The sequence below is a fragment of the Ranitomeya imitator genome, chromosome 3 (assembly GCF_032444005.1).
Source record: "Ranitomeya imitator isolate aRanImi1 chromosome 3, aRanImi1.pri, whole genome shotgun sequence".
Classification (NCBI taxonomy): Eukaryota; Metazoa; Chordata; class Amphibia; order Anura; family Dendrobatidae; genus Ranitomeya; species Ranitomeya imitator.
In genome coordinates this window covers 183713528-184290243 of record NC_091284.1, presented here as the reverse complement: position 1 = coordinate 184290243, position 576716 = coordinate 183713528, and the positions used below count along the sequence as shown (strand labels likewise).

Genomic DNA, 576716 nt, shown 5'->3' with positions numbered 1-576716 from the left:
CCACTGATTGATTTATTGATTTTTTCAGGTAGAATTTAGAACCCAAATAAAGCAAAAAAAAAATAGGCTTTCTATGGCCCACTGAGTGAGTGGTGATGCACACAGGAGTCAGGAGTGGCACACAAGCCCTGAGGCCAATATTTTTCTCCCACTGATTGATGTGATTTTTTCAGGTAGATTTTATAACCCAAATCAAGCAAAAAAATAAATAGGCTTTCTATGGCCCACTGAGTGAGAGATGGCACACACAGGGATGGCACTCTAGCAGAAATGTCAATCTTAATCTCCCACAAAAAAAAACAAAAAAAAACAGGGAGTGTCCAACAATTACTATCTCCCTGCAGTAATCTCAGCCAGGTATGGCAGGCAGCAATAAGGAGTGGACAGATGCACAAATTAAATAAAAAGTGTGGACAAACAAAAAAGATAGCTGTGCAGAAAGGAAGGAACAAGAGGATTTGTGCTTTGAAAAAAGCAGTTGGTTTGCACAGCGGCGTACACACAGCAATGCAGCTATCAGGGAGCCTTCTAGGGCAGCCCAATGAGCTACAGCGCTGAGGGAAAAAAAAAAAATGTAGCTTCCACTGTCCCTGCACACCGAAGGTGGTGTTGGGCAGTGGAAATCGCTACAGCACAAGCGGTTTGGTGGTTAATGGACCCTGCCTAACGCTATCCCTGCTTCTGACGAAGCGGCAGCAACCTCTCCCTAAGCTCAGATCAGCAGCAGTAACATGGCGGTCGGCAGGAACGCCCCTTTATAGCCCCTGTGACGCCGCAGACAGCAAGCCAATCACTGCAATGCCCTTCTCTAAGATGGTGGGGACCAGGACCTATGTCATCACGCTGCCCACACTCTGCGTTTACCTTCATTGGCTGAGAAATGGCGCTTTTCGCGTCATTGAAACGCGACTTTGGCGCGAAAGTCGCGTACCGCATGGCCGACCCCGCACAGGGGTCGGATCGGGTTTCATGAAACCCGACTTTGCCAAAAGTCGGCGACTTTTGAAAATGAACGACCCGTTTCGCTCAACCCTAATCGTGACATTGCCTTTTTTTGCAATTTTTATGGACCATTCTACCCATACTAGATGGTAGCCCGATTCTAAGGCATCGGGTATTCTAGAATATGTATGTATGTATATAGCAGCCACATAGTATATAGCACAGGCCACGTAGTATATAGGAGTACTACGTAGCCTGTGGTATATACCATGTGGCTGCTATATACATACATACATATTGTAGAATACCCAATGCGTTAATATAGGCCACGCAGTAAATAACACAGCCCATGTAGTATATAACACAGCCCACACAGTATATAGCAGCCACGCAGTATATAGCAGCCACGCAGTATATAACACAGCCCACGTAGTATGTAACACTGGCCATGTAATATATAACACAGCCCACGTAATATATAGCACAGTCCACATAGTATCTAACAGTGACCACTTAGTATATAGCACGCAGTATAGAACACAGCCACGTAGTATATAACACTGCCCACGTAGTATATAGCAGCCATGTAGTATATAACACTGCCCACGTAGTATACAACACTGGCCACGTAATATATAGCACAGCCCACGCAGTATATAACACTGTCCACATAATATATAGCACAGCCCACGCAGTATAGAACACAGCCCACATAGTATCTAACACTGGCCAGGTAGTATATAGCAGCCATGTAGTATATAACGCAGCCCACGCAGTATATAACACTGGCCACGTAATATATAGTACAGCCCATGCAGTATAGAGCACAGTCCACATAGTATCTAACACTGGTCAGGTACTATATAGAAGCCACGTGGTATCTAACATAGCCCACGTAGTATTTAGCACCATATCCCTGTTAAAAAAAATAATTAAAATAAAAAATAGTTATATACTCACCCGGTGGGATCCAGCGTAGATCCAGCAAACCTCTTGGGATGCGTGCGGTTGCCGCCATCTTGCGTTCCCAGGATGCATTGCGAAATTACAAAGATCACTTAGGGGTCTCGCGAAACCGCTAAGTCTTCTGGGTAATTTCACAATGCATCTCTGGAAACGGAAGCTGGCGGCAGGCGCGAGCGCAACGTCGGACTGCCGAAGGAGAGAATAGCAGGTTTTTTGTTTTTTTTGTTATTTTTAACATTAGATCTTTTTACTATTGATGCTGCATACTATTGTGATTTATGCTCCCGTTACAGCATAGGACCGAGGTTAAATGCTGGACTGAGAGAGGGGAGATAGATTAACCCTTGCAGGCGCAACCCCAAGTCGAGTGCTGAGAAGCGGGTACGTGACAAATTAGTGACATCACGGAAGGATTCATGACACGGACTATCCAGTGTTCCAACCTTTCATCAATTTTTCTCTGTCATCCATGCCCAGGGAGATTAGCTACAGAGCAATGCATTGTAAGCTTCTTGATTATGTTGCTCACCAAGGACAAATCTCTAGAGATGGACTTGTAACCTTGAGATTGCTGATATTGTTCAACAACTTTGGCTCTCAAGTATTCAGACAGTTCTATGTTCCTGATTCTGTTCTCCATGCTTAGTGTGGCACACACAGACACACAATGCAAAGACTAAGTCAACTTCTCTCCTTTATATCTGGTTTTGAGGTGTAATTTTCATGTTACCCAGACCTCTTACTTGCCGCAGGTGAGTTAAAGCAAGCATCATATGCTTGAAACAAAGTTGTTTACCCATAATTTTGGAAAGGTGCCAACAATTTAGTCCTGATTTTTTGTCCTTTTTTTTGTGACATTATGTCCAATTTGCCTTTATGCCCTCTGTTTTTTGTGTTGTTCCACTATACAAATAAAGGAAATAAACATGTGTATAACAAAAAATGTGTAACTGAAATAATTTTTGGGGAGAAATACTTCACGTTCTGGAACAATTTCAAGGGTACCAACACTTTTGGCCATGACTGTAACTACCTTATATACTCGAGTATAAGCCGACCCCCCTAATTTTGCCACAAAAAACTGGGAAAACTTAATGACTCGAGTGTAAGCCTAGGGTGGAAAATGCAGCAGCCACTGGTAAATTTCAAAAATAAAAATAGATACCAATAAAAGAAAAATTAATTGAGACATCAGCGGTTTAAGTGTTTTTGAATATCCATATTGAATCAGGAACCCCATATAATGCACCATAAAGTTCATGATGGCCCCATAAGATGCTCCATACAAAGTAAGCCCCATATAATGCTTCATACAGTTTATGATGGGCTCCATAAGATGCTCCATATTAAAATATGCCCCATATAATGCTGCACAAATGCTGATTATGGCCCCAAAAGATGCTCCATAGACACATTTGCCCCGTATAATGCTCCACAAATGTGGATTATGGCCCCATAAGATGCTCCAGAGATATTTGCCCCATATAATACTGCACATGGCCCCATACAGATATTTGCCCCATATAATGCTGCACATAGCCCCATAAGATGCTCCATACAGATAATTGCCCCATATAGTGCTGCACATGGACCCATAAGATGCTCCATACAGATAATTGCCCCGTATAATGCTGCACAAATGCTGATTATGGCCCCATAAGATGCTCCATAGAGATAATTGCCCCATATAATGCTGCACATAACCCCATAAGATGCTCCATACAGATAATTGTCCCATATAATGCTGCACATGGCCCCATAAGATGCTACAGATATTTGCCCCATATGCTGTTAAAAAAATGTTATAAAAAATCACATACTCACCTCTCGTTGCTCAGCCCCCGGCACTTGCTATATTCACCTGCTCTGTTATGATGAGGTAATTCAGTACCACAATGGACATAGAAGTCAGAGCACATACAGTGACCTGACAATAACCCAAAAACATAGAACAAGCTCTGAGACGTGGGAACTCTGCTGACCGCAATCCCTAATCCTCTCGAACCACACTAGAGGCAGCCGTGGATTGCGCCTAACGCTCCCTATGCAACTCGGCACAGCCTGAGAAACTAGCTAGCCTGAAGATAGAAAATAAGCCTACCTTGCCTCAGAGAAATACCCCAAAGGAAAAGGCAGCCCCCCACATATAATGACTGTGAGTTAAGATGAAAAGACAAACGTAGAGATGAAATAGATTTAGCAAAGTGAGGACCGACTTTCTGAACAGAGCGAGGATAGGAAAGGTAACTTTGCGGTCAACACAAAACCCTACAAAAACCACGCAAAGGGGGCAAAAAGACCCTCCGTACCGACTAACGGCACGGAGGTACACCCTCTGCGTCCCAGAGCTTCCAGCAAGCAAGAAAAACCAAATAAACAAGCTGGACAGAAAAAAACAGCAAACAAAAATAACACAAGAGCAACTTAGCTATGCAAAGCAGCAGGCCACAGGAACGATCCAGGAGGAAGCAAGTCCAATACTAGAACATTGACTGGAGGCTAGGATCAAAGCACTAGGTGGAGTTAAATAGAGCAGCACCTAACGACTTCACCACATCACCTGAGGAAGGAAACTCAGAAGCCGCAGTACCACTTTCCTCCACCAACGGAAGCTCATAGAGAGAATCAGCCGAAGTACCACTTGTGACCACAGGAGGGAGCTCTGCCACAGAATTCATAACAGTACCCCCCCTTGAGGAGGGGTCACCGAACCCTCACCAGAGCCCGCAGGACGACCAGGATGAGCCATATGAAAGGCACGAACAAGATCGGGAGCATGGACATCAGAGGCAAAGACCCAGGAATTATCTTCCTGAGCATAACCCTTCCACTTAACTAGATACTGGAGTTTCCGTCTTGAAACACGAGAATCCAAAATCTTCTCCACAATATACTCCAACTCCCCCTCCACCAAAACCGGGGCAGGAGGATCAACAGATGGAACCATAGGTGCCACGTATCTCCGCAACAATGACCTATGGAATACGTTATGGATGGAAAAAGAATCTGGAAGGGTCAAACGAAAAGACACAGGATTAAGAACCTCAGAAGTCCTATACGGACCAATGAAACGAGGTTTAAACTTAGGAGAGGAAACCTTCATAGGAATATGACGAGAAGACAACCAAACCAAATCCCCAACACGAAGTCGGGGACCCACACAGCGTCTGCGATTAGCAAAACGTTGAGCCTTCTCCTGGGACAAGGTCAAATTGTCCACTACATGAGTCCAAATCTGCTGCAACCTGTCCACCACAGTATCCACACCAGGACAGTCCGAAGACTCAACCTGCCCTGAAGAGAAACGAGGATGGAACCCAGAGTTGCAGAAAAACGGCGAAACCAAGGTAGCCGAGCTGGCCCGATTATTAAGGGCGAACTCAGCCAAAGGCAAAAAGGACACCCAGTCATCCTGATCAGCAGAAACAAAGCATCTCAGATATGTTTCCAAGGTCTGATTGGTTCGTTCGGTCTGGCCATTAGTCTGAGGATGGAAAGCCGAGGAAAAAGACAAGTCAATGCTGCCCATTCTTGCACAAAAGGCTCGCCAAAACCTCGAAACAAACTGGGAACCTCTGTCAGAAACGATGTTCTCTGGAATGCCATGTAAACGAACCACATGCTGGAAGAACAATGGCACCAAATCAGAGGAGGAAGGTAATTTAGACAAGGGTACCAAATGGACCATCTTAGAGAAGCGATCACAAACTACCCAAATGACTGACATTTTTTGAGAGACAGGAAGATCCGAAATAAAATCCATAGAGATATGTGTCCAAGGCCTCTTCGGGACCGGCAAGGGCAAAAGCAACCCACTGGCACGAGAACAGCAGGGCTTAGCCCGAGCACAAATCCCACAGGACTGCACAAAAGAACGCACATCCCGCGACAGAGATGGCCACCAAAAGGATCTAGCCACTAACTCTCTGGTACCAAAGATTCCAGGATGACCAGCCAACACCGAACAATGAACCTCAGAGATAACTTTATTCGTCCACCTATCAGGGACAAACAGTTTCTCCGCTGGGCAACGATCAGGTTTATTAGCCTGAAATTTTTGCAGCACCCGCCGCAAATCAGGGGAGATGGCAGACACAATTACTCCCTCTTTGAGAATACCCGCTGGCTCAGACAAACCCGGAGAGTCGGGCACAAAACTCCTAGACAGGGCATCCGCCTTCACATTCTTAGAGCCCGGAAGGTACGAAATCACAAAGTCAAAACGGGCGAAAAACAGCGACCAACGAGCCTGTCTAGGATTCAACCGCTTGGCAGACTCGAGATAAGTCAAGTTCTTATGATCAGTCAAGACCACCACGCGATGCTTAGCTCCCTCAAGCCAATGACGCCACTCCTCGAATGCCCACTTCATGGCCAGCAACTCTCGATTGCCAACATCATAATTTCGCTCAGCAGGCGAAAACTTCCTGGAAAAGAAGGCGCATGGTTTCATCACCGAGCAATCAGAACTTCTCTGCGACAAAACAGCCCCCGCTTCAATCTCAGAAGCATCAACCTCGACCTGGAACGGAAGCGAAACATCTGGCTGACACAACACAGGGGCAGAAGAAAAACGACGCTTCAACTCTTGAAAAGCTTCCACAGCAGCAGAAGACCAATTGACCACATCAGCACCCTTCTTGGTCAAATCGGTCAATGGTTTAGCAATACTAGAAAAATTGCAGATGAAGCGACGATAAAAATTAGCAAAGCCCAGGAACTTTTGCAGACTTTTTCGAGATGTCGGCTGAGTCCAATCATGGATGGCCTGGACCTTAACAGGGTCCATCTCGATAGTAGAAGGGGAAAAAATGAACCCCAAAAATGAAACCTTCTGAACACCAAAGAGACACTTTGATCCCTTAACAAACAAAGAATTAGCACGCAGGACCTGAAACACCGTTCTGACCTGCTTCACATGAGACTCCCAATCATCCGAGAAGATCAAAATATCATCCAAGTATACTATCAGGAATTTATCTAGGTACTCTCGGAAGATGTCATGCATAAAGGACTGAAACACTGATGGAGCATTGGCAAGTCCGAATGGCATTACTAGGTACTCAAAATGGCCCTCGGGCGTATTAAATGCAGTTTTCCATTCATCGCCTCGCTTAATACGCACAAGATTATATGCACCACGATCTATCTTGGTGAACCAACTAGCCCCCTTAATCCGAGCAAACAAATCAGATAACAGCGGCAAGGGGTACTGAAATTTAACCGTGATCTTATTTAGAAGGCGGTAATCTATACAAGGTCTCAGCGAACCATCCTTCTTGGCCACAAAAAAGAACCCCGCTCCCAATGGCGACGATGACGGGCGAATATGCCCCTTCTCCAAGGACTCCTTCACGTAACTCCGCATAGCGGCGTGCTCAGGCACAGATAAATTAAACAGTCGACCTTTTGGGAATTTACTACTAGGAATCAAATCGATAGCACAATCACAATCCCTATGCGGAGGTAGGGTATCGGACTTGGGCTCATCAAATACATCCTGGCAATCAGACAAGAATTCTGGGACCTCAGAAGGGATGGATGACGAAATAGACAGAAATGGGACATCATCATGTACCCCCTGACAACCCCAGCTGGACACAGACATGGATTTCCAATCTAATACTGGATTATGGACTTGTAGCCATGGCAACCCCAACACGACCACATCATGCAGATTATGCAACACCAGAAAGCAAATAACCTCCTGATGTGCAGGAGCCATGCACATGGTCAGCTGGGTCCAATACTGAGGCTTATTCTTGGCCAAAGGCGTAGCATCAATTCCTCTCAATGGAATAGGACACTGCAAGGGCTCCAAGAAAAACCCACAACGCCTAGCATACTCCAAGTCCATCAAATTCAGGGCAGCGCCTGAATCCACAAATGCCATGACAGAATAAGATGACAAAGAGCAGATCAAGGTAACGGACAAAAGAAATTTTGACTGTACCGTACCAATGGTGGCAGACCTAGCGAACCGCTTAGTACGCTTAGGACAATCAGAGATAGCATGAGTGGAATCACCACAGTAGAAACACAGCCCATTCTGACTTCTGTGTTCTTTCCGTTCAACTCTGGTCAAAGTCCTATCACACTGCATAGGCTCAGGTTTATGCTCAGATAATACCGCCAAATGGTGCACAGATTTACACTCACGCAAGCGTCGACCGATCTGAATGGCCAAAGACATAGACTCATTCAGACCAGCAGGCATAGGAAATCCCACCATGACATCCTTAAGGGCTTCAGAGAGACCCCTTCTGAAAATAGCTGCGAGCGCACCTTCATTCCATTGAGTGAGCACGGACCACTTTCTAAATTTCTGACAATATACCTCTATCTCATCCTGACCCTGTCACAGAGTCAGTAAATTTTTCTCTGCCTGATCCACTGAATTAGGTTCATCGTACAGCAATCCGAGCGCCAGGAAAAACGCATCAATATTACATAATGCAGGATCTCCTGGCGCAAGAGAAAATGCCCAGTCCTGAGGGTCGCCACGTAAAAAAGAAATAATGATCCTGACTTGTTGAACTGGGTCACCAGAGGAGCGAGGTTTCAAAGCCAGAAATAGTTTACAATTATTTTTAAAACTCAGAAATTTAGTTCTATCTCCAAAAAACAAATCAGGAATAGGAATTCTTGGTTCTAACATAGAATTCTGAACCACAAAGTCTTGAATATTTTGTACTCTTGCCGTGAGCTGATCCACACATGAAGACAGACCTTTAATGTCCATCGCTACACCTGTGTCCTGAACCACCCAAATGTCTAGGGGAAAAAAAAGGCAAAACACAGTGCAGAGAAAAAAAAATGTTCTCAGAACTTCTTTTTTCCCTCTATTGAGAATCATTAGTACTTTCGGCCTCCAGTACTGTTATGATGAGGTAATTCAGTACCACAATGGACATAGAAGTCAGAGCACATACAGTGACCTGACAATAACCCAAAAACATAGAACAAGCTCTGAGACGTGGGAACCCTGCTGACCGCAATCCCTAATCCTCTCCAACCACACTAGAGGCAGCCGTGGATTGCGCCTAACGCTCCCTATGCAACTCGGCACAGCCTGAGAAACTAGCTAGCCTGAAGATAGAAAATAAGCCTACCTTGCCTCAGAGAAATACCCCAAAGGAAAAGGCAGCCCCCCACATATAATGACTGTGAGTTAAGATGAAAAGACAAACGTAGAGATGAAATAGATTTAGCAAAGTGAGGCCCGACTTTCTGAACAGAGCGAGGATAGGAAAGGTAACTTTGCGGTCAACACAAAACCCTACAAAAACCACGCAAAGGGGGCAAAAAGACCCTCCGTACCGACTAACGGCACGGAGGTACACCCTCTGCGTCCCAGAGCTTCCAGCAAGCAAGAAAAACCAAATAAACAAGCTGGACAGAAAAAACAGCAAACAAAAATAACACAAGAGCAACTTAGCTATGCAAAGCAGCAGGCCACAGGAACGATCCAGGAGGAAGCAAGTCCAATACTAGAACATTGACTGGAGGCTAGGATCAAAGCACTAGGTGGAGTTAAATAGAGCAGCACCTAACGACTTCACCACATCACCTGAGGAAGGAAACTCAGAAGCCGCAGTACCACTTTCCTCCACCAATGGAAGCTCATAGAGAGAATCAGCCGAAGTACCACTTGTGACCACAGGAGGGAGCTCTGCCACAGAATTCACAACACTGCTCCCCGTTCCACCGCCGACCGGCTCTGTGTCTTCTCCGTCCTGTGCACTGATGCTCAGGCAGAGGGCGGTGCTCACACTAATCGCGCCATCACGCCCTCTGACCTGAGCCTCACTGCAGAGGACGCAGAAGACGCAGCGGCGCCGACAGTGGAACGGGGAGCAGGTGAATATCGCGCACTGCGTTATACTCACCTGCTCCTGGCGCGGTCCCTGCATGTCTGTTCCCTGGCGCCGGCAGCTTCTTCCTGTAGTGAGCGGTCACATGGTACTGCTCATTACAGTAATGAATATGCGGCTCCACCCCTATGGGAGTCGGGTCCATATTAATTACTGTAATGAGCGGTACCATGTGACCGCTCACTACAGGAACAAGTTCCCGGCGCCGGGAAAAAGAAAACAATTGCTGTCAAAGAGTGTGCATCTGGGCCAGCAAGAATTATATTATTACAGGATGGGGGACATTAATACAGTATAATAGTATTGCATCTCTAGAGCTCAGCTACAGTGTTCTTGGGGTTCTTCTTTACCGTTCTCACGAAGGCTCTTCTCACGATTGCTCACTTTGGTTGGACAGCCAGGTCTAGGAAGACTTCTGGTGGTCCCAAACTTCTTCCATTTAAGGATTATGGAGGCCACTTTGCTCTTAGGAACCTTGAGTACTGAATAAATTCTGTTGTAACCTTGGCCAGATCTGTGCCTTGCCACAATTCTGTCTCTGAGCTCTTTGGCCAGTTCCTTTGACCTCATGACTTTATTTGGTCTGACATGCACTGTGAGCTGTGAGTTCTTATATAGACAGGTGTGTGCCTTTCCAAATCATGTCCTATCAGCTTAATTAAACACAGCTGGACTCCAATGAAGGAGTAGAACCATCTCAAGGAGGATCACAAGGAAATTTACAGCATGTGACTTAAATATGAGTATCTCAGCAAAGGGTCTTAACCCCTTAGAGACGGAGCCAAATTTTTGAAATCTGACCAGTGTCACTTTATGTGGTAATAACTCTGCAACACTTCAAGAAATCCCAGTGATTTTGAGATTGTTTTTTCGTGACACATTATACTTTCTGATAATGGTAAATTTAGGTCGATATGTTTTGTGTTTATTTATAAAAAATATCAAAAATTTTAGAAAAATGTTAAAAAATTAGCAATTTTCAAACTTTGAATGATTATCCCTTTAATCCAGATGGCCATACCACAGCAATCCATTAATAAATAACATTTCCCACATGTCGGCTTTACATCAGCACCATTTGTAAAATGTTCTTTTATTTTTTAGCATTTTAGGAGGATTAAAAATGTAGCAGCAATTTTTCATTTTTTCAAGGAAATTTACTAAATTTATTTTTTTAGGGACTTATCCATGTTTGAAGTGACTTTAGTGGTCTCATATATTGGGAAACCCCCAAACGTGATACCATTTTAAAAACAGCACCCCCAGACATATTGAAAACTGCAGTCAGGTATTTTATTGACTCTTAAGGTGCTTTACAGGAATTAATGCAAAGTGGCATGATAGGAATGAAAATGTGTATTTTTACCACCTAAATGTCTAACTTCTGAACAGATTACTACAGCAATCAGACTCTAAGGCCATGTTCACACGATCCTTTTTTTCATGCGGAATTGCCGCGATTTTCCCGCTGCGGGTCCGCAGCTGTTTTCCATGCAGGGTACATTACATTGTACCCTATGGAAAACAGGAACTGCTGTGCCCACAATGCGGAAAATAAAAAAAAAAGCCGCGCTGAATAGCTGCGGGAAAAAAGAAGTACCATGTCACTTCTTTTTTCGGAGCCGCAGCGGTTCTGCACCCATTGACCTCCATTGTGAGGTCAACCCGCAGTAAAACCCGCAGATGAAAAAAATATCTGCGGGTTTTACTGTGGTTTGTGGTGCAGAACCGCTGCAGCAGGAAGTGCGGGGAAGCGGGCGGAAGTGCGTGGGCGGAGTGTGGCTGCCCCCCCGTGCTCCGATCCCGCCCCCCCGTGCTCCAATCCCACCGCCCCGTGCTCCGATGCCCCCCCCCAGTGCTCCGATGCCCCCCCCGTGCCCTAATCTCCCCCCCTTATACTTACCCGGCGTCCCGGTGTCCGTCCGGCCGTCTTCTCCCTGGGCGCCGCCATCTTGCAAAATGGCGGGCGCATGCGCAGTGCGCCCGCCGAATCTGCCGGCCGGCAGATTCGTTCCAAAGTGCATTTTGATCACTGAGATATAATCTATCTCAGTGATCAATATAAAAAAAAATAGTAAATGACACCCCCCCCCCTTTGTCACCCCCATAGGTAGGGACAATAAAAAAAATTAAGAATTTTTTTTTTTCCACTAAGGTTAGAATAGGGTTAGGGGTAGGGTTAGGGGTAGGGTTAGGGGTAGGTTAGGGGTAGGGTTAGGGGTAGGGTTAGGGTTAGGGGTAGGGTTAGGGGTAGGGTTAGGGTTAGGGGTAGGGTTAGGGTTAGGGGTAGGGTTAGGGCATTTTCAGCCATTTTAACCCTAAAAAACTTCCTAGAAAACACACAGACTCTGCATAGAAAACTGCATAAAAAAAAGGATCAAAAAAAGGATCAAAAAACGCATAAAAAAACGCATAAAAAAAGGACAAAAAAAGGACCAAAAAAAGGACCTGCGTTTTCTGCCAAGAGCTGCAGTTTTTTAAAAAACAGTCCTGAAAAAAAAAGGATGGAAATCAGGAACGTGTGAACATACCCTTAGGCCACTATTTGGTCATGAATTGCCATGGCAAACACCAGGACCACAAAATCAAGATCTGAGGGCACCAATTTGGTTAAATAGGAAGCCCCCACACTCTGATAACCATTTATAATGATGTAGTCACTATTGAGAGCAGCATCTAAGGGGTTAAACAGAGTTGGACGGTGCAAACACTGATCGTGGCTGATGCAGCAAGTTGTCAGCTATAGTGTACAGCCGACAGCTGCTGGATTGTCACCTGTATGGGGAGGCTATTCTCTAATATCTCAGGTCAGTTAAAAGGCGTATTGGCGGTCATTAAGGGGTTAATACTTATGAACATGTGATATTTCAGTTTTTCTTTTTTATTACATTGGCAAAAACTACTAAATTTTTTCAGTCAAGATGGGGAGCAGAGGGTACATTAATGTTAAAAAATGAACGTTTTTTTAATTGACCAAATGGCTGCAATGAAACACAGTGAAAAATTTAAAGGGGTACCCAATGTATATCCCCTTTATGTGGTTTATTATTGGCATATTAGTTTTGGTATACCGCACTTATTCAGTAACAGTTTGGTTATATTTGTTATTTGGTAACTGTATTACTTACTGTATATACTCGAGTATAAGCCAAGATTTTCAGCCCATTTTTTTAGGCTAAAAGTGCCCCTCTTGGCTTAAACTTGAGTCATTGTCGCAGGGGTCGGCAGGGGAGGGGAAGTGACGGCTGTCACATCATACTCACCTGCTCCCAACGCGGTCCCTGCTACTCAGATTGTGTCTGACGCCGGCAGCTTGTTTCTGTGTTCAGCGCTCACGTGGTACCTGTCATGTCGGACGCTATTCACACTAGGGCGTCTGACAGACAGTGGTAATTCTGCATTCGTCCACTATGCACTCAGTGGCGCCAGCTAAATTTTATCTAGGTTGTTCCGGAGTTAATCTAGCTGGTACTCGGATTGGAGACTGGGTCACGCCTGTTGTGAATTCTGTTGTCGGGCTCCCTCCTGTGGTCATGAATGGTACTTCAGCTGGTTCTGTCCATGGACTTCCTCTGGTGGGTGTTTCTGAGTTTCCTTCCACAGGTGACGAGGTTAATTCGCTAGCTGGCTGCTCTATTTAACTCCACTTAGATCTTTGCTCCATGCCACCTGTCAATGTTCCAGTATTGGTCTAGTTCACTCCTGGATCGTTCTTGTGACTTGTCTTCCCAGCAGAAGCTAATTTCCAGCTTGTATTTCTTTGGTTTGCTATTTCTCTGTCCAGCTTGCTATTTTTATTGTTGTCCTGCTTGCTGGAAGCTCTGGGACGCAGAGGGAGCGCCTCCGCACCGTGAGTCGGTGCGGAGGGTCTTTTTTGCGCCCTCTGCGTGGTCTTTTTGTAGGTTTTTGTGCTGACCGCAAAGTAACCTTTCCTATCCTCGGTCTGTTCAGTAAGTCGGGCCTCACTTTGCTAAATCTATTTCATCTCTGTGTTTGTATTTTCATCTTTACTCACAGTCATTATATGTGGGGGGCTGCCTTTTCCTTTGGGGAATTTCTCTGAGGCAAGGTAGGCTTTATTTTTCTATCTTCAGGGCTAGCTAGTTCCTTAGGCTGTGCCGAGTTGCATAGGGAGCGTTAGGCGCAATCCACGGCTATTTCTAGTGTGTGTGATAGGATTAGGGATTGCGGTCAGCAGAGTTCCCACGTCCCAGAGCTCGTCTTTTATTATCAGAAACTATCAGGTCATTCCGTGTGCTCTTAACCACCAGGTCCATTATTGTCCTGACCACCAGGTCATAACACACGCCCACGGCCTTTAAATAATTCTTCTGAACTTTGGGCGTCGCCGATTATAGCTAGTGTCATGTACCTGGTGATCTCGGTTCGGAGTGGTGGTCTTGGAGTGGAAATATCATATCTGGTGGTGTATGATCCTTTGTCATATTTCTCCTTCCTATTTGTGTTTTGTTTTTCCCTGTGCACATTATAGTGTTTTCCTGAGTGTGTTTGCGGCGTGGTGCGTTTTTGGTTTTCCCTGTCTGTGCTTTCTGTAGGGGTTGGTGTGAGGAATTATCACTGGGTGGTGGGTGGAGATTTCAGATTAGTACTGAAACAGGAGTCTGGGGCAGGCCTGGCGGCCCAGACAAGCACACCATCAGTGTAATCTCTGGGAGAGGGACAGACAGGGTTTCCCTAGTCTGAGGGATATCGCAGGGGCCCGGGTTATTAGCTTTAGCCTACCTAGGTTCCCCGTGACAGTACCGCTCACTAAAGTAATGAATATGGACGCGACTCCACTCCCATAGATGTGGTGTGCATATTCATTACTTTAATGAGTGGTACCATGTGACCGCTGAGCACAGGGACAAGCTGCAGGCGCCAGAGACCATTGCATCGGAGAAGCAGGGACCTCGCCAAGAGGGGGTGAGTATGACCGGGGAGGGTGAACCATGCGATATTCACCTGTCCCCATTCCACTGCCGGGCTCCGTCTTCCGCGTCCTCTGGATGTGACGTTCAGGTCAGGCGTGATTACGTGTTTAGTGCGCGCCCTCTGCCTGAACAGTCACTGCAGAGACCCGGAAGACACAGCGGCGTGCGGCGATGGAATGGGGACAAGTGAATATCGCAAGTGCAGGGGCGATGAGAGGTGAGTATGCCTTTTTTTTAATCGCAGCAGCAGCATATGGTGCATAATATGCTATGGAGCATCTTAAGGGGCCATCAACCTTTGTGCAGCATTATATGGGGCATAATTTATGGAGCATCTTATGGGGCCATCAACCTTTGTGCAGCATTATATGGGGCATAATATTCTATGGCGCATCTTATGGGGCCATCAACCTTTGTGCAGCATTATATGGGGTATAATATTCTATCGAGCATCTTATGGGGCCATCATTCTTTGTGCAGCATTATATGGGGCATAATATTCTATGGAACATCTTATGGGGCCATCAACCATTGTGCAGCATTATACGGGGCATAATATTCTATGAAGTATCTTATGGGGCCATCAACCTTTTATGCAGCATTATATGGGGCATATTTTAATATGGAGCATCTTATGGGGCCCATCATGAACTTTATGGAGCATTATATGGGACGTATTTTGTATGGAGCATCTTATGGGGCCCATCATGAACTGTATGGAGCATTATATGGGGCTCCTGATTCAATATGGATATTCAAAAACATTTAACCTACTGATTTCTCAATCAATTTTACTTTTATTGGTATCTATTTTTATTTTTGAAATTTACCAGTAGCTGCTGCATTTCCCACCCTTGGCTTATACTCGAGCCAATAAGTTTTCCCAGTTTTTTGTGGCAAAATTAGGGGTCTCGGCTTATACCCGGATCTGCTTATACTCGATTATATACGGTATTTATAATTACACTGTGCACATAATTATTAGACAAGTCAGTATTTTAACCGTATCATCATTTTTATGCAGATTTTCCAACTCCAAGCTGTATAAGCTTAAATGCTTATTGAATGAAGCAGATCAGGTGTATTTGTGTAATGAGGGAGTTTGTGGTGAAAAGATATCACCCTTAATCAATATGTGTAGAATTTTCTCAGTCAAAATGGGTCAGAAAAGAGATTTAACGGATTCTGAAAAGTTAAAAATTGTCTTACAGATGGATGCAGCATTCTTGTAATTGCTAAGATATTGGGGTGTGATCACAGAACCATCAAAAGTTTTGTTACAAATACTCAACAGGGTATAAAAAATGTGTTGACAAGTAAAGACGCACATTAACTTCCAAAGATTTGAGAAGAATCAAACATAAAGCGACCAGGAACTCATTATCCTCCAATGCTGTCATGTTCCAGAAGTCCATCCTGCCCAGAAGTACAAGGTGTTCAGTGCTCAGAGTCATGGCCAAGTTAAGAAGGTGGAAACTCTAACCTCTGATTAAGATACATAAATTGAAATGTCACGACTGGGCAAAGAAATATCTGAAGACAGATTTTTCAAAGGTTTTATGGACTTATGACATGGGGGTGACTCTTAGCGGACAAGATGGATGGACCCGTGGCTGCATATGTAACGCACACAGACCAGAACATCGACTCAGATACCAGGAAGGTGGAGGTGGGGTACAGCTATGGGATGGTATTATTAAAAAATAAGCTTGTTGGACCTTTTCAGGTTGAAAACGGATGGACTCAAAATCAATTCCAAAATCTACTGCCAGTTTTTAGAAGACAATTTCTGCAACCAGTGGTGCAGAAAAAAGTCTGCATCTTTCAAGAAAAATATTTTTATGCAGGACAATGTTCCATTGCATACATCAAAGTACTCCACTGCTTGGCAGCCCAGTAAAGGAGTGAGAGCGGACACATATGTCTTTATTTGATCTTGAACGCTGCAGGAGCCCATACATCTGACCAACATGCTGATGGGGCCCAAATCAAAATTTTGCACCATGGCCCATAGAACTCTAGTTTTGCCATGGGTGAATGGTTCTGTTGGGGATTCTGTCCACATACTGGTTTTTAGGGATTCAAACATAAGCTTCTGGTGGAGCCTTGAACATGGGATCAAACATCATGTGAACCCAGCCTAAGATGTCTCTGTGTGCATTTTCTATGCCTGCATAATTCGAGTACTGTTTTATTAGCTTGAGAATTATCTGTGCATTATAAAAAGAAACATGGCATAGATTTGAAGCCAAGATAAGTATAAGTTTTTCATGTTATGGATTCTTTTATTGCTGAAGGTAATCATGGAGGAATTGGTCTAATGGCAAATTCTATTATGGGAACTCATGGTTACCTGTTATGTTCCTGCATGAGATCACAAATGCTCTTTTGCTTTTTGTCCATTGGTGTATTCACATGTTGCTGCCATATTGTACCTGTTTTTATTATGTATACCCCTCCTCACATGTAAAGCGCCATGGAATAAATGGCGCTATAATAAGAAATAATAATAATATCACATTTGTGTGCATCAAATTTTGTAAAAAGTGCAACATAGGACTCCTCCGCCAAGGGTTTTATCACCGCAATCTATCAGATACTATTCTCCCAAAAGACATTCACCCAAATGTACCCTAAATTCATAGATAAATGGAAACAGGCTTTTAAAGTAAATGTCTCCCCAGAAATTTGAAGTAAAACGTGGTACCAAGCAACTAAATCCTTTATCTGTACTGCCTACAAAGAAATGTAGTTAAAACTACTTATGCATTGGTGCCATACATTGTCTCTCCTTCACTTCCTAAACCCATCAATTCCACCCACCTGTTGGAGGTGCTTAGCGCATATGGGCTCCATAATTCATATCTTCTGTGAATAAAGTCTTATTACCCCTTTTGGGATATGTTGAAGGAGTTGGTGGAATGCCTCTTCTCCATTCGCTTTCCTCTGTACCATCTAAATTACTTACTGATTGTTTTCCCGGAAGTCAACCAAGCTGTTCCTATACATTTGCACATCTTCTAAATCTCTGATAGCAACAGCCTTAAAACAGCCTAGCCCCATCTAATTTAGATCTGTATAGGCAACTGAAGGAAGTCTACTCACTAGAGAGCCTAAGGCTAGGTTCACACTGCGTTGTGTGAACCCGTTTAACGGACTACGTTACACCATGGCATAACGCGGTGTAACGTAGTCCGTTAACACCGCCATTGCTTGTAATGGCGAACGCATCGCTAGCGCATGCCCACATTGGGCATGCGCTAGCGATGTGCAGTCATTTGAGTGACGGACCTCGAACGCTGCTTGCAGCATTCGCGGTGCGTTCCTCACTAGCGCAGATCGGGCATCTGCGCTAGCGGGATCGGCAAACGCGATCTCTTTTGGGACATTGCGTTAGAGCAGTCCGTAGTGCTATGCGCTAAACGGACTGCCCTAACGCAATGTGAACCTAGCCTAAATGCCTCTCCCAATAATACTCTGGACACATTTGTGCAGATCATGCACCCTTGGAATGTCTTTGACGCCACAACCAACTTCCTAGACGCCTGATGGAGTCACAAACACAATGCCTCTCTCCTTGATCCCTTTTGTCATAATCCTCCCCTCATTTTTTACCCCTTGTCTTGTGGAATGTACCCCTTCGTCTCCCCCATTTTTCTTTTATCTCTTTCTCATATTAACCCCTTCCCGACCTATGACGCCACGTAGGCATCATGAAAGTCGGTGCCAATCCGACCCATGACGCCTATGTGGCGTCATGGAAAGATCGCGTCCCTGCAGATCCGGTGAAAGGGTTAACTCCAATTTCACCCAATCTGCAGGGACAGGGGGAGTGGTACTTTAGCCCAGGGGGGGTGGCTTCATCCCCCCGTGGCTACGATCGCTCTGATTGGCTGTTGAAAGTGAAACTGCCAATCAGAGCGATTTGTAATATTTCACCTAAAAAACTGGTGAAATATTACAATCCAGCCATGGCCGATGCTGCAATATCATCGGCCATGGCTGGAAACACTGATGTAACGCCCCCCCACCCCACCGATCGCCCCCCCAAGCCACCGATCTGTGGTCCGCTCCCCTCCATCCTGTGCTCCGCTCCCCCGTCCTCCTGTCTGCTACCCCGTGCTCCTATGCCACCCCCTTGCTCCGACACCCCCCCAATGCCCCGATCTCCCCCCCTTATACTGTACTTACCGAGGCTCCCGGGGTCCATCCGTCTTCTTCATGGGCGCCGCCATCTTCCAAAATGGCGGGCGCATGCGCAGTGCGCCCGCCGAATCTGCCGGCCGGCAGATTCGTTTCATGTACATTTTGATCACTGTGATAAAACATCACAGTATCAAAATAAAAAAAAAAGTAAATGACCCCCCCCTTTATCATCCCCATAGGTAGGGACAATAATAAAATAAAGAAATTTTTTTTTCCACTACAGCTAGAACTAGGGTTAGGGTTTAGGATTAGGGTTAGGGAATGTGCACACGTATTCTGGTCCTCTGCGGATTTTTCCGCAGCGGTTTTTATAAATCCACAGTGCAAAACCGCTGCGGATTTATCGCGGATTTACCACGGTTTTTCTGCGGATTTACTGCGGTTTTCTATTGGAGCAGTTGTAAAACCACTGCGGAATCCGCAGAAAGAAGTGAAATGTGCGGAATGTAAACTGCTGCTATTCTGCACAGTTTTTTCCGCAGCATGTGCGCAGCGTTTTTTGTAAACTTATGGGAAACTGCTGTGGACCCGCAGTGGCGGAAACGCTGTGGATCCACAGCGTTTTCCGCATCGTGTGCACATAACCTTAGAATTAGGCTATGTGCACACGGTGCGGATCCGCAGCGGATTTGGCTGCGGATCCGCAGCGGATTGGTCGCTGCGGATTCGTAGCAGTTTTCCATCAGCTTTACAGTTCCTTGTAAACCTATGGAAAACCAAATCCGCTGTGCCCATGGTGTGGAAAATACCGCGCGGGAACGCTGTGTTGTATTTTCCGCAGCATGTCAATTCTTTGTGCGGATTCCGCAGTGTTTTACACCTGTTCCTCAATAGGAATCCGCAGGTGAAATCTGCACAAAAAACACTGGAAATCCATGGTAAATCCGCAGGTAAAACGCAGTGCCTTTTACCCGTGGATTTTTCAAAAATGGTGCGGAAAAATCTCACACAAATCCGCAACGTGGGCACATAGCCTTAGGGTTAGGGTTGGAATTAGAGTTAGGGTTGGAATTAGGGCTAGGGTTGGAAATAGGGTTAAGATTAGGCTTGTGGTTAGGGTTATGGTTAGGGGTGTGTTGGGGTTGGAGTTGTGGTTAGGGGTGTGTTGGGGTTAGGGTTTGGATTAGGGTTAGGGTTTGGATTAGGGTTAGGATTATGTTTAGGGTTGGGACTAGGGTTAGGGGTGTGTTGGGGTTAGGGCTGTGGTTAGGGGTGTGTTGGGGTTAGGGTTGTGATTAGGGTTATGGCTAGAGTTGAGATTAGGGTTAGGGGTGTGTTGGGGTTAGTGTTGGAGTTAGAATTGAGGGGTTTCCACTGTTTAGGCACATCAGGGGTCTCCAAAAGCAACATGCCGCCAGTGCCATCATTGATTCCAGCCAATCTTACGTTCAAAAAGTCAAATGGTGCTCCCTCCCTTCCGAGCCCCGACATGCGCCAAAACAGTGGTTTACCCCCACATATGGGGTACCAGCATACTCGGGACAAACTGGGCAACAACTATTGGGGTCCAATTTCTCCTGCTACCCTTGTTAAAATAAAAAAACTGCTTGCTAAAACATCATTTTTGAGGAAAGAAAAATTATTTTTATATTTTCACGGCTCTGCGTTATAAACTTCTGTGAAGCACTTGGGGGTTCAAAGTGCTCACCACATATCTAGATAAGTTCCTGTGGGGGTCTAGTTTCCAAAATGGGGTCACTTGTGGGGGGTTTCTACTGTTTAGGCACATCAGGGGCTCTGCAAATGCAGCATGACGCCCGCAGACCATTCCATCAAAGTCTGCATTTCAAAGCGTCACTCTGAGCTCCGACGTGTGCCCAAACAGTGGTTTACCCCCACATATGAGGTACCAGCATACTCAGTGCAAACTGGACAACAACTATTGGGGTCAAATTTCTCCTGTTACCCTTGTGAAAATAAAAAATTGCTTGCTAAAACATCATTTTGAGGAAAGAAAAATTATTTTTTTATTTTCACAGCTCTGCGTTGTAAACTTCTGTGAAGCACATGGGGGTTCAAAGTGCTCACCACATATCTAGATAAGTTCCTTGGGGGGTCTAGTTTCCAAAACAGGGGTCACTTGTGAGGGGTTTCTACTGTTTAGGCACATCAGTGGCTCTGCAAACGTAACATGATGCCCGCAGACCATTCCATCAAAGTCTGCATTCCAAAACATCACTACTTCCCTTCTGAGCCCCGACGTGTGTCCAAACAGTGGTCCCCCCCACATATGGGGTATCAGCGTACTCAGGACAAACTGGACAACAACTTTTGGGGTCCAATTCCTCCTGTTACCCTTGTGAAAATAAAAAATTGCGGGCTAAAAAATAATTTTTGAGGAAAGAAAAATGATTTTTTATTTTCACGGCTCTGCGTTATTAACTTCTGTGAAGCACTTGGGGGTTTAAAGTGGTCACCGCACATCTAGGTTAGTTCCATGGGAGGTCTAGTTTCCAAAATGGGGTCACATGTGGGGGAGCTCAAATGTTTAGGCATGACATGGTGTCAGCTAACAATTGGAGCTAATTTTTCATTCAAAAAGTCAAATGGCGCTCCTTCCCTTCCAAGCCCGGCCGCGTGCACAAACAGTGCATGTGAGGTATCACTGTACTCAGGAGAAATTGCCCAATAAATTTTAGGATCCATTTTATCCTGTTGCCCATGTGGAAATGAACAAATTGAGGCCAAAATAATTTTTTTTGTGAAAAAAAGTACTTTTTCAGGGTTAGGGATCAATTTGTGAGGCACCTTAGGGTTCAATGTGCTCACTATGCATCTTGATAAGTTCCTTGGGGGGTCTAGTTTCCAAAATGGGGTCACATGTGGGGGAGCTCCAATGTTTAGGCACACAGGGGCTCTCCAAACGCGACATGGTGACCGCTAACGATTGGAGCTAATTTTTCATTCAAAAAGTCAAATGGCGCTCCTTCCCTTCCGAGCCCTACCGTGTGCCCAAACAGTGGTTTACCCCCACATGTGAGGTATCATTGTACTCAGGAGAAATTGCCCAATAAATTTTAGGATCCATCTTATCTTGTTGCCCATGTGGAAATGAACAAATTGAGGCTAAAATAAATCTTTTGTGAAAAAAAGTACTTTTTCATTTTTATGGATCAATTTGTGAAGCACCTGGGGGTTCAAAGTGCTCACTATGCATCTAGATAAGTTCCTTGGGGGATCTAGTTTCCAAAATGGGGTCTGTTATGAAAGGTAATTCAGTACCACAATGGACATAGAGGTCAGCGCACATACAGTGACCTGGCAATAACCCAAAAAACAAGAACGAGCTCTGAGACGTGGGAACTCTGTTGACCGCAATCCCTAATCCTCTCCAACCACACTAAAGGCAGCCGTGAATTGCGCCTAATGCTCCCTATGCAACTCGGCACGGCCTGAGAAACTAGCTAGCCTGAAGATAGAAAATGAGCGTACCTTGCCTCAGAGAAATACCCCAAAGGAAAAGGCAGCCCCCACATATAATGACTGTGAGTTAAGATGAAAAGACAAACGTAGAGATGAAATAGATTTAGCAAAGTGAGGCCCAACTTTCTGAACAGAGCGAGGATAGGAAAGGTAACTTTGTGGTCAACACAAAACCCTACAAAAACCACGCAAAGGGGGCAAAAAGACCCTCCGTACCGAACTAACGGCACGGAGGTACACCCTCTGCGTCCCAGAGCTTCCAGCAAGCAGAAAAAAAACAAATTGACAAGCTGGACAGAAAAAAACAGCAAACAAATAGCAAAGAGGAACTTAGCTATGCAGAGCAGCAGGCCACAGGAACGATCCAGGAGGAAACAGGTCCAATACTAGAACATTGACTGGAGGCCAGGATCAAAGCACTAGGTGGAGTTAAATAGAGCAGCACCTAACGACTTCACCACATCACCTGAGGAAGGAAACTCAGAAGCCGCAGTACCACTTTCCTCCACCAACGGAAGCTCACAGAGAGAATCAGCCGAAGTACCACTTGTGACCACAGGAGGGAGCTCTGCCACAGAATTCACAACAGTACCCCCCCCTTGAGGAGGGGTCACCGAACCCTCACCAGAGCTCCCAGGACGACCAGGATGAGCCATATGAAAGGCACGAACAAGATCGGGAGCATGGACATCAGAGGCAAAGACCCAGGAATTATCTTCCTGAGCATAACCCTTCCACTTAACCAGATACTGGAGTTTCCGTCTTGAAACACGAGAATCCAAAATCTTCTCCACAATATACTCCAACTCCCCCTCCACCAAAACCGGGGCAGGAGGATAAACAGATGGAACCATAGGTGCCACGTATCTCCGCAACAATGACCTATGGAATACGTTATGTATGGAAAAAGAATCTGGAAGGGTCAGACGAAAAGACACAGGATTAAGAACCTCAGAAATCCTATACGGACCAATAAAACGAGGTTTAAACTTAGGAGAGGAAACCTTCATAGGAATATGACGAGAAGATAACCAAACCAAGTCCCCAACCCGAAGTCGGGGACCCACACAGCGTCTGCGATTAGCGAAACGTTGAGCCTTCTCCTGGGACAAAGTCAAATTGTCCACTACATGAGTCCAAATCAGCTGCAACCTGTCCACCACAGTATCCACACCAGGACAGTCCGAAGACTCAACCTGCCCTGAAGAGAAACGAGGATGGAACCCAGAGTTGCAGAAAAACGGTGAAACCAAGGTAGCCGAGCTGGCCCGATTATTAAGGGCGAACTCAGCCAAAGGCAAAAAGGACACCCAGTCATCCTGATCAGCAGAAACAAAGCATCTCAGATATGTTTACAAGGTCTGATTGGTTCGTTCGGTCTGGCCATTAGTCTGAGGATGGAAAGCCGAGGAAAAAGACAAGTCAATGCCCATCCTACTACAAAAGGCTCGCCAAAACCTCGAAACAAACTGGGAACCTCTGTCAGAAACGATATTCTCTGGAATGCCATGTAAACGAACCACATGCTGGAAAAACAATGGCACCAAATCAGAGGAGGAAGGCAATTTAGACAAGGGTACCAAATGGACCATCTTAGAGAAGCGATCACAGACCACCCAAATGACTGACATCTTTTGAGAGACGGGAAGATCTGAAATAAAATCCATAGAGATATGTGTCCAAGGCCTCTTCGGGACCGGCAAGGGCAAAAGCAACCCACTGGCACGAGAACAACAGGGCTTAGCCCGAGCACAAATCCCACAGGACTGCACAAAAGTACGCACATCCCGCGACAGAGATGGCCACCAAAAGGATCTAGCCACTAACTCTCAGGTACCAAAGATTCCAGGATGACCAGCCAACACCGAACAATGAACCTCAGAATAACTTTATTCGTCCACCTATCAGGGACAAACAGTTTCTCCGCTGGGCAACGATCAGGTTTATTAGCCTGAAATTTTTGCAGCACCCGCCGCAAATCAGGGGAGATGGCAGACACAATTACTCCCTCTTTGAGGATACCCGCCGGCTCAGATACACCCGGAGAGTCGGGCACAAAACTCCTAGACAGAGCATCCGCCTTCACATTTTTAGAGCCCGGAAGGTACGAAATCACAAAGTCAAAACGGGCAAAAAACAACGACCAACGAGCTTGTCTAGGATTCAACCGCTTGGCGGACTCGAGATAAGTCAAGTTCTTATGATCAGTCAAGACCACCACGCGATGCTTAGCTCCTTCAAGCCAATGACGCCACTCCTCGAATGCCCACTTCATGGCCAGCAACTCTCGATTGCCCACATCATAATTTCGCTCAGCAGGCGAAAACTTCCTGGAAAAGAAGGCGCATGGTTTCATCACCGAGCAATCAGAACTTCTCTGCGACAAAACAGCCCCTGCTCCAATCTCAGAAGCATCAACCTCGACCTGGAACGGAAGCGAAACATCTGGTTGACACAACACAGGGGCAGAAGAAAAACGACGCTTCAACTCTTGAAAAGCTTCCACAGCAGCAGAAGACCAATTGACCACATCAGCACCTTTCTTGGTCAAATCGGTCAATGGTTTAGCAATACTAGAAAAATTGCAGATGAAGCGACGATAAAAATTAGCAAAGCCCAGGAACTTTTGCAGACTTTTCAGAGATGTCGGCTGAGTCCAATTATGGATGGCTTGGACCTTAACAGGGTCCATCTCGATAGTAGAAGGGGAAAAGATGAACCCCAAAACTGAAACCTTCTGAACACCAAAGAGACACTTTGATCCCTTCACAAACAAAGAATTAGCACGCAGGACCTGAAACACCGTTCTGACCTGCTTCACATGAGACTCCCAATCATCCGAGAAGATCAAAATATCATCTAAGTACACAATCAGGAATTTATCCAGGTACTCTCGGAAGATGTCATGCATAAAGGACTGAAACACTGATGGAGCATTGGCAAGTCCGAATGGCATTACTAGATACTCAAAATGGCCCTCGGGCGTATTAAATGCAGTTTTCCACTCATCGCCTCGCTTAATACGCACAAGATTATATGCACCACGAAGATCTATCTTGGTGAACCAACTAGCCCCCTTAATCCGAGCAAACAAATCAGATAACAATGGCAAGGGATACTGAAATTTAACCGTGATCTTATTTAGAAGGCGGTAATCTATACAAGGTCTCAGTGAACCATCCTTCTTGGCTACAAAAAAGAACCCTGCTCCTAATGGCGACGATGACGGGCGAATATGCCCCTTCTCCAAAGACTCCTTCACATAACTCCGCATAGCGGCGTGCTCAGGCACAGACAAATTAAACAGTCGACCATTTGGGAATTTACTACCAGGAATCAAATCGATAGCACAATCACAATCCCTATGCGGAGGTAGGGTATCGGACTTGGGCTCATCAAATAAATCCCGGTAATCAGACAAGAACTCAGGAACCTCAGAAGGGGTGGATGATGAAATAGTCAGAAATGGGACATTACCATGTACCCCCTGACAACCCCAGCTGGACACAGACATGGATTTCCAATCTAATACTGGATTATGGACTTGTAGCCATGGCAACCCCAACACGACCACATCATGCAGATTATGCAACACCAGAAAGCGAATAACCTCCTGATGTGCAGGAGCCATGCACATGGTCAGCTGGGTCCAGTACTGAGGCTTATTCTTGGCCAAAGGCGTAGCATCAATTCCTCTCAATGGAATAGGACACTGCAAGGGCTCCAAGAAAAACCTACAACGCCTAGCATACTCAAAGTCCATCAAATTCAGAGCAGCGCCTGAGTCCACAAATGCCATGACAGAATACGATGACAAAGAGCAGATCAAGGTAACGGACAGAAGAAATTTTGACTGTACCGTACCAACGGTGGCAGACCTAGCGAACCGCTTAGTGCGCTTAGGACAATCAGAGATAGCATGAGTGGAATCACCACAGTAGAAACACAGCCCATTCAGACGTCTGTGTTCTTGCCGTTCAACTCTGGTCAAAGTCCTATCGCACTGCATAGGCTCAGGTTTAAGCTCAGGTAATACCGCCAAATGGTGCACAGATTTACGCTCGCGCAAGCGTCGACCGATCTGAATGGCCAAAGACATAGACTCATTCAGACCAGCAGGCATAGGAAATCCCACCATGACATCCTTAAGAGCTTCAGAGAGACCTTTTCTGAAAATAGCTGCGAGCGCACCTTCATTCCACTGAGTGAGTACGGACCACTTTCTAAATTTCTGACAATATACCTCTATTTCATCCTGACCCTGACACAGAGCCAGCAAATTCTTCTCTGCCTGATCCACAGAATTAGGCTCATCGTACAGCAATCCGAGCGCCAGGAAAAACGCATCGATATTACTTAATGCAGGATCTCCTGACGCAATAGAAAATGCCCAGTCCTGAGGGTCGCCACGCAAAAAAGAGATAACGATCCTAACTTGTTGAACTGGGTCACCAGAGGAGCGAGGTTTCAAAGCCAGAAATAGTTTACAATTACTTTTGAAACTCAGAAATTTAGTTCTATCTCCAAAAAACAAATCAGGAATAGGAAGTCTCGGTTCTAACATAGAATTCTGAATCACAAAGTCTTGAATACTTTGTACTCTTGCCGTGAGCTGATCCACACATGAAGACAGACCTTTAATGTTCATTGCTACACCTGTGTCCTGAACCACCCAAATGTCTAGGGGAAAAAAAAGGCAAAACACAGTGCAGAGAAAAAAAAATGGTCTCAGAACTTCTTTTTTCCCTCTATTGAGAATCATTAGTACTTTGGGCCTCCAGTACTGTTATGAAAGGTAATTCAGTACCACAATGGACATAGAGGTCAGCGCACATACAGTGACCTGGCAATAACCCAAAAAACAAGAACGAGCTCTGAGACGTGGGAACTCTGTTGACCGCAATCCCTAATCCTCTCCAACCACACTAAAGGCAGCCGTGGATTGCGCCTAACGCTCCCTATGCAACTCGGCACGGCCTGAGAAACTAGCTAGCCTGAAGATAGAAAATAAGCCTACCTTGCCTCAGAGAAATACCCCAAAGGAAAAGGCAGCCCCCACATATAATGACTGTGAGTTAAGATGAAAAGACAAACGTAGAGATGAAATAGATTTAGCAAAGTGAGGCCCAACTTTCTGAACAGAGTGAGGATAGGAAAGGCAACTTTGCGGTCAACACAAAACCCTACAAAAACCACGCAAAGGGGGCAAAAAGACCCTCCGTACCGAACTAACGGCACGGAGGTACACCCTCTGCGTCCCAGAGCTTCCAGCAAGCAGAAAAAAAACAAATTGACAAGCTGGACAGAAAAAAACAGCAAACAAATAGCAAAGAGGAACTTAGCTATGCAGAGCAGCAGGCCACAGGAACGATCCAGGAGGAAACAGGTCCAATACTAGAACATTGACTGGAGGCCAGGATCAAAGCACGAGGTGGAGTTAAATAGAGCAGCACCTAACGACTTCACTACAACACCTGAGGAAGGAAACTCAGAAGCCGCAGTACCACTTTCCTCCACCAACGGAAGCTCACAGAGAGAATCAGCCGAAGTACCACTTGTGACCACAGGAGGGAGCTCTGCCACAGAATTCACAACAGGGGTCACTTGTGGGGAAGCTCCAATGTTTAGGCACACAGGGGCTCTCCAAACGCGACATGGTGTCCACTAAAGATTGGAGCCAATTTTTCATTGAAAAAGTCAAATGGCGCTCCTTCCCTTCTGAGCCCTGTCGTGCGCTCAAACAGTAGTTTCCCCCCACATATGGGGTATCGGCGTACTCAGGACAAATTGTACAATAACGTTTGGGTCCAGTTTCTCTCTTTACCCTTGGGGAAAAAAAAATTGTTGCTAAAAGATAATTTTTGTGACTAAAAAGTTAAATGTTCATTTTTTCCTTCCATGTTGCTTCTGCTGCTGTGAAGCACCTGAAGGGTTAATAAACTTCTTGAATGTGGTTTTGAGCACCTTGAGGGGTGCAGTTTTTAGAATGGTGTCACTTTTGGGTATTTTCAGCCATATAGACCCCTCAAAGTGACTTCAACTGTGAGGTGGTCCCTAAAAAAAATGGTTTTGTAAATTTCGTTGTAAAAATGAGAAATCGCTGCTCTAATTTTAACCCTTATAACTTCCTAGGGAAAAAAATGTTGTTTCCAAAATTGTGCTGATGTAAAGTAGATGTGTGGAAAATGTTATTTATTAACTATTTTGTGTCACATAACTCTCTGGTTTAACAGAATAAAAATTCAAAATTTGAAAATTGCAAAATTTTCAAAATTTTAGCCAAATTTCCATTTTTTCACAAATAAACGCAAAAATTATTGAACTAAATTTACCACTATCATGAAGCCCAATATGTCACGAAAAAACAATCTCAGAACCGTTAGGATCCGTTGAAGCGTTCCCGAGTTATTACCTCATAAAGGGACACTGGTCAGAATTGCAAAAAAACGGCCAGGTCATTAAGGTCAAAATAGGCTGGGTCATGAAGGGGTTAATAAACATTGAATGGCATATATTATTGAGGGCTGAGAACACTGGAACATAACCTGATTTTTTTTTAGTTTGTATTATTCTTGTAAATTTGCAGTAAGAAAAGTGTACAAAAAAAAACACAGATTTTGCAAAAATAATTAAAAAAAAATTGTGATGTGATTGCAACTTGTGATTGCACCCAGATGATACCAACAATATTTTTCTTCTTAGAGCTGCAGTTTGTATTCCAGAGATACCCTGCATTGTTTAAGCTATGTCAACTCTCTGTATTTTAGTACGTATATAAGCAAGCTGAGAAGGCAAGATGACGCCGCTAATACATGGAGGCAGAAATAGGAATGCAAACTAAATTTTTTCTTTGGGATTCGTTTAATTTCAGTGGTAGATGGTAGAAACAGCTGTAAAAATAGGGTTAGACATATAAATACAATTTTCAGAATTTAAAATATAAACAATATTATAACCCAGAACTTAGTAGAATTTACTCATTTTTCTGAAGTGCAGGGCATGCGAATCTCAGATTGACCCAGTTTAAGGCAGAACATAGAAAGTCTTTGATTTGGAATCAGATTTCAAATTACAGGCAACTATCATTTCAGATAGCTAATAGGATCGTGCCAACTGGACTAAGGCAGCAAAGATTGCAGGGACCAAAGTGCCTAACCAATATTGCATTCCTGGCATTGTGGGAAATCTGTCAAGGAATTAACGAGAAGGCAAGAACGCATGCTTTCAACTTACTATAGCTTGTAATGGAAAAGAAAAGTAGATTAAGATTTAATCACTGTCAGCTTTAACACATTAAATATGTCTACAAGAATGAAATACGCCCTTTCGGGGCCACTTTTTGAACTGTACAATATTTTAATTTGGAATTTTATAACGATGGAAAGGCAAATTGGTATTTTGCATTGCTTGTTATTTCTTCCTCTATATTGGACTTTGGCCCATTAAATTACACTTATGGACTGGTTCCAAGAGGTTACTTACTATAAAAAGATTGTGAAAGACATCAGTGAGCAGATGCCAATAACAGCGAGGTTCTGGTAGGCATGGAAATGAGCATAGTAAGCTTTGTTGTATTCATTAGAGCCATGCTGTTGCGCAAATGAATTTATACTCAGAGAATTATTCTTCCGTGAGGTGCATACCTTCAATATGGAAATTTGTCCGCTTTGAGGATTTACAAGTGGTAAATGATCCTTCCTTTTTTTTCATTACAAGGCAAAGGATTAGACCCCCAACCTTTGCATCAGCAGAACAGAACATAAAAGCCATCAGATATCTGAATGACCATAGATATTAGGGTACAAGCAAACAACCATATTTTGCTTGTTTGCATGTCTGTGGAGAAAATCACTTCATTCACTGTAAGTTCATGCTAAAAATTTATACCTCTACCCTCCATCTGGATAAACAAGTCTATTTTACCACCCTGATCACATCTCTAGCCAACAATCCAATGTGACTCTTTGAAACCTTTCACTCCCTCCTGAGCCCTGAAGTGCAGGTCTCTGTCAAAACCTCAGCGCTGATGACCAGGCCACTTATTTCCTACAAAAAGTCAATCATATCCATCAGGACATTTTTGCACAATATCCTCAGAAACTAAATACCCTTGCCTTCTGCATCTCAGGTCCACTTTCCATCTTCGAGTCTGTCACAGAAGAAGTGACTAATAATATAATAATAATAATCTTTATTTTTATACAGCGCTAACATATTACGCAGCGCTTTACAGGTTGACCACATTATCGACGCTGTCCCCAATGGGGCTCACAATCTAAATAGACTCCTTGCTTCTTCTTGCCCTACAATAGTAACCCTATATCCTCACATTATTATTATTATTATTTATTGTTATAGCGCCATTTATTCCATGGCGCTTTACATGTAAGGAGGGGTATACATAATAAAAACAAGTACAATAATCTTAAACAATACAAGTCATAACTGGTACAGGAGGAGTGAGGACCCTGCCCGTGAAGGCTCACAATCTACAAGGGATGGATGAGGATACAGTAGGTGAGGGTAGAGCTGGTCGTGCAGCGGTTTGGTCAATCGGTGGTTACTGCAGGTTATAGGCTTGTCGGAAGAGGTGGGTCTTCAGGCTCTTTTTGAAGGTTTCGATGGTAGGCGAGAGTCTGATGTGTTGTGGTAGAGGGTTCCAGAGTAGGGGTGATACGCGAGAGAGAAATCTTGTATACGATTGTGGGAAGAGGAGATAAGAGGGGAGTAGAGAAGGAGGTCTTGTGAGGATCGGAGGTTGCGTGTAGGTAAGTACCGGGAGACGAGGTCACAGATGTATGGAGGAGATAGGTTGTGGATGGCTTTGTACGTCATGGTTAGGGTTTTGTACTGGAGTCTCTGGGCAATGGGGAGCCAGTGAAGGGATTGACAGAGGGGAGAAGCTGGGGAATAGCGGGGGGACAGGTGGATTAGTCGGGCAGCAGAGTTTAGAATAGATTGGAGGGGTGCGAGAGTGTTCGAGGGGAGGCCACAGAGCAGGAGGTTGCAGTAGTCAAGGCTAGAGATGATGAGGGCATGGAGTAGGGTTTTTGCAGTTTCTTGGTTGAGGAATGATTGGATTTGTGAAATATTTTTGAGTTGAAGTCGGCAGGAAGTGGAAAGGGCTTGGATATGTGGTTTGAAGGAGAGATCAGCGTCAAGGATTACCCCAGGGCAGCGAGCTTGTGGGACTGGGGAAAGTGGGCAGCCATTTACTGTAATGGATAGGTTCGTTGGGGGGGGTCACGTGAGATGGGGCAAAGACGATGAATTCTGTTTTGTCCATGTTAACTTTCAGAAATCTAGCAGAGAAGGATGAAATAGTGGACAGACATTGTGGGATTCTGGTTAGTAGGGAGGTGATATCTGGTCCAGAGATGTAGATCTGTGTGTCATCAGCATAGAGACGATACTGAAAGCCATGAGATTCTATGAGCTGTCCTAGGCCAAAGGTGTAAATGTAGAAGAGCAGGGGCCCTAGGACTGAACCTTGTGGGACTCCAACAGATAGGGGGCGATGTGAAGAGGAGGTGTGTGAATGGGAGACACTGAATGTCCGGTCTGTTAGGTATGATGAGATCCAGGATAGGGCCAAGTCTGTGATGCCAAGGGATGAGAGGGCCTGTAATAATAGGGAATGGTCCACTGTGTCAAAGGCAGCTGACAGGTCCAGGAAGAGGAGGACAGAGTAGTGTCGCTTGCTCTTGGCGGTTAAGAAATCATTGTGAGTTAGGGCAGTTTCAGTGGAGTGGTGTGACCGGAGGCTCACATCTTCTTTAGTCCCACTCCCCAGCAGTCACTACCCCTACCCACCTAATTGAAATATTTAACCTCTTTCTTTGTTTTGGTATCTTTCTCTCTTCATTCAAACACTCCATCATAACCCATTTACTTAAAAAGCTATCCAATACAGAAGAAAGAGACTCTCAATACAACATAATGAAAATCTTTATTGAATTGTACAGAACAATATATAAAACTAATTAAAAAAATACACAAATTGGAGGATTATGCACTATGAAAGAACAATACACCAGCTGAATAATAACATTCCATAAATGCAGTCTAGCTATAAATTATCAATCATTTATGAGTAATTGAATACAGAGTCAGAATTGATTAGCCGTAAAATAAAGGCTTATACAGCTCTGGCAAAAATTGAGAGACCACTGCAAAATGTTCAGTTTTTATTCTATAAACTTCTGACAGCATGTCTCCGAATTTCCAAGAAATAAATTTAGTATTTGCTTTCTGACAAAGAAAAATGGTCAAAATTAAAAAAAAAACCAGTGCTTTCAGATCACAAATAATGCAAAGAAAACAAGTTTATAATCATTTAAAAACAAAAATACTAATGTTTTAACTCAGGAAGTGTTTAGAAATCAATATTTTGTGGAGTAACCATGATTTTTAATCACAGCTTTCATACGTCTTGGCATGCTTTCCACCAGTCTTTCACCCTGTTCCTCGTGCAAAAATGTAAGCAGTTTTTTTTTGTTTGATGGCTTGTGACTATCCATCATCCTCTTGATTACATTCCAGAGGTTTACAATGGGGTTCAGGTCTGGAGATTGGGCTGCCCATGACAGGCAGTGGTGGTCTTTTAATTTTTGCCAGAGCTGTAGACTTGATAAAAAAAATAATGCAATGATTCCCATAAATCAGATATTCATGTGCCACCTAGTTGTATATAATCAATGATAATTAAAATGTACATACAGTATACGGAGACCAGTGTAAAAGAAATTCAGGACATCATCTATGGTGGCGGGAACAGTGAAGATGCATAGAGTATTTAGTGCAACAGAAATGCTATATCCTATATAACCAAGTAAGGTTTAAATGGAGCATGCCAGTGTGGCTGGAAAAAGTACAATTAAAGTGCTGTAGTGTTATGTAATATTGTCACGATATGGTATGAAATATCATATAAGTAGCTCCTCTTGCTCAAGGCTGTGGGCTAACAAGCCCCCCTTCCCTTTCACTCAGCCAAGAGCTGCTTTGCCAATGTACTGGGGGGAGTTTTATGGCCGAAAGGTATTTACGACTAGACTCAAATCTTCGTCTAGCAGAGAACTGTTTAGAAGTGTCTAGAAGTTTCCAGAAATCCATGGAAGTTCTTTGTTTGGTTTTTGTAAGATTTTATGCACACCTTTTACGTTAAGATCACGAAAATATATATTCTTATTCTCCCTCGGTGGACCTACCCATCCCTCGAAACACGGGCTTCTAACTCCATCTGGTAAAGAAGTAGGGATTTCTCTGTAAATATGTATCCCAGATAGGACATATTTGATCTCATTAGAATGCTCACGTTAATCCGAGATGAATGCTGGGTTTGTTATGACTATGACATGTTTTGTAGTGAAGTTATAGAAAGTAGATAAATCTAAGGTTGCAGTACTCAGAATGTAGAGAGAGGAGGGTCTGGATAAGCCAGCCTTTCTGTGATGTCACAAGCTGCAGGTTTTTTAAATCTCTGCCAGATCCCCTGCTCGTCCTTGCTTGCTTGCTTCTTCTTCTGGAAAGCCCTGCGCACGTCCAATGAGCTGGGACGTATGGTTGCCTGCCATGCTTTGAACATGTGAGTGTTACCTTTTCTCATTTAATCCCTGTTTATTTTATAATTACCCTTGTACATATTTGCAATTGTCTCATTTAGAACATCTTTATAAAATATTTTTGATAAAGCACTGCCTAATTTTTATGGGATATAATATTTAATATTAGTTCACTCTCCATGCTCTAAACGTACCCTGTCTCTTGAAGGGAAATACGCTACTGTGTTGGGTTAGCTTCTGACCCGTTCAATCGAAGCTGGTGGCAGCGGCCGTGTGCAGACGTTTGGGTTATGTTGTAGCGACTGCGGTGTTGATAATTATTGTTCCTGCCTGAGTGGGAGTAGTTTATCGCGTCGCTGCAGCGTGCCCAATAGCCAGTACATAGCAGGCAGCCTGTCTGGCGACCAATTACCCAGGGTGCAGTACCTAATCTGACCTGAAAGTAAGGGGGCGCCAGAGAGCTGCTAATTTTAAGTGGAACTGTAAGCGGGATATACATAAATCCCTGCAGTTCGTGGTATATTGAAAAGCAGTGGGATACCTAAAATAAGCCCCTGCGGTAAACTAAGAGGTCAATAGCCTTGTGTGTGTTTTTTCATCACGTTGTGGAGTGGAGGGATAACTAAGATAAGCCCCCCTGCACATGTGATAGCCGTCTGTTGGCCTAAAGTCACCCCGACCCGTGACGTAGGGGTGACGGTCACGGTGTGAATCGTGACAAATTGGTGGCAGCGGTCAGGGATTCCTGACAAATTGGTGGCAAGGCGGTGGGATATTAGAGTATTAGTGATTTGGTTTGAGCAATCATTCCCCTCACTAAAAACTTGCAGAAAGTTCTTGCGAGGACTCTGCGCAAATAAGTTTGGAGAACGAACTCAGTGTTTTTAGTCTTGAGACAATTGCGTACTGGTAATTATCCCCTCCCTTTCTCTTCGTTTTTCTATCCTATCTTTTATTTGGCAACCATGGCTGCGAAAGGAGAAGCCTGGTACGCACAGCAGAAGAGGGACACTCTGGCTGGAATATGCACGTACCATGGCCTGAACTCCCAGGGCAAGATCAAGACTCAAATGGTCACTGAACTGGTGCAATGGGAAGCCTCTCTAGACCACTCCCAGAGCCCAGAGGCCGCAGAGGCCAGCACCAGCGAACGTGGTGCTGCAGCAGAGGTCCAACCACTGAATGCCGGCCCTATTAGCAATCAGGGCAAAGTGGACCCCCACCTGCTGGCGGCCTTGGAAGAACTCCCCACTGATGACCATGAGGGACGCCTACAGCTGATTCAGCAGTATCGGCAGGAGGCCCGAGCTGAGCAAGAGGCCCAGCGAGAGGCTGAGAGAGCCGAGCGAGAGGCCCAAGCGGAGCGGGAGTACCAGCTGCAGATGGCCCGACTGCAAATGTAGGGGTCGTCCCAGTCCAGCCGTGAGCCCAGCAGCGCTCAGATACTTAAGCCCCGGCCCGATCACTTTCCTGTTATGAAGAAGGACGGAGACTTGGACACGTTTCTGCGGGCCTTTGAGAAAGCCTGCAGACAGTACCGGCTGCCTACTGATGAATGGGCACAATACCTGACACCAGGGCTGAGAGGCAAAGCTCTGGAGGCGTTTGCTGCCCTCCCTCAAGAACAAGATGGTGACTATGAGGCCATCAAGCAGGCTCTGATAGCCAAGTACCAGCTTACACCCGAGGTGTACCGTAGAAAGTTCCGGACCCTCCAACGTGGCCCACACGACAGTTACAGTGATGTGGTGCATGGACTGGGGACCCACTTTGACCAGTGGACCCAAGGACTGTCAGTGACCACCTTTGCACAGCTGCGAGACCTGATGATCAAAGACCAGTTCTTTCATCTTTGCCCAGCTGAGGTGTGACAGTTCGTGATGGACAGAGAACCCAAAGACGTGACGAAAGCAGCGCAGATTGCCGATGCCTATGAGGCCAACCGTAGATCGGAAGTGCGGAAGCCAGTCACCACCAGCTGGAGAGGGGGTAAGCCTGCAACCAACGCCAGTATCCCTGCCAGCCAACACACCAGAGGTCCTGGCCCTGTGGCCAACAACACCAGACCTACCACCGAACCTCGCAAGTGTTACACCTGCAATCAGACTGGTCATCTCAGTCCCTCCTGCCCAACCAAGCAGAAGAACACCCCAGCCAAGGCCCCAGGGCTTAATGCAGCAGTTCTTTTGGTGGGTGGTGCGGTTGGGAGGGTGTGTGACAACGTACAGCACGTCACTGTGGGAGGCCATGTTGCTACAGGCCTCAAAGACACCGGTGCTGAACGAACCCTCATCTGACCCGAACTGGCGGTCCCTGAAGAAATCATTCCGAGGAAAACATTAACTGTCACTGGGATTGGGGGCATCAGCTGTCCCTTACCGATGGCCCGGGTTTTTATTGATTGGGGTGCCGGGAGCGGGGTGAAGGAAGTTGGGCTGTCTAATAATTTGCCCACTGATGTTTTGTTGGGGACTGATTTGGGGAGGTTGGTTGCACACTATGTCCCTGACACCTCTCCCCAATCTACTAATAAGGGTAACGTTAACCCTGATGATGATGATGATGATGGGAAATCGCATGTGTTACCTGACCATGCTTTATCTTGTAATGTTGCATCTAATAACCATTTTTTTCCTAGGATTGATGGTGAAAATGTTGTACCTGTGCCAGCTGAACCTGATAATGATTTTTCTGTGAAGGTTAATGTGTCCATAGGTACAGGCGTGCCCAGCCACGTCGCTCTGCGGAGTGAGACGGCTGAGGAACCCCTAACAGGGGCAAGTGTCGGTGCTACAGGAAATGGGGAGATGCATGGGAACCGTGAAGAAGGTGATGCCATGAAAGTGACCAGTGCCACTGAGGAAGGTAACTGGCCCATAAGTAGCACTGCCCCTGGAGTGTTGGGGGTGGATGGGGAGGTGGAGCCCATAGCAGCCCCGGCTGATGGGTCTGTAGAAACCCCCGGGGAGACAGCCTACGTAGCTGCTGTCACCCGCAGTCAGAGTGCCCGGAACGCAGATAACTGTTAGCCTTCCGGACCCTCCTCAGTCACCAGTGTGACTGAACCAGAGGTGGACCCAGAGCAGGTCCAAGAGGGTTCCCGTGGGGAAGGGACCCTGACGTCGCTTTTGGCTTCCCCTAGCCAGGAGTTTCAGGCCGCTCTGCACACAGATGCGAGCCTAGAGAGTTTGAGACAACTTGCCGGGACACTCTTCTCCGAGGCTGATAAGGAGAAGGTGTTCTGGGAACGAGAAAGGTTGTACCGGGAGACAGTACCCGGAGAATCACAAAAGGAGTGGTTGAGGGAAAAACATCTGGTCGTCCTGCAGCAATTCCAGGGTGAGTTGTTGCGGATTGCCCATGAGATCCCGCTAGCTGGAGACTTGGGGATCAGCAAAACTAAGGCCCAGCTGTCTCAACACTTCTATTGGCCTAAGATGGGGACAGATGTGTCAAACTACTGCCGCTCCTGTGTCACCTGTCAAAGAGTGGGGAAGGTGGGGCCTGCTATTAAGGCTCCCCTGATCCCTTTGCCAGTGATAGAGGAGCCTTTCCAGAGGATTGCGGTGGACATTGTAGGCCCGCTGGCCGTCCCCAGCAGCTCTGGAAAGCGATATATTCTTACTGTGGTAGACTACGCTACCCGGTACCCAGAGGCAGTAGCTCTGTCGTCAGCTAGGGCAGATAAGGTGGTGGATGCCCTGTTGGCTATCTTTTCACGTGTAGGATTACCCAGGGAAATGCTTACTGATCAAGGGACCCAATTTATGTCTCGCCTAATGGAGGCTCTCTGTAAGAGAATGCAGGTGAAGCACCTGGTATCGAGTGCGTATCACCCACAGACCAATGGCTTGTGTGAACGCTTCAGTGGTACCCTCAAACAGATGCTGCGCATGCTGGTTGAGACTCAAGGGCGTGACTGGGAGCGGTACCTCCCACACCTGCTGTTCGCTTACCGAGAGGTTCCGCATGCCTCGATGGGGTTCTCCCCTTCGAGCTCCTGTACAGCGGGCGAGTCCGGGGACCCCTTGGATTGGTAAGAGAATCCTGGGAAGAGGAGCCGAACCCTTCTGAAGTGTCCATAGTGGAGTATGTCATGCGCTTCCGTGACAAGATGCAGACCTTGACGCAGTTAGTGCATGACAACATGACGCAGGCTCAGGCTGACCAGAAGCACTGGTACGACCAGAACGCCCGGGAGCGGACCTACCACGTGGGTCAAAAGCTGTGGGTGCTGGTCCCCGTACCAACGGATAAGCTTCAGGCAGCCTGGGAGGGCCCGTACGTCATCCACCAACAGCTCAACCCGGTCACTTACGTGGTCACGCTTGACCACGCTCGGGGTAGGCGAAAGGCCTTTCACGTCAACATGATGAAGGCTCATCACGAACGTGAACCTTTCGTCCTACCGGTCTGCAGCTTGCCCGAAGACGGTGAGGAAGACACCGTCCTGGACACGCTGGCCCAAGCCAAGGCCAATGGGTCCATCGAGGACGTGGAGGTAAGTGCCTCGTTAACTGAACCCCAGTGGTTGCAGTTGCAAACCACACTGGAACCCTTCCGGGTCATGTTCTCCAACCGACCTGGGAGGACTCAGTTAGCAGTCCACGAGGTGGACACCGGGAATCACGCCCCACTACGGCGAACACCCTATCGAATCTCTGACCAGGTGCAGCAGATTTTGCGTCAAGAGATCGATGAGATGTTACAGCTGGGGGTGATTCGACGGTCCAAGAGCGCGTGGGCATCACCTGTAGTTCTCGTGCCAAAGAAAGACCGGACCACCCGGTTCTGCGTGGACTACAGGGGGCTCAACGCCATCACAGCCTCTGACGCGCACCCAATGCCGCACATCGAGGAGCTGCTGGACAAGTTAGCTGGCGCAGATTACCTAACAATAATGGATCTGAGTAGAGGATACTGGCAGATTCCCCTGAGCCCCGAGGCGCAGGAGAAGTCCGCCTTTATCACGCCCTTCGGACTGTACGAGTCCACGGTCATGCCCTTCGGCATGAAGAATGCCCCTGCCACTTTCCAGCGGATGGTCAACCTCCTGCTTCAGGGACTGGAGAAGTACGCCGTGGCATACTTGGATGACATTGCCATCTTCAGTTCCTCCTGGAAGAAACACCTGCAGCATTTCGAGGAGGTGCTCAGGCGAATTCACCAAGCAGGACTGACTATCAAGCCGGGAAAGTGCCAGATGGGCATGAGGGAGGTTCACTACCTGGGGCACCGGGTAGGCGGGAACATCTGAAGCCAGAGCCGGAGAAAGTGGGCGTGATCGTGAACTGGCCCACTCCCGTGACCAAGAAACATGTGATGTCCTTCTTGGGCACTGCAGGGTACTATAGGCGCTTCGTACAGCACTATAGTAGCCTGGCAAAACCTTTGACGGACCTCACCAGGAAGAAGCTACCCCATATTGTCAACTGGACATATGACTGTGAGGGGGCCTGTTGTGAATTCTGTGGTCAAGCTCCCTCCTGTGGTCATGAGTGGTACTTCGGCTGGTTCTGTCCATGGGCTTCCTCTGGTGGATGTGAGTGGGGCTGCAGCTTCTGAGTTTCCTTCCTCAGGTGACGAGGTTAAGTCGTTAGGTGCTGCTCTATTTAACTCCACCTAGTTCTTTGCTCCTTGCCTCCAGTCAATGTTCCAGTATTGGTCTTGCTCTCTCCTGGATTGTTCTTGTGGCCTGTCTTCCCTGCATAAGCTAAGTTCTGCTTGTGTTTCTTTGTTTGCTATTTTTTGTCCAGCTTGCTATTTTTGGTTTGTCTTGCTTGCTGGAAGCTCTGGGACGCAGAGGAAGCACCTCCGTACCGTTAGTCGGTGCGGAGGGTCTTTTTGCGCCCTCTGCGTGGTTGTTTGTAGGTTTTTGTGCTGACCGCAAAGCTATCTTTCCTATCCTCAGTCTATTCAGTAAGTCGGGCCTCACTTTGCTAAAATCTATTTCATCTCTGTGTTTGTATTTTCATCTTTACTCACAGTCATTATATGTGGGAGGCTGCCTTTTCCTTTGGGGAATTTCTCTGAGGCAAGGTAGGCTTATTTTTCTATCTTCAGGGCTAGCTAGTTTCTTAGGCTGTGCCGAGGCGCCTAGGTCTGGTCAGGAGCGCTCCACGGCTACTTCTAGTGTGGTGTGATAGGATTAGGGATTGCGGTCAGCAGAGTTCCCACGTCTCAGAGCTCGTCCTATGTTATTAGTAACTATCAGGTCATTTTCTGTGCTCTTAACCACCAGGTGAATTGTGGTTCTAAATCACCAGTTCATAACAGTACTGGAGGCCCAAAGTACTAATGCTTCTCAATAGAGGGAAAAGAGAAGTTTGAGACCATTTTTTTTCTCTGCACTGTGTTTTGTCTTTCTTTTCCCCTAGACATTTGGGTGGTTCAGGACACAGGTGTAGTGATGGACATTAAAGGTCTGTCTTCTTGTGTGGATTATCTCACTGCAAGAGTACAAAATATTCAAGACTTTGTGGTTCAGAATTCTATGTTAGAACCTAGAATTCCTATTCCTGATTTGTTTTCTGGAGATAGAGCTAAGTTTCTGAGTTTCAAAAATAATTGTAAACTGTTCCTGGCTTTGAAACCCCGCTCCTCTGGTAACCCAGTTCAACAAGTGAAGATCATTATTTCTTTATTACGTGGTGACCTTCAAGACTGGGCATTTTCCCTTGCGCCAGGAGATCCTGCATTATGTGATATTGATGCGTTTTTTCTGGCGCTCGGATTGCTCTATGATGAACCTAATTCAGTGCATCAGGCAGAGAAAATCTTGCTGGCTCTGTGTCAGGGTCAGGATGAGGTAGAGATATATTGTCAGAAGTTTAGGAAGTGGTCTGTGCTCACTCAATGGAATGAATGTGCTCTGGCAGCAATTTTCAGAAAGGGTCTCTCTGAAGCCCTTAAGGATGTCATGGTGGGATTTCCTATGCCTGCTGGTCTGAATGAGTCTATGTCTTTGGCCATTCAGATCAATCGACGCTTACGTGAGCGTAAAACTGTGCACCATTTGGCGGTATTATCTGAGCATAAACCTGAGCCTATGCAATGTGATAGGACTTTGACCAGAGATGAACTGCAAGAACACAGACGTCGGAATGGGCTGTGTTTTTACTGTGGTGATTCCACTCATGCTATCTCCGATTGTCCTAAGCGCACCAGGCGTTTCGCTAGGTCTGCCACCATTGGTACGGTACAGTCGAAATTTCTTTTGTCCGTTACTTTGATCTGCTCTTTGTCATCCTATTCTGTCATGGCATTTGTGGATTCAGGCGCTGCCCTGAATTTGATGGACTTGGAGTTTGCCAGGCGCTGTGGGTTTTTCTTGGAGCCCTTGCAGTATCCTATTCCATTGAGAGGAATTGATGCTACGCCTTTGGCCAAGAATAAGCCTCAGTACTGGACCCAACTGACCATGTGCATGGCTCCTGCGCATCAGGAGGATATTCGCTTTTTGGTGTTGCATAATCTGCACGATGTGGTCGTGTTGGGGTTGCCATGGCTACAGGTCCATAACCCAGTATTGGATTGGAAATCTATGTCTGTGTCCAGCTGGGGTTGTCAGGGGGTACATGGTGATGTTCCATTTCTGTCTATTTCATCATCCACCCCTTCTGAGGTCCCAGAGTTCTTGTCGGATTACCGGGATGTATTTGATGAGCCCAAATCCAGTGCCCTACCTCCGCATAGGGATTGCAATTGTGCTATCGATTTGATTCCTGGTAGTAAATTTCCTAAAGGTCGACTGTTTAATTTGTCTGTGCCTGAGCACGCCGCTATGCGGAGTTATGTAAAGGAATCCATGGAGAAGGGTCATATTCGCCCATCGTCGTCACCATTGGGAGCGGGGTTCTTTTTTGTGGCCAAGAAGGATGGTTCGTTGTTGTTGTTCGTTCGTTGTATTGATTACCGCCTTCTTAATAAAATCACAGTCAAATTTCAGTACCCCTTGCCGCTGCTGTCTGATTTGTTTGCTCGGATCAAGGGGGCTAGTTGGTTCACCAAGATAGATCTTCGTGGTGCGTATAATCTTGTGCGTATTAAACAGGGCGATGAATGGAAAACAGCATTTAATACGCCCGAGGGCCATTTTGAGTACCTGGTTATGCCATTCGGGCTTTCCAATGCTCCATCAGTATTTCAGTCCTTTATGCATGACATCTTCCGAGAGTACCTGGATAAATTCCTGATTGTATACTTGGATGATATTTTGGTCTTCTCGGATGATTGGGAGTCTCACGTGAAGCAGGTTAGAATGGTGTTCCAGGTCCTGCGTGCGAATTCTTTGTTTGTGAAGGGGTCAAAGTGTCTCTTTGGTGTTCAGAAGGTTTCATTTTTGGGTTTCATTTTTTCCCCTTCTACTATCGAGATGGACCCTGTTAAAGTTCAGGCCATTTATGATTGGACTCAGCCGACATCTCTGAAGAGTCTGCAAAAGTTCCTGGGCTTTGCTAATTTTTATCGTCGCTTCATCAATAATTTTTCTAGTATTGCTAAACCGTTGACTGATTTAACCAAGAAGGGTGCTGATGTGGTCAATTGGTCTTCTGCTGCTGTGGAAGCATTTCAGGAGTTGAAGCGTCGTTTCTCTTCTGCCCCTGTGTTGTGCCAGCCAGATGTTTCGCTCCCGTTCCAGGTCGAGGTTGATGCTTCTGGGATTGGAGCAGGGGCTGTTTTGTCGCAAAGAAGTTCTGATGGCTCGGTGATGAAACCATGTGCCTTCTTTTCCAGGAAGTTTTCGCCTGCTGAGCATAATTATGATGTTGGCAATCGAGAGTTGCTGGCCATGAAGTGGGCATTCGAGGAGGGGCGTCATTGGCTTGAAGGAGCTAAGCATCGCGTGGTGGTCTTGACTGATCACAAGAATTTGACCTATCTCGAGTCTGCCAAACGGTTGAACCCTAGACAGGTTCGTTGGTCACTGTTTTTCTCCCGTTTTGACTTTGTGGTTTCGTACCTTCCGGGCTCTAAGAATGTGAAGGCGGATGCTCTGTCTAGGAGTTTTGTGCCCGACTCTCCGGGTTTGCCTGAGCCGGCAGGTATTCTCAAAGAGGGGGTAATTTTGTCTGCCATCTCCCCTGATTTGCGGCGGGTGCTGCAAAAATTTCAGGCTAATAGACCTGACCGTTGCCCAGCGGAGAAACTGTTTGTTCCTGATAAGTGGACGAGTAGAGTTATCTCTGAGGTTCATTGTTCGGTGTTGGCTGGTCATCCTGGAATCTTTGGTACCAGAGATTTGGTGGCTAGATCCTTTTGGTGGCCGTCTCTGTCGCGGGATGTGCGTTCGTTTGTGCAGTCCTGTGGGACTTGTGCTCGGGCTAAGCCCTGCTGTTCTCGTGCCAGTGGGTTGCTTTTGCCCTTGCCAGTCCCGAAGAGGCCCTGGACACATATCTCTATGGATTTTATTTCGGATCTCCCTGTCTCTCAAAAGATGTCGGTCATTTGGGTGGTTTGTGATCGCTTCTCTAAGATGGTCCATTTGGTACCCTTGCCTAAATTGCCTTCCTCCTCTAATTTGGTGCCATTGTTTTTCCAGCATGTGGTTTGTTTACATGGCATTCCGCAGAACATCGTTTCTGACAGAGGTTCCCAGTTTGTTTCGAGGTTTTGGCGAGCCTTTTGTGCTAGGATGGGCATTGATTTGTCTTTTTCCTCGGCTTTCCATCCTCAGACAAATGGCCAAACTGAACGAACCAATCAGACCTTGGAAACATATCTGAGATGCTTTGTTTCTGCTGATCAGGATGATTAGGTGTCCTTTTTGCCTTTGGCTGAGTTCGCCCTTAATAAATCGGGCCAGCTCGGCTACTTTGGTTTCGCCGTTTTTCTGCAATTCTGGTTTCCATCCTCGTTTCTCTTCAGGGCAGGTTGAGTCTTCGGACTGTCCTTGTTAGGGCTAGCGGAACGCACCAAATAATAAGACAGATAGAGTATGGTGCGTTCGCAGCCCGGGGTCCACCGTGCAGAGATGGAACCTGCTGCCAAGTAATGACGGACTATATGGCGGTACTCATAAGTATACACACGTGGGTTAAACTTCACCCAGCGTGAAGGAAGCGATCCTGTTGCGTCACAGGACCGCGGTACCGCACATAGAGCGCGAGCAAGTAGTCAGCGAACTCAACCCCAACTAGGATTGAAGTCCGATTAGACCCTTGCTGGCACAACACCGCAACGGGGTGTGTAAAGAAACTAAATAACAATTTTTAAGGCACAAGAGTGCATGCGGTGCCGCACTGACGAACGCCACTAACCACCCAGGCTTGGGTAAGGAAAGCACAGAGGAAGTGCACGGCGCCGTACTGGCGGTCACAGCAACTGACCCTGTAATGTGTGATTAGTGCTGTAGGCTAAGTCGGGCGCTAGATAGCAACCATACTCCTTCCGCGAACAGGCATTCAATAGGGTAGGGATATCCAAGGACGACTTGCACTCACAACATACACACATTAACAATTGTACACTAGCGCATGGCCGTGCGGTCATGCGCAGTTTATATAGCTGCAGCACAGGAAGTGGCCACAGAAACTTTGCCCTTCCAAGACCTGCCAAGAGGACCAATGGAATGTGCTGCAGAGCCTGAGCACATGACCCTCGATCTCCAATGGGAGGTCTTGCCCTGGGCATGCTCAGTGTGTGCAGACAAGGACTTAGTCCCAGAGAAGTCCGCTCGCTGCTGACCAGCACTGGCTTTAATGGCAGAAGCTGAAGAAGCAGCAGTAACTCTCTGTACAGAGTGAGACTGAGCAAGACGCTGGGACCGACGTCCTTGCTGAGCAGACTCCACTGCGGCTGGATGAGAATGGGAGACCGCAGCGGAGATGGCTCGAGATTCCCCCTGTGCAGAAGCGGGAACTCGAGTCCTAACATTACCCCCCCTCCTAGGGCCCCCCCCCTCCTTGGGCCTCGCTACGCTCGAAGGCAGCAATGAGCTGTGGGGCCCGAATGTTTTCAGCAGGCTCCCATGACCTGTCCTCCGGGCCATAACCCTTCCAATCCACCAGATAGAACTTTTTGCCGCGTACCACCTTGCACCCCAAAATAGCGTTCACCTCGTAATCGTCCGTAGACGAACCCGATGTCCCGGCAGATGACTCGGAAAACCGGGACATGTATACGGGTTTCAAGAGGGACACATGAAAGGTGTCGGTGATACCCAAGCGTGGAGGAAGAGCCAAACGGTAGACCACAGGATTAACCCGTTCGAGAACCTTGAAGGGACCCAAGTAGCGAGGAGCAAACTTAGTGGACTCAACTCGCAGCCTGATGTTACGGGCGGAGAGCCACACCAAGTCGCCAGGAGCAAAGGTCGGAGCGGGGCGCCGATGAACATCGGCGGAGGACCTCATTCTCTCCTTGGAGGCCCGAATGGCATCCTGCGTGCGGTCCCAAATGTCCCGTGCCTCCACAGCCCAGTCTGCCACCCTGGAGTCAGCAGAAGACACAGGCATGGGCATAGGAACACGAGGATGCTGGCCGTAATTTAGGAGGAAAGGAGTCTGACCGGTGGAGTCGGCTATGGCATTGTTAAGTGCAAACTCTGCCCACGGTAGCAAGGATGCCCAGTCATCCTGCCTGGCAGAAACAAAATGTCGTAAATATGTGACCAAGGTCTGGTTGGCCCTCTCTACCAACCCATTCGTCTCGGGATGATATGCCGAAGAGAGATTTAACTCAATACTGAGTAGACGACAAAGCTCTCTCCAGAATCGAGACGCAAACTGGGGACCCCGGTCACTAACAATTTTGTCTGGCATACCGTGTAGGCGAAAGATATGCTTGACGAACAAAACAGCCAATGCCCGTGCAGAAGGTAGCCGTGGAAGAGGCACCAAGTGCACCATTTTGGAAAAATGGTCGGTGATCACCCAGATAATGGTGCAGTTACGAGACTTGGGTAAGCCCACCACAAAGTCCATCCCGACCATCTCCCAGGGCCTGTCCGCCACCGGCAGAGGATAAAGCAAACCAGCTGGCCGTTGCCGAGGAGTCTTGTTCTTGGCGCAAGAGACACACGCCCGAACATGCTCTGCGACATCACGAGCCATATGCGGCCACCAGTATGTCCTCGCCAGTAACTCAGATGTCCTTTTAGTACCAAAATGTCCACTCACCCTGGACGAGTGCGCCCAAGAAAGGACCTCCGGTCGCAAACTGGATGGAAAAAAAGTCTTGCCCGGGGGCACAGACTCCAGCGAAACCGGAGCCACAGTTCTCAAGATCTCGGTGAGGACAATAAGCCGAGGCTCCTATTCCTCCTCCACAGATGACACAACGGAGCGAGAGAGAGCGTCGGCCCGAATGTTCTTCTCCCCAGAAAGGAAATGGAGGGTGAAATGAAACCGGGAGAAGAACAAGGACCATCTGGCCTGGCGAGAATTCAACCGCTGAGCTGTCTGCAGATACACCAAATTTTTATGGTCTGTGAAGACTTGGAAGGGAAAACGTGCTCCCTCCAAGAGATGTCTCCACTCCGAGAAAGCCAACTTCATGGCTAGCAACTCCCTGTCCCCGATGGAATAATTCCTCTCTGCTGGTGCGAAGGTCTTGGAGAAAAAGAAGCAAGGATGCTTCCGACCTTGAGCATCCTTTTGGAAGAGGACTGCTCCAGCACCAACAGAAGAGGCATCCACCTCCATGATAAATGGCTTATCAACATTGGGGCGATGTAGAATGGGAGCGCTAGCGAAGTGTGACTTTATAGAGATAAAGGCCTTGGAGACCTCCTCAGACCACAATTTGGGATTCGCCCCCTTCTTGGTGAGGGCAACCAAGGGAGCTACCAAAGTTGAGAAGTGCGGGATGAACTGGCGATAATAATTAATGAATCCCATAAAGCGCTGCACCGCTTTAAGAGAATGGGGTTCCTGCCAGTCCATCACAGCCTGTAGTTTGGCAGGATCCATAGCCAATCCCTGGGCTGAGATGATGTAGCCTAGGAAAGGTAAGGACTCCTGCTCAAACATACACTTCTCCAACTTGGCATAGAGGGAGTTTGCCCGTAGGAGGTCGAAGACTTTGCTAACATCTCTCCGGTGGGAGTCAATATCTGGAGAGTAGATGAGAATATCATCCAGATAGACTACGACCGAGGTGGTGAGCATATCCCGGAAGATGTCGTTCACAAAGTCTTGGAAAACAGCTGGGGCATTACAGAGCCCGAAGGGCATCACCAGATATTCATAGTGCCCATCCCTGGTGTTAAACGCCGTCTTCCATTCGTCCCCCTCACGGATGCGAATCAGGTTGTAAGCACCCCGCAGATCTAATTTAGTAAATACCCTTGCTCCCCGAAGCCTATCGAATAGCTCAGATATCAAAGGCAAAGGGTATTTATTCTTAACGGTGATGGCGTTAAGACCCCTGTAGTCTATGCATGGACGCAATTCCCCATTCTTCTTCTGCACGAAGAAGAATCCTGCCCCAGCAGGTGACACTGACTTCCTGATGAACCCTCTTGCCAGATTTTCCTGGATGTACTGTGACATTGCCTCCGTCTCCGGGAGAGATAGCGGATAGACTCTACCCCGGGGAGGCTCAGCACCAGGCAAGAGGTCAATAGGACAATCATAGGGGCGATGGGGCGGAAGGGTCTCCGCCGCCTTTTTGGAGAACACGTCTGCATAAGACCAATACTGCTTGGGGAGAGAGGATAGATCTGCGGGTACCTCTGTTGTAGCAACCTGAACGCACTCCCTCTGACACCTACCCCCACAAGATTCACCCCATCCCAGAATTCTGCCTGAGGACCACTCGATATGAGGAGAGTGGTACCGTAGCCAAGGTATCCCCAACAGGACCTCATCAATTCCTTCTGGAATGACGAGCAGAGAAATAATCTCCTGATGAGATGGCGACATGGACAGAGTAAAAGGGATGGTCTGGTGTGTTATCTGTGAGGGCAGTGTCGACCCATTCACCACTTGTACCGTTACAGGTTGAGCTAGCATAACCAGGGGTATTGCGTGACGTTGGGCGAAGGCAGAAGACATAAAATTGCCCTCCGCCCCAGAATCCACGCAGAGCTCTACCAAGTGGGAGAATGAGCCAATAGTAATTGTCCCCTTAAAGGACAATTTAGAGGCAAATGTCGCCGTGTCTAGTGTACCTCCACCTACGACCACTAGACGCTGACGTTTCCTCGACCGCTGAGGACATCTGGTGGCTAGATGTCCTGACTGCTGGCAAACATGACAGACCCTGAGTGCACAAGCGGTCCGGGACTTAGATCCCGCTTGTGACACTTCTCTGGCCTCATGTGACTCAGGAACCAGGACCGGAGATTCCAGAGGTTTGGCGAAAGTAGGAGCCAGCCGAAACCTCTGCCTACACTGGGCTCGCTCTAACCTCCGCTCGTTAAAACGGAGATCAATTCGAGTAGAGACTGTTATTAACTCCTCCAGTGTGGCAGGAATCTCCCTAGTGGCCAGAGCGTACTTTACGTGATCAGCCAAGCCCCTTCAAAATATGGGGATAAGAGCTTTATCCGACCATTCCAGCTCAGATGCTAAAGTGCGGAATTGGACGGCAAAATGACTGACCAAGGACTCACCCTGAGTTAATGCCAGCAGTTGAAGTGCCGTATCATGGGTGACTTGAGGTCCTAAAAAGACCTGTTTCAGAGTGCTTAAAAACAGCGGAGCACTCTGCACCACATGATCGCCACGCTCCCACAGCGGCGTAGCCCATTCCAACGCCCTGTCCGACAATAGAGATACAATAAATCCCACCTTAGCCCGCTCTGTGGGGAAGCGTGCAGCCAGGAGCTCAAGATGAATAGAGCACTGACTCACAAATCCCCTACAAAATTTGCTATCACCAGAAAATTTTTCTGGCAGCGGGAGGTGAGAAAATGTCGGAGCAGGGGTGGCAATGGACAGGGTTGCTGCAGCCACGCTAGCAGCCTGTACAGAAACTGCGGTAACATCCACAGCTGAGGTTGCGCTCTCAAGAGCCGCCAACCTACCCTCCAGCTGCTGGATATACCGCAAGGATTGCTGTTTGTCCGTCATTACTAGCCAGACCCTGGCGCTAGTGTAATGTTAGGGCTAGCGGAATGCACCAAATAATAAGACAGATAGAGTATGGTGCGTTCGCAGCCCGGGGTCCACCGTGCAGAGATGGAACCTGCTGCCAAGTAATGACGGACTATATGGCGGTACTCATAAGTATACACACGTGGGTTAAACTTCACCCAGCGTGAAGGAAGCGATCCTGTTGCGTCACAGGACCGCGGTACCGCACATAGAGCGCGAGCAAGTAGTCAGCGAACTCAACCCCAACTAGGATTGAAGTCCGATTAGACCCTTGCTGGCACAACACCGCAACGGGGTGTGTAAAGAAACTAAATAACAATTTTTAAGGCACAAGAGTGCATGCGGTGCCGCACTGACGAACGCCACTAACCACCCAGGCTTGGGTAAGGAAAGCACAGAGGAAGTGCACGGCGCCGTACTGGCGGTCACAGCAACTGACGCTGTAATGTGTGATTAGTGCTGTAGGCTAAGTCGGGCGCTAGATAGCAACCATACTCCTTCCGCGAACAGGCATTCAATAGGGTAGGGATATCCAAGGACGACTTGCACTCACAACATACACACATTAACAATTGTACACTAGCGCATGGCCGTGCGGTCATGCGCAGTTTATATAGCTGCAGCACAGGAAGTGGCCACAGAAACTTTGCCCTTCCAAGACCTGCCAAGAGGACCAATGGAATGTGCTGCAGAGCCTGAGCACATGACCCTCGATCTCCAACGGGAGGTCTTGCCCTGGGCATGCTCAGTGTGTGCAGACAAGGACTTAGTCCCAGAGAAGTCCGCTCGCTGCTGACCAGCACTGGCTTTAATGGCAGAAGCTGAAGAAGCAGCAGTAACTCTCTGTACAGAGTGAGACTGAGCAAGACGCTGGGACCGACGTCCTTGCTGAGCAGACTCCACTGCGGCTGGATGAGAATGGGAGACCGCAGCGGAGATGGCTTGAGATTCCCCCTGTGCAGAAGCAGGAACTCGAGACCTAACAGTCCTGGTGTGGATACTGTGGTGGATAGGTTGCAGCAGATTTGGACTCATGTAGTGGACAATTTGACATTGTCCCAGGAGAAGGCTCAACGTTTCGCTAACCGCAGGCGCTGTGTGGGTCCCCGACTTCGTGTTGGGGATTTGGTTTGGTTGTCGTCTCGTTATATTCCTATGAAAGTTTCCTCTCCTAAATTTAAGCCTCGTTTCATTGGTCCGTATAGGATTTCTGAGGTTCTTAATCCTGTGTCGTTTCATTTGACCCTTCCAGCTTCTTTTTCCATCCATAATGTATTCCATAGGTCATTGTTGCGAAGATACGTGGCACCTGTGGTTCCATCCGTTGATCCTCCTGCCCCAGTTTTGGTTGAGGGGGAGTTGGAGAATGTGGTAGAGAAGATTTTGGATTCTCGTATTTCGAGACGGAAACTCCAGTACCTGGTTAAGTGGAAGGGTTATGGTCAGGAAGATAATTCCTGGGTCTTGGCCTCTGATGTTCATGCTGCCGATCTGGTTCGTGCCTTTCATTTGGCCCATCCTGGTCGGCCTGGAGGCTCTGGTGAGGGTTCGGTGACCCCTCCTCAAGGGGGGGTACTGTTGTGAATTCTGTGGTCAAGCTCCCTCCTGTGGTCATGAGTGGTACTTCGGCTGGTTCTGTCCATGGGCTTCCTCTGGTGGATGTGAGTGGGGCTGCGGCTTCTGAGTTTCCTTCCTCAGGTGTCGAGGTTAAGTCGTTAGGTGCTGCTCTATTTAACTCCACCTAGTTCTTTGCTCCTTGCCTCCAGTCAATGTTCCAGTATTGGTCTTGCTCTCTCCTGGATCGTTCTTGTGGCCTGTCTTCCCTGCATAAGCTAAGTTCTGCTTGTGTTTCTTTGTTTGCTATTTTTTGTCCAGCTTGCTATTTTTGGTTTGTCTTGCTTGCTGGAAGCTCTGGGACGCAGAGGAAGCACCTCCGTACCGTTAGTCGGTGCGGAGGGTCTTTTTGCGCCCTCTGCGTGGTTGTTTGTAGGTTTTTGTGCTGACCGCAAAGCTATCTTTCCTATCCTTGGTCTATTCAGTAAGTCGGGCCTCACTTTGCTAAAATCTTTTTCATCTCTGTGTTTGTATTTTCATCTTTACTCACAGTCATTATATGTGGGGGCTGCCTTTTCCTTTGGGGAATTTCTCTGAGGCAAGGTAGGCTTATTTTTCTATCTTCAGGGCTAGCTAGTTTCTTAGGCTGTGCCGAGGCGCCTAGGTCTGGTCAGGAGCGCTCCACGGCTACTTCTAGTGTGGCGTGATAGGATTAGGGATTGCGGTCAGCAGAGTTCCCACGTCTCAGAGCTCGTCCTATGTTATTAGTAACTATCAGGTCATTTTCTGTGCTCTTAACCACCAGGTCCATTGTGGTTCTAAATCACCAGTTCATAACAGGGGCCTTCCAGGTGTTGAAAACCGCACTGTGCAATGCCCCTGTGTTGAAAGCAGCCGACCATTCTTGGTGCAGACCGACGCCAGCGAGTTTGGCCTTGGCGCTGTACTCAGCCAGGTTGACTCGGAGGACCAAGAGCACCCCATGTTATACCTGAGCCAGAAACTTTTGCCGAGGGAAGTGGCCTACTCCACCATCGAGAAGGAGTGCCTGGCCATAGTCTGGGCCCTGCAGCGCTTGCAGCCCTACTTGTACGGTCGCCCCTTCACTGTGGTGGCTAAACGCCATGTGTGGAACCAACGGCAGGTTGCTACGCTGGAGCCTTGCCCTTCAGCAGTTTGACTTCACCATTGAACACAAAACGGGCAAAGAGCATGGGAATGCAGATGGACTGTCCCGCCAGGGTGAACCTACTGAGGTGCCCATGGAGGCATACCGTGGGGTTCTGCCTCCCTAGCGCACACCAAACTGGGGAGGTGTCACGATATGGTATGAAATATCATATAAATATACCATCAAAAAATGGAGTTCCATACACAACATAAAAAATATATGAAGTTTATTGTAAACATACAACTATAATTCCAAAATACTAATTGAAGAAACAAAAAAGAAGAAAAGGCCCTAGTACAAATCAAGTGAAACCTGGGCACAAACATCACTAGGCAGAATCATGGTATGAGTAATGTGTCATCAATAATCATATGAATAACCAATGCATGCCGCAAACCTCATAACATTGTCCACAAATTAACCCAATCAGCTCCTGAACTAGACTGTCACAGTGTTAAACAGGTCCCCTCAGATTATTATAAAGATCGGTGCCATTACTGAGGAAAATACACATAAAGCCATTCAGCTAGAACGGGAGCTTACCCATAGTGAGTGTGATGCAATGCCCAGGGACCGGATCCACCCCTGACGCGCGTTTCGCGGAAGCTTTTTCAAAAAAGGGATCATGCCGAGCTATCTCTCTACCCGCACCTTTATAGCGCCACTAAATGTGTGTAGTATCCATGTTGCGCGTGCGCAGTGCCACAAAACCGGAAGGGCGTCCATTTCCCAGCGTTCATCAGGAGCGCACGTCAGGGGAAATCCCCAAGTGACGTCAGATGGAGACGAACGCACCTGAACAATTGAAGCCGGAGATCTGGGGCTTTCCCGGTAAGTGCAGAGCGCACGCGCTGGACGGCGTCACACATCTCCGAGTCCAACACAGGGAGCGCCAGTACGCATGTCAGCAACAGGGAATGAAGCCCACATATAGAGCTCTCGTAGATATAGCACACATGTATCGGATATTTAGCGGTGCGGCAAAGCACCTATATAATTTTTTGTCATGGTGTCAAAACATGTAGGGAAACAAGGAAGGGGAGACATCTACTATAAAGACTAGATCTGTGCACTATAGCAGCTACAGGAGATACATATTATAACTCCTGTAATAAAGTGCAGAGTGCATTAATATTATGTTAAGTGACCCAAACATATGGGATATATATAAATATCATATGTGTATATATATATAATGCCAAATTATAGACATTATATGTACAAGATATTGATGTGAAATAAAAATAACAAGTGAAAAAAGACAATAGTAATTCAACAATTATACAAATTTAGAGGAATACTGTGCAAAGTACAAATATATCCATGTGTCAAATAACTAGCACAACGTGCAACATATAGAAAAAACATGCAAAAACCATATATCCACCCCTCCTCCCCCCCCCCCCAACTTCCCCAGACCCTCAAGTTGCGTCCATATCTTCATCCCGGAGAAAATATCCAATACGTATTTCCATATTCATAGCCATCCTCATTAGATTAGTGGAGTGACCTCACTGCATTGTAGTAAACTATAGTAGCACCGGCAAGATGCACATACAGAGAGAGCTCGATCTAGGGACATAATAAGAATCATGAGAAAAAAGAAAAGAAAGAAACAAATTCACATAGAATAAAAACCCATTCAAAATGAAAATATAAACCACTGCATAGATTGAGGACATGTAGGAACACAAGGGGTCATAGAAAAGGAGCAAAGCTCAACTTTTCGTTGAGCCCTATGGGGGCCATGGAATACAAGGTGACGATCCATCTACATTCGGTCTGTGCTAACAAGCGTTTAATATTTCCTCCCCGACTGCCGCAATGCACCTGATCAATCCCCATAATCCGTAGGCCGGCGGGGTCACAGGCATGCATCTTACGGAAGTGCTTTGGGAGGGTTTTGAGGATGCTGATATCCTCCGCCTCTTGAGCATTCTTGATGTCCCTCACATGTTCCCTCACACGCACGCGGAGCTGACGTGATGTAAGTCCGACATAGATCCTGGAGCACGGACATGTGGCCAGATATATAACATATGTGCTTGTACAGCTAATATGATGTTGAATCTGAAATTTAGTTGCTCCATCGGCTGATGAAAAATGAGTACTCCTAATCAGATTTTTCTCTTTGCAGGCCAGACAATCCCCGCATGGGTAACATCCCCATGTTGGGCCCCTGTTTGTAGGATTTAAGGGGTTTTTTACTTTTGCCACATAATGGCTTTTAACCAGTATGTCTTTGATGCTTTTGCCACGCCTTGCAGTAAATTGTGGCCTAACAGGGATATTGGATGCCAAAACTGGGTCAGTAAAGAGAACTGGCCAGTGAGTGTTGATTATCTCTTGCATGCGCCTCCAATAACAGTTATAAGAGGAGATAAATCGAATCTGATTTTCTGATGATTTCTTTTTCTCTTTTTTATAAAGCAAATCCTGTCTCTCAGTTTTTTTGGCTCTCAAATAGCCCTGTTTAATGCATCGGTTGCTATAGCCCCGAGCTTTGAATCTTTTTCTCAAGTCTTCTGCTTGGGCCTCAAATTTATGCTCTGTTGAGCAGATCCGCTTTGTCCTGAGGAACTGCCAAACTGGGATGGCTTTAATAGTATGGGTGGTGTGGGACGAAGAGGCATGTAACAATGAGTTCACAGCAGTTGTTTTTCTAAAAATATCTGTATGTACAGCCCCAGTCTCATCTACCACCAAACTAATGTCCAAGAAATCAATTTTGTTCTTATTTGCCTTATGGGTCAATTTGATATTGAAAGGGTTTTGATTGAGCTGATCCACAAACTTAATGATACCCATCTCATCCCCCTGCCAGATGAAAAGGATATCATCAATATACCTATGCCAACACTGCACTTGGTCCACGGCAGAGACCCCGTCCTGCTGGAAAAGGGATCTCTCCCATAGACCAAGAAACAGGTTAGCATAGGCTGGGGCACAGGCTGCCCCCATGGCGGTGCCACGTTTTTGTAAATAATATCTATCTTTGAAAACGAATAGGTTGTGGGTCAGCACAAATCGCAACAACCTAATAATAAAATCACAAAAACGGCCATCCCAGTTGCTGTTCCTCAGGAAAAAGCGGACCGCATCAATACCATCATCATGAGCAATACATGTATATAATGATTCGACATCGGCTGTTACTAACCACATGTCCGGCTCCAGGACCATCCCCTCCACTTTAGTCAGCATATCTGTTGTATCACGTACGTATGATGGGAGTGTTTCTACCATAGACTTCAAGTAATGGTCGATATACTTACAAACTGGATCACAGAGGCCATCTATCCCAGAGACTATAGGTCTTCCCGGGGGATTTTTTGCGTCCTTGTGTATCTTTGGTAACAGATACAGTGTGGGAATCTTTGGGAACTCCACAGCTAAGCCATCAAAAGTCCTTTTATCAATAATTCCCTGGTCCAGTGCATCTCGCAAAATTTGATTCAATTCTGTTTTATACGTATCTAGAGGGCAATAAGACAGTCGGCCGTAAGTATCACCACAGCCCAACTGTCTAAATACCTCCCTCTCGTATTTAACAGTAGGCCAGATGACCACGTTCCCCCCCTTGTCCGCTGCTTTTATCACCACGTCATCCATGGCCCTGAGTTCATCCAGCGCCTGACGTTGGAACTTCGTTATATTGTCATTGGTGATAAACTTGGGGATTTTTTTTAAATCCTCCAACACGAATTTGGTGAATATCTCAACTTGTGGGCATATGGACAAGGGAGGGAACGTGGTCGACTTAGGTAGTATTGACCTTGGAAGCATACCTTGGGCCTCAGGTTCTTGTTCTTTGAGCAAATCCACCAGAATAGCCAATGTCTCCTTTTCAGCCATGGTTGTTAAATCACATTCGTCACTATCCCGTTTGTTATGAAGTCTTTTCAAGATTAATTTGCGACAAAATAAATGTAAATCTTTCATGGCTGAAAAATAATTAAATGGATTGTTAGGTACAAATGTAAGACCGAGAGAAAGCACATCCAGTTGTGCATCCGATAATTTATGGCTGGACCTCCAATGTTCCAGCCTTTTTCTTTTTATCATCAGAATAACTAGATGCCGGTATTTTACGTTTTGTGGGAAATCTCCCCTTTCCAAATTCTGGAGGCTTAATACTCGGTCTTCTCTGTCTATTAGATATTTGGCCTGACCCCTGAGGGATGTCAACATCATGATCCTCCCCTGATGTCACGGATGAGAATGATTCAGTCCGAGCTCTAGATGTAGAACGTCCCCTTCTTTTATTTTGTCTCCACCGATAAACCTGGTTATTCTGGAAGTCCAATACATCCCTTTGAAATTTCTTACTTTTGGTCATTTTAATTTCCTCTTCCCACTTAGCAAAGTCTTTTTCTAGATCATCGTTCAGTTTTTTAATTGCTTCAGGTGTCAAATCTTTCTTCAACGATGTCTGAATAAAATCAATGTCTCTCTCTACTTCACTAAGGGTCAGTTCATTTAATTTAATAAGAAGCTCCATAAAGCCTTTGGAGCAATTATTGGCCAATTCCTCCCATCCGTTCCTAAACCAGGGTAAATTGTTTTCAAATTAAGGAAACACTTGGACCGTCAGGCCCCTTGGTATCAATCCTCTGGAAACATATTTCTCCAGGAACCCCTTGTTCCACCATGTCCTCATACGTCTATGCAGCAGTGTATTTAATTTCTGAATATTTTCATAATTTTCTCTATAGTTACAATTTAAAATCAAACTAGCGTCCTCCTTAAAGACTTCATTGATTTGATTGAGCCATAACGAGTCTCTGGCTCTGAAATCCATTGCTCTGGAGTCAACTGCTGTGAAAAACACAGAATAAATGACTAACAAACTCAAACTCACAGACAAAACATGGGTTTTATATGCTACATAATATCCTTGTGGTTGATAGTATCTACCCATGAAATACTGACAAAGTGAGTGTATACTCCCAACACACATATATACCATCAAAAAATGGAGTTCCATACACAACATAAAAAATATATAAAGTTTATTGTAAACATACAACTATAATTTCAAAATACTAATTGAAGAAACAAAAAAGAAGAAAAGGCCCTAGTACAAATCAAGTGAAACCTGGGCACAAACATCACTAGGCAGAATCATGGTATGAGTAATGTGTCATCAATAATCATATGAATAACCAATGCATGCCGCAAACCTCATAACATTGTCCACAAATTAACCCAATCAGCTCCTGAACTAGACTGTCACAGTGTTAAACAGGTCCCCTCAGATTATTATAAAGACTGGTGCCATTACTGAGGAAAATACACATAAAGCCATTCAGCTAGAACGGGAGCTTACCCATAGTGAGTGTGATGCAATGCCCAGGGACCGGATCCACCCCTGACGCGCGTTTCGCGGAAGCTTTTTCAAAAAAGGGATCATGCCGAGCTATCTCTCTACCCGCACCTTTATAGCACCACTAAATGTGTGTAGTATCCATGTTGCGCGTGCGCAGTACCACAAAACCGGAAGGGTGTCCATTTCCCAGCGTTCATCAGGAGCGCACGTCAGGGGAAATCCCCAAGTGACGTCAGATGGAGACGCACGCACCTGAACAATTGAAGCCGGAGATCTGGGGCTTTCCCGGTAAGTGCAGAGCGCACGCGCTGGACGGCGTCACACATCTCCGAGACCAACACAGGGAGCGCCAGTACGCATGTCAGCAACAGGGAATGAAGCCCACATATAGAGCTCTCGTAGATATAGCACACATGTATCGGATATTTAGCGGTGCGGCAAAGCACCTATATAAATTTTTGTCATGGTGCCAAAACATGTAGGGAAACAAGGAAGGGGAGACATCTACTATAAAGACTAGATCTGTGCACTATAGCAGCTACAGTAGATACATATTATAACTCCTGTAATAAAGTGCAGAGTGCATTAATATTATGATAAGTGACCCAAACATATGGGATATATATAAATATCATATGTGTATATATATAATGCCAAATTATAGACATTATATGTACAAGATATTGATGTGAAATAAAAATAACAAGTGAAAAAAGACAATAGTAATACAACAATTATACAAATTTAGAGGAATACTGTGCAAAGTACAAATATATCCATGTGTCAAATAACTAGCACAATGTGCAATATATAGAAAAAACATACAAAAACATATATCCATCCCTCCTCCCCCCCCCCAACAACTTCCCCAGACCCTCAAGTTGCGTCCATATCTTCATCCCGGAGAAAATATCCAATACGTATTTCCATATTCATAGCCATCCTCATTAGATTAGTGGAGTGACCTCACTGCATTGTAGTAAACTATAGTAGCACCGGCAAGATGCACATACAGAGAGAGCTCGATCTAGGGACATAATAAGAATCATGAGAAAAAAGAAAAGAAAGAAACAAATTCACTGCGTGCGCAGTGCCACAAAACCGGAAGGGCGTCCATTTCCCAGCGTTCATCAGGAGCGCACATCAGGGGAAATCCCCAAGTGACATCAGATGGAGACGCGCGCACCTGAACAATTGAAGCCGGAGATCTGGGGCTTTCCCGGTAAGTGCAGAGTGCACGCACTGGACGGCGTCACACATCTCCGAGACCAACACAGGGAGCGCCAGTACGCATGTCAGCAACAGGGAATGAAGCCCAAATATAGAGCTCTCGTAGATATAGCACACATGTATCGGATATTTAGCGGTGCGGCAAAGCACCTATATAAATTTTTGTCATGGTGCCAAAACATGTAGGGAAACAAGGAAGGGGAGACATCTACTATAAAGACTAGAGCTGTGCACTATAGCAGCTACAGGAGATACATATTATAACTTCTGTAATAAAGTGCAGAGTGCATTAAGTGCAGGGGAGGATCATGATGTTGACATCCCTCAGGGGTCAGGCCAAATATCTAATAGACAGAGAAGACCGAGTATTAAGCCTCCAGAATTTGGAAAGGGGAGATTTCCCACAAAACGTAAAATACCGGCATCTAGTTATTCTGATGATAAAAAGAAAAAGGCTGGAACATTGGAGGTAATCAACCTGTCCAGCCATAAATTATCGGATGCACAACTGGATGTGCTTTCTCTCGGTCTTACATTTGTACCTAACAATCCATTTAATTATTTTTCAGCCATGAAAGATTTACATTTATTTTGTCGCAAATTAATCTTGAAAAGACTTCATAACAAACGGGATAGTGACGAATGTGATTTAACAGCCATGGCTGAAAAGGAGACATTGGCTATTCTGGTGGATTTGCTCAAAGAACAAGAACCTGAGGCCCAAGGTATGCTTCCAAGGTCAATACTACCTAAGTCGACCACGTTCCCTCCCTAGTCCATATGCCCATAAGTTGAGATATTCACCAAATTGGTGTTGGAGGATTTAAAAAAAATCCCCAAGTTTATCACCAATGACAATATAACGAAGTTCCAACGTCAGGCGCTGGATGAACTCAGGGCCATGGATGACGTGGTGATAAAAGCAGCGGACAAGGGGGGGAACGTGGTCATCTGGCCTACTGTTAAATACGAGAGGGAGGTATTTAGACAGTTGGGCTGTGGTGATACTTACGGCCGACTGTCTTATTGCCCTCTAGTTACGTACAAAACAGAATTGAATCAAATTTTGCGAGATGCACTGGACCAGGGAATTATTGATAAAAGGACTTTTGATGGCTTAGCTGTGGAGTTCCCAAAGATTCCCACACTGTATCTGTTACCAAAGATACACAAGGACGCAAAAAATCCACCGGAAGACCTATAGTCTCTGGGATAGATGGCCTCTGTGATCCAGTTTGTAAGTATATCGACCATTACTTGAAGTCTATGGTAGAAACACTCCCATCATACGTACGTGATACAACAGATATGCTGACTAAAGTGGAGGGGATGGTCCTGGAGCCGGACATGTGGTTAGTAACAGCCAATGTCGAATCATTATATACATGTATTGCTCATGATGATGGTATTGATGCGGTCCGCTTTTTCCTGAGGAACAGCAACTGGGATGGCCGTTTTTGTGATTTTATTATTAGGTTGTTGCGATTTGTGCTGACCCACAACCTATTCGTTTTCAAAGATAGATATTATTTACAAAAACGTGGCACCGCCATGGGGGCAGCCTGTGCCCCAGCCTATGCCAACCTGTTTCTTGGTCTATGGGAGAGATCCCTTTTCCAGCAGGACGGGGTCTCTGCCGTGGACCGAGTGCAGTGTTGACATAGGTATATTGATGATATCCTTTTCATCTGGCAGGGGGATGAGATGGGTATCATTAAGTTTGTGGATCAGCTCAATCAAAACCCTTTCAATATCAAATTGACCCATAAGGCAAATAAGAACAAAATTGATTTCTTGGACATTAGTTTGGTGGTAGATGAGACTGGGGCTGTACATACAGATATTTTTAGAAAAACAACTGCTGTGAACTCATTGTTACATGCCTCTTCGTCCCACACCACCCATACTATTAAAGCCATCCCAGTTTGGCAGTTCCTCAGGACAAAGCGGATCTGCTCAACAGAGCATAAATTTGAGGCCCAAGCAGAAGACTTGAGAAAAAGATTCAAAGCTCGGGGCTATAGCAACCGATGCATTAAACAGGGCTATTTGAGAGCCAAAAAAACTGAGAGACAGGATTTGCTTTATAAAAAAGAGAAAAAGAAATCATCAGAAAATCAGATTAGATTTATCTCCTCTTATAACTGTTATTGGAGGCGCATGCAAGAGATAATCAACACTCACTGGCCAGTTCTCTTTACTGACCCAGTTTTGGCATCCAATATCCCTGTTAGGCCACAATTTACTGCAAGGCGTGGCAAAAGCATCAAAGACATACTGGTTAAAAGCCATTATATGGCAAAAGTAAAAAACCCCTTAAATCCTACAAACAGGGGCCCAACATGGGGATGTTACCCATGCGGGGATTGTCTGGCCTGCAAAGAGAAAAATCTGATTAGGAGTACTCATTTTTCATCAGCCGATGGAGCAACTAAATTTCAGATTCAACATCATATTAGCTATACAAGCACATATGTTATATATCTGGCCACATGTCCGTGCTCCAGGATCTATGTCGGACTTACATCACGTCAGCTTCGCGTGCGTGTGAGGGAACATGTGAGGGACATCAAGAATGCTCAAGAGGCGGAGGATATCAGCATCCTCAAAACCCTCCCAAAGCACTTCCGTAAGATGCATGCCTGTGACCCCGCCGGCCTACGGTTTATGGGGATTGATCAGGTGCATTTCGGCAGTCGGGGAGGAAATATTAAACGCTTGTTAGCACAGACCGAATGTAGATGGATCATCACCTTGGATTCTATGGCCCCCATAGGGCTCAATGAAAAGTTGAGCTTTGCTCCTTTTCTATGACCCCTTGTGTTCCTACATGTCCTCAATCTATGCAGTGGTTTATATTTTCATTTTAATGGGTTTTTATTCTATGTGAATTTGTTTCTTTCTTTTCTTTTTTCTCATGATTCTTATTATGTCCCTAGATCGAGCTCTCTCTGTATGTGCATCTTGCCGGTGCTACTATAGTTTACTACAATGCAGTGAGGTCACTCCACTAATCTAATGAGGATGGCTATGAATATGGAAATACGTATTGGATATTTTCTCCGGGATAAAGATATGGACGCAACTTGAGGGTCTGGGGAAGTTGGAGGGGGGGGGGGGAGGAGGGGTGGATATATGTTTTTGTATGTTTTTTCTATATATTGCACGTTGTGCTAGTTATTTGACACATGGATATATGTGTACTTTGCACAGTATTCCTCTAAATTTGTATAATTGTTGTATTACTATTGTCTTTTTTCACTTGTTATTTTTATTTCACATCAATATCTTGTAAATATAATGTCTATAATTTGGCATTATATATATATACACATATGATATTTATATATATCCCATATGTTTGGGTCACTTATCATAATATTAATGCACTCTGCACTTTATTACAGGAGTTATAATATGTATCTCCTGTAGCTGCTATAGTGCACAGATCTAGTCTTTATAGTAGATGTCTCCCCTTCCTTGTTTCCCTACATGTTTTGGCACCATAACAAAAATTTATATAGGTGCTTTGCCGCACCGCTAAATATCCGATACATGTGTGCTATATCTACGAGAGCTCTATATGTGGGCTTCATTCCCTGTTGCTGACATGCGTACTGGCGCTCCCTGTGTTGGTCTCGGAGATGTGTGACGCCGTCCAGCGCGTGCGCTCTGCACTTACCGGGAAAGCCCCAGATCTCCGGCTTCAATTGTTCAGGTGCGTGCGTCTCCATCTGACGTCACTTGGGGATTTCCCCTGACGTGCGCTCCTGATGAACGCTGGGAAATGGACACCCTTCCGGTTTTGTGGCACTGCGCACGCGCAACATGGATACTACACACATTTAGTGGTGCTATAAAGGTGCGGGTAGAGAGATAGCTCGGCATGATCCCTTTTTTGAAAAAGCTTCCGCGAAACGCGCGTCAGGGGTGGATCCGGTCCCTGGGCATTGCATCACACTCACTATGGGTAAGCTCCCGTTCTAGCTGAATGGCTTTATGTGTATTTTCCTCAGTAATGGCACCGGTCTTTATAATAATCTGAGGGGACCTGTTTAACACTGTGACAGTCTAGTTCAGGAGCTGATTGGGTTAATTTGTGGACAATGTTATGAGGTTTGCGGCATGCATTGGTTATTCATATGATTATTGATGACACATTACTCATACCATGATTCTGCCTAGTGATGTTTGTGCCCAGGTTTCACTTGATTTGTACTAGGGCCTTTTCTTCTTTTTTGTTTCTTCAATTAGTATTTTGGAATTATAGTTGTATGTTTACAATAAACTTTATATATTTTTTATGTTGTGTATGGAACTCCATTTTTTGATGGTATATATGTGTGTTGGGAGTATACACTCACTTTGTCAGTATTTCATGGGTAGATACTATCAACCACAAGGATATTATGTAGCATATAAAACCCATGTTTTGTCTGTGAGTTTGAGTTTGTGAAATATCATATAAGTAGCTTCTCTTGCTCAAGGCTGTGGGCTAACAAGCCCCCCTTCCCTTTCACTCAGCCAAGAGCTGCTTTGCCAATGTACTGGGGGGAGTTTTATGGCCGAAAGGTATTTACGACTAGACTCAAATCTTCCTCTAGCAGAGAACTGTTTAGAAGTGTCTAGAAGTTTCCAGAAATCCATGGAAGTTCTTTGTTTGGTTTTTGTAAGATATTATGCACACCATTTACGTTAAGATCACGAAAATATATATTCTTATTCTCCCTCGGTGGACCTACCCGTCCCTCGAAACACGGGCTTCTAACTCCATCTGGTAAAGAAGTAGGGATTTCTCTGTAAATATGTATCCCAGATAGGACATATTTGATCTCATTAGAATGCTCACGTTAATCCGAGATGAATGCTGGGTTTGTTATGACTATGACATGTTTTGTAGCGAAGTTATAGAAAGTAGAGAGAATAGTTTAAAGTTTAGTCAGAATGTAGAGAGAGGAGGGTCTGGATAAGGCTACGTTCACATTTGCGTTGTGCGCCGCTGCGTCGGCGACGCAACGCACAACGCAAATAAAAACGCACCAAAACGCACGCATAAACGCTGCGTTTTGCGACGCATGCGTCGTTTTTTGCCGCAAATTTGGACGCAAGAAAAATGCAACTTGTTGCATTTTCTGCGCTCGACGCTTGCGGCCAAAAAAACGCATGCGTCGCACAACGCAGCACAACGCATGTCCATGCGTCCCACATGTTAAATATAGGGGCGCATGACGCATGCGTCGCCGCTGCGTTTCCCGATGCTGCGTCGGGAAACGCTAATGTGAACGTTGCCTAAGCCAGCCTTTCTGTGATGTCACAGGCTGCAGGTTTTTTAAATCTCTGCCAGATCCCCAGCTCGTCCTTGCTTGCTTGCTTCTTCTGGAAAGCCCTGCGCACGTCCAATGAGCTGGGACGTATGGTTGCCTGCCATGCTTTGAACATGTGAGTGTTACCTTTTCTCATTTAATCCCTGTTTATTTTATAATTACCCTTGTACATATTTGCAATTGTCTCATTTAGAACACCTTTATAAAATATTTTTGATAAAGCACTGCCTAATTTTTATGGGAAATAATATTTAATATTAGTTCATTCTCCATGCTCTAAACGTACCCTGTCTCTTGAAGGGAAATACGCTACTGTGTTGGGTTAGCTTCGGACCCGTTCAATCAAAGCTGGTGGCAGCGGCCATGTGCAGACGTTTGGGTTATGTTGTAGCGACTGCGGTGTTGATAATTATTGTTCCTGCCTGAGTGGGAGTAGTTTATCGCGTCGCTGCAGTGTGCCCAATAGCCAGTACATAGCAGGCAACCTGTCTGGCGACCAATTTCCCAGGGTGCAGTACCAAATCTGACCTGAGAGTAAGGGGGCGCCAGAGAGCTGCTAGTTTTAAGTGGAACTGTAAGCGGGATATACAGTACATAAATCCCTGCAGTTCGTGGTATATTGAAAAGCAGTGGGATACCTAAAATAAGCCCCTGTGGTAAACTAAGAGGTCAATAGCCTTGTGTGTGTTTTTTCATCACGTTGTGGAGTGGAGGGATAACTAAGATAAGCCCCCCTGCACATGTGATAGCCGTCTGTTGGCCTAAAGTCACCCCGACCCGTGACATAGGGGTGACGGTCACGGTGTGAATCGTGACAAATTGGTGGCAGCGGTCAGGGATTCCTGACAAATATCAATATCAATCACTTATGGCATAATAAGAATCAAATGATATTTCCACAAAACAGATATAGTAGACTAGTCAAACGTAATTGTATAAAATATAAACTGCTTAGTGTTGTGATATAACAATATGCCAGTCAGAAACAACCTTGACCATCCAATATGGAGCGTAGCAAACCCAAGCATGCAGACCCACCGTGTTAATGTATGCCATCCAGAATCCCTTGATGCACATTTCACATCAAGCTTCATCAGAAGGGGTTAAAAAAGGGACCCGTGGACCAGAACTGCTCCGCTAACTACAGACCTGTCTCTAATCTTCCTTTCATCTCTAAACTCCTGCTTGGTCCACTCCTGTCTCATCTGCTATCTCTAAAATAACTCTCTACTCGACCCTTTATAATCTGGTTTCCGCTCTTCACACTCTACTGAAACTGCCCTTGCTAAAGTCTCTAGTGACCTACTAACAGCAAAATCCAATGTCCACTACTCACTTCTGTTTCTCCTGGATTTCTCTGCTGCATTTGACACTGTGGATCACCAGCTACCCCTCACCGTGCTCCGCTCTATCGGCCTTAAGGACATCCTTCTCTTCTTCTAGCTCTCTGACTGCTTGTTCACGGTCTGTTTTGCTCTGCTCTTCTTCCTCTAATCTTCCCCTTACTATCAGGGTTCCTCAAAGCTCAGTCCTAGGCCCTCTCCTCTTCTCCTTATATACTGCCCCTATTGGACAAACCATCAGCAGATTTGGTTTCCAGCATCATCTTTATGCTGATGACACCAAACTATACACCTCTTCAACTGACATCACCCCTATTTTAATACAAAATACCAGGAATTGTCTGTCTGCTGTCGCTAACATCATGTTGCCTCTCTCTCTGAAACCAAATCTTTCCAAAACTGAACTCCTTGTGTTTCCTATCTCTACTAATCTACCTATACCCAACTTTTCAATTTCCTTGGGTGGTGCAACCATAACTCCAAAGCAGTAAGATCATTGTCATGGGGTCATATTTGAAACATAACTTTCCTTTATTCCCTATATCCAATCATTCGATCACTCATGTCACCTTCACTTTAAAACATATCCAGAATCTGACCTATTCTCACCTTTGAAACTGCAAAACCTCTTACTGTCACTTTTATTCCCTCTCGTCTGGACTATTGCAACTGATCGGTCTACCTGTAACCAAACTTTCTGCTCTCGAATCTGTCCTTAATGCAGCAGCCAGGGTCATATTTCTATCAGACCACTTCACTGTTGCCTCTACCCTGTGCCAGTCACTGCACTGGTTACCCATTCGCTACAGTATACAATACAAACTCATCACTTTCACGCACAAAGCTCTCCACAGTTCTGCACCACCCTTGTGATGCTAGTCACTAGACATTAAGCAGCTTGAAATGTCTGTCTTGCCATTCTTCCTCCAGACTCTGGGACCTTGATTTCCAAGGTCTGGTGTGAAGTATCCACTGTGTTTTATCAAGACCAAAGTCAGCACAGCTGTCTACTAGGAAATTTTAGAACACTTCATGCTTCCCTCTGCCAACAAGCTTATTGGAGATGGAAATTTCATTTTCCAGCAGGACTTGGCACCTGTCCACACTGCCAAAAGTACCAATTCCTGGTTTTAAAAAAGCATCACTGTGCTTTATTGGCCAGCAAACTCGCCTGACCTTAACTCCATAGAGAATCTATGGGGTATTGTAAAGAACATGAGAGACACCAGACCCAGCAATGCAGAAGAGCTGAAGGCTGCTATCAAAGCAACCTGGGCTTCCATAACACCTCAGCAGTGCCACAGGCTGATCGCCTCCATGCCACACCACATTGATGCAGTAATTGATGCCAAAGGAGCCCCGGCCAAGTATTGAGTACATTCACTGAACATACATTTCAGTAGGCTAACATTTCGGATTTTAAATTCATTTTTTCAAGCTGGTGTTATAAAGTATTCTAACTTACTGAAATAATTACTTTTGGGTTTTCATTGGCTCTAAGCCATAATCATCAACATTAACAGAAATAACCACTTGAAATAGATAACTCTGTTTGTAATGACTATGATATATTATATAAGTTTCACTTTTTGTATTGAAGAACTGAAATAAATTAACTTTTTGATGATATTCTAATTCTGTGAGATGCACCTGTCACTGTTGAACTACAGTATGTTACTTTGTGATGTCCATATACAGTACATACCAAAAGTTTGGACACACCTTCTCATTTAAAGATTTTTCTGTATTTTCAAGACTATGAAAATTGTACATTCACACTGAAGGCATCAAAACTATGAATTAACACATGTGGAATTATATACTTAACAAAAAAGTGTGAAACAACTGAAAATATGTCTTATATTCTAGGTTCTTCAAAGTAGCCACCTTTTGCTTTGATGACTACAAGAGGTAGTCACCGGGAATGGTCTTTTAACAATCTTCAAGGAGTTCTCAGAGATGCTTAGCACTTGTTGGCCCTTTTGCCTTCACTCTGCAGTCCAGCTCACCCCAAACCATCTCGATTGGGTTCAGGTCTGGTGACTGTGGAGGCCAGGTCATCTGGCATAGTACCCCATCACTCTCCTTCTTGGTCAAATAGCCCTTACACAGCCTGGAGGTGTGCTTGGGATCATTGTCCTGTTGAAAAATAAATGATGGTCCAACTAAACGCAAACTGGATGGAATAGCATGCCGCTGCAACATGCTGGGGTAGCCAGGCTGGTTCAGTATTCCTTCAATTTTGAATAAATCCCCAACAATGTCACCAGCAAAGCACTCCCACACCATCACACCTCCTACTCCATGCTTCACAGTGGGAACCAGGCATGTAGAGTCCATCAATTCACCTTTTCTGTGTCGCACAAAAACACAGTGGTTGGAACCAAAGATCTCAAATTTTGACTAATCAAACCAAGGCACAGATTTCCACTGGTCTAATGTCCATTCCTTGTGTTCTTTAGCCCAAACAAGTCTCTTCTGCGTGTTGCCTGTCCTTAGCAGTGGTTTCCTAGCAGCTATTTTACCATGAATGCCTGCTTCACAAAGTTTCCTCTTAACAGTTGTTGTAGAGATGTGTGCTGCTAGAACTCTGTGTGGTATTGACCTGGTCTCTAATCTGAGCTGCTGTTAACCTGTGATTTCTGAGGCTGGTGACTCAGATAAACTTATCCTCAGAAGCAGAGGTGACTCTTGGTCTTCCTTTCGTGGGGCGGTCCTCATGTGAGCCAGTTTCTTTGTAGCGCTTGATGGTTTTTGCCACTGCATTTGGGGACACTTTCAAAGTTTGCAAAATTTTTCAGACTGACTGACCTTCATTTCTTAAAGTAATGATGGCCACTCGTTTTTCTTTACTTAGCTGCTTTTTTCTTGCCATAATACAAATATTAACAGTCGATTCAGTAGGACTATCAGCTGTGCATCCACCAGACTTCTGCACAACACAACTGATGGTCCCAACCCCATTTATAAGGCAAGAAATCCCACAACTGTTCTATTTATCTGAAATAATTCCAGTCAAAACTGGATTTTATTTGCAGAGATTAAAGGGCTCATATCCATATGTGAGAAAAAAAAGGTCTGTAATCTGGTCCGAAAAAGACGGACGAGTGCCATGCGAGCGCATTGAGATTGCTATCCGATTGCAATGCAATTTTAACATGAGCTTTTACATACAGCAGTTCTCTGTCATTTACACATTGTTTTCAAAGGAAATATTTGTCAAAACACACACACACATATACACTGCTCAAAAAAATAAAGGGAACACTAAAATGCCACATCCTAGATATCTCTGAATTAAATATTCCAGTTGCAAATTGTTATTCAGTGCATAGTGGAATGTGTTCAGAACAATAAAGCATAACAATTATCAATGTAAATCAAAATGAATATCCCATGGAGGTCTGGATTTGGAATGATACTCAAAATCAAAGTGGAAAATCAAATTACAGGCTGATCCAAGTTCAGTGGAAATGCCTCATGACAAGGAAAAGATGCTCAGTATTATGTGTGGCCTCCACGTGCCTGTATGATCTCCATACAACACCTGGGGATGCTCCTGATGAGGTGGCGAATGGTCTCCTGAGGGATCTCCTCCCAGACCTGGACTGAAGCTTCTGCCAACTCCTGGACAGTCTGTGGTGCAACGTGACTGTGGATGGAGCGAGACATTATGTCCCAGATGTGCTCAATCGGATTTAGGTCTGGGGAACGGGTGGGCCAGTCCATAGCTTCAATGCCTTCATCTTGCAGGAACTGCTGACACACTCCAGCCACATGAGGACTGGAATTGTCCTGCATTAGGAGGAACCCAGGGACAAACGCACCAGCATATGGTCTCGCAAGGGGTTTGAGGATCTCATCTCGGTGCCTAATGGCAGTCAGGCTACCTCTGGCGAGCACATGGAGGGCTGTGCGGCTCTCCAAAGAAATGCCACCCCATTACTGACCCACTGCCAAACCGGTCATGCTAAAGGATGTTGAAGGCAGCAGATCGCTCTCCACAGCATCTCCAGACTCTGTCATGTCTGTCACATGTTCTCAGTGTGAACCTGCTTTCATCTGTGAGGCACAGAGTGCAAGTGGCGAATTTGCTAATCCTGGTGTTCTGTGGCAAATGCCAAGCGTCCTGCACGGTGTTGGGCTGTGAGCACAACCCCAATCTGTGGACATTGAGCACTGAAACCATCCTCATGGAGTCAGTTTCTAACCATTTGTGCAGACACATGCACATTTGTGGCTTGCTGGAGGTCATTTTGCAGGGCTCTGGCAGTGCTCCTCCTGTTCCTCCTTGCACAAAGGCGGAGGTAGCGGTCCTGCTGCTGGGTTGTTCCCCTCCTGCGGCCCCCTCCGCATCTCCTGGTGTACTGGCCTGTCTCCTGGTAGCGCCTCCAGCCTCTGGACACTACGCTGACAGACACAGCAAATCTTCATGCCACAGCTCACATTGATGTGCCATCCTGAATGAGCTGCACTACCTGAGCCACTTGTGTGGGTTGTAGAGTCCGTTTCATGCTACCACGAGTGTGAAAGCACAACCAACATTCAAAAGTGACCAAAACATAAGCCAGAAAGCATTGGTACTGAGATGTGGTCTGTGGTCCCACCTGCAGAACCACTCCTTTATTGAGGGTGTCTTGATAATTGCCAATAATTTGAATCTGTGGTCTGCTCCATTTGCACAACAGCATGTGAAGTTGAATGTCAATCAGTGTTGCTTCCTAAGTGGACAGATTGATTTTACAGTGTGTTCCCTATTTTGAGCAGTATACAGTATATATATATATATATATATATATATATATATATATATATATATATTTATTTAGATAGATAGAAGAAAAGCTGGCAATTCCTGTGCGCATACAGTAAAATCACACTGACAGGTTATAATAGAATAGATAGATTGGATATATATACATATATATATATATATATATATATATATATATATATATATACAGTTATATGAAAAAGTTTGGGCACCCCTATTAATCTTAAGCTTAATGTTTTACAAAAATAGTTTTTTTTGCAACAGCTATTTCAGTTTCATATATCTAATAACTGTTGGACACAGTAATGTTTCTGCCTTGAAATGAGGTTTATTGTACTAACAGAAAATGTGCAATCTGCATTAAAACTAAATTTGACAGGTGCATAAGTATGGGCACCCCACCAGAAAAGTGACATTAATATTTAGTAGATCCTCCTTTTGCAAAATTAACAGCCTCTAGTCGCTTCCTGTAGCTTTTAATTAGTTCCTGGATCCTGAATGAAGGTATTTTTGACCATTCCTCTTTACAAAACAATTCCAGTTCAGTTAAGTTTGATGGTGGCCGAGCATGGACAGCCCTCTTCAAATGATCCCACAGATGTTCCATGATATTCAGGTCTAGGGACTGAGATGGCCATTCCAGGACAGTGTAATTGTTCCTCTGTATGAATGCTTGAGTAGATTTGGAGCGGTGTTTTGGATCATTGTCTTGCTGAAAGATCCATCCCCTGCGTAACTTCAACTTTGTCACTGATTCATGAACATTATTGTCAAGAATCTGCTGATACTGAGAGGAATTCCTGCGTCCCTCAACTTTAACAAGATTCCCGATGCCGGCATTGGCCACACAGCCCCAAAGCATGATGGAACCTCCACCAAATTTTACTGTGGGTAGCAAGTGTTTTTCTTGGAATGCTGTGTTTTTTGGCCGCCATGCATAACGCCCCATGGCCTTTTTGTATGACCAAGCAACTCAATCTGGGTTTCATCAGTCCACAGGACCTTCTTCCAAAAAGAAATTGGCTTCTCCAAATGTGCTTTTGCATACCTCAGCCGACTCTGTTTGTGGCGTGCTTGCAGAAACGGTTTCTTTCGCATCACTCTCCCATACAGCTTCTCCTTGTGCAAAGTGCGTTGTATAGTTGACCGATGCACAGTGACACCATCTGCAGCAAGTTGATGCTGCAGCTCTCTGAAGGATTGTCCTTGACTCATCTCACCATTCTTCTTCTCTGCCTTTCTGATGTTTTTCTTGGCCTGCCACTTCTGGCCTTAACAAGAACTGTGCCTGTGTTCTTCCATTTCCTTACTATGTTCCTCACAGTGGAAATTGACAGGTTAAATCTCTGAGACAGCTTTTTGTATCCTTCCCCTGAACACCCATGTTGAATAATCTTTGTTTTCAGATCATTAGACAGTTGTTTTGAGGAGCCCATGATGCCACTCTTCAGAGGAGATTCAAACAGGAGAACAACTTGCAAGTGGCCACTTTAAGTAGCTTTTCTCATGATTGCATACATGTGGCTATGAAGTTCATCGCTCAATGAGGTTAGAAAACCCAAAAAAAGTGCTTTAGTAAGTCAGTAAAAAGTAGGTAGGAGTATTTAAAACAAGAAAATGATAAGGGTACCCATACTTATGCACCTGTCAAATTTTGTTTAAATGCAGATTGCACATTTTATGTTAGTACAATAAACCTCATTTCAAGGCAGAAACATTACTGTGTCCAACAGTTATTAGATATATGAAACTGAAATAGCTGTTGCAAAAAAAACAATTTTTATAAAACTTTAAGCTTAAGATTAATATTGGTGCCCAAACTTTTTCATATAACTGTATATAAATATATGTCAGTGACACACACACATATATATGTATTCATATTGCACAGAGAGATAGAAGAAAAGCCTGTAATACATCAGTTGGGTTCTGTAAATTCACTACAGGAGCCGACAGGATAGAAGAGATGGATTACATACAGTAAATACAAATAGAATAGGGAGATATCTAGATGTCAATGACAAATACAATTAGTAAAGTGTGTGTGCAAATTACTGTACATGTATTTAATTAATAAAAGATTATTTTAGGGAAAAAAGGGCATGGGCTCCCGTGCAATTTACCCAACCATCAGAGGGAAAGCAAATGACTGGGGCAGATGTTTATGGCTTGGAAAGGAGGCAGTACCCATGGAGCTTCCCAGGCTATTAATATCACCTCACAGCTGTATACTTAGCCTTTACTGGCTATTAAAATGACGTGGGGTCCTCCATAATTAATAACCAGCAAAGGCTATGCAGACAACTGCGGGCTGATATTAATAGCCTAGGAAGGGGCCATGGATATTGCCCCCCCGGCTAAAAACATCAGCACTCATCTGCGCCAGAAAAGGCGCATCTCTAAGATGCACCAATTCCGGTACTTAGCCTCGCTCTTCCCACTTGCCCTGTAGCGGTGGCAAGTGGGGTAATAGTTGTGGGGTTGCTGTCACCTTTGTATTGTAAGGTGACTTCAAGCCCACGGTTTCATAATGGAGGGGTGTCAATAAGACCCCTATCCATTACTAATCCTATAGTAGTTACATGTTAAATAAAGACAGAGCCACAATAAAGTCTTTTAATGAAATAAAACACAACACAGTTTTCCCAATTTATTATTAATCCTAATCCATGCAATGCCCTCGATCTCCTGTGTTATGATCCGGTGACCTTGGAGCAGCATGAAAACTTACACTGGAGTAGGTGGTAACTATACTGACTGCAAATCCTGATCTTAACACCGCAACTAGAAGTAGCCGTGGGGTGTACCTAACAAGCTCTAGACACCTCGTCACAGCCGGAGGACAAAATACCCCTAAAGATGGAAATAGGAATACTATCTTGCCTCAGAGCAGAACCCCAAAGGATAGGCAGCCCCCCACAAATATTGGCTGTGAGTAGGAGAGGAAAGACACACACAGTCAGAAAACAGGATTTAGCACAAGAGGCCACTCTAGCTAAAATAGGAAAGGATAGGACAGAGTTCTGTGCGGTCAATATTAAAACCTTTCCAAAAATATCCACAGCAGATTATACAAAAATTCCTCCATCTAACTAAAGACGTGGAACGTATATCTGCAACTCCAGAGACTCCTACACTCAGAGCAGGAATACAATAAAAAACAAGCACACAGCTTGTGTGCCATAGAAAAAGAAACAAGACACTTATCTTTGCTGAATTGGCAGCTAAGCAGGAGAAGCCAGAAAGGGATCCAACACTTCCCAAGAAACATTGACAACTGGAAAGGACTAATGAGTCCTGCAAACCTAAATACTCCAGTCAGAACTGCAATCAGCAGAAACACCTGTCCAGGACTGCAGCCCAGAGACAACTGCATTACCACCTACAACCACCGGAGGGAGCCCAAAAGCAGGATTCACAGCACTGCTGTAATAGAACTAAAAATAACAAAAAAACAATATACCATGCCTGTCAGTCGTTGTGTCCCACGCTGTAATCCATATCTGGGGGATATACAGTTTTCAATCAGGACAATGCCAAGATGCAATCACCCCGGCTGAAAACTACTAGTGAATGAGGAGATGCTGCGAGCAGAGCTTCAGCGACTAGCGGTGCCGTCAATGAAGCTGCACTCCCTTGCAGGAACTGCAGTAACCTCTGGACCATGGGAAAATGCCAGTGCATTTTTCCACTCTCAAGAGTTTAGCGCAGGTCAGGCTGTGAGGCAGCGCAGCATCAGTGATGGTACCGCTAGTCACTGAAATTGCCGCTCACAGCCATGCTGAACTTGGGAAACCTCTGGATCGTGGGAAAATGCCAGTGCCAGCGTGTGATGACTGTTATGGCTGGCAATCAGGCAACACAGCGTGCAGTAATCAGCGCACATACAGAGATCTGGCAATAACCAAAACAATAGGACGAGCTCTGAGACGTGGAATCTCTGTAGACTGCAGTACCTGATCTATCCTCACACAACTATAAGCAGCAGTGGATTGCGCCTATCACTACCTATGCAACTCGGCACTGCCTGAGGAGCTGACTAGCCTGAAGATAGAAATACAAGCCTGACTTACCTCAGAGAAATACCCCAAAGGAATAGGCAGCCCCCCACATATAATGACTGTTAGCAAGATGAAAAGACAAACGTAGGAATGAAATAGATTCAGCAAAGTGAGGCCCGATATTCTAGACAGAGCGAGGATAGCAAAGAGAACTATGCAGTCTACAAAAAACCCTAAAACGAAAACCACGCAAAGGGGCCAAAAGACCCACCGTGCCGAACTAACAGCACGGCGGTGCACCCCTTTGCTTCTCAGAGCTTCCAGCAAAAGTTAATAGCAAGCTGGACAGAAAAAACAGAAAACAAACTAGAAGCACTTATCTAGCAGAGCAGCAGGCCCAAGGAAAGATGCAGTAGCTCAGATCCAACACTGGAACATTGACAAGGAGCAAGGAAGACAGACTCAGGTGGAGCTAAATAGCAAGGCAGCCAACGAGCTCACCAAAACACCTGAGGGAGGAAGCCCAGAGACTGCAATACCACTTGTGACCACAGGAGTGAACTCAGCCACAGAATTCACAACAGTACCCCCCCCATGAGGAGGGGTCACCGAACCCTCACCAGAACCCCCAGGCCGACCAGGATGAGCCACATGAAAGGCACGAACAAGATCTGGGGCATGGACATCAGAGGCAAAAACCCAGGAATTATCTTCCTGAGCATAACCCTTCCATTTGACCAGATACTGGAGTTTCCGTCTAGAGACACGAGAATCCAAAATCTTCTCCACAATATACTCCAATTCCCCCTCCACCAAAACAGGGGCAGGAGGCTCCACAGATGGAACCATAGGTGCCACGTATCTCCTCAACAACGACCTATGGAATACATTATGTATGGAAAAGGAGTCTGGGAGGGTCAGACGAAAAGACACCGGATTGAGAATCTCAGAAATCCTATACGGACCAATAAAACGAGGTTTAAATTTAGGAGAGGAAACCTTCATAGGAATATGACGAGAAGATAACCAAACCAGATCCCCAACACGAAGTCGGGGTCCCACACGGCGTCTGCGATTAGCGAAAAGCTGAGCCTTCTCCTGGGACAAGGTCAAATTGTCCACTACCTGAGTCCAGATCTGCTGCAACCTGTCCACCACAGAATCCACACCAGGACAGTCCGAAGACTCAACCTGTCCTGAAGAGAAACGAGGATGGAACCCAGAATTGCAGAAAAATGGAGAGACCAAGGTAGCCGAGCTGGCCCGATTATTAAGGGCGAACTCAGCCAACGGCAAAAATGACACCCAATCATCCTGGTCAGCGGAAACAAAACATCTCAGATATGCTTCCAAGGTCTGATTGGTTCGTTCGGTCTGGCCATTAGTCTGAGGATGGAAGGCCGAGGAGAAAGATAGGTCAATGCCCATCCTACCACAAAAGGCTCGCCAGAACCTCGAGACAAACTGGGAACCTCTGTCAGAAACAATATTCTCAGGAATGCCATGTAAACGAACCACATGCTGGAAGAACAAAGGCACCAAATCAGAGGAGGAAGGCAATTTAACCAAGGGCACCAGATGGACCATTTTAGAAAAGCGATCACAGACCACCCAAATGACCGACATTTTTTGAGAAACGGGAAGGTCAGAAATGAAATCCATCGAAATATGTGTCCAAGGCCTCTTTGGGACCGGCAAGGGCAAAAGCAACCCACTGGCACGTGAACAGCAGGGCTTAGCCCTAGCACAAATTCCACAGGACTGCACAAAAGCACGCACATCCCGTGACAGAGATGGCCACCAGAAGGATCTAGCAACCAACTCCCTGGTACCAAAGATTCCTGGATGACCGGCCAGCACCGAACAATGAAGTTCAGAGATAACTTTACTAGTCCACCTATCAGGGACGAACAGTTTCTCGGCCGGACAACGATCAGGTTTATTAGCCTGAAATTTCTGCAACACTCTCCGCAAATCAGGGGAGATGGCAGACACAATGACTCCTTCCTTGAGGATACTCGCCGGCTCAGATAACCCCGGAGAGTCGGGCACAAAACTCCTAGACAGAGCATCCGCCTTCACATTTTTAGAGCCCGGAAGGTATGAAATCACAAAATCAAAACGAGCAAAAAATAACGACCAACGGGCCTGTCTAGGATTCAAGCGCTTGGCAGACTCAAGATAAGTAAGGTTCTTATGATCAGTCAAAACCACCACGCGATGCTTAGCACCCTCAAGCCAATGACGCCACTCCTCGAATGCCCACTTCATGGCCAGCAACTCTCGGTTGCCCACATCATAATTACGCTCAGCAGCAGAAAATTTCCTGGAAAAGAAAGCACATGGTTTGAACACTGAGCAACCAGAACCTCTCTGTGACAAAACCGCCCCTGCACCAATCTCAGAAGCATCAACCTCGACCTGGAACGGAAGAGAAACATCAGGTTGACACAACACAGGGGCACAGCAAAAACGACGCTTCAACTCCTGAAAAGCTTCCACGGCAGCAGAAGACCAATTAACCAAATCAGCACCCTTCTTGGTCAAATCGGTCAATGGTCTGGCAATGCTAGAAAAATTACAGATGAAGCGACGATAAAAATTAGCAAAGCCCAGGAATTTCTGCAGACTTTTTAGAGATGTCGGCTGAGTCCAATCCTGGATGGCCTGAACCTTAACCGGATCCATCTCGATAGTAGAAGGGGAAAAGATGAACCCCAAAAATGAAACTTTCTGCACACCGAAGAGACACTTTGATCCCTTCACGAACAAGGAATTAGCACGCAGTACCTGGAAAACCATTCTGACTTGCTTCACATGAGACTCCCAATCATCTGAGAAGATCAAAATGTCATCCAAGTAAACAATCAAGAATTTATCCAGATACTCACGGAAAATGTCATGCATAAAAGACTGAAAAACAGATGGAGCATTGGCAAGTCCGAACGGCATCACCAGATACTCAAAATGACCCTCGGGCGTATTAAATGCCGTTTTCCATTCATCTCCCTGCCTGATTCTCACCAGATTATACGCACCACGAAGATCAATCTTAGTAAACCAACTAGCCCCCTTAATCCGAGCAAACAAGTCAGAAATCAATGGCAAGGGATACTGAAACTTAACAGTGATCTTATTAAGAAGGCGGTAATCAATACACGGTCTTAGCGAACCATCCTTCTTGGCTACAAAAAAGAACCCTGCTCCCAATGGTGACGACGATGGGCGAATATGTCCCTTCTCCAGGGACTCCTTCACATAACTGCGCATAGCGGTGTGTTCAGGTACGGACAAATTAAATAAACGACCCTTAGGGAATTTACTACCAGAAATCAAATCGATAGCACAATCACAATTCCTATGCGGAGGTAGGGCATCAGACTTGGACTCTTCAAATACATCCTGAAAGTCCGACAAGAACTCTGGGATGTCAGAAGGAATGGATGACGAAATAGACAAAAATGGAACATCACCATGTACTCCCTGACAACCCCAGCTGGTTACCGACATAGAGTTCCAATCCAATACTGGATTATGGGTTTGTAGCCATGGCAACCCCAACACGACCACATCATGCAAATTATGCAGTACCAGAAAGCGAATAACTTCCTGATGTGCAGGAGCCATGCACATGGTCAGCTGGGCCCAGTACTGAGGCTTATTCTTGGCCAAAGGTGTAGCATCAATTCCTCTCAACGGAATAGGACACCGCAAAGGCTCCAAGAAAAATCCACAATGTTTAGCATAATCCAAATCCATCAGATTCAGGGCAGCTCCTGAATCCACAAACGCCATGACAGAATACGATGACAAAGAGCACATTAAGGTAATGGACAAAAGGAATTTGGACTGTACAGTACCAATAACGGCAGAGCTATCGAACCGCCTAGTGCGTTTAGGACAATTAGAAATAGCATGAGTAGAATCACCACAATAGAAACACAGTCTGTTCAGACGTCTGTGTTCTTGCCGTTCTACTTTAGTCATAGTCCTGTCGCACTGCATAGGCTCAGGTTTACTCTCAGACAATACCGCCAGATGGTGCACAGATTTACGCTCGCGCAAGCGACGACCGATCTGAATGGCCAAGGACATAGACTCATTCAAACCAGCAGGCATAGGAAATCCCACCATTACATCCTTAAGAACTTCAGAGAGACCCTTTCTGAACCAAGCCGCCAGTGCAGATTCATTCCACAGAGTGAGTACTGACCACTTCCTAAATTTCTGACAATATACTTCTACATCATCCTGACCCTGGCATAAAGCCAGCAGATTTTTCTCAGCCTAATCCACTGAATTAGGCTCATCGTAAAGCAATCCCAGCGCCTGGAAAAATGCATCAACATTACTCAATGCAGAATCTCCTGGTGCAAGAGAAAACGCCCAGTCCTGTGGGTCGCCGCGCAAAAAAGAAATAATAATCAAAACCTGTTGAATAGGATTACCAGAAGAATGAGGTTTCAAGGCCAAAAATAGCTTACAATTATTTCTGAAGCTCAGGAACTTAGTTCTGTCACCAAAAAACAAATCAGGAATCGGAATTCTTGGTTCTAGCATCGATTTCTGATCAATAGTATCTTGAATCTTTTGTACATTTACAACGAGATTATCCATTGAGGAGCACAGAGCCTGAATATCCATGTCCACAGCTGTGTCCTGAAGCACTCTAATGTCTAGGGGAAAAAAAAGACTGAAGACAGAGCTAAGAAAAAAAAATGATGTCAGGATTTCTTTTTTCCCTCTATTGGGAATCATTGGTGAGGCTCCTTGTACTGTTATGGCTGGCAATCAGGCAACACAGCGTGCAGTAATCAGCGCACATACAGAGATCTGGCAATAACCAAAAACAATAGGACGAGCTCTGAGACGTGGAATCTCTGTAGACTGCAGTACCTGATCTATCCTCACACAACTATAAGCAGCAGTGGATTGCGCCTATCACTACCTATGCAACTCGGCACTGCCTGAGGAGCTGACTAGCCTGAAGATAGAAATACAAGCCTGACTTACCTCAGAGAAATACCCCAAAGGAATAGGCAGCCCCCCACATATAATGACTGTTAGCAAGATGAAAAGACAAACGTAGGAATGAAATAGATTCAGCAAAGTGAGGCCCGATATTCTAGACAGAGCGAGGATAGCAAAGAGAACTATGCAGTCTACAAAAAACCCTAAAACGAAAACCACGCAAAGGGGCCAAAAGACCCACCGTGCCGAACTAACAGCACGGCGGTGCACCCCTTTGCTTCTCAGAGCTTCCAGCAAAAGTTAATAGCAAGCTGGACAGAAAAAACAGAAAACAAACTAGAAGCACTTATCTAGCAGAGCAGCAGGCCCAAGGAAAGATGCAGTAGCTCAGATCCAACACTGGAACATTGACAAGGAGCAAGGAAGACAGACTCAGGTGGAGCTAAATAGCAAGGCAGCCAACGAGCTCACCAAAACACCTGAGGGAGGAAGCCCAGAGACTGCAATACCACTTGTGACCACAGGAGTGAACTCAGCCACAGAATTCACAACAGATGACATCTGGAACTGGGACCAAGCAACCTAAGGAGAACTCCAATCTAAAAGTGAGTGACTTGTATTGCACACAAATCACACAGCAAATGGGACATTTTAGTTTCATTGCGGGGAGCCAGGGTGTGCCGGAACAGCAGCCCCTCACCATGACTACCACCCTGGACACCTCACACTATAGCTATTCGGATATCCAAAGCTATTCGCTCATCCCTAATTTTGACAGGATTTTAATTTATTTCACCGTTGGATTGGTATCACTACTGTAAGTTCCCATTCCCCAGTAGTATACTTACCAGCTACCGTCTTCTTTTGTTCTTGGTGCTGCTCCTGTTGGTCTTCTGGTGTTTCTGGCCTGCCGGAAGGCTCCAGTGTTTGCTAGGTGAGCTGAAAGTCACTACTCAATGTAAGTCTGTGAGAGCAAGAACTAGGCCAGAATGAGACTCTCAGACTAAGGGAGCAGACAGACGGTCTTATTTCTCATGTGAGAATCGCTTCGTAGTGCACGGAATGGCCCACCACCTCTCCTGACCTGAGCATGACAGAGTGATGTATTTCAATGCAGCTGTGATGCTCAGGTCAGGAGAGCAGACGGTCAGTCTGAGGATTGCAACGCAATCATCGCACGAGAAATACGGCTGTCTGTCTGCCCTTACATTGGAAGTCAAAGCTATCGCTCATAAACTCACAATCAGTTAGAAGTTGGGGTCACAAAATGGCAGATCAGGACGCAGTGACACCAGGAAGATAGGAAGATCACATGGAGGCGGATGGTAAGTATGTTAGGGATTAGTGATACTACATTAGTGATACCACAGCAGGGATTGGTGATACCTGTTATGGTCTGGTGATTAAGGAGCGACATGCGACTAGCTCTGAGCAGGTGGTAACTATACTGACCGCAGTCCCTAAGCTCGACACAACACTAGAAGTAGCCGTGGAATGCTCCTAACTCTGCCTAGGCATCTCGTCACAGCCTAAGAGCTAACTACCCCTAAAGATAGAAGCAGGAAAACTATCTTGCCTCAGAGAAAATCCCCAAAGGATAGATTAGCCCCCCACAAGTAATGACTGTGAGAGGAAAAGGAAATGACATACGTAGTATGAAACAAGATTAAGCACAGGAGGCCATTTCTAGCTAGATAGAAATAGTACAGGACAGAACACTGTGCGGTCAGTAATAAAAATTAGAAAAAGTCCACCGCAGAGCCATGACTCCAGGCAGGAACAATTGACAACTGGCATTGAATGAGGGATAAGGCCAGACTAATATTGCCGAGCCAGAAAGACGATCAGTGAAAACAGCTGCTGAAGCTAAATCCAAGAAGCAGCCATACCACTCAAAACCACAGGAGGGAGCCCAAGAGCAGAACTCACAAAAAAGCTACTTACAACCACCGGAGGGAACCCAAGAGCGGAATTCACAACAGATACCACTCCAGCGGTGATCTGTGGTGAACTCAATGAGCTGAACTGCGGTGAACTCAGTGACTTTTTCTCATGGTGCTGAGCTCGCAGCAGCTCATTCATCAGTGGTTCTCAGCCTGGACGGTTGCATCTTGGCAATGTCAAGGTTGAAAACAATTTCTCCCTAGACATGGATTATGGTGTGGGACAGAACAACGGACAGGTGAGGGATATGGTTGTTTTTTTTATTTTTGTTTTATTACAGGAGACATTGGCTTCAATGGAACGGATGTTAGATGAGTATAACTGTTTGTTATTTTTAAATAAAAAAGGAAAATTGTGGGTTTTTTTTTATTTCAAATAAAATACTTTATTCTCGCTGTGTCTTTATTTACCATATAACTATAGGATTAATGGATAGGTGTTTTATAGACACCTCTCCATTTCTAATCTGTTGGTTTGATGTCACATCAACTCCACACATATGAACCCCACTACAGGGCAAGAGGGAGAGCGTATCAAAGCGCCAGAATTGGTGCATCTAATAGATGTGCCTTTTCTGGGAGGCTGTGGGCTGCTATTTTTAGGCTGGGGGGCCTATATCCATGGCCCCTTACCAACCTGAGAAAATCTGCCCCATGTCAAAAATGGGAGGAACCCCACACCGTTTGTTATTTATTTAAATAATTAAAAAGTTTGGTGTGAGGACCCCTTTTTTCTTGATAACCAACTTGCTAAAGCTGACAGCTGAGGGTTTCAGCCTGCAGCTATCAGTTTTGCCTGGCTGGTTATCAAACATACAGGGAAACCAACAACATTTTTTAATGTATTTATAGCGCAGGTGGTGGTTGATGAATACTCCCATCAGCAGCCCCCTGCTCTCACTATTATCATGTGTAGGCTGATGGGAGTAGTAATCCCATCTTCTGCCTCCTGCTCTTGCTGTTATCAGTTGAATATTACTCTCAACATTGTCTCCTGCTAGTGCTGATCATTTGTGCAGTATGCACCAGCAGCTGAACCATCATCAAAAACGTACCAGGTCCAGTAAGCAAGAAGTCGCGCAAGTAGTAAGGGGTATGGCTAAATGTATTTGTAAAAGATTCCTTAATTCCTTAATGGCTAGCACCGACGGGGTAAAAAAAATGACTAAGGGTATGTGCACACGTTCAGGTTTTTTCGTGTTTTTTTCGCGATAAAAACGCAATAAAACCGCATTAGAAACCGCAGACATATGCATCCTATCATTTAGAATGCATTCTGCAATTTTTGTGCACATGATGCGTTTTTTTCCACAAAAAAACGCATTGTGGTAAAAAAGCAGCATGCTCATTAATTTTGCGTTTTTTTCGCATTTTTCCCGCTATTCTATGCATTTGGGAAAAAACGAACAAAAAACGCACCAAAAACGCGTCAAAAACGCATGAAAAACGTGGAAAAAAACGCATGCGGATTTCTGGCAGAAATGTCAGGTTTTTGTCAGGAAAATTTCTGCCAGAAATCCTTCAGGTTTTTTCGCGATAAAAACACGATAAAAACTCATTAAAAACGCATACATTATGCATTCTATCATTTAGAAGGCATTCTGCAATTTTTGTGCACATGATGCGTTTTTCCCCGCGAAAAAAATGCATCGCGGTAAAAAAAAAGCAGCATGTTCATTAATTTTGCTGATTTTCTGCGTTTTTCCCACTATTCTATGCATTTGGAAAAAACGCAAGAAAAACGCATCAAAACCGCGAAAAAAAACCGCGAAAAAAACGCATGCGGATTTCTGGCAGAAATGACAGGTTTTTGTCAGGAACATTTCTGCCAGAAATCCTGATGTCTGCACATAGCCTTAAAGTCAGCAAACTACAAGATGGTATAAAGTTGTAGTCTGAACAATGCACCAGAGTTTCATCCAGCATGAGCCACTCTGATATATTTGGTTAACTGTTTAGTCTATGTTTACGCTGTCTACATATTAGACAGGATTAGTAAATCTGCCCTATATCTTTGTGTACTCACTGGGCATGGAGGAGAAGAAAGGAAGAGGAGATGTCCCATCATCTATTGTCACTTGTGTGATCTTGCATTGTAGCCTAAAGCTGTTATTTACTATTGTAATTTCCCCTTTAATGGCAATGATTTGACCCTGAGTGTACACAGCACAAGTTATCTCTACACAACATTGCCTATTGTGAGTGACTGTGTGAGAACTTTAGATTTTTTCACATACAGTATATATGTATGATGGGAAAATGGCCAGTTGTATGAAGCTGAAATGTATCCCACTCTATAGTTGTACAGTGGGATAATCTCCCATCAGGGGCGGATTATAATAGGGTCAATCTGAGCAGTAGCCCAGGGCCCAGTGGTTTGGGGGGAGCCCTGGGCTACCACTCAGATTGCCCGCCGCCATCAGGGCATTACTGCCCTGACTTGCGTATAGGCCCAGTGGGTAGAGGGGGCCCGCATTGAGCCCCGTTTCATCTGTTCACTGGGCACCTACCAGCGCTGCGGCAGTTTCACCTATTGACGTGCGGGCGCGCACCCGCATGTCAATAGTTAACAACAGCCGCCAGCCAATTGGAGGCTGGCAGCAGAAGTCGGCCGCAGGCGCAGCACACACGTCGCCGGCGTCATTGTCAGTTGCTGGCGAGTGCGCGCTGCTGGAGGGAGCTCGCAGTTGGAGCGCAGGTCAGGTAAGGAGAACTCGTTTTTTGTTGTTGTTTTTTTTGCGAACGGCAATTCGGGGGGCCTGGGTGGGCCAGAATGCTGGACACTGTCTGTGGGCAATATGCTGGACCAGGGGTGGGTGAAGCCAGGGCCCCGGGCTGTTCAGACACTGTGGGCCCTCCGGTCATGTGACGGGGTCATGCGATGGGGTCATGCGACGGGGTCATCATATACCTGAACCATATTATTCCAGAAAAATAGTTGCTGTGTGAAACTATAACCTGTCAAACATCCATTAATCTAGTCAATTTACCCTTCAGTTCAGTATATAGTATACAGTGTATAATGTCAGTGTATAGGTAACACTGACTCACCAGTGACGTCTCTAGGTGAAGTCCTTCATCTTTCATCCAACACAGACCGCCATCACTTCATCCAGCCAGGACTCGTCTCTGCAGGAAATAACACAGTTATCTCGAGCTCCGCTTGCAGAACACATTACTTAATTTTTCCCAACTTCTACATTACACCACATAAAGAAAAAGAGGCAACATAGTGTCACTCTACACAGTAACAGGACCACTTCCCCATTTAAAACAGTACACTCAAAAAATAAAATAAATATATCACTTTAGTAATAATATCCCTTAATTAGCCCCTATGGTAATAATAATATCCCCCATCCTGGCCCCGTGTATCTCATTTCTGGCTTCAGCCATATTTTCTCTCATCCTGCCCTCATGAGTATCCATCCTGCCCCACATGATCTCCCCATCCTGCCCCATCAGTCTCCATCGTATCCATCCTGCCCCATGATCCTGCACGATCTGTCTCCAATCCTGCCCCATGTATTTCATTCTGCCCCATGTCTCCCATCATGCCCAAAATCTACATTCTGCCCATGTCTTCAGTCCTGCCTTCAGTGTGTCCAGCATCTCTGCCCCCAGTGTCCAGCATCTCTGCCCCCAGTGTCCAGCATCTCTGCCCCCAGTGTGTCTAGCATGTTGCCCCCAGTGTGTCCAGCATGTTGCCCCCAGTGTGTCCAGCATATTACCCCCAGTGTGTCCAGCAATCTGCCCCAGTGTGTCCAGCATCCTGTCCCCAGTGTGTCCAGCATCTCTGCCCCAGTGTGTCTAGCATGTTGCCCCCAGTATGTCCAGCATGTTGCCCCAGTGTGTCCAGCATATTACCTTCAGTGTGTCCAGCAATCTGTCCCAGTGTCTGACTCAAGCATATTGCCCCTAGTGTGTTCAGCAATCTGCCCCAGTGTGTCCAGCATTGCGCCCAGTGTGTTCAGTCCTGCATATTACCCCCAGGGTGTCAAGCAATCTGCCCCAGTATGTCCAGCAATCTGCGGCTCTGCCCCAGTGTCTGACTCCAGCATATTTTCCCCAGTGTGTCCAGCAATCTGCCCCAATGTGTCCAGCATTGCCCCCAGTGTGTAAAGCAATCTGCCCCAGTGTCTCCAGCATTGCCCCCAGTGTGTTCGACTACAGCAATCTGCCCCAGTATGTCCAGCATATTGCCCCAGTGTGTCCAGCAATCTGCCTCAGTGTCTGACTCCAGCATATTGACTCCGCACGTCAATAGGTGAAACTGCCGCAGCGCCGGTAGGGGCCCGGTGAGCAGATGAGACGGGGCCCGATGCGGGCCCCCTCTGCCCACCGGGCCCATATGCCAGTCAGGGCAGTAATGCCCTGATGGCGGCAGCAATCTGAGCGGTAGCCCAGGGCCCCCCAAACCACTCGGCCCTGGGCGACCGCCCAGATTGACCCTATTATAATCCGGCCCTGCTCACAACGAATGCACTGCACACTTTTAGGATTCTCCCTTGCCGGTGGACAGTCATGTCAGCACAAGCATGTGATTTGTATACTTCTGACCACATTCTGACAAGACGTGCCCGTCCTCGCTCAGTTCATTTTCATTAAGTGAGGCCACAGATGTCTAGCCAGCACGTGACCACATGTATTGTAAGGTTCTCGGTCTCTTTGTTATATCTGCTGTGATTTTCTGTTATTGTAACCTGGTTTTTCCGTCGGCCATTTTGCTTTGTCCTGCTGCAGCTACTTTGCCCTGAGTCAGTATGGAGTTTCTAGCTTCTGTGTTTCCGCCCTGTTCACAGCCTCTTGCCTTTTTAAGCAGCCTCAGCTGTTCAATCAGTGCTTCTGAATCATGTCTGCAGTCAGCCTGTTACCTGCTCCTGGAAGCCTTGGACTCTCCATCTACTACTGAGGATCTCTGGACACTGGAACTCTGCTGCATGCTGATCTACATTTGCAAGGGAAGTAACAGAGAGAGACTTGGAACCAGTTTGTGCTAAATGTTGGACTTAATGTTTACTCCGACCTGCCGTGCCATCTGCCGTGTCTTCTGCCTGTGTACCTGCAATTGTGTGAAGCCCTTTTCCCTGTGACCTACTTGTATGAAGTAATACAAGCAAGTTATAACTAAACCTCTGTCTCCTGTGTCTTACTCGCACCCAAGCACAAGACTCTTAACAGACTATGGACAATACATTACAAGATTCAGAAGCCAAAGTTAGAGTCTGCTGGGTCTGATGACGCCGAGTCTGCTGTGGACCGTGTATCTGTTTATTCCTTCTGTGATGACAGTGGTTGTGACTTCTCACAACCATTTCAGGTGAGCGCATTCCCTTCTTTTCAGCCACGTGTGTTACCACAGGTGAACACTATTGTGCGCCCTTGTTTCTCTTCCAGCATTTCTGCCTTAGAGGATCTGGGAAGATATTTCATTTATACCTTCTGTGAGGATTGTGGTTGTGACTTCTCACAACCATTTCAGGTGAGCGCATTCCCTTCTTTCCAGTCAGGTGTGTTACCACGGGTAAACACTATTGTGCGCCTTTTTCTTTTCTAGCACTTCTGCCTTAAAGGATCTGGAAAGATGGAGGTTCGCGTAAAGGAATTGTGTGAAGTCACCGATACAATCCTTGCGGATATACAGGCTTTAAAGACCCGCTTTACAAGTCTACAGGATCTTAACAATCACAATCTGCAAGTTTTCGGACAAAATACCCAGGATTTACGAGCCAGGATTGAGGCTCTGGAGGAACGAGTCCAGGCACCATCCCCACCTCCAGGTTCTGGGTTTCCCAAGTTACCCCCTTTTCGTTTTGGTGGTGAACGTGAAAAATTCAGGGGGTTTATAAACCAATGCAAACTTTTTTTTTCGGCACATGCTTCGCAATTTACCTCAGAACGATCCAAAGTGCTTACTATAATCATGCTGCTCTCTAACAAAGCTCTGATGTGGGCAAATCCCCTGATTGAGACTGAAGATGAGTGCTTGAATAATCTGGATGCTTTCGTTTTAGCCATGGGGCAGGTGTTTGATGACCCTAACCGAGGTGCGACAGCTGAAGCAGCCATGTTAACTTTGCGTCAAGGTAAGCGCTCAGTAGCCGAATATGCCTTGGATTTCAAGAGATGGGCCCTCGATACCACTTGGGACAGTTCCGCCAAAAAATCTATCTTCCGGAAAGGGTTGTCTCCCATGATTAAGGATGAACTTGCGCGTGCTGACCCTCCCAATGCGTTAGGGGACTTTATTAACTACTGCATCCGCATTGATGCCCGTCTTACTGAACGCAGACAGGAGAGATGGTCTGAAAGTAATCGCATTAACCATTTCCTACCTTCCTCCCCAGCTAGGGAACCTCTGAGCAGGATCACACGGGAACCAGAACCTGAACCCATGCAGGTGGACTCTTTACAGAGACGGGTTAGTGATGCACGCAAAGAACATCGCCTAAAAGAAAATCTATGTTTCTATTGCGGTAAGTCAGGGCACTTCATTATAAACTGCCCCAGCCGTTCTCGTAAGACTACTGCAGCAGTCATTCACTGTGAGTGTTGCGAAAGGAGATCAGTCATGTCCGAACCTCAGGCTCCAGAAAGGTCTGCAGCTATAGACGTTGATTTCTCAGACTTAAACTCCGTTATTTCAGATTCTGATGACTGTGTAAATGCCGCAGTTGTTCAAGTTTCCTCAGCAGTGTCCCAGCTGAGCTGTAAGAAGAACAAGTCTCATTGTTTTCTTTCCATCAAGCTCTGGGTTGACTCGGTCTGGGTGTCTAGCTCTGCTATGATTGACTCAGGGGCAAGCGGTAATTTTATGGACATCTCCTTTGCCCAGAAACATGGGATACGCTCAGTGAAGAAGGCTACCCCTTTACAGATGGAGACTGTGGATGGTTCCCTGCTAACCTCTGGGCCAGTGGATCAGGAAACAGAGCCTTTGAAGGTCTTTATGGGTAAGGATCATCAGGAGAGGCTGTCTTTTATGCTCATCTCTTCTCCTCACTTCCCCATTATTCTAGGGCTACCATGGCTGCAGGCTCAAAACCCTACAATTAACTGGGAGACCAAGGAGCTGCATTTTCCAGAGAAAAAGATGGGTCCCAAAGTTTCAGCTTGTTCGGTTCCTAAGATACCCACGTCAGTCTCTGAACTACCAGCTATATACCAGGAGTATGCGGATGTATGTGACAAGAGGAATGCTGACCAGCTTCCCCCTCATCGTCCATACGATTGTCCGATTGAATTATTGCCCGGAGCAGGAATACCCTTTGGTAAAATCTACCCTCTGGCAGGGCCCGAACTAAAGGCGTTGAAGGACTATATTGACGAAAATCTAGCCAAGGGCTTCATACGCCACTCTTCATCTCCTGCAGGTGCACCCATCTTCTTTGTGAAGAAAAAAGATGGATCTCTTAGACCCTGCATAGATTATCGGGAACTCAATAAGGTCACTATTAGAAACCGTTACCCACTGCCATTGATCCCTGAGCTATTGGAGAGAGTACGGCATGCCAAGATTTTTTCTAAACTGGATCTCTGAGGGGCCTATAATTTGGTCCGTATTAGACCTGGGGATGAATGGAAGACTGCATTCAGGTCACGCTACGGACACTTTGAATATCTAGTTATGCCGTTCAGTCTGTGTAACGCCCCAGCCACTTTCCAACACTTAGTGAATGACATTTTCAGGGATCTCTTAGATACATTCGTGGTGATTTATCTGGATGACATTTTAATTTTTTCTAACTCCACAGAGGAACATCATGGACACGTGAGAATGGTCTTAGAACGTCTACGACAGAACCATCTTTACATTAAACTGGAGAAGTGTGAATTCCATCGGAACTAAATTCAATTTCTGGGGTATGTAATGTCTACACAGGGAATTAGTATGGATGGAAGCAAGACCCAAGCCATCAAGAATTGGCCAGTTCCCAGGAATGTGAAGGAAGTGCAGCGCTTCATCGGGTTTGCCAATTTCTACAGGCGTTTTATTAGAAATTTTTCTGAGGTAGTGAAACCTATCACACAACTTACCCGGAAAGAGGTTAGCTTCACTTGGACCCCTCAAGCCCAAGAAGCATTTTCCAGTCTGAAGGATAAATTCACCACAGCACCTATCCTAGTGCATCCCAACCCTGAACTTGCTTTTACAATAGAGGTGGATGCCTCAGACTGTGCCATCGGAGCTATACTCTCCCAGAGAACAGGTGAGAAGAGTGTCTTGCATCCCTGTGCTTTCTTTTCCCAGCGGTTATCTGCGGCTGAGAGGAACTATGATGTAGGCAATAGAGAATTGCTAGCTATTATTGCCGCATTCAAGGAATGGAGACACCTTCTTCAGGGTGCTGCACAGCAAATAGTCGTCCTAACTGACCACCGCAACCTTGAATTTATAAGGTCGGCTAAGTGCCTGACTCCTCGCCAGGCCCGTTGGAATCTTTTCTTAAACCAATTTGATTTCGTAATCTCTTACAGGCCAGGATCACGCAATGGAAAGGCTGATGCACTCTCTAGGATCCATTCAACGGAGACCCGTCCATCTACTCCTCCTAAGACTATTCTTCCTTATTCTAGATTCCTGGGAGTGATTCATAATCAAGACCTACTTAAGGACATCAAAGACGCATACCATTCAGATTCTTTGATGGCACAACCTCCTAGAGACGTAAGCCTTGTTTATAAGAGTGGTGTGTGGTTTCAGGGGCAACGCCTGTATATTCCTGAAACGGTCAGATTAAGAGTAATGCAACTCATCCACGATTCTAAGATAGCTGGGCATAGAGGAATTCTAAAGACACAGGAATTTCTTTCACGTTTCTTTTGGTGGCCCACTTGCAGAAAGGACGTTCTAAACTATGTCACTTCATGTGAAGTTTGTGCGAGATGCAAGACACCACGTTCCTCGCCAACAGGTCTATTGCAACCCCTACCCACCCCTTCCCGTCCATGGGGATCCATTTCCATGAATTTCATTGTGGAGTTACCAACCTCTCAAGGGAAGAACACCATTTTAGTGGTAGTAGATCGGTTAACAAAGGCGGCTCACTTTATTCCCTGCGTCGGCTTACCCACTGCTAAACAGACATCAGATTTAATGATTCAAAACGTGTTTCGCTTGCATGGAGTACCGGATGAAGTTATTTCTGATCGAGGGGTGCAATTCACTTCAAGGTTTTGGCAGAATTTCTGTGCCGCATTGGACATTAAAATAAACCTTTCTTCTGCTTTTCATCCCCAGACAAATGGACAAACAGAACGGACTAATCAGACCCTGGAGCAGTATCTTCGCTGCTTTATCTGCCACCTACAGGATGATTGGGTGGATTTACTTCCACTGGCCGAGTTCTCTTATAATAACTCTCAGAGCGCTTCCACTAAACAGTCTCCTTTTTACGCTAATCTTTGTTATCATCCTAACATTCTTCCTCAATTTCCCATAGATACGCCTCTGCCAACTGTGGCTGAACTGTGCTCACACAGACAGTACAGGAGGAGAGCAGAGCACAGCGCTGGAGGACAGACGGCTGTAGGTAAGTATGTACTGTTTGGTTTTTTTTACTTTTAGGATGGTAACCAGGGTAAACATCGGGTTACTAAGCGCGGCCCTGCACTTAGTTACCCGATGTTTACCCTGGTTACCAGTGAAGACGTGTGTGACACCGATTCAGCGATGTCTGCGGGGAGTCCAGCGACCAAATAAAGTTCTGGACTTTCTGCTCTGACCAACGATGGCACAGCAGGGGCCTGATCGCTGCTGCCTGTCACACTGGACGATATCGCTAGCGAGGACGCTGCAACGTCACGGATCGCTAGCGATATCGTCTAGTGTGACGGTACCTTAAGCCCGCAAGGGCAGGGTCCTCGCCCCTCTGTATCAGTCCGTCATTGTTAGTTTGTTTACTGTATGATATTTTTAACTTGTATGTAACCCCTTCTCATGTACAGCACCATGGAATCAATGGTGCTATATATATAAATAAATAATAATAATAAATAATAACATCAATGCTCCTCGCTTACTCCGCCAATTCCATCAGAGGTACCCAGACAAGCCTGGTCTGAGGTCATCCAGAGGCTGTCCCTAAGGGGGGAGTAATGTAAGGTTCTCGGTCTCTTTGTTATATCTGCTGTGATTTTCTGTTATTGTAACCTGGTTTTTCCGTCGGCCATTTTGCTTTGTCCTGCTGCAGCTACTTTGCCCTGAGTCAGTATGGAGTTTCTAGCTTCTGTGTTTCCGCCCTGTTCACAGCCTCTTGCCTTTTTAAGCAGCCTCAGCTGTTCAATCAGTGCTTCTGAATCATGTCTGCAGTCAGCCTGTTACCTGCTCCTGGAAGCCTTGGACTCTCCATCTACTACTGAGGATCTCTGGACACTGGAACTCTGCTGCATGCTGATCTACATTTGCAAGGGAAGTAACAGAGAGAGACTTGGAACCAGTTTGTGCTAAATGTTGGACTTAATGTTTACTCCGACCTGCCGTGCCATCTGCCGTGTCTTCTGCCTGTGTACCTGCAATTGTGTGAAGCCCTTTTCCCTGTGACCTACTTGTATGAAGTAATACAAGCAAGTTATAACTAAACCTCTGTCTCCTGTGTCTTCCTCGCACCCAAGCACAAGACTCTTAACAGACTATGGACAATACATTACATGTATGTAAATTGCCGGCACAAGAGAATCCTGACAGGGTGCAGTGCGCACTGTGAAAATTCAGAAGTCTGCAGTCACAAAGAATGACTGCAGACTCATCACAAACCTGGACATTCCCTTTAATGCTCCTAACATAAATAAAAACATGAGTCACAAATAACATTTACATCCAGGTACCTTATAGATGACGTCGTCTCTGGAATCATTCTCCTTCTTTTCTTCATCTTGTCCAGACCCCATGATGAGTTTTGTCATCCACAGCCGTCTTTGCAGACTTCTATCTTCTCTTCTCTTTTGCAGAAAATCTCCACATGAAGCCCTTAACCCCTTTACCCCCAAGGGTGGTTTGCACGTTAATGACCGGGCCAATTTTTACAATTCTGACCACTGTCCCTTTATGAGGTTATAACTCTGGAACGCTTCAACGGATCCCAGTGAATCTGACATTGTTTTCTCGGGACATATTGTACTTCATGACAATCGTAAAAATTATTTGATAGTACCTGCGGAAATTTGGCGAAAATTATGAAAATTTCGCAATTTTCCAACTTTGAATTTTTATGCAATTAAATCACAGAGATATGTCACACAAAATACTTAATAAGTAACATTTCCCACATGTCTACTTTACATCAGCACAATTTTGGAACCGACATTTTTTTTGTTAGGGAGTTATAAGGGTGAAAAGTTGACCAGCAATTTCTCATTTCTACAACACCATTTTTTTTTTAGGGACCACATATCATTTGAAGTCATTTTGAGGGGTCTATATGATAGAAAATACCCAAGTGTGACACCATTCTAAAAACTACACCCCTCAAGGTGCTCAAAACCACATTCAAGAAGTTTATTAACCCTTCTGGTGCTTCACAGGAATTTTTTGAATGTTTAAATAAAAATGAACATTTAACTTTTTTTCACAAAAAATTTAATTCAGCTCCAATTTGTTTTATTTTACCAAGGGTAACAGGAGAAAATGGACCCCAAACATTGTTGTACAATTTGTCCTGAGTACGCCAATACCCCACATGTGGGGGTAAACCACTGTTTGGGCGCATGGCACAGCTCGGAAGCGAAGGAGCGCCATTTGACTTTTCAATGCAAAATTGACTGGAATTGAGATGGGACGCCATGTTTCGTTTGGAGAGCCCCTGATATGCCTAAACATTGAAACCCCCCACAACTAACACCATTTTGGAAAGTAGACCCCTAAGGAACTTATCTAGAGGTGTGGTGAGCACTTTGACCCACCAAGTGCTTCACAGAAGTTTATAATGTAGAACCGTAAAAATAAAAAATCATATTTTTTCACAAAAATTATCTTTTTGCCCCCAATTTGTTATTTTTCCAAGGGTAAGAGAAGAAATTGGACCCCAAAAGTTGTTGTACAATTTGTCCTGAGTACGCTGATACCCCATATGTGGGGGTAAACCACTGTTTGGGCGGATGGGAGAGCTCGGAAGGGAAGGAGCGCCGTTTGACTTTTCAATGCAAAATTGACAGGAATTGAGATGGGACGCCATGTTGCGTTTGGAGAGCCACTGATGTGCCTAAACATTGAAACCCCCCACAAGTGACACCATTTTGGAAAGTAGACCCCCTAAGGAACTTATCTAGAGGTGTGGTGAGCACTTTGACCCACCCAGTGCTTCACAGAAGTTTATAATGGAGAACCGTAAAAATAAAACAAAAATTTTTTCCCACAAAAATTATTTTTTAGCCCCCAGTTTTGTATTTTCCCGAGGGTAACAGGAGAAATTGGACCACAAAATTTGTTGTCCAATTTGTCCTGAGTGCGCTGATACCCCATATGTGGGGGGAAACCACTGTTTGGGCGCATGGGAGGGCTCGGAAGGGAAGGAGTGCCATTTGAATGCAGACTTAGATGGAATGGTCTGCAGGTGTTACATTGCGTTTGCAGAGCCCCTAATGTACCTAAACAGTAGAACCCCCCCACAAGTGACACCATTTTGGAAAGTAGACCCCCTAAGGAACTTATCTAGATGTGTGGTGAGCGCTTTGACCCACCAAGGGCTTCACAGAAGTTTATAATGGAGAGCCGTAAAAATAAAACAAAAATTTTTTCCCACAAAAATTATTTTTTAGCCCCCAGTTTTGTATTTTCCCAAGGGTAACAGGAGAAATTGGACCCCAACAGTTGTTGTCCTATTTGTCCTGAGTACGCTGATACCCCATATGTTGGGGTAAACCCCTGTTTGGGCACACGAGAGAGCTCGGAAGGGAAGAAGCACTGTTTTACTTTTTCAACGCAGAATTGGCTGGAATTGAGATCGGACGCCATGTCGCGTTTGGAGAGCCCCTGATGTGCCTAAACAGTGGAAACCCCCCAATTATAACTGAAACCCTAATCCAAACACACCCCTAACCCTAATTCCAACGGTAACCCTAAACACACCTCTAACCCTGACACACCCCTAACCCTAATCCCAACTGTAAATGTAATTAAACCCTAACTGTAACTTTAGCCCCAACCCAAACTGTAGCCCTAGCCCTAACCCTAGCCCTAACACTAACCCTAACCCTAGCCCTAACCCTAGCCCTAGCGCTAACCCTAACCCTAACCCTAGCCCTAGCCCTAATGGGAAAATGGAAATAAATACATTTTTTTAATTTTTCCCTAACTAAGGGGGTGATGAAGGGGGGTTTGATTTACTTTTATAGTGGGTTTTTTAGCGGATTTTTATGATTGGCAGCCGTCACACACTGAAAGACGCTTTTTATTGCAAAAAATATTTTTTGCATTACCACATTTTGAGAGCTATAATTTTTCCATATTTTGGTCCACAGAGTCATGTGAGGTCTTGTTTTTTGCGGGACGAGTTGACGTTTTTATTGGTAACATATTTGGGCACGTGACATTTTTTGATCGCTTTTTATTCCGATTTTTGTGAGGCAGAATGACCAAAAACCAGCTATTCATGAATTTCTTTTGGGGGAGGCGTTTATACCGTTCCGCGTTTGGTAAAGTTGATAAAGCAGTTTTATTCTTTGGGTCAGTACGATTACAGCGACACCTCATTTATATTTTTTTTATGTTTTGGCGCTTTTATACGATAAAAACTATTTTATAGAAAAAATAATTATTTTTGCATCGTTTTATTCTCAGGACTATAACTTTTTTATTTTTTTGCTGATGATGCTGTATGGCGGCTCGTTTTTTGCAGGACAAGATGACGCTTTCAGCGGTACCATGGTTATTTATATCTGTCCTTTTGTTCGCGTGTTATTCCACTTTTTGTTCAGCGGTATGATAATAAAGCGTTGCTTTTTGCCTCGTTTTTTTTTTTTCTTACGGTGTTTACTGAAGGGGTTAACTAGTGGGCCAGTTTTATAGGTCGGGCCGTTACGGACGCGGCGATACTAAATATGTGTACTTTTATTGTTTTTTTTATTTATTTAGATAAAGAAATGTATTTATGGGAATAATATATATTTTTTTTTCATTATTTAGGAATATTTTTTTTATTTTTTTTTACACATTTGGAAACATTTTTTTAACTTATTTACTTTGTCCCGGGGGGGACATCACAGATCGATGATCTGACAGTGTGCACAGCACTCTGTCAGATCACTGATCTCACTTGGAGCAGTACAGCCTTCACAGTGCCTGCTCTGAGCAGGCGCTGTGAAGCCACCTCCCTTCCTGCAGGACCCGGATCCGTGGCCATCTTGGATCCGGGTCTGGAGCAGGCAGGGAGGGAGGTAAGACTCAGGGAAGCCCGCAGGGAGCCCCCTCCCTGCGCGATGCTTCCCTGCACCGCCGGCACATCGCGATCATCTTTGATCGCGGTGTGCCAGGGGTTAATGTGCCGGGGGCAGTCCGTGACCGCTCCTGGCACATAGTGCCGTATGTCAGCTGCGATAGGCAGCTGACACCCGGCCACGATCGGCCGCGCTCCCCCCGTGAGCGCCGCCGATCGCGCTAGACGTACTATCCCGTCCGTGGTCATAGGGGCCCACCCCACCTCGACGGGATAGTACGTCCGATGTCAGTAAGGGGTTAAAGATAGAAGTGTCATTAAAATGCTCCTGAATACAAAATTGCCCCTCACTATATTGTCTGTGCAAAATATGACCCTCGCACTGTCCCTCTTATGGTACATGCTCTTCACACTGACCTCTCCTTTCCATACTGGCCCCCTCTTCACACTGTTCTCCCACACTGTGTCCCCCCTATAGGGCCCAGTATTCATACTGTACTCTCTCATCATACTCCCCCTCCTTGGTATACTGTCCCCTCCTGGCTGTGCCCTTACACTGTCCCCCCATGCTGCGAACCCACTACTCGGTTTCTATTCCGTGCCCACTCACTCCCCCCATAATGTCTCCTCACACTATTCCCCTCCCTCCTCATACTGTCTCCTCTCACATCCCCCTGTTCACCATACTGTCTCCTCATATATTTACCCCCTCACATTCTATACTGCCTGCTCACCTGACTCCCCATACTGTGTCTGCACACCCTCACTCCCCGTACTCTGTCCACATACATTTTTCACATCTCTACTTATACTGTGTCCACATACATTCCCTCGTTCGCTACCCATACTGTCTGCACCCAGCCCCAATACTGTTTCCTCATACATGTCCCCCATTTCCCCATACTGTTTACTCATTTATCCCCCCCATTCCCCCATACTGTTTCCTCATATATGTCCCCCATTCCCCCATACTGTTTCCTCATATATTCCCCCCATTCCCCAGTACTGTTTCCTCATATATGCCCCCCATTCCCCTGTACTGTTTCCCCATCTCCCCCTTTGCTATTCATTTTGTGTCTACATCTCCCCCACACATTAAATCCCCCCATCCCCACTACAAATGTCCCCACACACAATAAATCCCCTCATCCCCACTCAAATTGTCCCCCCCGTGCACTTATCCTTCGGTGTCTTCTGCTCACGTCACTCGGACCGGCAGTCAGAGCCTCAATTGTACTCACTTCTGTAAAATGTGAGTACAATTGATCCCTGGGCAGGGGCGGACAATAACAGCTTGGGGCCCCTGTGCAAGAAATGTATTTGAGCCCCCCTCCTTTTATGGCGACAAAGCTATATATATATATATATATATATATATATATATATATATATATATATTATACACTAGATGGTGGCCCGGGTATTCTGGAATATGTATGTAGTTTATATATGAAGATTTAAGAATAATGCAATGAATACACAGGATTCGGCCGGCCGGGCACGACCAATCAGTGAAGCCAGGGCGAGCTCCAGGTTTTTTAGGGCCCCGGTGAAAGTCTCACAGCCCACGTAGCATATAACACAGCTCACGTAGTATATAGCACAGCCACGTAGTATATAACACAGCCACGTAGAATATAGCACAGCCCATGCAGTATATAACAGCCCATGTAGTATATAGCACAGCCCACTCAGTATATAACACAGCCCACGTAGTACATAACACAGCCATGTAGTACATAACACAGCCACGTAGTATATTGCACAGCCACGTAGTATATAGCACAGCCCACGTAGTATATAGCACAGTGACATAGTATATACACAGCCCACGCAGTATGTAACACAGCCCACGCAGTATATAACACAGTCCATGTAGTATATAACACAGCCCACGTAGTATATAACACAGCCCACGTAGTATATAGTAATGTGGGCACCATATCCCTGTTTAAAAAAGAATGAAAATAAAAAATAGTTATATACTCACCTTCCGGCGGCCCCCGGATCCAGCCTAGGCCTTTAGTGATGCTCCTTGCAACTTTCCGTTCCCAGTAATGCCTTGCGGCAATAACCCGTGATGATGTAGCAGTCTCGCGAGACCGCTACAACATCTGGGGTCATTGCCACAATGTATTCTTGGGACCGGAGCGTCACGAGGAGCGGGAAAGGCTGCCACGGACGCCGGAAGATGAGAATATAATGATTATTTTTTATTACTCTTAACATTATATGTTTTTACTATTGATGCTGCATAGGTATATATATATTACATATGCAGCCACACACATACATGTGTATATATTACATACCGTATATACTCGAGTATAAGCTGACCCAAGTATAAGCCGAGGCACCTAATTTTGCCACGGAAAACTGGGTAAGCTTATTGACTCGAGTATAAGCCAGGTATGTATTGTCCCCCTAATTCCTATCCCGGTATATGTGGTTCCCCAATCCTGTCCTGGTATGCGTGGCTCTCCCTATTGTATGCATGGCTCGGTTCCATCGGTCCCATATTGTATGCATGGCTCAGCTCCCCCCCTCCCATCTTGTATGCATGGCTCAGCTCCCCCATCTTGTATGCATGGCTCAGCTCCCTCCCATCTTCTATGCATGGCTCAGCTCCCTCCCATCTTCTATGCATGGCTCAGCTCCCTCCCATCTTGTATGCATTGCTCAGCTCCCCCCATCTTGTATGCATGGCTCAGCTCCCCCATCTTGTATGTATGGCTCAGCTCCCCCCATCTCATATGTATGGCTCAGCTCCCCCATCTTGTATGTATGGCTCAGCTCCCCCCTCCCATCTTGTGTGCATGGCTCAGCTCCCCCCATCTTGTATGTATGGCTCATCTCCCCCATCTTGTATGCATGGCTCAGCTCCCCCATCTTGTATGCATGGCTCAGCTCCCCCCCTCCCATCTTGTATGCATGGCTCAGCTCCCCCATCTTGTATGCATGGCTCAGCTCCCCCCCTCCCATTTTGTATGCATGGCTCCCCCATCCTCCTTTGTCCTCCTTCTCCTCCCCATCCTCCTTCTCCTTCCCTGTCCTTTTCCTTCCCCGTCCTTCTCCCCATCCTCCTTCGTCCTCCTTCTTCTCCCCCGTCCTACCTCTCCTTGACCTTCGTCCTCCCCCATCCTCCTCCTCCTCCTTCGTCCTCCCCGTCCTCCTTCATCATCCACGGGCCATCATACTCACCCTCCTCACAGCGCGCTGAACGGACTCCTACATCTCTGTCCCGACTCCTGGTGCTGCAGCTTCTTCCTGTGTGAGCGGTCACGTGGTACCGCTCATTAAGGTCATGAATATGCATCCATATTTATGACATTAATGAGTGGTACCACGTGACCGCTGTGGGCACAGGAAGAGCTGCAGGTGCTGAGACCAACGGAGCTGCAGGCACCGCTGGAGGAGGGTGAGTATGTCATCTTCAAGGAGGGGGGGAGTGAGGGGGTGAAGTGAGGGGGATGGTGGGTGAGCGGGCGGTTGCCCCAAACTTAATTTTAAAAAAAAGAAACCTTGCTCACGTGCCGCCCCCGCATCCTGCCGCCCTAGGCACGTGCCCTCACGTGCCTAGTGGCAAATACGGTCCTGGTCACAAGCCATCAAACAAAGAAGAACTGCTTAAATTTTTGCACCAAGAGCAGTGTGAAAGACTTTTGGAAAGCATGCCAAGATGCATGAAAGGTGTGATTAAAAATCATGGTTATTCCACAAAATATTGAATTATGAACTATTCCTGAGTTAAAACATTAGTATTGTTGTTTCTAAATGATTATGAACTTGTTTTCTTTGCATTATTTGAGGTCTGAAAGCACAGTTTTTTTATTTTGACCATTTTTCTTTTTCAGAAAAAAAACATTTATTGCTTGGAAATTTGGAGACATGTTGTCAGAAGTTTATAGAATAAAATAACAATTTACATTTTACTCAAAAAATATACTTATAAAGAGAAAAATCAAACAAACTGAACATTTCGCAGTGGTCTCTTAATTTTTGCCAGAGCTGTATACTGAATCATATCTCAAGATCAAAAAGGGGGATGAGGAAGGAAGAAGAAAACAAGTAAGAACCAGGAAGAAAAGAAAAAAAAAACAGGAAGTGCAGTGAAGTAAGGAGGAACAAGAGATCAGAGAGATAACAGAAATGTTCAAAATTAGTGAAAAGACCAAAGATCAATGATAATAGAATAATGAACCATAGGTGGATAAATAAGCACAATGTGCAGTGGAAAAAAGAAAGAGAGCCAAATGACTCACGAACACCATACGAGACTAATACACAGATCTGTGACTCGTGAGGAGGTATACAAGATGATAACTAAAGAAAGAGCAACAATTGAAGTGACACAAGGAGAGTAGTGAATCACAATAATACAGCTCTAGCGAAAATTAAGAGACCACTGCAAATTTTTCTCTTTCTAGGTACATTTTTGACTAAAATGTAAAATTTTTTTTAGTCTACTGACTTCTGACAACATGTCTCTGAATTTCCAACAGATAAAAGCCTTTTATCCTAAGTCATGTGACAACCCTCGTTAAAGGGTCGACATTGACTGTTAGGATTGCTACTTCCAATAGGTGGCACTAGAGTTCTAGTCTTCTTCCTCTGTGAAGAGACAATTTGCATATTTCTGAAAAGGAGAAATCATCCAAAAAAATTTTTAAAAACCCATTGTTTATACAAGGGTGGGCAGAAAAAAGCCTTACACACAAAAATTGTAAGGCTTGTTTTGAGTTTGGCAAAAGACCTGTGGGAGACTTTCCAAATATATGGAGGAAGGTGCTATAGTCAGATGAGGCCAAAATTGAACTTTTTGGTCAACAAGGTAAACGCCATCTCTGGCGCCAAACAACGACAGCTCATCGCTCCAAGAACAGCATCCCCATAATGAAAAATGGAGGTGGCAGCATCATGCTGTGGGGATGCTTATCAATAGCAGAGGCAGGGAAAATGGTTTGAGTCGAGGTGAATATTGATGGTGCAAAATACAGGGATATCCTTCAGTAAAACCTATTTCAGTCTGTCAGTGATTTGAGACTGGAATGGAGGTTCACCTTCCCACATGTGTTCCAACAGGATGTGACATAAAACACCAAAAGACAGGCTTTCATAATATGCAATAACTAAATGCTTCTGTCTGAAATGCGTTTGCTCTTAATATCCCCCATTGTGGTTGTGACAAGATTTTTCATCTGAATATCCTTTTTTCTCATATTCATGTTTTTTAAACAAATTGAGTTTTTAATGAAGATCTGGTTCTTCAGCTAGCTCTCCTGAAGTACTGCCAGTCTCCTTGCATTGGCCTTCTAATGTGGGTGAACTGACTCGTTTTTTTTTTAATTTTTGCTACTTTGAAATGCATTGACCAATAAACCACATTCCTATATTTCTGACTTTTTCCCCATCATCATTTGCCTGTAGCACAGATTTAACCAATTTTATTTCAGTCCCTGATATTACTAAATTATTAACAGAGTGATTAAGTATTCTTTCAGGTAACACTTGAATACATTTGCAATTAAATAACGTTCTTTCTCAGTGGATTCCAATCTATTCTGCTTTACTTACTTGCACCCATTCATGCACACTTCTTTAAAATGTACAATATTCTTAATTTTAGCATTTTTGATTAAACAGTATGAGCTCATCCCGGATTTATTTTATGCCTGTAAATTTCCCTTGTGATGTACCAGCTTACAAAGCAAGCACCTGCCACTGCTAGGCTGAAAAGTCAGCTGTGCAGTTTACATACAATTCATAGCTTCCATTACCTAGCAGCTAGATACAGCTCCCTCCAGTTCTGTCTATGCAAATCTCTCAGCATAATGCAAAGTACATTGACTAAACAAACAGAGCAGGGAGTATTTGTTAATTTAAGAGTAACTATGTTTTATGCCAATGTCAGATTTCACAATACATAATTTGTTGAATACATCTCTCAAGGCCCCAACACTGGTTAGATAACTGTGTTTTATTTTTATTTATTGTAAGCTGTAGGCAAAGTACTAGCATGTTCTCCATGAGAGAGCCGCTGCCAGGCTTTTCTGCCAGAAGCCTATCTCATGTAGAACAAAAGGATTGAGCTGCCAACATTCTGCAGGCCCAACATAATCTGTCAAGAGGGCTCCGATACACATTAAACCCTGGTCTAATATGAAAATGGGATACCTGTAGACTTGATGAGGCTGGTATAATTCCATAGAAATTCTATATGAGAATAACTATATACCGTATATTAAAATATAAAAATGTGAAAATCCTCAGTGGTTGATACGGTACAAAGTTATAATTTTCCAATATTAAAATAAGCATTTTATCCAGACAGCATTAATGAGAAATGAGAAATATTGTTTGTATTTTTTGATCTATGATGGTGTCATGCCTCAGGATTCGATAAGGCAGTCATGTGTTTGTCTGATGGTGTCTATTCCCTGAGCCACTGGAGATCCGGGTGCTGATTACTCTTTGTCTTTTCGTCCACTCCTTTCATACAGCAGGTTTTTTCCCTTTTGCTATTCGGACTATCCTATGACTCTGCAGGGCATTCTATTTAAACCGCACGGTTTTCTTTGTTCCCTACTTGTGATAGTTTACAACTATCCATTTTGGTGGTTAAGGAGTAGTCCTTATTTGTGGAAGTTAGTTGGTGTTGACTGCGTGGTTTTGGTTGTGTGTACTTTTCCTTTTCCTCTCCCATTTGGTTGGTCGCTCCTATTGTTCCCTACTTTGTTGTTTCATGAGTGTTTTTGTGTGATTGCAGTTTCCTTTCATTCCCCTGTCTGTCTGGTTTGTGCTATCAGTTTCGGTTCCTTGAAAAATCCCCACAGGAAAATTGCCCTCATGGAAACTTGCCCACACAGAAAATTGCACAATTGCAGCATTATATAGTTTCAGATCTATGATATATGAGGTGAAAGAATGTTCGCATGATATGTGATCAACTTGTGATTTACAGTTGATCTTGTGCAAAACTGCAAAAATGATGAAGATCTGAGGTTTATAGTAGCATGTCATTATCAGCAATAGATAGATATAAATCATATATACCAGACCATGCATGCACCACTAACCAAAGTACCACGGGTGCTTGGATATATGTTAAAGGTTCAGTGCAACAAAAGAGTAAAAATAAGAACCTAAAGAGACAGCACTACGAGAACCAAATAAAAATAACATAAATCTTTATTAAATAGGCAGTAAAAACATCATACGAATATCAAATGGAAATACAAGAAATGACAATGATCACCAAACAGAGACAGTGTGGGAACCAACAGGTAGATAGTACATATTACATCAAAACCACAAATTCACTACAGAAAGTGCAAGTGCGTTATATAGTACAGTACATTAAACATATCAGCACCTCACGGTGCATAGGTATAGAAATAGTCAAAGAGCATAAGTGCACAATGTTGCCTAGTCATTCATAGCGAGGCCGATAGTCAAATAGAAAGAGGAGTGAATAAGCAAAAGTTAGCCGATCATATTACCCGAGGAGAAAACCACACTGCCACGAGCCACAACGCGCGTTTCGGCGTGGTGCCTTCTTCCGGAGGTGGTTTTGATGTAATATGTACTATCTACCTGTTGGTTCCCACACTGTCTGTTTGGTGATCATTGTCATTTCTTGTATCCCCGTTTGATATTCGTATGATGTTTTTTCCTGGCTATTTAATAAAGATTTATGTTATTTTTATTTGGTTCTCGTAGTGCTGTCTCTTTAGGTTCTTAATAGATATAGTCTGCTCCTCTGCTTCTCCCCTCTGCAAATCTCTTCACTGGCTCCCATTCCCTGAGCATATCCAGTTCAAATTACTAATAGTGACCTACAAGGCCATCTATAACCTGTCTCCTCCATACGTCTCTGAACTAATCTCCCGATATCTTCCCTCACGTGATCTCCGGTCCTCCCAAGACCTCCTTCGCTACTCCACACTTATTCGCTCCTCACCCAAACGCCTCCAAGACTTCTCCCAAATATTCCCCATCCTCTGGAATTCTGTGCCCCAACACGTCCGACTATCAACCATATTCAGAACCTTCAGACGGAATCTGAAAACCCACCTCTGCAGGAAATCTTACAGCCTGCACTGACCCCGCTGCCTCCTCACCACTACCGGAGCTACCGCCTGACCAACACCGGACCTCCTGCAACCCTCAACCTACTGTCTCCTTCCCCACCATCATGTAGAATGTAAGCCTGCAAGGGCAGGGTCCTCGCCCCTCTGTATCAGTCTGTATTAGTTTGTTTACTGTAAGTGATATCTGTAATTTGTATGTAACCCCTTCTCATGTACAGCACCATGGAATCAATGGTGCTATATAAATAAATAATAATAATATAGTCTGCTCTCATCGCTCACTGATTCTGCCTTACTCCTCTCACCAGCCCAAAACAGCAGCACATGCAGAACCAGCAGCAGTGTGATCCAGGAGCCATCACTGCTATCAGTACCCACAAAAGTATCACTGTATTATCTGTGGAGTTACATGGGACTGCAGGTCACATTTAATACATTATTATCAGTGGGAGCCCACCAAAAGCAGGGTGCTGCTGGCAGAGATAGTTGGTCCTGGAAACCCAGAAGGCACAGCAAAAAAGTGAGATTCTGTCACTTGTACCACCTTGTATTCTTGCTGAAAATGTATGATATGTTTTTGCAGTGGTGTAACTGGAGTCCGATGAGCCCCAGTGCAAAATTTGGTCCAAACCCCCCCCCCCCCCCCCCACACACACACACACACACAAACACGTTGGTCAGATATACGGGCCCCTGTAGCATTCTAAATTCTATAAAGACTTTTGAATTTTCTCCCTCCCCCTCCATTGTGTAGTAATGTCCCCCATCCTGGTATATATACCCATCATCCTGGTGACTATGTCCGCATACTGGTGTATATGTCCCAATGCTGGTATATATGGTTCCCATCCTGGTATGTATGGTCCACATGGTCTCCATTCTGGTATATATGCCCCCTTTCTGGCATATATGTCCCCAATCCTAGTGTATGTGTCCCCGTTCTGCCCGTAATGCATAATTAAAAATAAAAACATTCTACTCACCTTTCCTCTGCTCCCACGGCGCCCAGTGTCTTTTGCAGCCACCGCACAGCCCGGCAGCTAACATCGTAGTGTGCGCCATTGTCATGTGCCGCTCCCTGTGGCTGCACCTCCGACTTCAGCTCACAGCCACTGCGCTGCCGGCAGCATGTATCGCAGTGCAGGGACCCGACAGGTCTCTGCAACACAATGCATGTCATACTTAAGGAGAATAGCTAATTTGCAGTAAAATGGCTAATTTGCAGGTATGCAGTGATTGTTTACTAAACTGGAGTTATTATTAGACCTCCTTAATAAACTGTTCTTAATAAACTTGTGGGTACCGTAATTTTCTGTGTGGGCAATTTTCGCCGACATTCTTCTGTGCTCCAGAGCATCTCACCTATAACACTATACTATTCTCCTGCCCGGCAGAGCATCTCACCTATAACACTACTATTCTCCTGCCCGGCAGAGCATCTCACCTATAACACTATACTATTCTCCTGCCCGGCAGAGCATCTCACCTATAACTATATTTCTCCTGTCCGGCAGAGCATCTCACCTATAACACTATACTATTCTCCTGTCCGGCAGAGCATCTCACCTATAACACTATACTATTCTCCTGCCCTGCAGAGCATCTCACCTATAACACTATACTATTCTCCTGCCCGGCAGAGCATCTCACCTATAACTATATTTCTCCTGTCCGGCAGAGCATCTCACCTATAACTATATTTCTCCTGTCCGGCAGAGCATCTCACCTATAACACTATACTATTCTCCTGCCCTGCAGAGCATCTCACCTATAACACTATACTATTCTCCTGCCCGGCAGAGCATCTCACCTATAACATTATACTATTCTCCTGCCCGGCAGAGCATCTCACCTATAACACTATACTATTCTCCTGCCCGGCAGAGCATCTCACCTATAACTCTATACTATTCTCCTGCCCGGCAGAGCATCTCACCTATAACCCTACTATTCTCCTGCCCGGCAGAGCATCTCACCTATAACTCTATACTATTCTCCTGCCCGGTAGAGCATCTCACCTATAACACTATACTATTCTCCTGCCCTGCAGAGCATCTCACCTATAACTCTATACTATTCTCCTGCCCGGCAGAGCATCTCACCTATAACGCTATACTATTCTCCTGCCTGGCAGAGCATCTCACCTATAACACTATACTATTCTCCTGCCCTGCAGAGCATCTCACCTATAACTCTATACTATTCTCCTGTCCTGCAGAGCATCTCACCTATAACTCTATACTATTCTCCTGCCCTGCAGAGCATCTCACCTATAACTCTATACTATTCTCCTGCCCGGCAGAGCATCTCACCTATAACTCCACACTATTCTCCTGCCCTGCAGAGCATCTCACCTATAACTATACTATTTTCCTGCCCGGCAGAGCATCTCACCTATAACTCCATACTATTCTCCTGCCCGGCAGAGCATCTCACCTATAACATTATACTATTCTCCTGCCCTGCAGAGCATCTCACCTATAACATTAACTGTTCTCCTGCCCTGCAGAGCATCTCACCTACAACACTATACTATTCTCCTGCCCTGCAGAGCATCTCACCTATAACTCTATACTATTCTCCTGCCCTGCAGAGCATCTCACCTATAACTCTATACTATTTTCCTGCCCGGCAGAGCATCTCACCTATAACTCCATACTATTCTCCTGCCCGGCAGAGCATCTCACCTATAACTCCATACTATTCTCCTGCCCGGCAGAGCATCTCACCTATAACACTACTAGTCTCCTGCCCTGCAGAGCATCACACCTATAACTCTATACTATTCTCCTGCCCTGCCGAGCATCTCACCTTTAACACTATACTATTCTCCTGCCCTGCAGAGCATCTCACCTATAACTCCACATTATTATCCTGCCCTGCAGAGCATCTCACCTATAACACTATACTATTCTCCTGCCCGGCAGATCATCGCACCTATAACTCTATATTATTCTTCTGATCTGCAGAGCATCTCACATACACCTGCATACTATCTCCCTGTCCTGTAGAGCATTTTACCAATAGATCTATGCTATTCTCTGTCCTGCAGAGCCTCTCCCCTACAACTCTCTACTGTTTTCCTGTGGGTATTCATGTCTGTGGGCAATTTTCTGCAGCCATTTTTCACATAGCATGTGAACATCCCCACATTGCACCTCAAATATCATAGATCTGAAATTTTGGGATGCTGCAATTGGCAATTTTTTGTGTGGGCAATTTTCCATGTGGGCAATTTTCTTGTGGGCATTTTTATGGTCACAAATTTTAAGTATACCTCGCATGTTTTATTTTTTTACTGTGTTATTGTCTACTATTGTACTATACCTGACAAAGCCTCAATATCACTACATTGGGGCAGCGCCTGAATTCATTGTTGTGTACCAGATTGCTGACCTACATCCAAACCCAGTTGGAAGGCCATTAGGGTTGAGGCATTGTTAGCTCCAAGCTCCTCCAAAAACTACACATATTGGCGCTGATGAGAGTTGTGCCCAACTTTTAGACAACTTCATGAGGAGCACATATTCTATTGTATTTGACACTTACACCGTTGATGCACTATAAAAAGAGAGTGCATTTTTTCCCCTTTTCCTATTTCAACTCAATTTTTGCTACTTTTCTATACCAGTTTTCTGGAAAAATGGGCTATATTAATTAACCCTTAAAAGTGTAATTTTATTTGTTATATTATACGTTTTTTTTTCTGTTTTCTTAACCCTTTCATGAACCTGGGATTTTCCGTTTTTCTGTGCTCTTTTTCGCTCCCCTCCTTCCCAAAGCCATAACTTTTGTATTTTTCCATCAATATGGCCATGTGAGAGCTTATTTTTTGCAGGAAGAGTTGCACTTTTGAACGACATCATTAGATTTACTATGTTGTGTACTAGAAAATGGGAAAAAATTTCCAAGTGCGGTGAAACTGCAAAAAAAGTGCAGTCCTATGCATGTTTTTTGTTTGGCTTTTTTGATAGGTTCATTAAATGCTAAAACTGAGCTGCCATTATGATTCTCCAGGTCATTTCGAGTTCATAGGCACCAAATATGTCTAGGTTATTTTTTATCTAAGTGGTGAAAACAAATCCAAACTTTGCTAAAAAAATAAATTGCGCCATTTTCTGATACCTGTAGCGTCTCCATTTTTCATGATCTGGGGTCGGGTGAGGGTTTATTTTTTTGTGTGCCGAGCTGACGTTTTTAGTGATACCATTTTGGTGCAGATACGTTTTTTTGATGTTGCGGCGACCAAAAAAACTTAATTTTGGCATTTTGAATTTTTTTCTCACTACGCCATTTAGCGATCAGGTTAATCATTTTTTTATTGATAGATCGGGTGATTCTGAACGCGGAAATACCAAATATGTGTATATTTGATTTTATTTATATTGTTTTATTTTGAATGGGGCGAAAGGGGGGTGATTTAAACTTTTATATATTTTTTTATTTATTTCATATTTTTTTTAAACATTTTTTTTTACTTTTGCAATGCTTCAATAGCCTCCATGGGAGACTAGAAGCTGGCATAGCCTGATCGGCTCTGCTACATAGCAGCGATCATTAGATCGCTCCTATGTAGCTGAATTACAGGCTTGCTATGAGCGCTGACCACACGGCCGGAGCCCACATCAAAGCAGGGGATCTGACCTCGGACGTACTCTCTTGTCCGAGGTCAGAAAGGGGTTAAATGAGAAATGTACTATACAATTAAAAATGGCAAACAGTGTCTGAACAAATGCTATATAGAATGCAAACAATTTTCCAAATAAATGTGACAAATATTGAAGAAATTGCATTGCAATACACTAAGCAAAATGGCTGTACCATATAGCATCCTAAGAAAAAGAGAAAGACAAAAAGCGTACCTTGCGCAGATCAACTAGATGAGCACAGATCTCGGCGCTGAATTTACTCACCTAGGTGTGTTGTGCAACCCAGGCACAACACTGAGAAAGAGTGTAGAGAATTATCTGATGGCTGCTGCTACACACGCTGGACCCGGAAGGGAATCCAGAAAGCCAAGCAGGAAAAATGGGAAGACCGGTGGTTTTAGTTAGTGCAAAGTGTGGAGAAGTGGAAAACCGCTTGTAATATTGTTGGAAATATAAAAACTTTTTTATTGTGTGCTACGTGCTTCGGAGCTAATCCAGCTCCTTCCTCAGGCAGGTAAACATGTACAATAAATTCAAATGATTAAATACACTTGCAAAAAATACACCAATTAACGTTATCAATTAGATTGGGCATTCAAAGCGGTTAATTAACTCATACCTGTGCTACTCTCATTCAGCAGTAAAAAATATTCAACTGGATTAACATAAATAGCTCATTTTAAATTTAAATTAACATACAACTTGAGAAATGTGAGAATATTAAAACATGTTCTTGCGAAAGTACACAAGTTCACATTATAATTCCCCCCGGGTTGCTCATGCTGCAGTCCCATATGTGTCAATACATTCATTTAAATCATCAGGTTTAGATGCATAATTTTAATTGTTATCTCGTGTTGTCAATGCATTAATTTAATCCATCAGATTTGAGTGTTGCCAATTTGAAAATCCAACAGGACTCCCTATTGGAGAGTCATTGCAATCTACTGGGGATACTGTCAGGTATTTGTTCAATGATACTGAGCTTCAGGCATGCAGGCATATAGAAGTGCCTAGATAGTGGTGGGCACTGAGAATGGTACATGCTTCTTGCATAAGGAGAGGTGGCTATTCAGTGGGGCATAAGCATACACCCTCCACCATGCCACAGGTGTGTGTGCCATCGTCAGTGCCCACCTTGTGTGACATACTGCATAATGAGGGGATGGAGACATGAGATGTCAGATGGGCACTGAGGTTGGCAAACAATGCCAGTGGTTACATAATGATAGGTGTAAGTGCCATACAGTGTCCTTCTCATGTTACATGGCACTACATCTAGCCCGCATTATGTGATATGCTGTGAGATGGGCACTGAGGGTGGCACTTACATTATTACCACATCCACCAGTCATTATACATTAGATGGGCACTGAAGGTGGCATTACATGGTAAAAGGTGGATGTATTTGCCACTCTGTGCCCATGCACTATACAATTTCAGTAATCAACTCCCGCTGTATAGACCACTACACGTGGTACAGGTAGGCATATAGGGTGGCACGTGCATTGTGAGAGATGGCTGCAGGTGCCACCCCTAGTGCCATCTCATTGCATTGTAAAAGTAAAAAAAAAAAAACACTACGTACTCACATTCCAATGTCTGTCACGTCCCCGCCGTCAGCTTCCCGAACTGACTGTGTCAGCGCCGGTCGTAAAGCAGAGCACAGCGGTGACGTCACCGCTGTGCTCTGCTTTACGGCCGGCGCTGACAGTCAGTGTAGGGAAGCTGACGGCGGGGGACGTGAAAGACATCGGAATGTGAGTATGTACTTTTTTTTTTTTTTTTACAATGGTAACCAGGGTAAATATCGGGTTACTAAGCACGGCCCTGCGCTTAGTAACCCGATATTTACCCTGGTTACAAGTAAACACATCGCTGGATTGGCATCACACACGCCGATCCAGCGATGACAGCGGGTGATCAGCGACCAAAAAAAGGTCCCGATCATTCCCCAACGACCAACGATCTCCCAGCAGGGGCCTGATCGTAGGTCGCTGTCACACATACTGAGATCGTTAGCGGGATCGTTGTTAAGTCACAAAAAGCGTGACGTTGCAACGATATCGTTAACGAAATCGTTATGTGTGAAGGTACCTTTAGTGCAGACATTAAATGTCAGAGAGAACCAAATGTCAAAACATAAACCCTTTAAAAATTAACCGTTAATGATTTCTTTAAAGGTAAAGTAAAAATATACCACTATTATCCCTTAGAAAAGGAATTGGTGTAGGGTTTTGAGGCAATAGTCCCATGAAAAATAACCACGGGGATATGTAACAATGGCACAGAAAATTCAGAAAAATTACAATACTAGGAAGAGTCTAGGGAAGATAGAATGTGCCTTGCCCTAGAAGTGACCCTTCCGGACAGCAGAAATTGGCACCCAGGGTAGCGAAGTGGCGCGCCCACTCCACGTTGAATGTCGACTAGCCCTCCCTGACCCTCAACAGGACTCCTTATCTGTTGTGAATTCTGTGGCTGAGTTCACTCCTGTGGTCACAAGTGGTATTGCAGTCTCTGGGCTTCCTCCCTCAGGTGTTTTGGTGAGCTCGTTGGCTGCCTTGCTATTTAGCTCCACCTGAGTCTGTCTTCCTTGCTCCTTGTCAATGTTCCAGTGTTGGATCTGAGCTACTGCATCTTTCCTTGGGCCTGCTGCTCTGCTAGATAAGTGCTTCTAGTTTGTTTTCTGTTTTTTCTGTCCAGCTTGCTATTAACTTTTGCTGGAAGCTCTGAGAAGCAAAGGGGTGCACCGCCGTGCTGTTAGTTCGGCACGGTGGGTCTTTTTGCCCCCTTTGCGTGGTTTTCGTTTTAGGGTTTTTTGTAGACTGCATAGTTCTCTTTGCTATCCTCGCTCTGTCTAGAATATCGGGCCTCACTTTGCTGAATCTATGTCATTCCTACGTTTGTCTTTTCATCTTGCTAACAGTCATTATATGTGGGGGGCTGCCTATTCCTTTGGGGTATTTCTCTGAGGTAAGTCAGGCTTGTATTTCTATCTTCAGGCTAGTCAGCTCCTCAGGCAGTGCCGAGTTGCATAGGTAGTGATAGGCGCAATCCACTGCTGCTTATAGTTGTGTGAGGATAGATCAGGTACTGCAGTCTACAGAGATTCCACCTCTCAGAGCTCGTCCTATTGTTTTTGGTTATTGCCAGATCTCTGTATGTGCGCTGATTACTGCACGCTGTGTTGCCTGATTGCCAGCCATAACACTTATCAAAGCCACCACCAAACACCCAATGAAGTGCTACAGTGCAAATCAAATTGTTGTCTGATTCTATATGTGGGGGAAAATTACTGTTTGAGCGCATGGCATGGCTTGGATAGGTAGGAGTGTCACGTTTTGAGAGCCCCTGATGTGCCTAAACAGTAGAAATTGCCCACAAGTGACTCCATTTTGGAAACTACACCTCAAGGATTTTATCCATGGGTATAGTGAACATACAGGTACTGCACAGAATTTGATAACATTACTTTGTCATATGGAAATTTTTAATTTTTTCCCAAAAATGTTGTTTTAAGGTTGGTTTCACATTTGCGGTTGTGTCCGCAGCGTTTCTGATGCATACATCCGCATGCGTCTTGATTTCCTATCTTTTACATTGTAGACGCCGGTGCATGCGTTTGCATGCATTAGCCCGCGTTTGCTTACGCATGCATATTTTGGCGGTGTGTGACCTGGCGCGGCTGACGCACCATGTTAGAATTTTTGTGGCGGCAAATTTCCGCCGCCATACGCATGCGGATGCTTGCGGAAGGAGTGCATCAAATAAACACATTACAGTCTATGGGAACGTATGCGTACGCAAGCACTTGCGTTCGCTTGCATTTGCCTACGCATGCGTTTTTCTGAATAAACATGTCTAGGAACTTGTTTTAAGCCACCACACCAAAGAAACCTTATAAAAGTAGGTGTGGGCAGTGGAAGTCCATTACTCTCAAGACTCTGGAAGCGAGAAAATCATTGCAGCACATCAAGTTTGGAAGTTTGGAAGGCTTTCAAAATGTAAGTATACAAGCTATATAACTGCCTGTCTGATTTTCTCCCTGCAGTCTGTAATCATTTCTGTGTCTCTTGCACAATTCCTAATTTCCTCCACTGAAGATCAGAGCTCACACAGTGGACAGGAGACTGAAGCGAGTACATTGGCTGCTGATAAGTATTCACTGTCACTATTACACATGTGGCAAAAAAATTATTTTTATTTTTACAGAACCCTTCCAGTGCAGATGAATAGGAGCAGCAGACTCAGGCCCAAGCTCCGGTGGCAAGACGGTGTATAAATATTCTTGACCGGTTTTATTTATTCTTGACTGTTGTTGGTACTCTTGCCCTTTTTAATTTGTTCTTGACTGTTTTTGGGATGCTTGCCTTTTTATTTTTTTAAATTTTTGACTGTTTTTGTTTTAAGGGCAGAGACACACTGCCGTATTTTTCGTGATAATCACACCACAGTGCACGGACTGGCGACTGGCCGACACCTCTCCTTACCCAAGCATGACAGCATGATTACTATGCAGTTGTCAAGCTCAGGTCAGGAGAGCTGACAGCTGTACTAGTTCTACAATGCGATTCTCGCACAAGAAATACGGCAGTGTGTTTTATCTTTCCAACATTAATGTCTTTTTTTATTTCTAGGTCCCACAACGGGAGTAGGATTTTATTGATAATGACCTCCTCATCACCCTGGTGCAAGAGCGAGTTCCGGGAGCAGCAGCACTCGGACGCTGTGGTGATTCGGTGGCTGTGGAATGAGGTGACCCAAGCACTGATGGATGACTGAGACAACACCACGTCACATGTCAGAAAGGCTTTTCGTAAGTATTTCAGTGTGGTCTGATGCAGGAGTGAACCTGAAGGCAGGGATCACACAACCGTTTGTGATGCGATAAACTCCTGCGTGTTTCTCGCATGACACACGGTTGTGTGATCCCAGCCTAAAGTGCATTGTTTAACAATTTTTTTTTCCCCTATTCACGGTGATCAAAGTCAAAACCCATTGGTGTGTGATGAAGGATCGCTTTAACAAGGACCTGAGACAGGAGATCCAAGTTTTGCAGCAAGAATAAGGAAATACAAGTACCACCGGCTGCTGGCTTTCCTAAGGCCTGTCCTTGCTCAGAGAACGTACGTATTTTTGTGTTGTATTCCATTGTGTTGTATTCAGTAATCTGAATTTTTGTATTCCACAGGAGTTGGCGCTTTTACAATTGTTGTTTTTTGGTAGTAATGTTTTACTTTTCTTTTCTTTTCACAGAACCTGTAGCAGCACCCTCGAACCTCGATCGTCCTCTGGAGGGGTCCCTCATCGTACTGCCAAGGACCAGTCCCAGCCATCCACCAGCGAAGCAGCAAGTGGGCCAGCGTCACAGACTAGAGAACAGGCAGCTGGTCCTTGAGGTGTTCCCCTGTCCCAGTCCTCTGCCGTTTTTTATTTGGGTTCTTCCCGCCAGCGGCAGATGGCCTCGGACAGGTCATTCATGCCCGAGTTTATTCACTTGAGCTCGGTCTTCCAGAATGGCTTAAAAGTGCTGGGAGATAGACTGGAAAGTGGTCTGACCCATATTAACACACTTTTTTCCAGGATGTCAACCAACGCCTTAACCGTCTGGAAGCCCACCTCCAGGGACCAGCACACCATTTTTTTTTAACAAGATAGAGCAGGGCATGTCGGAACACCTTACGCATGAACTCCAGCTCAACGTGATGCAGGCCTGCAATGCTGCTTACGTTCAGGCTATGCAGCAGACTCGGTACTTCCACCAGGCACAGGTGGTATTTCTACCTGTGCCACAAATTACACACTTAACATCAATACCGAGTTCTGCTGCATACCACTGTACAGCCACCACCATGCCCAGTCCTGCCGCACACCACTACACTGCCACCACCATGCTGCATGATGCTGCAATCCACTCCACCACCACCATGCCGAGTCCTGCTCCTGTACGGCTGACCAATGCCATCATCAGTAGGCCGCCTACAGATCCTGCATGGCTGCCCACCGCCACCACTAGGCCGCCCGAAGTACCTTCATAGCTGCCCACCGCCACCACCACCAGTAGGCCGCCTGAAGTACATGCACGGCTGTCCACTACCAGGCAGGGTTGAGTAGATAGGCGCCCTGCTGACCCCACCACTCCCACCCTCCCAAGGAGACCTAAAAAAAGGTGGATGTCACAGAAAACTGGACAGAAAGTAAAAAGAACTAAAGGCAGCAGAAGTGTTGTACTACTTCCACCCTCACCTCCCAATGTGTCTGTGTTGTCCAGTTTTTCTCTCCCTTCCAATGTGTCTCTCCTGTCCCATGCTTCCACTCCTAATGTGTCTACTTCCATCTTTGACCTCCAAAACCCCACAAGTTTAGTTACCCCTTCCACTGGAACCCCTTCATCGTCCACCCACAGCCAATCCTCCCAGCTCCACACCCCCAGGTCCATAACATTTCTCTCTCATCGGTTCGTAAAAGTTAATTTTTTATTTTTTTTTTTGTAAATAAATTTGTGTTATTTTCCCCCAATCACTGCTTTTTTTTATTATTATTATTTTTTTTATATAGCGCTAGCATATTCCTCAGCACTTTACAGGTTGCACACATTATCATCGCTGTCCCCGTTGGGGCTCACAATTCTAAATTCCCTATCAGTATGTCTTTTGGAATGTGGGAGGAAACCAGTGTACCCGGAGGAAACCCACGCAAACACGGAGAGAACATACAAACTCTTTGCAGATGTTGTCCTTGGTGGGGTTTGAACCCAGGACTCCAGTGCTGCAAGGCTGCTGTGCTAACCACTACACCACCGTGCTGCCCACTGCTTGATCTTTGTCTCTTTCGTCGCTGGCAACACACACCATGCACTGTCAACACACATTGCCATATACACACTGTGTTTTTGCCACCTCATAGCTCCATGACACACAATCTACAGCTCCTCTTTTTTATTTGCTTTACACAGCAACATTGCTTTTTGTGTGTGTAATGGAGCTATGAGGTGGCAAAAACACAAAGAGGACCTCAAAAAATATATATTAATACAGCAAAAAAGGTTAGGGGTCAACAATGCTCACCTGCCCAGGTGTCAGCACTAGTGCACTCAGGATGCAGTGTTTTCTTCATCCTGAGTGCACTAGTTCTGACACACGGGCAGGTGAGTAAAGATATGAGGTGGATTTGCTCCATCATCTCTTCAGTCTGCAGTAATATATAGTAATATAGAAATGAAGACTGAAGAGACGATAGAGTTAATCCAATGTCACTTACCATAGCACTGACCTCAGACAGAAGAGGTGTAGTGTAAAGCGTGGGTTACATAACCCAATTTGGTTATAATCCAATCCCTTTCTCATGCAATCTGCATGATACAGAGAGTGAAATATATAAAAACTGTAGTTGTGAATTGGTGATCACCTTATTAACCTCTAAAAATGATTATTCTAATATAGAGGACACTTGGAACAGATGTTTAACTATAGGTGTTTTATTGTCAGCAAACATTAAAGTCAATTTAAATAATTACAGGCATAACATTGCACAACATTACAAGAACACTAAACCATCCCATCTTGCCAGGACAGACGTCCACTCTCAGAAACAAAACAGGACGCAACTGTATCCCTCATTTGGGCAACTTGAACTGTTGTCCTGAAAGGGTGATGATGGTAATCTGGCAATGGGTTAGAAACCGGTTCATCAACTTCAATGTTGGGTCGCTCTTTAGGCCGGCATCACACTGGCGTATTGCATCCGATGCGAGAGCATCAGATGCGATATGCTAATGACACTCGGCTCCTGCTCGCAGCAGAGCAGGAGCCGAGTGTCATGCGTCTGTGCTCCGACTCTCTCGCACAGGGAGGATCGGACCACAGCTGCGGAGGAGGTGGAGAAATGAATTTCTCCATCTCCTTCATTGCTGGGGTACGCTTATAACGCACATCACTTGGATGATATCCAATTGGTGTGCATTGTCTCACTCACACCCATAGGCTTATATGGGTGCGAGTGAGACGAGAGTTTTCCTCGGTCCGAGACAATCGCAGCATGCTGCGATTGTCTCGGACCGAGGAAAACAGCCGACAAAAAGTCGGCTGGTGGGAGCTGCCCCCCAGCGTAATATTGGTCCGAGTGCAATGCCATTTTTTATCACATTGCACTCGGCCGTTTAAAACGCCAGCTGTAGCCATTATTTAGTTGTGCAGAACCACACACGCCTTGACCACCTGATCGACTGTCTCAGTTTTGAGATTAATGGCTGTCCCTAAAATGTGCCATTTTGAGACAAGGATACCAAAGGCACATTCAACAGTTCTTCTTGCCCTGGTGAGTCTGTAATTAAAAATCCTTTTTGTGTGGTTAATGTCCCGACTGGAGTATAGTTTCAGGAGGATTCCACACATCTGAAAGACCTCATCTCCAACCACAACAAATGGCATCCTTCAAATTCTTCTTGAAACAATTTTTACTATCAAACGCATGAGCATAAAAAACGCGAACGCATGCAAAAATGCATACAAACGCGTGCAAACGTTGCGTTTTTTTATCCATCATGCGTAAGTTGATGCGGATAAAAAACGCAGCGTTATCATGCGTTTGCAAGCGTTTTGCAATGCGTTTGCGGATGAGCCGCTGCGGACTCAACTGCAAATGTGAACCTAGCCTTAGACCCAAATTTTTCATTTTCACAATGGATATTAGATGAAAATAGACCCCATAATTTCTTACACAATTTCTCCCCAACGTGATGATACCCCATATGTGGTCAAAAACTGAGGTGTTAGAGCAGCAGAATGACCCCATATTGGAAATTTCACAGCCTAATGAATTCAACTAGGGGTGTAGTAAGTATTTTAGAACACTGAGATATGGAAATATTAAATTTTAATGGTAAAAATTTAATTATTGCATTTAATGCAAACTTTCAGGTACACAAGGGTTACTAGGTGAAACCGAACCTTATAATTTATTGCACAATTTCTCCCGAACGAGGTGATGCCCCATAAGTTGACAGAAATTACTTTTAGGCCACACGTCAGGGCTGAGAAGTTCAAGTACAATAATGTCAAACATATGGCTACTTACTGTGGTTTAGGCACAGTGAGGCTCAGGAGGAGGGGAGCATTTGAATTTGGGAGCGCAGAATTCACCAGAGACTTTGTTCTACCAGTAACATAGGAACCTCCTATAGTTACAGTGACAGATAACGGACCTGAATGGGGGCTGCTTTTGTGCAGGATAAATTAAGAGTTTTAATGGCAACATTTGGGGTACATAACATTTTTTGATCCATAATAAGGCTGGGATCACATTCTTGTGTTCTATGCTGTAGATCCCATAAAAATGTGATTCAGACTAAACCCCCAATAGAGCCACCCACCATAATGAGACAGATCATTGACACTTTGGAGTCCGTTTGGTGTCTGCTCCGATGGTATCCATCTTTTTAGGTGTGCACAGATCTGTGGTCGCCCATACTTATGAACTAAAAAGAAGCCTAAAATGATGGGACACAGAAGGAACACAGACCAGTCTATAGTGTCTCTGAATCATAAGTGCATGGTTTCATCCGGATCACGGTATTGGGAAATTTACATGGAAACCCCAATGTAGGCGCTCAGTGGAGAGTGCAGGATAAATGTGAGCAGAGTCTTATTCCAATTTTTTGGGGGGCAGAATGAACAAATAATCAGCAGTAGAAGAATAGTTCTCATTTTTATTTTTGTGCGGTTCACCGTGCAGCATAAGAGATAAGACATATTTATTCTTCGGTTCAGTGCGATTACAGCTATACCAGATTAACAGTTCTACTCAAAAGTTTACATATCCAGGCAGAATTTTTGCTTTCTTGGCCTTTTTTCAGAGAAAATGAATGATAACACCAAAACTTTTTCTACACTCATGGTCAGTGGTTGGGTGAAGCCATTTAGGGCTCATAGCCATCTGCGAGAAAAAAAACGGTCCGATTTCTGAATCGAAAAAATGGACGAGTGCTATGCGAGTGTCGTGCTTGTGTAATGCGATTTCCTTGCGGTTTTTCCACGAAACATCCGTATGACATGCGTATGCAATCCATGTGCAATGCAATTTTAACATGAGGTTTTACATACAGCAGTTCTCTGTATGTAAAATCTTATCTTAAAATCGCATGGTAAAATACAACTGTACCGATTGTTTTAAAATCAAATAATCTTCAAAATAGATTAAAAGCCGGCAGATGTCGCGTACAGTATAGAATAGGTTAGAATAGAATAGATAGAATATAAACACATAGAATAGGTGTATACAGTATATGTATATATATATATGTATATATATATATATATATCAGTGACACATATATATATTTATATTTCATAGAGAGATAGATAGCAGAATAACCGATAATTCATTTGTTGGCTTCTGTAAAATCATTGCATGAGCCGACAGGATAGGAGACATCGTTTACATACAGTAAACCATTGCAGAACAGTTAGATTTATATATGTCAGTGACAAATACTGTTAGTATGTTAGTAGTATGTGTGTGTAAAATTTGGGACCAGTATATATTTAACAAAAGAATGTTTTCGCATAAAAAAACGGTGTGGGCGCCTGCGCAATTTTCTGCACCAGAGAGGGAAAGCCAGTGACTGAGGGCAGATATTTAATAGCCTAGAAAGGGACCATGGTTATTGCCTCCACCCCCCCCCCCCCAGAGGCGTATCTAGGGTTTCTGGCACCTGGGGCAAGAATACATTTTGGCACTCCCCTTCCCCCCCAGGACATATGCGATTTGCACACTTAGTCATGTACCCACGAGCTCCTCTCCCTAATGCTCTCAATATTCAGTGAAAAGCAGAGAAGCAGAAGAGAAGCTCGTTGTCACAGAACCATAAGTATGAAAATCGCATATGAGTGAAGTGTCCATGTTACGACTACTGGAACCTGCAGAGCTGAATCCTGACATCGCAGCTTCTGAATTCTCACAACTAATGCACTGCACACTTTTAGGATTCTCCCTTGCCGGTGGACAGTCATGTCAGCACAAACATGTGATTTGTATGCTTCTGACCACATTCCGTCTAGACTCCCTCAGTTCATTTTCATTGACTGAGGTCACACATACTGTATCTAGTCAGCATGTGACCGCATTAATGTAAATCGCCAGCACAAGAGAATCCTGACAGTGTGCAGTGCGCACTGTGAGAAGTCAGAAGTCACAAAAAATGACTGCAGACTCATTACAAACCTGGACATCCCCTTTAATGCTCCGAACATAAATAAAAACATGAAAATGAGTCTGTATCACAAATAACATTTACATCCAGGTACCTTATAGATGACGTCGTCTCTGGAGTCGTTCTCCTTTTCTTCATCTTGTCCAGATCCCATGATGAGTTTTCTCATCCACAGCCGTCTCTGCAGACCTCCATCTTCTCCGCTCTTTTGCAGAAAATCTCCACATGATGCCCTTAAAGATACAAATGTCATTATAATGCTCCTGAATAAAAAAAATTGCCCCTCACTATATTGTCTGCATAAAATATGACCCCCACACTGTCCCTCTTATGCCACATGCTCTTTACACTGACCTCTCCTTTCCATACCGGCCACCTCTTCACACTGTCCTCTCACACTGTGTCCCCCTCTATAGGGCCCAGTATTTATACTGTCTCTCATCACACTCCCCCTCCTTGGTATACTGTCCCCTTCTGGCTGTGCCCTTACACTGTCCCCCCATGCTACGCCCCCACTACTCAGTTTCTATTCTGTGCCCACTCACTTTTCTCCCCCATACTGTCTCCTCACACTATTCCCCTCCCTCCTCATACTGTCTCCTCTCACATCCCTCCTGTTCACCATACTGTCTCCTCATATATTTACCCCCTCACTTTCTATACTGTCTGCTCACCTGACTCCCCTTACTGTGTCTGCACCCAACCCATCACCCTCACTACCCGTACTCTGTCCACATACATTTTTCACATTGCTAATCATACTGTGTCCACATACATTCCCCCGTTCGCTCCTCATGCTGTCTGCACCCATCCCCCATACTGTTTCTTCAGATATGCCCCCCATTCTCCTGTACTGTTTCCTCATATATACCCATTATTTTCCTCTACCCCACCCCATCATTGCTTTCTTCACCACCTCCATCTTTGCCTTCTCCACCACCACTATCATTGCTTTCTCCCCCACCACCCCATAATTTCCCATTCCACCACCTCCATAATTTCCTCCTTTGCCTTTTCCACCATATCCATCATTTTCTCTTCCCCCACCATCCCCATCATTGCCCTTTCCACCACCATCATCATTGTCCTTTCCGCCGCCATCACCATACTTGCCCATTTCACCACCTCCATCATTTTCTCCCCCTCCAATATCATCAGTGTGCTTTCCACCACCACCATCCTTGTCCATTCTACCACCTCCATCATTTCTTCCCCCCTTCATTATTGCCCTTTCCACCACCTCCATGATTTCCTCCTCCCCTCCATCATTGCATTCTCCCCCCACCACAATCATTGCCCATTCCAATTTCCACCTCCATCATTGCCTCCCCCCACCCCATCATTGCCCTTTCCACCTCCATCATTGCCCATTCCACCTTATCCATCATTTCCTCCTCCCCCTCCATCCCAATTATTGCACTCTCCCTGTCAGCCCCATCATTGCCCTTGACTCTCCTCCCCGTACACACACAAAACCATTTACGTCTCTGCATTCACCCGAAGCGCTACGCATGCACGCACAAACACACATATTGCGTACAGTATAATGGCCACACCTAGTTACTCCTAAACATGCGGCTGAGCTCCGTACACCTCGTAGACACGCAGCTGAGCTCCACACACCTTGCACACACCCAGTTCCGCTCTGTACACCTCCTACACACACGGCTCCGCTCCATACACCTTGCACACACCCAGTTCCGCCCCTACACCTCATACACACACGGCTCCGCTCCGAACACCTTGTACACACACGGCTCCACTCCATACACCTTGCACACACCCTGTTCCGCTCCTTACACCTCATACACACACGGCTCCGCTCCATACACCTTGCACACACCCAGTTCCGCTCCGTACACCTCGCACACACATGGCTCCGCTCCATACACCTTGCACACACCCAGTTCCGCTCCGTACACCTCGCACACACATGGCTCCGCTCCATACACCTTGCACACACCCAGTTCCGCTCCGTACACCTCGCACACACATGGCTCCGCTCCATACACCTTGCACACACCCAGTTCCGCTCCGTACACCTCGTACACACACGGCTCCACTCCATACACCTCGTACACACACAGCTCAGCTCCATACTTTGCACACACCCAGTTCCGCTCTGTACACCTCCTACACACACGGCTCCGCTCCATACACCTTGCACACACCCAGTTCCGCTCCGTACACCTCATACACACACGGCTCTGCTCCATACACCTTGTACACACACGGCTCTGCTCCATACGCCTTGCACACACCCAGTTCCGCTCCGTACACCTCATACACACACGGCTCCGCTCCATACACATTGCACACACCCAGTTCCGCTCCGTACACCTCGTACACACACGGCTCCGCTCCATACACCTTGCACACACCCAGTTCCACTCTGTACACCTCGTACACACCCAGCTCCGCTCCATACACCTTGCACACACGGCTTCCGCTCTGTACACCTCGTACACACACGGCTCTGCTACATCCACACAAACCACTCCTGACCCCACACAAAAGCTTACCCTCGTCCAGCACCATGAGAACCAGCAGAGTCCTGCACTACACAGAGGCCCTTGATCATGTGACTCCTGACTCCTCCCCTCTTGTGACCTCATCACAGGTCCTGTGCGCACAGAGCAGCGGCAGCAACAGCTGTGGTGTGTGGCTCTCTGCGGTGGAGGGGCTCTGCTGTGGGGTAGTTACGCCGCTTGGGATTCGATGTGCAGCACTTTCTCTAAGCCGGCTGTCAACTTGACAGCCGGCTCAGAGAACGGGACTATCTCAGTGTGGGGGCGGCAGAATGCCACTGACAAGGAGCCTCCTTGGACCGCCACATCACCAGACGGCTCGCTGGCGCCCCCCTGTCGGCTGCGCCCGGGGCACATGCCCCGGCTGCCCCCCTGGATACGCCACTGTCCCCCCCCGACTTAAAACATCTGTCCTCAGCCACCCCAGAAAAGGCGCATCTGTTTTAAAACAGCAATGAGGAATAAGGTCCCTTAACGATCGCCGTTTTAATGTGCATTGGCGGTCATTAAGAGGTTAGGTGTATTCTCCCTTATTCAGCAGCGCCATACATGTTAAGTGTAGTTTGGGCATGCTGTGGAGCTGGATTGGTTTCTTGGGAGTCATGTTGCTTTTCCAACGCCTCTGAACTACTGGGAACATGTAAGGCTATGTGCACACGATGCGGATTTTGCTGCAGATCCGCAGTTTCCCCTGCGTTTACAGTTCAATGTAAACCTATGGGAAACAAAAAACGACCTATGGGAAACAAAAAACGCTGTGCACATGCTGCAGAAAAAAACGCGCGAAAACGCAGTGGTTTCCATTCCGCAGCAGTCACTTTTTTCTGCGTTTTCCGCAGCGGTTTTACAACTGCCCTTATGGAAAACCGCAGTTGGAAAACGCAGAAAAACCACGGTAAATCCGCAATAAATCTGCTGCGGTTTTCCACTGCGGATTTATCAAATTTGCTGGAATCCGCTGCAGAAAAATCCGCAGTGGACCCAGAATACGTGTGCACATACCCTTATTTTTCCTTTCACAGATGACAGATCTGAGTAGCGGCTCTTTTTTTCCAGGATGAGATTTTTATTGATGTGATTTGGGGGTACAAAACATTTTTTGTTTTATTTTATTCCAGTTTTTGAGAAACAGAACAAATAAAAAGCCAATCAGGAGCTGTCTTTAATTTTTTTTTTTACGCCATTTAACAACGTTCACCTAATGTTAAACGTGATTACTTTAATCGTGGGGTCAGTACAATTACAGTAACGCCAGGGTTATAAAGTATTTTCAGAATTTGCAATCAGAGGAAAGAGGGAGAACACTCCCTCTACTATGCAGTTCACTGTTGCTATTGCCAGCAGCATGAGAGGGGTTAACGCCCTTGATCAGAGCTAACCTGATCGTGGGTGTTACAGCAGAGTGTCAGCTATGATGATAATTTCGCAGACCATGCTAGTGAGTCTGTGAGATTGCCGTGCCATACATGTCCAGCGGTTTGGGAGAGCGCGCTTCCCACTGCTTACATCTAAGTAATATTGAAAGCTTTAAAGGGAACCTGTCACCCCCAAAATGGAAGAGCCCACCGGCATCAGGGGCTTATCTACAGCATTCTGTAAGGCCTGTCACACACGTCCAGATAATTCCGGTACCGGAAAAATCGGTACCGGAATTATCCGTGTCCGTGTGCTTACGTAGCACATCAGTGTGGCACACGTGCAACAGCCGTGTGCCGCCCATGTGCCGACTGAGGACCACACGGACCGTGCAGGAGACAGCGCTAAAGTTAAGCGCTGTCCCCTGCGTGCGGTGCTGAAGCCGGTATTCATCCCTTCTTCCCAGCAGCGTTCGCTGGAGAGAAGGAATGAATAATCTTTTTTTTTTTTCTTTTCCCTTAAAAATAAAGTTTGTGCATCCCCTCCCGCCTCCCATCCCCTGTGCGCCCCCCTCCGCTTGCCAGGAAATACTCACCGACACCCAGCTCCAACGATGTCTCCTCTCAGCGCCCGCAGCAGGCCCTGTGTGAGCGGTCACGTGGTCCCACTCATTACAGTGAGGAATATACACATATTCCTCACTGTAATGAGCGGGACCACGTGACCGCTCACACAGCACAGGCTGCCGGCGCTGAGAGGAGACATCGCTGGAGCTGGGTGTCGGTGAGTATTTCCTGGCAAGCGGGGGGAGGGGGGGTTAGGGGGCGCACAAACTTTATTTTTAAGGGAAAAAAAAAAAAAAAGATTATTCATTCCTTCTCTCCAGCGAACGCTGCTGGGAAGAAGGGATGAATTCCGGCTTCAGCACCACACGCGGGGGGGACAGCGCTTACAGTAGCGCTGTCTCCTGCACGGCACACGGACTGCACACAGACAGCATACGTGTGCGGTACGTGTTTTGCACGGACCCATTGACTTTAATGGGTCCGTGTGATCCGTGCATTCCCACAAACACTGGCATGTCTCCGTGTTTTTCAAACGGACAAACGGTCCATGAAAACAAGCTGACATGTGCAGAGACACATTGATTTTAATGTGTCTACGTGAGTCAGTGTCTCCGGTACATGAGGAAACTTGTCACCACACGTACCGGAGCCACTGATGTGTGAAACCGGCCTAATGCTGTAGATAAGCCCCCGATGTATCCTGAAAGATGAGAAAAAGGTTAGATTATACTCACCCAGGGGCAGTCCCGCTGCGGTCCGGTCCGATGGGCGTCGCGGTCCGGGACCTCCTATCTTCTTACGATGATGTCCTCTTCTTGTCTTCACGCTGTGGCTTTGGCGCAGGCATACTGTGTCTGCCCTGTTGAGGGCATAGCAAAGTACTGCAGTGCGCAGGGAAAGGTCAGAGAGGCCCGGCACCAGCGCACTGCAGTACTTTGCTCTGCCCTCAACAGGGCAAAGTATGCCTGCGCCGGAGCCGCAGCGTGAAGACAAGAAGAGGACGTCATCCTATGAAGATGGGAGGTCCCGGACCGCGACACCCATCGGATCTGACCATTGTTTTACCTAGGACCACGAACCTAAGAGTCAATAGCTTTGCATTTTCCATGTCTAATAACATGAAGATGTACAGGATTCACAGAAATGCTAGGAATTAAATATACATATTATATATTGTATAATGCAATAGCTCTGTATTGTACAGCATTATTGCATCAACTGATATAACAGAATGCATGAGAAAAGGAAAAGCCTCTAAAAAGAACTGCATGAGTCCTATCTGTCAAAATGTTTGTCAAGCTCACGCTGAGGCACGTATTAGATAAATGTAGTGCAAGCACACCATGGGGATGAAAAATAGCAGGCGGTATGTATGTAAATATGTATTAAAATTAGAGAGGCCAAGGAAGCCGGCAACTACTGAAATGGAGATATATGGCACCTCACAGTTACGTGAAACATCTATGAAACCCACAGTTTTCTATGATGATGTTGAGAACATCGTGGGAAAAGTGTACAAATATGGACGCTACCTTTCCCTGTCCCCACAAAAAATATTGCTAATGGAATTTTGTAATGCCTTTTACTGGCACTGTAAACCTGTCCTCAGAATACAGGCTACCAATCCTGTTATTACTGAAATGTCCAGTAAGTATAAAATCCATTATTAATAGAATCAAATTGTGGGATTTTTATTAATGCACTACTTTAATAACTTTATCAAAATGGTTTGGATGAAGAAGCTATAGTTTAAAAGTCCTTCTTCGATTAGAGTTACTGCAGTCTATGATGGATAGCCATTTATCACTATTCCACCTGCCTTTACACATTAATATATTCTGCACATTCCCTGCTTATATGGACCTCAAGAGCAAAAAGCTCAAAACGCATTCACTCTCTTGCACTGTACAGTCTATGCCTTGCTGTACTTAAAATCATAAAAGTTTATGTAATGGTACATTACTCTCTTACAAGCGTGCAATAACTAATACCATTAGGCGTGGCTACATTGTGCATTGCATCATGCAGTTTGCCCTTAGAATGAAACAAATGTGTTTGACTTTCAAGTCACCTCTGGAGACAAAAATGTATAAAATTTAGGAGTGTAAAATGTGTCTGAAAAGCCTCATGAAAATCACTCTTGTGTTTCAAGAGAATCCCTTTGAAATGCTAAAATACACAAGTAAACAAAGTAAAGCCTGATAAGAGATCATATAATGGGATGGTGAGTGTACAAACAAGGAGTGGAAATGCATACAATAAAACCTAATGGCATGCATAGTATTGGTAAAGCCCCCATTTGTCTTTGTCCACAAGACAGTATTATTGATTTCCTATTGTACAGAATCATTTACATCCAAGAAAACAATTAGCTATAAAAACCATCTAAACTACTAAGTTTCGGGTACTATGCACATGATCAACGCATTCCGGTCAAGACTGAAGCATTTAATATTATGTGCTCACCTGTCGAAGCAGTGTGAAAGCTCAATCGTAAAACTCTGGAAATTTGGGGTGAAACTGACAAAAACAGTACAGATATTGGCACATCCATGTTGTATAAATCTGCCTGCTATGTGCACTTACTATACCTCCGTGTGACTCTGACTTTACACAAAGGATTAAAATCTGCAAGAAAATATCATAGCATAGTAGACACATTTATTTTTCAGGATGTTTTTTTTTTTAATAAAAGAGCAGATCCTGACACCAAAGTTAAAAATAAGGCGGTTTCCCCTCTTCTTTTTGTCGACATCTCATCTTCCCTTTGTCGTAAAACGGCGTACAGGAGATTGGATGTCCAGAACATGACGTAAAGGGATGTTGGTTCAGTAAAGTACAGCCCACTAGAGTACTGTCTAATGAGGGTCATGAAACCATTTGCAGGATCTTTTGCAATTAGATAGGGCCACACGGCGACGTGTGCTGTGCAACAGCAATTTTAAAAGAAGTCGCTCAATCAAAAACCTTTGTGCAACCTGTTTGCAACTTGCTGTTGCGTGACTAGTTTAGAGCTGTAAAAAATGGGCAAATCGAAGACAAGTTGTACTTGTAAGTGACTTGCATTGAAGTCTATGGCAAGCGAGTCTTGCGCCACTTGTGACCAGTGACAGAAAATCAAACACATTTGTGAGCTGTGTCGCAGTGACAGGAGGTCATAGTGTGGCGTCAAACAAAATCATTAGATGGGATTTGAGTGTTGCGTGATAAATGTACTCGTGTAGACCTAACCAAGGCATACACCACTACAAAAGTTTGACAATCACATTTTTTACAGTCTGGGTACACAGATTCCTGAAAAGCTATCAGGTTAATCAAGATGCTATTATCATTGACATTGGACCGGGGACCAATACAGCAAGTTCTGGCCTCTCCTATGTTGCCAAATTCTGGCCTTCATTAAAGATAACTTGGAGGTCTTCCATCTATTCAGACAGAGCAGTGGTCCCCAAACTTTCCCACCTTGAGAGCCTCATTCAGCTGTGAGAGACGGTCTAAAGCCATCACCAGCTCCCACACAGTAATGACACCCAGGGCCCTCATTACCGGTATAAGGATTTCAAAAACTTTTCCACAGAAATCACACTGAGGCAGTAAACCTACATCCAGGGGTTCAAACTTTACCCCTGTGGCCAGGGTCACGCTAACATAGAACACGGACGAGTGCTATGTGAGAAAACATCCCATAACACTCGGACCAGTGTTAATCTATGGGGCAACTCCCATCACTGTTTTTTTTTTCTCTGGCGTATTCTACGGGAGAGTAAAATTGCAGCATGCTGCGATTGTATAACGTCCGAGACTCGCCAATGCAAGCCTATGGGTGCGAAAAAAAAATCGGACACCACACGAACCATCAGTGTGACTTGTGAGAAATACGCACACATTTTCCTAATTTCAGCCCATTGAGCCATTAAATTCAATGGTGAAAAGCAGTAAGAAATGTAAAGCCATACGCATGTCATACAGATACATAGATGTGAGGAAATCGCATTGTAAACGCATCACACACAGATGACCATACGGAGAACACTTGTGCGACTCTCGGCCGGAGACTTGGATGGATTTTTCATACATTTAGTGTGACCCTGGCCTATTTAGTATTCTCGCATCAAGCTTTCTCACTACACTATCACATCCAGCTTGAAATACCTTTTCTGACAGGTAGCATCAGGCTCGGACTGGCCCACAGGGTAACAGGGGAATCCCCTGGTGGGCTATTGTGCAGACCTGGGCCCAAAACCTCACTGTATGGGCAGTATTTGGCATAATTCACTTGACTCACTTTGTACAGAAAAAACAGCATCTCATAGTTCATTAACCAAACTACCCAGTTTATTAAAGGGAACCTGTCACCCCCAAAATCGAAGGTGAGCTAAGCCCACCAACATCAGGGTCTTATCTATAGCATTCTGTAATGCTGTAGATAAGCCCCCGATGTATCGTGAAAGATGAGAAAAAGAGGTTAGATTATTATATCACCTGGGCGGGCGGTCCGATCTGATGGGCGTCACAGTCCGGTCCAGTGCCTCCCATCTTCTTAGGATGACGTCCTCTTCTTGTCTTCACACTGCGGCTCTGGCGCAGGGGTACTTTGTCTGCCCTGTTGAGGGCAGAGCACAGTACTGCAGTGCGCAGGCGCTGGGCCTCTCTGACCTTTCCCGGCGCCTGCGCACTGCAGTACTTTGCTCTGCTCTCAACAGGGCAGACAAAGTACCCCTGTGCCGGAGCCGCAGCGTGAAGACAAGAAGAGGAAATCATCGTAAGAAGATTAGTGGCCCCGGACCGGACCCCGATGCCCATTGGACCGGACCGCAGCAGAAACTGCCCCAGGGTGAGTATAATATAACCTCTTTTTCTCATCTTTCAGGTTACATCGGGGCTTATCTACAGCATTACAGAATGCTATAGATAAGCTCCTGATGCCGGTGGGCTTAGCTCACCTACAATTTTGGGGGTGACAGGTTCCCTTTAATATTAAATAGAGATAGAAGTAAATTTGTTACAAGGGTAGTGTAACATTTGTATGCAGGTGAAAAGTGGGCCCCCCAAAGTCAATGGTACTGGTGGGCCCTTGGCAACCCAGTCCGACACTGGGTAGCATCATCCTGTCTCCAGTGTACCATACTTAAATTGTGTCTCCGAATCCAAGGTCAGTATAAGTGCATCCAGATCTGCTCTTCTATGCAGGGTTAGTCACAAAAGTCACCAGGTGGAGAGCTGTTCTTCATAGCTGTTTGCTAGATCTGGTGCTAATGTACCAAGCAGGCAGACAGTGGTGAGCCACACATCAGGGGCCTGTGAGCAAAATGTGGTTTTGAAGCACCGGTTGGAGACCCTTGAGATAGAGCTATGCAACAGTCTGTAATGGCAAAACAAATAAGACCACTGCTGTATGGAAGCTGTAGCGATCACTTACTAACTACAACCTGCAGTAACCACCGATCGACCAAACCGCTGCATGACCAGCTCTACCCTCGCCTACTGTATCCTCACCCATCCCTTGTAGATTGTGAGCCTTCGCGGGCAGGGTCCTCTCTCCTCCTGTACCAGTTATGACTTGTATTGTTTAAGGTTATTGTACTTGTTTTTATTATGTATACCCCTCCTCACATGTAAAGCGCCATGGAATAAATGGCGCTATAACAATAAATAATAATAATAATACTAATCCCCCTATATGGCAGATTGTAGGGGTCTATCACAGGTATCACATTATAATCAACACAAAGAAAAAAAAACAATCGCATTTGACATATCTAATTTTCCCCGTATACTAGTTCTCTTGTGTAATTGCATTGAAAGTCCAGTCTTCATAAGTCGGTGTCATGATATTTTCCACAGCAGTAGTATCTTTATAGCATGTATCATCATATCAGCTGATCGTGCCTGCTCTGCAGCCTCAGTTCATTGAGTTCAGTGGACAGATCACTATAACTGAAATGAAAATCAATAATTATCTGACATGTAAAACTAAAATAGTCTGCTGTGTCTCTGGAAATCCTTTTGTTGGTCAAAGGCCTCTCATGTGAAAATGCTGTTACAGATTAGCAGAAGAATTCTATTTTTCATGTTTCATACTGCCTGATCCTAGGGCAGCATGAAATCTTGAGAGGGCCGCTCATTGTGAAGATCTGCAGCAGCTGCAGCACACTGTGACACCAGTATGGTAAGAACACCAGGCTTTTCTTTGTCTGCACCAACACTTTATGACAATGGATCATACCGAGGACAATGACTTCATGTATATCAATTAAGTAACATTGGGGGAATTAAAGGGTGGCAAGCCTGACGTCTGGCCAGCGTCTCTACCTGTTTTACTTTAGACAGGTAATTTTAATACAGCATGCGCCGTCTTTCATACTCCGCAATCATCATAAATTGGTATTAGAGCAGCCCTTTGTGATAATGGAGACATTATGGGGTCCAACACTCCTGACACGCTCCATTTAACACCAATGGTTACCACAGGAGCTGACACGGACAGAAGAGGACCCCTGAGCTACAACAGTATATGGACCCTGTGCAGCCAGGAGCTCATCATAAGGCACAATCCCACCTGCAAGAGTGGGCCCCCTTATCTCCAGGGCCCCTGTGTGGCCCTCCAGGTTGCATCAATGGTGTCTGCTTTTGGGTTATCAATTCTATTGATTTTAGAGTGCTTTCCAACTGGCTAGTTACTATTAAGTGCGACAACTCATAAATGAATGGTTATAAGATGCATATATTTTATAGGTAATACATCAGTTACATAAATGACATGGTGTATCTGATGGAGGGGGATCTGTGTTATAGGCATGGCGTATCTGATGGAGGGGGATCTGTGTTATAGGCATGGTGTATCTGATGGAGAAGGATCTGTGTTATGGGCATGGTGTATCTGATGGAGGGGGATCTGTGTTATAGGCATGGTGTATCTGATGGAGGGGGATCTGTGTTATAGGCATGGCGTATCTGATGGAGGGGGATCTGTGTTATAGGCATGGTGTATCTGATGGAGGGGGATCTGTGTTATAGGCATGGTGTATCTGATGGAGGGGGATCTGTGTTATAGTCATGGTGTATCTGATGGAGGGGGATCTGTGTTATAGGCATGGTGTATCTGATGGAGGGGGATCTGTGTTATAGGCATGGTGTATCTGATGGAGGGGGATCTGTGTTATAGGCATGGTGTATCTGATGGAGGGGGATCTGTTTTATAGGCATGGTGTATCTGATGGAGGGGGATCTGTGTTATAAGCATGGTGTATCTGATGGAGGGGGATCTGTGTTATAGTCATGGTGTATCTGATGGAGGGGGATCTGTGTTATACTCATGGTGTATCTGATGGAGGGGCATCTGTGTTATAGTCATGGTGTATCTGATGGAGGGGGATCTGTGTTATACTCATGGTGTATCTGATGGAGGGGCATCTGTGTTATAGTCATGGTGTATCTGATGGAGGGGGATCTGTGTTATAGGCATGGTGTATCTGATGGAGGGGATCTGTGTTATACTCATGGTGTATCTGATGGAGGGGGATCTGTTTTATAGTCATGGTGTATCTGATGGAGGGGGATCTGTGTTACAGACATGGCGTATCTGATGGAGGGGGATCTGTGTTATAGGCATGGTGTATCTGATGGAGGGGGATCTGTGTTATAGGCATGGTGTATCTGATGGAGGGGGATCTGTGTTATAGGCATGGTGTATCTGATGGAGGGGGATCTGTGTTATACGCATGGTGTATCTGATGGAGGGGGATCTGTGTTATACGCATGGTGTATCTGATGGAGGGGGATCTGTGTTATAGTCATGGTGTATCTGATGGAGGGGGATCTGTGTTATAGTCATGGTGTATCTGATGGAGGGGGATCTGTGTTATAGTCATGGTGTATCTGATGGAGGGGGATCTGTGTTATAGGCATGGTGTATCTGATGGAGGGGGATCTGTGTTATACGCATGGTGTATCTGATGGAGGGGGATCTGTGTTATAGTCATGGTGTATCTGATAGAGGGGGATCTGTGTTATAGTCATGGTGTATCTGATGGAGGGGGATCTGTGTCATAGTCATGGTGTATCTGATGGAGGGGGATCTGTGTTATAGTCATGGTGTATCTGATGGAGGGGGATCTGTGTTATAAGCATGGTGTTTCTGATGGAGGGGGATCTGTGTTATAGACATGGCATATCTGATGGAGAGGGATCTGTGCTACAGACATGGCGTATCTGATGGAGAAGGATCTGTGTTATGGGCATGGTGTATCTGATGGAGGGGGATCTGTGTTATAGGCATGGTGTATCTGATGGAGGGGGATCTGTGTTATAGGCATGGTGTATCTGATGGAGGGGGATCTGTGTTATAGGCATGGTGTATCTGATGGAGGGGGTTCTGTGCTACAGACATGGCGTATCTGATGGAGGGGGATCTGTGTTATAGGCATGGTGTATCTGATGGAGGGGGATCTGTGTTATAGGCATGGTGTATCTGATGGAGGGGGTTCTGTGCTACAGACATGGCGTATCTGATGGAGGGGGATCTGTTTTATAGGCATGGTGTATCTGATGGAGGGGGATCTGTGTTATAAGCATGGTGTATCTGATGGAGGGGGATCTGTGTTATAAGCATGGTGTATCTGATGGAGGGGGATCTGTGTTATAGTCATGGTGTATCTGATGGAGGGGGATCTGTGTTATAGGCATGGTGTATCTGATGGAGGGGGATCTGTGTTATAGTCATGGTGTATCTGATGGAGGGGGATCTGTGTTATACTCATGGTGTATCTGATGGAGGGGCATCTGTGTTATAGTCATGGTGTATCTGATGGAGGGGGATCTGTGTTATAGGCATGGTGTATCTGATGGAGGGGATCTGTGTTATACTCATGGTGTATCTGATGGAGGGGGATCTGTTTTATAGTCATGGTGTATCTGATGGAGGGGGATCTGTGTTACAGACATGGTGTATCTGATGGAGGGGGATCTGTGTTATAGGCATGGTGTATCTGATGGAGGCGGATCTGTGTTATAGGCATGATGTATCTGATGGAGGGGGATCTGTGTTATAGGCATGGTGTATCTGATGGAGGGGGATCTGTGTTATAGGCATGGTGTATCTGATGGAGGGGATCTGTGTTACAGACATAGTGTATATGATGGAGGGGGATCTGTGTTACAGACATGGCGTATCTGATGGAGGGGGATCTGTGTTACAGACATGGCGTATCTGATGGAGGGGGATCTGTGTTATAGCAGGAGATGTGCCTGTAGACATAAGAGGTGAGCGCACCAGCGATTACTCATTATGCAGAGTATTGACAGGTGCTGACATATCCTAACAGGATGGGCCTCCTTCTCTCTCACATCTCCTTTTTTCTCTCGCAGAGTCGGAGCAAGCTGTTTTCCTACATCTCTATAGCTTGATGGCAGCTTTTGACCTTGCTCAGTGTAAATCTATAAGCACATTCTGTGCTCTGGGAATTCATCTGCACACAAGTCTAATAACATGGAAGATAACATTTACAGCTTTTTCTCTTTCTCGAACAAAAAATTGTATTTTAAACGCTTTTGAATGAAAGCTTGCAAGTTTGCTAATCCTGTCATATAGATTTTCACTGCTTTATCATGTGAACCCATTCACTGTCATGCTAGGCAACCAACCAGACCATACTGTATGTTATCACCATTGCAAGGGAAGTGAACCCCTTACCTGGCAATAAATGCCATAAATAACCTACCTAGGGCAAAAGAAGGAATGCTGTGCAACCAATCTGATTGTGGTTTTGACCTTGTGTAAGTAGTTAATGATAAATTTCTCTTTCTTATTCTCCTCCCCTGTCCTCCTCAAACTGCTTCACTCCAGGGACTATAGCCAACCAAGAGACCAGGGAAAGAAGGATAAAACCTCCAACCTTGTATAGCTGAGGTGCTCTTACCCGACAGGACAATGGCGCAAATAAAAGAGCAATGTGACCTCTGAAGAATCTTTAGTCAATCCGCCTCCTACAAGATGTAACGATAAGGGGTTGTACCACTGCTAGTCTAGCCCTGATATAATTGCTTCTTACAGACATTATTGCGGGGCTAGGGTTTCTGACCTTCGCAGGTCACTAGGTTCTCTCTTTATTAAGTCTTGTCTGTGAGGAAATGTGTATTGTAAAAATGGCCATATACAAAGGGCAAGCAGTACAATTCAGCATTGGATGTGGTACATTTTATCAAGATGATGTTCACACCATAGCACACGGGGTCTACATTTATATTATGTCACCTCACATTTTGTGGCAAACTCAATACTAGTCGATAGCAAAAATGAGACTAGGCCCACGTTCACACGTTGAGTTTTTTACCTCAGTATTTGTAAACCAGGAGTGGGTGAGAAATACGGAAGTGGTGACATGTTTCTATTATACTTTTGGCTTACAAATACTGAGGTAAAAACTCTCCAAATACTGAATGTGTGAACGTGGCCTAAAATTGAGGGTCTTGACATTGCCTTTTGACCATGTTCCTCAAATCTGCTGTACATGTTACAGAACAGTTCACAGTTTTCATATCACCAGATAATTCACTTTCACTATTTTTTTAACAACCGGTATAGCACTTTTTTAGGATAGTGTTTGGTAAATGTGTAGATCATTGTTACAATAGTATAAGTTTTCCATAATTATATAATAGTCCAGGAGCTGCTACGTGTTCACACGTTGTTGATTTTTCGCGTTTTTTTCACGATAAAAACGCTATAAAACCACAAAAAATCAGCATACATTATGCCTCCCATCATTTTTAATGAATTCCGCATTTTCTGTGCACATGATGCATTTTTTTCCGCGAAAAAAACGCATCGCTGTAAAAAACGCAGCATGTTCAATTAATTTTGTGGATTTATTGCGGATTTCGCACTATATAATGCATTGGGAAATGTCCGGAAAAAAATGCAAAAGAAACGCACCAAAAACGCGGTAAAAGCGCGCAAAAAAAAGGCGCAAAAAACGCATGCAGATTTCTTGCAGAAAATTTCAGGATTTTCTCAGGAAATTTCTGCAAGAAATCCTGAACGTATGCACATAGCCTAAGAGGCCATGGTCACGCATTCAATATTTGGTCAGTATTTTACCTCAATATTTGTAAGTCAAAACCAGGAGAGGAACAGTCAGAGGAAAAGTATAATAGAAACCCGTCACTACTTCTGTATTTATCACCCACTCCTGGTTTTGGCTTACACATACTGAGGTGAAAAACTGACCAAATACTCAGCATGTGAACATGGCCTTACAGCTTTGTTTAATGTGAAGCTATAATTGGGGAGCCATAGAGCTCCATGAACTCTCTGCTGTACCTCTCTTCATGCTTCCGATTTCATAGTTATTTCCTTTTTGATCTGAGAAAAAAAGTGGCATATTCTTTGTGACTCTGTATGTGCTAAGGCTAGGTTCACACTGCGTTGTGTGAACCTGTTTAACGGACTACGTTACACCGCGGCATAACGCGGTGTAACGTAGTCCGTTAACGCGCCATTGCTTGCAATGGCGAACGCATCGCTAGCACATGCCCACAATGGGCGTGCGCTAGCGATGTGCCGTCACTTGAGTGACGGACCTCGAACGCTGCTTGCAGCGTTCGAGGTCCGTTCCTCGCTAGCGCAGATCCGGCATCTGTGCTAGTGGGATCGGCAAACGCGATCCCTTTTGGGACATTGCGTTAGCGCAGTCCGTTAGAGAATGCGCTAAAAGGATTGCAATGTGAACCTAGCCTAAGAGAACCATACAGGCACCATATAGTGGTGTTTTAATGGGGTTTTCCCAAAATAACAATTTTTACCCACCCCCCAGGGAACACCAAGAATGGAGCTCTAGATACCGAGGACTGGGCTCTGCAGTGGAGCACAGGTGTGCATACTCCACCTCCGCTCCATTCATTGACTATAAGCTGCCACAGAGAGCCAGTGCTCAGCTACTATCAGCACTCCCATTGGCAATAAATGGAGCAGAAGTTGGGTATGCACTCCTATGCTTCATACAAGATGGGGGATTGCACAGCCCAGTCTTCAGCTTCCAGAGCCCCCTTTTTGGGATCAGAGGAAAGCATATCATTAGTGCAGCTGCACTGGTGTCCAAGAGGTAAGGGGATCACTTCCACCTCCAAGTGGAATTGTGCATTATGAGCTATTGGACTGTAAAGGGGCCTTGTTCTGTCTGTGTCTGCTCCCTTATGTTATAACTTGTAATTTAAGGAAAACCCCTGTAATATACCACTGTATGGAGCCTGTACAGGTCCTTTTAGTACATGTAGAATGACATTTTTTTTTAAAACTAATAGAAAATAACTGTAGTTGAAATGAGAGGGACAGTAGGTGGCTCTTGGAGCTCTATGGCAGTCTTTGGGTTCGGTTCTCTGTATTGCTGGGGGTCGCAGTGGTTGGATACCAGCAATTACTATGATATTGGTTAAACCCCTTTAATACACAGTGAGGAGGATGTATCGAAATGTCAGTAAGGCCGGAGTCACACATGTGAGAAACACGTCCGCGTCTCGCATGTGAAAACCAAGCTCTGACGCCGGCACTCCAGAGCGGAGCGTGCAGCTCCATGTGTTGCTATGCGGCCGCACGCTCCGCTCTGGAGTGCCGGCGTCAGAGCTTGGTTTTCACATGCGAGACACGGACGTGTTTCTCGCATGTGTGACTCCGGCCTAATAAGAACGTCCAGAGTGGCTGACACTGCAGGCGTGCTGTACAAATTTAGTCTCGACTTGTGCCTTTTCTCTTCGTCTATCTATTTGCATTTTGTGAAAGACTTTTTGCAGGGATCATAATTCGAGTTGAGTGAATTTGATTGGGTCGCCGCTTATTCAGCAAGCTATAGCGCTTACAGAGTAAGATGCAGAGGGAACCCGGATACGTGGAGTGCGCCTGCTGGTAAGCTGTTCGGCGTCGCGGCTGTGTGACTATCACAGCACACGCATGGACAGCCCAACAAACAGGCTCTCCATGCATGTGTTGTGACTGTCACACAGGTGTGACACATACAGCCGTGGCGCCAAACAGCTGATCAGTTGGCGCGCTCCATGTATCCGGGTTCCCTCTGCAGCTTACTCGGTAAGCGCTATAGCTTGCTGAAAAAGCGGGCACCCGATCAAATTCACTCATCTCTAATCATAATACAGAGGCACAATTGTGCCCTCTGCCTTGGATTAAAATGGCATATACAATAAAAAGGAATACTGTTTTGTTTTTATTACAGGTCATTTATCAAAACTGTCCGTTTGCCTTAGCAACCGATCAGAACTCCGCTTTCATTTTGAAACCGCTCTGGTCAAATGAAAGCTGAGCTCTGATAGGTTGGTATGGGCAGCAAAGACAGGTGATAAATCTGCCTCACGTGACTGAAAATAGTAGCATTACCAAATACAGTTCACTCTCCAAAGTGATGAACCCTTAGGCTATGTGCACACACTGTGGATTTTGCTGTGGATCCGCAGCGTTTCCGCAGCTGCGGGTCCGCAGCGGTTTCCCATGAGTTTACAGTATAATGTAAACCCATGGGAAATGAAATCCGCAGTGCACATGCTGCGGAAAAAAACGTGCGGAAACGCAGCGGTTTACATTCCGCAGCGGTTTACATTCCGCTGCATGTCAATTCTTTGTGCAGATTCCACAGCAGTTTTACACCTGCTCCAATAGAAAACTGCAGGTGTAAAACTGCAGTGGAATCCATAGTAGAAACCGCGATAAATCTGCAGTAAAAACCGCAGCGGTTTTGCACTGCGGATTTATGAAATCCGCTGTGGAAAAATCTGCAGAGGATCATTCTACGTGTGCACATACCCTCAGATAGCTATGTTGATGGGGGGAAAAAAAAGATATTGAAAGCCTGTCAAAATATCGACCAATACCTTATGTACTTATGTATTGTATATATTATTTTTTATCTTTTTATTGCACGTTTCCATTGGATGCAGCCAGGCCCCGTATTATCATTGGTTGGGTGAATTGGCGTGTCTGTTTTGTGGGGTGCACTTAGGGTATGTGCACACGCTGCGGATCCGCCGTTGCGGATTCGCAGCAGTTTTAAATGCGTTGTACAGTACCATGTAAACCTATGGAAAACAAAATCCGCAGTGCCCATGCCGCGGGAAAAAAACGCGTGGAAACGTGGTGTTGTTTATTCCGCAGCATGTCAATTGTTTGTGCGGATTCCGCAGCGGTTTACACCTGCTCCATAATAGGAATCCGCAGGTGGAATCCGAACAAAAACCGCAAAAGTGGTAATTCTGCAGGAAACTTGCAGTGCGGATTTACCAAAATCAATCCGGAAAAATCTGCAGAGTAATCCGTAGCGTGTGCACATAGCCTTATATAGTACTGGGCAGCCCGCCTGATCTAATAGTATGGGCATCCCTAGGGCACACACTGTGTATCACACATATGTGTGCATTTGTAAGACTGAGGCTATGTGCACATGTTGCAGATTTTTCCACTCGGATTCTGAAGAATCCGCAGGTAAAACGCCCTGCGTTTTACCTGCAGATTCGCACCGGATTTAGTGCAGTTATTGTGCGGATTTCACCTGCATTTTTACACCTGCAGATTCCTATTAAGGAATAGGTGTAAAATGCTGTGGAATCAGCACAAAGAATTGAGGTGCTGCGGAAAATAAACCACAGCTTTTCCGCACGTGCACTGCGGATTTGGTTTTCCATACGTTTACACGGTACTGCACAACGCATAGAAATCTGCTGCGGATCCTCAGCCAAATCCGCAACGTGTGCACATAGCCTCGGCAGCCCTTCTCCATAATAGTAGGTGTGTGAGTGGTTGTTCATCAGTATTTTGCACCTGTGCTGCCCCTGCCTTTATAATGGGGGGGGGGGGGGGGGTCTCCTGCATCCTGCCAGTGCATCGGTAATCTGACCTGGCGTGAGATACTCTTAGAAATGTGCCCAGGGCCGGACTGGCCATTTGGCAATTCTGGCAAATGCCAGAAGGGCCTGTCTGGTCATGGGCTGCCTTGTCTGCTACATTAACAGAATCGGTGTTCTCAGGATACCCATACTGTTAAGAGTTGTGATGGAGCACAAAGTCGCTCACACCGTCACTTACCCCAGCAGCCACGGGTATCATTAGAAATATTGGTCTTGTAGTAAATCCTCCTTTCCTCCATTAATGGTAATATTAGTGATATATCCCATCTAGTTCATGGGGACAGGGACAACATGGGCCTGTGTGATTCCAAATGCCAGGGCTGAATTTCAGCCCCAGTCCGTACCTGAATGTGCCCCTGCTATGTGCTGGGAAATGGCCGTGTGTGACCATGGTCTGATCATACCACAGCGAGCGGCGCCATGTATTGTCAGACGAGTGTGGAGTGGTCTTAGATTCCTGGCCAGGGTGAAGCAGTGTGTGGCACATGTAACTATACAGCTCTGTACATGGATGGCTGCAGGCACTCGGGTTATCGTGCCCACATGACACACTGCAGCTGCCCCAGATGTGCCGTGCCTGAGGTGGGCAGCACAGGGCACCTTCCTGCAGCTCCTGACTGGGTCTAGCCGGTCTGTTAACCCCTGCCTGCCGCCCTGCCAGCGGGCGGGGGATGCGGCCTCCCCGGATTACTAACGTTTAACGCTTGAGTGCTCCGGTCACGTGGTGCGGGCACAGGGAAAGGCTGGAAAAGTTCTTGAAGGGCAAATAGGTGAGTGGGAGACGAGGCTGCAGAAACAATGGAGGCGCATCCTCCTCACACAGCAGCCACCTGCGGGGAGGACGAGCCCAGCCCCACGGATGATGCGCCCGGGGCACCGACCACTGGGCGTCGTCCTGTGGAAATGTACCTGGCACAGGCAGGCTGCCGCTCGGCTCTCCTGTGCCCCCTCCTCTGGGGCAGCCTGGTGCCTGCTAGTCCTGTCCTCACGACCTTCACCACAAAGCAGCCGAGTGCCAGCCATGCCCACTATACCGCCGTACCCACCCTGGAGCCAAGGACACTCAGTGCATGTATGGTGGGCACAGGTCTGCAGGCCATGGACTAGGCTGGCACAGTGGGCACAGTCCTCTGGTGCCTGATACAGAACTGTGCCCACTGCACCAGACTAGCCCGTGCTCTGCAGATGTGCCCGATGGCACCCATGCCCGACACTCAGCCGTGCCCACCTTATGCCAGGAGGATGCGGCGGCAGCACCAGCCACCCATCCATCACACTGTGTCTCCATGTTACAGTCCTAGCTCTCCTGCCAGGAGTACAACCGAGCGCCATTCATACAGCGCGATGCCCCTGCCCCGGGTAACCGCTTGCCCGTGCCCGCCGCTCCCTCCCATTGTAGTTTCCCACCTTGTAGTAGAGGCGGGGCCGCCCTCTCCGGCTCTGCACGGCCCCGCCCCCCGCACACTAAACAATGGCATTGGTCGTGTGATCCTGCAGGCCCCGCCCCCACAGAGGAAGGTAGATATATTAGGAGGTGCGGGGACAGAGCTCCTCGCCGGGTCCAAGTTCCTCCCGTGCACTCACCGGCAGCCATTGTGTGTGCCCTCCCTGCACCGCCATCTATTGTGTATCCTTGTCTCCACGCTGCAGCCTCGGGAGTGTATCTAACCGTGTGTATCTAAGCTAGACCTAAGGAAGACATGGCCCGGGAGAAAGGCAAGGAGAACGAGGGCGGCTGGAAGAGGTTTCTGTGGAACCCCGAGAAGAAGGAGTTTCTGGGCAGGACAGGTGGCAGCTGGTGTAAGTATGGCTCCGGTGTCCTCTGTGTGCCCGCAGGCACTGCTGGGGGCCGATGCCACCATGGTACTCTGTGCTGCCATCCTCCTGCTTTTTTTGGGAAAAGGTCATTTTGAAGGACACTGATGTAGCCAATCTGTAAGAGATGAGGGAGGGGAACCCTGTGTCACCCACCACCCCACCACCAACGGGGGGTGGCACACTGCGGTTGTTGCCTTGTAATGGAAAATCTGCAGATAATACATGGGGTGGGGGATGGGGAGGACTGGAGCTGCTGCACATCTGTACTCTTACTGGCGGGAAGGGGTTAATTCTGCATCACTGAGCCAAGGTTAGTCAAGGTGACAGGTTGGTTGCATGGAGGATGCCCACTGGTGTCTGTGGTGTGGAGGCTGGGCTCTCTGGTGACACATGTGCACATGATCCAGGACTCACTAGCTGGGGGCTAAGAATGGTCACGAAAGAACAGGTCCTGGGAAGGTCGTCTCCTAGCAACCAGCTGTAACTTGAGGCCTCACAATGGAGCCCTGAGCCCCCAGTGTGCCGCCTTCTCGTGTGACCCATGTTCTGTATTGTCTGGGGGAATAATGTATTAATGGGACGTGAGATCTGCTGCTCATATCCCTCGCGATTACACGGATTCTTGCAGATCAGTAATATTTATTGTGACATGAGCCAGGTAACAATGGCTGCTGTTGTTACATCTGGTAGGAGGTCAGTGTTTCTGGTTGTGTGCCGCTCCCATAGGGGCACTCGCCAGCTCACAGGGGCTTCAGTGATGGATGTAGATCACCTGCAGGACAATAAGACAGCTGGGGAGATGTATTGGCGGTCAGCCATCTCTTCCAGAAACAGACATAGCTAGAATTGCTGAGTGACGCTTAACACCTCAGCAGAAGAGGACGCCTCAAGGACATCCTGTAACGTGGATCCTCATAGACCCCAGACAGTGGTGACTGTGGCCCACCCGTGTGTGGCGACAACCATCTGCTATAGGCTCTTACATGGCACCTGAGCCATTCACCTTCTTAGTTTGGCTTGTTATAAAATCTCCTAAGTTCTTGTCTGTCCTGTTGTGACAATAACATGGCCGCTGTGACGGCTCGTCCAGGCGGTGACCGGCACTTCTACCACTGTGGTGTTTATGACCCTGGGGAAGCTGGCTAATAACTGTCATGAGGAGCACTAGTATGTGTGGATGGCACAGGAGGGCATGGTCTCCAGGGTATGACCTGGCTGAGATGTGCAATGTGCTCTCCTAGTTCACACTTTGGACTTGTGTTATCTCAGTTTATGGTGTTGGATGTGGCAGCCATGTATGTGGAGAACCTGATGAGTGACATGGGGCCTGGCCGCAATCGGGGCAGCATGTTTGCACAGCAGTTATAGTGCTTTCCTACTCTCCTATGGCTGAGCTGTGGAAAAAATGTCCAAATCTCCCTGACGTCACTGACACTTGCTCAATGCTGCCTGGATACGACTGTTAACTATGAGCATGCCTCTTCCTGACAGCAGAGCGTGCTAGGCCTCGCCGTGCCCAGGCTTCTCACTACACACTGAGCTTTTAATTACAGTGCTCATAGAGCCGGATCACTTTCTACTGCCAGATTGGACTCTGCTTTATGCCACAAATTGGCTTTCTTTAACTGGCGTTGCCCTGGATTACATGAAGGCGATATAATCTGGTCAATTGCGAGGGGGTCCACGTCTCTAATGTAGATCTTACCATACAACATTACTTTTACTTTGCCTAATAATTGTTTCTGCTGTTTATTTTACAGTTAAAATCTTCCTCTTCTATCTGGTCTTCTATGGCTGCCTGGCGGGTATATTTATTGGGACCATTCATGTGCTTCTATTAACCATCAGTGACTTTGAACCCAAGTATCAGGACCGTGTCGCCCCACCAGGTACGCCCAGGCTTTAATCCATATTTATTCTGATGCTGCATGACTTCCGTAACTGTTTTGGACTGATAGTGGTAATTGGCAGTTCTGGCTCGCGGGTAATCACATTTGTATGGACCTGAGCATGCACAGTAAGCAGAGCTCCGTTGTTTCTATAGGATTAAACCGAGTTATTCCGTTCCGCACGGTTACATCAGAGGACACGTTCTAGTGGCATCATAACATACGGTAGATGGATCTGATTCTGCATCCTTTTATAAGCTATAGGTCTATAGGTCGGAGGCATGCGGTGATGTAACCTTTTCAGTCCTTTACGCTGGAGATTAAGTAGCCGCAGCATCGTGACTATACTTGGTGATATTCATATCATTTGCAGCATTGTCCTCAAAGTGAAACGTTATCTGCGACTGTAAATAATAATAATAATCTGTAATGGGATTAGGCCAGAATATTGAGTTACTCCGGTCTCTCCTGCATTATGCAGTGTATGCTTCCACCAACAGCATCTGGAGGTAGAAGCTGGATCACTGGGTAAGGTTGGCGGAACATTTTCTCTCCATCCAGTTATTCTGGTCAGAATGGCATCAGTTTTTCTTGAACATGTAAAAGAAGGGCGGTGGGGGGTGTTCTTCCATGCTGTCATCCGAGTGCGGTCTGATATTTGTCATGCACCCATAAACGTGGATTGCTGATTTTTGATCTGACATCTGGATCAAAATGGACATGTCTATTTTTTATGTTTTGTTTTTTTTCGCCCCTCTTCTCTGTCATGTCCAAGGAAAAAATTGGACATGTGCACAGCCCCATAGAATAAAATGGGTACGAGTGCTATCCGTGAAAAGCATGGGCAGCACTCGTCTGAGATAATCTGTTGGGTGCACGAGCCCAGAGATGAGCGGCACAACCACTAGGCTTTCAAGCTGTTGTGAAACAAGGAGAGCAGACATGTCCTACTAGTTTATGGTTCAGAAGGCATGCAGAGACTTGTAGTTCTACAGCAATTTAACCTGTATTTGCCATCCACTTGTATTGTACAAAATGGTGTTCTATATAGTATGCTTATTGTATGATTCTGTGTTGCTATGGTCATGGTTTCTCACCACTCTACAAAATCGTCCACTCCCATGACAACGGAGGTAATTGTCTAGTGTCACACATGCAAATACTAAATAATTCATCACCCTGGCAGGATATTATGTGAGCCCCTGCCTCATAGTCTGGCTGTAATCTCCAATATTAGACGTTTTGTCTAGTGTACAGCTGGAGGGTCTTGGGGCGACTGGTATAAGGCTCTGGCCTCCAAACGCTGTGTAAGCAGTTCCTTGCCTTATCTAAAGTGAACACGCTGCACAGCGTTCGGCCTCCATAACCAAAAAGGGAAGTGCATTTCTGCTTTTTCCTGTACACCATGTGCTTACTATGCTGACGACTGTTACATAGGAGGAGTGATCACAGCTACTTCCCTCTGGATGTGACCTTGACTCTACCGTAGTCAATGATTCACTCGTTTTTGTGGTTTTTTTTGTTCTTTTTTTGTCTGTTCTTCTTAAAACAGCCTGTGACCAGCTGATCTCTTCTAGTTCCCCGTGGATATACAAAGAGTTGTGCGAAGGCATCTATGCTTCTGCCCACCATTACTTATCTGTACTTCAGATACCTAGGTTATATATAGCTGGGTATAAAATGGCACTAGATAAGGCTCTGATTGCATCTGGTTTTAGCATATGTGCCAGGCAATCGTCCATAGCCCCCATGGCCCAGTTTACATGTAAATGGCTGCCCCGTCATGCGCACAATCCAGGTGAAACTGATCTAGTGGCCATTTGGGTTTTAACAGTGTATCATTAGTGGGTGTTTGTCATCTGGGACCTCCCCAACCTGAGGGGTCCAGAGCAAACCATTTGGATCATGCCACTAATGACATATTCTGACTTTTCTATGACGTAGCTGAGATGGGTAAGCCAATATATAAGCAGCTGTATGGGAACAAGTTTATTTCCCTACATACCATCTATTGTCTGGTCTAGGGATCTGCTTATTCATATAAATGCACTTGCCACTACAGGTAAGCCTACTCCTGCCAGGGAATTCCTTGCAGTCCTTCTGCTGCGGACAGTCAGGATGAGAGGAGGATCTGGACAGTCGGGGTGAGAGGAGGATCTGGACAGTCGGGATGAGAGGAGGATCTGGGCTGTTGGAATTTCAACAGCTGATACTTTTGCTCTGGGGAGATAAGCCACTGTCAGGAGAGTCTGGCCGAGCATAGCGTTCCTGTGTGAGGAGGAGTAGAATTAGCTATCCACTGATGAATATCCAGTGTACATGGGGGTCCTCTTGTATGTGAACTTCAGAGACCACTCCAGCCATTTGTGTTTGTTCCCTATGTTGGCAGTAATCAGTGTGTGTGATTAGGAATTTGATACTCTTTCTACATACAATTGGCGTCTTATGTTATTTCCAGTGCTGCTGCGGTCCTCTCCCACATCCTGTGATTGCACTGTGACCTGCAATGGATGGACTGGAGGTCACTCTCTCAATGTATGTCCATGAGGCTCAGACTGCGGCCATCAGAGCATTGTTCTCAGTCCTATAGTCTTAAGGTACTGTTACACTAAACGACTTGCCAACGATCCCGACCAGCGATACGACCTGGCCGTGATCGTTGGTAAGTCGTTGTGTGGTCTCTGGGGAGCTGCCGCACAGACAGCTCTCTCCAGCGACCAACGATCCGGGGAACGACTTCGGCATCGTTGAAACTGTCTTCAACGATGCCGATGTCCCGGGTAACCAGGGTAAACATCGAGTTACTAAGTGCAGGGCCGCGCTTAGTAACCCGATATTTACCCTGGTTACCATTGTAAAAGTACAAAAACTACATACTTTCCGATGTCTGTCACGTCCCCCACCATCAGCTTCCCGTACTGTCAGCGCCAGCCGTAAAGCACAGCACAGCGGTGACGTCACCGCTGTGCTCTGCTTCAAGGCCGGCGCTTACAGTCAGAGCAGGGAAGCCGACGGCAGGGGACGTGACAGACATAGGAATGTGAGTATGTAGAGTTTTTTTTTTTTTTTTTTACTTTTACAGTGGTAACCAGGGTAAATATCGGGTTACTAAGCTCGGCCCTGCACTTAGTAACCCGATATTTACCCTGGTTACAAGTGAACACATCGCTGGATCCGCGTCACACACGCCGATCCAGCGATGACAGCGGGTGATCAGCGACCAAAAAAAGGTCCTGATCATTCCCCAACGACCTCCCAGCAGGGGCCTGATCATTGGTCGCTGTCACACATAATGAGATCGTTAGCGGGATCGTTGCTGCGTCACAAAAAGCGTGACGTTGCAATGATATCGTTATGTGTGAAGGTACCTTTTACATTAAGGGCAGAGACAGACTGCCGTAATTCTGGTGCGAGAATCTCATCATAAACCTCGTACTGGCTGCTGGCTCTCCAGACCTGAGCTTGACAGCTGCATAGAAATACATCATACTGTCCTGCTCGGGTCAGGAGAGGTTCCAGTCCATGCAGTGCAATGCGATCCTGTCTGGCTCAGCCCTAATAGTGACCTCCGGTACACACTGTATGCTTTGTGAGCCAGCAGATCATAACTGCGGTCATATGCTGTCAGAATGGCATTGGAAACAGCATAAGTACTTAAACTTATCCTCTGGTCACACAGTAGTGATTGCTAAAAGAGGGAACAAAAAAAAGAAAAATCACTAGTGTGGTCCTCTGATATAATCTCCTCCTTCCGCTGATATTGACAATCGTGTATAAGAGTCCCAGACAGATGATTATTGGGGGGGGTTAAAAGGGTTGTCTGAGACCTATATGGATGGCTCATTCTTTGGACAGGTCATCAGTATCTGATCGGTGGGGGTTATGACACCCAGGACCCCTGCTGATCAGCTGTTCCCAATGCAGGCGGATGTGCTGAGTTGTGAAGCTGCACAGCTCTATCAATTGCAAGGTGGCCACAGTCAGGTACCAAACATCTGTCCCCTATTGATTCGAATAGGGGGTGAATGCAGTACCTGCCATGGCCACTACTCCGTTGATGGAGCTGTGCTATGCATCACTCAGTTCAGCGTATCTGCCTGGTATCGGGAACAGCTGATCGGCAGGGGTGCGGCGAATTGAGAGATGTTTGGCAGTGGCTCACATAAGGGAACACTGGAGGCCTTGGCAGGGCCAGGGATCCTGTTTATATTAGACCCTTCTGTCATCAGATCACTGCTGCTAATGTAGACTGTTACCGGCTGCAGGTTTATCTGATTCAGTGAAGGCCTACCTATGTGTTTTGCGCAAAAAAAACAAACAAAAAAAAAAACCATGAACTGCACATCCAAAAATCATACGTTGATGTAAAGCCACTGGGCACAAATTTATATAACTGAACATGAGGCTCTTGGTTTAACGTTCTGATCAGAGTGTATGAAGCCCACCTATGTGTTAGATTTTTATATAGGCCAGTTTGGTGCGCAGTTTTGGCAAGCTGTTTGTTAGACCCCAGTAGATGACCTTGGAAAGGGCCAGTAAAATTCTTGATTTTTGTGATGTTGACTCCGCCATTTGTTCAGCTGTTCCTTCTGCCCTGTTGTAATCTAAATCTTTTAGAACAATTAAAAGACATGACTTTGGCACATTACCCTATGGCATAAGCTAAAACAATGCCAGTAAGCCTGGGTGCGGCTCAATGTCCTCCTCACTTCACACAAAGACTCGTTGTAATATTACACTGGATATCGGCCTTTATTTACCTGCAGTGGAAATGCTGGTAGTCATAATGTAGATGTAATGTAAAAATGTTCTTTCCCAGTATGTCTGCTTTCTGGTGATCCTAACATAATTCACCTCAAGTAGAAAGACAAACGCGTGTCCCATGAGAACACCAGCTAGACCCTTCTTTCTCCCGACATTTAGAGGGCGAATTGGGACACCACAGACACATGTGGCTGGTCATGTATAGATCTGATATCTCCTGTCTATTTCATCCACAAAGGCATTACGTTATGTGCGTGGTTACGTTCGGGTTTACAGGATCATTATTTGGAAGAGAAAGTGAGGTGTTGTCCATGTATAGTAATTGTATTCGTGCTTGTGCGGACTATTATCTGATCAGCCAGTCTTGTGACAGTAGCTGAATACTAGACAGAAAGGCTGCCAACATAGCTATGAGATCAAGTAAAGCTGAGCAGACCTGATCTCCTGAGATTTTTATGCTCCCGTCTCCAGGTAACATGGAATGGTGTAAATGCAATATCCAGTGAAGCACCAGTTCCTCTGTAATAAGAGGTGTGATGAGATTCCAGGACCATTCATGATGACTAAGATGGCATCTCTGTACACCATAGCTAGAGACCACCCTAAGGTGGCCAGGACTGTCAGCTGAGGAACTACAGGAATGGGCTCACTGGCCACCTGGAAACTGTAATTGTTCCCCAATCTGTTGACTTTTTCCCAGTAGCGTAGCTTGGCCTGACTCAGGCTGGTGCCATGAACACCATGCAATCTCAATCCTGTAAAGCACCTTTTGGATATGGGGCACAGGTTCTCCTTCCAGGACCTTGTTTTATCCATGCCATGAAGTACCCTACTGAGGTCTTGTAGGACACGGATACAGCACAGGCTGCGGTATAGTCAGTGTTAGTGACATTTATACAGCAATGTACTATTGTCTGACTAGTTTATAATTTTTTTAATTTTTTTATATATTCCAGGACTGACCCCTCTACCAAAAGCATTAAAAGCAGAGCTGTCCTATTCACTGAAAGAGGCTTCTTCTTATGGAGAATATGTGAATAGCATTTCCGCGTTTTTAGAGAACTATAACTTTAGCAAGCAAAGCGACTCGGAGGTTTTTGAAGACTGCTCTGGTGAGTATTAAGACCTGTGACTGTTAATCTAAGCAATAGAATCCAGGATATGGTATTAAGATTTCAGTATTGGTCTGTTTTCTTGATCAGCCATACTAAGGCCAGGTTTAGATAGTAGTGTGCCCAGAAATGCAGGCATGACTGGTTCCATGTCTTCGTAATGGACCGGTGCAGTAGCTGACTGCTATGTGCATGCACTATTCTGGTCCATAAGCCAGTCCAAATATTGCATGGTGCACCCTTTCCTTCTTTCCCACACACAGACCATCGGTGTGCTCCGGCCCATAGACTATTATTGTATCAGACTGCTGTCCATTGCATGAACCCAACCTAAAGGAGACTAGAAGCTGACTAGTCAAAGGCATTGTAAAAATTCTGACAAAAGCAAGTATTGCTGAAATATTGAGCTGCAATTTGCCATATGGTTTAATCTACAGCTAAACTCATTCTGCAAGTCCCCTCTCCATAATCGCATTCCCACTCAGTAATTCAAGCCAAGCATGCAACTGCGTTCAATAAGGAGAAGAGAATAAGACTGAACAAAGGATCGAGTGTGGATCCTCCAAGTTCTTCTAGCAAGGGAGAGTGGTTGACCCTCTCCATAGCCTCTAGATGGTAGGATGGACTTGTGGAAAAAGTCAAGTCTAGCTGATTTCCTGCTAATGTGAATGGACGGCTTTAGCATATATTTGTGCATGGAATTTCGTCCCATTCTGTGCGATCAATCAGGACTAATGGAAAGAATATTTGTGTCTACAACTGTGATAACTGGTGGTTAAATTAACTTTCTAATCTGTTAAATGTTTTTCAGAAAAACCTGAAACCTACATCGACCGTGGGGCAATAAACCCAGATAACGGCAAAAAGAGATCCTGTAGATTTAGGCGGGAGTGGCTGAAAAATTGCTCTGGTTTAGATGATCCAACCTTTGGCTTTAGAGACGGCAAGCCCTGTTTAATAGTGAAGCTTAACCGAATTCTGGGATTTAAACCAAAGGTAAGTCAGTCAGTCTTACAGGCTGGGACCATGTGGAACCCTTCACGTTTCGGAGAACAACCAGATATTCACCAAACCTTTGATTTCATTGTTGTAGCCTCCTCATAATGGAACATTAGATGGCAACGGCAATTACTTCCCAAACATCATCCCTGTTGTCTGCACAGGAAAGGTAAGATCCGCTGATATCTCTGTAATATCTATTGCCACAAATGCAGGGGGCCACTAATTGAGGAACATAGAAACTACAAGATGCTGCCCTGAAACTTTTGGTCTCTACACAAATGACAGTCTTAACCACTGGGCACCTAAATGCTATAGGTTTTAGCCTGCTGTCTAAATTCTTATGAAAGTATGTTCTGCAGCGAAAAATCCACGGCATAAACTGATAGGCAGAGGATGTTAAATGCTCAGTGCTGCTCTCTTTATGCTGCAGATTTTCTCTGCATCCTTTAGATGAGATTTCTTGAGCTCTGACACAACGCTGGTACTGTAAGGCCGGGGGTCACACAAGCGGATTCTCTCTTCCAAGAGAATCGTACCGATTTATGGTAATGACACTCTGCTCAAACTTTGATCCACGCTGGTTTACTGTGATCCGATTCTCTCGCATGAGCGAATCGAGTCACCGGTACGGAGAACTTAATTTCTCCATTGTCTGTGTCCGCGTTAATGGGATGACATTCGAGTGCAGTCTTGTTTACACGCACCCATAAACTTTTATGGCTGCTCATGAGCCACTCGCAGCATGCTGTTTTTTTTTTTTTTTGTCCCCCACGATGCAATCTGCACTGCCCCATAGTATAACATTGATGCGAGTGTTATCAGATTAAAGCCTCGCATAGCACTTGGCTGAGTTGTATGCTCATGTGAGCGAGCTGTTATATGTGATTGATTTTGGGGGTGACAGGTCGCCTTAAATGGAAAGTTCCAAAGATGAGCTAAGCCCACCGGCAGCAGGGGCTTATCTTCTTCATTCTGTAATGCTGCAGATAAGCCCCCGATGTAACCTGAAAGATGAGAAAAAGGTTAGATTATACTCACGCGGGCAGTCCGATCCGATGGGTGTTGTGGTCCGGGGCCTCCCATCTTCTTACAATGACGTCCTCTTCTTGTCTTCACGCTCCGGCGTACTTTGTCTGCCCTGTTGAGAGCAGAGCAAAGTACTGCAGTGTGCAGGCGCCGGGAAAGGTCAGAGGCCCAGCGCCTGTGCACTGCAGTACTTTGCTCTGCCCTCAACAGGGCAGACAAAGTACGCCGGAGCGTGAAGACAAGAAGAGGACGTCATCAGAAGAAGATGGGAGGCCCCGGACCGCAACGCCCATTGGATCGGACCGCCCGCCCAGGTGAGTATAATCTAACCTCTTTTTCTCATCTTTCAGGTTACATCAGGGGCTTATCTATAGCATTACAGAATGCTATAGATAAGCCCCTGATGCCGGTGGGCTTAGCTCACCTTCGATTTTGGGGGTGACAGGTTCCCTTTAATGAAAACCCACTGCATATCTGACCATTGCCTGGGGGAGTGTTCACACATGCAATAGTGATGCCTGCTGTATATAATGGGTGTTTTTGTCAGTCATGCTTGTGGCACTTTTACGTAGACTGTTTAAGCAAAATATTGCCAAACTGTTCTATAGAAATCCACTTTGTGGTTAGTTTTGAAAAACCATATTTGGGTAAGTTCACACTGGGCGTTCTTGCTGCTTTTTATGCTAATTTTCAGCTGCTTTTTACAGTACCAGCAAAGCTTATGAGATCTCGGAAATCTCATGCACAGGTTTTTTTTTTTCTTTTTTTTTTTTTTTTGTCATCAGCATTTTGTGCTTTGCTACGCTTTTTGGACATAGAGCATGTCACTTCTTTTCAGCTTCTTTGCGTTTTTCACCCATTGGCTTGAATGGGTGTAAAAAAAAAAAAAAAAAAAAAAAATGCAGCAAAAGCACAGATATCATTATTTGCAGCATTTTTTATTTTTTTTTTCCTGCAGAAAAGTCGTGGACATTAGCATGGACAAAGACACAAGTTAGCCCCCAAAAAACGCACCTAAACCTGTGTTTTTGCCACAGCTTCTTTCCTGCCAGGCAGCAAAAAAACGTGTGAACATACTGTTATTACGCCAGTACTGTCAAGGAATGAAAAACGCTCATGCACGAGGCCTCTGTGCTCGCATAACATGGGCACTAGATCCCATCATGGAATGTAGCTTAATGTAACGCAAGAAGCTTCAAGTCATTCTACTCTGGTACTGCATGTTATCAAAAATGCACTTTTAGAAAGAGCCAGACAGTAGCTATCAAATGAACGCTGCTTTGCTCTGTAGGTGCTATATGCCATGCGTGGCACTTTCCCGATAACAGGCTGTCACTCCAGTGTCTGGTAATGGCATGGGCAGAGCTGACGTATGGCGCTGATGAAGTGTGCTAATCTGGTTCAACTCTATTTACAGAAAGAAGATGATCTGGGCAAAATTTCTAAGATTGACATCTACGGCATGGGCGGCGTGGCTGGATTCCCCTTGAACTACTACCCTTATTATGGAAAGCTGCTACAACCCTCCTATCTCCAACCTCTTATTGCTGTGCAATTGACAAACATCACCATGGACACAGAGGTTCGCATCGAGTGCAAGGCGCTGGGAGAAAACATCAAATACAGCGATAAAGACCGTTTTCAAGGACGCTTTGATATAAAAGTGGAGATTAAGAGCTGATTGCAGGTGCCGCCCGTGTAATACCATAATCTAAAACTCAAAAACTTTTAGTCTTGAACAAACTGTCATGTATGGGACCTTCACGTAATATATATACGCTTTACACTAGCTTTCCGCATTTACTAGGGGTAGAATGTAAAATCGAGGTGTAGCACTAGCCACAAGTATTTATTTTACTGTAAATGAGAAACTAATAAATGACTTGAACCTTGGGAGACGCCCGTTATGCTGTAAATTATGATTCCATAATCAAAATGTAGTGAGCAATGTTTTTCGGCCCCAGAATGTTGCTACATTGTGTATTTTATTTTTCTAGCGTATTGTACAGTAGCAGATGTGCAGACTCTACACTTTCCGCCAAGCCGTGTGGGTTTTTTTTTTTTTTTGTTTTGTTTTTGTGAGCAACCTTTTAGTCCAAGGTGTAAATACTCTGTATCGGGAATAAAACTGGCATGGTAGTGAGATGGGCAACCAATGAGAATTTTCCTAGCACTCCATAAAGCCTTTATGTGGCATTGATTTTATTTTTATGGGGGGGGGGGGTGAAGCTTTTTTTTTTTTTTTTTTCTTTAGCTTTACTTTATGCAACAGGTGATGGGTTGTGCTGTGCTTTGTATTTAATGCTTTTATATCAAGCCCTCCCCCTTGTTTCTTATGTATGTTATGAAGGTGTGTTGAGGCCTGGGTCTGACTGTCCCTTTTTGCCAGGAATAGGGCTAATTGTTTTGCGTTATATATATAAATATTTTATTTTTGTTTTTTTCAGTAAGCATCGCAGTTTGGTGCTGTGTCTTTACAAATGTTTTAACCATTTTCATGGTGGAAGAATTTTATATTTATGCAGTTGTACAATTTTATTTTTCTTCAAGAAAAAGTAATGTATGAAATAAACCAAAGTCACGTGTTGGGAAAAAAAAGTCTTTATTTTAAAACCAGTTTAAAAAAAAAAAAATGCAATGCAGTATCCCATAAGATGTATTATTACATGTCTACTGTGCGCACATTGTTGGAACATCTGTAATATTTGCAAGGAGTACAGTGCTCTTTCAGTCAAAACATCAGACAATAAAATGAATAATCCAATTTCTGCGTGTGTCTCTTCTGTTTGTGGGACTTCAGCTGTCCAGAATCTTGAAGAAATATTGTACCTAGAAAAGATGACATCTACAATTAGTACCTGACTTGTGATTAGAGGTTGTTCTGCAGCTTAATCAACCATGAGCTGTCACCAGGGGAAGTGGTGGCAGCCGCACCCTGGGTGATCAGTCGTTCCCACCGGGGGGAAGTTGCTGGCACGTCAATATGTCATTGCCGGAAAAATATGTAATATTACAAATCATCCACTGAGCCCTCCATAATAAGATTACCTCTAGCTCGGTCCTAAGAAGACCACAATGAAGTGTATATGCTTAAATACGGGACATGGGCAAGGGGTGTCTCATGGGACATCCACTCCTTCCATTTCCGTATAACCACATTTGGGTACTTTACATTCAGGGACTAAATTCTGGTGTGGGGGTAAAAAGGCACCAATGACTGCAGAATCTATCTGGTCTCGGTAGTAAAGTAAAACTGCTAACCAAAAATCATAGGGTGGATTTTCAATGCTGATTTTTTTTTTTTTTTTTTTTTAAATAAAAACCGTGAAAACCTAACAGATTCTGAGCAGAGTCGGTTAAGTAATGGTTAAGAGGTTCTCATTTAAAGCATCTCGTATATACCTGGAGGTGGTCATGTGTAAAGCATTGAGATCAGTAGTGTAGCTACTGAGGGGGCCCACCCGGAGCTATGCTACTGTAACTGCATCGGCATGCACCGGGCCCCCATAGTTAGTGTCTCTGCTATAACACCTGGCCGCTACGGGGCTCCTGAGGAGGGGCTGGGGCCAGCAGTGGCCCTGCCTGCACGTCAATGCAAGTTTATCAGCTGGATGCCGTTACGCTCCCTCTCCCATCATTCCCCTCTCGGTGTCTGACATCACAGCAAGAGTGATTAAGTCATTACCTGGCGCCCGCTGTCCGTAGATGGAGTGAGGAGGAGAGGGGAGTATTGGATTTATTATTTTTATGGAGTGCAATATACTATAGTCTGCCTATGGGAATGCATTCTACTATATTGAGAGCTTGTCTATGGGGCTATCCTACAGTGTGGAGATTAGTGAGGGGCATTATACTGTGTATAGAGGAGCTGTACAGGGGGAGACTCGGGACATTAGTAAATGTAAAGTGGGCACTTATTGTTATAGGGGAACTCGGGTTACTGTGACTGTCAAAGCAGCACACAGGGCACTACTTTCTAGGGCACTTGTACACAGCATTACTATATTCTAGAGCAGTGTTCCCCAACTCCGGTCCTCAAGAGCCACCAACAGGTCATGTTTTCAGGATTTCCTTAGTAGTGCACAGGTGATAATTGCATCACCTGCACAGGCAAGCATTCAATGACCTGTGTAAGGGCTTGTTTTCACTTGTGAGGAACACGTCCGAGTCTCGCATGTGGAAACGAAGCTCTGGTGCCGGCACTCCGGTGCGGAGCGTGCGGCTCCATGTGTTGCTATGCGGCCGCACGCTCCGCTCCATAGTGCCGGCGCGAGAGCTTCGTTTCCACATGAGAGACTCAGATGTGTTCCTCGCAAGTGAAAACAAGCCCTAATACTAAGGAAATCCTCAAAACATGACCTGTTGGTGGCTCTTGAGGACCGGAGTTGGGGACCACTGTTCTAAAGGGTTTTTACCATCTAGAGGCACACAGTACTATCTATCACTGACCATACGGCGGTAATATCAATGTTGGTCTTTGTATAGAGATTATCTTCAGTAATAGCGCGGTAATCTGCTGAGGTTCTCCACTATTAGGGTGCGTCACCCAGTTGTAATCAAGGTTACCTGGTTAGGGGCCCACTCAGACATCTCGCCCCCAACTTGAACTTAAACCCTAGCTACGTCTCTGATTGGGATTAAATCTCCTGCTAGAAACTTCTTAAGTGTAGGGGCAAAAAAACCCAGCATATGCTGGTAGCCCTGTAATATTTGTTAGATGTACAATATGTTCCCAACCCCTCCCATAGGTGCAGGGTGCATGGTCCAGTTGTTCATGCAAGAGAGGGCTGAGTATGTAAGTCACAGTAGTCTTCAAATTTTGTCCTATTGTCAATATTTAAGCTTACACCCATACTGTGCTGCCATTAGCAAGTGAGATCTTCCCAATAGATGTGAAAACCAGTGGCTACCATGTTTGTAGCATTCAGCTGTACTCTTGGGCTACGTTCCCATGATAAGCTTTTGAGTTTTTGATGTCCCATTTCTGCAACCTTTATTTAAATTGGGTTACTTGTGTTTTATTTTTTTTTACGTGTTTTGTCTTTGTCATGCTGTAAATAAAGCGTTTTTGCTTTTGATATTTTATTGACCTACTTGGTGCAGATTACGTGCATTTTTTTAGTTTTATATTTCCACCATGGATATGCACTAAAAAGGCATGTGCGTCTTTTTACCTGCAGAATTTCTACACCTAATGTAAGTCTATGGGGAAACTCTGCACAGAAAACTCGTAACGACAATAGAGAAATTGATATGCTGCAATCCGGGTAAGCAGAGTTAACAAGAAGCAAATTGGGGATTAGATTTCATCAATTCAACTTTGTTAGAACTGTAAACTCTCCTGCTGTCCATGTTGCAGATTTGAAATACGTCAATTTCTCTCGCCAGTACGTTGAGCTTTATGTACACGTTTTCCCCATAGAGTAAAATTAGATGCGGAAATCTGCAGGTAAAAGACGCACATGCATAAAAAATGCATGTAAACCACATATGACTATCAGTAAAATTGTCAAAGCCAAATCCCAGGAAGTGTCAAAAACAAAGTGGCTTTATTTAAAGGGAATCTATCAGCAGGTGTTTGCTATGTAATCTGAAGACCACACGAGCTAGGGGTTAAATCACAGATCTCAGTGATGCCTCTCATCTCAAGCTCTCACCAGGAGCTCATTGCTGTGGCTGGCTCCTCACTGAGCCTTGGTCTGACATACCCCCTCCTGTAACAGGCAGCTCACTGTCTATGCACATGTAGAGCCTGGTGTGGGTGGGGTCAGCTTTCTCAGCTCTGCTTCATTCTAAATCTAAAAGCTCTGATTGTATCAGGATGGCTGGGCCCAGAAACCTCAGTGATACATGGTTGGATTCAGCTCCTCTTTGCCTACATCAGGCTGCTATCAGATGATAGCAAAAACCTGCTGACAGATTCCCTTTATAACATGACATACAGTGTCAAACTGCAGCATCAAAAATGCATGTAAAAAGCCAAGTAACTTACTTTACTTAAGTTGATCATGGGCCTTAGAGTTTATTTACACTTTCTTTTTTTTTTTTTTTCTTCTATTTTTTTTGTTTGCAGCACAGAAAATGCTGCATGAAAACCCTCTAGAATAATTATTTTTTATGACAAACTGCTTTCTTTCATGTTTAGGCTTCTGAACGTTTAAACACTGCAGGCTTCTAAGCAAAGTAATATGTATATTCTTTGGGCATTCTCTTCTAGGAAGATGCTAGCTGCTTAGACAAGTGAATGGATAGCCTAAAAAAGCCTGTTTTTTTTTCTTCCTTAGGGTATGTGTCCACGTTCAGGATTGCATCAGGATTTGGTCAGGATTTTATGTCAGTATTTGTAAGCCAAAACCAGGAGTGGGTGATAAATGCAAAAGTGGAGCATATGTTTCTATTATACTTTTCCTCTAATTGTTCCACTCCTGGTTTTGGCTTACAAATACTGATGAAAAATCCTGATGCAATCCTGAACGTGGACACATACCCTTAGTGTTTAACCCCTTTCTGCCATTGGACGTAATATTCCGTCCATGTGGGGTGGGCCTTAATTCCCAAGGACAGAATATTACGTCCAGCGTGATCGGCCGCGCTCACGGGGGGAGCGCCGCCAATCGCGGCCGGGTGTCAGCTGCTTATCGCAGCTGACATCCGGCGCTATGTGCCAGGAGCGGTCACGGACCGCCCCCGGCACATTAACCCCTGGCACACCGCGATCAAAGATGATCGCGATGTGCCGGCGGTGCAGGGAAGCATCGCGCAGGGAGGGGGCTCCCTGCGTGCTTCCCTGAGACCCCCGCAGCAACGCGATGTGATCGCGTTGCTCCGGGGGTCTCCTACCTCCCTCCCTGCAGTAAGTCCCGGATCCAAAATGGCCGCGGATCCGGGTCCTGCAGGGAGGGAGGTGGCTTACCAAGTGCCTGCTCAGAGCAGGCACTTGGTAACGCTGCACTGCTCTCAGACAGATCGGAGATCTGTCAGAGTGCTGTGCAAACTGGCAGATCACCGATCTGTATTGTCCCCCCCTGGGACAAAGTAAAAAAATTTAAAAAAATTTTTCCAAGTGTGTGTAAAAAAAAAAAAAAAAAAAAAAAAAAAACCTAAATAATGAAAAAAAAATATATATATTATTCCCATAAATACATTTCTTTATCTAAATAAAAAAACAATAGTACACATATTTAGTATCGCCGTGTCCGTAACGACCCGACCTATAAAACTGGCCCACTAGTTAACCCCTTCAGTAAACACCGTAAGAAAAAAAAAAACGAGGCAAAAAACAACGCTTTATTATCATACCGCCAAACAAAAAGTGGAATAACACACGATCAAAAAGACGGATATAAATAACCATGGTACCGCTGAAAGCGTCATCTTGTCCCGCAAAAAATGAGCTGCCATACAGCAACATCAGCAAAAAAATAAAAAAGTTATAGTCCTCAGAATAAAGCGATGCAAAAATAATTATTTTTTTCTATAAAATAGTTTTTATCGTATAAAAGCGCCAAAACATAAAAAAAATGATATAAATGAGGTGTCGCTGTAATCGTACTGAACCGAAGATTAAAACTGCTTTATCAATTTTACCAAACGCGGAACGGTATAAACGCCTCCCCCAAAAGAAATTCATGAATAGCTGGTGTTTGGTCATTCTGCCTCACAAAAAATCGGAATAAAAAGCGATCAAAAAATGTCACGTGCCCGAAAATGTTACCAATAAAAACGTCAACTCGTCCCGCAAAAAACAAGACCTCACATGACTCTGTGGACTCAAATATGGAAAAATTATAGCTCTCAAAATGTGGTAACGCAAAAAATATTTTTTGCAATAAAAAGCGTCTTTCAGTGTGTGACGGCTGCCAATCATAAAAATCCGCTAAAAAACCCGCTATAAAAGTAAATGTAAAAAATGTATTTATTTCCATTTTCCCGCTAGGGTTAGGGCTAGGGTTAAGGCTAGGGTTGGGGCTAGGGTTAGGGCAAGGGTTAGGGTTAAGGCTACAGTTAGGGTTGGGGCTAAAGTTAGGGTTAGGGTTTGGATTACATTTGGGATTAGGGGTGTGTCTGGGTTAGAGGTGTGGTTAGGGTTACCGTTGGGATTAGGGTTAGGGGTGTGTTTGGATTAGGGTTTCAGTTATAATTGGGGGGTTTCCACTGTTCAGGCACATCAGGGGGATCTCCAAACGCGACATGGCGACCGATCTCAATTCCATCCAATTCTGCATTGAAAAAGTAAAACAGTGCTCCTTCCCTTCCGAGCTCTCCCGTGTGCCCAAACAGGAGTTTACCCCAACATATGGGGTATCAGCGTACTCAGGACAAATTGGACAACAACTTTTGGGGTCCAATTTTTCCTGTTACCCTTGGGAAAATACAAAACTGGGGGCTAAAAAATAATTTTTGTGGGGAAAAAAAGATTTTTTATTTTCACGGCTCTGCGTTATAAACTGTAGTGAAACACTTGGGGGCTCAAAGTTCTCACAACACATCTAGATAAGTTCCTTGGGGGGTCTAGTTTCCAATATGGGGTCACTTGTGGGGGGTTTCTACTGTTTAGGTACATTAGGGGCTCTGCAAACACAATGTGACGCCTGCAGACCATTCCATCTAAGTCTGTATTCCAAATGGCGCTCCTTCCCTTCCGAACCCTCCCATGCGCCCAAACGCTGGTTCTCCCCCACATATAGGGTATCAGCGCACTCAGGACAAATTGCACAACAACTTTTGGGGTCCAATTTCTCCTTTTACCCTCGAGAAAATACAAAACTGGGGGTAAAAAATAATTTTTGTGGGAAAAAAATTTTGTTTTATTTTTACGGCTCTGCATTATAAACTTCTGTGAAGCTCTTATTGGGTCAAAGTGCTCACCACACATCTAGATAAGTTCCTTAGGGGGTCTACTTTTCAAAATGGTGTCACTTGTGGGGGGTTTCAATGTTTAGGCACATCAGTGGCTCTCCAAACGCAACATGGCGTCCCATCTCAATTCCTGTCAATTTTGCATTGAAAGGTCAAACTGCGCTCCTTCCCTTCCGAGCTCTCCCATGCGCCCAAACAATGGTTTACCCCCACATATGGGGTATCAGAGTACTCAGGACAAATTGTGCCACAACTTTTGTGGTCCAATTTCTTCTCTTACCATTGGGAAAATAAAAAATTGGGGGCGTAAAGATAATGTTTGTGAAAAAAAATGATTTTTTATTTTTACGGTTCTGCATTATAAACTTCTGTGAAGCACTTGGTGGGTCAAAGTGCTCACCACACCTCTAGATAAGTTCCTTAGGGGGTCTACTTTCCAAAATGGTGTCACTTCTGGGGGGTTTCAATGTTTAGGCACATCAGGGGCTCTCCAAATGCAACATGGCGTCCCATCTCAATTCCAGTCAATTTTGCATTGAAAAGTCAAATGGCACTCCTTCCCTTCCGAGCTCTGCCATGCGCCCAAACTGTGGTTAACCCCCACATATGGGGTATCAGCGTACTCAGGACAAATTGTACAACAACTTTTGGGGTCCATTTTCTCCTGTTACCCTTGGTAAAATAAAACAAATTGGAGCTGAAGTAAATTTTTTGTGAAAAAAAGTTAAATGTTAATTTTTATTTAAACATTCCAAAAATTCCTGTGAAGCACCTGAAGGGTTAATAAACTTCTTGAATGTGGTTTTGAGAACCTTGAGGGGTGCAGTTTTTAGAATGGTGTCACACTTGGGTATTTTCTATCATATAGACCCCTCAAAATGACTTCAAATGAGATGTGGTCCCTAAAATAAAATGGTGTTGTAAAAATGAGAAATTGCTGGTCAACTTTTAACCCTTATAATTCCCTAACAAAAAAAAATTTTGGTTCCAAAATTGTGCTGATGTAAAGTAGACATGTGGGAAATGTTACTTATTAAGTATTTTGTGTGACATATCTCTGTGATTTAATTGCATAAAAATTCATAGTTGGAAAATTGCGAAATTTTCAAAATTTTCGCCAAATTTCCGTTTTTTTCACAAATAAACGCAGGTAATATCAAAGAAATTTTACCACTATCATGAAGTACAATATGTCACGAGAAAACAATGTCAGAATCACCGGGATCCGTTGAAGCGTTCCAGAGTTATAACCTCATAAATGGACAGTGGTCAGAATTGTAAAAATTGGCCCGGTCCATAACGTGCAAACCACCCTTGGGGGTAAAGGGGTTAAGCTGCAAAGTAGCACTTTTTTGAAATTATGCAATAATAAAAAAAAAGACTCTGGGAAAAACACTAGGAAAAAATGCTGCCAAAATACACTTCAGGTTTTCAAAAACTCCAGAGAAAAAGGGTTTCTTCAAGTGCTGTTTGAAAAACATTTTTGATCGCTTAAAAAAATAAATAAAATAAAAATGGTGTGAACATACCCTTTGCATGCTTTCTTAGCAGTTTTTGATGTCAATGCCTAGACATAAAAAGATAAATTTATATAAGGAAAATTTAAAATTTTCTTCTTTCATAATCAGCTTTAAGGGTATGTGCACACGTCAGGATTTTTAGCGTTTTTTTTTTTTTGCGGAATTTCGCTATAAAAACGCTATAAATCCGGTAAAAAAAAGCTAACATTATGCATCCTATCTTTTAGAATGCATTCCGCATTTTTTTGTGCAGATGTTAGCGTTTTTTTCCGCAAAAAATCCGGACATGCTCTATCTTTTTGTGGTTTTCCTATCAAAAAGGTCATTCAGGAAAAAAAAAAACGCAAAAAAAACCACGCAAATTCCGCGAGAAATCTGTGCGAAAAAAGCATGCGGATTTCTGGCAGAATTCTCAGGATTTTGTCAGGAAAAAATCCTGACGTGTGCCTATACCCTAAAGGGAATCTGTCATGTAAAATAACGCTATTTAACATGCAGAAATGGAGTTAATCTGCAGGTTAATAGCTTTCTGAAACCGTTTGGTGCCCACACTGAAAGTCACGGTGCTGGGAGGAAATTAACTTTATTGCCCCCGGCAGCATTTGGCTTCCAGTCATGAGGGGTGGCACTGGCATGGTTTCAATCACCACCCACTGTTTAGAGGGAACTGGCTGTAACCGCGTCCCCAGCGCTGACTGACAGCCGGCTCATCATTAGAACCGGCTGTCAGTCTGCCAGGGGTGTGTTGTCTGGAAGCAAATTACTCCACTCTGCCTATGGAAAATGCATGAACACTTTTACTGATCCAAATGTTTCTGCATGCTCTTATGGGGTAAGGAGAGATGGCTGTTGGCCGATTGGCAAGTATTGTGCCAGTTTCCCATTAAATAGTACTGAACGCATGCATGAGACATGTCTAGTGGCTATCAATGGAGCATAAGTGGCACCTCTCACCTCCTAGCAAGACATCCACTTTAAAGCCAGGCTCATAGTGTAACCCACTGAGCCACCTTGCTGAACAAACTTTTTATAATTTACACAAATGCTTTCATTTACTTAAACAGCACCTTTTCTTTTTATTATACCTATAGTTTCTTTGTTAGTAAACTCTGAAAATATACGTTAGATATGTGATATATGTATGCTCTCATATACTCCCCCTACAAGGAGTGTATATTGTGCTCCGGCTTCTTTCCCTTTTGAGACTGACACATGCATGTGAATCTACAGGTCTCGGGGATTGGATTATTGTGTTATTCCCTTACATTGGGAATTTTTTTTCTTCCTTGTTGAGTCTTCTATGTTCTTACATAGTTGGTTTTACCAACTTTTTAGTGTATATTGATTAAAAGTTATTTTTTATTATTGGTCACACCGTGCTTTAGACTTTATATCAGACTGGTGCATATCACATTTTGATTTAAACTCTGAAAATACAATAAGCCAATTGGAGCTTGTATATATCTTGTGTGCGTAGTGTTCACCCTTATAGGATACTAGCTATTGAACCCGTTCTACACCCGGGTGGCGAGCATTTATATTGGTATATGGTCTCCATCCTGGTATGTGCTGCTCCCATCCTGCGCCCCCATTCTGCCATGTGCTGCTCCCATCCTGCGTCCCCATTCTGACATGTGCTGCTCCCATCCTGCGTCCCCATCCTGTCATGTGCTGCTCCCATCCTGCGCCCCCGTTCTGTCATGTGCTGCTCCCATCCTGCGCCACCGTTCTTTAATTTGCTGGTCCCATCCATATGCCCCATACGCTGCTCCATAAAGGTTTATGGCCCCCAGAAAATGCTCCATAGTATATGCCCCGTACACTGCTCCATAAAGGTTTATGGCCCCAATAAGATGCTTCATAGTGTATGCCCCGTACGCTGTTCCATAAAGGTTTATGGCCCCCATAAGATGCTCCATGGTATATGCCCCCGTACGCTGCTCCATTATGGTTTATGGCCCCCATAAGATGCTCCATGGTATATGCCTCCGTACGCTGCTCCATTATGGTTTATGGCCCCCATAAGATGCTCCATAGTGTATGCCCCATACGCTGTTCCATAAAGGTTTATGGCCCCCATAAGATGCTCCAAACTATATGCCCCCGTACACTGCTCCATTATGGTTTATGGCCCCATAAGATGCTCCATTGTATATGCCCCGTATGCTGCTGCAATATATATATATAAAAAAAAATACCATACTCACCTATGGTCACTGGGGGGCCTGAGCAGGCGGGGACACCGGCGCGCTGTGGGGGTCAGGTGCCGGTATCGCCGCCAGCTCAGGCCCCCCAGCACTTACTATATTCACCTGGCTGCGCGCCGCCATCTTCCCGGTCCTCTGGCTGTGACTGGTCAGTCAGAGGGCAGCGCCGGCGCGCATTAAGCGTGTCATCGCACCCTCTGAACTGAAGGTCACAGGCCGAAGACCGGGAAGATGGCGGCGCACAGCGGTGGAACGGGGCCAGGTGAATATAGCTCATACTTACCCTCCTGGCGGTCCCTGACTCTGTTGGAGATCGCGGTGTGCGTTCAGTGTTTACGCATACCGTGATCTCCTGGGAGCGTCACTCTGTGAGGCCCAGACTGCGCCTGCGCTTGCGCGGTCTATAAAGGCTTCGGACAGAGTGACGCTCCCAGCGTTATAGATTTAGAGCTTCTGCCAATTTTCTATTTTATAGTAACCCTCCTTCAGGTTATGCTGAGCTCAAGTACAATAACTACGGTTTCACAACACAACTATGCCCAACAGGATATGTCTATTCATAAATACAATAGGAAGTAATATGATGCAGCTGACAATAGCTCAATCGTTTCTTCATTTCTTTATTTTTTTTTAATGCTTATTTCCACTGCGTTAATGCAAACTACAAAATAAAAGCACAATTATATCACAACCTTTAAATAACAGTCCAAGGGTTAAATATCCCTGAAATGAATGTAAAGGCAAGAATTTATGGGAAGAGAAAACCCTCCATGGAGCAATGCTGGCCTGCAGCACAAACCTCACAGGGATTTAGACAGTTTATTAACCCCTTAAGCCCTGAGGGTGGTTTGCACGTTAATGACCGGGCCAATTTTTACAATTCTGACCACTGTCCCTTTGAGGTTATAACTCTGGAACGCTTCAACGGATCTTGGTGATTCTGACATTGTTTTCTCATGATATATTGTACTTCATGATAGTTGTAAAATTTCTTCGATATAACGTGCGTTTATTTGTGAAAAAAAAACGGAAATTTGGCGAAAATTTTGCAATTTTCCAACGTTGAATTTTTATGCCCTTACATCACAGAGATATCACACAAAATAATTAATAAGTAACATTTCCCACATGTCTACTTTACATCAGCACAATTTTGGAACCAACATTTTTTTTTTTGTTAGGGAGTTATAAGGGTTAAAAGTTGACCAGCAATTTCTCATTTTTACAGCACCAATATTTTTTAGGGACTACATGACATTTGAAGTCATTTTGAGGGGTCTATATGATAGAAAATAACCAAGTGTGACACCATTCTAAAAATTGCACCCCTCAAGGTGCTCAAAACCACATTCAGGAAGTTTATTAACCCTTCAGGTGTCTTACACGAATTTTTGGAATGTTTAACCCCTTCATGACCCAGCCTATTTTGACCTTAATGACCTGGCCGTTTTTTGCAATTCTGATCAGTGTCCCTTTATGAGGTAATAACTCAGGAACGCTTCAACGGATCCTAGCGGTTCTGAGATTGTTTTTTCGTGACATATTGGGCTTCATGTTAGTGGTAAATTTAGGTCAATAAATTCTGCGTTTATTTGTGATAAAAACGGAAATTTGGCGAAAATTTTGAAAATTTCGCAATTTTCACATTTTGAATTTTTATTCTGTTAAACCAGAGAGTTATGTGACACAAAATAGTTAATAAATAACATTTCCCACATGTCTACTTTACACCAGCACAATTTTGGAAACAAAATTTTTTTTTGCTAGGAAGTTATAAGAGTTAAAATTTGACCAGCGATTTCTCATTTTTACAACGAAATTTACAAAACCATTTTTTTTAGGGACCACCTCACATTTGAAGTCAGTTTGAGGGGTCTATATGGCTGAAAATACCCAAAAGTGACACCATTCTAAAAAATGCACCCCTCAAGGTGCTCAAAACCACATTCAAAAAGTTTTTTAACCCTTCAGGTGCTTCACAGCAGCAGAAGCAACATGGAAGGAAAAAATGAACATTTAACTTTTTAGTCACAAAAATTATCTTTTAGCAACATTTTTTTTATTTTCCCAATGGTACAAGGAGAAACTGAACCACGAAAGTTGTTGTCCAATTTGTCCTGAGTACGCTGATACCTCATATGTGGGGGTAAACCACTGTTTGGGCGCACGGCAGGGCTTGGAAGGGAAGGAGCGCCATTTGACTTTTTGAATGAAAAATTGGCTCCACTCTTTAGCGGACACCATGTCACGTTTGGAGAGCCCCCGTGTGCCTAAAAATTGGAGCTCCCCCACACGTGACCCCATTTTGGAAACTAGACGCCCCAAGGAACTTATCTAGATGCATAGTGAGAACTTTGAACCCCCGGGGGCTTCACAAATTGATCCGTAAAAATGAAAAAGTACTTTTTTTTCACAAAAAAATTCTTTTAGCCTCAATTTTTTTCATTTTCACATGGGCAACAGGATAAAATGGATCCTAAAATTTGTTGGGCAATTTCTCATGAGTACACCGATACCTCACATGTGGGGGTAAACCACTGTTTGGGCACATGGTAAGGTTCGGAAGGGAAGGAGCGCCATTTGACTTTTTGAATGAAAAATTATCTCCATCGTTAGCGGACACCATGTCGTGTTTGGAGAGCCCCCGTGTGCCTAAACATTGGAGCTCCCCCACAAATGACCCCATTTTGGAAACTAGACCCCCCAAGGAACTTATCTAGATGCATATTGAGCACTTTAAACCCTCAGGTGCTTCACAAATTGATCTGTAAAAATGAAAAAGTACTTTTTTTTTTCACAAAAAAATTATTTTCGCCTCAGTTTTTCATTTTCACATGGGCAATAGGATAAAAAGAATCCTAAAATTTGTTGGGCAATTTCTCCCGAGTACGCCGATACCTCATATGTGGGGGTAAACCACTGTTTGGGCACACGGCAGGGCTCGGAAGGGAAGGCGCGCCATTTGACTTTTTGAATGGAAAATTAGCTCCAATTGTTAGCGGACACCATGTCGCGTTTGGAGAGCCCCTGTGTGCCTATGCATTGGAGCTCCCCCACAAGTGACCCCATTTTGGAAACTAGACCCCCCAAGGAACTTATCTAGATGCATATTGAGCACTTTAAACCCCCAGGTGCTTCACAGAAGTTTATAATGCAGAGCCATGAAAATAAAAAATAATTTTTCTTTCCTCAAAAATGATTTTTAGCCTGGAATTTCCTATTTTGCCAAGGGTAATAGGAGAAATTGGACCGCAAATGTTGTTGTCCAGTTTGTCCTGAGTACGCTGATACCCCATATGTGGGGGTAAACCACTGTTTGGGCGCACGGCAGGGCTCGGAAGGGAAGGCACGCCAATTGGCTTTTTAAATGGAAAATTAGCTCCAATCATTAGCGGACACCATGTCACGTTTCGAGAGCCCCTGTGTGCCTAAACATTGGAGATCCCCCACATATGACCCCATTTTGGAAACTAGACCCCCAAAGGAACTAATCTAGATGTGTGGTGAGGACTTTGAACTTCCAAGTGCTTCACAGAAGTTTATAACGCAGAGCCATGAAAATAAAATAAAAATTTTATTTTCTCTAAAATGATTTTTTAGCCTGCAATTTATTATTTTCCCAAGGGTAACAGGAGAAATTTGACCGCAAAAGTTGTTGTACAGTTTCTCCTGAGTACGCTGATACCCCATATGTGGGGGTAAACCACAGTTTGGGCACATGTCGGGGCTCAGAAGGGAAGTAGTGACTTTTGAAATGCAGACTTTGATGGAATGGTCTGCGGGCGTCACGTTGCGTTTGCAGAGCCCCTGGTGTGCCTAAACAGTAGAAACCCCCCACAAGTGACCCCATTTTGGAAACTAGACCCCGAAAGGAACTTATCTAGATGTGAGGTGAGCACTTTGAACCCCCAAGTGCTTCACAGAAGTTTATAACACAGAGCAGTGAAAATAATAAATACGTTTTCTTTCCTCAAAAATAATTTTTTAGCCCAGAATTTTTTATTTTCCCAAGGGTTACAGGAGAAATTGGACCCCAAAAGTTGTTGTCCAGTTTCTCCTGAGTACGCTGATACCCCATATGTGGGGGTAAACCACTGTTTGGGCACACGTCGGGGCTCAGAAGGGAAGTAGTGACTTTTGAAATGCAGACTTTGATGGAATGGTCTGCGGGCGTCACGTTGCGTTTGCAGAGCCCCTGGTGTGCCTAAACAGTAGAAACCCCCCACAAGTGACCCCATTTTGGAAACTAGACCCCCCCAAGGAACTTATCTAGATATGTGGTGAGCACTTTGAACCCCCAAGTGCTTCACAGACGTTTACAACGCAGAGCCGTGAAAATAAAAAATCATTTTTCTTTCCTCAAAAATGATGTTTTAGCAAGCAATTTTTTATTTTCTCAAGGGTAACAGGAGAAATTGGACCCCAGTAATTGTTGCCCAGTTTGTCCTGAGTACGCTGATACCCCATATGTGGGGGTAAACCACTGTTTGGGCACATGTCGGGGCTCGGAAGTCAAGTAGTGACGTTTTGAAATGCAGACTTTGATGGAATGGTCTGCGGGTGTCACGTTGCGTTTGCAGAGCCCCTGGTGTGCCTAAACAGTAGAAACCCCCCACAAGTGACCCCATTTTGGAAACTAGACCCCCCAAGGAACTTATCTAGATATGTGGTGAGCACTTTGAACCCCCAAGTGCTTCACAGACGTTTACAACGCAGAGCCGTGAAAATAAAAAATCATTTTTCTTTCCTCAAAAATGATGTTTTAGCAAGCAATTTTTTATTTTCTCAAGGGTAACAGGAGAAATTGGACCCCAGTAATTGTTGCCCAGTTTGTCCTGAGTACACTGATACCCCATATGTGGGGGTAAACCACTGTTTGGGCACACGTCGGGGCTCGGAAGGGAAGGAGCACCATTTGACTTTTTGAATACGAGATTGGCTGGAATCAATGGTGGCGCCATGTTGCGTTTGGAGACCCCCTGATGTGCCTAAACAGTGGAAACCCCTCAATTCTAACGCCAACACACCCCTAACCCTTATCCCAACTGTAGCCGTAACCCTAACCACAACCCTAACCCCAACACACCCCTAACCCTAACCACAACCCTAATTCCAACCCAACCCTAACCCTAAGGCTATGTACCCACGTTGCGGATTCGTGTGAGATTTTTCCGCACCATTTTTGAAAAATCCGCGGGTAAAAGGCACTGCGTTTTACCTGCGGATTTACTGCGGATTTCACCTGCGGATTCCTATTGAGGAATAGGTGTAAAACGCTGCGGAATCCGCACAAAGAATTGACATGCTGCGGAAAATACAACGCAGCGTTTTCGTGCGGTATTTTCCGCACCATGGGCACAGCGGATTTGGTTTTCCATAGGTTTACATGGTACTGTAAACCTGATGGAACACTGCTGCGGTTCCGCAGCGGCCAATCCGCTGCGGATCCGCAGCCAAATCCGCACCGTGTGCACATAGCCTAATTCTAAAGGTATGTGCACACGCTGCGGAAAACGCTGCGGATCCGCAGCAGTTTCCCATGAGTTTACATTTCAATGTAAACCTATGGGAAACAAAAATCGCTGTACACATGCTGCGGAAAAACTGCACGGAAACGCAGCGGTTTACATTCCGCAGCATGTCACTTCTTTCTGCGGATTCCACAGCGGTTTTACAACTGCTCCAATAGAAAATCGCAGTTGTAAAACCGCAGTGAAATGCGCAGAAAAACCGCGGTAAATCTGCCATAAATCCGCAGCGGTTTAGCACTGCGGATTTATCAAATCCGCTGCGGAAAAATCCGCAGAGGACCAGAATACGTGTGCACATATCGAAACCCTAACCCTACCCCTACCCCTAACCCTACCCCTAACCCTACCCCTAACCCTAACCCTACCCCTACCCCTACCCCTAACCCTACCCCTAACCCTACCCCTACCCCTAACCCTACCCCTACCCCTAACCCTACCCCTAACCCTAACCCTAACCCTAGTTCTAACTCCAACCTTAGTGGAAAAAAAAAAAAATTCTTTATTTTATTATTGTCCCTATCTATGGGGGACAAATGGGGGGGGGTCATTTACTGTTTTTTTATTTTGACCACTGTGATAGATTATATCACAGTGATCAAAATTCACATTGGAACGAATCTGCCGGCCGGCAGATTCGGCGGGCGCACTGCGCATGCGCCCGCCATTTTGGAACATTGCGGCGCTCGGGGAAGAAGACGGACGGACCCCGCCAGGATCGGTAAGTATAAGGGGGGGAGATCAGGGCACAGGGGGGGGAGATCAGGGCACGGGGGGGCGTCGGAGCACGGGGGGGGAGGGATCGGAGCATGGGGGAGAGTGATCGGTGTGCGGGCGGGTGGATCGGTGTGCAGGGGGGGTGGATCGGTGTGCAGGGGGGGTGGATCGGAGCACGGGGGGGGATCGGAGTGCGGGGGGGTTTGATTGGAGCACGGGGGGTGTGATTGGAGCACGGGGGGAGCGGACAGGAGGACGGGGGAGCGGAGCACAGGACGGAGGGGAGCGGGCCACAGATCGGGGGGCTGGGGGGGCGATCGGAGGAGTGGGGTGGGGGCACATTAGTATTTCCAGCCATGGCCGATGATATTTCAGCATCGGCCATGGCTGGATTGTAATATTTCACCATTTTTTTAGGTGAAATATTACAAATCGCTCTGATTGGCAGTTTCACTTTCAACAGCCAATCAGAGCGATCGTAGCCACGAGGGGGTGAAGCCACCCCCCCTGGGCTAAACTACCACTCCCCCTGTCCCTGCAGATCGGGTGAAATGGGAGTTAACCCTTTCACCCGGCCTGCAGGGACGCGATCTTTCTGTGACACAGCATATGCGTCACAGGTCGGATTGGCACCGACTTTCATGACGCATACGCTGTGTCACAGGTCGGGAAGGGGTTAAATAAAAATCAACATTAAACTTTTTTTCATAAACAATTTACTTCAGCTCCAATTTGTTTTATTTTACCAAGGGTAACAACAGAAAATGGACCCCAAAAGTTGTTGTACAATTTGTCCTGAGTACACTGATACCCCATATGTGGGGGTAAACCACTGTTTGGGCGCATGGCAGAGCTCGAAAGGGAAGGAGCGCCACTTGACATTTCAATGCAAAATTGACAGGAATTCAGATGGGACGCCATGTTGCGTTTGGAGAGCCCCTGATGTGCCTAAATATTGAAACCCCCGACAAATGACACCATTTTGGAAAGTAGACCCCCTAAGGAACTTATCTGTGTTTTGAGAGCTTTGAACCCCCAAGTGTTTCACTACAGTTTATAATGCAGAGCCGTGAAAATAAAAAAATTTTTTTTTCACAAAAATGATTTTTTAGCCCCCAGTTTTGAATTTTGACAAGGGTAATAGGATAAATTGGACCCCAAAAGTTGTTTTACAATTTGTCCTGAGTACGCTGATACTCCATATGTGGGGGGGAACCACTGTTTGGGCGCATGGCAGAGCTCGGAAGGGAAGGAGTGCCATTTGGAATGCAGACTTAGATGGATTGGTCTGCAGGAGTCACGTTGCATTTGCAGAGCCCCTAATGTACCCAAACAGTAGAAACCCCCCACAAGTGACCCCATATTGGAAACTAGACCTCCCAAGGAACTTATCTAGATGTGTTGTGAGAACTTTGAACCCCCAAGTGTTTCACTACAGTTTATAACGCAGAGCCGTGAAAATAAAAAATCTTTTTTTCCCCACAAAAATTATTTTTAGCCCCCCAGATTTTTATTTTCCCAAGGGTAACAAGAGAACTTGGATGCCAAAAGTTGTTGTCCAATTTGTGCCGAGTACGCTGATACCCGATATGTGGGGGTAAACCCCTGTTTGGGCACACGGGAGAGCTCGGAAGGGAAGGAGCACTGTTTTACTTTTTCAACGCAGAATTGGCTGGAATTGAGATCAGACGCCATGCCGCGTTTGGAGAGCCCCTGATGTGCCTAAACAGTGGAAGCCCCCCAATTCTAACTGAAACCCTAATCCAAACATACCCCTAACCCTAATCCCAACAGTAACCCTAACCACACCCCTAACTCTAATCCAAACCCTAATCCCAACCGTAAATGTAATCCAAACCCTAACCCTAACTTTAGCTCCAACCCTAACCCTAACTTTAGCCCCAACGTTAACCCTGACTTTAGCTCCAACAATAACCCTAACGGGAAAATGGAAATAAATACATTTTTTAAAATTTTATTATTTTTCCCTAACTAAGGGGGTGATGAAGGGGGGTTTGATTTACTTTTATAGCATTTTTTATACCGGATTTTTATGATTGGCAGCTGTCACACACTAAAAGACGCTTTTTATAGCAAAAACGTTTTCGCGTCTCCACATTTTGAGAGCTATAATTTTACCATATTTTGGTCCACAGAGTCATGTGAGGTCTTGTTTTTTGCGGGACGAGTTGACGTTTTTATTGGTAACATTTTCGGGCACGTGACATTTTTTGATTGCTTTTTATTCCGATTTTTGTGAGGCAGAATGACCAAAAACCAGCTATTCATGAATTTCTTTTGGGGGAGGCGTTTATACCGTTCCGCGTTTGGTAAAATTGATAAAGCAGTTTTATTCTTCGGGTCAGTACGTTTACAGCGATACCCCATTTATATTTTTTTTATGTTTTGGCGCTTTTATACAATAATAACTTTTATAGAAAAAATAATTATTTTGGCATCGCTTTATTCTCAGGACTATAACTTTTTTATTTTTTTGCTGATGATGCTGTATGGCGGCTCGTTTTTTGCGGGACAAGATGACGTTTTCAGCGGTACCATGGTTATTTATATCCGTCTTTTTGATCGTGTGTTATTCTACTTTTTGTTCGGCGGTATGATAATAAAGCGTTGTGTTTTTTGCCTCTTTTTTTTTTTTTTCTTACGGTGTTCACTGAAGGGGTTAACTAGTGGGACAGTTTTATAGATTGGGTCTTTACGGACGCGGCAATACTAAATATGTGTACTTTTATTGTTTTTTTCTAAATTTATATAAAGAAATGTATTTATGGGAGTAATATTTTTTTTTTCTTTATTTAGGATTTTTTTTTTTTTTTTAATACATGTGGAAATTTTTTTTGTTACTTTTCCCCAGGGGGGACATCACAGATCACTGATCTTACAGTTTGCACAGCACTCTGTCAGATCAGTGATCTGACTTACAGGGCTGCAGGCTTACCAAGCGCCTGCTCTGAGCAGGCACCCGGCTGCGCTCACGGGGGGATCGCATATGACGTACTATCCCGTCACTGGGAATTAAGTCCCAGGGCACCTTGACGGGATAGTACGTCATATGGGATTAAGGGGTTAAACATTGCAGTAAATAATTTTGTTACTATAGAAGAGTTTCAGAATATACTGTAATTAGTGCATTGTCAGAAAAGCAAAAACACAAATTACATTTATTTTCTTTTTTTAATGTTTACTGTCATAAAAAGAAATATACTCATGAACTGCTTTCAGACACAATCCAATGCACTTATCACCTGGGAAACAAAGGAATGGGTACATTAAAATTTAGCCTGGCTGCCCTCATAAATCTGACCATGTGATCTATTTGCAGGATCCAATGATACTTATCTTAAGGGCTTGCTCGTACAACCGTATTTTCGGTCCCGGTGTGGTCGTGAAAAAAGACAGATAGCACTTGGAATAATGTTACTCAATGGAGCAGCATAGATGAGCAATTTTTTTTCACTGACTGAATATTAGCATGCAATAGTTTCTTCTGCAAATCGGATAAGACTTGTCCATTCAAGTCTGTGGGCAAAAAAAAAAAAAAGAAAAAAATTTGGATGCCATACGGAGCCACAGTATAGCATCCAATATTCTGCAGGCATAATCGCATGTTTAGTGTGCCAAGAATACATTTTTACAGGATGTCCCTCCTGACAGCACCACCAGGAGGTTGTCCTTCGTATCCTTGATAGGTACAGGAACACAGAAGAGGTTAAATAGCCCCTCCCCAACTCCACCCTTCAGTGTTTTTCCTGTCCCTATCAGGGACAGATGAAGGAGAGAGTTCTCCAGAAGAATTACCTGGATGTCGGGGAGCAGAGGCTCCCGAAGGCGGTCCTTGCTTCGGGAGTGGGCTCTGGACCGCGGGGTAGATCTAGGTAGAGCTATGTGCTCCCGTCAGCTGCCTCATCCCTTCATTAAAAGGGCTTTGAGACAGCAGCTACTGCAGCGGTGTCGGCAGGTTCCCGGCCCATGCTCCACGTGTGCCGTGATCAGCAACATCCCCCTGAACTTCCAGCTCTGGTGGCATCTCCCAGGACTTCCAGCGCTTGCGTCGGAGAGGGCGCGCTGGGGGATCACTTCCGGGGGCGTGGCCAGCCGGATCCAGCGTCACTGGGGTTTCAGGTTTCTGGAGCCCGGATAAGGCACTGGAATGAAGGGGAGAGCCCGGGACATGAGGACGCCGAAAATACAGAGTCCTAGGCCGGTCTGCGTGCGTTCCAGAGGATGCATGCGCAGTACAGCTGGGACCTTCAATCACCGGAAAACTGCAGCAGCTGAGCTCGGAACTAGGACGGGTCAGATGATTTGAAGACAGGGGAGGCAGACTATTTAGACACGGACAGTTGACAGCACATTTGACCCAGTAGTCAAGGAGGGTGCTAATCGTCAAGATGTGCAGTTCTCAGAGCTCGCCCCAGAACATGTAAGTGATACATAGTGGGGTTTATTATAACTAGTCAGATACAAACGACAGGGCCCTCTTATATGTCTATTGCAGGATAAAGAAGCGCCCAAGCGTACAGCAGCGGTGACTAAACGCAAGACTGTTAGATGTCCCTTATGCTCAAGCAGACTGCCAGAATGACATTCTAAAAAAAACTATGACGGCTGTATGTTGGGACTACTTAAAGAAGAGCAGACCTCCTTTCTAGACAGCATTAGAACTATGATCAGAGAAGAGGTACAGACTACGGTATCATCTCTGACGCCAGCTGAATCCCCCCGCCATAAAAGACCCAGGTGGGAGCAGGATATTAGCTCAGAAGGAGAGGTCTCAACTTACTCTATTTCAGACTCTGCAGAAGGCGAAGGTCCGTCAACTTTGTTCCCAGAAGAGAGGAAGAGGTATCGGTTCTCTTCTGAAAACACAAACATACTCCTGCAGGCTGTCAGAAACACCATGAAGGTGGAAGAAGCCACAGAACCTCTAACGGTTCAAGATGAAATGTTTGGCGGGCTTAGCTCGCAGGAACAGAGTATTCCCAGTAAACCACCACATAACAGAGATGATTCTGGAAGAGTGGGAGGACGTGGGGAAGAAACTCATAGTCCAGAGAGATTTTAAACACCGTCTTCCATTTGACCCAGATGAGACCAAAGTATGGGAATCCGTGCCAGAAGTGGATATACCAGTGGCTAAGGTCTCTAAGAAGACCTCTATACCGTTCGAAGATTTGTCTGGTCTCAAAGACCCTATGGACAAAAGATCAGAAAATCTCCTTAAAAAGGCCTGGGAGGCATCGTCAGCCATCATGAAGGCTAATATTGCGGCTACCTCAGTGGCCAGATCAATGCCTCTATGGGTAGAGAAACTAAAAGACCAGATTAACAATAAAATCCCTAGAGTGGAGATCCTAAAGTCGTTACCATTGCTGAAGATGGCGACAGATTTTATGGCTGACGCCTCGGCAGAATCAGTTCTTTCGCAGCAAGGAACAATGCCTTATCTAATGCAGCAAGGCGGGCTCTATGGCTCAGGTAATGGTCCGGGGATACACAATCGAAGAACAAACTCTGTTCAATACCCTTCTCCGGCCTTCATGTATTCGGACCTGTATTGGACGAACTGCTTGAAAAAGCAGCAGACAAGAAGAAAGGCTTTCCTGAGGAGAAACCAAAGAGTACGCCGCCCTTTCGTAGGACTCGTTCCCATCCCAGATAGGACTATAGAGGGAAAGAGAAAGGTGGACGATGGAGGTACCTGAAAGGGGGTAGAGGTAGAGGTACCTTCCAGGATCAGAAGCCAAGATCCAACAGACAATGATGCCAGGACAGTGGGTGGAAGACTCCAATACTTTTTACAGGGCTGGCAAGAAATTACTCAGAATTCTTGGATTCTAAGCACGATAGAACAGGGAAACAGGATAGAATTCAGCCAGTTACCTCCCAAGAGATTTTGTCTGACTCAAACCCAGTCTTCGACAGTTCACCAGAGACTTCTAAACGATATACAGGACCTTCTCCAGTTAAGAGCCATTATCCCAGTACCCAACTTTCAAAGATTCAGGGGACACTATTCAAGCCTGTTCTCTATAAAGAAACCAGGCGGAGAACATCGTACAATCATAAACCTAAAACCACTAAATCAGTGGATATCATACAAACAGTTCAAGATGGAGTCCCTCAAATCTGTTCTACCTCTAATTCAAAAAGGCTCAGTAATGAGCATACTAGACCTAAAAAGTGCTTACTACCAGGTCCCCATCTACTCCTCTCATAAACAATATCTCAGATTTACTATAAGGAACCGAAATCACATAGAACATTTTCAGTTCAGGTGCCTGCCATTTGGCCTCTTATCTGCTCCAAGAATCTTCACCAAGCTGATGGCAGAAGTGATGGCCTTTCTAAGGCCGGAGTCACACTGCAGCAAGATACGGCTGAGTCTCGCTGGTTAAAAACAAGCTCTGGCACCGGCACTCCAGAGCGGAGCATGCAGCTCCATGTATTGCTATGCGGCCGCACGCTCCGCTCTGGAGTGCCGGTGCCAGAACTTGTTTTTAACCAGTGAGACTCGGCCGTATCTCGCTGTTTGTGATCCTGGCCTAAGAGAGAGATCCTAATCGTTCCTTATTTGGACGACATTCTACTTATAGCAGACTCCCCTCAACAACTGGAAAGACATCTGGCAACAATCAGTCCTAGAGAATCTGGGATGGCTAATCAATGTAAAAAAGTCAAATCTCAAACCAGAAACAAGGAAGCTGTTTCTCGGAGTGATTCTGGACTCCATTCAGGAACATTCGTACCTCCCGCAGCACAAACAAGAATCAATCAAAAAAGAGATTCAGATATTACAGAGACAGAGGCAAACATCCATAAGGAAGGTCATGAGGGTGCTGGGCTTGATGACATCATGCATTCCCAGCGTCCAGTGGAGTCAGTATCATTCAAGACCCTTGCATCAAGAAGTCCTTTGACTATGGGACGGCAGAGACTCATCTCTAGACAACAGGTTGCTCTTATCCAAACAGGCAAAAGGATCACTGTCATGGCGGACCGAGGAAGCAAACTTCAGGAAAGGAAGACCCTGGGGAACATCTTCATGTGTAAACATCACCACGGACCCAAACCTCAGAGGCTGGGGAGCCCATATGGAGGGAAGCTACTTGCAAGGAGATTGGCCGGAGTCAATAAGCAGCAGGTCTTCAAATTACAGAGAGGTCAGAACAGTCAGGGAAGCCCTAACGAGATACCAGGGAAATCTAAGGGGCCAACACGTCCGTATCTTCTCAGACAATTCAACAACAGTACAACTACGGCGAAACAGCCAAACATATGATCACCAAGTGATCCCTTCCACTATCAACATAGATCCAATAGAGAATAAGGAAGGTGCCAATATGTAAAAAGGTATAAATTTATTAAACACACATATCACAATGTATACCAGCACTAAATGGCAAGAGGTATATAAATATACATACAATTACATGACAATACCCTAAAAATAGGGGGAGAGTAAGGCAGGCTATATATCAGCGAAAAACCAAAAAAGGGGGACCACAATCCTTGGGGTATATACCGCTATATCTCAGAATACAGCTTATTTTAAACAGTATGCCATGAGGCCCATACAGGACTATACATGATCAAATTCTATCGTGGTACAAACTGTCAATGACATGTGGTTGTTGAATACAGTAATCCAGTTGCACATCAAATCAGACACATGCCATGTACCATCAGATATAAGTGTGAAAAATACTAAATAAGGCTAACCACAATAGCACTGGTATCCCTGTAGGGTGCCTGACTTAGATTATAGCCACATAAGTGATCACATACCAGAGCTCCATAGTGCACATACAATAGTTGGATAGTACAATAGTAGCACACAGTATAAGCAGCTCATATGTTACCTGCGGCAATGATATAACCTCGGATGGTGGTCCCGTAGCGCACCTCGACGCGCGTATCACTGCCCCCGCAGTTTCGTCGAGGTACAGTTTGTACCACGATAGAATTTGATCATGTATAGTCCTGTATGGGCCTTATGGCATACTGTTTAAAATAAGCTGTATTCCGAGATATAGTGGTATATACCCCAAGGATTGTGGTCCCCCTTTTTTGGTTTTTCGCTGATATATAGCCTGCCTTACTCTCCCCCTATTTTTAGGGTATTGTCATGTAATTGTATGTATATTTATATACCTCTTGCCATTTAGTGCTGGTATACATTGTGATATGTGTGTTTAATAAATTTATACCTTTTTACTAATTCAACAACAGTAGCCTTCCTACTTCATCAGGGAGGCCCAAGACATCGTCACTTACAGAACTTGTCAGACATAATCTTCTCCTGGGCAGAGCTCACAGTGAAGTCAATAACAGCAGTTCACCTGAAAGGCACAGAAAATCAGGTAGCCGACTTTCTGAGCAGGAAAAAACTATGTCCCACAGAATGGTCCTTAAACCACGAGGTCTTTCTTCAGTTAACCCAACGCTGGGGCTTCCCGGAAGTAGATCTATTTGCTTCAAGACAAAATACAAAAACAGACACATTCTTCTCTCTAAATCCAGGAGACAAGCCGTCAGGGATAGACGCCTTGGCCCAGGAGTGGGACATGAACCTAGCTTATGCTTTCCCACCATTGGCTCTAATACCAAGAGTCTTGAGGAAGATTCAGGAGAACCGAGCATCAGTAATCCTAATTGTACCATACTGGCCCAAAAGGAGCTGGTTTCCCTTACTGAGATGGATGTCCCTAGAAGAGCCAGTTCATCTACCACTAAGACCGGATCTTTTGTTTCAGAGCCCTCTAGTTCATTAGAACCCGGGGCTACTACAGTTAGCAGCTTGGATCCTGAAATGGAGATCCTGAGGTCAAAGGGCCTTTCAGAACCAGTCATTTCTACCATCCAAAATAGCAGGAAGCTGGTGAATTCTGCAATATACAGGAAGATATGGAAGAAGTTCTGTTCGCAAAGTACGTCTCCTGTATCAGTATCTGAGGGCCCAGATATCCCGAGAATTCTAGACTTTCTTCAATCAGGCTTTGATAAAGGATTAAGACCCAGTACGCTAAAAGTACAAATTTTAGCTCTCAGTTCTTTCTATGACTTCCAGTTGGCCAGCCATACCTGGATAATGAGATTTGTCAAAGCCACTCAGAGTCTTAGGCCCACAATACGCAGCTCAGTACAGCCCTGGGATCTCAGCCCTTGAGAGCAGTAACCTGTAAAGCCCTCTTCTTAGTGGCAATAACATCATCGAGACGTATTGGGGAAATTCAATCCTTCTCCATTAAAGACCCATATTTGAAGATTCAAGATGACTGCATCATCCTAAGACTGGATCCTGCCTTTCTTCCCAAAGTGGTGTCTGACTTCTATAGAAATCAAGAGACCGTTCTACCTACCTTTTACCAAAACTACAGTAATGAGAAGGAGCATTCTCTGCATGCATTGGATGTTAAAAGAACAATACTCCACTACTTAGAAATCACAGACAGTTGGAGAACAGACTCTAACCTCTTCATCCTCTTCATCCAGATGACTGGAAGAAACAAGGGGAAGAAGGCGTCCACAGCTACATTAGCTAGATGGCTTAAGTCAACTATTAGTGCAGCCTATATCTCGGCAGGGAAATCCCCACCAGAAAGCCTCAAAGCACACTCGCTGAGAGCAATCTCAGCTTCATGGGCAGAAAGTGCTGGGGCTTCTATGGACCAGATGTGCAGAGCCGCAACTTGGGCTAGGTCAAATACCTTTTGTAAGCATTATAAGTTGGATGTCATAGCAAACCAACAAACTACGTTCGGGAGGAAAGTCCTCCAAGCTGTAATCCCACCCTAAAATAAGGAGTTATTTGGTATTTCTCGTGGTGGTGCTGTCAGGAGGGATGTCCTGGAAAGTAGGAATTAGTCCTACCGGTAATAGTGTTTCCAGGAGTCCATCATGACAGCACCCCTTATATACCCCCTCCCTTGAGTTTCCTGTCTTATATGTGATGTAAACATGTGTAGAGAGGAAGTTCAATAAAATAGCGTTGCATCCATCCTGGTGTGGTACTTGGGAAAATCACTGAAGGGTGGAGGTGGGGAGGGGCTATTTAACCTCTTCTGTGTTCCTGTCCCTATCAAGGATACGAAGGACAACCACCTGGTGGTGCTGCCATAATGGACCCCTGGAAACACCGGTAGGACTAATTCCTACTTTTTCATGTTATTCAGCTTGGAGAAAAAAAAACTCAATTTGAAAATGGCGCCTGCGTAGTAGCTGCTATCGGTGTCTATAGCTGTGATGCAATATCTGCTACTTTCGCAGGCGCCGCCATCTTACTGGAGAAGAAAAAAACAAATCCTCCTCAAAGATATCCCCGCCTGTGCAAAAACAGCTCAGAAATGTATTCTTGGCACACTAAACATGCGATTATGCTGCAGAGCAGGTGCCACAGCTGGTGTCTGCCTGCAGAAGGGATTTTCCTTCAGTTTGTACAGGTATTCATTATGTAAACTAGCGGGCAGGTCAGTGAGGGATCAGTGACCTGTCAGCAGTCTGCATTATGAATAGCTAATCAAGACCCCACACAGGCCGCCCCAGGAGCACGGGCATATCATTAACTCAAAACTGAAAATAAAGATTACACAACAACCACAAGATGGATTTCATCAACCAGATATCATTGTAATCAGTAGAACGGCGCCTATCTGACACTGTGTGTAGGTTACTGTGCACAATCCTGCTGACAGGTTCACTTTAATGTATATATGGCCATCGTATGAAATTATGTCAGACTGAAAAGGGGTCAATGATGATACACAGTAATTGGGAACATGTGAACAATGGGGAAGACAGCTCTTTACATGTCACTATTTTGAATCAGGTCAGAGAAAAGAGGGAGACACAAAAGCGCAAATAGGGTCTTATCAAATGTTACACAGAGTTGCCCACCAAGAGAACTACTCACCTGGTGAGATTGAAGGAAGGACATATATTAATGGCGGCTGCTGCAGATCCACAGGTCAGTGCAAAACCTGATTGAAACATACACTTAGGTAGGAAAAAAGGATCATCTCTGCGCTGCCACAAGAAGAATTCCAAAAATTGTAGAGGTTTCAACGTGGTTTATTCTATGCGTTTCAGGGTTCAGGTGACCCCTTCATCAGGACTTACCACAAATATTCTGAACCCTGAAACGCGTAGAATAAACCACGATGAAACCTCTACAATTTTTGGAATTCTTCTTGCGGCAGTGCGGGGATGATCCTTTTTTCCTACCTAAGTGACTATTTTGAAGCAGTTATTTGTAAAATTTCAGAAAACTTGTGAACATAGTGTTATGCTTTGTAAAGTATTGAGGATTGTGTCCTTGACTTGTGAGTCTGTGGCTTCAGTTAAATTGGAACCTGTCAGGTCCCTCAGGCCTCCTAAACCGAATCCATAATGATTTAGAGCCATAGTCCAGCAATTAAATCATTCCCTTGATGCTCTATACATGTATCTCAATATGTCCGCAAACATAACTTTTTTTGTCATCACTCACTTATGCAAAATATCTAGAACTAGTTAGACGGGATTTGCTTTCACAGTGTAGACCAGCTTCACAGTCTGTAATCGTGCCCTCAGGATGTGACGGACATTACTCCACAAGCAATCAGCTAAGGACATTATGTGGGCATGTGGGAGGAGAATTCCCATGGCTTCACTCCTCCCTGGACAGACACAGTGAGACTGTGAGATCTTTCACCAGCTTCATTGGTGCATTGCGCATATGTACAGAATAATGAAATCACAGGAATGTTTAATGACTGTCCACATCATCTCCTTAGGCGGTTGCTTTTAGTGACTATCCTGGATTCACGGTCTCAATTCACCATGTCCCGGGATTTGAGATTAAAGCTGCAGTCACGTAACCTCAGTCCTACTTGGGCATATGCCAATGAAGCCAGGGAGTAATCACCCAGCTTCACTAGGCTAGTCTACGGAGGAGAGAGGTCACAAAATCACTTTAACCATACATTTCATTGACGGCATCATGAATTCACAGATATACTTTTATAGAGCAGTACATCAGAAAGAGAAGATGCGATCACTGATTCAATGGTCAGGAATGTCCCTGATCTGTATTCCCCATAGGTGTTCGATGGGGGAGTTCAGAAGAGACAATTTGAGCACCGCTCCCCATCCAGCCTCTAAAAGAGGTTATTCTTGAAGAACAAAAAAGACAGTTGCAATATGTCGCCTTGTTCATTCCATAACTAGAAGACTTGGTGCTGTCCTTAAATATCATGGAGGTCATACAAAATACTAAATGCAGTAGTTCTTGATATGAGGTGTATTCAAGTTTGCATGAATACATTTAAGTAAAGCTTAAGTTTTTTTAATCAAAGTTATATTATTAACCTTCCTTTCATGTTATGGGTTACAAAAACGTCCTATGAAACTCAGTTTTGTCAGATTTTAGGAAATTGTGCTTGCGTTCAGTGAGATATTGAAAAAAATCTTACTTTTAAAAGGAGGTGTGCCGATTTATGCGGAGAGCTGTATATACAGCAGGCGAAGTACGGTAAGTACTGAACACGTCAACAATTTTCTAAGTAAATATATTTCTAAAGGTGCTATTGACATGAAATTCACACCAGATGTCGGTAACAATCAATCCAATCCACACAGGCAAAGAAATCAAACCATAGATGTCCATACATTCAGTTATGTGTAATAAAATATTACTAATAATGAGAAATGACACAGGGAAAAAGTATTGAACACATGAAGAAAGAGGTGTAAAAAGCTATGGAAAGTTATGACACCAGCTGAAATTTATCAGTAATTAGAAAGCAATCCTGCCACTTAGTGAAAAATAATATCAGCTGGTTCAACTGATGGCCTAAAAAAGGGTATCTCATTACCAAGGTGCCATACAAGAAATATCTCATGATGGGTAAAATGGGTAAAACCAGTGAGCTGTCTCAAGCCCTCGCAACTTTATTGCTGCAATACATACTAGTGGCACTGGTTACAGAAAAAAAATATAAACTACTGAAGGTTTCAGTTAGTACTATTGGGGCCATAATCTGGAAGTGGAAAAAACATACAGTAATTTCACTATAAACTGACTGCGACCAGGTGCTCCCTGGAAGATTTCAGACAGAGGAGTAAAAATAATTATCAGAAGAGTTGCCCAAGAGATAAGGACCACCTGTGGAGATCTACAGAAAGACCTGGAATCAGCAGGTACAATTGTTTCAAAGAAAACAGTAAGGGTACCGTCACACATAACGATATCGTTAACAATATCGTTGCTTTTTGTGACATAGCAACGATATCGTTAAGGAAATCGTTATGTGTGACAGCGACCAACGATCAGGCCCCTGCTGGGAGATCGTTGGTCGTTGAGGAAAGTCCAGAACTTTATTTCGTCGCTGGACTTCCCGCTGACATCGCTGGATCGGCGTGTGTGACACCGATCCAGCGATGTCTTCACTGGTAACCAGGGTAAACATCGGGTTACTAAGCGCCATGCCGCGCTTAGTAACCCGATGTTTACCCTGGTTACCAGCGTAAACGTTAAAAAAACAAACACTACATACTTACCTTCAGCTGTCTGTCCTCCGGCGCTCTGCTTTCCTCTGCACTGTCAGCGCCGGTCAGCCGGAAAGCAGAGCGGTGACGTCACCGATGTGCTTTCTGGCTGGCTGGCGCGGACACAGGATGCAGGAGGAGTGCAGAGAAGCACAGCGCCGGGGACAGACAGCTGAAGGTAAGTATGTAGTGTTTGTTTTTTTAACGTTTACGCTGGTAACCAGGGTAAACATCGGGTTACTAAGCGCGGCCCTGCGCTTAGTAACCCGATGTTTACCCTAGTTACCGGGGACCTCGGGATCATTGGTCGCTGGAGAGCTGTCTGTGTGACAGCTCTCCAGCGACCAAACAGCGACGCTGCAGCGATCGACATCGTTGTCAGTATCGCTGCAGCGTCGCTTAGTGTGACGGTACCTTAAGTAATGCATTCAACCTCCATGACTTGTATACACTTACACCATGCAAGACTCCATTGCTGAACAAGAACATGTACAAGCGCGTTTAAAGTTTGCTCAACAACATTTAGACAAGCTTGTGAAATACTGGGAGAATATAGTCAGGTGAGACCAAAATTGAACTCTTTGTATGCCATAATATGCACCATATTAAAATACCATACCAACTGTGAAGTTTGGAGGTGGGAATATCATGGTGTGGGCTGTTTTTCAGCATACAGTACTGGCAAACTTCATATAGTTGAAGGAAGGATCAATGGACAACGGTACCGAGAGATGTTTCTTGATAAAAATCTGCTGTCACCTACCAGGATGATGAAGATGAAACGGTGGACATTTCAGCAAGACAATGATCTCAAATGCATAACCAGGGAAACTCTCCATTTCTTTCTCTGAAACCAAATAGAGCTGCTAGAATGGCCCAGCCAATCAACTAATCTGAATTCATTAGAAAATTTACGGAAGGAACTAAAGCTCAGAGTTCATTGAAGCAACCCACAGAACCTTCAGGAGTGTTTGTGTAGAAGAAAGGGCCAAAATCACACCCGATCAATGCATGCAACTAGTTTCTCCATACAGGAGGCATCTTGAGCTGTTATCACCAACAAAGGCTTTTGTACGAAATATTAAATTTCAGTAAGGGTATTCAATACTTTTTCACAGTGTTATTTCTCTTTATTACACATAACTTGATTTATGGACATCTATGGTTTGATTTCTTTGCCTGTGTGGATGGGTTGTTACAAATATCTGGTGAGAATTCTCAATAGAATTACCGTATATACTTGAGTATAAGCCGACCCGAATATAAGCTGAGACCACTAATTTTGCCACAAAAAACTGGGAAAACTTAATGACTCAAGTATAAGCCTAGGGTGGAAAATGCAGCAGCTACCGGTAAATTTCAAAAATAAAAATAGATACCAACAAAAGTAAAATTAATTGAGATAGCAGTTGGTTAAGTGTTTTTGAATATCCATGTTGAATCAGGAGCCCCATATAATGCTCCATAGAGTTCATGATGGACCCCATAAGATGGTCCATACTAAAATATGCCTCATATAATGCTGCACAAAGGTTAATAATGGCCCCATACAATGCTCTATAGAGACATTTGCCCAATATAACGCTGCACAAATGTTGATTATGGCTCCATAAGATGCTCCATAGAGATATTTGCCCTATATAATGCTGCACAAATCTTGATTATGGCCCCATAAGATACTCCGTAGAGATATTTGCCCCATATAATGCTGCACAAATGTTGATTATGGCCCCATAAGATGCTCCAGAGATATTTGCCCCATATAATGCTGCACAAATGTTGATTATGGCCCCATAAGATGCTCCATAAAGATATTTGCCCCAGATAGTGCTGCACGAACGTTGAATTTGACCCCATAAGATGCTCCATAAAGATATTTGCCCCAGATAGTGCTGCACAAACATTGAATATGGCCCCATAAGATGCTCCACAGAGATATTTACCCCATATAGTGCTGCACAAATGTTGATTATGGCCCCATAAGATGCTCCATAAAGATATTTGCCCCAGATAGTGCTGCACAAACGTTGAATATGGCCCCATAAGATGCTCCATAGAGATATTTGCCCCATATAGTGCTGCACAAACATTGAATATGGCCCCATAAGATGCTCCATAGAGATATTTGCCCCATATAGTGCTTCACAAATGTTGAATATGGCCCCATAAGATGCTCCATAGAGATATTTGCCCCATATAGTGATGCACAATCGTTGAATATGGCCCCATAAGATGCTCCATAAAGATATTTGCCCCATATGCTGTTCCTGGATTAAAAAAAAAAAAAATACATACTTCTCGTCGCTCAGGCTCCCTGCACTTGCAATACTCACCGGTCCTCGTTCCGGCGCCGCTGTGTCTTCAGTGTCCTCTGCACTAACGTTCAGGCAGAGGGCGTGCACTAACCTAGTCATCGCACACTCTAACCTGAGCGTCACTGCAGAGGACGCGGAAAACGGAGCGGCGCCTGGAACGAGGAAAGCCCATTGCTCCCCCTCCCCGTTATACTCACCTTCCCCTTTGCACGGTCTCTGCATCTCCGGTCGCTGACAAGCTTTTTTCAGCGTTGAGCGGTCACCGTTACCTCTAATTGCAGTAATGAATATGCGGCTCCACCCCTATGGGAGTGGAATCGGGTCCATATTCATTACTGTAATGAGTGGTACCATGTGACCGCTCAACGCTGGAAGAAGCTGTCAGCGCCTGGACACCGGAGATGCAGTGACCTCGCCAGGAGCAGGTGAGTATGTCACAGCCGCCGGGCCCCCTGGGACAATTACTCGAGTATAAGCCAAGAGGGGCACTTTCAGCCTAAAAAAATGGGCTGAAAATCTCAGCTTATACTCAAATGTATACGGTACTTAGAAAATTGGTGACATGTCCAATACTTATTTCACCCACTAAATACACGTACAAATATATATGTAAACATATATTTATTTAAAGCTGATTTTCAGTACTCGGTAGCAGCCACGAATTGATGATAACCGCTGATAAGTGTGGGTGCTGGGTGTCAGACCCTCAGCAATCAGATATTGATGACCTATCCAAAGATATTTCATCTATACCCTGACAGAGGAAAACTCCATTAAGACAGTAATGATGCTGTATGAGTCATATGGTTAGTTATTAGTCAAGCCTCACATCGCCAAAGTTTCTCCAGATAATCTGTAACCTTCTGGTATTTTTAAAAGTATAAATGGTGGAATAAAATGTAACTGGTTCAGTTAATATGACTAAAATAAATTAAGCTACTATTAGTTGCTTTCATCACTAAAGGTACCTTCACACTAAACGATATCGCTAGCAATCCGTGACGTTGCAGCGTCCTCGCTAGCGATATCGTTTAGTTTGACACACAGCAGCAATCAGAATCCTGCTGTGATGTCGTTGGTCGGGGCTAGAGGGCCAGCACTTTCTTTGGTCGCTGGCTCTCCCGCTGACATCGCTGAATCGGCGTGTGTGACACCGATTCAGCGATGTCTTCGCTGGTAACCAGGGTAAACATCTGGTTACTAAGCGCAGGGCCGCGCTTAGTAACCCGATGTTTACCCTGGTTACCATCCTAAAAGTAAAAAAAACAAACGCTACATACTTACCTACCGCTGTCTGTCCTCGGCGCTCTGCTTCTCTGGTCTGGCTGTGAGCACAGCGGCCAGAAAGCAGAGCGGTGACGTCACCGCTCTGCTTTCCGGCCGCTGTGCTCACAGTCAGTACAGAGAAGCAGAGCGCCGAGGACAGACAGCTGAAGGTAAGTATGTAGCGTTTGTTTTTTTTACTTTTAGGATGGTAACCAGGGTAAACATCGGGTTACTAAGCGCGGCCCTGCGCTTAGTAACCCGATGTTTACCCTGGTTACCGGCATCGTTGGTCGCTGGAGAGCGGTCTGTGTGACAGCTCTCCAGCGACCAAACAGCGACGCTGCAGCGATCCGGATCGTTGTCTGGATCGCTGCAGCGTCGTTTAGTGTGAAGGTACCTTTACTAGAAGCTTATTCTACTGGAGGTGATAAAACAAAGCCAAACATTCATGTCCATGGGGCAGGACCTGTCAGCCAAACAAGCATTTGAATGACATCAGGACCATCTTTACGAACAGATGTTAGGCAGATGCAAATGTAATTTGTAATAAAGCAATTCAGAATTTAACATATTTATTAATGACCTTGTAGGGGGCATTCAGAGCAGAATTTCAATATTTGCAGATTACACTAAACTCTGCAGGGTAATCAATACAGAGGAGGACAATTTTATATTACAGGATGATTTATGTAAACTAGAAGCTTGGGCTGATAAATGGCAAATGAGCTTTACTGGGAATAAATGTAAGGTCATGCACTTAGGTAGAACTAATAAGATGTATAATTATGTGCTTAATTCTAAAACTCTGGGCAAAACCGTCAATGAAAAAGACCTGGGTGTATGGGTGGATGACAAACTCACATTTAGTGGCCAGTGTCAGGCAGCTGCTACAAAAGCAAATAAAATAATGGGATGCATTAAAAGAGGCATAGATGCACATGAGGAGAACATAATTTTACCTCTATACAAGTCACTAGTTCGACCACACTTAGAATACTGTGTACAGTGTTATGGTCTGGTGGCCTAGGGGCAGCATGAGACGTACTCTGGAGAAGGTGGTACCTGTACTGACCGCAGACCCTGAACTTAGCACCGCAACTAGAAGTAGCCGCGAGATGTACCTAACACTCCCTAGACACCTTGACACAGCCTAAGGACTAACTTCCCCTAAAGATAGAAACGGGAAAACTATCTTGCCTCAGAGAAAATCCCCAAAGGATAGACAGCCCCCCACAAATATTGACTGTGAGAGGAGAGGGAAATGACATACGCAGACTGAAATCAGGATTTAGCAAAGGAGGCCATTCTAGCTAAAAAGAAAGAATAGGACAGAGTACTATGCGGTCAGTATTGAAACACTAGAAAATATCCACCACAGAAAATAGAAATCTCCACATCTGACTAAAGACATGGAGGGTATATCTGTATCTCCAGAGATACAGCTAGGCTGCAAAAAATCCTTACACAGACCAAGCTGGACAAGACCAAACATGAAAATGCACAGAACTATCAGGCCCATAGCATGTGGACAGCAAAAACAAAGCCAGAACTTATCTTTGTTGAAATGAACAGCAAAACAGGAGAGACCAGGCAGGGATGTGAATCCTCCAAAAACAATGGACAACTGGCACTGACTAAAGGATCAAGCAAGACTAAATAGCTCAGTCCAAATTGCAATAAGTGAACACACCTGATAAATGCTGCGATCCAAAGACAGCAGCACTACCACTCATAACCACCGGAGGGAGCCCAAGAGCAGAATTCACAACAGTACAGTTCTTGTCTCTGATGTATAAGAAAGACATAGCTGAACTAGAGCGGGTGCAGAGAAGAGCGACCAAGGTTATTAGAGGACTGGGGGTCTGCAATACCAAGATAGGTTATTACACTTGGGGCTATTTAGTTTGGAAAAACGAAGACTAAGGGGTGATCTTATTTTAATGTATAAATATATGAGGGGACAGTACAAAGACCTTTCTGATGATCTTTTTAATCATAGACCTAAGACAGGGACAAGGGGGCATCCTTTACGTCTGGAGGAAAGAAGGTTTAGGCATAATAACAGACGCGGGTTCTTTACTGTAAGAGCAGTGAGACTATGGAACTCTCTGCCGTGTGATGTTGTAATGAGTGATTAATTACTTAAATTTAACCCCATTACCCCCAAGGGTGGTTTGCACGTTAATGACCGGGGCAATTTTTACAATTCTGACCACTGTCCATTTATGAGGTTATAACTCTGGAACGCTTCAATTGATCCCAGTGATTCTGACACTGTTTTCTCGTGACATATTGTACTTCATGATAGTGGTAAAAGTTCTTTGATATTACCTGCGTTTATTTGTGAAAAAAAAACGGAAATTTGGCGAAAATTTTGAAAATTTTGCAATTTTCCAACTTTGAATTTTTATGCAATTAAATCACAGAGATATGTCACACAAAATACTTAATAAGTAACATTTCCCACATGTCTACTTTACATCAGCACAATTTTGGAAACAAAATTTTTTTTGTTAGGAAGTTATAAGGGTTAAAATTTGACCAGCAATTTCTCATTTTTACAACACCATTTTTTTTTTAGGAACCACATCTCATTTGAAGTCATTTTGAGGGGTCTATATGATAGAAAATACCCAAGTGTGACAACATTCTAAAAACTGCACCCCTCAAGGTGCTCAAAACCATATTCAAGAAGTTTATTAACCCTTCTGGTGCTTCACAGGAATTTTTGGAATGTTTAAATAAAAATGAACATTTAACTTTTTTTTCACAAAAAATTTACTTCAGCTACAATTTGTTTTATTTTACCAAGGGTAACAGGAGAAAATGGACCCCAAAAGTTGTTATACAGTTTGTCCTGAGTACGCCGATACCCCATAAGTGGGGGCATGACAGAGCTCGAAAGCGAAGGAGCACCATTTGACTTTTCAATGCAAAATTGACTGGAATCAAGATGGGACATCATGTTGCGTTTGGAGAGCCCCTGATGTGCCTAAACATTGAAAACCCCCATAAGTGACACCATTTTGGAAAGTAGACCCCTAAGGAACTTATTTAGAGGTGTGGTGAGCACTTTGTTCCACCAAGTGCTTCACAGAAGTTTATAATGCAGAGCCGTAAAAATAAAACAAAAATTTTTTCCCACATAAATTATTTTTTAGCCCCCAGTTTTGTATTTTCCCGAGGGTAACAGGAGAAATTGGACCCCAAAAGTTGTGGTCCAATTTGTCCTGAGTACGTTGATACCCCATATGTGGGGGGGAACCACCGTTTGGGCACATGGGAGGGCTCGGAAGGGAAGGAGCGCCATTTGGAATGCAGACTTAGATGGAATGGTCTGCAGACGTCACATTGCGTTTGCAGAGCCCCTAATGTACCTAAACAGTAGAAACCCCCCACAAGTGACACCATTTTGGAAATTAGACCCCCTAAGGAACTCATCTAGATGTGCTGTGAGAGCTTTGAACCCCCATGTGTTTCACTACAGTTTATAACACAGAGCCGTGAAAAAAAAAAAAAAAAACTTTCCCCCAAAAATTATTTTTAGCCCCCAGTTTTGTATTTTACCGAGGGTAAGAGGAGAAATTCGACCCCAAAAGTTGTTGTCCAATTTGTCCTGAGTACGTTGATACCCCATATGTGGGGGAGAACCATCGTTTGGGCGCATGGGAGGGCTCAGAAGGTAAGGAGCGCCATTTGGAATGCAGACTTAGATGGAATGGTCTGCAGGCGTCACATTGCGTTTGCAGAGCCCCTAATGCACCTAAACAGTAGAAACCCCCCACAAGTGACCCCATATTGGAAACTAGACCCCCCCACGAACTTATCTAGATGTGTTGTGAGAACTTTGAGCCCCCAAGTGTTTCACTAGAGTTTATAACGCAGAGCCACGAAAATAAAAAATCTTTTTTTTTTCCCACAAAAATTATTTTTTAGCCCCCAGTTTTGTATTTTCCCAAGGGTAACAGGAGAAATTGGACTCCAAAAGTTGCTGTCCAATTTGTCCTCAGTACGCTGATACCCCATATGTTGGGGTAAACCCCTGTTTGGGCACACGGGAGAGCTCTGAAGGGAAGGAGCACTGTTTTACTTTTTCAACGCAGAATTGGCTGGAATTGAGATCGGACGCCATGTCGCGTTTGAAGAGTCCCTGATGTGCCTAAACAGTGGAAACCCCCCAAATTATAACTGAAACCCTAATCTAAACACACCCCTAACCCTAATCCCAACAGTAACCCTAACCACAACTCTAACCCTGACACACCCCTAACCCTACTCCCAACCCTATTCCCAACCGTAAATGTAATCTAAACCCTAACCGTAACTTTAGCCGCAACCCTAACCCTAACTTTAGCCCCAACCTTAACTGTAGCCTTAACCCTAGCCCCAACCCTAACCCTAGCCCTAACCCTAGCCCTAACGCTAACCCTAGCCCTAACCCTAGCGGGAAAATGGAAATAAATACATTTTTTTAATTTTTCTCTAACTAAGGGGGTGATGAAAGGGGGTTTGATTTACTTTTCTAGCGGGTTTTTTAGCGGATTTTTATGATTGGCAGCCGTCACAAACTGAAAGATGCTTTTTATTGCAAAAAATATTTTTTGCGTTACCACATTTTGAGAGCTATAATTTTTCCATATTTTGGTCCACAGAGTCATGTGAGGTCTTGTTTTCTGCGGGACCAGTTGACGTTTTTATTGGTAACATTTTCGGGCACGTGACATTTGATTGATTGATTTGATTGCTTTTTATTCCGATTTTTGTGAGGCAGAATGACCCAAAACCAGCTATTCATGAATTTCTTTTGGGGGAGGCGTTTATACCGTTCCGCGTTTGGTAAAATTTATAAAGCAGTTTTATTCTTCAGGTCAGTACGATTACAGCGATACCTCATTTATATCTTTTTTTATGTTTTGACGCTTTTATATGATAAAAACTATTTTATAGAAAAAATAATTATTTTTGCATCGCTTTATTCTCAGGACTATAACTTTTTTATTTTTTTGCTGATGATGCTGTATGGTGGCTCGTTTTTTGCAGGACAAGATGACGTTTTCAGTGGTACCATGGTTATTTATATCCGTCTTTTTGATCGCGTGTTATTCCACTTGTTGTTCGGCGGTATGATAATAAAGCGTTTTTTGCCTCGTTTTTTTTTTTTCTTACGGTGTTTACTGAAGGGGTTAACTAGTGGGCCAGTTTTATAGGTCGGGTCATTACGGACGCAGCGATACTAAATACGTGTACTTTTATTGTTTGTTTTTTTTTATTTAGATAAAGAAATGTATTTATGGGAATAAATTTTTTTTTTCCATTATTTAGGATTTTTTTTTTTTCTTTTACACATTTGGAAATTTTTTTTTAAACTTTTTTACTTCGTCCCGGGGGGGGGGGGGGGGGGGAGGGGGAAACGGGGGACATCACAGATCGATGATCTGACAGTTTGGATAGCACTCTGTCAGATCACCGATCTGACTAAAGGTACCTTCACACATAACGATATTGTTAACGATATCGTTGCTATTTGTGACGTAGCAACGATATCGTTAATGAAATCGTTATGTGTGACAGCGACCAACGATCAGGCCCCTGCTGGGAGATCGTTGGTCGCTGAAGAAAGTCCAGAACTTTATTTCGTCGCTGGACTCCTGCTGACATCGCTGGATCGGCGTGTGTGACACCGATCCAGCGATGTCTTCACTGGTAACCAGGGTAAACATCGGGTAACTAAGCGCAGGGCCGCGCTTAGTAACCCGATGTTTACCCTGGTTACCATGCCAAAAGTAAAAAAAAACAAACACTAGATACTTACCTACAGCCGTCTGTCCTCCAGCGCTGTGTTCTGCACTCCTCCTGTACTGGCTGTGAGCCGGAAAGCAGAGCGGTGACGTCACCGCTCTGCTTTCCGGCTCACAGCCAGTACAGGAGGAGAGCAGAGAAGCAGAGCGCAGCGCTGGAGGACAGACAGCGGTAGGTAAGTATCTAGTGTTTGTTTTTTTTTACTTTTAGCATGGTAACCAGGGTAAACATCGGGTTACTAAGCGCGGCCCTGCGCTTAGTTACCCGATGTTTACCCTGGTTACCGGCATCGTTGGTCGCTGGAGAGCGGTCTGTGTGACAGCTCTCCAGCGACCAAACAGCGACGCTGCAGCGATCCGGATCGTTGTCGGTATCGCTGCAGCGTCGCTTAATGTGAAGGGGCCTTTACAGTGCTGCAGGCTTCACAGCGCCTGCTCTGAGCAGGCGCTGTGAAGCCACTTCCCTCCCTGCAGGACCCGGATCCTGCGGCCATTTTGGATCCAGGCCTGCTACAGGGAGGGAAGTAGGGAGACCCTCGCAGCAACGCGATCACATGGCGTTGCTGCGGGGGCTCAGGGAAGCCCGCAGGGAGCCCCCTCCCTGCGCGATGCTTACCTATACCGCTGGCACACCGCGATCATGTTTGATCGCGGTATGCCGGGGGTTAATGTGCCGGGGGCGGTCCGTGACCACTCCTGGCACATAGTGCCAGATGTCAGCTGCGATAGGCAGCTGACACCCGGCCGCGATCGGCAGCGCTCCCCCCGTGAGCGCTGCCGATCACATATGACGTACTATCCCGTCGGTGGTCATACGGGCCCACCCCACCTCGACGGGATAGTACATCTAATGTCAGAAAGGGGTTGAGAGGGGATTGGATAACTTTCTTGAAAAGTATAATGTTGCAGGGTATATATACTAGATTCCTTGATAGGGCGTTGATCCAGGGAACTAGTCTGATTGCCGTATGTGGAGTCGGGAAGGAATTTTTTCCCCAAAGTGGAGCTTACTATTTGCCACATGGTTTTTTTTGCCTTCCTCTGGATCAACATGTTATGGCATGTTAGGTTAGGCTATGGGTTGAACTAGATGGACTTAAAGTCTTCCTTCAACCTTAATAACTATGTTACTATGTTAGAATAAAGCAATTCAAAATGTCAGAGTTCTTTTCCTGGGTTAAATTTGATAAATCAGGATTTCTTCTCCAGTTTGGGTTATAAAACCATAAATCCACATATCTTTGATCCAAAATTGATATGTTGGCCTAATCATGAAGAACTTCAATACTGAATATTTATTGTATCATGAGATAACTACATCTACCTGGTGGTCATTGCATCTCCCTGCTTATTATAGAACGGGTGTTCTGTAGTGATGAGCAAACATGCTTGGTGATACTCAGATATCACTTGAGTATCTGGGTGCTTCGATGACCTCGGCAGTTGTCGATCATTGGCTGGGTCTCGGTTTGAATGCTTAAATCCCCGCCCTGCATGTTTGGCACCTGTTACACAGCCAATAAACCAGCGGGGATTGCCTGCCAGTCACTCTAATGATGTAGCCATCTTAATAGTGGCATTACTGTGGCCACTTCATCAGAGGTTATAAAAGGACCGATGCCGCTGCGCTCGGCTCAATGATGCCATTGTACAGCTCAGGTTGTGGTTTGAATTTTTTTTTAAAAAAGCTTGGCCTGTTACCGGTGTCTAATTTTTTTTAAATTAAAAACATTTACTTTAATTTTATCAAGGAAACCCTGTTTCCAGAGACCTAGCAATCACAAAGTGCGTAAGGTGTGTGGTAAGGGACGGGGAAGTGCTGATGATGGTGCACACAAACAGCGAGGACGTGGGACAGGTGCAACTGTGCCTGCTGCTGGAGCACAAGCAACACGCCCATCCATGACACAGTTTCCTGTCCCATTTTGCAAGGAAAGCACGGGACACCACTTTTGAAGCCACACCAATGTGAAAAGGTGGTCGGTTGGATAGCAGATAATGCTTCCAGCACAATTGCCAGCACCACGCAGTCTGCCACACTGTCCAGTTTCACCTCCCAAAAGTCTGGATCACTTAATCCTCACCCGGATCCTACTTCCTCCCACCATGTCGTGTCCCAGTAGACAAGTGATCCCACACTAGGACACTCCAAGGAGCGATGCATAAAACTTAGTGCAGCCTCGGTAACAAGAAGATGACAGTGGGGAACGGCACATTTTGTTTAAGGAGGTAGATGATGACGAGACACAGTTGCTGTGGTGTGACACCACTGCCTCTTCCCATGTGCTAGTTGTTTGCAAATCCATTGTCCATGTCACTGGTGCAGAAATCTCCCGCCCTGCATCTGTCCTTCCACATTCTGAGGCACCATCATTAGGCACTTCCAAATCTTTGTCCCAGCACAGCATTCACCTGTCCTTACACCAAGCCTTGGAATGGAAAAGAAAGTTCCCAGCTACCCATCCACAGGTCCAAATGCTAAACAAGCACATTTCCAGGCTGCTTGCCATGGAAATGTTGCCGTTTAGACTTGAAGACACGGAGGATTTCCGCCGACTCATGGCACTCCGTATTTAGTCCCCAGCCACCACTATTTCTCCCGGTGTGGTACCTTGTATCAGTATGTGTCCAGGAACATCACCCGTGCCATTACTAATGCGTTTACTGGAATTGTCCACTTAACGACCGACACATATACAAGCGCTTGTGGCCAGGGACGCTACATTTCCCTAACTGCACTGTGGAGGTCGGGACAGAGTCCCACCCTGGCACGGCACATGTGCTACCAATGCTGAGGATTGCTGGCCCTACTTCTAACAAGATTTCTTCCACCTCCTACACCAGTTCCTGCACTCCTTCCTGCTCCTCCACATCCTCCATCTCCGATGTTATATCTCAGAGCACGTGGTCCATATCAGTCAGAAGCTGGAAGCTCTGCAGAACTACCTCAGCAAATATCCGGCAACAGGCTCTGGTTAAGCTAATTTGTGTAAGAGACACTGCGGCAAAGTTATTAAAAAGAATAACAGACCAGACAGATCTGTAGCTCCCACCACCAAACCTCCAATCAGGCATGGTCTTATGTGATAATGGCTGTAACCTGGTGGCGCCTGTGAAGCTTGGCAAGCTCACACACGTACAATGCTTGGCCCATGTGCTCAATTTGGTAGTTCAGCAGTTTCTGAAAACCTACCTAGATTTGCTAGAGCTTCTGGTCAAGGTACACCCAGTCAGTGCCCATTTCCGCACGTCAGCTATAGCTGCCGCTGCTCTGGGGGTGCTGCAGCAGCACATGCAAATTCCACCTCACCAACTGGTGTGTGACGTGACTATGCGCGTGTAACTCCACAAAGCACAAGCACAGCAGAGGCCTGTAGTGGAATACCAGCTGCAACACGCGCATCGATATTCTGGTCAGCCTCCGTTCATAACAACTGAAAAGTGGGCATGGATGTCTGACATTTGTGCGGTTCTCCAAGACTTTGAGGACGCCACAAAGATGGTGAGTGGTGATGATGCCATAATCAGAGAGCCAATTAAGCTTCTGTGCCTACTTAAACACAATTAAACATAAATCTTTGCATGTGGACCTGGTGGAGATGGATGAAGACATGAGACACGAAGATATTACCCAGCCTAGGCTCATCTCATTTGCTCAGCGCAGATTGAGCAACAAGGAGGAGGCGGAGGCTGAGGAAGAGGTACAGGAGCCGGTTGCTAGCGCAACAGGGGTTAGTACCTACACAAGCTTTGTCCATTCTCTCCTACATGGATGGAATGAGGAGGGGAATAAGGAGGAAGAGAGGAAGGAGGAAGAGAAGGAGGAAGAAATGGAGGGCCGTCATCATGGTGGGGACAGGCAAGTGTTGGCTGTAGGGAGCTTGGCACATATGGAAGACTTTATGTACCTCTGCCTTACCCGTGACCCTCGCATTGTATTCATCACGCTTCCTCGCCCAACCAAGGAGGAGAGGCGAGGGAGACACACACCAGGTACAACAGAGGCATGGACCAATTACATGACACCCACCATCCAGGCCCTGAAGGCTGGGTATTGTTGACAAAGAGGGAAAAGTTTTTAAAGATGGTCAAGCAATACCTGGCCAACAAAACCAGCGTACTCCCTAATTCCTCTGCGACCTTCAACTATTGGGTCTCAAAGCTGAACATCTTGCATGAGCTGTCCCTCTATGCCTTGGAGGTGTTGTTCTGTCCTACAGCTAGCATCTTGTCTGAGCAGGTGCCGCCAGGTAGGTGGGGTGGGGGTCACAACAGACAGGCTCACTCTGATAAAAATTAACAAAGCCTAGATTAGCCTGGACTTTTCCACACCACCAGAAGACAGCAGCACATAGATTATTCTTAATCTTCAATATTTGAATAATGCCCTCCAGTTGTTGCCTTGGGATGGATGACCCTCTCATTTTTTTCTGGCTTTGTGCTGTGTGCAGATGCTTTATGAATGTAGAAGTATCAGAACTACACTTTTTTGATATTTGTAGGAGATACTACAGTTGGTACTTTGAAGGGTACATGGATGACCCTACTTGTAATTTTTGGCAGACTTTGCTCTATGTACAGATCTTTTATGAATGTGGGAGTAACACAACTACACTTTTTTCACAATGTTTGAATGAGGTAATACAGTTGGTGCCTTCAAAGGTGTATGGATGTTCTTGCTTCCCTCCTCATAAATTACACTGAAATCTCCATTTTTTAAATAAAGATTTCAGTTTTGGTTTACTGAAATTATAATTTTTTTAATCCTTTTTAAACTTTGCCTTATACACAAGCCATTATACAGGAAAGATTGTTTCTTAACATTTTTTCCTGTCAACTCTAACTTCTCGTCAATTTTGAATGTTTTATTGTCACTCCTTAAAGTGGCATAAAAATGTGACATAATTGTTCTCAGCAGTGATCTGGGTGTCAGAGATGCTTCTAGAGGTCTTCCCCATGCTGTTCTCCTTTCATTTCGCACTTTTTCTATCCATTTCAACATTTTCACTGTCCCCCAGACCTCCTTGTAGGGTCTGCTGGAAAAATGTTTGGCTATCCCATTGACTCCCATTATACTTGTTACTCTAAACGAGCATCTGAGCATTTTAGCGATTGCTAGTGTTCTGTTATGCAGCAATAGAGCTAATGTTGGCTTTCTTGACTGTTAGATGTGTGCAGAACTGTCAGCTCTGCACCTTCAATTTATACAGCATTATTCTCATTAGGTTCGATTAAAAGCAATAGTTAGCAAGGCTTTCTCAGCATCTATATGAAAACACAGTTGTTAGGGTATGTGCACCTGATGTCTTATTCAGGAAGATTCCGCTCTGAACACCGCCGGAAAATGCGCTAACTAAAAAGTGAAAATAATGAGCATATGCATTTAAACAGGTGCTTCTCACAAAAATAGAATATCATCAAAAAGTTAATTTATTTCATTTCTTCAATACAAAAAGTGAAACTCATATATTATATAGTCATTACAGAGTCATCTATTTCAAGTGTTTATTTATGTTAATGTTGATGATTATGGCTTACAGCCAATGAAAACCCAAAAGTCATCTCAGTAAATTAGAATAATTAACAAAAAAACACCTGTAAAGGCTTCCTAAGCGTTTAAAATGGTCCCTTAGTCAGCTTCAGTAGGCTCCACAATCATGGGGAAGACTGCTGACTTGACAGATGTCCAGAGGCAGTCACTGCCATACTCCACAAGGACGGTAAGACACAAAAGAAGCTGGCTGTTCACAGAGTGCTGTATCCAAGCATATTAATGAAAAGTTGAGTGGAAGGAAAAAGTGTGGTAGAAAAAGATGCAAAAGGAACAAGGATAACCGCAGCCTGAAGTCATTGCTTCAAGAGCCACTACACACAGACGTATCCAGGACATGGGCTACAAGTGTCGCATTCCTTGTGTCAAGCCACTCATGACCAATAGACAATGCCAAAAGCGTCTTACCTGGGCCAAGGAGAAAAAGAACTGGACTGTTGCTCAGTGGTCCAAGGTTTTGTTTTCAGACGAAAGTAAATTATGCATTTCATTTGGAAATCAAGGTCCCAGAGTCTGGAGGAAGAGTGGAGAGGCACACAATCCAAGCTGCTTGAGGTCTAGTGTGAAGTTTCCACAATCAGCGATGGTTTGGGGAGCCATGTCATCTGCTGGTGTAGGTCCATTGTGTTTTATCAAGACCAAAGTCAGCACAGTCGTCTACCAGGAAATTTTAGAGCACTTCATGCTTCCCTCTGCCGACAAGCTTTTTGGAGATGGAAATTTCATTCTCCAGCAGGATTTGGCACCTGTCCACACTGCCAAAAGTACCAATACCTGGTTTAAAAACAACATTATCACTGTGCTTGATTGGCCAGCAAGCTCACCTGACCTTAACCTCATAGAGAATCTAGGGGTATTGTCAAGAGGAACATGAGAGACACCAGACCCAACAATGCAGACTAGCTGAAGGCTGCTATCAAAGCAACCTGAACTTCCATAACACCTCAGCAGTGCCGCAGGCTGATCGCCCAACCAAGTTATATATATATATATATATATATAGGATCCAATCGGTAAACGGTGTAGCGAGAAAAAAAATTGAAAAGTCAGAATTACGTTTTTTGGGTTGCTGCAACATTGCAATAAAATGCAATAACAAGCGATCAAAAGATCGTATACACAATAAAATGATATAAATAAAAACGTCATGTCTGAACGCTAAATAAGTCCTCAACTGGCCCCAGATCCCAAAAATGGAGATGCTAAGGGTCTTGGAACATGGCCACATTTTTTTTTTTTTTTACAAACGTTGGAATTTCTTTTCACCACTTAAATAAAAAAGAACCTTGACATGTTTGGTGTCTGTGAACTGGAAATGACCTGGAGAATCATAATGGCATGTCAGTTTTAGCATATAGTGAACGTGGTAAAAAAAAATCCAAAAAACAATTATGGAATTGCACTTTTTTTGCAATTTCACCGCATTTGGATTTTTTCTCTCCTGTTTTCCAGTACATGATATGGTAAAATCAATGGTGCCATTCAAAAGTACAACTCATCTCGCAAAAAACTAGCCCTCACATAGCCATATTGATGGAAAAATAAAAAGTTATGGCCGTGGAAAGAAGGGGAGCAAAAAATGGAAACACCAAAAAAATACCCTGGTCCTTAAGGGGTTAAAATCATTTTTCAAGCTGATGTTATAAAGTATTCTAATCTACTGAGATAATGACTTTTGGGTTTCCATTAGCTGTAAGCCATAATCATCAACATTAACAGAAATAAACACTTGAAATAGATCACTCTGTTTGTAATGACTCTATATAATATACGAGTTTCACTTTTTGCATTGAAGAACTGAAATAAATTAACTTTTTGATATTATAATTTTGTGAGAAGCACTTGTACAGTATGTAAATGTGACTTGCTGTTCATATGGTCAGTTTTTTGGCCGTCTTTTAAATAAAGTTTCCAAAGACGCCTAGTGGTTAAAAGAAGTGAGCTGACCATTCTTCAGGCATTTTCTGTTCTAAGAATACCCTATACTTTCTAACAGTCAATGAAAAGGCTGAAAAAAGCCTAGATGGCATCTTTTTGAGTGTTTTACCAGCGTTTTTGCATCAAAAACTGTTAGCAATTACTCCATTGTTGACAGAAGTAAAACAGAAAAAGTTGCACAAACATCAGTAAAATAAACACCCCCAAAAATTATGGAAAAACAATTAAAAAAAAAATTGCAGAAGGTCAAAAACGTTAAAAAATGTAACAAGTGAAAAGATCCTACAAAAGTAATACAAAAAAATCAGACAGGAACCACTGGTCAGGGGTCTGAGGATTGCGTCTCTTGAGTTAAAGACGCTGGCTTTTGCTGACAATTTACTATTCTTGATCACCAACCCTTCCCAGGCCTTCCCGATGATCCTAGATATTTTTCAGCAATTTGGACACCTATACAATTTTAAAATAAACACCTCAAAATCCCTAGCCTTAAATATCTCCCTTCCCCACTCCTAATTATCCGCGATATGCACTCAGTACCCCTTCACTTGGTCCACACATTCTATAAAATATTTGGGTATAATTATAACAAGAGACCCTAGTCATCTCCTCCAAGCCAATTACTCCACATTATCCAAAAAGGTGCAAGGCCTACTGAAATCTTATAATTTGCCCACACTTTCATGGTTGGGACGCATTAACGTTTTTAAAGCGTACATTATGCCAATTATCTTATACACCCTAAACATGGTCCCTATTAACATCCCACAAACCTATTTTAGAAACCTAAAATCCCTAATAACCAAGTTCATATGGAAACAGAAACCAGCCAGAATAACATATAGCTTTCTTTCCCACTCTGAGAATGCCTGACCCAGCTTTATATTTCAAAGCAGTTCACATATGCAGATGGTTGAGGATGGGTAGCTAGTCACGAGAGAGGAGACCATGATGACTTAGATCTAGCATTGCTGGGACCGACTGGAATACCCTATCTCTGGTCAATGGCGAAGCCTCCTACCGAGTCTAGACTGGATGAGGTGACTCTAACAACACTTAGAATTAGACGCTTATTACACAAAGAACTTCCTCTAGACTCCTTCCCCTCTATGTTCACCCCAATTTGCACTATACCATTTCTGCTGGACCCAAGTTATAGGGATCCATATGGTTTGTAGTCTTCTCTTCCCAATGAACCCTTAAAAAACTTTTACAACAATAGTATCTTTCAGGGAGGGGCCTGGCCTTCTGGTTCCCGGAAACAACCCAATAACTTTCTCCAAATGCAACATATCAGACGCATGCTCCTTAATTTCAAAAAGAAGTTTCCCTGTAAGACTAACTGGTCTTGGCTTGACATATTGTCTAGAGCCCCTCATCCTAAAATGAAAAGCGTCTCCCGTGTCTACGCACACCTCAATTCCACATATGACTAATCTAAACCTACATTCATCCATTCCTGGGAAGTGGAGGTGGGAGTTGCCTTCACGGAGACGCAAATCTCGAAACTTCTAGCTAATACACGTGGTTTCTCTCGGTGCATATAACTTCAGGAGAATTCATACAAAATTTTGACTAGGTGACATTTGACCCCAGCTAAGCTGTCGCATCTAGGTCTTGCGGACGATAGCTCTTGTTGGTGCTGCCATAGCTCCTTAGGCCATCACACCCATATTTTCTGGGACTGCTCTAAACTGAAAACATTTTGGGGAGAAATTAATACGTTTGTTAAGAGACTACAGTTAACCAAGACTAATCTATAGGCTTACAAAGTTTTACTTTCCTGCTCGTCAAAAAATTACAGGCCTAAGAAACACAGACTTCTGCCACTGCTGCTCAGCGCGGCTAAGCATTTGATCACTTTGCATTGGAGAGATGCTTCCCCTCCAACTTTGGCTGAGTGGATTTCCAAGGTTGACCAAATCTCGCAACTGGAAGAATTGTCTAGTTGGGAAATGAACAGCCATAACCTGTTCGAGCGGGTTTGGTCCCCTTGGAAGGAACTGCGAGCCACCCTACCTGTTTGACTTGCCAACATATTTCACTGTGTGCCTAATTAGTTAAAGCTGTTACTGGTTGTAATTTCACTGTATCCATTTGATTATTGGCTAGGACTCGACGTATGGTACCATTTCGATTTGTTCTAGTTGAAACCCCTGGACCTTCCCGCTGTCTTATCCTTTGTCTTTTGTTCCCTATCCCACCCTCTTTCCCTTTCTACCCCAAACCCCAACTTTGTCCCTTCCCCCTCTCCCTACATACTTTCCCTCACCCCACTTTCCAACACTGTGGTTCTGGAGATCATAATGCCTATTCTTGTACAACTGTCATGAACCTTTTGTTTTTGCCTATGTTGGCTACGTTTGTTTATTAATAAAGAATTTACAAAAAAAAAAGATCCTACAAAACAGGGGTGTCAAACTGCATTCCTCGAGGGCCTCAGACCATGCGTGTTTTCAAGATTTCCTTTGCATTACACAAGGTGCTGGAATCATTCTGTGCAGGTGATTAAATTATCATCTGTGCAATACAAGGAAATCCTGAAAACATGACCTGCTTGCGGCCCTCGAGGAATGCAGTTTGACACCCCTGCTACAAAAGATACTTCAAACAAAGAAACGTCCGGCCAACATTTTTTGAAGCATTTTCTTGAAAACCTTGATAGTACGCCCAACTGAAAAAGACACTGTGTGAGCACTTAGGGTTCCCATAAAGAAGGAAGCCATGAAATTAGTGCGTACTGTTTAGATCCACTTGAAAATAATTTCTGCCCCTCTGTGGAAGCATCTAGATTTTTTCCTGATCAATCAGAAACCTATATTTCTTTTTGCTTTATTTGTTACTGTCACCAAAGTGGTCAGCAATGGTAAGAAGGGAGGCAACGTACAGCAATATACAGTGGGGCAAAAAAGTATTTAGTCAGTCAGCAATAGTACAAGTTCCACCACTTAAAAAGATGAGAGGCGTCTGTAATTTACATCATAGGTAGACCTCAACTATGGGAGACAAACTGAGAAAAAAAAATCCAGAAAATCACATTGTCTGTTTTTTATCATTTTTTTTGCAAATTATGGTGGAAAATAAGTATTTGGTCAGAAACAACCAATCAAGATTTCTGGCTCTCACAGACCTGTAACTTCTTCTTTAAGAGTCTCCTCTTTCCTCCACTCATTACCTGTAGTAATGGCACCTGTTTAAACTTGTTATCAGTATAAAAAGACACCTGTGCACACCCTCAAACAGTCTGACTCCAAACTCCACTATGGTGAAGACCAAAGAGCTGTCAAAGGACACCAGAAACAAAATTGTAGCCCTGCACCAGGCTGGGAAGACTGAATCTGCAATAGCCAACCAGCTTGGAGTGAAGAAATCAACAGTGGGAGCAATAATTAGAAAATGGAAGACATACAAGACCACTGATAATCTCCCTTGATCTGGGGCTCCACGCAAAATCCCACCCCGTGGGGTCAGAATGATCACAAGAACGGTGAGCAAAAATCCCAGAACCACGCAGGGGGACCTAGTGAATGAACTGCAGAGAGCTGGGACCAATGTAACAAGGCCTACCATAAGTCACACACTACGCCACCATGGACTCAGATCCTGCAGTGCCAGACGTGTCCCACTGCTTAAGCTAGTACATGTCCGGGCCCGTCTGAAGTTTGCTAGAGAGCATTTGGATGATCCAGAGGAGTTTTGGGAGAATGTCCTATGGTCTGATGAAACCAAACTGGAACTGTTTGGTAGAAACACAACTTGTCGTGTTTGGAGGAAAAAGAATACTGAGTTGCATCCATCAAACACCATACCTACTGTAAAGCATGGTGGTGGAAACATCATGCTTTGGGGCTGTTTCTCTGCAAAGGGGCCAGGACGACTGATCCGGGTACATGAAAGAATGAATGGGGCCATGTATCGTGAGATTTTGAGTGCAAACCTCCTTCCATCAGCAAGGGCATTGAAGATGAAACGTGGCTGGGTCTTTCAACATGACAATGATCCAAAGCACACCGCCAGGGCAACGAAGGAGTGGCTTCGTAAGAAGCATTTCAAGGTCCTGGAGTGGCCTAGCCAGTCTCCAGATCTCAACCCTATAGAAAACCTTTGGAGGGAGTTGAAAGTCCGTGTTGCCAAGCGAAAAGCCAAAAACATCACTGCTCTAGAGGAGATCTGCATGGAGGAATGGGCCAACATACCAACAACAGTGTGTGGCAACCTTGTGAAGACTTACAGAAAACGTTTGACCTCTGTCATTGCCAACAAAGGATATATTACAAAGTATTGAGATGAAATTTTGTTTCTGACCAAATACTTATTTTCCACCATAATATGCAAATAAAATGTTAAAAAAACAGACAATGTGATTTTCTGGATTTTTTTTTTCTCAGTTTGTCTCCCATAGTTGAGGTCTACCTATGATGTAAATTACAGACGCCTCTCATCTTTTTAAGTGGTGAAACTTGCAGTATTGCTGACTGACTAAATACTTTTTTGCCCCACTGTATATTAGTAATTAAGTCACTAATGAGGGTATAAGCACCTTCTCAAACTCTGACCACAGGGTATGTGTACACGTTCAGGTTTTTTCGCGTTTTTTTCTCTCGATAAAACCGCATTAGAAACTGCAGACATATGCATCCTATCATTTAGAATGCATTCTGCAATTTTTGTGCACATGATGCGTTTTTTTTCGCGAAAAAAACGCATTGCGGTAAAGAAAAGCAGCATGTTCATTAATTTTGCGTTTTTTTCGCGTTTTTCCCGCTATTCTATGCATTTGGAAAAAACGCAAGAAAAAACGCATCAAAAACGTGCAAAAACGCATCAAAAATGCGCAAAAAAACGCATGTGGATTTCTGGCAGAAATGTCAGGTTTTTGTCAGGAAAATTTCTGCCAGAAATCCTGACGTGTGCACATAGCCTAAAGGTTTACAATGCTTGGCAGAGTTTCAGGTTATGCCCCGCTGATGAGTCTACACTTGGAACGTTTACATGCATTAGCTAACACACCTTTGCTGAAGCATAATCTGGTTAAATCTTGCAGAAACTGGACTTGTGTGCTCGAGGTTCATGAACGCTAGGAATACAAGCCTTATAAAATTTACATAAGTCTCTCATCTACAAGAACAACGTGTTCAGAAGACTGGTGCAATTATGTGAAGCACACAAATCTCTGTCAATTAGCTCTCCACTGCCACAGACATGGCCCTTGGCTCATAACTTTTCTTCTTCTTACATTAAGAAGCACTGGGTCTTGACTAATGAAGCCTCCACTTGGCTAACTTAAGTACAATTGTATCCTTTACATATTGTCTATGGGTCCTCATCAAATAAAATGTCCTTACAGTGTCTGGAATTGTCATAAATCATCTTAATACTAAATTACCTCTAGCACGGCATCTTCTGGAAGGTCAGTACAATGGACAGCATTTTTCACTTTATTTTTACCAAACTGTGCGCGCAGCGTCCTAGGTCGTAGATGACGTGCTATCTCCTAAAAGAACAAAAAAAAAAAACAAGAATAGCCAATAGTGAAAAAAAAAATAGTCATGTATTATACAAAATATAAATTTGATATTTGAAAAAGTGTTAAATTTAGCGAATTTTCCTTCAAACACATAATACACAACGGAAAACCACAAACACACACGTTAGATAGCTGTTTGTTGAATTTGATGATTTAATTACCTATGTAAAAAGAAGTCTAAACTAAAGATACCGTCACACTGAACGATATAGTTAACGATATCGTTGCTTTTTGTGATGTAGCAACGATATCGTTAACTAAATCAGCTCTCCAGCGACCAAACAGCGACGCTGCAGCGATCGACATCGTTGTCGGTATCGCTGCAGCGTCGCTAAATGTGACGGTACCTTAAGCTCAAGAGCACTGTATAGTTAGAAATTAGATATTCGTTAAATCCGATTTTTTTTAAGGTCTCGCTCTCTCTCCGATAAATTCAGCACATCTTTTGCCCATCTTGTCTAGGTTTATGACAATATAATAATAAATCCACCCAGTTTTGTTTCACATCAAATATTTCACTTTCACTTAATAAAAGAACATTAAAATAAGCTGTACATTTGATGGCATTTGAATCAGTATAGGTTTACAGTGGGGGAAATAAGTATTTGATCCCTTGCTGATTTTGTAAGCTTGCCCACTGACAAAGACATGAACAGTCTATAATTTTAAAGGGTAGGTTAATTTTAACATTGAGCGATAGAATATAAAAAATAAAATCCAGAAAATCACATTGAATTGTATAAATTATATACATTTATTTGCATTTTGCAGTGAGAAATAAGTATTTGATCCCTCTGGCAAACAAGTCTTAATGCTTGGTGGCAAAACCCTTGTTGGCAAGGACAGCAGTCAGACTTTTTTTTTTTATAGTGGATGATGAGGTTTGTGCACATGTCAGGAGGAATTTTGGTCCACTCCTCTTTGCAGATCATCTCTAAATCATTAAGATTTTGAGGCTGTCACATGGCAACTCGGAGCTTCAACTCCCTCCATAAGTTTTCTATGGGATTAAGTTCTGGAGACTGGCTAGCCCACTCCATGACCTTAATGTGCTTCTTTTTGAGCCACTCCTTTCTTGCCTTGGCTGTATGTTTTGGGTCATTGTCTTGCTGGAAGACCCAGCCACGACCCATTTTTAATGTCCTGGCGGAGGGAAGGAGGTTGTCACTCAGGATTTTACGGTACATGGCTCCAATAATTCTTCCATTGATGTGGTGAAGTAGTCCTGTGCCCTAAGCAGAGAAACATCCCCAAAACATGTTTTCACCTCCATGCTTGACAGTGGGGACGGTGTTCTTAGGGTCATAGGCGGCATTCGGCATTTCACTTCCTCCAAAAACAGTGAGATGAGTTAAAGCCAAAGAGCTCAATTGTTATCTTATCTGACCACAGTACCTTCTCCAAATCACTCATAGAATCATCCAGGTGTTCATTAGCAAACTTCAGATGGGCCTGCACATGTGCGTTCTTGAGCAAGGGGATCTTGCGGGCACGGCAGGATTTCATGGTGACTGTGTTCCCAGTTGCATTGAGATCAAAAACAAGTCCCCCTGTGTAGTTTCAGGTTGATCTCTCACCTTTCTCATAATCAAGGATACCCCACGAGGTGAGATTTTGCATGGTGCCCTAGATCCATGTCGATTGACAATCATTTTGTATTTCTTCCATTTTCTTACTATTGCACTAACAGTTGTCTCCTTCTCACCCAGCATCTTACTTAATGTTTTGCAGCCTATTCCACCTTTGTGCAGATCTATGATCTTGTCCCTGACATTCTTATAAGGCCGGAATCACACATGCGAGAAACACGTCCGAGTCTCGCATGTGAAATCCACTTTCTGGCGCCGGCACTGTGGAGCGGAGCGTGCGGCCGCATAGCAACACATGGAGCCGCACGCTCCGCTCTGGAGTGCTGGCGCCACAGCTTGGATTTCACATGCGAGACACGGTCGTGTTTATTGCATGTGTGATCCCGGCCTTAAGCTCTTTGTTCTTGCCCATGTTGTAGAGGTTAGAGTCTGGCTGATTAACTGAGTCTGTGAACAGGAGTCTTTTATAAAGGTGACTATGTAAGACAGCTGTCTTTAATGCAGGTTAGAAGTTGATTAGGAGCGTCTTTCTGGTCTGTAGGAGCCAGAATTCTTAATGGTTGGTTGAGGATTAAATGCTTATTTCTCACTGCAAAATGCAAATAAATTTATATAAAATTTATACAATGAGATTTTCTGGATTTTTTTTAAATATTCTATCTCTCAATGTTAAAATTAACTTACCCATAAAATTATAGACTGTTCATGTCTTTGTCAGTGGGCAAACTTACAAAATCAACAAGGGATCAAATACTTATTTCCCCCACTGTATATTAGTTGTTCTACACAAGTCCTGGCTTCTTACCAAATGCCAAACTTTATCTGTATCAGGAAATAGCTGAACTGCTCTACAGAAGGTGTGGTGTACTGTCCTGATGTTGTAACAGTGATTGAGTAATTGAGTAATAAGTTGGGCAAAAAAAAAATCCCTGGAGGGTACTAGCTGCTTTTTATTTTGCACAAGTTTGTGGGAAGGCAAAGGAATACGTCTACATTGAAAACAAAATGTTCTGCATTCATAAAGTGTCTGCTGTCAAACATGGGAAAATGTCCTTCAGCTTCAAGTAGCTGGAGTAAAAGGGTTGTCCCTGTAACAACCCTTTGGAATTAAAAACATTAAAAGTGTTTTTAGCTGTTGTAAATCGTAAACTAGCTGTAGCACACATGGCCTGTGGTGGTGCATAATGCTCTCACAGAGGACATACTGAAATCACCATTTTGTCAGTAGTATATGCATAAGCCAAAGGCAAATAACAAATCTGGGAACTATGCATTTTGTAAGCCTGTATAGTGCAGGTAGAAAAACACGCAAAAGAATATTCAATATTGGAATTATTTGCATGTGTAAGGGTTTTACAGACCAATTTGGGAAAGATTTGGGGATATTAAATAAACTACGGTAGATACAAAGTCACTCCTATTATTTCCTCAACCCTACATTCTGATGTTAGTGAGGACATGGACTGAAATCTAGAAGTTTGATCATACATCTTAGATTAAAAGTTGCTCAACTTGCCAATTGTAGCAGGACCAGATGATCAACTAATTTGTACAGGGGGAGGGAGACATGCAAGGGAGATAAGTCGCAGGCAATTTGAACTGGTTTTCCTGATCCTTTTTTTCTCCAGGCAGGGGCCCCATATACAATCTATATCAGTGGTCCCCAACTCCAGGCCTCGAGGGCCGCCAACAGTGCAGGTTTTCAGGATTTCCTTAGTATTGCACAGGGGTTGGAATCATCCCCTGTGCAGATGATCACATTACCACCGATGCAATACTAAAGAAATCCTGAAAACCTGCACTGTTGGTGGCCCTCGAGGCCTGGAGTTGGGGACCCCTGATCTATATATATAATTGCCTAGGGGTTTTTCCGTCTGTCTGTCTGTCTTTCTGTCTGTCTGTCCTGGAAATCCCGGCTCTCTGATTGGTCGAGGCCGCCAGGCCTCGACCAATCAGAGACCGACACAGCATCGACGTAGAAATCCCGCGTCTCTGATTGGTCGAGGCCGCCAGGCCTCGACCAATCAGCGACGGGCACAGCGACGATGATGTCATAAAGGACGTAGACATCCTGCGTCTCTGATTGGTCGAGGCCGCCAGGCCTCGACCAATCAGCAACGGGCACAGCGACGATGTCATAATGGTTGTCATGGCGACGATGATGTCATAAAGGTTGCCTCGACCAATCAGCGAAGGGCACAGTCCGGAAGAAAATGGCCGTTCCTTACTCCCCGCAGTCAGTGGCCGGCGCCCGCATACTCCCCTCCACTGACACAAAGTTAATGCCGGCGGTAACGGACCGCGTTATGCCGCGGGTAATGCACTCCGTTACTGCCGCTATTAACCCTGTGTGTCCCCAACCTTTTACTATTGATGCTGCCTATGCGACATCAATAGTAAAAAATGTAATATTAAAAATAATAAAAAAACAAAAAGCCTGCTATACTCACCCTCCGTTGTCCGCTGAGCCGCTCGCGCCGGCCGCCATCTTCCGTTTCCGGCGATGCATTGCGAAATTACCCAGAAGACTTAGCGGTCTCGCAAGACCGCTATGTCATCTGGGTAATTTCGCAATGCATCATGGGAACGGAAGATGGCGGCAGCCGCGCGCCTATCGCCAGAGCTCCGCTGGATCCCAGGAGGTGAGTATATAACTATTTTCTATTTTAATTATTTTTTTAACAGGGATATGGTGCCCACACTGCTGTATACTACGTTGGCTGTGTTACATACCGCGTGGCTCTGTGCTGTATACTACATAGGCAGTGTTATATACTGCGTTGGCTGTGCTATTACGTGGCCACTGTTATATACTGTGTGGGCTGTGCTATATACTACGTGACTGGGCAGTATACTACGTGGCTATGTGCTGTATACTACGTGGCTCTGTGCTGTATACTACGTCGCTGGGCAATATACTACGTGACTGGGCAATATACTACGTGGCTCTGTGCTGTATACTACGTGGCTCTGTGCTGTATACTACATCGCTGGGCAATATACTACATGACTGGGCAATATACTACGTGACTGGGCAATATACTTCATGGCTGGGCAATATACTACGTGGCTGGGCAATATACTACGTGGCTGGGCAATATACTACGTGTCTGTGCTGTATACTACGTTACTGGGCAATATACTATGTAGCTGGGCAATATACTACGTGACTGGGCAATATACTATGTGGCTCTGTGCTGTATACTACGTGGCTCTGTGCTGTATACTACGTCGCTGGGCAATATACTACGTAACTGGGCAATATACTACGTGACTGGGCAATATACTACGTGACTGGGCAATATACTACGTGTCTGTGCTGTATACTACGTCGCTGTGCAATATACTACGTCACTAGGCAATATACTACGTAGCTGGGCAATGTACTACGTGACTGGGCAATATACTACGTGGCTGTGCAATATACTACGTGGCTGTGCAATATACTACGTGGCTGGGCAATATACTACGTTACTGGGCAATATACTACGTGGCTGGGCAATATACTACGTGGCTGGGCAATATACTACATGGCTGTGCAATATACTACGTGGCCGCGGAATATACTACGTGGCTGGGCAATATACTATGTGACTGGGCAATATACTTCGTGGCTGTGCAATATACTACGTGGCTGTGCAATATACTACGTGGTTGGGCGATATACTATGTGACTGGGTGATATACTACGTGGCTGGGCAATATACTACGTCGCTGTGCAATATACTACATCGCTGGGCAATATACTACGTGGCTGGGCAATATACTACGTGACTGGGCAATATACTACGTACAGTGGGGCAAAAAAGTATTCAGTCAGTCAGCAATAGTGCAAGTTCCACCACTTAAAAAGATGAGAGGCGTCTGTAATTTACATCATAGGTAGACCTCAACTATGGGAGACAAACTGAGAAAAAAAAATCCAGAAAATCACATTGTCTGTTTTTTTATCATTTTATTTGCATATTATGGTGGAAAATAAGTATTTGGTCAGAAACAAACAATCAAGATTTCTGGCTCTCACAGACCTGTAACTTCTTCTTTAAGAGTCTCCTCTTTCCTCCACTCATTACCTGTAGTAATGGCACCTGTTTAAACTTGTTATCAGTATAAAAAGACACCTGTGCACACCCTCAAACAGTCTGACTCCAAACTCCACTATGGTGAAGACCAAAGAGCTGTCAAAGGACACCAAAAACAAAATTGTAGCCCTGCACCAGGCTGGGAAGACTGAATCTGCAATAGCCAACCAGCTTGGAGTGAAGAAATCAACAGTGGGAGCAATAATTAGAAAATGGAAGACATACAAGACCACTGATAATCTCCCTCGATCTGGGGCTCCACGCAAAATCCCACCCCGTGGGGTCAGAATGATCACAAGAACGGTGAGCAAAATCCCAGAACCACGCGGGGGGACCTAGTGAATGAACTGCAGAGAGCTGGGACCAATGTAACAAGGCCTACCATAAGTAATACACTACGCCACCTGTTGTGAATTTGCTTTTTGGCTCCCTCTAGTGGTTACTAGTTTTTTGACTCTGGTTTTTCTGTCTTTCCTTTTATCCGCACCTGGGTCGTTAGTTAGGGGCGTTGCTTTATAAGCTCCCTGGACACTCAGTTCTATGCCTGGCAACGTAGTTATCAGAGCTAATCTGCTGTGCTCTTGTCTACTGATCCTGGTCCGGTTATTCAGCTAAGTCAATTACTTTGCTTTTTGCTATTTGTTTTTGGTTTTGTATTTTTGTCCAGCTTGTTCCTAATCTGTATCCTGACTTTTGCTGGAAGCTCTAGGGCGCTGGTGTTCTCCCCCCGGACCGTTAGACGGTTCGGGGGTTCTTGAATTTCCAGTGTGGATTTTTGATAGGGTTTTTTGTTGACCATATAAGTTACCTTTCTATATTCTGCTATTAGTTAGCGGGCCTCTCTGTGCTAAACCTGGTTCATTTCTGTGTTTGTCATTTCCTCTTACCTCACCGTTATTATTTGTGGGGGGCTTCTATCCTGCTTTGGGGTCCCTTTCTCTGGAGGCAAGAGAGGTCTTTGTTTTCCTCTACTAGGGGTATTTAGATTCTCCGGCTGGCGCGAGTCATCTAGGATCAACGTAGGTATGACCCCCGGCTACTTCTAGTGTTGGCGTTAGGAGTAGATATATGGTCAACCCAGTTACCACTGCCCTATGAGCTGGATTTTTGTATCTTGCAGACTTCCACGTTCCTCTGAGACCCTCGCCATTGGGGTCATAACAGTTTGCCAGGCCTATATTAAATGTTTAATGCATTGCAAAAGAGGGATTATAAGAAAGAAGATTCTGAGTTTTTTTTTTTTTCTCCTCTCTCATTTTTTTTTTTTTTTTTTTCTTCATCCCCTTTACCTCAGAGTGGCTTATGCTTGCTGCAGACATGAATGTCCAGACCTTGATTACAAGTGTGGACCAGCTGGCTACTCGTGTGCAGGGCATACAAGATTATGTTATCAGAAGTCCTGGGTCAGAACCTAAGATACCGATTCCTGAACTGTTTTCCGGAGACAGGTTTAAGTTTAGGAATTTCAAGAATAATTGTAAATTGTTTTTGTCCCTGAGACCCTGTTCATCTGGAGACTCCGCTCAGCAAGTAAAAATTGTTATTTCGTTCTTACGGGGTGACCCTCAAGATTGGGCTTTTTCGCTGGCGCCAGGAGATCCGGCATTGGCTGATATTGATGCGTTTTTTCTGGCGCTCGGTTTACTTTATGAGGAACCCAATCTTGAGATTCAGGCAGAAAAGGCCCTGCTGGCTATGTCTCAGGGGCAGGACGAGGCTGAAGTGTATTGCCAAAAATTTCGGAAATGGTCCGTGCTGACACATTGGAACGACTGTGCACTGGCCGCTAATTTTAGAAATGGTCTTTCTGATGCCATTAAAGATGTTATGGTGGGTTTTCCCATTCCCACAGGTCTGAATGATGCTATGGCACTGGCTATTCAAATTGACCGGCGATTGCGGGAGCGCAAGACCGCAAATTCCCTCATGGTGTTGTCTGAACAGACACCTAATTCGGTGCAATGTGATAGAAAAACCGCAAATTCCCTCATGGTGTTGTCTGAACAGACACCTGATTTAATGCAATGTGATAGAATCCTGACCAGAAATGAGCGGAAAATTCATAGACGCCGGAATGGCTTGTGCTACTACTGTGGTGATTCTACACATGTTATCTCAGCATGCTCTAAACGTATAGCTAAGGTTGTTGGTCCGGTCACCGCTGGAAATTTGCAACCTAAATTTATTCTGTCTGTAACTTTGATTTGCTCACTGTCGTCTTATCCTGTCATGGCGTTTGTAGATTCAGGTGCTGCCCTGAGTCTTATGGATCTGTCATTTGCTAAGCGCTGTGGTTTTACTCTTGAACCATTAGAAAATCCTATTCCTCTTAGGGGTATTGATGCTACGCCATTGGCAGCAAATAAACCGCAGTATTGGACACAGGTTACCATGTGCATGACTCCTGAACACCGCGAGGTGATACGTTTTCTTGTTTTACATAAAATGCATGATTTGGTTGTTTTAGGGCTGCCATGGTTACAGACCCATAATCCCGTCCTGGACTGGAAGGCTATGTCAGTTTCTAGTTGGGGCTGTCGTGGTATTCATGGGGATATCCTGCCTGTGTCTATTGCTTCTTCTACGCCTTCGGAAGTTCCGGAGTATTTGTCTGATTATCAGGATGTCTTTAGCGAGTCCAGGTCCAGTGCATTGCCTCCTCATAGGGACTGTGACTGTGCTATAGATTTGATTCCAGGCAGTAAATTTCCTAAGGGAAGACTCTTTAATCTGTCGGTACCTGAACATACCGCTATGCGTTCGTATATCAAGGAGTCTTTGGAGAAAGGACATATTCGTCCGTCTTCTTCCCCTCTTGGTGCAGGATTCTTTTTTGTGGCTAAAAAGGACGGATCTTTGAGGCCTTGTATTGATTATCGGCTTTTAAATAAGATCACTGTCAAATTTCAGTATCCTCTGCCGCTGTTGTCTGACTTGTTTGCCCGAATTAAAGGTGCCAAGTGGTTCACCAAGATAGACCTTCGTGGTGCGTACAACCTTGTGCGCATTAAGCAAGGTGATGAATGGAAAACCGCATTCAATACGCCCGAAGGTCATTTTGAGTACTTGGTGATGCCTTTTGGGCTCTCCAATGCGCCTTCAGTTTTTCAGTCCTTTATGCATGACATTTTCCGGAAGTATCTGGATAAATTTTTGATCGTTTATCTGGATGATATTTTGGTTTTTTCTGATGATTGGGACTCGCATGTGGAGCAGGTCAGGTTGGTCTTTAAAATTTTGCGTGAAAATTCTTTGTTTGTCAAAGGCTCAAAGTGTCTCTTTGGTGTACAGAAGGTTCCCTTTTTGGGGTTTATTTTTTCCCCTTCTGCTGTGGAGATGGACCCGGTCAAGGTCCGAGCTATTCTTGATTGGACTCAGCCCTCGTCAGTTAAGAGTCTTCAGAAGTTCTTGGGTTTCGCTAACTTCTACCGTCGTTTTATCGCTAATTTTTCTAGCGTTGTGAAACCTTTGACGGATATGACCAAGAAGGGCTCCGATGTAGCTAACTGGGCTCCTGCTGCCGTGGAGGCTTTCCAGGAGTTGAAACGCCGGTTTACTTCGGCGCCTGTTTTGTGCCAGCCCGATGTCTCACTTCCCTTTCAGGTTGAGGTGGATGCTTCGGAGATTGGAGCAGGGGCCGTTTTGTCGCAGAGAGGCCCTGGTTGCTCTGTTATGAAACCTTGTGCCTTTTTCTCTAGGAAGTTTTCGCCTGCCGAGCGAAATTATGATGTGGGCAATCGGGAGTTGTTGGCCATGAAGTGGGCATTTGAGGAGTGGCGTCATTGGCTCGAGGGTGCTAAGCATCGTGTGGTGGTCTTGACTGATCACAAAAATCTGATGTATCTCGAGTCTGCTAAACGCCTTAATCCGAGACAGGCCCGCTGGTCATTGTTTTTCTCCCGCTTTGATTTTGTTGTCTCGTATTTACCAGGTTCAAAGAATGTGAAGGCCGATGCTCTTTCTAGGAGCTTTGTGCCTGATGCTCCTGGAGTCGCTGATCCTGTTGGTATTCTTAAGGATGGAGTTATCTTATCAGCTATTTCTCCGGATCTGCGACGTGTGTTGCAGAGATTTCAAGCTGATAGGCCTGAGTCTTGTCCACCTGACAGACTGTTTGTTCCGGATAAGTGGACCAGCAGAGTCATTTCCGAGGTTCATTCCTCGGTGTTGGCAGGTCACCCGGGAATTTTTGGCACCAGAGATCTGGTGGCCAGGTCCTTTTGGTGGCCTTCTTTGTCAAGGGATGTGCGGTCATTTGTGCAGTCCTGTGGGACTTGTGCTAGAGCTAAGCCTTGCTGTTCTCGTGCCAGCGGGTTGCTCTTGCCCTTGCCTGTCCCGAAGAGACCTTGGACACATATCTCCATGGATTTCATTTCTGATCTTCCGCTATCTCAGGGCATGTCTGTTATCTGGGTGATATGTGATCGCTTCTCCAAGATGGTCCATTTGGTTCCTTTGCCTAAGCTGCCTTCCTCTTCCGATCTGGTTCCTGTGTTTTTCCAGAACGTGGTTCGTTTGCACGGCATCCCTGAGAATATTGTGTCAGATAGAGGATCCCAGTTCGTTTCCAGGTTCTGGCGATCCTTTTGTAGTAGGATGGGCATTGATTTGTCGTTTTCCTCTGCTTTCCATCCTCAGACTAATGGACAGACGGAGCGAACCAATCAGACTTTGGAGGCTTATTTGAGGTGTTTTGTCTCTGCTGATCAGGACGATTGGGTGACATTCTTGCCGTTGGCTGAGTTTGCCCTTAATAATCGGGCTAGTTCCGCCACCTTGGTTTCGCCTTTTTTCTGCAACACTGGTTTCCATCCTCGCTTTTCTTCAGGTCATGTGGAGTCTTCTGACTGTCCTGGGGTGGATTCTGTGGTGGATAGGTTGCAGCGGATCTGGAATCATGTGGTGGACAACTTGAAGTTGTCACAGGAGAGGGCTCAGCGCTTTGCCAACCGCCGCCGCGGTGTGGGTCCCCGACTACGCGTTGGGGATTTGGTATGGCTTTCTTCCCGCTTTGTTCCTATGAAGGTCTCCTCTCCCAAATTTAAACCTCGTTTTATTGGTCCTTACAAGATATTGGAAATCCTTAATCCTGTATCTTTTCGTCTGGATCTTCCTGTGTCGTTTGCTATTCACAATGTATTTCATAGGTCCTTGTTGCGGCGGTACGTTGTGCCTGTAGTTCCTTCTGCTGAGCCTCCTGCTCCGGTGTTGGTTGAGGGCGAGTTGGAGTACGTGGTGGAGAAGATCTTGGATTCTCGCCTCTCCAGGCGAAGACTTCAGTACCTGGTCAAGTGGAAGGGCTATGGTCAGGAGGATAATTCCTGGGTGGTCGCCTCTGATGTTCATGCGGCCGATTTAGTTCGTGCCTTTCATGCCGCTCATCCTGATCGCCCTGGTGGTCGTGGTGAGGGTTCGGTGACCCCTCACTAAGGGGGGGGTACTGTTGTGAATTTGCTTTTTGGCTCCCTCTAGTGGTTACTAGTTTTTTGACTCTGGTTTTTCTGTCTTTCCTTTTATCCGCACCTGGGTCGTTAGTTAGGGGCGTTGCTTTATAAGCTCCCTGGACACTCAGTTCTATGCCTGGCAACGTAGTTATCAGAGCTAATCTGCTGTGCTCTTGTCTACTGATCCTGGTCCGGTTATTCAGCTAAGTCAATTACTTTGCTTTTTGCTATTTGTTTTTGGTTTTGTATTTTTGTCCAGCTTGTTCCTAATCTGTATCCTGACTTTTGCTGGAAGCTCTAGGGCGCTGGTGTTCTCCCCCCGGACCGTTAGACGGTTCGGGGGTTCTTGAATTTCCAGTGTGGATTTTTGATAGGGTTTTTTGTTGACCATATAAGTTACCTTTCTATATTCTGCTATTAGTTAGCGGGCCTCTCTGTGCTAAACCTGGTTCATTTCTGTGTTTGTCATTTCCTCTTACCTCACCGTTATTATTTGTGGGGGGCTTCTATCCTGCTTTGGGGTCCCTTTCTCTGGAGGCAAGAGAGGTCTTTGTTTTCCTCTACTAGGGGTATTTAGATTCTCCGGCTGGCGCGAGTCATCTAGGATCAACGTAGGTATGACCCCCGGCTACTTCTAGTGTTGGCGTTAGGAGTAGATATATGGTCAACCCAGTTACCACTGCCCTATGAGCTGGATTTTTGTATCTTGCAGACTTCCACGTTCCTCTGAGACCCTCGCCATTGGGGTCATAACAGCCACCATGGACTCAGATCCTGCAGGCCAGACGTGTCCCACTGCTTAAGCCAGTACATGTTTGGGCCCGTCTGAAGTTTGCTAGAGAGCATTTGGATGATCCAGAGGAGTTTTGGGAGAATGTCCTATGGTCTGATGAAACCAAACTGGAACTGTTTGGTAGAAACACAACTTGTCGTGTTTGGAGGAAAAAGAATACTGAGTTGCATCCATCAAACACCATACCTACTGTAAAGCATGGTGGTGGAAACATCATGCTTTGGGGCTGTTTCTCTGCAAAGGGGCCAGGACGACTGATCCGGGTACATGAAAGAATGAATGGGGCCATGTATCGTGAGATTTTGAGTGCAAACCTCCTTCCATCAGCAAGGGCATTGAAGATGAAACGTGGCTGGGTCTTTCAACATGACAATGATCCAAAGCACACCGCCAGGGCAACGAAGTAGTGGCTTCGTAAGAAGCATTTCAAGGTCCTGGAGTGGCCTAGCCAGTCTCCAGATCTCAACCCTATAGAAAACCTTTGGAGGGAGTTGAAAGTCCGTGTTGCCAAGCGAAAAGCCAAAAACATCACTGCTCTAGAGGAGATCTGCATGGAGGAATGGGCCAACATACCAACAACAGTGTGTGGCAACCTTGTGAAGACTTACAGAAAACGTTTGACCTCTGTCATTGCCAACAAAGGATATATTACAAAGTATTGAGATGAAATTTTGTTTCTGACCAAATACTTATTTTCCACCATAATATGCAAATAAAATGTTAAATAAACAGACAATGTGATTTTCTGGATTTTTTTTTCTCAGTTTGTCTCCCATAGCTGAGGTCTACCTATGATGTAAATTACAGACGCCTCTCATCTTTTTAAGTGGTGGAACTTGCACTATTGCTGACTGACTAAATACTTTTTTGCCCCACTGTAGCTGGGCAATATACTACGTGACTGGGTAATATACTACGTAGCTGGGCAATATACTACGTGGCTGGGCAATATACTACGTGGCTGGGCAATATACTACGTGACTGGGCACGTTCTAGAATACCCAATGCGTTAGAATCGGGCCACCATCTAGTAATACAATAACTAGCTCTCTCCACTCCTCCTTGTTTTCTGCTGCAGAGCCACTGCCAGACTTCTATGGAGATGGATTATCTTGCAGAATACAAAAGGAAGGGGAGTCCAAAATCGGATCCTTATCTAAACCAACATATCTGTCAAGTGAGGGTCGAGAGGACCCCAAACACATTATGACTGTCGACTGAGCCCGGGAATGTCAGTGGTTTTGGTCAACGCCAGTCTAATCTGTATTGGTGGAGAGAAAACACCGTGTGCACTGCTACAAATAGGTGCTAAGACTTAGGTTCCCAAACCATCAATATATATAGCACAAGAAGTCTAGCACTCAACTTCAGTAACCGTTGAAACGATTTATTGGTAGCACAAGAAACGTTTCAGTCCCTTGGGACTTTCATCAGTCACGTGCATATGAGGGCCAATCTGGCCAATGAACTAGAGTAGAACACTACGTAAACAAACAAAGGGGCGGAACTAACAACTGGGGAACAGAGATCAAATGGTGGGTAATGACCACCTGCAGGAAAACACACCCGCAACTGAGCAGACTGGAGAGAGAGGGGAGGAGAACCGCCTCCAGACACGGCGTCCACCGCAAGTCTGAGACTTGTTTTCCTGCAGGTGGTCATTACCCACCATTTGATCTCTGTTCCCCAGTTGTTAGTTCCGCCCCTTTGTCCATTTGTTTTGGGGCGCTCCACGGTTGCGCTATTATCGTTTACGTAGTGTTCTACTCTAGTTCATTGGCCAGATTGGCCCTCATATGCACGTGACTGATGAAAGTCCCAAGGGACTGAAACGTTTCTTGTGCTACCAATAAATCGTTTCAACGGTTACTGAAGTTGAGTGCTAGACTTCTTGTGCTATATAATCTGTATTGGTGTCTCTACTCCACTTCCCCAACTGAAGACACAAGACCACTCAGCCAAACAATCATGTTTGAGAAAATAAAAAAAAATGACCACTGATCAATGGTAGCATAAGCGGTAAAGTTCTGAAGTATGCATTCACAGTATATACGAAAGTTGACATTCCAGCTCCTAAAACGATTTCTTTATTCTTCCTACTTTTTAAAACATAGCAAGCGACAGAATCCTCTTGACATGTGGATGAGCACACCAGGCACTGTCAAGAGGATTCTGCCGCTTGCTATGTTTTAAATTTTTGGAAGAATAAAGAAATCGTTTTAGGAGCTGGAACGTCTACTTTCGTATATTGCTGATTTTCGTCAGATCCTGACTGAGTTCCGTGCACCTGGGGCAGTCGGTGAACTGGCTAGGGCATCAAGCCCAAACTCTCTTTTTTTCTTATATATTCACAGTATATGTAACAAATATTTTACTTTTCCTTCTGTCTCATCTGAAAATGACCAGTAAATGTCTGTTACCCAATGGGATATGTTGCAAGTTTTATTAAGGTAATCATCATCACAAAATGAGACATACCTAACAACCCTCGGAAGTAAAATACAGGGCTAAAACCTAGATCTCTAATGTTGATGACCATCTTAAACTCTAAGTTTATACTGTATAACATTATAGAAGGATTACTTTAAGAGGGGTCTGCAGACAGAGTTCACAGAGAGCATTAACTGAACTGTACCAGGAACCCAATGTTTGCACTGCCTCCCCGGTAGAGGCTTTCACAGGACACTGACACTATGGGTCATTCATGATCTTACATAGAGACACATAGTTTGTAGATGGTACCAACAGGAATGGGTGCCATGTACTAATGTTCCAAGTGCCCCAATTCCACCTCCTCACACACAGCATTGATGTGCACAGGAGTATTACAGTACTGCACCACTATAGCCAGAAGTATATTTACAATGGCCAATTATCAGGAATGCGCGTTCCCGATATTCAGCCACTGTAAACAGACAGCGAATCATTTGACGAACTAGCAAATCATTTTAACGACCTTAAAAACCATAGTTCTCGTAAGCAAATCATCCTCTGTGAACAGGAAGTGTGCTGCCAAGAACGATGACCGCCTATGTACACAGAGCAATCATATTACCAATTGTTCTGTGCCAGTATAAACAGGCTATTAAATTGCTGACCACCTTACATGTGGCCAATCGGTCGCCATAGTCCAGTGTTAGTGCACCCTAAAATTGGCTTTACATATAACTAAGCCTATATCAGAATAAAGTGATAAATAAATAATAGTGATGAGCGAGTATACTCAGTACTCGAGATTTCCTGAGCACGCTCAGGTGTCCTACGAGTATTTGTAAGTACTCAGAGATTTAGTTTGGCATAAGTCCTTTCCTCTCCTATGTATAGCACTCACGCTCTGTTCACATTGCTTAAAGGTACCGTTACACTAAATGACTTACCAACGATCACGACCAGCGATACGACCTGGCCGTGATCGTTGGTAAGTCGTTGTGTGGTCGCTGGGGAGCTGTCACACAGACAGCTCTCTCCAGCGACCAACGATCAGGGGAACGACTTCGGCATCGTTGAAACTGTCTTCAACGATGCCGAAGTCCCCCTGCAGCACCTGGGTAACCAGGGTAAACATCGGGCCGCACTTAGTAACCCGATATTTACCCTGGTTACCATTGTAAAAAGTAAAAAAAACACTACATACTCACATTCCGATGTGTGTCACGTCCCCCGCCGTCAGCTTCCCGCACTGACTGTGTCAGCGCCGGCCGTAAAGCAGAGCACACGGCGGCCCTGCGCTTAGTAACCCGATATTTACCCTGGTTACAAGTGAACCCATCGCTGGATCGGCGTCACACACGCCGATCCAGCGATGACAGCGGGTGATCAGCAACCAAAAAATGGTCCTGATCATTCCCCAATGACCAACGATCTCCCAGCAGGGGCCTGATCGTTGGTCGCTGTCACACATAACGAGATCGTTAGCGGGATCGTTGCTACGTCACAAAAAGCGTGACGTTGCAACGATATCGTTAACGAAATCGTTATGTGTGAAGGTACCTTAAGAGCGCAGATCCATTCAGCCTCACCATCCAACACAAGAGACGCTCACACTAATCACTTAACCATCTGCTCACTCTTTCTATCCTCCTTCTCCTAGTCGCAGGAGCTCTCTCCCAACTCCAGTCCCATGTTATAGAAAGTCTAACCTCCTAACTGCTACCCCTCTAACCTTATTAATATCCAATGCATGCCTTCTCCATCTTTCAATTGTGCCCTTTGGAATTCTCGCTCTGTGTGTAATAAACTGCCTTTCATCCATGACTTCTTCCTTTCTAATTCTCTTAACCTCCTGGCTCTTACTGAAACCTGGATCCAGCAGTCAGACACCAGCGCTGCTGCTCTTTCATATGGTGGACTACACTTTTCTCATACCCCAAGATCGGACAACAGAGCAGGTGGAGGCACAGGTGGAGGCGTTCATCTGCTCCTATCAACCAAATGTACCTTCCAAATTATCCCCCAAGTACCCTCACTTGTCTTCCCTTCCTTTGAAGTTCATGCTTTCAGACTCTACATTCCCTTCTCCATGCGAGTGGTGGTGGTGTATCGTTCTCCCTGCCCCTCTCATCAGTTCCTGGATCAATTTGCCACCTGGCTTCCACACTTTCTCTTCAGTGACATCCCCACCCTCATTATGGGTGATTTCAACATCCCCATTGCTTTTCCCCTCTCCCCATCTGCTTCTCACCTTTTATCTCTATCTAACCTCCTCTTTCGGCCTCTCGCAGCATACTAACTCTTCAACGCATGAAGATGGAAACTCCCTCGACTTGATCTTCTCCCGGCTTTGCTCAGTGGACAATTTCATAAACTCCCCTCTCCCACTCTCTGACCACAACTTTCTTTCATTCTCTATCAAGAACTGCCATTCCGCTCAAGTCACCTCCACTTTCCACATTTATATAAACATCCAAGCCATTAACACCCAGAAACTTATGAAGAACTTGCAGTCCTCATTGGCCCCTATCTCCTCCATCTCATGTCCTGATTCTGCACTGAAGCATTACAATGAAACACTGCAAAGTGTCCTGGATGAAATTGCACCTCCTATACATAGAACAACTCGGCACAGACAGCAACAACCGTGGCACATGCTGCAAACACGTTTCCTGCAGCGGTGCTCCAGGTGCGCCGAACGTCTGTGGAGAAAATCTAATCTACCCGAAGATTTCATCCATTATAAGTTCATGCTTAAAACATACAACTCTGCCGTTCACCTCTCCAAACAAACCTATTTTAACACCCTCATCACCTAACTGTCCAATAACCCTAAAAGTCTCTGACACTTTTTATTCGCTACTCAACCCAAGAGTGCAGGCCCCAACCACGGATCGCCGCGTTGAGGATCTGGCCAATTACTTCAAACAAAAAATTGACCACATCTGACAGAAAATTATCTCACAGTCCCTTCATACCATTCACTGTCCTCCCTCCCCCACTGCATCTAGTTCACTCTCTGACTTTGAACCAGTTACAGAAGAAGAAGAAGAAGTAATCAGTGACCCCATTCTGTCACATCTCCTCCAGTCTCTTTCCCCGGCTGTCACCTCTCACCTAAGAAAAATATTCAACCTTTCACTCTCTTCTGGTATCTTTCCCTCCTCATTTAAGCATGCCATCATACATCCATTACTTAAAAAACCATCCCTCGATCAAAACTGTGCCGCTAATTATGGACCTGTCTCTAATCTTCCCTTCATCTCTAAACTCCTCGAACGCCTGGTCCACTCCCGTCTTATCCGCTCTCAGATAACTCTCTTCTCGATCCTCTTCAATCTGGTTTCCCCTCTTTACACTTTACTGAAACTGCCCTCACTAAAGTCTCTAATGATCTACTAACAGCTAAATCTAATGGTCACTACTCCATGCTAATTCTCTTGGATCTCTCTGCAGCATGCGATACTGTGGATCATTAACTCCTCCTCAGTATGCTACACTCCATCTGCCTCAACGACACCGTTCTCTCCTGGTTCTCCTCCTATCTCTCTGACCGCTCCTTCACTGTATCTTTTTGCTGGTTCCTCTTCCTCTCACCTTCCCCTTACTGTTGGGGTTCCTCAATTATCAGTCCTATGCCCCCTCCTCTTCGTATATTGCCCCTATTGGACAAACAATCAGTAGATTTGGTTTCCATTACCATCTCTATGCTGATGACACTCAATAATACACTTCTTCTCCTGATATCTCGCCTGCCTTTCTAGAAAACACCAGTGATTGACTTACCGCTGTCTCCAACATCATGTCCTCCCTCTATCTGAAACTGAACCTGTCAAAAACTGAACTCCTCGTGTTCTCTCCCTCTACTAACCTATCTTTGCCTGGCATTGCCATCTCCATGTGTGGTTCCACCATTACTCCCAAGTAACATGCCCGCTGCCTTGGGGTCATACTTGATTCCAAGCTTTCATTCACCCCCCACATCCAATCACTGGCTCGCTCTTCTTATCTGCATCTCAAAAACATTTCTAGAATTCAACCTTTTCTTACTTTCGACTCTGCAAAAACTCTTACTGTTTCACTCAATCATTCTTGTCTGGACTGTTGTAACTCTCTACTAATCGGCCTCCCTCTTACCAAACTCTCCCAGCTCCAATCTGTCCTGAAAGCTGCAGCCAGGATCATATTCCTCACCAACCGTTACACCGATGCCTCTATCTTGTGCCAGTCATTACACTGGTTACCCATCCACTCCAGAATCCAGTACAAAACTATTACCCTCATCCACAAAGCACTCCATGGCTCAGCACCACCCTACATCTCCTCCCTGGTCTCAGGCTACCACCCTACCCCTGCTCTCCCTTCTGCTAATGACCTGAGGTTAGCATCCTCAATAATCAGAACCTCCCACTCCCATCTCCAAGTCTTTTCCCGTGCTTCACCAATTCTTTGGAATGCACTACCCAGGTTAATACGATTAATCCCCAATCCCCACAGTTTTAAGCATGCCCTAAAAACGCATTTGTTCAGACTGGCCTACCGCCTCAAAGCATTAACCTAACTATCCCTGTGTGGCCCATTCAAAAAACTTAAACCATTATCAGATTCCTCGCATCATGTTCTCATACACTTTATGCAGTTAATAGCCCTCTGTGTCTTTACTGTTACATATTTAGGCTGTTAACTGGTTCATGCAGCTTTACATGAACACCCGATCCTTACACTATGGCTGGTCCGAACAAAAAAAGCAGTGGTTACCATCCACCTCTCGTGTCTCCCCTTTTTCCCCATAGTTTGTAAGCTTGCGAGCAGGGCCCTCACTCCTCTTGGTATCTTTTTTTAACTATGATTATTGTTATGCTGTAATGTCTATTGTCTGTACAAATCCCCTCTATAATTTGTAAAGCGCTGCAAAATATGTTTTAGGTTTAGTTTATTCTTTAATGCACGCCACATAGTTATTTGTGTATATATGTGTATTCATAAAAAGCTATGCAGACACAACTTTTTTGTCCGGTTAAAAAAGCGGATTACAACTGGATCCGTTTTCTTTAACATTGAAGTCTAGGGAAAAGGGATCCGTTAAATAGCCATCCTTTTATTTCCATTTGAAGCTGATCTGCTTTTTGCTGGATGAGGAAAAATAAACATTTAACATCTACTACTGGACATGTGAACTTTCAATTAATCATTTATTGAAACTGATCCAGTAAGAAAAAAAACTATCAATTTCAAATCGAAGAAAAACTGATGGCTATTTAATGGATCCGTTTTCCATACACTTCAATGTTAAATAAAACGGATCCACTTGAAATTAGTATTCTTTTTTTTGCAGGACAAACAAAGTTGTGTCTTCATAACTTTTTTTTTTATCAATGGATTGCTGCTGCTGGATCCATTTCAAACAGATAATTACTGGACATGTGAACTTAGGTTCCTATTGGAATGCAGAAATGAATTTATAACAACTACGGGATTAGTACAACTGATTGTTTTGGGTCAGTTGCTGAAAAATTAATATAAGTACATTTTATTTAAAACAAATTTTAACGTTTGGATGTACTTGGACCCATTGTACTCAGAAAGGAGAAGCTACTGATGGGGACAAATTGCGCACTACTAGTCATGAGTGAACGCGCTCGGATAAGGCGTTATCTGACCATGCTGGTGTTCTAACCGGCTGTCTTCGGCGTGCTCAAAAACTGTGTTTGAGTTCCCGTGGCTGCATGTCTCGTGGCTGTTAGACAGCCGCATCACATGCAGGAATTGCCTGCTTGTTAGAGAGCCGCATCACATGCAGGAATTGCCTGCTTGTTAGATAGCCGCATCACATGCAGGAATTGCCTGCTTGTTAGACAGCCTCCATTAGTTGCACCGTGGATAGGCGGCATTGCGCAACGTCATATCCGGCTTCACATAGGTCATTTCCGGCCAACACTGCTGCACACAGGCTTTATAACACAGCGGTCACTTATCCAGGCACACCCAGCACAGCAGGGCGCTGGAGCGCCGCTTCTCACACTACTACCAGCAGGTAATATACAGCAGCGTGCATTAGTGACCCCATATTGGCTTGACCTACACTCCGGATACTTATGACATATTCGTGTTTACAGGCTTTGCCATATAGCGACATTTAGCCACTACCCGGACGCCATAAACAACTACTATAGGTATTCGGATCGCACTATTTTGGTTTCTTTCCACACTGAGCATTTCATTAACCATTACACTATTCCCCACAGCAAATCTACTGAATGCATGATCTTTCCCCGGTTGGGATAGTTTCATGATACTACATATCAGTTCCTCTTGCCTCTCTCCGGTGTGATTTTTTGGTGATGTGACACTTTTTTGAGATTGGTGTAAATTTCATGTTCCCAACAGGTTCCTTACTTTGGGGCTATTTCTATGGGTTCTATGCTATTTGTGTGCATATTGCTGCTTATTACAACAACGTATATGATTTGTTATGATTTTCACGTTTTTGTATACTTTCCCTTTTCTTCCACAGCGGGGTATGATTAAGAACCCGGTCGGTTCGAAACGTTATATTGATAAATGCTTTTCATTGTATACACTCACATTTTGTTTCTGATGTGTATGTACATAATAAATTGTTATATGATTTTTTTGCAACATATTCCATCCGTGAGTGCGGTGTATTTTCTTATTACTGACAGCCGCATCACATGCAGGAATTGCCTGCTTGTTAGACAGCTGCATCACATGTAGGAATTGCCTGCTTGTTAGACAGCCGCATCACATGCAGGAATTGCCTGTTTGCTAGGCAGCCGCATCGCACTATATGCAAGTATTGCCTGCTTGTTAGACAGCTGCATCACATGTAGGAATTGCCTGCTTGTTAGACAGCCGCATCACATGTAGGAATTGCCTGCTTGTTAGACAGCCGCATCACATGTAGGAATTGCCTGCTTGTTAGACAGCCGCATCACATGTAGGAATTGCCTGCTTGTTAGATAGCCGCATCACATGTAGGAATTGCCTGCTTGTTAGACAGCCGCATCACATGTAGGAATTGCCTGCTTGTTAGACAGCCGCATCACATGTAGGAATTGCCTGCTTGTTAGATAGCCGCATCACATGTAGGAATTGCCTGCTTGTTAGATAGCCGCATCACATGTAGGAATTGCCTGCTTGTTAGATAGCCGCATCACATGCAGGAATTGCCTGTTTGCTAGGCAGCCGCATCGCACTATATGCAAGTATTGCCTGCTTGTTAGACAGCTGCATCACATGCAGGAATTGCCTGTTTGCTAGGCAGCCGCATCGCACTATATGCAAGTATTGCCTGCTTGTTAGATAGCCGCATCACATGTAGGAATTGCCTGCTTGTTAGACAGCCGCATCACATGCAGGAATTGCCTGTTTGTTAGATAGCCGCATCACATGCAGGAATTGTCTGTTTGTTAGACAGCTGCATCACATGCAGGAATTGCCTGCTTAATACAGTCATGGCCAAAAGTATTAACACCCCTGCAATTCTGTCAGATAATACTCAGATTCTTTCTGAAAATGATTGCAATCACAAATTCTTTGGAATTATTATCGTCATTTAAGTTGTCTTAAATGAAAAAACACAAAAGAGAATGAAGCAAAAAGCAAAACATTGACCTTTTCACACAAAACTTCAAAAATGGGCCAGACAAAAGTATTGGCACCCTCAGCCTAATACTTGGTTGCACAACCTTTAGCCAAATTAACTGCGACCAACCTCTTCCGGTAACCATCAATGAGTTTCTTACAATGCTCTGCTGGAATTTTAGACCCTTCTTCTTTGGTAAACTGCTCCAGGCCCCTGATATTTGAAGGCTGCCTTCTCCAAACTGCCATTTTTAGATCTCTCCACAGGTGTTCTATGGGATTCAGGTCTGAACTCATTGCTGGCCACTAGAGTTGAGCGACCTTGACCTTTTTAGAGTCGAGCCGGGTTTTGCGAAACCCGACTATGTCCAAAGTCGGGTCGAGTGAAATCGGCCGATTATGACGTAAAGTCGGGATCGACCGAAACACGAAACCCAATGCAAGTCAATGGGGCAGCATAGTCGGCAGTGAGTGGGGGCCAGGAAAACACCTAGAGTGGCCATTTTAATGTCAAAACCATCCATTCTTCTTAATGAAGCTTGTCAAGCGTAATTTACCTTATAATAATTGGAAGGCATTTGAAATTGGGGGTCATTTGGCTAAAGTTGTGGGGGGTAGGGCTGGTTCAAGTAATTAGTGGGCCCAGGAAATCTGGACCACGTCACGGCAGTGGAGCAGGGAGAGGTAAGTATTTCAACTTTGCAAGTGCTGTGAACCTGAGCAAGCAGGGGGGGCCCACTCGTTGGCATTGGCACTGGCACAGGGCCCCTCAAAGTACAGCGGTGTGTTTGCACGGCGGGGGCGCCTCCCACCGGCAGCAACACTTTTGCGTACTATGAGAGGCCCTGTGCCAGTGACGTCGCCAACTAGTATTCCTCCCCCCACCTGATGAAGGAACCTGCACTTTCATCTGCACCTTCCTCTTTGTCCCCGTGTAAGGTGGTATGGTATGCGGGAAGAGCAACCTGACTTTCAGCAGGGTCACAATGTTGTTGTGTAGCGTGCACGGGGAATGTTGCGTTATGGGTCAATGTACCAGCAGACTCATCTATCACTGGCTGGGCAATGGGCACGATGAAGTGGAAACACAGATATAGGCCCAAAGAAGAAAGTGGGCTAAATGCAGTTCAAAATTGGTAACACAGGAATAACCAGGGGGCATTGCAGTGGAGGACAACTGGAATGAGAGGCTGACACAGAGAGTAGGGCCAAATCAGTAAGTAGTCGAAATGCAGTTCAAAATTGGCAACCGTAGTAAACAGGCGGCACAGCTTTGTTCAGTGGAGGAGAACAGCAAGGAGTGGCAGACACCGATAGTAGGCCCCAAACCAACTAGTACGCCAAATGCAGTTGTTCCATTTAACCACAATTTAATGAGAGCCTGAAGATAGAAGCTCAGGAAAGGCAACCTGGGGAACACCTTGGAGTGTAACACACCATCTCTCTCCACCCCATACCCATTTTGTATGGCCTAATGCAGTGTACTTTTCTACAACTACTAAACGAGAGTCGGAAGACCGAAGCAATGGCAAGGAAACCTGGGGAACACCTTAGAGTGTAACACACCCTCTCTCTACACCCCATACCCAATTTGAAGGCCTAATGCAGTGTAGTTTCCAAGAACTACTAAACGAGAGCCGGAAGATCGAAGCTCAGGAAAGGCAACCTGGGGAACACCTTGGAGTGTAACACACCCTCTCGCTACACCCCATACCCAATTTGAAGGCCTAATGCAGCGTAGTTTCCAACAACTACTAAACGAGAGCCGGAAGATCGAAGCTCAGGAAAGGCAACCTGGGGAACACCTTGGAGTGTAACAAACCCTCTCTCTACACCCCATACCCAATTTGTAGGCCTAATGCAGCGTAGTTTCCGACAACTACTAAACGAGAGCATGAAGATCGAAGCTCAGGAAAGGCAACCTGGGGAACACCTTGGAGTGTAACACACCCTCTCTCTACACCCCATACCCAATTTGTAGGCCTAATGCAGCGTAGTTTCCGACAACTACTAAACGAGAGCCGGAATATCGAAGCTCAGGAAAGGCAACCTGGGGAACACCTTGGAGTGTAACACACCCTCTCTCTACGCCCCATACCCAATTTGTAGGCCTAATGCAGCGTAGTTTCCGACAACTACTAAACGAGAGCCGGAATATCGAAGCTCAGGAAAGGCAACCTGGGGAACACCTTGGAGTGGAACACACCATCTCTCTACACCCCATACCCAATTTGAAGGCCTAATGCAGAGTAGTTTCCAAGAACTACTAAACGAGAGCCGGAAGATCGAAGCTCAGGAAAGGCAACCTGGGGAACACCTTGGAGTGTAACACAACGTCTCTCTACACGACGGAAGGGCTGATTCTTAGGAAGGAAGGCTGTTGGAAATAAGCATTGCGCGTCCGAGGGTGATTATATTCTTATTAGGTATATACTCACCCTCGGACGCGCCCTGCTTCTTTATTTGGAATGAATGTTTATTTGCAATGTGGTGTTGACTTTCTCTATTATTTTGGTAATTAATGATTTTATTATTTTCATTATTTTGCATCTTCTCGGCAATTATATAAAGAAGACGCGACAGGACAACACTCGGTGGATGCCATATGTGTGTTTTCAATTTAAAAAAACTTTCAGTTAACTACTTGCAGGAGAAAGTAATTGTAGCTGGTGGCCATTTTTAGTACTGTACCAGATTAGAGTTGTGTGTTTGTTTTTAATGTTAAAATGTCTGCATTTGATATCTCACCAGTATTTTCTTTTTTATAAGCAAAATACTTATTTTTATATTTTCTGATGTTGGTTCCAGGGGTACACGGCCAGCAGTGCCCTGGTCAGTGTAGTAGTAGTTGAAAGAATGGACCGCAGACAGGCATCGAAGGCCTAAAATAATAACACATGGCTGTAGGCAATTTTAAATTGGTTCCAGGGGTACACGGACAGCAGTGGTGTGGTCAGTGGAGGCCTAGTGGAAGGAGTGACCGCAGACAGGCATCGAAGGCCTAAAATAATAACACATGGCTGTAGGCAATTTTAAATTGGTTCCAGGGGTACACGGGCAGCAGTGACCTGGTCAGTGTAGTAGTAGTTGAAAGAATGGACCGCAGACAGGCATCGAAGGCCTAAAATAAAAAAATTGGGCTGGCTGTAGGCAATTTTAAATTGGTTCCAGGGGTACACGGGCAGCAGTGGTGTGGTCAGTGGAGGCCTAGTGGAAGGAGTGACCGCAGACAGGCATCGAAGGCCTAAAATAATAACACATGGCTGTAGGCAATTTTAAATTGGTTCCAGGGGTACACGGGCAGCAGTGACCTGGTCAGTGTAGTAGTAGTTGAAAAAATGGACCGCAGACAGGCATCGAATGCCTAAAATAATAACACATGGCTGTAGGCAATTTTAAATTGGTTACAGGGGTACACGGACAGCAGTGACCTGGTCAGTGTAGTAGTAGTTGAAAGAATGGACCGCAGACAGGCATCGAAGGCCTAAAATAAAAAAATTGGGCTGGCTGTAGGCAATTTTAAATTGGTTCCAGGGGTACACGGACAGCAGTGGTGTGGTCAGTGGAGGCCTAGTGGAAGGAGTGACCGCAGACAGGCATCGAAGGCCTAAAATAATAACACATGGCTGTAGGCAATTTTAAATTGGTTCCAGGGGTACACGGACAGCAGTGGTGTGGTCAGTGGAGGCCTAGTGGAAGGAGTGACCGCAGACAGGCATCGAAGGCCTAAAATAATAACACATGGCTGTAGGCAATTTTAAATTGGTTCCAGGGGTACACGGACAGCAGTGACCTGGTCAGTGTAGTAGTAGTTGAAAGAATGGACCGCAGACAGGCATCGAAGGCCTAAAATAAAAAAATTGGGCTGGCTGTAGGCAATTTTAAATTGGTTCCAGGGGTACACGGGCAGCAGTGGTGTGGTCAGTGGAGGCCTAGTGGAAGGAGTGACCGCAGACAGGCATCGAAGGCCTAAAATAATAACACATGGCTGTAGGCAATTTTAAATTGGTTCCAGGGGTACACGGACAGCAGTGGTGTGGTCAGTGGAGGCCTAGTGGAAGGAGTGACCGCAGACAGGCATCGAAGGCCTAAAATAATAACACATGGCTGTAGGCAATTTTAAATTGGTTCCAGGGGTACACGGACAGCAGTGACCTGGTCAGTGTAGTAGTAGTTGAAAGAATGGACCGCAGACAGGCATCGAAGGCCTAAAATAAAAAAATTGGGCTGGCTGTAGGCAATTTTAAATTGGTTCCAGGGGTACACGGGCAGCAGTGGTGTGGTCAGTGGAGGCCTAGTGGAAGGAGTGACCGCAGACAGGCATCGAAGGCCTAAAATAATAACACATGGCTGTAGGCAATTTTAAATTGGTTCCAGGGGTACACGGACAGCAGTGGTGTGGTCAGTGGAGGCCTAGTGGAAGGAGTGACCGCAGACAGGCATCGAAGGCCTAAAATAATAACACATGGCTGTAGGCAATTTTAAATTGGTTCCAGGGGTACACGGACAGCAGTGACCTGGTCAGTGTAGTAGTAGTTGAAAGAATGGACCGCAGACAGGCATCGAAGGCCTAAAATAAAAAAATTGGGCTGGCTGTAGGCAATTTTAAATTGGTTCCAGGGGTACACGGACAGCAGTGGTGTGGTCAGTGGAGGCCTAGTGGAAGGAGTGACCGCAGACAGGCATCGAAGGCCTAAAATAATAACACATGGCTGTAGGCAATTTTAAATTGGTTCCAGGGGTACACGGACAGCAGTGGTGTGGTCAGTGGAGGCCTAGTGGAAGGAGTGACCGCAGACAGGCATCGAAGGCCTAAAATAATAACACATGGCTGTAGGCAATTTTAAATTGGTTCCAGGGGTACACGGACAGCAGTGGTGTGGTCAGTGGAGGCCTAGTGGAAGGAGTGACCGCAGACAGGCATCGAAGGCCTAAAATAATAACACATGGCTGTAGGCAATTTTAAATTGGTTCCAGGGGTACACGGACAGCAGTGGTGTGGTCAGTGGAGGCCTAGTGGAAGGAGTGACCGCAGACAGGCATCGAAGGCCTAAAATAATAACACATGGCTGTAGGCAATTTTAAATTGGTTCCAGGGGTACACGGGCAGCAGTGACCTGGTCAGTGTAGTAGTAGTTGAAAGAATGGACCGCAGACAGGCATCGAAGGCCTAAAATAAAAAAATTGGGCTGGCTGTAGGCAATTTTAAATTGGTTCCAGGGGTACACGGGCAGCAGTGGTGTGGTCAGTGGAGGCCTAGTGGAAGGAGTGACCGCAGACAGGCATCGAAGGCCTAAAATAATAACACATGGCTGTAGGCAATTTTAAATTGGTTCCAGGGGTACACGGGCAGCAGTGACCTGGTCAGTGTAGTAGTAGTTGAAAAAATGGACCGCAGACAGGCATCGAATGCCTAAAATAATAACACATGGCTGTAGGCAATTTTAAATTGGTTCCAGGGGTACACGGGCAGCAGTGACCTGGTCAGTGTAGTAGTAGTTGAAAGAATGGACCGCAGACAGGCATCGAAGGCCTAAAATAAAAAAATTGGGCTGGCTGTAGGCAATTTTAAATTGGTTCCAGGGGTACACGGACAGCAGTGGTGTGGTCAGTGGAGGCCTAGTGGAAGGAGTGACCGCAGACAGGCATCGAAGGCCTAAAATAATAACACATGGCTGTAGGCAATTTTAAATTGGTTCCAGGGGTACACGGACAGCAGTGGTGTGGTCAGTGGAGGCCTAGTGGAAGGAGTGACCGCAGACAGGCATCGAAGGCCTAAAATAATAACACATGGCTGTAGGCAATTTTAAATTGGTTCCAGGGGTACACGGACAGCAGTGGTGTGGTCAGTGGAGGCCTAGTGGAAGGAGTGACCGCAGACAGGCATCGAAGGCCTAAAATAATAACACATGGCTGTAGGCAATTTTAAATTGGTTCCAGGGGTACACGGGCAGCAGTGACCTGGTCAGTGTAGTAGTAGTTGAAAGAATGGACCGCAGACAGGCATCGAAGGCCTAAAATAAAAAAATTGGGCTGGCTGTAGGCAATTTTAAATTGGTTCCAGGGGTACACGGGCAGCAGTGGTGTGGTCAGTGGAGGCCTAGTGGAAGGAGTGACCGCAGACAGGCATCGAAGGCCTAAAATAATAACACATGGCTGTAGGCAATTTTAAATTGGTTCCAGGGGTACACGGGCAGCAGTGACCTGGTCAGTGTAGTAGTAGTTGAAAAAATGGACCGCAGACAGGCATCGAATGCCTAAAATAATAACACATGGCTGTAGGCAATTTTAAATTGGTTACAGGGGTACACGGACAGCAGTGACCTGGTCAGTGTAGTAGTAGTTGAAAGAATGGACCGCAGACAGGCATCGAAGGCCTAAAATAAAAAAATTGGGCTGGCTGTAGGCAATTTTAAATTGGTTCCAGGGGTACACGGACAGCAGTGGTGTGGTCAGTGGAGGCCTAGTGGAAGGAGTGACCGCAGACAGGCATCGAAGGCCTAAAATAATAACACATGGCTGTAGGCAATTTTAAATTGGTTCCAGGGGTACACGGACAGCAGTGACCTGGTCAGTGTAGTAGTAGTTGAAAGAATGGACCGCAGACAGGCATCGAAGGCCTAAAATAAAAAAATTGGGCTGGCTGTAGGCAATTTTAAATTGGTTCCAGGGGTACACGGGCAGCAGTGACCTGGTCAGTGTAGTAGTAGTTGAAAGAATGGACCGCAGACAGGCTTAGAAGGCCTAACATAACAAACTTGGGCTGGCTGTAGGCACTTTTAAATTGGTTCCAGGGGTACACGGGCAGCAGTGGTCTGGTCAGTGGAAGTCTAGTGGAAGGAGTGACCGCAGACAGGCTTCCAAGGCCTAACATAACAAACTTGGGCTGGCTGTAGGCACTTTTAAATTGGTTCCAGGGGTACACGGGCAGCAGTGGTCTGGTCAGTGGAAGTCTAGTGGAAGGAGTGACCGCAGACAGGCTTCCAAGGCCTAACATAACAAACTTGGGCTGGCTGTAGGCACTTTTAAATTGGTTCCAGGGGTACACGGGCAGCAGTGGTCTGGTCAGTGGAAGTCTAGTGGAAGGAGTGACCGCAGACAGGCTTCCAAGGCCTAACATAACAAACTTGGGCTGGCTGTAGGCACTTTTAAATTGGTTCCAGGGGTACACGGGCAGCAGTGGTCTGGTCAGTGGAAGTCTAGTGGAAGGAGTGACCGCAGACAGGCTTCCAAGGCCTAACATAACAAACTTGGGCTGGCTGTAGGCACTTTTAAATTGGTTCCAGGGGTACACGGGCAGCAGTGGTCTGGTCAGTGGAAGTCTAGTGGAAGGAGTGACCGCAGACAGGCTTCGAAGGCCTAACATAACAAAATTGGGCTGGCTGTAGGCACTTTAAATTGGTTCCAGGGGTACATGGGCAGCAGTGTATGGTCAGTGGAAGTCTAGTGGAAGGAGTGACGGCAGACAGTCTTCGAAGGCCTAACATAACAAAATTGGGCTGACTGTAGGCACTTTTAAATTGGTTCCAGGGTAACACGGCCAGCAGTGGCCTGGTCAGTGTAGTAGTTGTAGAAAGAAGGGACCGCAGACAGGCTTCGAAGGCCTAACATAACAAAAATGTCAAAACAATGGTATTGTCAGTGCCAGGCATTGAAGGATGTCAGCGGCTAGACTACACATTGGTGAAGCTGTGAGAGATAATTTTGCTAGTGGTAGAGCACTGTTTGAGCTGGGGGGGGGGAACTGTCTTGTGGCCGGCGGTACAGGCACAGGGCCCCTCATATTACAACGGTGTGTCTGACGTTGGGTGCGCACCACCACCGCCAGAGACACTTTATTGTACTATGAGGGACCCAGTGGCAGTGCCGTCGACCAAAAGCGGCCACACCCACCTCTTCAGACAAACAGCACTCTCAAGGGTCCAAGCGCAAAGTGGCGATAGCACGGCCCCGTGTGGGGAGTTTGGCCATTTCGTGAGGTGGAAACATGTCGTATGCTGGACAATCAGGTGAAGAAAATTACGAGATTGGAAAAGTCATTCAGAATAGTCCACAGGCAAGACCTTTTCATAGGAAAGCTAGGTGTCAGCCGGGCAGGGTGGGGCAAAAGATTTTGAAATCCAGTTGTGGTTCATTTTAATGAAGGTTAGATCATCTACATTTTGGGTAGCCAGACGAGTCCTTTTTTCTGTTAGTATTGAACCTGCAGCACTGAATACTCTTTCTGATAGGACACTAGCTGCCGGGCAAGCAAGCTCCTGCAATGCATATTCTGCCAATTCTGGCCAGGTGTCTAATTTGGATGCCCAGTAATCAAATGGGAATGACGGTTGAGGGAGAACGTCGATAAGGGATGAAAAATAGTTTGTAACCATACTGGACAAATGTTGTCTCCTGTCACTTTGAATTGATGCTGCAGTACCTGTCCTGTCTGCGGTCATAGAAAAATCACTCCACAACCTGGTCAGAAAACCCCTCTGTCCAACGCCACTTCTGATTTCTGCCCCTCTAACACCTCTGGTCTGCTGGCCCCTGGAGCTCGTGTGAGAACGATCACGGGCGCTGTGTGCAGGGAATGCCAGAAGCAAACGGTCAACAAGAGTTGATTGTTTTGTTGCTAATATTAGTTCCAAGTTCTCATGTGGCATAATATTTTGCAATTTGCCTTTATAGCGAGGATCAAGGAGGCAGGCCAACCAGTAATCGTCATCGTTCATCATTTTTGTAATGCGTGTGTCCCTTTTGAGGATACGCAAGGCATAATCCGCCATGTAGGCCAAAGTTCCCGTTGTCAAATCTGCGGTTGTGCTTGGTTGAGGGGCAGTTGCAGGCAAATCTACGTCACTTGTGTCCCTCAAAAAACCAGAACCCGGCCTTGCCACGCCACCAATTTCCCGTGCCCCCGGGAAAGCTTCCTCATTAAAAATATACTCATCCCCATCATCCTCCTCATCCTCCACCTCCTCTTCGCCCGGTACCTCGTCATGTACACTGCCCTGACCAGACAATCGCTGACTGTCATCAAGGCTTTCCTCTTCCTCTGGTGCAGACGCCTGATCCTTTATGTGCGTCAAACTTTGCATCAGCAGACGCATTAGGGGGATGCTCATGCTTATTATGGCGTTGTCTGCACTAACCAGCCGTGTGCATTCCTCAAAACACTGAAGGACTTGACACATGTCTTGAATCTTCGACCACTGCACACCTGACAACTCCATGTCTGCCATCCTACTGCCTGCCCGTGTATGTGTATCCTCCCACAAAAACATAACAGCCCGCCTCTGTTCGCACAGTCTCTGAAGCATGTGCAGTGTTGAGTTCCACCTTGTTGCAACGTCTATGATTAGGCGATGCTGGGGAAGGTTCAAAGAACGCTGATAGGTCTGCATACGGCTGGAGTGTACAGGCGAACGGCGGATATGTGCGCAAAGTCCACGCACTTTGAGGAGCAGGTCGGATAACCCCGGATAACTTTTCAGGAAGCACTGCACCACCAGGTTTAAGGTGTGAGCCAGGCAAGGAATGTGTTTCAGTTGGGAAAGGGAGATGGCAGCCATGAAATTCCTTCCGTTATCACTCACTACCTTGCCTGCCTCAAGATCTACAGTGCCCAGCCACGACTGCGTTTCTTGCTGCAAGAACTCGGACAGAACTTCCGCGGTGTGTCTATTGTCGCCCAAACACTTCATAGCCAATACAGCCTGCTGACGTATGCCAGTAGCTGCCCCATAATGGGAGACCTGGTGTGCAACAGTGGCAGGTGCGGATGGAGTGTTTGTGCGACTGCGGTCTGTGGACGAGCTCTTGCTTCTGCAGGAGGACGAGGAGGAGGAGGAGGAGGGGGTGCGAACGGCTACAGACAACTGTTTACTAGACCGTGGGCTAGGCAGAACTGTCCCAAACTTGCTGTCCCCTGTGGACCCTGAATCCACCACATTTACCCAGTGTGCCGTGATGGACACGTAACGTCCCTGGCCATGCCTACTGGTCCATGCATCTGTTGTCAGGTGCACCTTTGTGCTCACAGATTGCCTGAGTGCATGGACGATGCGCTCTTTAACATGCTGGTGGAGGGCTGGGATGGCTTTTCTGGAAAAAAAGTGTCGACTGGGTAGCTCGTAGCGTGGTACAGCGTAGTCCATCAGGTCTTTGAAAGCTTCGCTTTCAACTAACCGGTAGGGCATCATCTCTAACGAGATTAGTCTAGCTATGTGGGCGTTCAAACCCTGTGTACGCGGATGCGAGGCTAAGTATTTCCTTTTTCTAACCATAGTCTCATGTAGGGTGAGCTGGACTGGAGAGCTGGAGATCGTGGAACTAGCGGGGGTGCCGGTGGACATGGCAGACTGAGAGACGGTGGGAGATGGTATTGTTGCCGCCGGTGCCCTAGATGCAGTGTTTCCTACTACGAAACTGGTGATTCCCTGACCCTGACTGCTTTGGCCTGGCAAAGATACCTGCACAGATACAGCAGGTGGTGCGCTAAATGGTGGTCCTACACTGCCGGAAGGGATGTTGCGTTGATGACTAGCTTCATTGGCCGAGGGTGCAACAACCTTAAGGGACGTTTGGTAGTTAGTCCAAGCTTTCAAATGCATGGTGGTTAAATGTCTATGCATGCAACTAGTATTGAGACTTTTCAGATTCTGACCTCTGCTTAAGGAAGTAGAACATTTTTGACAGATGACTTTGCGCTGATCAATTGGATGTTGTTTAAAAAAATGCCAGACTGCACTCTTTCTAGCATCGGATACCTTTTCAGGCATTGCAGACTGAGCTTTAACCGGATGGCCACGCTGTCCTCCACCAGGTTTTGGCTTTGCCACGCGTTTTGGGCAAGATACGGGCCCGGCAGATGGAACCTGTGGCGATGTTGATGCCTGCTGCGGCCCCTCCTCCTCCTCTGCTTCAGAACTGCTGCCGCCTGCACCCTGTTCCCCCAATGGCTGCCAATCGGGGTCAAGAACTGGGTCATCTAATAACTCTTCTTGTACCTCCTGCGCAACTTCGTCTGTGTCACCGTGTCGTTCGGTGGTATAGCGTTCGTGATGGGGCAACATAGTCTCATCAGGGTCTGATTCTTGATCAGCACCCTGCGAGGGCAATGTTGTGGTCTGAGTCAAAGGACCAGCATAGTAGTCTGGCTGTGGCTGTGCGTCAGTGCACTCCATGTCAGATTCAATTTGTAATGGGCATGGACTGTTAACTGCTTCACTTTCTAAGCCAGGGACGGTATGTGTAAAGAGCTCCATGGAGTAACCCGTTGTGTCGCCTGCTGCATTCTTCTCTGTTGTTGTTTTTGCTGAAGAGGACAAGGAAGTGACTTGTCCCTGACCGTGAACATCCACTAACGACGCGCTGCTTTTACTTTTACCAGTTTCACGAGATGAGGCAAAAGAGCTAGAGGCTGAGTCAGCAAGATAAGCCAAAACTTGCTCTTGCTGCTCCGGCTTTAAAAGCGGTTTTCCTAATCCCAGAAAAGGGAGCGTTCGAGGCCTTGTGTAGCCGGACGACGAACCTGGCTCCACAGCTCCAGACTTAGGTGCAATATTTTTTCCCCCACGACCACCTGATGCTCCACCACTACCACTACCCTCATTACCAGCTGACAATGAACGCCCCCGGCCACGACCTCTTCCACTAGACTTCCTCATTGTTTTAAAAACGTAACCAAACTAACGTTATTTGTTGCAGTCACACAACTTACACGGTGAGCTATAACTTCAGTATGATTTAGCTACCCCTTTACAGGTTGGTGAGACCACAGCGAAAATCAGGCCCAATGTTACACACTCTTTTTTTGGTGGCTGCAAATTAGAGAGATGCCCCACACGCAGGACTGTCACTGAAGCACAAATGTTAATATTAATGTCACACTATTATTTTTTTTTTATTTTTATTTTTTTCAGGAACACTTTAGAAACCCCCCCAAAAAAAAAAAATAGATTTTTGCAGGGAGAATTTAGAAAACAAATGTAACAAACTATATGCTTTCTATGGGCCACTGAGTGAGAGATGACGCACACAGGAATCAGGAGTGGCACACAAGCCCAGAGGCCAATATTTTTCTACCAATGATTGATGGAGTTATTTTCTCTGGTAGATTTTGGAACCCAAATCAAGGAAAAAAAATGTAGGCTTTCTATGGACCACAATTGGAGAGAGAGAGAGAGAGAGATGGCACACCCAGGAGTCAAGACTGGCACACAAGCAGAAAGGCCAATATTAATCTCCCACTGTTTTTTTTTTTTTTTTTTTTTTTTTTTCAGGGAGACTTTAGAAAAAAAAATAATAAAAAAAATATGATTTTATCAGGAAGAATTTAGAAACCAAATAAAATAAAATGATTTTTTCAGGGAGAATTTATAAAACAAATAAAACCAAAAATAGGCGTTCTATGGCCCACTGACTGAGAGATGATGCACCCAGGAGTCAAGACTGGCACACAAGCAGAAAGGCCAATATTAATCTCCCACTGTTTTTTTTTTTTTTTTTCAGGGAGACTTTAGAAAAAAAAATAATAAAAAAAATATGATTTTATCAGGAAGAATTTAGAAACCAAATAAAATAAAATGATTTTTTCAGGGAGAATTTAGAAAACAAATAAAACCAAAAATAGGCGTTCTATGGCCCACTGACTGAGAGATGACGCACACAGGAGTCAGGAGTGGCACACAAACCCAGAGGCCAATATTTTTCTACCAATGATTGATGTAGTTATTTTCTCTGGTAGATTTTAGAACCCAAATCAAGGAAAAAAAATATAGGCTTTCTATGGACCACAATTGGAGAGAGAGAGAGAGAGAGAGAGAGAGAGAGAGAGAGAGAGATGGCACACCCAGGAGTCAAGACTGGCACACAAGCAGAAAGGCCAATATTAATCTCCCACTGTTTTTTTGGTTGTTTTTTTTTTTTTTTTTTCAGGGAGACTTTAGAAATAAAAATAATAAAAAAAATATGATTTTATCAGGAAGAATTTAGAAACCAAATAAAATAAAATGATTTTTTCAGGGAGAATTTAGAAAACAAATAAAACCAAAAATATGCGTTCTATGGCCCACTGACTGAGAGAGAGAGAGAGATGGAACGCTTAGTACTGGCACACAAGCCCAAAGGGCAATATTAATCTCCCTTTTTTTTTCCAGGGAGAATTTCTGAAACCCAAAAAAAAAATAAAATAGGCTTTCTATGGCCCACTATTTGTGAGAGAGATGGGACGCTCAGGACTGGCACAGATGGCACGCTCAGGACTGGCACAGAAGCCCAGAGGCCAATATTAATCTCCCTTTTTTTCTGGGAGAATTTATAAAACCAAAAAAATATTTAAATAGGCTTTCTATGGCCCACTATTTGTGAGAGAGATGGCACGCTCAGGACTGGCACAGATGGCACGCTCACAACTGGCACACAAGCCCAGAGGCCAATATTAATCTCCCTTTTTTCAGGGAGAATTTCTAAAACCCAAAAAAAAAATAAAATAGGCTTTCTATGGCCCACTATTTGTGAGAGAGATGGGACGCTCAGGACTGGCACAGATGGCACGCTCAGGACTGGCACAGAAGCCCAGAGGCCAATATTAATCTCCCTTTTTTTCTGGGAGAATTTATAAAACCAAAAAAATATTTAAATAGGCTTTCTATGGCCCACTATTTGTGAGAGAGATGGCACGCTCAGGACTGGCACAGATGGCACGCTCACAACTGGCACACAAGCCCAGAGGCCAATATTAATCTCCCTTTTTTCAGGGAAAATTGATAAAACAAAAAAAAAAATTAAATAGGCTTTCTATGGCCCACTATTTGTGAGAGAGATGGCACGCTCAGGGCTGGCTGGCACAGATGGCACGCTCAGGACTGGCACACAAGCCCAGAGGCCAATATTAATCTCCCTTTTTTTCTGGGAGAATTTATAAAACCAAAAAAATATTTAAATAGGCTTTCTATGGCCCACTATTTGTGAGAGAGATGGCACGCTCAGGACTGGCACAGATGGCACGCTCACAACTGGCACACAAGCCCAGAGGCCAATATTAATCTCCCTTTTTTCAGGGAAAATTGATAAAACAAAAAAAAAAATTAAATAGGCTTTCTATGGCCCACTATTTGTGAGAGAGATGGCACGCTCAGGGCTGGCTGGCACAGATGGCACGCTCAGGACTGGCACACAAGCCCAGAGGCCAATATTAATCTCCCTTTTTTTCTGGGAGAATTTATAAAACCAAAAAAATATTTAAATAGGCTTTCTATGGCCCACTATTTGTGAGAGAGATGGCACGCTCAGGACTGGCACAGATGGCACGCTCACAACTGGCACACAAGCCCAGAGGCCAATATTAATCTCCCTTTTTTCAGGGAAAATTTATAAAACAAAAAAAAAAATTAAATAGGCTTTCTATGGCCCACTATTTGTGAGAGAGATGGCACGCTCAGGGCTGGCACAGATGGCACGCTCAGGACTGGCACACAAGCCCAGAGGCCAATATTAATCTCCCTTTTTTTCAGGGAGAATTTATAAAACCAAAAAAAAAAATAAATAGGCTTTCTATGGCCCACTATTTGTGAGAGAGATGGCACACTCAGGACTGGCACACAAGCCCAAAGGCCAATATTAATCTCCCACTGTATTTTTATCAGGGAGAATTTATACACCCCACAAAAAAAAATACAGAAAAATGAAAAGGCTTTCTATGGCCCACTATGTGAGAGAGATGGCACACACAGGGATGGCACTCTAGCAGAAATGCCAAATTGCCAATCTTAATCTCCCACCAAAAAAAAAAAAAAAAAAAAAACAGGGAATGTCCTACAATTACTATCTCCCTGCCTGCAGTAATCTCAGCCAGGTATGGCAGGCAGCTACTATCTCCCTGCCTGCAGTAATCTCAGCCAGGTATGGCAGGCAGCAATAAGGAGTGGACTGATGCACAAATGAAATAAAAAGTGTGGACAAACAAAAAAGATAGCTGTGCAGAAAGGAAGGAACAAGAGGATTTGTGCTTTGAAAAAAGCAGTTGGTTTGCACAGCGGCGTACACACAGCAATGCAGCTATCAGGGAGCCTTCTAGGGCAGCCCAATGAGCTACAGCGCTGAGGGGAAAAAAAAAAAAAAAAAAACTTCCACTGTCCCTGCACACCGAGGGTGGTGTTGGACAGTGCAAATCGCTGCAGCACAAGCGGTTTTGTGGTTAATGGACCCTGCCTAACGCTATCCCTGCTTCTGACAAAGCGGCAGCAACCTCTCCCTAAGCTCAGATCAGCAGCAGTAAGATGGCGGTCGGCGGGAACGCCTCTTTATAGCCCCTGTGACGTCGCAGACAGCAAGCCAATCACTGCAATGCCCTTCTCTAAGATGGTGGGGACCAGGACCTATGTCATCACGCTGCCCACACTCTGCGTTTACCTTCATTGGCTGAGAAATGGCGCTTTTCGCGTCATTGAAACGCGACTTTGGCGCGAAAGTCGCGTACCGCATGGCCGACCCCGCACAGGGGTCGGATCGGGTTTCATGAAACCCCGACTTAGCCAAAAGTCGGCGACTTTTGAAAATGTTCGACCCGTTTCGCTCAACCCTACTGGCCACCTTAGAAGTCTCCAGTGCTTTCTCTCAAACCATTTTCTAGTGCTTTTTGAAGTGTGTTTTGGGTCATTGTCCTGCTGGAAGACCCATGACCTCTGAGGGAGACCCAGCTTTCTCACACTGGGCCCTACATTATGCTGCAAAATTTGTTGGTAGTCTTCAGACTTCATAATGCCATGCACACGGTCAAGCAGTCCAGTGCCAGAGGTAGAAAACAACACCAAAACATCAGGGAACCTCCGCCATGCTTGACTGTAGGGACCGTGTTCTTTTCTTTGAATGCCTCTTTTTTTCCCCTGTAAATTCTATGTTGATGCCTTTGCCCAAAAAGCTCTACTTTTGTCTTATCTGACCAGAGAACATTCTTCCAAAACGTTTTAGGCTTTTTCAGGTAAGTTTTGGCAAACTCCAGCCTGGCTTTTTTATGTCTCGGGGTAAGAAGAGGGGTCTTGCTGGGTCTCCTACCATACAGTCCCTTTTCATTCAGACGCCGACGGATAGTACGGGTTGACACTGTTGTACCCTCGGACTGCAGGGCAGCTTAAACTTGTTTGGATGTTAGTCGAGGTTCTTTATCCAACATCCGCACAATCTTGCGTTGAAATCTCTTGTCAATTTTTCTTTTCCATCCACATCTAGGGAGGTTAGCCACAGTGCCATGGGCTTTAAACTTCTTGATGACACTGCGCACGGTAGACACAGGAACATTCAGGTCTTTGCAGATGGACTTGTAGCCTTGAGATTGCTCATGCTTCCTCACAATTTGGTTTCTCAGGTCCTCAGACAGTTCTTTGGTCTTCTTTCTTTTCTCCATGCTCAATGTGGTACACACAAGGACACAGGACAGAGGTTGAGTAAACTTTAATCCATGTCAACTGGCTGCAAGTGTGATTTAGTTATTGCCAACACCTGTTAGGTGCCACAGGTAAGTTACAGGTGCTGTTAATTACACAAATTAGGGAAGCATCACATGATTTTTCGAACAGTGTGAATACTTTTGTCCGCCCCCTTTTTTATGTTTGGTGTGGAATTATATCCAATTTGGCTTTAGGACAATTCTTTTTGTGTTTTTTTCATTTAAGACCAATTAAATGAAGATAATACCAAAAAATTTGTGATTGCAATCATTTTCAGGAAGAAACTGAGTATTATCTGACAGAATTGCAGGGGTGTTAATACTTTTGGCCATGACTGTAGATAGGCGCATCATATTCAGGAATTGCCTGTTTGTTAGGCAGCCGTATAGCATCCTGGAATTGCCTGTTTGTTAGACAGCCGCATCACATGCAGGAATTGCCTGTTTGTTAGACAGCCACATCACATGCTGGAATTGCCTGTTTTAGACAGCTGCATCACATGCAGGAATTGCCTGTTTGATAGACAGCCGCATCACATGCAGTTTGATAGTTAATCCCTACATGTGTTGCGACTGTAACAGCGACAAGACATGCAGCCGCGGGAACTTGAACACAGTTTTCGAGCACGCTGAAGGCAATTGTTTAGAACACAAGCATGCTTGGATAATGCCTTATCTGAGCCCGTTCGCTCATCACTACTCACTACATAAAAATGCTATCATTGTAAAGCTGAACTAAACTAGCATTACTACTACTTCTTCTGATAAGATACAATCAGTGAAAACCTCAGGCTAAAGGAAGATTCTGTGATGTACAGGAGATTATCCCAAGACAGAAGCTACTCATCCATTTTAAAGGAACAAAAGGGGTGGAAGGAAACTTCAATAAGAAGCAGACTCATTGTTTATGTCCAGGTCCTCAGGAAATGTGTTTATCTGTATCAGGAGATCTGCAGTTATTTCTGAGATAAGAACAAAGACAATGGTGGAGATAAGATCAAACAATGCTGGCGAAAAATAAAGAAATCATTTCACTAAACATAAAACATATTCTTATTTTATTAATGCATATGAACATAACAGGAGCAGATTGGCCAGCAAGTGGTGGAACATCTTCTCAGTTCTGTCTGGAAAGCGAAGGTCAGTAATGCTTACATGATCATAGAAATATACTTTCTAAGGATGCTAAAAAATACCGTAATCTACAAAAAAAAAAAAAAAAGATTTTGCATATATGATAAAATATAAAAAAGCGCATTGAACACTGCACATCCGAAACAGCTTCCTACATACAGGTGAAACCAAAATGATCCAATACCCGTAACAAATTAGGCTTATTGTCGAAATTTAAAAAATTCAAAAACTTTAATTAGCTCAACACAACTAATAGAACAAGTAGTTTCTCCAATTTCAACACAAAATGTCTCTTTTAATGACTACTGCAGTGTTAGAATTCAACATCCCCTGCATGACAAGTCTCATTAGGTACGAAGGAACCATTGAATGTTATCATCTGCTGCAAACATGATCCATAATTGTTCTTTATGTAACCGAGGAAACCACAAGAATAAATTCAGGATCTGGTATAGGATGTCTTCAGACAGCATTTTTCACAAAATGTTTTTTAAAATTTGTCTCAGCTGTACATCTCTAATGGCTTTAAAGTATATGGAGAAAATATGTGCGATAGTTTTAAAAGGCTGAATTACAACACTGCACACTAACGAGTTATATGTCACAGCGTTACATAAATATGTGACATCTTTCATAATTAGAAAGATTATATTGGGAGGCATATGTCACTATACACAAGATAGATAAACATGTTAATGATATGCAAATGATGAAAAAAGGAATCAATATTTTTCAAAACATTTAGATTTACTCAGTGTTGAGTATGACGTCCACGTACAGATATACACACTTAAACTCCTCGGCATGCTATCTGAAGTTATTAATGGCTGTCTGAGGGATTTTACATTGAATGTACTTGGACACATAAATCATCAAGATCCACTGCTGACAGCTCCCTTTGCTTACCGACCTGTGACATCCCAGAATGTACTTGATGGAGACAAGTCTGAAGACACTGCAGGCCATAGTAGACCATTTAGGGCAACGGTGCACATCTTAGTAGCACGAGGAACAAGTGGTCTGGTGTTGTTGTGCTGAAAAACAGTTACTGGGCCACTTTCAAATTCCCTCGTAAAGCATCTCCATGGCATTGCCCACATGGTCTCAAGACCAATCTCCGGCTATCATTGTACCCATGACAAAAGTGGGAATCATTGCTGAAGAGGACAGACCTCTTTTCCAGCGTCCATTGCCATCTTGCTCTACACCATGATAACATTTGAGAATGGCATTGTGAGGTCAAAGTAAGAACTGTAGCTGGTCATTTGGCTTATAGCTTAATAACGTGCAAACATCTTCGGATACCTTGTGTAGACACTGTTTGCCACCTTACGCTTAGTATGTGGTGTCCAATTTCACTTGCAGTACAGAATGGATTACTACACACCATTCTTTGGGCAATGTGGGCAATGCCATGACACACTGTTATGATTGAAAGTCACACTGGTTTTACTCCTGAGATAATGGCGTGGGATTGCATAATGTATGGCAGCCACACCCCTCTAGCCTTCATTCCAGGTACAGTAATAGTTTGGTGTTATATTGATTTGTTTGTGGCACCAGTCGAATGTCCATTTCTCTAATGCCAAGCTACATGGGGAGCTGCTTGCATGGCCCAACCGTGCTACCATGACCGGCAGTGTCTCACTACTTGTCTCCAAGCGAGCACATCTAGGACCTCTTTAGTCGGTAATTGCAAAGAGAGCTGCAAGCAGCAGATCTTGATGATTTGTGTCCCAAGTGTATTCAGCATGGTAGAACATCCCACTGACAGCCATTACTAACCACAATGATAGCATGCCAAGGTGTGCAAGTGCATGTATTTCTGTGTGTGGTGCTCATACTCAATAAATCGACATGTGTTGAAAAAGTTGTTTCCATTTTTCAACACACACGGTCATGGCTCTAAGTGTTGGTAACCTTGAAATTGTTCCAGAAAATTATTGTAATTACACATGTTTTGTTATGCACGTGTTTATTTATTTTGTGTGTATTGGAACAACACAAAAAATGAGAAAAAATGTAAAAGGGAATATAATTTCACACAAAACCCCCAAAATGAGCCATGAGATGGTTTGGGGTGAGCTGGATCGCAGAGTGAAGGCAAAAGGGCCAACAAGTGCTAAGCATCTCTGGGAACTCCTTCAAGATTCTTGGAAGACCATTGCCGGTGACTACCTCTTGAAGCTCATCAAGAGAATGCCAAGAGTGTGCAAAGCAGTCATCAAAGCAAAAGGTGGCTACTTTGAAGAACCTAGAATATAAGACATAATTTCAGTTGTTTCACACTTTTTTTGTTAAGTATATACCGTAATTCCACATGTATTCATTCATAGTTTTGATGCCTTCAGTAAGAATGTACAATTTTCATAGTCATGAAAATACAGAAAAATCTTTAAATGAGGTGTGACCAAACTTTTGGTCTGTACTGTATATTTCTTAATATACACTGTGTGCAGAATTATTAGGCAAGTTGTATTTTAGAGGATTATTTTTATTATTGAACAACAACTATGTTCTCAATCAACCCAAAAGACTCAAATATCAAAGGTTAATATTTTTGGAAGTTGGAGGTTTTTTTTAAAGATTTGGCTATCTTAGGAGGATATCTGTTTGTGCAGGTAACTATTACTGTGCAGAATTATTAGGCAACTTAATAAAAACCAAATATATTCCCATCTCACTTGTTTATTTTCACCAGGTAAACCAATACTGTATAACTGCACAAAATTTAGAAATAAACATTTCTGACATGCAAAAACAAAACCTCCAAAAATGAGTGACCAATATAGCCATCTTTCTTTATGATGACACTCAAAAGCCTTCCATCCAGATTCTGTCAGTTGCTTGATCTGTTTACGATCAACATTGCGTGCAGCAGCCACCACAGCCTCCCAGACACTGTTCTGAGAGGTGGACTGTTTTCCCTCCCTGTAGATCTCACATTTTATGAGGGACCAAAGGTTCTCTATGGGGTTCAGATCAGGTGAACAAGGGGGCCATGTCATTGTTTTTTCTTCTTTGAGACCTTTACTGGCCAGCCACGCTGTGGAGTAGTTGGAGGCATGTGATGGAACATTGTCCTTCATGAAAATCATGTTTTTCTTGAACGATACCAACTTCTTCCTGTACCACTGCTTAAAGAAGTTGTCTTACAGAAACTGGCAGTAGGTCTGGGAGTTGAGCTTCACTCCATCCTCAACCCGAAAAGATTCCACAAGTTCATCTTTGATGATACCAGCCCATACCAGTACCCCACCTCCACCTTGCTGGCGTCTGAGTCGGAGTGGAGTTCTCTGCCCTTTACTGATCCAGCCTCTGGCCCATCCATCTGGCCCATCAAGAGCCACTCTCATTTCATCAGTCCATAAAACCTTTGAAAAGTCAGTCTTAAGATATTTCTTGGCCCAGTCTTGACATTTCATCTTATACTTCTTGTTCAAAGGTGGTCATTTTTCAGCCTTCCTTACCTTGGCCATGTCCCCGAGTATCGCACACCTTGTGCTTTTCGATACTCCAGTAACGTTGCAGCTCTGAAATATGGCAAAACTGGTGGCAAATGGCATCTTGGCAGCTTCACGCTTGATTTTCCTCAATTCATGGGCAGTTATTTTGCACCTTTTTTGGCCAACACGCTTCTTGCAACCCTGTTGGCTGTTTGCCATGAAACGCTTGATTGTTCGGTGACATGCTTCAAAAGTTTGGCAATTTCAAGACTGCTGCATCCCTCTGCAAGACATCTCACCATTGTGGACTTTTCACAGCCCGTCAAATCTATCTTCTGACCCATTTTGCCAAAGGAAAGCAAGTTGCCTAATAATTAAGCACACCTTATATAGGCTTTTTTTGTCATTAAACAACACCCCTCCTTACAGAGATGCACATGACCTGATTTACTTAATTGGTAGTTGTCTCTCAAGCCTGAACAGCTTGGAGTAGGACAACATGTATAAAAAGTATCATGTGATCAAAATACAACTTGACTAATAATTCTGCACACATTGTATACTTACCTTGTATTGTCTTCACATCCTGTTCCGTCCAGATGTGTCCGGATCCCAGAATTCCAAGTGGCGGAAGTTGACCGACCGCCATATTGGGACACCCAAGTAATGGGTGTCCCAATATGGAAACTGCTGGTGTACCAACCTCTTACACGGTACCACCAGCGGAACACCGTCGCACCACACAGACACTGTATACACCATACGCACCACACACACACACTGTATATGCCGTATGCACCACACACAAACACACACACTGTATATGCTGTATGCAACACACACACACATACACTGTATACGCCGTACGCAGCCTCTTGCGCAGTACCACCAGTGGAACACCGTCGTGAGCACGCCGCCTCCGGGATCAGCCAAATGATTCACTGACCGCCGCCATCTTTGTACAGGAGGAGCACATGCACAGTTTTAATGTGACCGCCGCTATCTGTCTGCACAAAGATGGCGGCGGTCTGATTTACTGCGCCTGCACAAATTCCGCGCTGTGAATTATTCTGCTGGTTCCGGCGGCAGATGCGTGACATGTCTACAGGCAGAGGAAGCCGGTCACATTAAAGTTTTCCCACGAACGGAAGTTCATTTTAAAAATTGTCTGTATCTGATCATGTACGAGAGCACATGGAGTAACACAGGTCAAAGAAGAGATGACATGAGAGGAGAAGAAAGCAGATATGGGAGGGGGAAAGAGCACAGGGGTGAGAGAGACAGAGCACAGAGAGGAGACAGCAGAAATGGGACAGCACATGAGGGGAGAACACAGCACAGGAAGAAGAGAGCCAGCAGACAAGGGGATAGCACATGGGGTAGACAGGTGAAAGAAAAGAGCACAGACGGGAGCACATGGGGAAAGAGAGTGGATAGGTGGGTGAGCACATGGGGGGAGAGATTCTCAATGCTGCAAAGCCTGCCCCCATCATGACAATACCGACCTTCCGATATACAGTATATACACACACAAAATCACATATTGATATATATATTACAATATAATCCTTTTAGTTAAGAAAGATGTGAAAAGTTTGATCCCCGGTCACATGTCTACAAGTATTAGATACTAAGGCAATGGATAGGTTGCATCATATGTGAAGTGCTCACATGATTGATTTACAATCCAGTGTTTGTGAATAAGAGGAACCTCTTTAACATTATATAAAGAGTCAGGATAACTATCTGAGTTTTACTGTTGGATCTCAAAGAGACCTTTCTCTCTCAAGCTTGGGCAATGAAGCTAGAAATAGAACAGTATGGCTATCCGAAGACTTAAATCCTTATCATGTAGGATTCACTAATCCAGGATACAGTATAACCTACAGACAATGCACTTTTGACACATTCAACATAGCATGCAACCTACAGAAAATAATTAATTACATAAAAAAGTAGATTTGTAGTCAATACTGGGGTATTTCTTAAAAATATCAGGCTAACACCTTACATGGAAGGCCTCCATTCCATGTCTATGTCATTAATGGAAAATGTAAAGCGCTGTACTCAGCGGTCCGATAGATAATGAATGGAGCAGAGGCAAAAAAAAAAATAGGAGGAGGAGAAGATAGCGTGGTGGATGATTGGGAAAGGTGAGGCAGCGGTTGTAGGTTGTGGATGGGCAGAAAAGATCAAGGACCAACCACATTTTAGTGAATTTTCTATGCTTGGCTGAACAAGAATACTAGTTCATTTTTATTAAATAAAAATCCATTTATTCTGGATTTCACTTCCTCAAATGGAACAAACGGGCAATTTCCAGTGTTACTTGCCATTGTTTGTTTGGTAGCAAGGAGTGTAAAGGACACATGTGATTTTACCTATTTTATTACTGGCGTATTCCTAACTTGTACAGGTCTTTTCCAGTAAATAAACTATCCTGTAGTCCTCATTCAGATGTCTGTGTTGCACATACTGTTGTACACGTGTTTTTCATGGATACTACACAAAACAGTTATAATCTATGGCGCTATTCACATGTCTGTGTTTTTTCCATGGACCGTGTCCATGCAAAACTATACAGAGGTATATCTATTTTTTCCCGGCAGCATGGATGACAAAAGGCCAATACAAGTGGGTCAGTGAAAAACACGTATACCACAAGGATGGCATCAACGCCATCCACATACAGCCGGCATTTAACATTGTAAAGGATAGAAGAAGCTTTGTAATTTATTTATCCATACATAAAAAACACTGGTGGAATTCTGATAACACACTGACCAAACAGGGATGACAGCGCTACCATTTTTTTTTTCATATGTGAAAAACACGTCTGAATGAGGCCTTATAATATCTAGTGACTGGATATATACTGGAAGAACCTGTTACTCTACAATTATTAACATGATACACATTCAGTCACTTCAATAATTATGAACTATTTAATCATATGATTTCCATACAATAGGGAGTGCGATTTGTTGCCTGAAGTCATGTATTTAGCAATGCTTGAAAATTTTTAGGTCACCTTACAAAATATGAAACTCTCTCCTAAGATAATGTTATCAAAGTGTTAGAAATTCCCCTAAAATGATTAATAATTGAAAACCGTACAACTGCAATGATGCTATGCTAATTTGTCCATATAGCTGTCAATTTCTCCATGATACGTCAGCATTCAGATGTTTTTCCACTACGGTTTAGAGTGGGATGTCGTCACTGCTTGGAATGATTTGCCCATTTTCTGACCATTCTAATGGGTCCTTATATGTATTGTCTAGCCTTCCATAAGTGACTATGCTAGAAGTCCTAAACTGGTAAGATCTGTGGGTCAGTTGGACTCTATCCCTTTTTATAAAAATAGTCCCCATCAATAGTCGCGCTGTTGCCATTTGTCATCACCAGTATGGGCATCAAAGATATCAAATTTGATACTTACTGTAGAAAGTCAATGTTAGTCTAAGGCAGAGTATCGTGTTAATTAGCACCAGCACATCATTCTTAATTAATGGGTATAATAAATTAATTATAAGCTTGAGGAGACGTTTTAAACTAAACAAGATTAGAATAAGCACACGGTAGACTATAGAAGAACCAGGGCAGCAAAGATAAGACTCCGACCAAGCCCAAGTGACAGAACCATGGTTTCAAATGACTTCAGATCATTCTCCAGTATGTATATTATGCATCCCTTCTTTTTCCTATAGACTGAATCTCTCATTTTAACCACTAATCGCAGGCTCATTCCTTATTATCAACATGACGAACATGCAAAACACTCGTATATTAGGTGAAATGATTTTTAAACCAACTTAAAGTGAAACTGACAGCTGATACATGGGCAGCATGGATTAGGGGTACCATGTATGAACACAGCCAGGTATATCTGACTGAAATACTGTGCGTTTCATACATACTCTACAAGCCGCCTGGAGACTAGTTGGACGGTAGATTCCCAACAGCTTCTGTCCGCCTGCTGCCTTGGATTGGCTAGTCTCTGCCTATATGCGCATGTAGGCAGATGCCTGTCAATCTAAAAAAGTGAGTAGGGAGAAGCCGGTGGGGACCCATCTGTCTGACTAGTCCCCAGAGATGTTCTGTCCGCATCGTTTTAGAGTCAACTATGCATGTCTGAGTTCATACAGCCAATGCCAGATACATACTACCTGTGGATCAAGCAACATGTATCAGCTGTCATTTTGGCAGCTCACCGTTTTTTAAAAGCATTCCCTATTGCGCCTCCCGACGCTTTTACTCCACCCTGGATTCATCAGGGGAACTGCTCAAGAACTCATAGTCCATAGGGTAAAACTAACCCTTGCCACAACCAATTGTTAGCATGAACATCCATTTTGAAATGGAGACTCTTGAGCGGTACCTTATGTTAATGACTAGGGGGGCTAATGGTTATTACAGACTCCAACATTGTTACGTAACTCCCGTTAGTGCTATGGGTGCTACGGATGGCACCAAGTACTGTTTGTTTTTATTGGCATAGTATGGTTGTAAAAGAATCTGCTGTCCTTTACTTGTCTATAATGGTCTCATTTAAAAAAAAAAAAAATAAAAGTTGCTTTTAAATTAATTCTCACATAATTGCTGTACTATTGTTAACTGGTGAGAGTCACATCTTATGGTAATTGCTGTGTATAAAACAGCTCACCGTCCTGTAGGCACAGAATGATTATATTACCGATCGTGGTTCGCTTGTTGACCAGTGTAACTGCTGATCTGTCACGCACAGAGTGGGAAAGACTAAAGGTACCTTCACACTGAGCGACTTGAGAACGATAACGATCCGTGACGTTGCAGCGTCCTGGATAGCGATATCGTTGTGTTTGACACGCAGCAGCGATCTGGATCCTGCTGTGACATCGCTGGTCGGAGCAGAAAGGCCAGAACTTTATTTCTTTGCTGGATCTCCCGCAGACATCGCTGAATCGGCGTGTGACGCCGATTCAGCGATGTCTTCACTGGTAACCAGGGTAAACATCGGGTTACTAAGCGCAGGGCCGCGCTTAGTAACCCGATGTTTACCCTGGTTACCATTGTAAATGTAAAAAAAAAACAAAAAACACTACATACTTACATTCCGCTGTCTGTCGCGTCCCTCGGCGTTCTGCTTCCCTGCACTGTGTCAGCGCCGGCCGTAAAGCAGATTACAGCAGTGACGTCACCGCTCTGCTTTTTTACGGCCGGCGCTCACAGTCAGTGCAGGGAAGCAGAACGCCGGGGAACGCGACAGACACCGGAATGTAAGTATGTAGTGTTTGGTGTTTTTTACATTTACACTGGTAACCAGGGTAAACATCGTGCTACTAAGCGCGCCCCTGCGCTTAGTAACCCGATGTTTACCCTGGATACCCGGGGACTTCGCATAGTTGGTCGCTGGAGAGCTGTCTGTGTGACAGCTCTCCAGCGACCACACAGCGATGCTGCAGCGATCGGCATCGTTGTCTATATCGCTGCAGCGTCGCTTAATGTGACGGTACCTTTAGTACAACACGAAGGGATGAGGGGAAGGAAGCTCAGACACTAGTGAAAGGGAGAGTGGAGACCCCTAGGCAGATCTAATAACACCCTACCTGCCCTAGTCTTTGAATTGGTTCCTCACCAGTCACCAAGCAGGAAACCTAAGCCCTGTATCTCACTAGAGCTTAGACTAGGTTCACACTTGCATACCGGGGCTTTGCGAACGGCTGCATACTTCCTCCCTGAAGCTCCGCGCACTTCTGCACTTCTTCTGCTTATGTCCACCTACTTCTGCATGCATCCTGCATACCTATATTTAACATTGGGTATGCAGGACATGCGAATGTATGCAGATGCAGTGTTTTGACGCGCCCACTGACCGCACGGGGATGCAACAAAGTGAACCTAGCCTAAGACCTGGATAAGGAAGGGGTAGGATGACACTGGTCAGTCCCACTGTAAACTAAAGAAAAAAAGGTAGACACACAAAGGGGATGAACTAAGCTTGAGCAGACTCAGAGAGGTAACAGCAAACGTCCTCCAACATCAGCAGAGAAGTTAGTCGACTGCTATAGCTCAAAGCCTTCACAAGGGAAAAATGTGAATATCACTGGTGACTCTCTGCAGCAGACTGGAAGTCTATAAACACTCAGGTCCAGGTGTGTCAACTAGAACCAGATAGAGGTTGTTGCTGGGTCCAAGAGTCAGAAGGATTAAGGAAACGTCTGTAATGCCAAATGCAGAGACCTTCTGCAGCCAGATGCAGAGCGACAGTCTGTTGCATTTGACACACTCATGACATAATCAGCTTGCATATGGGCAATTGGTATTTGTTTAACCCTTTAATTGCACATGACATGAGCACATGTCACTTTGAGCTCTGTTACAGATATATATGTCATGCTGACTGCATGGTACAGCTTTTTGTCAGCTGCACAAGTCCCACTGATATACACAGCCAGACTCCTGCTGTAAAAACAAGGATGAATGTTCTTGCTGATCATAACAGTTTAACCACTCAAATAGGGGATAGTCCCCCATGAGTTTCACAGAGGGAAAGCGCTCCCCATGTCATTTCATCAGCATCCTCACAGCACAATGTCAATAGGTTGCCTTTCTGCCAACCCATCGTCACCCCCAAAGCATCATGCTGATGGGTTGTTATAGCAACTACAAAACTGACAATGACCTCCTAGTCTACAATAATCTACAGCCTATCAGATTTCACACACTGACATGCTAAATAATAGACTGCACTATGTAAGAAGTGCAGTGGTATCACTTATGCAATCATAGGATTGTATGTTCATATGCAAGTCCACTTGGGTGACTACAGAGATTGTCCGGTTCAAAATGATAAGTCTGTAGTTACTTTGCGTCACTACAGACTTATGAATCACCCCATTGGATTTGCCAATTCTGAGCTGGGACCGGAGGGTATGTATGTGTTTATAAATACTCCCGGCCAGAACCTGGCTAATGGGCATGACCTCGCTCAATACACTTGCATGCAGCGAAGCCATACCCACTAGTAGGCCACGCCCACTGGACGGCCGCATCACTAGTCGGGGTGCGGCTTCCATCAATACAAGTGTATAGTGCGAGGTTGAGCCCACTATAACCTATACTACTATGTATAATGCAAACATACCCTCGGGTTCCAGCTCAGGAGCCGGTGAATCCTCGTAGAGCACAGTGCGTGCGCTGGGGGGATTCATAAGTCTGCAGTCACACAGGGTGGCTGCAGAATTTTCGATTTGGACCTGACAACCCCCTTAGGAATTGTAAAAAAATATATATATATTTTGAAGTCTTTTTTTCATTTAAGCAAAAACACCATACTCAGTTTTTCCATTAGAAATATTGCTTAATGTAGAAAAATATAAACATCTTTTAAAAACAACACATATTTGAACTTACCATGTCTATAACGATGCGACCCAAAATACTTTATCATTATTTATCCTGAACAATGAATGAAAAAAAGGGATATTTTTGTTCATCCTGCTTCACAAAAAATGAAATCGAAACGAAGCAAAAAGTGGTGTGTATCCAAAAATGGCACCAACAAAAGCCACAGTTGGTTATACTTTGTCTGCCGTGTTGAGGGCAGAGCAAAGTACTGCAGTGCACAGGCGCTGGGCCTCTCTGACATTTCCCGGCGCCTGCCCACTGCAGTACTTTGCTCTGCCCTCAACAAGGCAGACAAAGTACGCCTGCGCCACAGAATGCTGTAGATAAGCCCCTTCCATTTTGGGGGTGACAGGTGCCCTTTAAAGGTCCTTTAACAAAAATTTGATCTCAAAATGTGGCAACCCCTCCAATTTATTTATTTTCAAATAGTATATTTATAGTACAAAAGGTATAAAACATAATGATAATAACATAAATTTGGTATTGCAATAATCAAGGCAAACAACATAGACAAAAGAAATAAAAAGATTATGATTTCTGGAACGCACAATAAAAAAAAAATAAAAATAGTCTTTAAAGGGCCTTAAGAACTAGCCGTTGTTTTTTGCTTTTTTCATTGCGGCATTTTGAAAGCCATAACATTTTAATATTTCAGCTGATGCAGCTGTATGAGGGCCTGTTTTTTTGAGGGCCAAGTTATACTTCTCTATGGCATCATTTATGTGGAATATCTCATCTATTGCTCTTCACTTTGTATGATTCATGGCCACCATTAATGTGCATTCTTTGTTCATCATGTGAACAAGGCTTATAGGGGTTATTACTACATTTTATTTGGATTTTTACTTATAATATAATAATAATAATTTTTATTTATACAGCGCCAACATATTCCGCAGCGCTTTACAAATTATAGAGGGGACTTGTACAGACAATAGACATTACAGCATAACAGAAATACAGTTCAAAACAGATACCAGGAGGAGTGAGGGCCCTGCTCGCAAGCTTACAAACTATGGGGAAAAGGGGAGACACGAGAGGTGGATGGTAACAATTGCTTTAGTTATTCGGACCAGCCATAGTGTAAGGCTCAGGTGTTCATGTAAAGCTGCATGAACCAGTATGTAGCAGTACAGACACAGAGGGCTAATACTGCATAAAGTGTATGAGAACATGATGCGAGGAACCTTTTTTTTTTTTTTTTTTATTATAAATAGGCCACACAGGGATCATTAGGTTAATGCATTGAGGCGGTAGGCCAGTCTGAACAAATGAGTTTTTAGGGTACGCTTAAAACTGTGGGGATTGGGGATTAATCGTATTAACCTAGGTAGTGCATTCCAAAGAATCGGCGCAGCACGTGTAAAGTCTTGGAGACGGGAGTGGGAGGTTCTGATTCTTGAGGATGCTAACCTGAGGTCATTAGCGGAGCGGAGGGCACGAGTAGGGTGGTAGACTGATACCAGGGAGGAGATGTAGGGTGGTGCTGAGCCATGGAGTGCTTTGTGGATGAGGGTAGTAGTTTTGTACTGTATTCTGGAGTGGATGGGTAGCCAGTGTAATGACTGGCACAGGGTAGAGGCATCGGTGTAACGGTTGGTGAGGAATATGATCCTGGCTGCAGCATTCAGGACAGATTGGAGCGGGGAGAGTTTGGTAAGAGGGAGGCCGATTAGTAGAGAGTTACAATAGTCCAGACGAGAATGAATAAGTGAAACAGCAAGAGTTTTTGCAGAGTCGAAAGTAAGAAAAGGGCGAATTCTAGAAATGTTTTTGAGATGCAGGTAAGAAGAGCGAGCCAGTGATCGGATCTAGGGGGTGAATGAAAGGTCAGAATCAAGGATGAGCCCAAGGCAGCGGGCATGTTGCTTTGGAGTAATGGTGGAACCGCACACGGAGATGGCAATGTCAGGCAAAGGTAGGTTAGTAGAGGGAGAGAACACGAGGAGTTCAGTTTTTGACAGGTTTAGTTTCAGATAGAGGGAGGACATGATGTTAGAGGCAGCGGTAAGACAATCACTGGTGTTTTCTAAAAAGTTCGGTGTGATATCAGCAGCAGAAGTGTATAATTGGGTGTCGTCAGCATAGAGATGGTACTGGAAACCAAATCTACTGATTGTTTGTCCAATAGGGGCAGTATACAACGAGAAGAGTAGGGGGCCTAGGACTGATCCTTGAGGAACCCCAACAGTAAGGGGAAGGTGAGAGGAGGAGGAACCAGCAAAACATACAGTGAAGGATCGGTCAGAGAGATAGGAGGAGAACCAGGAGAGAACGGTGTCCTTGAGGCCGATGGAGCAGAGCATAGTGAGGAGGAGCTGATGATCCACAGTATCGAATGCTGCAGAGAGATCCAAGAGAATTAGCATGGAGTAGTGACCATTAGATTTAGCTGTTAGTAGGTCATTAGAGACTTTAGTGAGGGCAGTTTCAGTAGAGTGTAAAGAGCGGAAGCCAGATTGAAGAGGGTCGAGAAGAGAGTTATCTGAGAGATAGCGGGTAAGACGGGAGTGGACCAGGCGTTCGAGGAGTTTAGAGATGAAGGGAAGATTAGAGACAGGTCTATAATTAGCGGCACAGTTTTGATCGAGGGATGGTTTTTTTAAGTAATGGATGTATGATGGCATGCTTAAATGAGGAGGGAAAAATACCGGAAGTGAGGGAAAGGTTGAATATTTTTGTTAGGTGAGAGGTGACAGCCGGGGAAAGGGACTGGAGGAGATTGTTGTGAGTTCTGTTTTTGGGCTCCCTCTGGTGGTTACTGATGGTACTGGGTGACTTGTCTTTCCTGGGTTTCTGGGTTCCACCTGTTCCATCAGCATATGGGAGTTTCCTATTTAACCTGGCTTTGCTGGCATTTCCTCGCCGGTTATCAATGTATCCAGTGGGTCTTGTTACCTCTGCTCCCTGCTCCTAGAACCTTCTGGTCAAGCTAAGTTTGGATTTTCCTGTTTTGGTGTTTTGCTTTATTTGGTTTTTAGTCCAGCCTGCAGATATGTGATTCTTGCTGCTGGTTGCTCTAGTGGGCTGAAATTGCTCCTCATGTACCATGAGTTGGCACATGAGTTCAAGTAATTTCAGGATGGTTTTTTGAAGGGTTTTTCGCTGACCGCGCAGTTCACTTTTGTATCCTCTGCTATCTAGCTTTAGCGGGCCTCATTTTGCTGAAACTGTTTTCATACTGCGTATGTGCTTTCCTCTCATTTCACCGTCATTATATGTGGGGGGCTGCTATTTCTGTGGGGGATTTCTCTGGAGGCAAGAGAGGTCTGTGTTTCTTCTAACAGCGGAAGTTAGATCTTCGGCTGGAGCGAGACGTCTAGGATCATCGTAGGCACGTTCCCCGGCTACTTTTATTTGTGTGTTAGGTTCAGGGTCGCGGTCAGCTCAGGTTCCATCGCCCTAGAGCTTGTTTGTATCTGTGCTTGTCCTTTTGTGATCCCCTGCCATTGGGATCATGACAGTATAACCGGCCCACAAAGTGTTAATTGTATTGGCTGAAGTAGGAGGATAAGTAGTCTGAGGAAGTTTTTTTTTTTTCCTTTCTCTTTCCCTCAGAGTTTGCTGCCTAGCCTTATTGCAGCCTGGCTACTTCCTCCTCCTCTTAATCTTTGAATGGCTCTGATCCCAGCTGTTTATCATGGACGTCCAGAGTTTGGCTTCCAGCCTGAATAATCTTGCCACTAAGGTTCAAAATATACAGGATTTTGTTGTACATGCTCCTATGTCTGAACCTAGAATTCCTGTCCCAGAGTTTTTTTCTGGAGATAGATCTCGTTTTCTGAATTTTAGGAACAATTGCAAGTTGTTTCTTTCTTTGAAATCTCGCTCCTCTGGAGACCCTGCTCAGCAAGTCAAGATAATTATATCTTTCCTGCGGGGTGACCCTCAGGATTGGGCATTTGCATTGGCACCAGGGGACCCTGCGTTGCTTAATGCGGATGCGTTTTTTCTGGCATTAGGTTTGCTCTATGAGGAACCTAACCAAGAGATTCAGGCTGAAAAAGCTTTGTTGGCCCTCTCTCAGGGGCAAGATGAAGCAGAAATTTATTGTCAAAAATTTCGGAAGTGGTCGGTACTTACTCAGTGGAATGAGTGCGCTCTGGCTGCAAAGTTTAGAGATGGCCTTTCTGAGGCCATTAAAGATGTTATGGTGGGGTTCCCTGCGCCTGCTGGTCTGAATGAGTCTATGACTATGGCTGTTCAGATTGATCGGCGTTTACGGGAGCGCAAACCTGTGCATCATTTGGCGGTGTCGTCTGAACCGTCACCTGAGATAATGCAATGTGATAGAATTCAGTCCAGAAGTGAACGGCAAAAGTATAGGCGGAAAGAAGGGTTGTGCTTTTATTGTGGTGATTCAGCTCATGTTATATCAGCATGCTCTAAACGCACAAAAAAGGTTGATAAGTCTGTTGCCATTAGTACTTTGCAGTCTAAGTTCATTCTGTCTGTGACTCTGATTTGTTCATTATCATCCATTTCCGTCGATCCCTATGTGGATTCAGGCGCTGCCCTGAGTCTTATGGATTGGTCATTTGCCAATCGCTGTGGGTTTAGTCTGGAGCCTCTGGAAGTCCCTATTCCTTTGAAGGGAATTGACTCTACACCTTTGGCTATGAATAAACCTCAGTACTGGACACAAGTGACCATGCGTATGACTCCCGTTCATCAGGAGGTGATTCGCTTCCTGGTACTGTATAATTTGCATGATGTTCTAGTACTTGGTCTGCCATGGTTACAAACTCATAATCCAGTCCTTGACTGGAAATCAATGTCTGTGTTAAGCTGGGGTTGTCAGGGGGTTCATGATGATGCACCTCCGATTTCTATCGCTTCATCTACTCCTTCTGAGATTCCTGTGTTTTTGTCTGACTATCGGGATGTTTTTGAGGAGCCTAAGCTCAGTTCGCTTCCTTCTCACAGGGATTGCGATTGTGCTATAAATTTAATTCCAGGCAGTAAATTTCCTAAAGGTCGTTTGTTCAATCTGTCAGTGCCAGAGCATACTGCTATGCGGGATTATGTTAAGGAGTCCTTGGAAAAGGGACATATCCGTCCATCTTTGTCCCCTTTGGGAGCAGGTTTTTTTTTCGTGGCCAAAAAAGATGGTTCCTTGAGGCCTTGTATAGATTATCGTCTTTTGAATAAGATTACCGTAAAATATCAGTATCCTTTGCCATTGTTGACTGATTTGTTTGCTCGCATTAAGGGGGCTAAATGGTTCACTAAGATTGATCTTCGGGGTGCGTATAATCTTATACGAATAAAGCAAGGTGATGAGTGGAAAACCGCATTTAATACGCCTGAGGGCCATTTTGAGTATTTGGTAATGCCTTTTGGACTTTCTAATGCTCCTTCAGTCTTCCAGTCCTTTATGCACGATATTTTCCGTGAATATCTGGATAAATTTATGATTTTGTATTTGGATGATATTTTGGTTTTTTCTGATGACTGGGAGTCTCATGTTCAGCAGGTCAGGAAGGTGTTTCAGGTCCTGCGGGCCAATTCCTTGTTTGTAAAAGGCTCAAAGTGTCTCTTTGGAGTCCAGAAGATTTCTTTCTTGGGGTAGTCTACATCTCTTAAGAGTCTACAGAAGTTCTTGGGCTTTGCTAATTTCTATCGTCGTTTTATAACTAATTTTTCTAGTGTTGTTAAGCCTTTGACGGATTTGACTAAGAAGGGTGCTGATGTTGCTAATTGGTCTCCTGCGGCTGTGGAGGCCTTTCAGGAACTTAAGCGCCGGTTTTCTTCTGCTCCTGTGTTGCGTCAGCCAGATGTTTCGCTCCCTTTTCAGGTTGAGGTTGATGCTTCCGAGATTGGAGCGGGGGCGGTTTTGTCACAGAGAAGCTCCGATGGCTCAGTGATGAAGCCATGCGCGTTTTTTTTCTAGAAAGTTTTCGCCGGCTGAGCGGAATTATGATGTTGGTAATCGGGAACTTTTGGCCATGAAGTGGGCATTTGAGGAGTGGCGTCATTGGCTAGAGGGTGCAAGACATCGTGTGGTGGTCTTGACTGATCACAAAAATTTGATTTACCTTGAGTCTGCCAGGCGTCTGAATCCTAGACAGGCTCGTTGGTCACTGTTTTTCTCTCGTTTCAATTTTGTGGTTTCATACCTGCCAGGTTCAAAGAATGTGAAGGCGGATGCTCTTTCTAGGAGTTTTGTGCCTGACTCCCTTGGAAATTCTGAGCCCTCTGGTATCCTTAGGGATGGGGTGATTTTGTCTGCTGTCTCCCCAGACTTGCGACGTGCTTTGCAGGAGTTTCAGGCGGGTAAACCTGATCGTTGTCCGCCTGAGAGACTGTTTGTTCCGGATAATTGGACTAGTAGAGTCATCTCCGAGGTCCATTCTTCTGCGTTGGCAGGTCATCCTGGAATATTTGGTACTAGAGACTTGGTGGCCAGGTCTTTTTGGTGGCCTTCCTTGTCGAGGGATGTGCGTTCTTTTGTGCAGTCTTGTGAGGTTTGTGCTCGGGCTAAGCCTTGCTGTTCTCGGGCCAGTGGATTGTTGTCACCTTTGCCTATCCCGAAGAGGCCTTGGACGCACATTTCCATGGACTTTATTTCGGATCTCCCTGTCTCTCAAAAAATGTCCGTCATCTGGGTTGTGTGTGATCGCTTTTCTAAAATGGTTCATCTGGTACCCTTGCCTAAGTTGCCTTCCTCCTCTGAGTTGGTCCCTCTGTTTTTTCAGAATGTGGTTCGTTTGCATGGGATTCCTGAGAACATCGTTTCTGACAGGGGATCCCAGTTTGTGTCTAGATTTTGGCGGACGTTCTGTGCTAAGATGGGCATTGATTTGTCCTTTTCGTCTGCATTCCATCCTCAGACGAATGGCCAGACAGAACGAACTAATCAGACCTTGGAAACTTATTTAAGATGTTTTGTTTCTGCTGATCAGGATGACTGGGTTACCTTTTTGCCGCTGGCCGAGTTTGCCCTTAATAATCGGGCTAGTTCTGCTACCTTGGTTTCTCCTTTCTTTTGTAATTCGGGGTTTCATCCTCGTTTTTCCACTGGTCAGGTGGAACCTTCTGATTGTCCTGGAGTGGACATGGTGGTGGATAGGTTGCATCGGATTTGGAGTCATGTGGTGGACAATTTGAAGTTGTCCCAGGAGAAGGCTCAGCAGTTTGCTAATCGCCGTCGCCGCGTGGGTCCTCGACTTCTTGTTGGTGACTTGGTGTGGTTGTCTTCTCGTTTTGTTCCTATGAAGGTCTCTTCTCCTAAGTTCAAGCCTCGGTTCATCGGTCCCTATAGGATCTTGGAAATTCTTAACCCTGTGTCGTTTCGTTTGGATCTCCCGGCATCGTTTGCTATTCATAATGTGTTTCATCGGTCGTTGTTGCGGAAGTATGAGGTACCTGTTGTTCCTTCGCTTGAGCCTCCTGCTCCAGTGCTGGTGGAGGGAGAATTGGAGTATGTTGTGGAGAAGATCTTGGATTCTCGTGTTTCCAGACGGAAACTCCAGTATTTGGTCAAGTGGAAGGGTTATGGTCAGGAGGATAATTCTTGGGTGGTTGCCTCGGATGTTCATGCTGATGATTTGGTTCGCGCTTTTCATAGGGCTCATCCTGGTCGCCCTGGTGGTTCTCGTGAGGGTTCGGTGACCCCTCCTCAAGGGGGGGGTACTGTTGTGAGTTCTGTTTTTGGGCTCCCTCTGGTGGTTACTGATGGTACTGGGTGACTTGTCTTTCCTGGGTTTCTGGGTTCCACCTGTTCCATCAGCATATGGGAGTTTCCTATTTAACCTGGCTTTGCTGGCATTTCCTCGCCGGTTATCAATGTATCCAGTGGGTCTTGTTACCTCTGCTCCCTGCTCCTAGAACCTTCTGGTCAAGCTAAGTTTGGATTTTCCTGTTTTGGTGTTTTGCTTTATTTGGTTTTTAGTCCAGCCTGCAGATATGTGATTCTTGCTGCTGGTTGCTCTAGTGGGCTGAAATTGCTCCTCATGTACCATGAGTTGGCACATGAGTTCAAGTAATTTCAGGATGGTTTTTTGAAGGGTTTTTCGCTGACCACGCAGTTCACTTTTGTATCCTCTGCTATCTAGCTTTAGCGGGCCTCATTTTGCTGAAACTGTTTTCATACTGCGTATGTGCTTTCCTCTCATTTCACCGTCATTATATGTGGGGGGCTGCTATTTCTGTGGGGGATTTCTCTGGAGGCAAGAGAGGTCTGTGTTTCTTCTAATAGGGGAAGTTAGATCTTCGGCTGGAGCGAGACGTCTAGGATCATCGTAGGCACGTTCCCCGGCTACTTTTATTTGTGTGTTAGGTTCAGGGTCGCGGTCAGCTCAGGTTCCATCGCCCTAGAGCTTGTTTGTATCTGTGCTTGTCCTTTAGTGATCCCCTGCCATTGGGATCATGACAGGAGATGTGACGGAATCGGGTCACTGGTGCAAGTGGTCGGGCGAGAAGATGCAAGGAGCCTGCTTACTTCTTCTTCTGTAACTGCTTCAAAGTCAGAGAGTGAACTAGATGCAGTGGGGGAGGGAGGACAGTGCATGGTATGAAGAGATTGGGAGATGATTTCCTGTCGAATGTGGTCAATTTTTTCTTTGAAGTAATTGGCCAGATCGTCAGCACGGAGATCCGTGGTTGGGGCCTGCTCTCTTGGGTTGAGTAGGGACTGGAACGTGTCAAAGAGACGTTTAGGGTTATTGGACAGGGAGGTGATGAGGGTGTTGAAGTAGGTTTGTTTGAAGAGGTGAAGGGCAGAATTGTATGTCTTTAGCATGAACTTATAATGGATGAAATCTTCGGGTAGATTAGATTTTCTCCACAGACGTTCTGCGCACCTGGAGCACCGCTGCAGGAAACGTGTTTGCAGCGTGTGCCACGGTTGTTGCTGTCTGTGCCGAGTTGTTTTATGTATAGGAGGAGCAGCTTCATCCAGAGCACTTTGCAGGGTTTCATTGTAATGCTTCAATGCAGAATCAGGACATGAGATGGAGGAGATAGGGGCCAATGAGGACTGCAAGTTCTTCATAAGTTTCTGGGTGTTAATGGCCTGTATGTTTCTATAAGTGTGGAAAGTGGGGGTGACCTGAGCGGGATGGCAGTTCTTGATAGAGAATGAAAGAAGGTTGTGGTCAGAGAGCGGGAGAGGGGAGTTTGTGAAATCATCCACTGAGCAAAGTCGGGAGAAGACCAAGTCAAGGGAGTTTCCATCTTCATGTGTTGGAGAGTTAGTATGCTGCGAGAGGCCAAAAGAGGAGGATAGAGATAAAAGGTGAGAAGCAGATGGGGAGAGGGGAGAGGCAATGGGGATGTTGAAATCACCCATGATAAGGGTGGGGGTGTCACAGGAGAGAAAGTGTGGAAGCCAGGTGGCAAAGTGATCCAGGAACTGATGAGAGTGGCCGGGAGGACGATATACCACTGCCACTCGCATGGAGAAGGGGACGTAGAGTCTGACCACATGGACCTCAAAGGAAGGGAAGACAAGTGAGGGTACTTGGGGGATAACTTGGAAAGTACATTTGGGTGAAAGGAGCAGGCCAACGCCTCCACCTGCTCTACTTGATACCGTGACCCCTTCCACTTCTGAATGGAGGAGATATATGGATGTTTCCAAGTTGTGGAATGTGATGTAATGATCTCTACATACAAACGTAGATTGTGATAAGATATGCCGCAGTGGGATGTGTGGAGAAATAAGGCTTTGGATTTCTCAACATTGATTTTGAGACCTGATATTTGTTGAAAAAACGCTGTGAACTGAGATTAAGTTTGGGACTGAGATGTGTGGTTATGTAAGGGTGAAGAGGAGGTCATCAGCAAAAAGACCAACCTTATTATGCCTGCTTATATAATGCAAACACATAACGCACCACAGACATTGGCATCACTGTCCCCTTTGGAGCTCACAATCTAAATTCTTTGTATGTTCTGCAGAACATATACTGTAAAGTCCGTACAAATGTTGGATTTGGTGAGATTTGAACCCAAAACCTCAGCGATGTAATGCATCGGTGCTAATCACTGAGCCAATGCCCTGACTTTAGGAGGGATATTATTAAGAATGAGACCATAAACGTATGAGTTTGAGCGTATGACTTCAACTAAAGGATTTATCACCCATGTGGACAGAGGCAAAGAGAAGGCGTCAGTCTGTCTTGTTGCTCTATTACTGTGAATGGAGACTGTGAATCATGGAGAAGCCGCTAGGTTTTTAATATAGGATTGCAAAAATCAAGTTAGGGCAACTGTGTATTTACATATATTTTCACAATTAGGTGTACTGTGTGTACAGTGGGTATGGAAAGTATTCATACCCCTTTACATTTATGACCATGTGATATTTCAGTTTTTCCTTTTTAACCCCTTTACCCCCAAGGGTGGTTTGCACGTTAATGACCGGGCCAATTTTTACAATTCTGAACACTGTCCCTTTAGGAGGTTATAACTCTGAAATGCTTCAACGGATCCTGATGATTCTGACACTGTTTTCTCGTGACATATTCTACTTCATGATATTGGTAAAATTTCTTTGATATTACTTGCGTTTATTTGTGAAAAAAATGGAAATTTGGCGAAAATGTTGAAAATTTTGCAATTTTCCAACTCTGAATTTTTATGCCCTGAACCCCTTTCTGACGGGGGAGCGCGGCCGAGTGTCAGCTGACTATCGCAGCTGACATCCGGCACTATGTGCCAGGAGCGGTCACGGACCTCCCCCGGCACATTAACCCCTGGCACACTGCGCTCAAACATGATCACAGTGTGCCGGCTGTATAGAGAAGCATCGCACAGGGAGGGGGCTCCCTGCGGGCTTACCTGAGACCCCCGGAGCAATGCGATGTGATCGCGTTGCTGCGAGGGTCTCTTACCTCCTCCTCCCTGCAGCAGGCCCGGATCCAAGATGGCCGCGGCATCCGGGTCCTGCAGGGAGGTGGCTTCACTGCGCCTGCTCAGAGCAGGCGCCGGGAAGCCAGGAGAAGTGCATGTCAGATCGCTGATCTGACACAGTGCACAGCAAATTGTCAGATCAGCGATCTTGCACTATAACATGATGCCCCCCCTCCCCCGGGGCAATGTTATAATGTAAAAAAAAAAAATATTCACATGTGTAAAAAAAAATGTAAGAAAAATTCCCAAAAATTCCCCCCCCCCCAAAAAAAATAATATTCTTCCAACAAATACATTTCTTTATTTACCGTAAATAAAAAAACAATAAAAGTACACATATTTAGTATTGCCGCTTCCGTAACGACCCCACTATATCACTAGTTAACCCCTTCAGTGAACAACGTAAAAAAAAAAAAAAAAGAGGCAAAAAACAACGCTTTATTCTCATACTGCCAAACAAAAAGTGGAATAACACACGACCAAAAAGACTGATATAAATAACCATGGTACCGCTGAAAACGTCATCTTGTCCCGTAAAAAACGAGCTGCAATACAGCATCATCAGTGAAAAAATAAAAAAGTTATAGTCCTCAGAATAAAGCGATGCAAAAATATTTTTTTTTCTATAAAATAGTTTTTATCGTATAAAAGCGCCAAAAAAAATAAAAAAATGATATAAATGAGGTATCGCTGTAATCGTACTGACCCGAAGAATAAAACTGCTTTATCAATTTTACTAAACAAGGAACGGTATAAACGCCTCCCCCAAAAGAAATTCATGAATAGCTGGTTTTTGGTCATTCTACCTCACAAAAATCGGAATAAAAAGCGATCAAAAAATGTCACGTGCCCGAATACTAATAAAAACGTCAACTCGTCCGCAAAAAACAAGACCTCACATGACTCTGTGGACCCAAATATGGAAAAATTATAGCTCTCAAAATGTGGTAACGCAAAAAATATTTTTTGCAATAAAAAGCGTCTTTCAGTGTGTGATGGCTGTCAATCATAAAAATCCGCTAAAAAACCCGCCATAAAATGTAAATCAAACCTTCCTTCATCACCCCCTTAGTTAGGGAAAATTAAAAAAATGTATTTATTTCCATCTTTCCATTAGGGTTAGGGCTAGGGTTAGGGTTGGGGCTAGGGTTAAGGCTACAGTTAGGGTTGGGGCTAAAGTTAGGGTTAGGGTTGGGGCTAAAGTTAGGGTTAGGGTTGGGGCTACATTTACGGTTGGGAATAGGGTTGGGATTAGGGTTAGGGGTGTGACAGGGTTAGAGGTGTGGTTAGGGTTACCGTTGGGATTAGGGTTAGGGGTGTGTTTGGCTTAGGGTTTCAGTTATAATTGGGGGTACTCCACTGTTTAGGCACATCAGGGGCTCTCCAAAAGCGACATGGCTTCCGATCTCAATTCCAGCCAATTCTGCGTTGAAAAAGTAAAACAGTGCTCCTTCCCTTCCGAGCTCTCCCGTGTGCCCAAACAGGGGTTTACCCCAACATATGGGGTATCAGCGTACTCAGGACAAATTGGACAACAACTTTAAGGGTCCAATTTCAACTGTTATCCTTGGAAAAATACAAAACTGGGGGCTAAAAACTAATTTTTGTGGAAAAAATTTTTTTTTTTATTTGCACGGCTCTGCGATATAAACTGTAGTGAAACACTTGGGGGTTCAAGGCTCTCACAACACATCTATGATGAGTTCCTTACGGGGTCTACTTTCCAAAATGGTGTCACTTGTGGAGGGTTTCTACTGTTTAGGTACATTAGGGGCTCTGCAAACGCTCCTTCCCTTCCGAGCCCTCCCATGCGCCCAAACGGTGGTTCCCCCCACATATGGGGTATCAGCGTACTCAGGATAAATTGGACAACAACTTTTGGGGTCCAATTTCTCCTGTTACCCTTGGGAAAATACAAAACTGGGGGCTAAAAAATAATTTTTGTGTAAAAAAAAAAATTATTTTCACGGCTCTGCGTTAAAAACTGTAGTGAAACACTTGGAGGTTCAAAGTTTTCACAACACATCTAGATAAGTTCCTTAGGGGGTCTTCTTTCCAAAATGGTGTCACTTGTGCGGGATTTCAATGTTTAGGCACATCAGGGGCTCTCCAAATGCAACATGTAGTCCTATCTCAATTCCAGTCAATTTTGCATTGAAAAGTCAAACGGCACTCCTCTTCCGAGCTCTGCAATGCGCCCAAACAGTGGTTTACTCCAACATATGGGGTATCAGCATACTCAGGACAAATTTTACAACAACTTTTCTGGTCCAATGTCTCCTGTTACCCTTGTTAAAATAAAACAAATTGGAGCTGAAGTAAATTTTTTGTGAAAAAAAGTGAAATGTTCATTTTTTTTTTAAACATTCCAAAAATTCCTGTGAAACACCTGAAGGGTTAATAAACTTCTTGAATGTGATTCTGAGCAACTTGAGGGGTGCAGTTTTTAGAATGGTGTCGCACTTTGGTATTTTCTATCATATAGACCCCTCAAAGTGACTTCAAATGTGATGTGGTCCCTAAAAAAAATGGTGTTGTAAAAATGACTCCCTAACCCCCAAAAAAATTTGGTTCCAAAATTGTGCTGATGTAAAGTAGACATGTGGGAAATGATACCCCATATGTGAAGGGAACCACCGTTTGGGCGCATGGCAGAGCTCGGAAGGGAGGGAGCGCCGTTTGGAATGCAGACTTAGATGGAATGATCTGCATGCGTCACGTTGTATTTGCAGAGCTCTGATGTACCTAAACAGTAGAAACCCCCACAAGTGACCCCATATTTGAAACTAGACCCCCCAAGGAACTTATCTAGATGTGTTGTGAGAACTTTGAACCCCCAAGTGTTTCATTACAGTTTATAACAGAGCTGTGAAAATAAAAAATCGTTTTTTTCCACACAAATTATTTTTTAGCCCCCGGATTTGTATTTTTTCAAGGGTAACAGGAGAAATTGGACCCCAAAAGTTGTTGTACAATTTGTCCTGAGTACGCTGATACCGCATATGTTGGGGTAGGAAGGGAAGGAGCACTGTTTTACTTTTTCAAAGCAGAATTGTCTGGAATTGAGATCAGATGCCATGTTGCGTTTGGAGAGCCCCTGATGTGCCTAATCCATGGAAACCCCCCAATTCTAACTGGAACCCTAACCCAAACACACCCGTAACTCAACCCTAACCCCACCCCTAACCTAATCCCAACCCTAACTTTAGCCCCAACCCTAACCCAAACTTTAGCCCCAACCCTAACCCTAATGGGAAAATGGAAATAAATGTTTTAAAATTTTATTATTTCTCGCTAACTAAGGGGGTGATGAAGGGGGGTTTGATTTACTTTTATAGCAGGTTTTTTAGCGGATTTTTATGATTGGCAGCTGTCACACACTAAAAGACACTTTTTATTGCAAAAAATAGTTTTTGCGTCTCCACATTTTGAGAGGTATAATTTTTCCATATTTTGGTCCACAGAGTCATGTGAGGGCTTGTTTCTTGCGGGACGAGTAGACATTTTTATTGATACCATTTTCGGGCACTTGACATTTTTTGATCGCTTTTTATTCCGATTTTTGTGAGGTAGAATGAACAAAAACCAGCTATTCATGAATTTCTTTTGGGGGGGCGCTTATAACGTTCCACGTTTGGTAAAATTGATAAAGCAGTTTTATTCTTCGGGTCAGAAGGATTACAGCGATACCTCATTTATATTATTTTTTTATGTTTTGGCGCTTTTATACGATAAAAACTATTTTATAGAAAAAATAATTATTTTTGCATCGCTTTATTCTGAGGACTATAACTTTTTTATTTTTTCGTTTATGACGCTGTATGGTGGCTTGTTTTTTGCAGGACAAGATGACGTTTTCAGCGGTACCATGGTTATTTATATCTGTCATTTTGATCGCGTGTTATTCCATTTTTGTTTTGTGGTATGATCATAAGGCGTTGTTTTTTTGCCTCGTTTTTTTTTTTACGGTGATCACTGAAGGTGTTAATTACTGGCACAGTTTTATAGTTCGGGTCATTACAGACGCGGCGATACTAAAAATGTGTACTTTTATTGTTTTTTTTATTTAGACAAAGAAATGTATTTATTGGAACAATTTTTTTCCTTTATTTAGGATGTTTTTTCTTTTTTTTACACATGTAAATGTGTTTTTTTTTTACTTTTTTACATTGCCCCGGGGGAACATCACTATTTATTATCAGATCACTGATCTGACACTTTGCAGTGCACCGTGTCAGATCAGCGATCTGACAGGCACTGCAGAGAGGCTTCCCGGCGCCTGCTCTGAGCAGGCGCTTGAAAGCTACCTCCCTGCAGGAAACGGAAGGCCCCCTGCAACTATTTTGGATCAGAGCCTGCAGGGAGGAGGAGGTAGGAGACCCCCGGAGCAACGCGATCACATCGCGTTGCTGCGTGGGTTTCAGGGAAGCACGCAGGGAGCCCGCTCCCTGCGGGATGCTTCCCTGTGCCGCCGGAACGCTGCGATCATCTTTGATCGCAGTGTTCCGGGAGTTAATGTGCCAGGAGCGGTCCAGAACATCCGTGGCCGCGATCGGCTGCGCTTCCCCCGTGAGCGCGGCTGATTGTGCTGGACGTACTATTCCGTCCATGGGAAGTAGGGCCCACCCCACATGGACGGAATAGTAAGTCCAATGGTAGAAAGGGGTTTAAAAAATGTGCAAAAATTTCTACATTTCTGTTTTTTTCCGTCAAGATGGGGTGCAGAGTGTACATTAATGAAAAAAATGAACATTTTTGAATTTACCAAATGGCTGCAATGAAACAAAGAGTGAAAAAATTAAAGGGGTCTGAATACTTTCCGTGCCCACTGCACATAAGGGATAAGAGCATTTTTGGCTATTGTGTGACTTGGATCCTGCATTCTCACCAGTTTTCCCCTCTCCAGGCTCCATCTGTAATTTGCAATCTACTGTTGCTGGGGAGATGGGGTTGGAAGATAAGCTGCAGTGATTTCTCCCATTGATAGCACAGCATAGACAGGGAAAGGAATGCCTGCTCTTCATGCACTATTTAGCTTAGAGACAGTGTAAAGAAACATGGAGGACATTATACAGGAGAGCTCAGCTGTCTTAATCTGAATCAAGCTCTGATGTGAGGTAAAACACTTGTTATAGAGCTCCGCACAATGTTTTTCTGTATCTTTCTCACTGTTCCCTTCTGTGCTGCTCATTCCCCTTCTACCCTCCTCTCCCCATAGAGGATAATGACCTGGTGACATGATGACACCTGCAGTCCATCTCCTCTGAGTAAGACGGACTTGAGCTGCTTTTTCACAGTGGATGGTGAGTCCAGGAGGCAGGGGGAGGGTAATAAATGTCTGATAGCTGATTTCCTTAATAAGATACAATAATAATAATAATCTTTATTTATATAGCGCCAACATATTCCGCAGCGCTTAAATATAATGCTTTTACAATCACTTGTACAATTGTTTTATGTTTATTGAAACATAAGCTTCAATTAAGCAATTCAACAAAAACTCTTACATTCATATATGCCTACTCTGTCGTATCCATGTGCAGTGCATTAAATACAAGGGTGTGAGAATTTAGCCTAAGGCTGGGGTCACACTGGCAACTTAAACGGACGAGTGCAATGCGATTAAAAATCGCATTGCACTCGGACAAATGTTAAATTATGGGGCAGCTCCCAGCAGCCGACTTTTTGTCGGCCATTTTCCTCGGTCCGAGACAATCGCAGCATCGCAGCAGTACCACCTCTATGCTGATGACACTCAGATCTACCTCTCTGGCCCAGACGTCACCGCTCTGCTGTCCAGAATCCCAGAGTGCCTATCAGCCATATCCTCCTTCTTCTCCTCTCGCTTCCTCAAACTCAATGTGGACAAATCTGAACTCATCATCTTTCCTCCATCCCATAGATCTTCCTTACCTGACCTATCTATCGCAATCAATGACATCATGCTTTCCCCCGTACCGGAAGTCCGCTGCCTCGGAGTAACCTTCGACTCTGCCCTGTCCTTCAAACCACACATCCAAGCTTTGTCCACCTCCTGTCGCCTCCAGCTCAAAAATATCTCCAGAATTCGTCCTTTCCTCAACCGTCAATCTACTAAAATGCTTGAGCACGCCCTCATCATCTCCCGCCTTGACTAATGCAACATCCTTTTCTGCGGCCTCCCTGCTAACACCCTTGCACCTCTCCAGTCCATTCTTAACTCTGCTGCCCGACTAATTCATCTCTCTCCTCGCTACTCCACTGCTTCCCCCCTCTGCAAATCTCGTCACTGGCTCCCATTCCCTCAGCGTATCCAGTTCATATTACTAATACTGACCTACAAAGCTATCCACAACCTGTCTCCTCCATATATCTCTGAACTAATCTCCCGATATCTTCCCTCACGTGATCTCCGGTCCTCCCAAGACCTCCTTCTCTCCTCCACACCTATTTGCTCCTCATCCAACCGCCTCCAAGACTTCTCCCGAATATCCCCCATCCTCTGGAATTCTTTACCCCAACACGTCCGACTATCAACCACATTCGGATCCTTCTGACGGAACCTGAAAACCCATCTCTTCAGGAAAGCCTACAGCCTGCACTGACCCCGCTGCCGCCTCATCACTACCGTAGCTACCGCCTCACCAACACCGGAGCTCCTGCAACCCTCATCCTACTGTCTCCTTCCCCATAATCCTGTAGAATGTAAGCCCGCAAGGGCAGGGTCCTTGCCCTTCTGTATCAGTCTGTCATTGTTAGTTTATTTACTGTAAGTGATATTTGTAACTTGTATGTAACCCCTTCTCATGTAAAGCACCATGGAATCAATGGTGCTATATAAATAAATAATAATAATAATAATAATCAAACTCTACATGAGCTTGTAGATTGTGAGCCTTCACGGGCAGGGTCCTCTCTCCTCTTGTACCAATCATGACTTGTATTGTTAAGATTACTGTACTTGTTTTTTATTATACAGTATACACCCCTCCTCACATGTAAAGCCCCAAGGAATAAATGGCACTATAATAATAAACATTAATAATGAGCGTGTTCACATTTTTATTTCATTGTGGTGAGAGAAGGTGTAAACAATTCCACATGTCGAACAGTTTTCATTCTTTCTGACATTTTTTGATGCATGCCGCCTTACCGTAGGTTGTACCAGTACAGAAAATACCAGGAGGTTGGTTGGTATGGCAGATGATTAATCTATCCATCTGGTAAAGCACCTGTTAGGCTATGTTCACATTTATACAGTGCTCTCCGTTAGGCACTACTTTAGGGTTTCTGTTGGGATCCACAAAAAACTGTGTTCCAATGGGAACCCCGACAATGCTCCAGTGGAGCCATTTACTAGAATGAAGCCAACATTGACACTGTGGATAAACAGTTGTGCTCAAAAGTTTACATACCGAGGCAGAATTTTTGTTTTCTTGGCCTTTTTTCAGAGAATATGATTGATAACACCAAAACTTTTTCTCCACTCATGGCTAGTGGTTGGATGAAGCCATTTATTGTCACACTACTGTGTTTTTTTTTTCTAAATCATAATGACAACCCAAAACATCCAAATGACCCTGACTAAAAGTTTACATACCCTGGTGATTTTGGCTGACAACATGCACAGAAGTTGACACAAATGGGTTTGAATGGCTTCAACGGATCCTAGCGATTCGGAGATTGTTTTTTCGTGACATATTGAGCTTCATGTAAGTGATAAATTGAGGTCGATAATTTTTACGTTTATTTGTGAAAAAAGCGGAAATTTGGCGAAAATTTTGAAAATTTAGCAATTTTCAAATTTTGAATTTTTATTCTGTTAAACCAGAGAGTTATGTGACACAAAATAGTTAATAAATAACATTTCCCACATGTCTATTTTACATCAGTCTAATTTTGAAAAAAAAAAATTTTTTGCTAGGAAGTTATAAGGATTAAAATTTGACCAGCGATTTCTCATTTTTACAACAAAATTTACAAAACCATTTTTTTTAGGGACCACCTCACATTTGAAGTCACTTTGAGGGGTCTATATGGCTGAAAATACCCAAAGTGACACCATTCTAACAACTGCACCACTCAAGGTGCTCAAAACCACATTCAAGAAGTTTATTAACCCTTCAGGTGCTTCACAGCAGCAGAAGCAACATCGAAGGAAAAAATTTACATTTAACTTTTTAGTCACAAAAATGAACTTTTAGCAACAATTTTTTTATTTTCCCAAGGGTAAAAGGATAAACTGGACCCCGAAAGTTGTTGTACAATTTGTCCTGAGTACGCCGATTCCCCGTATGTGTGTGGGGAAATTACTGTTTGGGCGCACGACAGGGCTCGGAAGGAGCGCCATTTTACTTTTTGAATGAAAAATTGGCTCCAATCTTTAGCGGACACCATGTCACATTTGGAGAGCCCCTGTGTGTCTAAAGATTGGAGCTCCCCCACAAGTGACCCCATTTTGGAAACTAGACCCCCAAGAAACTTATCTAGATGCATAGTGAGCACTTTGAACCCCCAGGTGCTTCACAAATTGATCCGTAAAAATGAAAAAGTACTTTTTTTTTCACAAAAAAATTCCTTTAGCCTCAATTTTTTAATTTTCTCATGGGCTACAGGATAAAATGGATCTTAAAATGTGTTGGGCAATTTCTCCTGAGTACACCGATACCTCACATGTGGGGGTAAACCACTGTTTGGGCACACAGCAAGGCTCGGAAGGGAAGGAGCGCCATTTGACTTTTTGAAAGAAAAATTAGCGCCAATCGATAGCGGTCACCATGTCGCATTTGGAGAGCCCCTGTGTGCCTAAACATTTGAACTCCCCCACAAGTGACACCATTTTGGAAACTAGACCCCCCAAGGAACTCATCTAGATGTGTGATGAGTAGTGTTGAGCGATACCGTCCGATACTTGAAAGTATCGGTATCGGATAGTATCGGCCGATACCCGAAAAGTATCGGATATCGCCGATACCCGATACCAATACAAGTCAATGGGACACCAAGTATCGGAAGGTATCCTGATGGTTCCCAGGGTCTGAAGGAGAGGAAACTCTTCTTCAGGCCCTGGGATCCATATTAATGTGTAAAATAAAGAATTAAAATAAAAAATATTGATATACTTACCTCTCCGGAGGCCCCTGGACATCACCGCTGGTAACCGGCAGCCTTCTTTGCTTAAAATGAGCGCTCCCCCTGTCCCTGCAGATCGGGTGAAATTGGAGTTAACTCTTTCACCCAATCTGCAGGGTCGCGATCCCTCCATGACACCACATTGGCGTCACAGGTTGGATTGGCACCGACTTTCATGATGCCTACGTGCCGTCACAGGTCGGGAAGGGGATAACATGTTTGTCTATAATTTTCTTTCTAATCTCCTAAGACAACTCTTTGCTTCGCTTCCTCTGGTCCATGTTGAGTGTGATACACATCACATCACCAATCAGCTCAGTGAGTATCTGTAGCCGTATATACAGGCTCACTCACTGATTCCAAGATTGTAGACAACTGTGATGCTACAGTAGTTAGTGGACACACCTTGATTTAACACGTCCCATTTGTCACATTTCTGTCCAGTTCTATTACATGAGTTTTTAAATTTCTGTGACAGCATGGTTGAAACGCAATGTCTGACTTTCATTTGTTCATTTTCATAGATTTTTTTATTTATTATTACTTTTGTCAGATTCAAGTTATTTCTGTGACCATTGTGGGGTTTTCTGTCCTTAAACGAGGGGTACCAACAATTTTGACCACTTGTATGTAGGCAGAAAACATGATCGGGCTTAGACTATGCATCTGGATCCCGACACCCAACTAATAAATATTAATGGACTTTTGCTAGCTAATTGTTTTATAAAGACGTATACAGGATATACAGATATGTCATCTTGCCGCATATATATTGCAACACATTTCCAGATCACTCAGATCAATTCTGTTGTCTTTTCCTTTTATATCACCAGCTGCTATTTCTATTCATACCACTGCTAATTGACATTTCAGAGACTGTATTAAGATTCAACATAATAAGCAGCTTATTCCTTCTAGTTAATAAATCATTCACCAGGCCAGTCATTAGGTGCAGTTGTTTTCTTTTATCATCTGTCTCTGTCTAAGGGTACCGTCACACAGTGGCACTTTGATCGCTAGGACGGCACGATCCGTGACGTTCCAGCGATATCGTTACGATCTCGCTGTGTCTGACACGCTACTGCGATCAGGGACCCCGCTGAGAATCGTACGTCGTAGCAGATCGTTTGAAACTTTATTTCGTCGCTGGATCTCCTGCTGACATCGCTGAATCGGCATGTGTGACGCCGATTCAGCGAGGTCTTCACTGGTAACCAGGGTAAACATTGGGTTACTAAGCGCAGGGCCGCGCTTAATAACCCGATGTTTACCCTGGTTACCAGCGTAAACGTAAAAAAACAAACACTACATTCTTACCTTCCATGTCTGTCCTCCGGCGCTGTGCTTCTCTGCACTGGCTGTGAGCGCCGGCCAGCCGGAAAGCACAGCGGTGACGTCACCACTCTGCTTTACGGCTGACCGGCGCTGACAGTGCAGAGGAAAGCATAGCGCCGGAGGACAGACACGGAAGGTAAATATGTAGTGTTTGTTTTTTTACGTTTACGCTGGTAACCAGGGTAAACATCGGGTTACTAAGCGCGGCCCTGCGCTTAGTAACCCGATGTTTACCCTGGTTACCAGGGGACTTCGGGATCGTTGGGCGCTGGAGAGCTGTCCAGCGACCAAACAGCGACGCTGCAGCGATCGACATCGTTGTCTTATCACTGCAGCGTCGTTTCAGTGTGACGGTACCCTAAGTCCTTGTAAGCCTTTAATTTGATAGCAGCACCTAAGAGGTACCCAAAGTCCAGGAATCTGTAGGCAAATCCATTCACCCACACAACAAAAACACAAAAGAAAATGAATGATAAGAGGTTTCCTCTGTTCCCACTGTTGACCATGATAAATCCACTGCATTGTAGGTTCAAGTTTATTAGGATCCTTTCTAGTTTCAATTTACTTCCATTCCTCCCACAGGGTCGTATAGAGCAGAATCTTACATGTTTAACTTCATCTTCTGCTATCACGGGACGTCCGTCACAAATCGGTGATTGGATTTTACAAACTTGTGATAATTGACATGGTACAAAATCATGAAGCTAAGCATAATACACTTTGGTTCATTTTTGTTACCGGCGCCTGAGAGGCAGCGGTACAATTAACGCTGTTCCCCGATGTCAGGTGCTGAAGACCACTAGCATCATTCTCCCCTACTCTGTTGGCAGGAAGGGGAGAATAATGAGAATTATATTCAACTGAAAACAACAACAGCAGGTGGTGGCTGAGGGGATTATTACTCCAATCAGCATACAACTGCTGTCGCTAATACCAGTGACAGCAGGAGCGGCTGATGGGAGTATTCATCCGCTGCCACCTGTGCTATAAATAAATAAAAAATCCGGCCTCGATTCCCCTGTAATTTCTATAACCAGCCAGGCAAAACTGACAGCTGGAGGCTGCAACCCTGAGCTGTCAACTTCAGCAAGTCTGGTTACCAAGAATGGAGAGGTTCCCACAATTTTTTTTTAATTATTTAAATAAAAAAACAACGTGGGGTCACCCCATTTTTGACAACTATCAAAGCTAAAACTGAAAGGTGGGGGCTGGTATTTTCAGGTTGGTAAGGAGCCTTGGGTATTGACTTCCCCCAGCCTAAAAAAAAGTAGCCTGCAGCCACCAAGAAAAAGCACATTTATTAGATGCGCCAATTCTGGTGCTTTGACATGCTCTTCCCACTTGCCCTGTAGCGGTGGCAAGTGGGGTTCATATTTGTGGGGTTGATATCACCTTTGTATTGTCTTGTGAGATCAAGCCCAAGGGTTAGTAATGGAGAGGCATCTATAAGACTCCTATCCATTACTAATCCTATAGTTATATGGTAAATAAAGACACAGCAAGTATAAAATCTTTTATTTGGAATAAAACAAAACACACTCTCCATTCTTATTTAAAAATAACAAACACAGTTATACTCCCCTAACACCCATTCCATTGAATTCCTTGTCTCCTGTAATAAAACAAAAATAAAAAAAATATCCCTCACTTGTCTGTCGTTCTGTCCCACGCCATAATCCATGTCTGAGGGACAAAACATTTTCAAACTGGGAGGTGCCAAGATGTGACCGTCCGGGCCGAGAATCATTAGAGAACGAGCTCCTGCGAGCGCAGTGTCAGTGACTAGCGGTGACATTATCGAGGTTACTGCTGGTCACTGAGGCTGTGTTCACAGTCAGGCTGAACTGCGGTGACCTCAACACCATGGGAAGAAGTCAGCGAGTTCACCGCAGATCACTGTGAGAATTTTAGACATGCCTGTGTGTTATCTGTGTGCAGGACGTTTTGCGGCCTGTGCTGCTGGTAAACAAAACAGACATGTCAGCGTGTTTTGCCCATGGACACAAGGTCCATGGAAATACACTGACCTGTGCACAGGCCCACTCACTTGAAAGGATCTACGTGTGTAAGTGTCTCCGATACATGTGAAACCTGTCACCACATGTACCGGACACACTGATGTCTGAAAGAGGCCTTAATAAGATTGTCCAGGGTAGTGCATTCCAGAAAAGTGGTGAAGCACAATAGAAGTCTTGGAGAGGGAATAGAGGATTTGATTATGGAGCATGTTAGTCTTTGATCAGTTGCAGAACGGATGGCTAAGGTAGGAGATGTATGAAGGTGCAGAACTGCGGAGAGCTTTGTGGGTGAGAGAGAAGTTTATATTCTCGCTTCTACTGCTCTAAATAAAAGTGAATAGTATAATAGTAGAAAAAGTTTACCAGTCAATGGAAGATACAGGCTGAAAAAGTACCGTGCATACTCGAGTGTAAGCCGACATGAGTATAAGCCGAGACCCCTAATTTTGCCACAAAAAACTTGGAAAACTTATTGACTCTAGTATAAGCCTAGGGTGGGAAATGCGGCAGCTACTGGTAAATTTAAAAAATAAAAATAGATACCAATAAAAGTAAAATTGATTGAGACATCAGTAGGTTAAATGTTTTTGAATACCTATATTGAATCAGGAGCCCCATATAATGCTCCATACAGTTCATGATGAGCCCCATAAGATGCTCCATACAAAATACGTCCCATAAAATGCTGCACAAAGGTTAATTATGGCCCCATAAGATGCTCCATAGAATAATATGCCCCATATAATGCTCCATAAAGTTTGATGGCCCATAAGATGCTCCATAGCATAATATGCCCCATATGCTGCTCCATAAAGGTTGATGACCCCATAAGATGCTCCATAGCATAATATGCTCCATATGCTGCTCCATAAAGGTTGATGGCCCCATAAGATGCTCCACAGCGCGCTGTGGGGGTCAGTTGCCGGAGTCGCCGCTGGCTCAGGCCCCCAATAGTTGTGATATTCACCTGTCCCCATTCCACCGCTGCGCGCCGCTGTGTCTTTTAGGTCTCTGCAGTGACTGTTCAGGCAGAGGGTGCGCACTAAACACATCATCGCGCCCTCTGACCTGAATGTCACAGCCAGAGGACATGGAAGACAGAGCCTGGCGGTGGAACGGGGACAGGTAAATATTGCATGGCTCACCTTTCCCCGTCATACTCATCCCCTCCTGGCGCGGTCTCTGTATGTCCCTGCTTCTCCGATGGTCTCCAGCAGCTTCTTCCTGTGTTCAGCGGTCAAATGGTACTGCTCATTAAAGTAATGAATATGCGCTACACCTATGGGAGTGGAGGCACATCCATATTCATTACTTTAATGAGCGGTACCATGTGACTGCTGAACACAGGAACAAGCTGTGGGCGCCGGGAGCAGGCGAGTATGATGTGACAGCCACCACTCCTGCCGCTCCCCCTCGCCTGCCGACCCCCTGGGAAAATGACTCGAGTATAAGCCGAGAGGGGCACTTTCAGCCTAAAAAAATGGGCTGAAAATCTGGACTTATACTCGAGTATATACGGTAACATGTGTACCTTTTTATAAGAGTTGTCTGGTCTCAAACAACTGTGACTGCAGATTGGCAAATAGTGACAATGTTTGTCACAATTTCCAGTATGGTTGCACAGTCCTTTGACCACATCTTTGTAATTTGCATACTTGCGGTCACGTGTCAACTAGACCGTTACTTTTCTCTTCTACTGAGTGAAGCCGGGTGAGATGAATCGGCATGTAACTGCTGGTATGCACATACATGTGGGCTTGTGATCACCCAACCACATGAGGAATACAGGGGAATCCTGAAAAACACTGTCACGATTGCGTTATATTGAGTGACTGCAGACTTTTTATAAAACCAGACCTCTGTCATGTTTCTTAGGAAAATACTGAAAGTTCTAAATAAGGGTGTGTACAGACAGGTCTTACATGTCATGGCACCTCTTTATGCTAATCAAGGCTGCGATGAAAAAAAACCCACAAAATACTTGTCTTATAGAAACCTGATGGACAGGATTGTGTTTTCAGTATAAACTCCTTCACAGGGCTGCATGACTACAATGCTCAAGGATAGCCGTAGGGAAATGAAAATGCTGGAACCTTTCTGAACACCAACTTCTTTATATGATCACTTCAGACATTATAGGACTGCTTGGGCACGACAAAGAATAAAATATAGGAATTTTCTAATAGTACAGCAACAAGTCAATCACCATTACAAAAACAATGCTGATAAGACCATTTAGTATATGGAAACATATACAGCTCCTTGTAGAATTTACCGCAATCCTTTCTGGCCTACTTATTCTAATGGGTGATTTGTCAGACATAGTTTTGAGCCTTTAATCCTATACCAACATCAATATGTACATGTTATTTGTGACAGTAGGGACATCAATAGCCTACAGGGTGAGAAAGCATGCAGAGCTTAAAGGGAACCTGTCAGCAGGATTGTGCTAAGAAACCTATGGACAGTGTCAAGTCGGCGCCGTTATACTGATTAAAATGATACCTCGTGTTAATGATATGCTTGTGCTCCGGGGTGGGCTGTGGGGGGTCTGCTTAGGTGAATGTGGTGCTCTGCTTAGGTATTTCATAAAGAAGACTGCTGACAGGTCACTGATCCCTCACTGACCTGCCCCCTAGTTTACATAATAAATATTATATTGCCGTATATACTCGTATATAAGCCGGGATTTTCAGCACAATTTTTTTGTGCTGAAAAGGCCCCCTTATACACGAGTCACGGTCCCAGAAAGCCGGCGGGAGAGGGGAAGCAGCGGCATGAGTCTGCGGCTGTGACGCCATGCTCATCCTCCTCGTGCGGTACTGCATGTCTCTGCATCTCCGTTGTCCGGCAGCTCTCCTCTCATCTGCTCAGCGGTCACATGGTACCGCTTATTAAGGTAATGAATATGTATGCGTCTCCACTCCCATAGGCGTGGAGAGCATCACATTCATTACCTTAATGAGCGGTACCATGTGACCGCTAAGCAGAGGAGAGGAGAGCTGCTGGCACTAGACAGCGGAGATGCAGAGACGTGCCGGACCACACGAGGAGGGTGAGTTTGACGGGGGAGTACAGGGGAGAACGCGGAGCCATGCATACAGGGGGGAGGACGGGGAGGACGCTGAGCCATGCATACAAGGGGAGGATGTGGAGGAAGCTGAGTCATGTACACTGTGTTCCAAATTATTATGCAAATTGGATTTAAGTGTCAAAGTTTTAATTGTTTTGTTTTTCAAATAAACTTGTGGATGGTATTGTGTGTCAGGGCTCAATAGATAACTGAAATCAATCTTAAACACATGTGATAATTAGTTTTCCAGGTGATTCTAATTAAAGGAAAACTATTTAAAAATGATGTTCCACATTATTAAGCAGGCCACAGTTTTCAAGCAATATGAGAAATAAAAAGGATCTCCCTGCGTTAAAGCGTTAAATAGTGCAATACCTTGGACAAGGTATGACAAAATTAGATACTTCACAAAAAACTTTGTGATCATTATACTGTAAAGAGATTTGTGACTTAAACAGAGCACAAACAGAGTTCATGCAGATAAAGGCATTATGAGGAAGGTTTCTGACAGACAAATTCATTGGATTAAGAGAGCAGCTGCCAAAATACTATTACAAAGCAGCAAACAGTTATTTGAAGCTGCTGGTGCCTCTGGAGTCCCTCGAACCTCAAGGTGTATGATCCTTCAAAGGCTTGCTGTGGTGCATAAACCTACTATTCGGCCACCCCTAAACAGTGTTCATGAGCAGAAACGGTTGCAGTGGGCCCAGACATACATGAAGACTAATTTTCAAACAGTCTTGTTTACTGATGAGTGTCGAGTGTTGTGAATTCTGTGGCTGAGTTCACTTCTGTGGTCACAAGTGGTATTGCAGTCTCTGGGCTTCCTCCCTCAGGTGTTTTGGTGAGCTCGTTGGCTGCCTTGCTATTTAGCTCCACCTGAGTCTGTCTTCCTTGCTCCTTGTCAATGTTCCAGTGTTGGATCTGAGCTACTGCATCTTTCCTTGGGCCTGCTGCTCTGCTAGATAAGTGCTTCTAGTTTGTTTTCTGTTTTTTTCTGTCCAGCTTGCTATTGTCTTTTGCTGGAAGCTCTGAGAAGCAGAGGGGTGCACCGCCGTGCTGTTAGTTCGGCACGGTGGGTCTTTTGCCCCTTTGCGTGGTTTTCGTTTTAGGGTTTTTTGTAGACTGCATAGTTCTCTTTGCTATCCTCGCTCTGTCTAGAATATCGGGCCTCACTTTGCTGAATCTATTTCATTCCTACGTTTGTCTTTTCATCTTGCTAACAGTCATTATATGTGGGGGGCTGCCTAATCCTTGGGGGGTATTTCTCTGAGGTAAGTCAGGCTTGTATTTCTATCTTCAGGCTAGTCAGCTCCTCAGGCAGTGCCGAGTTGCATAGGTAGTTGTTAGGCGCAATCCACTGCTGCTTATAGTTGTGTGAGGATAGATCAGGTACTGCAGTCTACAGAGATTCCACGTCTCAGAGCTCGTCCTATTGTTTTTGGTTATTGCCAGATCTCTGTATGTGCGCTGATTACTGCACGCTGTGTTGCCTGATTGCCAGCCATAACAGTACAAGGAGCCACACCAATGATTCCCAATAGAGGGAAAAAAGAAATCCTGACATCATTTTTTTTTTCTTAGCTCTGTCTTCAGTCTTTTTTTTCCCCTAGACATTAGAGTGCTTCAGGACACAGCTGTGGACATGGATATTCAGGCTCTGTGCTCCTCAATGGATAATCTCGTTGTAAATGTACAAAAGATTCAAGATACTATTGATCAGAAATCGATGCTAGAACCAAGAATTCCGATTCCTGATTTGTTTTTTGGTGACAGAACTAAGTTCCTGAGCTTCAGAAATAATTGTAAGCTATTTTTGGCCTTGAAACCTCATTCTTCTGGTAATCCTATTCAACAGGTTTTGATTATTATTTCTTTTTTGCGCGGCGACCCTCAGGACTGGGCGTTTTCTCTTGCACCAGGAGATTCTGCATTGAGTAATGTTGATGCATTTTTCCTGGCGCTCGGATTGCTTTACGATGAGCCTAATTCAGTGGATCAGGCTGAGAAAAATCTGCTGGCTTTATGCCAGGGTCAGGATGATGTAGAAGTATATTGTCAGAAATTTAGGAAATGGTCAGTACTCACTCTGTGGAATGAATCTGCACTAGCGGCTTTGTTCAGAAAGGGTCTCTCTGAGGCTCTTAAGGATGTAATGGTGGGATTTCCTATGCCTGCTGGTTTGAATGAGTCTATGTCCTTGGCCATTCAGATCGGTCGTCGCTTGCGCGAGCGTAAATCTGTGCACCATCTGGCGGTACTGCCTGAGAGTAAACCTGAGCCTATGCAGTGCGACAGGACTATGACTAAAGTAGAACGGCAAGAACACAGACGTCTGAACAGACTGTGTTTCTATTGTGGTGATTCTACTCATGCTATTTCTAATTGTCCTAAACGCACTAGGCGGTTCGATAGCTCTGCCGTTATTGGTACTGTACAGTCCAAATTCCTTTTGTCCATTACCTTAATGTGCTCTTTGTCATCGTATTCTGTCATGGCGTTTGTGGATTCAGGCGCTGCCCTGAATCTGATGGATTTGGATTATGCTAAACGTTGTGGATTTTTCTTGGAGCCTTTGCGGTGTCCTATTCCGTTGAGAGGAATTGATGCTACACCTTTGGCCAAGAATAAGCCTCAGTACTGGGCCCAGCTGACCATGTGCATGGCTCCTGCACATCAGGAAGTTATTCGCTTTCTGGTACTGCATAATTTGCATGATGTGGTCGTGTTGGGGTTGCCATGGCTACAAACCCATAATCCAGTATTGGATTGGAACTCTATGTCGGTAACCAGCTGGGGTTGTCAGGGAGTACATGGTGATGTTCCATTTTTGTCTATTTCGTCATCCATTCCTTCTGACATCCCAGAGTTCTTGTCGGACTTTCAGGATGTATTTGAAGAGTCCAAGTCTGATGCCCTACCTCCGCATAGGAATTGTGATTGTGCTATCGATTTGATTCCTGGTAGTAAATTCCCTAAGGGTCGTTTATTTAATTTGTCCGTACCTGAACACACCGCTATGCGCAGTTATGTGAAGGAGTCCCTGGAGAAGGGACATATTCGCCCATCGTCGTCACCATTGGGAGCAGGGTTCTGTTTTGTAGCCAAGAAGGATGGTTCGCTAAGACCGTGTATTGATTACCGCCTTCTTAATAAGATCACTGTTAAGTTTCAGTATCCCTTGCCATTGATTTCTGACTTGTTTGCTCGGATTAAGGGGGCTAGTTGGTTTACTAAGATTGATCTTCGTGGTGCGTATAATCTGGTGAGAATCAGGCAGGGAGATGAATGGAAAACGGCATTTAATACGCCCGAGGGTCATTTTGAGTATCTGGTGATGCCGTTCGGACTTGCCAATGCTCCATCTGTTTTTCAGTCTTTTATGCATGACATTTTCCGTGAGTATCTGGATAAATTCTTGATTGTTTACTTGGATGACATTTTGATCTTCTCAGATGATTGGGAGTCTCATGTGAAGCAAGTCAGAATGGTTTTCCAGGTACTGCGTGCTAATTCCTTGTTCGTGAAGGGATCAAAGTGTCTCTTCGGTGTGCAGAAAGTTTCATTTTTGGGGTTCATCTTTTCCCCTTCTACTATCGAGATGGATCCGGTTAAGGTTCAGGCCATCCAGGATTGGACTCAGCCGACATCTCTAAAAAGTCTGCAGAAATTCCTGGGCTTTGCTAATTTTTATCGTCGCTTCATCTGTAATTTTTCTAGCATTGCCAGACCATTGACCGATTTGACCAAGAAGGGTGCTGATTTGGTTAATTGGTCTTCTGCTGCCGTGGAAGCTTTTCAGGAGTTGAAGCGTCGTTTTTGCTGTGCCCCTGTGTTGTGTCAACCTGATGTTTCTCTTCCGTTCCAGGTCGAGGTTGATGCTTCTGAGATTGGTGCAGGGGCGGTTTTGTCACAGAGAGGTTCTGGTTGCTCAGTGTTCAAACCATGTGCTTTCTTTTCCAGGAAATTTTCTGCTGCTGAGCGTAATTATGATGTGGGCAACCGAGAGTTGCTGGCCATGAAGTGGGCATTCGAGGAGTGGCGTCATTGGCTTGAGGGTGCTAAGCATCGCGTGGTGGTATTGACTGATCATAAGAACTTGACTTATCTCGAGTCTGCCAAGCGCTTGAATCCTAGACAGGCCCGTTGGTCGTTATTTTTTGCTCGTTTTGATTTTGTGATTTCATACCTTCCGGGCTCTAAAAATGTGAAGGCGGATGCTCTGTCTAGGAGTTTTGTGCCCGACTCTCCGGGGTTATCTGAGCCGGCGAGTATCCTCAAGGAAGGAGTCATTGTGTCTGCCATCTCCCCTGATTTGCGGAGAGTGTTGCAGAAATTTCAGGCTAATAAACCTGATCGTTGTCCGGCCGAGAAACTGTTCGTCCCTGATAGGTGGACTAGTAAAGTTATCTCTGAACTTCATTGTTCGGTGCTGGCCGGTCATCCAGGAATCTTTGGTACCAGGGAGTTGGTTGCTAGATCCTTCTGGTGGCCATCTCTGTCACGGGATGTGCGTGCTTTTGTGCAGTCCTGTGGAATTTGTGCTAGGGCTAAGCCCTGCTGTTCACGTGCCAGTGGGTTGCTTTTGCCCTTGCCGGTCCCGAAGAGGCCTTGGACACATATTTCGATGGATTTCATTTCTGACCTTCCCGTTTCTCAAAAAATGTCGGTCATTTGGGTGGTCTGTGATCGCTTTTCTAAAATGGTCCTTCTGGTGCCCTTGGTTAAATTGCCTTCCTCCTCTGATTTGGTGCCTTTGTTCTTCCAGCATGTGGTTCGTTTACATGGCATTCCTGAGAATATTGTTTCTGACAGAGGTTCCCAGTTTGTCTCGAGGTTCTGGCGAGCCTTTTGTGGTAGGATGGGCATTGACCTATCTTTCTCCTCGGCCTTCCATCCTCAGACTAATGGCCAGACCGAACGAACCAATCAGACCTTGGAAACATATTTGAGATGTTTTGTTTCCGCTGACCAGGATGATTGGGTGTCATTTTTGCCGTTGGCTGAGTTCGCCCTTAATAATCGGGCCAGCTCGGCTACCTTGGTCTCTCCATTTTTCTGCAATTCTGGGTTCCATCCTCGTTTCTCTTCAGGACAGGTTGAGTCTTCGGACTGTCCTGGTGTGGATTCTGTGGTGGACAGGTTGCAGCAGATCTGGACTCAGGTAGTGGACAATTTGACCTTGTCCCAGGAGAAGGCTCAGCTTTTCGCTAATCGCAGACGCCGTGTGGGACCCCGACTTCGTGTTGGGGATTTGGTTTGGTTATCTTCTCGTCATATTCCTATGAAGGTTTCCTCTCCTAAATTTAAACCTCGTTTTATTGGTCCGTATAGGATTTCTGAGATTCTCAATCCGGTGTCTTTTCGTCTGACCCTCCCAGACTCCTTTTCCATACATAATGTATTCCATAGGTCGTTGTTGAGGAGATACGTGGCACCTATGGTTCCATCTGTGGAGCCTCCTGCCCCTGTTTTGGTGGAGGGGGAATTGGAGTATATTGTGGAGAAGATTTTGGATTCTCGTGTCTCTAGACGGAAACTCCAGTATCTGGTCAAATGGAAGGGTTATGCTCAGGAAGATAATTCCTGGGTTTTTGCCTCTGATGTCCATGCCCCAGATCTTGTTCGTGCCTTTCATGTGGCTCATCCTGGTCGGCCTGGGGGTTCTGGTGAGGGTTCGGTGACCCCTCCTCAAGGGGGGGGTACTGTTGTGAATTCTGTGGCTGAGTTCACTTCTGTGGTCACAAGTGGTATTGCAGTCTCTGGGCTTCCTCCCTCAGGTGTTTTGGTGAGCTCGTTGGCTGCCTTGCTATTTAGCTCCACCTGAGTCTGTCTTCCTTGCTCCTTGTCAATGTTCCAGTGTTGGATCTGAGCTACTGCATCTTTCCTTGGGCCTGCTGCTCTGCTAGATAAGTGCTTCTAGTTTGTTTTCTGTTTTTTTCTGTCCAGCTTGCTATTGTCTTTTGCTGGAAGCTCTGAGAAGCAGAGGGGTGCACCGCCGTGCTGCTAGTTCGGCACGGTGGGTCTTTTGCCCCTTTGCGTGGTTTTCGTTTTAGGGTTTTTTGTAGACTGCATAGTTCTCTTTGCTATCCTCGCTCTGTCTAGAATATCGGGCCTCACTTTGCTGAATCTATTTCATTCCTACGTTTGTCTTTTCATCTTGCTAACAGTCATTATATGTGGGGGGCTGCCTATTCCTTTGGGGTATTTCTCTGAGGTAAGTCAGGCTTGTATTTCTATCTTCAGGCTAGTCAGCTCCTCAGGCAGTGCCGAGTTGCGTAGGTAGTTGTTAGGTGCAATCCACTGCTGCTTATAGTTGTGTGAGGATAGATCAGGTACTGCAGTCTACAGAGATTCCACGTCTCAGAGCTCGTCCTATTGTTTTTGGTTATTGCCAGATCTCTGTATGTGCGCTGATTACTGCACGCTGTGTTGCCTGATTGCCAGCCATAACAGTCGAGCCACCCTGGATGGTCCAGATGGATGGAGTAGTGGATGGTTGGTGGATGGCCACCATGTCGCAACAAGGCTGCGACGTCAGCAAGGAGGTGGAGAAATCATGTTTTGGGCCGGAATCATGGGGAAACAGCTGGTGGGGCCCTTTAAGGTTCCTGATGTGAAAATGACCTCTGTAAAGTAAATAGCGTTTCTGACTGACAACTTTCTTCCATGGTCTAAAAGCAGAAATGTACCTTCAGGAGCAAAATCATCTTCATGCATGACAATGCCCAATCTCATGCTGCAAATAATACCACTGAGTCATTGGCTGCTATGGGCATAAAAGGAGATAAACTCATGGTGTGGCCACCATCTTCCCCTGACCTCAACCCTATAGAAAATCTTTGGAGTATCATCCAGCACAATACCTATGAGGGTGGGAGGCAGTTCACATCAAAACAGCAGCTCTGGGAATCTATTCTGACTTCATGCAAAGACGTACAAGCAGAAACTCTCCAAAAATTCACAAGTTCAATGGATGCAAGAATTGTGAAGGTGATATCAAAGAAGGGGTCCTATGTTAACATGTAACTTGGCCTGTTAGGATGTTTTTGAGTTAAATAGCTTTTTTGTTCAGTGAATGTGACCTCCTAATGCTGCAAATTCCACAAATGATCAATTTAAGTTCTTTAAAATATATCAAATGTTTAGAAATTCTACTGTGCCTAATAATTTGGAACAGTGCATTTTGAGTTTTTATTCATTTTGGAGACTATACTGTTATCATTGGGAGGTTTCTTCAGTAAAATTTGATGTATACTCTAACGGGTGATGACTTTTATTAGACTGACTTACATTTGCACCGACCATTTAGGAATATCCGAGAAAAATGTCAGCTGCATAATACCGTAATTTGGAACATAGTGTATAGAAGGGGTAGGATGGGGAGGAAGCGGAGTCATGCATAGAAGGGGGAGGACGCTGAGCCATGTATAGAGGGGGGAGGATGGGGGAGAATGCAAAGCGATGCATACAAGGGGGAGGACGGGAAGGACGCTGAGCCATGTATAGAAGGGGTAGGACAGGGAGGAAGCTGAGTCATGCATTGAAGGGGGAGGACGCTGAGCCATGTATAGAAGCGGGAGGAAAACACTGAGCCATGCATACAACTAGGAGACCGGGGGAGTCACATATAGCAGGACAGGGATGATGGGACAATGCATACCCGGCTTATACTCAAGTCAACAAGCTTACCCAGCTTTCCGTGGCAAAATTAGGCGCCTCGGGTCGGATTATACTCGAGTATATACGGTATATACAGTGGGGCAAAAAAGTATTTAGTCAGTCAGCAATAGTGCAAGCTCCACCACTTAAAAAGATGAGAGGCGTCTGTAATTTACATCATAGGTAGACCTCAACTATGGGAGACAAACTGAGAAAAAAAAATCCAGAAAATCACATTGTCTGTTTTTTTAACATTTAATTTGCATATTATGGTGGAAAATAAGTATTTGGTCAGAAACAAAATTTCATCTCAATACTTTGTAATATATCCTTTGTTGGCAATGACAGAGGTCAAACGTTTTCTGTAAGTCTTCACAAGGTTGCCACACACTGTTGTTGGTATGTTGGCCCATTCCTCCATGCAGATCTCCTCTAGAGCAGTGATGTTTTTGGCTTTTCGCTTGGCAACACGGACTTTCAACTCCCTCCAAAGGTTTTCTATAGGGTTGAGATCTGGAGACTGGCTAGGCCACTCCATGACCTTGAAATGCTTCTTACGAAGCCACTCCTTCGTTGCCCTGGCGGTGTGCTTTGGATCATTGTCATGTTGAAAGATCCAGCCACGTTTCATCTTCAATGCCCTTGCTGATGGAAGGAGGTTTGCACTCAAAATCTCACGATACATGGCCCCATTCATTCTTTCATGTACCCGGATCAGTCGTCCTGGCCCCTTTGCAGAGAAACAGCCCCAAAGCATGATGTTTCCACCACCATGCTTTATAGTAGGTATGGTGTTTGATGGATGCAACTCAGTATTCTTTTTCCTCCAAACACGACAAGTTGTGTTTCTACCAAACAGTTCCAGTTTGGTTTCATCAGACCATAGGACATTCTCCCAAAACTCCTCTGGATCATCCAAATGCTCTCTAGCAAACTTCAGATGGGCCCGGACATGTACTGGCTTAAGCAGTGGGACACGTCTGGCACTGCAGGATCTGAGTCCATGGTGGCATAGTGTGTTACTTATGGTAGGCCTTTTTACATTGGTCCCAGCTCTCTGCAGTTCATTCACTAGGTCCCCCCGCGTGGTTCTGGGATTTTTGCTCACCGTTCTTGTGATCATTCTGACCCCACGGGGTGGGATTTTGCGTGGAGCCCCAGATCGAGGGAGATTGACAGTGGTCTTGTATGTCTTCCATTTTCTAATTATTGCTCCCACTGTTGATTTCTTCACTCCAAGCTGGTTGGCTATTGCAGATTCAGTCTTCCCAGCCTGGTGCAGGGCTACAATTTTGTTTCTGGTGTCCTTTGACAGCTCTTTGGTCTTCACCATAGTGGAGTTTGGAGTCAGACTGTTTGAGGGTGTGCACAGGTGTCTTTTTATACTGATAACAAGTTTAAACAGGTGCCATTACTACAGGTAATGAGTGGAGGAAAGAGGAGACTCTTAAAGAAGAAGTTACAGGTCTGTGAGAGCCAGAAATCTTGATTGTTTGTTTCTGACCAAATACTTATTTTTCCACCATAATATGCAAATAAAATGTTAAAAAAACAGACAATGTGATTTTCTGGATTTTTTTTCTCAGTTTGTCTCCCATAGTTGAGGTCTACCTATGATGTAAATTACAGACGCCTCTCATCTTTTTAAGTGGTGGAACTTGCACGATCGCTGACTGACTAAATACTTTTTTGCCCCACTGTATATATATATATATATATATATATATATATATATATATATATATATATATATACACACACAGTTAGGTCCATATATATTTGGACAGAGATGACATTTTTCTAATTTTGGGTATAGAAATTACCACAATGAATTTTTAAACAAAACTATTCAGATACAGTTGAAGTTCAGACTTCCAGCTTTCATTTGAGGGTATCCACATTAAAATTGGATGAAGGGTTTAGGAATTTCAGCTCCTTAACATGTGCCACCCTGTTTTTAAAGAGACCAAAAGTAATTGGACAATTGACTCCAAGGCTATTTCATGGACAGGTGTGGGCAATCCCTTCGTTATGACATTCTCATATAAGCAGATAAAAGGCCTGAAGTTGATTTGAGGTGTGTTGCTTGCATTTGGAAGGTTTTGCTGTCAAGTAAACATGCGGTCAAAGGAGCTCTCCATGCAGATGAAACAAGCCATCCTTAAGCTGCGAAAACATAAAAAACCCATCGGAGAAATTGCTACAATATTAGGAGTGGCAAAATCTACAGTTTAGTACATCGTGAGAAAGAAAGAAAGCACTGGTGAACTCATCAATCCAAAAAGACCTGGGCACCCACGGAAGACAACAGTGGTGGATGATCGCAGAATAATCTCCATGGTGAAGATAAACCCCTTCACAACAGCCAACCAAGTGAACAACACTCTCCAGGAGGTCGGCGTATCAATATCCAAATCTACCATAAAGAGAAGACTGCATGAAAGTAAATACAGAGGGTTCATTGCACGGTGCAAGCCACTCATAAGCATCAAGAATAAAAAGGCTAGACTGGACTTTGCTAAAAAACATCTAAAAAAGCCAGCACCGTTCTGGAAGAACATTCTTTGGACAGATGAAACCAAGATCAACCTGTACCAGAATGATGGAAAGAGAAAAGTATGGTGAAGGCATGGTACTGCTCATGATCCAAAGCATACCACATCATCTGTAAAACACGGTGGAGGCAGTGTGATGGCTTGGGCATGCATGGCTGCCAGTGGCACTGGGTCACTAGTGTTTATTGATGATGTGACACAGGACAGAAGCAGCCAAATTAATTCTGAGGTATTCAGAGCCATACTCTGTGCTCAGATCCAGCCAAATGCAGCAAAACTGATTGGTCGTCGTTTCATACTACAGATGGACAATGACCCAAAACATAAAGCCAAAGCAACCCAGGAGTTTATTAAAGCAAAGAAGTGGAATATTCTTGAATGGCCAAGTCAGTCACCTGATCTCAACCCAACTGAGCATGCATTTCACTTGTTAAAGACTAAACTTCAGACAGAAAGGCCACAAACAAACAGCAACTGAAAACCACCGCAGTGTAGGCCTGGCAGAGCATCAAAAAGGAGGAAACACGGCGTCTGGTGATGTCCATGAGTTCAAGACTTCAGGCAGTCATTGCCAACAAAGGGTTTTTAACCAAGTACTAAAAATAAACCTTTTATTTAAAATTATTGAATATGTCCAATTACTTTTGGTCCCTTTAAAAACAGGGTGGCACATGTTAAGGAGCTGAAACTCCTAAACCCTTCATCCAGTTTTAATGTGGATACCCTCAAATGAAAGCTGGAAGTCTGAACTTCAACTGTATCTGAATAGTTTTGTTTAAAAATTCATTGTGGTAGTGTCTATAACCAAAATTAGAAAAATGTTGTCTCTGTCCAAATATATATGGACCTAACTGTATATACATATATATATATATATACACACACACACACACACCAGTATATATTTAAAAAAATAAATAAATGAAAATACCCTTCTGCAGGTATGTGCTGGCAGCTGCACAGCGGCATGATCATATGTATAATGTCCATTTACTTCTATTTACTTGTATAAATTCGTAAAAAAAAAAACTGTCTCAAAATGGCGCCGGCAGCGCCATCTTGCTAGAAACAAAAAAAATTGCCTGCTCCAAAATGGCGCAGTAGCATCAATATTCATTATGTAAACTAGGGGGCAGGTCACTGAGGGATCAGTGACCTGTCAGCAGTCTGCATTATGAAAACCTAATCAGAGCACCACATGAAGACCTCCCACAGGTCGCCTCAGAGTACGAGCAAATTATTAACTCAAAACTGAAAATAAAGATTAAACAACAACTACAAGAAGGATTTCATCAACCAACGTATCATTTTAATCGGTATAACTGCACCATCCTGACACTGTCTGTAGGTTAACTCAGTACAATCCTGCTGACAGGTTCCCTTTAAGCTCTGCATTCTTTCTCACCCTGTAGGCCATTGATGTCCCTACTTTCACAAATAACATGTACATAACATGAAAAAAAAAGTAGTAATTTTTGCAAATTTATTAAAAAGGAAAAACTGAAATATCACAGGGTCATAAGTATTCAGACACTTTGTTCAGTATTGAGTAAAAGCACCCGTTTGAACTGGTACAGCCATGAGTGTTCTTGGGAATAATGCAACAAATTTATGACACATGGATTTGGGGATATCCTGCCATTCTTCCTTGCAGATCCTCTCCAGTTCCGTCAGGTTGGATGGTGAATGTTGGTGGACAGCCTTTTTTAGGTCTCTCCAGAGATGCTCAATTAGGTTTAGGTCAGGGCTCTGGCTGGGCCAGTCAAAAATGGCTACAGAGTTGTTCTGAAGCCACTCCTTTGTTATTTTAGCTGTGTACTTAGGGTCATTGTCTTGTTGGAAGTAGAACCTTCGGCCAAGTCTGAGGTCCAGAGCACTCTGGAAGAGGTTTTCATCCAGGATATCTCGGTACTTGGCCACATTCATGCTTCCTTCAATGGCAACCGGTCATCTCTCCCTGCAGCTGAAAAACACCCCCATAGCATGATTCTGCCACCACCATGATTCACTGTTGGGATTGCATTGGGCAGGTGATGAGCAGTGCCTGGTTTTCTCCATACATACTACTTAGAATTATCAACGAAAAGGTCTATCTTCGTCTCATCAGACCAGAGAATCTTATTTCTCATAGTCTGGGAGTCCTTCATGTGTTTTTTAGCAAACTCTATGCGGGCTTTCATATGTCTTGAACTGAGGCTTCCATTGGGCCACTCTGCCACAAAGGCCCGACTGGTGGAGGTCTGCAGTGACAGTAGACTTTGTGGAACTTTCTCCCATCTTCCTGCTGCATCTCTGGAGCTCAGCCACAGTGATCTTGGGGTGGTTCTTTACCTCTCTCACCAAGGCTCATCTCCCACGATTGCTCAGTTTGGCTGGATGGCCAGGCCTAGGAAGACATCTGGTGGTCCCAAACTTCTTCCATTTAAGGATTATGGAGGCCACTGTGTTCTTAGGAACCTTGAGTACTGCAGAAATTCTGTTGTAACCTAGACCAGATCTGTGCCTTGCCACAATTATGTCTCCGAGCTCCTTGGCCAGTTCCTTTGACCTCATGAATCTCATTTGGTCTGACATGCACTGTGAGCTGTGAGGTCTTATAAAGACAGGTGTGTACCTTTCCAAATCAAGTCCCATCAATTTAATTAAACACAGCTGAACTCCAATGAAGGAGTAGAACCATCTCAAGGAGTACCACAAGGAAATGGACAGCATGTGACCCAAATATGAGTGTCTGAGCAAAGGGTCTGAATTAGAGATGAGCGGTGTTCGAGTCGAACTGTTCGCCAATTTCAAATTCGAGCTGTTTTGAGCGGTGTTCGAGTCGTTCGACGAACTAGAAACAATTTGCTTAAAATTCAGCTGTTCGAGTTTCTGTTCTATAACTGTTCGTTCATCAAAAGCCTAACTTGATTTGCACATTATAACTGTTTATTATTGTTAATAGACTGTTTCAGTGTATAGTGGGCGGGGGATAGATCTGTGCTGAAATATCGCCAATCTCCATTTTTTTTTCCCCTGCATTTACAGTGGGGCGGTGCAGTATCTCAGCCTATCAGCAGTGCACACACATACAGCAATGTGCATGTGATGCACACAAGCAAGGGCATGTGTCATTGGCTGTGTATGTCACATGTCCTTGCCCTATAAGAACCAGCCATTTGCCCGGTCGCCACCATTTCCTCACTGCTGCAGCTTAAAGTTAGACGGCACCACTGCTGCTGTGGGCGCTATACAGTCTAAGAGTGTTTTTTAAGAGCAAATTTTCAGAGAGATAGGTTTAGGGAGTCGGGAGGAGTCGGGACTAGTTATAATATCAGCCCTTGTCAGGGTAGGTTACAGCAGTTCATAGCACTGTTTGCCAGGCAGGTCTGTGCCAGTGCTGTGCAAGTGTTTGTCACAGCATTTTGTGTAATCTAGCTCAGCTAATCCTTTTGGGCTAGTAGCATTGTCTGATAGTCATCTGAGTAACCCGCCTGTGAAGCTAACTACACCGCCTGTGTATCTCAATTTTTACTGCATTTAATCCAGTTAATATTTTTGGGCCTAGGAGCAGTGTCTGCACGTCAGCAGAGTAGCCCGCCTGTGAAACTTACTATACCGCCTGTGTATCTCAATTTTTACTGCATCTAATCCAGTTAATAGTTTTGGGCCTAGTACCACAGTTTGGCTACTCAGTTCTGCTAGGTTTTCATCCATCAGTTGTTGTGCCAACAACTACAGATACAGAGTTGCCAATTAGTTAAGCACTAAAATGAGTGGCAAAAGGCCTGCTGCTGGTGGAAAGGGGAATAGGCGTGTTGGAAAGGGAAAAAAAAGGTTGTGTCCGTGGGGTAGGTGGTAAAGCAACAGTAACATCGGCAGAAGAAAGACCATCTTCCAGCCAAAGTAAGATATCTACTTCTTTTCGTGGACAATCTGATATGATCATTTCTTACGACCATCGCTACAAGCATCGCCAAAAATTCCAGATGAGGCACAAAAACAGCAGGTGCTTGAACGGATATCAAGTGCTCGTTCAAGTGGGCTCTCCTCCACGTCAACTTCAACATCACAACTACTCCAGTCCTCAGAGTTGTCACCCCAATCGCACTTGCTTCCTCACAGCTCCCAAGTCTCCAGCCGCCCGTCTGAGCATGGGGTAACACACATGGTTGAGTCTGTAGAGCTTCTGTGAATCCAGACGAGGAAATGATCTGCACTGATGCCCAGAATCTTTGCGAGTCGGATCCAGGCCCAGATGAAGAAGGTTCTGAGCATAATGTAGACCCTCATTCCCAAACTGTAACTCCTGTTGGTGGAGACAATGAGGAAGATGATGATGAGACAGATACCTGATTGGAAGGAAAACTTGACTTTTCGGTCAGGGCAGGAAGACATTGGCTCTGAGGACGACGGGTGTGAGAACACACAGGATGATGATGACGAGGTTGTAAACCCCACTTACTGTCAACCCCCAGTCCATAAGGTCAGCAAAGGAGGTGGAGGAGGATGCTAGTGACGAGTCTGACGATGAGGTTATGTTGCGCCTTCCTGGACAGAGGCGGAGTACTGGAAGCACGTCAACAACTGCATCCTCAACCCCAACTGTGCCTCACACCAGAAGTCATGGTGGCTCTTCAGGTCGCACGGGCTCTAAGCCTTGCATAGCCTGGGCATTTTGTTGACATTGCAAAGGATGACCCAACTCATGTTGTCTGTAAGATTTGTCAACAAAATCTCAGTAGAGGACAAAAAATGACTAGCTTGAGTACTTCATGCATGAACCGTCACATGGATATGAGGCATAAGTTGCAGTGGGAAGCTCACTGTGCTACAATGCGGCCTAGTGGGCCGGCTCAACCACCGTCTGCACCATCAAGTGCATCCGCGTCCTCTTCATCCTCTGTGACTGTGGGGACAGCAGTCGCACATGGTTTTGGATGCAGACCTTACACCTTTTTACCTGCAACAGCCAGTGTGATTGGCAGGTCGTCAGGACATTTGCAAGTGGAAACACCTGCTGTTGTTGAGCGCTCTCCAACATCGACACCACATTTTGATCAAGGCAACATAACATCTCTGCCTGCACCTTCCTCACAGACCAGCAGTTTGCCGGGGATACCCTACTCAACTCTGTCTAAGCACGGCAGCCAGCCATCAGTCCCTCAGATGTGGACAAGTAAAAGACCATTTCCTCCTAGCCATGACAAAGCTCAGAGGTTGAATTTCTCCATCTGCAAGCTGTTGGCTACAGAAATGCTGCCTTTCCACCTGGTGGACACAGAGGATTTTCGAGACCTTATGTCCGTCGCAGTGCCCCAGTACCAGATGCCCAGTCACCACTACTTCTCAAAGAAAGCTGTGCCTGCGCTACACCAGCATGTCGCACACAACATCACCGCTTCCTTGAGAAACTGTGTGTGTGACAGGGTGCATTTCACCACAGACACTTGGACGAGTAGACATGGACAGGGGCATTACATGTCGGTGACTGGGCACTGGGTAACTACGGCAACATCAGGAGAAGGGGCTGCAGTCCAAGTCTTGCCGTCCCCACGAGTTGCTCGTCGATCCTCTGTATCTAGAAGTTCCTCCACTGCTTCTACCTCCTCAACCTCCTCTCGGTCCTCCACCTGCACCCAAAGCCTGTCTGGTAATGCCACCTGCATTGTAAATGCGCAGAAGGAATCCTGCACACCTCCTCACTATGCTGTCACCAGGGCTCAACGGCATCAGGCAGTGTTTACATTGAAATGTCTGGGAAATGTGAGTCACACAGCTGAGGAGTTGTGCTCAGCTCTGAAGACCGAGTTCCATCAATGGTTGTCTCCACTCAACCTGCAGCTAGTTAAGGCTGTGTGCGACAATGCTGCCAACCTGGGTGCGGCCCTTCGCCAGGGCAATGTCACACACGTGCCTTGTATGGCTCACGTTTTGAACCTGGTTGTCCAGCTATTTTTATCCCACTATCGTGGACTAGATGGGCTTTTGCAGAGGGCACGGTCACTGTGTGCTCACTTCCGCCTTTGCATCTCGCAGCTCATCGACTTACATCTCTACAGAAGTCGTTGGGCCTGCCAGTTCACTGGCTGAAATGCGATGTGCTCACATGGTGGAATTCAACTCTGCACATGTTGCAGCGACTGTGGCAGCAACGACGAGCCCTGGTGCAATACGTTATGACGTATAGCCTGGGACAATGAGATCAAGAGGTGGGGCAAATCACGCTGCAGGAGTGGTCTCAGATCAGGGACCTATACACCCTTCTCCACAGTTTTGAAATAGCAACGAAGATGTTTAGTGCTGACGATGCCATTATCAGCATGACCATTCTGGTGATTTACATTCTGGACCACACCTTACACAGTGTTCGGAGTCAGGTGGTGACAAGAGGAGGCAGGAGGTGTCGTATGCGGAAGGGACAATATCTCCAAGATCAAGAAGGTTGGCAGCACCAAGGCAGCTGACATTGGAGGCTGGTGGAGAGGGGTTACCAAGGGTGCATGGTAGCAGCCAAACTGTTGAGGAAGGTGCAGGAGGCGAGGAAGAAGTAGATGACAAACTGGCGCTGGGCATGGAAGACTCATCAGATGAGGGAGACCTTGATCAAATTTCTGTTGTGCGAGGTTGGAGGGAGAGGGCAGACGAAGGAAGCATGATTCTCACCTCGCCACCACCAAGACAACAAGGACTTGGTCCTCCTAGATGCGCAAGACATATGAGTGCCTTCTTGCTGCACTACCTGCTACATGACCCTCGGATTGTTAGAATCCGAAGTAATGCCGACTACTGGGTTGCCAAACTCTTAGATTCCCGGTACGAAAGCAAATTTGGCGAAATAATTCCTGCCATAGAAAGGGATTCACGCATGCAGGAGTATCAGCAGAGACTGTTACAGAATCTAACATCTGCTTTTCCAAAAAACACCAGTGGTGCACATAGTGAATCTCTGACTTCTAATTTGCCAACCGTGGGACTATCGAGTCATCACTCAAACCGTAACAGTAACATCGTATCTGGTAGTAACAGCTCAAGATTTTTTTAGACCATCCTTTGCAAGGCCACAGGAGACAAGAAGTCTGATGCACAGCCAACACCTAGAGAGGATGGTACAAGAGTATCTCCAAGTTAACATCGATGCCATGACTGTGGAACTGGACCCTTGCTCATTTTGGGCTTCCAATCTTGAAAAATGGCCTTGGAGATCTTGTCGTGCACCGCAGCCAGCGTTCTCTCTGAATGTGTGTTCAGCCCTGCTGGTGGTGTGCTGACAGATAAGCACACGCGGCTGTCCAGTGACAATGTAGAAAGACTAACGTTCATCAAGATTAACAAATCCTGGATCTGCAAGGACTTTTCTACCCCTGTGTCATCTTGGGGAGACTAAAAGCTTGATGACTTTTGAAAATCACCTCACCAACCGTTTTAAAAAAAACTCTGGTGAAATTGATGCCACTTAAGTCGTGTCTGTGGCCGAATTTTTGGAAAAAATGGAGACTCTTTATTTAGTCCCCTTGCTGAGTTTTACATGACGTTGTCATCGTCAATTCCAGGTGGGTGGGGTCGTCTGAAGAGTTGTTTACTCATAATATGGCCTGGGATTCAGAGGTCTGCTCCAAAGCTTCAGTGTCTGCTAGTCAGCAGAGTAGCCCAGCCACCCACCGCCTGTTTACCTAAGCATTATTTTTAACGGCATCTGGACCAGGAAATCCTTTTTGGCCTAGTAGAATTTAGTGCTACTCAGCAGCGTACCCAACCCATGAAGCAAGCTACACCGCCTGTTTACCTAACTACTATTTTGTAACGGCATCTAGCCCAGGAAATTCTTTTGGGCCTAGTAGAATTTAGTGCTACTCAGCAGCGTACCCCACCCATGAAGCAAGCTACACCGCCTGTTTACCCAACTACTATATTGTAACGGCATCTAGCCCAGGAAATCCTTTTGGGCCTAGTAGAATTTGGTGCTACTCAGCAGCGTACTTCACCCGTGAAGCAAGTTACACCGCCTGTTTACCTAAGTTCTATTTTTTAACGGCATCTGGCCCAGGAAATCCTTTTGGGCCTAGTAGCAATTTCTGCTACTCAGCATAGTTCCCCACCCATGAAGCAAGCTACACTGCCTTCTTTCTTTCTCAATCTTACCCCTCGGCTCTGGGGTGTCCACTCTCCCTCCAGCTCTCTCCTTCTCACAGGTGGACTACCGCGTGTTTTCACACTGTGGTGAATCTTTTGGGCCCAGGCATAAGAAGTCATCGAGGTAATGGATAATATGTGCCGCCATACAAACGTCCATAACGACACATTCGAGGAAGCAACTAAATGCCTCAAATAGTGAGCAGGATATGGAGCACCCCATGGGCAAACAGCGATCTATGTAGTATGCTCCTTCACAGAAGCAGCCCAATGGGAGGACACTATTCGGAGGCACAGGTAGTAACCGGAACGCCCCCTCAATGTCTGATTGGGAGGTACCACTACGTCTTCTAAGGAAAGTGTTCTGAATGGACCCGCCGCCATTCTACCTAAAGATATTTATTTTTTTATTTTTTTGGTCAAGACGTCTAGGTGTTGGTAGAGTGATTTTAGATTTTTACTCCAGCCTTTCTTGATTTTAGAAGGGCATGACATGCCTATATTTGTGCCTCCTCCTCCTTTTACTCCTCCACCTCTTTTCTTTTCGCATGACTATATGTAGTTGTGACTTTTCCATGTGTTTGTTGTGTCTTCTGAGCAGTTTGTCAGCTTTTGAACACCTTTTAAGGTGTTTTCTATGTGTTTGTATGTGTTTGTGCTTGCCTGCCATTGGTTTCAATGGGGTTCGACGGTGTTCATCCCAGTTTGACGAACCGAACCCGAACACTAGGGAGGTGGCTCAACACTAGTCTGAATACTTATGACCATGTGATATTTCAGTTTTTCTTTTTTATTAAATTTGCAAAAATTTCTACATTTCTATTTTTTTTTTTCAGTCAAGATGGGGTGCAGAGTGTACATTAATGTGACAAAAATGAACCTTTTCGAATTTACCAAATGGCTGCAATGAAACAAAAAGTGAAAAATTTAAAGGGGTGAATTCTTTCCGTACCCACTGTATGTCAAACTCTTGCCTGTGGGCCTGAAAGGTGAGTGTCTTTGGCTCGCGATGCCAGGAGGGCCCTCTGCCAAGTTTTGCACCTTCAACTGTATCCACATATTTGGATGCCGAAATATTTGAAAGCAATGGTGAAAGAGGGAGCCATCAGCTAATAATCCCTCCGCCATCATTCTCCCTCTGCGTCTGACGTCTGATTGTGGGGGCGATGACGTCAATACAATGTGCCCGCTGTGCAGGTGTTCAGAGCGCTCACTGCCGAGACTGGAGCAACGGGGGACTGGGGAGTATTTATTTTTTTAAATGTGGTGCCATTATACTGTATGAAAGGCAATGCAGAGCACATTATACTGTATGGTGAATTATGTGGGGCACATTATAATGTATGGAGAGCTGTGTGGGGCCCTGTTGTGGATTCTGTTTTTGGGCTCCCTCTCGTGGTTACAGATGGTACTGGGTGACTTGTGTTTTCTGCGGTCTCTGGTGTCCACCTGTTCTATCAGGATATGGGAGTTTCCTATTTAACCTGACTTTCTTGTCATTTCCTCGCCGGCTAGCAATGTAATCAGTGTGTCTTGTTACCTCTGCTTCCGCTTCTGTAATCTTCAGGACAAGCTAAGTTTTTGATTTTCCTGTTCCACGTTTTGCTTAATTTTTGTCTTAGTCCAGCTTGCAGATATGTGATTCCTTTTTGCTGGTTGCTCTAGTGGGCTGATATTACTCATGTTCCATGAGTTGGCACATGAGTTCAAGTAATTTCAGGATGGTTTTTTGTAGGGTTTTTCGCTGACCGCGCAGTTCACTTTTGTATCCTCTGCTATCTAGCTTTAGCGGGCCTCATTTTGCTGAATCTGTTTTCATAACTACGTATGTGCTTTCCTCTCATTTCACCGTCATTACATGTGGGGGGCTGCTATTTCTGTGGGGTGTTTCTCTGGAGTCAAGAGAGGTCTGTGTTTCTTCTAATAGGGGAAGTTAGTCCTTCGGCTGGCGCGAGACGTCTAGGAATCATCGTAGGCACGTTCCCCGGCTACAGCTAGTTGTGTGTTAGGTTCAGGATCGCGGTCAGCTCAGTTTCCATCACCCTAGAGCTTGTTTTGTTTTTTGTGCTTGTCCTTTTGTGATCCCCTGCCATTGGGATCATGACAGTATAGCCGGCCAAAAAGTGGTAATCGTATTGGCTGAAGTAGGAGGAAAAGTAGTCTGAGGAAGTTTTTTTTTTTTTTTTTCCCTCAGAGTTTGCTGCCTAGCCTTAATTGCAGCCTTGCTGCGTCTTACCTCCTCTTAATCCCTGAATGGCTCTGACCTCAGCTGTTTATCATGGACGTCCAGAGTTTGGCTTCCAGCCTGAATAATCTTGCTGCTAAGGTTCAAAATATACAAGATTTTGTTGTACATGCTCCTATGTCTGAACCTAGAATTTCTATCCCAGAGTTTTTTTCTGGAGATAGATCTAGTTTTCTGAATTTTAGGAACAATTGCAAGTTGTTTCTTTCTTTAAAATCTCGCTCCTCTGGAGACCCTGCTCAGCAAGTCAAAATTGTTATATCTTTCCTGCGGGGTGACCCTCAGAATTGGGCATTTGCATTGGCACCAGGGGATCCTGCGTTGCTCAATGTGGATGCGTTTTTTCTGGCATTGGGTTTGCTCTATGAGGAACCTAACCTAGAGATTCAGGCTGAAAAAGCTTTATTGGCTCTCTCTCAGGGGCAAGATGAAGCAGAAATATATTGTCAGAAATTTCGGAAATGGTCGGTGCTTACTCAGTGGAATGAGTGCGCCCTGGCTGCAAGATTCAGAGATGGCCTTTCTGAGGCCATTAAAGATGTTATGGTGGGGTTCCCTGCGCCTACAGGTCTGAATGAGTCTATGACTATGGCTATTCAGATTGATCGGCGTTTACGGGAGCGCAAACCTGTGCACCATTTGGCGGTGTCTTCTGAACAGGTACCTGAGACAATGCAATGTGATAGAATTCAGTCCAGAAGTGAACGGCAAAACTATAGGCGGAAAAATGGGTTGTGTTTTTATTGTGGTGATTCAGCTCATGTTATATCAGCATGCTCTAAACGCCCAAAAAAGGTTGATAAGTCTGTTGCCGTTAGTACTTTACAGTCTAAGTTCATTCTGTCTGTGACTCTGATTTGTTCATTATCAGCCATTTCCGTCGATGCCTATGTGGATTCAGGCGCTGCCCTGAGTCTTATGGATTGGTCATTTGCCAACCGCTGTGGGTTTAGTCTGGAGCCTCTGGAAGTCCCTATTCCTTTGAAAGGAATTGACTCTACACCTTTGGCTATGAACAAACCTCAGTACTGGACACAAGTGACCATGCGTATGACTCCCGTTCATCAGGAGGTGATTCGCTTCCTGGTACTGTATAATTTACATGATGTCTTAGTGCTTGGTCTGCCATGGTTACAAACTCATAACCCAGTCTTGGACTGGAAAACGATGTCTGTGTTAAGCTGGGGATGTCAGGGGGTTCATGATGATGCACCTCCGATTTCTATCGCTTCATCTACTCCTTCTGAGGTTCCTGTATTTTTGTCTGATTATCGGGATGTTTTTGAGGAGCCTAAGCTCAATTCGCTTCCTCCTCACAGGGATTGCGATTGTGCTACAGATTTGATTCCTGGCAGTAAATTTCCTAAAGGACGTTTGTTCAATCTGTCAGTGCCAGAGCATACTGCTATGCGGGATTATGTTAAGGAGTCCTTGGAAAAGGGACATATCCGTCCATCTTCGTCCCCTTTGGGAGCAGGTTTTTTTTTCGTGGCCAAAAAAGATGGTTCCTTGAGGCCTTGTATAGATTACCGTCTTTTGAATAAGATTACAGTCAAATATCAGTATCCTTTGCCATTGTTGACTGATTTGTTCGCTCACATTAAGGGGGCTAAATGGTTCACTAAGATTGATCTTCGGGGTGCGTATAATCTTGTGCGGATAAAGCAGGGTGATGAGTGGAAAACCGCATTTAATACGCCTGAGGGCCATTTTGAGTATTTGGTGATGCCTTTTGGACTTTCTAATGCTCCTTCTGTCTTCCAGTCCTTTATGCACGATATTTTCCGTGAATATCTGGATAAATTTATGATTGTGTATTTGGATGATGTTTTGGTTTTTTCTGATGACTGGGAGTCCCATGTTCAGCAGGTCAGGAAGGTGTTTCAGGTCCTGCGGGCCAATTCTTTGTTTGTAAAAGGTTCAAAGTGTCTCTTTGGAGTCCAGAAGATTTCTTTTTGGGGGTATATTTTTTCCCCTTCTACTATTGAGATGGATCCCGTCAAGGTTCAGGCTATTTGTGACTGGACGCAGCCTACATCTCTTAAGAGTCTACAGAAGTTCTTGGGCTTTGCTAATTTTTATTGTCGTTTCATAACTAATTTTTCTAGTGTTGTTAAGCCTTTGACGGATTTGACTAAGAAGGGTGCTGATGTTGCTGATTGGTCTCCTGCGGCTGTGGAGGCCTTTCAGGAACTTAAGCGCCGGTTTTCTTCTGCTCCTGTGTTGCGTCAGCCAGATGTTTCGCTTCCTTTTCAGGTTGAGGTTGATGCTTCCAAGATTGGAGCGGGGGCGGTTTTGTCGCAGAGAAGCTCCGATTGCTCAGTGATGAAGCCATGTGCGTTCTTTTCTAGAAAGTTTTCGCCCACTGAGCGGAATTATGATGTTGGTAATCGGGAGCTTTTGGCCATGAAGTGGGCATTTGAGGAGTGGCGTCATTGGCTTGAGGGTGCTAGACATCGTGAGGTGGTCTTGAATGATCACAAAAATCTGATTTACCTTGAGTCTGCCAAGCGTCTGAATCCTAGACAGGCTCGTTGGTCACTGTTTTTCTCCCGTTTCGATTTTGTGGTTTCATACCTGCCAGGTTCAAAGAATGTGAAGGCGGATGCTCTTTCTAGGAATTTTGTGCCTGACTCCCCTGGAAATTCTGAGCCCACTGGTATCCTTAGGGATGGGGTGATTTTGTCGGCTGTCTCCCCAGACTTGCGACGTGCTTTGCAGGAGTTTCAAGCGGATAAACCTGATCGTTGTCCGCCTGAAAGACTGTTTGTTCCGGATAATTGGACCAGTAGAGTCATCTCCGAGGTCCATTCTTCTGTGTTGGCAGGTCATCCTGGAATATTTGGTACTAGAGACTTGGTGGCCAGGTCTTTTTGGTGGCCTTCCTTGTCGAGGGATGTGCGTTCTTTTGTGCAGTCTTGTGAAGTTTGCGCTCGGGCTAAGCCTTGCTGTTCTCGGGCCAGTGGATTGTTGTCACCTTTGCCTATCCCGAAGAGGCCTTGGACGCACATTTCCATGGACTTTATTTCGGATCTCCCTGTCTCTCAAAAAATGTCCGTCATCTGGGTTGTGTGTGACCGCTTTTCTAAGATGGTTCATCTGGTACCCTTGCCTAAGTTACCTTCCTCCTCTGAGTTGGTCCCTCTGTTTTTTCAGAACGTGGTTCGTTTGCATGGGATTCCGGAGAACATCGTTTCTGACAGGGGATCCCAGTTTGTGTCTAGATTTTGGCGGACGTTCTGTGCTAAGATGGGCATTGATTTGTCCTTTTCGTCTGCATTCCATCCTCAGACGAATGGCCAGACGGAACGAACTAATCAGACCTTGGAAGCTTATTTAAGGTGTTTTGTTTCTGCTGATCAAGATGACTGGGTTACCTTTTTGCCGCTTGCCGAATTTGCCCTTAATAATCGGGCTGGTTCTGCTACCTTGGTTTCTCCTTTCTTTTGTAATTCGGGGTTTCATCCTCGTTTTTCCTCTGGTCAGGTGGAGCCTTCTGATTGTCCTGGAGTGGACATGGTGGTGGATAGATTGCATCAGATTTGGAGTCATGTGGTGGACAATTTGAAGTTGTCCCAGGAGAGGGCTCAGCAGTTTGCTAATCGCCGTCGCCGCGTGGGTCCTCGACTTCATGTTGGGGACTTGGTGTGGTTGTCTTCTCGTTTTGTTCCTATGAAGGTCTCTTCTCCTAAGTTCAAGCCTCGGTTCATCGGTCCCTATAGGATCTTGGAAATTCTTAACCCTGTGTCGTTTCGTTTGGATCTCCCGGCATCGTTTGCTATTCATAATGTGTTCCATCGGTCGTTGTTGCGGAGGTATGAGGTACCTGTTGTTCCTTCGCTTGTACCTCCTGCTCCGGTGCTGGTGGAGGGAGAATTGGAGTATGTTGTGGAGAAGATCTTGGATTCTCGTGTTTCCAGACGGAAACTCCAATATTTGGTCAAGTGGAAGGGTTATGGTCAGGAGGATAATTCTTGGGTGGTTGCCTCTGATGTTCATGCTGCTGATTTGGTCCGTGCATTTCATAGGGCTCATCCTGGTCGCTCTGGTGGTTCTCGTGAGGGTTCGGTGACCCCTCCTCAAGGGGGGGGTACTGTTGTGGATTCTGTTTTTGGGCTCCCTCTGGTGGTTACAGATGGTACTGGGTGACTTGTGTTTTCTGCGGTCTCTGGTGTCCACCTGTTCTATCAGGATATGGGAGTTTCCTATTTAACCTGGCTTTCTTGTCATTTCCTCGCCGGCTAGCAATGTAATCAGTGTGTCTTGTTACCTCTGCTTCCGCTTCTGTAATCTTCAGGACAAGCTAAGTTTTTGATTTTCCTGTTCCACGCTTTGCTTAATTTTTGTCTTAGTCCAGCTTGCAGATATGTGATTCCTTTTTGCTGGTTGCTCTAGTGGGCTGATATTACTCCTCATGTTCCATGAGTTGGCACATGAGTTCAAGTAATTTCAGGATGGTTTTTTGTAGGGTTTTTCGCTGACCGCGCAGTTCACTTTTGTATCCTCTGCTATCTAGCTTTAGCGGGCCTCATTTTGCTGAATCTGTTTTCATAACTACGTATGTGCTTTCCTCTCATTTCACCGTCATTACATGTGGGGGGCTGCTATTTCTGTGGGGTGTTTCTCTGGAGGCAAGAGAGGTCTGTGTTTCTTCTAATAGGGGAAGTTAGTCCTTCGGCTGGCGCGAGACGTCTAGGAATCATCGTAGGCACGTTCCCCGGCTACAGCTAGTTGTGTGTTAGGTTCAGGATCGCGGTCAGCTCAGTTTCCATCACCCTAGAGCTTGTTTTGTTTTTTGTGCTTGTCCTTTTGTGATCCCCTGCCATTGGGATCATGACAGGGCCCATTATATTGTATGGAGAGCTGTGTGGGGCCCATTATATTGTATGGAGTGCTATATGGGGCCCATTATACTGCATGAAGAGCTATATGGGGCCCATTATACTGTATGGTGGGCTATGCAGTGACCTTTACAATATATGGAAGGCTATGAGGTGCCAATTATACTGTATTAAAGGCTCTGCAGAGCCCAATATACTGTATGGAAGGCAATGCAGGGCCCATTTTACTGTGGGCAGTGCTGTGTAGGGATCACAGTTGGGGAATCATTCTATGATGAGGACACCACACTTTTCCGGGGATTATTGATGGGGGTACAGTAGGGACATCATACTGTGAGTGTGGAAAAAATCACAGTGGGGGTATCTTACTGCGTTTTTGTTGGCATCACACTTTATTATCTCTATTATTCAAGGTTTTTAGCACTTGATATTACATATTTAAATTGGGCCATATGCTTTTTACCTCTCTTACAAAACATATTACATTATTCCAGTATGCCCCATTTGTGATCGTGCTTATTTTATTGTAAGATCTATTAATTAAAATGTACTTTGATCGTGGGACAACCTCTTTAAGTTTGTTTCCATATGAAAAGGTTAATCATTATATTTTATGACAAGGAAAAACTTCCTCAATTGTAGACATTTTTTGATAAATATCAAGGTTGGCCAAAGACTTGGTCTAAGTTTTTAATTCTGGCCCTCTGTGTATTTGAGTTTGACATCCATGCTTTATAATACCGCATATACTGGAGTATAAGCCGACCCCCCTAATTTTGCAACAAAAAACTGGGAAAACTTATTGACTCGAGTACAAGCCTAGGGTGGAAAATGCAGCAGCTACCGGTAAATGTCAAAAATAAAAATAGATACCAATAAAAGTAAAATTAATTGAGACATCAGTAGGTGAAGTGTTTTTGAATATCCATATTGAATCAGGGGCCCCATATAATGCTCCATGCAGTTCATTATGGTCCCATAAGATGCTCCATATTAAAGTATGCCCCATATAATGCTCCATACAGTTCTTTATGGCCCCATAAGATGCTACATATACAAATATGCCCCATATAATGCTCCAAACAGTTCTTTATGGCCCCATAGATGCCCCATATAATGCTCCATGCAGTTCTTTATGGCCCCATAGATGCCCCATATAATGCTCCATGCAGTTCATTATGGCCCCATAGATGCCCATATAATGTTCCATGCAGTTCTTTATGGCCCCATAGATGCCCCATAAAATGCTCCATGCAGTTCTTTATGGCCCCATAGATGCCCCATATACTGCTCTATGCAGTTCTTTATGGCCCCATAGATGCCCCATATTATGCTCCATGCAGTTCTTTATGGCCCCATGGATGCCCCATATAATGCTCCATGCAGTTCATTATGGCCCCATAGATGCTCCATATAACATTGTGCCACATGTAATGCTGCTGCTGCTGCACTAAAAAAAAAAATAAAAAAATGACATACTCCCCTCTCGTCGCTGCCTGCTGCTCCTCAGCGTCCCGCCTCTCCGCAGTAACTGTTCAGGCAGAGGGCGGCGCACACACCAATACGTCATCGTGCCCTCTGACCTGAACAGTCAGTGCAGAGTACGCGGAAGACGGAGTGTCAGTGGAAAGCGGAATAGGAGATACTCACCTGCTCCCGGCGCTCCTGACGCGGTCCCTGCATGTCCCACGGTCTCCGGGCGTGGCAGCTTCTTCCTGTAGTGAGCGGTCACATGGTACCGCTCATTACAGTAATGAATAAGCAGCTCCACCCCTATGGGAGTGGAGTCCATATTCGTTACTTTAATGAGCGGAACCAGTGACCGCTGAACAGGGGAAGAAGCTGCTGCGCCCGAAGACCGTGGGACATGCAGGGATCGCGTCAGGAGCGCCGGAAGCAGGTGAGTATTTGAGAGTCGTCGCTCCCCCTCACCCACCGACCATGACTCGAGTATAAGCCGAGAGGGGCACTTTCAGCCCATTTTTTTGGGCTGAAAATCTCGGCTTATACTCTCGTATATATACGGTAATAATAATAATAATTTTATTTCTATAGCGCTGACATATTCTGCAGCACTTTACATTTTAAAGGGGACTTGTACATACGATAGACATTACATCATAACAATAAACACATAGATCAAAATAGATACCAAGAGGAATGAGGGCCCTGCTCGCAAGATAATAATCTATGAGGAAAAGGGGAGACACGAAAGGTGGAAAGCACCAGCTTTATTCACCTCCTTTATCTTGGGTGTATAGTACACAGGGATTTTTGATTACATGGCTGATATAGAACAATGCTGAAAAAAAGAAATTGTAAGAACTTACAAAATGATAATTGTACTTCAGTAACTACAGAAACATTTGTCAAAAATATCTAAAAACGCTGAAACAGCAACCATTGTGAAAAACAAAATTTGAGTCAATCTCAAAATGTTTGGCCACAACCGTACAGGCAACCTTAAGTAAAGGATACAATTTTTGGCATTCGGATGAAATGAATAAATGCATCTACAGATGGCCAATAATAGCCTAAGCATACTGCTTTGTCAACATAAAAGAGTGTATGACAGACCTCAGCAGTGCAGTTCACTAAGCTTTTAAAATGGTATTCCCATCTTGTACATTTATGACGATTTCCATAAATGTCTTAACCCCTTAACGACCATGGATACGCCTTTTAACGACGGCAGTTAAGGGTACTTACTCGCTGAGAAATAAGTGTATAGTGTCCCCCAGCATCGGTAAATCTCCGGGGTCTCGGCTACAGAGGGTAGCCGAGACCCCGAAGAACATGATTTGGGTCAGTGAGAAATGGGGTCCCCTGAACCACTCTGGTACTTCTGCCATCTCCAGACCCGCCTGCTGCGTCCGCCAGCCCAATGCATCATCTTCCTGGAAGAAAATGGCGGGTGCATGCACAGTGCGCCCGCCGAGATCTGCCGGCCGGCACCTGGCAACAATTTTTTTTCCTATTGGTTCATTTTGATCACTGTGATAGGGTCTATCACAATGATCAAAATAAAAAAAAAATATTAAATCAAACCTCCTTTTGTCACCCTCTTATTTAGGTAAAAATAATAAAATATTTTTTTTCCATTATTTTCAGTTAGGGTTAGGGTTGGGGCTAGGGTTAGGGTTAGAGCTAGGGTTAGGGATGGGGCTAGGAAGAGTGTTAGGGTTATGGTGGTGTTGGAGTTAGTGTTGTGATTAGGGTTAGGGGTGTGTTCGGGTTAGGGCTGTGTTAGGGATGGAGTTAGAATTGGGGGGTTTCCACTGTTTAGGCACACCAGTGGGTCTCAAAACGCGACATGGTGCCTGCCATTGATTCTAGCCAATTTTGCGTTCAAAAAGTCAAACGGTGCTCCCTCCCTTCTGAACCCTGCCATGCGCCCAAGCAGTGGCTTTCCCTCATGTACGGGGGTATCGCTGCACTCAGGAGAAAATGCACAACAAATTTTGTGGTTTATTTTCTTCTGATATCCTTGTGAAAATAAAAAAGTTTGGGTCTATAGTAAATTTTTTGTGAAAAAAGTTAAATGTTAATTTTTTCTTTCCACATTGCTTTAGTTTTCGTGAAGCACCTGAAGGGTTAATAAACTTCTTCAATTTGGTTTTGCGCACATTGAGGGCTGCAGTTTTTAGAATGGTGTCACTTTTGGTCATTTTGTGTCATATTAACCCCCCAAAGTCAATTCAAATATGAGGTGGTCCCTAAAAAAAACATGGTTTGACAATTTTGTAGGAAAAATGAGAAATCGCTGGTCAACTTTTAACCCTTATAACGTCCTAACAAAAGAAAATTATGTTTCCAAAATTGTGTTGATGTAAAGTTGATATGTGGGAAATGTTATTTGTTAACTATTTTGTGTGACACAACTCTCTGATGTAAGGGTACAAAAATTAAAATTTTGAAAATTGCAAAATTTTTGCCAAATTTCCGTTTTTCCCCATAAATAAACGCAAGTGATATTGAAGAAATTTTTCCACTAACATTAGGTTAAATATGAAAAATAAAATCTCAGAATAAGTGAAATCTGTTGAAGCGTTCCAGAGCTATAACTGTTATGCTGTGCTATCAGGCAACACAGTGTGCAGTAATCAGCGCACATACAGTGATATGGCAATAACCCAAAAAACAATAGAACAAGCTCTGAGACGTGGAATCTCTGCAGACTGCAATACCTGAACCTATCCTCACACAACTAAAAGCAGCAGTGGATTGCGCCTAACACTACCTATGCAACTCGGCACTGCCTGAGGAGCTGACTAGCCTGAAGATAGAAATACAAGCCTGACTTGCCTCAGAGAAATACCCCAAAGGAATAGGCAGCCCCCCACATATAATGACTGTTAGCAAGATGAAAAGACAAAACGTAGGAATGAAATAGATTCAGCAAAGTGAGGCCCGATATTCTAGACAGAGCGAGGATAGCAAAGAGAACTATGCAGTCTACAAAAAACCCTAAAGCAGAACCACGCAAAGGGGAGCAAAAAGACCCACCGTGCCGAACTAACGGCACGGCGGTGCACCCTTTGCGTCTCAGAGCTTCCAGCAAAAGAGAATAGCACAGCTGGACAGAAAAAACGGAAACAAAAACAAAGTAACACTTATCTAGCAGAGCAGCAGGCCACAGGAAAGATGCAGTAGCTCAGATCCAACACTGGAACATAGACAAGGAGCAAGGAAGACAGACTCAGGTGGAGTTAAATAGCAAGGCAGCCAACGAGCTCACCAAAACACCTGAGGGAGGAAGGCCAGAGGCTGCAATACCACTTGTGACCACAGGAGTGAATTCAGCCACAGAATTCACAACATATAACCTCATAAAGTGGCAGTGGTCAGAATTGTAAAAATTGGCTTGGTCACTAAGGGGTTAAATGTCAATGCAAAACCCATCATTGTGCCCTGCATCAATCTTAAAAGGAATCTGTCAGCCTGATTTCACTCCCCAAACTATTTATATGCGCATGAGGCTCTTTTACAGAAAAGTCCAGCAATACTTTACATGGCCAGTCCATTCCTCCATTACTGTGAAATCAGGATTTGAAATGATATTCAAATGAAGCTGAAAATTTGAAGCCTCTGTCACTCCAGCTCTATTCCCTGCCCAACACAACCTCCTCCTGTTTCACTGACTGTTTCTGTGCCTGAATACACACATCATATAAAGTATGTCAGTCAAAGAGAAGGAGGCAGAGCTGGGTAAGGGATAGATCTACAGCCTCATTTGCAAATCAATTAAAATGGTGATTTCTTATAACAGAGGAATGGACTGTCTGATTACCATTAAGAACAGGCCCCTGATACACTCTGTAATGTATAAGAATTAGATCTGTCTCTTTAAGAAAGCGAGGGCGGGAGTTGAGAGTAGTTTCAGTTTCAGTTCTGGCCTGAGGAGGAAAATGTTATGCTGCTGTTATGCTGTGTGCTGGAGGAAATGAGAAGAATAAACTACAGTTAAAGCTTACTCTCTATTAACCCTGCTGTTCTGTTGGTCAAAAATGACCGACTTTGAACTTCAATATTCTTTAAAATATTCAAGATGTGGCTCTGAAACCCGTGGCCGACCGACCCATCCTCATTTAAGTCAATCAACCACAAGTTTCAGAACCGCATCTTGAACACCCCAAAAAATACCAAAGTTCAAAATAGGTCTCCCCAGACCGAACAGAACAGCAGGGTTAAATTCCTTACACCGTGTGGACATTACAACTGGCGACGAGGATCGGATAGAATCACCTGCTTCTGTGAGTACTGACCCCTGCTTTACTGCTTCACACGCCAGCGCCACTGAGAGACTCCATCATGGCTGAATACTTGCACATGTTCCCACAGTTTGATATGACTGATGTCACTAATCTCTCTCATAACTGGAGAAAATGGTTACATCGATTTGAGAATTTCCTGGAAGCAATAGATATAAAAGAGGAGAACAGAAAAAAAGCCGTGTTCCTGCATTGTGCGGGCACAGGAGTCTATGACATATACAGCAGATTACCAGCAGCGGTGACAGACACGTACAGCAAATGCTCCAAAGCTCTCACTGACTACTTCAACCCTAAACAAAACATCAGATATGAAAGATACAAGTTCAGGATTGCTAAGCAGCTTCCAGAAGAATCCATAGACACCTATGTCACCCGGCTAAAAGGACTAGCACATGGGTGTGCATTTACTGACGTAGATGATGAAATCCTAACTCAAGTAATTGTCACCTGCCCGTCTAATACCATAAGGCGTAAAGCTCTGCAGCAGGATCTCTCTCTGCATGATTTACTCAAGATGGCCCGTGCTATAGAGATAGCAGATCATCAGGCAAGTGCAATGGAGAGTGGGGATAATTTACATGTGCATAATCTCAAACATAACAGTGCACAAGGCAAGCAGGCCCCGCAACAGAAGAAATGTTATAGATGTGGACAAGATTTCCCTCACCACATGAACAAATGTCCAGCTATAGGACAAACTTGCAGTAAATGTGGAAAAGGGAACCATTTTGCAGTTGTCTGCAAATCAGCGCCCAACAAGTCTCCTCTGTCAATGACAAAGCCTGCAAATATAAAAATGGTAAATCAGGATATAGGAGAAGTGTCTGTGGCTGAGAACTATGTGTTCACGACGTCTGCCACTGGCTCAGTGCAGTCTCCATGTATTACACTCACCATCTGCAACACGGATATCACCTTTACAATAGATACAGGAGCTTCGGTGGATATCATAGACAGCAATACTTATGAACAGTTGAAAACAAAGCCAGTCTTACAGCAAGTGCATACTAAAATCTTTCCATATGGATCTAAAACACCTCTAGTAACAATGGGACAATTTGATGCTGAACTTAGCTATAAAGAAAATAGGCAGAAAACCACTTTTCACACTTTACAAGGATCAGGAGGCTGTCTTCTCAGCTATCACACTGCCTTGAAGCTAGGACTCATCCAGATTGTTCATACCATAACCGACCCTGCGGACCTGGATGTACAAGCCATGGTGAATAGTTTTCCCTCCCTATTTAGTGGATTAGGAAAATTAAAGGACTCTCAAGTGCATCTTCATGTGGATGACAGTGTCCGTCCAGTAGCCCAGGCTCACAGTGTATTCCATTTCACCTGAGAAAGAAGGTAGAAAAGGAACTCCAATTACTCATGGATGATGATGTCATTGAAACTGTTTCTGGTCCCACTCCATGGGTCTCTCCACTTGTGGTAGTTCCAAAACCAAAGACTCCAGAGCAGGTAAGACTGTGTGTTGACATGCGCCTGCCCAACACTGCTATTCAAAGGGAAAGACACATCTCACCCACAATTGATGACATTATTAATTTATTAAATGGAGCAACTGTTTTTTCAAAGCTCGACCTCAATAAGGGCTATCATCAATTAGAATTGAGTCCAGAATCCAGATACTTAACAACATTTTCCACCCATGTGGGTCTCAGAAGATACAAAAGATTGACGTTTGGGGTCTGCTCAGCAGCAGAAATTTTTCAAGATACGATAAGGAGCGTCATTCAACATATTCCAAATGCCTTTAATTACAGTGATGACATACTGGTTTTTGGGAAAACTCAAGCTGAACATAATCGTGCTCTATATGCTATCTTTGAATGTCTGCTCTCTGCTGGACTCACTTTAAACAAAGAAAAATGCGAATTTGATAAAAATTCATTGGAGTTTTATGGTCACATTTTCTCGGCGGAAGGAGTACGACCTGATCCCAAGAAAGTGGAATCCATCAGAGCAGCTTCAATTCCACAGGAAGCCAGTGAAGTGCGCTCTTTTCTTGGAATGGCAAGTTACTGTGCTAGATATATTCCAAATTTTTCGACAATCAGCACTCCATTAAGGGAACTTACGAAACAAAATTGTGTTTTTCAATGGTCCCAAGACTGTCAGGCCTCTTTTGAAACAATCAAAAAGGAACTCTGCTCAACAACCACCATGGCCTATTTTGATCCAGCTCTTCGAACCGAACTGATTGTGGATGCTAGTCCCGTGGGACTGGGTGCAATTTTAGCACAATACAAGGATGACAATCAAAGTCCCCACATCATTTCTTATGCAAGTAAAAGCTTAACAAGCACTGAAAGAAAGCTTGGCAGTCGTCTGGGGATGTGAACACTTTCACTTATTTCTCTATGGCGCTCCCTTCACCATTGTCACAGATCATCAAGCTCTCCTTACAATTTTTGGAAATCCCCGAGCTAAAATGCCAGCACGGATTGAACGATGGGGTCTACGTCTACAGGACTATAATTACAAAATTGTTCACAAACCTGGAAAATACAGCAATCCGGCTGATTATCTCTCAAGACATCCCACGAATGATGATTTACCTGTGCATTCCTCCATTGAAGAATACATCCACTTTGTTGCAGCTCACGCCGTGCCAAAAGCACTTTCTGTTGATCAGTTTGTGAATACGACAACAAGTGACAAGACACTCTGTGCCTTAATACAAATTATTCAAAATAGAAGGTGGCATGAAATTCAAAAGAAAAAATTTCCTGAAGATGGGATTGATCTGAAAGAGTTAAAACTATTTTCTAATGTACGTGAGGAATTATCAGTCACTGAAGATCAACTCATCCTTCGTGGTACCAAACTGGTTGTACCTAAGGCCTTGCGCAACCTCGTCATACAGATAGCACACGAAGGTCATCTAGGAATTGTTGGCACAAAAAAGTTACTCAGAGAAAAAGTGTGGTTCCCAAATATGGATAAATTGGTGGAAGAGAAGATTGGACATTGCTCCACTTGTCAATTAATTACTCCATCATCAACTCTAGAGCCATTACAAATGTCTCCGTTACCCACTGCTGTATGGGAGGAAGTGGCAGTCGACATATATGGACCATTACCAAATGGCCAATACATTCTAGTAACAATTGATGAATATTCTAGATACCCTGTCATTTCATTCATCTCTTCAACGTCTGCTAATAGTGTCATACCAGAACTGGACGACATATTCTCTGCATATGGTATTCCAAGAGTGGTCAAAACAGATAATGGACCTCCATTCAATGGACATGTGTTTGCACAGTTTTCTGAATACTTGGGGTTCGGCCACAGAAAAATCACACCTTGCTGGCCGCAAGCTAATGGAATCGTAGAACGTTTCATGCGCACCATGGGGAAACGAATCAAGGCAGCTAGCCTGGAGCACACCCCACTTAAACAGTCACTATACAAATTCCTGCGCAATTACCGCAACACGCCACATTCCACCACTAATGCTGCGCCATCTCATCTAATGTTCAGCAGAACTCTTCGTACACGGATCCCTGATGTGACCAGTCATCCCTTACCAAATGACTCTTCAGTGCGATCAACGGATTTCTTTAACAAGCAAGCCATGAAACATTATGCAGACAGAAGGCGACGGGCACAGCCATGTGCCATCAAAAGAGGTGATATGGTTGTTGTGCGTCAAAAATCAACCAACAAAACCTCAGCTGTATATAGTCCTGCAAAATATAATGTTACTGAGAGAAAAGGCAGTATGGTCACGGCTGAGCGAGACGGACACTCCATCACTCGAAATTCCTCACATTTTAAAATCATACCGCAGAACAATGGTAATGAACTCCCACCAGTGGAAGATTTGATACCCGACGGTGGAGAGGACCAACAAGAGGTGACTGATCCGTCAGCACTGGACACCGCCAATGAACGCAGACATTACCCTACACGGGAAAGAAGGGCTCCATCGAGACTTATTGAAGAGATATAGTTTAAAAAAAAAGGGGAATAAGACAATACAGACATATGGTTTTTCTTGGACATTTTTGTGTTGTTACATTGTCAATATTTGTTTTAGGTTGCTAATATATGTATATATAAAAAAAAAAAAAAAAAAAAAAAGGGGGATGATGTAATGTATAAGAATTAGATCTGTCTCTTTAAGAAAGCGAGGGCGGGAGTTGAGAGTAGTTTCAGTTTCAGTTCTGGCCTGAGGAGGAAAATGTTATGCTGCTGTTATGCTGTGTGCTGGAGGAAATGAGAAGAATAAACTACAGTTAAAGCTTACTCTCTATTAAATTCCTTACACCGTGTGGACATTACACACTCCATGGTCAATGGAGAATTCCCACTCACTTGTATGGTAATTTTGACCACAGCTTCACTATCAGCAGTGCCAATCGGGAACAACTTTATAAGATAGATGCAGATACCATTGGTGGGATTTTCATTGACAACACATTTATAGTGCATCCTACGACTATGCCATAAATGTATGAAATGGAATAGTCATTAATACGGTGCCTTGAAAAGGTGTTCATACTCAGTGAACTTTTCCACATTTTTATGCTACACTCACAAACTTAAATGTATTTTATTGAGATTTTATGTGACATACCAACACAAAGTAGAAAGTATTTGTGAAGTGTAAAGGAAGCGATGCATGGTTTTTTAAATATTGTAAGAATATAAATCTGAAAATGGTGACATACATTTGTATTAATCCCCACAGAATGATGCTGCCACCACCATGTTTGACGGTGGAGATGATGTTTTCAGGGTTATGCGCAGTGTTAATTTCCTGCCACACATAGCGTTTTGCATATAGCCCAAAAAGATCTACTTTGGGCTCATCTGACCAGAGCATCTTCTTTTTCATGCTAGCAGTGTCTCCTACATTTCTTTTTGAAAACTGCAACTGAGGCTTCTTATGGCTTGCTTTAAAAAAATGGCTTTCTTCTTGACAATCTTCAATAAATATATGACAAATAGTTGTCCTGTGGACAGATACTAAAACCTGAACTGTGGATCTCTAAAGCTCCACCAGAGTGACCATGCGCCTCTTGGTTGCTTCTCTAATTAGTGCTCTCCTTGTTTGGGATGTCAGTTTAGGTGGATGGTTGTGTATTCGTAGGTTTTCAGTTGTGCCACACTCCTTCCATTTTTGGATGATGGATTGAACAGTTCAGAGCTTGGACTATTTTTTTTTTCTTAGAACCTAACCCTGATTTACCTTTCTCTACAGCTTTATCCATAACCTGTCTGATGTGTTGGTTTTCATGATAGGTTGATCCCTAATGTTCTCAATGAAACCTCTGAAGCCTTCACAGAACAGCTGTAGTTATACAGAGAATAACTTACACACAGGTAGACTCAATTTACTAAATATATTACTTCTGGAGGCAATTGGTCACTCAGGATGTTATTTAGTGGTATCAGACTACAGGGGGCTGAAAACAAACGCACTTCACAATTTTCAGATTTATATTTTTAAAATAGTTAGAAATGAATACTTTCTCAACGCACTATATGATAACTTATAAATAGGATAGCCTGTAAGATTCTACATATGCTTTATATGTAATCTGATTCTGCTCTTCTATCTGGTAGTTGCCTTTTGCGAACATACCAAATGTATTCTAGAAAGACAGAATAAAGTAATGATGCAAATTCAAACTGCACAAAATTATATATTTTTATGAAGGTTTTGTTATCTTCATTTAGGGCTCTTTTCCACTTGCGAGAAAAACGGACAAGTGCAATCCGATAAAAAAATCGGATTGCACTTGGACCAATGTTATTCAATGGGTGACATCTCATCTGCGATTTTTTTCTCAGCTGAAATTAGACTGAGAAAAAAAATCGCAGCATGCTGCGTATTGCTGCGATTCTCGGACGAGACTCACCAATGTAAGTCAATGGGTGCGAGAAAAAAATTACACAGCACTCTGACCATGCGAGTGCTGTCTGATTTTTATGCACCGGTGTCCTTTGAAAAGCCGGCAATTCATCGCGGTGTACAGTAAAATAACACTGACAGGTTAGAATAGAATAGATATATACACATAGAATAGGTATATATATGTCAGTGAGACACCTATATATATAAATATATATATATATATATATATATATATATATATATATATATATATATATATATATATATATATACTAGATTGTGGCCCGATTCTAACGCATCGGGTATTCTAGAATATGCATGTCCCCGTAGTATATGGACAATGATGATTCCAGAATTCGCAGCAGACTGTGCCCGTCACTGATTGGTCGAGGCAACCTTTATGACATCATCATCGCCATGGCAACAATTATGACATCTACGTCGATACTGTGCCCGTTGCTGATTGGTCGAGGCGAATTCGCGGCAGACTGTGCCCGTCACTGATTGGTCGAGGCAACCTTTATGACATCATTGTCGCCATGCTGTGCCCGTCTCTGATCGAGGCCGCCAATAACACATCGGGTATTCTAGAATATGCATGTCCCCGTAGTATATGGACAATGATGATTCCAGAATTCGCGGCAGACTGTGCCCGTCGCTGATTGGTCGAGGCAACCTTTATGACATCATCGTCGCCATGGCAACCATTATGACATCTACGTCGATACTGTGCCCGTCGCTGATTGGTCGAGGCCTGGAGGCCTCGACCAATCAGACGCGGGATGTCTACGTCCTTTATGACATCATCGTCGCTGTGCCCGTCGCTGATTGGTCGAGGCCTGGCAGCCTCGACCAATCAGAGACGCGGGATTTCTACGTCGATACTGTGCCCGTCGCTGATTGGTCGAGGCCTGGCGGCCTCGACCAATCAGAGACGCGGGATTTCCAGGACAGACAGACAGAAAGACAGACAGACAGACGGAAAAACCCTTAGACAATTATATATATAGATGTACCTATTCTATGTGCATATATCTATTCTATCTTTCCTATTCTAATCTGTCAGTGTGATTTTACAGTACACAGCACTGATTTGCCGGCTTTTCAAAAGACACCGGTGCGTAAAAATCGGACAGCAATACGGATGTCATACAGATGTTGCGATAAAAAAAAAAAAAAAAAACCGCATGACAATCGCATGATTTTCCTCCGTTTTTTCGGTCCGTAAATCGGACCTTTTTTTTTTCTCAAGTGGAAAAGAGCCCTAATGGATCAAATTGCAAAGTGCTTGCAGAAACAAACAACTTTTCAATTCACTTCTTATTAAAAATCCTCTCCATTCTCAAGAACGGATGATTTTTTAATTGTATTGTGTACAGTTTGCTTCCCAGGTCACCGGCCACCCTGCACTTTCAGAGTAGCAGCCAGGTATTTAGGTAACGTTTACGGGCTTTATGATTTAGAGCCTCCAAGCTTCACTCTGAAGTTGGCCGGATCGCTGGTTCCAGTCAGGTTCACTCTCTCTGTGCTTCCCCTATGCTGAAGAGGCAAAGCATGAAATGGAGCTCAGACTGGTGGTGCGACCATGCCACTGGTCCAAACTGTCCTTCTTCAGGAAACACTGTCCTTGGTAACTAGGAAGCCATGAGGCAGAGGACAGCTGAACTCCTGAAGAAAGAAGATGATACAAACCTTGAATACTAATTGACCACCTATGCTTCCGTTACTGTTTCTGCTACCCATGTATTGAGATTTTATTTAATCTACTGTCTGCCCTTTACTCATGTCCACACCGACAGTAAAGTGCATTTTTCCCTCTTAGTTCTATGAGTGTATAATTCCAGAGATTATTGACCAGACTTTCACTTTTACAGCTTTCAGAGACACTTTGCTTATATAAATATTGCCGTTTATTATGCTTCTATATTCAGATATGAGAGTATATTGCATTCTACCCACCAAGCACTTTACCGCTATCATTTACAGAAATGCGGTCTATTGAGGTCGTAAGTTGTATCTGTAGTAACATTATACCCTGTCAAACTATCTGATCCATCTACACGGATCCATTTGTCTGATTTCTGTTAACTAGACCATCATCTTATTTTTAGAAAGTCATTAGCTCTAGCACCTGCCGCCATAACTTGGCACCATTTTCTATTTGTTAATGGGATTTAAAGCAAGTCTGTCAGCCCAAACTGACAATGTAAACTAACCACAAAGACGTGTTTAGGCTTAGAAAAATTGCACCTTAGTGTTGTAATAACTAGCGAGTAATGTCTGCAGAGAAATCTCAGCAACACAGCGCTGTCCGTCACCAGTGAGGGAGGCAGGGCATGCAAGACCAATGGCTACAAGGATGCCCCGAGCCTCTTGGCCAAACCCAGGGTACACAAGCAGCCTAATTAGCATATATGATTAAACTTCAGTTTCCACAGAATGGAGGCAGCGGTTAGAACACTAAAGGTGACATTTTTTAGAGATGTAAGTTTATACTGTCAGTTTGGGCTGAGAGACTCCCTTAATGCTGTGGGTTTTCCATTTTCAGACTGACTAGCCAGTATTGAGACAAATACTATTCTCATTAGTTACTCACCAGTCGCAGCTTCACCATCAGGTTCTCTTTCTTCCATCCCTGGCAGCGGTCTCACTCAACTGCGATACTGCAAACACCTCTGATGTATTTCTTAGGCCTTTTGAGGGCCAGGTCAGGCATGCAGCATGCTTATCTATCTACCACATGGCTGTACTTTGTGTACAGCAGGACTGTCCAGTTCAGCTTCTTGTTGGGCTATCACACATACTGTATTTCCCAAAGTTTGCCTCCTAACAAACTCCATCCTGCTGTTCTAAAGGATCCTGTCCACACAGTTCAAGGTCTTGTCCTGCACACTAAGCTCAATTGTTCCAAGTCCAACCTGTATGTTGCATACTCAGCTTTGCTGTTCCAAGGTGCCTGTCCACATACCCAACACTGCTGTTCCAAGAAGCCTGTCGCATAATTCGCTCTACTGTTTCAAGGTACTTGAAACCCAGGAGAACTAAGAGTCCAAAAAAAAGCCAAAGGATAAATAATCTCATGTAACTTTATTAGGAATTAAACCTAGCACAAATACAAAAGTATTACCATATAATAGTCAATTAAAACCATGTGAATGATCCGTGGATACAAAAAGTGACCCGAGAACAAAGACCAGGACAGTATTAAACATGCCAGATGTAGATACATATTACCAAATAGAAGATCAGTATGCCGCCAACATATCAATAAGGCTGTCCTAAGTATGTGGCGATACAGTTAAACAATATAAGTTGCATCAATAGTGCCAGTGATATCGCCACATGCCTATATGCAAAACAATGTGCAGAGTAACATGGGATAAAAGTTAATTACCCATTAGTGTGACAGGTCCCGTCCAGATCTCGGTCAGCTACCCCAACGCCTGTTTCGCGTAAAATTAATCCCGCTTCCTCAGGGGGTAGCAGTCCGAGTCCGGCACCTCCCATCTTCATTCGATAACGTCCTCTTCTTTTCTTCCTGCCGCGGCTCCTGCGCAGGCGTACTTTGTCTGCCCTGTTGAGGGCAGAGCAAAGTACTGCAGTGTGCAGGCGCCAGGAAAGGTCAGAGAGACCCGGCACCAGCGCACTGCAGTACTTTGCCCTGCCCGCAACAGGGCAGACAAAGTACGCCTGCGCCGGAGCTGCAATGTGAAGACAAGAAGAGGACGTAATCGCATGAAGATGTGAGGCACCGGACACGGACCGTGATGCCCATCGGACCGGACCGCAGAGGGACCGCCCCTGGGTGAGTATAATCGAACTTGTTTTTCTTATCTTTCAGGTTACATCGGGGGCTTATCCACAGCATTACAGAATGCTCCAGACAAGCCCCTGATGCCGGTGGCCTTGGCTTCTAGGCGAATTTTGGGGTGACAGATTCCCTTTAATTGTAGGGGGACCCAAGCCATTTTTTTTGTTGTCCCTCTATTTTAATAGCCAGTAAAGGCTAAATATACAGCTGCGGGCTGATATTCATAGCCTGGGAAACTCCATGGGTATTAACCCCTTCCCAGGCTAGCAATATTGGCCCACGGCCATCGGCTTTCCATCTCTGGTGCAGAAAATTGCACGGGAGCCCACGCCATTTTTTTTTTTAATTAAAAAAATATTGCGTGCAGATTTTGTGTGTGTGTCTTTAACTATATATGTACAATTTTATCTATCTATCTATCTATCTATCTGTGTGTAAACACTATTTTTCCATGGAGTATGTAAAATAAGAGGTTGGACACAGAAATTACATCATAATTTTTTTAATATTAGATCTTTATTTAGGTTACAAAAATGAATACAAATCCGCATTAAAAAAGGCATAAAAAATGTGTGGATTTTTACCTGCGTTTTCTGCCAAGAGGTGCAGATTTTGTGCAGAAAATTCTGCAGGCAAATATGCAACATGTGCACATATCCTGACGAGCAAAAGGGTAACAATGTTTGGAACTTGTGACTTTCAGGCTCCATATCTTACCATATTTATAACTAATCATAGTCTAAATGGTTGCAAGTCAATTTTATGTACAAAATAACAAAGATGATTGTCTATAAAATTACGATAGTTTCACATTCTAAGCAGTAGAGGATGGTGGGATATGGGGCCTGAAAGTCAAAAGTTCTAAACATTGCTACCCTTCACGTGGCATGAACTATTTTGGATATTTAATTCTTGGAAGGTGAGCGGGAAAAAGGTTTCCTTTTTTTCCAACTCCATTGTACCTCGCTGTACCAACACCCCAGGTCCATGCTGAGATCTTCCAGAACTGTGGCTCATAGAGTTCAACTTAACATTCCTTTTACTTACGAATAAAAGAGATTAATACTTTGCATATTTCAACATCTATTCAACCTCCCCTTAAAAAAAAGTCCAATTTCCAATGCAAATTTTAGCAGTTGTCTGAAAGCGGTTTTGCTGTGTAAAGAAACCATATCTTAGGTTCTTATAACTATGATAAGTGCCGGGAATGGGAAAGGTATATGACATATATAGAAATCCTTTAGGCTACATTCCCACAATGAGTGGGTTTTTGATATTGCAGTTATTCTGCACCATTTCTGCAACCATTATGTAAAATAGGTTACTTGCACTTTTTCTAAAACATGCAACATTAAAAAAAAAAAAACAAGAAAAACAAAACTCATCGTGGGAACATGGTCTTATACACCTATGATGTGCATCATGTAATCCTCAAACATGTGATTTACTTACGGGATCTGCAGGCCCACAAAACTCTCTAAATGACTTTGGGGCATCAGGTGCTTGTATTTCCATTGCTAAACAAGGACCAGAGCAAAGTTCAACCACCATTTCCTGTGGAAAAGCAAATTATTTCCAGTTACTTGGTAACACATACATCTGAATATATAATGGAAATAAAAATAAAACAAGCGATCACCTGATAATTTAAGGCAGCGCTTATGTTTTTTATATATCTGATCGCTTTTACTAACACATTACTGTACAGAACAGACTGCCTAGACCTGGAAGGGCCCCATTGTACGGGAATGTGGCATGGATGTTTCCTATGTTCAGTGCCTCTTTATGACAATGTACTCTGTTCGTCCATGCCTCATTCATTTTCTCATATTTACATTGTAATGAAACAGAATAGATTGATTTCCAAGACAAGAAGAAAACATTCTGCAGAAACAACGTCAATCAAATCTGTTCTGCCAATACTAAAATGTTGGAGTTTTTTTTATAAAGCACATCCTGAAAACATTATAATGTAAGCAGCATTGCCCCTCATGACACAATATTTTAAGGTGAACATGTCATCAGAAAATTACCTGCTTTTGTACCTTTTAAAAAATAAGAGATTTTAGGGGAATCTGTCAGGAGGATTTCACACCCACAGCTATTTATATTGTACGTGCATGTAGCTCTATTATTCACAAGTCCTGCAACGCCTTTACACGGCCAGTCCATTCCTGCATTCCTGAGAATTCAGTGTTTGAATTGATAAGACATGATAGAACTGAAGCCTCTGTCACTCCAGCTCTATTCCCCACCCAGTGTCACCTCCTCCTGCTTAACTGATGACTTCTTTGCCTTAAGTCTCGCAGCATAGGGACTATCAGTCAAGCAAGGAGAGGTGGTACTGGGTGGGAAATAGAGCTGGAGTGACAGAAGCTTCAGATTTATCATGTCATATCAATTCAAAGGCTGATTCTCAGTAACAGAGGAACAGACTGTCTAAGTAAAGGTATTATATGTGTTGCGGGTATACAGCAATCCTTCATGGAGGGAGTGCTAGGGAAGGATTCCACTCCATTAAGCCAATTATTTAATATCCGCCACTCCAGCAGAAGGATATATGTGCAGAATTTTATTGTGAGAAAATCCAAAAAGGTACAATAGTAAAGTATTTTTTTTCACCAAAACATGGACCTTTATCAGACATGGACTGCCATACAGTACAGTGAATAAGTACGGCTAGCAATAGAGAAGGAACTTCTCTGTAATCTTCAGCAATATATGTCTGACCAAGGTCCGTGTTTGGTACAGAAACATTACTACCGTCCCTTTTGGATTGCCTCACAATAAAATGGATCCTTCTACTGGAGTACCAAGTAACTTTACATACTCATGTAAAGGTATTGCTGGTCTTCTCTTTGGAAGAGCTACATGCACATATACAGTAAATAATTTAGATGTGAAACCCCCTTTAAATATAGTGATTTAAGAATTTCTCATTATAATGTTTTTTTTTTCACCTTCCATGTCACCCAAAAAATATTTCTGTTCTGTAGAGATTATTTTGCAAGAGTGAAACCTCCAGATTTAAGATTTATTTTTAAAGGGGTTGTCTTGTATCATTAAGAGAGTATATAATATTGAGATTCTGTCTGATCCTAGGAAATGTATATTAATGTTAATAGAGGATGGCATGGATATACTATATCAGGTTAGGAAACATATTGCATCCAAATGGATTAATCCCTCACCCCCATTAATCAGAGAATTTAAAAATAGAATAATAACATTGGACTGGAAAAAAGGTATATACAAAAGATGTAATACACTGAACAAATTTGAGAGAATATGGGGTCCATGGTTGGATACTCCTACTCTGCCATTATTGGATACTCCTAGTCTGCCATTATTGGATACTCCTAGTCTGCCATTATTGGATACTCCTAGTCTGCCATTATTGGATACTCCTAGTCTGCCATTATTGGATACTCCTAGTCTGCCATTATTGGATACTCCTAGTCTGCCATTGTGGGATACTCCTAGTCTGCCATTGTTGGATACTCCTAGTCTGCCATTGTTGGATACTCCTAGTCTGCCATTGTTGGATACTCCTAGTCTGCCATTGTTGGATACTCCTAGTCTGCCATTGTTGGATACTCCTAGTCTGCCATTGTTGGATACTCCTAGTCTGCCATTATTGGATACTCCTAGTTTGCCATTGTGGGATACTCCTAGTCTGCCATTGTGGGATACTCCTAGTCTGCCATTGTGGGATACTCCTAGTCTGCCATTGTTGGATACTCCTGGTCTGCCATTATTGGATACTCCTAGTCTGCAATTGAGAGAGTTGATATTGGAGCAACAGTTTGATTTATTTGGGAATCTCTTACATGATTCTAATGTGACACCTTGATATTTTATAAATATTTACTATGCCTTTTAAAATGTTTTATTATTTGACCTATTTTTATTATTTATTTACGGTATATTACAATATTTCAGCCTTTTAAATAGGTCAACTAATAACTATTATTATTTGACCTATTTAAAAGAATGAAATGCATAATGAAACAAAACTGTTATATAAAGGATTTTAAGGTCACCGAATATGGAATAACAGTATGCTGGTTAACTATTCACATTTTTTTCTGGATGGGCTTTGTTGAGGAAGGGTGACAAGCTGCACTATAAAACAGTAAGACGAGCCTTACAGAAAATGACCCCGGGGATGATGTTGAAGCCTTTTTGACTGTGTTTGAGCAGGTAGAGGAGAGTGAGAGGCTACCACCAGAACAGTGGGCAGAGGTGCCGGCCCCCTATTTGACCGGTGAACCCCAAAAAGCATATTACGACTTAGCCCTCCAGGATGCCAAAGAGTATGGAAAATTAAAAACTGGAATTCTGGCACGCCTGGGAGTGACAATGTCTGTAAGGGCTCTGCGAGTCCACCGCTGAGCGTATGCTGGCGACAAACCCCCACATTTTGTTGCACCTGGTTCAAAAGTGGCTGCAGCCGGAGACTAACACTCCAACCGAAATGGTTGAGTGTGTGGTGATGGACAGGTTTGTCCACTCCTTTCCCAGGCCAATACAGACCTGGGTTGCCCATGGCGACCCCAGGAATGCAGGTGACTTGGTCTGCCTGGTTGAGAGATTCCAGGTGGTGGAGAAATCCTTCAGGAAACCAGGCGTCACTACTTCCCCGTACTGGGATACCGAAAAAGGGGGTGGGCTCACCACAGAAGGTGGCTAGACCCACAACGGGCGGTATCCCAATCCTGCTGAAGCGTCCCTAAGGCTGTGCTGGGATGATCCCCAGTAGTGTGCCGTGTCCGTCAATGGGGTAATGGTTCTGGGACTGTTGGACTCTGGAAGTCTAATGACCGTAATCAGACTGCACTGCCCCACCAATTAATCCCTCATAAGTTTGTTGGCGTCCGCTGCATACATAAAGACACCAAGGACTACCCTGTAGCCCGCGTAACCATGGGAACAGATTGTGGTGATAGAGCCCATGAGGTTGGGGTAGTAAAGGACTTAATCTATCCTGTCATCCTTGGGCAGGATTTTGCGGTTTTAGAACTTGTGGTAAAAGGGAGATGTATAGAGTGTCCCGGTCAAAAGCCAGGCCCCTCTGAAGGTGACTCCGTCAAAATCAGAAGTGAAGGAGTTTCCCCTACACGTCCTTGCTGGAGAGGAGGACGAAACGGTAACAAAGGCGTTTCAAGAACTCAAGCGGGCTCCGTGTAGGCATCCGGTCTTGGTCGCATCAGACTTTAAGAAGGAGTTCGTGTTACAGACCGATGCTTCAGAAGCTGGATTAGGAGCGGTGCTCTCACAGGAAATAAACGGAGAAGAGCATCCCATCCTGTATCTGAGCCGAAAACTCTGTTCTTGAGAGAAGAAATATGGAATTGTGGAGAAGGAGTGTTTGACCATAAAGTGTCCATAGATACACTAAGGCACTACTTTCTGGGCCGTAGATTCAAATTAGTGTCTGACCATGCCCCACTGAGATGGTTAAGTGAGAAAAAGGGTCAGAACGCCAAGTTGACTAGGTGGTTATTAGCTCTTCAGGACTTCTCGTTTCATGTCGAACACAGGCCAGGGAAGTTACATGGCAATGCGGATGCCCTCTCCCAAATTCCCTGTCTAGTGTCTGATGGTGCCAAAACCCCCGGCTTTGGGCAGAGAGGGAAAATATGTGACAGTCACTGGCTTTGTGGAGGAAGGGAGGTACGTGTCACTGCGCATGCAGCAGTCAGTGATGTGAAACCGGAATGTTTTTGTGTTTCCAGCACACTAGGTGCTGAGAGGCTGGTACAGAGTTTAATGCATCGGTTTTTTGTGAGCACCCGCTGTGCGGGTGGGAGGGTGCTCACCGTACCCCTTTTCCCTGCAGGTGTATGAGGACCTGCAATGATCTCATGATTTATACATGATATATTCCTGGACCTGTAGTATATGTTGTATGTTGGGAGAGAGGTGGAACTCCCACGTGGCTCCCATAGGAGCTAGGGACGCTGTGTGCGCTACCTGCAGTGAAGCATGTAGGACAAGGACTCTGAGAGACTTTGTTTATGTTTTACCATTTTGCCAGAAATGCTTTGTTTGCTTTCCTGAACCCTGCAAAGGTTATGCTGTCTAAAATAAACCAGCAGGTGAATTTCTACTAGGACTGTTTCTGTGTCTACCTTTGTGAAGCAGCAGAGCGAGTCACAGAATATACACAAACACATTAACAGACAGAGGCATGGAAATTAAAAGAAAAACAATCAGAAACTCTTAAAAAAATATGTTTAGCAAGAAATACTAATTACGGTAATTCTATGATGACATGTTTGCCTAAAATTCCTGCTCCAAACTGAAGGAAAGCGATATGATTATGAAGATCTATGTGCATAATGTCTCATGCCAGTTTTCAGAATTACGGTAAATATTATTGTCTAGTGGCTCATGTTAATGCTTCTAGGTTGCCATGCAGTCATAGATAACATAGACCATATCTGTGGCCTAGTAGGTGACAGCATGTAATCTCTGAAATGGTGGCCTTCTGTTGTAAAGTTCCAGGGTACAGACCAAATATTGATTTTTAAAGCTTACAATTTTGTGTATACAGCTTCTATACATACCTATGTGTCTCCATGTTTACAGGTAAGCAACAAACTCATGTATGCATATATTGGGACCTTGTAATCATGCCATGCTTCCTTTATCTGACCTGTCTACTACAATCTGTAGGGGGCAGTTGGAAGCAATCCTTATAACCTTCTCTATCTCCACGCTCATCTTGCTACCCCTATAGAAAGAAGCAAAGGGGCAGGCAGAAAAAGATTTTTTAATCATCTATCTTCTCAATCTTCTTTCTACCCTACAGACAGTAGAAGAAGGGTCAGTTTGGGGCCTTAGGAATTGCACTTACTGTGTACTCTGCTACAACCCCTTTGTAAACTTCATAGAATTCTTCAGCATTGGCTTTCTCCATGGTAAACTGAAACAAGTAAAGAACAAGATAATCCAAAATCAGATTACATGTTAAGTGTACGCTATTCAATTACATCTATTTGTGGAGCAGTGAGAAAGACTCGGGGCTCTTACAAAGACATTGTAAGATAGCACTGAACAGGAAAGTTACACAAGGCTTTTATCCTAACTTCACACTGAGCGACTTTAGAACGATAACGATAGCGATCTATGACGTTGCAGCGTCCTGGATAGCGATATCGTTGTGTTTGACACGCAGCAGCGATCAGGATCCTGCTGTGAGATTGCTGGCCGGAGCTAGAAGGCCAGAACTTTATTTCGTCGCTAGATCACCCGCTGACATCGCTGAATCGGCGTGTGTGACGCCGATCCAGCGATGTCTTCACTTGTAACCAGGGTAAGCATCGGGTTACTAAGCGCAGGGCCACGCTTAGTAACCCGATATTTACCCTGGTTACCATTGTAAAAAAAACAAACACTACATACTTACATTCCGGTGTCTGTCGCGTCCTCCGCCTTCAGCTTCCCTGCACTGTGTAAGCGCCGGCCATAAAGCAGAGCGGTGACGTCACCGCTGTGCTCTGCTTTACAGCCGGCCGGCGCTGACACAGTGCAGGGAAGCTGACGCCAGGGGACGCGACAGACACCGGAATGTAAGTATGTAGTGTTTTTTTTTTTTTTACATTTACAATGGTAACCAGGGTAAACATCGGGTTACTAAGCACGGCCCTGCTCTTAGTAACCCGATGTTTACCCTGGTTACCAGGGGACTTCGGCATCGTTGGTCGATGGAGAGCTGTCTGTGTGACAGCTCTCCAGCGACCACACGACGAAACAGCGACGCTGCAGCGATCGGCATCGTTGTCTATATCGCTGCAGCGTTGCTTAATGTGATGGTACCTTTAGTCATATTGTACGACTCGTTAAAAGGGTTGATTGCGACTTGTAGGATCGCTACTTCCAACAGGTGGCGCTATAGAGTTTAAGTCCTCTTTTTCTCAGAAGAGGCAATTTGCATACACGGCTTGTAGTCATAGAATGTTGTCTTTTGTGTCTTACAACCCCAAATCGCAAAAAGTTGGCAAACTTAAGTACAATATAAGAAAACAAGAATGCAATGATGTGGAACTCATATTTTATTCACTACATAACATATCACAGATCAGAAGGTGAAAAATTAACTTACGGTATTTAGAAATCTTCTGTGTTTCGTGGTTCAGTAACGTTAAAGGAATATGAGTGCATATTAATTGTCTTTAACAGAAATATTCACAAATGGGTCAAATGGCTTATCTAACTAAGCAACTATAGGTTTTTAGGGTTATATTAGTACATCACGCAACTTACTAATGTACTTCAGCTACAAGGGCTGGTTCTGAGTCACAACAGTTTGTGTCCAAAACAGGAGAGCAATTACTGTGCCGTGATGTGATCAACACTGTATAAATGGGCTGTTCATATTCTCAAATCAATAGCATACGCAATCTTCCTGTCTATACAGTGGCTTGCAAAAGTATTACTCCCCCCCCCCCCCATTTGGTTTTATTTTTATTGTAAAGCAAACAACAAATAGGATAAAATAACATAAAACTTCAGTGTGTATAACTTTTTACCCCCTAAAGTCAGTACTTTATAGAGCCTCCTTTTGTGGCAATTACAGATGCAATTTGCTTTGGATAAGTCTTGATGAGACTTGGGATTCTTGCCCATTCCTCAAGGCAAAACTGCTCCAACTCCTTCAAGTTAGATTGTTTCCTTTGGTGACCACAGATTCTCAATAGGATTAAGGTCTGGGCTTTGACTAGACCACGCCAAAACATTTACACATTTCCCCTCATACCACTCAAGTGTTGCTTTAGGAGTATGCTTTGTGCCACTGTCTTGTTGGAAGGTGAATTTCCATCCAAGGCTCAAATCACTGACAGACAAACAAATTTTGCAAAAGAATATCCTTGTATTTTGCACCATCCATCTTTCCTTCGACTCAAACCACTTTCCCTGTCCCTGTTGCAGAAACTGCCACCACCATGTTTCACTGTGGGGATGGTGTTCTTGAGGTGATGTGCGGTGTTGGTTTGGCACCAGACATAACGTTTACCTTGGTGGACAAAAAGTTCAATTATGGTCTTATCTGACCACAGCACCTTCCACCATACATTTGTGAAGTCTCCCACATGTCTTTTGGCAAACTCACAACTTTTTTTGTCCCACTCTTCCATACAGGTCACATCTATGGAGTGTACAGCTTATTGGGGGTTATATGGACAGATACTCCAGTCTCTACTTGGGAACTCTGCATCTCGTTCAGAGTTTACTGTTGGTCTTCGTACTGCCTCTCTGATTAATGCCCTATTTGCAAGGGCAGAGAGTTTTTGGGCGGCTCTCTCCTGGCAGGTTTATTGTGGTACCATGTTCTTCCCATGTTCATAATGGATTTGATGGTGCTCTAGGGGATCAACAGAGATTGGGATTTTTTTTTTTAATAACCTAACTCTGACTTGTACTTCTCAACAATTTTGTCCCCGACTTGTTTGGAGATCTCCTTGGTCTTCATGTGTGTATACACTGACCGACCATATGACACTTGATTGCACACAGGTGCACTAAGCATGTGACTTATGAAGGTAACTGCATGCCCCAATCATTCTTCGGGACTTCATAACTAAAGAGGTGAGTACATATGCATATGCCAATTTTTAGTTATTCCAGCCCATACATTTAGTTTTTGACTATATTTTTCTCACTTCACTTCACCAACTTAGACTATTTATTGCTGATGCATCACACACAAAATTGCATATATATTTAAACACAGGCTGTAATGCAACAAAATGAGTAAAAAAGCCACGGGAGTGAATACTTTTGCAAGCCACTGTATATCAGACTGTCTTATTCTGGTTTGTCACCTACATAGATGTTTACTGAACAGGATAAAAATTTATAAAAAGCTACCTTCACCTGTCGAGTGGTGAATGTAACTGAAGATCAGGCCACAATCTATGTCAAGTATACACTATATGCATTATTAGGCAACTTGTATTTTTGATGATTCATTTTATTATTGAACAACTACAGTGCTGTTGGTAAATCCAAAAGGTTAAGGGTATGTGCACACGATGCAGATTTAGTGCAGAATTGGTGCAGAACTGCAGCAGATTTTTCTGCTGCAGAACTGCACTGTGATTTACAGTACAATGTAAATCAATGTGAAAAGAAAAAAGCTGTGCACATGGTGCAGAAAAATCTGCGCAGAAACGCTGCAGATTTCAAAGAAGTGCACGTCGCTTCTTTTGTGCAGTTCTGCAGCGTTTCTGCAGCAGATTTTTCTTCATCATGTGCACAGCTTTTTTCTTTTCACATTGATTTACATTGTACTGCACAGAAACTGCACAGAAACTGCATAGAAACTGCACAGAAACTGCATCAAATCTGCAGATGCAGATTTAGTGCAGAAAATTCTGCACCACATTTCCTACGTGTGCACATAGCCTAATAAATCTGACATCTCAATATTTAAAAAAGTAATAGTGAGATTTTGCCTTTCTTAGGAGAATATGTCTGCAGAATTATTGGGCAACCACTAGTGTATAGAATTATTATGCAACTATATGAAAACCATCAATTTTCCTATATCTATTGATTATTTTCATCTGTTAAAGTGAAAATAACAACCAAACATTTATGACATTTTAAAAGTATATAAGTGATCAATATAGCCACACTCCTTTTCAATAAGTCTTCTATCAATGGAGTCTGTCAGTTTATTTACTTTTTGGGTAGCACCAACCACAGCCTCCCAGGAACAGTTCATAGTTCGGACAGGCTTACTGTTTTCCTTCACCATAAATCTCACATTTAAGAAGGGCCTAAAGGTTTTCAATAGGGTGTAGGTTAGGTGAGGTAGGGGCCATGTTATTATTCTTCCACCTTTAAAGGGAACCTGTCACCCCGTTTTTTGAGATTGAGCTATAAATACTGTTAAATAGGGCCTGCGCTGTGTGTTCCTATAGTGTATGTAGTGTACCCCGATTCCCCACCAGCGGCCATGCACCAGCAGGGCGGACGGCCTGTTGCCCCACAGCACCCATGCTGCAAGACTGAGTCCCCAAGACTCCAGACCGCGCCGCCCCACCAGCACAAAGCCACAGCAACAATGGCCGCCACACAGCACCAACACCAAAATGAAAGGAGCACTTAAACTCACCTTCCTCCAGCTCTTCAGTGAGAGCCAAAATGGGCTAGACCCCTTACTTTGCAGTCTCCTGCTAATTAAAATCACCTGTGCCAAATGGGAGGAGTGCTGGTCCAAGAAGAAGACTAGAACATGCTTTGGAGTTGGTGAAGGTGAGTTTAAGTGCTCCTTTCATTTTGGTGTTGGTGCTGTGTGGCGGCCATTGTTGCTGTGGCTTTGTGCTGGTGGGGCGGCGCGGTCTGGAGTCATGGGGGCTCAGTCTCGCAGCATGGGTGCTGTGGGGCAACAGGCCGTCCGCCCTGCTGGTGCATGGCCGCTGTGGCGGTGGGCGCCGCACGGCTCCGCTCCGTTAGGGCGATAGGACCCACTACGAGGTTTGCCGTGAAGTGGCAGTGGGCTTCATACAGTCTGATCAGAATGTTAAACTGAAAACCTCATATTCAGTTATATTAATTTTTGCCTAGCGGCTTTAGATCAACGTATGATTTTGGGATGTGCGGTTCATGCTCTTTTTTTTCTTTTTTGCAAAGCTATCTGTCTGTCTGTCTGCAACTTCCATAACAGAAATCCAGCGTCGATGATTGGTCTCGCCAGCTGCCTGTCATGGCTGCCGCGACTAATCAGCGACGGGCACAGTCCGATTAGTCCCTCCCTACTCCCCTGCAGTCAGTGCCCGGCGCCCGCATACTCCCCTCCACTCACCGCTCACACAGGGTTAATGCCAGCGGTAACGGGCCGCGGGTATCGAACTCAGTTATCGCTGCTATTAACCATGTGTGTCCCCAAATTTTTACTATTGATGCTGCCTATGCAATAGTAAAAAGATGTAATGTTAAAAATAATAAAAAAACAAAAAACCTGCTATTCTCACCTTCTGTAGTCCGACAATGCGCTCGCGGCTGCCGCCAGCTTGCGCTCCCAGAGATGCTTTGCGAAATTATCCAGAAGTCATCTGGGTAATTTTGCAACGCATCCTGGGAACGGAAGATGGCGGCAGCCGCGCGCATAGGGACAGCTTCGCTGGATCCCGGTGGGTGAGTATATACCGTAACTATTATTTATTTTAATTATCATTTTTTAATACAGATGTGCCCACACTGCTATATACTACGTGGGCAGTGTTATATAGCGCGTGGGCTGTGTTATATACAGCGTGGCTGCTATATACTACTTGGCCAGTGTTATATACTATGTGGGCAGTGTTATATACCGCGTGGGCTGCATTATATACTGCGTGGGCTGTGTTATATACCGCATGGCTGCTATATACTACGTGGCCAGTGTTATATACTACGTAGGCAGTGTTATATACCACGTGGGCAGGGTTATATATCGCGTGGGCTGCGTTATATACCACATGGCTGCTATATACTACGTGGCCAGTGTTAGATACTATGTGGGCAGTGTTATATACCGCGTGGGCAGTGTTATATACCATGTGGGCTGCGTTATATACCATGTGGCTGCTATATACTACGTGGCCAGTGTTAGATACTATGCGGGCTGTGTTATGTACGGCATGGCCTGTGCTATATATTACGTGGCCACTGTTATATACTGCATGGCCTGTGTTATATACTACGTCGCCTGTGTTATATACTGCGTGGCTGCTATATACTGCGTGGGCTGTGTTATATACTATTTGGGCTGTGTTATATACTGCGTGGCCACTGTTATATATTGCGTGGCCTCTATTAACGCATTGGGTATTCTACAATATGTATGTATGTATGTATGTATGTATGTATATAGCAGCCACATAGTATATAGCACAGGACACGTATTTGTCTGCTATATACTTCATGGCTCCTATATACACTACATGGCCTGTGCTATATACTATGTGGCTGCTATATACATACATATTCTAGAATAACCGATGCGTTAGAATCGGGCCACCATCTAGTTAATAACCAGCCCATAGGAGTACCCCACCTCTACCTTTTTGGCATCTAAGTTGAAGTGAAGGTCGGTGCTTGTTACTGATCCAATCACAGGCCCATTCATATGGTCCATGAAGAGTCACTCTCATCTTATCAGCCCAGTCTTGACATTTCAGCTTCTGAGTCTTGATCAGTGGTGGTTGGGTTTAAGCCTTTCCTACATTGGCCGGAACCCTGCATCTGAGCTATGACGGCCAATGCTCAATGCTCCTGCCCCAGGCAGAAGAGCACAGCGCAGGTGCCGGATTTCAGACGAAAACAGCGTTGAGGGGGCGGCGACCAGCGCTACAGAAGAGATGACTGACGGCAGTTGGGCGCTTCAAAGAGGGGGGTTCAGACCTGCTTCCAGGTCTAAAGAAAGGTATTTGGGCAAAATTATAAATACCTTTATTGTGGGAATAACAGCAACATAAACTAAAAGAGCCACCTTGTTAGAATGCAGCATTACTGCTGCACAAGGTGGCTCTTTTAGTTTATAACGGCTGGAGGGGGTGACAGTGTCCCTTTAAGGGTGTTGATATCCTTAGGGCTCACCCTTCTTCGTTACACAAATAACCATCACCTGATCTGCTTCATGCAATAAGCATTAAAGTTTATACAGCTTAGAGTTGAAAAATCTGCACAAAAATGATGATATGGTTAAAATACTGACATACCACAATTAGTTTTTTTATGCTGACGATTTTCACAAAAATGCAAGTAACCTATTTTACTCAATGGGTGTAGAATTGCTGCTGAAAATCTGCAACATCAAAATCTCATTGTGGCAATATAGCCTAATAATTCTACACACAGTGTAATTTAAAATGCTAGTCTGGTGTCGGTCACTTCCACATCAACATATGAGCGGTGTCACACATGTCCTGCTAGGTATATGCAAACATGATGTCATCAGTAGTGCTCCTTATTTGCCAAGAAACCAGAAAAACCTTTAAAAGGGAATCTGCCAGTCGGATCATTCCTCCTAAGCTGTTTATATAGGCATGTAGGTGATAGGAGGCAGAATAAAATGATGCCTTGGTATCTTTGATCTGATGTCCTATTCCAAGGAAATCCACATTTTTTCTGATATGTAAATGAGCTGCTCAGGAACATGGCCTGGACACTGATCTGCATGGGAATCTGCCTCCTGACATTATTGTAAATGAAAGGAGGTGTCCACAGAGTGAGACATGTAACTAACACAGAACAGTAGAACTGAATTTTTGTCTTCTTACAGACATATTTTCTATAGCTCTCACAGCTCTGCTGTATTACAACCCTGTCTGCCTGTGAGATACAAGCTGAGAGGAGATGTGTCAGGTATAATCACACACAGCTCTGCAGTGAGATCAGGAGAGCAGAGAGCAGCCATCACACATCACACTGGTAACTCCCCTTTTATTAACCCCTTTCTGACATGGGACGTACTATCCCGTCGAGGTGGGGTGGGCCCCCATGACCACGGACGGGATAGTACGTCCAGCGCGATCGGCGGCGCTCACGGGGGGAGCGCCGCCGATCGCGGCCGGGTGTCAGCTGTTTATCGCAGCTGACATCCGGCACTATGTGCCAGGAGCAGTCACGGACCGCCCCCGGCACATTAACCCCTGGCACACCGCGATCAAAGATGATCGCGATGTGCCGGCGGTATAGGGAAGCTTCCCGCAGGGAGGGGGCTCCCTGCGGGCTTCCCTGAGCCCCCCGCAGCAACGCGATGTGATCGCGTTGCTGCGAGGGTCTCACCTCCCTCCCTGCTTCCTCCAGCCCCGGATCCAAGATGGCCGCGGATCCGGGTCCTGCAGGGAGGGAGGTGGCTTCACAGAGCCTGCTCAGAGCAGGCACTGTGAAGCCTGCAGTGCTGCATGTCAGATCAGTGATCTGACAGAGTGCTGTGCACACTGTCAGATCACTGATCTGTGATGTCCCCCCCTGGGACAATGTAAAAAAGTAAAAAAAAAAATTTCAAAATGTGAAAAAAAAATTTAAAAAAATATTCCTAAATAATGAAAAAAAAAAAAATATTATTCCCCTAAATACATTTCTTTATCTAAATTAAAAAAAAAACAATAAAAGTACACATATTTAGTATCGCCGCGTCCGTAACGGCCCGACCTATAAAACTGGCCCACTAGTTAACCCCTTCAGTAAACACCGTAAGTAAAAAAAAAAAAAAACGAGGCAAAAAATAACGCTTTATTATCATACCGCCGAACAAAAAGTGGAATAACACGCGATCAAAAAGACAGATATAAATAACCATGATACCGCTGAAAGCGTCATCTTGTCCCGCAATAAACGAACCGCCATACAGCATCATCAGCAAAAAAAAAAAAAAGTTATAGTCCTGAGAATAAAGCGATGCAAAAATAATTATTTTTTCTATAAATAGTTTTTATCGTATAAAAGCGCCAAAACATAAAAAAATGATATAAATGAGGTGTCGCTGTAATCGTACTGACCCGAAGAATAAAACTGCTTTATCAATTTTACCAAACGCGGAACGGTATAAACGCCTCCCCCAAAAGAAATTCATGAATAGCTGGTTTTTGGTCATTCTGCCTCGCAAAAATCGGAATAAAAAGCGATCAAAAAATGTAACGTGCCCGAAAATGTTACCAATAAAAACGTCAACTCGTCCCGCAAAAAACAAGACCTCACATGACTCTGTGAACCAAAATATGGAAAAATTATAGCTCTCAAAATGTGGTAACGCAAAAAATATTTTTTGCAATAAAAAGCGTCTTTCAGTGTGTGACGGCTGACAATCATAAAAATCCGCTAAAAAACCCGCTATAAAAGTAAATCAAACCCCCCTTCATCACCCCCTTAGTTAGGGAAAAATTAAAAAAATGTATTTATTTCCATTTTTCCATTAGGGCTAGGGTTAGGGCTAGGGTTAGGGTTTGGGCTAGGGCTAGGGTTAGGGCTATGGTTAAGGCTACAGTTAGGGTTGGGGCTAAAGTTAGGTTTAGGGCTATGGTTAGGGCTAGGGTTAGGGCTACAGTTTGGGTTGGGGCTAAAGTTAGGGTTGGGGCTAGGGTTAAGGCTACAGTTAGGGTTGGGGCTAAAGTTACGGTTAGGGTTTAGATTACATTTACAGTTGGGAATAGGGTTGGGATTAGGGTTAGGTGTGTGTCAGGGTTAGAGGTGTGGTTAGGGTTACTGTTGGGATTAGGGTTAGGGGTGTGTTTGGATTAGGGTTTCAGTTATAATTGGGGGTTTCCACTGTTTAGGCACATCAGGGGCTCTCCAAACGCGACATGGCGTCCGATCTCAATTCCAGCCAATTCTGCGTTGAAAAAGTAAAACAGTGCTCCTTCCCTTCCGAGCTCTCCCGTGTGCCCAAACAGGGGTTTACCCCAACATATGGGGTATCAGCGTACTCAGGACAAATAGGACAACAACTTTTGGGGTCCAATTTCTCCTGTTACCCTTGGGAAAATACAAAACTGGGGGCTAAAAAATAATTTTTGTGGGAAAAAAAAGATTTTTTATTTTCACGGCTCTGCGTTATAAACTGTAGTGAAACACTTGGGGGTTCAAAGTTCTCACAACACATCTAGATAAGTTCCATGGGGGTCTAGTTTCCAATATGGGGTCATTTGGGGGGGATTTCTACTGTTTAGTTACATTAGGGGTTCTGCAAACGCAATGTGACGCCTGCAGACCATTCCATCTAAGTCTGCATTCCAAATGGCACTCCTTCCCTTCCGAGCCCTCCCATGCGCCCAAACGGTGGTTCCCCCCAACATATGGGGTATCAGCGTACTCAGGACAAATTGGACAACAACTTTTGGGGTCAAATTTCTCCTCTTACCCTCGGGAAAATACAAAACTGGGGGCTAAAAAATAATTTTGGGGGGAAAGATTTTTTTTTTCAATTTTCACGGCTCTGCGTTACAAACTGTAGTGAAACACTTGGGGGTTCAAAGCTATCACAACACATCTAGATGAGTTCCTTAGGGGGTCTACTTTCCAAAATGGTGTCACTTGTGGGGGGTTTCTACTGTTTAGGTACATTAGGGGCTCTGCAAACGCAATGTGACACCTGCAGACCATTCCATCTAAGTCTGCATTCAAATGGCACTCCTTCCCTTCCGAACCCTCCCATGCGCCCAAACAGTGGTTCCCCCCACATATGGTTTATCATCGCACTCAGGACAAATTGGGCAACAAATTTTGGGGTCCACTTTCTCCTGTTACCCTCGGGAAAATACAAAACTGGGGGCTAAAAAAATAATTTTTGTGGGAAAAATTTTTTGTTTTATTTTTACGGCTCTGCATTATAAACTTCTGTGAAGCACTTGGTGGGTCAAAGTGCTCACCACACATCTAGATAAGTTCCTTAAGGGGTCTACTTTCCAAAATGGTGTCACTTGTGGGGGGTTTCAATGTTTAGGCACATCAGGGGCTCTCCAAACGAAACATGGCGTCCCATCTCAATTCCAGTCAATTTTGCATTGAAAAGTCAAATGGCGCTCCTTCGCTTCCGAGCTCTGCCATGCGCCCAAACAGTGGTTTACCCCCACATGTGGGGTATTGTCGTGCTCAGGACAAATTGTACAACAATGTTTGGGGTCTATTTTCTCCTGTTACCCTTGGTAAAATTAAACAAATTGGAGCTGAAGTAAATTTTTTGTGAAAAAAAGTTAAATGTTCATTTTTATTTAAACATTCAAAAAATTCCTGTGAAGTACCAGTCAAATGGCGCTCCTTCGCTTCCGAGCTCTGCCATGCGCCCAAACAGTGGTTTACCCCCACATGTGGGGTATTGTCGTGCTCAGGACAAATTGTACAACAATGTTTGGGGTCTATTTTCTCCTGTTACCCTTGGTAAAATTAAACAAATTGGAGCTGAAGTAAATTTTTTGTGAAAAAAAGTTAAATGTTCATTTTTATTTAAACATTCAAAAAATTCCTGTGAAGTACCAGAAGGGTTAATAAACTTCTTGAATATGGTTTTGAGCACCTTGAGGGGTGTAGTTTTTAGAATGGTGTCACACTTGGGTATTTTCTATCATATAGACCCCTCAAAATGACTTCAAATGAGATGTGGTCCCTAAAATAAAATGGTGTTGTAGAAATGAGAAATTGCTGGTCAACTTTTAACCCTTATAACTCCCTAACAAAAAAAAATTTTGGTTCCAAAATTGTGCTGATGTAAAGTAGACATGTGGGAAATGTTACTTATTAAGTATTTTGTGTGACATATCTCTGTGATTTAATTGCATAAAAATTCAAAGTTGGAAAATTGCGAAATTTTCATAATTTTCGCCAAATTTCCATTTTTTTCACAAATAAACGCAGGTACTATCAAAATTTTTTACCATTGTCATGAAGTACAATATGTCACGAGAAAACAATGTCAGAATCACTGGGATCCGTTGAAGCGTTCCAGAGTTATAACCTCACAAAGGGACAGTGGTCAGAATTGTAAAAATTGGCCCGGTCATTAACGTGCAAACCACCCTTGGGGGTAAAGGGGTTAAAAACCAGTTCTTGAGGCAGATTCTCATACAGATTGGTATCCGCCCATAGTCGTGAACAGCTTTTACAAATAAGAAAACGGGGATTTCTTTGGAATAAGACCTTGGATCGCAGATATCAAGGTATCATTGTATTCAGCTTCCTATGTCCTACATGCCCATATAGCTGGCTTTGGAGGGTTGATCCTACTGATAGACAAACCCATTTATGAAGGATCTGTCAGGAATTCACATGCATGGTTCAGAAAATACTTGTTTTCTCCATGGCATACCAATTCTGGAGCATCAGTTCTTAGAACTGTGTGCTGTACGTTTCCTCCTAGAAAAGTTAAGGTACCTTCACACATAACGATTTCGTTAACGATATCGTTGCTTTTTGTGACGTAGCAACGATATCGTTAACAAAATCGTTATGCGTGACAGCGACCAACGATCAGGCCCCTGCTGGGAGATCGTTGGTCATTGGGAATGATCAGTACCTTTTTTTGGTCGCTGATCACCCGCTGTCATTGCTGGATCTGCTTTACGGCCGGCGCTGACACAGTGCAGGGAAGCTGATGCCGGGGGACGCAACAGACACCGGAATGTAAGTATGTAGTGGGTTTTTTTTTTTTACATTTACAATGGTAACCAGGGTAAACATCGGGTTACTAAGCGCGGCCCTGCGCTTAGTAACCCGATGTTTACCCTGTTTACCCGGGGACTTCGGCATCGTTGGTCGCTGGAGAGCTGTCTGTGTGACAGCTCTCCAGCGACCACACAACGACCTAAACAGCGACGCTGCAGCGATCGACATCGTTGTCTATATCGCTGCAGCGTCGCTAAATGTGACTGTACCTTTAGAACTATTTAATACTTTGACAACTGAGTGTTATCAGCTGGGGATGTGTCAGTGCACGGTTTGATCTGACTGGACAATGTCAGATTGTGTAAGCGCCAACTGATAACACACCTACATTTCCAGGAGGAATAGCACAATGCAGAAGTCTGGAAACGGTGCCAGAGACTTGCTCTATTATGGCGAATACATTACAATGATCACAAGACTCGTCCTCTTGAGCAGTGGCATATACATTGATGATACTGATTTACTGTATTCATATTGTGCCCCAAGCAGAATGCTGAACTTCTGGAACTCAGCAGAAGTTATATCCTCCAAGGAAGCTGCCATGATTTTCAGGTGTGCATCCAATTCATTATGGCTTTCGTGCCATATTTACACTAGGTTTTTCAGTCATTTTTTAGTCTTGGTCGACAATGTGAGAGAAGTTTACATTATCCAGATGTTTTCGGCTAATTCATCATTTGAGGTGTTTTGAAAAATTGTAAAAAGTTTGTGAAACTGTAATCTAGGACCACAGTAGAGGAAAAAATCTGTCTTTTTTTGCACAGTTAAAGATTAAAATGTTCCATTTTTAAGCTTATTTAAAAGGTTTTGCTTTATTTTATTGAAGGAGTAATGTTCCTCCTTGCTGAGAGCGACACGTCAAGACTGACATGCCGCGGTGAGGAGACTTTTAAGCCGCAGTGCTCCAAATATGCAAATTGTCTCTTCAGAGAGGAAGAGGACTAGAACTCTAGTGTCACCAATAGGAAGTAGCAATCCAACAAGTCAGTATCGACTCTCTAACGAGCCTTGTCACATGACTTCGGATAAAAGTCAAAACCAAAATCTCAGTTTGCAGACACTGTGTTTCGGGGTTCTGCCGCTCATCAGTGCAAAGTGTGAGATCTGGTTTGGCTGTGTGAGGCATCAGTGTCTGTAAATTGTCTGCTAATTGAGATTTTGGTTTTGGCTTTTATCCTAAGTTGTGTGACAAGGCTCGTTAGAGTCGATATTGACTTTTAGGATGTCTACTTCCTAAAGGTGGCACTAAAGTTCTAGCCCTCTTTACCTCTGAAGAGACCATTTACATTTTATTAAAAAATGCTGCAAATATAGCAAAAAGGAAAAGAAAACCTAACTTGTGACGAAAATTCTGAAACATTGTTGGCCATTTGGACACATTTTCAAAAAGAAAGACAAGACAAAATAAATAATGCAAATAAATGCAAATGATGAATCAAGCTGAAAATTTAGAAAATAGCGGTCACACTACCTACTGTAAAAATAGAGGGGTGGTGTACCCTTTAAATTAACAGCTATATACATTTCAGGCATATACGCACATATCTGCAATAACTCTAGCCAGTCAGGATATAGAGAGTGATGTATACAGGTTGAAGCCGATAACAATGACACTACCATGTAGACAGCCATTAACCCCTTAATGACCGCCAATACGTCTTTTAACTGACCTAAGATATAAGAGAATAGCCTCCCCATACAGATGACAATCCAGCATCTGTCGGTTGTACACTATAGCTGACAACTTGCTGTATCAGCCACGATCAGTATTTGCACCTTCTAAATCTGTTTAACCCCTTAGATGCTGCTGTCAATAGTGACTACATCATTATAAATGGTTAACAGAATGTGGGGGCTTCTTCTTTATCCCAATTGGTGCCCTCAGATCATGATTTTGTTGTCCTGATGTTTGCGATGGCAATTCATGCCCAAATAGCGGCCTTAGAGTCTGACGGCTGTAGTAATCTGTTTAGAAGTTAGAGGCATTTAGGTGGTAAAAATACACATTTTCATTTCTGTCATGCCACTTTGCATTAATTCCTGTAAAGCAACTGAAGGGTTAATAAACTACCTGACAGCAGTTTTCAATATGTTTAGGGGTGCTGTCTTTAAAATGGTATCACGTTTGTGGGTTTCCCAATATATGGGACCCCTAAAGTCACTTCAAACATGGATAAGTCCCTAAAAAAATAAATGTGGTAAATTTCTTTGAAAAAATGAAAAATTGCTGCTACATTTTTAAACCTCCTAAAATGCTAACAAAATAAAATAACATTTTACAAATGGTGCTGATGTAAAGCAGACATGTGGGAAATGTTATTTATTAATGGTTTGCTGTTGTATGACTATCTGGATTAAAGAGATAATCATTCAAATTTAGAAAATTGCTAATTTTTTAACATTTTTCTCAAATTATTTATATTTTTTATAAATAAACACAAAAAATGTTGAACTAAATTTACCATTATCATAAAGTATAATGTGTCACGAAAAAACAATCTCAAAATCACTGGGATTTGTTGAAGCGTTGCAGAGTTATTACCACATAAAGTGACACTGGTCAGATTTCAAAAATTTGGCTCGGTCACTAAGGGGTTAGAAACCACAAGATCTCGGTGACAAAATTGTACCTAGGTATAAATGCAGGAAATGCCACCAGTATCTCTCACACCCAGGCTTTGGACCTGCAACTTCAATTATCATAAGTATATTTTTCATCCTGGTCTCCTTAAAAGTAGTCTTACTTTACTTCCACAGCCTAAATAGATGAGCAAAACCTTAAATTCAAGCCACCTATAATCCGTAAAGTGTTTTGAACAATGGATCATATTTTGGGAACACCTTTTATACAGAACTCCAGATTTATAGAACACGTGATGTAGATCATGTAAAGATCATCATGACAATAACCCAGGCAACGCATGTGCTCTAGATTTACCAATTCTTCATGGAAAATGGTTCCAATCACAGCAAAAATCTCTCTATTCTTGCATTTCTGAAATGATCTCTCCATGAACAAACAGAATCATTACTGGAATAAGAAAAAGCTGTCAGACATAAGATTGCCCAAAACCCAAATAGTCATGGTTAGCAAAACTATAGATTAGCGTGGCCTGGAGATAAGAAGTCATTCGGTCAAGAACAAGATGGCAATCAAATCCATGACCACCTCAAGCCCAGTCTTGGCATTTTAGCTGAATAAAGCAGAGCCCACCATCATCTGCCAGTACTTCAGCCCCCTTCAGGGTGCTCGCCCGTTTGCTCTATTACCTCCAAACTAAGAATTCTGTATTTCAGTGCCATGCTATTTAAACCACCGCGATTCAGTTCTTCCTTTAGGCCACTGGAAAATGTCATCATTCATAGAAACTTACCATTTGCAGTGCAGATATTTCAAAGCCTGCATTCAATATGTGGTTTATAATTTTCCCTGTTAAGCCTGTAAAATAATGAAAGACAAACATAAGTACACTGTATTCTTTGTGCTTGTTTACAGCATTAAACACTGTGCGGACAAAATTATTGGGACACCTTCCTGTTACCTCTATAAACATCTTATTCTAAATCCATAGTCATTAATACGGAGGTGGTTCTCACTTTGCAGCTAAAAGCTTCCATTGTAATTGGAAAGATTTCTTTAAGATTTTGGAGTGTGTCTGAGGAAATTTTTGCCCATTCATCCAGAAGAGAATTTGTGAGGTTAGACACAAATGTTGGATGAGAGCGCCAGGATCACAATCTCTACGGGGTTGAGGCTTTGTTTGGGACAGTCAAGTTCCTCCACACCAAACTCAACCACCAACGCTTTCCTGGACAGGGCTTTCAGCATTGGGGAACAGGCATCCTAGAACAGAAAAGTGGCTTCCCAATCTTTTTTCACAAATATGGAAACATACAATTGTCAAAAATATCTTGGTATTCTGAGTCAACCTTTGAACTAACGGACCTAGGCGAACCCGAGAAAAACCCCATAAGCATTATCCTTTCTCCACTTAATTTTACAATTGGCTCAATGAAGTGAAACACTCATTCTCCCTGAGGCTCCCATGTTGTTTTTGTGACACATGGTGCTTGGCGCCCAATCAGCGCTGGCATCACTGTCTCTGCCTCCTGTCGAATTGAAAATGAAGAGGAAGTCTGGGCTGCAGCGGATCTCATGCTTCCTCTTCACGTTCAATCCGCATGAAGACGGGGACAGCGACACCAGTGCTGATTGGGCGCAGGCGTCTCATGTCACAACAACAGCACGGGAGCCCTGGGGAGAGTGTGTGCCAACACTGCAGGAACAGCACCAGCACAGAAGGTGAGTAAAAGCTTTTTTATTTTATCGGGGCCAAAAATTTAGATAAAGTAGTTGGACAACCCCTGTAATGCTCTCCTGGAATCGGCAAACCCAGAACCATCCATCAGACAGGCAAATAGAGATTTTTGATTCATGAAAAAAACGTTTCCACCTATCCAGAGTCCAGTTATGGGGTATTTTACAACACTCCATCTGTGCTTGGTGATGTAAGGCGTACACAGGTGCTCCACCTAGGAAAGGCATGCCATGAAGCTCCCAGCACACAGTTTTTGTGCTGATGTTAATGCTACAAGAGATTTGTACTGTGCAGTTATGAATCAGCAGAGCAGTGACCACTATTATGCACCTCCGTATTCCACGGCCCTGCTCTATAACTTTTTGGGGTCCACACTTCATTGTTGAGTTGTTGTGCTTCCTAAATGCTTCTACTTTGCAACAATCTCACCTGATCATGAGATATTGAGAGGGAAGAAATTTCACAAACTGACTCGTTCTATTTCAATTGTTGGTAAATCCAGAAAGGCTGGCTAGGGGTTAGATTTTATACACTTGCGGCAAAAAAAAAAAAACGGAGCTCAAATAAGGGTCACAGTAGCTGGACTGCACTTTCTATATCCACAGGAAAGTGATCGGCCAGAAGACCACTTCAATGCAAGAAATTGAGAACTGATCTAATACAACCAAACAAGTCAGCTAAAATAGTAGCAAACCACAACTGCCCCAGAGCCACATGAGCCTATGAAATGGAGATATCCTAGTTCAGGAGTTATCATTCCAGCAGTGAGCTGCCGCCAAGGGAAATACATATGTAACAAGCAAGTTATTACACCAGTATTAGGCTATGCGCAACCCAAGCGCTAAGACCTAGATGTAACAACTGCCTAAACTAGGTAAACTGCAGCTTAGATCATTTAGGGTATGTTTCCACATGCCAGATTACATCCGGATTAGCTGCGGATTGAACGCTGCATACAGCCGCAGCGTTCAATCCGCAGCGTCCAGATGTTACAGCATAGTGGAGGGGATTTTATGAAATCCCGTCTACACTATTCGTGCGAACACGCATCTGGCGAACCAGCGTTTCCGGACATGCGTCACCGCAAGGTAAATAACAGGGTCCTATGTAGAGGGTGCGGTGATTCCGGATGTGTACAATGAACACATCCGGAATCACCGCACATACAGAAGGGGGCGGCGCTTTGAGCGGAGCGGGTTTTCCGCTCAGTCCAAAGCGCTGTCGTTATGGACCGTGGACATGCATCCTTACAGTTGTGTTAAAGTTGACTTAATTTGACTGAAATTCTTCAGAAATCCCACCGTGTGTTTTGTATAAAACTCTAGTACAAGATATAACTAAATATCTATCTTGAGTTCTAAATAAATTAAGTAAAACAAGTTCCATGGGATGGTCTAAAAGATTTTGAGACGCAAAGCCCTGTGACCGGCATCCTGAGGGTCAGGTTGTCAGTAGTTAATCCCAGCCTTGTATGCACCTCACAGTTTCTGGTTATCCCCTATTAATTGCCAAATCCCGCTTGCTTCTCCTTCCTATTGACCACCTCTGGACAACGTTCAGATCATTTACACATTTGCCCTAAATGTTGTCAGTTCAAATAAAGAACATTCCTATAAGAACATCATATTTAGGGTTCATTCACTTGAGTCTATAACAAGGCGAGTGGTACATGATGTTTTATCGGATAGCGCCAGGCCAATGTTATACTATGGGGCAGTGCAGATCTGCGATGTTTTATCGGATAGCACCAGGCCAATGTTAGACTATGGGGCAGTGCAGATCTGTGATGTTTTATCGGATAGCACCAAGCCAATGTTATACTATGGGGCAGTGCAGATCTGTGATGTTTTATCGGATAGCACCAGGCCAATGTTATACTATAGGGCAGTGCAGATCTGTGATGTTTTATCGGAAAGCACCAGGCCAATGTTATACTATGGGGCAGTGCAGATCTGTGATGTTTTATCGGATAGCACCAGGCCAATGTTATACTATGGGGCAGTGCAGATCTGCGATGTTTTATCGGATAGCACCAGGCCAATGTTATACTATAGGGCAGTGCAGATCTGTGATGTTTTATCGGATAGCACCAGGCCAATGTTATACTATGGGACAGTGCAGATCTGTGATGTTTTATCGGATAGTACCAGGCCAATGTTATACTATGGGGCAGTGCAGATCTGCGATGTTTTATCGGATAGCACCAGGCCAATGTTATACTATAGGGCAGTGCAGATCTGTGATGTTTTATCGGATAGCACCAGGCCAATGTTATACTATGGGACAGTGCAGATCTGTGATGTTTTATCGGAAAGCACCAGGCCAATGTTATACTATGGGGCAGTGCAGATCTGTGATGTTTTATCGGGTAACACCAGGCCAATGTTATACTATGGGGCAGTGCAGATCTGTGATGTTTTATCGGATAGCAGAAGGCCAATGTTATACTATGGGGCAGTGCAGATCTGTGATGTTTTATCGGATAGCACCAGGCCAATGTTAGACTATGGGGCAGTGCAGATCTGTGATGTTTTATCGGATAGCACCAGGCCAATGTTATACTATGGGACAGTGCAGATCTGTGATGTTTTATCGGATAGCACCAGGCCAATGTTATACTATGGGGCAGTGCAGATCTGTGATGTTTTATCGGATAGCACAAGGCCAATGTTATACTATGGGGCAGTGCAGATCTGCGATGTTTTATCGGATAGCACCAGGCCAATGTTAGACTATGGGGCAGTGCAGATCTGTGATGTTTTATCGGATAGTACCAGGCCAATGTTATACTATGGGGCAGTGCAGATCTGCGATGTTTTATCGGATAGCACCAGGCCAATGTTATACTATGGGGCAGTGCAGATCTGTGATGTTTTATCGGATAGCACCAGGCCAATGTTATACTATGGGGCAGTGCAGATCTGTGATGTTTTATCGGATAGCACAAGGCCAATGTTATACTATGGGGCAGTGCAGATCTGCGATGTTTTATCGGATAGCACCAGGCCAATGTTAGACTATGGGGCAGTGCAGATCTGTGATGTTTTATCGGATAGCACCAGGCCAATGTTATACTATGGGACAGTGCAGATCTGTGATGTTTTATCGGAAAGCACCAGGCCAATGTTATACTATGGGGCAGTGCAGATCTGTGATGTTTTATCGGGTAACACCAGGCCAATGTTATACTATGGGGCAGTGCAGATCTGTGATGTTTTATCGGATAGCAGAAGGCCAATGTTATACTATGGGGCAGTGCAGATCTGTGATGTTTTATCGGATAGCACCAGGCCAATGTTATACTATAGGGCAGTGCAGATCTGTGATGTTTTATCGGATAGCACCAGGCCAATGTTATACTATGGGACAGTGCAGATCTGTGATGTTTTATCGGAAAGCACCAGGCCAATGTTATACTATGGGGCAGTGCAGATCTGTGATGTTTTATCGGGTAACACCAGGCCAATGTTATACTATGGGGCAGTGCAGATCTGTGATGTTTTATCGGATAGCAGAAGGCCAATGTTATACTATGGGGCAGTGCAGATCTGTGATGTTTTATCGGATAGCACCAGGCCAATGTTAGACTATGGGGCAGTGCAGATCTGTGATGTTTTATCGGATAGCACCAGGCCAATGTTATACTATGGGACAGTGCAGATCTGTGATGTTTTATCGGAAAGCACCAGGCCAATGTTATACTATGGGGCAGTGCAGATCTGTGATGTTTTATCGGATAGCACCAGGCCAATGTTATACTATGGGGCAGTGCAGATCTGTGATGTTTTATCGGAAAGCACCAGGCCAATGTTATACTATGGGGCAGTGCAGATCTGTGATGTTTTATCGGGTAACACCAGGCCAATGTTATACTATGGGGCAGTGCAGATCTGTGATGTTTTATCGGATAGCAGAAGGCCAATGTTATACTATGGGGCAGTGCAGATCTGTGATGTTTTATCGGATAGCACCAGGCCAATGTTATACTATAGGGCAGTGCAGATCTGTGATGTTTTATCGGAAAGCACCAGGCCAATGTTATACTATGGGGCAGTGCAGATCTGTGATGTTTTATCGGATAGCACCAGGCCAATGTTATACTATGGGGCAGTGCAGATCTGTGATGTTTTATCGGATAGCACCAGGCCAATGTTATACTATGGGGCAGTGCAGATCTGTGATTTTTTTCTCATGCAGATTTGGCATCAGAGAACAATCGAATACCTCCGATAATCCGATCATGCGCATCCATCAAAGTGTAGGAGTGTATGTGAAACATCGGACGATACATGGATGTCATCGGAGTGCAGTCCGATTCCCGAGGACCCAGAGAATGAAGAAGATGGAGAAATTAAGCTCTCAGTCTTCTCTGCACCTGTGCTGTCATTCCCTCATGAATCGCAACACAGTAAAATGGCACTCGAATCAAACTCTGACAGTTTGATCTGAGTTGCATCGTCATAATCATCCCAATTCTCTTTTATGATAGGGAACGGGGGCACACTGCCGTGTATTCTAAGAGGTTGCCACATATAAAAACAAGCAACTTGGAAATTTACTTGTAATAAAAGGTTATTTTATGTTTTTAATTTTATTATTTCTTGCTCACTGCCTAGGCAACCTGCCACCAATGCACTCTAGTGCAGTGCTTACAAGCTCTTTTCGATAGAGCTTGTAAGCACCGCTCTGAAGTTGTTCAGATCAATGGAGTGCACTCATAGCTATCAAATCGACCAGCAGCAGTGTCCCTACGCTTCAACAATGCTGCAGAGGCAAAGCTGTTTTTGCTTGCAGCAACGAAAAGCATCCACTTCAGAGCAGCAGCACAATGATGCCGCTGGTCCGATCTGTCAATCAACTAGCAGAGCTCCTCCCACAAGATGAAGGAAGCCAGGAGGCAGGGAACAGTGCACATCTGCAGAAGACGTTGAGAACAATTGTGTATCTAAAAGGAAGGTGGAAATGACAATGGTCTAACTTTTCGGTGATCTTCTTTGGTTTTTCATCACAAATATGAACATATTATAATTTAACAATATTTGCCAGAGCAGAAAAAAGGGGAAAAAAAATATCTATCACAAGAAAACGTACTTGCAATTGTTACCGTAACACCATGTCAGACTGGGACAACAGGTACCAATGCATCTTCCAATTGGAAAAAAAAAAAGGGAAGAAGCCAGCACTGCTTATGGTCAGAACGCAATAACTGAAGTGCAATTGCACATAAATTCTAACTGTATTTCAAATATGAGACATTTAGCAAACAATTGACCAATTCTTTGAGCTACCCCGCCACTTCACGGCAATCTCATAATGGGGCAGTCCTAATCTTCGTATTTTATTTACGTTGTACCATTATGGCTTCCTGAATGTATAAAAAAAAAAAAAAAAAGGACCACATTAAATGCGAACTGTACCTGGAGCATTTTCAGAATCACTCCCTTGGTGCCAGGAAAGGCAAGCGCAGGTAAAGGCCGATCAGGTCCAGTGCGGACATTTCAGATCTGGCTTCCACACTGCCAAACCCGCACCAAAGATGAAGGGTGAGACAGGCTGAGACACAGGTGCACAATTAACTTGAGCCTGAGGCGGGGCAGGGCTGCTGTGTGTGTGCACAGCAGCCTATCAATCACAGTGAACACAGAAAGAATGGCGCACATAACCCAGCGTGCGCGGCAACAGTGGTGGTCAGCCACATACCAATGCAAAGCAAAAAAAAAAGGGAAGAAGCCAGCACTGCTTATGGTCAGAACGCAATAACTGAGCCTCAGGCTCAAGTTAATTGTGCACCTGTGTCTCAGCCTGTCTCACCCTTCATCTTTGGTGCGGGTTTGGCAGTGTGGAAGCCAGATCTGAAATGTCCGCACTGGACCTGATCGGCCTTTACCTGCGCTTGCCTTTCCTGGCACCAAGGGAGTGATTCTGAAAATGCTCCAGGTACAGTTCGCATTTAATGTGGTCCTTTTTTTTTTTTTTTTTATACATTCAGGAAGCCATAATGGCACAACGTAAATAAAATACGAAGATTAGGACTGCCCCATTATGAGATTGCCGTGAAGTGGCGGGGTAGCTCAAAGAATTGATCAATTGTTTGCTAAATGTCTCATATTTGAAATACAGTTAGAATTTATGTGCAATTGCACTTCAGTTATTGCGTTCTGACCATAAGCAGTGCTGGCTTCTTCCCTTCCATCTTCCAATTGGCCCTGGCTCTGGCTATAACAGGCCTCAAGAGTCCAGCAGAAGATAATTTAGTTCAAGAATTATTTTGAAGTCAATTTATTGCCACTAGCACTTATTTCTTACAGGCGAACTCACAAATACAGCTTTTGACTTCACTGATGACACGTTCTGCATGTGCTACAATAGGAGGCTCATCGACAGGCTACAGACTCTAAAAGCATTGCATAAGCATCAATAATAATAATAATAATCTTTATTTTTACATAGCGCTAACATATTCCGCAGCACTGAACAGTTTTGCACACATTATCATCGCTGTCCCCAATGGGGCTCACAATCTAAATTCCCTATCAGTATGTCTTTGGAATGTGGGAGGAAACCGGAGTACCCGGAGGAAACCCACGCAAACACAGAGAGAACATACAAACTCTTTGCAGATGTTGTCCTTGGTGGGATTTGAACCCAGGACTCAAGCGCTGCAAGGCTGCTGTGCTATCCACTGCGCCACCGTGCTGCCCCGATAGCCTCAACTAAGTTAGTGGGCACAGCAGGAAACCATGTATAGTTTATTGATTCATTGAAACCTGCCATCAAGCAAACATACCCAAATACATGGAATACAGTAAATATGTATCCAATATGGTGGTTCTAGCTGCGTTATTGCCCCCGTGTAAGTTTTATGCTAAAGCATTACAGTATTTCAGAGAAAACATACTTTGAAAAGCCGTCTGGTGACCATCGATCTGGGATGACTAGTCCAAGATTCAGGCCTATGTGTATGTATATGGAGAGATCGCAAAGTTGTAGGGAGCGGAACAGAAAGAAGCCACAGGGGTCGGCATCAGACCATTCATCTGACACGTATGGACTCCAGCTTTCACTGAAACACAGCAGTGTGCTAGAGTAAGGCATACATGGCTGTAGTAACAGATCTCCTGTCAAGTTCCTTTAAAAAAAAAAAAAAACTACAGCATGAACAAAATACAATTTAAGGGAGTTTTTCATTCAACGGTTGCATATGTTTTGTTTGCTTTAATATTTTTGTTTATTTCTCTTTAATTATTTGCATGTTTCCTATATGTCATTGGCATATATTTCTCTACTGCTGAAGTCATTTCCAGAGATCCAAAATATGCTAACTAGGACATAACCCAGTTTTATTGATGACTTCCCAAATGTTACAGTGAAGGGAGGGAGGTCGCCTGACTGTGCGGAAGATGAGCTGCAGAATTGAATCCGAAATGAAATACCACAGGACTCGACTCTACTCGTCAATGTTTTCTCCTAAACACAAGGCTATTTTAAGCACGACAGTCATTTCCAGATAGAAAGGTAAAAGATAGCATACTAAAAATGGAAAGAGGCTGCTGCTATCATAACCACTTCACACACGTACCCTGGAGCAGCGGGGTGCTGGGATCAGCGGTGGGAAGCCCTAGCCATGACTCATTCTGCACAGAGCTGTCAGCAGATCTCCAGATTTAATGCGATGTCTAGAATGAAACGGTCACGAAGATCATACGTGACTTGCACTGTAATGAGGAGGTAAACCTTCCAGGCTTAATCGCTGATAACCTTACATAACATTTCAGCTTAGAAACATTTTGTGAACAATATGTTTAATAAGATGTTCCACAGAAATAACTATTATGACAGTTAAAACTATAAAGAAAGCCAGGACTCAGCACCACTAAACCTCATTGCCATTTATTCTCACCCAGATCAATGCCAAATTAGCCGTAAACTGAAGTCCTACATAATAATAAATAACAATTTTATTTTATATGGCACCAACATATTCCGTAGTACTTTACAATAAGCGGTGACATGTACAGACCATAAATTCAATACAAGGTAAGACCATGTAAACCGTTACATTAGGAGTGGTGGCCTTGATCGCAAGCTTACAATCTACAAGGAAATGGGGGGACATGGTAGGTGAAAAGTGCAGGTTATGTCAGATCCAGCAATTGTAATAAATAGGGATTTTCATATAAAGCTGCATGATCCAGCTCTACCCTCGCCTACTGTATCCTCACCCATCCCTTGTAGATTGTGAGCCTTCGCGGGCAGGGTCCTCTCTCCTCCTGTACCAGTTGTGACTTGTAAGATTACTGTACTTGTATGTATACCCCTCCTCACATGTAAAGCGACATGGAATAAATGGCACTATAATAATAAATAATAATAATAATGATCCGGTCATCAGCCAACATGTTTAAGCGCAATTATTAAGTGCTGTTATTATGTGCATGGAGAATGTGGAAGCAGGTGAATAGGAGGGAGCAGATTTTGAATAATGTTTAGAAGGAGGGAACAGGGAAGAATAGGTCAGAGAGTGGAGGTGATAGGCCTGATTAAAGAGGTGGGTTTTTAAAGCACACTTTAAAACATGGGGCTAAAGCCCCCGTCACACACAGCGAGATCGCTAGCGAGATCGCTGAGTTTTGTGACGCAACAGCGATCTCAGTAGCGATCTCGCTATGTGTGACACGTACCAGCGATCAGGCCCCTGCTGTGAGATCGCTGGTCGTGTCGGAATGGCCTGGGCCATTTTTTGATCGTTGAGGTCCCGCTGACATCGCTGAATCGGCGTGTGTGACGCCGATTCAGCGATGTCTTCGCTGGTAACCAGGGTAAACATCGGGTAACTAAGCGCAGGGCCGCGCTTAGTAACCCGATGTTTACCCTGGTTACCATCCTAAAAGTAAAAAAAAACAAACAATACATACTTACCTATCGCTGTCTGTCCTCGGCGCTCAGCTTCTCTGGTCTGGCTGTGAGCGCCGGTCAGCCGGAAAGCAGAGCAGTGACGTCACCTCTCTGCTTTCTGGCCACTGTGCTCACAGCCAGACCAGAGAAGCAGAGCGCCGAGGACAGACAGCGATAGGTAAGTATGTAGCGGTTGTTTTTTTTTTACTTTAACGATGGTAACCAGGGTAAACATCGGGTTACTAAGCGCGACCCTGCGCTTAGTTACCCGATGTTTACCCTGGTTACCGGGGACCTCGGGATCGTTGGTCGCTGGAGAGCTGTCTGTGTGACAGCTCTCCAGCGACCAAACAGCGACGCTGCAGCGATCCGGATCGTTGTCGGTATCGCTGCAGCGTCGCTATGTGTGACGGGGCCTTAAGTATCTATGTATTAATCAGATTGTCTGGGGTAGTGTGTTCCAAAGAACTGGAGCAGCACAGGAGAAGTCTTGGAGACAGTAGTGCGAGGGTTGAATTATGGAGGATGTTAGTCTTAGGTCAGTTTCAGTAGGGAGGGAATGTGTAGGGCGATAGACAGAAATGAGAGAGTAGATATAAGGCGGTACAGAACTGTGGAGAGCTTTGTGGGTGAGAGATATGAGTTTGCATTGTGTTCTGTAGTGAATGGGTAACCAGTGTAATGACTGGCAGAAGGTGGAGGTATCAGTACAGCGGCTGGACAGAAATACGAACGTGGCTGCTGCATTCAGGAAGGATTGGAGAGGAGAGAGTTTGGTTAGAGGGAGACCGATCAGAAGGAAGTGGCAGTAGTCCAGATGAGAATGAATAAGAGCGACAGTAAGAGTTTTAGCAGTTTGAAAGGTGAGAAAAGGTGAGAATTTGGATATGTTTTAAGATGCAGGTAACATGAGCGAATGGGTGATCAGATATAAGGAATAAAGGAAAGATGAGTATCAAATATAACCACAAGACAGCGGGCGTACTGCTTGGGAGTTCTGGTTAAACCCTGCAAGGTAATTTAAATGTCAGGTAGAGTTAGGCCATGTTCACACAGTGCGTTTTTTTCTGCGGAACCGCAGCGTTTTTGCCGCTGCGGTTCCGCAGCTGTTTTCCATGCAGGGTACAGTAAAATGTACCCTATGGAAAACAGGAACCACTGTGCACATGATGCGGGAATCGGGAAAAAAAGCCGCGCTGAATAGCCGCGGTAAAAAAGAAGTACCATGTCACTTCTTTTTTCGGAGCCGCAGCGGTTCTGCACCCATAGACCTCCATTGTGAGGTCAAACCCGCAGTAAAACCCGCAGATCAAAAATATATCTGCGGGTTTTATTGCGGTTTGTGGTGCCGAACCGCTGCAGCAGGAAGTGCGGGGAAGCGGGCGGAAGTGCGTGGGCGGAGTGTGGCTGCCCCGATCCCACCCACCCATGCTCCGATGACCCCCCCGTGCTCCGATGCCCCCCCCCCGTGCTCTGATGCCCCCCCCGTGCCCTAATCTCCCCCCCCTTATACTTACCCGGCCTCCCGGTGTCCGTCCGGCCGTCTTCTCCCCGGGCGCCGCCATCTTGCAAAATGGCGGGCGCATGCGCAGTGCGCCCGCCGAATCTGCCGGCCGGCAGATTCGTTCCAAAGTGCATTTTGATCACTGAGATATAACCTATCTCAGTGATCAAAATAAAAAAAATAATAAATGACACCCCCCCCCCTTTGTCACCCCCATAGGTAGGGACAATAAAAAAATTAAGAATTTTTTTTTTTTTTCCACTAAGGTTAGAATAGGGTTAGGGTTAGGGTTGGGAGTAGGGTTAGGGGAAGGGTTAGGGGTAGGGTTAGGGGTAGGGTTAGGGGTAGGGTTAGGGGTAGGGTTAGGGTATTTTCAGCCATTTTAACCCTAAAAAACTTCCTAGAAAACACACAGACTCTGCATAGAAAACTGCATAAAAAAACGCATCAAAAAACGCACCAAAAAAGCACCAAAAAAAGGACCTGCGTTTTCTGCAAAGAGCTGCGGTTTCAGTCCTGAAAAAAAAAGGAGGGAAATCAGGAACGTGTGAACATACCCTTAGGTTAGTAGAAGGAATAAAAACACAAGAAGTTCAGTTTTTGGAGAGATTCCGTTTCAGATAGAGGGAATACATTATGTTAGAGCCATAATCTGAGACCGAATGGCTGCTAGAACAACCTGCTAACAATCCCATATAAAAAGTCTGCAGCTCGTACTGTATATAGTGCATTGCTAGAACCAGACTGTGACTAGTGCAGAGCCTAGGGGGGCAGTGAATTACGCAAGGACTCTCTATCGCTGGTCATTTTTCAATCAGAACTCCCTTAGGCCCTGAAAAAGGAATTCCATTGTGTGGATAATCTCCATTATGAGCAAGTGGAGGTTGAAAATGCTGATATGTCATTATTACTTGAAGAAATGCTTCTCATACTTGAGAAAACAATGTCACAGTGTGCACTGTGGGTAATTAGTGAGTGAGCCCCTTGCGTCACACCATTACAGTTACAGGGAAGACGGTCAATCGTGGCTTTTGCTAAGCAACCAATATTTGTTAGGAATGGTCAAGGAGACTTTGATCAGAAAAGTGATAGAGGTGAATTTCCACTGCCTACATAGAAAAGGAAATCATCTACAATACTTTCTAAGTACAAGGGCTCACATAGTTATACATTAACAAGGTCACGCTGGGGACAGACAGTGCTGTTATTCATATACATCTGTCAGATCAGGAAGTTAATTGGCTCAGAGCCAAAGCACAAAGCACTGTTCCGTCCTCTAAAGAAGGTAGACTCTGCCACTAGGCAAGGGAGGGACAAGTGCCTAGGGCGGAAATTTGCAAAGGGGAGGGAGGTGATGCCAAATCCGGGAATTGTTTTGTATTATTCTAATATTTTCAGGCCTACTCACTTAAATAAAATGAGTGTATCAAATTACTACAGGGGTGGTCTGACCAGTCACATGATTAATGACAAGTATTAGCTGTTACATATTAGAGTTGAATCTGAAGGTTAGATGAGCATCAGAGCACGTCATCGGGCTGGACATGACAAGTTATTTCCTGCCGTAGGTTGGATATTCTAAACGAAATATGTTATATGCGTGTCAAGAGAACTGGATGTGGGGCAAACCGACCCGCTACTGGGTGAGGAACAAATATGGAAACACATCTGAAACCAAGTGAGTGACTATGTTTTGAACCATGAAGATGGAGTCTAATTGGGAGAGCTTTCATTAAACACATGCTAAATACCCCATCCATTTGAGCGAAGCTCATAATAATAGGTGCACATCCTAAGATCTGAAATAGATTTACAAGTGCAAAATAATTCCTCTGATTAATGAGAATGAAGCACGTTGGGAGATACGTAGGAAGAGCTTAGGGCGTTTATGTTCAGGTAAAGCTGTGGACTACCTGTTATGACCTGGTGGTTAGGAGCACCCGACCTGATAGTTAAACTCATACAGGACGAGCTCTGGGATGTGGGAGCTCTGCTGACCGCAAGTCCTAATCCTATCACACACACTAAAAATAGCCGTGGAGCGCTCCTGACGCTCCCTAGGCGCCTCGTCACAGCCTCAGAGTTAGCTAGCCCTAGAGATAGAAAATAAAGCCTACCTTGCCTCAGAGAAATTCCCCAAAGGTAAAGGAAGCCCCCCACATATATTGACTGTGAGTAAAGATGAAAGTCACAAACGCAGAGATGAAACAGGTTTTAGCAAAGGGAGGCCAGACTTACTAAATAGACAGAGGATAGGAAAGGTAACTTTGCGATCAGCACAAAAACCTACAAAAGACCACGCAGAGTGTGCAAAAAAGACCTCCGCACCGACTCACGGTGTGGAGGGACCACTCTGCATCCCAGAGCTTCCAGCTAGCAAGACAAAATCATGAAAACCAGCTGGACAAGAAAACAGTGAACAAATAATGACTGTCAGGAACTTAGCTTCTGCAGGAGAAGGCAGGTCACCAGAGAGATCCAGGAGCGAACTGAGAAAATGCAAAAACATTGACAGCTGGCATGGAGTAACGATCTGAGAGGAGTTAAATAGAGCAGCCAACCAAAGGACAACCCACGTCACCTGTGTAAGGAACCTCAGAAGCAGCAGCTTCACTCATAGCCACCAGAGGGAGCCCATAGACAGAACTCGCCGAAGTACCACTCACGACCACAGGAGGGAGTTCGACAACAGAATTCACAACAACTACCCTTGTTAGGGCAGGAGTCTTGGGCAAACCAGGGCCTGACCAGTTTGGATATGGAGAGTCGTAGAGGCATGGATTGAGACACAATGACTCCTCTGGATTATATGGTTGAGATTGATTCAGTTCTCATCTCCTAATATTAACCAGTAGGTTTATGGATGCACGGTCTATTATTTTGTAAAATAGTCTTAGGCTATGTGCACACGTTGCGGATTTTGATGCGTTTCCGCAGCACTTTGGACACGCAGAATTGCATCAAATCTGCAGTGTAGTGCACAAGCAATGTTAGTCAATGGGAAAGCTAGAATTGTTGTGCACATGCTGCAGAAAAAAAAGGCGTGGATTTGCAGCGTTTTATTTTCCCCAGCATGTCCATTCTTTTTGAGGATCTGCAGCATTTCTGTACCCATTGACTACCATTGATTCATTCAAATCCTCAGCAAAACTGCAGGTTTAAAAAGATCTGCGGTTTTGCTGCAGAGTAGGGTGCGAGAAACGCTGCAGATCGGGAGGAAAAGTGTGTTGGCATAGACTAGGTTTGTGGGTGGAGACTGTGTGTGTGCGGAAATGATGTGCGTGTCTGTGTGCAGGTGTTTGTGTGTGTCTGTGTGTGTGTGTGTGTGTGTGTGTGTGTGTGTGTGGGACTGGGGGTGTGTGCGGGGCTTTCTGTGTGTGTGTGTCTTGTGTAGGTAGGCATCGTCCGAGTCCCATCCGGCTATGCCTGCTACAGTGACAGCTAGCCAATGATGGGACAGCAGTAATCCCATCATCCGGCTACTGTGTAAACACAGTAACAGCAACACATACAGTACATACACCATATAGTATATACTCACCATACAGCTAAACCTCGACTCCCTCGATCACCTGTATAAAAAATTAAATAATAAACCAACAGTATACTCCCTGTTTCAATGTAATCCAATTAATAACGAGTGTCCCAAGATGATCTCCTGTGACAGCTGTCACATCGGAAGATGTGACCGCTCTCCAGGTGCTCCGGTGATACAATGACAGAAGGTATCCTTCCGCACCGTATCCCTCTGCCGCCGTGAGTTCAGCAGAGTTCAAACTGTCACTTGCGGAACCTCTGCGTGGTAAAATTCTCATGCAGCAGTGCCGTAAATTGAGAGCAATGAACTCATTGATCCCCCAGTGATAACACTGCAGCAGCCATTGTATCCTGTCAGTGTGTCACTGGAGGCCCTGTAGAATGGTCACATCTTCTGATCTGGGAGATCGTCGTCGGACAGTAGTTATTAAATGGACTACATCGGACCAGGGAGTATTTGTGTTGGTTTATTTTTATTTTTTGCAGGAGATCGAGGGTGTCGCATGGATTGGCAGAACAATAAAGATGGGAAAAATGTGTAGTGTTTTATTTCATTAAAATACTTTATTCTGGCTGTGTGTTTATTTAACCCTTTAACATATATAGGATTAGTAATGGATAGGTGTCTTATTGATACCTCTCTATTACTAAGCCGGCTTGATGTCACCTTACAATACAAAGGTGACATTAACCCCCTATCACCCCATGTGCCACTGCTACAGGGCAGTGGGAAGAGAAAGGCTAAGTGCCGGAATTGGCACATCTTACAGATGTGCCATTTCTGGGGTGGCTGGGAGCTGGTGTTTGTAGCCGGGGGGCCAATAACCATGGCCCCTTCCTAGGCTATGAATACGAGCCTGCAGCTGTCTGCATAGCTTTTCTGGCTAATAATTATAGGCAGGACCCCATGTCGTTTTTTTGGGGGGTCCCCCTATTTTAATAGCCAGTGAAGGCTAATTATACAGCTGGGGGCTGATATTCATAGACTGGGACGATCCATGGGTATTAACCCCTTCCTAGGCTATAAACATCGGTCCCCCAGTCGCTGGCTTTCCCTCTCTGGCACAGAAAATTGCACGGGAGCCCATGCCATTTTTTTAAATTAACCCCTTCATGACCTTGGGATTTTTCGTTTTTCCGTGTTCGTTTTTCACTCCCCTCCTTCCCAGAGCCATAACTTTTTTATTTTTCCGTCAATTTGGCCATGTGAGGGCTTATTTTTTGCGGGACGAGTTGTACTTTTGAACGACATCATTGGTTTTAGCATGTCGTGTACTAGAAAACGGGAAAAAAATTCCAAGTGCGGTGAAATTGCAAAAAAAAGTGCAATCCCACACTTGTTTTTTGTTTGGCTTTTTTGCTAGGTTCACTAAATGCTAAAACTGACCTGCCATTATGATTCTCCAGGCCAGTACAAGTTCATAGACACCTAACATGACTAGGTTATTTTTTATCTAAGTGGTGAAAAAAATTCCAAACTTTGCTAAAAAAAAAAAAATTGCGCCATTTTCCGATACTCGTAGCGTCTCCATTTTTCGTGATCTGGGGTCGGTTGAGGGCTTATTTTTTGCGTGCTGAGATGACGTTTTTAATGATAGCATTTTGGTGCAGATACGTTCTTTTGATCGCCCGTTATTGCATTTTAATGCAATGTCGCGGCAACTTAAAAAACGTAATTCTGGCGTTTCGATTTTTTTCTCGCTACGCCGTGTAGCGATCAGGTTAATGCTTTTTTTTAATTGATAGATCGGGCGATTCTGAGCTCGGCGATACCAAATATGTGTAGATTTGATTTTTTTTTTATTGATTTATTTTGATTGGGGCGAAAGGGGGGTGATTTAAACTATTATATATTTTTTTTTTCACATTTTTTTTAACTTTTTTTTTTTACTTTTGCCATGCTTCAATAGCCTCCATGGGAGGCTAGAAGCAGGCACAACTCGATCGCCTCTGCTACATAGCAGCGATCTGCTGATCGCTGCTATGTAGCAGAAATGGAGATGTGCTGTGAGCGCCGACCACAGGGTGGCGCTCACAGCCACCGGTGATCAGTAACCATAGAGGTCTCTAGGACCTCTATGGTTACCATCCTGATGCATCGCCGACCCCCGATCATGTGACGGGGGTCGGCGATGACGTCATTTCCGGCCGCCCGGCCGGAAGCGGTAGTTAAATGCCGCTGTCTGCGTTTGACAGCGGCATTTAACTAGTTAATAGGTGCGGGCAGATCGCGATTCTGCCCGTGCCTATTACGGGCACGTCAGCTGTTCAAAACAGCTGACATGTCCCGGCTTTGATGCGGGCTCACCGCGGAGCCCTGCATCAAAGCAGGGGATCTGACCTCGTACGTACTGCAACGTGTGCACATACCCTTAGGGTATTGTCTGTTAGTTATCCCCTTAATATTTTGGATATAATTTTGCTCTCATTGTTCCTCTCCTCATTTTGACTTACAGATACTGATGTAAAATGCTGACCAAATACTGAAGGTGTGACTGTTGCCTTAGACTAATTCACGACTATGAAATCATGAACCAAGACTGGCAAGCAAGACTGGATCTATTTAATTACACTAAAACTGCATTGTAAAATTATCACGTTAGGGTAGTAAAAAAGATAATTCTAAATAGGTACATTGTGTCATGGCCAAAGGATGGCATGCCTTCAAAAAGACATTTTACAGAGGCCCAGATAAAAAAGTTGTTACTAGTTCAAAGTTAATACATGTACCCATGGAGCAATAAAGACAAAACTACTAAAGTAATTAACAGAATCCTACGAATTCTTATTGTGCCGTCATTGTGGAATTCAGATTTTGGTCAGCTAATGCTAATGCTGGCGGCCAAAGTCAGATCACAGCATGTAAAGTCTAATGAATCACCTTAAAAAATAATAATAATGTCTCTCTTTGAATTATAATACTTAAAGGAGATATCTAATAAAGACAACCCTGTTGTCCACAGTGAGTAAAATAAATATATAGGACCTAAGTGATAACGACAGAATAAAATGGTGAATTATATCAGACACTATTAGGCTAATGACAAGGATCACTTTTTTAACCCTGTACATGATCATTTGTAATGTTAGTCTAGGAATAGTCTACAGTCACATAGTGACTGGCAACGTGTTGGCAGTGAGCGCAGCAAATGCTGTCAGGATTCACCTGTATTACCTGGATGGAAGGGCTGTCCAGTGACCACATTTATGCAATTTGCATCCTTTTGTTCACGTGCCTACTAGACTCTTCACTGCTAGAATATTAAGAAGCAGGGAGAGTCTAGTTGGCATGTGACTGAAAATATGCAAATGATTGCTCACCGACATAGGGAAATTTGACAGCATGCGCAATGCTGTCACTATTCAACAGTCTGGAATCACATAGACTATAGGCAGACTAGTCTTCTTAGGCCAGACAACCCCTTTAAGGCAGTACTATATACTAGCTGCCTTTCATATTGTGTCTGTGTTTGCGTATGACGTGTAGATACAGGTTATATCATACACTAGAAGCAAAATTACTAGACTGCAAACTCCATTCCGAAATACACTGAGATGTGGTCCAGCACAGCTATACATGTAGTATGTCGATGTGCACAAATGTGATGGGTAACTAGCAAGACTGTCTCACAAACATGGCTGCAGCGAGTCATGTGATGCAAATCATTAGACCCAGCGTAGTCCAAAGGTAGACATACACTTTAAATATTCCTGACACCCTAAACACAAGAAGGCTTAGACTGGCTGAGAATGCATGTGTTCTCAATAAGAGGGGAGTAAGCTGCTCTAGAAAACCTGTTATGGCAGCTTGTCACCCATCAGAACAACAGAATTGGGTGTGTCAAAAGTCAACATGCTAGACTCTTCTTTTCTCCAACATCTGCCGTTGAAACACCCCAAAACACATGAGATTGTCAACCAGTGTGCTGACAGTTGGTGTGCATGGCCAGTAGATGATATGCACACATCCTATTTCGCAGAATCAGACAGGTGCACAACACCTACAACTAGTAGCAGATACCTACCAATGGGATGCCATCCAGAAACACTAACCTCCCAATGTAGGAGTGACGCCGCAGTAACTCTTTACATAGAAACATTCAGAATCAGAGTTTTAAACAAAAAAAAAGAAAATCAGAAAAATAAAATAAGCATGTATATAGGCTAAAACAGCCGTGTGATGTAGATACCACACTTAAGCATTAGAACGCATTGATAATTTACAGCTATATTGGCCCGTAATCGTTGGCAAGTCTCCCAAATCTCAGCCAATGTAATGAGTCTATTAGTGATGAGCGAATATACTCGTTACTCGAGATTTCCCGAGCACGCTTTCCCAAGTCCAGCTTGATTACATGTGGGCATTCCCTAGCAAACAGGCAACCCCCACATGTACTTATGCTGGCTATCAGATGTAATCATTCAGCTGCGGCAAGAAAAACTAAATCCCCGAGCACTAAAAAATACTCGGAGGACCCCCGAGCATGCTCGAGAAATCTTGAGTAACGAGTATATTCGCTCATCACTAGTGTCTATGCCTATAGTTGCTCGGAGTGAAATCTAATCAGTCATGTTGGCCTTTTTTTGGCTGTTACTTTATAATTCCCCCACGATAACAGGCACCAAAGATTTTGTGTCCATCCATTTCACAGATTCTGTAGTAGATTGTATATTCTTAACTTTTCCCAAATCAAGGAGACTTGTGGGTGAAATAAACACTTTGGCCAGTGTCACACTTGCGAGTGCAATGCAGGAAACTCGTCTCTCGCCTCAATACCCGGAACTGCCGCCGGCGGTTCGGACCGATGCGTTCAGCTGCATAGAAATACATGCAGCCGCACGCTCTGATCCAGATTGCCAGCGGCAGTGCCTGGTATTGATGCGAAAGACTCGTGCAAGTTTCTCGCATTGCACACGCTAGTGTGACACCGGCCTTTGGACTATTTCAGCTAACTATACCGGTGAAAAGGTCGCTCCCCATTAGCAAAGAAAGTGTGAAAAACAAAGTCCTTTTCTTATGATTTGTTTGCAAAGAAACAGAGAAGATAAAATAAAAAAACAACATTTATTCTAGTTGAAGAAAATGGCAAAAATACAAAGTAAATATAAGAAAAGGCCATGTTAAATACCACAGCACGGATATTTCTGAATAACAGAGGGATTATCATGCTCGCTGTAAACCGTGGTATTTGACATTGGGGTGGTGTGTGGTTTCTGATTTATTTTGCTTGTACTTATGAATACGATGAAGACATAATAGAAAGTATTGAAAATAAATTCCGTAAATTCCAAAAGGATAAAACCCCAGAAACCTACCTTCTAATACCGCATGGGGCTTAATAATGCAGCAGGTACAATGTGTGAATTTTGCTGTGTTTTTTGGTCCACGGCCTCCGCTTGATGGAAAGAAAAACTCTAACTCCTAGTGGAGGTTAGAAGAAGAAGCATTAATACAACTTCACATGATCACAGCTTTTAAGGGAATCTGTCAGTAGCATCAACCCTCCTAACTTGTGTTCATGGGCTACTGGATCATAGGAAGCTGGATAAAATGATACTTTGTGATCTGCAATCTGAGGTTTTACTTCAGAAAAATCCACATTTTCTTACATATAAATGATCTGTTAAGATCTAGGGACGGGACACTCATCTGCATGAGAATCTGCCTCCAGAGATTATTATAAATGAAAAGGAAGTGGTGCCATTGTGAGACATGTAATGACTGATGGTCTTCTTCTGACCTACATGTCTCATACTGGTACCGCTCTGGTAACAGATTTTCAGGGAGATCAGGGTCCCGCCCGTAGATCTTAACAGCTAATTTGTATATATGAAAAATGTGGATTTCTTTGGGAAAAGACATCAGCTGGCAGATATCAAGGCATCATTGCATTCAGCTTCGTATGACCTACATGCCCATTTAGACGGCTTAGGAGGGTTGATCCTACTGACAGATTCCCTTTAAAACAAAACTGAACTCTGTAATAACCAGCTCTACTTAAGCTAAACTCTAACTCTGGGATGCAGAGAGGTTTATTCATCAGCAACTCTGACGTTTTTTACTAAGGCTTGGGCAGTGGTATCATCAGAGGCAGATCCTGTATTACAGGTTACATTTGGGGCCCCAGTCTAAGATTCATTCACATTTGATGAAAAAAATAGCGCAATATGAAGCACTTTTTTTCTGCCAAAATGACAGATACTTTGGCGGAACCTGACCCAACACCATTATAAGCCAATGGGAATTGTTGGATTCTCCCGGTGTCAGACATTTGATGGACCCTTTTCCGCAGCTTTAGTCCATAACAGAAAAACAGAATTCACAATGCAGATGTCAACTAAAAGTGCCTCCCGCACAATGCTCTCTGCTAACAAAAGGACAGGTGGCAAGTGGGACTTGGAGAGGATCTGTCAGCACTTCTGAACAGTAACAATTTGTACTACAATATATATATATATATATATATATATATATACATATATACATACACGCACACACACACATACATACATTATATATATAGGAGCACTTTTTTAATCTAGAATTTTACACTGTGATGTCCTATTCTTCTTGTCAATGAAATGTACATCTACACAGTCAGTCTTAAATTGTCCACTCAGTGATGATGGTATCCAAAGTGGTAAAGATATAGCTTTTCAATGATGGTTACTCAAGCTGGCAATTTATTCATAAAACAGAGGAATAGCACAACACTGAAGTCTGAGGAAAAATACCCCAGAATTGTTATTTCAGGGGATATGCGAGTATTTTTGAGAACAGACATGTAATGGGAACTGACAGATCACATAGATAGTCTGTCCAGGCCTGACTAATGTTCCATGTACACTATTAAATGTCCTACACTGCTCAAAAAAATAAAGGGAATACTTAAACAACACAATGTAACTCAAAGTCAATCACACTTCTGTGAAATCAACCTGTCCTGTTATGAAGTAACTTTGATTGTGAATCAATTCCTCCTGCTGTAGTGCAAATGGAACAGGCAACAGGTAGAAATGATAGGCAATTATCAAGACAACCCCTATAAAAGGAGTGCTTCTTTTGCATTTTGTCATTGGTAAAGTAGCATGAGGCGGTGTCTGCAACCCATAGACGTTGCTCAGGTAGTGCAGCTCATCCAGGATGGCACATCCATCTGAGCTGTGGCAAGAAGGGTAGCTGTCTGTCAGCATAGTGTCCAAAGCATGGAGCAGATACCAGAAAACAGGCCAGTACACCAGGAGACGAGGAGAGGGCCATAGGAGGGCAGCAACTCAGCAGCAGGACCGTTACCTCCTCCTTTGTGCAAGGAGGAACAGGAGGAGCAGTGCCAAAGCCTTGCAAAATGACCTCCAGCAGGCGACTAACATCCATGTGTCTGCTCAAACTGTTAGAAACGGATTCCATGAGGGTAGAAGGAGGGCCCAAAGTACACATGTAGGTGTTGTCCTTACAGCCCAACAACGTGCTGGGCAATTTGCATTTGCCAGAGAACACCAAAATTGACAGATTCGACATTGGCGCCTGTGCTCTTCACGGATGAGATCAAGTTCACACTGAGCACATGTCACAGACGTGACAGAGTCTGGAGACACCATGGAGAACGTTCTGCTGCCTGGATCATCCTCCAGCATGACCAGTTTCACAATGGGTCAGTTATGGCGTGGGTATACATTTCTTTAGAGAGCTGCACAGCCCTCATTGTGCTAGCCAGAGGTACCTTGACTGCCATTAGGTATCGGGATGAGATCCTCTAACCCATTGCGAGACCATTGTGTCTGATGCACTACAATGCTGAATCCAATCTAGCACATGTGGGACATCATGCCTCGTTCCATTCACCAACGCCATGTTGCACCACAGGCTGTCCAGGAGTTGACTGATACTTTAATCCAGGTCTGGGAGGAGATCCCTCAGGAGAACATTCGCCACCTCGCTAGGACTGTGCCCAGACGTTGTAAGGAGGTCATACAGGCATGTGGAGGCCACACACACTATTGAGCATCATTTTCTTGTCTTGAGGCATTTCCACTGAAGTTGGAATCAACCTGTAATTTGATTTTCCACTTTGATATTGAGTATCATTCCAAATCCAGACCTCCATAGGATATTAATTTTGATTTTCAGCTATCATTTTTATCTTTTATTGTTCTCAACGCATTCCACTATGTAGTGAATAAAGATTTGCAACTGGAATAATTACTTAAGTGATATCTAGGATGTGGTATTTTAGTGTTCTCTTTATTTTTTTGAGCATTGAGGCACATAGAATGCCATTAATCTCAGCAGCACAGACTTTGTTGAAAAGGGCAATGTGTTGATGAGAATGATCATCATCTTTGCAGAATAAAATATGACTTCACCTTACGAACAAGCGTTTTGCTCAACGCTCAATAAATCTGCAGTGTAAATGAGCTTTCGAAGTATGAAAAGCCACATCCAATTCCCATCAGATCTGCATAAAATGTTCTAGCTCAAATGAAGACGAATATTATAATAGTAGCAATATTATAATACTAATAACAATAAAAGACGGAAACCAACTATGGTGTCAGGTGGGAATGTATGGAACTAGACTGAGAACAAGTTTTTGTGTTCTCATCCAAGCAAATAAGATGGAATACAAATGCAAAGTTTAGGCCGATTTCTTAATAGTGATTTTTCTGAATATCCATTAGATAATTGACAATTAGGTAACTGGGATCAACACGTAAAGTCATGGTTACAGCTGCAAATTGTAGAAATGGCATGAGGAAATTCAAGTGACATTAGCTAAGAAGTATAGAAAAATAACGATACTACGGTGAGAGTTCATGGGCAAGATGTGAGCGCTCTGCCTTATACAAGGCCTGGGCGATCATATGGATTGCTATCACAAAGCAGTAAGCTTTTTTTTAATTACCCTAGCATGGGTCCATTAAGAATAACTTTTAAAGAAGATGTAAACCCCTTCAAGATACCCTACATAAAAATATATTTTGTATGTCAGAATGAAGAATAAACCTCAGAGCATAGGCCATGCAACTTGTCTAAGCCAAGAGCAATTACAGGATTAAGACCAGCTAATCTGAGTTCTGGTGGCATACCAATTTATTTGTATGAATCGATGCATCAAAAATCCTTTCAAGCTATGTGGAAAAAAAGATAAAGACAATGATTTATATTTTTTATTTAACCACACACTTCATGTTTGCTGATACAGTATATTGACAGTATATTGACAGCTATAAAACATGTACGTCACATGCACTCAGCATGGCTCTTAAGTCAATGGAGGTCATTTGCAAATAGCTTTTTCCTTGAACTGTAATCGGGAGTAAAACATGAAATGCTGTTATCTGGTTAAGTGCATAAATGAATATCATCACACATCTTATTTCCCGCTATGTAGTGTAAACTGAACACCCGTCTAACATGCAGGGGGCCCAACTACAGGACTTGCAGTTACACACGGGGTATGGAGTTGTGGGAGGGGGTCCAAAAAGGTCCACATGAAAAGACCAATACTAGTAAAAGACTTGATCCAAAATCTTATATTCCCATATCCACTATATAGTTGCAAACAAAAGTGTTTAAAGAAGCACTCCTCCCATCAAAATTGTTATCCTCTTAATATATTAGTCATCAAATTACATAGCACTGTGTAATTACAATTTCTCATTTTGCCTTTCTACCCAGCATATTGTTCTCTATTCTCTGCTCTATCTAGAAATACGAAGTCATTATCCCTGCAGAAATCACTTCTCTTTTCAATGGCTGACCCAGCTGCTGCTCATTCCCTCTGCCAGGGACTTTTGCAGTGACTGATGACTCCTACAGGGAAAATTGACCTCCTGTTTCTACATAGAGCTTAGAAGGATCCAGCTAATCAGTTTTTAATTACATGATGTCATAGACCGAATGGAAAAGAAGAATTAACTGGGTAGAAAGGCAAAATGAGCAATTGTAAGTACACAGTTTGATGATTGCAATATATTAAGAGGATAACAATTTTGATGGAAGGAGTGCTTCTCTAACCCCCACTGCAAATAAGATTTATTAGCAAAATTTAAAAGAAAACATTGTGCTGTTTGCAATAAACCTATGGAAAAAAGAAAAATGTAAAAAGGAACCGGACATCATTAAACTTCCTCCAGCAACTTATGTGCCTGTTAATTAGGAACCCAAGACCAAGTTCACACGTTCAGTATGTGGTCAGTATTTTACCTCTGTATTTGTAAGCAAAAACCAAGAGTGGGTGATAAATACAGAAGTGGTGACGTGTTTCTGTTAAACTTTCCCTCTGATTGTTCCACTCCTGATTTTGGCTTACAAATGCTGATTTAAAATACTGACCAAATACTGAACGTGTAAAAGTGGCCTAGTGGTCCATTGTATGTGCCCCTACAGTCAGGCATACCGCTAAAAATTATCGTTATACACCGCTATCCCTCTAGGGTAGTTCACTGGGCATGTATGGACCAATCTTGGTGCCTTTTGTGAGCTTATTAATCCTGCCCCATCAATTAAAGGAAGTGGGGTCAAGTTAGCAAGGTCACAAGAGGTGCAAAGGGTTGGTTCGTACATCTTACTATTTGGTGCTTAATGCCATACAGGGAGAGTGTTGTATAAAGACTTTTAGCGGCATGCCTGAATGCAGGAGAACATGAAACGGATTATCAGGACCCTAAATAGGACACAAATAAGGTGCTGCTTTCCAACTTGGCTCATCAATCCCACTATTAGAAGCCTAACTTATTTCTCTCTATTTATGTGTTATATTTGAGCCATACAAGTGGACTGTATATTTCTGTTTTGAGGATTGCACTACCTATCTGTGATGTGACAGGCTGACTTCAATATTATTTTATCAGTCTAATCAGTTCATTTTATTTTCAACCAGTTGTAATTGTGATATTTTTATGCTAATATTAAAGTTACGTTTTGTTTGTCACGTCTCACACTTTGCTGTATAAAGACAAAAAAGTTGCAGGCAGCGGTTTACTAACGGGAAACCTGATGGCAAGTTCCTTATAAATATCTCAATACAACGAATATAACAATTGATTTCTACAAATTCACCACAAAATGCCACTTTTAATGCCTACTGCAGTCTCAAAGTTCTTCAACCGCTGAAGAGAATCCCTCCTAAGAGCACATATTTGCACATCAGATGTTTGATCAAGCACGCCTGATGCCAAACCTGGCTCGCATGCATTCTGGGGATTCACTTCGGGCTACACTAGTAATTTTATCCAAACAGAAACAGCATCATCTCCAGATACTTCCATTGCTACTATCGGTCCATTTATCGTAAAATTTATAGGGTTACTGCACAATAAAGGGGATTTTAACATTTAAAATTAACTAAAAAATATTTAAAAGAAAAAACGCATAAAAGAAAAAACCCAATGCAAACAGAAGTTCCGCAAATGTGTTACAAAAATATAAAATTCTTGTTTCCGAAGGATGAATTATACACTTTATTGCAATAACAAAGAAATCATGCACAATACACCTCGCTACATTATATTTGCCATCACCCCCAGATACAAAGCAACGTTGTATTGTTGGGGATTCCGGGCAGAGGGCCTCCCGCCATCACATCTATATACCCCATAACAACAGGGCATATCTACAATGCTTTTTGCTGATAAACAACCCTTTAAGAACTGAATAAACTTCTAGAAGCTATTTCATGAAGTTGATTACGTAGTGGGAGGCTTTCCGCGCTTACTACCCTTCCACAAGGTATAGGATTCTGGGAAGGAGTCATTTTACCGCCTAGTTTTCCACTCACTACAGCAGACAAAGAACCTTTCTTATGGATGTAGGAGTCTATTTAAGGAAACTGGTTTCTCCTCTTAGACATCTACAATGCACGATCAAGTTTCCTCACTGAAAATGTAGACACTACTCTAATATTTACACAGGTTTAACCCCTTACTGACAGCCAATTTTGACCTGAATGACCAAGTTAAATTTTAGTATTTTGACCAGTGTCACTTTGAACCCTGGAACGCTTCAACGTTTCGCAGTGATTCTGAGATTGTTTTCTCGTGATCATGATAGTGGTTACATTTCTTCGATGTGTCTTGCGTTTATTCGTGAAAAAAAAAAATGGAAATTTGGCGAAAATGTTGCAATTTTCAAACTTTGAATTCTTATGCCCTTAAATCGGAGTTATGTCACCCACTCTTACGAGTGCAGTGATACTCCTCCACATGTAGTCGAAAAGTTCTGTTTGGACAAACGGTAGGGCTCGGAACGGTAGGGGCACAATGTGAATTTTGGAAAACATAGTTGGCTCTATTTGGAATAGATTGTCATATTTGCCGAGCCTGTGTGGTTCAAGAGCAACAGTAATACCCCATAAATGTCTTTTTTTATTAATTATACCCTTTAATGTATTTAGGGAGGTAGTGAGTAGTTTGATACCACCATTTTTTATGCAGTTGATACCACAGAAGTTTGAACATTTACAATTTGCATTTTTTTAACTGTCTCTTCTAAATCTTTTTTGTACATTCTGAAGAACACCTCAAATTTTATTGCAGTAGTTTTTCATTGTTCAAAAATGCATCCAATATCGAATCAATGTGACTAATGGACACATGGCTTTGCATAATAGATGGCACAACATTTGGTCTTTAGGGTAATATTGAATAGAATTCCAGGACCCGTTCAAAGCTTCTAGAGACATTGAGTGAACAAGAAAATCCATCCAGGAATTATTACTCACAAAGGCAGGCATGCCCCTACAAACACATTGGCTGATTATAAAACTTGGTCTTGCTAATAACACAGTTGCTTTGCAATTGCTTATATTGTAGCAGGAAGAATAAACTGTACTGGAATGAAGGGCAGAATGTGGAGGAAAATGCAGCCAACTATGTGGCAAAGCGGAGTTTGTTCCAAAGATGAAATAACACCAGCAGGGCTAGAATGACAGGTTTATCTTTCAGAGACTGGTCGTACAAAGTCAGTTTAGCTCCATCAATCCCTATATGAGAATTTAATGTGTCATTGGACGTGGTGCACTATACCAAGCTCCCACCCGCCAAGGTAGGAACCGCTATATGCACAAAACAACTAATCCCTACAGAATCCTGAAAGTATTGTCTGGTACAGGAGGTTCGGCAAGAACCATACAGTAAAGCCCATAGTGTATAAGTATGGAACATCCTCATTATTAGAGATCCTCCATTAAAATGATGATGCCTATATCATCAATATAAATATAGAAGGAATATAAATGAAAACAAAAATTTAGTGTAGCAAGACATAATCGTATAAACATAAAAACAGTCAATCTAACATGGTCAAAAATGGTTATGTAAGTAATAATGTCCTGGAATTGTCAAGTGACCTGACTTTTTTCAAGAACATGGGTCCACACTCTGGAGTATACAGATGTGGGTACATGGACGAGAATTTGTGTGAATAATAGTTTGGTATGTGATTGATCAAGTCCTGGAATTGTAAGATAGGGTAACGTGATTTACTGATGAAAATATTCTCATTACTTGTTCCATAAAAATTACCCTACTGGAGCCCACTAAGCAGAAAACATAAATTATTAAAAAAAACAAAAAAAAAACCTAATAATTGTAAGATACGTGGTAGGTCTCAAAACAGGGGGAGATACAAAGGCTTGGTTGAGGCAATAGTATCAGTAACCACTCCTCCTACTGGGCTTCTTACAATCCCAGAATCTTTTGGGGGGATACTTTTGGGTGGGAGTGGCAGGAACGGGGAAAAGAAAATGGTGCTCTGCAAGTCTTTGGACATCCTCAGACTTGAAGGCTTCCACCTGTGCCATCGAGTCAAATATGTGACACTCAACAATATTCTCCTAGAACTGGAGGAAAGTGAGAGCTCATTGGGATTTTTTCTGTTTGTCCTGGCTGGTGTTCCCATCTCTGACCCTAAGGGTATGTGCACACGTTCAGGTTTTTTCGCGTTTTTTTTCGCGATAAAAACGCTATAAAAACTCATTAAAAACGCATACATTATGCATCCTATCATTTAGAATGCATTCTGCATGTTTTGTGCACATGATGCGTTTTTTTCCGCGAAAAAAACGCATCGCGGTAAAAAAAAGCAGCATGTTAATTTTGCGGATTTTCTGCATTTTTCCCGCTATTCTATGCATTTGGAAAAAACTGCACCAAAAACGCGTCAAAAACGCATGAAAAAACGCATGCGGATTTCTGGCAGAAATGTCCGTTTTTTGTCAGGAAAATTTCTGCAAGAAATCCTGATGTGTGCACATACCCTCACAGTTGTATCCGCTTGCGGTGTGGTCAGCATGTACATGTCCTTCCTGTCTTTCCACTTCACTGCAAGAAGTTGGTTGTTTGCAACTGAGAATGACGCCCCCTCTTCCAAACGTCTGAACACCAACTGTGACGAAAATCCCACTTAGTTTTCGCTGACTGCCCCACAGGTCCCTGTATTTGCAGCGTGTTTCGTATATTTCGTGATTCGTATAGGGGATGCTCGTGTACCCTTGATGAAAAAAGGATGTCATTAGCTCCCAATTTTACCTGGGAAGCCTATTGTCTGGGGGGCAGTTTGAGAGGCTAATTTGGCGGTATATACCTTTATATATTAGGAAAGTAGATGTCTACCCTTATTTGTTCTTGTACATTTTGTACAGTTTGACGCTGTGTTTGCCTTGCTTGGAGGAGATGAATTGGCGGAATGACAGACGGCCCTTGTAACTCATCAAAGACTCATCGACTGTCATATTTTGTCTGGGGTATAGGAATTTAGAAATGAATGTTGTAGGAGGGAAATTAGGGGTCTTGTTTAGGCGATCGTAGTTGTGGTTATTTCTTGGGAGGGGGCTTGGGAATTAACACAGGGGTAAAATCAATGAGGTCTAGGAGATTTACAGACGCGGGGGTAGAAATGTAATTTTTTTTTTTACCTTTTCTTCACTAAAAGGTCAGCACTTGGAGGCAGAGTATCACTCTTCTCTCCCAGAACAATTACAAGGACAGAAAAGAGGCACAGCCCAAGTGCTGCTGTATTTACTAATATTGGGGGCTTTTGATCACTATAATAGGGTCTATCGTAGTAATCAAAAAACATCAGCCAATAAGAAAATTCCCAGCAGTTGCAGGATGCATATGGATTGCCCCCAGACACAGGGCCACGGGTTCTCGGTACCGGGCCTCTTTGGTTCGGTTCTGAGGCTGTCACGGTGGCTAGGCCCGGTCCGCGACCCTGCTAAGGGGCGTCCAATGAAGGTGGTGATACAGTCTGTCAGGGGTTCGTGACGCCACCTGTGGTGTTCGGTCAGGGTGACCGACGCTGCTGTGGGGTCCGCTGGGGTGATGGAATGGCAGCTGGATGGTGTAACTTCCCACAGGTGAAGTGTGTCCCCAGGGCTTCCCAGTAAGGTGGATGGTGATGGTGTGGGGTGCTGGCAATAACGAGGACACAGGGTTGCAGTCTCTTTACCTCTTTACTGAAGACTTCAAGATCCTCAATCCAGAGCACGTTTAACAGGGCTATCAGAGACCGGCCAGTCCGATGGGCACATCCAGAGTTTCCTTCGCAGATGGAAATCGTTGCCTACCAATAGCGCCTGTGTGTTGTAGTCCTACCCTGCTGAGCATTCGGAATAGTCCTCACAACTGCTGTTCTCGTTCGTTCGTTCTCTACAGCTCTCTCTCTCTCTTCAGTTCCAGATGTTACTAGTTTCTCGTCCCCCAGTATGTTTTGGCTAGGACGCACCTGTATGACGGGAAGGCTTGGAGGTCTTTCGGGACCCTAGAGACGCCCCTCTCCCAATGTTGCCCCCTATGTCTGCTTACGAAATTTAAGGTAGACAGCCAACCTATAACTGACTGTCCGGTGGAGTTTGAAGTAAGGCTTGAAGTTAGTTACTCCTGTGGTGTTCCGGCCACCGACTACGCGCCTCAGTAAGATGTTGCCTCTCTCTCTCTCGGCACGACTCTTACTGGCTCTCCTTTGTGCTTGATCTCGTTTATACTGTTCCACAATATCCTTCCCTTCGTGTCTCTCTCCTGGATACCGCCACAGGGTGTGCAGGCGCGGTTCTGTTACGTTCTGTTCTGTTCGCTAGGCACCTGCCAGGTTCCCACGCCTGACAGGGACCCCCCTGTGCCTTCTCCCTGCAACACCCCCTGCCACGGGATGTTGCCTGGTTCCAACCCAGTCAGCTTCTGACTAACTTCCTCCCCAGCCCCTAGTTTTACCAGTGTGAGGAGTGGCCCAATAAATAAAGCCTTTTTCTCCCCCTAGTGGCCGGAGTGTGAAGTGTAATGTGTTCTGGTGATACCTGGTCAGGAGAACTCCTTAGTGCCATCAGACGTACCGCCACTCTCCTTAGCGGCAGAGTGCCATACTGCAACGACCAGGTCTCTGGGGCGCTGCACTCCCCCCCGGTTAAATACAGTACTCCTGGACTGGGAAGAAGAACAACAATATAATACAGCAAAAGACATACAAAATTTTTGGAATGCTTAGAACAAGTAAATAGAAAAGGTGCTTCCCTTTATGGGAGGTGAGAACACTTGAACGTTACAAACAAAAACAGGATTAAATATTTTTAAATAACATTTTGACTATAAATAACTCTCAGTACCCAGCCGGGTATTCTACTAAGTGCAAACTTTTGAACAATAAGTTAACTTTCCTTTAAGGGCGTATACGCTGAACCCACTAAAGGCCTACTATAAAATGCTATACAAGTAACTCAACTTTCTTTCCGTTCTAACTTCCCCAATGCAGGACCGCCTAGCTCCTTGGCTGAGCCTACTGTCATTGTACCGACCATCTTTCCACAGTTCTCAGGAGGACTCTCTCTCTAATCCCTACGGGTTCACTTCCAAGCTTTCCTGTCCTCAGTCTCTGTCAACATTATCAAACTTTCTAAATTTTTTAACATTATTAACGTTTCAACTTTTATTAAGGCAACCGTGTAAACATTCCCTTTAAGAGGGACCCAAGTCTCTAGTGCAGATTCTCTCTCTGTCTGCAAGTCCACTGCAAGCAAGACCTTCTGCATCATGTCTTCGCAAAGTCTTCTCTTGCTTGTAAAACCAGTAGGGAGCACCTTTAAGAAAGTGCAAACTATATACAAAGCAGTTCTGAATCATTCACCGTCCATGATCCGGCAGTCTTTAAAACAATGATGAACTTGGTGCAACAGTAGAAAAACAATAGAAAACAATAGGGATCCTGGGTAAACAAAGGGATACCTAGGAGTTAACCCTGGACGGGTTTAAGGTAGCAGCAGGAAACAGTTAAATAACTGATGTACAAGTCGGGTCTCTGAGGTTTATTTCCTTGGCGTTAGTGGCTGTGACAACTCCACCGGCAGCAGTGGACGGGGCCACCCCGCCGGGTACTCGCGGGCACTCGGTGTGGTCACAGGAGATCCCGGGCTCCAGTCAGGGGTCTGTGTGGCGATTGTCCTGGACCTCGCAACAACCGAGGCGCCAACCACTCCCGAGGTCGAGCTCTCCGCCACCACCGTAGTAACAGTATCGACAGTGCAAGTGGTGGTTTTCACAACAGTGCATGTAGGGGTCACCACCGTGGTCTTGGTGACGGTCGTGGTCCGATCACAAGGGGGCACCCTTGCTAGCGGGGACGGCTTCTCCGCCGCTTTGGTTGATGACGTCATGGGGGCTGGTCGCTTGCGCACATTCAGGGCGAACCAACCCCTCTCCCCGAAATGCCGGGTGTAGGTAACTTTGTCCCCCATGTACAGATCCCGGTCCGGGTGGCCTTCTTTGAGATGGGACTCTACATCCCTCCGGTTTACAAAGACCTCGGAATATAGGTCCGGCTCCTTGATGTAGCCCCACCCTCCACGGAGCCGGAACTCAACAATGGTGCCCTGCCTGCGCGGGGCCTGGTGAGTGGTACGGTTTTTGCGGGCCCGGTCCTTTACTTCAAGGTCTCGCCAGTAGTGGGCTTCCCGCTGGGCCTGGTGCTGTCTCTCCGTCTCCTCCCACCGCCGATCCAGCTGGGCCTGGTACTGCTCCCAGCTAAGGGCCTCCACCATCTCTCCCTCCTGTGTCTGCACCCCAGGGAACCCCATGATGTTCGACCCCGGGTTCACCCAGCGGCACACCGTGAGCTCTGCATAGACCTCGCCTGGCATGGTAAGCGGCGAGATCGGGGCCTTGAGGAAGCGCTCCATGCCCGTGGGTTGGTCCCATTGTGGAAGGCGCTGGAGTTTATGGGTCCCAGGGAGAGGGGGCGCCGCTACCGGGCCTATCAGCAGGTCCTCCGCGGCCGGGGTGGGATCGGCGGACTCACCGGTCGATGCGGCTTCCTCCGGTGCGACCGACTACAACGATGGTGAAGGTTCCAGAGTCAGGAGCTCCTCTGCGGGTACCTCTTTGCACGAGGCCGCGGTCTCAAGCCGCCACTGGAGAAGCTGCTCCACAAGATCCTCCATCTCGCCCTGTAGAAGACCGGTCCCAGATGTAAGGCCCTGGCCGTGATGCTCATCCGGGTAGCTGGGGGAGCCCTCTGCTTCGACCCCGCAGTCTGGGTCTGAGCGGTCAGCCATGGCGTCCTCCACGTGGGTCGCTTCCTGGTCTCTTTCCCACTCTCTCCTTCGTGGGCGGTTTCGTTTCTTGTTCCTCCGCCCCCCATTGAGGATTAGGAGGCGGATCTCTGCTGCTGACGGACACGTCCTCAAGGTACAGAAATATTTAGACTGGGCAGCCATTATCTTTCGCGCTCTCCAGCTTACTCACGCCCACTTCCACACCCTTCTTCTTCTCTTGCGCTCCTCGTGGCGCTGCAATGGCGGCAGTTTCGGCGGGAACCTTGCGGTAGATAGCAATACACAGTCTTTGCAATAAATCACAGTCCAACACTTTTCAATCACAGTTCCAAGGCACACATGACCCAATTCTTCAGGCTTAAGTACGATCCTGTTCGTGACGCCAAGTTGGATCGCCCCCAGACACAGGGCCACGGGTTCTCGGTACCGGGCCTCTCTGGTTCGGTTCTGAGGCGGTCACGGTGGCTAGGCCCGGTCCGCGACCCTGCTAAGGGGCGTCCAATGAAGGTGGTGATACAGTCTGTCAGGCGTTCGTGACGCCACCTGTGGTGTTCGGTCAGGGTGACCGACGCTGCTGTGGGGTCCGCTGGGGTGATGGAATGGCAGCTGGATGGTGTAACTTCCCACAGGTGAAGTGTGTCCCCAGGGCTTCCCAGTAAGGTGGATGGTGATGGTGTGGGGTGCTGGCAATAACGAGGACACAGGGTTGCAGTCTCTTTACCTCTTTACTGAAGACTCCAGGATCCTCAATCCAGAGCACGTTTAACAGGGCTATCAGAGACCGGCCGGTCCGATGGGAACATCCAGAGTTTCCTTCGCAGATGGAAATCGTTGCCTACCAATAGCGCCTGTGTGTTGTAGTCCTACCCTGCTGAGCATTCGGAATAGTCCTCACAACTGCTGTTCTCGTTCGTTCTCTACAGCTCTCTCTCTCTTCAGTTCCAGATGTTACTAGTTTCTCGTCCCCCAGTATGTTTTGGCTAGGACGCACCCGTATGACGGGAAGGCTTGGAGGTCTTTCGGGACCCTAGAGACGCCCCTCTCCCAATGTTGCCCCCTATGTCTGCTTAGGAAATTTAAGGTAGACATCCAACCTATAATTGACTGTCCGGCGGAGTTTGAAGTAAGGCTTGAAGTCAGTTACTCCTGCGGTGTTCCGGCCACCGACTACGCGCCTCAGTAAGATGTTGCCTCTCTCTCTCGGCACGACTCTTACTGGTTCTCTTTTGTGCTTGATCTCGTTTACACTGTTCCACAATATCCTTCCCTTCGTGTCTCTCTCCTGGATACCGCCGCAGGGTGTGCAAGCGCGGTTCCGTTACGTTCTGTTCGCTAGGCACCTGCCATGTTCCCACGCCTGACAGGGACCCCCCTGTGCCTTCTCCCTGCAGCACCCCCTGCCACGGGATGTTGCCTGGTTCCAACCCAGTCAACTTCTGACTAACTTCCTCCCCAGCCCCTAGTTTTACCAGTGTGAGGAGTGGCCCAATAAATACGTACGCTACTCACCTGGTAGCAGTGTTTTTTCAGGAGCCATGACAGCACAACGAGAGAGGGGATCCGCCCTTCAGGGACAGGAAACCTCAGACATAAAAAGGGCGGCACCTCACTCCCCCGCCAGTTGGTTTACAGAGTATGAAAGGACCTTCTAGGTTAGTAGCACATAGACAATATTAATATATGGTACAATTCACCCAGTGACTAAACTTAGGAATTAACTAAAGGAAGTGTTGAACCCATAAACAAAGAGGGTAGGGAATATAAGGGTGCTGTCATGGCTCCTGAAAAAACACTGCTACCAGGTGAGTAGCGTACGTATTTATTCAGTCGCCATGACAGCACAACAAGAGACTTTCAGAGAAGTGAATAAAGTGACTAGGGAGGGATAACCGCCTCCAGCACCCTTCTCCCAAACGTGAGGTCGGAGGAGCCACCTAGATCTAACCTATAGTGTCTAAGAAAGGTGGATGGAGAAGACCATGTGGCCGCCTTACAGATGTCTTCAATCGACACTTCTGCCCTCTCAGCCCAAGATGTGGCTACCGCACGAGTGGAGTGTGCCTTTATGCCTTCTGGAATTTCCACGCCACCTGCGGTATAAGCAAGAAATATGGCCTCCCTAATCCATCTGGCTAGCGTATTCTTTGATACCCTAAGCCCCTTCCTAACTCCCTGGTAGGATAAAAATAAGGAATGATCTTTTTTCCAGGCGTCTGTTACTGCAATATATCTGAGAAGGCATCTACGCACGTCCAAACAATGAAATCTCTGTTCTTTATTGTTAGAGGGATTAGGACAAAATGAAGGCAAGATTACCTCCTGGGACCTATGAAATTTTGACGCGACCTTTGGAAGATAAAGAGGGTCAGGCCTCATCACCACTCTATCTTCCATAATTTGCATATACGGACGCTGCCTGGACAATGCTTGCAGATCACTAACCCTTCTTGCCGATGTGAGGGCAACTAAGAGGGCTGTTTTGACAGACAGAATCTTGATCGGGACAGAGTCAATGGGCTCGAACGGAGCTTGTGTTAGAGCCGAGAGCACAAGATTTAGGTCCCATGGAACTATTCTCTGTTTAATAACCGGCCTGGATCTGGTGACCGCTTTGAAAAACCTTGTTATCCAGTGATTACTAGCTATGTTGGAATTATATAGTGCCCCTAGAGCCGAAACCTGATTCTAAGGGTGCTGGTGGCTAAGCCTAAATCTAGGCCCTTCTGTAGAAATTCTAGGATCTGAGCAATATTAGGTTTCTGATCGATCTGTGCTCCTGAGCTTGATAGGAACTTCCTCCATATCCTAACATAAATGCTAGTCGTGGAGGCTTTCCTACTCTTAAGCAGCGTATTTATAAGGTTCTGAGAGAATCCCTTTTTTTTCAGAAGTGACCTCTCAAGTTCCACGCTGTCAGATGTAAGTTGGCTACTCGTGGATGCAAAACTGGACCCTGGGAGAGGAGGTCTGGAATTTCTGGGAGAATCCATGGTTGGGAAATGGACATGCTTCTTAACCATGGGAACCAAGACCTTCTGGGCCAGAATGGAGCTATTAATATAACTCAGGCTTTGTCTTCCCGAATCTTCCTCAGAACTAAAGGAATTAGATTCAGAGGGGGAAACGCATAGGCGAGACTGAAGTTCCAGGAGATCAGAAGAGCGTCGATTGCGTACGGGTTGTCTCTTGGGTCTAGGGAACAGAATTGATGGAGCTTCTTGTTTCCTCGACTGGCAAACAGATCTATTTCTGGACATCCCCACAACCGTACGATCTGATTGAAGACAGCCGGTTTTAGAGACCAATCCCCTTGTTTGAGCTCGTTGCGGCTTAAGTAATCGGCCATGGTATTTAGTTTCCCCTTTATATGAAGGGCCGTAAGGGAGAGTAGGTGATTTTCGGCCATCTGAAAAATACGATTTGTAACGTTCATTAATGACGTAGACCGTGTGCCTCCTTGGCGGTTCACATAAGCAACTGTCACCTGGTTGTCCGAGAGTATTCTAACATGTCTACCCTGTAGAGGTACAAGAAACCTATCCAAGGCGCGTTCCACCGCCATCAATTCTTTCAGATTGGAAGACGAGTCCTGCTCAGATCGGGACCATAGACCCTGAACGTAATTATTTTCCCAATGTGCTCCCCACCCCGTGGGACTAGCATCAGTTGTTATTACTCGTGATATATGATATGTCCAAGGTACCCCTTTACGCAGATTAGGGATGTGTGTCCACCACCTTAGTGAAACCGTGGCCTCTACGGATAGAGAGAATTTCTTATCTAGGTTGGCGCCTAGTCGCCGAAAATTACGTAGAACATCCCACTGAAGAGACCTAGAGTGAAACTGTGCCCACATCACCGCCGGAAAACAAGAAGTAAGTGACCCCAAAAGAGACATAGCACTTCTTAAGGAGACTACGGGATTTTTAATTGCTCTAGAGGCCAGCCGGTGGATAGCATCAACTTTTGAGTCTGGCAGGCGACATTCCTGCTGAGCTGAATCTACAATAAGACCCAAAAACTGCTGTGCTGTGGAGGGTTGAAGACGCGATTTTTTAAGATTGACAATCCAACCTAAGTTACGAAGTGCTACCATCACTTTCTCTAACTGCTCTTTACAGTGTAACTCTGAATGCCCCACGATCAGTAAGTCATCCAAGTAAGGAATTATCAGTATGTTTTGCTCATGAAGGTGTGCCATAACCTCTACCATAACCTTAGTAAAGACCCGGGGTGCGACTGCAACACCAAAGGGGAGTGCCTGATATTGGAAGTGCTCCACTGTGCCGGCAAGAGAAATCGCCACCCTGAGAAAACGCTGGTGATCTGCATGTATCGGAACATGGTAATAGGCGTCTTTTAGATCCAAGACCACCATGAAGCACTTGTGAAAAAGAAGCTTTATTGCCGTTTTCACAGATTCCATTTTGAAGGATGGGATTAGCAAGAATTCATTCAGGCCTCTCAGATTAATAATGGTACGGTATGACCCATCTGGCTTCTTTACCAAGAATAACGGGGAATAGAAACCCCTACCTCGCTCTCTCGTGGGTACCCGAATAAGAACCCCCTTTTGTCTGAGATCCCGAACTTCTGACTTCAACGCCAACTGTTCTGCAGGAGAAGAACGGATAGGAGTTAGTTTAAATTTGTCCTGAGGGATCTGATGAAACTGGAACTTTAATCCCTCTTTAATGATACTGAGTATCCATGGACTGTTGGTGATCCTCAACCAGGCTGGGTAGAAAGCTAAAAGCCTACCGCCCACCTGGACCGCTAGTCATTGAGTTTTCTTCGAGTCCCGAGGGGTGTTAAACATATACCCCCTACCTCTTCTTCTGCTGCTGCTGTAATATTTGGATGAATCTCTATTTGGTTCTCTATCAGATCTGCGGCGATAAGACCATCCCCTGCTGTAGTCACGCCTATAAAAAGGTTTTCTTAATAGAGGGAACCGCTTCTTAGAGTCGCCCGCCTTCTCAAGCAGCTCATCAAGTACCGGACCGAACAGATGAACTCCTTCACAGGGGATGCCGCATAGCCTTGACCTAGCTTGTAAATCACCTGGCCAACATTTAATCCAAAGTGCTCTGCGGGCTGCGTTGGATAAGGCTGAAGATCTTGCGGCCAGCCTGACCGAATCCGCTGATGCATCCGAAAGGAAGGCTGCAGCATCTTGGATCATGGGCATAGATGATAGGATTTCACTTCTAGGCACTTTATCCTTAAGTTGATCTTCCAGGTGGCCTAGCCACACCATCAAGGACCGAGCTGTGCAAGTAGCCGCCACTGCCGGTCTCAGGGATCCCGCAGAAGTCTCCCAAGCTCCTTTAAGGAACACATCAGCCTTTCTATCGAGCGGGTCCTTTAAGTTACCTAAATCTTCAAATGGAAGAGAAGAGTTTTTGCATGCTTTGGCCACTGCTGCGTCTAACTTCGGGACTTTGTCCCAAGAAGCTGAAGCTTCTTCCCCGAACGGGTATCTTCTCTTAAATGCTGGCGGAAGTGACCCCTTTCTTTCGGGCTTCTTCCACTCCTTCATAATCAGAGACTTGATTTTCTCCACCACAGGAAAAACCCTTCGGGATTTACGGTCTATGTCCCTGAACATAATGTCCTGAATGGAGCATTCTGGCTGAGTCTCTTCAATCCCCATGGTGTTGTTGACAGCTTTCACCAGATGATTAATCCTATCTAATGATAGACATGTTCGGCTAGACTCTACGTCCTCTGAAGATGAAGATGATGGATGAGAATCCGAGCTCACAATATCGGAATCCATCTCTGATACAGGGGATGAACCTAGTATTCTCTTCTTGGATTGTTTCTTATGAGAACTGGATTTTAAGGAGTCCCTGATCTCCTGTCTGACCATGTCCCTAAGGGTAGACGTCAGGTCAGGGGCCTCCTCTTCGATTAAGTGCTGTATGCAGGATCTGCACAGCTTCTTTTTATGCCCATCTGGGAGAGGCTCTGTACAAACGGCACACTCCCTATGTTTAGCTTTGGAAGCACATTTTTTCCCCTAAATAAGGAGAGAGGGAATACAAGGAGGGACACCAATCAGAAAGTGTACTTTCACGTAGCTCACTTACCCATCCTTGAAGTAAACGGTACCGTGATCGGGGGGTCCTCTTTGGCCGGAGAATTCCTACGGCCCGAGGATTTGGTGGGCCTCTGAGCAGCTTTAGCTCCACCAGCACGACTACTGCCACTGGAACGCCGCTGGGAGCTTCTCTGAGACTTTCCTGTTTGTGGCTGCTCCAAAGGCTGCTGCTGTTCACCGCACAGCTGCGGAGTTCCCTCCGGTGACTCCATTAGGAAATGGACAGGAACCAGGATGGGCATCTGTGCAGCTCTTAAATACATCCCCCTGGGTACCACCCCCGGATGGGGGTCAGCAGGGCTTCCTCCAGGTGTCAACGATCGGTATTAACTACCGATAGGCTCTGGCCACTGCACGCCGTGCCCCACGCTGAGCGCCGAACTCCCTGCGGCCAGTATCCTCCCCCTGCCCCTGGGCGCCGCCATTAGCCGGCGAAAGAACGCTACCGCGCATGCGCGGCCGCGCCACCGCCCGGCGCCGCTCGCTGCGTCATCCGGACACGCCCCTTCCGGTCACAGCTGCGGCGCCGAGGGCAGACGCGCCGAACAGAGGACGGCAGCGTCCTCCGGCCAAGACGGACCACCAAGGCAGGAGTGGACAGACCCCAGAGGCCACGTAGACACGGCGGCGTATACTCACAAGGTAATGTGACACCTAGAAGCTAACCCCTTGGGGTTGCTTCCTCCTGCTCTCACCGACACTAACAGTCCCCCTGCCGTGTGGTGCTACCGGCCTCCTGACTAGGCCGAGGCAGGGGACCCCCGCTACCTGATCCGGCCTGTCAGGAGTGGGAAGACTTCTTTCTTCAACCTTCTTCAAAAAAGGTCTGCCTGAAGAGGTTCCACTGTCAGGGACAGGAAACCAACTGGCGGGGGAGTGAGGTGCCGCCCTTTTTATGTCTGAGGTTTCCTGTCCCTGAAGGGCGGATCCCCTCTCTCGTTGTGCTGTCATGGCGACTGAATAAATAAAGCCTTTTTCTCCCCCTAGTGGCCGGAGTGTGAAGTGTAATGTGTTCTGGTGATACCTGGTCAGGAGAACTCCTTAGTGCCATCAGACATACCGCCACTCTCCTTAGCGGCAGAGTGCCATACTGCAACGACCAGGTCTCTGGGGCGCTGCACATATCTTAGCAGGCACACTGCGCATGCGCTCACCATTTTCATTCTGCAGAAGAAGGAGGGGGCCAGAGGATCACAGAGCAGGTACCTAAGGTACTGTGGGGGGCTCAGAGAACCCATTTCACTTATATGTTAGATCATATCAGAGAAGAGATAAATCAATTTTAACCCCTTTCTGACATTAGTCGCATTATCTCGTCGAGGTGGGGTGGGCCCGTATGCCCACCGACGGGATAGTGTGTCATAGCGGGTTAGCACGGCCGATCGCAGCCGGGTGTCAGCTATCGCAGCTGACATCCGGCACTATGTTCCAGGTGCGGTCACGGAACGCTCCCGGCACATTAACCCCCGAAACACTGCAATCAAACATGATCGCAGTGTTCCGGGGGCATAGGGAAGCATTGCGCAGGGAGGGGGTTCCCTGCAGGCTTCCCTGAGACCCTCGGTACAACGTGATGTGCTCGCATAGTACCGAGCGTCTCCTCCCTGCAGGCCCCAGATCCAAAATGGCCGCGGGGCTGCATCCGGGCCCTGCAGGGAGGTGGCTTACCAGCACCTGCTCAGAGCTTGTGCCAGGAAGCCTCTCTGCAGTGCACATCAGATCGCTGATCTGACACTGTGCACTGCAAAGTGTTAGATCTGCGATCTGACCCTCTAACATGATTCCCCCCCCAGGGCAATGTTATAGTGTAAAAAAAAAAAATATTCAGATGTGTAAAAAAAAAAAAAAATCCTAAATAAAAATATATATATATATATATATATATATATATATATATATATTGTTCCCATAAATACATTTCTTTATCTAAATAAAAGAAAAAAACAATTAAAGTACACATATTTAGTATCGCTGCGTCCGTACGACCCGACCTATAAAACTGTCCCACTAGTTAACCCATGCAGTGAACACCGTAAAAAAAAAAAAAAAAAAAAAGGCAAAAAACAACGCTTTATTATCATACCGCCGAACAAAAAGTGGAATAACACGCGATCATAAAGACGGATATAAATAACCATGGTACCGCTGAAAACATAATCTTGTCCCGCAAAAAACGAGCCATCATGCAGCATCATCAGCGAAAAAAATTAAAAAAGTTATAGTCCTCAGAATAAAGCGATGCAAAAATAATTTTTTTTTTCTATAAAATAGTTTATCATATAAAAGCGCCAAAACATAAAAAATGATATAAATGAGGTATCGCTGTAATCGTACTGACCCGAACAATAAAACTGCTTTATCAATTTTATCAAACGTGGAACGGTATAAATGCCCCCCCCCCCCCCCCCCCCAAAAAAAAAGAAATTCATGAATAGCTGGTTATTGGTCATTCTGCCTCACAAAAATCGGAATAAAAAGTGATCAAAAAATGTCACGTGCCCGAAAATGTTACCAATAAAAACGAGAACTCGTCCCGCAAAAAACAAGACCTCACATGACTCTGTGGACCAAAATATGGAAAAATTATAGCTCTCTCAAAATGTGGTAACGCAAAAAATATTTTTTGCAATAAATAGCGTCTTTTAGTGTGTAAGTCAAAGTGCTCACCATACATCTAGATAAGTTCCTTAGGGGGTCTAGTTTCCAAAATGGTGTCACTTGTGGGGGGTTTCAATGTTTAGGCACATCAGGGGCTATCCAAACACAACATGGCATCCCATCTCAATTCCAGTCAATTTTGCATTGAAAAAGTCAAATGGCGCTCCTTCCCTTCCGAGCTCTGCCATGCGCCCAAACAGTGGTTTACCCAAACATATTGGGTATCGGCGTACTCAGGACAGATTGTATAACAACTTTTGGGGTCCAATTTCTCCTGTTACCCTTGGTAAAATAAAACAAATTGGAGGTGAAGTAAATTTTTTGTGAAAAAAAACTTAAATGTTCATTTTTTTAAACATTCCAAAAATTCCTGTGAAACACTTTCCGAAGTCAGAAAGGGGTTAAGGGTATAAAAATTAAAATTTGGAAAATTGCGAAATTTTCAAAATTTTTGCCAAATTTCTGTTTTTTTTCACAAATAAACGCAGGTAATATCAAAGAAATTTTACCACTATCATGAAGTAGAATATGTCAGAATCACCGGGATCCGTTGAAGCGTTCCAGAGTTATAACCTCATAAAGGGACAGTGGTCAGAAATGTAAAAATTGGCCCGGTCATTAACGTGCAAACCACCCTTGGGGGTAAAGGGGTTAAATCTGAATTTATTTTATTTATTTTTTATTATGCGATCGCCGTTATTCAGTGAATAACGCCCGTCAGAGGACAGTAAAAACCAGCACTGATCATGTTCTCCAGGGTCTCAGCAACCCCTGGGAGATTTTACAACGCTGGGGGGGCGCTATACCCTTATTTCTCAGTGCCTTTAGAAAAAACGGCGTTGATGAATAAGGCCCCTTAACTGCCGCAGTTAACAGGCGTATCGGCAGTCAATAAGGGGTTAAGGGGAAAAAAGTTAATGGGGGTGATTCTTTAAAGGGAACCTGTCACCCCCAAATTCGAAGGTAAGCTAAGCCCACCGGCATCAGGGGCTTATCTGCAGCATTCTGTAATGCTGTAGATAAACCCCCGATGTAATCTAAAAGATGAGAAAAAGAGGTTAGATTATACTCACCTGGGCGGGCGGTCCAATCCGATGGGCATCGCGGTCTGGTCCGGGCCTCTCATCTTCTTACGATGACGTCCTCTTCTTGTCTTCACGCTGCGGCTCCGGTGCAGGCATACTGTGTCTGCCCTGTTGAGGGCAGAGCAAAGTACTGCAGTGCGCAGGCGCCGGGCCACTCTGACCTTTCCCGGCGCCTGTGTAATGCAGTACTTTGCTCTGCCCTCAACAGGGCAGACAAACTATGCCTGCGCTGGAGCTGCAGCATGAAGACAAGAAGAGGACGTCATCGTAAGAAAATGGGAGGCCCTGGACCGGACCGCGACGCCCATCGGACCGGACCGCAGCGGGACCGCCCCTGGGTGAGTATAATCTAACCTCTTTTTCTCATCTTTCAGGTTACATCGAGGGCACAAACACCAAAAAAGTAATAAATGCAAATATATAAAAGTTAATTAAGTACACCCTATTACAATACAAATATCAGAAGTAGAAACAACTATTAAAAACACCCCATAAAACCATCCAAAAAGGAAAAAGGCAGTGTGGTCATTGGTAAATTACACCATGGCAAGACAATAATAAAGAGATATTAAATTATTCCAAAAACAAATAGGCAAAGTTCTTACAAATCCGGTGTGTGGCTATTATTTCAGTTACTGCAGGTCATAACAGCCAAAGGGTGATGTACTAATGATGCTCATCATGAAGGGCATGAAAGATTGTGAGACTGCAGTAGTCAGCAAAAGTGGCATTATGTGTTCAATTTGGAGAAATCACTTGTTATATTACATGTCTTGAGGTATATAAATAATTGTCATTTGGTTTTAACAGTAGAAAGTTTGGAGGTCTAGCTAATAAAGCTCATTTGAAAATCAGAGTTGAGTACTTTTGATTGCAACTATACACAACATCCAGCTAGGTTTCTGCTGAACTTTTTTTTTGTAAAGTTCTTAATAATAGTCAAAGCGATTTGAAAGACTCCAACGTCGTACAGAACAATTTAATTCTCGAGGGCATGCACTTTTGCTTTTAGAGAGAAATATAAAAAAGGTATGAAAGCATCATTTTCTAAAATATCAAGGCTTCTTATCATCAAAGGAAAGATTACAATGGCAGATAACATCTCTATCCACAGCTGATAACACAGGATCCACCATTTATATTAGGTGATGTCACTGCGGACCCTGCTTCCCTTCACAATGACCAAAGCACACGCTCATGGCCACACAAAACCCATTCCTACCAATAATAAAAAGACAATTCAAATTGTTGGAATAAAATGGCCGTGAAGTTTATTTTGGGTTACATTAAGACTCAATAATATAATAAATCAATAAATTACTCAGATAAAATTGTCCAAACACCAAAACACCAATAAATCAATACACCCATAGAATGGGCGATTATCCCACACATAAACCATCACGACAGTAGGAATAAAAAATAAAGGGAGCGAGGATGGCATCTTCTTTTCTTCATATAGCCAGCGGAATGGGGAAGAACCACCAAGCAGGGCTTTTATACTTTAAAAAAGACCGCTAAAAAAATAATATTCCACCAATAGCAAACAGTTAAAAAGGCGCCAATATAGCCAGTCAGAACCGGTTTGAACTGCTCCTGAGGTAATCAGAGCTGACTCACTGACCTTTGTTTGACCTTTCATAAACAAAAACAGCTGAAGTAAAAAACCCATAAAATAACATGAAGGCTGTTCAGGGTTTATGTAGCCATGAGACCCCCACCCTATTTTCTTATATATTGGGCGGCTAGCATTAGACGCTTCACTAGAAAAAATAGGGTCCGAGTATGTTCACTGTGGCTAATGTACTTGTGAATTACCTGAAACTACAAGAATTTACAGTCTAAAAAAACCCTAAGGGTATGTGCACACGTTCAGGTTTTTTCGCGTTTTTTTCGAGTTTTTTCGCAATAAAAACGCATTAGAAACTGCAGACTTATGCATCCTATTTAGAATGCATTCTGCAATTTTTGTGCACATGATGCGTTTTTTTTCCGCGAAAAAAACGCGTCGTGGTAAAAAAAGCAGCATGTTCATTAATTTTGTGGTTTTTTTCGCGTTTTTCCCGCTATTCTATGCATTTGGAAAAAACGCAAGAAAAAAAAACGCATCAAAACCGTGCAAAAAATGCATCAAAAATACGCAAGCGGATTTCTGGCAGAAATGTCAGGTTTTTGTCAGGAAAATTTCTGCCAGAAATCCTGACGTGTGCACACAGCCTAAAGGTCAGTTTCAAAATTTCAAGATATCTATTTTTTGTTTGTGAAATTGGAGAAAAAGCTAGGCAAAGAACAAACATTGCAACCCCCCCCCCCCCAAAAAAAAAAAAAAAAACACTTGACACAAAAAACCTGAGTTAAACAATAGGTCATTTCCTGGAGATAGCTTACAAGTAATGTACATCAAGGATCCTACCACAATGGCAGAGATCCAGAGAACTCCAATGCCAGCCATTTAACAACCTAAAACATATAAATTTGGTGTATTAACTAGTCTAAAAAATTATAATAATTCTACTTTATTATGTAAAAAAAACAAACAAAGATTGCCACATCTGTATGAACCAGACTGAATCCATCCGGTCTACGCTGTCAGAAGAAATGCTCTTTTGTTGATCCTGAATTAATAAAAAAAAAATCATAGAATAAAAAATAATCAAAATGTCATATGTATCCCCCCCATAAAATACAACTCATTTAAAAAACAAGATCTCACACAGCACCGTCAACAGAAAAAAATAATATATTGAGCATTTAAATGTGGTGACTTAACAAAAAAAAAGTACGGTAACAGAAAAAGTAGTGAAACATAAAACAATTAGATTGTTTTTGCGTTGCTATAACCCTAGTGACCAACAGTTAAAGGGGTTTTCTGGTCACAGACCATAGGGTAGGTGGTATCATGAGATCGGTGGGGAGCCAACACCCAGCACCCCCACTGATCAGCTGTTATTTGTTCTGACAGCCGCCGGTGTAGAGACTTGCCAAAGAATCTGACATTGTTCTGCAGCACATGTCAGCATCTGCTGCACACGGAATGGAGTCACAGGAGCCACGAGGTACTGACTACTGGTATATGTCATTCTCTTGTTCTTCCTTTCTTTTCTATGTCTACTTCACTATGGCAATGTTTATGATGTTTCTTCCATCTATTTATATATACAATTGGCTATTTGTATGGGAGTTTCTTCTCAGTCACTATGTTATTTAGTCATTACACCCACTACTAATATCTCTATGCAGTGGTTTCGTTACATTTTGTCATTTGCTTTCCTTCCATCCTTCATGTGCTTCTATTGTTTCCTATATTTTAATACTAGGACTTAATAAAATTATATTTTTATATACTTTTTTGATTTGGTATACAGGTTTTGCTTTAGTGAATATCCATACTAATGTTACATTGAATGGAGATGCACCTTGCTGCCTCGAATAAAGTGTTCACAACCTGCAGCCAATGGAGCAAGTAAGAGATGAGGGTATTGGACCACCGCCGATTAGATGCTGATGACGTATCTTATGGATAGGTTATCAATATTATCATACTGGACAACCCATTTGCATATGTCTTTTGTAAGGTGAAGATTAAAAAAAAAAAAAATTCCTTACCATGAATGTCAAAACTGGCTGAAGCGTTAAAGGGAACCTGTCAGCTGTTTTGGCCGCTATAAGATGCGGCCATCACCTGTCAGGGATTGTCTACAGCATTCTTTAATTAAAATATTATACTCACGTGGGGGGTGGTCCGGTTCGATGAGTGTCGCAGGTCCGAGTCCGGCGTCTCCCCTCTTCTTGCCTCTCTGACCTTTCCCAGCACCTGCGCACTGCAGTACTTTGCTCTGCCCTCAACAGGGCAGATAAGTACGCATGCGCAGGAGCGCGATTCCGGGGACCATGAAGCAAGCAGGAGGGCGGCGTCACAAGAAGAAGGGAGGCGCCGGACCCGGACCTGCGACACCTATCAGACCAGACTGCCCCCTGGGTGAGTATAATAAAACTTATTTTTCTTATCTGGCAGGTCAAATCGATGGCTTATCTATGGCATTATAGAATGCTGTAGATGAGCCCTGAAAGGCGGTGATAAATATATTTATAAGCAAAATACAGTACTTGGCACCTTGATGAAAAGCACTTACTCTGGCAGCTGAAGCGACGGAGTCAGAACCATGAGCGGCATTTTTCGTTCCATCGGTGCCAAACTTGGCTCGTATGCTTTGCGGTGATTCACTTCGGGCTACACTACAGTTTGTTGGACCTAGTAATTTTCTCCAAGCAGAAACAGCATCATCTCCAATTACTTCCATTGCTACTATCGGTCCACTTGTCATGAAATTGATAAGGTCACTGAAAAATAAAGGGAGTTTTAGCATTACATTTTAAAAAATATATATTTAAAAGAAAAAGATAAATGCTAGGAAGCTGAAAGTTTGCAAATGTTTTACAAAAATAAACAAGATGGAAGGATCATGGAATGATGAAAGAAGAATTACACCCTTTACTGCAGTAAGGCACAGAAATCATGCACAATACACCTCGCTACATTGTGTTGGCAATTACTCCTACTTACAAAGGGGAGTTGTGTTAGTGGGGATTCAGAGCAGGGGTCCCCATTGGAGATCCGGCCACCACCTTTCAGCCCTCATATAAAGCATACTATAATGCTGTGTATATGCCCCCGACACAGCCTGCAACAAAACAAACACACCTCTTATTATACTCACCTGCGGGGCGGTCCGATGGGTGTCGCTAGTCCTGGTCGATGCCTCCCTTCTTCTTTCGATGTCGTCCTTCATATAGATGATGAGTGCTACATCATCCAGTCTCCCCGGAATCGCGCTCCTCCACAGGCGTACTAACTAGGGCCGAGTAAAGTACTGCAGTGTGCATGCACTGGGGCGCTTTGATCTTTCCCAGCGCCTTCGCACTGCAGTACTTTGCTCTGCCTTGGTCAGGACAGAGAAGTGCGCCTGCACAGGAGCATGATGCCAGGCAGACTGTGTGGATGATGTAGCACTCATCATCCATATGAAGGATGACATCGAAAGAATAAGGGAGGCACTAAACCAGGACCAGCCACACCTATCGGACCTGACTGCCCCCCAGGTGAGTATAATAAAATGTGTTTTACTTTTGTTGCAGGCCGGGTAGATACATAACATATTAGTATGCTTTATATGAGGGCTGAAAGGTGGTGGCAACATATGGGGCAAATGTGGTGACAGGTTTCACTAAGTTGATTATGTAGTGGGAGGCTCTTAGTGCTTACTACTAGTGATGAGCATTATCTGAGAATGCTCATGTCCTAATCGAGTAGGCATGCTCGAAAAAAAATGCTCGAATCGCCGTGGCTGCATGTCTAGCAGCTGTTTGATAGCCGCAACACACGCAGGGATTGGCCCATTTTTTCAAGCGCGCCGAAAATACTCGATTAGGACACAAGTGTGCTCGGATTACACCTTATCCAGGTACACTCGCTCATCACTACTTACTACCCTTCCACAATGTAGAGGATTCTGTAAACAAGTCATTCTACTACTAGTTTTCCACTTGCTACAGCACACAAAGAAGCTTTCTTTATGGATGTAGGCGTCTATTTATGGTTTCTCCTCTCGGATATCTACAATGCATGATCAAGTTTCCTCACTGAAAATGTAGACTTAAATCATTCACTCATTTAACCAAAAACAGAGTAAAATTACATAGATATATATTTAGAATGCATGAATCATTGGAAATTAACATTTGCAAGCACTTTTAAATAACTCAACATGCAATGTTAATTCAATAATTATCTTGTCTACATACAGTATATACTTGAGTATAAACCAACATGAGTATAAGCCGAGGCACCTAATTTTGCCACGGAAAACTGAGTAAGCTTATTGACTCCAGTATAAGCTGGGTATGCATTGTCCCCTCATCCCTGTCCTGCTATGCGAGACTCCCCTCCCCCCCCCCCGTTGCTGTCCTGCTATGCATGGCTCCCAGGTCCCGTCCTGGCATTCATGGCTCCCCCCGTCTCATCGTTGTATGCATGGCTCCCCCAGTCCCATCGTTGTATGCACTGCTCCCCCTGTCACATAGTTGTATGCAATGCTCCCCCTGTCACATAGTTGTATGCATAGCTCCCCCCGTCCCATCATTGTATGCATGGCTCCCCCGTCCCATCGTTGTATGCATGGCTCCCCCCGTCGCATCGTTGTATGCATGGCTCCCCCGTCCCATCGTTGTATGCATGGCTCCCCCCGTCCCATCGTTGTATGCATGGCTCTCCCCGTCCCATCATTGTGTGCATGGCTCCCCCTGTCCCATCGTTGTATGCATGGCTCCCCCATCCCATTGTTGTATGCATGGCTCCCCAAGTCCCATTGTTGTATGCATGGCTCCCCAAGTCCCATCGTTGTATGCATGGCTCCCCCCGTCCCATCGTTGTATGCATGGCTCCCCCCCCCCCCCCCCCCCCCGTTCCATCGTTGTCTGCGTGGCTCCCCCCGTCCCATCGTTGGTTGCATGGCTCCCCCCGTTCCATCGTTGTCTGCGTGGCTCCCCCCGTTCCATCGATGAATGCATGACTCCCTTGGTCCTGTCGTTTATGCATGGCTCCCCGAGTCCCATCATTGTATGCATAGCTCCCCCCATCCCATCATTGTATGCATGGCTCCCCCCCCCATTCCATCGTTGTATGCATGGCTCCCCCCGTCCCATCGTTGGTTGCATGGCTTCCCCCGTTCCATCATTGTCTGCGTGGCTCCCCCCGTTCCATCGATGAATGCATGACTCCCCTGGTCCTATCGTTTATGCATAGCTCCCCCTCGTTCCTTCATTGTCTGCGTGGCTCCCTCCAGTTCCGGTATGCATGCTTCCTATTACAAAAACAAACAAACATCCTACTCACCTTCCAGCGTGTTGTTGAAGCATTTCGTTCCAGCTATGGAGTGGAGAGGCATGCTTATTTATTACCTTAATGAGAGGTGCCACGTGACCGCTCAGCACAGGAAGAGCTGCAGGCGCCGGGACCAACGAGATGCTGCGAGGGCACGCTAGAGGGTGAGTAAGATGTCTTCTGGAAGCTGGGGGCTGCAGCTTCAGCTGTCACTCTGCGCTAACAGCTGCACAGTTACAGCCACAGCCACCAGCTCCTGCCGCTCCCCCTCCCCCGCCAGCTTTATGTATACTCGTGTATAAGCCGAGGGGGGCGTTTTCAGTACAAGAAAATGTGCTTAAACACTCGGCTCATACACGAGAATATACGGATTATACACTGTATACACAATTAGGCAATTTGTATTTTCGCTCATTAGTTTTATTATTGAACAACTACATTGCAGTCGGTCAACCCAAAAGGTTAATAAACTTGTATATGTAAGAAAGTGTGAGGTTTTGCCTTTCTTAGGAGAATATCTGTGTGCAGAATTATTGGGAAACATTTAGTTTGTGGAATTATTAGGCATCTTAATAGAAAAAAAGTAATTTTTTCCATCCAATAGCTTATTTTCATCTGTTATAGTGACAACAATAACCAAACAACTCAAAATATACAAAATATATTTCTGACATTTACAAAAATTAGGTTTTTGATTTGAAAAGGGCGTCAGTCCAGTGTTGAAACGCCTTGGATAATAAAAAAGCTTTATTTCATACCATCAAGTATTCTTCATTGCTCTAAGTGCAGCCCAGGTACTGACTGTGATTTTTCCACTAAAGTGAGTCTCTTAATCTCTTGATCAACTTTTTGGCCACCACCAACCACAGCCTTCCAGAAACCGTTCAGATATGTGCAGTGTTTTCCTTCACTTTAAATCTCCAGTTTAAGAAGAGCCCACAAGTTCTCAATAGGGTTAAGATAATAGAGCAGAAGAGGCCATGTCATTATTCTTTCATATTTAAGACCTTTATTGGCAGCCAAGAAGAGGAGGGCTTATTTGTATGCAATGGAGCATTGTCATCCAAAAATCATGGTTTTCTTGTCAGATGTAGATGGAAGAAAGTGTACTTTAAAAACTGGCAGTAGGTTTAGAAGGTGATTTTAAGTTAATTTTCAACCCAAACAGATTTAACTAGCTCATTTTTAATAATACCAGTACATAGCAGCACCCCACCTCCACCTTGCTGGTGACAGAGTCAAACTGGAGGTCTGTGCCAATTACTGATCCATCCTTCTGGTCTGTCAAGACTCATTCACATCTCATCAGTCCATAAACCTTTGAAAAACGTGTCTTCAAATATCGTATATACTAGTGTATAAGCTGAGTTTTTCAGCACATTTGTTTGTGCTGAAAATTCCCCCCTGGGCTTATATACATGTGATTGTCCCAGAGGGAGGGGAGGGGGAGCGGAAGAGTAGTGGGTCACAGGAGTCAGGAGCCAGCGGATGCGGCTAGAGCCTGTGCCTGGTGCTAAAGTGAAATGAATATTCACTGCACTGGAAATTAATATTCATTTCTCTTATAGCACACACAGTTACATCCACAGCTGCTGGCTTCCAGCAGCTGCCGGGCTATCATGGGTGCCCACTCATTAAGGTAATGAATATTCACCTCTTTCCACACCCATAGGCGTGGAAAGAGGTGAATATTCATTCCTTTAATGAGCGGAAACACGTGATCGCTCGGCTGCTTGAGCTGCTGGCACCAGAACAAGATGATTCGAGGGGGCACAGGGAAGGTAAGCAGGATGTTTTTGTTTTTTAGTTACAGCCACAGCCGCTGGCTTGCAACAGCTGCCTGGCTATCACAGGTGCCAGCTCATTAAGGTTATGAATATTCACCTCTCTCCACTCCCATAGACAAGGATGGGAATAAGGAGCCATGCAGACAAGGATGGGAATAAGGAGCCATGCAGACAAGGATGGGGATGAGGAGCCATGCATACCAGGATAGGGATGAGGGGACAATGCATATCCAGCTTACAGTTATATGAAAAAGTTTGGGCACCCCTATTAATCTTAAGCTTAATGTTTTATAAAAAGTGGTTTTTTTTGCAACAGTTATTTCAGTTTCATATATCTAATAAATGTTGGACACGGTAATGTTTCTGCCTTGAAATGAGGTTTATTGTACTAACAGAAAATGTGCAATCTGCATTCAAACAAAATTTGACAGGTGCATAAGTATGGGCACCCCACCAGAAAAGTGACATTAATATTTAGTAGATCCTCCTTTTGCAAAAATAACAGCCTCTAGTCGCTTCCTGTAGCCTTTAATGAGTTCCTGGATCCTGGATGAAGGTATTTTTGACCATTCCTCTTTACAAAACAATTCCAGTTCAGTTAAGTTTGATGGTCGCCAAGCATGGACAGCCCTCTTCAAATGATCCCACAGATGTCCAATGATATTCAGGTCTGGGGACTGGGATGGCCATTCCAGAACAGTGTAATTGTTCCTCTGCATGAATGCCTGAGTAGATTTGGAGCGGTGTTTTGGATCATTGTCTTGCTGAAAGATCCATCCCCTGCGTAACTTCAACTTTGTCACTGATTCGTGAACATTATTGTCAAGAATCTGCTGATACTGAGAGGAATCCATGCGTCCCTCAACTTTACCAAGATTCCCGATGCGGGCATTGGCCACACAGCCCCAAAGCATGATGGAACCTCCACCAAATTTTACTGTGGGTAGCAATTGTTTTTCTTGGAATGCTGTGTTTTTTGGCCGCCATGCATAACGCCTTTTTGTATGACCAAACAACTCAATCTTGGTTTCATCAGTCCACAGGACCTTCTTCCAAAAAGAAATTGGCTTCTAAAAATGTGCTTTTGCATACCTCAGCCGACTCTGTTTGTGGCGTGCTTGCAGAAACGGTTTCTTTCGCATCACTCTCCCATACAGCTTCTCCTTGTGCAAAGTGCGTTGTATAGTTGACCGATGCACAGTGACACCATCTGCAGCAAGTTGATGCTGCAGCTCTCTGGAGGTGGTCTGAGGATTGGCCTTGACTGATCTAACCATTCTTCTTCTCTGCCTTTCTTATGTTTTTCTTGGCCTGCCACTTCTGGCCTTAACAAGAACTGTACCTGTGTTCTTCCATTTCCTTACTATGTTCCTCACAGTGGAAATTGACAGGTTAAATCTCTGAGACAGCTTTTTGTATCCTTCCCCTTAACAACTATGTTGAATAATCTTTGTTTTCAGATCATTAGACAGTTGTTTTGAGGAGCCCATGATGCCACTCTTCAGAGGAGATTCAAACAGGAGAACAACTTGCAAGTGGCCACTTTAAGTAGTTTTTCTCATGATTGCATACACCTGGCTATGAAGTTCAAAGCTCAATGAGGTTAGAAAACCAAAAAAAGTGCTTTAGTAAGTCAGTAAAAAGTAGGTAGGAGTATTTAAAACAAGAAAATGATAAGGGTGCCCATACTTATGCACCTGTCAAATTTTGTTTGAATGCAGATTGCACATTTTCTGTTGGTACAATAAACCTCATTTCAAGGCAGAAACATTACTGTGTCCAACAGTTATTAGATATATGAAACTGAAATAAATGTTGCAAAAAAAACAATTTTTATAAAACATTAAGCTTATGATTAATAGGGGGCCCAAACTTTTTCATATAACTGTATACTCAATTAAATATGTTTTCCTATTTTTTGTGGCAAAATTAGGTGGCTCGGCTTATAGTCGGGTCGGATTATACACAAGTATATATGGTAATTCTTGGTTCAGTCTTGAAATTTCAACTTCTGTGTCTTGTTGTAATTAGAGTGGTGGAACCACACGGCCGTGGCCCGAGTGAAACCTGGTGGGACATAACTAGGTGAGCTCCTGACTCTTCACTAAAGCCCCTGATGGTGGGGTTAGGCTTGGCGCCCAATGGACACCAGGTGTTACTCCAAGACAGACTTCGGACACACAGCAGCTGTCCGCCAAGGGACAGGTAGCTGGAATGGCCCAGCAGGAGAATACAGCTAATACAGGCAGGTACAGCAGGAACACAGGAACCACAGATGCAGATGATTTTGGCTGATATACAGACTGGTACAGCAGCTGCAGACGGGTCCGGCTGATATCAAAAGTGGCATGGCAGGTGCAGGCAGGTCCAGCTGATATACAGACTGGCACAGCAGGTACAGATGGGTCCGGCTGACATACAGACTGACAAGGCAAGTTCTGGCACGGAGGTTAGGGATGGACAGACACTAGTGGAACTAGTGGGAACGAACGTGACAGGAACCTGAGAACTAGCAATTGTGTAGGAAACTAACTAACTGGCGGGGGACACTTTAGGATAGACAGCAAGGTTCCTATAAGAAGGATGGAGTGGGCACACGCCCTAACAACAGTGCCCACGGATTTGTATGCAATGCGCAGACACCGAGTAGGAAGGAGGAAGAGCGTGACAGGAGCCACGGCGAGTGAGCCATGTCCCTGCCGGATGAGAGGAGCAGTCCGCGTAGACGCCAGCGCTACACTTGCTCAGTGGTTGTCAGGTTTCATCCCTTCATACATCTGCCATGTCTCTGAGCACTAAACACCTTATACTTCTGGGCCTCCAGGGAGGTTGCAGCTCTGGAATATGACAACACTGGAGGATAATGGGTTCCTGATCACTTCGTATTGAGTCTTCTCAAATCTTGGGCAGTTAATGGGAGTCTTTTATATAATGTGGGTCTTATTTTCCACATGTTTTTGCAACACTGTTGACTATTTTCAACCAAACTTTTGATGATTCAATGATCATACCCCAATAATTTAGTAATTTCCAAAGTGCTGCATCCCTCTGTAACACTTCTGACTTTTCAAAGTCAGCTAATCTTTGTTTTGGCTCATTTTGCCTTAATAACAAGCTTACTAAGGGTATGTGCCCACGATCCTGAATAATAGCGTTTTGGATGCAGCTTACCTGCACTGTGTCCAAAAGGCGGTGTTCTAAATTAGAAGTACAGTGGATGGGATTTATAGAAATACCATGCCCACTGTGCTGTTACTTGATGCTGTGTAAACTCACCAGCAGCGCGGGTTTATGAGCTTGTCAATTTCTGTTGCACAAACACTTGTCTCCGCAACAGAAACTTCCACAACAGAATATATTGGATGCGGTAAATCCGCATGGTTCAGTGAACACATACGGATTTATCTGCGTGATTAGAATGCAGTGACAATACACTGCATCCAAAATGCTGATACTTCCTGATAATGGGCACGTAGCCTAATAATTCTGCTCGCATTGATAAAGGGGGATGTATCTTTGGGCTACAGACTCCCTCATTACACAAAATACATATCACCTGATCTGCTTCATCCTGTAAGTTTATACAGCTTGTAGTTGGAAAATCTGCATGAAAATGGTGATGTGTTCAAAATACTGACTTGCCTAGTAATTGTGAAAGCAGTGCAAAGTGAATATAAAAAGTATATATACCCTACAGTAACTGATTATATTCACTGTTAATTTATTACATTAAAAGGCATGTGGAAAAATACCATGTACAATTGTAATCAACATTAATAACAATATTTTCTGCTTTTTGCACAAAAAAACAAACAGGAACAATTTATATAACTCAATGTAACTAATCTAAAAAGGGATTTATCCAAATTTGACACAAAATGCCCCTTTTAATGACTACAGCAGTACTTTACTACTTAGCACCTTAGTACTTAGTAGAGCACCTTTGGCTGTTATGACCTGCTGCAAATGAAATGTGATGCATAGCCAGACACCAGCTTCTGACTGTTCCTGAGGAACCTTTACCCATTCCTCATGGGAAAAGGCATCCAGCTCACTTCTATTCCTGACTTGTCAAGAGAGAGGAACAAAAAATTAAAAACAAGGAAGCAGATACAAAAAAAGAAAAGGCATTTAAAGTTCCTAGGTATACAGGTGGAATCATAGTATGTGGATAGAAAAGGCATTTAATGCTCCTAGTGATACAGGTGGAATCATAGTACATGGATGTGGCAGAAACAGAAAGCAATTACCAGCTGCCACCAGATTCCTGAAGAGGCAGGTGGGCATATGCCCTCGAGCAACTGCAAAAAACCTAGATTTGTTAGCCTCAGGCAGTGAGGTTTGATTTGGACAGTACAGAGCATGTTAAATGCTGAAGATCTTCACGCTCAAGCATACATTTCTACTCACCTAAAAGCGTAAGAAAAGTCAGCCCCTGTAAACTCTTATCCGTATAAATAAGTCACAGAAGTTTTGAGATTTTATTCTATGTAGCAATGAAACAAAACTGGAACTTTTCAGGCCTATTGATCAGCAGAGGAGGAAAAATGCAACATAAACTGAAAACACCCTACCTACAGTAAAGCATGTCAGTGGCTGGGTGATGCCTAGAGCAAAGCATGGCGGTAGCTTGGTGATAATCTGTAGCCGCTTTGCTTCTTCTGGCACTGGAAATCTGCTGCATGTGGATGGTATTATTGAGTCAATGAAGTGTCAGGAAATTGCAGGAGAAAATGTCATGCGCTCTGAATATGAAGCTTGAGCATCATTAGATTTTCCAAATGGACAGTGAATCCAAGTTTCAGTCAGTTGAAGAACACAAATTCAATTAATTTCCTGGTTTATGCAAGCAAATGATCTCTTCACTTAACTTTCTTGGCTCACTCTGTTGACAAGTCAAGATTATTATTAAAATGGAATCCATTAACCATGTGGAATGACATAGGACTCCTCAGGAACACTGGCAGAACCTGGTGTCTGGCTATGCATTACGTCTTAAGAATTTTGGAAGAATTGTCCAGGGAACACCACACAGAGGAAGGAGTTATGATCCCACAATCTATCCCGATGCGGTCTAAGCGGTTTCCACCACTTTCTAATTGTGCGGCTATTGACATCTTTGTCAAGGTAGTCAGTGAGGAGTTAACACGGATCCCGCAATCCATCCAGAATGACATCTGACTAGATATGAGAAGGAACGTCTGAAACAGCTGAGAGATCTCCCTGGGGTTGTGATCAAGCCGGCGGACAAGGGGGGTAACATCGTCTTGTGGCCCAAGACGATGTACGAAAAAGAGGCCATGCGCCAATTATCCAATTCTACTTGTTACAAGAAATTGTCATGTAACCCCTTGTCCGCCTACTGCTCAGAACTCGGGGAGATTCTCAGAAAAGCCACTGATAGGGGCATCATCACTAAGGAACTGTGCACGGCATTAACTGTAGTGGAACCTATGGTACCGACATTCTACCTTCTCCCCAAGACGCATAAAAATGCCCTGACACCACCTGGATGCCCCATAGTGTCGGGGAGAGGTAATTATTTAGACTGTATTGACAAATGAGTAGATTCTATCTTACAACCCTTAGTTGAAGAACTTCCCTCATTTCTTAAGGACACTAACCAGTTGCTACGGAGGGTGGATGACCTTAAGTTAAGCGAGGATACAATCATGGGGGCAATGGATGTGGAATCATTATATATATACTAGCATTCGACACAGTGATGGCCTAGCAGCCACCGATTTTTTTCTATCCGCATCCAATTGCTCCCCTGCATTTCGGGGTTTTGTCCTGGAGATATTGCGTTTTACGCTCACTCATAACTTTTTCACGTTTAGGGGGTCCTTTTTCCTGCAGCTTCCTGCAGCTCCAGGGAACAGCCATGGGGGCGGCCTTTGCGCCCTCCTATGCTAATCTGAAGAAAGAGCAAGAAAAAGATCATGCCCACATAGACAGGAACACCTCCATATATAATCCAGTATCAAAAATAGTTTTTATTATTAAATTGGCAAAAAACTCAAGACTGCACATAGGTACACACACAAAACAACAACACAAAAACCATTAAAAACACTTAAAAAATGCAAACATGCAAGAAAACATGCCTATATATATATATATATATATATATATATATATATATATACATATGTCATATCCTAGAATGAGGAAAATGACAGCCCACAAAACATGTGCTTCCCACAATAATGTTATCACAAGAATCTGACTGCACAAGCGAAGATAATGCAAGGATAAATGACCACTCCATGAAATGGGTGTAAAGATGTTAATATTGCAATACCATACATCCCTATAATAAGGCACATAATATGCGTGCAGGATACTTCAATAATATAGAAACTTTAGTCATATGGCAAAAAGAAAAAATATAACTGATGAAAAAAGGCGTACAACAAAAATTTATGATGAATGAGACAGTAGAAAAAATAGAAAAGCATAAGAGATGTTAATATATGAAGTGTCTCAGTAATAGTATGCATAGGACCTGCGGGAGGGGGAGGGGGAACTAGACAATGCAAGAGCCCAAAACCTCAATCCCATGGGGGAAAAAAAAAAATAAAAAATTGTCATACCCACAGTCCAAAGCCATAGAGAAAAATCTTGTGAAGTGGGGAAGCAGAATGTGGGATAGGCTCCCACGCGTATCGCCGCCTGAATAGCGGCTTCCTCAGGGAAAAGATATCATGACATGACATCTTTTCCCTGAGGAAGCCCCTATTCAGGCGGCGATACGCGTGGGAGCCTATCCCACATTCTGCTTCCCCACTTCACAAGATTTTTCTCTATGGCTTTGGACTGTGGGTATGACAATTTTTTTTTTTTTCCCCATGGGATTGAGGTTTTGGGCTCTTGCATTGTCTAGTTCCCCCTCTCCCTCCCCCTCCCGCAGGTCCTATGCATACTATTACTGAGACACTTCATATATTAACATCTCTTATGGTTTTCTATTTTTTCTACTGTCTCATTCATCACCATTTTTGTTGTACGCCTTTTTTCATCAGCTACATTTTTTCTTTTTGCCATATGACTAAAGTTTCTATATTATTGAAGTATCCTGCACGCATATTATGTGCCTTATTATAGGGATGTATGGTATTGCAATATTAACATCTTTACACCCATTTCATGGAGTGGTCATTTATCCTTGCATTATCTTCGCTTGTGCAGTCAGATTCTTGTGATAACATTATTGTGGGAAGCACATGTTTTGTGGGCTGTCATTTTCCTCATTCTAGGATATGACATATATATATATATATATATATATATATATATATATATATATATATATATATATATATATATATATATAGGCATGTTTTCTTGCATGTTTGCATTTTTTAAGTGTTTTTAATGGTTTTTGTGTTGTTTTGTGTGTGTACCTATGTGCAGTCTTGAGTTTTTTGCCAATTTAATAATAAAAACTATTTTTGATACTGGATTATATATGGAGGTGTTCCTGTCTATGTGGGCATGATCTTTTTCTTGCTCTTTCTTCATGTTTAAATCACAAGCCCACAGTGAACCTTCCAATCTTTGTTGTATTTTTGCGGTGCCCTCCATTTATATATTTACTCCTATGCTAATCTGTTCCTGGGGCTGTGGGAAAGGGACCTCCTACAGTCTGATGATCTGCTGTCTATGGAACGCATCCTATTATGGACGCGCTACATAGACGACATTTTCATCGTCTGGCAGGGTAATAGTGAGTCCTTCACTGGCTTTGTAGCTGCTTTGAATGACAATAATAGGAACATCCGGGTGACAGCCACATCTGATAGCTCTAATATCGAGTTCTTGGATGTAAGACTAACTAGGGATAGGACGGACACCATCCAAACTACGATTTATAGGAAACCGACTGCCACTAACGTGCTCCTGCATGCTTCTTCCTCCCATCCAGCCCATATGATTTACTCAGTCCCGATCGGGCAATTTCTGCATATACGCCATATTTGGTCCACCACTGACGAGTTCGAAATACAAGCCAGGGAAATCAAATCCCGATTTAAGGAACAAGACTGCAGTGGCATTTTGTGTTGAATTCTGGGGAACCACTTGTTATTTTATTGTGTTGAGCTATTTAAATTGTTTGTATGATTGGTTAATTGCAAAAAAAAGTTTGTAAATTTTGCTAAAAAAATAATAATAATTCCAAACGGGGGTTGAATCATTTTGGTTGCAATAGTACCAGACATAAAATAATTATGGGTTATATCCAATCACCAAAACATTCAATTGAATAGTCAAGTGTGTTATGCTTAAAGTAAACTCAAATCTGGCAAGACATGTAAAACCTTTACTTATTATTGGAAAAACACAGAGGTAACTGCTAGTAAACATAAAAACATTAGTAGGGATATTGTGTTATGCTCCTAAATTACATATGAACAAGAGTTATCAAATATTAGCACTGGTGGTACCTGTAAGATTATCCGGTCAGTGGATCAGTCAGAAAGAGCGGTCACCTATAGTAGGGGAATACCAGGCTTTGTAGGTACAACCTCAGAGCTAATAAGATGTGTGATTATCAAACAAAAAGGTTACGTTTTGCCATTTCTGCCGATATACGGTAGCAAAGCCTCATGGCCAATAGGCCAAGTAGTCTAGTACACTTGATGTGCTCTGGTGTGATAAGGGTATAACCTATGGACCTAGCCTGCGTTACCCCTTGTTTGTGATGGGACCCTGAATCTGGAACTTTCCCATCCCTAACATACCCCTTTATAAAATAAGTGCTGTCTCGATATGGCATGCTCCTGTGAAAAAAAATAAAAGGGGATTCTTCAGGGGTCATTACGCGTGATAGTTCTGCAACAACATGTCAAGGAAGTGTTACAATCCTGCCTGCCTTATTCTTGGCTGTAAACGATGGCTAGTCATCTATCACTTAAGAAGCATGCAGACTGCCAGCATGTATTGCAGGGCCAGTATGTGAATACACCCACATGCTCAGGTCAGCAAAGTGTGCTTGTTCTGTATTGGGAGCGTAGAGTAATTAATAATTTAGACGTGCCAATTTGGGCCTGTCAATGCACCATTAACAAGCACAGATTGACTATGCACAAGTCATTCAGCGCCTGTTTACCAACCTGTGACAATAAACAATGAAGGGGGACAGAATACCGGCAAATACAATCGTTCTGTCCTGTACATTATCCTTGATACATGGGCAATCTGCTGCCAATAACCAGGATTTTCTACTTCTCACTAGTTTGCCTATCTAAACGTATAAATGCATCGTAAGCCTCTGACAGATAGTTTTGGTAATGGCGGTTTATCTCCATGGAGAACTGAAGGATCAGTGTCACAGGGTTACCGTGACAGAGAGGAGCCAGAAGACTGCAGCGTCTGATTTTGCCTACTCCTGCACTGATCAGAAGCACTTCACCTTCATAATAAATGGTGTAAATTTATTTTAGCAGTGCAGGGGTTAATCTGCTCAGCTGAGAGCTCATGGAAGCTTTCCAGCATTAAGGCTCTCAGGTGTGCACTGTTACCCATCTCCTATATAATCTGGGTCCTGGCTAGCATTCATTGTCAGAGTAGCTTATGCTGCATGGTTGTAGAATGTTGGTGGTTATTGTTGGAGAAGGTGTTTGGCGGATTTATCTGTGACTGTTGCAATCTTTTGAGTGTGTGATAATTCCCAGTCTTCTCCTACTTTGGTTTAACTCATTCATACACTCCTCGGTGCTTACCTGTTGTTTATGTGTGTATATTTGTGTGATTGGTATTTTCCTTTATCCCTGTTCGTATTACCTAGTTAGTCTAGTTGGTGTATTATGGTACACTACTACTCCTTTCTTCCCTGGGTGGAGGAAGGGTACAGACTGAGGGCAGATTCAGGAGGTAAGGCAAGGTATGTGGCCCTGGCATCTTCGCAATCAGCAATAGTCTGGGGAACAGGGAGAGCTAGGGCACCACTAGAATTAGGGACAGGGAAGGAGCCCCTGGTCCTGGGACACGAGACAACAGAGTTTTGACAATCAGGCATGTAATTACAAACTGCTCAATCCCTATCTATTCAAAAGCCCCCCCAAACCCATTAGGTAGTTAGCCAGTTCTGACAAAATTGGCAGATTTGTCTGATTTTACTAATTAATGTATGGGAGCCTTAAAAGAATATCAAAGGCAATAGGTGTACTTAGGAAACTGAGTGTAAAATGTAATGTGTCACAAAAAGGACACTGCCAAGAACATGCCTTAAGTACCACAGAAAGAGAATAAATTACTCTATCCTTACGTATAAAAACACACCCATCTGAATGAGACAACCTTTTTCCATGTGAGGTAGCGATAGCAGAGAGGTTCTTCCACCCCATATAAGTTAATGGCATACTTAGGAACATTACTGTGGGAATGTTTAAGGGTATGTGCAGACGTTGCAGATTTGCCTGTGGAAATTTCTGCGCAGATTCTGCATCTCTTGGCAGAAAAACGCAGGTAAAAATCTGTGCGGATTTGATGAAGCATTTTTCTCATTCGAATTTGTATGCACTTCTTTAGGCTAAAGAAAGATCTATTACGGTACTTAACAAGAAAGTAAAAAAGACTTGTGATGTCATTTCCTTGTCCAACCTCTTCTTTTACATACTCCATTGAAGAATAATGTTTACACACATAGATAGATAGATAGATAGATAGATAGATAGATAGATCGATCTATAAATAGATCTATAGATCTATCCGTCCATCTATCTATCTATAGATCTATCTAGAAGAAAAAAAAATGAAGGCAGCCCTCCAATTGTTTCAGGTGGAAAAAAGTGAAAAACTTTATTCTGCCCACTCATCCTGTGCAACGTTTCGGTTCCTCCTGAGCCTTTGTCAAGCTCAGGAGGAGCCGAAACATTGCCCAGGATGAGTGGGGCAGAATAAAGTTTTTCACTTTTTTCCACCTGAAACAATTAGAGTGCTGCCTTAATTTTTTTCTTCTGTTTAGTTTGGCAAGTATTAGACTGTTTGCCTGGAGGCCTGGCACCCGCTGTGAACTGTTGTGCTGTTCCTTTTTTACTATATATACGGTAGATCTATCTATCTATCTATCTATCTATCTATCCATCCATCTATATACAGATATGTCTATCCATCTATCTAAACGATATAAAAAATTCATCTGTCTATCGATATATCTATCTATCGACATCTATCTATCGACAGATACATAGGTATATCGATAGACAGATGGATAGATATATTGATAGATAGATGGATAGATAGATATATCTATAGATAGATAATACCAAGCCCGATGTTTAGTAATAAACATAATAAAATGGTACATAAAGAGTTAAATAAAGACACACACACACAAAATCGGCATTAGGCCGGGGTCACACTTGCGAGAAACTCGCACGAGTCTCGCACCTCAGTACCCAGCACTGCTGCCGGCACTTGGAGCGGAGCGTTCAGCTGCATAGAAATACATGCAGCCGCACACTCCAGTCCCGAGTGCCAGCGGTAGTGCCGGGTATTGAGGTGCGAGACTCGTGCGAGTTTCTCGCAAGTGTGACCCTTGCCTTAAACGGCAATATCAGTTTAATATGAAAAAAAAAATGGCGTGAGCTCCTGCGCAATTTTCTGTGCCAGAGAGGGAAAGCCAGCGAGTGGGGGCCGATGATTATAGCCAAGAAAGGTGTTAATACCCATGGATCTTCCCAGGCTATGAATATCAGCCTGCAGCTGTATATTTAGCCTTTACTGGCAATTATAATAGGGGGACCCCCCTAAAAAATACTGACATGGGGTCCCCCTATAATTCACAGTCAGAAAAGGCTATACAGACAGCTGCGGGCTGATATTTATAGCCTAGGAAGGGGCCATGGATATTGGCCCCCCCGGCTACAAACACCAGCTTTCAGCAGTCTCAGAAATGGTGCAGCTCTAAGATGCGCCAATTCTGGCACTTAGCCTCTCTCTTCCCACTTTCCCTGTAGCGGTGGCAAGTGGGGTAATAGTTGTGGGGCTGACGTCACCTTTGTATTGTAAGGTGACATCAAGCCCACGGCTTAGTAATGGAGAGGTGTCAATAAGACACCTCTCCATTACTAATCCTATAGTTGTTACATGTTAAATAAAGACGCAGCCAGAATAAAGTATTTTACTGAAATAAAATACCACAGTTTCCCATGTTTATTATATGCCTAATTCCTAATTATAAAAATAAATAAACCAACAGTATACTCCCTGTTCCGACGTAGTCCATCTAATAATGCGTGTCCCACGACGATCTCCCCTATAGAGCAGTCACGCCAGGAGATGTGACTGCTCTATAGGCCTCCAGTGACACACTGACAGGAGATAATGGCTCCTGCAGTGTTATCACTGAGAGTTCACTGGAGTTCATGCTGTCACTTTACGGCACTGCTGCGTGAGAATTTTTCCATGCAGCAGTGCCGCAAGTGACAGTAACCTCTGACGGCGGAGTGATACCTTCCGTCATTGTATCACCGGAGGCCCCTGGAGAGTGATCACATCTCCCAATGTGACAGCTCTGCACGGGTGATTGCCGTGGGACACTCGTTATTAAATGGATTACGTCGGAACAGGGAGCATACTGTTGGTTTATTATTATTTTTTTATTTATTTTTTTTTACAGGTGATCGAGGGCGTCGTGGATTAGCTGTATGGTGAGAATGTACTGTATATGTGTGTTTTTGTATTTTTTACACAAACACAGTATCCGGATGATGGGATTACTACTGTCCCATCATCGGCTAGCTGTCACTGTAGCAAGCATAGCCAGATGGGACTAGTAGTCCCATCGGACGATGCCTGTCTACACACAGACACACACAGCCCAACAGATACCCGCACACACACAGAGACACACACAGACACCCACACATACACGCACACCCACATCCAAAAACGCCACGGAAACGCATCAAAATATACAACATGTCCACATAGCCTTAGTCTTGCCTCCAACTCCACCAGAAAACACCAGGGCCCTCTATTAACAAACTTGGCCCACCCCACAATGTTGATTTGGGGGCAAAATTTATACCGAACATTTTGGTTTTGGATGCCTCAAATTTGTTGGGATTCAAAATGATGTCGGAGGAGAGAAGGATTCAACATGTTCAAATTCAGAATTCCAGTCTTTTTGTTCTTGAAGATAAAAGCTACCACCAGACAAGTCTGGCATCAGCTGTCTCACACAGAACACAGGAGCGCTCGGCCACCTTTATATATGTGAAGATAGAGAGTTGCAGGCCAAACATATATTGGGCTGTGGGGATGGTGGTTAGGGCTGCTGGTACGCACACAAAAAAGAGACAAAGTTATCATTCACAAGATGGTGACCATCTTCATAGAACATTAAGCAGGGAGTCAACATGAGATCACATAACAGATAAAGTGGGGAACAAATATCAGTTGAAGGGTGTGTAGTCTATTAATATCCATGATATTCAAATGCAATATAATGCTTTCCTACTGAAAAGTCTCTGGCCATTGATACATCCATTGTGTGCAAAGAACGAGAGTTTAGTCGCTCTCTCTTTACAATACAGGTTACCAAGATCATTTGTCCATTGTCCCCCTACTGTAAGATCAAGTAGAAAAAAAAAACATCCTGCTTTCTCTGCTAAAGGCCCAAACAACATATATAAATGGATACCCACATCTTAGATATCTTGAAACTAACAGGTTTCCCCTCTTTGCCCGAGGTATGAGATGTGATTGGACAGCACAAGCCATACACACTAGTTCACCATCAGTCTAAAGATGCTTCTGCAGATCATCCAGTAGTCTCGGCCCACCCTCCCATACGAAGACGTGCTCGCGCACCCAAATGCTCCTGTGTTCGCTATGAGAAAGCTGCTGACTATTTGGCCGGTTGCTTATCTCAGAGAGAACAATGCGATTGGCAGTCTGAAACAGGACGTGCGCAATCGTTCTGCTGACATACGTGTAATGTTTATGGGGGCCCTTAAAGAGCAACCATCATATTAATTTGTATTTAATAAATAACTCAATAGTAGATATGAAAGTAAGCAAATTTGTAATCCAGATTATCAAAGAAATTAGCTTATTTCTTTTACAAAATGTTATCAAAATTTTCAGTTTGGAGGTAAAATCTGGATTCAGTGAAGACAGACTTTCCCATTACTAACATAAGAGATGGCACTTGATGCTAATAAGATTTATGCAGACGGAGGAGCTCTCCCTATAGCTCATCCATCCTTCCGTCTCTATAGAATTGTTTCTGCAGCATCTGACGTCTCCTATCTCAGTAATGGGATAGGCGTAATGTAGGAATGGTCTACAACACTGAATCTAAACATGCATAACACAGACCTCAAGGGGAATTTCCACAGCTGCTATGCTGGATGTACTGTGATAGCGCAGAAGAAACCAGTAAGGGTATATTCCCACGGTCAGTATTAGGCTACTTTCACACTACCGTCGGCCCGTCGCAGTGCGTCGGGCCGACGTATCCTGTGACAACGCAGCACATCGGGGGCAGCGGATGCAGTTTTACAACGCATCCGCTACCCCATTGTGAGTTGCGGGGAGGAGGGGGCGGAGTTCCGGCTGCGCATGCACGGTCGGAAATGACGGACACGACGCACAAAAAAACGCTGCAAGCAATGTTTTTTTGTTCCGACGGTCCGCCACAACATGACGCAATGCGTCGCTAATGTTAGTCTATGGGGAAAAAACGCATCCTGCGGACAACTTTGCAGGATGCATTTTTTCTCCAAAACGACGCATTGCGACGTGCGTCGTACGACGCTAGTGTGAAAGTAGCCTTAGGTAGTGCTTTGGACGCAGCACATGTCCGCTCTGTCCAAAGTGCTGCTGGCTTTGGAACGCAGGTGATTCCTCATGTTTTCATGGAACCATGCGGAATCACCGCGCCCAATACAGTAGATTGGACTGGTGATATTTATCTTGCGGAGACTGAGAGTCTCTGCAACATAAATAGACATGCTGCGGCCTGGAAAGATGCGCCGCATGTCTGTCTCCAAAGGGAAGCTTGAGGCGTCCGTGCATGCATAGTGGAGATAGGAGTTCTTGAAATCCCATCCACTATGCTATAACATCTGGCTACTGCAGGTTGGACGTTGCGGATGTACGCAGCGTTTGCTGACCGTGGGAACATACCCTAATGGCTAATGCTAGAGCTGCAATTACCCTGCACTTGGACCAGAGGTAGTTGGAAGGAGCAGAGAGAGGTTGGAGGCCATGCTGGAGGAGCAAGTAGATCTGTGTACTGGAAAGCTGCAGCAAAGGCATGACAAAACAAAAAAGGCCAAAACTGTCAAAAGGAAGCAGAGTACTGAAGCTAGTAACATGTTGCTACCACAAAACAGTGCAAAATTCTGCACACTGAGATCTGACTGTGGGGATACAGGCCTTACAGATAGAGATGATGCTTGAATGATCCACTCTCAATGGTAGCCCCCAAGTTTATGGTTTGTATATTACAGAGTTTGTATACTATGGTGTCTAGTTTTGGGGCCTGCATACTGTAGGGCCCAGTGTGTGGGTCTTTTTGCTGCTGGAGGTCAGGAAGTCAGGTCATAGTGCTGATCCATCACACCATGGCCACAAGTAGCACTGGCCCCACTGACTTATAAGAAGTAGGGCCTGTACAGCATCGAGGTGACCACCACTTTGACAGGAAGAACAGTGCATAACGCTGTAGAATTCACTCTTGGATAATTATTATAATTGATTGTTTTTATAGGGGTCCGCAGCTTGAACAGCCACTCACTAGGGTTACCTGGCGAGAAACCCTGTCTACAACACAACAAATAAGTTAAGCGTCAGAGAAGCAAAGTTGCCATTAGCTCACCTTTGCTGTGGTTTTGAGCTGTATTTTCCCCTCTTGAAGTCAGACATGACAACAGAGACATCATGTAATAGTATCGGGGGAGGCCGGCAACTTTCCTTAACAATAGCTGATCGCCAGGAGTTTCCGCTAATAAAATGGAGGAGATCAGCAGATCTAATTATTTTGGAGACGCGGTTGCCTGCATTTTTGACAGGCGATATTGCATAGATACTGATGGATGCATTCACGAACAGGGTTTAATACTTGTCACAAGGTGTACAATACAATTTAAGAAACCTCCTTTTTTCTTGGTTGTGATGGTAATGCTGGGAGACGATTGCACGCCATTACCATCAGGTCTGAATTGATCCTTTTAGCATGGCATTTAGTAGATGGCACGTTAAAGTTACCTACGTCAGAGTTTGCCACAGGAGTAATTAGTCGGACAAAGGAATCCTCATGTGGGAATGTTCCATATTTGTCAATGCTTTAAATGACAACTTTAGCTCGGAGGACAAAGAGCGTATTGTCACCTCTCACTATGAATAAAGGTCTATGTCACACTGAGCCCCGATGTCCTCTTTACCTTAATAAATGTAACTTTGCAAATCTGTCAGCATACCTTGTGCCTCGTTTAACAGAATTACTATTCAACAGAAACTGTGCCTTCTAACTCCAGTTCCAGGCTTTTTAATTATTTACCACAATGACATTGAACAGAACAGAATGTCTGCTAGAGGGCACTGACGCCGACTGACATACGTAGCGAGCTATACCATAATTACGGCATGTACAGAAGGCACTACAGCATGGATTGTGCTGACATATCGCTGACTTCTGCCCTAGGAGGCATGGTGAGGAACATCATCAACCTAATCTATGACATTATTAGTACTATCCATGTATTCATAAACCAGATCCTGCGAACTGTGATAAGAGAGGCATACATGGCTTCAAGTCTAGTGTTCGGTTGCAGGAGGCACGGTGCGTACATCGTGCAGGATAACTGGGCCATTATTTCTCAATGAATATGGTGTATCCATTACAGGCATTTATAGCATCTCACCTGCCGTGATGGAGGTCCTGAAACCCCTCTTAAATGATTCACACAACCATTGAAATATGCTTTCCCCCATCTGCTATAATGGACAGGTTGCACCCACCTTTCATCAATGGCAGCTACAGAAACAATTGAGTGAGAAGCATCCATCGCCTGTGCCTCGATGACCAGAATTACTACTTGACTATTATTCTACAAAGGCTTCACTACTTCATTATAATAATGGGGAACGGACTCCGTCTGAATTAGTAAAAGGTGGATGCTGGACTCCTTTTCTCCCGATAGGTGGGGGGATACAAAGATAAGAACTTGTACCTGTCATGCATTTCAGGCCCACCAACTCATTTTTCTTGATAAATTTTAAATGAGTTTTCCTACAACCAAAAACCCCAAGAGGGTATTGTCTTTTGGCGCAATACTACTGCAAAAAATGAACATAGTACAGAACAATGTAAAAATGACAATGCTATACATGTTTAGACTTTTGTTATTTCCTTTACCACTTTAGTGTTCGGAAACCGTGAAGCGGTTTGAAGAAGTTGTATGTTGCTTCTTCGGGCAACTTCTGCTAGGAAGCCGCTCACCACTACTGGTGGAACTGCCGCAAAAAAACTATAGCAAAGCTGCCAGAGAAGCCGCATCAGGAAAAATTCTGCCAGCGTCTTCACCTAGAAAAGCTTCGTGGCTCTGCCTCCAGAAAAACAGACATCGTGTGCACATACCCCAAGAATATGTACATACTGTGTCATTTTCAGGAGAATTACGCCTATAAATGCGCTGCAAAACAGCAGCAAAAAGTGAACCTAATGCACAGCAATGTAAAAAAGACATTGCTGTGCGCACATTCAGTTTTCTGTTACTTCTTTTAAGCACTTCAGGGTGCGGAAACTTGGAAGCTGTTCACTATAGTTTAAATTACAGAAAAGAGTCACTGGGTTGCTGGTTTTGTCGGCATTTTTGTGGTGTGTTTTCTCTATAATTTAACCTATAACAAGTGAGCAGCTTACTTCTTATATTGATGGTTTCTGAACACTGAAGTGGTTAAACGAATTAACAAAAGACAGAATGTGCGCATGCAAATGTTATTTTCATATTACTGTGCATTATGTTCATTATTTGCAACATCGTTTCTGCCTGGAATCCACCTGAAAAAGTCATTGTGTGAACATACCCTTAAGGTATGTCCACATGTTGTGTTTTTTTCATGCAGGTTTGGAGCTGGTCCATTCCAAAAACCACCAGAAAAAGCTCAAAAGAATCTTTTTCTTCATTTCTATGGAAAAACAAAAGGGACTTGCTATGCAGTTTGTGCATCCGTTCAGGCTTGAAAATAACTTTTACCCACTTCAGGTTTCGAAAAATGCCAAGCAGTGATCGGAGCATCCTTCAGGCGTTTTTTTTTTTTTGGTAAAAAGAAGATCCATACTTTACAATATAGCTCAATGAGAAGACCAGAAAACCTGTCTGGGTGATGATCAACAGATTAAAAAAAAAAAAAAATGACAGCAAACCTCTCCACCACAAAAATGGTAAAAAGATGCCCCCACTTCCCAAAAAAGCCAACATAAAAAATAAATAAAAGGAATTTCCTGAAAATTGTGCAAGGAGCTGCTTTAGGAAATAAATCGCCAACGTCTCTCGAATTGGTTTGCATTTGAAAAGCTCATCAGTTTCACCCTCCCGGAAAACATGACATCGCCAAAGTACCTTATATGTAAGGGAGTCTTTATGCAATTTTGCATTAAAAGATAACATTTTGCAAAAAGTGCATAATATTTCATGTTTGTGGCAAAAGACGAACTTAAACTAAGGCTGACTTAAGATGAATTCAAGTTCTGGATGTGCTGAACCTAAAGCTTATACAGTCAATAAATTAAAATACGGTAAATAGAATTATATATTTCTACAATTTAGATGCCAGTAAAGATTAGAATCACGGAGCAGATAAATGACCTGATTAGGGGCTCAACGGCTCCTCATCACACTACTTTACAGAAGAGGAAAAAAACATAAAAGTGACCATAACAGAACACATAAAGGGTACGGGAAGAGGTGATAACATGGAGAAAAGCTCCTGGTTACTAGTAGGGGGCAGTAGGAGAGACGACACTAACGGGATGAATCCTTGTAATTTCACACTCCCATCCTTGTCACACAGACACAGAACCACAAAGTCAAACATTTTACGACGTTTCCAGACCTAGAATACGTACTACTACCAAGATAATGCAACGAAAATATCACCAGCAAAATGTTACATCAGCGATAATGGCACAGCTTGGCTCCATCATAAAAACTAACCCGGGGCTCTTTATTTACTTATTAATGACCATGGTAGATAGCACTGGTCACAAAATCCTAAAGTATTCAACGCTTCAATAACAAGAAGTGGTCATGGAAAAGATCAATGAGGATAGCTTGACTTTTAGTAATATAGAGAATATAATCTGTTTGTTTTTTAACCTTGTTAAAGATTATGTGATTTTTCCTACAACAAATATAAAGGGGCAGTTCTTAAAGAGCTGATCCCTTACAGACAATGTTCCGCCCTAAGTGTAGTTTGTTAAAGCATAACAAACTGTGCTGTATTCACCTTCCCCAGGTCCACCAGCGAGTCTCCGCCATTGCTCATCTGCTCCCAAGGTCTAGCATTGGCTGCGGCGCTGATATGTTGATAGCGAGCTAGCCAATCAGTGAGCTCAACAGCTCTGAAGGGGGCGATCAGCACACACGGGCAGAGCCACTGAGCTCACTTGATTGGCTGCAGCGCTGTCAAGGTGGTGTCAGCCAATCAAGTGAGCAGCCAAACGAGACACCAGAAGCAGCAGTGGAATGAGAGTACGGCGTGGTTTGTAAGGACTTAAAAAACTGCAGCCAGGCAGAACAGTGCCTGTAAGGGAACAACCCCTCTGACCCATGGGGAACATAGTGATTTTGGAGCCTGAGGCAGCAGAATGTTTTTTCATTTTCACATTTCTGCCTTCGGAGGGTAATGGCTTTGTATTTTTTCTCACAGTAACTGAACGAGGGCGTGTTGTATGCATGAGGTGAAGTATTACTTATTGGCACTATGGGTACATATAATGCCTGAAAACAAAGTAAAATGCAATTCACTGTGCGGTATAAATGGCATATTAACTGTATTTGGTGAGCGGATATGATTATGATATGAATACTGTGGGTACATAAAGCTGTCATCAGAAGAGAAGAGGGATACTGTAAGGAATCTAAAGTGTAACACATTCGGGTATCATTTGCCAGTGTTTATTCACTCCTTGTTCCCTTTATGGTTTTGCTGCCTCCAGTCTGAATCTACAATGTACACATTCCAATGAGAACAAAGAAAACCGCTGCATGAACAGATGTGTCCAAACTTTTGACCAATACTGTATACGGTTATATCATGTTATAACGAGTTGGATATACAAATACGGAACATGACGATTTCTAGGCATATCCTTGGTGATTGGTACTGTAATCCGTGCAATCTGACATTCTCATCTAGTCTTTTTTTTTTTAAACCCGTGGTTTTACTTAGGATATCATTGTCTTACTTCACATTCATCACAATGCACAAAAAAGCCAGATCAATGACAGATTGAACCATGCTTAATGAAAATCTGTCAGCAGGTTATTGCTATGTAATCTGAAGACAGCAGGAGAGAGGCTGAAACACAGAATTCTGGGACGTGTCACTTGTCAAAGTGCATACTGCTTACTAACGGTCAAGGATTTATCAGTGAGAGATTACCATTGCTGGACTAGTTCCGGCAACCACCTCCTGTGATAGGCAGCTCACTGTCTATGGACTTTGTGCATACAGAGCCTGGTGTGGGTGGGGGCAGCTTGCTCAGCTCTGCTTCATTAAATCTAAAAGCTCTGATTGTATCAGGACGGTTGTACCCAGCCATCTAAGGGATACATCGTTGGATTCAGCTCCTCTTTCCCTACATCAGGCTGCTCTCAGATGAGGTAGAAAAAAACCTGCTGACAGATTCCCTTAAGAGACAGTGCTTTAATATATATTTGTCACTACAATCACTTACATAAAAAACGATTTTGACTGATGTTCACTGTAGAAGTCCATGGCTTCAGCACTAAAATACAAACCACAAAACAGTTAATACATGCTCAGGTCAAACACACTGTAAATGCATTACATAGGCAATGAAGATGCTTCATGTTTATGAGCAAAAATCTATATACCCTAGCTATTTACCATAATACTGGAGCCTAGAGATACTGCATTCTAGATTGTGAGCCCCATTGGGACAGTGATGATAATGTGTGCAAAACTGTAAAGCGCTGCGGAATATGTTAGCGCTATATAAAAATAAAGATTATTAAAAATAAAGATTATACTGTCATTGTACATATTCCTTTGTCATTAATATTACTGCAGGACTGGGGGACTGCTGAAGCACAAAAGGTGAAAAGTCCCTGGAAACTGTGTTACGCCGCAGCGTCTGATGGGCATTTCCATCTCTGCAATTATTATTACCGATAACACTGATCTGATTTATTGTGCACGCTGGCCAATAACTGTTATGATCACATGGAAATATGCATAAACAGGCCATAAAGTGGGCCTGTCATTAGGTAAAAAAAATGGCCAGTTTTTACCCTTTTTTAGCGCTAACTTCTATGGCCTTAGTAATTGGACATGGCTCTCAGTAGTATAATTAGGGAGCGTGTCTTAACAGCTTTGTACGATTAACCTTCGTAATGCCATATACATTAGCTCTAAATAATAGGCCCTTATGTGTGAAACCGTAAGAAAAGATTACTCAGGGGAGCAGCAGAAAAAATAAAAGCAAAAACTCCCCCCATCACTTATTATGGCAAATCAGATATTAAAGTAAACCACTTGTGTCCCAGTAGCCCATAAAGTCCCACATTTTTCCTACCAAATTAAAGAAGCACACTCACATCAAATTTGTTATCCTCTTAATATATTACAATCATCATATTATACAGCACTGCGTACTTACAATTCCTCATTTTACCTTTCTACCCAGCAAATTGTTCTTTTATCTGCTCTGTGTAGAATCACGAAGACTCTTGTCCCTGCATAATTCATTGCCCTTTTCAACTCCTGAGCCAGCTGCTCCACCCCATCCCCCCTGCCAGGGACTTTTCAGTGGCTCATGACTTGTGCAGAGAAAATTGACCTCCTGTTTCTACATAGATCTTAGCCTACGTTCACACTAGCGTTCGGCTAGTGTGCGTCGCGCTAGCGTCGGGCGACGCAGCGGCGACGCACGTATCATGCGCCCCTATGTTTAACATGGGGGACGCATGCGTTTTTGTTTGTTGCGTTTTCCGACACGTGCGTCTTTTTTGACGCTAGCGTCGGACCAAGAAAACGCAACAAGTTGCATTTTTCTTGCGTCCGATTTTCGTCAAAAAACGACGCACGCGTCGAAAAACGCAGCGTTTTTGCGTGCGTTTGCACGCATTTTTTGGTGCGTTGTGCGTCGCCGACGCAGCGGCGCACAACGCTAGTGTGAACGTAGCCTTAGAAGGATCCAGCTGGTCAGTTTTTAATTACTGTATATGATGTCATAGATCGATTGGAAAATAGAAGAATTAGCTGAGTAGAAAGGCAGAATGAGCAATTGTAAGTAGACAGTGCTATGTAATATGATGACTTAAGAGAATACAAATGTTGAAGGGAGGAGGAGTGCTTCTTTATTAAAGTACTTTGGTTCTTTTTTCCACTAAACTAAGTAGGTCCAATAAGTTTTGTGTTGGGCAACTAGAATACACTACCAGACATTTCAATGGAGGGAAAACTACCTGGACAACAACTTGTTAAATAAAGTAGTCCTCCTGATGAAAAAACGGTTTATTCACTTATCGTACCAGTGTCTGCAGCAGGTCTCCCCTGGGGCTTGCGCATGCTGCAGACAATCACTGCCTCCTATTACTTCCGTCTTCTGAGGCTCCTCCACAGGTGTGAAGTGACAGTACCGCTGCAGGACTCACGCGGCCCCAACATTGCTGCAACTGTGCCAGTACGGGAGGCGAGTATACAGTGCTGTATTTTATAAAGGGGACTACTTTATTTAAGTAGAGAGCTTTTCGGTCTCTTTCGTCCCGCTACATTTAGCCCAACTTGGGTCTCTCCCTAAGGTGGCTAGCATGTATGTGTCGCTTGCCCACCGAGCCCCACTCCATACAGCCAACCAATTCCAGCCCTGTGCTGATGGGGGCCTAAAGCCCGAAACACGTGTCCACAGGTAGGAATTGGTTGGCTGTGTAAATTTAGAAACTAATCCGCAGCATTGCACGCTTGGCGGTTCCAAGCGCTGTGGATTAGACAGGGGTGGAAAGAGATGATTTGCATAGCTCTGCCTACTGCAAAGGATTCTGGGTAAACCTGCTATTCTTTGTATTATGCTGCTTGCAAGTACTTTCCGTTTCAGGAAAGCATCCACTATGTATTTCCTTTAAGTAGAGGGCTTTTCGGTCTCTTTCGTCCCGCTACATTTAGCCCAACTTGGGTCTCTCCCTAAGGTGGCTAGCATGTATGTATCGCTTGCCCACCGAGCCCCACTCCATACAGCCAACCAATTCCAGCCCTGTGCTGATGAGGGCCTAAAGCCCGAAACACGTGTCCACAGGTAGGAATTGGTTGGCTGTGTAAATTTAGAAACTAATCCGCAGCATTGCACGCTTGGCGGTTCCAAGCGCTGTGGATTAGACAGGGGTGGAAAGAGATGATTTGCATAGCTCTGCCTACTGCAAAGGATTCTGGGTAAACCTGCTATTCTTTGTATTATGCTGCTTGCAAGTACTTTCCGTTTCAGGAAAGCATCCACTATGTATTTCCTTTAAGTAGAGGGCTTTTCGGTCTCTTTCGTCCCGCTACATTTAGCCCAACTTGGGTCTCTCCCTAAGGTGGCTAGCATGTATGTATCGCTTGCCCACCGAGCCCCACTCCATACAGCCAACCAATTCCAGCCCTGTGCTGATGAGGGCCTAAAGCCCGAAACACGTGTCCACAGGTAGGAATTGGTTGGCTGTGTAAATTTAGAAACTAATCCGCAGCATTGCACGCTTGGCGGTTCCAAGCGCTGTGGATTAGACAGGGGTGGAAAGAGATGATTTGCATAGCTCTGCCTACTGCAAAGGATTCTGGGTAAACCTGCTATTCTTTGTATTATGCTGCTTGCAAGTACTTTCCGTTTCAGGAAAGCATCCACTATGTATTTCCTTTAAGTAGAGGGCTTTTCGGTCTCTTTCGTCCCGCTACATTTAGCCCAACTTGGGTCTCTCCCTAAGGTGGCTAGCATGTATGTATCGCTTGCCCACCGAGCCCCACTCCATACAGCCAACCAATTCCAGCCCTGTGCTGATGAGGGCCTAAAGCCCGAAACACGTGTCCACAGGTAGGAATTGGTTGGCTGTGTAAATTTAGAAACTAATCCGCAGCATTGCACGCTTGGCGGTTCCAAGCGCTGTGGATTAGACAGGGGTGGAAAGAGATGATTTGCATAGCTCTGCCTACTGCAAAGGATTCTGGGTAAACCTGCTATTCTTTGTATTATGCTGCTTGCAAGTACTTTCCGTTTCAGGAAAGCATCCACTATGTATTTCCTTTAAGTAGAGGGCTTTTCAGTCTCTTTCGTCCCGCTACATTTAGCCCAACTTGGGTCTCTCCCTAAGGTGGCTAGCATGTATGTATCGCTTGCCCACCGAGCCCCACTCCATACAGCCAACCAATTCCAGCCCTGTGCTGATGAGGGCCTAAAGCCCGAAACACGTGTCCACAGGTAGGAATTGGTTGGCTGTGTAAATTTAGAAACTAATCCGCAGCATTGCACGCTTGGCGGTTCCAAGCGCTGTGGATTAGACAGGGGTGGAAAGAGATGATTTGCATAGCTCTGCCTACTGCAAAGGATTCTGGGTAAACCTGCTATTCTTTGTATTATGCTGCTTGCAAGTACTTTCCGTTTCAGGAAAGCATCCACTATGTATTTCCTTTAAGTAGAGGGCTTTTCGGTCTCTTTCGTCCCGCTACATTTAGCCCAACTTGGGTCTCTCCCTAAGGTGGCTAGCATGTATGTATTACTTTATTTAAGAAAGTTTTCCAGGTAGTGGAAAACCACTTTAAGGTTAAATTCTGTACCTGATAAAATGTCAATATGACACCAGGAATTGTTTAAAAAAAATGCCAAGAGAGCAATATACAGATTGTACTGCAGTAGGTGAGGATGCCAAGGTGCTGTCAGAAGGGCATTTTATGTGGCATCGGTATCCTCTCACTTCTCTTCTTATCTCTGTCACTACTCATTAGCCGACATCTGGACATCCTTTATAGTAAATGGCAAATATATAAGCGGATCATCTACTTTTACAATGTTATGCCTCTTATCATATAATATATGTACAGCAAACACATTTATAGATCTAGCATGTATCACAATGAGAGATACTAGATTCCTGTAATCTACAGAGCATCTGTCACCAGAAAAGGCCAGGTGTATCCTGCTCTAATAGATGTGCTGATATTGGCCCATGAATTTCTGCCCTCCATGTGCCCTCTTACCCACTCTGTACTGTCAAGTGGGATAACTGCTGGGGTGCTGGCTCACTTGCTCTGAACTCATTGGGCATCACTCCACTGAGACATCCCATTACGTATACACGGTGGGCCATTTATATGGATACACCAAAATAAAATGGGAATGGTTGATGATATCAACTTCCTGTTTGTAGCACATTAGTATATGGGAGGGGGAAACTTTTCAAGATGGGTGGTGACCATGGCGGCCATTTTAAAGTCAGCCATTTTGGATCCAACTTTATTTTTTCCAATGGGAAGAGGGAACAACGGATACTGGAAACCTGTGCTAGCATTTCTTCTGTGATGTTGCTATCAGTGTGTCAAGAGTGGGAGAAGAGGGTTGCATTGACAATCCAACACAATGGGCAGCACTTTGAACACATTTTATAAGTGGTAATAAACTTGTGAATAACTCATAAAAGAATAAAGTTAAGTTGAAACCAAGCACACCATTGTTTTTCTTGTGAAATTCTCAATAAGTTTGATGTGTCACATGAACCTCATCCCATTAAAAAAATAAAGTTGGATCCAAAATGGCTGACTTCAAAATGGCCGCCATGGTCACCACCCATCTTGAAAAGTTTTCCCCCCTCACATATACCAATGTGCCATAAACAGGAAGTTGATATCACCAGCCATTCGCATTTTATTTAGGGGTATCCATATAAATGTCCCACCCTGTAGAATAAGGCTGCTAGAAGAAGGAACGTGGGCAAATAGGTGAATGTATGAAGGAAGCTGCTGCCTGCCGGGCATTGCCTGCTCAACAGCCGCTGCAGTATCTCATGGTGGCAAATCAGATTAATGGCCATCCAAGTAATGTGAGGCTGGCTCGCGGCTTCCAGAACAGGAGCTGCTCATACAGCGTGCCAGCTCTATTCAGGAGAGACCTGAGCATCCATGTGCCCAATATGCTACATGAGTAGGGGTTGTTGTAATGAGAAAACCACCTAAAATGTAAGCTGCCTTTTATATATTGCACATAGTAAAAAAGTATCTAATAGACATCTCTATCAGAAAAAATCTCACAGCAGTAGGAAGTATAATTTTTCTAGCAATATTTTTCTTGACAGTGGCAGCCATGCCAATAATAATGGCCTTCGTATTTAACAAGAATTATTTACTGGCATAATAACTAATCAGTGCCTCAAATGTTTAATGCCTTAGGTGAGATGCGATCTGTATTGCAAGTTTCCTTATCTACAGAGGAAATTTTCTTAGCCCTAAGGTTCAATTACCCAGTGAGATAAAGTGCAGGATAATCTAAAATGGAGACATTGTATTGTGCTCAGAAATGCAACTGCTCTTGGCAGGCTTCCCTTGTCCTCTATGCCTGTGTTAGGAGCTTGGGCATAGGTCAGAATTCGGAAACCAAGAATGCCTGTACACAAGCTATATGCAAACTGCCACTTCAGGGCTAGAACTCTACAGCGCCACCTGTTGGAAGCAGCAATCCTACAAGTCACTATCCACCCTTTAACAAGCCTTGAAATGTGACAGGATAAAAGCCAAATCAGAGTCTCAGTTTTGCACACACACAGTGTTTCAGGGTATTGCCCCTTGCCAGTGCAAAGAATTGAGAACTGATTTGGCTAGGTGAGAGGCTAAGACTGGGATCTAAGGAGTAAAGTTTCTCCTTGCGGAGAGTGACATACCGGCTCTGGCATGCCAAAGTAAGGAGGCTTATTCCCCGTGCAATGCTCCTCTGGGAAACTTAATATGGAAATTGCCTCTTCAGAGAGGAAGAGGACTTAAACTCTATAGCGCGACCTGTTGGAAGAAGCAATCCTACAAGGCTAGTTAAAGGGTCAATAGTGACTTGTAGGATCGCTGCTTCCTTCCAACAGATGGCGCTATAGAGTAGCAGATGAAAGATTAAATTTGCATATTAAATTTCCCAGAGGAGTATTGTATGGCAAATAAGCCTCCTTACCTTGGCATATATAGAGTGGCTCTGGCATGCCATCAGCTGAAGGAGAGTTCAGCCAACGGTCATCTCTCCTAAGCCCCATACACACGAACGCTGGGCGAAGTTGGAAATAGCCAAGGAGGATTGGGAGATCAAATTCAAAATGCTTGATACTACTAGGACCCGAACATCATCTGTCAGGGAAGAATCAGCAGGCATACGAGATGGTTGGCTCAAAGGTGTTGCATGAAAGGGGAGCCACATGGGCGCCAGGTTCGATTAGGGCACAACATTTCGGTCCAACCCCTGCCCTCACTATCAGGGGCAAAATGACTGTCCGGCCCGCGGCCATAGAGTTGGATTAGAAAAGCATGCACACATAGCACATGTACTGCATGGTGCTGTTCTCTCCCGCAACTCTCTGCCTCTAATCACTTTTGACATTTTGTGTGAGCAGAGATATAGACACACAGGGAGAGTTGTCCCACATTGTAAAAAGTATAATAGAAAAAAAATTATTGAAATTACTGTAAATTTTACATTTTACACACTTTTTATAAACCTAGTTAGTGTTAGGTTTAGGGCTAAAGTAATAAAAAATATAAATAAATGTAATAAAGTAAAAAGTAGACATATGCATACTTTTTATTTTAAAATTTTATCTACGGTAAGTTTTCAGCAAGAAGCAGAAAGAAAATAGAGGCAAAAGGACAAACTTACATAATTATTTTATTTAAATTATAAAAACGTGCGCTTCAGAGATAAGTGGTTCAAGATAAGACTGGTGGGAGAGAATAAGGGCCCCATTACACATTAGACCAATGTCGTCTGAACCCACCGAAATCGACAGGTGCAGCCGACTGTCTAATATGTATGGACAAAATAATATGTTTGCATATAAAGCAAAGAACACATTCAGGGACTTATTCCCCAGCCAAGATATACTGTAGCTCCCACTAAAAAAATGAAGGTGTTCTCAAAATGCAGGGCAGCACGCTTGCTTAGGGCATTTCTTAAGTAGTGCAATGTACCTTTGTATACTTTGTCAGATTTTTTTCTGCCACAATAAAAGTGAAAAGCTTGTCAGATTAAAAGAAAAAGTAAAAGCTTTATCATTTCAGAAAACTTTTTTGTACAATAGATATATGACAAGTATAACAATAAAAAACACTTTTCTTTGGCCTTCATAAATTCAGCACTTTATTTCTCCTTCTCCATTAATCTTTCTCCTGAAGTAGGCCATTCTCAAACACATACTTACCGAGACAAATAAACCATCTTGGCTTTGGTAATAGCAAATCCGAAATCTAGAACTGCTTCAATAATTGAGCCCATTTTTTGAACAGCATCAGGTTTGATCATAGCCAGAGTCCTAAGAAATGAGAAAATAAGGTAGGAAATTCTTTTACTATGTAGGCAACTGTAAGTGGTCTGAAAAATGTAAAAGGAAATATGAAAAGGTTACTAAAAAGTAAAATAAGATTATAAAATTATAATAAATTATAATAAGCCTTGAAGGCTTGAAAAAGGCTCAGTGTGAGCCGAAACGTCGCACAGAGATGTGGGCTGAATAAACCTCACTGTTTTCACCCTGACAAGGATTTGGAGTGCTGCCTTCTTTTGCTTCTTTATATATATATATATATATATATATATATATATATATATATATATATATATATATATATATATATACACACACATACATACATACTATACATACATACTATACATACATACATACACACACAGGGTGGGCCATTTATATGGATACACCTAAATAAAATGGGAATGGTTGGTGATATCAACTTCCTGTTTGTGGCACATTCATACATGGGAGGGGGAAAACTTTTCAAAATGGGTGGTGACCATGGCAGCCGTTTAAAGTCGGCCATTTTGGATCCCACTTTATTTTTTCCAATGGAAAGAGGGTCATGTGACACATCAAACTTATTGAGAATTTCACAAGAAAAACACCTGATTACGTACCTTATGGAGAGAATAAAAGGGGCGGTCCCCCTCGCTCCCACAGTTGGGTTTACAGAGATTGCGAGGAACCGCCCACCAGATTTTAGAAGGTCATTCAATATCATCGTTTATAATTACCGTATTTTTCGGACAACAAGACGCACTTTTTCCCCCCCAAAAAAGGGGGGAAAATGGGGGGTGCGTCCAATAGTCGCAATGCAGGCTTACCGTGGCGGCAGAGGTGCGGTGGCAGAGGTGCAGCGGCAGAGGTGCGGCGGCAGAGGTGTGGCGGCAGAGGAGGCGCAGTAAGTGGGGTCCCTTTTTCCGGTGAGGTGATGCAGCAGCCCGGTATGCAGCAGAGCCGGGTGAATTCTGTTGTTATCGGTGGTGGCGGCCATTTTCCGTGATCTCCATCTGCGCACGCGCGGCCATTTTCCTGAAGCCCCGGGAAGCAGAGCGCTTCATCTGCACACGCGCGGCCTCAGGAAGATGGCCGCGCCCACCGATAACAACAGGATTCACCCGGCTCTGCTGCATCACCTCACCGGGGAAAGGGACCCTGCTTACTGCGCCACCTCTGCCACCGCACCTCTGCCACCACGGTAAGCCTGCATTGCCTGCACGGTAAGCCTGGGACCCCTCTCACGCCATACCTCTCACTGCACCTCCTGATCCCAGCACCTCCTGATCCCAGCACCTCCTGATCCCAGCACCTCCTCATCCCAGCACCTCCTCATCCCAGCATCACCCCACCTCTGCCGACACCTTGCCTCCTGTGACCCTGCTCTGCCACCGCCAGCCCTCAGGTAAGATACTGTAAATTCGGACAATAAGACGAACCCCCATCTTATAAAAAAATGTTTTTTTCTGCAATTTTCACCCCAAATTTGGGGTGCGTCTTATGGTCCGGTGCGTCTTATAGTCCGAAAAATACGGTAGTTAACTTAAGTATGGCTGACTACAAGAACCAAACACCCTTAACCGTGCTCCTAAATAAAAAACCTATAAGGGTGGGAAGTGAAGGGGTGCTGTCGTGGCTCTATAAAACAGCATTACCGGTACGTAATCCAGTTTTTTCTCTTCGCCTCGACAGCACCCACTTGAGAGACTTTCAGAGATAGTCATTTGGGAGGGATCACCGTGTTAAGGACTGATCTACCGAAGGACAAGTCAGATGAGGAAGACAAGTCTAATCTATAGTGATTATAGAAGGTAGTAGGCGAAGACCAAGTTGCGGCCTTACATATCAGCTCTATCGGAACCTCCGCTCGTTCAGCCCAGGATGATGCCATCGCCCGGGTGGAATGTGCTCTTACGGTCTCAGGCGGATTCTCCCCTTTGGATGAATAGGCCAGAAATATTGCATCTCGAATCCACCGAGATAAAGTACCCTTCGTGATTCCAGCTCCTTTTCTATGACCCTGGAAGGAAACAAAGAGAGCCCTGCTCTTCCTCCAGGCACTAGTCCTATCCAAATAGGCTAATATGGCTCTCCTCACATCTAATGTGTGGTATTTTTGTTCTTCCTGACTTGTAGGGTTATCATAGAAGGAGGGAAGGAAAATTTCTTGCGATCTGTGAAATTTAGTACATACTTTGGGTAAGTATGAAGGGTCTGTCTTTAGAACAACTCTATCTGGGAATATTGACATAAAGGGAGGCACAGATGGAGGAGCCGACCGGTCCGATCTCTTTTCTCTGGCGCTCTTGGAGGATGATCTGCGGCTGCTGCTAGTCCGGCTTCCAGGAGTAATAGCGGTGACTTCAGCTGAAGGCAACGCTGTGTCCTGGGGAGATGCCATGATGGACGCCGGGTATCAGCGCCGGCATCCTTTTGTAATGGGGGCCGCCATCTTCTTCCTGCCGCACCCGGAAGTGACCACTACATCCGGGTTGCGGCTCTGCGGTGCACGCCTGCGTCCCCATCCAGCGATCGCGCAGGCGCCGTCCTCCTCCAGCATCACCCCGGAAGTTGTAATAATACTTCCGGGGGACAAAACACTGGGCGACACGCTGCCTGTGCACCACCCGAAGATGGCGACACAGGTTCTTACACCAGCGATCCGGTCCCTGCAGGTCTGCTGGATGTATCTCCGTGAGCCAGGCGACTCCCCGATCCTGGCCTCACGGTACCTGCCAGCAGAGGGGGGAAGCTGCCATAGGACCCCCGACGCTGCTTCCAGCTCTGGAGCCCTTGCCGTCCCTGTACAGGTAAACTGCGCAAGCGGCATCCAGGCTGGGTATACTCTTCTCTCCAGGTCTCCCGTACGAACAGGAAACCAACTGTGGGAGCGAGGGGGACCGCCCCTTTTATTCTCTCCATAGGGTTTCCTGTTCCTAGGGGCGGATCCCCTCTCTCAAGTGGGTGCTGTCGTGGTGAAGAGAAAACAATGGTGTGCTTGGTTTTAACATAACTTTATTCTTTCATGAGTTATTTACAAGTTTATGACCACTTATAAAATGTTTTCAAAGTGCTGCCCATTGTGATGGATTGTCAATGCAACCCTTTTCTCCCACTCTTGACACACTGATAGCAACACCGCAGAAGAAATGCTAGTACAGGCTTCCAGTATCCGTTGTTTCAGATGCTGGGGTCATCTGCAGGCTATTGTCTATGCAGTGAAGATACGAGATGTGCAGCATCTGAAACAACGGATACTGGGAGCCTGTGTTAGCATTTCTTCTGCGGTGTTGCTATCAGTGTGTCAAGAGTGGGTGAAACGGGAACGCAGGGTGGCTGCTAGTACAGGCAGGAGTAGGGTGATGCTGCGGACCCCAGACTGGGAGAAAGGGGTTTTCAGATGTGCGACGCTGCAGGTGCCCATGTACTTCCATGGTGGACTCTGGGAAAATGGCTGCCGGGGGCGGCGCAAGCGCAGATGAGATCTTGGCACTGAGATCTCATCTCCAGAGATCTTGTTGCCGAGATCTCCATCTGTGCATGCGCTGCCCTGGCAGCCATTTTCCCTGAGACCACCAAAATGTAAACCATGGAAGTGCGGGGGTCCCGGGCATTCACAAAATATCATCGGGGCCCCCGCACCACCGAACACCCGCAGTGTCGCACCTCCAAACACCCCCTCATCCCAACCTACAGCCTGCAGCAACGCCCAACCCTTGCCTCCTCCAGCAGCGACCCTGGGACCCTGCTCCACCGCAGCCGGTAGGGTATATTTAACTTATAAGACGCACCCCCATCTTCCCCCCAAATTTTGGGAAAAAGTGGGTATTATAATCCGAAAAATACGGTATATATATATACTCCCTTAGTGAACGACCAATTTTGACCATAATGACCAAGCTAATTTTTACAATTCTGACCACTGTCACTTATTGAGGTTATAGCTCTGGAACGCTTCAACAAATTCCACTGAATCGGAGAACATTTTGGCGACGTATCGTACTTCAAGGTAGTTGAAAAGTTTCTTGGATATGACTTGTGTTTATTTATGAAAAAATTGGAAATTTGGCAAAAATGTAAAAAAATTGTAATTTTTCAAACTTTTAATTTTTGTGCCCTTAAATCAGAGAGTCTTGTCACGTAAAATAGCTAATAAATAAAATTTTCCACATGTCAACTTTACAACTGCACAATTTTGTTAACATAATTTTTTTGCTGGAATGTTAATAAGGGTTAAAAGTTGACTAGCAATTTCTCATTTTTCCAACAAAATTTAGAAAATCATTTTTTTATTTTTGTAGGGACCCCTTTACATTTGAAGTGACTTTGAGGGGCTATATGATAGAAAATACCCAAAAGTGACACCATTCTAAAAACTGCACCCCTCAAGGTGTGCAAAACCACGTTCAAGAAGTTTATTAACCCTTCAGGTGCTTCACGAGAACTAAAGCAATGTGGAAGGAAAAAATTAACATTTAACTTTTTTCACAATAAATTTACTTTAGACCCAACCTTTCTTTATTTTCACAAGGGTAACAGGAGAAAATGGATGACAACATTTGCTCTGCTATTTGTCCTGAGTATGCCGATACCCCATATGTGGGGGAATGCCAGTGTTTGGGTGCATGGCAAGGCTTAGAAGGGAGGGAGTACCGTTTTACTTTTTGAACGCAAAATTGGCTGGAATTGATGGCGGGCACCATGTCGTGTTTGGAGACCCCCTGATATGCCTAAACAGTGGAAACCCCCAAATTCCAACTCCAACCCTAACACAACCCTAACCCCAACACCACAACCCTAGCCCCAACACTTACTGCAAAGAATGGAAAAAATAAATTTTTTTAATGTTATTATTTTTATCTAACTAAGGGGGTGACAAAAGGGGGCTTGATTTATTATTTTTTTTTATTTTGATCACTGTGATAGACCCTATCACAGTCATCAAAATGAACCAATAGAAAAAATCTCCTATTGTTCCTGGGTATCGGCCGGCAGATCTTCATCAGATTTTCATCCAGGAAGAGTACATGGAGGACCGCGAGATGGATCAGGAGGCTCTGGGGATGGCGGAGGTACGGAGGGGAATTGGGGGACCCCATTTGTCTCTAATATGGGGTACCAGACTATATCATATAATTGTTTGTTTGTTTTTTTTAGATCGCCGTTATTCGTCAGCTTGGCACACAAAAATAAGCCCTCACCCTACCCCAGAACACGAAAAATGGAGGGAGGTGCTACGGGTCTTGGAAAATGACGCCATTTTTTTTTTTAAACAAACTTTGGATTTTTTTTTCACTATTTAAATAAAAAAAATAACCTAGACATGTTTGGGATCTATGAACTCGTAATGACCCGGAGACTCATAATCGCAGGTCAGTTTTAGCATTTGGTGAACATGGTAAAAAAAAACTCCAAAAACCAATTGTGGAATTGCAATTTTTTTGCAATTTCACCGCACTTGGAATTTGTTTCCCATTTTCGAGTACACAATATGGTAAAACAAATGGTGTTGTTCAAAAGTACAACTCGTCCCGCAAAAAACAAGCCCTCACATAGCCATATTGACCGAAAAAAAAAAAAGGGTAAGGCTCCGGGAAGAAGGGGAGCAGAAAACAGAAATGCAAAAACGAAAAAGGGCTGCGGCGTGAAGGGAATAAAATGTACAAGAAGGAAATATATATATATATATATATATATATATATATATATATATATATATATATATATATATGTATAATTTTACCTTCAATTTGCTCACAATAACAGTAATTTTGACCAGTGGTGCCCAAACTTTTACATGCCACTGTAAGAGCAGATGGAGGCTAGTGAGTGTGTGAAGATTCGGTTTTTCCAAGGGAATCTTTTATCTCTTGTTCCCTGCTGTGTAACGTCATATCGGGCTGGTGGTTCTTAGAAAAGAAGGGTGAAGGGCACAAAGTGAGGTATGACACAGAGTATGCTGAAAGAACAGAAGTGCAAGACTTTCTAAAGCTATCTGGCTCTTATTCACCATGCTGAAAAGTGACTGGCCGGAATGGAGGTGCAGCTATAGCATGAGGCGATGAGGCCACCATTTAGGCTGAAAGTGTGGCTGGCGCTTCGTGGAGCTTAGAGTGGAGACAACTTCTGATAGACAAACTATATTTGAAAGACAGAAAACGGTTCTGTGTTTTGGAGATACTCCTAGTTTTCACAGGCCACACAGTATATAACACTGGCCACATCATATATAGCACAGCCCACGCAGTATATAGCAGCCACGTAGTATATAACACTGCCCACGCAGTATATAGCAGTGGCCACGTAATATATAGCACAGCCCACGCAGTACATAACACAACCACATAGTATATAACACTGCCTATGTAGTATATAGCAGCCACGCGGTATCTAACACAGCCCACGTAGTATACAGCAGTGTGGGCACCATATCCCTGTTAAAAAAATAATTAAAATAAAAAATAGTTATATACTCACCCCCTGGGATCCAGCGAAGCTCCGGCGATACGCGTGCCGCTGCCGCTATCTTCGGTTCCCAGGATGCATTGCGAAATTACCCAGATGACTTAGCGGTCTCGCGAGACCTCCAAGTCTTCTGGGTAATTTTGCAATGCATCACTGGGAACGGAAGATGGCGGCAGGCGCGAGCGCATCGTCGGACGACGGAGGGTGAGAATAGCAGGTTTTTTGTTTTTTTATTTTTAACATTAGATCATTTTACTATTGATGCCACATAGTAAAAAGTTGGGGACACACAGGGTTAATAGCAGAGGTCCGTTACCGCCGGCATTAACCCTGTGTGAGTGGTGACTGGGAGTATGCGGGCGCCGGGCACTGACTGCGGGGAGGAAGGAGCGGCCATGTTGCCGCCGGACTGTGCCCGTCGCTGATTGGTTGTGGGCGTTTGGTGATTTGGATTTCCATGACAGACAGAGGCCGCGACCAATGAATATCCGTGACAGAAAGACGGAAGTTACCCTTAGACAATTATATAGTAGATGTATGCAGTTTCTATTGTGAAATTTGCTGAGAGATATACTTTAATTTTGCCATACACATAAACACAGAACTTTAGTTGGACGGGCTGTCAACCTAATGTGTATAAGGTAAGGCTGACTGGATTTTTAACATGCCTGATCCTCTGTTGCCTATTGGCATAGGCAATGCCAATGATACTGTCACAGGGTTGTGATACTGTCACAGGGTTACCGCGACAGAGTAGAGCCAGAAGATAACAGCATCTGATTGCTCCTACTCCGGCGCTGAAAAGAAGTACTCCTTCATTTTAAATGTGTTTATTCCTTCTGGCAGAACAGGGGTTAATCAACCATGTTGGAAATCACTGTGTCCACAACTGAGCCCAGTTCGCTACTCCTTTCCCCTTTATAATCTGGGCTCTGTTACAAATACTTTTCGGAGCTAGCATATTGCTGCATGGCTAACGGAGGGAGAGTTGTTCATATGAGAAGGAGAGTTGGAGGAGTTATCAGTGACTGTTGCTTGGTTTGTATGTGTGGAAACTCCCTATCCTTCTCGATTTTGGTTTATTCCCCTACCTCCATGCCCCCATGCATTTCTCTGTTAAATGTGAGTGAATATTTTGTATGCTTGGAGTTTTCTGTTAACCCTTGTTTGTCAGGTTGGTGTACTACGGTGCACAGTAGCGCCCCTCTTCTCTTGGTGGGGAAGAGAACAGACGGAGGGCGAGCTCAGGAGATAAGGTGGGGTGGAGGCCCCGGCATCTCCACCTTCAGAAGTATCCCAGGGAGTAGGGAAAGCTAGGGTGCCCCCAAGTGTTACGAACAGGAAGAAGCCCCTGGTCCCAAGTCACCCGACAGCTGTGTCATGACAGATGCTTGGCATTAGTTTATTCCTCCGCAATAGCATGACTAAAATGTGGACCATTCTACAGTCAACTTATGCATATAACATACTTTGTGATAGGTAAAAAAAAAAAAATCTTTTTGCACTTTGTTCTTTGAAAATACTTCACTGTGGCACTGATTTTTATAAATTTTGTAACATAGGTTAAAAAAATTGCTTGGTTACCTAAAATATAGACTAATGATGCAAACTGTTCAATTAACATCACATTCAGAGCAGAGAAAAGAGTCGTCTGAAATGCTATGATTCTTTCCCAATAGCATTTTATTTATTAATACGTAAGGCATGCATAAAAAATTCTAATCCTGTAGCAATTATTAAAAAACATTATACATACTAACCTGTAGCCTAAAAGAAAAAAAAACACAAAAAAACGTATAAATATAAAAGGCTGTAATGAAACACTGAAAAGTCAGATGTTTACATAGGGAAAGGGAACATATGGCAGCATACAATGGTAAGCTTGGATAAAAAGTATACTCAAACAGATGGAATAATGGCCTGAGATCGCCTTTTTAATATATACAGGAGCTGCACACTTTTATTAAAAATGCATCTCTGCAAGAGACATAGCCGACTGACCCAACTTGTTAGGAATGTGACAAACAAAAAAGGATTTAACAGTAAGCGGATTTTATCTTCTGATGCCGTATATGAACACAGGGGTTGAAAATGAAAATATTAAGACTATCTGTATTTACAAGAAACATGAGAAAAATACAACCGGCACTGGGCAGGATTAATGGGTAACACTCACTTCTCCTTTTTACTGCCAACTTTACGGGCGGTGTATTGGTCTCCATAGTCAACAAGATGAAGTTGACGTGAAAAGACATTTATTTTATTTCCAACATATAAGTCTTCTTCCCGCAATGTGTCATACTTCGTTCGTCTCAGGAAAACACGATGATTCTTTACATCATACTGTGGAAATAAAAATATATCTTAGTCGTGAGGTGTATATAAGAGGGATAAGAAATGCAAACAGCAGGTGCTACTGGAATCATTACAACCGTTGAGCAAGAGGGCCAGCATGTGCTTTAGGGCTCATTCGCACATCCGTTTTTCACATACCTGTGCTATCTGTGTTTTTCATGGATAACACTCCCACCTGTGATAGCCTGTGGGGCTGTTCGCATGTCAGTGAGTTTTTGCGGACAGAGTGGTCCATACAAAATTGCGGTGACATGACCAATATTGATCCGAGTGTTGGATCAAACTTGGCAATGGGTCTGTGAAAAAAACTGGACAGTATTCGGCCGCAATCCGTGTCCTGTCTGTTTTTCACTGACTAAAACCTCAGTCAGTATTTTGCATCAGAGTTTTTATGCAAAAGTCAAGAGCGGAACTTACAGAGACAAACTATATTTGAAAGACTGAAACCAGATACGTGTTTTGGAGACAACTCCTGGTTTTGAAGTACAAATACAGATGAAATACTGAGGAAAAATACTGACGTGTGAATAAGGCCTAATAGGAGAAGGTTGAAAAAAAAATGTTCTCGTCAGTGAAAAAACCATGAAACGCTGACCAAAGTCTGATTAAAACTTGGTCCATTTTTCTTCTACATCATAAAAAATGAAGCTTGAATGAGGGTCAAGTGACCGTCCTTAGAGCTGATTCAGACATATTTTTTTTTTACAAGAAAGACTTTCAAAAGGGTCAATTTAGAAAACTCATCTTCATCTACCGTAGGATGTTCTCGAGAGGCTGATTTGGCTAGGCCTCATTTGGGTAGACATGGATGAATGTGGACTGAGCACTTTATAAACGGTGTGAAGGTTTATCTTGTGGTTCATAGCATATGGAAGAAAGGAATCATCCTTACCCCACGAAGTGAGATCTTGCATGGAGCCCCAGACCAAAGAAGACTGACCGTCATCTTGTGATTCTTCCATTTTCTAATAATTGTGTCAACAGTTGTTGACGATGACGCCATTTACACGGAATGAAACTGAATATATTCGACTAGATCTCCTACTGGGACATCTAGCAATCTAGAAATCATTGATATCAAACAGACAGGTATACAGTAGTGAAGTGACCAAGCGTTTAGCATTTTTATTAAAAGCGTGATTACGTCTGTCTAGTTCTGGTGATGCCATTTTCCTGGTGATGAATTAAAAGTGCATGAAGTCGTCATCAGGTAAGACCTCAATTTTAACCAAAATGCTTTGGAAAATAGGTATGGTTATTTAACCCCTTAACCTCCAAGGGTGGTTTGCACGTTAATGACCGGGCCAATTTTTACAATTGTGAACACTGTCCATTTATGAGGTTATAACTCTGGAACGCTTCAACGGATCCTGATGATTCTGACACTGTTTTCTCGTGACATATTGTACTTCATGATAGTGGTAAAATTTCTTTGATATTACATGCATTTATTTGTGAAAAAAACGGAAATTTGGTGAAAATTCTGAAAAGTTCGCAATTTTCCAACTTTGAATTTTTATGCCCTTAAATCACAGAGATATGTCACAAAAATTAATAAGTAACATTTCCCACATGTCTACTTTACATCAGCACAATTTTGGAACCAACATTTTTTTTTTGTTAGGGAGTTATAAGGGTTAAACGTTGACCAGCAATTTTTCATTTTTACAACACCATTTTTTTTTTTAGGGACCACATCACATTTGAAGTCATTTTGAGGGGTCTATATGATAGAAAATAACCAAGTGTGACACCATTCTAAAAACTGCACCCCTCAAGGTGCTCAAAAACCAAATTCAAGAAATGTATTAACCCTTCAGGTGTTTCACAGGAATTTTTGGAATGTTTTAAAAAAAAAAACAACAAAAAAACGAACATTTTACTTTTTTTTCACAAAAAATTTACTTCAGCTCCAAATTGTTTTATTTTAGCAAGGGTAACAGCAGAAAATCGGACGCAAACGCTGTTGTACAATTTGTCCTGAGTACGCTGATACCCCATATGTGGGGGTAAACCACTGTTTGGGCGCATAGCAGAGCTCAGAAGGGAAGGAGCGCAGTTTGACTTTTTAATGCAAAATTGACTGGAATTGAGATGGGACGCCATGTTGCGTTTGGAGAGCTCCTGATGTGCCTAAACATTGAAACCCCCCACAAGTGACACCATTTTGAAAAGTAGACCCCCTAAGAAACTTATCTAGATGTGTTGTGAGCACTTTGACCCACCAAGTGCTTCACAGAAGTTTATAATGCAAAGCCGTAAAAATAAAAAATCATATTTTTTCACAAAAATGATCTTTTCGCACCCAATTATTTATTTTCACAAGGGTAACAGGACAAATTCGACAACAACTTTTGGAGTCTAATTTCTCCTGAGTACGCTGATACCCCATATGTGGGGGGGAACCACCGTTTGGGCACATGGCAGAGCTCGGAAGGGAAGGAGCACCATTTGGAATGCAGACTTAGCTGGAATGGTCTGCAGGCGTCACATTGCGCTTGCAGAGCCCCTAATGTACCTAAACAGTAGAAACCCTCCACAAGTGACCCCATATTGGAAAGTAGACCTCCCAAGAAACTTATCTAGATGTGTTGTGAGAACTTTGAACCCCCAAGTGTTTCACTACAGTTTATAACTCAGAGCCTTGAAAATAAAAAAAAAACTTATTTTTCACAAAAATGGTGTTTTATCCCCTTAAATTTTTATTTTCCCAAGGGTAGCAAGAAAATTTGACCCCAAAAGTTGTCCAATTTGTCCTGAGTACGCTGATACCCCATATGTTAGGGTAAACCCCTGTTTGGGTGCACGGGAGAGCTTGGAAGGGAAGGAGCACTGGTTTACTTTTTCAACGTAGAATTGGCTGGAATTGAGATCGGACGCCATGTCGCGTTTGGAGAGCCCTTGATGTGCCTAAACAGTGGAAGCCCCCAATTCTAACTGAAACCCTAACCCTAGCCCCAACCCTAACCCAAACACACCCCTAACCCTAATCCCAACTCTACCCATAACCCTAACCACACCCCTAACCCAAACATGCCCCCAGCCCTAACCACACCCCTAACCTCAACACACCCCTAACCCCAACAGACCCCTAACTCTAATCCCAACCCTAACCACACCCTAACTCAAACACACCCCTAACGCTATTCCCAACCGTAAATGTAATCCAAACCCTAACCCTAACTTTAGCCCCAACTCTAAACCTAACTTTTGCCCGAACCCTAACTGTAGCCCTCACCCCAACCCTAACCGTAATGGGAAAGCATTAAGCTACTTACTGGTAGCGGCATTTCTCGGAGGCCCATGACAGCACGACGAGAGAGGGGATCCGCCCATTAGGAACAGGAAACCTACAGATACAAAAGGGCGGCACCTCTCCCTTGCCTCAGTTGTATTTCAGAGTCTTGAGAGGACTACCACGGTTAGTGGTACACAAAAATATACACTATATACAGATTATATACAAAATATCAGACATCTATTGGGACTGGTATCATATTGTGAAATATATATACATTTATAGGGCGTGCAACCCCCACGTGAATAGGGAGGGAACTAAGGGTGCTGTCATGGGCCTCCGAGAAATGCCGCTACCAGTAAGTAGCTTAATGCTTTACTCGGACTCCCATGACAGCACGACGAGAGAATTACAGAGATGTAAGCTTCCTTAGGGAGGGACTATAGTCTGTAGCACCCTTAACCCGAATGTGAGATCAGAGGAAGCCCCCAAATCCAACCTATAGTGTTTAAAGAAGGTGGACGGGGATGACCATGTGGCCGCCTTACATATCTGGTCGATTGATACTCCAGACTTTTCCGCCCAGGATGTAGCCATGGCCCTGGTGGAATGCGCCCTCAGATTCTGCGGAGCCGGACCTCCACCTGCAGTGTAAGCCAAAGAGATAGCCTCCCTAATCCACTTTGCTAGTGTGTACTTTGATACCCTGAGTCCCTTTCTAGGGTTTTGGAAAGATAAAAATAACGCATCATCTTTCTTCCATGTGTCAGTAATAGAGATGTATTCTAGCAGGCATCTCCTAACATCTAATGTATGGAGTAGTTCTTCTTTAGGGTTGGAGGGATTGGGAAGGAAGGATGGTAAGATTATCTCCTGTGACCTGTGAAACCGTGACGACAGTTTTGGTAAATAGGCCGGGTCCGGTCTGAGGACTACCCTATCTGGCAGAAACTCTGTATAAGGGGAAACCCTGGAGAGAGCTTGTATGTCTCCCACTCTACGGGCAGATGTAATTGCTACAAGAAATGCTGTCTTAAGGGATAAGGCCTTAATTGAAGCTGATTGTAATGGTTCAAACGGCTCTCTAGTCAATGATGACAGGACTAGGTTGAGATCCCAAGGCATAGATCTATCTTTATGTATGGGTCTAGTTCTACTAGATGCTTTAATGAACCTTGAGATCCAATAATTATTGGCGATGTTACAGGAAAATAGAGCCCCTAGGGCCGAGACCTGTACCCTTAGAGTACTAGTGGATAGATCTAGCTCTAAGCCTCTTTGCAGAAATTCTAAGATTTGTTTTATAGGTAATCCCTCTTCTAAATTAAAATCAGAAGAGGCCAGAAATTTCCGCCAGGTTCTAGCGTAAATTGTTGTGGTTATTTACTTTCTACTTTTCATAAGGGTCTCAATTAGACTCAGGGAGAACCCTTTGCTTTTTAGTAACGCCCTTTCAAAATCCATGCCGTTAAATGGAGATTCTTTACTTGAGGATGGCTGATCGGACCCTGGTAGAGCAGATCTGGAATGTCCGGAAGTACCCAGGGGTCCTCCACTGACATGATCCTGAGCCAAGTGAACCAGGCCCTTCTGGGCCAGAATGGGGCAATCAATATAACTCTGGCTCGATCTTCTCTTATCTTCCTGACTACTAAGGGTAACAGGCCTAGTGGAGGAAATGCATACGCCAGCTGAAAATCCCATTTGATCAGAAAGGCGTCTACCGTCAGAGGATTTTCCCTGGGATTTAGGGAACAGAATTTTGTTGTCTTCCGGTTGTCCCTGGTAGCAAATAAATCTACTTCTGGATGTCCCCATTTGTGGACGATCTGATCGAACACGTAATTGTTTAGGGACCACTCCCCTTGCCTCAAGGTGTTGCGGCTTAGAAAGTTCGCCTTGATGTTTTCTTTTCCTCTTATGTGTAAAGCGGTTAGGGATAAGAAGTGATTTTCTGCTGTCTGGAACAGACGATCCGCCACTCTCATCAGTGACTCGGAATGAGTTCCACCCTGATGATTTATGTATGCGACTGCCACCTGGTTGTCCGATAGGATCTTGACATGATGACCCTGCAGATATATGAGGAATTTTTTCACCGAAAGCTCTACTGCCATTAACTGAGGCAAGGGAGAGGTGCCGCCCTTTTGTATCTGTAGGTTTCCTGTTCCTAATGGGCGGATCCCCTCTCTCGTCGTGCTGTCATGGGAGTCCGAGTAAAATGGAAATAAATAAAACAATTTTATTTTATTATTTTTCCCTAACTAAGGGGGAGATGAAGGGGGGTTTGATTTACTATTTATAGCGGGTTTTTTAGCGGATTTTTGTGATTGGTAGCTGTCACACACTAAAAGACGCTTTTTATTGCAAAAACTAGTTTTTGCGTCTCCACATTTTGAGAGCTATAATTTTTCCATATTTTGGTCCACCGAGTCATGTGTGGTCTTGTTTTTTGCAGAACGAGTTGATGATTTTATTGGTACCATTTTCGGGCATGTGACATTTTTTGGTTCGCTTTTTATGCCGATTTTTGTGAGGCAGAATGAGCAAAAACCAGCTATTCACAAATTTCTTTTTTGGGGGGGGGGTGCTTATACCATTCCACGTTTGGTAAAAATTGATAAAACAGTTTTATTCTTCGGGTCAGTACAATTACAGCAATACCTGATTTATATCATTTTTTTATGTTTTGGCGCTTTAATAGGATAAAAACTATTTTATAGAAAAATAATTGTTTTTGCATCGCATTATTCTGAGGACTATAACTTTTTTATTTTTTGCTGATGATGCTGTATGGCGGCTAATTTTTCGCGGGACAAGATGACGTTTTCAGCGGTACCATGGTAATTTATATCCGTCTTTTTGATCGCGTATTATTCCACTTTTTGTTCGGCGGTATGATAAAACAGCGTTGTTTTTTGCCTTTTTTTCTTTTTTTTACGGTGATCACTGAAGGGGTTAACTATTGGGACAGTTCTATAGGTCGGGGTGGTTACGGACGCGGCGATACTAAATATGTGTACTTTTATTGTTTTGTTTTTTTTTAGGTAAAAAAAATGTATTTATGGGAACAGTATATATGTATATTTTTTTCTTTATTTAAGAATTTATTTATTTATTTTTACATATGTGAATATTTTTTTTTTACTTTATAACTTTGCCCCAGGGGTTGGCATCATGTTATATGGTCAGATCGCTTATCTGGCACTTTGCAGAGCACTGAGTCAGATCAGCGATCTGACTGGCTCTGCAGGGACGCTTGCAAGTGCTTGCTCTGAGCAGGCGCTTGCAAGCCACCTCCCTGCAGGACCCGGAAGCAGCCCCGCGACCATATTGGATCTGGGGCCTGCAGGGAGGAGGAAGTAGGAGACCCTCGGAGCAATGCGATCACATTGCATTGCTCCGAGGGTCTCAGGGAAGCATGCAGGGAGCCCCCTCCCTGCATGATGCTTCCCTATGCCGCCGCAACACTGCGATCATGTTTGATCGCAGTGTTCCGGGGGTTAATGTGCCAGGAGCGGTCTGTGACTGCTATAACATACGCAGATATGAAATCAGATTTTAGCATAGGAGGCCATACTAGCTAAAAAGAAAGAATAGAACAGAGTACTATGCGGTCAGTATAAAAACACTAGAAAATATCCACCGCAGAAAATACGAATCACCACATCTGACTAAAGACATGGGGGGTATATCTGCATCTCCAGAGAAATAGCAAGGCTGCAAAAAATCCTTCACAGACTAAGCTGGACAAGACAAAAACAAGAAAATGCACAGAACTATAAGGTCCACAGCAGGTGGACAGCAAAAACAAAGCCAGGACTTATCTTTGTAGAAAAACACAGCAAACTGGAGAGACCAGCAGGGAAGTGAATCCTTCAAGAACAATGGACAACTGGCACTGACTAAAGGATCCTGCAAAGCTATATACCCCAGTCAGTTTTGCAATTAGTAGATACACCTGTCCACTCCTGCAGTCCAGGCACAACTGCATTACCCTCTACAATCACCGGAGGGAGCCCAAAAGCTGAATTCACAACAGTACCCCCCTTTGAGGAGGGGGTCACCGAACCCTCACCAGAGCCCCCAGGCCGATCAGGATGAGCCCGATGAAAGGCACAAACCAAATCAACGGCATGGACATCAGAGGCAGAAACCCAAGAATTATCCTCCTGGCCATAACCCTTCCACTTGACAAGGTACTGAAGCTTCTGCCGTGAAAAACGGGAATCCAAAATCTTCTCAACAACATATTCCAACTCCCAATCGACTAATACAGGGGCCGGAGGATCAACAGAGGGAACAACGGGCTCCACATATTTCCGCAACAAAGATCTATGGAAGACATTATAAACATAGTAACATAGTTAGTAAGGCCGAAAAAAGACATTTGTCCATCCAGTTCAGCCTATATTCCATCATATATGAATTGCAAAAGAGGCCGGAAGCGCCAGGTGAAATGACAGCGGATTAATAATCTCAGAAATCCTATAAAGACCAATAAATCGAGGCTTAAACTTAGGGGAAGAAACCTTCATAGGAACATGACGGGAAGATAACCAAACCAGATCACCAACGCGAAGCCGGGAACCAACACACCGACGACGGTTAGCACCAAATTGTCCACCACATAAGCCCAAATCTGCTGCAACCTGTCGACCACAGAATCCACACCAGGAAGGTCAGAAGGCTCAACTTGCCCAGAAGAAAAACGAGGATGAAAACCAAAATTACAAAAAAAGGTGAAACCAAAGTAGCCGAACTAGCCCGATTATTAAGGGCAAACTCGGCCAATGGCAAAAAAGCCACCCAATCATCCTGATCAGCAGACAGAAAGCATCTCAAATATGTCTCCAAAGTCTGATTAGTTCGCTCAGTCTGGCCATTTGTCTGAGGATGAAATGCAGAGGAAAAAGACAAATCAATGCCCAGCTTGGCACAAAAGGCCCGCCAAAACCTAGAAACAAACTGGGAACCTCTGTCGAACACAATATTCTCCGGAATACCATGCAAACGTACCACATGCTGAAAAAACAACGGAGCCAAATCAGAAGAAGAAAGCAATTTAGGCAAAGGCACCAAATGAACCATCTTAGAAAATCGGTCACAGACAACCCAGATAACCGAAATGCTTTGGGAAACAGGAAGATCGGAAATAAAATCCATAGAAATATGCGTCCAAGGTCTCTCAGGGACCGGCAATGGCAAAAGCAGCCCACTAGCGCGAGAACAGCAAGGCTTAGCCCGCGCACAAATCCCACAGGACTGCACAAAAGAACGCACATCCCGTGACAAAGAAGGCCACCAAAAGGACCTACTAACCAAATCTCTGGTACCAAAAATCCCAGGATGGCCAGCCAACACAGAACAATGAACCTCAGAAATCACTTTACTAGTCCATCTATCAGGAACAAACAGTTTCCCCACAGGACAGCGGTCAGGCTTATCAGCCTGAAATTCCTGAAGAACCCATCGCAAATCAGGGGAGATGGCGGAAAGAATCACCCCTTCCTTCAAAATGCCCACCGGCTCAAGAACCCCAGGGGAATCAGGAAGAAAACTCCTAGAGAGGGCATCCGCCTTAACATTCTTAGTACCAAGAATGTACGAGACGACAAAATCAAAACGGGAGAAAAACAGGGACCATCGAGCCTGTCTAGGATTCAGCCATTTCATTTGCAAATCTGCAAACAATTCATCTGTATTGCTATGGCTATGGCTACTGGCCCCAACTCGTCACCCTAACTCCTCCCAAAGGTGCTCTGTAGGGTTTAAATCAGGTGATTGGCTAGGCAGTTGCAACAGGTGAACTTTTTTCATTTTTCTTTGCAAACCAATTTTTCAGTACATTGGATGGGTTCTTAGGATCATTGTCTTGCTGGACTTTCCAGCCCCTGCCTACTTTGGCTTTACCATGTGTCAGCATTAAATTTTCCAGTATATCCTTGTACATGGTAGCATTCATATTTCCATCAATTCTATGAAGATGGCCAATAGTAGATGCAGAAAAGCAGCACCAAACCATGACATTGCCACCAACATATTTTACTGTAGGTGTTTGGTACCTTGCATCATTACGTTTTCCCAATTGAGCGGTATATATATAGTGCTTGCCATCAATAACAAACAGACTAAATTTGAATTCATCTGTCCACAACACCTTAGACTAACATGACTCTTTCCATTGGCTGTGTTCTTTGGCAAACTCAATTCGGACCTTCCGGTTCTTTGCAGAGATGAAAGGCTTCTTGACTGGAACGCGTACGTTCAACCCTACTGCTCTTGGCCGTCGCACCACAGTTTGGCAACTCACTTTGACCCCATATTCTTTGTTAATTTTGTGCAAAATCTGTACAGCACTTTTTCTTAATAACGTGATCAACTTTGGAGGAAATTTTCTGTGGTCGTCCACTTCTAGGTTTGTCAGCTATTCCATAACCTTCTTTTTTTCGTTATTATACTTGACACTTGACTGAGAACAGTTGAATTTCATAGCTACCTCTTTTTGGCTTTTGCCTGACTTCACTCTTAGAATAATAAGCTTCCTGCCATTTGGTGATAAATTTGGCTTGGTCTTTGCCATGATTTAACCGAAAAGCACACAAACAAAAAAAAATTAAATATTTTATACAAAATTCAACTATCCTTGACAAGTATGCAAAACATTTGGCCAAGCAAAAGTTGAAAACTAACACATAAAGGGATAAAACAATGTCAGACACAATTTTCATCCTTATAGCTGACAATTATTTGCTTCCGATTTACTAAAATCACCGGGAAAATGGAATTATAACAATCAGACCGAAGTGGTAACTTTAAAAAAAAAAAAGCAATAGTTTTGGTCGCTACTGTAAGTATATAAGAGAGGAAGCAGGGACCTAGAAAGCAAAGTTTTGATTAGCTTGTATCATTCTAGTGCAAATTAGACAAGAAAAATAAAAAATTACCTAGTTGGCTTGCCGGGCAAAGATGCCCTCCACATGTAGCAATTGCCTAAACAATCATTTGAATCTTAGACAATGACATCTTGCCAACTCATTACAAAGACCCGCAGTGCTACATCTCTTCGCATCGCAATTTGAATATAAACCATCATAATTATTCACCCCTTGGAAACCTCAGCATTCACCATAACATTGTAATTAAAGAGTAGTTCTCATCTGCAGCATACAAATAAAAAAGAATTCCATTAAGAGCCTAACCCGCGGCTTTCCAAATAAGATTCTTGAGATGATTTTCAAACGTAAACCTTGAAAATTCACCCTTTTGAACCGTTTTTCAATGGTGGCACTAGTTATTTCAGCCCGCATTATTATGTTAATACAATCAAAATACTGCAGCCATGCATGTCAACAACATAAAAACAGAAATTTATTTGCATGCCGAATATGAGAGACGAGACACATTTTTGGGTACCATTAGCATATTATTAGCGAACAGGAAATTAACACAGAGGTGGATTCTCATTCTACAAATCAGCCTGATCTTTCCAGGGACGTCTGATCACCACAGTATGAACTGCAATAGTAATCAAATAAAGGTATATTTAACATTTCTGTTTATTAAAAAAATTTTTATATGGTAGTAGGCCATAGAAAAGATATGAACAGTGCAGTGTTTCCAGACCGGTTCTGTAGTTGAAAATGGCAAAAGTTTTCTTGTACTTGTGCCAAATAAATAAAATCTGCACACTGATGTTGTAAATTTGGTCCAAGTATTGCCCATCATTGTCAATACAGCATGCCATCGACGTACAGTAAGGGGAATATAATGCATGGGAATCCAACAATGCCTAGATGGGAACTCACAGTGCGGTTTGGGAGCAGGGCGACATCAAAGAAAAGTCAGCGAGCCCTAGTTATAGGCATTTTTGACAGTCCCAATGGTTAAGTCGCAGACTTTGATGACTTATACTACCCACATACCATCAATATACAGCTCTGGCAAAAATGAAGAGACCACTGCAAAATGTTCAGTTTGTCTGATCTGATTTTTCTCTTTCTAAGTTTATTTTTGAGTAAAATGTAAATTGTTCATTTATTCTATAAACTTCTGACAACGTCTCCGAATTTCCAAGCAATACATTTTGTATTTATTTTTTTGAAAAGGAGAAATGGTCAAAATTAAAAAAAAAAAAAAAACAGTGCTTTCAGATCTCACATAATGCAAAGAAAACAAGTTCATAATAATTTAGAAACAACAATACTAATGTTTTCAGGAAGAGTTCAGAAATCAATATTTTGTGGAATAACAATGATTTTTAATCACAGCTTTCATGTGTCTTGGCATGCTTTCCACCAGTCTTTCACACTGCTTCTGGCACAAAAATGTAAGCAGTTCATTTTCCTCTTGATTACATTCCAGAGGTTTTCAATGGGGTTCAGGTCTGGAGATTGGGCTGCCCATGACAGGGTTTTGATGTGGTCGTCTCTATATCTATTCTAGGTAAGGAACCTTTCTACACTTGGAGATGGAAATCTTTCATTTCCATCTGCACTGTGTGACCTTAAGTATTTTGGGGAAGATTTAGATGAGCGGATTTCAATTACCGGTATATTTTCTTTACAGGCCATTTACATTTGTTCTCCACTAAATATACCGTAACTTCTACAGAGTAAACAAATTCAATTTTGGCAGAAGACTGGTAAAAGTGCTTCACATCATATAAAACTCACCATTTCCACAGAACCATCCTTGGGATAGTAAAGGAGCTGGTACCGCCTCTGCAGAGCGGCATTTGGGTCATACCATTCAGCCGCGAACACGTATCTATCTTCTTCACTCTATCAGCAAAACATGTATAAAAAAACAGTTAGATCAGCAAAGTCCATTATTTAAAAAAAAGAGAAACTATATATATTTTTCTATTGAACCACAATTTGAAAGCAGGTTCTGATTTTCATTAGTTGATATTCAGTAAATTGAAAATTACTTTTGTAATATTCAAGTTATTTCAGTGGCCATTGTGGGTTTTTCACACTTTAACAGAAGGGTTCCTACTGGTCTCTACTTCCTTGTGTTATCTCAAAACACTCAAAATGGCAGGAAATGTCTGCTCTGCCAAGCCTAATAGCAGTTTTACATGAGACAGTCCTAGCAACAACAACAACCACCGATCCGATACATATAAGCCAATCATCGGTACTTTCCTGACTGGTTTAGATAGGCTAATAAACATTACACACGCACAGAAAGATTGCAAATACGATCGTTCTGTGCACGTAGACAATCGTGTAATCGGCATCACATCTCCTATTTACATGGGGCAATAAGGTGCCAATAATCAAGATTTTGTGTGTGTGCCCAAAAGTCATCACACATGACCAAAAACTGATTGGCAGCCTGTTGAGGATGGTTGTTAATCGGAATGATTGTTACTACCAACATGCCTACAATTTATTCTGGTCTTCAATCAGATCTTCTGCTTGGACGTCTAAAAATCCAGCAATCACATTATACCAAACAGTCAGGTATAGATATATAAGAGAGGGAGAAAAAAAAACAACTTGCAGCCAACTTGTATCATGCTAGTGCAAAGACTAAAAAGAAAGTGCCTGGTTGGCTTGGCCGGCAAAACCACCCTCCATCGGTAGCAATTGACCAAACAAAAATTTTAATCTTAGACAAGGACATCTTGCGATCTCATTACAACGACCCATAGTGCTACATCTCTTCCCACATCGTCATTTCAATATAACCCATCAGAATAAATTACACCAAGCGATTGATGGCCTGTTTAAAAGTTGTTAATTTGGAATGATTGTTACTGCAAATGCTCCTCGATCCCCATTTACAATTGTTTACTTGACCACTGCAGACAATTACTGGCCTTTGCGGCATACAATCCATGATAGCCCATCATCGCTGGAGTCAAGTAGGTGGTGACAGGAGGAGTGACACCACATGGAAATTTACAAGTCAAGTGCTTGGTCTTTTATCCCATTTTTGAAAACCATATAAAGGGATTTGTCAGGAGCAATAAACTTTTTTTCAATATGGTACCAAACAAACCGTTTCCTTTTTATTATATATATTTGCTAACTTTGTTAAAAGAAAATAAGTAAAAAAAGTTAAAAACAAATTTTTAAGTAAGGGTAAATGGGAATTTCCCAGAGGACGCCAACAGTCTCTTGGCTACACAATGGTAATGTTACTTTGTGCCCTTTAGTAAATATTCCCCAGACATCATTGATGATGTAGAAGTACACAACCATGTTAATATCTGGAAATAAATCATGTTTGGATCTTTGTCTTTGAGCCCCCAAATATTAGCCCTATAGACTACAGATAATTTTGTATACAAGAGATAGAGATAAGAGGTTATCTACAGGACAAAGAGAGGAGACATGCCCACAAGTGCTCTGCATATACTGATCATCACATGGGCACCAGTGGCAATGATGTGGGAACAAGGTCTACTTACCCCTTTATCTCATCAGGTGGGATAAAAAAATGTGCCGACTAAAGCCCCCGTCTCACATAGCGAGATCGCTAGCGAGATTGCTGCTGAGTCACAAGTTTTGTGACGCAACAGCGATCTCAGTAGCGATCTCGCTATGTGTGACACGTATCAGCGATCAGGCCCCTGCTGTGAGATCGCTGGTCGTGTCGGAATGGCCTGGGCCATTTTTTGACCGTTGAGGTCCCGCTGGGTAGCACACATCGCTGTGTTTGACACCTTACCAACGACCTCGTTGACAGGACGTCCCATTGAATCATCATGAAATAGCATCGTTCTACAGGTCGCTACAGGTCGCTACAGTTCGCCCCATCGCTGCTGCGTCGTTGGGGAGATCACACTGTGTGACATCTCACCAGCGACCACATAGCGACGCAGCAACGATCCCTGACAGGTCATATCGTTGTCGGGATCGCTTAAGCGTCGCTATGTGTGACGGGGCCTTGAGGTTCTTTGGAGACTTAATCCTGGGTCATCTGTCTGGAATTGGCTCAAATCACAAATGTCTACAGCAAAACCTACAGCTCTTAGGAGTCTTGGTCTTTAGAGCATCAAAAATAGAACTAATGCATTCATGTCTACTTGTAGATCCACTTTTAGTACAGAACTTCCTGGTAAATGGATTAGGTGGATGCCTCGCTGTGGACAATCTGTACTTAGTAGAAGGCTGCCTTGACAATAAGATGATCTCAAGGTGTAACATTTCACAATCAGCTGCAAACTCTGGGTAATCTTGTCATTTCCCTGTAGTGACATTATGTATTACGTAGTGTCCATCCTAACTTGTGGGACGTTTGTGTAAGGCAGGACAGCACAGGTTCTTCGGTGACACTCTATGTATATCTACTCCATTTTGGCCAAGAGATGTTCTATGAACTAAAAATGTACGGATATAAAATAGGACAATAGGTTTTCTAAACCAGGCTATCCCTTTAACCTAGTACCATGCTCCTCAAACTGTAAGGCTGGACTCAGCAGTGAGGTGCCCCCGAGGTGTTGGTAAGGTAGTTTTCATAGTTGGAGATTATAAGCTGCACAGGCCTTTCTACTGCTACAGCAATCTCTAGTTCAATCCTGCAACATACGGCCCGCCAAAGGTTATTGTGCGGCCTGCAGAGCTGTCAAGGAGACCCTTTTCCGCTATATTCAAATATATTTGCGCTTGAAAAACAGGTGAGCGCTGGTCTGGGGCAGAGGATCGCTCATCAGTCCTGGCCCCAACGTGCACCAGCGTGATGAGGTTAGAACACTGCTGCCTAAGCCGCGAAGTGCCACAGAGGAGAAGAAGCTGTGTGGCCAATAGTATTTTGAAGAGAGTCAGTGTGGAAGGATATTTTGGAGAGAGGCCATATTGAGGGATATTTTGGAGAGTGGCAGTGTGGAAGGGTATTTTGTTTTGCATTGTGGTGTTGATATTTTGGAAAGGGACAGTGTGTGAGGTGAGTATTTTGGGGAGTGGCCGTGTGCGGGGGAAATTATGCAGAGGGGCAGTGTGGGGAGGTATATCTTTGAAAGGGGCAGCGTGAGGAGGAAATTTTGCAGAGGGGCAGTGTGTAGGGAGAATATTTTGAAGAAGGGCAGTGTAGGGGGGACATTTTGTAGAGTGGAAAAGTAGGGGGGATATTTTGAGCAGGAAGTATGGGCAATTATCAGGGGTGCAGCGTGGGAGATACAATGACCTTAAAAATAAGTGTCGGAAAGTACTGCTGAAAACTGAGGATAGGGAATTCTGCAGAGACAAGCTACAGTCATGGCCAAAAGTATTGACACCCCTGCAATTCTGTCAGATAATACTCATTTTCTTCCTGAAAATGATTGCAAATACAAATTATTTGGTATTATTATCTTCATTTAATTTGTCTTAAATGAAAAAACACAAAAGAGAATGAAGCAAAAAGCAAAACATTGATCATTTCACACAAAACTCCAAGAATGGGCCAGACAAAAGTATTGGCACCCTCAGCCTAATACTTGGTTGCACAACCTTTAGCCAAAATAACTGCGACCAACCGCTTCCGGTAACCATCAATGAGTTTCTTACAAAGCTCTGCTGCAATTTTAGACCATTCTTCTTTGGCAAACTGCTCCAGGTCCCTGATATTTGAAGGGTGCCTTCTCCAAACTGCCATTGTTAGAACTCTCCACAGGTGTTCTATGGGATTCAGGTCTGGACTCATTGCTGGCCACCTTAGAAGTCTCCAGTGCTTTCTCTCAAACCATTTTCTAGTGCTTTTTGAAGCGTGTTTTGGGTCATTGTCCTACTGGAAGACCCATTACCTCTGAGGGAGACCCAGCTTTCTCACACTGGGCCCTACATTATGCTGCAAAATTTGTTGGTAGTCTTCAGACTTCATAATGCCATGCACACGGTCAAGCAGTCCAGTGCCAGAGGCAGCAAAGCAACCCCAAAACATCAGGGAACCTCCGCCATGTTTGACTGTAGGGACCGTGTTCTTTTCTTTGAATGCCTCTTTTTTTCTCCTGTAAACTCTATGTTGATGCCTTTGCCCAAAAAGCTCTACTTTTGTCTCATCTGACCAGAGAACATTCTTCCAAAACGTTTTAGGCTTTTTCAGGTAAGTTTTGGCAAACTCCAGCCTGGCATTTTTTATTTCTCGGGGTAAGAAGTGGGGTCTTCCTGGGTCTCCTACCATACAGTCCCTTTTCATTCAGATGCCGACGAATAGTACGGTTTGACACTGTTGAACCCTCGGACTGCAGGGCAGCTTGAACTTGTTTGGATGTTAGTTGAGGTTCTTTATCCAACATCCGCACAATCTTGCGTTGAAATCTCTTGTCAATTTTTCTTTTCCGTCCACATCTAGGGAGGTTAGCCACAGTGCCATGGGCTTTAAACTTCTTGATGACACTGCGCACGGTAGACACAGGAACCTTAAGGTCTTTGGAGATGAACTTGTAGCCTTGAGATTGCTCATGCTTCCTCACAATTGGGTTTCTCAAGTCCTCAGACAGTTCTTTGGTCTTCTTTCTTTTCTCCATGCTCAATGTGGTACACACAAGGACACAGGACAGCGGTTGAGTCAACTTTAATCCATGTCAACTGGCTACAAGTGTGATTTAGTTATTGCCAACACCTGTTCGGTGCCACATGTAAGTTAGAGGTGCTGTTAATTACACAAATTAGAGAAGCATCACATGATTTTTCGAATAGTGCCAATATTTTTGTCCACCCCTTTTTTATGTTTGGTGTGGAATTATATCCAATTTGGCTTTAGGACAATACTTTTTGTGTTTTTTTCATTTAAGACAAATTAAATGAAGACAATAATACCAAATAATTTGTGTTTGCAATCGTTTTCAGGAACAAAATGAGTATTATCTGACAGAATTGCAGGGGTGTTAATACTTTTGGCCATGACTGTATGGGTATGAAATGTCATCATGGTATCTGTGCTCCACGGAGACAAAAGAGATGGGTCAATTTCAACCAGAAAAGATGTTGCCTATAAGGTACCTGGGTGCAAATGTCTATTTGTGATAGTGCCTATGTCTCATCAGTGCTGTGGTTCCTTTATGGTCTACAGTCTGATGATGACTGATAACAATTCCCAGTATCTCCATATCATTGTTAAAGACATACTGGGAGTTGTAGGCTCACGAGTTAGAATTGTATATGGGGCTGACCTGACATTGCAATTGATTGCTATACTAAGCTTAGTGATTTATTAATGTACTTACTGTGGTTTTGGCACTGCATTTGTGTGCTGGCAGTGGTTCTGATGTTGTACACATGTAACAATCGAAAATGTGCTTCATGGCCATGATAAAACTTAAAAATCCTCAAAACGTAGAGCTTTCAGATTATGATGAGGATATGCTGAGATTCTGGTCAGCTTCTGCTCCAAAAACTGTGTAAGTTAGCATATGTTCACATTTATTTTTTGGACCAGAAATTGAGCAGAATCTCTCCAAATCCTCCTCAAATATTCACAACTTGGTTCATAACCCCAATGAGCTTTTACTGCGTTTTTGACGCTCTGTATTTTTGCTGCGGCGAAAAACATAGCATTTTACTGTGGCAAAAAACATGGCATTTTACTGTGGCAAAAAAACATGGCATTTTACTGTGGCAAAAAACATGGCATTTTACTGAGGCAAAAAACATGGCATTTTACTGTGGCAAAAAAACATGGCATTTTACTGTGGCAAAAAAACATGGCATTTTACTGAGGCAAAAAACATGGCATTTTACTGAGGCAAAAAACATGGCATTTTACTGTGGCAAAAAAACATGGAATTTTACTGTAACATCAAAGTGGATGGGATCTACAGAAATATCATGTCCACTGTGCTTCTTTTTTTACACTGCGTAAACAGACCTGGGGTGCAATATTTCCATCTGCAGCATTTCAACTTCTCTTGTGGGTATTCTGAGTTTTTTGTGGGAAATTTCCTCATAGATGTGGAAAATACGCAAGAAACACGCATCTGTTTTTAATGCCTTTACACAGCTTAAACATATCAAAAACTGATAACTTTTTACTTAAAGGGGTTTTCTCAAGAATAAAATACATTTTAATCAATAGATCTTGGAATAAAAACAGAGTTCCACAATTGGATGTGTTGAAAAAAAATGTTCCTGTGCCGAGATAATCTTATGAATGTGTTCCCTGCTGTGTACTGTGTAATGGCCGTGTCTTCAGTGCAGGAATATGGTCTGATTATACCACAGATCCTGGGCGGGGGGGAAGCAAAAGAGTATACAGACATTACAGCAGGGGATCGCAACCGATTCTTTTTGCGAACATTTCCTTTGGTTTCTAAGCAATGTGAAAGAATCAGCTGTGACCCAATGCTGTCCTGTCTGTATACTCTATTTTGCTTCCTCCCCTGCCCAGGAAATACTGTATGATCAGACCACGTTTCTGCACACTAAGACACGGCCATTAAATATTTCACTATTATCTTGCCATGTAAACAGGCAGCAGATCATCCGATGAACGAGGAAACTGCTCCTTTATATCGAGACAAATAATCTGTGCAGTGTAAAAAAAAAATCATTGTTCTCGGGCTTGCAATGTCCTATGTAAACAGGAGTTGCACTGCTGAGAACTATGGCAGCCTTTGTTCACTGAGCGATCAAGTATAGATGGATAAGAACTAATTGTTTACTTTGGTATTCTTGTATAAACTGGCATTCAAACAATCGCCAATCAGCAAATGTTTACCAGTCGTATCGTGCCATCAGTTGGTCCGTGTAAATGGACCTGGACCTTTAAATAGGAAACATGTAATAATAAGCATCCATGACTGCAGAGGATCCTATTTCTACATCCAGTGCAGAATACAGGCTGCTACTGACAGGTACACTACAGAAAATTCTAATTACAACTATATGTAGAAGATTCATATAGCAGCGATAAATAGCAAAAAGGCACTGCCTTGTCTAAGGCTACGTTCACACTAGCGTTATGCTAGTTTGCGTCGGGTTTGCGTCAGGCGACGCAGCAGCGACGCATGCGTCATGCGCCCCTATATTTAACATGGGGACGCATGCGTTTTTGTTTGTTGCGTTGTGCGACGCATGCGTCTTTTTTGCCGCAAGCGTCGGACCAAGAAAACGCAACAAGTTGCATTTTTCTTGCGTCCAAATTTCGGCAAAAAACGACACATGCGTCGCAAAACGCAGCGTTTTTGCGTGCGTTTTGGTGCGTTTTTGCGTGCGTTGTGCGTTGCGTCGCCGACACAGCGGCGCACAACGCTAATGTGAACGTAGCCTTAGCCACAAAAAAGACTAAATCCCTACACCTCATACCCTTTCAGCCTCTGGACCCTACAGCACATTTAATGAATTCCTATCATAGTAGAGTATATGTTAGTGATGGGCACCGAGGATGACCAGATACTGGACTTTACAAGGCATGGGTAAATTCAATGACCCTGCATTCAGATATAACAGACTGTGCGGCTAGGAAATTCTTGTGGCCTATCTGCAAATGATTGTTGGAAATTTCTACAATGACTGGGAGAATAAAGTTCAGTGTGGGTTAAAAGGTTATTTGGCAGGAGGAAGTCCACATTAAATAGTCAGGGAATGACTGCCGCAGACCGCTAACTAACCGAGCTGCAAAGAACTGCAAGGTGGATATGACGAGCAGCAACGCAGAGGACACCTATATACGACATGCATAGGTCTGCTTCTACCGAGACACGGCTGGAGCAAACCAGCCCAGCGTCTGGTTATGTGCTCACTTCTCTCATTTCGTTTTATAGACCTGTAAACTAATCAGAAGCCTCTAGTGCCTTGTACCTGCGTTTTTATATACTATGGAATGAGAAGACTTATGCAGTTTAATGGAGACCGGACATAAAATCAGAAAAAGTGCTGTAATCCTTATGTCTGTGTTACAAGAGCTCAGCGTAGAGCATGCATGCGAGCTAAGCCAAAAGTCAGTCCCAATCCATAAAAGGTTCTCGGATTTTAGCAACTTAATGACGCACTCCCGTTATTTTATTATGTAAACCTATGTAAATGTTAATGCAGTGTGTTCATGTAGTCAGTGGTCGCCATCTTTTCTGGTTTCCAGCACAGATCCGGTCCTCTGCTGAGTCATGTGCTGCCTCACCCGTTTCGCTGGCTCACACCGCGCCCTATATGAAAGCCAGAAGACGCTTTCCCACTGTACACTTAGGGAGCTTCAGAATAAGGCTCCAAGGCTCATACAACCGCAGATTCTCTCATCCAAGGGAATTGGGTCGATAATGCTACTAACACTGTTCAGTTTGATCTGAGAGTCAGAATAATGAGACCCGATTATGTTGGATACGTAGATTACAAAATTTCAGCTTCTTCTCCAATCTGTGAGTTGGCGGAAATCGGACGACACTTGGATTCAGATTTCAGATTCAGAACTTCCCCATTGAATAAGACTGGTCCGAGTGCTAAACGATAAAAAATTGGATGGTATTCATCCGATGTACATGTGAGCGAACGCTACAAGCAACTTCCCGTTCACCAATTGACCCCAGCGCTGGACACCGGAGAGGACAGAGATCGGGAGTATATTAACACACCACAACACTACCATTTACACAGGATTAGGGAATAATACAAATAATGGGAGTGCTTCATTACAGCAATTTAGGCCTCTACAGTATACATAGGCTCTATTCACGGAAACCACAAAGCTGTACCAGATCTGTCACCAGCACACTACAGACCCCTGTGACTCAAAAAATGGAGTTCTATACACATAGAAATGTAAAAATTGCATAAACTTTATTCAAAGATACAAAATACATAGTAATAGACATTAAACAATAAAAAAGACGAATACCCTAGTAAGGATATATGTAAAACCTCAGCACAACTTAAATGTATTTGATAATACTCACACCAAACCCTGTAATATACTCTGCTCTATAGAAGCCGTATAACATCCAGTTAGTACCTAGCAACAAATATGTGTGCAGATCGCTGGATATGCATGTGCATATGTATGCTCTAATACTGTGTCATAGTGAACAGCATACATAGAAAGAAAAAAGATAGAGCACGATTACTGAGTAGAATATAAGGTTGTCTTACCCATGGTGGAGGGAAATAAGGTGCCGAGGTGCCAAGTCAACCCCCCTGACGCGCGTTTCGCGTTTGCTTGTTCACAAGAGGGAAAATTTTCCCTCTTGTGAACAAGCAAACGCGAAACGCGCGTCAGGGGGGTTGACTTGGCACCTCGGCACCTTATTTCCCTCCACCATGGGTAAGACAACCTTATATTCTACTCAGTAATCGTGCTCTATCTTTTTTCTTTCTATGTATGCTGTTCACTATGACACAGTATTAGAGCATACATATGCACATGCATATCCAGCGATCTGCACACATATTTGTTGCTAGGTACTAACTGGATGTTATACGGCTTCTATAGAGCAGAGTATATTACAGGGTTTGGTGTGAGTATTATCAAATACATTTAAGTTGTGCTGAGGTTTTACATATATCCTTACTAGGGTATTCGTCTTTTTTATTGTTTAATGTCTATTACTATGTATTTTGTATCTTTGAATAAAGTTTATGCAATTTTTACATTTCTATGTGTATAGAACTCCATTTTTTGTGTATAATAGTAGTATAGGAGTATACATTTATTAGTCCTTTTACATATGGGTTTAGATTTTTAGTCAATTAGACAGTAATTGGATTTATTGGGAACCCATGTTTATTCCTGAGAGTTGTTATATATAGACCCCTGTGACTGCAGATCTATGGAGGTCCCAAAGATAGAATAACCAGTCATACACTGATGGTCTATGTTAAAACCCTAAGTATACAGTAGGGGAGAATTGGTGGACCCTAATGCCCTTGCCTTGGACTGTTTCTGTCTTGAGAGCCCTCTCAGCAGTCTAATTCCTGGCCCTTGCCTTGAAAGAGAAGCCATTTTAGTTCTATAACTGCTCACAACGGCAGGCCACAGAGTCTGTGTCTTGTCTGCATATAGTGCATCAAATGCAATGTTACAGAAGGGGGATATCAACTAAATATGTTTTTTCCATCTTTTGACTAGCACTTGCTTATTACTGTGATTTTTTTTTACAACAGAGTATTTTTGACCTCAATGTGCTTTTTTGTGTCTTCAAGATTTTTGGTGGTGTGTGAACAGGTTCCTACAGACTTGTTCAGTGTGCAAGTAGCCCATGTGTTTCTGGTTCTAGAAGGGGGATTCAGCTGTTTTCCTATGGACCAATCCAAGCCTAAACAAAAGGATAAAGATTTCTTTGTCAACCCTTGAATAGTTTTGTGAAGGGGACTGGCTGACTGGCGTATTTTAATAGCCAAGCAAGTACCCTTCCCTGTCATGGCCAATGTCACCTATTCATTACAGATGCTAATCGAATTACCACTGGAGGTCCACCTCATGAGACACCAATTAATCCATAGAAAACAGATGACCAACAATTTGAGTTTTAGGGAGCACAAGAAACCATCTCTCCTTTAGACAGCAGATAGATCAGCATTCACACATGCTCACTACTGCTTTATTTTCAAAGTGGATTAATAGAATCATAGTATGTTAAGAGTTGGAAGGGACCTCCAGGGTCATCGTGTCCAACCCCCTGCTCAATGCAGGATTCACTAAATCATCTCAGACAGTGTCTGTCCAGCCTCTGTTTGGAGACTTCCATTGACTTCCTTTCCAGTCTCTCTATCCATTGAAGGAGACTCACCACCTCTCGTGGCAGCCTGCTCCACTCATTGATCACCATCACTGTCAAAAAGTTTTTTCCAATATCTAATCTGTATCTTCTCCCTTTCAGTTTCATTCCATTGCTTCTCTTGTTTCCATGTGCAAATGAGAATAAGGAAGATCCCTCTACACTGTGACATCCCTTCAGATATTTGTGGACAGCTATTCAGGGTATGTGCACACGTTGCCGATTTTGTTGCGGATCCGCAGCTGCGGGTCTGCAGCGGTTTTCCATAAGTTTACAGTACCATGGAAACCAGAAACCGCTGTGCCCATGCTGCGGAAAAAACGCGCGGAAACGATGTGGTTTACATTCCGCAGCATGTCAATTCTTTGTTCGGATTCCGCAGCGATTAACACCTGCTCCTCTATAGGAATCCACAGGTGTAAAACCGCAGGTGGAATCCACACAAAATCCGCATAAAATCTGCGGAAAAATCTGCAGACCTCTAGAATATGTGTGAACATAGCCTCAAGCTCCTCTTAGGCTTCTTTTTAGCAAGCTAAACATTCCCAGATCCTTTAACCGTTTCTCATAGGACATAGTTTGCAGTCCGCTCCCCATCCTGGTAGCTCTTCTCTGAACTTGCTCCAGCCTGTTCATGTCTTTTTTTAAACGTGGTGCCCAGAACTGGACACAGTATTGCATATGAGGCCTGATAAACAAGGAGGAATAGCCGAACAGGAGGTAAAAAAAGATGAAAGGACAATAATTGTGAAGGATAAAACATTACGTTTATTGAGACGAAAAAAGCCAGCACTAACAACACAAAAAGTGCCTGCCATCACAAAAGTGACATGGTAGTGATCCAAGAAAATGACAGTACAGTAAAGTGTAACATGTGAGACAGTTGTTGGATGAAAAACAATGGACTGAGGATAGAAAGTGACAATATGTGGGAATATAATACAAAAAATCAGCCATGCATATAAGGAATACGTGTCTTGGGGGACACTTGCTTGGCATGGGATTCAAGCACTCAGGCATGGTTTCCTCATATAAATCAGTCTCTTAGGTTTATTAACCCCTTTACCCCCAAGGGTGGTTTGCACGTTAATGTCCAAGCTAATTTTTACAATTCTGAACACTGTCCCTTTATGAGGTTATAACTCTGGAACGCTTCAATGGATCCTGATGATTCTGACATTGTTTTCTCTGACATATTGTACTTCATGATAGTGGTTAAATTTCTTTGATATTACCTGCGTTTATTTGTCAAAAAAAACAGAAATTTGGCGAAAAGTTTGCAATTTTCCAACCTTGAATTTTTATGCCCTTAAGTCACAGAGATATGTCACACAAAATACTCAAGTAACATTTCCTCACATGTCTACTTTACATCAGCACAATTTTGGAACCAATTTTTTTTTTGTTAGGGAGTTATAAGGGTTAAAAGTTGACCAGCAATTTCTCATTTTTACAACACTATTTTTTTTAGGGACCACATCTCATTTGAAGTCATTTTGAGAGGTCTATATGATAGAAAATACCCAAGTGTGACACCAGGAATTTTTGGAATGTTTTTAAAAAAATGAACATTTAACTTTTTTTTCACAAAAAATTTACTTCAGCTCCAATTTGTTTTATTCTACCAAGGGTAACAGGAGAAAATAGACCCAAAAGTTGTACAATTTGTCCTGAGTACACCGATACCCATATGTGGGGGTAAACCACTGTTTGGGCGGATGGGAGAGCTCGGAAGCGAAGGAGCGCTATTTGACTTTTCAATGCAAAATTGACTGGAATTGAGATGGGACGCCATGTTGCGTTTGGAGAGCCACTGATGTGCCTAAACATTGAAACCCCCCACAAGTGACACCATTTTGGAAAGTAGACCCCCTAAGGAACTTATCTAGATGTGTGGTGAGCACTTTGACCCACCAAGTGCTTCACAGAAGTTTATAATGCAGAGCCGTAAAAATAAAAAAATCATATTTTTTCACAAAAATGATCTTTTCGACCCCAATTTTTTATTTTCCCAAGGCTAACAGAAGAAATTGGACCCGAAAAGTTGCTGTGCAATTTGTCCTGGGTACGCTGATACCCGATATGTGGAGGTAAACCACTGTTTGGGAGCATGGCAAAACTCGGAAGGGAAGGAGCGCAGTTTGACTTTTCAATGCAACATTGACTGGAATTGAGATGGGACGCCATGTTGGGTTTGGAGAGCCCCTGATATGCCTAAACATTGAAACCCCCCACAAGTGACATTATTTTGGAAAGTAGACCCCCTAAAGAACTTATCTAGATGTGTTGTGAGAGCTTTGAACCAAGTGTTTCACTACAGTTTATAATGCAGAGCCGTGAAAATAAAAAAAAAATTTTCACAAAAATTATATTTTAGCCCCCAGTTTTGTATTTTCCCAAGGGTAACAGGAAAAACTGGACTACAAAAGTTGCTGTCCAATTTGTCCGGAGTACGCTGATACCCCATATGTGGAGAGGACCACCGTTGGGACGCATGGCAGAGCTCGGAAGGGAAGGAGCGCCGTTTGGAATGTAGACTTAGATGGATTGGTCTGCAGGCGTCACATTTCATTTGCAGAGCCCCTGATATACCTAAACAGTAGAAACCCCCACAAGTGACCCCATATTGGAAACTAGACCCCCCAAGGAACTTCTCTAGATGTGTGGTGGGAACTTTGAACCCCCAAGTGTTTCACTACAGTTTATAACGCAGAGCCGTGAAAATAAAAAATCATTTTTTTCCCACAAAAAGGGTTTTTAGCCCCCAGTTTTGTATTTTCCCACGGGTAACAGGAGAAATTGGACCCCAAAAGTTGTAGTCCAATTTGTCCTGAGGACGCCGATACCCGATATGTTGGGGTAAACCCCCGTTTTTTGTGCACGGGAGAGCTCGGAAGGGAAGGAGCACTGTTTTACTTTTTCAACGCAGAATTGGCTGGAATTGGATCCCTTGATGGGCCTAAACAGTGGAAACCCCCAATTCCAACTGAAACCATAATCCAAACACACCCCTAACCCTAATCCCAACTATAGCCATAACCCTAACCACACCCCTAACCCCAACACTCCCCTAACCCTAATCCCAACTCTAACCATAACCCTAACCACACCCCTAACCCAAACATGCCCCTAACCCTAATCCCAAACACACCCCTAACCTCAACCACACCCCTAACTCCAACACACCCCTAACCCTAATCCCAACCTTAACCACACCCCTAAATCCAACACACCCCTAACACTAATCCCAACCATAACCCTAACCACACCCCTAACCCTGACACACCCCTAACCCTAATCCCAACAGTACATGTAATCCAAACCCTAACTTTATCCCCAACCCAAACTGTTGCCCTAACCCCAAACCTAGCCCCAACCCTAACGCAAACCCTAACCCTAACACTAGCCCCAACCCTAGCCCTAACCCTAGGTCCTAACCCTAGCCCCAACCCTAGCCCTAATTGGAAAATGGAAATATATACCGCATATACTCGAGTATAAGCCGACCCGAGTATAAGCCGACCCCCCTAATTTTGCCACAAAAAAACTGGGAAAACTTATTGACTCGAGTATAAGCCTAGGGTGGAAATGCAGCATTTACCGGTGAATTTCAAAAATAAAAATAGATCATTATTTCCCCATAGCTGTGCCATATAGTGCTCTGCACCGTTCATATTGCCCAATATCTGTGCCCCATACAGTGCTCTGCACCATTCATATTGCCCCATAGATGCTGCACAGATGCCCCATAGTGCTCTGCACCGTTCATATTGCCCCATAGATGCTGCACAGATGCCCCATATAGTGCTCTGCAGCGTTCATTGTGCCCCATAGATGCTGCACAGATGCCCCATATATTGCTCTGCAGCGTTCATTGTGCCCCATAGATGCTGCACAGATGCCCCATACAGTGCACTGCAGCGTTCATTGTGCCCCATAGATGCTGCACAGATGCCCCATATAGTGCTCTGCACCGTTCATATTGCCCCATAGATGCTGCACAGATGCCCCATATAGTGCTCTGCAGCGTTCATTGTGCCCGATAGATGCTGCACAGATGCCCCATATATTGCTCTGCAGCGTTCATTGTGCCCCATAGATGCTGCACAGATGCCCCATATAGTGCTCTGCAGCGTTCATTGTGCCCCATAGATGCTGCACAGATGCCCCATATATTGCTCTGCAGCGTTCATTGTGCCCCATAGATGCTGCACAGATGCCCCATATAGTGCTCTGCAGCGTTCATTGTGCCCCATAGATGCTGCACAGATGCCTCATATATTGCTCTGCAGCGTTCATTGTGCCCCATAGATGCTGCACAGATGCCCCATATAGTGCTCTGCAGCGTTCATTGTGCCCCATAGATGCTGCACAGATGCCCCATATATTGCTCTGCAGCGTTCATTGTGCCCCATAGATGCTGCACAGATGCCCCATATAGTGCTCTGCAGCGTTCATTGTGCCCCATAGATGCTGCACAAATGCCCCATATAGTGCTCTGCAGCGTTCATTGTGCCCCATAGATGCTGCACATAAATCTGTGCCATGGCTGCTGCTGCTGCAATAAAAAAAAAACAAAAACACATACTCACCTCTCTTGATTGCAGCTCCCAGCGTCTCGTTCCGGCGTCTCCCCGCACTGACTGATCAGGCAGAGGGCGCCGCGCACACGATATGCGTCATCGCGCCCTCTGACCTGAACAGTCAGAGCGCAGACGCCGGGAAGACGGAGCGGCGCCTGGCGGCTGGAACGTGGACAGGTAAATATAACATACTTACCTAGTCCCAGCGATCCTCGCGCTGTCCCTGCCTTCCTCCCCGTCTTCTGTGCTGCAGCCTCTTCCTGTCAGCGGTCACTGGCACCGCTGATTAGAGAAATGAATAGGTGGCTCCACCCCTATGGGAGGTGGAGCCGCCTATTCATTTCTGTAATGAGCGGTCCCACGTGACCGCTGAAGAGGGGAAGAAGCTGCAGCACAGAAGACGGGGAGGAAGGCAGGGACAGCGCGAGGATCGCTGGGACTAGGTAAGTATACCTCAGCGCCCTCACCCCCTCACCCGTCGACCCCACCGCTACCGTGACTCGAGTATAAGCCGAGAGGGGCACTTTCAGCCCAAAAATTTGGGCTGAAAATCTCGGCTTATACTCGAGTATATACGGTACTTTTTTAAATTTTATTACTTTTCCCTAACTAAGGGGGTGATGAAGGGGGTTTTTCCATACTTCGGTCCACAGAGTCATGTGAGGTCTTGTTTTTTGCGGGACGAGTTGACGTTTTTATTGGTACCATTTTTGGGCATGTAACATTTTGTTATTCGCTTTTTATTCCAATTTTTGTGAGGCAGAATGACCACAAACCAGCTATTCAAAAATTTCTTTGGGGGGGGGGGGGGAGCGGGTTTTACCGTTCCACGTTTCGTAAAATTGATAAAGCAGTTTTATTCTTCAGGTTAGTACGATTACAGAGATACCTCATTTATATCATTTTTTTATGTTTTGGCGCTTATATACGATAAAAACTATTTTATATAAAAAATAATTATTTTTGCAACACTTTATTCTGAGGACTATAACTTTTAAATTTTTCCGCTGATGATGCTGTATGGTGGCTCGTTTTTTGCGGGACAAGATGACGTTTTCAGCGGTACCATGGTTATTTATATCCGTCTTTTTGATCGCTTTTTGTTTGGTGGTATGATAATAAAGCGTTGTTTTTTGCCTCATTTTTATTTATTTTTTCCTTACGGTGTTCACTTAAGGGGTTAACTAGTGGGACAGTTTTATAGGTTGGGTCGTTACGGACGCGGCGATACTAAATATATGTACCTTTTTTTTTATTTAGATAAAGAAATGTATTTATGGGAATAATATATATATATATATATATATATATATATATATATATATATATATATATATATATATATATATATATTTTCTTTATTTAGGATTTTTTTTTTATATTTTTTTTTTTTTTACACATCTGAATATTTTTATTTTACACTATAACATTGCCCCAGGGGGGGCATCACGCTACTGTGTAAGATCGCTGATCTGACAATTTGCACAGCATTGTGTCAGATCAGCGATCTGACGTGCACTGCTGCAGGCTTACCAGCGCCTGCTCTTCTCCTGCAGGGAGGAGGTAGGAGACCCTCGGAGCAACGTGATTACATTGCGTTGCTCCGAGGGTCTCAGGGAAGCACGCAGGGAGCCCCCTCCCTGCGCGATGCTTCCCTATACCGGTGTTCCGGGGGTTAATGTGCCAGGGGCGGTCCATGACCGCTCCTGGCACATAGTGCCGGATGTCAGCTACGATAGTCAGCCGACACCCAGCCGCAATCGGCCACGCTCACGGGGGGAGCATATGACGTACTATCCCATCGGTGGTCATACAGGCCCACCCCACCTCGACGGGATAGTACGTCATATGTCAGAAAGGGTTAACCATCATAAACCACATAACATAAAGTTCATTTCAATACATCCACAAACATGTCATGACCTCCAGTCTGTTCATGTAGCAGATAAAACTTCTCTCAGGTATATTACAATCCCCTTGTCCAGGGTTACCTTCCAGGAGCTCCTGCTCCACAGGCTGACTCCTCGTCAGTCCAAGGTCCTCAACATAGGTGACCTGTCAGGGTGCTATTCAGGACATGCATCCCCGGCTGGGACCATCCAACACCCAAGCCACCAGTACCAGAGTCACACCACGTGCTCTTCAGGGAGACAGGCAGCACTCCCAACACCTAGGCTTTCGGGACCTTCCAGCACAGAACCACTCAGGTCCACACTCAGAGACCATGTGACCCACACCCTGGTCACATTACATACTTGTAACCACTCCCATAGGTGGGAGATGTGTGTGTGGCTAGTTTTACACATCCATCTCTCATAACTAGCCCTGTCAGTCTCCCTTGTTAAGCAACACCATTTACTTGTAGTACTACAGGTCTCAGAACATCCTTACTTCAGGCTGACAGTGCAGAGTGGCTTCCTCTGCGACACACATACTGGCCATTCACAATAACACCAGACTTTGTTCTATCACCACAGTTATGCCTGTGACTGCCATGCATTCCTATGGCTTCAATACGCTATTATAATTATATATATATTATACACACTAGCTGAAGAGCCCGGCATTGCCTGGGCATAGTAAATATCTGTGGTTAGTTATAGCACCTCACGTCTCTTATTTTCCCATCATGCCTCTCATTTTCTCCCTTACACCTCTCATTTTCTCCCTTACACCTCTCATTTTCCACCTCACTCCTCTCATTCCCCCCCAACACTTGTTATTTCGACCTCACATCTGTCATTTTCCGATCAATCCACTATTTTCCCTCACTCCTCTCATTTTGCACTCACACCTTTTCATTTTCACCTCACATTTTCACCTCAGTATATACATGTTTGTCATCTCCCTTATATATAGTATACACCTGTATGTCTTCTCTTGTATATAGTATATACCTGTATGTCATCTCCCCTGTAAATAGTATATACCTGCTGTATGTCATCTCCTCCTGTATATTGTATATACCCGTGTCATCTCCTCCTGTATATATTATATACCTGTATGTCATCTCCTCCTATATATAGTATATACCTGTATGTCATCTCCTGTATATAGTATATACCTGTATGTCATCTCCCCTGTTTATAGTATATACCTGCTGTAGGTCATCTCCTCCTCTATATACCTATGTGTCATCTCCTCTTTTATATAGTATATACCTGTATGTCATCTCCTCCTGTAAATAGTATATACGTGTGTCATCTCCTCCTGTATATAGTATATACCTGTGTGTCATCTCCCCTGTATATAGTATATATGTGTGTCATCTCCTCCTGTATATAGTATATACCTGTGTGTCATCTCCTCTTGTATATAGTATATACCTGTGTGTGTCATCTCCTCCTGTATATAGTATATACCTGTGTGTCATCTCCTCCTTTATATAGTATATACCTGTGTGTCATCTCCTCCTGTATATAGTATATACCTGTATGTCATCTCCTCCTGTATACAGTATATATCTGTGTGTCATCTCCCCTGTATATAGTATATACCTGTGTGTCATCTCCCCTGTATATAGTATATATCTGTGTGTCATCTCCTCCTGTATATAGTATATATGTGTTTTATCTCCTCCTGTATATACCTGTAAGTCATCTCCTCCTGTATATAGTATATACCTGTGTGTCATCTGCTCCTGTATATAGTATATACCTGTGTCATCTCCTCTTGTATTAGACCGCGTTCACACGTTATTTGGTCAGTATTTTTACCTCAGTATTTGTAAGCTAAATTGGCAGCCTGATAAACCCCCATCCAACAGGAAGCCCTCCCCCTGGCAGTATATATTAGCTCACACATACACATAATAGACAGGTCATGTGACTGACAGCTGCCGTATTTCCTATATGGTACATTTGTTGCTCTTGTAGTTTGTCTGCTTATTAATCAGATTTTTATTTGTCGGATAATACCAGACTTGTGTGTGTTTTAGGGCGATTTTCATGTGTCAAGTTGTGTGTGTTGAGTTGCATGTGGCGACATGCATGTAGCGACTTTTGTGAAATGAGTTTTGTGTGGCGACATGCGTGTAGCAAATTTGTCGAGTTGCATGTGACAGGTTAGTGTAGCAAGTTGTGTGCAGCAAGTTTTGCGAATGGCGAGTTTTATGTGTGGTGCGTTTGGAGTATGGGCAAGTTTTGTGTGAGGCAACTTTTGAATGTGTTGCAACTTTTGTGCATGTGGCAATTTTTCCGCGTGTGCAAGTTTTGCGTGTGGCGAGTTTTCCATGAGGTGAGTTTTGCACGTGTGGCAAGTTTTGCGTGAGCCTAGTATTGCATGTGGCGAGTTTTGCGCGTGGCGCGTTTTGAGGGGCGACTTTTGTGTTTCGACTTTTATGTGGCGAGGTTGGTGTATGTGTGGTGAAATGTGTGCCGAGGGTGGTATATGTGTTCAAGCACGTGGTAGTGTGTGGCGCATATTGTGTGTTCATATCCCCGTGTGTGGTGAGTATCCCATGTTGGGGCCCCACCTTAGCAACTGTACGGTATATACTCTTTGGCGCCATCGCTCTCATTCTTTAAGTCCCCCTTGTTCACATCTGGCAGCTGTCAATTTGCCTCCAACACTATTTCTTTCACTTTTTCCCCATTATGTAGATGGGGGCAAAATTGTTTGGTGAATTGGAAAGCGCGGGGTTAAAATTTCACCTCACAACATAGCCTATGACGCTCTTAGGGTCCAGACATGTGTGTGCAAAATTTTGTGGCTGTAGCTGCGACGCCTCCAACACTTTTCCTTTCACTTTTTCCCCTTTATGTAGATAGGGGCAAAATTGTTTCGTGAATTGGAATGCACGGGGTTAAAATTTTGCCTCACAACATAGCCTATGACGCTCTCGGGGTCCAGACGTGTGACTGTGCAAAATTTTGTGGCTGTAGCTGCGACGGTGCAGATGCCAATCCCAGACATACACACATGCATACATACACACACACACACACACACACATTCAGCTTTATAATATACTAGCTGAAGAGCCCGGAGTTGCCTGGGCATAGTAAATATCTGTGGTTAGTTATAGCACCTCACTTCTCTTATTTTCCCATCACGCCTCTCATTTTCCCAATCACATCTTTCATTTTCCCCCTCACATCTCTCATTTTCTCCCTCACTCCTCTCATTCCCCCCTAACACTTGTCATTTCAACCTCACATCTGTCATTTTCTGATCACTCCACTATTTTTCCTCACTCCTCTCATTTTGCACTCACACCTCTCATTTTCACCTCATCACCTCAGTATATACATGTTTGTCATCTCCCTTATATATAGTATACATCTTTATGTCATCTCCTGTATATAGTATATACCTGTATGTCATCTCCCCTGTATATAGTATATACCTGCTGTGTGTCATCTCCTTCTATATATAGTATATACCTGAATGTCATCTCCTTCTATATATAGTATATACCTGTATGTCATCTCCTCCTGCATATAGTATATACCTGCATGTCATCTTCTATATATAGCATATACCTGTATGTCATCTCCTCCTGTATATAGTATATACCTGTATGTCATCTCCTCCTGTATATATATGTACCTATATGTCATCTCCTCCTCTATATAGTATATACCTGTGTGTCATCTCTCCTGTATATAGTATATATCTGTGTGTCATCTCCCCTGTATATAGTATACACCTGTGTGTCATCTCCTCCTGTATTAGACCTCGTTCACACGTTATTTGCTCAGTATTTTTACCTCAGTATTTGTAAGCTAAATTGGCAGCCTGATAAATCCCCAGCCAACAGGAAGCCCTCCCCCTGGCAGTATATATTAGCTCACACATACACATAATAGACAGGTCATGTGACTGACAGCTGCCATATTTCCTATATGGTGCAATTGTTGTAGTTTGTCTGCTTATTAATCAGATTTTTATTTTTGAAGGATAATACCAGACTTGTGTGTGTTTTAGGGCGAGTTTCGTTTGTCAAGTTGTGTGTGTTGAGTTGCGTGTGGCGACATGCATGTAGCGACTTTTGTGAGATGAGTTTTGTGTAGCAACATGCGTGTAGCAACTTTTTGTGTGTCGAGTAGCATGTGACAGGTTAGTGTAGCAAGTTGTGTGCAGCAAGTTTTGCGCATGGCGAGTTTTGCGCGTTGCGAGTATTATGTGTGGTGCCTTTTGAGTATGTGCAAGTTTTGTGTGAGGCAACTTTTGCATGTGTTGCAACTTTTGTGCATGTGGCAATTTTTCCGCGTGTGCAAGTTTTGCGTGTGGCGAGTTTTTCATGAGGAGAATTTTGCACTTGTGGCGAGTTTTGCAAGAGCCTAGTTTTTGCATGTGGCGAGTTCTGCGCGTGGCGAGTTTTGAGTGGCGACTTTTGTGTTTTGACTTTTATGTGGCGAGGTTGGTGTATTTGTGGTGAAATGTGTGCTGAGGGTAATATGTGTTCAAGCACGTGGTAGTGTGTGGCACATTTTGTGTGTGTTCATATCCCCGTGTGTGGTGAGTATCCCATGTCGAGGCCCCACCTTAGCAACTGTACGGTATATACTCTTTGGCGCCATCGCTCTCATTCTTTAAGTCCCCCTTGTTCACATCTGGCAGCTGTCAATTTGCCTCCTACACTTTTCCTTTCATTTTTTCCCATTATGTAGATAGGGGCAAAATTGTTTGGTGAATTGGAAAGCGCGGGGTTAAAATTTCACCTCACAACATAGCCTATGACGCTCTCGGGGTCCAGACGTGTGACTGTGCAAAATTTTGTTGCTGTAGCTGCGACGCTTCCAACACTTTTCCATTCACTTTTTTCCCCATTATGTAGATAGGGGCAAAATTGTTTGGTGAATTGGAACGCGCGGGGTTAAAATTTCGCCTCACAATATAGCCTATGACGCTCTCGGGGTCCAGACGTGTGACTGTGCAAAATTTTGTGGCTGTAGCTGCGACGGTGCAGATGCCAATCCCGGACATACACACACACACACACACACACATTCAGCTTTATATAGTACTAGCTGAAGAGCCCGGCGTTGCCTGGGCATAGTAAATATCTGTGGTTAGTTATAGCACCTCACTTCTCTTATTTTCCCATCACGCCTCTCATTTTCCCAATCACATCTTTCATTTTCCCCCGCACATCTCTCATTTTCTCCCTCACTCCTCTCATTCCCCCCTAACACTTGTCATTTCAACCTCACATCTGTCATTTTCTGATCACTCCACTATTTTTCCTCACTTCTCTCATTTTGCACTCACACCTCTCATTTTCACCTCATCACCTCAGTATATACATGTTTGTCATCTCCCTTATATATAGTATACATCTGTATGTCATCTCCTGTATATAGTATATACCTGTATGTCATCTCCCCTGTATATAGTATATTGTATATTGGCGGCCTCGACCAATCAGAGACCGGCATAGCATCGACGTAGAAATCCCGCGTCTCTGATTGGTCGAGGCCGCCAGGCCTCGACCAATCAGCAACGGGCACAGCGACGATGATGTCATAAAGGACGTAGACATCTCACGTTTCTGATTCAGCGACGGGCACAGTATCGACGTAGATGTCGTAATGGTTGCCATGGCGACGATGATGTCATAAAGGTTGCCTCGACCAATCAGCGACGGGCACAGTGTGCCGCGAATTCTGGAATCATCATTGTCCATATACTACGGGGACATGCATATTCTAGAATACCCGATGCATTAGAATCGGGCCACAATCTATCTATATATATAATTGTCTAAGGGTTTTTCCGTCTGTCTGTCTGTCTGTCTGTCCTGGAAATCCCGGCTCTCTGATTGGTCGAGGCCGCCAGGCCTCGACCAATCAGAGACCGGCACAGTGTGCCGCGAATTCTGGAATCATCATTGTCCATATACTACGGGGACATGCATATTCTAGAATACCCGATGCATTAGAATCGGGCCACAATCTAGTGAGAAATAAGATTCTCTGGTCTGATGAGGCGAAGATAGACCTTTTTGGTGATAATTCTAAGCAGTATGTGTGGAGAAAACCAGCCACTGCTCATTACCTGCCCAATACAATCCCAACAGTGAAACATTGTGATCACCCTATTCGGTCTAACCTATACAAAATAGCGGAAACGAAGAGATCCAGAGGTAGATAAGATCAACAAAGCTTTATTAAAGACAAATATATATTAGTGCATTAGTGCACAAACACCCTAACATAAGGTGAGACACACAGCACCGTCCTGGCTGCGGCGGGACAGGCCGTTGGTAATATCCCCAGGATTGCCTGCTGTGGGAATACCCGATGCGTTATGTAGTATGTATATAGTATGTATGTAATATGTATGTATGTATGTATGTAGTATGTATGTAATATGTATGTAGTATGTATGTAGTATGTAGCATGTATGTAGCATGTTGTATGTATGTATGTAGTATGTATGTAGTTTGCCTGCTGTTGTGCTGTCCTGGCGGGACAGTTGTGTGGTTGCGTTACTTGGACTCTAGCTGTGTTGCTGAGCTCCTGTGTGCACGCGACCAGGGCAGACTCGTGTCCAGTAAGGGTATGTTCAGGAGACCCAAAGTGAGTGAGATCCAACCAGATCTCATCCACACGCCGCACTGCAGATTCTAAATACGCTGTCAAATTATGCTGCAAATTGTCACCAGTTATTTAATCCGGATTCCAGCATGTATCAATTTACCAGGTGCAACAGTTGTGATCCCGGTTTTCTCTGCTGCAGTGCTCAAATGCTGAGTTGTTTGTAACTCCGCCCACACCACTGAGTGACTGCTTTGGGGCGGAGTTAAACAGAGCAGTTGACTAGGAGGCACAGGATGCCTAGTCCTGTAGTGATAATCTTCTGCTGATAAAACACTGACTTTATTGACCTCCTGACACTTCTATATTGATCAGTCCTCCTGACACTTCAATATTGATCAGTCCTCCTGACACTTCTACATTGATCAGTCCGCCTGATACCTCTATATTGATCAGTCCTCCTGACATTCTACATTGATCAGTCCTCCTGACACTTCTATATTGATCAGTCCTCCTGACACTTCTATATTGATCAGTCCTCCTGACACTTCTATATTGATCAGTCCTCCTGACACTTCTATATTGATCAGTCCTCCTGACACTTCTATATTGATCAGTCCTCCTGACACTTCTATATTGATCAGTCCTCCTGACACTTCTATATTGATCAGTCCTCCTGACACTTCTATATTGATCAGTCCTCCTGACACTTCTATATTGATCACTCCTCCTGACACTTCTGTATTGATCAGTCCTCCTGATACCTCTATATTGATCAGTCCTCCTGACACTTCTATATTGATCAGTCCTCCTGATACCTCTATATTGATCAGTCCTCCTGACACTTCTATATTGATCAGTCCTCCTGACACTTCAATATTGATCAGTCCTCCTGACACTTCTATATTGATCAGTCCTCCTGACACTTCTATATTGATCAGTCCTGCAGGCAATATCCTGGGGATATTGTGCGTTGTGTTGCTCTGTAACTTTGAAACGAAGACTGGCGGGCACCACTACAAGGGATCTCCCATCACATGCCACAAATACTAATATACTAGAAAAAGCAAAGAAAAGAAGGCATGCACAAAATGGGGATCACCACACTATAAATCATACAAATATTACAAAATTTATTGAAGTCCAAAAGCACTGAACACTGCAAAAAACACTTAAAAACACATAAAACAACCATATGCATGGTAAATACAAAGACCCATAATAGGGTCTAAAACCCTGGTTCAAAAACCGCCCCCACACACAATAAAGTGATCTAAAGCAGTATGGTACACTGAAAGAAGATACACAATGCAGACATATAAGCAAAGATAGTAGTCTAGTATACAGTTCTAAAATTACATATAAGCAAAAGATATCCAATCCAATATATCTATGCAGACAATGTAGACAGCATGAATAAACCCCCCGTAAATCCTAGGGATACCAGTCTAGCATAGAAGCACAAAAAGGTCGTGCCTGATAAATGGGATAGGAAAATATATAACCTGTATAGGGCCCAGCCTTGACCCTTGTGAGGAGTCAAGGAATGCTGCAGGACAGACAGGGAGGGTGGAGAACCAGGGCACAAAAACGCCCAACGCGTGTCGCCAGAGAACACTGGCTTCTTCAGGGGCAGTGGATACAGTGAAGGTGCCCACATTATAAATACCTGGTAATTATGTGAGGCCAGGAACAGCTGATGCCTAGTATACCGCGCAAAGTACATGGCGCTGGAGCTGACCGGAGAAGACCGGGAAACCGGAAATGACGAGAGACGCCGGCATCTGCGCAATACAGCAGAGCTTCAAGGATAAGAAATCTCCAGAGTGTGGGCTGCTGGCAAGTGCGCACGCGCGTAGTACATAGCGCTGAAGCTGGCCGGAGAAGTGACAAAACACCGGCACCTGCGCAATGCAGCAGAACTTCTGGGCGGGCTGCTGGCAAGTGCGTACGCGCCGATCGGCGCATGCGCACTAAGTACCAGCACCTGCTACGCCCGCAAAAAAGGCTCTCGGCCGAGAGCAGAGAAGCACTTAGGAAATATGATAGAGCAAAGAATGGCAAAGGGGTGGAAAAGTGGACTGTTGAATGGTGCATAGAAGGCACAGAACAAAGGCATATCCGCCAATAGGGACATAATAACAAAGATGTTCAAGATAAGGCAACCTGTGACTGCAATGTATTAGCAAATTTACACAATAACTCAGAAGGACATATATTAAAGAATATAAGGATAATTCCAGAAAAATAATACAAAAAAAAAAAAAAAAAATTAATAAAAAAAAAAAAAATAAAAAAAAAAATAATAAATAAATATTATACACACATATATATATATATATATATATATATATATATATATATATATATATATATATATATATATATATATATATATATATATACATAAAAATAAAATGTAATAATAATATCAAAAACAACCCATAAATCTGCATGATGGTATATACTAAAATGCAGGCAGGTTGCCAAAAGATCTAGATATAATGTTACAGCAACAACTGCATAAGGGCATCATTTTAGGACATAGAAACCATTAATGAAGAATCAAAACAGAATATTACAACTGTTTATAGTAACCAGAGAATAAAAGTTCTTCATTTAGTCCTTGTGGGGCGAGGCATCGGAGATCATGGATCCATTTGGATTCACATCGTAATAATTTCTTCACTCTGTCTCCGCCTCTGATGTTTAGTGGAACCATCTCCAGTCCCATGACCTTTAAGCCCCTAATACGGCCCTGATGAATGTCCAAAAAATGTGTTGCCACTGATGAGATATTCTTGCCCTTCTCTCGATCCTTCTGAGCCGTAGCAATGTTTGATAAATGCTGTTGAACTCTTCTTCGTAGTTCTTGGGTCGTTTGGCCCACGTAGATTTTGGGACAGTCACATATTATGGCATAAACCAATGAGCGGCTTTTACAGTTGAAGAAAGACTTCCTGGGTTTAATCTGGAAAGGAAAGATTGAGGAGAAACTGCAGTGCGACGGCTGACTTTAATATGGAGGCTCGGAAATTGACTGACCGCTTTAAACATCGGGGATATCCAAAGGCTATCATTTCCTCGGCTTACCAGAGAGCAAAAACTAGTGAACGGACGGACCTATTTCAAAGACAGACACGTGAGTCCTTTAGGCCCTTGGGCATCGTCACTACATTTAACAATCAGTGGGGGGATGTCTATAAAATCTTGGACCGTAGCTGGGGGATCCTGCTCAGCGAACCAAAGCTAAAGCCCCACATTGCAGAAACACCTAAACTTATAGCCAGGAGGGCCAGCAACCTGAAGGACCTGTTATGCCATAGCCACTTTATCCGCCCTACTACTAGACTCAATAGGGGCACAAGGACATTTGGTACTTACCCTTGTGGAAGCTGTAATATTTGCCAACATATTGTAGCCCAGGATGGTCTATCACTATCTATCTTTCCTTTCCAGATTAAACCCAGGAAGTCTTTCTTCAACTGTAAAAGCCGCTCATTGGTTTATGCCATAATATGTGACTGTCCCAAAATCTACGTGGGCCAAACGACCCAAGAACTACGAAGAAGAGTTCAACAGCATTTATCAAACATTGCTACGGCTCAGAAGGATCGAGAGAAGGGCAAGAATATCTCATCAGTGGCAACACATTTTTTGGACATTCATCAGGGCCGTATTAGGGGCTTAAAGGTCATGGGACTGGAGATGGTTCCACTAAACATCAGAGGCGGAGACAGAGTGAAGAAATTATTACGATGTGAATCCAAATGGATCCATGATCTCTGATGCCTCGCCCCACAAGGACTAAATGAAGAACTTTTATTCTCTGGTTACTATAAACAGTTGTAATATTCTGTTTTGATTCTTCATTAATGGTTTCTATGTCCTAAAATGATGCCCTTATGCAGTTGTTGCTGTAACATTATATCTAGATCTTTTGGCAACCTGCCTGCATAATATTTATTTTTTTATTTTTTTTTTATTTTTTGTATTATTTTTCTGGAATTATCCTTATATTCTTTAATATATGTCCTTCTGAGTTATTGTGTAAATTTGCTAATACATTGCAGTCACAGGTTGCCTTATCTTGAACATCTTTGTTATTATGTCCCTATTGGCGGATATGCCTTTGTTCTGTGCCTTCTATGCACCATTCAACAGTCCACTTTTCCACCCCTTTGCCATTCTTTGCTCTATCATATTTCCTAAGTGCTTCTCTGCTCTCGGCCGAGAGCCTTTTTTGCGGGCGTAGCAGGTGCTGGTACTTAGTGCGCATGCGCCGATCGGCGCGTACGCACTTGCCAGCAGCCCGCCCAGAAGTTCTGCTGCATTGCGCAGGTGCCGGTGTTTTGTCACTTCTCCGGCCAGCTTCAGCGCTATGTACTACGCGCGTGCGCACTTGCCAGCAGCCCACACTCTGGAGATTTCTCATCCTTGAAGCTCTGCTGTATTGCGCAGATGCCGGCGTCTCTCGTCATTTCCGGTTTCCCGGTCTTCTCCGGTCAGCTCCAGCGCCATGTACTTTGCGCGGTATACTAGGCATCAGCTGTTCCTGGCCTCACATAATTACCAGGTATTTATAATGTGGGCACCTTCACTGTATCCACTGCCCCTGAAGAAGCCAGTGTTCTCTGGCGACACGCGTTGGGCGTTTTTGTGCCCTGGTTCTCCACCCTCCCTGTCTGTCCTGCAGCATTCCTTGACTCCTCACAAGGGTCAAGGCTGGGCCCTATACAGGTTATATATTTTCCTATCCCATTTATCAGGCACGACCTTTTTGTGCTTCTATGCTAGACTGGTATCCCTAGGATTTACGGGGGGTTTATTCATGCTGTCTACATTGTCTGCATAGATATATTGGATTGGATATCTTTTGCTTATATGTAATTTTAGAACTGTATACTAGACTACTATCTTTGCTTATATGTCTGCATTGTGTATCTTCTTTCAGTGTACCATACTGCTTTAGATCACTTTATTGTGTGTGGGGGCGGTTTTTGAACCAGGGTTTTAGACCCTATTATGGGTCTTTGTATTTACCATGCATATGGTTGTTTTATGTGTTTTTAAGTGTTTTTTGCAGTGTTCAGTGCTTTTGGACTTCAATAAATTTTGTAATATTTGTATGATTTATAGTGTGGTGATCCCCATTTTGTGCATGCCTTCTTTTCTTTGCTTTTTCTAGTGTTGCTCTGTAACGCATCGGGTATTCTAGAATATGCATGTCCCCGTAGTATATGGACAATGATGATTCCAGAATTCGCGGCACACTGTGCCCATCGCTGATTGGTCGAGGCAACCTTTATGACATCATCGTCGCCATGGCAACCATTATGACATCTACGTCGATACTGTGCCCGTCGCTGAATCAGAAACGTGAGATGTCTACGTCCTTTATGACATCATCGTCGCTGTGCCCGTTGCTGATTGATTGGTCGAGGCCGCCAGGCCTCGACCAGAGACGCGGGATTTCTACGTCGATGCTGTGCCGGTCTCTGATTGGTCGAGGACTAGCGGCCTCGACCAATCAGAGAGCCGGGATTTCCAGGACAGACAGACAGACAGAAAGACAGACAGACAGACAGACGGAAAAACCCTTAGACAATTATATATATATATATATATATAGATACCTGCTGTGTGTCATCTCCCCTATATATAGTATATACCTGAATGTCATCTCCTTCTATATATAGTATATACCTGTATGTCATCTCCTCCTGTATATAGTATATACCTGTGTGTCATCTCCCCTGTATATAGTATATATCTGAGTGTCATCTCCTCCTGCATATAGTATACTAGATTGTGGCCCGATTCTAACGCATCGGGTATTCTAGAATATGCATGTCCCCGTAGTATATGGACAATGATGATTCCAGAATTCGCGGCAGACTGTGCCCGTCGCTGCTTGGTCGAGGCAACCTTTATGACATCATCGTCGCCATGGCAACCATTATGACTTTTACGTCGATACTGTGCCCGTCGCTGATTGGTCGAGGCGAATTCGCGGCAGACTGTGCCCGTCGCTGATTGGTCGAGGCAACCTTTATGACATCATCGTCGCCATGCTGTGCTCGTAGTATATGGACAATGATGATTCCAGAATTCGCGGCAGACTGTGCCCGTCGTTGATTGGTCGAGGCAACCTTTATGACATCACCATCGCCATGGCAACCATTATGACATCTACGTCGATACTGTGCCCGTCGCTGAATCAGAAACGTGGGATTTCTACGTCCTTTATGACATCATCGTCGCTGTGCCCGTTGCTGATTGGTCGAGGCCTGGCGGCCTCGACCAATCAGAGACGCGGGATATCTACGTCCTTTATGACATCATCGTCGCTGATTGGTCGAGGCCTGGTGGCCTCGACCAATCAGAGACGCGGGATTTCTACGTCGATGCTGTGCCCGTCGCTGATTGGTCGAGGCCTGGCGGCCTTGACCAATCAGAGAGGCGGGATTTCCAGGACAGACAGACAGACAGAAAGACAGACAGACAGACGGAAAAACTCTTAGACAATTATATATATAGATACCTGCATGTCATATATAGCATATACCTGTATGTCATCTCCTCCTGTATATAGTATATACCTGTGTGTCATCTCCCCTGTATACAGTATATATCTGAGTGTCATCTCCTCCTGCATATAGTATATACCTGCATGTCATCTTCTATATATAGCATATACCTGTATGTCATCTCCTCCTGTATATAGTATATACCTGTATGTCATCTCCTCCTGTATATATATGTACCTATATGTCATCTCCTCCTCTATATAGTATACACCTGTGTGTCAGCTCTCCTGTATATAGTATATATCTGTGTGTCATCTCCCCTGTATATAGTATACACCTGTGTGTCATCTCCTCCTGTATTAGACCTCGTTCACACGTTATTTGCTCAGTATTTTTACCTCAGTATTTGTAAGCTAAATTGGCAGCCTGATAAATCCCCAGCCAACAGGAAGCCCTCCCCCTGGCAGTATATATTAGCTCACACATACACATAATAGACAGGTCATGTGACTGACAGCTGCCGTATTTCCTATATGGTGCAATTGTTGTAGTTTGTCTGCTTATTAATCAGATTTTTATTTTTGAAGGATAATACCAGACTTGTGTGTGTTTTAGGGCGAGTTTCGTTTGTCAAGTTGTGTGTGTTGAGTTGCGTGTGGCGACATGCATGTAGCGACTTTTGTGAGATGAGTTGTGTAGCAACATGCGTGTAGCAACTTTTTGTGTGTCGAGTTGCATGTGACAGGTTAGTGTAGCAAGTTGTGTGCAGCAAGTTTTGCGCGTTGCGAGTATTATGTGTGGTGCCTTTTGAGTATGTGCAAGTTTTGTGTGAGGCAACTTTTGCATGTGTTGCAACTTTTGTGCATGTGGCAATTTTTCCGCGTGTGCAAGTTTTGCGTGTGGCGAGTTTTTCATGAGGAGAATTTTGCACTTGTGGCGAGTTTTGCAAGAGCCTAGTTTTTGCATGTGGCGAGTTCTGCGCGTGGCGAGTTTTGAGTGGTGACTTTTGTGTTTTGACTTTTATGTGGCGAGGTTGGTGTATTTGTGGTGAAATGTGTGCTGAGGGTAATATGTGTTCAAGCACGTGGTAGTGTGTGGCGCATTTTGTGTGTGTTCATATCCCCGTGTGTGGTGAGTATCCCATGTCGAGGCCCCACCTTAGCAACTGTACGGTATATACTCTTTGGTGCCATCGCTCTCATTCTTTAAGTCCCCCTTGTTCACATCTGGCAGCTGTCAATTTGCCTCCTACACTTTTCCTTTCATTTTTTCCCATTATGTAGATAGGGGCAAAATTGTTTGGTGAATTGGAAAGCGCGGGGTTAAAATTTCACCTCACAACATAGCCTATGACGCTCTCGGGGTCCAGACGTGTGACTGTGCAAAATTTTGTAGCTTTAGCTGCGACGCTTCCAACACTTTTCCTTTCACTTTTTCCCCATTATGTAGATAGGGGCAAAATTGTTTGGTGAATTGGAACGCGCGGGGTTAAAATTTCACCTCACAATATAGCCTATGACGCTCTCGGGGTCCAGACGTGTGACTGTGCAAAATTTCGTGGCTGTAGCTGCGACGGTGCAGATGACAATCCCGGACATACACACATACACACACACACACACACACACACACACACACACACACACACACATTCAGCTTTATATAGTAGATATATATATATATATATATATATATATATACACACACACATATACACATTATATATATACATATACACACATACACATGTCCAATGAGGTCAAAATATACAGATGGGATCAAATTAAGGTAGTATATGCATCGACATAAAACACGTGTATGTCACTTTAGATGTAAGGCCAATGGTCCGTGAATGGTCACCATGTATGATATACCTGCACACAGGGGTATAGTAGAGTAACCAAGAGTCTGTAAAGGGAATCAATGTTCCATGTAAATGGAATATGAATGTAATGGCAAAAGAGACAAACCAGGCAGAGGCATGGTCACTATAAATAAACAGCTATGGGACTGTGATGCGTAAGCAAAGGAGTATATTAATATAATACAAAAAAGGTATAGGAAGGAGCTGTACGAAAGGGCCCACAGTGGGTAGGATATAATGATCATATGCACAATGCTGTTGTGTAGAAATGCCAATGCAAGAGGTACAGACACAATGGCAGTTTTTAGAGCATACAAAAAAGCAAGGGAATGCAAGTACAAAGAAATGACAGGCACATAAGTAGGCAGATAATGACAGAAGATTGCGGTCTATGTGGTCATAAAGGTGAGTGCAGGAACATGTCACGACGCGCGTTTCAGATCACATCCTTCGTCACGGGATGACCAAGGAGGAGTAGAGGGGGATAATTACTTCATGTGGTCTAGATTCTATGATTCTTTTAATACATCCTAGAACTGTGTTTGCCTTTTTTGCTGCTGCATCACACTGTTTACTCATGTGCAACAAAAGGGGAAAATCCAGCTTCCAAAAAATTCCAGATTTATTGAGAATAAAATGCAAAGTCCAGTCAAATAATTCACATAGTAGTGAGTAGCAGATAACGCGAACAATAGCATGTTCTTTCTCAAAGCTCTGAGACTTTGGACTTTGCATTTTATTCTCAATAAATCTGGAATTTTTTGGAGGCTGGATTTTCCCCCTTTTTTTTTTTTGTTTCATTGCTCCACGTGATGACTACACGGTATCCTTGCTTCCCCACAACACATGCCTAACAGGTCAGCTGGTTTTTCTTTTTCTCTGCTCTGTTACTCATCTGCAGCCTGTGATCTATTAGTATATCCAAGTTTTTCACACGTGCTGTTGCATAGTTCTATTCCTCCCATTTTGTAGATGCCATTTTCGTTTTTCTTGCCCAGATGTAAAATCTTGCATTTCTACCTCTTAAATCCCATTCTATTAGTTGCTGCCCATTGGTCAAGCCTATCTAGATCCTTCTGAATCCTTTCTTGGTCTTCTCTTGTGTTAGCTATAGCTACAGCTAGCTATAGCTAGCTTTGCATCATCTTCAAATTTGGTCAGTTTACTTGAATTTCCCTTATCTAAATCATGTATAAACATGCTGAACAACACAAGGGCCAGGATAGAGCCTTGTGGTACCCCACATGAAACACTTTTCCACTTTTCTAATTGGATGTGCAACTATTTATTGCCACTCTTTGAGTATGATCACTGAGCCAGTTATGAATCCACCAACCGTAGCCTAGTCAATTCCATACTTGGTCATTTTTTCAATAAGGATAGTATGAGATATTTTATCAAATGCTTAGCTGAGTTTGAGATATATCTACCGCATTTCCCTGATCCACCCCAGTCAGATTGTGGGACCCCTATTCTCATTACCATGGGTGTCCAAATGGTCAAACCCTTAGCAATCATACAATTATCATATATCTTATGGACTGATGATATGTGTTGTATACAGTCTAGTTTATGGTGGAAACCTACTGGGATCCGTAAGCCAAAACGGTGTCTCAAACAAGCATTACAGTAACTGAAAATAGTGCAGCACGAGAACAAGGAGGTTTAATGGTATAACCATGGAAATATATCTTAGAAATGCATTCTTCACCGCTAATCAGCTAGTAACCTTCAACCGGTTGATACCAGGGAGTGTCAGAAATAAGTAGCTTGCATGAATGTTCCAAAGTGCATATTACAGGGTGCATTGTAAGAACATAATGAACTTAGAAATGTATTACCTTTACAGGCAGAATATATAATGGGTAGCTGAAGCTATCTTAATGAAACATAAAAGTAAAGTACACAGTAGTAAAATAGAAAAGCAGTAGATTCCAGTTTTACATATATTGTTATGATAAATGCCTAAAATATAGTTTTTTTTTTTAGAGAAAGTATTATTAATCATTAACGTGAATTCCTAGGACATAGCTAAAATCCAATAACAGAACGTTCAGTAAAAATGTGTTTGTATCTCCAAAGGTGTCCACAGCTTCAGATATCAGAGGCAGCACGGTGGCTAAGGCTACTTTCACACTTGCGTCAGTACGGGTACGTCGCTATGCGTCGGGCCGACGTACCGACGCACGTTGTGAAATTTGTGCACAACGTGGGCAGCGGATGCAGTTTTTCAACGCAGCCGCTGCCCATTTTGAAGTCCGGGGAGGAGGAGGGGTCCCACCAAGGACAACATCTGCAAGGAGTTTGTATGTTCTCCCCATGTTTGTGTGGGTTTCTCCGGTTTCCTCCCACATTCCAAAGACATACTGATAGGGAATGTAGATTGTGAGCCCCATCGGGGACAGCGACGATAATGTGTGCAAACTGTAAAGCGCTGCGGAATATGTTAGCGTTATATAAAAATAAAGATTATTATATCAGGTCTTGTGCTCAACACATGGAGTGTTGGACTGGGGTGCCAAAAGTCAACCCTACAGCTATACTCAAATATTACCTGGTTCCACTGGGAAGGTAAAAATATATATATATATATATATATTTTTTTTTTTTTAAAGTTCTAATCATTTGTAGTGTGAGGCGGTGGCAGGTGTTATATTTGAATGTCGCTATGTATCTCCCAGGATGCGCATAGAAGAGTATTAAACCCGCTGGAGTGCATTCCATAGCTGTGGCTTCAGTACAAAATAAAAGTAAGTGTGGACCTGGTCAAATTATTTGACCAAGGCAATGTTTAGGAAAACCAGTTAAGGGCTTTTATTTTTGGAAAGAACTACGGGATGGTAGTCGGGCAGTTCGCTCCCTCCAGTCCGGGTTTTACAAGTGGCCCATAGCCACAGATTCCATTTAAAAACCCTGCAGCAAAGGGTTTGGGTGTGTCAGTGTTTGTTTGCAAGTGGCAGAGCAGGTGGCTCTGCAACGTCCAGCTTGTCTGAGGTAACACAGAGCCAAGAGCAGCAAATACTTGGCACCTCGCAGTGTGATACGGTGGTGCAGTTGACCTCAGCAACCGGTCTCGGATACGGACTGTTGTGTTGCCACGGCTGCGATCCGGGGGATACCGTGTGCTGTTCATTTTGTGAGTTGTTTGGACATTAAATACGTTTGCTGTGAACCTCCCAGTGTCATTGCCTCATTACTGCACGGTGTGAACACCGCAGCACCACGGTGGTCATCAAAGTAGTTTAAACAAAACTATGCTTTGAAGTAAACAACTCCATGTAGGACAGACTGTCCAAAAGTGGTCAAAAAATACTTTTGTGGCACAGTACAACGCTCAAAAGGGAAAGAGTGCCACATTGTAGTGCAGATTTTTCTGTAATGGTTTGAGGGTGCCATGTCACATTGGCAGAGCCCCTGAGGTGCCAGAACAGCAGAACCCCCAATAATTGACCCCATTTTACAAACTACGTTTCTCAATGAATTCATATAAGAATGCAGTGATCATATTGAAACTACACAAATGTAGTGGAATCTTATACCATTGGGTGGTGAAGAAAAAATGATTACATTTTTATCACAAAAATGTTGTTTTAGCTCCCGACATTCCATTTTCACACAGGGAAATGGGTAAAAATGGCACCAAAATACATCACAAAATTTCTGCTGAACGAGGCAATACCCGATATGTGGCTGTACAGTTCTGCTTAGCCATACAGTGAGACGCTGGAGGGACGGGGCACTATTTGACTCTTGAAGAAATTTCCCAGAATAGTTTTCGGACTCCATATACAGAGCCCTAAGTTTCCGAACAGCAGAATCCCTCTCAAACAATCCTATTTTGGAAATTTTCCCCTCTGGTAATTTATTTCTGTTTGTTTCCAGAAAACACCCATTAGTCAAAATCGTCACTACACCTGTTAAAGGTAATCTGTCATGACAGAATGACTGTTCAAACTAAGTTCCGACTCTCGGTGCTTCATGGCGGGGCCAATCATGTACATTCACCTTCCCACCTGCTTGTTTCCCTCTATCTCCATCTTCCCCTTTTCTTTGATTGACAGCTCTGGCTTCATAGGAACACAGAAGAGAGGAGATAGATGGAAACCAAACAGGGAAGGGGTATATAAATGATTGGCCACGCCACTAAGCACTGAGCGCCTGTACTTGGTTTGAACAGTCATTCCGTGCTGACAGAGTCCCTTTAACAACAGGTGTAGAAACGATTTTGACTCCATGAGTGTTTTCTAGATGTTGCTGAGTAAAAATTACAAGTCTGCCAGTGTAGTGCCCATACATTGTAGTGCCCAGCTTGTGCTTCTGGACTCAAGGGCCAATTAAACAGGCTCTCAAAGCTACAGTACTCACAAACATGTGGATGCTAAATGTGGCTTATGCACACTATGGGGCTTAAAAAGGTTTAGATTTGGGAGTGCAGAACTCGCTGGATTTCGTTTGGGTGGAGCTATTGCCCCTTTTCAGAGCCTTTGTACTACCAGTAACGTGAAAGCCTCCCATACTGCCATTGACAGATGACAGACCTGATGTCAATGTCTCAGAATTTGATCCGGCAGTCTTGGGCTGTCTGACAGCGTCTCTACTCGCTGAGCCACTGGAGAGCCAATTGCTGTCACTGTTGATTTCCCTTTACCTTTTGTCACTCCTTTCTAAAGTTACCGTCACACTCAGCAACTTTGCAAAGAGAACGACAACAATCCGTGACGCTGCAGCGTCCTGGATAGCGATCTCGTTGTGTTTGACACGCAGCAGCGATCAGGATCCCGCTGTGCCATCGCTGGTCGGAGCTAGAAGTCCAGAACTTTATTTCGTCACCAGGTCGGCGTGTATCGCCATCAAAAGCAACGACGCCAGCAACGAGCATAGGGCCCCTAGATGTGTGTCGGATCGGAACACTCCGGCTGTTTGACATGGAGCTAACAACCAGCGAGAACGAGAAGTGAGTCGCCGTTACGTCACTGGATCGCTCCTGCATCGTTCTGGAGTTGCTGTGTTTGACGTCTCTACAGCGACGCTCCAGCGATCTAGTTTAGGTCGGCTCGTTGTCTATATCGCTGCAGCGTCGCTGAGTGTGACGGTACCTTTACGGCAGGTGTTTTCCTATTTGCTATTCGGCCTACCTTATCACTCTGCAGGGGATTCTATTTAAACCTCACTGATTCCTCTGTTCCCTGCTGGTGATAGCTTACGACTCAAGGCATAACCTTACAGGCCACCGTACATGCGTGATCCCACCACCATATTTTGACCTGGATTCACCATGGGACAGCACAATCGCATTATGCCGATCGGACCAGAGAGTGAGCACCGATCATTACCGCAGCATGTCAGCTAAAATATATCGCTGACACCCACTGATTATTTCACCGGCACAGTCGACACAATTGTAGTGCTGTACATGTATGGCAGTTTGCGGTGCCGTAAAGGGGTTAATATTTAATCAATAACTCACTGCATCACTTTTAGAGGGAAAAAAAATTGACAGATACCCCGCCATTTTTCTGTAACACTGCCCAGGTCGTCTGTCGGTCTACATTTGACCACTGCTGTCAATCAATGTCCTCATTGCTCAAGTGACACATAGTTTACTGACATCAATGGATGCAGAGGTCAAAATGCTGGCTGCTTAAAACCAAAGGCCAGGGGAACTGCCGAAGTAGGATCCCTAGATCACAAAAGGGAAGAAAAGGTGATCTGCAATTATTTTTGAGCTTTCTAACATTTGCCGCCTGGTTTTATTTTTCAAAAGCCGTATAACCCAATTAAAACCACAAAGACTTAGGCAGGGCTTATAACCCGGTGTTTTTTGGCTCATTATGCCCATAGGCATTTCTGTTTGGCAGAGTGGGTCATGCCTTCTGCTGTCCTCCTAGTTTAAGGCAACATCATTAAAACTTTCTCTCATCATTTATAAACTCGCTCAATCTTGTTTAGCAACAATTCGCTGCCAGGGTATTATTTGTATTTCACTAAACATGTTTGGTTTTCATTTCATGCAAGACTAAAGTGAGAGGGTTAATCAAATTCTCTGCAGATCTTCTGGAAACTCCATTTTACCTGGTATTTGTCTTTTCAATGTACTGTGATGTATGGAAATTATTTGGAGGTTTTTTCACATTTTGTTAGATCCTACACCTGAATTATATGGACAAGTGCATATGGCAAACCACAACCTTGCTTGAACTTGCAGCTCTCTGGCGCCCCCTTACCCTCAGGTCAGATTAGGTACTGCACCTAGGATGATTAGTCGCCAGAAAGGCTGCCTGCTATGTACTGGCTATTGGGCACGCTGCAGCGAGGCGATATAACTACTCCCACTCAGGCAGGAACAATAATTATCAACGCCGCAGTCGCTACAATGACTCCCAAAGGCACAGCACACGGTACGCTGCCACCAGATTCGATTAAACGGGTCCGAAGCTAACCAAAAACAGTAGCGTAATTCCCTTCAGAAGACTTAGGGTACATTTTAGAACAGGAAGAACAAAACTAGTATTTTATGTATTTTACTCCGTTAAAATTAAGGCAGTGTTTATAAAAAGATGTTACAATATGAGACAATTGAAAATATGTACAAGGTAATTATAAAAATAACATGGATTAAACAAGAAAGGTAAAACTCACGTTTTCAGATCATGTCAGGTAAAAGCATGCTGGCAGGCAGACCCCAAAAGTCCCATTGCATCAGGAGGTCTGGGTGGAAAAAGCTCCTCAGGTAAGATTCAGGCTCAGACTAAGGGTACCGTCACACAGTGCATTTTGATCGCTACGACAGCACGATTTGTGACGTTCCAGCGATATATCCGTGACGTTCCAGCGATCTCGCTGTGTCTGACACGCTCCTGCGATCAGGGACCCCGCTGAGAATCGTACATCGTAGCAGATCGTTTGAAACTTTCTTTCGTCGTCTAGTGTCCCGCTGTGGCGGCATGATCGCATGGTGTAACAAAGGTGTGCACGATATTGTATACGATGTGCGCATAGTAACCAACGGCTTCTACATCGCACATACGTCATGAAATTATCGCTCCAGCGTCGTACATTACAAAGTGTGACAGCAGTCTACGACGCTGGAGCGATATTGTTACGATGCTGGAGCGTCACAGATCGTGCCGTCGTAGCGATCAAAATGCCACTGTGTGACGGTACCCTAAGACTGAAGACTCAAGGCTGGGTTAAGTGTAGAGATTTTTAAACCCCAGCCTCGTGACCTCACGAAAGGGCTGGTTAATGATATTCACTGAGGTCAGAGATCTTTACGTTCTCAGACCCTGGAGACAACGAAATTCCTGACTGAGAAGGGAGGGACCACAGGTGGCTTTGCAGGATTGGTCACCTGCAGTTTAAAGTCACAACCCTGCTCACACACAAGCTTCAGGTTACCCAGTGTCTGCCATAGGGCTGGTTTGTTGTATTCAGGGTGAGGGGGGGAGAGAGGGGGCATTTACAGCTGCCATGTGTTTTTCAGGACCATGGTTAGAAGTGCAAAAAGCCCTAAGCTAAACACAGAGTGAAGAGGGGGGGGGGGGTCAACGCCCACCCTATATGTGCTGGCAGAGAAACTAAAACTTATATTATACATTTTCCTCACAGAGTGCATCAGTGAAACATCCACCGACATCGCTTCTGGTCCTCTGCTTCGATTTCTCTGTGAAACCGATACAGTGTGAGGGAAAAAAAAAAAAAAAAACACACGCTATACAGACTGTTATGACCTGGTGGTTAGGACAATAATGGACCTGGTGGTTAAGAGCACACGGAATGACCTGATAGTTACTAATAACACAGGACGAGCTCTGAGACGTGGGAACTCTGCTGACCGCAATCCCTAATCCTATCACACACACTAGAAATAGCCGTGGATTGCTCCTAACGCTCCCTATGCAACTCGTCACAGCCTAAGGAACTAGCTAGCCCTAAAGATAGAAAAATAAGCCTACCTTGCCTCAGAGAAATTCCCCAAAGGAAAAGGCAGCCCCCCACATATAATGACTGAGTTAAGATGAAAATTACAAACACAGAGATGAAATAAATTTAGCAAAGTGAGGCCCGACTTACTGAACAGACTGAGGATAGGAAAGGTAACTTTGCGGTCAGCACAAAAACTACAAAAAGACCATGCAGAGGGCGCAAAAAGACCCTCCGCACCGACTCACGGTGCGGAGGCGCTCCCTCTGCGTCCCAGAGCTTCCAGCAAGCAAGACAAAAATCAAAATAGCAAGCTGGACAGAAAAATAGCAAACAAGAGAAAATCAAGCAGGAACTTAGCTTCTGCTGGGAAGACAGGTCACAAGAACGATCCAGGAGCGAACCAGACCAATATTGGAACATTGACAGGTGGCATGGAGCAATGATCTAAGTGGAGTTAAATAGAGCAGCCAGCTAACGAATTAACCTCGTCACCTGTGGAAGGAAACTCAGAAGCCGCAGCCCCACTCACAACCACCAGAGGAAGCCCATGGACAGAACCAGCCGAAGTACCATTCATGACCACAGGAGGGAGCTTGACAACAGAATTCACAACAGTACCCCCCCCTTGAGGAGGGGTCACCGAACCCTCACCAGAGCCCCCAGGCCGACCAGGACGAGCCAAATGAAAGGCACGAACCAGATCGGCAGCATGAACATCAGAGGCAAAGACCCAGGAATTATCTTCCTGACCATAACCCTTCCACTTGACCAGGTACTGGAGTTTCCGTCTCGAAATACGAGAATCCAAAATCTTCTCCACCACATACTCCAACTCCCCCTCAACCAACACCGGGGCAGGAGGATCAACGGATGGAACCACAGGCGCCACGTATCTCCGCGACAACGACCTATGGAATACATTATGGATGGCAAAAGAAGCTGGAAGGGTCAAACGAAATGACACAGGATTGAGAACCTCAGAAATCTTATACGGACCAATGAAATGAGGCTTAAACTTAGGAGAGGAAACCTTCATAGGAACATAACGAGACGACAACCAAACCAAATCCCCAACACAAAGTCGGGGACCCACACAGCGCCGGCGGTTAGCGAAACGTTGAGCCTTCTCCTGGGACAATGTCAAATTGTCCACCACATGAGTCCAAATCTGCTGCAACCTATCCACCACAGTATCTACACCAGGACAGTCCGAAGACTCAACCTGCCCTGAAGAGAAACGAGGATGGAAACCAGAATTGCAGAAAAACGGCGAAACCAAAGTAGCCGAGCTGGCCCGATTATTAAGGGCGAACTCAGCCAAAGGCAAAAAGGACACCCAATCATCCTGATCAGCAGAAACAAAGCATCTCAGATATGTTTCCAAAGTCTGATTAGTTCGTTCGGTTTGGCCATTTGTCTGAGGATGGAAAGCCGAGGAAAAAGACAAATCAATGCCCATCCTAGCACAAAAGGCTCGCCAAAACCTCGAAACAAACTGGGAACCTCTGTCCGAAACGATGTTCTCCGGAATGCCATGTAAACGAACCACATGCTGGAAAAACAATGGCACCAAATCAGAGGAGGAAGGCAATTTAGACAAAGGTACCAAATGGACCATCTTAGAGAAGCGATCACAAACCACCCAAATGACCGACATCTTTTGAGAGACAGGGAGATCCGAAATAAAATCCATAGAAATATGCGTCCAGGGCCTCTTCGGGACCGGCAAGGGCAAAAGCAACCCACTGGCACGAGAACAGCAAGGCTTAGCCCGAGCACAAGTCCCACAGGACTGCACAAAAGAACGCACATCCCGCGACAAAGACGGCCACCAAAAGGATCTAGCCACCAAATCTCTGGTACCAAAGATTCCAGGATGACCAGCCAACACCGAACAATGAACCTCAGAGATAACTCTACTAGTCCATTTATCAGGGACAAACAGTTTCTCCGCTGGGCAACGGTCAGGTCTATCAGCCTGAAATTTTTGCAGCACCCGCCGCAAATCAGGGGAGATGGCAGACAAAATTACCCCCTCTTTGAGAATACCCGCCGGCTCAGGAACACCCGGAGAGTCGGGCACAAAACTCCTTGACAAGGCATCAGCCTTCACATTCTTAGAGCCCGGAAGGTACGAAACCCCAAAATCAAAACGGGAGAAAAATAGCGACCAACGAGCCTGTCTAGGATTCAACCGTTTGGCAGACTCGAGATAAGTCAAATTCTTGTGATCCGTCAAGACCACCACGCGATGCTTGGCTCCTTCAAGCCAATGACGCCATTCCTTGAATGCCCACCTCATGGCCAACAACTCTCGATTGCCAACATCATAATTGCGCTCAGCAGGCAAAAACTTTCTAGAAAAGAAGGCACATGGTTTCATCACCGAGTCATCAGAACTTCTTTGCGACAAAACAGGCCCTGCTCCAATCTCAGAAGCATCAACCTCGACCTGAAACGGGAGCGAAACATCTGGCTGGCACAACACAGGGGCAGAAGAAAAACGACGCTTCAACTCCTGAAAAGCTTCCACAGCCGCAGAAGACCAATTGACCACATCAGCACCCTTCTTGGTCAAATCAGTCAACTGTTTAGCAACACTAGAAAAATTACTGATGAAGCGACGATAAAAATTAGCAAAGCCCAGGAACTTTTGCAGACTCTTCACAGATGTCGGCTGAGTCCAATCATAAATGGCCTGAACTTTAACAGGGTCCATCTCGATAGCAGAAGGGGAAAAAATGAAACCCAAAAATGAAACCTTCTGAACTCCAAAGAGACACTTTGACCCCTTCACAAACAAAGAATTCGCACGAAGAACCTGGAACACCATTCTGACCTGCTTCACGTGAGACTCCCAATCATCCGAAAAGACCAAAATATCATCCAAATACACAATCAGGAATTTATCCAGGTACTCTCGGAAGATGTCATGCATAAAGGACTGAAATACTGATGGAGCATTGGAAAGCCCGAATGGCATAACCAGGTACTCAAAATGGCCCTCGGGCGTATTAAATGCTGCTTTCCATTCATCGCCCTGTTTAATACGCACAAGATTATACGCACCACGAAGATCTATCTTGGTGAACCAACTAGCCCCCTTAGTCCGAGCAAATAAATCAGACAGCAGCGGCAAAGGGTACTGAAATTTGACTGTGATCTTATTAAGAAGGCGGTAATCAATACAAGGTCTCAAAGAACCATCCTTCTTGGCCACAAAAAAGAACCCTGCTCCCAATGGTGACGACGACGGGCGAATATGACCCTTCTCCAAGGATTCCTTTATATAACTCCGCATAGCGGCGTGTTCTGGCACAGATAAATTGAACAGTCGGCCCTTAGGAAACTTACTACCAGGAATCAAATTGATAGCACAATCGCAATCCCTATGAGGAGGTAGGGAACTGGATTTGGGCTCATCAAATACATCCCGGTAATCCAACAAAAACTCCGGGACTTTCAGAAGGGGTGGATGACGAAATAGACAAAAATGGAACATCACCATGTACCCCCTGACAACCCCAGCTGGACACAGACATAGATTTCCAATCCAATACTGGATTATGGACCTGTAGCCATGGCAACCCCAAAACGACCACATCATGCAGATTATGCAACACCAAAAAGCGAATATCCTCCTGATGTGCAGGAGCCATGCACATGGTCAATTGGGTCCAGTACTGAGGCTTATTCTTGGCCAAAGGCGTAGCATCGTTGCGCGCCGCGGCAAATTTTAGGCCACGCCTCTGACCACACCCATTCACTACTCCCACCCATATCCACGTCTCAACCACACCCATTTAGCACTGCTGATCACACTGTTCATAAAGAATAATTATAAACAAAAAAATATGGCCACACAGTGCTCCATACTGTATAATGGCCCCACAATGCTCAATACTGTATAATGGCCCCACATGATGCTCAATACTGTATAATGGCCCCACATGATGCTCAATACTGTATAATGGTCCCACATGATGCTCAATACTGTATAATGGCCACACATGATGCTCAATACTGTATAATGGCCGCACATGATGCTCCATACTGTATAATAGCCGCACATGATGCTCCATACTGTATAATGGCCCCACAATGCTCAATACTGTATAATGGCCCCACATGATGCTCAATACTGTATAATGGCCCCACATGATGCTCAATACTGTATAATAGCCGCACATGATGCTCAATACTGTATAATGGCCACACATGATGCTCAATACTGTATAATGGCCCCACATGATGCTCAATACTGTATAATAGCCGCACATGATGCTCAATACTGTATAATGGCCACACATGATGCTCAATACTGTATAATGGCCACACATGATGCTCCATACTGTATAATAGCCGCACATGATGCTCCATACTGTATAATAGCCGCACATGATGCTCCATACTGTATAATGACCACACATGATGCTCCATACTGTATAATTACCGCACATGATGCTCCATACTGTATAATGACCGCACATGATGCTCTATACTGTATAATAGCCGCACATGATGCTCAATACTGTATAATGGCCCCACATGATGCTCAATACTGTATAATGGCCCCACATGATGCTCCATACTGTATAATAGCCGCACATGATGCTCCATACTGTATAATGACTACACATGATGCTCCATACTGTATAATGACCGCACATGATGCTCCATACTGTATAATGACCGCACATGATGCTCCATACTGTATAATGGCCGCACATAGCTACTCCTACACACGCGGTTGCGCTCCGTACACTTTGCACACACGGCTCCACTCCATACATCTCATACACACGGCTCCGCTCCGTACACCTCGTACACATTCAGCTCTGCTCCATACACGTCTCCGCTCCATACACCTCATACACACACCGCTCCGCTCCATACACATTGCACAAGCTGCTCCGCTCCGTATACCTTGCACACACACGGCTCCACTGCGTACACCTCATACACATACGGCTCCTCTCCATACATCTCGTACACACGGCACTACTCCGTACACCTCGTACACATGTGGCTGTGCGCCGTACATCTCGTACACAGGCGGCTGTGCTCCGTACACCTCATACACACACGGCTGTGCTCCGTACATCTCGAACACACGCGGCTGTGCTCCGTACACCTCGTACACACACGGCTGTGCTCCGTACACCTCGTACACACGCGGCTGTGCTCCGTACACCTCGTACACACGCGGCTGTGCTCCGTACACCTCGTACACACGCGGCTGTGCTCCGTACACCTCGTACACACGCGGCTGTGCTCCGTACACCTCGTACACACGCGGCTGTGCTCCGTACACCTCGTACACACGCGACTCCGCTCCGTACACCTCGTACACACGCGGCTGTGCTCCGCACACCTCGTACACACGGCTCCATACACCTCGTACACACGGCTCCATACACCTACGACTCCGCTCCATACACCTTTCACACGCTGCCCTAATTCATACACCTCGTACACACATGGCTCTGCTACATCCACACTGTAAACACCTCCTGACCTCACACATACGCGCCTTACCCTCCTCCGGCGCCATGACATCCAGCAACGTCCTGTACACGAAGGTCCTCCTCCCGATCATGTGACCCCCTGACTCCGCCCAACCTGTGACCTCATCACAGGTCCTGTGCACAGAGCAGCCATCATGTGGTTTGCTGCTGTGCGGGCCGGGTGCAGGGACTCAGGGAGCTCTCAGCTGACCGGGTGATACACACACCTCCCAACCAGTGCGGGACAATTAATGTCCCGCCCGGGATCGCGGGGCTGACTGTCAAAATCAGGACAGTCCCGCTAGATCCGGGACGGTTGGGAGGTATGTGCAAGGGCTCCAAGAAAAAACCACAGCGCCTAGCAAACTCCAAGTCCATCAAATTCAGGGCAGCGCCTGAATCCACAAATGCCATAACAGAATAGGATGACAAAGAGCAAATCAGAGTAACGGACAAAAGAAATTTCGACTGTACCGTACCAATGGTGGCAGACCTAGCGAAACGCTTAGTGCGCTTAGGACAATCGGAGATAGCATGAGTGGAATCACCACAGTAAAAACACAGCCCATTCCAACGTCTGCGTTCCTGCCATTCAGCTCTGGTCAAAGTCCCATCACACTGCATAGGCTCAGGTCCATGCTCAGACAATACCGCCAAATGGTGCACAGCTTTACGCTCACGCAAGCGTCGATCGATCTGAATGGCCAAAGTCATAGACTCATTCAGACCAGCAGGCATGGGAAATCCCACCATGACATCCTTAAGGGCTTCAGAGAGACCCTTTCTGAAAATTGCTGCCAGGGCACATTCATTCCACTGAGTGAGTACAGACCACTTCCTAAACTTCTGACAATATATCTCTACCTCATCCTGACCCTGACACAGAGGCAGCAAGATTTTCTCTGCTTGATCCACATAATTTGGTTTATCATAAAGCAATCCAAGCGCCAGAAAAAACGCATCAACATCACGCAATGACGGATCTCCTGGCGCAAGGGAAAATGCCCAGTCTTGAGGGTCGCCACGTAACAAAGAAATAATGATTTTCACTTGTTGAACAGGGTCACCTGAGGAGCGAGGTTTCAAAGCAAGAAACAATTTACAATTATTTTTGAAATTCAGAAACTTAGATCTATCCCCAAAAAACAAATCAGGAATTGGAATCCTAGGCTCTAACATCGGATTCTGAACCACAAAATCTTGAATGTTTTGTACCCTTGCAGTGAGATTATTCATACAAGAGGACAGACCTTGAATGTCCATATCTACACCTGTATCCTGAACCACCCAGAGGTAAAGGGGAAAAGAGAGACAAAACACACTGCAAAGAAAAAAAAATGGTCTCAGAACTTCTCTTATCCCTCTATTGAGATGCATTAATACTTTGGGCCACCTGTACTGTTATGCCCTGGTGGTTAGGACAATAATGGACCTGGTGGTTAAGAGCACACGGAATGACCTGATAGTTACTAATAATACAGGACGAGCTCTGGGACGTGGGAACTCTGCTGACCGCAATCCCTAATCCTATCACACACTAGAAATAGCCGTGGATTGCTCCTAACGCTCCCTATGCAACTCGTCACAGCCTAAGGAACTAGCTAGCCCTAAAGATAGAAAAATAAGCCTACCTTGCCTCAGAAATTCCCCAAAGGAAAAGGCAGCCCCCCACATATAATGACTGTGATTTAAGATGAAAATTACAAACACAGAGATGAAATAGATTTAGCAAAGTGAGGCCCGACTTACTGAACAGACTGAGGATAGGAAAGGTAACTTTGCGGTCAGCACAAAAACTACAAAAAGACCACGCAGAGGGCGCAAAAAGACCCTCCGCACCGACTCACGGTGCGGAGGCGCTCCCTCTGCGTCCCAGAGCTTCCAGCAAGCAAGACAAAAATCAAAATAGCAAGCTGGACAGAAAAATAGCAAACAAGAGAAAATCAAGCAGGAACTTAGCTTCTGCTGGGAAGACAGGTCACAAGAACGATCCAGGAGCGAACCAGACCAATATTGGAACATTGACAGGTGGCATGGAGCAATGATCTAAGTGGAGTTAAATAGAGCAGCCAGCTAACGAATTAACCTCGTCACCTGTGGAAGGAAACTCAGAAGCCGCAGCCCCACTCACAACCACCAGAGGAAGCCCATGGACAGAACCAGCCTTAGTACCATTCATGACCACAGGAGGGAGCTTGACAACAGAATTCACAACAACAGACCATCAGTATAGCATCCGATTTTAAGATGCATTACAATTCTGAAAGATGGGACATGGTACATGGTCCAGTAAAAGATTACTAGTTGCAGAGTAAAAAAAAAAAAAAATCGGATTGCCTACGTTCAGCAAACAGAGAAAAAAAACGTGTCCCACCCTCCTGGATAAGAATGAGCCCGATAAATACAGCAGTGTGAGTGAACCCTAAAGAGAAGTCCACCACAATAGTGTCATCTCCCCTGGGATGAATGGAGGTCAATAGTAGTCACTTTCTACATTTAGGCCGGCGTCACACTTGCGAGTTTTACGGACGTAAGAGCGCAGAATCTACGTCCGTAAAACTCGCAAAAAATACGGCACAATTATTCTCTATGCCCCTGCTCCTATTTGCCGTATTTTACTGATCAGTATTATACGGCTTTCTACGGCCGTACAAAATCGCAGCATGCTGCGTTTGTCACCGTACTGCGCAAGAAATACGCCAATGAAAGTCTATGGAAGCGTGAAAAATACGGATTACACACGGACAAGCAGTGTGACTTGCGAGAAATACGTAGCGCTGTTAGAGAGAAAAGCCGGCAATTCAGTGCGGTGTACAGTAAAATCACACTGACAGCTTCCAGTCCAATAGGTAGAATAAATGTGTACACATAGAATAGGTATATATATATATATATATATATATATATATATATATATATATATATATATATATATATATATATATATATATATATATATATATATATATATATATATATATATGTCAGTGAGACACATATATGTATATATATTAATATTTATTCCAGCGCTAGACAGCTTGAAAGCCGGTAATTCAATTACCGGCTTTTTCCTTCTCCTTCCTAAAACCCGACATGATTTGAGACATGGTTTACATACAGTAAACCATGTCTTCTCTCCATTTTTTTTGCAGATTCCACACTACTAATGTCAGTAGTGTGTATCTGCAAAATTTGGCCGTTCTAGCTCTTAAAATAAAGGGTTAAATGGCGGAAAAAATTGGCGTGGGCTCCCGCGCAATTTTCTCCGCCAGAGTAGTAAAGCCAGTGACTGAGGGCAGATATTAATAGCCTGGAGAGGGTCCACGGTTATTGGCCCCCCCCTGGCTAAAAACACCTGCCCCCAGCCACCCCAGAAAAGGCACATCTGGAAGATGCGCCTATTCTGGCACTTGGCCACTCTCTTCCCATTCCCGTGTAGAGGTGGGATATGAGGTAATGAAGGGTTAATGCCACCTTGCTATTGTAAGGTGACATTAAGCCTAATTAATAATGGAGAGGCGTCAATTATGACACCTATCCATTATTAATCCAATTGTAGTGAAGGGTTAAATAAAACACAAACACATTATTTAAAATTATTTTAATGAAATAAAAACAATGGTTGTTGCAGTATTTTATTCAACGCCCAATCCAGTCACTGAAGACCCTCGTTCTGTGAGTAAAAAAACATAATAAACCAACAATATACTTACCCTCCGCAGATCTGTAACGTCCAACGATGTAAATCCTTCTGAAGGGGTTAAAACATTTTGCAGCAAGGAGCTGTGCTAATGCAGGCTGCTCCTCGCTGCAAAACCCCAGGGAATGAGGCTAAAAATAGATCAATGATCTATATTTAGCTTCATTTGCGGTGAGGCGCCCTCTGCTGGCTGTTCATAGATCGTGGGAAATTACCTAGAAAGCTCCCTGGCTTTCTAGGTAATTTCCCACGATCTATGAACAGCCAGCAGAGGGCGCCTCACCGCAAATGAAGCTAAATATAGATCATTGATCTATTTTTAGCCTCATTCCCTGGGGTTTTGCAGCGAGGAGCAGCCTGCATTAGCACAGCTCCTTGCTGCAAAATGTTTTAACCCCTTCAGAAGGATTTACATCGTTGGACGTTACAGATCTGCGGAGGGTAAGTATATTGTTGGTTTATTATGTTTTTTTACTCACAGAACGAGGGTCTTCAGTGACTGGATTGGGCGTTGAATAAAATACTGCAACAACCATTGTTTTTATTTCATTAAAATAATTTTAAATAATGTGTTTGTGTTTTATTTAACCCTTCACTACAATTGGATTAATAATGGATAGGTGTCATAATTGACGCCTCTCCATTATTAATTAGGCTTAATGTCACCTTACAATAGCAAGGTGGCATTAACCCTTCATTACCCCATATCCCACCGCTACACGGGAATGGGAAGAGAGTGGCCAAGTGCCAGAATAGGCGCATCTTCCAGATGTGCCTTTTCTGGGGTGGCTGGGGGCAGGTGTTTTTAGCCAGGGGGGGGGCCAATAACCGTGGACCCTCTCCAGGCTATTAATATCTGCCCTCAGTCACTGGCTTTACTACTCTGGCGGAGAAAATTGCGCGGGAGCCCACGCCAATTTTTTCCGCCATTTAACCCTTTATTTTAAGAGCTAGAACGGCCAAATTTTGCAGATACACACTACTGACATTAGTAGTGTGGAATCTGCAAAAAAAATGGAGAGAAGACATGGTTTACTGTATGTAAACCATGTCTCAAATCATGTCGGGTTTTAGGAAGGAGAAGGAAAAAGCCGGTAATTGAATTACCGGCTTTCAAGCTGTCTAGCGCTGGAATAAATATTAATATATATACATATATGTGTCTCACTGACATATATATATATATATACCTATTCTATGTGTACACATTTATTCTACCTATTCTACTGTAAGCTGTCAGTGTGATTTTACTGTACACCGCACTGAATTACCGGCTTTTCTCTCTAATATATGTGTCTACTGACACATATATATATATATATATACACATATATATATATATATATATATATATATATATATATATATATATATAGACAGTATATATATATTTTCTTTTCTTTTTGGGACACATGGATCACTTCTATAGCGGTATGTTGGTTTTGCTAGCCTGCGAGAAAACCACGCAGTACGGATGCCATACGGATTACATACGGAGGATGCCATGCGCAAAAAACGCTGACACACCCTGCCTACGGAGGAGCTACGGACCACTTTTTTCGGGACTTTTCAGCGTATTACGGCCGTAATATACGGACCGTATTGTTTTACGCTGTGTGTGACGCCGGCCTTAGATTCCCTCTTTTATGTTTGGGAACTGTCTTAATCCAGTCACATGTACCTTCATGACCTGGCCTACTTGGAAGCAGTCGTCTAGCAGGGCGCGCCTGCAGTGTTCAGGTAGGAATCATAGCGTCCTCCTCACAGATCTGGATATTTACAGCTCAAGGCACAAGATAGCAAAACGTTTCATGAATTTTGAGATGTTATCAATGCAGATTATTACTTTATATTTTTGCCTCTATGGGCATTTTATGTGTGAACATATGGCTTCAAATGTCAGTATTCATGTGGTGTGGAATGGGAGGGCTCGGACCGACGCTGCCCTGGGAGGGCTGGGACCGACGCTGCCCTGGGAGGGCTCGGACCGACGCTGCCCTGGGAGGGCTCGGACCGACGCTGCCCTGGGAGGGCTCGGACCGACGCTGCCCTGGGAGGGCTCGGACCGACGCTGCCCTGGGAGGGCTTGGACCGACGCTGCCCTGGGAGGGCTCGGACCGACGCTGCCCTGGGAGGCAATGCTATGGGAGGGCTCGGGTTGTCAATGCTATGGGAGAACTCAGGTTGTCACTGCCATAGGAAGGCTCAGGCTCTCACTGCTATGAGAATGCTCAAACTGCCATTGCTGTGGAAGGCTGGAATCACTCTAGCTGGAGAGACAAATATGATGACTTTTTTTTTTTTTTTAACATGGGCACTATAACTGTGACTCTTATGGCACTAGGGAAAGTGACAATGGATCTACCTTTGGTAGACCTACCTTTCATAATTACCCAACTTTCTCTGTAAATTTTATGTTAACACAGATCAAATTTGGAAATAAACTGGAAAAAGTACATTATAAACCCAGCCATAGAGTCTGTAAAAGCAATTAGGCATAATTTATAATTCAACACTTTTTACCACAATTCTGCAGATATTGATGTACGAGAAAAAGAAATGGGCACATGAGACTTCTGGAAAACAATTACATACCACACAAACAGAGAAGAAATGCAGAACAGACTCTTTCGAGAAGTTCAAACGTGTTCTCAGGCGCTGAAATGCATTATTAGTAATTATGTGGGATTACCATGTCACATGAATAGGATTATGGAGAAAATAAGTAGATCTATGCTAAAGGAACATGCAAATTGGATGTTTTAATTCAATTCAGATTCTCAGCGTTAAGTGACATACTTTTACTGTGTCTGAAATGCTTATCTCTGGTCTTCTCTATGTATTCTTAATGGCAGCATGTGACATTTTCTTTCCTCCAACACAAGAGAATGGTAGAACTTACAGAACATAGCTGGTGAAACCACTCTGGTTGCTTCTCAGAAGGTCAGGAATGTGAGTAGATCAAGGTGGTCAAAGCGTTAATACGTATGCCTTACTGGCACTAACCAGTGTATAGTTAGAGAAAGTAGGCTGAAGGTTCACCGCAGCTTAGAGGGATAACTGAATCTCAAGAACTTTTAGTCCTACATGATGGGATTGCCTGCCCCGGGCACACAGAGGGCATTAAGATCACTTGTCAGTCCCGTAAGGACTGAAACTTCTGAAGGGCCAGCATCAATAAAGAAACACAAGGTTTTGGAATGTACTAAAAGCATAAACGAGAACCTGTAAAACAAACCTGAATAAAATAAATATATGCATGATAAGCGGTGTACCGGCACAGTAACAATGAAAGCGGCCTTGGTCTTTTACAATAATTTTTATACAGGTCCATGAACTCTTCTAACTTCTGCAAACTAACATGGAAAGAAATCCTCAAAGCCCTACACCATCTAAAGCTCAAAAATTCAGGTCTAGCTGGATATAAACATAATGTCCGATTAACCAATGCTGTAGACAAAGGACATGGACCACACAACCCAAACTCATACCCTGATCTAATGCCGTTAGGCAAAAATGTACAAAACTGAACATGAGGTTCTTAGTATAACATTCTGATCAGACTGTATGAAGCCCCTTGCCATGTCACGGCAAACCTCTCAGTGGGTACCTAACTTTTACAGCCTTAAGGTGTGGCACCATGAACCAACAACCGCCACAGTGACAGTGCACCAATGTGGGTGGTGACCTGGTGCCTCACAGCACCCATGCTGCTACACTAGGGTCCAATTAACCTCCTTTAAATGTATAGATAAAGCCAAGATTGAAACTGGCCATACACTCCAGGATGCATGTCCGATTGATAGAGGATCTCCCAAACTCATGTACACAATGGGGAGATTGGAATAAATGGCAGCCATACCCTTCCTGAAAGCAGCTAACCACCCTTGAATACAAAAGTATTGGGCATGCTGCAATTTAACATGTGAAATCCTTTTCCCTGATTTTTGCGGGGACTCCAAAAATATTAAAGGGACTCTGTCACCTGAATTTGGAGGGAACAATCTTCAGCCATAGAGGCGGGGTTTTCGGGTGTTTGATTCACCCTTTCCTTACCCGCTGGCTGCATGCTGGCTGCAATATTGGATTGAAGTTCATTCTCTGTCCTCCGTAGTACATGCCTGCACAAGGCAATCTTACCTAGCGCAGGCGTGTACTATGGAGGACAGAGAATGAACTTCAATCCAATATTGCAGCCAGCATGCAGCTAGCGGGTAAGGAAAGGGTGAATCAAACACCCGAAAACCCCGCCTCTATGGCTGAAAATTGTTCCCTCCAAATTCAGGTGACAGAGTCCCTTTAAATGGTCATTTGGCTTGTCGATCTTTGTTCAAGGTGTGTAGTCAGATATAAAAAAAAAATAAAAATACTTGTAATCACCCTGCTTCATACACATTAGAAAAAAGTAGTCTGGACCTGCCATTAGCAGGACTAGCGGATAATCTAACGTGTATGAAGACTACAAACTCATCCCCAAAAGAAAGAAAGAAATTGGCGGAAACCACTATGGCTAAATAGAGCTGTAATGGGCACAATAATGACAAAATGAAGGTAAGATAATCAAAGCAAGAATGGAGTGACAAGGCATTAAATGCTTTGTCCACTACTAGGACAACCCCTTATTAAACCAAATGTTTGGCTGTGATGCGGTGGAATGATGCCCCCACTCAGCCGACGCGGAGTGGGGGCACCATGTCGAGGGTGCCAACCTCCACTGCCAGGAAGGTACAGTCCTTTAGGATGAAATTAGGGATAAAGTTAGGACTGCCTTCCCCTACTGGGTCTTCCTGGCGTTATTTTGTGCTGTACTAATACCCCGCTCTGATCTTGGTTTTTGGTGTTGGTTATTATTATTTATATATTCTATTTTTAATATGGTCAATTAAAGATATTTTTAAGGGTGTTGTTCTTTTTTTGGTTTATGGATTCATAAGTCTGCAGTCAGACTTTGGACTGGACAACCCCTTTAAAAGGAATCTGTCACCTAATTTTTCGCATATAAGCTTCGGCCACTGCCATCAGGGACTTATCTAGAGCATTCTGTAATGCTGTAGATAAGCCCCCGATATAACCTGAAAGATAAGAAAAACAAGTTAGATTATCCTCGCCTGGAGGGGCTGTCCGATGCAGTTGGGCCCGATGGGCGTCGCAGTCTGAGTCCGGCGCCTCCCATCTTCATGGGATGACGTCTTCTTCTTGTCTTCACGCCGCGGCTCCTGAGCAGGCGTACTTTATCTGCCGTGTTGAGGGTAAAGTACTGCAGTGCACAGGTGTCGGGAAAGGTCAGAGAGGCCCGGCACTGCAGTACTTTACCCTCAACACGGCAGATAAAGTACGCCTGCTCAGGAGCTGCGACATGAAAGAAGAGGACGTCATTGCATGAAGATGGGAGGCGCCAGACCCCGACCGCCCCTGGGTAAGTATAATCTAACTTGTTTTTCTTATCTTTCAGGTTACATCGGGGGCTTACCTACAGCATTACAGAATGAGGAAGATAAGCCCCTGATGGCGGTGGCCGAAGCTTATATACGAAAAAGTAGATAATAGATTCCCTTTAAGAGGACCACTGGTGGAGGAGTAACATGAACTTTTGTTAATTTACTCCACCCCTGAACACCTGCTTATCGTAATCACCCCTATTCCTCTACTCAGTCCGTTCCTTAGATTGGGAATGATGAAAAGAAATATCTATTTTAGTCAGTGCTTTGTGTGACTTGTACCCCTGACATGATTACAGATCAGTCTTTGGGATCTATCTGAGGCTGTAAAGTCTGGATAAATGCCATTCTGTCACCGGTTCCTGTGAAACATAAAATCTCACAATAGTTGCGTAACTCCACTGCTTGGGACTTTGTACCTACTCAGGCATTTCACAGCTAGTAGTGCAAGACTTCAAGGTCAGGTATGGAAACGTCAGTATTTCTACTCATTTGTCCTTAAGGTGGGAACACAAGCTTAAGGTTCTTCACCTTGCTAGGGGTTGTACGAAGGGCTTTTACAACCTTCCAGCGTCCTTTGTTAATACAGATAAAAATAGCTAACATAGAACATAATGTCAAAAACATCACAGCAAAAATATACAGCCTCAGGAACACCAGGTCAGATTACCTATACGCTAGCAGGATGGAGCAGACCCCCGTGATAAAGGCGGGGGCAGCACAGGACAAAATACTGATGCAGACAGCCCTCACACACCTACCATCATGGAGGGGGGTCTGTGTAGTATTAAACATGCACCCAGATGGAGCTTGCATAGGACGCCAGGCACACAGATACATGTAAGGCTACTTTCACACTAGAATTAACTGCAATCCGTCACAATGTGTCGTTTTGCAGAAAAAACGCATCCTGCAAAAGTGCTTGCAGGATGCGTTTTTTCCCCATAGACTTGTATTGACGACGCATTGCGACGGATTGCCACACGTCGCATCCTTCGTGCGACGGATGCGTCGTACTTTGGCGGACCGTCGGGAGCAAAAAACGCTACATGTAACGTTTTCTGCTCCTGACGGACTCCGCCCCCACCTCCCCGCACCTCACAATGGGGCAGCGGATGCGCCGGAGAAATGCATCCGCTGCCTCCGTTGTGCAGTGCGTTAAACGCTAGCGTCGGAATCTCTGCCCAACGCATTGCGACGGGGAGATTCCGACGCTAGTGTGAAAGTAGCCTAATGCACAGTGTCTGGCTTATAGCCTATTGACGCCCATACTATTAGATCAGGCGGGCTGTCCAGCTTTATATAAGTGCACCCCACAAAACAGACCCCTCAATTAACCAACAAACATTAAAAGGCTTGTCTGCATCCTGCATTAAAATGGAAGAAAGTACATTGAAAAGATGAATAATGTGCAAGATAAATACATTACATCAGGTATTGGTCGATATTTTGGTCAAAATAGGTAAGGTCACCACCCACGTGTAAGATCAGAATTTCACCCCAGACACTAGACCAAAATCACATGTCAGTGTTCCTCAATGAGCCCGCTAGCTCCCGACTGCACCATCCAGTTCACAAACCTTTGTCCACTTTTATGCTTCACTCAGAGATAAGCTCAATGCAGGCCACTTTATATGTACTGTAAAGATTACAAGTTTTTCCAGGACAGTTATTTTATGATAGGACACTATGGGTTAAAAGGCCCCCAGACACTTTAGACAAGTCATCAGTACTTGCCGATTTCGGAGGGACCAGCTCACTACCTTAGGTGTATTGGAGCCTTCAAAGTTTCCATCAATTAGGTTGGGAGAAAGGAAAATTTGTCAAACTGACCTTGAAAGACTGATCCTTTTGTTCTTAGTGAAGATAAGCCACCATCACAGGTGTATGGCAGTGGCTTACTGCCATCTCCAAATAAAAAATACGTCATTGACCTAGAAAAGCGAAGTCAAGTCACAGAGACGGCTCTACCTTGCTGCTGCATAGGCATAGATTCAGGAGCAAGTTTAATAGCACCCAGTAGTGGGATCTGTGCTACTGGACTGTGGCTTGTTGGCACTGGGCCAGTGAGGCTCCAATCCCAATTGTCATGAACGGGTCTCTGCAATGAATAGACAGCCAAGCCAAACAGGGATCTGCGAATCTACATTCTCCTGATTAGTGGGGATCAAGCTGTGGGATCCTATTGACCTAACTATTGGAGAAGTGATTATTTGGTAATTTGTCTAGGGAAGCAGGAGGTAAAATACTGGATGGCAGGTATGTGACATCGAGGTGGCTGGCCTCTGTGATGCAAGTCCTGCATGTAAGTACACCAGTAACAATAGGTTAAATAGAGGATTTTGTTTTTTAAGTGGGCATGATTTTGGGTCCTGGATTACGGAGCAACCAAAAGAGCCTGGGTGGGAAAGGTCGCTCCTATACATTCCAAACCGAGGTTTGCTCGTCTAATAACAAGAAGCAGGGCTAGCACAGCAGTGTATGTGGTGTTTGGAGAGCGGAAAAGACTGTTAATGGTGGAAATCTCTGCCAGAGCCTGAGAGGTGGATTCAAAACTTAATGGGTGAGACCGTTTGAAATATTTTGACTACCCAGTGAGAGGACTGTTTTAATATTCCTTTGTGCCAGAAAAAGGATGTTCTTTTCATTTGAGCGTTGTGGAAGTTTATGAAGTATACGGGTATGTGCCCACGATCCGGAGTTGCTGCAGGTTGGATGCTGTGTACTTATGCAGCGTCAAACCCGCAGCAGCCAGATGTTACAGCACAGTGGATGGGATTTCAAGAAATCTCATGCCCACTATGCGTCCACAGACGCCTGCAGACACAGACATGCTTTCCAGACTGTAGCACGTCAATTTCTAGCATCTCCACAAGAGAAATTTCACCCATAGAATATACTGAATGCGGTAAATCCGCACGGTTCAGTGAACACATGTGGATTTACCTGCGTTCAATAGCCGGCAGAGCTTTGGACGCAGCGAACATGTGGCACCCGGCCTAACAAATCTTACACTGCATGACACAAAAACCCAGTGCCTATGTGTGCCCTAAGCGTTGCTAGAGTGTAAGGATCCCTACCCTTGGCATGTAGTCCGACCTTACTGACAGGTCTATTTTCTACTATAAAAAGCATTCCAAACTTAGGCCATCATTTAATTTTTCATTGTTAATTTCCTTCCTAAAACTGTGCAACTTTTTAAACAGTCTTCATCAATAATTTTTTACCATTTTGCTGCTACAGATCATGTGTAAGTCTCTTTTTTTCGAGGAGTGATCTACAGAAAACATACAAATCCTTATGAGCTCTTACTCTCTCTGCTGTCTCCATACTTTCTAACAGTGCTAAAGAAACTATCAGGGAAGTACACTTATCTTCACAGTGTGCAGTGAGGAGAAAGCATCTATAGTTCACGGAGGGCAGAGAAAATGGGATATATACAAGGAGGAAAGCACTTGGAGAGAATAAGTGAAGAATGAAGACAGCTCTGGATACACACAGACCTCACATCCAGCCTATATTACTGGGACGGACTCTGTCACAAGAAAACAAAAAGCTGAAGCTTGGTTACAGCTGCAAACTGCACACAAGGGGTCTAAAAATGGATGAGGGAAAGAAGACTGCAGACTGAAGCTTAGTGCAATTAGGCTAACTGAACGCAACCACTAACGCAAGTAAAAATCTTTTTTCCAATGTCAAAGGTGTCCATAGCTTTTAAAGGGATGTGCAACTTTCAGTAAATGATTGACATTGGCTGCAGGTTATTATAAAGAAACTGTCCCCGCCTTCCCTATATCTGCTGGGGAGTCTCTACTAATGCTCCCGGTGTCGAGCAATGGCTGCGGCATTGACGTCACATCCACAGAGCGGCAACCAATCAATGTGCTCTGAAAATGGCATTCCGCCTACTCATGAAGAGCCGCTGAGCTCATTGATTGATGTCTGCGCTGTTGATGTGACATCAATGACAGACATCGGGATCGGCGGCAGAGACAGGCCGGTGGACTAGGGGAAGGAGAGTAAAATGTGGCTTGTTTCTTTAGAATAACCTGCAGCTGAGGACAAGTATTATGTTTCTCCTAACAAATCCATCTAGTTGCAATTCCCATTGTAAGGCTTACTGTGATTGTATCGCCTGGGCAATCACTTACTGTGCACCCCATTACAGTATACGGAGGTCATAGTAAAATCTCCCACTTTGGACTTATCACTATTAGCTAGAGAGGAGCGGCTGTAAAGAATGACTATTTGCATTCTCATACCATAATACTACATTCCTTTTCAACAAAGATTAATATTACACAGAATATATTATTAATTACCGTAAACGTCCCACAAGGACAAAACTCAGATCTAATGACAAGGAATTAGCACACGCCACATTCTCCCTCTCTTATCTTACGAAATAGGGGCATGACCTTTCCAAAGACTGTTTTGTGCCTCCTTTACACCTATCCAGGTGCTCTTTGAGAGAACGGGCCTCTCTGCCACCATCACTATGAATGGAGTTTAATACTATTTCTCTTGCACCCCCTGCTCAGATTTCTGTCCCTAGAATCAGTGAGGCAGGTGTGCCCCCTATTGAAAGAAAAGGGGAAGGACACGGAAAATGGCACAAGTGTGAAGGTGAAGCGTCAAGTAAAAGTCTCATAAATCATTTACTAGGTCTCCTGGAAGGATCAGGATTACCAGTTCACACGATGACATGATATCTTGTCCATGGATGCCCTTTGTCCTTTAGATTTATGCAAGGGAGATAAAATATGAACCTATTTTACAACTAACATAAGTCAGTAACACGTTACCTGCTGGAGGATTGTTACACAAGCTTCACCGGGCAATTACACAAACCACTGACTTTAAGGATCGCTTCATACAATAGGTGGCGCCAGAGAGCAAGTCCTCCTCCTCTCTGAAGAGGCTATTTGCATCCTGAACACTATGGCAGCTATGGAGTCCTGAGCATTGCTCTGTGCCAGCTCTGGGGGACTGCTAAGTATCAGTGAGCCCTGGGAATAAATAATGCCACAGCAGCGGCGCCAGTTATCATTTCTAATATGGTACTACATTAGTCTAGCATCAGATCCGCTCACTAATGGAGGTCACATACAGACTGCAGCATTCAATCCTAAATGAATGCAACAGATATAACTGTAGATGTTCCTACACAGTGAAAGCTAGCCATTATTTTTTATTTTTTTTTTTAATAACCTCTTTCCCCAGAATATTTTTATTATTTAGGAAATATTAAATATATTTTGATAGAAAGGTTCTATTATGTTACCTAATGAATTATTTGAAGACGTTATGTCACTATAACTCCTTACACAATGCCTGATTGGGGCATAAAGACATTATGGAGGGGAGTCTGCAGCTGGAGAGACCCCTCTAATAGCCAGAGGAGAGAGAAAGATGGACCAGCCTAAGGTCTCTTCACACATCCATGTCTCAGGTACGTGCGGTGACAGTTTTCACAAGTACCGGAGACACTGACACATTGAAATGAATGGGTCTGTGCACATGTCAGAGTGTTTCCACAGACCGTGTGTCAGTGTGCCCCATACATAGACATGTCCGGTTTTTACCGTCAGCACGCGCCGCAAAAGTCCCGCATACGGAGAACACACATGGATGTCATCCATGTGACACACATCGGCACCGGGGAAGAAGCATTACAGTAAGCGCTGTTCCCCGGGTGCTGAAGACGGCTCTCATCATTCTCCCCTGCTCAGCTGGAGATTGGCAAGAGCAGAGGAGAAAGATAAGAGCTTTATTCAAGTTAGAATAATGGGGGATTTTGGGACTATTACTCCCATTAACCTACACCTGCTGCCGCTGATAACAATGACAGCAAGAGGGGATGATGGGGGTATTCCTCAACCGCCGCCTGAGCTATATCTAAATAAATGAATGAAAAACCCAGCGTGGGTTCCCCCCGTATTTTCTATAACCAGACAGGCAAAACTCACAGCGGAGGGCTGCAACCTTCACCTGTCAGCTTCAGCAAGGCTGGTTATCAAGAATAGAGGGGTCCCCACACGTTTTTTTTTTTTAATTATTTAAATAAATAATTTTTAAAAACGGCGTGGGGTTACCCCCATTTTTGACACCAGCTATGCTAAAGCTGAAAGCTGGGGGCTGGAATTCTTAGGCCCCCGACTCTTCCCATTTGTCCTGTAGGGGTGGCAAATGAGGTTCATATTTGTGGGGTTGATGTCACCTTTGTATTGTTAGGTGACATCAAGCCCTCGGCTTAGTAATGGAGAGGCGTCTAAGACACCTATCCATTACTAATCCTATAGTTGTATGGTAAATAAAGACACAGCCAGAATAAAGTCTTTTATTAGAAAATGCCAGTGATGAGGTCACCGCAGTTGAAGCTCAGTGTCTTCACAGCAGATCACCGTGAGAATTACTGTGATCTGCTGTGAAGGCACTGAGCTTGAACTGTGGTGACCTCATCACTGGCATTTTTCACGGTCCTGAAGTCACCACAGTTCAGCCCGGCTGGGAACCTCGATGACGTCACCGCCGGTCACTGATGCTGCGCTCGCATCAGCTCATTCCCCGGTGGTTCTCAGCGTGGACGGTCATATCATGGCACCATCCAGATTGAAAACTGTTTATCTCACAGATATGGATTACGGTGTGGGACAGAACGACGGAGAGGTATGGTATATTGTTGGTTTTTTATTTTAGTTTAATTACAGGAGAATGAGGGCTTCAGTGACTGTTATTTTTAAATAAAAAAGTAAAACTGTTTAGTTTCTAATAAAAGACTTGGCATTGCTGGTGCGTGCCCATGATCAGGAATAGCAGCTCACCTGCGCGGCGTTGTACAGTACAAGCACATTGGATGGGATGTATAGAAATCCCATGCCCCCTGTGCTTCTATTTGGAGAGGCGCAAACTCACCCGTGGTGCGGGTTTACAAGCCGCTGCATGTCAATTTCTGTTGCGGAGATGCTAGAATCTATTGGATGCAGCAAATCTGCATTGTTCAGTGAAAACATGAGGATTTACCAGCATGAATAGAACGCAGCACACTGGACACAGTGAAAAAACGCCGAGTCCAAAGTGCTACTACGTCCTGATCATGGGAATGTAGCCTTAAACTGTTCTTACTTTGCATGGGGGAAATATCGTGATTGAGAAGGGGCTGTCTGAGTAGTGGACAAACCCTTTAAGGGTAATTGCACACTTTAAGTATTTTCAGCAGTATTACTGGAGTGTTGGCAGGAAACAGGCAGCATAAAATACTGTCATTTTTTGCATGCGTTTTTTAATGCATTTTTTACCCAGTCTTCAGAATGTGGAAAAATGCTAGAAAAACGCTCACAGAACTGACATGCTGCAGATAGGAAACAGCTTCAAATCTGCAAGCAAAAAAGCAATGTGTGCATGAGCTTTCAGATGCCTCATTCACTTTGTGGTACAATAAAACGCCACATTTTTTCACAAGAAAAATCAGATAAAAACATGACGTGAGCATACATAGAAATTAACTTTCCACATAAGGGTTTACTAAGGATTCTTTTGGTGAATGACTTTCATCGCTGGTCTGTGAATGTCGTCTTGGACATCAATGCTAGAAGCTAATACGAGAAGTCAGACTAGAAGGCCGAGGTGTCTGTGCAGAGATCTGCGGCCGGTGATGGACGTCCAATGACAGGAGGCAGGTCTCTCACCTGTCCAGAGAAGGTGCTGGAGGTCTACAGAACGTTGTCAGACACTACCAATGTCTTCAGTACAGTCTGCCTCTGCTGTTAGCCCAGCACAGGACTTCACCTCTAAATGAATGTCATTGTTCCAGTCTGGGTCGGGAGGAACAGAAAGTGCTGCAGTGCCACCTGGCAGTGTACTGAGCCCAGGGGTGCAGAACCCCACCGAGTACATCTATTACTACATTGCTTCTGGAGGTTTCCAGCACAACAATAACTGCGTCTTCTGAGAAGCTTTCTGCAACAATCTCCTGTTTCTAAAGAGGAATTATTCAGACCTGATGCTGGTCAGGAGGGAGAATAATGAAGCGAGAACTCAGGTGACAACAGGTCTATCCCTACCCATTATTCATTTTCCTTATATTTGGGGGGAGATCCGGGTCCTCGGACTCCCACTGATTGACGAAACCAAAGTGAAGAAGAGGTGTATGGGCTCAGCAGAATGTGTGGGTGCACGTGCTCAAGCAGGTGTGGAGTCTCTGCCTAGTGAGATGGGTGCTATGTGGTTGAAGCAGTTATTATGGTATAAGTTTGTGAGCCCCTGATAATGGCGCTCTGCAGATCCCCTCTGATTGAAGCGCCGGTCAGACATGCACACCACTCCTCCAGTCGTTCTCTTTGGGGCTGGCAAATAAAGCCGAGGCAGCATCTCCAGCAGGGCAATACAGAATGAATGGGGTCGTGGTGCGCATGTCTGACCGCCCTCCATACAGACAGGGCTCTGCAATAATCAAGGATTGGTCCTATCCTTAGAAGTTAAGTATTTCAATTTACTGTGTCATTTAGCAGAAAATTAGGTTCAATTTCAATCTATGCTATAAACAAATCCATAATGGAGGTGGAGACGCTTCTAAGCAAAGTTAATGGGTTTGTCCACTACCTGAACAACCCATTGTAAAATAAGAACGACACTCGCCTTCTGCATCAGCGCCGCGTCAGTGACGTCAGGTCGCCCATGTGACCTGTTATGTCACGTGAGCCCTGCTGCCAATCACTGGCTGCTATTGGCCCGCTGCGCGCTCACGTTTTCGTAGCGCCCGTGAGGGAGAGGAGTATCTGTTATTTTTCTTTTACAGAGGGACTATTTTCCTTAAAAAGGGGTGTTCGGGAAGGTTTTCTTAATAGAAACTAAACTGTTTGATGTGGATGACATCAGGTCACCGCATATCTTGTACCTGCACTGTTGAAGCAGGCGCTCTATGCTCTGCCATACTAAAGACTGAAGAGTCCTGTCCTGCGCATTTTCCCCAGACACTTCACTTGCGGATTAATAAGTGCCAGCGGATTATAGGACTTTGCTCTGCCCCTATTTGGGGGAATTCCACCTCCTTGACCTATATACATTGAACATAGCCTATACGTCTGATGAAGGGTCTTCACCTGGAACGTTAACCTAACACTGTACTTAACATGGTGTAACCAATGGATAGGACACTGACAATAAATCCTATTTGAAGCATCTCCAAGTGCCTTTAGGTGAGCAGTCCCTTCATTATGTCTACTATTGGTCTACAGGAGCTCAGTGGAAGGCTCAAGAAAAACTAGCCTACTTCTCAGGCCAGGATCACACATACGCGAGATACGGCCGAGTCTCGCAGGTGAAAACCCAGCTCTGACGCCGGCACTCCGGAGTGGAGCGTGCAGAAGCACAGCAATACATGGAGCCGCACGCTCCGCTCTGGAGTGCCGGCGCCAGAGCTTGGATTTCACCTGCGAGACTCGGCCGTATCTCGCGTATGTGTGATCCCGGCCTCAAGCTAACTCTTTCACTGGGTGTGCTACCTACCAGTTTTATTCCTATCATATCAGCCACTGATGGAGGTTTTGGTACCAAAAAACACAGATGAATTAAAGAGCTTGCTCAGGACATTTTTTTTTACTATGGGCTTAAAAACAAGAGGCAACTTCCTGCCTGTTGTAACTGACACTGGCTCACAGTGATTACTAACTGCTCCTGCCGGCGTTTCGGCTGTTCAATGTCAACAGAGAAGCTCTCTCTCTTCCGAGCTGCTGTCACTGCCAGCATCATGCTAATCGACAGCCGGCTTCCTGCAGTTAGGCAGCAGAGAGCTGGCTGTCAATCAGCATGACTTGAACAGAGCAGAGCAGACGAGAACAAAAGTTCATTTTAATCATTAAATCAATAGATCTTGAAATAATAATAACTTCCACAATTGGATGTGTTTAAATAAAATGTTCCTGTGCTGAGGCATTCTTATAACTGTGTCCCTGCTTCTGGCAGCGATCCTGAGAAATGTTACCCCTTTCTTAACAGCAATAGCGTTCAGTTCACTAATATTCTTGGGTTGTCAAGAGTTGGTCAAAAGCAAAGAGAAGAGCTCATTGCCTTCGGCAAACAAGGAAAATTATGCAAAAATATACTAAAAAGCAATGAATGTTCCTAGAGGTACAGTTTACGCATAGCTCACTATTTTAAGTTAAAGAAACACCGATTACACTCTCCAGAAGAGATAGAAAGAGGAAGTTGTCACCCAATTCCCAGGGAGACAGGTGGTTAATAACCCTTGATTGACTGCAAAAAAAAAAAAATGCCTACAGCAAGATTTTGTGGTAGCTGGCACTGAGGTTTCAGTTCGAACAGTAATGCGCCTACTAAACACTGGAGACCTCCATTCCTGAACTCCTGATCAAAAAAATAACAGAAAATTTTGCTTCAAAATGCTCAAAACCATATAAACAAGGTACAGTTGAAACCAGAAGTTTACATACACTATAGAAAAAGACACATATGCATGTTTTCTCAATACCTGACATAGCTCATTCAAAGTAACCCACAGCTGGGCTTACTGTCAATGATCGCAGGCTCCTTCAGGAGCATCAAGTTAGGACTCCTAAGACATTGCATAACATACTACAATTCCTAGGAAGTGGCGTTCTAAGACAGCCCCAAGTATCCGGGTTGGATAGTGGAAATGGATTTCCTATGTAGAATAGAGAGGCTATCCACCGTTACGATACAGCGTGAGGACACGCTTTACAAAACAAGGCAGGAATGGATTATGTTTCGCGAATCGACGGAATTCCTAACACTCTTGGAGATAAATTAGCGAAGTAGGATAGAACAGAGAGGCAGTTAACACAAACGGGGGAGAATCAACTCTCCTCATACTTCACCCCTCAGTTCCCTTCTCTGACCCTCTACCCCCCCCACTTTCTTCCGTCCTCTTAATCAGACCCCCTATTTCCTTTTTTTTCTCCGTACTTTCTATTACCTACTCTGCACTCTTTTCTTCATTTCACTCTATTTTGTTTATCGGATGTTTATGAGGATAAGTAATATGATACTCAAGACAGCATTATGGCAACTCTCTGGACAATCAATTAATGGTTTTTGAGTGAATCCGACTCATGTAAGGTGGTTATGCTTTACCTGATTGTCTTGCAGTTTTACTTGACTGTTTTGCAATTTTTTTGCTTTTCCTTAAATGGATACTTTTTACTTTTTGTATGTTATATATGAACATATTCAATAAAAACTGTTTAAGAGAATACCTGACATAGAATCAGAATAAACCTTTCCTGTTTTAGGTCAATTAGGATTACCATAATTATTAATATTTGCCAAATGCCATAATAAGACATTTTTATTACTGTACTTACTGCAAAGTCAAAAGTTAGCCTACACTAAGATTACTATGTCTTTAAACAATTCTGGACTGCCCATATGATGATGTCATGTGTTTGGAAGGTTTTTTGGCAACATCTGAGTTAATCAGAGACATACTTCTGAATGTATTTTAATGCACACCTGAAACACAATGCTTCTTTCTGTAGCATCATGGGAAAGTCTAAAGAAATCAGCCAAGATATCATGAAGAGAATTGTGGACTTGCACAATTCTGGCTCATCCTTTCAATTTCAGGATACCTAAAAAGGTACCTCATTCTTCTGTACAATTATATGCAAATACAAACAAGATGGAAATGTCCAGCCATCATACTGCTCAGGAAGGAGACGGGTTCTGTGTCCCAGTCAGGGGCTGACTGGCAAATTTTAGCCTGGGGGGCAAGCACACAGCAGTGGCCCATGAGTAGCGGCTCATCCTTAAAGGGGTTGTCGGATCTTATGCTACATGTCTACAGACACTATGTGTGAATCCTCAGATCATGCGCTATGAAGATTCTCTGGTGCCGGCAACAGGTGGTCTTGTGACTGCAAGCATGCGATATATATATTCCCAGCCACATTTCGACTAGACTGTTTTGGGCCTTGTTCAATACAGTTGCATAAAGCCATGCAAGTCTGGTCGGCATGTGACCGCATGTATGCAAATCACAAACTTACAGCCACACACCCGCCAAATGACCACAGCACTGCCAGCAATGTGAGAAGCACAAGTCTGCAGTCCAAAGAATGACAGAGTGAATGCACCAATGGCACACACACACACACGCACAGCCCCACTGTATAATGACAGACACATGCACAGCCCCACTGTATAATGACACACACACAGCCCCACTGTATAATGACACACACAGCCCCACTGTATAATGACACACAGCCCCACTGTATAATGACACACACACAGCCCCACTGTATAATGACACACACAGCCCCACTGTATAATGACACACAGCCCCACTGTATAATGACACACACACACAGCTACACTGTATAATGACACACAGCCCCACTGTATAATGACACACACAGCTACACTGTATAATGACACACAGCCCCACTGTATAATGACACACACACAGCCCCACTGTATAATGACACACACAGCCCCACTGTATAATGACACACAGCCCCACTGTATAATGACACACACACACAGCTACACTGTATAATGACACACAGCCCCACTGTATAATGACACACACAGCCCCACTGTATAATGACACACACACACAGCCCCACTGTATAATGACACACACATAGCCCCACTGTATGACACACACAGCCCCACTGTATGACACACACACACGCACAGCCCCACTGTATAATGACACCCACAGCCCCACTGTATAATGACACCCACACAGCCCCACTGTATAATGACACACACACGCACAGCCCCACTGTATAATGTCACTCACACAGCCCCACTGTATGACAGGCACATGCACAGCCCCACTGTATAATGACAGGCACACAGCCCCACTGTATAATGACAGGCACACGCACAGCCCCACTGTATAATGACAGGCACACGCACAGCCCCACTGTATAATGACACACACACAGCCCCACTGTATGACACACACACGCACAGCCCCACTGTATAATGACACACACACAGCCCCACTGTATGACACACACACGCACAGCCCCACTGTATAATGACACACACACGCACAGCCCCACTGTATAATGACACACACACACGCACAGCCACACTGTATAATGGCATACACACACAGCCCCACTGTATAATGGCATACACACACGCACAGCCCCACTGTATAATGACACACACGCACAACCCCACTGTATAATGACACACACACGCACAGCCCCACTGTATAATGACACATGCACAGCCCCACTGTATGACAGGCACACGCACAGCCCCACTGTATAATGACAAACACACACAGCCCCACTGTATAATGACATACACACACCCACAGCCCCACTGTATAATGACACACATGCACAACCCCACTATATAATGACAGGCACACGCACAGCCCCACTGTATGACACACACAGCCCCACTGTATGACACACACACACGCACAGCCCCACTGTATAATGACACCCACAGCCCCACTGTATAATGACACCCACACACCCCCACTGTATGACACACACAGCCCCACTGTATAATGACACACACACACGCACAGCCCCACTGTATAATGACACACACACAGCCCCACTGTATGACAGGCACATGCACAGCCCCACTGTATAATGACAGGCACACGCACAGCCCCACTGTATAATGACAGGCACACGCACAGCCCCACTGTATAATGACACACACACAGCCCCACTGTATAATGACACACACACGCACAGCCCCACTGTATAATGACACACACGCACAGCCCCACTGTATAATGACACACACACACGCACAGCCACACTGTATAATGGCATACACACACAGCCCCACTGTATAATGGCATACACACACGCACAGCCCCACTGTATAATGACACACACGCACAACCCCACTGTATAATGACACACACACGCACAACTGTATAATGACACACACACGCACAGCCCCACTGTATAATGACACATGCACAGCCCCACTGTATGACAGGCACACGCACAGCCCCACTGTATAATGACAAACACACACCCACAGCCCCACTGTATAATGACACACACGCACAACCCCACTATATAATGACAGGCACACGCACAGCCCTACTGTATGACACGCACAGCCCCACTCTATAATGACACACACACGCACAGCCCCACTGTATAATGACACACACACAGCCCCACTATATAATGACATACACACACACACACATGTACAGCCCCACTGTATAATGACACACACACGCACAGCCCGACTGTATAATGACACACACACACACACACACGCAACAGCACCACTCTATAATGACAGGCACACGCACGGCCCCACTGTATGACAGGCACACGCACGGCCCCACTGTATAATGACAGGCAAACGCACGGCCCCACTGTATAATGACAGGCACACGCACGGCCCCACTGTATAATGACACACATGCACAGCCCCACTGTATAATGACAAACACACACAGCCCCACTGTATAATGACAGGCACACACACGGCCCCAATGTATAATGACAGGCACACGCACGGCCCCACTGTATAATGACACACACACACACAGCCCCACTGTATAATGACAGGCACAAGCACAGCCCCACTATATAATGACAGGCACACGCTCGGCCCCACTGTATAGTGACACACACACGCACGGCCCCACTGTATAATGACACACACACTCACACACAGCCCCCCTCTGTATAATGACAGGCACACGCACAGCCCCACTATATAATGACAGGCACACGCACGGCCCCACTGTATAATGACACGCACATGCATGGCCCCACTGTATAATGACAGGCACATGCACGGCCCCACTGTATAATGACACACACACACACACACCCATTGTATAATGACAGGCACACGCACGGCCCCACTATATAATGACAGGCACACGCACGGCCCCACTGTATAATGACACGCACACGCACGGCCCCACTGTATAGTGACACACATGCAGCTCACAGATGCACGCAGCACACACACGCACGCAGCTCACAGATGCACGCAGCACACACACGCACGCAGCTCACACACACGCACGCAGCTCACACACACGCACGCAGCTCACACACACGCACGCACGCAGCTCACACACACGCACGCAGCTCACACACACACGCACGCAGCTCACACACACGCACGCAGCTCACACACACACATGCACGCAGCTCACACGCACACATGCACGCAGCTCACACACACACACACACTCTCCTCATACACACACACACTCTCTCCTCATACACACACACACACACTCTCTCCTCATACACACACAGACACTCTCCTCTGTGGTGCAGGGGCGGCTGATGTCCATGTCCAGCTTTTCAGTTTCTCCTGCTCACAGCTCTGCACTGTCCCGGCACTTCCCCCATCTCTCCTTCTCTGCCGGGATAGCAGATAAGAGCAGGAGAAGCCGGAGCTCCGTGCACACACAGGCGGGTATGCCGGTATGCTGACCTTTCATCTTGGCTGCTGGCTCTCTCCCTCAGAGTGGCAGTGGCGCATAGGAGCCTGCTCATCACATACCCCTGCAGCTTGCATGTTAGGGCTGCTGGCGGGATGACACCATCGCGCACTACAGGTGCGCTATGTATTAGTCACTGCCAGTCCTCCAACGGCCCTGTGCAGCTGCTTAGACACCGGCCCGGGGGGCATATGCATTTCTGCCACCTGGGCCAGCCCGCGCCTGGTCCCAGTGATGAACATGCTTTGGTTCAACATGTGCTTATCTGCTTATCAACCCAAGACAAAAGCAAAAGACCTTGTGAAGATGATGGCGGAAGCTAGTAAGATTGTATCAATATCCACAGTGAAACGAGTACTGTATCAACATGGGCAGAAAGGCCACTCTGCCAGGAAGAAGCCATTACTCCACAAGAAACATAAAAAAGCCAGCTTAATGTTTGCAAATGCACACAGGAACAAAGACCTTACATTTTGGAGACATGTCCTGTGGTCTGATAAAATTAAAATGCAACTTTTGTGGCATAATGACCATCGTTACGTTTGGAGAAAAAAGGGAGAAGCTTGGAAGCCTAAGAACACCATCCCAACTGTGAAACATGGTGGTAGCAACATCATGCTGTGAGGTTGTTTTGCTGCAGTAGAGACTGGTTCACTTCACAAAATAGATGACATCATGAGAAAAGAAGATTATATGGCAATACTGAAGCAATATCTCAAAACATCAGCCAGGAAGTTAATGCTTGGACGGAAATGGGTCCTCCAAATGGACAATGAATACTGCCAAAATGGTAACAAAGTGGCTAAAGGATAACAAAGTCAATGTTTTGGAGGGGCCATCACAAAGACCTAATCTCAATCCTATTGAAAATTTATGGTCAAAGCGGAAAAGGCAGGTGTGAGCAAGGCGACCTACAAATCTGGAACAGTTACACCAGTTTTGTCAGGAGGAATGGGCCCAAATTTCAACCAACTATTGTGAGAAGTTTGTGGATAGATATCCCCAAACGTTTGACCCAAGCCATTCAGTTCAAGGGCAATGGTACCAAATCCTAATGAAATGTATGTAAACTTTTGACTTTCCAGTAAGTAATAAAAATGCCTTAAAACATTCTCTCATTCTGGCATTTGGCAAATATTAATAATTATGGTAATCCTAATTGACCTAAAGCAGGAAAGATTTATTCTGATTTCATGTCAGATATTGGGAAAAAGCCGGATTACTCACCGGTAATACTCTTTTAGTGAGTCCACGACAGCACCCCACTGGAGAGAGGGATCCGCCCCGCAGGAACAGGAAACCTACCGAGAAATAAAAGGGGGCGGTCCGCCTCTCCTCCTCAGTTTTGATTTCAGAGTACCCGGAGGACCGCCAGTATTAGGCATATATAATTTATTTCATTTTCAAACTTATTTGCTCATATATGATTAAAAGAATTTTACTCAATAGTAAGTACTATATTAATATAGGGAGGGATATAAGAGGGTGCTGTCGTGGACTCACTAAAATAGTATTACCGATGAGTAATCCGGCTTTTTCCCTTTCGCCACGACAGCACCCCACTGGAGATCTTACAGAGACCATCACCTAGGGGGGGGACCACCGTGCTGAGGACAGTCCTGCCAAAGTCTAGGTCAGAAGTTGACGATAGGTCAAGCCTATAGTGATTATAGAATGTAGAGGGATTTGACCAAGTTGCCGCCTTACATATAGTCTCAATTGGGACCTCTCCCCTTTCTGCCCAGGAGGATGCCATAGCTCTGGTAGAGTGCGCTGTTATGCCTTCCGGAGGGTTTTCTTTACTCGCGGAATAGGCCAGTCTGATAGACTCTCTGATCCACCGGGATAACGTGCTTTTCGTTATTCCATGACCCTTCTTGTGACCCTGGAAGGAAATAAACAGAGCCCTACACTGTCGCCAGCTACAGGTTCTTTCAATGTACTTTAACACTACTCTTTTAACATCTAGAGTGTGGTACTTTTGTTCTTCAGGAGTGGAAGGATTACTGAAGAAAGTGGGCAAGATTATTTCCTGAGACCTATGGAATGTCTTAGGTACTTTGGGAAGGTAGGAAGGGTCTGGTTTAAGGACCAACTTATCCTGAAAGGTTAACAGGAAAGGTGGATCTATAGAGAGTGCTTGGATGTCACTGATTCTCCTGGCTGAAGTCAGTGCTACCAAGAGGGCCGTTTTTAGTGATAGATTCAATACCAATCAAGATCCTATTGGTTCAAATGGAGAGTCTGTTAGGGCTTGTAAAACTAAGTTTAGATCCCAGGGAGGAACTCTAGGTATATTAACTGGATTTATCCGTTCACAGGCTGTAATAAATCGGGATACCCATCTATTCCCCGCAATGTTATGGCCATAGAGAGCTCCTAGTGCTGAAACATGAACTTTTAAGGTGTTTGCAGTTAAACCTAGTTCTCTCCCTTTTTGAAGAAATTCCAGGATAGACTGTATCGGAATTTCTGACGTGTTTGAAGATGTATGGAATTGTAGGAATTTCTTCCATATTTTTGTGTAAATCTTTGTAGTGGAAGGTTTTCTACTCTGGAGGAGCGTGTTTATCAATCCCTCCGAGAACCCCCTTGATTTTAGCATCTGCCTCTCAAATTCCAGGCCGTGAGATGTAGACTGTCCACTTGAGGGTGGAAAAACGGACCTTGGAAGAGAAGATTGGGTGTTGAGGGGAGGACCCAAGGATCTGAGACCGACATGGTTTGCAGCCACGAGAACCATGGTCTCTTGGGCCAGAATGGAGCTATTAGTATCACCCTCGCTCCTTCGGTTCTGATTTTGCGAATGACTTGGGGCAGCAGTATGATCGGCGGAAAAGCATATGCTAGACTGAACTGCCAAGGGGCTTGGAGAGGGTCTAGAATGTCCGGATGATCCGCTAGAGATAGGGAGGCAAATTTCCGGACTTTTTTGTTTCTCCTTGTGGCGAAGAGATCTACTTGAGGTTGACCCCATAGGGATACTATATCTCGAAAAATCTGCTGGTTTAGGCACCACTCTCCTTGTTTCACGGTGTGTCGACTTAAGAAGTCTGCCTGCTGGTTGTTTTCCCCTCTTATGTGCAGTGCAGTAAGGGATGTTAGGTGACTTTCTGCTAGATTCAGGATTTCTGTAGCAGAAGACATCAGAGTCTCTGATCGCGTGCCTCCTTGCCTGTTTAGATACGCCACTGTGGTGGTGTTGTCGGACAGGATTCTGACGTCTTTCCCTCGTAGCTGTGGGAGAAAATGGCATAAGGCGTATTTTACTGCATTTAATTCTTTAACATTAGAGGAATAGCAGCTTTCCTCCATGTTCCATAACCCTTGGCAAAAATCATTCCCCATATGAGCGCCCCATCCATGAGGACTGGCGTCCGTGGTTATGGTATGAGATGGCGTTATTATCCATGGAACACCACTCATTAAATGGTCTGAATTCAGCCACCACGTTAAGGAAGTTAAAACTTCCTGAGATAAGGTTATTTTCACATTTAGGTGACCAGATAACCGTCTATCTTCTTGTAAAATCTGGTGTTGCAGTGTACGGGTATGATGTTGAGCCCATTTTACCGCAGTATACAAGAGATAAGAGATCCTAGTAAGGACATAGCTTGTCTTAGGGATATACGTGGATTGTTTATCGCCGCTAGGACTTTGTGTTTGATCAGTAGTATTTTTACCTGAGGCAGGAGACACTTTTGAGATACGGAGTCTAGATGGAACCCCAAGAACGCCTGGCAGGATAGCGGAGTGAGTCTGGATTTGTTGGTATTGATTATCCAGCCTAAATCCTGTAGAGAGGAAATTGCATGAGCCAAACGATCAGCACACTGAGTAACTGAATTTCCAATGACCAAAAAGTCATCCAGATAGGGAACAATTAAGGTTTCTTTTTGGCGAAGGTAGGCCATCACCTCTAGCATTATCTTGGTAAAGATCCTCGGTGCTGTTGAAAGGCCGAAGGGCATGGCTGTATATTGGAAATGATGAATCTCGCCGTTGATTGTCACTGCTACTCTGAGGTACTTTTGGTATCTGTCATGGATAGGGAGATGATAATAAGCATCTTTCAAATCAATGCCCCCCATCATACAGTTTGGAAAGAGGACACAAAAGAGAATAGTAAAACCAAAAACACTCAGTTTGAAAAAATTATTGCAGTAATCCGCAAGTGCTAGTAAAAGATGTAAAAAACAGGGTATTTGGTTGATACGTTTTTTGCAAAAAATGTATACTAAGCTGCTCTACCAATCTTCACGGTATACCCTTATCAGAGCAGTCCTAACTAATGTATGCAATCCCTATCTGATGTATTTAAAAACCTGATCATCTGTATATTACCTGTGTGAACAGGGTTCAGAGAGGAAAAATCCATGTGTGCATACAGAGTAGAACAGCTTTTGTGCAGATAGCCCAAGAGGAGTGGTGGAACTCCCCAGTCTTGTAGACACAAGAGAACAATTATGGAAACAGGAACACATGGGCTACTTGCACCGTGAACAAGTCTGTAGGATCATGTTCACACACCACCAAGAAACCTGAAGACACAAAAGAGAATAGTAAAACCAAAAACACTCAGTTTGAAAAAATTATTGCAGTAATCCGCAAGTGCTAGTAAAAGATGTAAAAAACAGGGTATTTGGTTGATACGTTTTTTGCAAAAAATGTATACTAAGCTGCTCAGTTTGGAAAGAGGAGTTTCATAGTGGATCTAATGGATTCCATCTTAAATGTATGGTTTTTGACAAATGAATTGAGCTTTTTAAGGTTTATGATGGTCCTGAAAGAACCGTCGGGTTTAGAAATTAGGAATAAGGGAGAGTAGAATCCTCTGCCTTCCTGTCCCTTGGGGACTTGGACTAAAACCCGCTTTGATAATAGGGTTTGAATTTCTAGCTCTAGAGCCTGCTGTTGTGCGGGCGAGCTGAGGGATGTTATAATATATGACTCGTGGGGAACACGAGAGAATTGTAGTTTAATTCCATCTCGGATGATGTTTAAAACCCACGAGCTAGATGTTACTTTTTCCCATTGGGTGGCGAAAAATTTCAGTCTGCCCCCTACTGGTATATCCTCAGAATTTATTGTCTTTTGGGGGGTTGGGTCTTCTAAACATGGTACCTCTTTGCCTGTCCTCTTTAGTAGTCCATGTTGTAGACCTATCCGTTTGCCTCCTTTTACCAAACGGTCTCCTCTTAAAGGCTCTCCTGTAAAAGGGAATAGAGGAATCAGGGAAAGCTTTCTTCCTGTCCTTTGCCTTTTTGAGTATCTCATCTAAGGTCTTGCCAAAGAGGTACTCACCCTCGCATGGGATTGCGCATATTTTGGATTTAGACTGCGCGTCCCCTTTCCAGCTTTTCATCCAAAGTGCGCGTCTTGCATTATTCACAAGACCTGCGGATCTCGCTGCTAACCGAAGAGAGTCGGCAGATGCGTCCGCCATAAAAGCTGCTGCTCCACGTATTAAGGGGATGGCCGCTCGAAGTTTCTCTCTCGAAACTTTATTTTGACCGGCAGCGCAGGTGCTGGCTACTGCAGGTTTAAAAATTCCAGTAGCCGCCTCCCAAGATCGCTTAAGGGATGATTCAGCTTTGCGATCTAATGGATCGACCAGAAGTCCCGCATCCTCCACAGGCAGAGTGGATTGCTTGGAGGTAGAAGCTACGGCTGCATCGACCTTAGGCACTTTGGTCCATGTAAGGAGCTCCTCATCACTAAACGGATATTTACGTTTAGACGCGGAGGGCAAAAAGCTTCTTTGATCCTGCTTCTCCCACTCTCTTTTAATTAATGCTTTCACCGCTGGTATAACCGGAAAACATCTCCTCTTTCTCTCTGCCAAACCCGCAAACATAATTTCCTGCGTGGTTTGCGCACCCTTTACCTCCTCACACCCCATGGTATTGCGGATTGATTTTACCAAGTTGTCCACACTGTCTAAGGGGAAACATGAACGCCCCTCGATTTCTGAGGAAGATGATGATGATGATGATGATGATGATAGGGAGGCTTCTGACAGTACCGTCTGGTCACTTTCGGAGTCTGACATAAGTGTTGGTGTTTTGGACTTAGCTTTACGCGGTTTTTCCTGGGTCATATTTTTAAGCTCCTCTCTAATAATGGCCCGTAAGTCCGTAACGGACACTGTCGCTCCCTGAGTTGTTTCCTTAAAACAGTCTTTGCACTGTTTTTTGGGGTATGAGTCCGGAAGGGGCTGGCTACACAAGGCACATTCCTTATGCTTGGACTTTTGTCGTTTTTTAGACTGGGCGTAATAAGTAGCGAGAGAGAGAGAAAAGAGAGAGAAATAGGGAGACAGCGTCAGCTTAATAGGCAGAGTTTAAACACTCACCCAGTGAAGCGAATAGTACCGGATCAGAAGGCCGAGATCCTGTTCTGGAACCGTCACTCTTACGAGCAGACTCCGAGGATCCTTTGGTGTGATCTTTGGGGGGCACTGGATCTCCAGCTGTGGGGTCCATGGCACCTGGGGATGACATCTCTGCATCGCCGCATTATTGTTTCTGGGCGTTTTTAAATAGTGCGCCCTTTTTCCTCTTTTTTTTTTTCCCCGCTGCGCAATGCGCATGCGCGAGTTGCCGCTGGCTCCCCCGCCCCAGATCCGGCCTAGGCGCCCCGGAAGTGACTCCTTCAGTTCCGGGGTAGCCAGTATTGCGGCGGTCGGCGCATGCGCGGTCCGGGATTCAGCGCCGAACCGCAATGGAGGTTCTCTTACCCGGCTCCTTGCCGCACCGCACGCCGGAGAAGACGCCGGGCGGCCCTCCCCGGACCCGGCCGTCTGCTCCATCCACCAGCTGAACTCCCCCGACGCTGCTTCTGAGCTGCAGTCCCTGCCGTTCTCACGGACACCGCACTGGCGGCATGCTAGCCCAGGTATGTTGAAGTCGTCCTGTCGTTCCTGGATTGTTCCCGCAGGAACAGGAAACCTAAACTGAGGAGGAGAGGCGGACCGCCCCCTTTTATTTCTCGGTAGGTTTCCTGTTCCTGCGGGGCGGATCCCTCTCTCCAGTGGGGTGCTGTCATGGCGAAAGGGAAAAACATGCATATGTGTCTTTTTATATATAGTGTATGTAACTTCTGGTTTCAACTGTATATGAGTTTTGGGATTCTGTTCTGAGGAGTGATGAAACAAAAGAGTAACATTTTTGGCATATGCATCAACGTTTTGGCTGAAAAAGGAGAAATGAAGCATATGCTGAAACATACATACTGCCTACACTGAAGCACAGTGGTGGCTCGATGTTGCCTACATTGAATCATGGAGGTGGCTCAGTGATGCCCTGAGACTGCACTGCTTCCTCTAGCACTGGAAACCTGCAGCATGTGGGGGGTAGGATGAATTCAATCAAATCCTAGAAGAAATCCCATGCCCTCTGTGAACAAGCTTAAGGTGTCATTGGACCTTCCAACAGGAAAATTATCCCAAGTATACTCCAAAGTCCACCAAGGCCTGGTTTCAGAGGTCCTGGAGAATTTCCAAGCGTTCATCACAGTTGCCTGACTTGAACCCCATAAAAAATCTTAAGTTGAATATGAAGGAGGCAGTTGCAGCACACAAACCCAAGACCTGGAGATAAATTCTCAGGAACGCTGCCAGAACCTGGTGTCTGACTATGCATCCTGTTTGCGGCAAGTTATAACAGCTGGTTAACAGGTGCATTACTAAGTACTAAAGACACTTGTGATGAAGGGGTGAATAATTCGGAGATTGCGGTATTCATTAACAGGGGCTGTTTCTGATGTATTTGGAGGCACCACTTGTCATTAGCTGTGATCAGATATGGAAGTTGTTCTTGTCTGATTGGTTTATTGTAAACTGCAAGAAGTTTCCAAATGTTACTAATAAACTTAATTTCCAGAGTTGGGTAAATAATTTTCATTACAACCAGGGCTGTGGAGTCAGAGCCCATTTTGGTGGAATCGGAGTCAGAGTCGGTGTCATGGAAATTGAGGAGTCGGAGGTTTGGCTTACCGACTCCACAGCCCTGATTACAACTACAAAAGCAATGCTTCTGAGGCTGCCGTCACACTAGCAGTATATGGTCAGTATTTTACATCAGTATTTCTCAGCCAAAACCAGGAGTGGGTGATAAATGCAGAAGTGGTGCATATGTTTCTATTATACTTTTCCTCTAATTGTTCCACTCCTGGTTTTGCCTTACAAATACTGATGTAAAATACTGACCACATACTGATAGTGTGACGGCAGCCTAACGGTCCACAAAACCTGCGGTCAATGAATAAGGCAACTACTACCATATACACACACTGTCCACTATAGTGGGATTCATCAAAGCTTTTTTTACCAGATTTGTGGTGATGAAAGAGTTGACGTTCGCTACTCCATATATCTTACTCTAGCACATGCAGTTTTTGTGTCACCAGGTAAAAAGTGGCCAGTTTTTGTTCTCTTCACCACTTTTGATCCACTGATGGCCCTAATTATGCATTAAATGCATATATTTTGGGTTAAAAATCATTTTTGCAATTGAGTTTCTAAAAACTTTTTGCATTGTTTGCCTACCACAGCCTTTGTGTTGCACTGTCTATTACTGGCTGCAGAACGAGTCATCTGAGAATCAGTCAGTGCGCTCATTCTGACTGGAGACTATGTAAATCTTTTATCTGTCCTTTTCAGAACTCCGCTGTGCTGAATAATGAAAACAAAACCATAGAAAAGTTGGAGTGAACGTTGTGGTCATAAGTCAACTGAGAGGAGCTTAGAAAAACATTAACATTTAAACAGAAGAGGGTGCAGGGGCGGCCACGCAGACAGAAGAGGGTGCAGGGGCGGCCACGCAGACAGAAGAGGGTGCAGGGGCGGCCACGCAGACAGAAGAGGGTGCAGGGGCGGCCACGCAGACAGAAGAGGGTGCGGGCACAGACAGAAGAGGGTGCAGGGGCGGCCACGCAGACAGAAGAGGGTGCAGGGGCGGCCACGCAGACAGAAGAGGGTGCAGGGGCGGCCACGCAGACAGAAGAGGGTGCAGGGGCGGCCACGCAGACAGAAGAGGGTGCAGGGGCGGCCACGCAGACAGAAGAGGGTGCAGGGGCGGCCACGCAGACAGAAGAGGGTGCAGGGGCGGCCACGCAGACAGAAGAGGGTGCAGGGGCGGCCACGCAGACAGAAGAGGGTGCAGGGGCGGCCACGCAGACAGAAGAGGGTGCAGGGGCGGCCACGCAGACAGAAGAGGGTGCAGGGGCGGCCACGCAGACAGAAGAGGGTGCAGGGGCACAGACAAAAGAGGGTGCAGGGCCACAGGCAGTATGTATATTTCTGTGCCCCCTTTATGCATCAGTAACAGAAGATGCAGCTTGCTGCTCTTGAGGTGGGCACCCTACTAGTGGACCCCAGGTTGCACCAACAGTCCGTCTGCCCCGGCTCCTAGTTCTGATACTGGACTGAGTGCTACCAAATGGGAAGGACCAAGGCAGAAATTGGATCAGAGGTTGTTTAAAAAAAAATTGTAACATTGTAGACAATCCCGTTAATTACTTAGTGCTCATCTCAAGAACTGTGCCATACACAGAGTGTCCTCAGCTGTGGGGGCTGGGTCACCCCGTGTACCCCCAGTGCCACTATAGGAGGCTCCCAGCACTCACCATGCTCAGCTCCTCTCTGCTGCCCTGTTGTCACCCGGCACTGGACGCCAACAGCAGTTGTCTCCCTGGCAACCACCAGACACCGGAAAGGAAACTAGCCCCGCCCAATAGACGCACAGCGTCCCACAGACGCACTACTGTCGGAAGCCCCTCCCGGAAGTGACGCACGGCTACGCTGACGGCGTGCTGCTTATAGCAACACTGCGCTGACGTCGCCCCATGGACACGTAAGTCTCTCTGCGACCCTAGGGGCTCTCGGTGTCCCCTCTGTCGGTAATGGCGGCCTGTCAGTCTGGGCGCCGGGACTTCTCCTCAGTGTTAGTTCCGGGCCCTCCAGGACTCCGTGGCTTCCTGAGTGTAGTGATACCACAGCGGCCGCTCCTCACAGTGGTGCTTGCTGTGCTGGGCATTGGGTATCGCTGCTTAGGGGATGTCTAGGCTTTATAAAGACATGCCCATAACCCATGGGGGGCGCCATCCCATATACAAGGCTACTGGGGTCACCGCTCCGCACCGGCCTGCTGGGACTGACAAGTCTTACTACTGAGAGCTCGAGCTTTGTCGTTTCCTCTGATCTATGTTCTCGCACACACATATATCTAATATATAATTGCCTAGAATACTACTTCCTGCAATTTGTGCCAACTTCCTGTCCGGAGCTAATGTCCGGAGCTAAGTGACGTCAACAGTGTCCAGTGTCTGATTGGTTGCCGCCTGCTGCGAGCGACCAATCAGAAACGTGCCGTACTGTGACACACTCCGCCCGCCATTTTGGTGTGATTTTTGAATTTTTACCTCACAGCAAGTTTCTACTGCGTGGAGGCGGGCCCAGTGACGTTGCTCTTCAAGCTCCTGCCGAATTTCGTCAAAAAAATGATAATACCATTTACCAAAACTATATATATTTAGTTGTGAAGTGGTTCAGTGACATTTTCACACCAATTTTGAACTTTTGTTTGGTGTTTTCTCCATATACTGCCTATTATTTTTGTTCTTTCTTACTATTATTTATTAATTGTATTATTCTTACATTTGAATAAATAAAGTATATATGGATTCTAGACTCCCGATTCTTTAGAATCGGGCTGCCATCTAGTATATATATAATTGTCTAAGGGTCACTTCCATCTTTCTGTCTGTCTGTCACGGATATTCATTGGTCGCGGCCTCTGTCTGTCAAGGAAATCCAAGTCGTTGATTGGTCGCAGCAAAACAGCCACGACCAATCAGCGACGGGCACAGTCCAGAAGAAAATGGCCGCTCCTTATGCCACGGGTAACGTTACCGCTGCTATTAACCCTGTGTGTCCCCAACTTTTTACTATTGATGCTGCCTATGCGGCATCAATAGTCAAAAATGTAATGTTGAAAATAATTTAAAAAAAACAAAAAACCTGCTATACTCACCCTCCGTTGCCCGCCGAGCCGGCCGCCATCTTCCGTTCTCGGCGACGCATTGCGAAATTACCCAGAAGAAATAGCGGCCTCGCGAGACCGCTCAGTCATCTGGGTAATTTCGCAATGCATCCTGGGAACGGAAGATGGCAGCAGCCGCACGCTACAAGGGGCCCTCGGATCGGAAGGTGAGTATGTTTATTTTTTATTTTTTAACCTGTGACATACGTGGCTGGGCAATATACTACGTGGCTCTGTGCTGTATACTACGTCAGTGGGCAATATACTACGTCACTGGGCAATATACTACGTGGCTGGGCAATATACTACGTCACTGGGCAATATACTACGTGGCTCGGCAATATACTACGTGGCTGGGCAATATACTACGTGGCTCTTTGCTGTATACTACGTCGCTGTGCAATATACTACGTGACTGGGCAATATACTACGTCACTGGGCAATATACTACGTCACTGGGCAATATACTACGTGGCTGGGCAATATACTACGTCACTGGGCAATATACTACGTGGCTGGGCAATATACTACGTCACTGGGCAATATACTACGTGGCTCGGCAATATACTACGTGGCTGGGCAATATACTACGTGGCTCTTTGCTGTATACTACGTCGCTGTGCAATATACTACGTGACTGGGCAATATACTACGTCACTGGGCAATATACTACGTCACTGGGCAATATACTACGTGGCTGGGCAATATACTACGTGGCTGGGCAATATACTACGTCACTGGGCAATATACTATGTGGCTGGGCAATATACTACGTCACTGGGCAATATACTATGTGGCTGGGCAATATACTACGTCACTGGGCAATATACTACGTGGCTGGGCAATATACTACGTGGCTGGGCAATATACTACGTGGCTGGGCAATATACTACGTCACTGGGCAATATACTATGTGGCTGGGCAATATACTACGTCACTGGGCAATATACTATGTGGCTGGGCAATATACTACGTCACTGGGCAATATACTACGTGGACATGCATATTCTAGAATACCCGATGCGTTAGACTCGGGCCACCATCTGGTCTACTATATAATTGTCTAAGGGTCACTTCCGTCTTTCTGTCTGTTTGTCCTTCTGTCACGGATATTCATTACCTGTCTGTCATGGAAATCCAAGTCACTGATTGGTCGCGGCAAAACAGCCACGACCAATCAGCGACAGGCAAAGTCCGGAAGAAAACGGCCACTCCTTACTCCCCGCAGTCAGTGCCCAGCGCCTGCTTACTCCCTTCTGGTCACCGCTCACACAGGGTTAATGCTGACGGTAACGGACCGCGTTATGTCGTGGGTAACGCACTCCGTTACCGCTGTTATTAACCCTGTGTGTCCCCAACTTTTTACTATTGATGCTGCTTATGCGGCATCAATAGTAAAAAAAAATGTAATGTTAACAATAATAAAAAAACAAAAAACCTGCTATACTCACCCTCCGTTGTCCGCTGAGCCGCTCGCACCTCCATATTTTATGTTGCCCACACTGCTGTATACTACGTGGGCTGTGTTAGATACCGCGTGGCTGCTATATACTACATAGGCAGTGTTATATACTATGTGGGCTGTGTGATATACTCCGTGGGCTGTGCTAGATATTACGTGGCCACTGTTATATACTGTGTGGGCAGTGTTATACACTACCTGACTGGACAATATACTACGTGACTGGGCAATATACTACGTGGCTCTGTGCTGTATACTACGTGGCTCTGTGCTGTATACTACGTCGCTGGGCAATATGCTACGTGACTGGGCAATATACTACGTGGCTGGGCAATATACTACGTGGCTGGGCAATATACTACGTGACTGGGCAATATACTACGTGGCTCTGTGCTGTATACTACGTGGCTCTGCTGTATACTACGTGGCTCTGTGCTGTATACTACGTCGCTGGGCAATATACTACGTGACTGGGCAATATACTACGTGACTGGGCAATATACTATGTAGCTGGGCAATATACTACGTGGGCTGAGCAATATACAACGAGTCTGTGCTGTATACTATGACGCTGTGCAATATAGTACGTAGCTGGGCAATATACTACGTGACTGGGCAATATACTACGTGACTGGGCAATATACTACGTGACTGGGCAATATACTGCGTGGCTGGGCAATATACTGCGTGGCTGGGCAATATACTGCGTGGCTGGGCAATATACTACGTGGCTGGGCAATATACTACGTAGCTGAGCAATATACTACGTGGACATGCACATTCTAGAATACCCGATGCGTTAGAATCGGGCCACCATCTAGTATATATTTATATATATATATATACTATATAATTGTCTAAGGGTCACTTCCGTCTGTCTGTTTGTCACGGATATTCATTGGTCGCGGCCTCTGTCTGTCCTGGAAATCCAAGTCGCTGATTGGTTGCGGCAAAACAGCCACGACCAATCAGCGACGGGCACAGTCCGGAAGAAAATGGCCGCTCCTTACTACCCGCAGTCAGTGGCCGGCGCCCGCATACTCCCCTCCACTCACCGCTCACACAGGGTTAATGCCGGCGGTAACTGACCGCATTATGCCGCCGGTAACGCTCTCCGTTACCGCCGCTATGTGTCCCCAACCTTTTACTATTGATGCAGCATCAATAGTAAAAAAATGTAATGTTAAAGAAAACAAAACCTGCTATACTCACCCTCCGTTGTCCGCTGAGCCGCTCGCGCCTGCCGCCATCTTCCGTTCCCAGCGACGCATTGTGAAATTACCCAGAAGACTTAGCGGTCTCGTGAGACCGCTAAGTCATCTGGGTAATTTCGCAATGCATCCTGGGAACGGAAGATGGCTGCAGCCGCGCGCCTATCGCCGGAGCTCCGCTGGATCCCAGGAGGTGAGTATCTAACTATTTTTTATTTTAATTATTTTTTTTACAGGGATATGGTTCCCACACTGCTGTATACTACGTGGGCTGTGTTAGATACCGCGTGGCTCTGTGCTGTATACTACATAGGCAGTGTTTTATACTATGTGGGCTGTGTGATATACTTCGTGGGCTGTGCTATATATTATGTGGCCAGTGTTATATACTGCGTGGGCTGTGCTATATACTACGTGACTGGGCAGTATACTACGTGGCTCTGTGCTGTATACTACGTGGCTCTGTGCTGTATACTACGTAGCTGGGCAATATACTACGTGACTGGGCAATATACTACGTGGCTCTGTGCTGTATACTACGTGGCTCTGTGCTGTATACTACGTGGCTGGGCAATATACTCCGTGGCTGGGCAATATACTACGTGACTGGGCAATATACTACGTGGTTGGACAATATACTACGTGGCTCTGTGCTGTATACTACTTGGCTGGGCAATATACTACGTGGCTGGGCAATATACTCCGTGGCTGGGCTATATGCTACGTGGCTCTGTGCTGTGTACTATGTGGCTCTGTGCTGTATACTACATCGCTGGGCAATATACTACGTGACTCGGCAATATACTACGTAGCTGGGCAATATACTACGTGGACATGCATATTCTAGAATACCCGATGCGTTAGAATCGGGCCACCATCTAGTCTACTATATAATTGTCTAAGGGTCACTTCCGTCTGTCTTTCTGTCGCGGATATTCATAGGTCGCAGCCTCTGTCATGGAAATCCAAGTCGCTGATTGGTCATAGCAAAACGCCCACGACCATTGCCACGACCAATCAGCGACGGGTACAGTCCAGCGGCAAAATGGCCGCTCCTTCCTCCCCGCAGTCAGTGCCCGCTCCATACTCCCCTCCAGTCAGCCATCACACAGGGTTAATGGCCGCGTTATGCCGCGGTGTAACGCACTCCGTTACGCAGCTATTAACCCTGTGTGACCAACTTTTTACTATTGATGCTGCGTATGCAGCATAAATAGTAAAAAGATCTAATGTGACTAATAATAATAATAAAAAAAGCTTATTCTCACCCTCCGACGTGGCGCGCTGTTCTCGGCAGTGCAAGCGGCAGGTTCCGGTGCTAAGGATGCTATGCGAGAAGGACCTGCCATGACATCACGGTCGTGTGACCGCGACGTCATCACAGGTCCTGCGCTCATACCAACCCTGGGACCGGAAGCTACTGCGTGCACCGCACACAGGCGCCAGGACTTCAAGAAGCCTACGGAAGGTGAGTATATGTTTATTTTTTATTTTAAGTCTTTTTTTAACCATGCATATAGTGCCCACATTGCTATGTACTACGTGGGCTGTGTTACATACTGCTTGAGCTCTGTTATACACTACGTAGCTGTGCAATACACTACGTGACTGTTATATACTACATGGCCTGTGCAATATACTACGTGGCTTTACAATATACTACGTGGCTCTGCTATATACTACGTGGCTGACCAACATACTACGTAGCTGTACAACACACTACGTGGCTCTGTTATATACTACGTGGCTGTGTTATATACTACGTAGCTCTGCTATATACTACGTGGCTGACCAATATACTACGTACCTGTGCAATACAGTACGTAGCTGTGCAATACACTCGTGTGTGTGTGTGTGTATATATATATATATATGGTGTGTACACCATCTCGTGCGTGTGTGTATATACAGTGGGGCAAAAAAGTATTTTGTCAGTCAGCAATAGTGCAAGTTCCACCACTTAAAAAGATGAGAGGCGTCTGTAATTTACATCATAGGTAGACCTCAACTATGGGAGACAAACTGAGAAAAAAAAATCCAGAAAATCACATTGTCTGTTTTTTTTACATTTTATTTGCATATTATGGTGGAAAATAAGCATTTGGTCAGAAACAAAATTTCATCTCAATACTTTGTAATATATTCTTTGTTGGCAATGACAGAGGTCAAACGTTTTCTGTAAGTCTTCACAAGGTTGCCACACACTGTTGTTGGTATGTTGGCCCATTTCTCCATGCAGATCTCTAGAGCAGTGATGTTTTTGGCTTTTCGCTTGGCAACACGGACTTTCAACTCCCTCCAAAGGTTTTCTATAGGGTTGAGATCTGGAGACTGGCTAGGCCACTCCAGGACCTTGAAATGCTTCTTACGAAGCCACTCCTTCATTGCCCTGGCGGTGTCATGTTGAAAGACCCAGCCACGTTTCATCTTCAATGCCCTTGCTGATGGAAGGAGGTTTGCACTCAAAATCTCACGATACATGGCCCCATTCATTCTTTCATGTACCCGGATCAGTCGTCCTGGCCCCTTTGCAGAGAAACAGCCCCAAAGCATGATGTTTCCACCACCATGCTTTACAGTAGGTATGGTGTTTGATGGATGCAACTCAGTATTCTTTTTCCTCCAAACACGACAAGTTGTGTTTCTACCAAACAGTTCCAGTTTGGTTTCATCAGACCATAGGACATTCTCCCAAAACTCCTCTGGATCATCCAAATGCTCTCTAGCAAACTTCAGACGGGCCCGGACATGTACTGGCTTAAGCAGTGGGACACGTCTGGCACTGCAGGATCTGAGTCCATGGTGGCGTAGTGTGTTACTTATGGTAGGCCTTGTTACATTGGTCCCAGCTCTCTGCAGTTCATTCACTAGGTCCCCCCGTGTGGTTCTGGGATTTTTGCTCACCGTTCTTGTGATCATTCTGACCCCACGGGGTGGGATTTTGCGTGGAGCCCCAGATCGAGGGAGATTATCAGTGGTCTTGTATGTCTTCCATTTTCTAATTATTGCTCCCACTGTTGATTTCTTCACTCCAAGCTGGTTGGCTATTGCAGATTCAGTCTTCCCAGCCTGGTGCAGGGCTACAATTTTGTTTCTGGTGTCCTTTGACAGCTCTTTGGTCTTCACCATAGTGGAGTTTGGAGTCAGACTGTTTGAGGGTGTGCACAGGTGTCTTTTTATACTGATAACAAGTTTAAACAGGTGCCATTACTACAGGTAATGAGTGGAGGAAAGAGGAGACTCTTAAAGAAGAAGTTACAGGTCTGTGAGAGCCAGAAATCTTGATTGTTTGTTTCTGACCAAATACTTATTTTCCACCATAATATGCAAATAAAATGTTAAAAAAACAGACAATGTGATTTTCTGGATTTTTTTTCTCAGTTTGTCTCCCATAGTTGAGGTCTACCTATGATGTAAATTACAGACGCCTCTCATCTTTTTAAGTGGTGGAACTTGCACTATTGCTGACTGACTAAATACTTTTTTGCCCCACCGTGTGTATATATATATATATATATATATATATATATATATATATATATATATATATATACGGTATATATTATTTGTATAATGTTGGGACAGATACCACTTTGGTCACTTTTTGGGGAGGGGGATTTTGCTTTAATAACTTTTTCAGTATATATATACAGTCATGGCCAAAATTATTGACACCCCTGCAATTCTGTCAGATAATACTCATTTTCTTCCTGAAAATGATTGCAAACACAAATTGTTTGGTATTATTACCTTCATTTAATTTGTCTTAAATGAAAAAACACAAAAAGAATTGTCCTAAAGCCAAATTGGATATAATTCCACACCAAACTTAAAAAAGGGGGTGGACAAAAGTATTGGCACTGTTCGAAAAATCATGTGATGCTTCTCTAATTTGTGTAATTAACAGCACCTGTAACTTACCTGTGGCACCTAACAGGTGTTGGCATTAACTAAATCACACTTGCAGCCAGTTGACATGGATTAAAGTTGACTCAACCTCTGTCCTGTGTCCTTGTGTGTACCACATTGAGCATGGAGAAAAGAAAGAAGACCAAAGAACTGTCTGAGGACTTGAGAAACCAAATTGTGAGGAAGCATGAGCAATCTCAAGGCTACAAGTCCATCTCCAAAGACCTGAATGTTCCTGTGTCTACCGTGCTCAGTGTCATCAAGAAGTTTAAAGCCCATGGCACTGTGGCTAACCTCCCTAGATGTGGACGGAAAAGAAAAATTGACAAGAGATTTCAACGCAAGATTGTGCGGATGTTGGATACAGAACCTCGACTAACATCTAAACAAGTTCAAGCTGCCCTGCAGTCCGAGGGTACAACAGTGTCAACCCGTACTATCCATCGGCATCAGAATGAAAAGGGACTGTATGGTAGGAGACCCAGGAAGACCCCACTTCTTACCCCGAGACATAAAAAAGCCAGGCTGGAGTTTGCCAAAACTTACCTGAAAAAGCCTAAAACATTTTGGAAGAATGTTCTCTGGTCAGATGAGACAAAAGTAGAGCTTTTTGGGCAAAGGCATCAACATAGAGTTTACAGGAGAAAAAAAGAGGCATTCAAAGAAAAGAACACGGTCCCTACAGTCAAACATGGCGGAGGTTCCCTGATGTTTTGGGGTTGCTTTGCTGCCTCTGGCACTGAACTGCTTGACCGTGTGCATGGAATTATGAAGTCTGAAGACTACCAACAAATTTTGCAGCATAATGTAGGGCCCAGTCCCAGTGTGAGAAAGCTGGGTCTCCCTCAGAGGTCATGGGTCTTCCAGTAGGACAATGACCCAAAACACACTTCAAAAAGCACTAGAAAATGGTTTGAGAGAAAGCACTGGAGACTTCTAAGGTTGCCAGCAATGAGTCCAGACCTGAATCCCATAGAACACCTGTGGAGAGATCTAAAAATGGCAGTTTGGAGAAGGCACCCTTCAAATATCAGGGACCTGGAGCAGTTTGCCAAAGAAGAATGGTCTAAAATTCCAGCAGAGCATTGTAAGAAACTCATTGATGGTTACCGGAAGCGGTTGGTCGCAGTTATTTTGGCTAAAGGTTGTGCAACCAAGTATTAGGCTGAGGGTGCCAATACTTTTGTCTGGCCCATTTTTGGAGTTTTGTGTGAAATGATCAATGTTTTGCTTTTTGCTTCATTCTCTTTTGTGTTTTTTCATTTAAGACAAATTAAATGAAGATAATAATATCAAAGAATTTGTGTTTGCAATCATTTTCAGGAAGAAACTGAGTATTATCTGACAGAATTGCAGGGGTGTGAATACTTTTGGCCATGACTGTGTGTATGTATATATATATATATATATATATATATATACATATATATATATATATATATATACTAAATGGAGGCCCAATGCTATCGCATCGGGAGGGCGGTAATGTCGTGATGGGGGCAGACTTTGCATAATTGACAATCTCTGCACCCATGTGCGCAGCCCCGCTCTCCACCTACCATCCCGCATTCTCTCAGCAGCCCCGCTCTCCACCCACCGTCCTGCATTCTCTCCCAGCAGCCCCGCTCTCCACCCACCCTCCTACATTCTCTCCCAGCAGCCCCACTCTCCACCCACCCTCCTACATTCTCTCCCAGCAGCCCCACTCTCCACCCACCCTCCTACATTCTCTCCCAGCAGCCCCATTCTCCACCCACCCTCCTACATTCTCCCTCAGCAGCCCTGCTCTCCACCCACCGCCCCGCTTTCTCTCCCAGCAGCCCCACTCTCCACCCACCGCCCCGCATTCTCAGCAGCCCCGCTCTCCACCCACCGTCCCACATTCTCTTGCAGCAGGCCCGCTCTCCACCCATCGTCCCGCATTCTCTCTCAGCAGCCCCTCTCTCCACCCACCGTCCCACATTCTCTCTCAGCAGCCCCGCTCTCCACCCACCCTCCTACATTCTCTCTCAGCAGCCCCGCACTCCACCCACCGTCCCGCATTCTCTCTCAGCAGCCCCGCTCCCCACCCACCCTCCTACATTCTCAGTAGCCCCGCTCTCCACCCACTGTCCCGCATTCTCTCTCAGCAGTCCCGCTTTCAATCCACCGTTCCACATTCTCTCTCACTAGCCCCGCTCTCCACCCACGGTCCCGCATTCTCTCTCAGCAGCCCCGCTCTCCACCTACCGTCCCGCTTTCTCTATCACCAGTCCCTCTCTCCACCCACCCTCATACATTCTCTCTCAGCAGCTCCGCTCTCCACTCACCGTCCCGCATTCTCTCTCAGCAGCCCCGCTCTCCACCCACTGTCCCACATTCTCTCTCAGCAGCCCCGCTCTCCACCCACTGTCCCACATTCTCTCTCAGCAGCCCCGCTCTCCACCCACCATCCCGCATTCTCTCAGCAGCCCCGCTCTCCACCCACCCTCCTACATTCTCTCTCAGCAGCCCCACTCACCACCCACCGTCCCACATTCTCTCTCAGCAGCCCCGCTCTCCACCCACCGTCCCGCATTCTCTCTCAGCAGCCCCGCTCTCCATTCACCGTCCCGCATTCTCTCAGGAGCCCCGCTCTCCACTCACCGTCCCGCATTCTCTCTCAGCAGCCCCGCTCTCCACTCACCGTCCCGCATTCTCTCTCAGCAGCCCCGCTCTCCACCCACCGTTCCGCATTCTCTCTCCGCAGCCCCGCTCTCCACCTGCCGTCCCGCATTCTCAGCAGCCCCGCTCTCCACTCACCGTCCCGCATTCTCTCTCAGCAGCCCCGCTCTCCACCCACCATCCCGCATTCTCTCTCAGTAGCCCCGCTCTCCACCCACTGTCCCGCATTCTCAGCAGCCCCGCTCTCCACTCACCATCCCGCATTCTCTCAGCAGCCCTGCTCTCTACTCACCGTCCCACTGTGTTCTTTCACATACCCTGTGTCTACTGGCCGTCCTGCTTTCTCCCTCAGCAGCTCCACAGCCCAGCTGTCCATCCACCGTCACGCGCTCCCCTTCTGCAGCCCCACTCTACAATCACCGTCTCGCATTCTCCCTGCACAGCCCTGCTCTCTCCCTCCTCAGCCTCACTCTGCACATGCCATCCCACTCTGCACCCGCCGTCCCGCTCTCCACTCACCATCCCGCTCTGTCCCTCCGCAGCTTCTGTGTCCAATGGCCGTCCTGCTCTCTACCTCAGCAGCCAAGCTCTCAACCCGCGTCCTGATCTCTCCCTTAACAGCCCTGCTCTTCAGCTGCCATCACGCTCTCTTCTTCCGCAAACCCGCTCTCCATCCGCCGTCCTGCTCTCTCCCTCTGCAGCACCGTCGCAGCGGGGGGTCATATGATGACCTTGTGGTACTGCGCAAGGGCCTGGTACCACGAGTGGGTGCCATATTGGAATACCCATCACTTGGGTATTCCAGTATGGCGGTCGTCAAACTTCCGGTGCGGTGGATTGTGAGATTTGAGGACGTCCAGATGGAAGTGGATGACAGACAATTTAGGCAATTCTATAAATAGATTATAATATTTTTCGCAGCATGTCAATTCTTTGTGCAGATTCCGCAGCGTTTTACACATGTTCCATAATTGGAATCCACAGGTGTAAAAACGCAGGTGAAATCTGCACATAAACTGCACTAAAGCCGCGTGGAAAAATCAGCAACGTGTGCACATACCCTTAAAATCCAAGGATTGTACAAAAACAAATCATACCAAGAAGAAACATTTCACAACATACTCCACCTTTAATGTCACCTGTACAAATTCGTTGAGAAGCAAACTGAAATCATTTTGAGTGGGGGGAATAAAGTATCAAAAATAAAATAATGTGGTTGCATAAGTGGGAACACCCTCTTGTAATTAGGGATGCAGCTGTGTTCAGAATTAGGCAATCACATTTAAGCTCATGTTAAATAGTTATCATTACACAGCTGCCATTTAATTTTATTCGGAGTAACTCCATGTAACGTTTAGCCTTTCTAGTAGGGTTTTTCTGACATTTTCTTAGTTGCCTTTTACAGCAAAAGCAATGATATGTGAATAACTTACAACACAGCAAAGGGATTTCATTCTTTAACACCTTCACTATCTTTGACGTAGATATAGCTATTAGTGATGAGCGAGTATACTCGTTGCTCTGGTTTTCCCGAACATGCTCAGGTGACCTCCGGATATTTGTTAGTGCTCGGAGATTTAGTTTTTGTCGCCTCAGCTGCATGATTTACAGCTGCTAGCCAGCCTAAGTACATGTGGGGGTTGCCTGGTTGCTAGAGAATCCCCACATGTATTCAAGCTATCAGCTGTAAATCATGCAGCTGAGGCAACGAAAACTAAGTCTCTGAGCACTCACAAATACTCAGAGATCACCCGAGCAACAAGTATACTCCCTCATCACTAATAGCTGTACGTCATGGTTGGGAAGCGATTCCCTACCTATGACGTGTAGCTATGTCATGGCAATCACGCGGAGCACAGGATCTCCACTGGGTGCTCAACATAAGTTAAAGCCGAAACTCAGTTCTCGCAGGCAGGGTTGGTCCCTGCACCAACTCTGGTTGTTTAACCCCCTAGATACTGTAACCGTGGACTGCTGATGAGCCTGTTGGACCATGGCAGGAGCATGGTCTAAGTTGCTGGTGATTGTCAGTGTAAGGCCACATTCACACTATCAGTACTGAGTCAGTATTTTACATCAGACTTTGTTCCTCTCCCAGTTTTACAATCAGAGGAAAAGTATAATAGAAACTCATTTACCAATTCAGCATTTTTGACCCATTCCTGGTTTTGGCTTACAAATACTGATGTAAAATACTAACCAAATACTGATAGTGGGACCGTAGCCTAATGCTGATAGATATAATGCATTGCAGTGCACGAGCATTGCAATGCATTAAATCAATGATCAGAGTACTAAAAGTTAAAGTCCCATACAGACTGACTAAAAAGTAGAAAAAAAAATTTTTAAAATATTTAAAAAAAAATCACAAAATAAAAAATATTATACCAATAATTTATGTAAAAAAAAGTACACATATTTGCTCTTCTCTTTTCCGGAATAACCCGATCTTTAAAACAGTCACATTAGTTAATCTCTTCAGTGAACACAGTAAAACAAAAATTAAAAATAATGGAAAAAATCTTTGATTTTTCATCATACTGCTCCCAAAATAGTGGAATAAAACTCGATTAAAAAGTGGAAGAAAAAAGAAAAGGTATAGCTGAAAACGTCATCTTGTCCTGCAAATAACAAGCCACCATACAGTTCCGTCAGTGGAGAAATAAAATGGCTATAGCTGTCAGAATAAAGTGATACAAAAACAATTATTTTTTCTATAAATAAGTGTCGTATCGCTGTAATCATACTGACTCGAAGAATAACGATGCCTTATCAGTTTTACCACACTACAAACGGAATAACAAAAAACAATTCCTGACTTGCTGTTTTTTTGTTTGTTTGTTTTTTTGTTCATTCTGCCTCCTAAAAATCAGAATAGAAAGTGATCAAAAAGTGTCATGTGCTTGAAAATGGTAACAATAAAAACATCAACTCCTGGCAAAAAAACAAGCCCTCGCATTATTCTGCTGGCAGAAATATAGAAAAATTATATGTTTCAAAATATGACAAAAGCTTTTTTATAGTGTGTGATAGCAGCCAAACATAAAAAAATGATATCAATCTTGTATTATTGTAATTGTACCGACCCAAAGAATAAATTTGTCTAATTGTTTATGCCACACGAGGAACGGCGTAAAAAAATAAATACAACCAATTCTTGAACTGCTGTTAATTTGTTTATTCTGCCTTCAAAAGATCGCAGTAAAGGCCCCGTCACACATAGCGAGATCGCTGTTGAGTCACAAGTTTTGTGACGCAACAGCGATCTCAGTAGCGATCTCGCTATGTGTGACACGTACCAGCGATCAGGCCCCTGCTGTTAGATCGCTGGTCGTGTCGGAATGGCCTGGGCCATTTTTTGATCGTTGAGGTCCCGCTGACATCGCTGAATCGGCGTGTGTGACACGCCGATTCAGCGATGTCTTCGCTGGTAACCAGGGTAAACATCGGGTAACTAAGCGCAGGGCCGCGCTTAGTAACCCGATGTTTACCCTGGTTACCATCGTTAAAGTAAAAAAAACAAACGCTACATACTTACCTACCGCTGTCTGTCCTCGGCGCTCTGCTTCTCTGGTCTGGCTGTGAGCGGCGGGCAGCCGGAAAGCAGAGCGGTGACGTCACCGCTCTGCTTTCCGGCCGCTGTGCTCACAGCCAGACCAGAGAAGCAGAGCGCCGAGGACAGACAGCGGTAGGTAAGTATGTAGCGTTTGTTTTTTTTTTTACTTTAACGATGGTAACCAGGGTAAACATCGGGTTACTAAGCGCGGCCCTGCACTTAGTTACCCGATGTTTACCCTGGTTACCGGGGACCTCGGGATCGTTGGTCGCTGGAGAGCTGTCTGTGTGACAGCTCTCCAGCGACCAAACAGCGACGCTGCAGCGATCCGGATCGTTGTCGGTATCGCTGCAGCGTCGCTATGTGTGACGGGGCCTTTAGGCTCTGTTCACATTTATCCTGCGCTCTATGCTGAGCGCTTACACAGGGGTTTCTGTGTAAATCTCTGAATTACATGATTCAGGTGGAGCCCTCAATGGAGGATTCCCTATAATAATGAGGCAGATGGAGACACTGTGGACGCCGTCTGGCCTATGATCCGGCGGACAGTTTTGTGCACTTCTGAAAAAAAGGAAACCATTGAACAGGCCAGACAGAGTCCAGAATAACTGCTGCCTCATTATAGGAAATGGATCCCAACATTCACTACTGGTTGTTTCTGGAAAACACTCATGGAGTTAAAATTGTCATTACACCTGTAGATAAATTTCCAGAGGGGGGTAATTTCTAAAATGTGTTCATTTGGGGGAGATACTGCTTTTATGGTTTGCGGATGCCATGTCACATTGGCAGAGCCCCTGAGGTGCCAGAAAAGCAGAGCACTCCCATAAGTGACCCCATTTTACAAATTAAACCTCTCAATGAATTCATCTAAGGCTCCAGTGATAATATTGACACCATAGGTGTGTCGCAGAACATTATACCATTGGACGATAAACAGTATTACACAGAATAATTTTCTTTTCGTTCCAGAATTTACATTTACACACAGGTAAAAATGGCACCAAAATTTGTCACACAATGTTTGCTGAATGTGGCAGTACCCCATATGTGGCTGTACAGTAGTGCTTAGCTACACAGCAAGACTTGGGAGGGACGGAGCGGTATTTGACTTTAGGAGCACAGATTTTCCTAGAATAGTTTGTGGACTCCATATACAGAGCCCCTAAGTGCTAGAAAAGCAGAATTCCCTCTCTAGTGACCCCATTTTGGAAATTATACCCCTCCGTGAATTTTTCTACAGATGTAGTGGTGATTGACTCCACGGGTGTTTTCCAGAAACAAGCAGCAGTGGATGTTGCTGAGTGAAAATAACAAATCATCCATTGTAGTCCCCGTACATTATGCTCAGCTCGTGCTTGTGGAGACATGCACCCCATAAATTAAGCGGACTCTCATCATTACAGAAATACCAAACTTGTGGACGCTAAATATGGTTTAGGCACACTAGGGCTCAGGAGGGAGAGGGCAATTTGATTTTGGAGTGCCGAGTTTTCTGGATTTCTTTTGGGATGTGAGAAGCCAGAGTGCTTTACCAGATCTTTTTTGCTACCAGTAACCTGGAATCCTCCTATATTTTTATTGACAGATGAAGTACCTGAACAGGGACTTGCTTTTTTTGTGGATTGAGCTGTCGCTTTTGTTACATAACATTTGGGATCACATACGGCGCTATACGCAGCGTTCTTACATCAGGATTTTCATCTATCCAAGTGATGTGATTGAGATGAAACTCTTCCTACCTCTTCCGACATGCCTACAACCTGCAGTATCCACCGATCGACCAAACCGCTGCACGACCAGCTCTATCCTTACCTACTGTATCCTCACCCATCCCTTGTAGATTGTGAGCCCTCGCGGGAAGGGTCCTCTTTCCTACTGTACCAGTCGTGACTTGTATTGTTTAAGATTACTGTACTTGTTTTTTTATGTATACCCCTCCTCACATGTAAAGCGCCATGGAATAAATGGCGCTATAATAACTCCCTGTTTGATTCATTCACTATAATGAGGCAGCAGAGTTACTCTGGACTCCGTCTGGCCTCTTTTCAGCGGTGTCCTTCTTTTCAGAACTGCACAAAACTGTGACCTTCCACGCTTTTATGCACGCCTAAAAAGATGGATGCAGCCAGATCACAGGTCCTATGGTGTCCACAATGCCTCCATCTGTCTCATTATAGGGAATTATCCTTTGAGAGTTCCATCTTAATGGCATATCTCAGAGATTTACACAGAAATCCCGATGTAAGCGCTGAACGTAGAGTGCAGGATAAATGTGAGCTTAGGCTACGTTCACATTTGCGTTGTACGATGTTGCGTCGGCGATGCAACGCACAACGCAAACAAAAACGCACGTTAAAACGCATAGTTTTGCGACGCATGCGTCCTTTTTTGCCGAATTTTGGACGCAAAAAAATGCATCTTGCTGCGTCCTCTGCGTCCTAACGCTTGCGGCAAAAAAAAACGCATGCATCGCAAAACGCATGCAAACGCATGTCCATGCGCCCCCATGTTAAATATAGGGGCGCATGCGTCGCCGCGGCTGCGCCCGACGCAGCCCGGCAGAACGCAAATGTGAACGTAGCCTAAGCTTTACTGCGATATTTGGGAGGTAGAATGAACAAATCAACAGCAGGTGAAGAATTGGTTTTATTCATATTTTACGCCATTCCTCATGTGGCATAAGTGGTTAGATGACTTTATTTTTCGGATCGTGTGATACCAGATTTTTATAGTTTTTTATGTTTGCTGTCACACAGTAAAAGAAGTTTGTTTTTTTCAAAAGCAAGTTTTTGCATCACCATATTTTGAGAGTTATTATTTTTATTTGTTGCTGCCGGCAGAGATATTTGAGGGGTTGTTTTTTGCGGAGTCAGTTTTCGTTGGTACCATTTTCTATCACATAACATTTTTTGATCACTTTCTATTCTGATTTTTGGGAGGCAAAAACCAGTAATTCAGGAATTGTTTTTTGAGAGTTTTTTTAATGCCGTTCACCGTGTAAAAGTGATAAGGCAGTTTTATTCTTCGGGTCACTACGATTACAACGATACAACATTTATATCTTTTTTTTTTGTTTTGTTTTGCTGCTTTTACACAATACAAACAATTTTATAAAAAAAAATTATTATTATTGCATCATGTATTTATTTCTCCACTGACAGAAATGTATGGTGGTTTGTCATTTGCGGGACAAAATGACGTTTTCAGCAATACCATTTTTATTTACATTTGACTGTCAATCACGTTTTATTCCACTTTTTATTCTGCAGCATGATGAAAAAGCATTGTTTTTTTTGCCATGTTTTCTTTTTTCTTTTTTTACGGTGTTCACTGGATTGGTTAACTAGTGGGCCAACTTTACGTATTGAGTCATTTTGGATGTATGTGTACTTTGTTTATTTTTATTTTTAAATTAATTTAATAATGATTGCCATTTCTAGATGTGCTGTGCTGATAGACTCCGGCCCAAAAAGATTGAATGCTGTCAAAAGTTCAAAGGTTACTTTAACAAAGTATAAGTTTATGGGTGGTGTGCCCATGATTTTAGCACTTTAATTTTCTTTTTTTCCACCTAAATAGATTTCAGTTTTTTCAATAGATTTGTACAGATTAAAGGTGTAAAAACTTCTGAAGTGGTATGTTTGGTTTTTTTTTGTTATTCTCGTTAATTGTTACACTTTTGTGTCTTTGGTTACTCACTCTCCTTTTTTTAATCTCTCTAAGTTTCCAATGTGGGGATTAGTGAAACTCAGGCAGTGCCTAGCTCCAACATTATATAAAAATATGTATCCGCTTTATTCTAAGTATATGGATACTTTTATTTAGATGTTTCAAGATTTCAGACATCTCATTCCTGCTGTCTTTATCCATCAAGTATCTAGATAACACAAGCTGCTGGCTTTTACAGCCTAACCTAAAATGAATGTGTTGGTTCTCTTATGTACCAGTATCCCCACTCTCTGTAGATCCAAAGTACCTGTTTACAAAGCAGATGTCCATTTCGGGTGAACAACCAGAGACACAGACTCGTTACATTATGAGAGGCTCGGCACTTTCCCCTCACCCATATACCTCTCATACAGTTGCCTCGTGCCAAATACGTGCACGGACTGTGGGGGGGACCACATCTCAGTCCACTATTGACTTCAGGGCTACCAAGGTTTCTCCAGGGATGATATTAGGTCTCCTTCCAGTAGTGGAGGTAACAGTGGAGGTAAAGCAGAAGTCTGGTTTGGTGTGATGCTCTATAATACTGAAAGTGTCTCTTGCAAAGTTCTCTTTTGTGGTTGTATTATTCCCTAAGAAGCAATGCCTTTTGCCATCACTTAGACTTTGGTTGGGAGATGCAGCTCTCTTCATCATGGGAGATGCGCTTCAAAGAGTTACTAAACTTTTGATAATTTTTTTTAGGCTTTTGTAATTGGCTTCTGATCAATGAGGGTCTGAGTCCTGATCGATAGAAAGCCTATTAAACCCATACTCTACTCTTTGCACCTCTCAACAGTCTTTTGAGCGATTGTTGGGGATCTAAGGACCCTGACCAGTAAATTCAAGGGCCTAATAAGAGGGAAAAAAATGGTCAAAATTTTAGTTGCTTCTTAATGGAGCTGATCGTAAAAGCAGCAATAACTGATTAAATTGAAGATCAGGTAAAAAGGCATACACTTATGATAAATGTTTATCTTTAGTTACAGTAATTCTTGTGTACCAAAGCAGATATGTATCCATTTCTTTGTCATTTCTTTCAGATAGGAATCAAATCGGTCAGTTGGATAAAACTGCGTGAAGACACCATGACAAGTAAGTATTACAATGTTATTTCTTACGTCTTTCTTTAGCTTGTGTGTATATTGCTTGTTTAGTGCACATGGCCCCACTAAGGCAGGTTTCACACTTCTGAGTTTACTGGTCTGTACTGTGACCAAGATGCATGAACAGGCTGTGGGTTTCCTGACCCAAACTCGGCAGCCTTGTATACGCCTGTCAGGCTGCCAAGTTCATGCATCATGGTCTGGACATGTGAAACAAACTTAAAGCGGAAAACAATTGCATCATTTTGCACTTCTTAGCATGCTTTTGAGCGATTTTTGGGGACCTAAGGACCCCAACAAGTTAAAGGAACCTGTCACCTCCAGAAAAGCTGTTTATCTGCAGATATAATGGTAATCTGTAGGTAAATAGCATTCAAATCATGATAGGCTTGTTTAGTGGAAGCACGTCTACATGGAGAAAGGAAGTGATATTCTCCCCGCAGCTGCTCACTTGTAGTCATTGGGGTGGTGCGGGGAGCAGTAACAGTCACGGCTGTCAGTGAGCTCTGTAATCGCTCCTCCGGCACCTCCACTGTAGTCTGCTCTGTACAGACACCCTGTTAATCAGTGTGGAGGGAAGTGATGACAGCGTGGTAATTGTGTAGTGAGGGGTGACTCCCTGCATTGCAACCAATAACTGGAAGCAAATGACTACAAGGAGAATATAACTTAATTTTCTCCCTGTAACCACACAGTTAAACAGCCTAACTTGGTTTAAACTATATTTACCTGCAGATCACCATTATATGGTGTTGGAAAATAGCGGCTTTGTAGAAGATAGAATTCCCTTTAAAAAAGTTATACCAAATGAGCAAGTTATCTCCTCTACACAGGATATGTAATTACTTGTTGATGTCTTGAGATTCCACTCTTGGAACCCTTTAAGATAGAGATCTGGGGGTTTGTGAGGCCCTACCTGAGCATAGTGGCAGATCAGCATGTGCAAATGTGGTCACTTTATTGTCTGTAGGACTGTTGGAGACATCTTGGAAGGCCATATTCACCAGAACTTAAAATGGAGCCTCATAGGATGTCTAAAGGTACCGTCACACTAAGCGACGCTGCAGCGATACCGACAATGATGTCGATCGCTGTTTGGTCGCTGGAGAGCTGTCACACAGACAGCTCTCCAGCGACCAACGATCCCGAGGTCCCCGGTAACCAGGGTAAACATCGGGTTACTAAGCACAGGGCCGCGCTTAGTAACCCGATGTTTACCCTGGTTACCAGCGTAAACGTTAAAAAAATAAACACTACATACTTACCTTCCGCTGTCTGTCCCCCGGCGCTCTGCTTTCCTCTGCACTGTCAGCGCCAGTCAGCCGGAAAGCAGAGCGGTGACGTCACCGCTGTGCTTTCCGGCTGGCTGGCGCTGACACAGGATGCAGGAGGAGTGCAGAGAAGCACAGCGCCGGGGACACACAGCTGAAGGTAAATATGTAGTGTTTGTTTTTTTAACGTTTACGCTGGTAACCAGGGTAAACATCGGGTTACTAAGCGCGGCCCTGCGCTTAGTAACCCGATGTTTACCCTGGTTACCAGTGAAGACATCGCTGGATCGGCGTCACACACGCCGATCCAGCGATGTCAGTGGGAAGTCCAGCGACGAAATAAAGTTCTGGACTTTCCTCAGCGACCAACGATCTCCCAGCAGGGGCCTGATCGTTGGTCGCTGTCACACATAACGATTTCCTTAACGATATCGTTGCTACGTCACAAAAAGCAACGATATCGTTAACGATATCGTTATGTGTGACGGTACCTTAAGGGCACATTGATTCGTAAAAAAAATGGTGATTAGCCCTATTGTATGGTTATGTGTACAGTACCTTTATAAAACATCACATGGATGGGGTAAAACTGTCCTGTGAATATTGCCAGTTGAGTGTAGGTAAAAAGCCTGTCAACTAGCTTCACAAGATAATTGTCATTGACAACAAGTTGTGAAAAAATGAAGCCCTGGAGACTGAGATAGTGTTATATCACATGGTCCTTTCAAATCTGTGGGTCAAGCTCCAATATGGAGCACAAGGAAATTAGTAACTGAGTGGAAATAATTGTACTATTTTTGTTACATTGAATTTTTGTATTCTTTTTTAGCCATGTCCGCCTCTGTACCGATCCGTGGGACCGGGGATGGGATGGAAACCCAGACTTTAAAATCTGTAGAAGTCACAACATCGCACTCAAAAACTGCTCACAGCCCAAAAAGAAAAAGTTTGCCAGCACCGTCCATAAGTCCTGGTGTACTTCAGCTGGGAAAAATACAGACAGAAAAAGCAATCGAGATAGAAGCAGTCCGTCTTGTCATCCCAAAATCAGCAATAACCCACACCGTTCTGACTAAGCAGGCGAAATCACACGAGGCCAATGGACATAGTAAAGCAGAAGTGGTGGGCTGTGTCACTGAACCATGGAAACAACTCTCCGAAATGAAAAGCACTTTGGAAAAAATGAAGAATTCAGAGAGGAGATTGCTACAAGATAAAGAAGGTCTCTGTAACCAGCTGAAGGTGCAGACTGAGGTAAGAAGCTGTGTATAGGAGGCCTCCACAGCACAAAATAAAGAGACGTGAAGCTGCTTGCCTGGAGCTCGTAACTCTTTAATGGCAGCTTATAACTCTAATTTCACTGCCTGCAGCATCTCGGTAAATATTCAGTAACCTCATCAGTCATACAAAATAAATCTGCTTAGTATAAAACTGTGAAGAGGTGATGGGAAAGAGGGGGATGCTGCTGCAGCTCCTTAGTGGACCACGGTGTGAGGAAGAGGTCTCAGAAAGGGCAGGCGAGCTCAGATCACAATTCTTAATTCTTTTCAGCAGGCGTGGAAATAGAAAATGGACATTTACAGAAACCAGCAAAGGGAAAATAAATGCAGGTTACACTGCTGGCTGTGACTTTAATATTTGAACACGCAGTCTCCGGTTCTTCTCTCCCAGATCTATGGCCATTCAGTGAGCCTTCATGGCTCTTACGCACATTGAACCAATCTCCAAAGCATTAGAGAGTGTCTCTATCAGTGACAGCCCCTTACAAAATGAAGCTCCCGGGATGATCAGCTAAAATTGCTTTAGGTCTCTTTATCTGCGCACAGGCAAGCAGCCCCAGCCAGCCAGGCTCTTCCTATTATAGTGGCAGCTACGGGTGAAATATAGAATCGCATAATGACTATTCAGACAAATTACCATGTGCTTCGTATAAAAACGGCTCCAGCACTTTATGCAAAGCGACCCTCCTTTCTGGCACATGGGGGGAGTCTCAACTAGGTGACCCTTCTATATGAGATCTATTTACACCAATAGAGTATGTGGGCAGGGACAGTCTCCCCCAGACAGCTTCTGTTATTTCTAAGTCTTTGTACTAGCGCTCAATGCTATAGAACACCATTTTTAGATAGATATAATATAATAGTGCCCGGCTTCAGTGTTATCGCTGATCACATCACAGGGTGCAGTCAGACGGCCGTATAGATCGGACCAAGATGGGAATGCAGTGCACAGACTGGCCGGCGCTCTCCCGGCTGCATAGAAATACATGAAGCAGTGACACTCTGGTCTGCAACGCCTCCGGACAGTCTGCACTGCGTTCTGATCCCAGTCCTATTCCTACAGCGTCTTGACTGCGCCCTTATACCGTAGCATACCCATAGGCCTTACATGGTAGATGTACGTCAGCAGTGTTTGTCTGACAGGTCTGACAGCTGTTCACCTGCTCACGTTTTGTGTATAGGTAGACGCTCACTATGGGTGGGAGGGTGCGAAGCTTTAATTTTTGTAATGGGTATAAACAGTGCCAGACAGATTTAACCCCTTAGTGACAGAGCCAATTTGGTACTTAATGACCAGGCCAATTTTTACAATTCTGACCACTGTCACTTTATGAGGTTATAACTCTGGAACGCTTCAACGGATCCCGCTGATTCTGAGATTGTTTTTTCGTGACATATTGTACTTCATGTTAGTGGTAACATTTCTTCGATATTACTTGCGATTATTTATGAAAAAAACGGAAATATGGCGAAAATTTTTAAAATTTTGCAATTTTCAAACTTTGTATTTTCATGCCCTTAAATCAGAGAGATATGTCACGAAAAATAGTTAATAAATAACATTTCCCACATGTCTACTTTACATCAGCACAATTTTGGAAACAAAATTTTTTTTTGTTAGGGAGTTATAAGGGTTAAAAGTTGACCAGCAATTTCTCATTTTTACAACACCATTTTTTTTTAGGGACCACATCACATTTGAAGTCATTTTGAGGGGTCTATATGATAGAAAATAATGAAGTGTGACACCATTCTAAAAACTACACCCCTCAAGGTTCTCAAAACCACATTCAAGAAGTTTATTAACCCTTTACGTGCTTCACAGGAACTGAAACAATGTGGAAGGAAAAAATGAACATATAACTTTTTTTTGCAAACATCTTAATTCAGAACCATTTTTTTTATTTTCACAAGTGTAAAAACAGAAACGTAACCATAAATTTTGTTATGCAATTTCTCCTGAATACGCCAATACCCCATATGTGGGGGTAAACCACTTTTTGGGCGCACCGCAGAACTTAGAAGTGAAGGAGCGCCGTTTGACTTTTTCAATGCAGAATTGGCTGGAATTGAGATCGGACGCCATGTCACGTTTAGAGAGCCCCTGATGTGCCTAAACAGTGGAAACTCCCCACAAGTGACACCATTTTGGAAACTAGACCCCTTAAGGAACTTATCTAGATGTGTGGTGAGCACTTTGAACCCCCAAGTGCTTCACAGAAGTTTATAACGTAGAGCCGTGAAAATAAAAAATCGCTTTTGTTTACACAAAAATGATCTTTTCGCCCACAAATTCTTATTTTCACAAGGGTAACAGGAGAAATTAGACCACAAAAGTTGTTGTGCGATTTCTCCTGAATACGTCGATACCCCATATGTGAGGGTAAACCACTGTTTGGGCGCACCGCAGAGCTTGGAAGTGAAGGAGCGCCGTTTTACTTTTTCAATGTTGAATTGGCTGGAATTGAGATTGGACGCCATGTCGCGTTTGGAGAGCCCCTGATGTGCCTAAACAGTGGAAACCCCCCACAAGTGACACCATTTTGGAAACTAGACCCCTTAAGGAACTTATCTAGATGTGTGGCGAGCACTTTGAACCCCCATGTGCTTCACAGAAGTTTATAACGTAGAGCCGTGAAAAAAAAAAATCGCATTTTTTCTACAAAAATGATCTTTTTGCCCACAAATTTTTATTTTCACAAGGGTAACAGGAGAAATTAGACCACAAAGTTGTTGTGCAATTTCTCCTGAGTACGCTGATACCCAATATGTGGGGGTAAACAACTGTTAGGGCGCACCGCAGAGCTTAGAAGAGAAAGAGTGCCGTTTTACTTTTTCAATGTAGAATTGGCTGGAATTGAGATCGGACGCCATGTCGCGTTTGTAGAGCCCCTGATGTGCCTAAACAGTAGAAATCCCCCACAAGTGACCCCATTTTGGAAACTAGACCCCCCATGGAACTTATCTAGATGTGTGGTGAGAACCTTGAATGCCCAAGTGCTTCACAGAAGTTTATAATGCAGAGCCGTGAAAATAAAAAATATTTTTTTTTTCCCAAAAAAAGATTTTTTAGCACCCAAGTTTTTATTTTCACTAGGGTAACAAGAGAAATTGGACCCCAAAAGTTGTTGTCCAATTTGTCCTGAGTATGCTGGTACCCCATATGTGGGGGTAAACCACTGTTTGGGCGCACGGCAGAGCTCGGAAGGGAAGGAGCGCCTTTTTGGAATGCAGACTTTGATAGAATGGTCTGTGGGCATTATGTTGCGATTGCAGAGCCCCTGATGTACCTAAACTGTAGTAACCCCCCACAAGTGACCCCATTTTGGAAACTAGACCCCCCAAGGAACTTATCTAGATGTGTGGTGAGAACTTTGAATGCCCAATTGCTTCACAGAAGTTTAGAATGCAGAGTCGTGAAAATAAAAAATATTTTTTTTTTCACAAAAAAGATTTTGTAGCCCCCAAGTTTTTATTTTCACAAGGGTAACAAGAGAAATTGGACCCCAGAAGTTGTTGTCCAATTTATCCCGAGTACGCTGATGCCCCATATGTGGGGGTAACCCACTGTTTGGGCGCACGGCAGAGCTCAGAAGGGAGGGAGCACCATTTGACTTTTTGAGCGCAAAATTGGCTGTCGTGTTTGGAGACCCCCTGATGTACCTAAACAGTGGAAACCCCCCAATTCTAGCTCCAACCCTAACCCCAACATACCCCTAACCCTAATCCCAACCTGATCCATAATCCTAATCACTAACCATAATCACAACCCTTACCCCAAAACAACCCTAATGTCAACCCTAACCATAACCCTAATCAAAACCCTAAATCCAACACACCCCTAATCCTAATCTCAACCCTAACCTCAAACCTAACCCTAATCCCAATACACCCCTAATCACAACCCTAACCTTAACCCTAATCCCAAACCTAACCCTAATCCCAAGCGTAACCCTAATGCCAACCCTAACCCTAATACCAACCCTAATCCAAACCCTAACCCTAATCCCAGCTCTAACCCTAACTTTAGCCCCAACCCTAGCCCTAACTTTAGCCCCAACCCTAACCCTAGCCCTAAGGCTACTTTCACACTTGCGTCGTTTGGCATTCCGTCGCAATCCGTCGTTTTGGACAAGAAACAGATCCTGCAAATGTGCCCGCAGGATGCGTTTTTTGCCCATAGACTTGTATTGCCGACGGATCGTGACGGATGGCCACACGTCGCGTCCGTCGTGCACTGGATCAGTTGTGTTTTGGCGGAGCGTCGGCACAAAAAAACGTTCAATGAAACGTTTTTTTGTACGTCGCATCCGCCATTTCTGACCGCGCATGCGTGGCCGTAACTCCGCCCCCTCCTCCCCAGGACATAGATTGGGCAGCGGATGCGTTGAAAAACTACAGCTGCTGCCCACGTTGTGCACAATTTTCACAACGTGCGTCGGTATGTCGGGCCGACGCATTGCGACGGCCCCGTACCGACGTAAGTGTGAAAGAAGCCTAACCCTAAATTTAGCCCCAACCCTAACCCTAAATTTAGCCCTAACCCTAAATTTAGCCCCAACCCTAGCCCTAACCCTAACCCTAGCCCTAACCCTACCCCTAACCCTAGCCCTAACCCTAGCCCTAACCCTACCCCTAGCCCTACCCCTAACCCTACCCCTAACCCTAACCCTAATTTTAGCCCCAACTGCTGTTCTCCTGCCGGCCTGCAGATGGAGACAGATGGCGGGCCCACTGGGCATGCGTCCGCCATGTTCTTCTGCCGGCGGCCAGGAGGAGCAGCCAGAGGATACAGGGACCTAGGTGAGTATGCTAGGGTCCCCGAATCCCCCTATTTCTCTGTCCTCTGATGTGCGATCACATCAGAGGACAGAGAATTACACTTTACTTTTTTTTTTTTTTGCGGTCGCCGGTAAACAGTTAATTACCGGCGATCGTAAAACAGGGGTCGGTAATACCGACCCCGATCATGCTCTTTGGGGTCTCGGCTACCCCCGGCAGCCGAGACCCCAAAGATTGTCCCGGTGCCGGCCGGCGGGCGCACTGCGCATGCGCCCGCCATTTTGAAGATGGCGGCGCCCACCGGGAGACACGAGGAGCATCGGGGGAGTTAGGTGAGTATTGGGGGGCCACCTGGGACCCCTTTTCTCTGTCCTCCGATGTGCGAAATTAAAAAGAGATCGCTTTTTTTTTTTTTTTTTTTGCGATCGCCGGTAAACGGTTAATTACCGGCGATCGCAAATGCGGGGAGGGTTAAAAAACCCCCGAATCATGTTCTCTGGGGTCTCGGCTACCCTCGGCAGCCGAGACCCCGGAGAAAATCGGCCTCTGGGGGGCGCTATGGACTTTTTCCACAGCGCCGTTAATTAACGGCGCTGTGGTTTAAGTACCCTTAGCGGCCGCCGTTAAAAGGCGTATCGGCGGTCGCTAAGGGGTTAAATAAAAGGATATTGCATGGGAAAGGCAATAACTTATCCAAAGAGTACAGTTGCATTTTTTTTAGTAATTTTATGTCTTGCATGCGTCTGCATCTAACGGGTTCAAAAATATAGTGTGAACTTTTTTCCTGATATCCTGTAACATTGTCGATCTACCAGCGATCTGCATCTGACCGCGCTTGAACTTGGGTTTAATTGTATTTGTCCATTGAGGATGAATAAGTTTTATTATGCAAGGTGCTGCATGTAACCAAAGTTTCTGTGCGCACAGTGGATGTTGTCATGTCTGGTAAGAGTGACATTGTTTCCCATGTGTCCTGGCATCTGAAGTTCAGTGTATGAGGTTATGATGTGTGACAGCATGACAGGAAGGTCACACTGAGAAGAGCGCAGGTCATCTCCTCTCAGGAGGCCGTGAATCAGTGGCTCTTTTTAGTCAGGTTTTTTAATCTGTTACACTATTCATCAGTTACTGTCCTTTTTTCTACGGTTTTGACATGAGTTTAGTTGTGATAGGTCTTCAGCTAAATTTGTTTTCCATTACTGGACATCCTTTTTTTTAAAGGACCTTTCACCAAATGTTTTATGTTCAACTGGACACAGGTTTGATTAGTGGTTGCAAAGTGAAATGAAACTATTTTTTATTTCACCTTTCCGTTTTGGAGATACTGGCTATCAAAGTATTTGGCACCATATGAGTAAAGTTTTGTTATGTCGAAGTGGGTGTTACCACCAGAAGATTTTCACTGGGGGCATGTACTTCTCCCTCTATCACTAAACAGGCAACAACACAGCAGGAAAATAACACTCCCCCACCATAGGTTAGGCTTCTCAGAGTAATGACTCGGCTCTGATCTCCAGGTCTCACCGGATGCATAATTAGAAAGTGCATCTGAGTTTACCCGTGTCATATTACATACCTTTCTACCAGCTATTCTTTTCTCATAGCATTGTCAGATCTGCTGTATTGCCCCTTCCCCACACTGCATATAAGGCGATGTGTCATACTTATAATTCACATATTTGCCCTGCAGTGAGAGGAGAGCAGGCTGCCATTACATCTCATAGAGGAGTAGCTTGTTGACATCTCCTTGCAGAGTGTTTACAAGTTGCCATTTACTTATTTCCTGACAGGCAGTGTTAGAGAGGGGCAGTACAGCAGAGATGAGAGTGCTATAAGAAAAGGAGAGCTGATAGAAGGGTTTGTAATGTGACACAGCTAAATTCAGCTGTGCTGCCCCTTCCCCCATGTGGACCTTATTTGAAGGTCTAATCTCCCAGCACTTTATCATTATGCAGGAGGTTAGACCAGGAGATCTGAGTTGTATCATTACATCTCACACACTGAGAAACCTAAACTATAGTGGGGGCTGTGTTGCTGCCTGCTTATGATTGGGCATATCTAGCTTGGAGAAGAAGTATACTCTCCCTGAGAAGACTCTGATAATGCCCACTTTGACTTTTTTTAAAAATCACTCATTACTTTGATTGCTAATATCTTCACAAAGGAAAGGTGAAATTAAAAAGAAAAAAAAAACACTTTTAATTCTTCACTGCAGCCACAAATACATTGTATGTCCAGTTCTGAAAAATGTGGTGAGAGGTCCTTTTTAATTGCTAAAGTCCCCCAGTTAACTAAACATATTCTCATCTCCCAGATAGTCACCTTTCCAGGAAAGTTGGCACTGGGTTTACCGACTGTCACATAACATTGTTACGGGCTGCAGTGTCCACAATTCCATCTGATGGAAGTGAAGGCTGCGGCCTACCAGTGGCTGCTGATCGGCTGCAGTGGTCATGTAACGTAACAATAATCGACAGCAGCTCATTGGAATGTGGTTTATTATAGTAATTTTCCTTCTTTTTAAAGGTTAACAGAGAGTTAAAGAAGTTGCTGGTGGCCTCTGTTGGTGATGACTTACAGTATCATTTTGAGCGCATGGCTCGAGAAAAGAACCAGCTCATTTTAGAGAATGAAGCATTGTCCCGGAATACAGCCCAGCTCTCAGAACAGCTAGAACGCATGTCAATTCAGTGTGACGTATGGAGAAGCAAGTTTCTTGCCAGCCGGTAAGTCACATCATACAGTTTGTGTATTTTATGTCATGAATTCTAAAGCATCTATTTATGTTTTGGAAACTATAACTCTAATTTTTGCAATTAAAGCTAAATCTTTCTGGTTCCCTACTGGGACCATAAACCTGTTGTTATTATTATGTAAAGTTCATGCAAAATGATTTGAATATATCTTTTCTTTTATTGTAGGGTTATGGCAGATGAATTGACCAACATACGGGCAAATCTTCAGAGGCAGAATAGAGAGACCCAAAGTGCGCTTCAGGATTTATTAAGTGAAAGGGACCAGTATCGGCAAGAAATGTCTGAAACACATAAGTAAGATTTTTTTAACCCATTCCCAACCTTGGACATACCCAGTATGTCCTAGATGGGAATGACTTCCCGACCTTGGACATCATCGCGGGGGCCCGTTCATTGCCATGCTGACCTGAGGTCGTCATGACTAGAGATGAGCAAATTTGCTCGGGTTCCCAGTTATTCGGCAAGCTATAGCGCTTGCCGAATAAGCTGCAGAGGGAACCCGGATACATGGATCACGCTGGCTGATCAGCTGTTCGGCGCCGCAGCTGCATGTGTCGCGGCTGTGTGACAGTCACAACACATGCATGGAGAGCCTGTTTATTTGGCTGTCCATGCATGTGTCATGCCTGTCACACAGCCGCGACACTTGCAGCTGCGGAGCCGAACAGCTGATCAGCCAGCGTGATCCAGAAAGCCGGGTTCCCTCTGCAGCTTATTCGGCAAGTGCTATAGCTTGCCGAATAACAGGGAACCCGAGCAAATTCGCTCATGTCTAGTCACGACGACATCCGGGTCACCAGGCTATGATAAATCCTTTAAGCCAGGGGCTTGTGTCAGTGCAGCAGTGCCAGTTATAAACCACTGCAATGCTCATGCATTGCAGTGGTTTATAATAGTGATCAGGCACGTGAAAGTGAACGTGCCATAGAGAGACTACGGTAAGTAAAAAATATATATTTTTAAAAAATCACAAAATAATTAAAAAAATAATAATAAAAATATATTGTACCCATAAATTTGTACTTTTATGTAAAAAAAAACAACACATTTCCGTATCCTGAACAACCTACCCCATAAAACTGTCACACTAGTTAACCCCTTCAGTGAACACTGTAAAAGAAACAAAAAACAAGTCGTGATACAGCTCCATCAGCGGAGAAATAAAAAAACAATAGTTCTCAGAATAAAGTGATGCAAAAATAATTATTTTTTCTATAAAATAGTTCTTGTGTAAAAGCGCCAAAATGTGAAAAAACTTAATGTGGTATCGCTGTAATCTTACTGACCTAAATAATAAAGCTGCCTTATGAACTTTACCACATGCAGAATGGCATAAAAAAAAAATTCCTGAATAGCTGGCTTTTGTTGATTCTGTTACCCAAAAAATGGAATAGAAAGCTATCAAAAAACGTTATGTACCCAAAAACAGTACCAATAAAAATGTCAACTTGTCCCACAAAATAAAAGACTTCACACTGTCAGCTGAAATATGAAAAAATTATAGCTCTTAAAATATGACAATGCACAAATTTTTGCATTCAAAAGTGTTTTTAGTGTGTGATGGCAGCCAAACGTAAAAAAGGCAACAGCGTAACGAAACAGCATAAAAAAGAAAAACAATTGTTCACCTGCTGTTCATTTTTTCATTCTGCCTCCCAAAGATCGCAGTAAGGCTTGGTGCACATTTATCCCGTGCTGAGCTCTTACATCGGGGTTTCCATGTAGATCTCTGAAATACGTGATTCAGACGGAACCCCCGGCGGAAGATTCCCTATAATGAGGCAGATGGAGACGCTGTGGACGCCTTGTGGCTGTCTATGATCCTGTGGTGTCCGTCTTTGTAGGCGTGCATAAAAGCGCAGTACACCACAGTTTTGTGCTGTTCTGAAAATAGCTGAATATGGGCCAGAAGAAGTCCAGAGTAACTCTGCTGCGTCATTATAGTGAATGGATCCCTCTGGGGTTTCATCTGGATCGTGTCATTTGGAGATTTAGGTGGAAATCCCGATATAAGTGCTCAGTGTAGAGCGCTGGATAAATGTGTTCCCAAATGTTATGTAAAATGTTTCCAACAAAAGCTTCAAATCAATCCACAAAAAAGCAAGTCCCAATTTAGGTCGATCATCTGTTTCCAAAAATATACAGTGGGGGAAATAATCCCTTGCTGATTTTGTAAGTTTGCCCACTCATCTCGAGAGATGAGATCTCAGCGCTGAAATCTCATCTCCCGAGATCTTGGTGCCGAGATCTCCAATTGTGCATGCGCCGCCTCCCGGCAGCCATTTTCCTGAAGTTCACCGCACAGGAAAGCATGGACGAACTGCCGGGGGGCTCTGGCCTTTCCCAAAATGCAGAGCCCCCCGCAGCACCAAAGACGCCAGGATCACCCTGGGCAGCAGCGTACACCCGCGGCAGTGGACACCCCCTCATCCCAGCCTGCAACGGTACCGGTAAGCGGTATATCCACATTGTAAGACATATCCCCATTTCCCCCCAAATATGGGGGAAAAAGCGCGTCTTACAAAGCGAAAAATACGGTATTTAATTCATATACATAAATGCATGTTAGTTAGCCACATGACATAATAACCTAAAGAGTTAGTTCATTAAGTAGTGTAAAACACAAACAGTATAAAAAGAAACTAAAAAACTGACAAAAATTGCTTTTTTCTACATTTGAAAAAAATTCTATACAAGTTCCACAGTACTTTAAAAGGAACCTGACACCATGTTTTCCCGATATAAAGTATGACCACCACCTTGAATGCCTTTTTACAGGAGTCTAGCATGCATATAAGCTCCCAACACCCTTTGCATCGCACAAAAACTACCCTTTACTATCCACCACCCGATATGGCGCAGTCCGGTCTAATGGACGGCATTGGTCTTGCCTTAGTGCCTCCTCTCTTGTCGCAATCGCCGTCCTCCTTCTCTGCTCCATGTGGATGACTCCTACATCATTCACACAGTGCCGCCAATCACGCTCCTGTGCAGGCACACTTTGCTCTTCCCTGCTGAGGTCTGAGCACAGTACTGTAACGCGCATGTGTCGTGAGAGGCCAAAAAGCGCCGAAAACCCATAAGTAAAGCAGGCCCATGCGCAACAGTACTTTACTCTGACCTCAGCAAGGCAGAGCGAAGTACGCCTGCACAGGAGAGCGATTGGGGGACACTGTGTGGATGACATAAGACGCGTCATCCTCATGGAGCAAGCAGGACAGCAATTGCGATGAGAGAGGAGGCGCCGAAGTGAGACCAGTGACGCCCATCGGACTGGACCACAGAGTTTGGGGAGATAATAAATTGTATTTTTTTGAGCTATGCTGAGGGGATTTGGGACTTACAGCTAGAAAAATATTGTAGAAGAGGCTTTAAAATTGGCGGCCATACTTTATATTGGGGATAACTGGTGACAGGTTTCCTTTAAATAAACCCTCAAAAAACACTGAAAAATGAAACAATTACACCCACATAAAAGAAGCATAATACAGCTATTTCAGTAAAAATAATAAAGTAATGGCTGCTGCAGTGCACAGAGGCATAAAAGGAAAAAAATGGCAGGTTATTAACACCTTTTCAGGCCTGGTCATTCAAGGGTTAAAAATTGCTGCTATGAACCGAGCTTTATGGGGTTCTACTTTCATAGATCTCCTCCAGTGATCGTATTTTCATCACTTCTGACTGTGATCGTATCTTCTTTCTGTTTCATAGAGTATTAGAAGAACTCCTCATCTCCCTGCAGTGGGGACGACAGCAGACCTACTACCCTGCCGCTCAGCCGTACTCTACCACCGAGCTGGTGGCAGCAAACCGGAAGCTGGCACAAGCGGTAAAGTCCCACCTTATTGGAAATACTGGATCCACGAGCCCTAAGCACGCTCAACAGAACACTGAATTTTGCAGCACTCCTGCAGAAAAAATGGCAGAAATGGTAAATTACTTTTAATGTTCTACAACAGAATTCCCTATCACATCCACCATTTGTGACTCCGGTTTACTGTCACTGAGAAGAGCAGAGGGGTTGTCATGGTCTACTATAACAGCCTCCTCTGACCCATTGGCAGAATATGGAGTCATACATGGTGCTTTGCTTCTTCTGGCAGTAGTGGGGAGTCCTGCCGCTGTATATATTTAATTCTCTGGCATACAAGGTTCCTCAGATGTGATCAGTTCTGTGAGCAGACATATTAATTACATGACTTTTCCTATGTTTCAGATACTGAATACACAGGATCCCATTGCATGTTCTGAGACGTCTCCAGATCTTTCCTTCTCTGAGTCCTCACCTTCTTTCTTAGCAGCAAAAAAAAGTATTGGGCGATTTCACCCATATACAAGATATGAGAACATCACTTTCAATTGCTGCAATCACTGCCATGGAGAACTGATCGCACTATAGGAGATCGTAGTCCTTACTGATAGCAGTGAAGATAATGGCACTCGGACAGCAATAATTTCTATACTCGGGCATGAGATGATGGCACCCGGCTTAGTGCAATAAAATCCATACTAAGGGAAATAACGAATGTACCGTTACAGCAGAAATTTCAAGCAAGGGACATTTACGGTGACTGTTGCGGTCTTTTTTTTTTACAAATAGGTCATTCCATTATGCAGTGCTCCGTATTCTACTCCCCAGGGACATTTTGCATCTTTTTTTATTGATATTCTATTTGATCTGAAGTGTTTTCAGACAGTATTAAAGCAACAGGCCTTATTCAAATGCTGTGTTTTATTTTGACTTCTGATTGGTACTTCAGTTAAAAAAAAAATGGAGGCGTTCGCAACTATTGCCTTATGTAGCTCTTAAAGGGAACCTGTCACACCGTATTTTAAAGATGAGATAAAAATGGCATTAACTAGGGCCAGAGCTGTGCTTTTCATTACTGTCTTCTTTGTGCTTTTATTCTGCACCTATCCTGCCGAAATACCTTTTGAAAGTCGCCGTTTGGTGCTGTCACTCAGTCAGGTCTGGTCAGATGGGCGTTGAGAAGTTGCGGTTCCTCCCCCCTGCTCCTCGGCGTGTATGACTTAAATGCGCTCTGTGAATCGCACAGATCGCGCACTTTCTTCGCAGTTGCGCAGTAAATTAGCCTCTTGCGCCTGCTCATTATGCTGTGCCCAACTGTGGGCATAGCATACGTTACATCACTGCGCAGGCGCTGGTCGGCACTTTTACCTGTGTGCCCCGGAAGTGGTCATATGCGCATTTACTGTATAGCTGGATGCCGGTAACGTTACTGCGCAGGCGCTAAGCACAACGCTGACGGCGGGAATAAAATTCGCAGGGAAACGCAAGAGGTGGGGGAGGAACCGCAACTTCTCAACGCCCATCTGACCAGACCTGACTGAGTGACAGCACCAAACGGCGACTTTCAAAAGGTATTTCGGCAGGATAGGTGCGGAATAAAAGCACAAAGAAGACAGTAATGTAAAGCACAGCTCTGGCCCTAGTTAATGCCATTTTTATCTCATCTTTAAAATACGGGGTGACAGGTTCCCTTTAAGGTAATTATGTATGTACTATCTCATAGCTAACACATATTTGAGAACTAAAAGAATAGTATAATAATAATGTTCCTCTAGCCTATATAACCCATCCAGTGCAATGGGAAATAACAACCATGACACCAGTGTGAACAGAGCCTTAAAGGGGTATTCTCATTTTATGAAATTGGTTTAGTTATTTAGACAGCATGAAAATAAGCTAGATTGCGATTGACTGATGTTTTCTACTGTCGTTCACCTCCTTTGATGACTTTTTATTTTACATTGTTTACAGCTTGTTGTCAAGGAAGCCGACCACCAGCGCCTGGCTGAGTATGCCACAGTAACTGCATTCCAACCTGAAGCGTTGACTCCTAAAATCCTAGTCTCCTGTTACCAGTTTGAAAGCTGCTCACCCCACCCTTCCAGTTTAGATCCTGAATTGGAGCTGTTATCAGTCCTGCAAAGCACAAGCCCTGATCCCGCAGCTGCTTAACCAGAACAGTTCTGCTAATCACTGCTCAGGTTCCCCAAGAGTGGAAGAATGCTTGTTGAAGGCACTGTTATCTCAATATGTAAAGATAAGAATATAAACATTGGATGGCTGTCAGCTGAACAATGGTTTGGCCAATTGTTTAGCCAGCAGCTATCTTGGCTATCTCTCCCATTGAACGGAGCATTCACTTGGCTGAGCATTGCTGTGTTCTTTATGCGACATTTGTCAGACATTTCTGGTGGCGGCTTATCTCTGAGAGAACAAACACACCTGAATTCTAGAATCAGACATGTCACATGCCACCATTAATTAATGTATATGGGGATCATTAGACCTGAATGTGTCACAGTAGCACATTCAGCAGCAGGATGATGCTGTATATCCTGAACTGTCAAAGATGATTGCTCACCCCCCCTGCAACAAGGGTGAGGAGGCTGGAGAGCTGTGAGCTCCTGAAGACACATCTTGAGACCGACCCTTTAAAGGGATTTTCCAGTAAAAAGAACTTATCACTTATCCACGGCATATCTGGATAACTTTTAGATAAGTGAGGGTCCGACTGTTGAGTCCTCCACCGATCACTAAAACTGGAGTCTTTTCTCCCATTTGAATGAAGTGGAGCACATCACATGGCAATCTCCGACAGTCCCCTAGAGAATTACTGGAGCCATAGTGCACATGCTCACCCACCACTTTATTCAAAGAAGGGACAAAAGTCACCCTTTTTTTGAAAGAGGGGGGTGTAGGGGCTTTGTACTGAAGTACACCTTCAAATGGCAAAAAGTCAACCAAACGTGCCAATTTGTATGGGCACCTTCCAACTGTCCCGAGACAGATGATCAGCAGGAAGGATTGGGCATGTTTGTTTTTTTGTTTTAATGCCTGATCCTTTTGTTTATCCATGAGACAATCCAATGTGAGAAGTTTTGTGGGAGCTCTCTGTGAAAACCGCATTCATGCTCAATAAGGGTATTGGGGCATCAGGTGAGATAGCTGACCACTTTCTGTTACATGTGCAGCTGTACAGGTGTAAGGCCGGAAGCTGCATTACTGATTGGCCCTGATAATGTTTCTTGCTCTTGTTTCCGACAGCGGTAGTGTTCTCATTGAGACACCATTTGAAGATTACTAGCTGATTTGTGTAGTGGCAATATGTATTTATTACTGAACATTAAGCTACAAATGATTTCCTTAGTAATAAGAAAGACACTAGAAAGGGAAATGTAATCAGAATAGCTCAGCACTGACACTTTGGAACAGTAAGTTCAACTGGCTTCTCATTTATTGGTAGTGCATTCTCATCAGCTCCCATCACTAGTGGTGGAGTTGGCCAAAAGCAGCTGGTTTTGTGACCCCCATAGAAATGAACGGTGAATGGGAGTTATGTAAACACAGTAGTTCAGATACAGTGGCTTAAGAAAGTATTTATACCCTCCCCTTGACATTTTACCTATTTTGTTACATTATAACCTGCATTTAAATATTTTTGTAATCCAAATTGTGTGTGATGCATCAGCACTAAATAGTCTAAGTTGGTGAAGAGAGATAAATATAGGCATATATTAAATTTATTGGATCAAATACCTAAAAATTGGAATGTGCATATCTATTCACCCCTTTTGCTATGAAGCCCCTAAAATTTATGTTGCAAGCAATTACCTTCATATTTCACATGGTCTTGACAATATATACACATCTTTTCTGAATGGCCACAGAGACTGCAACACCATTAAGCAAGAGGCACCACTAAGCAAACACCATGAAGACCAAGGAGATCTCCAAACAAGTCAGGGACAAAGTTGTTGAGCAGTACAATCCATTATCATCAAATGGAAAGCAAAGTGTACCACAACAAACCTGCAATAAGAGGGTCGCCCACTATAACTCAGCCCGGGCAAGGAGGGCATTAGTGAGAGAGGCAGCACAGAGACCAAAGGTAACTTTGAAGGAGCTACAGAGTTCCCCAGCACACACTGGAGTATCTGTCCATAGGACCACAATAAGCCTTACTCTCCAAAGAAGTGGTCTTTATGGAACAGTGAGCAAAAAAGCATTTACTTACAAAAATTGTAATTCTTGTTTTGAGTTTGCCAAACGACATGTTGGAGACTCCCCAAATGTGTGGTGGAAGGTTCTGTGGTCAGATGAGGCCAAAATTGAACTTTTTGGCCACCAAAGTAAACGCCATGTCTTGTCCCAACCCAACACAGCTCATCACCCCAAGAACACCATCCTCATAGTGAAACATGGTGGTGGCAGCATGGCGCAGTGGGGATGTTTTTCGGTAGCAGGCACATGGAAAATGGTCCAAGTAAAGGGGAAATGGATGGTGCAAAATACAGTGATATTCTTGAGCAAAACCTCTCTCAGTCTGTCAGTGATTTGAGACTTGGACTTAGGATCACCTTCTAACCCAACAAGACAATGACACAAAGCATACTGCTAAAGCAACACTCTAGTGGTTCAAGGGGAAACGTGTAAATGTTTTGGAGTGGCCTAGTCAAAGCCCAAACCTTAATCCAATTGACAATCTGTGGTCAGACTTGAAGGATGCTGTTCACCAGAGGAAAACATCTAACTTGAAGGATCTGGAGAAGTTTTGCCTTGAGGAGTGGGCAAAAATACCAGTGGCAAAACGTGGAATGCTCATAGAAACTTATCCAAAGTGACTTGCAGCTGTAATTGCTGCAAAAGGAGGCTCTACAAAATACTGACTTTAGGGGGTGAACAGTTATGCACACTGAAGTTTTCAGTTATTTTGTTCTATTGTTTGCTTCATGCTAAAAATAAAGCCAAATGTTAACAGTGATAGGCATGTTCTTTACGTGTTATCCAATTAAAGAAACCAGCCTATATAGGTAGCACTTCCAACAATATAAGAATCCAAGAAAAAGGAATCAAAGGCAGCTATCAGTATAAATAAATTATACAACTTAATATATCCAATCATAAAAACACAAAGGGGAAGTGGCAATGGTTCCCTCTCCTCATCCTACCAAGGTTGTGCAGATGAGTATTTGATATTTTTTATATGTGTACCCTTACCCTTAAAAAGTTTGTCTCACATGTATATTAATTGTTTTTTCATGGATAGCATGCTGTCTTCATAACAAGGTTCAAGAGGTGCAGATGGACACTAGACATTTGCATATGTGATATTTATCTGTACTTTACAAGATACACTATAGCCACCATATTTATATATTGATTTTAGCAGAAGTTTTCTCCTATGATTAACCTAGCTTCTCTTAAGATCAAATAGGTGCAGGTGAGTAGTAGATATCCTTACTTGTGACGAGTACCTTCTCCTTTAAGATATAATCTGGCAGCTCTCACTTCCTTTTGATGTCTGATTTGTCTGAGAGTGGGACAGTGAAGCCAGTGCTGGTTGGCCGCAGTGATTGCTTGACATAATAATGTCACACAATCCCCAGGGGAACCAGTGCTGACACCTTTCAAGTTACAGAAACAGCGTTGGTCACCATGCTGCACTGAGTCTCCCAATATCCACATCCTGCAGTTGGAGATGGACAGAGTTATACCTGTCTCTCGCATGAAAGGATAAGATTAGAATAACCCTTTAAGAAGTTTTCTTCGACTATCTTACAAACAAGTTTGCTCTGTGAATATGACCCTTGTCGTTATTATTATAAGAGACACAAGGTAATTGTATTTTGTTATAACGCGGATTTAATAAATCTTCCCTTTAATATGGTAGAAGTCAAGTCTGGAGCTGACACAATAAAACTGGTATTTTAAATGGCTGAACCAGGGATTACTCCACTCATTGCTGTGGGTATAATAGCTATTACTGCAGACTGTGCCTACGGCCATGGTAATCTGGAACCTTTTCTGGCTGTAAATACAGTCTATTCTTAAGGCACGGATTGTCACTAGTAGCCAAAATGACGTCTGCAGACTGCAAATTGCCCTTTCCAGGGAATGTTGTTATTCTGCTCGCTGCGTACATCACAGCATGTTTCATGATCTAGAGATAATCACTTTAATCTAATCCCAGTTCAAGTCCTTGCCTGTGTAATACACAACATAATGGAACTGAACTGTTTGGGGTATGAGTTTTGATGTAATGTATTTAATATAATTTCTTTTAACTTTCTTTAGGACAAGATTAAACAAGAACAAAAATGTATGTATATACACTGCTCAAAAAAATAAATGGAACACTTAAACAACACAACATAACTCCAAGGAAATCAAACTTCTGTGAAATCAAACTGTCCACTTAGGAAGCAACACTGTTTGACAATTAATATGTTACATGCTGTTGTGCAAATGGAATAGACAGATTCAAATTATTGGCAATTCTGAAAACACACTCAATAAAGGAGTGGTTCTGCAGGTGGGGACCACAGACCGCATCTCAGTACCAATGCTTTCTGGCTGATGTTTTGGTCACTTTTGAATGTTGGTTGTGCTTTCACACTTGTGGTAGCATGAGACGGACTCTACAACCCACACAAGTGGCTCAGGTACTGCAGCTCATCCAGGATGGCACATCAATGTGAGCTGTGGCTAGAGGATTTTCTCTGTTAGTGTAGTGTCCAGAGGCTGGAGGTGCTACCAGGAGACAGGCCAGTACACCAGGAGACATGGAGGGGGCCGTAGGAGGGCAGCAACCCAGCAGCAGGACCCCTACATCAGCCTTTGTGCAAGGAGGAACAGTAGCAGCACTGCAGAGCCCTGCAAAATGACCTCCAGCAGGCCACAAATGTGCATGTGTCTGCACAAACGGTTAGAAACCGACTCCATGAGGATGGTCTGAGTGCCTGACATCCACAGATGGGGATTGTGCTCACATCCCAACACCATGCAGGATGCTTGGCATTTGCCACAGAACACCAGGATTGGCAAATTCGCCACTGGCGCCCTGTGCTGTTCACAGATGAAAGCAGGTTCACACTGAGCACATGTGACAGTCTGGAGACGCCATGGAGAGCGATCTACTGCCTGCAACATCCTTCAGCATGACCGGTTTGGCAGTGGGTCAGTAATGGTGTGGGGTGGCATTTCTTTATTTCTTTGGAGGGACGCACAGCCCTATATGTGCTCGCCAGAGGTAGCCTGACTGCCATTAGGTACAGAGATGAGATCCTCAGACCCCTTGTGAGACCATATGCTGGTGCGGTTGGCGCTGGGTTCCTCCTAATGCAGGACAATGCCAGACCTCAAATGGCTGGAGTGTGTCGGCAGTTCCTGCAAGATGAAGACATTGAAACTATGGACTGGCCCACCCTTTCTCCAGACCTGAATCTGATTGAACACATCTGGGTCATCATGTCTCACACCATCCACCAATGTCACGTTGCACCACAGACTGTCCAGGGGTTGGTGGATGCTTTAGTCCAGGTCTGGGAGGAGATCCCTCAGGAGACAATCCGCCACCTCATCATGCCCAGGCATTGAAGGGAGATCATACAGGCACGTGGAGGCCACACACAATGCTGAGCATCATTTCCTTGTCTTGAGGCATTTCCAATGAAGTTGGATCAGCCTGTAACTTCATTTTTCACTTTGATTTTGAGCAATTCCAACTCCAGACCTCCTTGGGATACTAGTTGTGATTTGCGTTGATAATTTTTTAGGTTTTATTGTTCTCAACACATTCCACTATGCAATGAATATAGATTTACAACTGGAATATTTCATTCAGTGATATCTAGGATGCGGGATTTTAATGTTCCCTTTATTTTTTTGAGCAGTGTATTTTTTATGGGTGGGGGGGAAGGAGGGAACGGTGTATGTGGCACGAATAACATGTTAGCCGTATTCTCAGGTCATAACAATTTTAGAGCTTTTGTTTTACTACTTCTTTCATTCTATCAATGAACAATCCTGCCCCAAACATTGCAGATATGAGGGTCTAGTTTTTAGGCAGGTGCCTTCCATAGGAAGATGCTGCGGATATACAGATGGGGGTGACAGAGGGAGCCCCTTTGTTTTGTCTTATCACTTAGATTCCATTGTTGCTATTGACAGTGGCATCAAATGGGTTAAATGGTCAGTGACCGCAGTTCCAGTGTTAAGAGAATCGGGCTTGGCACATATAGGCAATTTCATTTCTACTTTGCGGAGCTGTATTCGGTCTGTCATGACGAGGCATGGATCCACTGTTACCTTCTAATCTGGTTGGAAACATTTTATTGTATTGACATTTGGCTACAGCAGAACAATATCGTAACTTTCCCGTTATGGTGGCGTTTACTGTGTTGCTGGAAAGTGAATTGCAGTTCTATTGCACACGGCGGCATGGTTTGGCTTTTTGGTTTTCCCCTTCATCACTGAATTTATTACATCTCTAACTGAAAAACAACCAAGACTCATACCTGAAGTATACATCATGGCAGCACTTGAAATTAGAGGTGCCCTATAGCGATGTGGTGGCACACTATAGGGTACTTGTGCATGTGATGATGTCAAATAGTGAGGAAATGGAAATGTGGGGAACAGAGCCCACAATAGGAATACCTTATGGGAGTAAGTGCTAGTTACGCTCACCTGGTGGAGTGGTGACAGGCACAACTCCTATGTAGGCATGAAGAGAACCAGCTTCTGCCCCATGGCTGGTGGAGATCCTCCAGGAGATGTTGGATCCAGTAGGATAAAACACGTTAGCTGAGCTGCTGGAGTAAACTGATTCTTCAAAAGTGATGATAATAAGGTTTTTCCTTATTCAAAATAGCTTTCAAAGACGGATACGGAAATGAAACAGGTTGTGAACTACAAAAAAAAACTTTGTTATCATCATTGTTGAAGAATTGGATGATTCCAGCAGTGCAGCACAGCTAATGTGTTTTATCCAACTGGATCCAAAGGGTCAATAGTATCACACTAGTAGTGAAGTCCCCTTGAAGGCCTGTGATGTCACAGGTGGGTTAACAGATACCAGCCCCAAAACATTTAAGGGAATCTGTCACCAGGTTTTTGCTTCCAGCAGTTTGATGCAAGGTCAGACACCCTGATTCCAGCGATGTGTCACTTACTGGGCTGCTTAGTGTAGTTTCAGACAACTCACTGTTTTATTACTGGAGGACTAGTAAACCTGCTGCCAGGTAGTCAAGAATTCCCATTAAGTATCCACTTAATGCTGGTCCAAAAGCCACATTGTCATACTGAGCCAATAATAAAATGGGGGAAAAATTTAAAGGGGTACTTAAATTAATACATCATCAGATCCAAGTTTTCAGGATTTGGAGAGTTTCTTCTCAGTTTCTCCTCAAACAAAGTAAGTGTGAATCTTCCCCAAATTTTTGAATGGCCTTTTCTTATCATTTTTTCAAGACTGTGGTTATCCCGGTTGCTTGTGCACCTTTTCCTTCCACTCAACTTTCTATGAATATGCTTGGATACAGCACTCTGAACAGCCAGCTTCTTTAGCAATGACCTTTTGTGGCTTACCCTCCTTGTGGAGTGTGTCAATGTCTGCCTTCTGGACATCTATCAAGTGAAAAGTCTTCCCCATGATTGTGGAGCCCACTGAAACAGACTAAGGGACCTTTTTAAACATGCTGGAAACCTTTGCAGGTGTGTTTTTTTAATTATTCTAATTTACTAAGATATTTACTTTTGGGTTTTCATTGGCTGTAAGCCATAATCATCAACATTAACAGAAATATACACTTGAAATAGATCACTCTGTTTGTAATGACTCTATGTAATATGAGTTTCACTGTTGTATTGAAGAACTGACATAAATTAACTTTTTGATGATATTCTAATTTAGTGAGAATCACTAGTATATAACAGGGTGTATGTTGTTGTGAATTCCGCTCTTGGGCTCCCTCCGGTGGTTGTAAGTGGCACTTTTGTGATTCTGCTCTTGGGCTCCCTCTTGTGGTTTCTAGTGGTATGGCTGCTCCTTGGAGTTAGCTGTCATCAGCTGCCTCCACTTATTGTCCGCTATTTAAGTCTGGCTCTTTATTCAGCCTGTGCCACTTGTCAATGTTCCTAGCTGGATTCACATCTCTGCTTGGATTCTCCTGGTTTCCTGACCAGTTCTGCAAAGATAAGTTCTGGCTTTGCTCATTTCAGTCCACATGTTGTGGACTTATTGTTCTGTGCATTCTATATTTGTCCAGTTGTCAGTATGGATTTTTTCTGTTAGCTGGAACCTCTGGGAAGCAGATTTACCCTCCACACCTTTAGTCAGGTGTGGAGATTTTGTAAACTCTGTGTGGATTGTTTTTGTACTGACCGCACAGTATCCTTTCCTGTCCTGTCTATCAAGCTAGACTGGCCTCCTGTGCTAAAATCTGATTTCATTTCTGCGTATGTTATTTTCCCCTCCTCTCACCGTCAATATTTGTGGGGGGCTATCTTTCCTTTGGGGATGTTCTCTGAGGCAAGATAGGTTTCCTGTTTCCATCTTTAGGGGAAGTTAGATCTTAGGCTGTGTCGAGGAGTCTAGGGAGCGTCAGGTTCCCCCCACGGCTATTTTTAGTTGCGCTGCTAGGTTCAGGGTTTGCGGTCAGTACAGATACCACCTCCTTCAGAGCTTGTCTCATGTTGTTCCTAAACCACCAGATCATAACAGTACAAGTAATAATAATAATCTTTATTTTTATATAGCGCTAACATATTCCGCAGCGCTTTACAGTTTGCACACATTATCATCACTGTCCCCGATTGGGCTCACAATCTAGAATTCCTATCAGTATGTCTTTGGAATGTGGGAGGAAACCCACGCAAACACGGAGAGAACATACAAACTCTTTGCAGATGTTGTCCTGGGTGGGATTAGAACCCAGGACCCCAGCGCTGCAAGGCTGCTGTGCTAACCACTGAGCCACCGTGCTGCCCAGTGGCCAAAAATGAATTAAATGCATCTCAAAAGAAGGAAAAGAAAGTTCTGAACCATTTTTTTTTTCTGTGCTTTGGTTTGTCTTTTTTTTTTTTCCTCTTGATATCTGGGTGGTTCAGGATATATGTTTTGGCATGGATGTTCAGGGTTTGTTTTCTCGTGTGGATCAACTTGCTGCAAGAGTACAGAATATCCAGGACTATGTTGTCCAGACTCCGGCTTTAGAGCCCAGAATTCCTGCTCCTGATTTCTTTTTTGGGGACAGATCCAAGTTTTTGAACTTTAAAAATAACTGCAAATTGTTTTTTTGCTTTGAAACCCCGTTCTTCTGGTGATCCCATTCAGCAGGTGAAAATCATCATATCCTTGCTGCGTGGTGATTCTCAAGGGCTTTTTCTCTTGAAACAGGGGATCCGGCATTATTGAATGTAGATGCATTTTTTCAAGCGCTCGGATTATTGTATGACGAACCTAATTCTGTGGATCATGCAGAAAAGACCCTGTTGGCCTTGTGTCAAGGTCAGGAAGCGGCAGAGTATTATACTGCCAGAAATTTAGAAAATGGTCTGTGCTCACTAAATGGAATGAAGAGGCTCTGGCTGCTATTTTCAGAAAAGGTCTTTCTAAAAACCCTTAAAGATGTTATGGTGGGCTTTCCTACGCCTGCCGGTTTGAGCGAATCTATGTCTCTAGCCATTCAGATTGATCGGAGTCTGCGCGAGCGCAAAGCTGTGCACCATATGGCAGTATCCTCTGAGCATAGTCCTGAACCTATGCAATGTGATAGGATTTTGACTAGAATAGAATGGCAGGAATTCAGACGTCAGAATAGGCTGTGCTTTTACTGTGGTGATTCGGCTCATGTTATCTCTGATTGCCCTAAGTGTACTAAGAGAGTCGCTAGGTCTGTTACCATTAGTACAATACAGCCTAAATTTCTCTTATCTGTGACCCTGATTTGCTCATTGTCGTCCTTTTCTGTCATGGCATTTGTGGATTCAGGCGCTGCCCTGAACTTAATGGACTTAGAATTCGCCAGGCGCTGTGGTTTTTCCTTGCAGCCTTTGCAGAGCCCTATTCCTTTGAGGGGCATTGATGCTACACCCTTGGCCAAGGATAAACCTCAGTACTGGACACAGATGACTATGTACATGGCTGCTGCACATCAGGAAGATTGCTGTTTTCTGGTGTTGCATAACCTGCATGATGTTGTTGTGCTGGGATTTCCATGGTTACAGGAACATAATCCGGTGCTGGATTGGAAAACTATGTCAGTGACTAGTTGGGGTTGTCGAGGAGTACATAGTGACGTTCCTTTGATGTCAATTTCCTCTTCCCCCTCTTCTGAGGTCCCTGAGTTTTTGTCGGATTTCCAGGATGTATTTGATGAGCCCAAGTCCAGTTCCCTTCCTCCACATAGGGACTGTGATTGTGCTAATAACTTGATTCCTGGTTGTAAGTTCCCTAAGGGCCGACTTTTCAATCTGTCTGTGCCAGAGCATGCCGCCATGCGGAGCTATGTTAAGGAATCTTTGGAGAAAGGGCATATTCGGCCCTCTTCGTCACCATTGGGAGCGGGTTTCTTTTTTGTTGCTAAGAAGGATGGCTCCTTGAGACCCTGTATTGATTATCGTCTTCTTAATAAGATCACGGTTAAATTCCAATACCCCTTGCCTTTGCTTACTGATTTATTTGCTCAGATTAAGGGGGCTAGTTGGTTTACTAAGATTGACCTCCGAGGGGCATATAATCTTGTTCGTATTAAACAGGGTGACGAATGGAAAACTGCATTTAATACGCCCGAAGGCCATTTTGAATACCTTGTGATGCCATTTGGGCTCTCTAATGCTCCATCTGTGTTCCAGTCTTTCATGCATGATATTTTCCGCAATTATCTTGATAAATTCATGGTCGTATATTTTGATGATATTTTGATTTTTTCCAATGATTGGGAGTCTCATGTGAAGCAGGTCAGGATGGTGTTCCAGATCCTTCGTGATAATGCTTTATTTGTGAAGGGGTCTAAGTGCCTATTCGGAGTTCAGAAGGTCTCTTTTTTGGGGTTTTCTTTTTTCTCCCTCGTCTATAGAAATGGATCCTGTTAAGGTCCAAGCTATTCATGACTGGATCCAACCCACATCTGTGAAGGGACTTCAAAAATTTTGGGGCTTTTCTAATTTCTATCGCCGTTTCATTGCCAACTTTTCCAGTGTGGTTAAGCCTCTTACTGATTTGACGAAGAAAGGCGCTGATGTGACTAATTGGTCCTCTGAGGCTGTTGAGGCCTTTCAGGAGCTTAAACGCCGATTTACTTCTGCCCCTGTATTGCGTCAACCGGATGTTTCTCTTCCTTTTCACGTTGAGGTCGACGCTTCTGAGATTGGGGCAGGGGCCGTTTTGTCTCAGAGGGAGTCTGATGGTTCTTTGATGAAACCGTGTGCTTTTTTTTTTCCAGAAAGTTTTCGCCTGCGGAACGCAATTATGATGTCGGCAATCGGGAGTTGTTGGCTATGAAGTGGGCGTTTGAGGAGTGGCGACATTGGCTTGAGGGAGCTAAACACCGTGTTGTGGTCCTGACCGATCATAAGAATCTGATTTACCTCGAGTCGGCCAAGTGGCTGAATCCTAGACAGGCTCGATGGTGTTGTGAATTCTGTGGCCAAGCTCCCTCCTGTGGTCGAGAGTGGTACTTCGGCTGGTTCTGTCTATGAGCTTCCTTTGGTGGATGAGAGTGGTACTGCGGCTTCTGAGTTTCCTTCCTCAGGTGATGAGGTTAAGTCGTTAGGTGCTGCTCTATTTAACTCCACCTGGTGCTTTGATCCTGGCCTCCAGTCAATGTTCTAGTATTGGTCTTGCTTCCTCCTGGATCGTTCCTGTGGCCTGTCTATCCAGCATAAGCTAAGTTCTGCTTGTGTTACTTTTGTTTGCTATATTTTCTGTCCAGCTTGGTATATTGGTTTTTCTTGCTTGCTGGAAGCTCTGAGACGCAGAGGGAGCACCTCCGTACCGTTAGTCGGTGCGGAGGGTCTTTTTGCCCCTCTGCGTGGTTGTTTGTAGGTTTTTGTGTTGACCGCAAAGCTATCTTTCCTATCCTCGGTCTATTCAGTAAGTCGGGCCTCACTTTGCTAAATCTATTTCATCTCTGTGTTTGTATTTTCATCTTTACTCACAGTCATTATATGTGGGGGGGCTGCCTTTTCCTTTGGGGAATTTCTCTGAGGCAAGGTAGGCTTATTTTTCTATCTTCAGGGCTAGTTAGGCGCAATCCACGGCTACCTCTAGTGTGGTGTGATAGGATTAGGGATTGCGGTCAGCAGAGTTCCCACGTCTCAGAGCTCGTCCTATGTTTTTGGTAATTGTCAGGTCACTTTGTGTGCTCTGAACTTCAAGGTCCATTGTGGTTCTGAATTACCTGTTCATAAAAGTACTGGAGGCCCAAAGTACTAATGCTTCTCAATAGAGGGAAAAGAGAAGTTCTGAGACCATTTTTTTTTTCTTTGCACTGTGTTCTGTCTTTCTTTTCCCCTTTACATCAGGGTGGTTCAGAACACAGGTGTGGACATGGACATTCAGGGTCTGTCCTCTTTGATGGATAATCTCACTATAAGTATACAGAACATTCAAGATTTAGTGGTTCAGAATCCAATGTTAGAACCTAAAATTCCTATTCCTGAGTTGTTTTCTGGAGATAGAGCTAAGTTTTTGAATTTTAAAAATAATTGTAAACTATTTCTGGCTTTGAAACCCCGCTCCTCTGGTGACCCAGTTCAACAAGTTAGGATCATTATTTCTTTATTACGTGGCGACCCTCAAGACTGGGCATTTTCCCTTGCGCCAGGAGATCCTGCATTATGTAATATTGATGCGTTTCTTCTGGCGCTCGGATTGCTGTACGACGAACCTAATTCAGTGGATCAGGCAGAGAAAAATTTGCTGGCTCTGTGTCAGGGTCAGGATGAGATAGAGATTTATTGTCAGAAGTTTAGAAAGTGGTCCGTGCTCACTCAATGGAATGAATGTGCGCTGGCAGCTATTTTCAGAAAGGGTCTCTCTGAAGCCCTTAAGGATGTCATGGTGGGATTTCCTATGCCTGCTGGTCTGAATGAGTCTATGTCTTTGGCCATTCAGATCGGTCGACGCTTGCGTGAGCGTAAATCTGTGCACCATTTGGCGGTATTATCTGAGCATAAACCTGAGCCTATGCAGTGCGATAGGACTTTGACCAGAGCTGAAAGGCAAGAACACAGACGTCAGAATGGGCTGTGTTTCTACTGTGGTGATTCCACTCATGCTATCTCCGATTGTCCTAAGCGCCCTAAGCGGTTCGCTAGGTCCGTCACCATTGGTACGGTACAGTCGAAATTTCTTTTGTCCGTTACTTTGATCTGCTCTTTGTCTTCCTATTCTGTCATGGCATTTGTGGATTCAGGCGCTGCCCTGAATTTGATGGACTTGGAGTTTGCTAGGCGCTGTAGGTTTGTCTTGGAGCCCTTGCAGTGTCCTATTCCATTGAGAGGAATTGATGCTACGCCTTTGGCCAAGAATAAGCCTCAGTATTGGACCCAACTGACCATGTGCATGGCTCCTGCGCACCAGGAGGATATTCGCTTTCTGGTGTTGCATAATCTGCATGATATGGTCGTGTTGGGGTTGCCATGGCTACAAGTCCATAACCCAGTATTAGATTGGAAATCAATGTCTGTGTCCAGCTGGGGTTGTCAGGGAGTTCTTTTTTGTGGCCAAGAAGGATGGTTCGCTGAGACCTTGTATTGATTACCGCCTTCTAAATAAAATTACGGTCAAATTTCAGTACCCCTTGCCGCTGCTGTCTGATTTATTTGCTCGGATTAAGGGGGCCAGTTGGTTCACCAAGATAGATCTTCGTGGTGCGTATAATCTTGTGCGTATTAAACGGGGCGATGAATGGAAAACAGCATTTAATACGCCCGAAGGCCATTTTGAGTACCTGGTTATGCCATTCGGGCTTTCTAATGCTCCATCAGTGTTTCAGTCCTTTATGCATGACATCTTCCGAGAGTACCTGGATAAATTCCTGATTGTATACTTGGATGATATTTTGGTCTTCTCGGATGATTGGGAATCTCATGTGAAGCAGGTCAGAATGGTGTTCCAGGTCCTGCGTGCTAATTCTTTGTTTGTGAAGGGGTCAAAGTGTCTCTTTGGTGTTCAGAAGGTTTCATTTTTGGGGTTCATTTTTTCTCCTTCTACTATCGAGATGGACCCTGTTAAAGTTCAGGCCATTTATGATTGGACTCAGCCAACATCTCTGAAGAGTCTGCAGAAGTTCCTGGGCTTTGCTAATTTTTACCGTCGCTTCATCGCTAATTTTTCTAGTATTGCTAAACCGTTGACTGATTTAACCAAGAAGGGTGCTGATGTGGTCAATTGGTCTTCTGCTGCTGTGGAAGCTTTTCAGGAGTTGAAGCGTCATTTTTCTTCTGCCCCTGTGTTGTGCCAACCAGATGTTTCGCTTCCGTTCCAGGTCGAGGTTGATGCTTCCGAAATTGGAGCAGGGGCTGTTTTGTCGCAGAGAAGTTCTGATTGCTCGGTGATGAAACCATGCGCCTTCTTTTCCAGGAAATTTTCCCCTGCTGAGCGAAATTATGATGTTGGCAATCGAGAGTTGCTAGCCATGAAGTGGGCATTCGAGGAGTGGCGTCATTGGCTTGAAGGAGCTAAGCATCGCGTGGTGGTCTTGACTGATCACAAAAACTTGACCTATCTCGAGTCTGCCAAACGGTTGAATCCTAGACAGGCTCGTTGGTCGCTGTTTTTCTCCCGTTTTGACTTTGTGGTTTCGTACCTTCCGGGCTCTAAAAATGTGAAGGCGGATTCCCTGTCTAGGAGTTTTGTGCCCGATTCTCCGGGTTTGCCTGAGCCGGCGGGTATTCTCAAAGAGGGGGTAATTTTGTCTGTCATCTCCCCTGATTTGCGGCAGGTGCTGCAAAAATTTCAGGCTAATAGACCTGACCGTTGCCCAGCGGAGAGACTGTTTGTCCCTGATAGGTGGACGAATAAAGTTATCTCTGAGGTTTATTGTTCGGTGTTGGCTGGTCATCCTGGAATCTTTGGTACCAGAGATTTGGTGGCCAGATCCTTTTGGTGGCCGTCTCTGTCGCGGGATGTGCGTTCGTTTGTGCAGTCCTGTGGGATTTGTGCTCGGGCTAAGCCCTGCTGTTCTCGTGCCAGTGGGTTGCTTTTGCCCTTGCCGGTCCCGAAGAGGCCTTGGACACATATCTCTATGGATTTTATTTCGGATCTCCCCGTCTCTCAAAGAATGTCGGTCATTTGGGTGGTTTATGATCGCTTCTCTAAGATGGTCCATTTGGTGCCCTTGTCTAAATTGCCTTCCTCCTCTGATTTGGTGCCATTGTTTTTCCAGCATGTGGTTCGTTTACATGGCATTCCAGAGAACATCGTTTCTGACAGAGGTTCCCAGTTTGTTTCGAGGTTTTGGCGAGCCTTTTGTGCTAGGATGGGCATTGATTTGTCTTCTTCCTCGGCTTTCCATCCTCAGACAAATGACCAGACTGAACGA

General features: G+C 44.4%; 3 protein-coding genes across 4 annotated transcripts; 2 read left to right on the top strand and 1 right to left on the bottom strand.

Annotated features, from left to right (window-relative positions):
• Positions 1-139814: 139814 nt before the first annotated feature.
• On the top strand, positions 139815-152639 carry ATP1B1 (ATPase Na+/K+ transporting subunit beta 1). The gene is made up of 6 exons (XM_069761687.1): positions 139815-140064; positions 141843-141971; positions 147692-147847; positions 148659-148843; positions 148941-149015; positions 151293-152639. The coding sequence occupies exons 1-6, from the start codon at positions 139965-139967 to the stop codon at positions 151554-151556; spliced, it is 909 nt and encodes a 302-aa protein (XP_069617788.1). The 5' UTR covers positions 139815-139964; the 3' UTR covers positions 151557-152639.
• NME7 (NME/NM23 family member 7) lies at positions 152461-526377 on the bottom strand. The gene is made up of 12 exons (XM_069761686.1): positions 526258-526377; positions 446188-446295; positions 434096-434262; positions 425347-425457; positions 417651-417701; positions 392197-392404; positions 364989-365094; positions 344792-344856; positions 329125-329193; positions 323715-323816; positions 204506-204613; positions 152461-152704 (listed from the first exon to the last, which is right to left on the bottom strand). Exons 1-12 carry the CDS (start codon positions 526258-526260, stop codon positions 152672-152674), a joined length of 1131 nt encoding a protein of 376 aa, XP_069617787.1. The 5' UTR covers positions 526261-526377; the 3' UTR covers positions 152461-152671.
• Positions 526358-560097, top strand: BLZF1 (basic leucine zipper nuclear factor 1). Of its 2 annotated transcripts, none has more exons than XM_069761684.1 (7): positions 526358-526484; positions 545205-545256; positions 547368-547792; positions 555127-555326; positions 555522-555650; positions 559068-559287; positions 559573-560097. In XM_069761684.1, the coding sequence occupies exons 2-7, from the start codon at positions 545250-545252 to the stop codon at positions 559753-559755; spliced, it is 1164 nt and encodes a 387-aa protein (XP_069617785.1). In that variant the 5' UTR covers positions 526358-526484; positions 545205-545249; the 3' UTR covers positions 559756-560097. The 2 variants fall into 2 exon arrangements, with proteins under 2 accessions (XP_069617785.1, XP_069617786.1); XM_069761685.1 differs by having other exon boundaries at positions 526401-526484; positions 545209-545256.
• Positions 560098-576716: the final 16619 nt, after the last annotated feature.

Excerpts from the sequence above, each read along its gene's own strand:
- ATP1B1 (XM_069761687.1), top strand. The coding sequence starts at position 139,965 with ATGGCCCGGGAGAAAGGCAAGGAGAACGAGGGCGGCTGGAAGAGGTTT. Across the intron at positions 141,972-147,691 it reads GGACCGTGTCGCCCCACCAG|GACTGACCCCTCTACCAAAA; the intron begins GTACGCCCAGGC and ends TATATATTCCAG. Across the intron at positions 149,016-151,292 it reads CTGTTGTCTGCACAGGAAAG|AAAGAAGATGATCTGGGCAA; the intron begins GTAAGATCCGCT and ends CTCTATTTACAG.
- NME7 (XM_069761686.1), bottom strand. Across the intron at positions 365,095-392,196 it reads CCGTCGCTTCAGCTGCCAGA|GAGTTAGAGTTTTTCTTTCC; the intron begins GTAAGTGCTTTT and ends AACCTCCACTAG. Across the intron at positions 329,194-344,791 it reads AAATATCTGCACTGCAAATG|TTTACCATGGAGAAAGCCAA; the intron begins GTAAGTTTCTAT and ends TACTTGTTTCAG.
- BLZF1 (XM_069761684.1), top strand. Across the intron at positions 555,327-555,521 it reads AGCAAGTTTCTTGCCAGCCG|GGTTATGGCAGATGAATTGA; the intron begins GTAAGTCACATC and ends CTTTTATTGTAG. Across the intron at positions 555,651-559,067 it reads GAAATGTCTGAAACACATAA|AGTATTAGAAGAACTCCTCA; the intron begins GTAAGATTTTTT and ends TCTGTTTCATAG.